Here is a 489,228-nt window from a genome sequence, read left to right as displayed (position 1 = left end):
CCACCTTCTCTGTAAATGCCATGGTGCAACAGATAGAGCGTGTGCAGTGTGTGGGGCAACATGTTCGGTTCTACAAATGCGTGTTGAACTGGAGAAAGAAATGAGACCTCCTGACCACTCAGGGTAAATGAAATGGTCAGGTCTGCAAGTGCAACCAAAGGTCATCCAGATCACACCCATTCCAAAAGGGGCTGGCTGCAACAAAAGTCAGAAAGAAATTTTCAAGCCCCCCTACAAGGGAACTACAACCTTCTTCAAGGAGCTTTCCGCACACAACAGACCCTCTTCTCTCTTGTTCAGAGGAAACCCATGCAAAGACCTACAATCCATCAGGAGAGATGCTGTACGGGGGGCAATCAGCTCTGCTGAAGGGTGATGTCTTTCTGCACTGAAGGTTTAATAACATTTCCCATACTACAGCACAGGAAAAATAGCTATTAGTAATTAAACAACTGCTAGTCAACGTGACAACGGCAGCTAGAGACCATCCTGATGCCGCATGGAATGAGCAGCCTTCTTTCTCGTGGCAGAAAGCAGATGGGCCTGTTTAATAACTCCCTGACCTGTTTTCTTTTGGTCCACATGCCTCTGTTAGTTTAAAATATTGCAAAAAATGTGAAAAACAGTCATCATTATGTTTAACATTGAAGTTTAAGCCACCTCTTCTTCAGTTTATAAATAAAGGTCAATGTACTGAGCTGGGTTTTAGAGAGCAGATTTTGTTTCATGTGAACTTAGGTATAACAGTTCAGCCTCTATTTTCCACCTACGTAGGGAGCCTGGGATGAAGAAACACCTTCTCATACGCTTTCCCATGCAAAGAAACGCGCTGCAGTTTTGTTCAGAGCAAATGCTCAGAACCTGGCAGTATTTAACACAATTTATCCCAAGCCTACAAAGACAGAAATATGTAAATGTTTTATGTCTTAAAGTAGCCAGACTTCATCTTATTTCTTTGTGAAGTACGGATATTGATAATGATATTCAGCCAAGCACAAACTGAACCCTCCGTGGTTGGCAGCTACCTGCATACCCAGTTTGCTGCATAAACGATGACAGACAAGGGATGATTTTTGCAGTGCTGCTTGGTCACATGTATACACACTGGATTTGAAGAAAGCACTTGAGTCAGAAAATACGCAACACAAAATGAATTACTCGGCTTTATTACCAAAACATCTCCGATAAACCATAAGAGATAGGCACTGTGTACATCTCTAAGCTCCTTTTATGTTCGGATTTTGCACATTGCGTATCAGAATCACACGCTGGACTGTCTGTCTTGTAATTACATTTCAGGATTTCTTTCTTTCTCGATTCTTCCCTCTTGGCTTCTCAGTTGTTGAAAGAAAAAAACCCTACCCACATTAAAAATGGGATTAATTACCATTTTTATCGATTTTCACAAAAGTACTCTATTGCCTCTAAGGAGATGTTTTTGTGCTGTTGGTTTTTCACCACAGACCTGTTAGATCTCTTCCTGATCCACGTTGGTAGTTTTCAAGGTCCAGGGGTGAGAGCGCCAGCTCGGAGACAGCAGTAGTGAATTCTGTGTCTGATGGAGCCAGGAATCACCTGAGCTACAAGGGGGTCCAGGCCCCCAGGTCTCAGGGGAACTGCAGGCACTGCAATGCTGACTACATGGGAAAGGCTACGCAGGAGCCATCGTGTCTCAGAGAACACATCACTGAGATATCAATTTCAGTGAAACGTCTAAAAACCCAGTTTCCTCATCTATGTTTCCTGTACTTTGCAAATAAACGTGGCTGATGAAGGGGGGAAAAAACCCTACAAAAACAAACAAACAAACAAAAACAGAAAAAAAGAAAAGAAAAAAGAGAGAAAAAAAAAGAGGGGAAAAAAGGGGGGGAGAGCAGGGAGGAGAAGAAAGGAAACAAAGTGCCAGTCAGGAGTAACATAAAGGCTCCTCTCACCCTGTCACTGCTCTAGTTAAAAGCAGAACATTTTAATCAACTACATTCAGGCAGTCCAAATAATGACCAATTCCAAAATCATTCACAGACAGCACTAATTTTACAAGAGACAAGGGCAAAATTCGTAACAAATCAAATCAGCAGCTTTATGGATGCCTCTTCATTATGTCGACAATTTCCTGGTACAAAACCTCAGTTGCATCAAGCCCCAGCAGGAAATCCAGGTGGTTCCACTGGGGAATCACCTTATGGTGGACCAGGTTCTTAACCAGGGGGAGCAGGAGGGCAACGTCCCGGGGATCAGCCAGGCAGTCCACGCCACCGCTCCATATGGCCGTCGGCACTTTCATGTTCTTCACGTCGTAGCGTGGTGGACCCACCTGAAGAGACAGGAAACCAGGGTTCCACAAAGGAGAGAGACTGCTGCCACGCAATAAAATACACACTGTGCAAGAGCAATTGCTATTCTTTGGGAATTAAGGAAAAAAAACCACCAACCTGGAAAGGCTTTCTTCCAGAAAGAAAAGAAATCTTACTAAAAGATGCGGTGTAACTTTATGTGCTACAATGTAATGAGTAAATTTAAATTAATTAGTAAATTAGTTCTGCCCTGCTAGAAGTTCTGGTTCTGATACTACAGACTATTTGATCAACTTTGATAAGCAGGCAAAAATTTAGCTGCCCTGATCTAATGCTGGTGGATCACCCTGCTTCAAGCAGGAAGCTGGAGTGCAGACCTCTAGAGGTCCCTTCCAGCCAGCTCTGCTGCGGTTTGAGGTTACACTTCATGCAAGCACTAGCCTTTCCTTCAGCTTCTTAACAGCAGGAAAGTGTTCAGAAGCAAGTTCTTGAAAATAAGACACACCTGGAAGGCTGTTTTAGCTCAACACCATGAGGACTCGCCATCAGGCGATTTGTCAGCATTGTATCTTCTTACCTCCAGCATAACTATTCCAGTTAAGAAACATGTCACTTTCTGAACAACTTCATTTTTCTGGCTTAAGGAAGAAAGCAGCTTTTTTCCTGTGCCTCTGGTACTCTTCTTGCTATAGAACAAGAATTGCCTGAGCTCCCAAGGGATGCAGAGTTCACTGCTCACCATTCACCCTGGCAGTCTGGGTGGCAGAAGGGCTTAGCACCTTGCTTTCCATAATGGCTAGACAATTTACGAAGAGCGTGCAGATTGCAGTTTTATAGGTTTCAGATAGTAACTGGTCACACAGTCATTATTGTTGCTTTTCTATGGCAGATTATGGATTCTTAACAAAAATGCTGGATAAGTGAAAAGCATCTAATACTTTATTCCATTCAGAAGGTATTTGTAAAATATTTAGAATAGATTATACTGTTACAGATTTAGAATAGAAAATACTGTTTTTCCAAGTGGAAGTCCTGCTGACTTGCTACTTGCATGCCCAGATTGTGAAGAGAGGACAATACATTTAGAAGAATTGCACCAGGCACGAATAGAAACAGAGCGTGCAAGTAAAAAGGAAGACCACGACCTCGGCCATTTGAAGCAGCTTACCTGTCTATAGCGAAGACTGTTATACATGCTCCCACCATCATAAGCTCTCAGTGCACCACTTTGAACTCCCTGCAGCAAATTCAGACATGCAATGGTCTACATGAAATCATAGCACTGTGGGGGGGGGCATAATCAGTTTAAAAGATGAAACTGAAAAGTTTATAAAATAATACAATACTATAAATGGGATAAACAATAATATTATAAATAGGGTAAACGAACAGAGATTACTTTTATATGGGTTTTGGCTAACATCAGGATGGGAGGAAATTAAAATGGTCTAGAAAATGGGATTGTAACTCAAAATATTCCTTGTAGACTGAAGAAGTGGCCTGAAATGATGTGATCAAAGATGTGTTGGTTGGAAGGAGCCTCTGAACATCTCCCATCTAACTGGAGCAGGACTATCAGCAATACAAGGTCAGGGTGGCCATAGCTTGACCCTGCCAGGACTTGAGCCCCCCTAGGATGGAGACCCCCCACCTGTACAACCTGTCCCATGGCTGCTCTCCATTCCAAGGGAAGGATTCCTCACCTCCAACCTGATCCACCTGGGCTGTAATTTGTGCTTACTGCTCCTAGTTTTGGTCTTTGTCACCACTCATCAGATAAGCTGAAGTCCAGTAAAGAATCTCATAAAAAATTATACATAGAAAAGAAAAACTGTTGGACATACACAGAATGAGGACTAACGCTGCTGAGCCACAGCACTTCAGAAAATGGACTGTGTGTTCTTGCTACAAACCCCACAAAATTATTTTGGGGTGTCTAAGCCGGAGTGCCACGCGAGGAAGAAGCTGTGCTCTGCATACAGCCTGAGGCACACACTTCAGAGAAGATGCATGAAACGGTGAGGGTCCAGCAGGGATCATGAAGAGGCCATTTGAATCCATGATCTACAAAGAGATGTGCAAACATCCAGGTACCTTTAACCTAGGGCAGAGAGAATGAGGGCAGCATAGCACAATTTCGGTGTCGGAGGGGCTCTGGTAGCGACTGTTCTCCATGCCCACAATAGGAAGAAGGAGAAATAATCAGCTTAATTAATAACACATGTAATTGGATGCTGTCCAGGAGAATCTCTGCTACAATCTGACTGCTAACGGCACTCGGGCTGTGGGACAAGACTGGAACTAGTCTGAAATAAGACCCCTGAAATGTGCCTGCTGTTGATGCAGGGTCCTCAGCTCCAAATGTTTCTCTCTGCAGATCCACTCCTTTGGGGCCACTCTACTTGATGATGTACAGGCAGCTCAAGAAGCTGCTGAGCGTTTTATGAAGGGGTGAAAACAAAACCAACAAAGATACCACTGATGTGTTGCAGCAACCATCACAAGAGACTGACCACGAAGGACCATTAAAATGCTCCATACTCTCTTTTGCATGGGAAAGTAGCTGGGTAGGTTTACCTGCAACCAGTGGATTACATTTTGTACTGAAGTCCCTGCTGGGGAGTGTGCTGCGTACACATCTACTCGGCTCTAGAAGGAAACGAGAGCATTTCACAAGGGGTTTCACCTAGCTCCACAAAACAGGGCAGCCAAGACTTTGTCCTTCGGAAGGACACCGAGGGGCCTCTGCAGATTTATTGCTACGTACCATATTTACATTACTCCAGTTAAATCCAAAGAGCATAGACAAGACGCTCTTGCAGGTCTTCGAGCAGGCACAGAATTTGGAAAGGACCAGCTCACCCAAGGCAGTGTGCGGTAGGAACTCTTTGGTGCCAAACATCTCCTGTAAAATTACAAATGTATTCATAAAATACAAAGACTGGTCATGCTTTTCCTCAAAGCACCACCACTTCATAGCTTCTACTGCACCTCCACACTAACGTATGGGGTTGCCCACAAGTGGACACTTCCCTGCACCTCGTTAAATGCTCCTGTTCTATGGTTTTTACATGCACGAACTCTTTACATTCATTGTACTCTTAGGATAAATGGTAGGGCTCATTTCACAGTCTCCACAATGGTTTTATTCCTCAGTGATCTGACACCTGCTGTGTGCATGCCTGCCCATACCACTAGTTCTCTTGGCTCTAATTCTGCCAGAATATTTTGGGAAGTAAACTGAGGACAGGACAGAAAGACTCTGGACTGAGATGTGTGATTCCCTTCATTATATGAAAACAGATGGAACACGGAGTTCCTCTCTGCAAATGATCTGAAATAGGCTGTGTAGGTAATTTCCAATCTCTGTGAAAAACTACATTCATTTTGGCTACGCAAAATATAGTCTGGACCAACATACCTTAAGCCCATACTCAGAAAAGAATGCGAGCTTTTTAAATGGACTTTGAACAAATATAACTGTGGCCACAGGTGCTAAAGCAAAGTACATCTTGATTTTCTGAGCCAGCTGAGGCATAGTGGAAAAGGCTATAAAAGCTGAAAAAAAAAAAAAACCAAAGAAGAAAAAAAGTCTTACTCTTTCTAAACATTCATGAATACAGTTTAACTTCAGTAAGAACTAACTGTTTTACAAATCCCAAAGATAATGTAGACATCCTATACTGTCATCAAGATCACTCAAAAAGACCCACTTACCTATAGTGGTTCCTTGTGAATGACCAATATAATATAACTGCTTCTGTCCTGTTTTCTGTTCAATAAAATTTATAGTTGCTGGGAGGTCATATTTAGCCATTTCATCAAAGCTGCAGGAGGAAGAGTAGTCATCTTAACGAGAGGCATAGCATCTACATATGAACAACCATCACCAACAAACCGCAAAACCAGTGGAGAGGGCAGGACAACCCTAAAAGCTTCTTCATCATACTGAGTGTGTTCTTGGGTAAGCACATGGGTTTTGAACTAGACTTTTGAGGACAAGTCAATTGTTTCCAAGATCTACAAACTACCCATTTACCTGAAAGCCCAGAATTCCTCCCATTTGGGAGACAGGACCAGATGTCGCTTGGACCAAGTGTTCCCTCTGCTGTTGCCTATCCAAACGTCATAGCCAGCATCTGCGAGAATGAAGCCCAGGCTGTTGTTGGCCAAATTGGTAACCCATATGCTGCCTTCTCCAAATAAACCGTGTTGCAGAAATGTGACAGGCCTTGGACCTGGAAGACAGGCATCGTGATGACTTTATTTTTTTTTTTTTAATGCTGTCTGTCATCATTTGAGATGGTTTACGGATTCTCTTCGTCGTTAATTATGGCAGCCAAAATGTATGGAGGTTTGTGTCAGTGTCAGGTAGGTCCATTCCCCTTGATTTCGGTAGAACAGATTTGCTATGCAGCAGACACAGTGGGTGCACCATATCTCAGAGCCCCTTACCCTTTACCCAACACCCCTTCCCACCTCCTCTGCAGATGACTGATAATTAAAAAAATGAACACCTAGAGTTGAGGGACAGTATAAAAAAAACCCAAAGTCTTCCCATGCCCCTTATTTTCTCCAATCCCTGAAGAATCCTGGAAGGTCTTCCTCACCCCAGCCATGTCCCAGCAAGATGTGCTTGTGTGTTCTTTGCTGGAGTGACAAATTTCACCAGGAGGCAGAATAAATTTTTTTCGTCTGGCCTACTGTTACTTTGGCCATGCTCTTGGGGCTAGGAGGGAAGGGTTTGAACACCTGGAGACGGGGAAGAGAATCAAACCCTTGTCTCCCACACCCTGTGGCAGGTCCCTCATTACTATCTTAAACATATACAATATGTAATGTGATATGACTATTTCAGAAACATCTCACAGCATTTGCTTTTTTCTGCAAGGACACTGTCCGTCAGGTATTTTCCAAGTCACAAGCAGAGCAGTACCTACGCTCTGGACCTCAGCAGGTTTTTGGCAGAGAGGCTTTGCTGATAGACTTAGCAGTACTTGGGCAGCTCTTCAGGAAAACATGGAGGTGCCTAGAGATGTGGTAGGATAAGATGCACCTTTTAATGGATCTAGAACCTCCCAGTTGTCACACCTCACAGGACAAGAGGGTCCCCTGGAAGCTCCTCAAGGAGTACCGAGCTGGTCTGCTGACCCACCACATGGCTGCAGGACCACATTTTAGAAGCCAGGCTCCCAGAGAAAATCTAAGGTGTGCCTGAGGCACCAGTGGCTGGGATGGATGGGCTGCTTCTCATTGCTAGGACTGCAGCCTGCCAGGTATGTGGGGCATCACCCACACTCGGGTCTCCAGGAAGGGTGAGAAAACAGGACTGAAAGGGACCAGCCTTCCCTATAAATTCTTACTGATTAGAACAGAGGCTACAGATACCAAGTCATGGAGAATCTTGAAAACCCTCTTGCACAAGCCCTGGTATCCCAGTCAGAAGACAACAGCATAAGGTGTGGGTTTCCTGTATGACACAGATACTGATTTTACCTTGGCTTCCAGCATTTTTTCTCCCATAAGGAATTCTGTTTAGCTGAAGGATATAGCCATCTTCTGTCAGCACATCATACTCCTCACTGGGGTATCCCCAGAAGGAGACCATTTCACTCTGCAAGAAGAAAAAGGCAAAGGATAATGCTTTCAAGACTCCATGATGCTTGTCTTCAAGGTAATCTGTAAATGTAGTATTTAACTATCAGTATTTGATACCGGATGTTTCCCAGATACTTCCTGCCTCCACTCCAATGCCATCATACTTACAATGTTCATCCGTGCTTCTGGATTCTTAGAATATGGAAAATTAAAGAGGCATCGCCCAGATACCATCCCATGGACCACGGATGTCAAAGCTAGAGCCAGCCACATCCTCGCTTTGCCTGGAACAACACATCCACAGTGTCAGTGCCATCAGAAGCAGGGAGACTTGAACCAGATCCACACCTACAGGTTTTGATTTCATACCACTTTGATGCTCTCTTGATGTCCAGAGAGAAACACTGCTCGCTGATCAAAGCCCAGGAGACACAGCAGCACATGGGGAAGAACAATCTGTGCTTTCGCTGTAAGCTAACAATGGGTGATTTTCAGCAGTGAAAGGAGAGACGTGGACAGGAAAACACTCCAGATAGGACTCAGACTTTGGTGCCCTAGATGACCACTTAAAGCATTATGCATGTACAGTGGCTCAGGAAACACACCTCAACTGGGATATTTTCAGGAGGTGGAACAGACTTTCAGGAATTCCAGTAAGAGGCAAGGCAGCAATCCTTGCAATGCTCTACAGACCACGGAAATTGCAAGTGTGTTAAAATGTAACATCACATGTGTGATCTTTTTTTGTTATTTTTGTCTAATATATCTGCTTCTGTCTGAAAGACACCAGAAGACACCTTTGAACCCCAGTCTGTAGAGCATTTAGCTGCTGGAGCTTGAGGGCAACTTGGTGCTTTCTACAGGAACTGCAGGACTGCAAGGCAAGGCATGTCAAACAGAAAATCACTGAACATTTAATTATGCTTTTAAAAACAACCTATTACAGTACTGCAGGCTCCCATTTTGAATGGTAAATTCCAGTGTTCACCACATGGTCCCCTCAGCAGGCTGACAGCTGAGCAAACACTGTCTCCCACATCACCTTTAATAAATAGCTACCAGTTTCTTATCTCAACAAGACACACAAGGCAGAGAAATGTGAAGTCCTCCACATGGGAGGAAAAAAACCTCTATGCCACGGTACCAGGTGGGTAGGCTGGGTGCAAGGAAACTCATCAGACAAAAAGCAGCTTGAGTAGGAGGTGGGAACTGCAGCTGACAATAAGATTACCAAGGCTGCACCCTGGCAGTGGTGAATGCTGCACTGGGCAGAGCTCAGGCACCAGGTCCAGGGAAGAGGCTATTGCCTCTGCTGGGCACTGGGGAGACCACAGCTGCATACTGTGACATCTAGGGGCTGCCCAGTACAAAACTTATGTAACCAACTAGAGTGAATCTCGTGCAGGGCTACTGCATTGGTGGGGTGGAAGCCAGTGAGGGAGCTGGGCTTGCTCAGCTGGAGACAAGGAGGCAAAGGGGGATCCAACAGCATCTTCCTGCCACCCAAAAGTGTCCCAGAGGCACCAGAGCCAGGTTCTGCTTGGGGTGGCACAGCAAGAGCCCCAGAGGCACCAGCGCAAGCTGCAGATCCCAGGCCAGATTTCTTTTAACAATACACCAAGGATGTAGAATATTACTTGTCATATCAGTTAAGACACAGTGCAAGCCACTTCTCCCTTATCTCTTCCCAGCTGCATTACAGGGAAGGGTATGCCTGAGAGACAGTGAGCTTTGTAACATTGCCCTGCTATTTGCATCACCCATTAACACAACTGTCCAAGTCTACCCAGGAGGCAGAGAGAGGATAACAGGTTGATTTTCATCAATCAGGTAAGAGCCAACACTACATTCACACCCTAAATAGAAATAAAATAAAGAAAAGAAAATCTCTAACCACTTTCCCTACTCCTTGATCATAGTGAAAAAGACAATCATTGATTACATTTAATTCAGGAAGGACACTTCTCTGAAGTGCAAATCTATGTGTGAATTGTATCACCTTGCTTGGGAGCAATGTATCTTCCAGCAGAGCTAGATGTCACTTAACGACACCGGGTTTAACACAGTTTAAAAAAAATACTTTGTGCACTGGAGAGAGCACCTGCCACAAGAGGTGGTGAAGGCAAATAGGAACAGCAGGAGGGTTTACACAAAGTTATTAGCAATAGGTCCATAAACAGATACTGAAAGGATGGAGCAGTGTTGTTCCCTCCAACAACAGCTGTAGGTATTAGCAGCCACAAGGTGATGGGTCACCGGGCAGAGAAAACTGGGCCAGACCAACCCCTGGATCTGACCCAGCAAATCAGATTTCAGACCCCTGTTCTCAGACAAACACAAGGAGTTGGATTTGAGTTGTTTTCCTTCAGTTGGAGCCATAAACACCATCCACATCCACACTTCTGAGACCCAGCTCTGCTGATGTTCTTCCCATGCTTACCTTTACAAAAGCAAAAGCTACCAGCCCAGCCGAGGGGTGGCACAGCTCCTGCAGAAGGAGACAGGGAGATGTCAGCCTCTTGGGTAGATGGACAGTATAGGGAAGTGATGCCCAGCGTGCAGAGGAGATTGAGACTGGAGCACACGGCGGCAGCAGAGGGCTGATCGTCACCTTTCGCTGGTGCACAGCACTGCGCTCTTCATCTCTCTGAAGACAACCCTATTTGAACCGTCTGGAGGGTGGGGTAGCAAGAACAGAGAAGACTAAGTGTAAACACACTGAGATGTTAAACATATAAATCATTAGGCAATGCCATAGTTTAGAAAGTATGGTTGCTCAGAATTTGTTTGTGCAGGTTGGCTAAATACTGTTTAGGCAGAGTCAAATAACTATAGACGTTTAAAGGCGATTTCCATCTATGAAGTGATTTAACTGATAACTCTTAAGAAAGTTTCCAGCTTCATGTTTCAATGACCATTTTATTTATTTATTACAAGAGAAATAATAAAGTTATTATGAGAGAAGATTGAAGTCTAAAATGGATTTCCAATAGCCGATCTTGTGTTTCAGAAATGATGATGTGCCAGACGGAGCTCTACAACCCCTTGTTATATGATACTAAATGTGTGCTGGAGATTAAATCCCAGGTAACAGTCTGAAAACACTTGTACTGGGTCTGGCTGCGATGGAGTTAACTTTCTTCATAGCACAGGGATGGGACACAGCCGACTGGCCAAAGCAACACTCCATACCATACAATGTCACAGTCAGCAATAAAAACCGGGGAGGAGGGTATTGTCTGTTTTCCAAGGTGGCCATCACTTGGAGTCTGGCTGGGCACTGGTCTGCTCATGAGAGATGTTGAATGATTACCTTTGCATCACTTGTTTTTATTCACTTTCCCTTACTTACTAAACTGTCTTTCTCTTGACCCATTTTTCTCACTTTCGCTCTTCCTATTCCTTTCATCTGTCCCACTTGGAGGTGGGGGGTGGAGCGACCAAGCAGCTGTGTGGGTGCTTAGCTGTTGGCTGGGGTCAACCCACCACAACATCCTTGTTCTTCACACCCTTACAGGAAAGTACAAAGAGTGTCTAATCACCCTATCCTACATACACACTGCGGGCAGGGATAGTTACCCTTCTCCACCACCCATGCCAGGGCTGTGGCTGTCTTCTGCCCTGCCTTCCTGAACTGTTTTGCTTTGGATATCACAGAGCAGGCTCAATAGGGAAAGATGTCTTCTGGCTGTCAACCTGGAGTGGACCTGAAATGTGTCCAAGGCACGCACCTAGATTTGGCAATTGTCCCACTCTTTAAACATTGTCATAGTAGAATATTGGTTCATCATGTAGAGATTATTTGGAGGTTAAGAGTGTCTTCTTTTAGGGTACAGAAGCTACAATTCACTGAGAAAGATACTTTGATTTTCACCTTCTGAGGAAACATAATGTAAGTCTATACTCCAGGGACAGGGCAGGGCAACTCCAGTCACGCTCATCTGGAGGCACTTTCCTCCTTGAAAGGTGCAAGACTAAGGTTGCACTCATAGTCGTAAGAGTCCTATAGCACTTGAAGAGGGAGACATTATCACAGGTCTTGCAAGATGCTCAGCCCTCTCAAAGGTCGTATACAGCTCTTGCTGAAGCATCATTGCTGTGGAGGCTGAACGGGATCAAGGAGAGGCCTTTGAACTTCATTACATAGCCATGACATCAAAGAAATGTTAGTGGCAAAGGATTTCTAGAGGTCTTTATCCACTGTTTCCCCAGAAGCAAGACTATTTCCAGTACTGGATCAGACCGGCCCTGGCTTTGAGTAGTCAAGTTTTGGATATCATCCAGGATGGAGATCCCCCACCTCTGTGGTGACTGCCCCAGAGCTGCTCCCGACTCCTGAGGGAAAGAAGCATTTCCACATGTCTAGCATCAACATCCAAAGGTGCAACAATTTCCCTGATCATATCATCTGCCACTAGACAGAGGCATTTCACTCTATCACCTTTTACCCTCTGAGGAGTCACAGGCTGCTCTGAGGCTGCTCCCAGCCTCTCCGTGGCCAGATCCAATAAACTCAACTCTGTCCATCTCATGTTGTAGAGTTGCTGCCAGTTTGTCAGCCTCTATGGAGCCTCACCAGTGTCTCCACATCCCTCACACCAGGCAGACCAAAACTGGACCTAGCATCCAGATGTGGTCTCCCTTGCACCGAAGAGTGTGGGTGATAACTAACCAACACCAGGCTTGTCTGCTCCTGTAGCCCAAACTGCGGTTCTCCATCTTTGCAGTAAGAGCACATTGTTGGGTCATGTTCGGTTTGGCACCCGCCACCCCTCACAGGTCCTTTCTGGTAAGGCTGCTATGCCACAGCTCTTAATCAGAGCATTATTGTGCCCTGCCCTCGTCTAGGGCTGCCTGCCACCTGCACATACTTCAGGTAGGTGTTTGGCCCCGAAGCAGAAACATGTCGTACATCCAAGAGTTCTCACCCAACTCATGCAGCCTTTTCTTGCAACACTCTTGCTTTCTTTGCTAGCAGTCCACATGGCACGTTCACTAGTGAGCAGAGAGCTTTTTGCATTGCAATGTACTGTGCTTTTACTACTGTCCTGGTTTTGGCAGGCATAGAGTTAATTTTGTTTCTCAGTAGCTGATACAGCCTGTATTTTGGATTTATGTCAGCATGAGAATAACGCTGACAACATCTTGACTTTCAGTTGTTGCTGAGTAGTGAATACTTTTAGTTATGGACTTTTCGGCTTCCCATGCTCTGCCAGTGAGGGGCACAAGAAGCAGAGAGGGAGCACAGCCAGGACAGCTGACCTGAATTGGCCAAAGGGATATTCCATACCATATGACATCATGCTCAGCATATAAAGCTGGGGGAAGAAGAAGGAAGGGGGGGATGTTTGGCGTTATGGTGCTTGTCTTCCCAAGTAACCATTATGCGTGATGGAGCCCGGCTTTTCTGGGGATGGCTGAACACCTGCCTGCCCACGGGAAGTGCTGAATGAATTCCTTGTTTTGTTTCGCTTGTGTGCGCGGCTTTTGCTTTACCTGTTAAACTGCCTTCATCTCAACCCATGAGTTTTCTCACTTTTACTCTTATTCTCTCCCCCATCCCAAGGCGGGGGTACTGAGTGAGTGTCTGCGTGGTGCTCAGTTGCTGGCCAGGGTTAAACCACAACTACCTATTGTGCTCAAACTTAATAATCATATTTTCTATAAAATTACTGTCAATGATTCTGTCTTAATTCTTAATATTTCTCTTTTGGCCTCAATTCTTTGACTGTCTTAATACTCTTCTATGACTACCTTCCTACCTGCTTTTACCAGGCCACCGTTTAGCAAGAAAATGCACATTTAAGAAACTCTACTGAACTCTCTTGCAAATTAAGCTGGCAGTGAGAACCCAGATAACCGTGCAGTACAATAAACCATTCCCAAGCACATTTAACATACAGACCATTTGGTCATAGGCCAAACATTTACGAGGTTTGAGAAATCTCCTTTTCATGAATAAACATGAAAATTGCAGTGACAAACCACTGCTGAGCCCGCTGGCACATGTAAATCCGTGCAGTCCAACAAGTCTTTTATAAGACACCAGCTGCAACTGAATTCTGTGTAGGACCTCCCATGCTCCCGAGCAAAGCTCAATGCAAAGCCAGAGATGTCCCAAGCCCCAGCACCACAGGGGACTTCAGCTGTGACACATCTGTGTCCTAGGCACCAGGTGCCCAAGAGAATGGCCAGCTCTGAACAGCTGCCTGAGCCACCAGCATGGTGCATGGAGAGAGGGGTGTTGGAAGGGATCCACAGCAGGCAGGGTGCAGAGCAAGGCTCCAACTGGTACTCTCCATAGGAGGTGCTGAGGATGGCAACATAACTTCCTGATGCTTCTTCCCAGGGCAACAGTGCCAAGACAAAACTTCCCACCAAACCTAAATTCTTACTCTTACATGTTGGATGGTCAGTCATACGGTCAACCTTTTAAAAAAATGAGGCAGCCCCAGACTGACCACCTGTTCTCCTCCATGACTGCTGCACAACTCACATGGGAAGGGGAGACAGGGGCTCTAACCTCTCTCCAAGAAGAGTCTATTAAACATCTGCCTTGAGGCCAACTTAGAGCTCCCATTGAAGATGAGTATCATCAACACCCCCAGCAGGTAAGCCCTTGTCCCTTAGGTGCAATAAGCTCCACATAAGGCACTTTACATCAGTCTAACCCCACAACTGCTAAACAGCTGTGCCAAAGTGTCAGGTTTGGTGTCCCCCATACCACAGTGATCCTATCAAAAGTCCTCTGGAATTTCTTCTCTCACCTACGCAGCTAGGTAAGGATAGTAATCCAAATACTTCCCCCAGTCGCCCACACTCAAGGCTGGCAGGATGGGAAGTTGTTTTCCTGAATTGTGGCTACTGGACAAACTGCTGGCAGTGTGTTAAAAGTGAGAGGGGCAGCTCTGCAGTGACGACAACAGGCAGGATGAAAATCCCTCAGCTCATGCCTGTGGGCTCCAAGTAAAAGCATTATCAGGCCAATGAAGATGTCCTTAGAAACGGCTGGTTGTCACCTCCTGATGGATGTCTTCTGTAACCATCTTGCAGAAAACTTCATCTTTCCCGAGGCAGAGGCGGTGCACACATGCCAACACCCCTCAGTACTATCTGCTCCAGTCTCAGCATCTCAGGATCCCACTTTCCTAACATCAAGCCATAGCTTCTTGCAAAATACAAGCTAGTGTCGTACACGGTTACACAAAAACTCCAGGTGTTGGAAACAGCCCATCGACACCTTCTGGAAACTGTCACACCCTCGAGCAATTCCTGCTGGGGTAGCACCTCCACGTGGGCAGGTTTTGATTATGGCAGAAGCTTCCCAGAAGGGTGGGTCAGACCCAGTTCCAGAGCATTCCTGGATAACTGGTGTTGGGACAAAGTCAGTCTAATGGCAAAGGTGGCTTATCACAGAATCACAGACTGGCTGAGGTTGGAAGGGACCTCTGCATGTCATCTTGTTTAACTCCCCCTGCTCACGCAGGGCCACCTAAAGCTGGTTGCCAAAGACCATGTCCAGATGGCTTCTGAATATCTCCAAACAGGAGACTCCATCCTGGGCAACCTGTGCCAGTGCTTGGTTACTCTCACAGTAAACAAGTGTTTCCTGATGTTCAGAGGGAACCTCCGGTGTTCCATTTTTGCCCATGGCCTCTGCTTCTGCCACTGAGCACCAGTGAGAAGAGTCTGGCTCTGTCCTCTTTGCACCATCCCTTCAGGTATTTATGAAATGTCCCCTGTGAGCTTCTCCCAGCTGAACAGTCCCACCTCTCTCAGCCTTCCTCATAGGAGAGACTCTCCGGTGCCCTAATCATCTTAGTGGACCTTTTCTGGAGTCTTCCCTGTTGGACTTTCTCTTGTACAGGGAAGCTCAGAACTGGACCCGGCACTGCAGGTCTGGCCTCACCAGTGCTGAGTAGGGGGAGAAGGGTCACCTCCTTCAACCTGCTGCCGATACTCCTAGTGCAGCCCAGGACGCAATTCACCTTCTTTACAGGACATGCTGCTGGCTCATGTTCAGCTTGGTGTCTACCAGGACACCCAGGTCCTGCTTTTCAGTTGGGTGGCCCTCAGCATGTACTGGTACAAGGGGCTGTTCCTCCCCAGGTGCAGGACTTTGTACTTCCCCTTGTTGAACTTCATGATGTTCCTGTCCATTTGTCCAGCCTGCTGAGGTCCCTCTGGATGGCAGCATGACCCTCTGGTATATCAGTCACTCCTCCCACTTTGGTGTCATCTGCAGACTTGCTGGGGGTACACTCTGCCCCACCATCCAGAGCATTAACAAAGATGTTAAACAGGACCGGACACAGTGTTGACCCCTGGGGCACACTGCTGGTCAGTGGCCTCCAGGTAGGCTTTGGACTGCTGACCACCATCCTCTGGGCCCAGACATTCAGCCAGTTTTCAGCCCACCTCACCGCCTGCTCATCCAGCCCCTACATCAACAGCTTCTCTATGGGGATCTCACGGGAGGCCGTGTCGACGGCCTTGGCAATGCCCAGGTAGACAATACCCACTGCTCTTGCCTGGTCTACCAGGCCAGTCACGTCACCACAGCACTTCATGCAGGTGGTCAAGCATCGTTACCCCACGTGCCGTGATACTCAAAGCTCAGCATGTGCCATGTAGCTGCAAAGCCATTGAAGACTCACCGGGGGCAGAGGTCTTTCGGCAAGGCATGGGTTTCTGAAACACACATTTCACTGCCCGTAACTGGCTGTCCTGGTGGATTGTCGGTTGGGTTTTCCCAGCTGACAGGGCCTGGTTTGTCATGTGAACAGCTCCGTTTACTCCTTGCAGCTCCTTGCTTGAGCCCTTTCTCTCGGCAAGGCAGAGCATGGCCTTCCACAGGCCTCTGCCTCTGCTGGCTTTAGCTCCTGGCATGCGACCGTCCCGCAGCAGAGGAGCTCAGCAGCCGCCAGCCCCCCATGCAGTGCGCTGTCAGCTTGGAGGTGTCCCTTAGGCCGGTTCACAGATGGCACCGGGCACATCCTTGGCCTCATCCCAGGAGGCTGCTGTCACCCCGGCCGATGTTCAATGCTGGTCCTTCTCTCCGCGCCGGGGTCCCAGCACGGCCCTTCCCACACCCACTGCTGCCCCCCCCGCTCCCGTCCCTGTCCCCCACTGAGGCCGAGGCCGGCCGCCCGCAGCCCCTGCAGCGCGGGGGGCAGCGCCAGGGCAGCCCAGGGCGCCGCAGCGGCTCCCCGGCACAGCACGGCTGTGCGGCCCCGCAGCAGGGACGCGGGGACCGCGGGGGGGGGGGGGGGGGGGGGTGAGGGGGCGCCCCCTGCCCCAGGAGGCGCCTGTGGGTGAGCGGGCGCGGGGTGTGTGCAGGGGCGCGTGTGTGAGCACAGGTGTGCGTGCGGGGGTGACTGCACGTGTGTGCGTGTGTCGGGGTGGGTGTGCAGGGGTGTGCGTGCGTGCGCGCGCACAGGTCGCTGCGCAGGGTGTGCGCGTGTGCAGGGGGGTGTGTATGCACGGGCGCGCGTGGAGGCGGGTGCGCGTGCAGGGGTGCGCGTGTGCACATGTACGCACGCTGGGGGGTGTTTGTGTCTGGGTGCGCGTGCGGGCGCGGGTTTACACGGGTGCGCGCGCAGGCGGGTGCCTAGCTCTGCGGGGGCGCGGCGCGCGCGGGTGTATGTGCGGAATCCGTGAGCGCAGCGGTGCGCGCGCAGAGGAGTGGGCGCGCACGCATGAACGTGCCACGGCGCGCGCGCGTACGCGTGTGTGGGCGTGGCCTCCCGCCTCCCCCGGTGTCGGCACCGCCCATGGGCGTGGCGCGGCGTGGCGTGGCAGGCCATGGCGCGGGTGCTGGTGGTGGGCGCGGGGCTGACGGGCGGCGCCTGCGCGGCGCTGCTGCGGGGGGCGGCGCTGGGCCGCATCGCCGTCTGGGACAAGGCGCGCGGCGCAGGTGGGCCCGGCACGCGGAGGGGGGTGTGGCGCGTGGCGTGGCGTGGCGGTTTCTGACTGGCTGTCGCTCAGGGGGCCGTATGAGCACGAGCCGCAGCGCGCGGGACGCCGCATGCACCGCTGACCTGGGCGCGCAGTACATCACCCTCGAGACGGAGCGCGCGGGGCCGCGCCGCAGGTGAGCCCCGCCCCGCCCCACCCCACCCCACCCCGCCCCGCCCCGCCTGAGGGAGCCCGCGCCCCGCCGCCTGGACGAGGGTCGTCGTGCTGCGGGCGGGCCCCGGCCCAGCCCTCCCGCCGCCCCCTGCCTTCGCTCTTCCCGCCCTTCTCAGCTGCGTCAGGTGGAAAGCGGGGTGGGGTTTGGCGGGGGTGAAGCAGGTGGTGGGGTGTGGGGTCGGGCGGGTTTGGTGGCCAGGCGGCCTGCCCAGCCCTGCCCTGCCCAGGCCAGCCCACTGGTGTCGTGGCTTGACGGTTTTCACCCGCGGGGCAAATCTGCCCGCAGTAGGAAATGCAGGTAGGTGTGGCCCCACTGCTTCAGTCCACAGAGATCTTTGCTTTCAAGAGCTAACATACCTCAGAGTCACTTAAACACTGTGCAGGTGTCAGGAAATCTAGGTATGAAAGAAGAAGTGTGAGGTGTCGTGTCGCTGTGGGGACATGGAGTCACTGGCAGTGGTGCCTGGCTTTGAGGATGGGGAGGATTGTGTTGGTGGGGCCAGCTTGGGCTTGCTGGGTACACGGGGCGGTTCACTGTAGGCTGGGCAGGGGGATGGTGATGTAAAGATGCAAAATTCGTGTGGAAATCAGGGAAGAGGTGTGTTTCAGGCACCTGCATCCAGCCGCTAGAATATTCCTGTGCTCTGTGGTGATGGTGCAGTTTCTACTGATACTCAGAGCTTTAAGTAATTGTTGTATATGGCCCTGCCACAGTTTCGTCCTGAAACCTTCAGGCTAAACTGCTAATGGTTTCTATTACAGGCACAGTAGGTAGCCTTGGTCTCGCGTCAAAGGCCAGCCCCTAATAAAATAGCAAGGTAGTTAGTAATTTTGTAGCTGTGGCTCCTGTTTGTGCATAGCCTGGCTTGAAACACAGGCTGCATGAGGTCCTTAAAAACTGTTCTCTAAATTTGAAAGTTAGGCTGGTCTTGTAATTGTAAAAAATAGCTACCACTGCTGTTGGTTTCCATGCAGTGTATTTTCATCTCTGTGTTGTTTGCTCCCTTTAAGCTTCTATGATGAACTTCTATCTCATGGCATCTTGAAACCACTGACTGCACCCGTTGAAGGAATGGTAGTGAAAGAAGGCTCGTGCAATTACATGGCACCACAGGGTATCTCCTCAGTTGTCAAGTATTATTTAAAACAGTCAGGTAAATTCTTTGTATGAAATGAAAGGTTTTAATGATTGTGCTTTTGATGGCATTCTTGAACTGTCAAATTTAAATTTCCAATGAGAATGTTCAAGTTCCTTGTTTGTTTATTTATGTCTTGGAAGTAGCTTAAATGGATAAACATGTCTGCGAGCTCTATAAATTTCCAATTCCTGCAGGTGCTTAGCTGACTTCAGCTGCACTGCTGGCATATAAAAGTCTCTATGCAAATACAATGTCTGTAGAATCAGGGGCCAAGCTTACATTTACACCATTGGCTTTAGCATATGGAAGTTGGACCCAACACAGTTAGGACAGAGATACGTTAGTGGGAGTGAGACCGTGGTTGAGGTTTGACTTGCAGCTTGAATGAAGTTAGTGTTTGGATGGTTTTTCATGTGTGTACTGAGCAACTGGGAACATAGCGGTGAGCTACATCCCATATTTCGTAGAAATGAGTGCTTATGCAGTTTGTGTGCCTGCTGTCTTGAAAGTCCTTCAGAAAAGACTGAAAGAGAAGATCATCTGCTAGTTTTAACTGTGTAACTACTGCATTAGGTATAATGTGGCAGAACCGCTTGCATGGTTTAGTGACTGATTTAACTCTATTTTGAAAAATGTTACCTTTATGAGCAGTCAAGCTTTGATCCTTTCATGTGATTTTTTTGGGCCTTTTTTTTAATTAGCTGGTTTTTTAGACCCTAATCTTGCAAATAATTAACTGCATTCCTGTCTTCTGATATATGAGAGATGCTAATCAGGGAAGTGCTCTCTTTTTTGGCTCCTGGGGGTGTGCTCACCCTGTGCCGCCTCCTGTGCTTGTCAGATTTCACTCTGAATTGGTTCACCTCACTAAAGCCACTAGTAAACTAACCTGTCAAAGAGAGCAGCTGGTAGTTTTCCATCCATTTACTGAGCTGAATCATGTTAGAGAGGAGTCAGATGAATATCAGGGTCCCTAGTACAGGGAAGCGAAGGGATCTTTTCAGCTAATGGGGATCCCCTCTTTTAATGTCGTATGTTGGCTTTAAATTGATTCAGCCTGATTTGTGAAACTTTGCCCTAAGACTGTCTGTGTGCTTTGTTGTTTGCAAGTCATCTAGTTACTAAGGGAAACTACTCTGCATTTTCTTTGTGAAGTTTGCTGTTACATGTATTTAACTTCTTTTTCCAAACAGGTGCAGACGTCTTCTATGAACAGCTTGTAACTTGCATCTGTCTCCGAGATGGGAAATGGGAAGTCTCCAGGAAAATGGGGCCGCCAGAACAATTTGATATAGTTATTCTCACAATACCTGTTCCACAAATTCTTCAGCTGCAAGGCGACATTGTAAACAGTAAGTTCATACCTCAGAATCACAGGTGTCTAGCCTAAAATGGCAATTGAGTGTCTTGTATAGCAAAGAAACACTCAATAGTCCGAGCTGTCTGTTAACTTCCACTAGAATAGGGTGAATCTGAAGATGATAGGAGGTGGATAATTTTGAGATTGTATGTGTGGTGCATGAGTGGTAATACCTCGGTAGCAAAAATATCTAAATAGATGACTCAGTTTTTAATCTGATCTTTAATTTTTTGCTGACTTCTAAAACTAAGACTTTTCTTTTTGTATCTTGAAAATAGTTATTGAATCAGACAGGCACCTCAGCTGGTCTGCATGTGGTTGTTTCCTTATGGCTAGCTCTTTGTTGACATGTTATGCTCATTTTCAGTGTTGCCTTTGGTATGTCTGCAGTAGGAATGACCCAGAGAGTAAGACCTGAATAACAACTGTGCTGTGGGGAAAATCCCTAGGATGTTTGAGCCTAAAATCAAATGAAATGCAGGGGAGGAGAAAGCCCAGCTCAGAACTCTTTGGTCACTAGTTTATAAGATGAAAGCCTCTCAGACCCTCCAGCTTGTTTGCTGTTTCTGGCTGCCCCCTGGGTGTTGTATTCCCTAAACATGAGTAAATCTGAATTATCCTTTGGTGATTGATTAGAGTGAATGTGTTGACAGTGCTGTGGAGGCTTAAGAAGAGCTGGGTGCTGAGAAGTGTAAATTCAGGTCTAGACAAGTTTACTAGCTTAGGTGCATTGTCTCAGATGTGAGGCTTCCAGAGCCAGCTTTTCTCTGAAGTCAGGCTGATGAATTCTGCTCACCCATGCTAGCTCTGCACAGTCAGTGTCCGTCTACAGTGTGCTCCCAGCAGTGTTGTTTCTGGGTGGACTGGTTAGCTGAGGTGCTGCAGCCTGTGAGCAGATTTGGTGTATTTGCCATGAGATCTGATTGTGCCTTTCAGAACAGCCACTGTGAGGATTTACAGGGCAGAGATCCTGATGTAGCTCTGCAGGGCTGATGCTGAGCATAAGCCAGGAAGCCCAGCCAGGCCTATGCTGACCCTGGAGCCATTAGAAGTGCACTGGGCTGTGGATTTATCACCTCAGCTGCAGTGTTGTGCCAAAGACGTGCTGCGTCTGGCTAATAACCTCTCTTTGAACTCGGCATGCTGGCAGCAGCACAGGGACATCCACGTGGCTCGAGTCAGTTCTGGTCAGACAGGGCTTGTTGCCTGTCTCCTGCCAGCTCCTGAAGTAGACACTCTAAAATTTGTGGGTTTTCTGCTCTCTGGTTTATAGAAAAGCCATCAGAGCTTGAAAGATGGAGAGCTGATGTTAAAGCTTGGTCCTTTGTGCTCCGCTGTGTGTTGGATTTTAATGTGCTTGAATACTTGAGTGTGATTTGGAAGCTGTCTGTTAAAAGATACTGGAGCAATAGATGGAAGTGGTTAGAGTGAGCTTCCAGGGTCTTTCTGAAGTTGCTTCATAGTAACCAGGACCTGTATGAAGAGGACAGGGGCAGTGGGAGAAAAGGATAGATGGCAGCAGCACAGCATCTTATGGTAGCGAAGGGTAAATTGATGTCTGATCACAGTAAAGAAGAGAAATATTTTCATTACAGCCTCTTATTGTAAGCTTTATGCCTAAATAGGTAAATATTGTGTAAGAACAGCACTTCTCTGCTATTTGGTTTTTTACAAGGTCTCTCATTTCCCTGACCTTTTACCATGGAAAGTAATGGTAATCCCACTGAATTTTCTTGGTTAGCGTGTGTGCCCTTTCACTTCATGCTCTGAATTGTATGAGCAGGGTAAATTAATAGATACCCTTTACATAATTATATCTTTTCTTTTTAATAGTCATGTGTACTGTTCTGCTATATAGAGATACAATAAACATTAAAAACATTGACTAGTCACTAACTGAAGCACAGCTTTGCAAGCATTAGAAAGTAAGAGGAGAGTGACGTATGACAACTACCATGTGTTGGGCCATTCCCCTGTCTGCAAGGAGAGACATCATCTCTATTTTTGTTAGGTTTGTTATGACGGTGTAACATGGGATATTGCTCAAAGATGTGTGCAGTCATGGCTGACTGTCAAGCTCCTTCCGTTCAGTTAGCTCAGCTCACAGCGGATAGGAAACGTCAACAGCCCAAACTGTACAGGCACTTAGGGACAGGTGTAGCGAGGTGGCTGTTTGATTGTTCAGTGCTGTTATTACTCGGGTAAATGACTACTAGGGTGGGTCTGGCCCATCCTGTCCTTTCTAATGATCGTCAACAGTAAATGTCCTGGGAACAGAAGAAAAGTAGAGGTAGTGTGTAGTACTGTTTCCTCAGAGTCTTCCTGGGGTTTCTCTAGTACATCTCAAGGCCTTTCTCAATGAGGGCTGATGCCTTTATGAATTGTTTTTCTTGAGGTAATTAAATTCTTTCACATCCAAAAAGTGGGAAGGTCCTCTTCAGAAATTTTGTTAAGGCAAGCATTTAATATTACTTGGTCTTGAAATGCTGCAATTGTCAGATGCTTTCCACAACATCCTTTCCTTAAATCTTCTGTGTAACTTTTATTACAGGATTAACTTTTATCTGAGGGAACCTAGCATTTGTCTTCTCCCCTTCTCCACATTTCTGTTCCTTTCTCTCCTGTACCCTGTGTGAGGCTGGCTTCCAGATTTCCAACCAATTGTTAATTCTTCATCTCAGACAACAGCGCTGACCCCACATACCCACGAGTCCCTTAGGAGTCCCTTAGCATTGGAGCTACTGGCTTCTTTACTACTGTTTCTTTAGAAGTGAGGGGAAAATAGGGGAGGATAATGTAAGGAAGATGTTTCAGAACCTGAACAGGGTATAGATTTCAGATCCTTTTTTGACTTAACAGAGACTTAGGTACATCACTATTTCTAAATCTCAACCTCGTATTGACAACATGTCAAAGAGCTGAGGTTTTCTGACAGAGAACAGGAATTTCCTGTATCACATCTCTCTTGGGATTTAAGATGCAATTTCTTGTTAAGCGTAAGGTAGTTAACTGTGGACAGCTGCTGAAAGGAATAGTTGTCCTCTCCTCTCCGCTCTGACAACATCCTACCTTTACCTCCTCTGTCAGCACTAGTGAGTGGGTACCATGGTGGGAGTCAGAACTGCTCCGTGTTTTAACCCAAAACTGACTCTGATGGTGCAAATGGATATGATAGTTTCCACTCGGCTGTGCAAGCTGAGCTGACTTGTTGAGCTGCCTGGTTGCTAGTAGTTAGCCTGTGCATGTGTTGAGGCTGGTTCCTTAGCTGTAAAGCAGTTCAGTCATCTGTGTGCTCCGGTCTTCCAAATCCAGGGACAATATTTGGTGATTCTAATGAAAACAGATTTGTGCATTCCTGGTATACAAACTACCAATTCCAGCTGCTCCTGGAAGGGGAGGTTCCTGCTGCTTGTTGCGAAACTGCCCCTTGCTGTCACTCAGGGTGGAAGGAATCATTTTGCTGCTGTGCTTGTGCTGCAGCTTAAGTGAGGGATATGCAGAGCTGGAGGAAGAGACACATTTCTCCTTCCAGCAACAGCAGCCTGTGTGGCCTGCTCAAAGGTCACGTGCAGCTACTCTGAGCCTACAGGCAAGGGGCTTAAAGTGAGGCAGGATTTAGGAGTACAGCTACCTTAATTGCTGATCTTGAAAGCCTTTATTATTTAGAAGACAGACACTGAAGCTAAATGGAAGATGTGGCTTGGTGCCTTGTGGTAATATTAATCTTAGCTGCTGTTGTGATTTGTGCTGAGCAGTGTCAGTGGAGTGAGCTTTGGCCATTTCCCCAACAGCCCTGTTTTTGAGTGTAACTGGCACATTTACTTGTGTGTTCACTGCACGCCCTCCTTTGTTTCGGGTTATCATCCCTACTTTGACAGCTTCTTAATTAGCAAGTTTAAAGATCTTCCATATCCTCAATAATTTTCCTCTGCTTTTCCTATCTGAGGTTTCTCTCTGAGATGCCTTTTCATGTCAGTTTTGCTGCATACTGGAGATCGAACTGCTAACTGTGGACTTGTGCCAGGTTCCATTTTAACCACTTAGGTATAATTGGATCTATCAGTTCAAAGCCAAATGAAGTTTTAAATGGATTTTGATGAGGGATTGTTGGCATTAATGTAGAGATAAAGGCTGTAAAATAAATGAAGGTGCAGAGAGATGGCTGTGTGGAATAGGTGATGCTTTGATCCACTAGTAAGCATTGGAATTAGCCTTTGATATTTGTGTGTAAAAGAACCTGAGCTGGAGAGTTCAAATGACTAGCCAGAAGTGGTAACTCACCCCTTGCAGGAGTTCACCATTCTTGTTTGAGCCTTGAGACTGACCCTGTCACATGGATGCTCTCCCCTTGCTTGAGAATATTTAACTGTCTGAATATTGTGTTTTTAAGCAGTGGTCTCATAGATGATGGCTGTAAACATGCAGTATGTTTCTTAAGTAACAAAACAGTCTGGACACCGATGCCCATGTTTTCAGAGACGTCTCCTGAAATTCAGGCTCCTCTGTTTGTAATTAGGTGCTTCAACAAAAGTGTGTTGTGAGTTCCTCTTCATTGTAGAACTGGTGTGTGTGTGTGTGCCTACACTAGGCTACGTGAATAGGCAGCACCTGGCAGTTGAGTTACCTTAATGTGGGCACCTTTGGGTCCAGCGGCCGGTCTGCTCTTTGATTTGCAAATGTTAACTTGTATCTTTATTGTGATGTCTTCAGGACATCTTTATTTAGACGCTTTTAATATTGTTTTGCAGAAAGCGAATGGGATGAGTCTTACCGAATTGAAACAGACCAAAATTTTACCTTTGGTGAGATTAATTAGTAGTTCTTGGGTTTGTGTTCTGGCTTCAAGAGTGAAGACTGCGGACAAGGGAAATTCTAGCCTGCTTGAGGGAGGTCTTCTTTTGCCTCCCAAGTTTTTTGAAAATAAGTTAAATTTATTTGCATGATATTCAGAGAATTAAGATTTTGAAATAATGACCCTCTCAAATTTTATGTTCTGTGTTCTGATTTTAATACCTAAAAAAAGTTCTCATTTTAATACCTAAAGCTTTTGTTAGGCTGATATATTAGTTTGTGCCTTTTTCCTGTTTAGCCTTTTAGGTGAGCCTGAATTATTATGTCATTGTGAAACTGTGTACATTTAAGAGGAGATAGAATTAAGTGGCCTTTGGCAACCTAGAATTACCATTTAAAATGGACTGCATGAGAAATGACTGTTCCAGAATTACTTCTCTTATGAGTGTAAAGCCAAACTTAGATTAATGGAAAAGTTTTTTTATTTTAATATATATCTACACACACATAAATATATGTGTGTGTAGATATATATAAAGTATTTTGTTCTATTTACTTGCATTCTTTTGTTTGTTTGTATTCTTTGACTGTTGCCAGTATTTATCAATTCTTAACTGAGAAGCAGCTTGTCTGTGGCCAGTCTTTTTAGAATTATTCATCTTTATTCATCTTCATTTTCAACCTTTCTTCATTCCGTCTACAGCTATCATCCCTAGACTTACCAGTTGCGTATTTAGCAGTAGCAGAGACAGAAGTAGCAATAATGCTGTTTGAAGTTACAGACATTGAAATCTCTTAAACCAGTAAAGTTGTTCAATTGTTAGTCTGTGAAACAGGCATTCTTAGGGCTCTTTGATACTGGTGTCTGATGAAGTGTCCTGGTTTAACCCTGACCAGCAACCATGCAGCCACTTGCTTGCTCCCTGCCACCTGGAGAGGTGGGGAGGAGAATTGGAAAGCAACGTAAAACTCCAGGGTTGAGATAAGAACAATTTAATAATTTAAACAGAATAAAAAGGCAAGAATAACAATAACTAATAATAATAATAACAACAACAGTTATAATGGAAAGGTGGGGAAAAGGATAAAATCCAAAGGAAAAGGGAGGAAGGAAACCAAGTGATGCAGAGTACAGCTGTTCACCACCTGCTGACCGATGCCCAGCCAGTCTCCCAGCAATGCTCCTCCTGTTCAGCTAACCCCTCAAGTTTATACCCCAAGCACGACGTCCCATGGTATGGAATATCCCTTTGGCTGGTTCAGGTCAGCTGTCCTGGCTGTGTCCCTTCCCAGTTTCTTGTGCCCCTCCAGCCCTCTGGCTGGCAAGGCCCAAGAAATCAAAAAGTCTTCGACTTAGTATAAACATTACCCAGCAACAACTAAAAACATCAGTGCATTATCAACACTGTTCTCACATCAGAGCTAAAACACAGCACTGTACTAGCTACTAAGAAGAAAGTTAACTCCATCCCAGCTGAAGCAGGACATGAAGTTACTCTTCACTAATTTGATGGGGTTGGTTTCCATTCAGAAACTGCATGTGTTCTGTGTTTACTTAAGTCACAGTAGAATTACCAAACACAATCAAAAGATAAAAGTCTTTTTGCAATGTCTTCATTTTTCACATGTTTTCCTTTCTTTACGTAACATGCAGTATGTGAAGAATTAGTAACTTACCGTTTTTGAAACATCTGAGTGCTAGTACTGTGTTGAGGCAGAAGGGGAAAAGCTACTTGCAACGTGTTTGGAACAACAATAGGTGGCAGCAATCAAATGATGTTTAGGACTTTCAGCTTGAATAACTAAATTAAATTTAGTGCACTTATTTGTCTTTGGGCTATACATATTTGGGTAGTAAAAATTGTGGTTATGCAGAAGGTAAGAGGAAAACGAATAGATGTGCCTGAGTTTGTAGTATAAGTTTGGTGTCAGAAAAGGAATACAGTTGCTTAAAAGCAGGATCCTTGCTAATGAAGGGACTAGATGTTGCAAATGTTCATCATCTGATAGTATTTCAGACATGCTGGACTGTTACATTACCTCCCGATACTAGAAAAATCCTAGATTTATATACCAGATTCAATGTGATCACTAAGAAGTATAATCCTTTTCTGTGCATTTTCATATCAGATTGATTTTTATCAGTTCTGTTTTTATTAAGACATTTGGCAGCATGGCAATTAAGATTGCAAGAATTTGCAGTAGGTTTTATCTGTCTGTTCAGAATGTTTTCATTAAGTTGCTTTACTTGGAATCTAAAATTACAATTCCGCATGTTTAATCTGCTAATAAAACGGAATGGCTTGGCTTTTGTTTCAAGCCTGACCTATTTTTTTTTTCCATCTGTGTGAATGTCCCACATGTTTTAAATAATAGAAGCTGATGCAAAGATACAAGTAAAATAGGACTGTATTTACACAGGGAGGCTTTATAATGTGAATTAGGAAAGCACAACTCTGATAATTTTTCATGAGTCCCAAGTTCCTGCTAAGTGAATGTGTTTATTTTTGGGTAGTATGATGATAAATTCTGGATTTCGTAGTTCCAGTTCCAAGCAATCTTAGCAGGGCTTATCCAGGCTTTGAGTTTGGTCTCATTACCTAACATATCTAAAATGTCTAGTATAAACATGTACACTGATTTGTTAGCTACTTATCAGACGTTAGGTGCTGAGGTCACACAGTGCAAATATTTGTGCTTTCTGGAAATACAAGTAGTTACTAGTTTTGCATGAGACTAGCTGTTGATATTAATGTGATCCTTTAAAAGTCTGTTGCTCATTTGACATGGAAGCATCCTAATACTGACTGAGGTTGTGATGGAGGAAGGATCTGAGTTGGTAGAATTGGGCAGTACACTCTGACAGAAGTGCAAGAGGCCATTGTCTGCATTATCAGTGCTGCAGCAGAAAACACAGGGCATCTTACTCTGTAGTGAAACCTTCTGTCCTTGCCTGTGGGAGATCTGTTAGCTTGATGCAGCCAGACAGAATACAGCTTTACGTAGCTGTAACCTAACAGTTATGATGAGCTGTTCTCTGTTTTGCTTCTGGCTGTGAATTTCACCTGTGATTCAGTGAATGGAACACTGTCCCTACCTCCCACTGCTGGTATCAGCTCTACCTTTTACTTTCCACTGCAGCATTTTGTATCCTCCCGTGAGTTGATCTGACTCACCAATCCAGCAAGGAGACATATATATCTATATCTATATAAAATGTAAGTATGAAGTTGTTTTTGCTTTCTCAAGGAGTGAGATTAGGTTGTGGAATGGTCTGACCAAGCATGAGAAAGCAGGCAGAAAAGAGAGGGTGGGACTACACCTCTGGGAGCAGAGGAGGGTCTAAGGAGGAGCAACCCACAGTCTGTTCAGCTGCCACTGAAGTCGCTACATCAGCCTTTAAATCAAGCAAAGTTGTTAGGTGTTCTCTGTCTTCTGCAGCTCAGTTATAGTCTTCCTTCTTAGGGAATACTTCTCAAAACAAGGCTGCTGGAGCTGGAATATGCATATTAGGAAAAGGGAAAAAAACCAACCAGAGTAGGCAGTGTGTATTCTTAAGCGTGTATTTGACTTAGCCTATTTTTAGGTGTTCCTTTATATCTAGAGTACTTATAATGGACTTGTTCTGCAGTTATTAGCTGGACATGTTGAAAGCCTATCAAAAGTCAAATAGACTGCCACACTGATTCCAGTGACCCTCTTTGTCTGAGAAGTGTGAGGATTAAATCCAGTGTGTGTGAGCGTGAAATGTTTGAAAAGGAGAATGGAACAGAGTATTAGATCAAGGGCTACTTTGCATTTTATTGTCAACACTACCTGCTATTGGTTGAAAGCTGAAATTTTGATTTACAGATCCCAGAGTTAAAACAGAAGAAAAAAAACGAGAGGAAAGTATACTGCCTTTTGTCTTCAGACTTGGAGGGAATAGGACAGCTGCTTCCCACTCCAGAGGAACCTGTGTTAGATCCTTTGGCAAGACCAGGATGACAGCTCTTAAACAGAAACCCTGCAGAGGGGGGTATCAGTCTGTCACAGCATCTTTTTTTAGGGCCTGGTAATCTTGCAGAAGCATTTCTTCCAGCAGTCCCTATTATTTGTTCTGCCCTACCTCCAGCAAGTCAGTTGTATCAGCGTAACTGTCTGTGGGACCACAATAACGCAGTCCCCCTATCCCTCTTCCCCTGCCAAAAGGCGTGTGAGTTATATTTAGCAGGATCAGTGATGTGATCTTTAGTTCACCGTGTGGCCCACAGACTTACTGGCACACTATGCACTTTCAGCAAGGGTAGGAGAGCAGTACAGGGTCTGTGCAAGTGATTGAGCCGTATGAGCAAAGAAATGCTCATGAATCTGTGGTTTGAATTCTAAGTTTAGGTTTCCTGTTTAGTCCCAGGAGAGATTCAGAGCACCTGCATGTTAAACTGGCAGCAGATTGTGCTGATTTAGCTAAACTGGTTTGGAAAAGAAGTTACTTTTGATACATAAGGCAGTGCTGCCTTTTTGTGTTGACACATGTTAATTCAGCCTGTTCTGGCTATCTGTAATTACTATAACCTGGACATGCTTCTCTTCCTGTCCTTGCTGCCTATGCTGGTTGGCAGAGTGCTTCAATACCAGGGGACTTGATCACAGAACTTTAATGCTTTTTTAGCCTCTCTATGTCATTCTAGTAGTAGTAGTGTATCTCAAAATAGAGAATGGGACCACAGGAATATTAGATCAGCTAAACATGAGCCCATGTGCGTAAGTGTATGTTAGATATTTTTTTTTCTAAATAATAAAGGTGATGGTATTTGAACAGAGGACATAGTTGGAACAGAGCAAATAAGTGCTCTAAAATTTGTTTATCTCAACAATAAACACAGATACCTCTCAGTTTTTCCCAACAGCAGACAGTCTTTGGTATAGTTGCAGGGACTGTGTAGATAGATCTTTCCAAAACTGCTCTTTGCCATGAGCCTAAAGGAAAAAAAAAAGTTCGCTGCCAAAAAATGTGATCAAACTGAGCAATTCTGAAACTTCTTTATTTGTGTCTTGTGGGATGTGCATTTAATGAGCTGATGGCTTCTGTGTTGTAAGAAGCTTGAATGAGTTCTACTAAGAACTTACTCTTTAGTAAGTCTAGTTAAGGCATTTATATCACACTTGAATTTTTAGATCCTGAATCTAAAATGGGTTTTGTGGTTAATTTTGGGAAACAATGATAATGTACATCTAACTTCTCCCTTTGAGTAAAATCCTTTTTTGTTTGAAGTTTTACTCTGGGGTATTTTGGGGGGGATGGGGGGAAACACATTTAGAAAACCTCTCCCTGCTTTCCTGTTACCACACCTGCTCAGCATACTTGGGAGAGAAATGTGCAAAGGTGACCGTAGGCTGATTTTGACTTTATAGCCTTCATTTTGATGTGAAATCTACAACTCAAACTGTTGCTTTTATAGAGTTGAAAAACTTTAAAAAGTCTGGTGCAGGTTTGCAGGCAGTCTTAACATTTAATTGCTTTGGGATTATTTTTTTTAATTAGTGCTGCAATCAAATAGGCAGACAGAAGTCTTCACTGGAACACATATTTTTAATGCTTTGTGCATTTTAATATATCCTCATAGTTTAGGCAGTTCCTCTAGACTGGATAGATTTTTGTGAATTTCTAGGGTTTCTTTTAATAGTTGCTGGCCACTCACAGCACAGTAATTGAGACTGTTCTTTACAAAGATTATCTTTACCTCACATGGATATGTCTGCAAACTTTTAAGTTTTAAAAGTTAAGTTATTTTTGCAGTCCACACCTGGATTAGAGCAGGAAAAGAAATAATATTAATTTTAAACTTAATGAGATTTTGGCTCCATTGAGTCAAACATAAAATTTGCATTAAGCTTGCAGTCAGCTTTTCACACTTGGCATTATAATTTCCAAGAATGTATGGTATGCTCTTGTATTAAAAAACCCTCAGGAATAACTTACACTCAGACACTTCTTGTAAAACTTAACTTCTCTTCCTTTTCTTGTGCCATCAGGAGAGACTATAGAGATGGTAGAGATTTTTACTTTGCAGAAGTGTTGCAATACTCATTGTCAGTCTTAAAGGTGTCAGATGGCTCATCTCACTGATGTGGCTGAAAACTAATACTAGGGGGAAAAATCCCACAACTAAAAAGGTTTGTGTTGGTCTGGTTTAGTCTGTGGCTGTGTGGGCTTTAATGCTGAGCAAACCTGAGAGATGTGAACCCCCTCTCAATACAGAAATTTGCAGTCGAGTCAGTTGCAGCTGACTGAGACTTCGGATAGAGGCATGTTTCCTCTGTCCCCTCTCTTTCTGCCTGTTCTCTGTTCCTTACCAGATCAAAACCTGGGTCAGTTCCTTACTCCCCTTCCCTGCATGGCCAGCAGTCAGCTGTGTAAACCCAAGTGAAATTAGGTTTAGGGATGTAGTAGCAGAAAAGACCAGACTGCACTGGCAGTGGTTTACATTGTCAGAGAAGCGGAGAACAGTGGCCTTTTTCTTTTATAATTTTCATCCAGAATATTTTAATGTTCTGTTAGTATTTGAGCTGTATGGTGTTTTGGATTTACCTGTGTTGCCTTAGAAGCCTGCATTTACTGTTGGTTGCCTTCCTCTTCCTTAGGATTTGAATTCCCTGCTAAATATGCCTTCCCAGAGATACTCAAAGCACTGTGCTGGTCTCCTGTAACTCTGTTCCTTAAAAAAACTCAGCAAAGCCCTGAAACTCATTTCTCACCTCATTTCGAGACAGAATCTGGCTTGTATAACCCATTGTTTCAGAAGTTACTGATAACACAGCTTTCTTCAGATATACCGTTATTTCCAGTATTATGTAGCATGAATTGGCATTAAGAGTTGGTTGATGTTGGTAGTATGTTTGACAGAATGAACTCTGTTCCAAGACTTGTAATCATAAGATGCACTCTGCTGTTCTGTTCCACATGAGTTTCCCAGGAGCTAGCAGATGACTGTGGGTGCTCACCTGACTTGTGTCTAGATCAGATGACTGAGAGCGGAGGCTGAAGCCTGTGCGGGTGAGCGTGCTGTTTCAAATAGCATGCCTGGGTGTAAGGTCTTGCATTTGTCTGTGTGGTGGTTTGACCCTGACTGAACACCGGGTGCCCACCAAAACTGCTCTTACCACTCCCCTCCTCTACCAGGCAGGGGAGAGAAAATATAACAAAAGGCTCATGGGTCGAGATAAGGACAGGGAGATCACTCAGCAATTGCTGTCACAGGCAAAACAGACTTGATTTGAAGAAATTAGTTTAATTTATTACATTCAAATCAGAAGAAAATACCTTCCCCCAACCCCTTCCTTCTTTCTGGGCTTAACTTAATTTCCCATTTTTCTACCTCCCCCCCCTGAGCAGCACAGAGGAATGGGGGGTGGGGGTTATGGTCAGTTCATCCTATGTTTCTGCCACTCCTTCCTCCTCATACTCTTCCTCTGCTCCAGCGTGGGGTCCCTCCCAGAGGAGACAGTTCTCCATGAGCTTCTCCAATGTGATGCCATCCCATGGGCTGCAGCTCTTCACACACTGCTCCTGCGTGGGTCCCTTCCATGGGGTGAAAGGATCTTCAGGAACAGGCTGCTCCAGCCTTGGTCCCTGTGGGGTCACAAGTCCTGCCAGCAAACCTGCTCCAGTGCAGGCTTCCCATGGGCCACAGCCACCTTCAGGCATCCTCCTGCTCTGGCATGAGGTCCTCCCTGGGCTGCCAGTGGGTATCTGTGGGTATCTGCTGCACTGTTAACCTCCGTGGGCTGCAGCGGGACAGCCTGCCTCACCATGGTCTTCACCATGAGCTGTCAGGGAATCTCTGCTCCGGCTCCTGGAGCATCTCCCTCCCTCCTTCTTCACTGACCTTGGTGTCTGCAGAGTTGTTGCTCTCACATAGCCTCATTCCTCTCTCTCGCTGGTGCAGATTCTGCCCCCCCCCCCCCCCCCTTTCTTAATATGCTGCCACCATCGCTGATTAGCTCGGCCTCGGCCATTGGCGGGTCCGTCTTAGAGCCGGCTGGCATTGGCTGTATTGGACATAGGGGACTTCTGGCATCTTCTTGCAGAAGCCACCCCTGTAGCCCTCCACTACCAAAACGTTGCCATGCAAACCAGCTACAGTCATGTACCTTAATTGTTTGTTTGACAACCATAAATATTGTCTGAGCTTTGTAATAAGTCACGTGTGAAACTTTTGAAATATCTTTGGGTCTTGAGTCCATTTATCTGAATTTCTGTTTTCTTTAGCAACTGTTTTAGTATCTACCATCAGTTCTTCATTTAGTGCCGTTTTGAGGGGTTGAGAATTTTTCAGATGTGGTTTGCAGAACAACTTATAATGCTTTACTTTTGTTAATTTATTTTTAAAATTCATATAATTTATAATGGCTGGACTACCTAATAAAAGTATGGCAGTTTACTACATTCAACTTCAAACATCTCCTGCTTGCCTTAGAGGTATTTTGGGATTTGCTTTTGCACCTTATTTCGTTGACAGAGTACTGAAATTTTAATCTTTGAAACGATGAGTTACCTCACTTCAGATGAGAAGTCCTCATGTACATAAACGGGGATGGAATGAAGATTTAAAACACTAGTTAGTGGCTTATTAGCAGTTGTCGGGTGAGTGATCATAAGTGTTTGGATCTCGCTGATCGGGATTTACGGTCAGGGAAGATCAAGGTGAGCTTGAATATTGGTTATGTTTCAGGAAGCATCACGCGCGTAGTTGTTTTCCCATTCCACTGCTGTCGAACAGGATAAGCAGGCAGTCTCACAGTCCCAAAGCTTATTTAATTTAGGAAATGGAATAGGCTAGGTGAGAAATGAAGGTGTGATTGGTTGACTTTATTGACGTAGTTGTTGAAGCGCCCTATGTTGCAGCAATGGACTTACTTTTTTAATGATTTGTAGCAACTAAGTAATGTATTGCCTTATTTAAAGGGATTAAAGCTATCCTTTCACTTGATTTATTCAAAAGAACAAGGGAAATGCAAATAAAGCTTTTCAGAGTCACTCCTGTTGCATCAGTAGCCTCCAAGTCTGTTCCCAAAAGTAATGCTTTAAAAATACAACTGGACTGAAATACAGCTGATTGGTGCCCTTCTGTAAAGACAGGTATGAGGGGTGCGTGTATACTGCTACATAAAGAAGGATTTATTGACCTCTTCTTACTGGATTTATACTTTAGGGAGAACAAGGTAGCTGCCTATGGAATTTTGGGAAAGTGAATTTTATTAAATGAACTGTGTGGAGGTAATAAGCAGTTTAAGTGTCTTGCAGACTGTTAAGTGGCTGCAGAGCAAGAAAGTGGTATACAACTTTGTAAAGCATAAAAGAAATAGATTTGCTGGCTCTTTGCATATCCTTTTCTTGCTGGCACAGTAAGAGGTGTATTTTGGAACACTGATCAAACCCCCTTTTATCTATTCTGAATTAAGGCATGCTTGTTGCAAAAGTAAGCTCAAAACAAACATCTGCATTTTATGATCTGTATTATGCTCAAAGACAACTTAGAAACAGGCAAAAATATTAATTTTGAAATGATAAGTTGTTTTCAAATAGCTGAACTACTTCTAGAATTTATGCCCAACTTGATTGAAAAGGTTGGTCATTTCTGTAAGATAAATTGTCCAAGCAAGAGCTTAAGTTTCTGCTCTGAAGAAAATACCATGTAATTCTTACTGAAACAAGGAAAGTTGCTTTAAATTTGGGTTTGGAATGTTTTTAATTTATCTGCAAAGGATCATTGGAAGAATTAAATACTGACTAAACTGAGATGCCTAGGGCCTCCATGTCCTTTCCCATACTTGCATTTCAGCCTATGTAATTTACCAAGTAAATCCTTGCTTAAACTTCAGAAATACAGATTGCTGGTAACTTTTAATATTTTGTATATTTTATATTCCTTTGCATTTACAGGAGATTATTATCTCTTCATGGTATGGTATGGAATCTTAAGCTTTTAACTTATGTTTGAGAGAGAGGGTGAGAATTTGTCTCCTTCAGGATATAAAAATTGACACTTTTTCATTTCTGTATTGTTAGCACTTTATAAGAGTGCTAGCACTTCCCAAACATTTTCATAAGGCATCACATAAGATACCTTTAGATTTGCGTCATTCTTGTGCTGCAGGATCCTGGCAAGGTTAGCATCTGTAAGGTTGGAAGAAGGTAGACTAGTAAATTGCATATCTGTGACGCTGTCAGAATGCTTCTAGGAAGGCATTCTAGTCTTAATTTGTGTACTGCTTAAAATACTATGAAAGGTCATAATTTTGGCAAGCAAAAGAGATAGTACTTTTGAAATTTCAACTCAAGGTTTTTGCCTCTTCATTTTTTAGAAGTTTTTCTAGCTTCTCTCTGATGATAACAGTCACAATGCCATGTTTTCTACTTTAGATACTGTGGAAGAAGTAGAAACACCATCAGATATTTGGAAAATAATTGTAACACATAACTTTTTTCTTTTTTTTTAAACCCTTAGGAGGTAGCAAAATGCCGTAGTAATCCCATGGGGAAGAAGTCTTGAGGGTTCCTTGTGAACAGCTTCAGTTTGAGATTCATTAGGGAAAAGGGTTAGCTTTCATGTCCTGTAGCTGCTCAAAAATGTTGTGGTAGCCTGGGGTTTTGAAACCAATCTAAGTGGGATTTTCAGGTAGCTTGCTGGCCTGAACTGGGGTTTATATAAATACCAGTTTTAAGGGTTTTGCTTTGTGTTTTTTAACCCCTCATAAGTTTTGGCAGTGATGCTGTGATGTGTGTGTTTATAAGCAATGAGATACATACTTGACTGATTTCTTTTAAATTAATATTTATTCTTTTCTGTTATGTTGCCTTTAGCCATAAACATTATCTCCCCAATTATTATTATTTTTTATGTCACTCTGGCAGTACTTGTATTTTACTGTAAAGTCAAATGTCAAGATACTAGGCATTATAACAATTTGTGGGATTTTGAGGTTCCATTTTCAGTGAATACCTGCATCTTCTTTTTCAATGGGATTTGCAAGGCAGATAAGGCTGGGCAGCATTTTATGAGATCAGTATTTCTGCCTTTTTTGTTTGTTTGTCAGATTTAGCTATTGGCGTCAATGGTCGCTATTGATAGTTGAAAAAGTCATAAACAATTTTCCAAGAAATGGTTTGGTGTGGCAGAAGGAGGGGAGAGTTTGGCTTTTGAATACAGCATTTGGTATGATGTACTAACGTCAAGGAAATTTTTTTTTTTTTTTTTTTTTTATTCCATCTGGTATTTTTTTCATCCTCTGGTAGGTTGCTGCTGATCTGTCAATAACTTTCAAGGAACCAATTTTTTTTTCCTTACTGTGCTACATTTTAAGCATTAATATTTTATAGCAGTGTCTTACTTTCTTACAAGTAAAAGAAGAGGCAGGTTTTTAAGTTGTGTACTTGGTTGTATGTCTAAGATTGTGTGCATGATATGCACACTCTTAATTTACAAAAGTTGGATAAGCTATGGCAGAGGCCATTTACAATCAGGTAGGGCTTTCTTAATTTATCTTTGATTTCAGAACATGTGCTATGCATACTTGGTTGCATGTCTAGATCCTTTGAAAAGTCTGAGATGAGAGACAGGATGCAAAATAATGTGTGATAAACCAAAAGAAATAAAACAGGTAAGATATCCAGAATGTGATACAGCTGAAGCCACGTGAAACAACGTACTGATAGTGGATGAAGTGTCACAAATGTATGCAGCTTTAATTTTTTTTTTAGCCATTTCATGCTCTTTTCTGTTAGTGGTTATTTTTAGGTATCTCTGAATACAAGGCAAGAAAGGTGCTTAAAAAACAAGAAAAACCTCCAATTATTAATGGAACAGTAGTCTAACAAAAAGTGTTGTCAGAACATAGATGTGCAAACTCCATGGTGTGAATGTGGTTTGTATGCCCGTGCTGTTTTCAGCTTTGAGGAAAGCTCAGCTTCTCTTAATCAGTATCTCAACCTGTGCAAATGGAGGTTAATGCTTACCACACAGATAAATACTGAGGAAGAATAGGAAGGTTTGAGTAGGACTCAATTTTGAGACAAGAAAGCCTGTGTGCCGCTATTTCACTCTCTAACTCTGCAAACAAGCTCAGTTATAGATGGTAAAGAACATGGAGAGGTAGCATAATGTTGAGTAAGATATACAGCATTTGCTAAATATATTTGTATTAATCTGCAGAAACACTTTCCTCTATATAATGCTGTGACTGTTTGTTGTCAGACCCTATGAGGTGTTTTCTGCTATCCTCACACATTTGAGTAACAAGGGGTTTTTTTAGGCTTACTGATTTGCTTTCCCAGTGTTAATTTTTCCATTGTTACAGAACTGCAGCATTTAGGAAGTGTTGCTTTTGTTGTTAGCCCTTAATAGCAGGTGAGATACAAAAGGATATGAGAAAAATACCATGATGGTAACACACATCAGCTTTATGTGTCTGCACGTTACCTAACATTAGCCAAGGAAAGAAAATGCTCACAGAAGAGATCGTTGCATAACTCAGAATTGGAAGTTTAAAAGATGTATATTACACTGGGAGAAGTTATGGCACTTCCCCTTTGGTATGTTTTAGATTGCTAAAAGAAGTTACGATACAAGAGAGAAATGAGGTAGTTTATCTTTGTCCACCATGTTCTGTGTTAATCTTCCTTTGTCACCAAAGCATGTATTTTAAAAGAAAATAAGGAAGGAAAAAGAAGAACATGGTTTCAGTGAAAGAAATTACTACCATGGCATGTCAGAGGCGTATTTTACAAAATGTTACAATGAATGAACAAAATGACTTGTTTGGTTTCGTAGCTTTTCTGAGGAGTGCTACACAGTGCATTAGTGAAGTTTTTAACTAGTAGGTCAAACTACAGAACTTTCTAACAAAATCTAGATTAAATCTTATTTGGTTATTTTTACTAGCACGGTAGATTGATGTTTTTTTCTCCCCATCATCATAAGGTATGTGCTCTGAAAATCACTGAAGTATTAGGCAGACACTAAAACACTGGACATATATCGCAGGTGCCAGTTAACACCAATTCATAACTGCTTCAAGTGAGAAAACGAGAGGAAACCAAGTCATATAGTTCTTGTTAAAATGAAGTGTCTTACGCATTCGCCCTGCAGAACTACTACAGAAATGATTCTGTTTTTTATCAGTTAGTCTGCAAACCTTAATGTGTGTGTGTTTGCAGGTTCTCGCTCCTGCATTGAGCACTTCAACATGCAGCAAAAGGGGAGGCGAAAATCTCTTCTAAGAGCACATGGTTTTATTTATAACCTGTTTCACAACTGTGACATTCATAGACAGGGCTTACTTGTGTACACATTCCCACTCATTCACTCTGCAAGCAAGCAAAAACTTCTGATGTGTGCTCTCACGTTTTTAAGAAAAACAGAAAAAATGCATGGAAGTAGGCTGAGCTTTATTTTATCGAACTGAGGATAAATATTACTTCACTAAGATAAAGAAAATTTTATGTAGTAGAAAAAACATATACTTTTTAACTGAAAGTATGCTGCTTTGCATGATAACAGGTAATTTCTGTATGTAGAATAATGCTGAATTTTCATCAGAAAAATCACTGATGATTGATATGGGAATGCTTGGAGAAGAAGGGAGAGTGACAGAAACTAGTCCAAACACAGATATTGTGGTGTGTGCATGAACAGAAAAATCTGTCCTTAAATGAACATGTTGCTTGCTTGTTTTTTCTACTACATAATGTTTAATTTAAATGCTAATAAACTATAGCCTCTTGGTCTGATCACATCCAAGTGATTAATAGCATATCTTGGTACTATTAAAACATTTTTTTTTTAAAAAAATGATGGTATAAAACCTATTTGATATCCCCTTTCAGCCTTTAACATGTACGTCATGGTATAAAAAGGGAAGTACAAGTATGTCGAATATAGATGTTAGTCTTAAACCTGCTGGCAATTCTTTTCATGGTGACTGTTACACAGTGTTGGATTGTAGTGGTGGCACAGACTTTGTCGTGTACCCTTCTCAGAGTGTTCTTTCTGTTTTAATTTATAAATGCAAGTAAAAAATGGAATGCTGTAAGCTATGACCATCTCACTCATCTTTTTTTCTACAAATTTCTATTTTTCCATTGACTGCTTCTCCATGCTTACAGGAAAACTAGAGTCTTATCCTGGTGTCATCATCTCATGTGGAACAGGGTCATGGTTTGCTGTTTCTATAAAGCTAGGGACTTTCTGTGGTACGTCCCCATGAAAACAAATGGAGCTATGGTCACATTCCAGACAGCAGATTTTTGCCACTTCCTGTGCAATATGAACTCTATTTCTAAATGAAGACAAAAGCCTTTGTTCTGCTGAGTCACACTCCAGAACAATAGCTACAGAAAGTTGGTATACTTTGTTTCTGGTTCCAGTTTTGACTTTGAAGTTCTCCCCAGTACTAGCTTCTCTCTTTTTTTAGTTATTTTTTTCATCTTTTTTTTTTTTTAATGCTAGAGTTGCAGTATGATTTAGCATGCACATTCCTGCATGTATTATTTTCTTTGAGCTCTGTTATTATAGTTCTCCGTTTCGGTTGCAGCAATTCTATTGACTGTCACCAGCCTGCAGGTTTTGTCTACTTCACATAAAGCTGCTTTATGAAACAGGGAAGTGGAAGACAATGATCAGCTTTCATGAGTCCAGAGCATATCATCTCCCAAGGTGATGAGTAATAATAAATTGTTATTTTTGAGGTGCCTAATTCACTGATTGCTTTGAAATGCAGCTGACAACTCACTGAAACATATTTGAGGGATGCAGGTTTACAGCCAGTAGGGGTTAAGGTAGTAATGGGATACAATCCATGAAAAAGGCTGTATAATGAAGATATTACAATATGCCTGGAGCCATCATGAGCAAGTATCATTTGAATCTTTTGCAATACTGCTAAAAATTGTGATATTGCCTCGCATTAAAGCCAGTGAAAATGATAGTAGATTAGAAAAGTATCTAAATGTGGTATTGTGAAAAGGGATGGAAATGAAGGAAGGGGAAAAGGAAGGGCCCTGTGGATGTCATCTTGCTCTTGCACCAAATAACAGTGGGTAGGAGAACCTGCCATCTGTTAGAAGCTGCAGAGTCCAAATTTTGGTTTTAGAGAGCATAGTGCTGACTGATGCTAGCAACAGGATCACAGGCTTATGTGAAATTTGTGTGATGCTGTGATCAGTTAAATCCTTCTCCCTTACAGTGTAGTGGGGCTGCTGGTAGTCTGGAGAAAGTGGGCCTGCTGAATCGTTTGAAATGGGGGTAGGGAGGGGAAGGAAACCTATAGTGAAATAAAACCCTAGATTATTTTACACGCAGATGCTTAATCCGATGTTTGCGTGAAGTACAGCGCATTGCAGATTTCCCAGGAGTGATCCTAATGGGATCTTGAAGGCTTTATCAATTTCTTTTTGAAACTTCTGGCACTTTACCAATCCCTATTTGCAGCTTTATAATATTATACACTATTGCATATTTGTGTATATATATGTATATACATATATACAATATATATGTATACATGCCTATATACATTTTATATGTATACCATTATACACGATATACTACATCTAGTAAATCTACACTTCGAGAGTTTTTTTCTCCCATTAACATTATTCGTGGGTTTTAAGAAGAATTATTGCTAGCTTTCCATGATAGTGATGAGCTAAGCTGATCAAAGCTCTTTGAATCAAAGACAAGGGGTATTTTGGACTGGAATAAACAATTGAGAAGTGTGTTCCTGTGAGAAGGTATTTTAAGCCTTTTCCTTATCTTTTTATCACTTCTTCACGCTTTATAGCAAGTCCTTCATTGAAAAAGTGCACTGTGAGGTTTGGCGTGTTTAGCTGCAATTTAGGTATATGTGTTTGTTTTACTCAACAATTAATTTTAAACTGAGTTGCCTTAATTGTGCAGGGAATGTTTGAGCTCAGGTTTGTAGGAGAAAACACTAACTATGAATTCCTGGTTTTAGGCAATTGTCTTGGGAGAATTTGGGTAAATGAAAAAACCACAAAATTCAGGAACTGTCCGTGCAAAAAGAAATCCCAACAGAAAGAATAAGAGGAAATAAAACGTGGAATCCCTGAAGTCAGGAATAGAAGGAAGAAGTGAGAAGCAGTCAGCAGAAGAAATGCTGGTTATTAAAACTGATGGAAAATTTGAGCATCTGGAGAAACCCGGAGGGATTTACCAATACATGCTGGATATTTACATGAATATGCAGTAATGCCTGCCTTCACAGAACCGTGATAAAGCAGGGGGTAAGAGAGTGTTGGAAAACTGTATAGGAAACTGAATTTGCTTTTAAAATAGTACTGTCACAAGTTAATCACCATCGTAGAAAGAGCAGACTGTATCCATCAGTTTGTTCAACCCATCCTGCTCAACGTTGACAATTTCCATTGATTTTTATCATGACTAGATTTTGCCTTGGTTGCATTCTTCAGTCATATTGAGTATGGTAGGATGCAGTTAACCTCTTTATCCAAGAAAGTGAAAAAATAAGGAAATGAGTTTTGCAGAGCTACTGAGAATAGTAAGGGGATTTAAAAAATCCAGTTGAAGATGGGAACAAAAATTATGTTGATTTTTACCTAGGAAACAAGTGACTAAATTATAGTCCAGAGGCTGCGTCCTCCCATTCAGATTCAGATGTGATTGAGGCTATTGGTGCCATTTACAGGATTCATACACGTCTCACTGTGGAAAGTGTGTCTGAAATCCCCAGTCTGCCTTGAAGAACTTGATTGTATTTGTTACAGGCAGAACACTAGCAAAATTAAAACCAAACCTCAACGTTGCCTGTGTAACATCTTGCTGATGGGGGCACAGCCATATTTCAGTTGGACAATTTGAAAGAAAAGGTAGTGGATGCCTGTGTAGTGAAAGGGTGTTAGCCAAGAGGAAGAAGATGCGTGCATTAGTCTTGCAGAAGAGAAAGATAGTTATTATCAACCATCACCTTTTTTCCCCAAAACTGTTACTTGATTAACATAATCAAGTTACAGTCAGAGCAGTTGCTCTCAATTAGTACTTAGTTTGCCAATTACAGCTTCTATTTCAGACTTGATAAAGGCAGGCAAGGTTATTGAGCCTGAAAGTATGCCTGCTTTTTCTATGCTGAATTAATAAAGGGTATGACTTCTCTCAACAGCATATGCCAAACTTACACCATGAAATGATCAAAGGCACAGTGACATGGTTATTTAAGATACCTTAATGTATAAGAAGATTTAGCACTTTTATTTCGTGGCAGTTTAAAATCTTCCCTAAAAAGACACTTCAGAGTAAATAAAAAAGCTGGTACAAAAGGTGACACAGTTGTGAACTGATTTAAAAAATCCCTTAGAAAAGAAAATGTACACACCGTAATTCTGAATATTTACTAGAATGAGCAAATCCCTTCTTTTTCCATGTGAAAACTCCTAATGTCAGCTGCTGCTGATATAAATTTTTCATTTTTCACATCAGTGAGGGAAGAATTCCTCATCTGCTTCATAATCTCAGCCTCTGTCCTCAATCCTTCCTGGATTTTCAGTGCAACCTTAGCCCAGGGAAGACTGACTAAAACATCTCTGGTGGGTTATCCATCTTCTTGCCTTTATGGAGTGTTGTGGTTGACTGAGACTTCCCAGTTGCATGGAGCTACCCTGGGGACTCATCCAGGTGTCAGTCTGGCTTTCTTGGGCACTACTCTGGTCAGATCTAAAGTGGAGCCCTGCAAGATTGAGCCATCTACATTTTGTCCAGGAGTCATCGTCTGCTGGGTGGTTGTGGTTATTAAAGCAGCCTCCTTTTTAGGGTTATTTTGGTGCTGACAGTGCTGACCAACCATGACCGTGTTTGCAAAATGGTCTGGGATTTTCATCTGCTCTTCTTTCCACTCCTGGCAATATTGGAAGCACAGAGCGTGGCACTTGACAGGTCTTGCCACCATGGCATGACAACTGTGCTGCCAATCTTCATGTCTACCACCACTGCCTTGGCACCGAGAGATGGGATTCCCCATGTACTCTGAGTTGTCTCTTGCAAAGCAGAGTAATGAGAAGATGCATCTTCTGCACTTAAGTTTCCATCAAGATACAGAGAGATGATGCTGTTCTTCCTTCAGCCTTGGCATTTTCAGTCACAGGACTTGTTTTTCTCTCCATACAGAACCCACTTGACCTTACTTTCAGTAAAGCTTTTTGTATCATCTGGTAGCTTTTACGCCACCAGAGGAAGGCAAATAATAATTCCATGGCTAGAAAGTTTAATCAACTTTTGCTACTAACACTTCGTTGCTCAGTGTCAAAATTACAGTTCATGTTTCTGTATGTGCTGAATGTGCTTCTCCTAAATGCTAGCTTGTAGCAAAACTACTTTCTGTTTCCGGTTATTAATCAGTCTTCAGCACCGGTCTTTCAACTTGAACATGGTACTTTTGTCTCTGTGTTAGGGTTCCTTATGTGCCTCACTTAACCAGCCATACTTCTGATTGTACATACCCCATGACTTCTGGAAATGGTATGCTTTGTCTCAGTTAGTGTTCGCCTTCGTGGTATGTGATTGGCAGAAGCTTATGGAATTTAATCAGAATTTCAAAATACCTCATTCACTGGCTTAGCACTTTCTACAGAGGAGACATTTGTTATTTTCTGTAAATAGGAGTTTTTCCAACATATACCTGGAACGAAGATCTTTCAGTCAAATAGGCCTGAAGTAAAATTCTGCAAAATCTGAAGGACTAAGATTTTTTGCTATTACTATACCTACTGGTGAAATGTCTGTGCCAAGATACTGTCAGTAGCACTTATCTGTGCTCAACAGCAAACAAAAAGTGGAGGCGGAAGAGTGAAATAAAAAAAAAAATACATATTGTTCAGTCAAGATAGATTAATAGCGTTACACACAAGCCACACTTCCTTGTTGGTAATATCAGTTCTTTGTATTTTTATATGATCTAAAAATGTCTTTCCTTGCTTTTTTTCCATTTGGGGAAATTGGAGTGAGTGTTCCCCTTCTGTGGGAACAGTTGGTACCAAAAGTGCTTCGTTTTGGTATGTAAAAATGTTCATTTCAGGGTGCTGTGAATACTGCTTTCTGTGGCTTGACTAAGTTTTAGCACTTTATAAGATTATTTTTTTTTCCAAAGGTGGTGATATTTTATGCTGTAGGGAACCACCGGTGATCTCTAAGGAAGCATTAAATCAAATGGCTCACTGAGGTTTGGAGTGCCTGAAAAACTTTGCTGAAATTTGCACAGAGGCTGCTGTAACAAGTATCTTTAAGAAATGAAAGGTTTTGATCTTCCCTTTCTATGTCTACTGTCTGTATATAAAATAAAGCAGTGTGTACAGGTGCTTGCAGGATGAGTCCTGGATGATTTACCAGATGTTCCTGCTTAAATAGGAGCTACATTTCTGAAAGGGGCAGTGCTCTCGAAGGTATTGTGCTGACTAACAGTTTTACTGCTGTCTTTCATAATTTAAACGTATAGTTTGTTGGGGAAATGAACTGCATAGCCTTCAGATTGCTTTCTTAGACTCTGTGACTGTTGTACAAGGATGTTCTGTTTCCATCAATGTGTGAAACAAAATCTAAGCTTCACATGAGTCAGTGATGGATTTGTGTGTGGACATCACCAGTATCAGAATTTAGGAAAGGGAGATGCAGGTAGGTTGGTTAGCAGGGCATACTGAACATACTTTGGCTTTGTTACATCAGCCTCATCAACACTGCAGTAAAATGAAGAGGTGTGGCTATGTATTACTCTTCAGTGTGGTAAACATGTTTTCATAATAAATGGTTATGTATAATCTGACCAGCCCTAAATTTTAAATGTTTTTTTCAAATGCATGATAATTAATTGTCCATTAGCAGTTGAGGCTACACTGGATTTTACTTCAGAAACTCTCAATGCAGTTTATAGCATGTATCTTCTCTTTACAGATGTCTGATGGTTGTGATCCTTTGTGAGGTGTGCTAAAGAATTAGTTGTAAATCTTCTACTCTGAATAAAGGACAAAACTTCCAGGTAGGAAGTTTTTTGTGAGGCCAGTCATTAAATTGGAGCTTTAATATTCTGAATGCTGTAGAGAGAATATTTTACTGGAATGCTTGTGGTGAAACGGAAATCTTCTGCTGAGTTCTCATCAATAAGTTTTTTTTCTTTTTTTTTTTTCTTTTCTTTTTTTTCTTTATACAGGAACCCTGGTAATTCAGATACTTTTAATTAGACCTCATATCTCTGGTTCTATTTTTGGGAGGCATTTGGCTAGCTGACAGTAAGTGGGCATAATTATCATGCCAGCTCACTCTTGGCAATGATTTTGATGTCAGCAGTTTCACTTACTGAGGCTACAAATCATGAGTCATCAATTGTATTGGGAATAGAAATCTTGTGCAAGATTTGAAGATGTTTGCTAGATGATTTGTAACTTCCTCTCAGTGTTTTTAGAACGATGAAGAGACGTGTTGCATGTCCTTTATATGCAGAAGCATAATAAGGGATTACATATTCTGGAAGCTAGGCAAAAACAAATTTCTTGTTCATTTGTTTTCTGGCTTATTCTTCTTTCAGGCATCACTTGCATGTACTTGTGTCCAGGCAGTGGTATGCTGGGGTTTAATGCCCAGATCAGATGGCTGATGTGATAGTTCACATGTAGCACAGGGACGGAGAAATGCTGCAGCAATCTTTGTGAGCATGGGAGTGGACACCTCTGCTGTGTCTCAACATTTTCAGACATTTCTTGAGCCTTAGTAAGAGTTGTGAAGTTCTGCAATCTAGATGGAAAGCCTGCCCACTAAGGTTTGCTGTTTAGGCTGTGGAAACCACAGAAATAGAGCATTAGGAATGATGCCTGCAAAATGGAGCATACTGTCCGTTACAGAGAAAACCTCAGTTTCACTTCTCAGCCTGCTCTTGCATGAAGTGATCTGATCCAGCTTGGCAGACTCCTGTAAACCATTTCTCTGACAGCGCCTAAGCCCTGATGACTGTATGTGTGAAGACCTGGAGAAAGTGGTTAAGTCTGGTTGATTTGCAGTAGCTTCAGGGATGCTCTATGTTTGAACAGTTGTAAAAGTATATATATTGAATGTGTGTGTCTGCGTAGGTGTGTATATACCTGTTGTATGTACATACAGACATTGTGTGTGTATACATATGCACATAAAGCTTTGTGTATGTTATTTTTAAAAAACATAAGGTTCACTGGTTAGTGAATTTCCCAAGGTTGGCTAGGTATGCGTGTGATGTCTGAGAATTGCATGTTATCATAGTTTTACAATTTTGAATGGAAACATCTGGAATGTCAGTAGTTCCTTATAGGAAGACTGTTCCTGAAGTGATTCCTCACTAATCATGGTACCTAGCGTCCTATTTCCTTTCTGATTAAGCTAGAAGGTAACAAGAAGTTCAGGTTTGTGGCAGCCAAATTAAAGCAACTCAGCACTCTGACTGCCAAATAAAGCAAAATCTCTTCTGCAAAATTTTCTGTTATTTTAATTTGCATGTTGTTTTTTTTTTTTAATTAATAGGGAATAGCAAGGGAAAATGCTGTATACTCTTTGATAAATTGAGTTGTGCCAATCCCAAAACATGAAGCATAGTAGAAGTGATTTTTTTTTTAAAATTTAATGTTTCGATGTGGGAACTAATACTACTTTTTTGCAACTGGGGCTTGGAGTGTCTTTAGCCCTCAAATGAGACAAATTGTTTGGGTACAGTGTGTCGAGTTTGAGTTCAGCAGATCAGATGGATACTAATTGCTATTGCTTACTAGTTGCAGACCATTTTAAATGGAAGTCCTGCATAAGATCCACCCTTTGACAATGAGCAACGCCAGTGTTTTTTGCTGGGTAGCACAAGAATGATGAGAGGGGAGAATGTGGCTCAGTGTTTTGAAGGTGAGGTCTACCTGTGGTCTTAGTTTTCACTGGAGCTGTTTTCATTCTTTTAATCAAGTTGGTAAGACAGCTGTAGGCTAAACCAGATGTTATTATAGCAAGCTTCAACGTAGGTAATTTTGAACAGACTGCCTGAAATTTTGGAATGAATCCAGTATGACTGGATAAAAAATTCAGTGATCAGATCACATTAGGATGCAGTTTTCATTTTAGAAGCAGCCAACCACAGCATAGATCAGCATCACATTTATTCATGCAGCCTTTAAATATGGGCCTGTTTGGGCAAGTAATGAGAACTTTGAACTGTCCTGCTGTTCCCTCCATCATGTGTACACAACTTGATATTAACTTGAAAATTGTCTGTGATGTGCATGATCTTTCAGATGAAACATTGCCAGCAGGCGTGCTCAGTCTGATGGTGCCAAAGCAGAGGTGCAGCAATGTTATCTGTGATTGCAAGCCTTAAATTTAATTTTCAGTTGATGATAATACCATTGGTTGCATGCAAAGAACTGTTTAGGGAAGCCCGTGCTGTTTCAGGTAGCCTGAATCACCTTCCTAGTTGTCAGGTTTTGTGCTTTTGTAGTCTTGTTTACAGTTAGTTTATTGGAGGGAACTGAGCCTTCCTTGAGCATCTCTGTAGGAGGCTAGTGGTGGCAAGGACTTTCCAGAATAAGTAGACACACTAGTTTTATGGCTGGTTCTGTCCTGCTCAGAGTGTTACCAGCTAAAAGTTAAACCATATACCAGGCAGAGAAGGAAGGCATGTTTAGGTTCACGTGCAGATTAGGTCCCTTGGAAATGGTAATTCCTGTAACTTCACCTGATGAAATGAAGGATGCAACCAAAGAGTTTTAAGAGGTTCCTCTGCTGCCACAGGTAACTGTGTGTCTTACAGAGGCATCACTGGGTATGTATCTGAATGGTTTTATAAAATTCAGCAATTATTAAATACCCAAAATAACTTGCATTTGGAAGCTGGTAACTGTATCAGTTTAAAATTAGTGAGCTGTCTTTGTAACCTTGTTCATTAGAGGTACTTCGCTCAATTAGGAGCATGTTCCCCCCGTTGTGCAGTTGGTACCGAGGATTTTTTTTTTCCATCCCAGTGATGCTGATCATCCAGAGAAGGTACTGCTGTAGCTGGATATGTGCCCTAGAGTTGTGAGTGTGCTCCCAGAGGTGGCACAAAGGTATGTGTGAGAGGGAACAAAAATTGGCTTCCACTTTTCCTCATTTGCTTCCTTCAGGGAGGCCTGGATGAAGTGATGTACTGTGTTTTGGTGGTTGTTTACCTTTGCAAATGTAGGGGAAAGAGTTTTGTTAGGCTTCTTTCTCCACTGAAAAATTCAGCCACCTACCTATAGGGTGGTCTTCAGTGGTTCGGCTTCTAGGGACTGCACAAGGGATACAGCTGCACAAGGCAGGGTGACACCACCAGCAAGGTTGTGCTGTGGAGGTTTGTCTCAAATACTCCAGAAACATGAAGTCTGTGAAACAGAGGGGCAGAATGGGCCTTGACCCAGTGAACAGCTGAATTTCCGCTGGAAGGTTGTTCAGCACTTTAGCATAGCCTGATGGTGGAATCCCTCTCCAGGGCCTTTCCCAAATCCTACCATCTGACAACAAAAAAAATTCCTCCAGGAAGCTGGAGACAGTGGGACCATCCCTGCATTGTGGACAGGGCCAGGCCCTCACCAGCTGAGCTGAGTCCTGGGTTTCAGAGGTCCAAATAACCACAGTTCGCTCTGTGGGCTGACAACGCTGCATGGTTTTCATGTTGACATGCTTCCCACATACAGCACTCTGGAGGAAATGTTGTAGGGGTGATGCTCACATTTTAACTTCCTTTCCTTACTTAACAAACTGGATTTATTTTAAACAGGGCTTTAGGGTGGTTAAACAGCTACATTTGCATTTCTCTGTTTTGAGGAGCTGCTAATTTTTTCAAAATGTGGAATTTATAATTTAACGTGGACAGAGCTCATGAGCCTTAAATCTACTGCAGGGACCATGGAAATCCGTTAAATGCATTGCGACTTAACCACAAAGCAGTCAGACTGTTCTGTTTCTCTCGTGCTAACTGAAGTGAGAAAAAAAATAATTATGTGGAATTTAAACTACAGTACAGTAATTATTTTAATTTTCCTTTTCTGAGACACAGATACATGTTTTGGGGAGTGATTTGCATAATTTTTGTTTTTAGTTTCTCTTCATTATGGTGGAGGAAGTTTGTAGTTTATGGGAATCCCAGGCTGAGTGGGTAAAGAGTGGGAATTTTCTGGTTACAGAGCTGCGTGGGGCTTAAATCTGTTTTGCAGAAAAAGACATGGGATGTCATAAACTTCAACTTGGGTTATTATTCCAGTCCGCTAAGCTATTTCTCTGAAGACTCAACAGTAATAAATGCATAATGTGTGTTTTTGGTTTGTTAAAAATATATGTGACTTTTTGAACTTTTAAATAACATGCACATATGCTAGACAAGTCTTCACTGTAATATCACAATCTGACCTTATTGAGCTATTTATTGTTTGTCTGGCTGTGAATATGCTCTTTATGTGTGTATAGTTCTTTCATGTTAATTTTAAAGGAGCTCCTACTCATAAGCTCATGAAGTACAGACATCAACGGATTAAAAGAATGACTGTCTGTCCAGAATGCTGCAGTGCTGCCTTCCAGAAAAACTTAAAGTAATTATAGATAGGACTCTTGTGGAATGAAAATTGGCCGTTTGATATTTAATAAACAGAGATCTGCTTATCATTTGAAAAATAGGAGACTGCTGATTCCAGAGCAGTACGTTTTTATTCAAAAGATAAGTTGCCCAAGATTTGGAATTTGATTTTTTTCATACAGTTTTTATCTAGCCTGTGAAATGTACTATTAAAAATTTATTTAGTATTTCTTTTTCTGGAACCCCATTGTCATGCCTTAAAATGAGTCTAGATTTAGCTAGCCATTAGATCTTATTAGGCTTGTGTCTGCCAATGTGAAAAGTCCTCTATCAAATGTTTGTTTCCCATACTTATGCAATACTAGTGAGTGGGATTAAGTTATTCCTTGGCCTTCTCTTTGTGGGCTGGATAGAACACAGTCCACAAGCTTTTCATTAGCAGACATGGTTTTCAATCCAGTGTCTTCATATATTTCTGAACAGGGCTCCTTGCATGTACTAGCACTGCATTTCTTTTGCTGAATAAACCAAATGTCAAGAAATAGTTTATATGACTGGTTTTCTTGTCACAAAATATCTGATGTCCTGCACACTCCTAACATTTTTTGGGGAAGACAAAATACAAGAGGAAGTTGCAATGGGGACATTGACTGATGCCCAGGTGGCATTTGCAAAACTGGAGGGGAGATTGTGCCTGCATTGTACCCTGAAAAAAACACAAAACCCACTTAAAATCTGTCTGTCTAGGGACACCATCTATTCAGCCAACCTTCAGCATCCTTCTCAAAGCAGTCTGCTTGCACAGCTGACAGCATTTGTTAAACCTGGAGGCAAAAGCCCCTTTCTCTCCATCCTCCCCTGCAGTTTTGCAGCGGCATTGAGGATGTGGCCAGAATCACTGGCGTGGTGATGCATCTTCCCAGTTTCCCTAGGGACAGACAAGTTGTTTGACTATTAACATAATTGACTGGGAAAGAATCCTGTTTGCCTCAGGATAAGGAACTGTGGGATTAAACCTAGACACATGGTGCACACGCTGAAGTGAAGGCTGCAGTAAGATGGGAGGCACTGTGCTCTGGGAACATTCCTACTTGGGATAGGCATACTGAATGCATTTACATGCAGACTCAGAATTTCTTTGATAGAAGGATACTGAGGTTATTTTTGCATTTATCAGACTCTGTCCACCTTGAGCCATTTCATCCGCATATCATGAATTCCTGGCATAAAACATCATTTTTCTAAAAGCCTTGAATTTTCTCTGACAAGCAGGTGAATCTCTGATTCACTTTGGGTAAAACTTGGGCACTGAAGCCACGGGCAAAATTGCCTGTGACTTTAGTGAGGCCAGGATTTCACTCTTTATGAAAATTTAATAAGACAGAAATATTGTTGACATGGGAGCATAATTCTTTGTGATCTACACAGTAGATTTGAGCCAGAGTTGAATTAAATCTCAGACCTGAAAGTCTGGTTTAAAAGTCCTTTTTCATTTTCCAGACAACAGTGAATTCCTTGGCCTGTTGTGGGAGACATACACATTCGTGGTTTCAAACTGCTACTGGTGACATTAGCTGCTGTTTAATCTGTCTTGTTTCTGTCAAGCACTCCATGGGCTGTGCAGCGGGATATAAGAGTGATCTCATTCAGATGACTTTATCGACAGTGCCGTCTGAAACAGTGGGCTGAAGTAAAAGCACTTAATGCAGAGGTCAGCGAGTGCCTGGTGTTCTTTGCTGAATCCATTTGTTGTGTAAGCAGCTCTACTGTTGTGGCGCCTACTTTAATTAAGGCTCTGACAGTATTTCCATAATAAACCGTACTTTAAAAGGGTTTATTACTCAACGGCAAAAGCTGCTGCAGGCTGAGACTTGGACTAGGAAAACTTCAACCTTAAAGCATTTTCTTAACTTAAAAACCTATTTTTTTAAAGTATGGCTGCAAAGAAATCATTCTTCAAAACTACAGGTAAAATCTTTATTTGTAAAAAGAAGAGTTTTCAGTCTAATAAACAATGCATATTTAAGTGGCTGGTGTTGACTATGTTGCTTAGGGTATTTTTAACCATGAAATATCCATTATGGTCATTTTGTAATTTGATGTAATTTGAATACTGAAGTATCTTTTATTGTTTGTGCAATGGTATAAAAAGCCTCATTTAGGACTGGGACCTTATGTGCTAGATTGATTTCAGACACCAGAAGAGAGAATTCCTGCAGTTTAATACCCTTCCCATAAATCACAACAGAACAAGGGTAGGAAGCAGCATGTGTTAATGGCAAGCAAATGAGCATTGTGGTGAATTGCAACTTTTACGCGTTTGTAGGATACACTTGCTCTGCTTTGTTTTTAGCCAAAGGAGTAACTAGGAAACTTGGAATAACATGTTTTAATGAGGCAGGTGCATTATGTATGAACTAAGAGAGCAGACCATCTGTTAAGGTCCAGGACATGATTTTTTGAAAGAATTGCTTCCAGATAACCAGGCAAGTTTTCTTTGTTTTGTTGTGCTGTTCGGCAGGGGTTTTTGGGTTTTTTTGTTGATTGTTTTTTTTCCTGACTTCTGATTATTGGATGAGAAAATAATGGATCGGTTTCCAGCAGAAGGGACTGAGCTGTAATTGATTTTCTTTTCAGTAACAAGTTGTTCAGAGATTCTTGTAGGACAAGAACCTGTGCCAATAGGTTTTAGCAGAATGCTCTGAAATATACCAAGGTTTTCCTGGGGTTTTATTCCTCCAAAAGAAGTTTCCTATTTTGGGTTGTCTGTTTAAGTTGAAAAGCACTGCTATTATTTACTATTAATGTGATAACATTTAGCTGCTTATTCTGGATTATGTTTAAACATACATGAGTTGATCCAGGGAAGAGACATAATACTCAGTGAAGCCTGGACCACTCACTTAATGTGTTTCTGTTGCCTTTGTGACAAGTCCAAGTTCCACAGAATGAAGGGATTTGTTGAAAATAAGTTGTTTCCCATCCTAGCGATTGAGAGTGAACCTTCTGAACAGTAGCCTGAAGACGTAGTGGCAGTTTTATTCGGTTTTGAGTGTGTTAATTGAAGACCTTTTGAATCCTTGTTCCTTACTAGATATGAATTAACAATGATGCAACACATAATAAAAGGGCAGAGTTAAACATTGTCCAGGAAATTATCAGTATCAACTTTTCCAATGAAGTGGTGCTTATTGCCACAGTTAGTTTGCATCCTAGATGATTTTTCAGTGAACTGTTCAGCCCAGATAGATGTTCCACGGGCATCAATGGGATTTTTGCTGTGAATCAGGATATTGGCCCCAAATTGTTAGTGCTTGATCAAGAACTTGGTCTTTTTTTTAAATGTAATTCTACTCCACGAAAGATTATTTCTTTTTAATCTTCCAACATAATTTACTGTTATTCTTTTTTTTTTTTTTTCACTTCCTGTTGTGAGTTTGTTATGGGAGTAGGGGGACCGCAAGAGTTTTTTCTCTGGCAGTTTTTTGGCAGATTGCTTTGATTATATCATACAGCTATTCAGAAATAGAAACACTGTTTTTGCAGCTATCATGATAGTATTTTTCAAGTGGTTACAGTGATACCAGTTTTATTCTGCAACATCTGGTGGGTTTGGTTTTGGTTTTGATTTGTTTTTTAAATCCAGAGTGAGTCACCTTAAATTCTAAGCTTCTTTGACCATGTCTGAAAAACTGATTTTATACTTTGTATAATTGGTGAGAGAAGTTTTAAATATGAAAAAAAATATAAACCAATAACTCAGAAGGCAAACAGGCAGAGCAGGCCCTACGCTTGATTTCACAGCCTGACCCAGGAGCTGGACACGCTGAAGTCTGATGATGCTTCTGTAACAGTGTAATGCTTCGCACAGCAAAGACGGTTGCCTTCAATACCTTTCTGCTTGACTGTCTCTGCCTAAAAATTGAAAGCGATTTGTACTGCTGTGTGTTGCAGCGATGCCTTTGGCTGGTGCTCGGCTCTCTTGCAGCAGATGGCAGTGCTGCCAGTGCCTTGTGCGCAGGGATGTGCGCTGCTGGAGGGGTGGATCCTGCATCCCCCTTTCTGAGCTCTAATGCCTGGCTGCTTGTGGGCTCCCATCTTCCCCTTAGCCACTCATCTGAGTCGCAAATGGTAGGGCAGAAGGGCTGTGTGAATCAGTCTTGGTGAGGAAGAGAGAAACATACTGTCTTGGGGTACATGGCTGCAGTAACCAGAGGGCCGTGTTGAAGTAATTGGCAGTGCCCCAGCAGATTGAGGCCAGTTGCTGTTCACCTCCTCTCCTCACAGCCTGGGGCTTGTTCCTGACACATTTTCTTACCAAGCAGGCAACCTGGGATACACTTTAGTGTTTTGGTTGTTGTTTCTTTTTTAAAAAAATTGTTTCTTCCCCTCTTTTCCCCACGCTGCCTTCTTACAGTTTCTATAAAACCTAAGATTTTTTGTAAGTAAAGGTCCACTGCTAAAATGGGAAGTTTTCTTGTTCTGCCCGTTCCTTAGGAATTATTCACTAATGCCAGACAGTTACTCTTTTGAAATGAGAGGCTGTTTGATAGCTGTTCTTGACGGCCTTTTTGTTAAATAATAGCAGGTGTTTTACCTGTATGGCCTTGTGTCTAGTCGGTAATTGAGTACTGTGTTTCCTCTGTCAGACTGCATATAATATGAAGAACCGGAGTCACTGAGAGGCATGTGAGAGCATCACTTTTCTACGTTACATATGAGGTCATTTGTTATATGTGGGGAAGTCATGTTTTGATCTTGACTTACATGAGTGATGTGGGCTGATGCAGTGGGGTGAGGGAGAGAGGGAACATCACCTGTTCCTTCAGAGTGCCTGTCTGAAGGTGTGGTTGAAAAGGCCAGTGCAGCAAACTCCCCTGTGCTCCTCATCTGAGTTCCCTTTCTTTACTGGACTACAGTCTGTATGTTCCCAGTGCATAAATCAACCAAGCCTACCAAGCCTTTGGAAGGAAAGCTGAAGTTTGAGTGCTTGCACTCCCATAATTCATTCCTTGCTTTGACGAGGAGTGTGTTATGCCTAAGTAAGTAAGCATGACATTGTTTCAAATGCATTGAAATCTGTGGATTGATACCAGAGGGTAAAGTTTGCATAGGTCTTACAAATTGCTTAAAGTTTGAAAGGATCAAGCAGATCATTCAATCAGTGTCTATTTGGTGGTGTGTCACAAGCAATTGGTTTTCATTCAGATACCTTCTTTATCAAGCCCAGTAACCTAGATGACAATAAAGCATACTTAGGCTTTCCTCTGACACTTCAGTAGAGAAATTCATTCTGGGTTTGCAGAAACTACCAAAGATGAAGCACCTGTTCGTTAACAAAATGTGCTTTTGAAAACTTTTCTTTCTAGTTGTTGGTTTTTCAAGTGTTTTTCTGCGGCTGGCTGCAGATCCTCCTAGTGATGGGAATTCTCTGTCTAGAGAAGTGCTGAGCTTCTTTAATTATCCCACCTCTCACACATCTTATTCTTCCAGATCCTTTTTAATTGGGCACAGCATTTCAGTATGCATCTGGCAAGTGTTGTACACAAATTTAAGCTGTCCTCCTACTTGCTACTCTAGCTTCCTGCATGGTGATACAGATCATGCATGACTGCCCACTCCGACTTTGTGCCATTTGCAAATTTCATTACCATTAATTTTTTGGCAATTAAATTGTTTGTAAACTTCTAAGCTGCTTACTGGTCTCTGCAGAGAACCGCTAGAAATACCCACTAATAGTTGCTACTTGAGACCTGTCAGTCCACCAGTTCCTAACCCATTTAGCATGTGCTTTATCATTATGATGCTCTCTTTAAGCATTATACCACACAGGGCTAATTTCTGTACCGTACAAAGATTTGTGTGTTGCCTGTATGTACTGTAATCAACCAGATGGGCAGTCCCTCTGAAGAGAGACTAGATTTGTTCAGGAAGACATGTTTTGGAGTCATGTTGCCATTAATTCTGCCATTTTTATTAAGTGAGCTCCCCATCAGATTTCACTCACTATGCTTGGGGACTGGTGTCAGCTTTTTCCACCTACCTGAGTCACTTCTGTTTGTCTGTTTGGCACAATATGGGAACACTTCCACATCTCTGTGATTTCCCTAGAATTCCAGGATATGTTACGAATCGACCTCAAAAGAGATCACAGGGAGATCAGCCAGCTGTTTTAGTACTTCTGAGTGGAAACTATCTATTACTTGTTGCTAGTAAAGTCTTTATAAATAGTAACAGCTTTGTCGGTACTGTATTTCTGTATTTGAAGATGCTTTGTTATCCATCCTTATGTGATACAAATCCTCTTCCTTTTGTTCTGTGTTTGCACAATAATACAAATGAACATTTCTGTATTCATTGTATTTTACCATTTCATCTACTGGTGGGCCTGAATCATTATTCAGGTTTCTTTGTTTATTGTCAGCTTTTCAGGTTTTTTTTCTGAAAATGTAGAATGAGCTTATTTGGGACTAGTAGTGGTGCTGTGCATTCAATTTTAGAACATAATAACTCTTAAGGTACTTTATGATAGAGAGATCTGTTCTGGAATGGCTCTGCAATTCAGAACAATAAATCACAACTCACATAGCATATTTGCGAGAAGAAAAGAAGATCTCTAGATTATTCTTTTCAGCATTTACAGTGGAAAACTTTAAATAGTTTCTAAAGTTCTGACTTTCTTCTGGAACCTGAGGTGTTCCCTGTTGGGGACTGGGGGGGGGGGATGTAGATAGAAATTTTAATTCATATTTGGTAACCAAATGCTAAGTTATAAAGAGTAACCTTTAAAAAATGTAAAAATCTTTTTTTTAAAAAAAATGGTAACTGTCTTAGCCTCAGTAAAGTGTTGGTAAATGTGGACTGCTGGTTTCCTATAAAGTTTCCTATCAGTAAGTGGAGACATTTAATTTAAGACAGTCATCAGTTTTAACGCTGAACTGTAAATATAATGACAGCTGCTCTACTAACCTCTGGTTGATAGGAGATACTCAGTATAAAGCCCCATAAACTTATTTCCTAATTAAGCTCTAAAATGTGGAGCAACACACGCAAAAGCTGTAGAACATACCTGGGAAGCAGAGTAATCCTCATCTGACACACTGGTGTTAGCAGTAGCAGCATGGGCTGCTGTGGGCCACTGAGAGCATGACATCTAGTTTTCTGCAGTTGCAAGGAACCCTGCATTAAGTGCTGAGTCCTCTGTGGTCAGTTGAACTTGTCTGAGTTATGTGAGACATTCTAAAAGCAAAGAGTATAATTTTTTAGACTAAGTTAACTGCAGAAACAAAATAAATTCCAATCTTTTTTCTTAAGGAACCAGTGACATTTGTGAACCTCACTTCAATGTCTTCATTTGGATGGACACCTGTTGGTAACAGTCTCAGCATTGTCCAACAAAACTAGATTTATTCCACCAGCACATCTTTTGTGCTTATTTCAACATTAAATATTTGTTTAAAATTTAGTACGAAAACATCAGGATCTAAAGAGCCTGCCTATTTATGTGGCTGAGGTCTGGACCTCAAAAAAGTGCGCAGACCCTCTAACTGGCATTTGCTGCAAAACACTGGCCAGTTGAAGGAGAAAATAGAAAAATTATTTTAGTATAAGCAATATCTCCAAAACCCACATTACCTGTAGCGGAGGTACCAGAATATGGTCAAGGCTTTCAGACATTTAGCACGAGCCAAGGCATCTTTTAATTCTTAAACTGCATAATCGAAAATAAAATATTCTGCCAGTTCAGTAAAAGGATTAATCCCATTGTTTCTACTAAATTTAGGGAGACAGAACATCTGCCATGGAAATGCACAAAAGCGTCTGGGCTGTGAGCCTTCATTCTGGTCTGCCTCTCTCTTCTTAACTTCAGTTCTATGTTTTCCTCATTTAGTTCACATTTCTCTTGATTCATCATTCACTTTCTTTTTGAAAAGTGATTTTCCTTAAAGTTGGGGGTTTTTTTGTATATCTGTTACCTCCACTGTGTTTTTCATTGTCTTTTCCTCCTGCCCTATTGCTTTGCATTTCATGTTGTCTTTCTTCTGTACGTAGCACCTGGTACCTTGATTCTCGTCTGTTCTTCTGCTTATCTCCTTGCATATCTTTATTCAGTCCTGATTTCTTCCCTTTTCTGTCCTTCCTATCCCTTTCTATCCACTGCACCAGATTGTTCCATTTGTAGTGCTGGAATACATCGGAAATGATGTTTTCCCCTCTCCCCTGCCCTTTTAGTTACTGAAATATGCACATAAGAATTCAAATATGCTTCTAAAAATAGTAAAAGGATAAAACTTTGTTTCAGCTTTTCAGTCTTTGCTTTATTAGAACTTCTGGGAGGAAAGCCCTGTAAAGCCTATAACTAATTTAGCTGCAGGGAAAAAATTAAAAGTGAAATAAAGAACAGAAGGAAAGATAAGAAATACAGCTACAACCTATTTGATTAAAAAAAAAAAAGGCAGCAAATGTCATGTGTGCTCTACCTATGGACAGTGTCAGTATGGCATATGTAGTTCAAAGTGGCATTTTATATCCTGGGTTTGTTTGATTATGTGAGGGGGATTATTGTGTATTTCACAGTTCTGGTGGTTGATATTACAGCTAACATAACTTGGTGTGCAATTAAAATGCCCCAGATACAGCATTTTCTTTTTAGAGAACATGGGAGTCGTGTAAATTCTGAAAGATGTGGTGGATGAGAATTTCATCCTGAAGGAAACATTTGTCCAGGCAGGTAGTTGTGAAGTTTCGGCATTTCCCATTGTCCAACAGAATCTTCTTCCCCAGCAAGTGGACTTGCTTTATCTTTCAGGACTGCTTATTTGTTTCTCAAATGAAAATAAAAGGATTTTTTTATTATTATTTTTACATTTTGTACACAGTATGGTGACTATTAAGCTCTAAATTCTATCCAGATTTGGATCTGTAGATGTTTGTGACATGATTATAAAGATCATCAGTGCTGTGATTCTCCAGTGTTACGTAGCTGTATCTCAGGATGTGGATTCCTGAGACTGTGTCCCAGATTCTGTTCAACTAATTATTACGGTGCAAACAGCTTCTAAAAATAAACTTTCCCATTACATATTAAGTTTTATAATAAATCTACTCTTCACAAAATTTTTATTTTCCTCTTGAAAGAATAAAGTTTATAGGTTTATTTCCTTCCCCACAACCCCCTAAAATATTGAGAAGACAAGAAGGTGCATTCACTGGCTGCTTTTAAAAAGTATTTGGGGTGAATTAAAGGCTTCATAAAAATCCTCTGAGGCCAGGAGAAATTAGGTATGATTAGAGGAAAAGCTGATAATGAGAAAGCTACTACTGCTAGGTAGTGTAGGCCCTGGTAGGGGCATTGTGTTTACACATGCCCATTTGTGGTGGATGGTGTTGAGCAAGTATTTGTTTTCCCAGGTAATGAGGTGAGAAACAAGTGTCTTTGCCTTGTGTCACCTCTCTGGACGTATCTCACTTTCTGCTGTCTGTCTTCCTCTCTTCTCTTGAAACCTGTTGTATCTTCCTACTGTAAGGTAGTGTATTGACAAACCAATCATAGTTCTCTCAGTATTATCTTAGTGGAGTATGAGCCCATCCTCTGAAATAATTTGTATGCTTTTGAAAACATCAACTTGAAAGCCTCGTTGGGAGTTTAAATTCCATTTAAATGTATTCAGTGTTTAAGCTCGTGATGGTAAGATTTTTCCCAACACCAGAAAATCACAGACTTCCTCTAAATATAATTTAGTCGTTCCGTGCTCCCCCAAATATTTGTGTGTGATTTGTCATGAATTTTCTGGCACCTTGATACTGACATGTCTCAGTGCTAGTGCCATTCCTTCACTTCTCACTGGTAGTTTTCTGATCACGATCCTTTTAATTGCTAGGCACTTTCCTCAGTATATGGTGCCATGAACAGTAGGATTTGATATTTCTTGGGTTTTCAGCTTACCAATCCATGGGAGAAGACAGAACTTCATCAAATGGGGAAACCTGTCTCCCTGCAGCAAGTCTTACTTCCTGACTGGTTTTCAGGACTCGTCATACTCCGACTGACTTCGGAATCTGTTTTCAGTTTGGGATTTTTTCCACGCTGCTTTTTGTTTGCTTCTTTGCTTTAATACTGGTCCCAGCTTTGCTATGGTGGAAGCAAAATAGATTAGGCAGCTGATTCCTATCACCTCCATAAGGGAATAATTCTTCGCAGATTTAAAAAAAAAACATCAACTAAATGATATTTATATCCATGTACCTCTTTTACTGTACCATGATGGGTTACATCTTGTAGAGAAGTCAGGTGTCCAAGGTATTGCAAAGTCATTAAATACAGGGCAGTTCACATTTCTTCAGTGAAGTGACCACACAAGGTCAGTATAATTGGAGATGTGTCTAGCCATGCATGCATCAGGAGAGTAATTTTGGGAGAACACCATTGTCGCTGGATCCAACACTCTCTTTTCCAAGAGGTGTATCAGTATGCAGTGAGGTCCTTGTCAGTAGGTCTGGGTTTACTGCAGTAGAAGAGCGGAAATTAGCAGAGCTGTTAGATGACCCATCTGAGGATGATAAAATATATAGGCAACTTCAGGCCAAACTAATGAACTGAAGAGAAGCAACTTGGAAACATTTAAGCTAGATTGTGTGATAGATAGAAATGCATGATCATTAATAGTATTAAAAAGGGAGACTGTTTATGATGATTTGAGAAAAAAAACCTTAATATTGAGAATTAATGGTAGAATAGATGTCCAAAACTTCCTTACAGACATGTAAGGTCATTTAGTTCCCCAGTAACCATTTTTATGAAATAGTTAAAGCAGCAGACAGATCCTCCAGTACTTAATACAATCTTTCCTTACCAGGAAAAAACATACGGAAACTACAGCTGTACTGTCACAAGAGGAGGGGATGGCAGCACACCACTTCTTGGCTGCATCTTCTATTTTAGTTCTGCTACATCTACTGTTTAGGAAGGAATTTGATTGATTAATTCCCACATCATTATGACAAAAATAATTATAATTACTTTTGTTTCAGCACTAAAAAAACTGTATATAGGAAGGTTACATGACTTGCCCAGGGCCATGTTGCAGGTCAGTGTGAAAGGCAAGGAGGTAGACCAGAACTGGCCACTTGGGCTGCTGTTCAAATTTTATTAGGGCGAGCTGCTCCTATCTGTGTATTCCTTACCTGGAAAATGTGTGGGAATACAAGGTATTCTTAAACTTGCAGTACCAAAGTAATGGCCAGCAAAAGTGCTAACGGTGGGCTGGGATGGGCACAGAGCTGGTACTGGGTCTTCCTTGTGACTAAAAGCCAGGTAAGCGTTAGCAGAGGGGATGGGGAGGGAGAGACTTCTCTTTCTCTAGTGTTTTCCTCTAAATGGAGTGGTTGTGTAGTTGGCCTCCTCAGGTAAGATGCACGTTACTTGGAGCATCTTCTGTATGTATTCTTCCACTCATTTCCAAAAGTCATGTCAGCACGATGCTTCCAACACTGCCACCTCTCACGTGATTCACCAGCTGCATTCAAATAGTGTTTTAAGTGAATACAGGTGCCAGTCCCTATAATGTGTCTTTCTCTTTGCAAAGAGCAGTGGTTTCTTGTCACCCTTTCATTTTGTGATCAGAAGCATAAATATGTGAAGCAATTGAAAAAAATAATCCTAACTTCATGTATCTGGTGTAGAAACCTGATCTGACTAATTTCAGTGAGAGCTTGAGTTTCATTGAAAATGTAAGCTCATCACTCCCTGGGACTGTGAAAGAAAACTGAGTGTTAAACAGAATTAAATACAGAACAGAGGAGAGTGATACCATGATGCTGCTAGATACATTCTTGACGTGCCTGCAGCTTCAGTGTTGCATGCAGTTGTGTTTTGATCATTCAGAAAGCTTCAGGGATGCCCACAGAGGTGGATGGCCAGAGGCATGGGGTGGCTTCTCAGCTGGGGATGACTAAATAGCCTGGGATTCTTCAGCCTGGAAGAGACAGCTGCATTGTATTAGCAGTCTCTGAAAGCATAAAGCTCTCTTCCAGTACAAGAACTGGAAAGCCCAATAAAGCTGTTTGGACTGATTCCAAAAATGAAAAGAGAAGAGGTCTGGATAGAGGTAATACTGAAACTTGCTAACCTCTGGCCTGAATGGGGGTAAAAATCCCCTAAAAATCACCCTGAGGGGGTTCTTGTAAAAGTTGAATACAGTTCTTGCGTCTTCTTGATGTGCACGGCTCAACCCTGTATTCTTTCCTTTTGTGTCCTCCTGGTAATGAGCTAGAGATGCACATTTACTTTAAAAAGAGAGGAAAATACGTTTCTTTTTTTGTCTTAAGTGGAAATTTCCAGTGGCCAGCCGAATCCTTCCTCAATAATTAATGCCTGAAAGCATTTTCTGTAGTACTTATTTAAATTGAAATAACTTTGTTGTCCATTATTGTAAAGCTGCATTTTCATTCTGTGAGTGTGCATTACTGCTGGTATTGCATTACAGGTATTGGCTTGAGTTTAGTAATAGGGAAGTGTTGCAAGGAGTCAGCCTGTACTGAGACCTTACGGATGAGCCTCCAGTTGCTGCACTTCAGCTTTGCATGCCATTAGGGTCTTCCACCACAGTCAGTGGTGAGCTGCAGCCCAGAAGCCAGAAACATCAGGCAGATCTAATTCAATTTATTTATGTGTTTATTCTGTCCGAGTCAAAATGCAGAGCAGTAAGCCAACATCTTTGTTGCCTTGAAAAGCTTTCAATGCTATTTCAGCAACTAGTGTCATACTTAAAGAAAATAAATCCTTTCAACTTTATTATTCAGCTCAATGCTGTGTACAGTAGCTGCATAAGTTATTTGGTAAATGTTTTATGATGACGATTATGTAAGTAATGAGCTTTTACATTTTGGCACCAGAGAGTAGCAGAACTGTGTGTAGTACTTTGTAACTTGATGTAGGAAGGAAGCTCTTCTAAGTCCTCTGTAATGACGGCACAGCAGGAAGATGAATCTGGATTAATCTGCAAATTAATCCAGAGGAAATGTGACAATGAGCTTTATTTATTTTTTAGCTAAACTTTTCCAAGTCTCTTAGCTCGCAGATGAGATCTTAAATCTATACAGAGGTCTCTGAATAAAATCAGATTTTCTCAAAGATGTCTTCAGCTTCTGTCTGCTTCAAAGTCAGTCACAGAAACTAGCAAGCTTTGCAAGTATAACACATGACAAATGTTGCTCTGCCTATAGTATGGAAACTGTATTTGCAGTTGTGCTAATGAGAGTAATATGATGGCACGTCATATATATATTCTATATCATTAGCTATAAATGATTACAAAATAGAAACTGGAGTGTATGTCTGTAGTACATTTTTTATTTGGACTTTATTGGCCGATTTCTTGGGGTTCTTTGTAAGTGACTCTAATTTCCAAGCAATTCCAAAGTCTCCTGGAAAATCCTGGGTATCTTCATTCCTTGCTGGAAGGATTGGCCTGTCCTGGTGGCTCCACAGAGGTATTCATCTTTGCTCCCTCTCAGGCAAAACTGGAAGAAATTTCCCAGCTAAAATATGGGCATTTTGAACCATTACAATTGTGAAAAATCAGTTACTGTCTTCTTTAGTTTTACTTGCTTATAAATGTCATATCCTGTTCTTCCCAGGGTGGAAGCTTAGCAGAGACTCATATTTTAAACTAAGATGTCATTAATTTTGAATCAAAACCATAGATACAATAAACCACAGCAAGCAGCATTGCTGTGGTGTGGTGTGGGCATCACATATGCTGCAGTTTCACGAGACTAAAATGTCATGTGCTGTCATTGTATGCATCTTCAGGGGGCTGCATTGCTTCTGATGGCATCACCGAGGAAATGACTGGATTTTTGGTTAAGTTTCAGCTTCCGCCCTCACAATCAACTCATCCAAGTAATATGTCTGCAAAGTAATTTTGCCCATTAACATGAATATAAAAATTGTGAATCTGTCTACATATACAAATCCACCTAAAAACTGGACACAGCATACGGGCTAAAGAGAACAGTATGGCGCTCCGTAGCTGTGTGTAATACAGTATGCAGGTTAAGAATAAGCTGAGGAATGGGCGAAAGAGGATAGAGGCTTGTTAAATTTAGAAATTGAATTATGTATTAAGACTAATAAAAAAAATTATTGCTTTGAGTCAAGGACTTTTTTTTGGTAAAAGTATGACCTGAGCATGTGAGTAGTTATAACAGGGACCAATGTAAAGGTAGTTTTGCAGCATGCTCCTGTACCAGTCTCCTACCACAAAAATGCAGGATCTGTGTCAGTTTGGGCTGGAGGAGGCAGGCACTGGGCCTGGCCTTTTGGGTGGTGCCGGGGTGCAGACACCCGAGTGTATCAGCTCTCAGAGCAGCACAGCCCTTTCCGTACTGCTGAACGAATGTTGGTGCAGCAGGTGTAGCATGGTCCATTGTTTGGCAGAGATCCAGGGCAGCCCTCCTCTTTTCTCACCTGCCTTTTCTCCAGGAGACAGGAGCTGGTGGTATTCAGTCCTCCTGCCAGTGTTGTCCCCAGTCCTAGGAACAGTGCAATTTTGTTTCTCTGTTGATAGCAAAAGTTGACTCAAACACAATGTGTGGTGCTGTAGGAGATTAATGTAAATGTTTCTTGAGAAAATTGATGGAGGTTTTAGTTTAATAGTGAGTGAATTGCTAATCATATTGTCAAGAGTAGCTGATGCACAGGTATTCGAGCTTAGTTCTCAAAATCATAAACTTCATAAAAAATTACTTGTACTTCCCGCCCCCCCCCCCCCCCCCAGCATCTTTCTTTCTGCTTAATCATCTGCATTTTTAAATATGCCTTTCCTTCACGTGCCACAAACTTTAAAGTGGCTTTATGCCAAGTCAGCCAGGACCACAGGGATTTGAAATAATTATTCAAGTTGTTACAGACATTGCATACATGCAGGAGTGAGCATTGCATTGGATCCAAACAAGATTATTGAAACAAAAGCTGAGCATAATAAGAAAATGAGAAGTATATAGCAACATGTAACTATGTTTAGTGAGTATTTCAATGCAGATACAGGCATGGCTGTGTTTAACTGTTATGCTGCCTTTTTTAAGAAATCTTGAGCTGTTTGATAAGGAAGCTGAACTTAAAAACGAAGCCTTTCTCATAACCTCTGCTCCCTCCTACGCAAAGGCAGCAACAGCCTGCATCTTGAAACGGTCAATGTGGTGGCAGAGGGCCAGTGTCATGGCACGGTGTCAGCGTTGATGACTCTGCAGAGGGGGAGTGTCTGAAAAGTCTGTCCTTTGTCACCGCTCAACTAGAGAGCTCAGGGCAGCAGCTTCTTGCTCTGGGGAGTAGTAGGAAAGGTTTCCACAAGCCTGCTGAGGAAGAAGAGGTTGCCATCCACAGAGGCTTCATTGTGTGAAGGTTATAGTAATGTGCCGTCCTGAATAATTCATCTCCCGAACAGAGCTATGGCAGCACTTTGTGAGCTGTGACAATAAGCTGTATCTTCAGGTACTTAGCTGAGCTGCCTATTCTGCTGGGTGAGCGTCTTACTAAAATCTCTTAACTTGATACCTAGGCTAAAAATATCTTTGCTGTTTAACCATGGAGTTTCCTTTTTAACTTTTAAAATAGTGCTGATCACTAGTCACTTACAAATACTGTGTCACTGACAACATCTGATTGATGCGTTTAGATTTGCTGTCAGCGTATCACTAAGATGCTGCAAAGAAAACCTTAAGTAAAGCAGTCTAAGGGAATAACAACACCTTTCGGGGGATAGCATCAGTGGCAGGGTTATTGAAGGCATAGCTGTGACAGAAGTGTATCATCACAGAAATAAGGTATAGGAAAAATGAAGAAGGTGGAAAGAAACCTTCTAATTAAAGGCTGAATTGAGTACGAGGGAATTACAGGGAGGGGCTTGTGCACCAGCTTATCCATCTGCTGGAAAATAAGCAACACCTACCGAGATCCTTCATAAATTTGTCAGGTTTTCTTAAATCCATATGTCTGACAAAATTTTCTGGAAGGTAGGAGAGAAAATGGGCAGGATGTTTTTATTTCTCTTTGTGCCATCCCCTGGCAGGTGGAGATGAGAGTTGGGCAGGACTGGTATTGTTTCCAGAAGACAAAGCTGAAGTCCTGAAAACCCGGGGGTGTCTGGGCAGTGACAAAAGATAGCTGGTTTCTTCCCAGGATGCAGGGACATCTTGCTGCCCAACCTTGATGCTGAGCTTTTCAACAGATTAAAGGGATATTTTTCTTTGCAAATGTGTCAAAGCAGGAGTGGATACTGAGGCACCGCATAAGCCACGGTCTCTGGCAAAGCTTCAGCTGAAGTTTTTGCTTGCTAAAACTCAAGCAGGGAGGAATAGAAGGTAACCATAGAAGCACCTTTTCCCTCTTGTAGTCGTTGCGGGTGGATACAAGGGGCTGCTTCATCCCTTGATACAAATTATAGTATCCTTCAGAGTATTTTCATTTTTCCTGATTGCTTACAGCCCCAGCAGGACTCTTGTGGTTAGCAGAAACCGCTAGTCCCATCAGAGACACCTGTGTCACCCTGCTTCCTAGGAATGGCTTAAGGAAGTGCTGAAAGCAGGCCCAGAAGGAGCAGGAGTTACACTGAATTGCAAGGATACTTTGGAAAAATCACAGAGCTCAAGCCAGGTTCTAATACTATTCCCACCAAAGCTAAAGCTGTTGGATAATTAGAAGAATAAGAAGTTTCCAGTAAAAGAAGTTAAGACTAAAAAGAGCGATCTTTTCCTAAAAGAAAAAAAACTTCAAGTCCAGCATCCTCTTATTTTGCTGCTCTAATAGCATTCACTTTCAGTTCTTAAAAGTACTGCTATAGGGTGGGGTTTTTTAGTGCTTCAGTGGCTAGCAATGTCTAGATGTCTCTAGTTTTACAGTTACCTTGGTCATACCTAGTAAGCAATTTTGAATATATTGGGTGATAGCTGTGTGTGTTGAAACATGAACTGTATCTGGTTGTTTATCTTCTTTGGAGCTGCTAGTTGTCAGGATGCAACATCCTCTGTGCCACCCAGCAAGACTGGACGGTAAAACAAAATAAGAGTGTTTTCGCTCTAATGCCTGGAAGTCTCTCAAACCAGGATCTCAATTTGTTTAACCAAGTTTGCCCACACATCCTTACATGCATTGCAAGAGCTGGATACAAGCATCCCAGCTGAGCTCTGAAATCATGTGGTGACTTGATAGAGAGATAAGTGTCCACAGGCTTTTAGAAGTACTGAAATTGGGAATAGCAAAGTTTCCAAAACAAGTATTATTTAAAATGCATCTCACATTGTAGCATCTGCTTTTCTCTGCAGTTCTCCCTGTACCCAGCAGCTGCGACCTACAGTGACAGGTACATGGGACTTTGTGTGAAGTTACGGGTAACCTATCTGCTTCAGTTACCAGACTGACCTGAATCCTTTACCAACCCATTGTGTCTCTTCCTCATCTCTGCTTGCTCAAAATTGCAGTTGCAAGTCCAGTCCTTGCCGGAGCCTCTGACAGCTGCCACAAGCTGGTGGTCAATGATCCAGGTGCTACCTAGCTCCTGCAGTGCCTTTCTGCAGGTAAAGGTGCATATTGCAATCCCCTCCCTTACTTGCTGGCAAATGACTAAACATATAGGATTAAACCTTGATAGTCCTAGTTGGTTCTTGGCCATTGGAGCAGCTGGGTTTATTTTTGCTTCTCTGGCCTCTGTGATGGTAGGCTGGGCTCAGTCCTGCACTCCTGAATGGCGTGGTGCCCGTGTGCCCCGCCTGCCAGCTGAAGCCTTGGCTCTCCTCTCTCTTGCTGGCCCTAATGGGATCTCTGGGTCCTCTCCTTCCCACAATATGAGCAAGGCAGCGAGGTGACATTAAAGTACTGGAACAGCAGATAAAAGGCCCTTAACTATATTTATTGAGTGTTACAGATAAGTAATCCACTCTGCCGTCAGTTTCTAGAGAAACAGCAAATAAAGTATACATGCCCCTTGCTTTGATGTGATGAAATCTCCAGAGGACATTTACTTCAGTGGCATTTGCAGTGCAGCTGTAGTTGAATTTGTCAGTGGAAAATATAAGATTTTCATGTCTTTATGCATTGCTTTAAAAATATCACTATGGCTGATTCTTGTATGCTGGACAATTCCATGGTTTGAAAGCTGGGGTTTTTTTCCAAAATGTTATTAAAATCATCTTAACCATTTTTGTTGGAAGGGGAAAAATTAGTAGTTATTTTGTGGTTTCATACACAAAATTAAAACAACAGTCTGGTTTTCATTTAAACCAATAAAAGTATGGAAATTCAAAATGAAGGCTGTCTTCTTGTCCTTAGATCAACTTGTTGGCCTTGCTAAAATACGTAATGGATGGAGCAGGGGAAGAACCTTAGTCTTACAACTCGTAGCATTGTTTTTGCATACAGTTCAGCTTTTTTGTTGCTGGGTTTCAAACTTGACATCACATTATTGCCTTCTCAAGCTATACAAAATTTCTCTGTTTTGCAGATTTGCAGTTTAAAATCCAGTGAACCACAGACATTATTTCTAAAAAACCTAAGCAATAATTAAGCAAATTGGTTAGCAAACTTAGATCATTAATTGAATTAAAACACTTTTAAATTTTGAGATATAAACCTGACTGTTGGAGACAATGGGTATTAGTCATTTCTGGTTTGTGATATAGTCAGAAAGAGACCAGAGGCACCGGCACAAGCTGCAGCACAGGAAAATCCAGCTGGCCTCAAGGGAACAGCCCATCCCCATGTCAGTGGGTCGTCCCGGGGATGGGGCCCTGAGTGATGGGGGATCCCCATCCCTGGGGATGCCCCAACTCACCCGGCCGCAGCCCCCAGCGACCTGCTGCAGCTGCCTGGAGCCTGAGCCTGACCATAAGTCCAATGCACTTGTGTGTGGGGTGGTTAGCGTTGCAGCGCTGCCCCTCTGTTTCCACTCTGCAGGTTCCCTTCCAGCTCTGGTTTATCCAAGGACAGGGTAGGACTGAGTGTGGAGAAACTCCTCAGTGTTTCTGGGGTTCACTTCTTGTTGCTGAGCTGCCTGTCACTGTTTCTGAAACACCTGCAGGCTCTGGGCAGTATAACCTGGTGTGCTTAGCCTGTGTGTTATTCCATCTCCCCAAGGCTTTGAAAAGCAACTTCTTCCCGAAGCTGTTCCTTCCCTCGCTGCTGAGAAAGAGCCGCCCTAGCTGTTTACAGCCCTTTGATCTGTTAAGTCACAGTTCTGTCACTTCTGGCTGGTGCCTACAGCCTCAAAGCTGCCTGCCTGCTGTCTTCTCCCCTCTCCTGGGAGGGAGGTTGCTCAGCTGGGCTCGTTGCCTTCATCCGCTTTTGCCAGCATCCCCCGGTCAAGCTCCATGTGTATATGTATGCTGAAAGCTGATAAAATTGTAACTTATCTTTGATTACTGCACCGCTATTCAGCACCCATCCCCAATGACCCCTAACACCTTCTGAAACTTCATAGCTTGTGAAGACAGGCCATAAAGTGACGTTAAGTCTTAAACGAGGTACTTCAGAGCCAACTGGCTGGCTCGGCTTTGGCAACGCTTAACGTTGTGAAGGTTGTACCTGCTGAAGCGCACTGTGTAATAAACCATTTGCGGAGGAAACTTAAACTTGCCCGTCCCTTCCCCTGCAGCAGCCCATGTGTGCTGCGGAGCAGAGGCAGGGTACGGGCTTAGGCAGCTCAGCAGCTGCAGCCCCCAAGCTGGGCAGTTCATCCCTGTCTCAGATGTGTTCCTGCAGTGCAGAGATTTCTGTGTGCTGAGCTTCGCTGAGGGAATTTGCTTTGCAGGCTGGAGGAGGTCTTGTTTATTTTTTTTTTCCCCAAGGGGAAGTGAGTTGCCAAAGTAACCTGGACAAAGAGTAGTGTTTTAGATGGGATATTGCAACTTTGTATTTATTTGCTTGTTTATAGGGCTTTTGTATTCTTTTGAAGCACAGCAAGAATGTGTAATAAGTTGTGATTATTTATCATAACTGTAAGAAGGGGCATGGTGGTGATGGACATCTCAAAACCCAACTGTGCAGAGCCCTTACCTCAAAGAAGACAGGGAGGTTTCTGGACAAGGTCTGTCCCCTCCACCATGCAGCATGTGTTTAGCAGCAGTTCTGTTCCCTGTCTGGGCTCTTGTGGTCTGCCAGGAGGAACTGGAACAAACACTGCTGAAATCGCTAACATCACGGTTCCGACTTGGCAGTAACGAGCCCCCGAGACAGTTCCCGGATGCTGGCACCATGTGCCTGCGCTGTTAAATTCATGGCTTGGGTGGGAAGTTATCACAGGATGGGGAATATTTCCAGTGGGGTGGGATGTGCGAGGTCCTCTCATGCTGGCGTCCTTTTCTCCAGGGCAGTCCAGTCCTCCAGCTCACCCTGTGTCCCTGCTTAATCCCCTCCCTTCCCCTCCTGGTCGCAGGCTTTGCCAAGCGGTGGTGCCACACCGCAAAATCTCCTGGTGCTGGGGGCTGCAGAAGCTGGAGAGAAGCTGTGGAAGAGGGGAAGGATGGAGGAGGATGGAGATGACAGCCTGCAGGAGACTCATGGAGCCAGGGGCGTCCTGCTAATGCCCAGGTCAACACAAAACCTTTGAATGGCATGAAAAGCCGGGATGAAAGCCAGTGCCTTGCTGCAGCCCAAGGCAGCTGTCCTGCCAGGCTGCTCTGAAGGTTTGGCGTGGAGCCCTGTGCACCCAGGAGCCCAGGGCCCCAGGGGAGCAGCCTGGCCCAGAGGAAGGCAGAGCGAGCCTGGGCAGGGTCCTCTGCGCACTGTGGCTTTTAGAGCTGGCTGGCCAGGCAGCGCACACAGATGGGATGTCTGCACACCTCTGGAGTCTTGGGGTGAGACAGGAGACACCAGTTCCTCAGCTGGGACATGCTCAGGGTGAAACAAGAACAAATGACCTTGAAGAGCAGCTCTTGCAACTACCTCTTCCTGGTTTTCTGTGGAGCACATTGTACAGGGTTGTTCTTCCACGGAGAGCTGCAGAAGCCCGCTCAAGGCAGTAGGATACCAACAGCATTCTCCATGCTGAACTCTTACTGAGTCTTGGTCACAGCAGTGTAACAAATGGTAACCCTACCGTGCCGTAACTTACACGGAGGCAGCCTTGTCAAGAGGAGGTGACAGCAGAGGTTGGGGGGTCTTTGACACAACACTTAGAGGAGTTCCTGTGTTCCATGGAGAGGAGTTGATCCTGCTTGGAAAGATCTAGGTGCAGGGACAAGACGAGAGCCAGATGGGCCCCCTCAACACCTTCTCAGAGTGGGCATTGGACTGGAGAGGGAAAGGGAGCTTCTTCAGACCCCGTCGTGCTCAGCCAGTCCTACCCTCCTGGCCAGGCCTGTCCTCTGCCTTCCTCTGTCAAGGCAGCTCCACTGCCACCACCCCTAGTGGCAGATGCCTGGTTTCTCCTCCTTATGTCTCTCCAGCTTTCATGAGCTGGTGAGGGTTTCTTTCTGCCCCTCACGTTTCTCAGCATATTTGTGTTAAAATTTGTGAGCGTTTTCCTTGGGGGCATTTCAAGGTTTATTTCTGATGGGATTTGAGATGGAATCTGACTTGTGATCCTCTTGTGTGCTGGTAATTAGGTAAGGCTGGTGTGGGTGTGGTGGAGTGGGGGAGACCAGCCAGGAACCTCAGTTAGGAGAGCAGTCTGTATGTGAGGTCACTGTTTCAGGGGAGGAGGCAGAAAGCAGCCTCTGAAATCAATCTTCTCCATGACATGTAGAGGAATAGAGTGGAGAGACATCATGGAAAAAATACACAACTAGAGAAACAATGGGATGGGGCAGATACCTATGAGTAACGTGGTGGGTTTTCAGGTGAGAGATTGTGATGGCAGACCATGATGCATCCTCCTGTCAAAGGCACCTGTCTGTGAAGAGTGGATTCCATATCCATGGTAAACCTTGTCTGGTGGTTCACCAAAGCTTCTGAGGCATAGTAGGCTTTATGGCTTACTTGTTGGGCCTCTTGGAGGACACTAAATGGGGACTTGAATTGAGCCCCTGCACATTTTGGGAGGCCACATGGAAATGTTGCCAGGATAGACCAGTCATGACAAGGAGTTTGGACTTAGCACCTGTAGACTTGCACAGCTGAAATGGTCACCTGTTGGTTGGTAAAAGCTGGAGTGACATCAGAACCTCCTCTCTACCGGGACTGGCTCAGGAATGACACTCTCCCCTCCTCATTGTCCTCTGCAAGTAAACAGACTCCATATACAGGCAGCCTTGATGCTGTTTGCGAAGGGCATATGCCAGCAGTGGTGGTGGGAATGGACCTTGAGGCAGACCGGTGGTATGTAGGCTTCACAGGCTGTGGTGGTTTGACCCTGGCTAAATGCCAGGTGCCCACCAAAGCCACTCTGTCACTCCCCTTCTTAGCTGGACAGGGGAGAGAAAATATAATGAAAAGCTCATGGGTCGAGAAAGGGACAGGGACATCACTCAGCAACTGCTGTCATGGGAAAATAGATTTGACTTGGGGAAAATTAGTTTAATTTGTTACCATTCAAATCAGAAAAAACACCTTCCCCCCACCCCTCCCTTCTTCCCAGACTTAATACCTGATTTCTCTACCTCCTTCCCCCAAGCAGCACAGAGGAATGGGGAGTGGGGGCTACAGTCAGCTCATCATATGTTGTTTCTGCTGCTCCTTCCTCCTCACACTTCCCCTGCTCCAGCGTGGGGTCCCTCCCACAGGAGACAGTTCTCCATGAACTTCTCCAGCTTGAGTCTTTCCCACAGGCTACAGTTCACACACTGCTCCTGCGTGGGTCCCTTCCACGGGGTGCAGTCCTTCAGGAACAGGCTGCTCCAGCCTGAGTCCCTCGCAGGGTCACAAGTCCTGCCAGAAAACTGGCTCCAGTGCAGGCTTCCCACGGGTCACAGCTGTGTTCAGGCATCCTCCTGCTCTGGCATGGGGTCCTCCCTGGGCTGCCAGTGGGTATTTGTGGGTATCCTCCCCCTCCTTCTTCACTGACCTTGCAGAGTTGTTGCTCTCACGTAGTCTCACTCCTCTCTCTCAGTGGTGCAGATGTTCCACGCCCTGCCACCCCAATATGCTATCCCAGAGGTGCTGCCACCATCGCTGATTAGCTCGGCCTCGGCCATCGGCAGGTTCATCTTGGAGCCGGCTGGCATTGGCTGTATTGGACATAGGGGAAGCTTCTGGCATCTTCTTGCAGAAGCCACCCCTTTAGCCTCACTGCTACCAAAACCTTGCCATGCAAACCAGCTACACAGGTTTAATGGCAGTTGTTGCAAGGACTTCTCAGCATGACTCAATGTGCTCTAAAATAGGCATCCTGCTGGAAGACGCTTTGACAGTGCTGCTGGACCCCTGCCCTGGCCAGCACTGCATAAGTCGGGAGTGCCAGTGTCACAGCACCATGCATGGAGGTTTGGTGTATAACCCTGATTCCTAGAGTCTCGCCTTGGCACAGCAGGAAATACTGGTTCCCGGGCACAGAGTGTGTGCTGGTGGAGCGAGTGTGTAATGAAGCCATTCTCATTGCAAGGTCTGAGAAGGAGCGGCATTTGTCGTGACAGCAAGGTCAGTCATGACAGTGTTCTTCTATGAAGTACAGTGGCATGAGTAGGGTATGCAGCTCCAGCTGGAGGCACCGAGGTTGAGTGTCTCCAGCCTAATACTGCTCCCAGTAGGTCCAACGCCACAGCTCCAGCAAGTTGTTCAGGGCCATCTCCGGGTGAGCTGGGGCAGTCCCCGGGAATGGAGACCCCCTTCAGTGGACCACATTAGTGACCCTGCTCAGGACCTTACCCTGTTTCTTGTTGTCTTCCTTGTACTGGGGGCCACAAAAAAACGCAGAGTGTGGCCAGATGTGGCCTTGCTCGAGGGGAATAATATCTGCTAGATGCTCTCGTGCTGGGCTGGTTGGCCTTCACTGCTGTGACTCCTAGCCAGCTTGCTGTGCACGAGTCTTGAGATGCCTCTCACATGCAGAGCCTTGCATGGAGAGCTGCCCCCCCCAGCCCATCCCAGCCTATCCCATGCGTGGTGCTGGTCTGTCTGGGGCAGGACTCAGCTGAAGTCTTTCTGAAGGTACCACTCAGTACCTGACTTGCTGCCTGTGGGAAGTGCCATGGTGGATGTAGCCATCAGCTGCTCCTTTCTTCATACAAGATGTTCCTTAGGTTGGCTGAATTTTGCATACAATGAAGCACCTCGATTGTTTTGCATTTGCCTCTCAATATCAAATCTCCAAGCAAGCACAACGGAGCATGCAGTTTCACATGCAAGTGGGAGACTGCTGTGATGTTGTCTTTGCACATCCTGCTGCTGCTCACAGAAGCACTGCCTGTCCATTTGGTAATAGGAAGAGACATGTACCTAACTCCACAATTTGTCAAACTGCTGCATTTCTCTTTGGCATGAAATAAAATAGTATTAGAATGCACAGTGGGGCTAATATTACTTTGTGCAGCTTTTTATGAAGATTATAAAATTGAGGCAAAAAACCATCTTGCTGTAATTGGAAGATAGAAGAATTAATCATGGGAAGGACTGGATTCATATTTACTCTGAAATTTTTTAAACTGCTTTCAGATACCTGCAGCTGAAGGAGCTGAACTTCATTATGGACCCTTTGTGTGCTGAAGTGCAGAGTTTTCTTTATCCATTTGAATTGCAACACATAAGCTGCAGGGCTGTTTTCCCCAGAGATTCAAGAGTCCCTATGTTCATTTTGTTGGTATGTGAAGTCATTGGGTTTTTGCAAAGTCATATAATCATTTACTTGGTGTTCTAGAGGCCACCCAAACCTCTTATTCCCTTTTATTCACCCTTTGAGAAAAGATTTGGAAAAAAGTCACCACTCATTGATGTTTCAAGGCAGAGGCAACTAGCGGAGAACTGGGAAATAAACGGCCAACAGATGGGGGAGGGTTGCGTGTGAAGGACATACTCTACATAATGCGCCATTAAAACTTCATGAAGAGGTGTCCCAGAAAAAATATTACAAAGCACTAAGCTTAATATTAAATTCTTAGTTTTAGCAGTCTGGTCATTTTCAGGAAAGAATAATCAGCTTAACCACAGCACTCACATATTTAATGTTCTGAGAGAAGAGGGATTGTCTGATTTTTATATTTTTTTTCCACAGTAATTAATGAAAGTCAAAAGCAGCAACTGGAATCTGTGAGCTACTCCTCCCGCTATGCTCTGGGACTTTTTTATGAAGCCGGTACATGGATTGATGTCCCCTGGGCTGCACAGTACATCACCGATAATCCCTGCATACGCTTCATCTCCATCGATAATAAGAAACGCAATATAGGTCAGTGCTCCCATTATTTCCCTTAAACACAGTGACAATAGAGGGTGTAGATCATGAAACATGCTGTTTAATTGAGTGTTGCTATTCTGAACAGAGCAAGTATTTAACTCCAAGCCACAGCGGATAGCATTTAATGTCACATTTGGCCTGTAATAAAATACACAATGAAAGCGGGAAGGTCCTCAGAAAATCACCACCCAGCACATGGTTTATGTTACTGCATTTATGAAACCAGTGTCAGGGGATTTGAGACATCAAAATGTTGCTATTCCAAGAAAGAGCTGGAGTTCCTTTGTTTAAACATTGATTCATACACATGCCAATTTATCTCCCATCATCCGTTACTTTACAACTCCTGTTCTTTCCACTAAGCATGCTTGGAAGTAGTAATGAGTTATATAATTGAGGCTGTTCAGTCTAATTCAGAGTTAGCCAGTGTGCTTTTACAATTATGGAAAATCCTTGAAATGGCTGCACATAGTACGGCTGCTCGCTAAAGCTTGGAGAACATCCCACAAGGCAGACACTTCTCATATGTTTTTGGAAGATGGCAGTCGAGTAAGTGTATGTTTTATTTATTAAATGTATTTCATATACCAAGACTCTGTTGGCATAGAATAGCTCAAGAAAAACTGCTAGCATTTGAGTTTAATCAAGTTCGTTAGGAGCTGAAAAGACTTCCTGATTCTGTTACTTGCTCACTTTGGGACAATGACGAGGTTTAACCACATCGGTAGAGCGGGGGTAAAAACCTACCCACCTTTGTGGTGACCTACAAAGCACTGTGACTCACTGTCACAGAATAAGGAAGGATTTTCATAATCAACTGCTGTCTAATGCAGTCTAATTATTATTACCAAATTCACTGCACTAAAATATGTTCAAATTTAGGCCTGGGAGACTTCTGTTTGCAGTCTTCCTTGTTCAGTCAGAATTCATTGCTTCCTGCCTGCAGTCTGCAGGCATAAGTGATACTAGTACCTGCTGGGCAGGGCACTGAAAACTGTGCCCATCACCCTTGCATCTGCATGCTGTCACCATGCTAGAAAACAGCCATAAGGTTGGGCATGCCTTCCCTCTCTTACACTGTAAACATGCAATAAATATCATGAGGGAGTGCCACCATGTAACAGTGGCACTGGTGGCCAGGACCTCTGAAGATCTCTGCTCCAGCTCCCGCTCACAGCAGGCTCTGCTAACACAAGGTCAGGGCAGCCATGCTTTGTCTAGCTGAGGTTTTAAAAAAATTGAGGATGGAATCCCCCACATTGCTGGTGACCTGTCCCAGGGCTGCACCTCTGCTAGGGAAAAGAGTTTCTTCATCTGCAGTCTGAACTTCCCAAAGCTTAACCTCTGGATGTTGCCTCCTGTTCCATTGTCTGCCTCTACCAGTTAGATACATGGCCATTCAGGCTGGAAGGGACCACTGGAGGTCATCTGGTCATACCCCCACGCAAGGTTTGAAGTTAGATCCAGCTGTGAAGTTGGATCATGTTGCTCAAGGCCCTGATATGCTGTGGTTTGCCACCTTTGCACTGCTGGTTTACATTCAATGGTGGGTCCACCATAACCAGCAGGATCTTTTCAGAACAGTCTGTTGCTGAGCCAGACTGATGCATGGGGTTGTCCTGTGTCAGGCACGGGACCTCGCACTCCTCCTTGTTGTGGTGGTAGTACAGTTCAAGTCAGCTCATCCCAATATGCCCTTCTTTGCACCGAAGCCACCTGTGTAGCAATGTCTCTTAAGTGCCTCCAGCAACAGCAGTTTGTGCTGGGAGCAAAGGAGTTGGAAAAATGAATCAACTCACTGTTGTGGAAGCCTGATCTTGTTATTTAGCCTGTTCATCTGAAAAGAAGGAAAATAAAACAAAAGAATGGCTGAACTGGCCAAAAGAAAGATGTATCCACCCTGATATGCTTCTTCCAGCAGGGACCAATAGTGAATATGTAAAAAAAGAGTGTGAGGAAAGCCAAATACAGAGTGATTATTTTTTTTTCTGTCTCTGGCATTGTCTCCTGTTACTGACAATATGCAGTTGTAGATGATCTTGCATCTAAGATTATATCACCATTGTTGTGTTTAAGAATAAGTACTTGATAGTTAATAGCACCTACTTGTATTGTCCCTCCCTGCTGCCTGATTCTATCTGTGCTGAAAAAGACACAGCCCAAGGGAGAAATTCACCCATCCTTTCCTTACCTGTTTACATGTGTGGTCTCAAAGTGCCAGCATTGAGAATAACAAATATGGAATTATAATGGAATTATCAAATAGCTAAGTACAGTGTCTTTGCTGTCTCCAAAGGCAATTTAACCAAATAGAAAACATTATTTGTGGCATATTGTTAACAAATACATAGAAACTACCAGAACATCAGTGTTGACACATACCTTTTTCACTGAAATTTCCCTCATATTATGGGAGAGATCTGTTGATATGAGCAAATTTTTCTAAGAAGAACAAATTGTATAACTTCACAGGACTGAAACAAGCTGGGGGTCAGCAACTGAAGATGATTTCTCTCCGGTAGGACCCTCCTTGTGACACATAAACAGTCAACCAGCTGCCTTGACTGTGCTGTCTTTCCTGGTGAACTTGCATTTTGCAGATTTGCAGTTCGTTCCAGGAAAAGTATTACTAGGGAGAGAGCAGTACGTGTTAGCTAGAGCAGTATTTCTCGCTGTGAGCACCCGAGCTGAGCACAGGAGGGCTGGAAAGCATGCCTGTATTGTGTTTGGTGATGCTGACATACAGGAGTATAAAAATCAAAAGTGGTAACCAAGTGATTCGCTTTTCTTCAAACAAATGCACAGCTCTGCTGATAATAGACACACATACACATATATACTATAAGACAACATGGACAAGAGGGGCTGAATGCGAAACTTACTTACACATACGGAGTACTGCAGCCAAAACACTTGAATATAAAGTGCCTTTATGTTTGTTTAGCACATACACAAGTATTTTGCATTTGGGATTGTTTTTTTTCCATGCGTCTGACTGACCTCCAGAACGTTTCAATGGGAGGTACCGCAGTACCTCGCTGTCCCTTGTTTGCTGTTTTTTTGGGGTGCCATTGCTGATGTTTTAACACTGTGCTCCACTTATTTATCAGTCTTCCCGTTCTTCCATTCTTCAACCCTGATTGACCATGATTCATCTGAAGAAGACAATGGTGATAATTAAAAAGGTAGCGTTCAGAGAGAGAAAGCAGAAATGCTCAGGCTAAGATTTATGTTGTGTCTCCTGAGTGAATGGTCCCACTTCTACCATTCCCCTTCTATGCTGTATGCACTGTCTCTGTATATTCAGTTTATTTCTCAAGCACCTGCATGCATCCTTCCCTCCACTGTATTAATCTTAAGAGAGAAAATTACTTTGCTGCCCATCAGATGTGGCTGCAGGGCTTACCAGGAGTACATCTTCAACAGACAGAGGAACATGACTGCAGTTCTCTAAGCATAAGTAAAAGTGATTAGTGGATCAGACACGAACATAAATTTGATTTTTCTGCTGTTTCTACACCTACTTCGATGTATCCACAATTGATGGAGGTTTATTCAACCCTTGTTACCACCTCCAATAGTAATGTTTTAGTAAACAGCATTGAACTATAGAGATCCAAAGGAAATAACTCTAGCTTTCTACTAAAAGACTCTTTGTTAAACACCTCATTATACAAAAAATAGCTACATCTAAATAATGTCTACCTAAAGGCAAGTAGTCTAGCCCTCAAAGACTGAAAGGCTGGCTTTCACTATAAAAGTCCAAACTGTCCTTTTTGTTTGCTTGAGATGTGGTAATCCCTGCTTTGATGCATTTAGTAAAGCAGAGATGTAAATTTCTTATGGAAGTTTCACATTTTACCAGTGAAATACCTCAAGCAGCCTTGTTATAATTATACTATAGGATGGGTTTGTTAGCAGAGCCAGTGAGTTGCAGTCTGTAATTCTCCAGAAATCTCAGCCTTTGCTTGCTCTCGGAGCCACACACTTCCCTAAGGAGCACTCACACTTTGCTGCATTGTGATAAGCTGCAGTGCTCTGAATTGCTGCTTGTGGCATGGCACTTGTAAACTCATGAAGCCTTTTCTTGCTAGAAGACATGGCAGCATCACCTCTCTTTTTGGTTTCTCATTAATTCCTTTGTGTAGACTGCTCAAATGTTGCTGGTTCTTCAAGTTTTTGTAGGGTAATGATACTCTAAATTGTAAGTTTGCATTCAACATAACTCTGGTCAGCATGTCCCCTGGACTTCTGTAGTGAAGAACAAGGCAGGTGACCATGCCATCTTTCTGGCAGTCCAGGTGGGTGAGGCAGAACAGCATGACTTCTCAACAAAGAAAGAGATCTGTCTTTGTTTACACTGCTAGAGAGAAATACAGTCTTTTGCAAAGGAGTAAACCTTGCTGCGATGGGGAGGAGGTAGCGAACCTGTCCCATGCATGGCTGAGCCTGCTGGGGAAGGCACCAGCACCCAGGGAGCCCCTGGCAGCTCCTTGCTGTGGCACAACATGCTACCATTAGTTGGCTTCGTTGTGACACAGCGTAGTTCCTTACTGATAGCTACGGATGACATCTGTTGTCTTCCCGATTTATGCAGAAGAATCAATAATAAAGCTGTTTCTTTGATACTTCTGTTACCAATGTAATCTGGAGAGTGCTGAGCCTCTGAGAAGGAGGGCTTTTTGCATCAGCTGAGGATCTCGGCTACTGTTCATAAAATTGTGTCTCCGTCCGCAGAGGTAATGCGCTCAAATGTTACGTAAGGAAGAGCCTACAAGAAGTGTATGTTAAATTCCCTGTGCGATATGTATGAATATTAAATATTTGTGTGATTGGCTGCTTTAAACACCCCATCAATATTTATAACTGGTCGGGGGGACAGTGGGAATTCTTCAGTATAAATTATTTCAAGCCTCATTTCTGTAATACCGCAGTCTTTGCATCTCTTTGCATTTTGGAGGACTAAAGATAGATGACACATAAAAATGGAAGCAGTTCCCTTCTTTAGCTTCAGGATTGCAAGCTTATATAATGTAAAGGGAAGATTCGTCTTACAGGTTTTCAAGATCAGTGTAATTCTTGAATATCCTTTTTAATTTTAAAATACAGATTCCTTTATCTTCTCAGTACCAAAATAAGAATTTTTAGGAAGATGGAAGAGTTAAAAAGAGTTATTTAGGTTTTCATCTCATTACATGGCCAATTGCTTTGTAATCCTCTGCCTGCCCTGCCTGCCTTTTAGAAAACTAATCAGAAACTGTCTGTAAGGCTAATGAAATGCTGAATTTCTGAATATAAAAAAGCCAGCACCGTTCTTTACATGGACTTTTCCAAAACATGCCTTGTGAGATAGAGCAGATTTTATTCCAGGGGGAATATGGGACCATACGAACCACAGGAACTTCTGAGGATAACTTGGGAAGCTCGCTAACCTCTTTGTTAAATAGAAGCGTGATGTTTTGAAAGCAAACCTCCATATCTCTTGCTCGTTTGCTAGGTGTGGTAAATTTAATAACTGTTCTTTTTTTCATTTTACGTATAGTTTTATGAAGCCTGCATGTTGACTTCTCTTTTTTCAGCCTGCTGAACCCTCTCAGAGAGCAGGGGTACAGTTCCAGCCATCCGGGAGGTGTCCAGCATCTGCTGCCCTCTGTGCTAACCCAGCAGCATTTCCTTTACAGCCTAGCTTCGATGGTTTGTTTAGCATGGCAGTGATGAATCCATTTCCCTTCCCTCATGCTACCCAGGACCAGAATGGGTTTTGGATAGCAAAACACATCTCCCCAGTAAGATGAAAAAAATCCTGAGGGGAGGGGAGCAACCATGTCTTGTTTTTTATCGGTGTCTGTTCTAACTCCAGGTTTTGGGCAGGAACACGAGAAAAATACTTGACAGTGCTCCTCTAGGAAGGAAGAAAATGTTGCTGTGGAAGATGTGCACCTGTCAGATCCGTATACAGGTCTCTTCTGGAGAGTAGTTTATAACCCTGGGATCATTCCCCTAAGAAGGAAAGACATGGTGCCCGTGCCTGTGCTGGAGGGGCTCCCAGCCGTTCAGCTGAGCAGTCAAAAGGCAGGAGTATGATCTGCCTTTGAAGCTGGCCCCTGTTTTGAGCAGGAGGTTGGACTAGGGACCTCCAGAGGTCCCTCCTTCCGTAAGTCCTGTGACTCTGAGGCAGACAATGTTCTGGTGAATATTTACTGAACACACTAATAAGTTAACTGGGAGGTGAGTCCAACCAAGCCCCTGTGGTGAACACAGGCAGTTCTTCAAGGTTTGTCTATATTTGGTGTCCAGCAAGTTTTAATGTCAGCACAGCTGAACCAGTAAAAATTTACCGTACTTTTTGTGTACCTTTTGGGGATGTATCTATGGAAGTGATCTGCAGGTTTTGCCTACTTATTTTTATGCCTTTATCAAAGCAGATCTCATTCTCCCAAGGGTCAGTGGATTTACGGGCTTTGCAGAGCCTGTGAGACACAAGGCACTTCCAGGGCATGCAGACTGCAGCCCGTGCTGCCTCATGCCTCCCCACAAATGTGCTCCAGCCCTAGACCAGGGCAACTACTGCTAAGTTCAGAGCTGATCAGCCTTTCTGAGCATACTGTCCTTGGCACCTCAGTGGACACTGTGTCCCTTGCAGTATGGGGTTTCTTGCTTCAACGCCTTTCAGCTGAGCAACAGCAAGATGTGCTCCATAGTGGCCCTCAGATATGATTTTCTCTCCTAGTATATTATTGTTGAGACAAAGCCTGTTGACTTCTGCTTTCTTGGGGGCAGTAGGAGAAATCTTTGCCAAGTCTCCATGGCTAGCTGCACAGGCAGTGTTAGAAGGGCAGATGGGTCCTTCTTAGGGTATCTTCTGCCATTAGTATAGTCCGAAGAGCACTGTGGTCTGTTCCCTTCCTGGTGCTTTGAAATACATGTAACCTGCCACTTCCTCCCCTTCCACAGTTACTTTTCAACTTGTCACATTCCCAGAGCATGATAGATATCATCCTGACCATTTGCCAAATGAATCCTATGACTTGCAGGCTCTGATAGTGTTCTCCCTGCTAAGAAAAGTTCAGGCCTCTTTGGATTCCAGGGATCACAGCTAATTTCTAAAATGTCCTCTGAATTTAGGGACTTTGAACTCTGACCTTGGCATAGATTCACCAGAGAAAAGTAGCTTTTGCATTTTGCAAGGGAGAAGATTTTGGTGGACAGTTAATCCACTTTGGGCTTTCTCTGAGAAGTTTTGTTTTATTGTGTTTATGCTTTAGTGATCTCTCTGTCCCCTTACTTCCCTGAGACTGGTGGTAAGGAGGACGTGGCCACCACAGGAGCTGACTTGACACCCCTAATATCATCTGAGAACTTCCTAGGGCAGAAGGAGGTCACTGTGGGAGGACTTGGCATTGCAGGCTGTTCATATTGTCACTGTCCTGCAGAACAGAGTGCACAAAGGAATTCACCCACAAGTATTTTTACCTCACTGTGATAGTGACAGCTATGCTCCTAGGCCAAGCGGCTTTGCTGAGCAGCTTCACTCAGGACACCATGCTCTTCCATCTTACAATTCTGCACTAAATGTGTTATTCAAAGCTAGGAGCCGTCTTTCAGACACCAGATGCTCTTGAGCCACAAGCCACGGGGCTGGGGAAGTATCCCTGGGCTCTGTTCTCTGTGCTGTTCTCCAGGGCATCTTTTATTAGCCCCATCATTTTTTCTGGAAGATAATACTCCTAACAGGCTTAATCCTGCATAAATTCTCACTGTCAGCATTCTGTCCTTCTCTTTCTTTACATAGCCTGTGTGATTCCTCCAGCTGGGAATTAATGACAAGCGTTGAGACAGTCCTGAAATGTTAAGAAGCTGATGACTGCCTTCTCCTGCTCACAATCCAGACACCTTTCCCCTCATTCCCAGGTTGCAGGTCAAGACCCAGAGAGTTCAACATGGGGAGACTTCGCTAGTGCTTAATTCATGGTTATAACTGGCTGAAGTGCAGTGGATGGTGAGCTCTAATTGCTTTCAGGCTTTCTGTCCTTGACACCCCTTCCAGATAGCTGATGTGTTCTCTACCTGAGACAGCTTGTACTTCACACTACTCAGTGCTGGAGGTCTTCCTCAGCTGTTTTTGTGGGCTTGTACAAACCTACCAGGTTCCAGCTGGAGGCATAGAGGTGGGGCTCTCTGACCTGGCCCTGGTCCCACCAGACATCACAGCTACAGCAGGTCAAGTCAGGGCAGTCCCAAAGGATGGAGACCACTCAGGGCTACATCCTAGGGATGGCCTGCTCACATGGGAAGGGGCTGTATCCTCATGTCAGTTGGGATTTTCTCTAGGTTTAGGTGTGCCCATTAGCCCTTGTCCTGTTGCTTTAAACTTACAAGAAAGGTCTGGCTTTGTCATCTCTGTCACATTTTATTTAGGATGTGGAAGATACAGTTAGATCCCTTCCTGTGGAACCCACATCAGGGCCTGGCTGTGCCCCTCTTCCCATCCCCACAAGCCAGACACTCCCCAGCCTGCAGGGTCTGCTCCTCCCCAGCCACTGCTGCAGAGCCAGGCAGGGATGTAGCGGCTCCTGCACACCTTCCCTGTCACAGATGGGACACTGGACTGCATGGGGTGGTGCGCCAAAGATTGCACAGTTCTTTTCTGTTTACATGGAAGCAAAATAAATCTCAAAAGGAATGTGTTTATCCTCACATTTGTCACTTTGTATCTACAAGCTGCCTGTGTTGGTCCTACGCAATGCAGCAGAGCAAAAGAAATTATCAGTAAAACAAGGAAAACTTAACGCAGAAGGAAGGGAAACCTGTAATTATAGTATTGCTTCTTCCCTGTGCCACTGGGAAGAGGCCAGCCTGAACCTCAGGCACAAACTGCATCTGCCAAACTGCTGTTGCTGCACGAGATGATGCTGGTGCTTCCCTCCCTGGCCGCAGCCTGAGCAGGGTCTCTGCACAGAATGCCACTGTCCTCCAGGTGCGAGTCAACAGATGCAGACCCGAGGGTTCAGGGACGGACGGGGAGGTGGGGGTGGGGACAGGCACCCAGCCCCTGCAGCCAGTGTCGCCCCTGAAACAGTGCAGCATGGGCTGGACAGAGGAAGGAGAGCCAGGCGCAAGCTCGCTGCTTGTAGGTTTTCAGTGGCGTCCCTCAGCAACTGTGGACGCCCAGGATGTTGCCAGCCCTGGCAGAGTGGCTCCTTGCTCATTAAGTAGGTATAAGCTACCGCCAACTCTGCTGTCTCACTAGCTCTGATCTACCAACGTCTCATGCCTTCCATCGCATCAACGGATCAGATTAATTGCCATGCAGCTGGGATGAGGGGGGGGGGGGAGAACTGGGAGCAGATGAAAGCTTTTATGCTGCTTCCATTCAGCCCTCACATGATTAACCCTCGCATTGCTGAGCATTCCCGGGCTTGCCATATCTCCTATGCTACTTCGTCATCTGCTAGCATGGCTGTGGATGGCTTGCATCCTTGCCAGAAATAAAGGAAATCAAAAACTCATGAGAAGCGCTACCAGAAGTCATCATTTTAAGCTAGCTGTTGTGGCCTGATCTAAAAGCATTGGGAGGGAAACCACAGGTTTACTCGTGTGACAGCTGAACAGTTGTTCATACCTGGTGCATTGAAGCTGAGATACCCCCATTGCTTTCAGGGAAAAATCTATTTTAAACTCCTCTCATAGCCAGTATTTTTGCAGAAGAAAGAAAAGGGCTTGAGGCTAAACTTGATCCTCACAGGCTGCATATTTCAGTACTGGAAGGCTGTGACTCAGTGGCCTCTGGAAGCTCTCCAAGCTATCAGTAGCTCAAAGGAGGAATTAAAAACTCAACGAACTGCCTGTTCTCCTGAAACTTGTTTTGTACATGCTATGGAAGAGATGAGGGTTTTGAAAGAAGGCGGCCCTGTCCAAGAATCATTGGCTATAACAAGTCAGAGCAAGCAATGAATATTTATTTTATTAAATGCTTAGGCATCTTTTAATGAGCCTTTTTGCCAAGTTTATGTGGAAGAATTTGCCAAATACCATGTGCACTATAATAAATCCCAAGGTACCTAATAGACTTCCCCAGTTGGTCTTCTCTCTCTGACAGTCTCTATGTAGAGATGTCAGAATACTTGTTTTCTCCCACAAAATGGGAAGGAGAGACTTGAGTAGCTGACATTTTTTCCAGACAGTTGGAAAAGCTGATGTGAACAGAGATGTGTCTTGTGCTAGTCTGTAAAACCAGGCTTGGGGGTGGCGGGAGTAATCCCAGGAAGATGAGGCTGAGGCTGGGTGTTAGCCTCAGGCAAGCATTCATCAGAGCTCAGTAAAGAAGGTGGCCCCTTTGGCTGAATCTCTGCTTCTAGGCAAGAGTGGTCCTTGTCTCACTCTACAGTCTTAGTCCCCAGATCTGCATTGCCATCATCCCAAATCCATGTCAGGTGGATATCTTGGACCCATATGTCCCCTATGGTTAAGGCTTACTTTCAAGCCAGAACACAAGAGGGCAAAATCAGCACCTCAGATGAAAAGAGGAAACTAACTCAAAGGTTCTGGACACTTCAGGAAATCAGGCGGGAAAAGATCTGTAGTACTTGCTGAAAACAGAGCTTGTGAGCCCAACCCAAGGAGTGAAGTGAGTGATCTCCTGCTCTTAGGAGTGCCTTACTTGGAAAAGGAGAACTTTAAAATGAGGCAGCACCATGGCTCGGTGCCTTCAGATGTGGCCTGTCAGAGTGCATTCCTGATCACAACCAGGAAACATCTTCCCACCCTTATTGCCCCATTTTCCCAGTTCTTGAGAGCAAAGGTTGACTGAGCTGGCCCACCCAATAAAGAGACTCGGTGAAGGAATCCTTCCAACTGAAGTCAAAGCTATTCCTTTCATGTTTGCTGTGGGTGCTGGGACTTGGTAGTTGTGTTCTGAAGTGATCAGACCAGGACAGAAAGCTTACCAGAGAAAGACATTTTGGTTGCCTTTGGAAAGTTGGAATTTTTCATCTTCTCAAAGGGAATATCCAGCTGGAAGAGCTGGAGCTGGAGATCTTTTCACCAACACAGCAGAGAGAAATATTTCTATCAAGTTTGGTACCAACAGCAAGAACTGGTCAGAAAGTGTTCAACTGTGTCTTTCTTTGTGGATTCCTTGGTTATAAAATGCTCATTTACTGCAATTAAAATATTTTTCTAGGAATATGCTTATTCAAACAAAGGTTTAGCCAGAAAAGCCTTTCTGCTTCCAAAAGAGGGAATTTCTGATTAATGGAGTGAGAGAGAATCGCTTATTTTAACGACCAGCTCGGTGAGGTTTTTTTCTTAATTGAAATATAGCAAAACCCGAGTCATGTCCTCGCTCCAGCAAGTGCATCTTGCCCATTTGAAGCAGAACAGCCCCCAGAATGACTCATGCAAGGATCCGCTGGGTCCTCTGTGCCTTGGCGCAGGGAAATCACTGAGCCTGAAGATCATCTATTCTACGAAGATTCTCTGGCTGATGGTTGTTAGTTGTCCAGACCAAATCTGTAAGGTGACAAGCCAACATGTCAGTGGGGACAGAAGTCCCTTGCTGTAGAGAACCTACAACCAGCCTGAGCCATAACGAAGCCTGGCCATTTCCAGGTCTGCTGGGGTGAACATCAGCACTTGAGCTGCCTTTGGTTCCTCCCCTGGCACTTCAGCCTGGTTGATTTTTAAGGGAGAAACTTTTTTTCAGTTTTGCTCACTTGGATGTACTTGCCTGAGGACAGAAGTTGTATTGAAGGTTCATACTCCCTAAAACATGCATGTAGACAACCGCACATCAGTTTCCTGGAAGCTGCTAGAGCAGCAAAATTTGAGTTCACTTGTACAGGCCAAAAGGAAGTGCTGATTTCTCAAGCTGACCTGCCCTGGCTTCTGTTCTTTTTCTCTGTAAAGGTGAAGTATTGGTTTTATTCTAGCCTTTCAACTATGTAAATACTGTTGCATTGCCAGTATGCAGCCAATTACAGAGGGAGCAGATGTTTTTCACGGTAATGCAATAAACACTCTTTTTTGTCCTTTGCCTTAAAGATAATTTTTATCTCATGTTGATTTCATGTTCAGGTCTTTCATATTTCTGTGTTGCAGAGATTGTCCCCTTAAGGGGGCATGCGTTTCAGATGTGCAGAGGAGGAAGAATATAAGTTACTCTGATATAGGTGGGAAAGCAAATTGGCTGTGGTGACCCAGCTGCCCACGCTCCTCCAGCTATTCAAACAGAGGAGGTGGCTTGCTGGCAGAGCTGTGCTGTTGGTGTGGTGGTTTGCATGCCTCAGGTGGCTGTGACTGCAATTTGTTTGTTTTGCATCTGGCGTGTACTGCTGTGTTCGGACTTCACGTGCCTTTGGCTGTAAGTGGAGCACCAAGACCCTGGGCTCCAAAAAAAAAGGAAGGTCTGTCATCCATGGGGGTTTTTTCCATCCAAAAGAAAAAGGTGCATCATCCAATACCTTAATCTTACTACACAGCTGGGTGGGTTTCAGCCTTTGGTAAAGGATTTCCCCTTTAGTGTTGCCAGTGATAACATGAGTCCCAGCTGCAAGTGCAGCCCTTTGGGAAGCAGCATCTCCACAACCACCACCCAAGCAAGGCCTTGCGGGTGACTGTGACTGCATGCCTCCGAGTGCCCTGTGCTTGTAGGGGCACTAAAGGTTACTATTTGTAGACCTGGCTGGAAAATCTCCTGCAAAGTATTTTTACATGTTTCTTCTTGTTCTCTTTTGCCAGTTTGCCACAATTGCCAGGTAGGTTGTCCTCCTTGTAGAGGCTGTCAAAATGTCTGGGAGGTAAAAGGGGAAAAAATTGCTTCCAGTATATTCCCTGCTCCTTCCAGCTGCTACTTAAAGGGTATGGGAAAACCATCACAAATTTTGCAAAAAGCCTGGATTTCTTCACTGTGCTTCTTGTGAACAACTTGTATTGTTACTCCTTGGTTTTTTTCCAGCTGGAAGAACAGAGTGGTGCCACAGATATTTTCGTTCTTACTGACTCCTAGGCTAGAGACATAATTGTTAATGTGCAAGGAAGGCAAGTATGCATGAGTAATCTTTCAAAAGCATCTCTCTTCTTTATTTCAGAGTCTCCTGAAATTGGGCCTTCAGTTGTAGTTCACACAACTGTGACGTTTGGAAGTGAGCACCTGGATTCAGACCCTGCAGAGGTGCAGCAGTTAATTCTCAGTCACCTGGAGAGGATTGTGCCATCCCTACCTAAACCAGCCAGCATCAAGTGTCAGAAATGGAGATACTCTCAGGTACTCTGGTGGGATCAGTCAGCTGGGAGAGTGCTGCCAGGGCTATGCTGTAGCACAGATCTGTGGTGTATTCCAAGAAACAGGACATCATACAGCCCAGTGGTTTTCATCCTCAGGGAGCACCAGGAAAGGAATAGTTGCGCAATATCCATTAACACATTCCTCCACGTAGTCATGAGCAGCATCCAAGGCTGGCCAGTGACAGCCACATCATTTCTAGTCATCTTTTTACATAATGGACCTGGCTCAGTGGTAAGTTATGCACTACTCCTGGTAAGTGGGGACAGGAGCAGTGCACAGGAAGGAAGCAAATCCCACATACTTTGGTGGGATTTTTGCTGGTATTTCAAAATATGACTCAATCTGTCTCTTCTGTATCTGAAAGTATGTGATATTATTAGCAAAATTCCCACTCTACTACAGAGTAGCAGAAATCCTTGTGTTCAGATATACTAATTGTTATTTGATTTGGCCCAGTTCAATTTAACAGTATGTTATGTGAAAAATATTTTAAAGTAAACTACCTAAAAGCAGTAACAGTAGAATGTGTATATTTTACAGTCTTCTTTTAAAAATCCAAGGCAATTGTTGGCAATTTCCCAAGTATTGGAGTGTATCTACATGTTTACCCAAAGCCTCTTAAGTTAAATTACATGAGTGAAAATGAACGTGGAAGTTGATGCAAATATTTACTTAAAGCAGTCCCCTAAATATTTTTCCTTTTATGAAGTCTGGAAAAGTTAACTGTAGATGACTCTTGTGGAGTCTGCTCATACCCCTTGATCTGTATTTGATTTAGGAACCGGGTCTTATTAGCCCAAAGTTTATTTTTCTGCAGTTAGGCATTGGTAGTTTGCATATCGTTTCCCAGTGCATAGTATTTGTTCTCAGTTGTTGTATAAAAACATAAATGACCTTAAGATAGGTTTTAGTATTTCAGATGACTCGTACAAAAACCATGGTATATTTTATACATACCTCTATCAGCTCAGGGAGTTTTTTTGCTAGTAACAGTTGTCACTGTTAAGGCATCCATTTCTGGTTGTGACTTCTGGTCTTCTGCACTGCCTGTTACCTTCCTGCTTCAAACTGCTTGTGAGCACAAGAGCTGCAGGTGGTAAGAAGGAGAATTGGATCTGTCTCCAGCAGACAAACACTTGGTTGACCAGCTCTGGAAAGGGCTCCCAAAACAGAGCAAGAAGTATATTTAAACACAACTAATACACTCTAGATACTGCTGCTATCACAGAGCTCTATCATAGAATTTGTCAGGTTCAGCTACTTTGTTGGTGTGTGCAAGGAAAAGGCTTAATATGCCTTTCCCTTGCACCACTCACACTTCTAGCATCGTGTCAGAGGGATATATGTGGCCCATTCTGATTTATTTCACCCTGAACACATGGATAAAGACAAGAATAGCAGTTAATTTCTTATTACTGATTAAAAAAAAAAGTCTTAATTGCATTCTACCAAACAACTATGCTTTCTGAATCCTGGCAAGTTATGGCCATACAGGATTTATTATAACCTTGTACCTATTGCTTCGTCTTTTAGAGGTAGCTGAAACAGTGACGGTAGGAATGAACGCTTATTTTCTGCAGTTGCCTCAAAACTGTTGTCTTCCTAAATCACTGGGTGTGCGTCCTGTTTCCCCTATTTAAAAATTACATTCAGACATCATACTGCTGGATAATACTCTATTATTTTCTCAAACCACTGTACCGTTTACAGCTTTTCCCGCTTTCTTCTTCTGCCTGCTATCAACCATGCTGCTGCTAACCAAACCCACTGACTTCAGTAGCTGCTTGTGCTTTATGGCTGTGTCACAGGAGGAATTAACACCAGTCTTTTAATTCGGTGGATGAATGTCAATATGTCTTAGATTGCAAATAAGTCAGTGTAGGTCAGATCTGTTATCTCAATAAAGAGATCTCTAATGCCACCCTATAAAATAATCAGTACCTAAATTAAATATCTGGGACAGAGCTCCCTCTTAAAGCTATCTTTACTTTTGATTGTAATAAGCTGTTGCCACAGAAGCAAAGAGAACTGATAAGATGGGTGCATCTTTCCCCTGACTCTTTTAGACGAGCTTTATCCTACTTGTTAATTAAATCCGGCTGTAACGTCCTTCACATGGCCAAACACAATCCTGAGATTAAAATGCAGACATTACAATTATCCATGGCGGATGAGGGATTAGGAATTCCAAACTTCTACTGACACTACTTAGCAGCACAGCTGCAATTCTGGATCCCCTGCTTTAATTACGGTAAGACACTATTAGCATTCAGAGCCAACAGCTTCCCAACCCATCATGTCCCTTTGACAGAGTCACTTTATAAGGGATACTGGGAAAACAGAGAATCACAAAAATTGGACCTCTTCAGAGGGGACCTCAGAAGGGACCTCTTCAGGTCTCCAGTCCAATCTGTTGCTCAAAACAGAGCTATCACCAGCACTAGGTGAGCTCCCACCATGGCTTTATCTAGCTGAGTTGGTCTTCAAGGACGAAGATCCAGCCGGTTGTGTCATTATAGCCAAGGGTAATTTGGAATTTATATTGGACAACAGTTTCAGAAGAACTTGAAGAAGGGGCAGCATCATTCCTTTCCCCAGTGACTGTGCCTTCACTACACTGAGCACACAGTCTTGCTGTACAGGCAAAAAGATGGAGGCTGAGATGTGAAAATACTGATCCTGTGATCGGTATGACAAACCAGAAGCTGTTTGGTGCAGCCTGCATCAAATAAGCACTGGGTAGTCAAGAGGGAAGGGCACTCAAAAAGCCTATTTCTGCTAAACCTTTCTTCATTGTTTATGCTCAGTGACCTTGATCTGTAAGAAAAATTCAGGAATAAATTAAGTACTCTCCTAAAATTAGTCTGCGAAAGACAGTCTCTGTCTGGATTTACCATGCATGGCTAGACTATTCTGTTAAGTTGAATAAGAGAGTGGGTTGCAACTGGCTACACATACAGTTGTATTTGTACAGATAATCACCTCCTTTAAAGAGATGCTAACATGCTGGTAACACAAAATGCAGCCAGTAACATAAATGTGGGTGTTTTGCAGCTGATCCTAACTTGGAAACGGCAGATAATGGCACGGCAGTGGCTAGCAGAGTGTACATTTGAATCAATGGAAAAATCCCCTGGACTGAACAAGATGCCTTGGACTTGAGGTCTTGTTCTCTGGAGCTGACAGTCGCACAGTGGGATACAGCAACAGTTTACTGCACAGGAATCCAAAGCATATCTTTGGACAAAAAGATATGTTTGAATCCAAAACATATCTTTGGACCAAAGGCAGAAAGTCAAGAAATAAACAGAAGAAATTTGTTTTCTCTGTATCATGCATGTATCTATGGTTTGATCTCTATTGCTGGTATGCTGCTGTGTTTCTGCTGTTTTCTTCCGTCCCTCTCTCTCTGCCTTTCCATCTATTTTTTCCTCTTTTTCAACATTTCATCCTTATGGGTCTTGTTTTGTCATTCCTTTTCTCAGACTATTTCTTCCCACCTTCCTCTACTGATCACTTCATCATCAAGCTGTCCTGCATCTTCTTATCTTTTTATCCCTTCTGCCTGAGCCTGCCTTGCCCTCACATTTACCTTTAGGCCAGTGCTGCTGCTGCTGCCACCTTATCTCCGTTCTGAGATTCACCGGTGCTACTCTGGGATGCACTGATTTAGTACCACACGGACACTCAGCCTTTGTACATAGGTTTGAAACAGACTACAACGACACATGATACAGCCAAGTGTGGTAAACCCACAAATGCTGTGTGCTTTTACTCTGCAGTTTGACATGCATTGGTGTTTGTCATAAAGTACAATACTGAAAAGAGGCCTTGTTCTCTCCATGAGTTCTAGGTACTAGGTTAATACCTAGGATACTAGATTAGTGGGTACTGCCCAAAGCAAAGTCCATTCACTTTTGGAAATGTTAAACAGAACTGCTCAAGAGCTGCCATGCCACAGATACAAGTGTAATTGAGGATGTAGTGCCAGGAAAATTATGTTTAAAATGAATACAATGCATACATTGAGAACAACATTAAACATTTATCAAAGCAATTTTATTCAGAACTTGTCCCGTGCTACTTGCAGAGCAAGAGTTGATTGTATCTCTAGCAGCATCTAAAAATTGTTGTGCTACTCATATGGAAAAGAAGAGCGGTGTAGCAGAGCTGGAGACAGGGTGGCTGTCCCAAGGCTGTATGTGCGCTTTCACAGCAGCAGAAAGCATGGCCCGGTCATCATGACAGTCATTACTCTAAAGTCCACCTCACTTCCCATCCAGGGAGGTCACCTGGCCAACCCAGTTGTGTTGCAGGCTGTCTTGGAAACAGCAGGCTCCCTTGCCTTGTGGAACAGTTACATATCTGGGGTTTTCTGCAAGCCCACCTTTGCTGATGTGGGATCGTGTATCTTAATGCCTTTTGGCTTAGAGATCTCCACGCCTCATCTGTCCAGGGTCAGGCAGTTTGTGTCTGCTGAGACAGACTGAAGTAAGACAGGATGGGGCTGTAAAGTTTCTAAATTTCCACATACAGGGAAGTTTTATTCTTAATTATTTGACTTCAGGATATAAATATTTTACTACAGTACTTTGATTGCTAGTGCTTGGACTTATGATCTAGGATGGGAGGGGTGCTTTGTATGAAAGCATGCTTCAGGAATACAGACCTTTCTGGTGTGAAATTCAGGTAGATAAAATACTTTCTTTTTCATCTCCCTGTATGCTTTTCTTTTTCAGGTCACAAAAGCTGTGCCCAATTGTCTGGGACAAATGATTCTTCATACTCAACCTCTTCTGATTTGTGGGGGCGATGGATTTACTCATTCCAACTTCGATGGCTGTATAGATTCTGCTCTGAGTCTTGCAGAGGCTGTGAAGTCTCATTTATAGCAGTTTCAAAGTCGGCTGCTAAACTTAGTCTAGACTTAAGATGAATTTTACTATGACAGATTGAATTCTAGTTTAGTGTTAACATCACTGGCCTCTATCTTGCAAAAATAAATAAAGGAGGATCTATTGGTGTGCTGTAGTAATTATTGGGATGGAATTGAATTTTCCAGGATCTATGCTGTGAGTGGTTACTTTGCTTGAAGTAAAGCTTTTTCTGGCTCTAGTCAGAGGCACTGCGCTCCAGCAGTCTTGCCAGGTCTCCTGATACTTTTATAGCTCATGAAAATTATGTCAAGGAAACGAGCCTGACTTCAAGCAGCACAAAACCCCATGGAGCTGCAGAGTTTTCTCCTTCTGTCCAAGCATTTAGAGCCCTGGAAGTGACAGAAGGAACACGCACAATTGATCTCAGAGCTTTCATACATACACGTGGTCATTTCTTCTGGTACTGATCAGCCCTGGTCATGGTTATTGTGTTGCCATGGGCAATCAGTGATGGGGCATACCTTGCTATGCTTCTCAAGTTGGATGGCCTATACGAGGTCTAACAGTGTCGACTCAGGGTTTAACCGTATCAGCGCAAGGTCTAACCATGTCTCCAGGCACAGACAACTCATAAGTGAGGGATAGTAGCTGTCTGCCAACCAGCTTGCTTGGCCCACTTTTCTGGAGCCCTGGTTGCAGATTGCTGGAAGACCTCATTTAAGAGCTTGATGACGTTACTGGCAATGATGTGCCACTGAAACATGGTACCCGTCCTGGGTCTGGTCTAAGCAGCATCAGCCCAGCTGTGCTCATAAAAGAAAGAATGGAGAGAAGGTGAAAGAGAAGGTGTGCATGTTTCTAGCGCTGTATCCCAACACAATAGGGCTGCTATCCCAAAGTCATCTTGGGACTGGACATTGACATCTGGGCTGGAACATGAGTTTAACACGGTAAAGTGGACAGGCCAGGAAAGCGGATGCACTTAAAATAGGTCAGTATTTGCTGGGTTAGAGAGTCACCAGTGCATCATGGCTCTCTGCTGGTCCAGGATCCCCTGAACAAGGAACAGCCCTTTCCTCCTTTCAGGTTGTGGAGGAATCAAGGTAGGAGCAGCCAGTATAGAAAGTGGTTTAGCTGCTTTGCCTGGCAAATGCCAAGAGGAAGGAGGGAAAAGAATTTATCTAAGTGAGGTCCATGGCAGTGCGTTAATAAGGAAACTGCTGACATTTCAAGCTTAGGATTACATCACCACCACCATAAAAACTCAAAGTAAACAGTCAGTCTGAAAGTGAGGTGAGTTCTAGACAGGTCTATACTTTATTTTGGCAGAACAGGTGTAGAAATAGAGGGACAGGTCCAGGGAAGGATATAAATACACGTGTGAGTGAATGAACAAGGAATTTTATTTGAAATACTAAAAAAATAAACAGCAAGTATAATTGTGTTGAAAATAGTACCTGTCATGGTTTCAAGTATTTCTAAGCTACTAAATGTGTTTCTGTGAAGTCAATTTTGAAATTACTCAGAAATTAACCAAGAAATCATTTATTTATTCTAAATTTGATTTTAGCTTGCCCTTCCTCTTATATCACGTGTCACAAGTTTAGTACCTCTACTACAGCACTAAAAGTAACAAAACACTATTTTCAGCAGACAGATTTTTAACCATTAGAGAAGTACAATTCAGCCTCTTTTTCTTACACCATTGCATTTCACAAAAATCTGACATCCTGTATTCACTGCAGCTGGACACTGTAATTTACTGCTGCATTTGACCATTTCTAGAGCAGTATTTTAAGTGACACTAAGAACTTTAAAACAAGTTACTTTTAAAAACATCTTTGAAGGACATTCTGTGATACCATGTGGTTTTATTGTGTTTTTTTTTCTTCTTTCCATGAAGTCCTGAAGTTTAAACCTAGGTGGTATTACTGTGTCTGAACCAACGAGCTCCAAAGCCTCAGGTTTCAGTCACTGCATGTTGTGCAGAAACAGGAAAGATTGGTGGTCGTGTAGGTGCATAAATCTTTTTACAAAGGCATGTGATCTATCGTCCACAGATCGAGGTAGCCATGAAGAGCCACATGATCATGGAATAAATCTAATATGGTGAGGCATTTAGTATTGGCTTGATTTAGCACGAGCTCAAAAGCAACCTGAATCCCAGGTGAAATAGTGTTCTATGTTGCAGTGTTGGAAAAGCTTAATCAAAGAGCTGTACACTGCAGAGGCTGGCATACAAAAGCGGCCAAGCCCCGTTCTTCGTATGTGTTCCTCAGCTTCCATCCAGGCCTGGCCATCCTGTGGGAGTCAGTCCCCAAGGGAGGAATGTGCTGAACCGTACAAGAAGGTTTTCTGCTGGGTTATCAGTTCCCCTGGAAGATGTCTCCGTGGCAGGTGGGTCAACCATTGCTGGACTCTTGCTGATGGTCTCTGGGGGCCTATTGCACCAGTTTGCCTTCATCCAAGCTCTGACATAGTGTACAGGGAAGCATGTGGGTCCTTTTCATGCAGGGGTGGAGGAGCAGAGGGGCTTTTTCCAGACCCTTTGCTTGTGCTGTTTTCCTCATCTTCACTCTGTTTTCTGCTTCTTTCTTCAAAGGTGGATTTTGCATTAGAACACATTAAAATTTGCACTTCCTTCCCCTTCCTTCAATTTTAATGGAAGCAAGCCAAACCACTAAAAATCCAAATAAAGATCAATCCTGAAAGCATGTGACATGCAGAAAACTGAAAACGAGGCATCTTTGACTTAACGCTGTGTCATTCCTCTCACCTCCTCACAAACAGGCATGCTCCGAAGAGTCACGATGCTCTCACAGGGGCTTTATATCAGTGCCAGCCTTTAATACCAGAAGTGACAGATAAGTGGAGATGCCTCTGACTCTATCCTTTCAGCAATCTAACAGCTTTGGTCATTATGAGACCTCAAAATACTTGATAATAAGCAAATCACAGATTGAGAGATTTTTTGAATCATGGGATTTTTGATTCAGAGGTTTTCAAACATGAATCACAATGAGTCTTAAATGCTCCCATCCTTCCTCATATCATGGCAGTCTATCAAAATCCCTCTTTCACATAGTTTCCACCCAGATTAAGATGATTTAAACAAAAATTACTTGGTTTTTTAAGGTGGAGTAGGAAAGTTCATGGACATGTTCCTCTGCATGCATTCCAGACCGCGGGCACTGAAGGGTATCTGTGGGGATGTCTCATTTTCTAGATGTGAGCAGGGAGACGATGGTATTAACTTTCCCACACAAGGCGGGTAACAAGTGGTGATATTTCAAAGAGGCCACTGTATGCGAAAGCATGGCAACAGAAGAGACTTGTCTGGTTGATTTCCTGGGCTTTTCCCTGGATGGATGTAATTTTCGGTTAACTGGCAGATCCATCGGTTACAACCACTATCTCCTTGTTCCCAGACAGGGGTGACAGCTGCATCTGATCTCCTATATGTCACGAGCCACAGCTAATGCTCAAAGTTGAATTAAAGCATTTCAGCTCTCGGTTGACGATGTTATTGTCTTCCTCATCACAAGAAAAAACAGGGCCATAAATGCTCAAAGCCTTTTAACTCACACTTGTGTTAGCTTCCACCCAGTGAACGTCACTTTGCAGGGCTGGCCCATGGCATCTAGTGCAGTCACTGCTTTTACTGTATGTTCAGTTGTGTGAGATGCATTTTCTGATCTCTGAGCGTTCAATTGTACCTTTAGGTGTCCAACAGCAATACTTTCTTTTTAGTTACTGCCCCACCGATAGCTGGCAGCAGCGTGTTTCACCAGGAAAGGTTGTGTGTTATTGGCCAAATAGCAGACGAGGTGTTAGGCAGGAAATCTTGGCAGACACAACTACATCTACTAACAGAAGTGTGAGACCTGTGGCTCAGCCGGTTGTGATCCACCCAACACGTGCCTTGGTAACACCACGCAAGGCAGTTTTCATGTCACAGCTGTCATGTGGTCCTCAATCAAATGCATTTGAGAAAGCCAAGCATGCTGTACTGAGCCATCAGACCCTGTACTCTGCCACCCCTTCCCATCACAGACAGCCCTTGCTGATCTTTGCAGCCCTTTCTTCCTTCTTCTAGGAGGTGCCTGAACTGAGCACCATGTGCATCCATGCGCTGCACTTGCAGAGGTGTTTCTGGAGGCAGTACCAACTGAGATCTTGGGCACAGGCAAGGAGATGTTTGGTGCTTTTCCACCCAGCGGGTGGGACATATGGTGCCATTGTCACCATGTCACAGGTACTAAGGCAGACCGGTCATATCCCATGCCATGACAAACTTTGGAGGAAGCCCTGGCAGAGATGGGCTTGAAGTCGTGGCACACCCTCTCCTCCTGAGGGGCATCCCTCTAGCATGAAGTTAGGTCACTGTGGCAAGGATGCGACCCTGCCCGCTCTTTACCCACTCCTGGCATCTGACCGTGCTTGCAGATCCCTGAGATGAAGTAAAAGTGCTGTGAAGTGCGTAAAAGCCAAAGCCTTTTAAGAAACCAAGCGTCATAGGAAGCCACAGGACTCTGCTGTGAGACCATCAGAGCCACAAAGCCTGACTGCAAAAAGTGCTATTAAAGACATGCTCAGAGCTCTCATTACCCCCAGTTTTACATCTGCAGCCCCAACAAGCACAGATCTGCTTGCTTTGTGTCCCAGGGGCTTCAGAGAACTCTCCATTCCCAAGGCAAGGAAGATGTGAGCAGATGCTCATCACATTAATTGCAATGCCTTGGGGCAAAACATTTGCTCTAGGCTAAACTAGATCTAAGTGAGCTCCAGGTTGAGAAGCTGTGGCTGTACGCAGTAGCCCAAGCCCATGTACACCTTCCCAGCTGAAGGTCAGGGCTCTGCCGTGTCCAGTGGATATGTCCCCATGTCATGCTTGCTGCAAGGGGGCAACCCTCTTCCCAACCCCTCCTTCCACACCAGGGCTGCATCTGCCCCTATGTCGGGCTGCAGAGAGGATGTCTTGTTACGATCCTGCCTGCACAGAGCATGTTGTGGCTGTTAGTTGGAATAACTGTCCCAGATCTACAAAATCACCTGCATACCTCTTTTTGCATTTAGTGCAGTTAGTAAAAGTTGAGCCCATTTCTAAAACGAGCTAGGAAGAGGAGACAGACTCTCAGCTTCTCAGCTCACTTTGATTCACTAACTGCATGTCTCCAAGGATCTGGACAGTATTTTTGTGCAAGCATAAGAAAATAAATTAAAAGATTCTTTTAGTTTGGGCTGGGGCTTTTTTTTTGTTTTTTAAAAGGCAGCTGCAGATGGGAGCTGCTGCCCAGCTGAAAATACATGGTGGGTTTCCATAGCACTGAGTTGTGAAACATGCCTGCAGCCAAAGCCACTGGGGTAAGACCTGGTCTCCCAGAGGCCAGGATTTGCTAGAGATTTGCTGCCCTCAGGGTGTGCCAGCATCGTCATATTTGGCTCTTCTAGAAGGCACGTGTGACTGAGAAGGAGGGCGTGGAGGTCTCTGACTTGACCCTGCTCCCAGCAGGACCAACACCACAGCTACAGCAGGTTGTTCTGGGCCATGTCTGGGCAATTTGGAGCATCCTCATGCTCCACCACGACCGCACTTCTTCTTGATGGAGGGACAACATCGGGCTGGTACAGCACCAGCTTAAAAGCAGGCATTGCTGAGCTGCAGCACCAATGTGGCGTGCAATACTGCTGAGATGAGTTCCTTTTTGAAATAATGCGAAGAAGAGGAACCTGACCCTGCGCCACTGAAATTTGCAGTCATGTCTGGGTCATCGCTCCCGACCTCAGCTGCAGACTGAGCCCTAGCACCGAAGGGTTTTTTGCGTGCCTGGGCAAACATAGTGTTTACTTGGCTGCTCCATGCTGCAAAATTCAGTGTAGCGAACTCCAAATGGCCGGTGACATGCCATTAGGAAGTGGGCAATGGGATCAGGTGCCTGAACATTCTCAGCAGGTATGAGGGCACTCTGAGCTGCCCAGTGAGCTCCTTGAGCTGCTGCGCAGAGATTTCCCTGGGGCGAGAGCCAGCTTTGCCTCTAATCCAGGCTCTGGCTTGGATGTGCTGTCTGTAAGCCACTTTGTGTGGCAGAGCTGAAGCCCTGAAATCCCGGAGCCTTCTGCTGCTGCTGCTCTGCCTGTCTCACCGCACCGCCTCGCTATTAGCCTCCTTAGGATTTTCACTTAATTCTCACATTCAGGTGGCACCTTCAAGATCAGCTGGTGATGACACTGCAGCAGTGCAAAGCACGTCCGGCGCTTGCAGCCACTGTAGAAGAAGCAGCCCCTCACGGCAGTGGAACAGCCCTTGCCAAGGAGGAGTGAGAGTGACTGGACTTGTTTTTGGGGGAAGCCAAGCAAAGTTTCTCCTCTGGAGGTACATGAATAGAAATAGGTGAGAAATAACCCAGGGAGAGCTATTAGCAAATTGCAAATGGAGAGATTGTGTTCAGCAAAGAGGGTGCAGGGCAGATTGTTGTCATCTTGGACATCGTGGTGCTGAAACCTGCGGAGATCCTTGAAAAGCCTCGTGATTCTTGTCATTCCCCAATTTTCATCCTGTAACACTAGAGCATCACTATAACCAGGTGCTTTGGGCGCTGTCCCAGTGGAAGGAAGAACCCCAGGTCCTTGTGCACCACACTGTGCGTGCCTGTCAGCCTTCCCCCTGGTTGCTCTGAAAATCTGGGGAAGGGGTTTTAATGCAAGGGGGGTTGGTGCAAGCTGGGGCCACACGAGTGAGCAGAAAGCCGCCGCTTTGCCCTAGCCAAACCCTGACACACTGTGTGGGCCCCGGCTGTGGGAAAACAAGCCCGTTGCCCGCTGTCCCTGCCGCCCGACCACTCAGCCGGTCACGAGGACACTGTGGTAAACCACAGCTCAGCTTGAAATTATCTTTTCAGCACAAGGTTCCTGTCGAGCCGAATGGCACCTCCTCCCTCACCTGTGCCAGTGCCGAAACATCCTTCCTTTCTCAGCACTATCGTCTGCTCAGATCTCTTCTCCAGGATGATCACGCACATCAAGATCTCTAAAGCAAAGCACGCCCTGCTGCAAGGACTGAGGTCTCATTTCCCCTCCCCAGGCTTGTTTCAGGGCATGGAAGTGATGCTCGCACCATGCACGGATTTGGCCATCCTCTCTGCCATTTTCAGCACAGATTGGGGCGGCGGGGGGAGAAGTGGTGGCCAGTGAGGCACCACTCAGGGCTGGAATATAGGTCAGCCTCTGTCCTGACAGCTGCTTTCCTTGCCCAGAGCAGAGGGAAAGGGGAGGAGCTGGTAGGAGAGGAGGGGCTCAGCCACTCTCCTTTGCCACCTTTTCAGTGCACAGAAAATCCCAGCTCACCACCTCAAAGCAGGGCCGATGTTTCATTTGCACCCGCTGAGATGCGAGCATGCACGTGGCCATTCTCCATCATGAAGAAATGAAGTATCAGAAATGCTCCAGTATGAAGAGATTTTTGTTTTCAAGCTGCTCACAAACGTTGTAGGAATAGCCATTGGCTGTGCATGATTATTGCTCTTTATTAGGGAGGTGCTGGAGCAATTCTGGTCCAAAACCTGGACTATCAGCACCCTGGTCATTTTGGATTTGCTGCCTCACTTAGCACACCTGTGCAGTGCAAACCCTGCTCTCCTTTTATTTAAAAGGCAGTTTTGGAGACCAGCTTGGGAGTGTGAACTACAAACACAGCAGGATTGCAGCAAGTATAAATAAAACCTTTAAAATATCACAGTCTAGTGTTTAAGCCAGTCCCCTGGCCCTTGCCAAAGGACTTGCCAAAGGATTTCTGAGCAGGACACAACAGCTCTGGGTTAGAGAAAAAACTGGGTTTTCTGCCCAAATGTGGCTGGAGATAGTTTCTGGCTGCTTTGCCAAATAAAAGAGCTTGTTATATTTGCACCCCCAGGACCATGTGCTGGACATGGGAAAGGAAAGAGGAAATGAAAGGGACCCATCTGCTCCTTTGCTGCTCTGCAAGGGGGAGCTGACTCCCTTTACATGGCAGATGCTCGTGAGGAGGCCACAAGGGATGGTTACAGGTCAGCTCTGACCCCGGAGGACAATGTGCTTTGCTTCCCATGTGTCCCCACTACGGCAACGGACACGTGTGCTGTTCACGGGCTACCTCCTTGAGTATCCACCTGCATGCAGGCAGACCATCCTGACACCATCCTGGCAGAACCACCCCAACATGATCAGCATCCCAGGTCTTTTCTGGCATCTGTGACAGCGTCTCAAGGGGGCTGTCCCTGCTCCTCCCTCTGCAGCACCCAGAGCCATGCCAGGGCCAGGAATGCTCCCTCCCAGGGACAGGGAGTTAGACAGCTCTCCACAAAGAGGGAAAGTCACCCATAAGAGGACACAGTTCTGCATTTGCAGACCTGTGGGATCATTTTCCCACTGCTGGTTGCAACTGGCCCATCCAATGTGCCCTGGAGGACTCTGATGGGCTGTGCAGGCTCAGAGCCCACAGGCTGATCTCCCCCCATGGAGAGGGCACGCAGCTCTTGCTGGAGCAAGGGCTTGAGGAAGAGATCCATGGACTTTTCACGCCCTGGTAATGAAATAAAAAGGATTAGGCAAGCTTCCCAGACACTGTGAAAGGCAGTGAGTTTCAATATGTGCAGGACATTCGGTGAGCAGAGCCACCCCAAGGAAAGACACAGTTTCAGGCCACAGTGATGCAAAAGAAGGAAGCTGCAGAGAACACCCTGACACTTCATCTTCTCCTCTCTTAGGTGGCAAGAAGGGTCAGGCCCAAGGTGTTCATGGACCCAGCAGCAGCACTCACCTCGCAGACCTGCTCAGTGAGAGCTGAATGGCATCACTGCAAGCTGGGAGCACCGCAGACTCAGAACGGGGCTTTGGAAAGGGCACGGTGCTCCGTGCACGTTTTGGATGGGTCAGCTCCCTCCAGCACCCCACCAGTACTGTTGAAATACCACCCTGGAGACCAAGAGCCCATGGCACAAGCCCTCAGACCTCTCTGACGAGGAGATTAGAGGTCAGTACACTCCACGCTTGGTGCTGCTGGGTAGGTGAAGGATGCTAACCTCTAGCTAGCTCGAGGCAAGGCTGGGTTGCTTTCCACCTGCTCACCAGGGGTGGCCTGTGCCTTGCCAGCCAGGCTCCACTTGCAAACAAGGATGTTGCGTACCAACAGCTCGCAGAAGGTGTTGGAAAGTGTGGCAATGAACTGTGAGCATGAACAAGCAGCTGGACTGATGTCTAAAAGCAAATTGTGTCTGAGATCATTTCAGGATGGGAATGGAAAACAAAGATGAGATGAGTTTAAAGGTGGTGTACAGTGGAGACTTCCAGGGCCCTGGTGATGGTGGGTGGGGGCCAGGGCATATGAAGAGAGGCTGTGGGAGCTGGGCTTGCTCAGCTGGAGGCAAAGAGGCAAAGAGTGATCCAACGGCATCTCCTTCTGACCAAACGAGTCCTGGAGATGCCAACACTGGACTCTTCTCAGAGGGGCACAGCAAGAGCCCCAGAGGCACTGGCACAAGCTGCAACATGGGAAACCCCGGCCAGCCCCAAGGAAACAGCCTGTCCCCATGCAAGTGGGGTGCCCCTGAGAGTGCCCTGCTCACAGTTTCTTGCCAGCTGGGTTGACTTCACCCACAGAAGAAGCTATTTGGCAGGGGTGGGGTTAACTCTCTCTTCATGGAGGATGACTACACGGAGGATGTATCCTGAGAATACAGGAAACCTCTGGTAGCCCTTGTCCTGTTCATCAAGCAATCCGGACCAGGTAGCAGATTTCTACTGAACACTTCCACACGTGCATCCTTGAAGACCAATGGGATAAAAGCTACAGCTGGTCTTTGACAAACCCCCATTGTTAACCTTCTGATGTGGCATGGCTGTTTCTTTAGGTGTGAAATGCTCCTGAGTTTTTCCATTAGTGCTAAACTCACAGGTAGGACTCATGCTGAGCGAGCAGCTTAGCTCCAGAGAAGAGGAATTTGGTCAGGCAGGGAGAATTCCAGGAATAATTCATGCACCAGCCACATGGCCAAGTGATGCATGGTTGTGTACAAGAGGGGACACAATTTGCCCTTGTTGTGGCTGGCATTGTGTTACCATGGCTAGAGAGCAAGGTGAAAGCAGCTGGGCCGTGTCCTGCAAAGCCTATGGAGGTGGTTGTGTGGGCCAGGGAAACACCAGGAGCTGAACCTCCCTTTTCCCAGTCATTAGTGTGTTTCTGGAGCATGGCTGCAAGTGAAGCAGAGACACAGGGTTTGTTACTGCAATTATTACAAATTATGAGGGCCAGGGTCAGCTTTTGGGCAGAATCTGGTCATTCTGAATTCGGGGGAACCACACCAGGCTAAAATCAATGTTGCAGCGAGGGACCGCATTCATCTCTTGCTGTGCACAAACAAATAGCACAGGCAAAGATCCACCACTTAAAGTGGATTTGCTGGCAATTGTAGAAATGCACTTTTCTTTGCTCAAATCTACATAAAAATACCTAGGTGAAGTTTTCTCATGGGACTTGTCTTCTCCTTTTGCCCTTCTTGCCTGCAAGTGTTATTTTTCAATTTGGTCAGTAATAGAATGATCTATTTCTGTATGGATAATTAAAAAAAAAAATGATTTGTTGCTTTTGATTTTCCCTGGAGGTCATAACTGTAGATGAAAATCCTGAGCCATATTCACAGAGGACTTCATGTGGGGGTGCTCCACCTGGCGTTGGTCCAACTAGTCATTTTTGAAGGAATATGATATTTAACTCCTAAACTAGTGAGAAAAACAGAAACAGGACACTGTATGGCAGATTTTCTGCATGCATCTGTGAACACAGGCATTTAACTCAAGGGCGTTAAAGAAAGCCCCCACTCCAGAGATTGACCAAAGGGTTAATTTTGACTCTCACTCACTTGCTTGCTTTATTTCTCAAATAATGAAATTAGTTGTTCCATAGTCTTTTGAAGAGCTGAGTTTAGCCTTCTTGCAGAACAATACACGCTGTGCTCTTGATGTGAGTGCACTTATGGTGAACTTTGAGCTACACATCTGCTATAAAGAAGTAACTCTTATTCCCAGTTGGCCATTGCTAGCAAAAGATTCAGGCTCCATCAGGCCTCAGCATAGTTTTGTTTGCTGCATGTAAGCCTGACATGCAGAGTAGATGGGTAGAAACTATTTGCAAACCTAGTTAAAACGCACCAGCACTCTTAGCACTTTCACTGGATGAATGAGAGCTGGAGATGAACCCTGCAGAAGGTGAGCACGTGACTGATCTGCAGCCCATTACCAGCAAAGACCCTTAAACTGCGAGTTAACTTCCCAGCCGCACTGGGAGGCTACATGAGGGATTTCCTTGGGATGCTTTTTGTTGGTGTTTCCGAACCAAAACACGTGCTCTGGGCTAGTTATAGGTGATTTATGGTAAAGCCAGTCCTGCAGGCTTCTCTTGAGACACCAGACCTGCACACTACCACCCAGTCTGGCAGTCTGATGTAAGACCATCTGAAAATACACCAGAAAAGTGATTGTCATCAAGCAAGCAGATCCCACTTGCATGCTTCTGCAGGGCAATCCATGTAGACAGTGCGTGTAGGCCTGGAGAGACCACATGTACCAGTTTAAAAATCTTTCTTCCAGACATCTTGGATGCCAGTGTGTGCGGAGCTGAGGCTTTCCTTTTGGAAGCTGGGTGCATTATACTCTTCATGTCCATCGGTGCATGAAACATGCACCTGCGGAGGGCAGGGAGGAGGGCAGATCATATGGTTTCTCACACCCTTTCATGAAGTTTAACATGAAAACAGACAAATTCTGTTTCTCTTTTCCTCCTTCTTTCCTCTTAGGGTTGCTGTTGGCTATGGATCAGGCAGGCATTTTGTCCAATATAGAGATTTTCTCATCAGAAATCATTTTCTCCACACAGGCCTCATTTTTTACCCTCTTCCTCTCAATTGCTCTTCTTGATGCTGGTGGCACTTCCACCTGCATCAACATCCATCAACACTTGCAGTGGGAGGTGTTGTGCACAAAAGGAGGTCTTCTTTCCGAAACCAGTCTGTGACCGCATACTTCTTATCCAAGGACCTAACTGTGACCTTGTTGAGTGGAAGTCAACAACAGAGGGAAGATGAGCAGCTTGCACTCATCCCAGAGAGGTTGCCAGGTTTTTCCTGAGGATGTCAAGAAATAGTAAAGATAGGACTTCATTCAGTTAGCTGCTTCAGTGCTTGATTCTCTCCCAGGTCTTTTTTCTAATGTGACTGTCTGCAGCTTGAACCACCAAGACTTGATAGGCCTTTTCTCATTGTCCTAAAGAGCCCATTGGTATGCAATAATTCCCTCTTTAATGCGTGGCAAGGAAACCGCTTCATAATCTTCTTTTGAAAAGCAAAATAGGCCAACCATCTTGATCCTTTCCTTTTCAGCCTGGATCATTACAGAGATGTTGGGCATGGCAGCAGGGTGCTGTAATCCCCTGGGCATGCACAAGAGTGTGCACCCTCTGCTCAGCAGGACTTGGCTCCAGGCACAAAGTCAGGAGCCCTGGAGGAGAGGCGTCAGTGTGAAGATCAGGATCTGAGCTGCTTCGATTTAAGCAGAGCGGCCAAGCAGGTCTTTTGCTCTAGTGGAAAAACCACTGGAGATTGCTGCCGTGAAAAAGCAGAGTTACCGCCAAACACGGAAATGTTTCCTGATCTGTTTACTAATATTTGGTGCTCCTTTCTGGACAGTGTTCAAACTGAAATCCAACCACACGCGTCAGCGACTTCCTGCCCTCCTCCCTGCCCGCCGCTCCTGCACCCCAGGGAGAACCAGGGATGGGAAGAGCTGGTGAGAGATGAAAAGGGATTAGGGCTGCTATTTCCATCTTGCAGAAGGGCTCCTAGTCATGCCATGGCCCGACTCTGCTCGGAGGGGCACAGTGAGAGCACCAGAGGCATTTCTCTGCACGTAACGGGTCCCTGGTGCTCTCACAGCTCCAGGGGTGAGCAGCACTGGGCCGTGGCAGGAGGGCATGGACGGGCTTTGCTTGCCCACCCTCTTGGGCCACCTAAGCCTGTGCCGGGCTGGTTCTTAATGGAAAATAAATAGGATGTTACAATTGTCTCATTATTACGGGAATGTTTACAGCTGTCCCAGCCTGTGGGGGAGGGATGGGAGAGACGGCCAGTTTGAAACTACTGAAAGGTCAGCACGGCGCATGCGGCTACCGTAACCCTTCGACTACATTAGGCATTGAATTGTCTACTTAAGTAGTCATCCACGGTTCATATTTAAGAACATCAAACCAAGAGATGTAAATTATTCTTTGCTAATAGCAGTCATTAAACTAAAACCAGAGCTTTTTGCAGTCCTCAAAGACATTCACTTTCATTGCCGGTTCTTTGGTGTTTGAGGTTTCTTTGGACTAGTTGTGAATTATCAACATTATTCTATCTGGTTATAAAGCAATGGGATCTGGGTTTTACTTCCCTGCTCTGCATGTAATCACAGAGCTGTGTTTTAAGGAGAGACAGGTTGGGTGGGAGCAGGCGCAGAAAGGTTCCTAATGCAGAGAGGGAGAAAGCCCAAGGAAAGAGGTAACGCCAGCTAAACAGGCTAAAAGCAAATTAAAACCCACCTGAGGCATTTCCCGAGATGCCAGGCAAACCTAGGCCACGAATCACTGAGTTTTGCCACTGCCCTTCCTGGTTTTGAGTTATGGCAAGGGCTGCTCCTCTTGGTTCGGGCAGCTCTCCTTCTTGGAGATGCCCATGGCAAAGGCACGACAGGTTACACCCTTTCTGTGTTGAAAAGGAAAGGTATTAATAGCTACGAGCAGCTGTGGTCTTCCACCACAACACACTGGTTTTCCTCATTTATTCCTCTACAGAGGCACGAATGCCCTTCTTCCCCCACTCTTCCTTCAAATGACCCCCCATGACTGTGCTGCAAATGCTTGGGACATGCCAATCTCACCCAAACCAGATGGCAGGTGGGTCTGGGGGAAGGTGGCTGCTCTCGGGAGGTATTTATTTATCCAGTAGCACCTTCAAACTTGTGGATCACACAAGTCCCTGCTCAGGGCTTTGGGAAAATCCAGCAAATTCTTGAATGCATGTTTAGAGCTGGGTTTGGCGAGAAGAGCCTGGCTCAGGGGTGTCGCATCTAGCACCCACCTCTCCTGAATGTCAAGCCTCTGTGTAGAGCCTTAGGGGAATTAGAGACCACGGGAGAGCTCTACCCAGCCATGAAAAGATACTCTCTCCCACTGCCCCACCAGTGAACACGTTAGGGGAAATTTCCCATGGAAGACCTACCTAGCAGAGCCCAGGCTCATTGTTTTTGCACAGGTCTAGAGATATTTTACTTTATTAACTATTTTATAGTGGGGGTGAGGGGGGGGGGGTGGGAAGAATGAGAAGATTTTAGTTAGTGATTGAGCACAACGACCAAGGAAGAGTCTTAGGAGCTTGACAAGACAGGCTGGTAAAGAGAGAAGGACAAATAAGTAGGTCTCCTGAGATAAATTCCTGAGAAACCTCCGCATCAAAATGCAAAACAACCAGAAGCACCAACTGCTGCTCTGCGTGCAGCGTGGCTGTATTTGATGGCGGCATCGAGAAGAAAACACATCTCCAACAAAACCATCAAGGTGAGATGAATTCTGGCATCATTAAATACCTACCAACAGCACCTTGAAACACACAGCTGGGATCCTTGAGTCTGGCCATGGGGAGGCTGGGGGGGCTCTGAAAGCGGCCCCTGGCTGTGGCACAGGCAGGGATGGAGCAGAGGCACCCCAGGGAGAGCAGCCACACTATAGCAGCCTGGGACTGTGCTGGTGCATGGGGTTTGGACTAGAGACCCACCCAGTCCCCTCCACCAAGAGAGGAACAGATGGTTGTCAGGTAATCTCTCTGAGCTTGCACATGGGCTTTCTTTAACAATAAAATAATTTGGAAAAGAAATCTCTGTTTGTCCTTCCCTGTAAGCAAGATGGGGAAGTTAACTGTAAAGCCAAAAGGGATGCCAAGTTCCAGTTACATAAAACCTCTGAGTTTCTGAACACACACTTGGCTGAAATCAGGCAGAAAAGACAAAACTGCCGATTTTTCTTGCTTTGTTTAATTCTTTAATTCTTCTTTCTTTTTTTTTTTAAAGAGTAGAAATCCTGCAATATTTTCTTTCTGAAGCCCTGAGGCACAGTGGGAAACGCGCACTGCAGGATCCCTTGAGGCTGTTGCCTGTAGTGGTGGGTACCTTGACTGCTCATCCTGGAGAAATCAAGACCTTGTTTCCCAGCCACTGTCCTGGCTCTGATCACTGATTCTCTTGGGTTTGCTCCAAAACTGGGGAGTGGGACCCTCTCACTCACTGGGATCCCAGGGAGTGGAAGGGATTAGGGTGCATCTGGTGGAAACCTGCCTGCCAGGCTGTCTGGGAAACCACACATTGCCCCAGCACAAGATCTGTTGACCTCCCTCACCAGATTTAATTCCAAATGGGCATTCCTAAAAAGTACATGGTCACCCATGACAGCATTCCAGTGATGTGGGCTACCCCACCATGTCCCCATAACTGCAATGAGATCATGGCCCTGCCACCGCACACTGTTCTCTCATTCTTCCTGTGTATTCCCCGTGCTGCGTGCGTGGGTGTACAGGCACTTCAGAGCACACAGGTTTCCCAGGAGGGCTGCAAGAGGATCCACCATGGCCACGCACACCCTTGAGGCGGCTGGCCTTCTGTACTCATCTTGGGAGGCAGCAAGGGAACATGCATCGCTGCTCTGGTTGGCCTGGCTTATTCCCCAGTGGGATGTGATGGTGTGAGCATTGCCACCTTGGACCCCAACCCACATCAAGTCCTTCAGTTTAAAGCCCATCCCACCAAGCTGTCCAGTCTGCTGCCAAAGATTCCCTTGCTTCTTCTAGACAGATGGGTCCCATCCCACCCTAACAGGGTCTAGTCAAAGAATGTCCCATTGTCATAGAAGCCAAACTCCTCCCGATGGCACCAGCTGTGAAGCCAGAAGTTGATGGGCATTATACATCTATTTCTGCCTGCACCCTTTCCTCTTACTGGTAAAATGGAAGAAAAAAATAACTGGGGCATCAAAATTTCTCACTTGTAACCCCACAGCTTTATAGTCTTCCTTGATTTCTGCCCAGGTTCCTCCAGGACAGGACTATCACTTTTTCCCATCTCCCACCAACAAATACATGTCCTTATTTACTACTCCTCTTCCTTGGGGAAGAAGTCAAGGTAGAGGAGAAAAAAGCAATTATTGAGTCAATAGAGGATTGCACTTAGAATTTTGAGCCCTCTGACTCTACCTTGTCCCATCTTTGCCAGACTATGCCTCGTGCCCCAGATACTCTGCCTCTTCCTTCCTTGTATGAGTCGGATTAGAAAAGAGATGCTCTGGTACTATGGAAAAGTCTTGGTGGTGCTTGAGTAATGACTAAGACCACAGTATCTATCGTCAGTAATTAAAGACCACTTGTCTCTACAGTGCAGCACTGAGACTGTTTTGTTGAGTCTTAGTATCAGCCATGAGCAAACCAGTATGTCTAAAACAAGGACTTGCATAAAACTGGAATGAAACTTGCATTAAGTTAGGGGAAAAAAAGAGCAGCAAAGTCTTATTTTTAAGTCATCTGCTTAGTACTTTTTGTGGGTTCAAAGGGGTCAAAGGTGCAAGATACTTCAATAGCATTACACGACTTCCGATTCGTTAGCATGGGGCTGAGTAATTCCGAAACCCTCACCTCTGAAGCGGAGCCAAATAACAGCAAGTGAATCACCCAGACTGAGACCCTTTTCTGCTGGCAAAACAACTGTGAACACATTGCAAATTGCACACATTTCTTTGCTTATTCAGCATTTTGGTGCAAGCGCCTTTTGTCTTGTCAGTATTGCTTACCAGTTCAGTTCATGAATGATTGTATTGTGAGATATCCTGTAATTCTTTTACTCAAAACCGAGTAACACAGATTTTCTGAAACAGAATGCATTTTTACACTTCCACAGAAGTTTGGGGGTTTTGTTTTTCTTTTTCTTTCCTTCAGTCTCTGAACTCCGGGCTTCATCATTAAATGTTTAGCTTGAATCAGGATGTAAAGCAGAAATCACTCATTCATGATGCCTTGCTCATTACATCCGTCTTCACAAGGGAACGTCTCTTTGATTTCCTGTGTCAGAAGAATATGAAAATGGCTGTATTGGTGCAAATCCACTAATCCCAGGATCCTGTCCTGAACATTGGCCAGAAACCTGGGAAAAGGCTAAGAATAAGAAAAACAGGCAGGGAAATTTCACCTGGGCGCTCCACAGCTTCTGGTACTTTGCTGCTCAGGGATTTTATGAAATAGGTCATTTTGGAAGCAATCAGTACCCTTGAACGAATTCGTTATACGTGAACTTGTTCATCACTCTTTTAAACTCACAAAATTTCCTCACATCCCCAAAACCATGCACCAGGGAACCCTGCAGGGGAAACGTGTCCTGAGAGAAACACCTGCCTCTCGCCCAAGCTGAACCTGCCTCCAGCTGAAGCTAATGCCATCTGATACACTCTGATATTTTATAGCAGGAAAGGTCATGTACAGTCCCTCGTACAGAAGCTGTTCCAGATCTTTCATCCTCCCCAAAGTTTTCCCAGCTCTGTTGTATCCCTTCTGAGATGGGAAGACTAAAACTGCACCTGGTATACAGGACACAGAGCATAGCGGGTTTGCGTTGCAGCATTGTGATGCTCTCTTTTCCTTTCCTGTTCATTCCTTATGGCCTTCTGGCTTTTTTTGATGCTCCTGAGCAATGGACTGGTCCTTTCATGGGACCATCCGTCAAAATGTTTGGATCTCATTCTGGCGTGCTCATCATCAGCCAGAATCCGTCACCACATATGTGGCATTTGGGTTATTTTTCCTTTGCACCCAGTTAGTCAATCTGCAGTTCTTCACTGTTGTCCCTCAGCTTTACCACTCTGCAAAACAGCATCATCAGCAAAATTCCTCTTTTCCCAGTTGCTAACAAATGCGTTGGAAAACCTGGATTTCAGTAATGTGGGGTTTCCCATGCTGCAGCTTGTGCCGGTGCCTTTCTGGCTCTTGCTGTGCTCCTCTGGGCAGAGTCTGGCCCCAAATACCAAATCTCTCTAGAAATACCTGCATCTTCACGGACACCAGGGGCTACTGGTGCTCCTGGGCATGGCATGGTCTTCCCATACCTGGGTGTGGAGGTGGAGATGGGGATGAGGGCACCTCCAGCTGTCTTTCAAACATTGCCTGAATCCTGGAGAATGAGCCTAGAGCTCCAAAAATCTGCAGTGACAAGGAAATGATGTGGTCTGCCTCTTCACAGAGGCAGCAAGCCAGGGTTTTACCCTAGTTAATGAGCTAAAATGCAAATAAGGTAAATATTCTCATTTGTGTAGGATGCCTTCTATTTTACATCAGGGGCAGTTTGGTCTCCATCCCCCATACATCCCTCTCCCTTGTTGAGACTAAAATAATGAAGGCAGCATCAATCTGGAAAGATTAAACCAGTATTTTATAGCTAGTGTGCTGAAGCAGATATATCCTTGTATCCAATATTGGACAGTGAGACATCTGTGGTAGCGTCTCTGAGTTTAACCACTCTATTATTGTGTATTTCTGGAAGTGTGCCTGGGAAGATGCTGAAGTTCAGCAAATGGAAACTGAAATCCTAGTACTTTTTCATGTATTAGCCACTGCTTCACGCTCAAGGAAAGGCATTTTTGTAGAAAGCCTGTGTGAAAACCCAAGAAAAAGCAAACGCAACACAGGAAAAACTTGTTCAGCTTGAGCTCTGCTCAAAATTTTTGAGGTTCCAGGAGGCCCTGACTTCTCCAGTGGCTTCATCACAGGTTCACCTGCCTCCTCTGGCAGGACGTCTGCCAGCCACGTGTACCAGCCCAGGAAACCCTCTTCCCTCTGGTGGGGCTCCCATTCATTTTGCGACATCCTCTTTCCCCAGCCAGAAAGTTCTGCCTCCCGCCCCACCTGCCCTGCCGCAGGGGCTTGGACAGCTGGAGGAAGAGGAAGGATTCAGCCCGGCTGCTCCTACTTCAAAAGGCCGTTACAGGGATTTCTTAATTAACCTGACACCCCACTTAAAAAATGTAAAACAACGTGAAAGAGCCAAGGCTGTTCCATGATGAGGGACAGCTAGTTTGCGTAAGATATTGTTTCTTTTTCACATACGGACATATGGGTTGCATTAACATTTTGGCACATGGCAAGAAGTAGCTGAACATTTCTTTCTCCTGTCTCCTTCTACCAGTGCTGATGTTGAAGATTATTTCTATGGGTCTTCTGGTTTGGATGGGGACTAGGCATAGTTCTAATAAGGCAAGTTAGAGACCTTGGGCCAGTGTGCTCAAGGATGTGAATTTTATGCTCCCTTGCTGCCACGGGAGCACCCACCTGGGGACTGCTGGCCTGACTGGGAGTTTAGTCATGGGGATGTGCTGGGATTGCCAGCCCCGGGAGGGAGGGAGCATCTGGAAATGGGCACAACACTGCAGCAGGACCTGACTCGTCTTCAGCCTACAGATTGGACCACCTCGTCAGGACAGTTTAATTACTTTTTTCCAAATAACGTCACTTACCCTGATGCTTATGGTATTTATAAATGAGCTCTAATTCAATGATAACCACAGATCCCTACAGTGGACACCGCTGTATGAAATTACTTAAAGAGAAGAGAGCATGCTCTGAAACATTAGCTTAAATAAATCTGTGAAGTTACTTAAAAAAAAAAAAAAAAAAAAAAATTGCAGAAGCTGTTTTATCTGTCCAGAAATTCTGATCTTGTGGCAGATGTGGCCTGGGTCTCAGATGAGAATTTACACATGCTTTCTTACCAACAGATTTTTTCCATCCTGCAGAGGAACTCCATCACCTAGGTCATGTATCAGAACAATTCAAGCATGACCATACCACAGTTCAAGGTATAGAAGCTTCATGCAAGGACCAATACTAGGTAAAATAAATTTAGAAAACGCTTACAAGAATACTTTTTAAAATTTTAAAATGTAATTAAATTCACATCTGAAAAAAAGAGGGAAAAGAGTTCATCTTATTTACTTCTGGACTTTTGAGGCTCTATGGTTTGACCTGTCAAGTCTTTGCAGCCAGCAGAAAGAGATATTCCATAAGCAGGATCCAAAAGGCTTTTATATTTTACCCATTTTGTCACCTTATCAAACAACACAGGCTGTAAGTTGCAATTTAAAAGGAAGATGTTTCCAAGATGTCTGAAGGTGGGAAGGATCAAGTGGAATTTATTGTTCCTGTATCTCCCAACACTTGTTAATTCTCATCTTCTGCTTTTTCAAATACTATTTAAAAAAACCAAAACCACCACACACACAAAACCCCAAAACCCAAACCAAACTTCCCCAAACCTTTCCATATCTCTGTGATCCAACATCCCAGCTGGTCCCATGCCATTGTCCTTAAGCATTACAGTACAGCAGAGCCTGGCTACATGGATGGGTGGGAGGATGCTCCTGCCCAGGAGGTAGCAGCTGACCCCTAGCCACATGGAGCTCACCTTGCCTGCCTACCTGCAAAAGAAGTCCATCCAGTGCTGTGCCTAAGGATGAGGGAAGAACAGCTTGGGTCTGGAGAACTCTTCCCCTGTGCTGGAGCAACTGTGTCCTGTGCCATCTTTCATTTGGACTGGTTTCCACCCAGGTCTCCATGGATAGAAGCTGCAGCAAAAGTCCTCACTGCAATATACCTTTCGTGAGCAGCAAGAGCTTAGTTTATAGCCCCAGCCTGTGTGTCCTTCTGTTTGTCTCTGGAGGAAAGTTTCTAGGAGAATTGCAAATGAGTGTAAATAAAGTAAATTATCTTTGAAGACATGTAGAATGAGTAGTCTTATTCTTCAGCCTGCTCAACAAAACATTTCATAGGGAGTACAACACAAGATGTGAATCTCTCAGTCAAAGAAGAGAATAGAATTTGCTGAAGAACAAACTGATTGAGGAACAGAAAGGATCTAAACTGGTATTAGTTTACTTAAGACTAAACAGAAAACCTCCCCTTGCGTCAGTAATATATCTTCCAAAGCTTGTATAGAAGCCGTACAGGAATAAAAAATTATTAAGACAGTAACATAACAAGATTGCTGTGTCAATCTACACTAGGAAGATCATGACTGTGCATCTTATATTTCCACTCCATCTCCCTGCGTCATGGGAATGGATGCATTCATACCTGCATGATGTTTCCAAACAAGCACTAAAGCTTTGGGGGAAATCGCCCAGGGAAAGTCACCTCAGCATGGAGGACCATGCAGCAGAGCACCCCTCAACAGGGGAGGAGAGGACCTGCAACCACAGAGATGGCTTTGTTGCCTTCACTCCACCCAGCAAGTGGGAGGAGAAGGGCTGACTGCAGCCGTTACCGACAGAGCAAGGGGAAAGACTCCAGCCTTGCCTGGCTGTGCACAAGGATGCCCAGGTGAGATCGCCCATAAGGCATCTCTTTGGCAAGACTTCCTTGCTTTTTAAGTGTGATGTACGGGGCTGCCATGAAATTTTGTGATGCAAAGCCTAAACAACACTTCAACCTTCCTGCTATTTAGCATGGCCCTTATTGCATAACAAACTAGAGACAGGCATAATGCATGACCAACATATGTCAGTGGGGGAAGGGGATATAGAAAAGTTTCTGGCACAGATGCTCAGCTGCTATGCATTGACATAAAACTATTGATTCCCCTTGAGCCCTGAAGAGTCACGCAGAGTGGTCCTTTATCCTCCTACACACAACTGCTTGGTTTTTGTTCTTTCAACAAGACTTTTTTTTTTTGTACAAAATGAAAACAGAATTGGACCCACAACATTTGAATATCAATGAGAGGAGTACAGACATTACTTCCATGCAGAGAAACGTTCTTTAACACTTGTTTTAATGTCAAGGATCCCCCTGGCAGGTAGAAGTTCCATCCACCGGAGCCCAGAGGAAGGCACTAATTTAGAAATTAGTAGTTTTGCTTCTATTGTGCCATTATCCCACCACTGTATTTCTTGAATTTCATCAGCTGAGGGCCTGCGTCACACCTCGGGTTGTCCGCAGTGCTTTGCAAGTTGTGGTTTGTTCTGTTCCTGTGCTAATGGGGCTGAAAAGAGCAGAACCTCCCCATAGCTGCCTTTCTCTCTCTGTGAAAACTATTTCTTTAATCACACTGATTATCAAAATTGAGGTCATGATGCAGGTATGTTTGAGAAACTGTTTTGTGTGATCAGGGGTGGGGAAAAGAAAAATCAGGGCTTGCTGGATCAGCAAGCTGTGACCTTGCCTCCAAGGTGAGTGAGCCACAGAAAGAAATTAGGTCTATCGCACAACGTTAAGCAGAAGACTGCTCTATTTAGGCAAAAAAAAAAATGACTATGCAAAACTAAAACAATGAGTAATGGAAACTAAACTTCAGCTTTTGGGGTTCCCATACTTCATAAAATACATATGTGGGGGTCTCGCATGTCTGCGAGAATGAAGAAATTCTTGCCATCACCTGCTGCTTATCATAGAAGATTTTCCGCATCAGTTGTTAATACACACCTGGAAGTCAGCAGGCTCAAGCCCAGTTTCCCCAGAAGACTGTGGAAACTGGTGGAAGTCTCCCAGCTGCCTCCCGGCTGCCCCACTGGCGCTGCAGAAGCCGATGCTATTTTGCAGCCTGACACTATCAGTGGTGGGTTTTTTTCAAGTTTAGAGATGGATCTTGCAGATTGGACCTCTCATTGGTTTACTCTGCAGTGGTCCATACATCCGACGTCAGTAGCTATTTTCTTCCCTTTGGTTTTCTTCAGCTGATGCTAAACAGGGCTCTGACTCATTAAAACAAGAACCCCCTTGTCTTACGGTCATGTAGCCTTCCTGATGGGATCTTGGGCTTCCCTGTATTCCTAGATGTGGTACCTGTGCTTTGAGACATGCAAAGAATCAGGGCAGGCGCCCTTGTGTTGATGGGGACAGTGCCCACACTCAGTTTCTATTAGGCCTTTTTTATTGAAAAAAAAATCTACTCTGGAAACATCCAAAAAGAAACAAGACCTGTCTCTACTAAAAAAAAGGATAATATTCAGCACAATTCAGATAAGCAATGTGAAAAAAAAAAATTAATGGGTATTTTTAAATGGGCCTTCCAGCAGTGAAGGGGATGGCATAGTCTTTTCTCTGTAGGCAAAACCAGACCACCCACTTTTACTCAAAACAGCAGAAGACATGCAACATGAGTAAAACATCAGTGGCATCTTTCTGTTGATGCATGCAGCAAGAAGAGGGCAAAAATGACAGAGAAGATGGGAACTGATCATGGCCCTTGCTGGCTGGGCTGATGCACCTTGCTCTGCAATGATGGAGAAGTACAAAACAGGAGGTTGATTATCTCATGACATAAGTTATCTGTATCCATAGCAGTCACACCAGTCAGTCACTCAGATACCTTGGACCTGACCTAATAGTAGATGCTGAGAGACAGTGAAGTTTGGCAACCCCCAGGTCACAGGTTTAAGAGAACCCTGGTTCCTGCCATTAGTCTCTTTCCCTCTGTGCAATAAGGCCTTTCCTTTGGAAAACAAAAGTGCCCTTCTTAGCTGACAGCAGTGGCATCTCCAGTTGCAGCTTCAATCCACTTTTGCAGGTAAAGCCTCAGTGCCCCAGCAAGACAAATCAGCTAGGCATGGACCTCCAGGATCTTCTTCCACCCTGAGCGGGAAGGGAGAGTTAATACAGACCCACCAACAAGTTTCATCCTTTCATACCTGTGCTTTTGCTTCTCTCCTGTCACCAAAGTGACACATGCTGTCCTGTGATTCCTAGAGCAGGTGAAACATGAGATGACATCTGTAGACCTGGACACGTGTCCACATGCCTGATGCAGTGAGCTTCACTCCAGCCAGCAGAGCTGATGTTAATGTTGACGACACATCTCCAGCTGTTTGTCTGGTTTTATTCTTCTGTCAGTCACTTTCAATAAAAAGCTGAGCCTTTTTTCTCTCTTACAGAATCTGCGAACGCCTCATACGGTCAAGAAACTGAGATTCTTCATAACCATAAACACTACGTATAATTTTTGCTTGTTATAACTCTGTCCAGATGCCGGTACTCTGTGTGCCCGTGGAAATTAGGCACTCTCCTCTTTCCAGCCTCTCCAAGAACCTCAGCACTCTGACTCACAATGAAGGGGAAGAAAAGAATGCAAAGCAACTGCTTACAACTCATAGTAATTTATTGGTCCTGGTTCTGGTGAAAGGGAAACAGAGCTTTGATACTGAAAACAACAGAGGTCTAATAATGATGTCAAAGTGTTATTTTTCCTTGAATGACACTGAGATCTTTCTGCTCCTCCTCCTCCTCTCAGTAAGCAGCAGTCTCTGCACTTTGTCCAAGCTACAGTTGTCCCATGTGGGAGGAGCCCTGAAAGCCAAACAAGTGAAGGTAGAAAAAAAGCCCAAAGATAAAGGCTTCTTTGGAAACAAAAGAAGCTTTTCTCTAGATTTCATTTCTTAATATTTTGCAAGAGCTAAAACCACAAAAGGCAGGTTGGTTTCAGCAAGGGTGTGCCCACAGGTAGCCCAAACACATACAGTTCTGAAAGTATAGGTATTCCCACCAGCACCTCTCCACTGCTGTCAGGAAGAAGCGAGCCTACCCTACACGCACAACAAGGGTCTCAAAGTTTAGCCCTAGCAGACAGCTTGTGCTCTGCTGGCAAAACTCTGGCACCCAGCCCTTTCCTTCAGGCTAGGGCTAGCTTCAAAACTGGCATCACACCAACAGTGGGGAAGAGCTCCAGGTGCAAGCCCTCACCCCCGAGCCTGCACATACAGCTGGACTCCAAGGGGATTGCCTGATCTGTTGCGGTTGCCTCACCCGTATGGTAAGTATCCGCTGGATGAGGGACAGGAGATTCTGGTCTTTCCCTGAGTTCAGGGGTGATTGTTTATGGTGATACAGAGTCAAACTTACAGCCATGCTCTGAGGAAGCTTTAGGAAGGCATAAAGGATTGCTTTTCATGCACTGAAGTCAAAGCACACAAGGAGAGGAGCAGGAAGAAACCTCATTGGGAAAAGATGGTTGGAGGAAGGGCAAGGAGATGTTCTAATTTTTCCCCAACCAAAAAAAAAGTCTTCTTGTGTCTATCAAGTTGAGTGCCTTCTTCCCACTACCCCTCCACCAAATCTTTCTACAAACTGGATGTTTGGCAGGATAAACAAGCTGTAAATGCAATTAATGGCAAAGACAACTGATATTCAGAGAACCAAATGCCAGCTGGTTCACTTCTGCCAGGGAAAGCAAACAGAGGTCACTGTGTTTGGGATGTGAATTTTTCAGCAGTTGAGGTCTTTAGCTTATGCCTTTTTCAGAGCACCATGTGAAATGCTTCCACTGTGACTTTAAGATCCAGTACTCCTGATAGCACTGGAAATTCTTCCTTCCAGCCCAGAGTATTTAGTGCCAGGATCTCACCCACACTCACTTTGACTGAAGGCCACCTCCAATCCTTTCTCCTGTACTTCAGTATCTCCTCCCCAGAAATTTGGAGACACCAGTGTGAAGGCCCCAGGAACGTGAGAGCACATGGAAATTCCTCACAGACGTCCAAGTGACTTGGACATCTGCTGGGAAGCAGAAAAGCAAGTTACAACAGCAGGTCTCAAACTCACAGTCTGTTCCTTCCTCTCTTTACTACCACCTCAGGCTTACTTACAGAGTAAATATGGAGCAAGGAACTCTCTCAGACTAAATTTTAGTCAAATGAAAGGAACTAGCCTGTGGGAGCTGATAGCATAGCATGCCATGCTTCCAAAGAAAGAGAAGTCAATGGCCATTCGACTGAAGCACAGGTCAGCATCTTCTCTGCTCTTCAAAAGAAAGAAACAAGTTTTGAGACCTCACACTAGAGAGAGTTTTTGAGATCTCACCAACTAGAAACCATATGCTGGACATGGTACAGGGACAAAACCGCAGGCCTGAAGAATTCTGTCATTCTCACTGCCTTGGATGTGTCCTAGGATGTCAGACTGTGGCTCCCAAGTTTGACAAGGCCCTAGAAGAGATCATACTCAACTGCTGCTTGTGTGTTTGGGGCGTTTTGGTTTTATTTTTAGCCTTTTGGGCAGGAAAGAGGCAGTACCTGGAGCCCAGCCAAATGCAAGTATATGACTCCATGATTCAAACCAGCTTACAACTTGAGAAGGAACAGTTGAACACCAGTTCTCCACTCAGGGAGCCCCAAACAAAGGAGAGGGCCAGGGGCTGCTCAGAGGTAAGTGAAGCACCTGTAAGGACATGCTTAAATCAGAAAGAGGGGAAAGCAGGCAGATCCAGCAGCAATCACCAACTGCGACTCACGAAGCATGGCACCCAACATTGTGTCTGTTGTGCAGAGCAAAGGGTGCAATCAAAAGGGGTTTCTGAGAACCACAAATCAGAAGCCAAGCAAGAACTACCCAGTTTCAAAACATGATGTCTTTCTACACAGCAAGATTAGCTGAAATGCCACCTAGACAGGCAGAAACCACAATTATCTGGAAGTGCCTGAAATCTTACTTGTGATAAACAGTAAATTTGAGAGACAACACTGAGTTTCTGTGCAGCTAACCACATTTAGCATGGCTGGCAAGCATCAAAGCTCAGGTATGTGCAAATGAGATACCAGCCTGAGAGCTCACCACAGCTGGTGCAGGGGCTATTGCTGAAACAGTACAGAGAGTTTTGCACAACTATAACCAGAAGCCTACCCTGCCCATGGGATGAAAAAGGTTTCACCTCCTGAGCTGTAGGCAGCACAGGCTCCATTGCAGGAAGGGAAAATTCTCCTCTGCTTCCAAGAAAAATCAAGCAACCAAATGCACATGCACCTCATAGATGTCTTTTTGCTGGTAGGCCTGGAACTGGTAAATGGTGGCATAATGAAATGTATATCTTTGCATTAGGTGAGTCCTATATTTATTCTGTGGAGCAGAAATGGAGGTGGCAGACAGATTGCTGAAGATAATCTTCTACCAAACTACTTAGGGCTTGGAGCAGCCGACCCACAAGCTGATGAGAGGGAGCTGGGATTGCTGGTATGGCCATGGGAAGTCTGGGGAGGTTTGAGAATAGCCCCGACCATGGCACAGGCAGGAATAGAGAAGAGGCACCCAGGCAGGGGAGCAAGGTCCTCAGGGAGGTGCGGGGGAATCCTCATTACCCTTGCATGAGCTTTGCTGCATGCACTGTCAAGCTAAAAAGCCAAACCGAATTTTGATTTTTTGCCCTTATATTTCAGGAAAGCAGTACTGTTGACCTGAAGATCTCTTTGCTAAGCTTTTCTCAACAACAAGAGGGTGTTTTCCCAGACTCAGCTTTTCCACTGTTTCTATGGTCTTTTATACCCACACGATTGACATCAAGATTCTGCCCTTCTTTACTCGTCTTCCATATGTTTGCTCTTGAGCGTGCAAAACCTGACATTACAAGCGACCTTGCAGACCTCCACCTGTGCATGCTCTCACTGGGTGATTATTCAGCACCCACCGTGACAGACAGCCCCCTCTCTAGGTCTTACGTGCATGGAAGGACTGTGCTCAGTGGTGTGCTAAGGGGCGTAAGTACATATATTTTGTCTCTTGACATATTGGTACCTAGACTAACTTCTTCTTGGCTACCTAAAAATTACATGTGCAGGTATTCATACAACATAAGCAAAATGTAACATGATTTCCAAATGGCACCGTTGTCTCATTCTACCAGGTAGGGACCCAGATTCTCTAATTATAGTACCCTTTTGCTTCATGCAAGGGTCACATGGACTGTAAGTCACATCTGTTGTATCACTGGGTTGTCAACTGTGAGTCACTGTGAGTGTAGACTAGAACCAGTCCAATGCTAGACACAACCTCCATGGAAATACTAGATGTACTAAACTAAATGTACTAGAAGAGTGAGATGCCAGGCTGGGAAGCTTGAAGAAGTTCACCACCAAAATATGAAGCCCATATGATCCTCCCCAACAAATGAGTGTGCTTTTCCTCTACTAGTAATGCCTGAGTTAAGGCAAGGGTGGGCTCTGCTTTCCTGCAGAGAGCAACTCCCTCAGGAAAGAAGCAGGTGCTGTGTGGTCTTTACTCCAGACATCCCAAACTATGAGCTGCTCATCCTTAGTCACACGGTGTAACTTATATTGGCACAAATCCCTAGTGCCTGCGCTATGCTACTAATTCATCAGCTCCAGTAAACTTCCCAAGCATCAGCACTCTGTTGATAGGGAATTTTGGATCAGAGAGTCCAAATCTAGAAATTAAATGAAGGTTGAAAACCAAACTACATCTCTGGATACAATACAGGTTAGTGCACAAGGGGAATTTGGCACTGCCATGGAGTTATTCAGTTCTTAGCATGTGTGTTCATTTCTCAAGCTGTGTTTGCTGATGGAAGCTTGTGGGTCCATCCCTTACTTTCAGGTCCCAAACTTCCAAATATTTGATAACACAGATACTTGAAAGGCAGTACTTGTGGTTTGCTTTTTCCTCCCATTCCTTTTGGCTTTTTTAAACAAGAATTCTCTAAATAAATAAGATGCATTTATCTTTGAGAACAACCACTTGCTACCAAAAAGGGGAAAAAAAAATGGTCAGGAAAGCACTCAATGCTTTTTCTCTGTGACCTCCACTGAGACCTGCAAACAAGCCCCTCCTGCTTTGAGGTCCGCTCACCTCTAGTCACAAGATCAGTTTGCAGGGTTGGTATCCATGTCTCTGAAGAAAATTCAGATGGCAGAAAGATCTGTGCAACATGAGTGTGGTAACAGAGGCTTCCCAGTAAAGTCGGCGTGCATTTCCCTTGCTGATTTCAGCCACACTGGGGTGTCTCCCAAAACCTTTCCTCTGAGCATGCTAATTTAAGGGGTGCTGGTGGCAGGCCTCTTGATCAGGTTAGGAAGCAAATTTTGTGAAGAAGCACTGGGTCTGCTTCGCAAAAGAAAAATGTTGTCCCTGACATGTTTATGTTTTTGCCAGTGATAGTATATGCCGTTGCAGAAATGGAACACAAGGTATGGGAGGAGGCCAAGAAGAAGGAACCTGGCTCTGGCATCCAAAGAGAAAGGGATTCCCCAGAGAGAGGGTGATGCTTCAGGAAGGCTGCTTGTGCGTTTTGCACTCTGGCATCTTTGAGGGAAAAGCATGGAAAGTTGTAGGTTTAACCAACACAGGACCACAAGAGAACAGGCAACTAAGCCAACTCAAGAATGCCTACAGACACTTCTCTACCGAGCCAGGAGACCAGAAAGATCAAATCACATTCACATCCACCAAGTTAGAGTTTAACTTCCAAGAAGACCCAACAAGAGACACCTTGAAGGAAGTTCTTCACAGCAGCTCTTCTCCCAGCCCTGCCAAGTGTGAGATCTGGGCATGGAGCAGAAACCCTCTGTGCTGATTTTCCTGCTCATTATCCCAGGCTCCATCTCCAACAGCTCCTCAAAGTTTTCTCCAAACCTGGGCACATTTCTATCTGTCTGCCACCCTTCTCACTGAACAAGAGATTCTCAGAAAGACGCAGAAGAACAAAACAATTGCTGCAGCTCAAACCTGTATCCTTATCATGCCTTCAGCAGCAGTCACTAACAGGTACTTATTACTGAAGAATATTGTGAGCATGTAGCTATGCATCCATAGAAAGCTCTACCGGGCTCCAGCTCACCAAATTAGCTCAGCTCAGCTCACTGAATTAGAGGTGGTATCAATATAATTAGTGGTTTTCCATGCAGGCTTTTCTTCCATGAATGTATTCCCAGCAGATCTGTCTTCAGTGGTTGCATCCTCTCTCTTCTTGAGCCCATGGGAACCTGTCAGCACCTTCAGCTTCTTCTGGCAGAGAGTTCCATAGATCTACTCCAAGCACCAACTGTGTGGGCAATGCCCGATACTGGACACAGTATCCAGATACAACCTCCCGGGCACTGAATAGAGGGGAAAACAACATTCTTGAATCCCCTGCCCCTGCAGCACCTAAGGTAACCCGGGATGTGATTCACCTTCTTTGCAGTGAGAGCACACCTTAAGCCACATTCAGTGCAGCATCCCCTGTAACCCCTAAGTCCCTTCCAGGAGAGCTGCTCAGCCAGTTGGTTTCCAGCCTGGATCTATGCAATGGGGTTTTCCCACCCCCAGTGCAGGATTCTGCACGTCTCACTGCTGAGCTTCAGGAAGTTTCTGTTGGCTGAATCCCCACGTTTCTCAAGGTCCCTCTGGACTGACGCTCTGCTCTTCAGCACGTCAGCCACTCCCCTTAGTTCTGCGTTGTCCACAAAGTTGCTGAGGGTGCACTCTGTCCAAGGGCATGCGTGGGAGGTAGGGGGAAAAGGCACAGGGAACAAGGGTGGGCCAGGGAATATTCAACAGCAAAATTTTACAGTAGAAAAATGAGAAGTCTGGGTAATGTTCCCCAATGTGGTTGAAAGGGAAGGAAGCAGCATCAGGCATTGCAAACTGAACAGATGAAAGCAGAGCAGTGCACAGACAGGTCTGGAGCACCAGGAAGGCTTGTAACAGGTGCTTAGGGGTCCTGCTGAGCACCCCCATCGGCAGTATATACAAGCAAAGCTACCAACTCTACGTAAACAACAGCAGACAAGACACTTGCACCAACACACTTACCCCAGAGCAGAAGGCTGTGCCATTTGAGTCATCCCTCCCGCTCTTTAAGGGTTTCAAAGGGAGAAACTCTCACACCAGTCTTTGAATTTCAGTAGTTTACACCCATGGTTCTGCCAGGTGGCATGCAACGGTGCTATACTGGAGTGGTGTCTGCAGTACACTGTGTACAAGGCTGTCAGCAGCCACAATCAGACACAGTGTACTCAAGAAAAGCTCCTGAACCTTGGCCAAGCAGGATTTATTCCAAGCTCCCCATGCACCACTTGTAACCCTTCAATATACATTGCTGTTAGGAAAGGTAGCTCACTCTCTCAGAACCAAAAATGGAAAGGATTAACACATGTTTTTTATCCCCCCAAAGGAAACATGAGACCATTTCACCTTTGGAAAACAGGCTGTAGTCACTGGCTGCTTCCTAGAGGATTACTTGCCCAGTTTCAAGAAATCCTTTAAGTTTTTTTTTTGGTAGGGATCCCCATGCTAGCAGCAGATGTTTTAATGGGAAACTAAGCACTCCCTGAGTTTCCCAGATCCAGAGAGCCAGCATAGCAATCCTACCCCCAACACTTTCAGGAGGTAACACTTTTTCAGAAGAGGTAATGCTTGGGATGATTCTCATTTGCCTTGGGCACACCATGGCTCCCAAAAGGGGGGCTGCGAGCAACGCAGCCATGTAACGACCAGAGATCACTGCCAAGACCTGGAGACGCAATTGGCACAGGGCATCAGATCGACGTGGCTCCTGCTCCCAAGGGGTTTTCCAGGGCTTGTTTCCTTGCTGCTTTTTCACCCACAGTTTTTATGCCATCCAGGATGGCAGCTCCCAAGGTTAGGGTGAGGTTGGGAGCCTGATCAAAGTTTGATGGTGGGAGTGACCTTTGCAACCAGGAGTGAGGTTGCGAGTCCAGCAGCAAAACCAGGAACGGGGCAGGCAAAGAATATTTTTCCTTTTCCATAGCTTGCTCTCTGTCCCACAGCTTTTGTTGTGGGTTGGTTTTTTTTGGTAAAGATTAGCTATTTCAAAGCATAACACAGAAGAACTTGCCGCCTGTTTAAAAGCCATCTATGCCCCACCTCAAGTGTGGAAAGCTGGAATTTAGCAGGGAAACTGAGAGAAGTTCCTGGAGTAGCTTTCTGTGAAAGATTTGGGACCTCCAAGTAACATACCAAGATTTCACAGCACATTTTGTAGCTATTTAGTTTTAATATGCCCATAAACAAACTGCTCAGGAAGACTTCTCAGCACATACTGGCCCCAATTAACTACATGTTGAGAGATGTAAGGCTTGTGAATGCCGGGAATGTCCAGGCAGAGAAACCTGGGCTTGCCAAATCTCTCTGGAAAGCACTGTGGCCGTAGTACACAGGTATGTGTACCAAGCAAGTCTGCACCAACATTTTACATCTCATGCCCACGGTCACACCAACAGGAGCAGATACAACTTGTAATTCCCATAAGCAGAAAATACCCAGAAAAGAAGCTCTAACCAATAGTCCTCAGAGATCCCAGTGGCTTGGGGGTACTTTCAACTACAAAGAAGAGAGGGTCTGAGTCTTTTCTGCCTTGGGTTTGGGGGTTTTCTGCTGTCTTTTATGTTTGCCTGTAGACCTTGCATAAACAAAAATAGAACTGTAAATTCATCAGCTGCTTTGTTCTGTGCAAGTAATTCACTCGGCTCTATTCACAGCTCAACCTCATCCTGCAGTGAAACTCACATGCTTTGGTTTGTTACGCCAGCATAGTCTAATTCCAGAGATCACAAAAATAATATTCCAAGTTTAATCCCAAAGAAAGGATTACTAGGGATCAAATCCATTATTTCACAATAAATCCCTTTTATGTCTTCTTTTTTTTTTTTCCCCCTTCAGCGATCAAAGCAAGTGGATTTCAGCTTTAAAATCCTGCTGCCATACAGCAGAAGAGATCCTTGCTCAAGGCACAGGGCTCAACAATTACTTTCATTTTTTTCACAGTATCAAAGGAGATTTATTTTTTCCCCCTTGCCAAAAATAAAGTCTGGTCTAGATTCTCAGCTGCAGCTGAGAGCACTGGGAGAAAAAGTAGCTGCAGCTCATTTTTGCAGCTTCCTAATCTTGTAGAACAATTTCAAATGTTCTCAGTTGTCCACAGCCTGCCACCGCTGTTTATTCATTTGAAAGTCTGAACCAAAAAGCCAAACTCTGGCTTCAGCAAAGGGAGATTCAGAGACCATGGAAGGTGGGTTTTTTCCTCTAAATACTCAGCTCACGAATTCCAGGTTTTTTCTCATTTGATATTTCCATAGTTTGCCGTGCAAAGCTAAGCAGATGAATCGAGAGCCTTTAGCATCCTACTGTCCAGCGATGGGACATTGCAGCTCTAATCCCTTGCATGCAAGTTTTCCATGCAACATGGACAGAGTCACCAACCACAAAATCCTAGACCTGCTGGCCTTGCTGGAAGGAATGACAATCCTAGCATGGACAAAGACAGCCACCTGCTCCCCCCGTAACACATCTTATGGAAGACACAAACAGGAACTAAACTGGTATCAGCCTTGACCACGTGCTACGTATAAAAAGTACGAACTTGACTGGGTAAAACAGATTGTGCATCGTCATTACTGTGAAGTCAGACTCTTTATGGTTTTCTGCTAACAGGACCATATTTTTAGTCCTAATCTCAATCTGTTTGAATTAGCTCTGCTAAAGCGAACAGAATGATACAGGTCAGATCAATTATTACAAAAAATTCAATTATGATAGTGCCATATGCAGCACTATAAAAAGAATGCAGCTGTACATATGGATGATGAAAGCAACAGCAGTTAATGGCACAAATGTCCAGACATTGTCATGTCCTTTAGTCCTTCAACGCTTTCTACATGGGCCATGCTGAGAGGACAAAAAGTGCCTACACTTGTCCTTTTTGAAAAACTGCACCAGCTTTCAAATGTCCTTCACCACCACCATCCAAAAAGCCAAGAATCATCTTCTCATGGAGGCTGCATGGAGCACTGAGAGTTTCTTTTAGGAGGTGGAGTTGAGTTGATCTTGCTTGTGTCATGAAAATTTCCACCAAATATAAATAAATAAATAGATTGCCCAATATTTCTTAAAACAAAAGAGCTAACTTACCCTGAGGACACTTGTGGCCATGAGGTTCTAAATCCTTAAGCCTGAGCTGTCCTTCAACCATGAGCAACAGAGCACCTTGCATGGGCTAAGTCCAATGTGCAGGTTAAGTCGGATATCCATCACCATGTGCACGGTCGGGACTTGAACATCCTGAGCACACAACTTAAAAAGAATGCTGCATATGCTGAAGACTCATCCCTTTTCCCAGGAATGGGGGCAAATTTCTGCTCACGTCAGAAGCAGCATTGAAACAAAGCCTGCTGAGTAATGCATAAGTCCCGAAAAAACAAAACAAAACAAAACAAAACATCAAAAACTTCCCATTCCATACTTTGGAGTTACAGGAACCAGGCCTCTCAAAAAAAACCTGGGAAGAGGATAAAGACCTTACTATGCCCTGATAAAGAGGAGATCTGTGCCACCAGCCTTCTGGCTTCCTTTGTGCTTTCATTGCCTAGAACACTGATCTCCAAAGTGGGATGCACAAGACTATCCACTGGGTTGCAGGAAGAAATATTAGAATTTCAGTAACATGTATGTAAAACTATATACACATACATTGGAGGTGCATGCTCAAAAATCTTTTGTAGATAGGGGTGCATGTTCAAAAAAGTTTGGTGACCATTGACCCAGAGGAATCCCCAATCCAGACAGCAGTTTCAGTCCAAAAGCTCAGGAAAAGCAGCTGCTACGGCAGTGCACACAGCCACCCCTGCAAAGCTGAGGGAAGGGAAAGCAAGTGTGAGACCATCCATCACCCCCAACATAGGAGGGATAGCACAACTGGCACTCACAACAGTGAAACCAGCTATGCAGACCACTGTCCTGGTCATGGAGGAAACCAGCCAGGGAAACAACACCAAAATAAAACCCTAAGCCCAGGAAAAAATGCATTTTCTTTACCTTCCATTCTCCACAGAGATGATTTTGGTGCTAGTCATAGCAGCAGAAGGTAAGCTGCTTCTAGGGAGAAATACCATGCCTTGGCATTCCCTTTCAGCCTGCAATGAAAGAGGAAGGAAGTGACCAGGACTAGAAGATACAGCAAAAACCTCTGAGAAGTTGCCATCAACTGAACATACACATACACACACACACAAGAAAAAAAAAAAAAAAAAAGCCCTCAGTGGATTGACCAGTGTTCAAAAATATGTCCAAAGGATGCTCTTCCACGTCAAACTGCACTGGCACACTCCTCCTGCCCAGGCTTCCAGATGGTCCGTCTTTTTAGCCCTGCCTTTATTTTAAGCAGACAGCCTGAGGCACAGCAGGACATATCATTGCTTTATTTTAGACCAGAGAAAAGAAAAGTTCTCCTAGCAAAAAGAAATTATTTTTCTAAAATTAAAAGCCCCAAATTTCTCAGATTTCCTTTTATTCTTATTCTTCCCCACACAAACATACACTTTTTAGAGACCATAGCTCAGCAGAGATTTAAAGGAGCCTCTTGAAGGTTGATAGCCCCTGTATTGCAGTCAGTGATTTACAGATAATTTTTTTTCCAAGTCTAAATCATGCATTCCGTGCTGGACAACTTCAAGTGCAACAGAACAGAGCCTAGACATTATAAATCTATTTCTTAAACAGTTTTCAAGGTTTTCAAAAAGGAACCTGTTAAAATGATTTCACACTCTCAGGAAAAAAAAAAAAAAAAAGAAAAAAAAAGAAGAATTTGTGTCTGCTATGGAACCAATTGACTTCAGAAAGCATATCTTAAATCTTGATAATTATGTACTGCTTAAGTGTGATACTAGAGCAGATCTTAATACAAGGGAAAAACCCAGCTTTGCATCTCCAGGGGTTTCCGGGCTGGGAACTGAACAAGATGCTTTTCCTGACACCATGTTCTGAAAAAGGAGGGGAAAATAATCAAGAGCAGCATGCACATGCAGTGGGAATCAAAATGCTTTCTACTGTTTCTCTTTTCCTTTTTCAAAAAGCTGCTTGACAGGACATCTGCAGAAGGGAGGGAAGGATCTCCCAAAGACGCCACAGTCCAGATCCTGGCCATGCCCACGGAGTGGCCCTCTCATGCGCTAGAGCTCCAAGGCACAGCTCTCACTGCAAATACACAGCTTGAGCAGACACCCAAGAAGTTCTGTGCCCCCACAATTAAAGAAGCTGTTGGCTTAGGAACCCAGCAGCAGGCCTGTTCTCATCTGATCCTCCCTGGTGTTCGGCCCTTCGCTGAAAGCTCACCCCTGGAAGATGTTAAGGGGAGCAATCTGAGTCAATCAGAAACACAAAGCCACTCAGTCTCAAAAAAAGTGCTTGGATGCGAGTCAAACAATACAAGTTTTGAAAATTATTTTAGACTAAATTGTTCCTCAGGACATGATCTCCAAGGGCGAAAGCCTGGCTCCACTGAGGCCAAGAGCAAAGCTCCTGCAGACCTCGGCAGGACCTGGCTCCCACCCAAAGCAAACTCTTCAAGTCTCAGTCAAGCTCTTCAGCTGCAGACGTTCATTTCTATTATTTTTGTAGCCTTTTTGTCTCACCAAAGGGATCCTTCCGCAGTAGCCATCCAAAAGCCGTTGACAAGACAGAAGAAATTTAATTTGCAACTGAAAAAGAAGGCTATAAATTATTTTTGTTCTCCAATTAAAACCAGTACATCTGTGACACAGTCTCCAAGCCTGTCAGTGTCAATCTGGCCAGTGGAGGAGTCCCACACAGCTCAAACTCTTCAGGGACTGGGATTATGCTCTGTTCTATTTCTGCACAGCACCTAACCCTACAGGACCCTGCATCTGCAATGGGATCTGCCTTCCAGGGACCATGGTAAAAGCAATTATAAGTACAAGCATTTTGATTTTAGCCTTGTTGACTTTCCTTTTGCCAGCATTGTTTGTCATTCCCAGCAGACCAAAGGCATTTTTCCCTCATGGGGGAGAGCACTGTGACAATGATGCTGGAGCACTCGCCAGTTTTACATTTGGAACAACAGCACCAAGTAAAACATGAACTCTCAGTTTTACAAGTTTTGTAGCTTCTGATGATTTGTTTTAAAGCCTCTGCTCCTTAAAAAAAGGTAGTTAGACCAGTCTCAGTTCTTGCTGACAGAAGGAAACATCTAGTCATCATGGCTACAGGGTACGGCTCAAAAGCACAACTCTGAGCGTGTCAAAAAGCTGGAAAACAAAGAACAGCCCATGCTGGACTGATTTTGTTCTTTGAGGTAATCGTGGACCAGCCAGGTCATCACATGGCTGGCAGTGATGAACACCCATCACATACCAGCTCCATGGTACTCGACCACAGGAGCAGAAGTGACCACAGTGCCTGCCAGAGGAAAGACACTTTCTTCACCCAAGAAATCAGCAACACCTATAACCATAACCGACATCTATTTGCTTTGTTCCTGGTGTTAAAACACCGAGAATTTTTGCCACAGGATTTTCCCCCCTGAATGCCATGGGTTCAGACCTTAACTCTCTCCTGATACCCAGAAATTTTCACCATATGCTTGCAATTAAGAAACCATTCTCAGCAACCAGAAATACAGTATACTTTGAAGGAAAGAAAACAAACCAGGTCTTCATTCTATCTTCTACTCTCCACACACTCCGACATTTTTATGCAACCGGAACAGGGACGCACCCTTCTCATTTCTATATGCCAAGTTGGTTAGCTGCCATGTTATTAGAGCCCACAAATCTCTGGCTTCATCCAAGGAAGGAAGTCAGGCTCCAGCAAAGGCAAGCTGCATTGAACTTGCTCAAACATGCATATTTAAAGTGCTGTCTTCTCCCACAGCCCGAAGGACGTTGCACCACCATCCAGATAAAGCCTTAGTGTAACACGCCAAAGCGGTTGCTTACGTTACAGTTAGGTCCCAGCCACTAAAGGCAGATGTGAATTTTAGACCTCAAGAAATGCAGGGCTACTTGAGCCTCTGGTAGCTCCAAAGCCTTTGCCCAGCACACAGGGAGCTCTTGAGCTTTCATGTAATTTTCTTTGCTCATGTTTTTCAAATGGACACATGGATCACCCATCAACAGCTTAGTATTGCTGAATCACATCAAAGTAGTTCCACCAATGTTGTCTTAAGCTTTTGTCTCATCTGTTGTGGCACCCATGTGACTACAACCACGCTTATGTGTCTGGGCTGGTGACAAACAGAAAATTGTGTTTGATACCAAATGTGCATCATTTTGGCATTTCTTGAACCCGTCTACCCTTCCCAATTTCACTAGGGCAGGAGAATTGGCAAGCTGCACTTCTGAAACAAGACGGAAACAATACTAAAAACTACAGGAACTACAGCCAGCTCTTCTGAAGCTCTTCTGGCCCTTCAAAAGAGATACGGGCAACTGAGGGCAGGGCAAGCTCGAAGGTAGACCCACATAAGTTCCTGTAGGAAAAGCCGTAGGATAGCCTGGATGCACAAGCTTAATTTTAGTTTTGGAGAAGTTTTCATAGCAGTTTGGCACATTAAATAAAGTCTTTGGTTATATTCAAACACACATCAGGAAATGGCCAGTCATCTTGACTTTCACAAGTTTAGAAGAACTCCTGAGAACGTTTTGCTGTAAGGCTAAGCTTTGTCAGAGGGAGAACTTCACAGGCAAATGACTTCTACATCATCCTCAAAGAACCAGCCCTGAGAGTCATGCAAGATTCCTCCTTCCTCTCTCCCTTCACCTCAAATCAACCCCTTGTAAGAAGTCTTAAGTACTGCAGTCATCTGTGAGTCACTCACGGCACCTACGCCACACATGTAGCCACCTGAAGCAAGTGCCGCTGGAGCCAAGCTTCATGCTGCATGAGGGACACAGTGTTCCCTCGGCGGCACGACTCGCTCCCTTGGCAGCTGCTGTAAAGGCTGTTCTTTCTGCTGTGGACACCAAAGGAAGTTGGAAAACAACCCAACCTTCTATCAAACAGAAAGAAAAGGGGCGGGGGGAGGAAGTTACAAATCAATAAATATACCAAATAAATATGGAGGTTTTGTAGAGCTGATTAACTCAAAGCTTATTTCCCCTGCAGCCAGCTTCTAACACCACCCAACCACATCTAGACCAAGTTCTGAAAATTCCCATTCTTCACCCAAAAGGAAAACAGGCAGCTCCCCCTGATTTCTAAGTAACATGCTTTCCTTTCCAGCTGTTTAGGTCCTGTGCACTTTAAATGCCTTCCTCAAGCTAGCAGCAGTTCAGAAGCAGGTGATGTCTGTGGTGTACCAAACCCCAGATGCCCTGATGCACACTTGCGCAGGACCACAAAATGAGCCTGAGAAATTATGACAGTGTGAAAATGCTAGATAGCATCAGCTAGAGTTGGGATTTCTTTGGAGGGAGCAGTCATTTTCTTCCCCCCGCTCCCCCCCCCCAAAAAAAAAAAAAAAAAGTTGAAAGTGTGAGAACTGGGAGAACACATGGGTTATTTATGACACCTTCATGGTGAGAAGGACAAAAGCAGTTCATAAATCTCCACGCTAGCCAGGAGACCAGCCTATCTGCAGAAATAAGGGCTCAAAAAGACCTTTGTGGTTAGAGCATGGCCACAAGCTAACGAACTCTCACAACAAAATAACTCACTGAATTCTTGTAAGAACTCCCACCCATGCTGGAAATAATTCATGCATTTTCTTAGCATGCCTATGATTTGCCTCAGGTTCTTCTGAGGATTTTTCATTACAAAATGTTGTTCCTGGAAAAATTTAGATTTATTTAAACCGAAACTTTTCACAGGAGCCTATAGGAATAAGCAGCAGTCTGGTGCTCAGAAGCCTTGTGGGAAAACACACAGACTTAAATTCCTGCTAGAATTCAGCTCATGGTTTGAACCTAGATTTTCCACCTTGGTTTACTACCCAGATCTGGGGTATAACTCTCTTTTGCCCAGCCTGAGATCCCCCTTCTTGAGGCTTGCAGTCAATCGAAGGTATTGAGCTTGGCAAGGTAATGTGACCCGGTGGTAGAGACATTCCCTCTGAGGGATCTGCATGTTGTGAGGGCTCTCAGCACCACCACCAACCACAGAGCAGAAGTCCCCGAACTATTTTCACTGGTGATCCTGCTTCCAGTTTCACTTCCAAGCTTGTGACTCCACTTCCACAATCCCTTAGGCTCTGCTATAATCTGCAAAGCGCCAGCGATCCCACCAGGCTCTGAATCTTGGGCTTCCGAAAACACACTAAATAGTTTCCTCACTGGTTTTCTTGCTGGTTTATGGCATGTTTTTTCCCTGGCGATGGAGAAGGTTAACCCACCACCAGTAATACATTCTCATCCAACCCAGGTTTTAAATTGTGTTTCTGATTTTACCACTGAACCCTTGTGCTGTTTCTCACTGTGGTATTTACTCACTGCGCAGTAAACACAACATTGCACCCTGAACATCCTAAGTGAAGATCTGACAAGACCTTATTTCCATATTTCTGGCCAGGGCACAACTTTCGTTTCAGAGCTGTTCCATTTTGTGGTTCCAAGTGAGGTCCTTCAGCATACTACATATGCAGGCAACATTCACGCTGTTCTCCAAGCACAGTACTGGTATTGAACCATCTATGTTGTATTATTGCAAATTTTGGACCACAATTTGTCACAATTCAGTGTTCAGAGGTCATTCTAGAACATCACATGGTTTTCTAAAGATGAGGCAATGACAGCGTGTGTGACTGTATGGTAGATGCAAGTCTGCTTGTAGCGTTGCAGGATTTTGTTACAGCAGCTTTGCTTATTGAAGAGAAGGACTTTCGCAAGTCTGTGCTGCTCTTTGGGGAAAGCTGTGTCTGTACAACTATTAAATACAGAAGCCAGTAAAGTCCGTGTAACTTTCTCATCACTGCACACATTTCAACACCTCACTAGATCACAAGCTCAACCCATCTCACCATATCTTTATATGCATCTATTCTTTTGAGATTGCAATCAACCAAAAAACAATTAATCACATGCTCTAAATAACACATAGGTATGTTTAATCTGGAAATAATTCTTCTCTTCCAGTATGCAAGAACTGTAACTATCTCAAAATGAGTTAGGTCCGTAGTGGAACATCTGCTCTGCTCCCTGGATTAGAGGGGATTCTGTAGGAAACCACACTGTCAGCCTTATAGCAGATGGCAACAGCATCATTCAAATTGCCTCTTTCTCCATATGCTTCCCAACACAATGCAACAGCAGATCTCCATAAGAACAACTGATGCTCCCCATGCTAACTCTAGAGCAGAAGTTGTCCCGCCTGGTGGGTCTCTGTAGCTCCCACAGTGAGTTCATGCCGCCCTACACAACAGGGCATTTCTTCTTTCCCTAAATCCACAGGCGAGTAATACCTTCCCCTACAACTTGCTAGTCCCATTTGGATGGGCAATAGCAACTTCCAGCTTGGGACCCCCAAGACAGACTTTGGCAACCTCCCCGTCAGCAGGAGTCCACTCCTGCCAAAGGACCGGGGCAGTCATGGCATTTGCTAGCCAAGCAGTGAAGCGGGACAAAGGTCCCCCATCCTTGGTCTCTGATGACCCGTGCCAAGGCTGACATCTGTGGCCACCTTTCCCCCTTCTCCGTGGACAGCCTGAGGTCTCTCCAGGTGAGCGTCTGCCCGACCGGCTGCTTGTGCTTCTGTGGCTGTTCTCCGTCTTGACCAAGAGGTGGAAGCAGAGCCCCCTTACCCTCCAGCGTACAGGGCTTGCACTGAAAACCCAGGTTTATTACCTCAAAATTTGGATCTCCCCGCTTATATGCAATTACAAGTGATGTCTCTCTCGAGTCAGAATGCTCGGACAAGATTGTTCACGTCCTGCTGTCTGCATAGGAAGTGCTGAGGGTTTTCCCTTAGTGCTGGGGCACACGATCCTCCAACAAATCAAAAAATAAGCAGTTCAGCACCATCGGCGCAGTCTTCATCTCGCTCAGCTGGTTGTGTGCGAGGAGATCACTTATGCAAACGCCTGACTTGGCCCTGGTGCAGAGCCCAGGCTCGAGATCCTGCAGCATGAGGAGCTGGGAGAGCAGGAAGCAATGCTGGGAGCAGGGGGACTAGATCACTGCATAGGGAGTAGGTCCTTGGGATTAGATCCCTGCTCCTGCACAGAAGCAAGGGCAGGTATGCCCTGGAAAACACTAGCTGCCAATTAAAAATCAAACCCAGCAATGCTTTTACAGGATGCAACACATGTTCCTTCTTTTATTGCATCCTTCAAACAATGAAACCCTTGTACTGAAATTATGGGTACATGGCAAGATTATTCCCTGAGTATTGTTAAAAATGTAGAGCTAATTTTTTTTTCAATATGGCATGCAATAGGTGATCTTGAAATGAGCACTTGGCTATCATGGGTATTTATCCATGGCATTTAGACAATGCTGATTGCCCAGATCAAACAAGTGAATTCAAGAATCAAAACTGGAGCAGACCTGGCTTCTTGTCATTTCTTTACATTTTTGCTTGAAGTGCTTTGTTTGCCCACCACCCCCCGAAAAACCCAGCCAATTCCCACGCTATACAGAGCTGTTTTTCAGAGCTTTTATCACCTGTCAGAGGAAGAACGTGGGTCTGTTTTACTCAGCCTAGGAATTAACAGCACACTATTACTATAGATCTGCACGCACAGCGGAGGCTGCAAAGCACAATTTAAACAAAAAAAATAAAAAAAAAGCGCCAAACTTACCACTAAACATTCAAGTTGCAAAAGTTTCAGTTATGCAAGTGCACATTTCCTGGGTGTGAACATCTGACACACAGTAAATTAGGTGGAGAAGGAAGTTAATAAATGAGCACAACCAGCGCAGTTGAAAAGTAAGTGGATTTGAAACTTTCTAAATAAAATCAGTCATTCAAGCCTCTGTGCTTTGAGTCAGCCTGCGTGCAGCATCTCAACTTTGCAGCTGTGCACAAATGCTTGCAATTACCTCTGGAAGACATACTCCCAAAAAAGATACACAGGTTCCCTGGATTTTGTGGAAGAGAAATACATATTGCAGGGAGGATTTCCTTACACCCATTTCAAAATGCTGTGCCTGCTAACTTAAAAAGAAAAAAAACCACCATTTACTCTTCCATTGAAAGAAAACCCTGGGCTACTTTCCCCGCCCCAGTCTCCATGGGACCCTACACCGGAGGCGCTCCAGTTAGCAGATGCCTCTCTTGCAATGGGGGCACCAAACCGTTCCTAGTATCCGATGTGGGTCCCGGGTGCCGAGCAAAGAGAATTACGCCTTTCCCAGACCTGCTGCATGCACTTTGGCCAGCGCAGCCCTGGACAGAGCTGACCTTCACTGTTGCCTATGGGTAAGCTCACCACCCCTTTGGGACCCCACGCCCCCTTCAGCATAGTTCTCCTTCCACCAGCTCCCCAACCCTTTTTTCCATTCCATACCTCCTGTATGGATCCCATGCCTCAAATCTGTCATATGAGCATACTCCATCTCTGCCATCTCTCCTCTGGGCTATCCAGATCGTCACAGCGTGTCTTTATGAAGCAGAATCAGGTTTTCCTGTATAGACAAACTCTTTTTGGAAGCATCTCAGTCTGGTTTAGACCTGCTAGCCTCCTGGAGAGCAAAGTCCAGTCTGCACCCTCAGTGCCAAAAAACAAGAGAGAGGTTTGAGTCGCTCTAGATTTTAGCAGCAAGGAAGTAATTTTGCAGCCAGCCCATGATTTAGTACAAATTTTCTGCATATTTTGGGGTTTTTCCTGTAAGCTTGCTGCTCGTCATTGCTTTTCATCCCCTATCACAACTACATTTGAAAGGCAAACCCTTACCTTCCCTCAGATTCCTTCTGTGTGATAATTTTTCAGAAGTTTGTTGAATCAAGTAGCAAACCATGCTGATGTTTCGAGTGTCTCAATTTGGTTCCTGTTATCAAATCCAGAAAAAAACCCACAGATCTCCACAGCCAAACTCACTCAAGAAAAACTGAAAACAAACCAAGTAATAGGAACGCCACATCCAAAAATAACCGTATATCCATCATTAGTGGTTTGGTTGCTCTTAGGGAATCACAGTTCAACAAGGACATACTCTGCCACTCTGTGAGCAGGATTTCATTTTTGAAAGGGAGACCAGATGTAAGCAAGACTTTTAAAATCTTTATGGAATATAAACCACAAATTTAAGCACTGACAACTGTGCTTCTTGGTTTATTACCTGGGAGTATTAAGCACTGCACAGAAAGAGTGATATCTTCGCTGTGTGTGAGGGGCATCCCTAGGATGGATCCTGAAGTGGTGGGAGCTCTCCATCCTCAGGGATGCCCTAAATCACCTGGACACAGCCCCCCAGCAACCTGCTGCAACGTTGGCCCTAGGGACCTCCAAGGGTGCCTTTCTACCCAAGATTTTCCATCATTAAATTCTATCCAGGCTGATAGCATGGCAGATCCTGCTTTTTTTTTTTTTCCTCCTCAGAACACTCATCAAGGTCTCGTTCTACCCAAACACGCCTGTTCAGTGTCCATTTACAGTTGATGAGCAAGTGGGACTTTGGCCTAAACCACCGCCAGTTGGAAGTTCAGCTAAGGCCATGCACCCCCACCATACAGGCTTTTCCTTTTAATTCCCCATCACCACTGCTGATTTACAGCCCCCAAAGCAATGACCCAGCACACTCCTGCCATTTACAGTTTCCCTCCCCCAGTAGGCGGCAGGAGGTGGCTGGACACCAGCGTTTTCTCAAGGGGGTTTTGGCAGCTGAGGTGGTGGTACCTGCAGACAGCAGCGAGCTGCAGCCCCTGCTTTAGTCCCCGCTGTGCTGCAACCCCAGCCTGTGACGCCGAGGACACTAACAGATGTTGGATCCTGGTGTGGTTTTTTTGTTTTTTTTTTAATTTTACTTTAAGAACAGCATCTGGTTGGCTTGCTCCCAAGGCTGTTGTTCAGTTCCACAGGCAGCTTCAGCAGTGGCAGTGGACAAACCAGGCAGCTTCAGCAGGATTTACCCAAATTCTGCATTACTTGGTTTTTCCAAGCGCGTTTTTGCATACAGCCTCTTATTTACCTGACCGCTTCCATAAAGCTTTTTTTTTTTCCCTAAATTAGTCCTTCCAAAATAACCCTTTGCCAGAGCGAGGTGGTGAAAAAAAAAAGCAATAACAACCACCACCAGTGCAAGGGTGCAGGAACAAGTTGTGCATGGGGATGGGAGCCCGAGCAGCAGCCAGGAACCGGCGGCGTTGTGCAACACAGGGCTGGACGCAGCCTGGCCAGCCCCGGCACTGTGACCAAATGGCACCGCTGCTGTGGGATCGGGGCCAGCACTGGAAAAAGCTCATCAGCATGAAAGTTCATAAAAACATGAAAATGATGCTGGCAAAGCTTTTCCCCCTGCAGACCAGCACAGAAGTGTAAGGAAAATACCACCAAAGTGAGGTCTTTTGGTTTTGTTTTTGGGTTTTTTTTAATAAAAATTAGCACATGTCCAAGAATCAGCCCAGGCCAGACTCTCACTATGGGAATCACACCCTCCAATTATTTTCAATTAGAAGGATGTCCAGACTCACCAGCCAGTTTTAATCCCACTAATGCATTCCATGTACACCTTTAAGTGTCTCCCATCCAGTCTGTCTTGCAGGACAGATACAATGCCTTCATGGGAACCAAACATATCTCATCTGTGTGAGACTCAATGTTTAAAACTTGCCAGTTGTGAGCAGAAAAGGCTGGACTCTGTGTTTTCCCATGATATTCATTACAGTATTAATTGTTATACCCCCTCACTGCTGCCAGGGCTTAGGTCAACCTGCATCTTTGTAACGGCTTGAGTTGTCATCCTGCAGCCTCTCTGGGGGCTGCCACCATCTCTATAGCAGTTTTTGGTAGCTCTTAGAAGCACTCAGGCTTCTTCAAAGCTGTCAGGAGCTACTTATCCAAAAGCCAAAGGCATTATCATGCCTGTTTTTCATTCATAGTGACATGGGAGGGCATTAGGGTTTGCCCACCATGCCTCTCCCACACTAGCATGGTGTCCCAAGGGAGATTTTTATGGCTTTAAGAAACTCTAACACCTTTCTTGTCAATTTATCTTCTGAGATCTCACCCCAACTGTTTAACCTCATCCATCGTGAACCAAGTCTACTTACCTGAAGTCTCAGGTCTCCTGATGGTGACATTGCAGTAGAAAGGGGAGATGGTGGCATTTGTCTTCTGTTTTTAATCCTATTGGCCCAACATTTCTTCTCATTTACTTCCTTGGTGGCTTTGAACAACTCCTAACATCTCATCGACTTCCATGGCTCTCTGTTTGCTATTTCCATCTCTCGCAGACTGTTTTTTCAAGGCTTGGTTTGGTTTCCGCTTTGAATGGAAGTCAAGCTATCTTGCTTTCCCCTCTATGCCAGCCTGGCTATTTTGCCAGTGCAGTCTTCCTTACCAGGTTACAGGCTTTGGAGCATCTGGGAAAAAATCCTCGAGCAATTCCCCATAAACCGGGACTAAACAGCAGCAGATTCCTACACCAATGCCCAGTTTCATTTTGTGTCAAGCCAACATTTAACACATTTCATTTGCACCAGGAGACTTTCTGAGGTGGAATTACCGTCTATAGCATTTAGCAATTCCAAGAATATTTTATAATTCTGACAGCCTGCATTACCCTCAAGCCTGCCATAGTAAACACGCTCTTCCCTTTCCCTCTATTGTAGATGGCAGTTCAGGCAGTCAGGGAGGTTTTGTGTTTGTTCTCTAGCATAAGCCAAATGATATTACTCCCTTCCCCCCCCCCCCCCCCCCCCCCCCCCCCCAGAAGGACATTGACCTGCAGGCATTCAAGAGGATTTTCCTCCTCCCTCTCCACATTTTCAGCAGCTGGTCACAGTCACTGTTTGCAAGAGGAAGGATCCTGGAGGTCAAGTGCCTTTCTAAGCAGGTCTTTGAAACCAGCAGTCTGACCTCCCAGGAAAGCCCTCCCACCTGATTCCAGTAACCCCATTTGCAAGCGGAAGCTAGCAGCATTGGTAAGAAGTACCTTCACAGCTGGCATAGCATTGGGAAAAAGTTGGGCTAGAGACCCCTACATTTTTCTCTGATCCTAAGCCCCATCCTCTCTCCTCCACTAGACACTTGACCAGATTATTCCCTCAGGTCCTCAGGTGCTTTGGTTTGCCTCCACATCCTGATTCTGTGCTACACAGAGGCATGGCTTTCTCTGTCACCTCGTTTAGGTATCACTTAATGCAGCCACATCCTGCATTCAACCAAACACGCCCATTCAATAGGAGAGCAGCTGACATCTCGCAAACCCAGGCTTTCCCAGGTACATCATTTCCCACAGGAGAAGTTTCCTTCTTTGGTGGGCTCTGTTTTCCCCATGAGACAGCGTTCCTCACCTACACATTCATCTTGCAGCAACAGACAACGTGCCAACATCTTGGTAGTGTTGGCACTCAAAGACAGGACCTACAAGGTGCCGTCCCCATGCCTCTTGCACAGGGCTCAGCTGCAGATGAGAAAAGTGGCAATAACCAACAGCATCTCTGCTTTAGGGAGAGACAGGAGAGAGGGGTGAACCTCAGCCAGGGCGGTCCCTGGGTGATGGCCTTGGACCCGCACTCCTCCAGCCCTCACAGAGGCTGTGCCAGGCTCCTTGTCATTTAAAAAACATTTGAATACAACCGGTTTTCCAGAGATTTAAAGGGTCATAGATCTGGGATGCTGAGTGAAAGAATATTTTTAAAGGTGCAAGAGATCATTTACGTAAAAAACCCCACGGTTACACTTTAACAACTTCCCTTTCTTTCCAGAAAGACAAGCGTTTCACGAACTGTAGCAGATATTAGCTTTCCGTGGCAGGAGAAACCAGTAAAGATGCCTGTAAAATAAAAATAGCACAACAAATAGAATTAATAATTAATAACAATAAACATCAAGTTTAAAGATTGCAGAAGCAGCAGTGGTGACTTTTACCAGTTGATCAGCTACAAGGTATTTCATCTTCTTACCCTTTTCCCACCGTACCCCGTAGTACATTGGCTGGACTCCAGCCAGCCAGAGTCATCTGTAGCAGGCTCCATTAATTCTTGCAAGAAAAGCATCAATTTTTCACCCTGAAAAAAAGCATCTGTTTCAAGAGTATCCCTCTATCAGGCAGCATAGAAAGATACCACATTCCTCCCAAAAACCTTGTCTAATCATCCATTTGGTTACGCACCTAACCAAAGAGATGGCTCACAAGCACTTCATTTCCAAAACGTAATTAACACCAGCCCCATGCCCCGGCTTCAGCATGCTTTAAACGAGGTGCAAGTATTTCTGGCTTCAGGAATAACTGCGGCCTGCATCCAGCAACCAGATGGGGAGATCTTACAGGGGGCTTTCCACAGCGGTACAATAGCTCTAGGGAAGTGAAAGTCACTTCTAAGTGACTTTTAATGCTACAGCTGCTGAAGCAAAATAGGGAGAAAGTAAGGAGAGAGCTGGATTTAGAGGTCAGAGATGGAGAGACACTAAGTTACATTCAAAGGGGAAGCAGCTGAAAGGCAATCCCAGTTTCAGAGTTCCCAGGATGCCTAACAGGGCAATGAGTCCACCCTATTTACATGCCCAGGCACGCACACCCACACATCCCCTGATGCTTCAAGACGACAATCCCATTCAGCACGCGCTTTCAGGTTGGGGAAGGAAATTGCTGTTAATCAATGGCAGCAAAGGCATGGGCTGGAGGCCAGGAGAGGAGAGTCACTAATGGGCAAAGCAGATGTTGCTTGAGTCACTGCAGAAGGCAGGCAGGCCCAGGGCTAGGGGTTAGCAGAAACGATGCTGATCCAAGCAGAGAAAGCAGAGGTGCTCAGGAGGTGCAACAGGGCTTTCGCGGGACTCGACCTCCAGCTTCATCTTGGGATGCACCTCCAGAAGAAACATGCCTCAGCTGCTTGTCCTCCCCAGGGTTCAATACACACTTCAGTCCTGTGCATCACTAATTCTGCAAAGCCAGATCCTCCCACTGCTGTTAATTGGACTAACTGGAGCAGAGCCTCACAGAACCACAGCCTCTGCTGACTTGTCCCTATGCTTACAGCTCAGCCCTGGCTGGATGTTTTCCGAAAAGCTCACACAAAGCCAAAAGAGGAGGAGCAAAGAATAATGAAAAAGCCTCCTTTTTCTTGCCCCCTCCCATGATTAAGCTAGTCATAGCTTCCAGTCCTATTGTGTGACAATATGCTTTCTCCCATTTTAGGTACACACGCATTAAGCTGAAAGAGATAGGTTGCAGGTATGCAAGCTGGAAAGACACCCCCACTGTTTTCTTAGTTTTGTTTTATTCTCCACAGTCACCTAAATGTATATTTTTTTAATTCTATACAGATTTTGACCTTAAGATCAACCCAACATGGGCAGAATATGGCTGAGGGAACCGTGGGTAAAACCAGTGCTGGAGCTTTGCTTGGGCTGGAGCCACTCCGAGTCTGAACTCCCACACCAGGGTAAAATGCTACTTCTGAGCAATCACTGTTCTAGGAAAAGGTGCAGCCCTTTCCATTATGTTTACGACAAAGACTGTCACGCTGCCCAGAAGGATGCAGTCATAGCGAGAAGCCGCCTTGTAGGGCAGAAGGGCTGACCTGGGACTTTCTGCCTAGGGCTGCTTCTCCAGCCTTAACGCTGTGTTCTCGTTTCACCTTAAAACCATGGGAGGGGAAAAAGCACAGCAGAGAGGTGACACAAGGATGTGCATATGCACATCAAATAATATAAGCAGTTTCTCCACTTCTTGCTTCTCATGCGATGTGCAGATAGGTTCCAAGGAATAAGACTAAGACTTGATGTGTAGTGTGCAACTCCAAAGCAACACTCATTCAAACAAAATTATAACAAATATAAAAATCAAGTCATAAGATTAGTTTTAAGATCAGTCAAAAGACGAGAAAGGATAAAAGTTACAGCTGCAGCAAGGAAAAACTTCAGAGGAGTTCAATTTTTTTCCATGACCGAGCACACTGCCCAAATCCAACCATTAATCATCACAGTAAGATTTCAATTCATGCTTGCCAGCAAGCACAAGGGTTTTCCTCCAAGAGGGTGGACCAACAGGGTCAAAACCTTTCCTTTTGGGCTACACAGAGGTTCTTCACCAAGAAGAGGTAGCTCAAACTTCTTCACTGCCATGATTTCATTTTAAAATATCCAGGGAAGTAATTTAAATGCAAACATGCCATGGAAAATATTAGCCTGCTGGAGAACTTGGGAGAAAGACAACTGAAAACAGAAGTGAGAAGCAGGGAAATTTTAGACTCTGGCTGCAACATCACAGCATCAAGGGATTTTTTTTTTTATTATTACTTTAAAAAAAATTGCAAAAAGTAGCAGTCCAATGAGGTTTGGCCGGTTTATTTTCCCAAGTCCCCGTGCAAGCAACTTTGAGCTCTTAGGAAAGAAAACAACCGTCTGTGGCCATGACACGCAAAGGCATTTTGGTAGGGGCAACACAGACTCTTGGGACCATGCACTAAACCACACTAGCTCTTACTGTTCGAGCTGTCTCCGAAGCAGCTGTTAAAACACACTGTTAGATAATCAAAGCAGCTCTAATTAACTTCCTGCTTTAGTACTACTTCAAAGTATTTCAGAGAGATCTCAAACCAGAGATTTTACAGGGTAGTTTCTAAAGGAAGGCAGTTCGGGGCTCATTCATTGCTGACTCCAAACACATTTTAAATAATCCAGTTGCTGTTTTTGTTTAAAAATGAGGTAAAAAAGGCTACATCCATGAAATGCTTCTAATACACAGCATCACCTATTGCAGGAGAAGGAACCAGCAAAAAGTCAAGTCAAACAAATCAAAGGATCTAGCCATCACCTAGAAGCAGACAGGCCAGTCTGGTCCTTCCGTGTAATGTCACCCATGGTGTCTAATTCCATTTTACCCGCAAGTGTTAGAGCTGTGTAAGCGCACATGCCATCAGGGGTTTGCGATGTAAACAGGCTTGTTGGGTCTGGCCAGGGGGGATGCAGCCCCCTGCACTGCCAGCAGCTCCCTACTGTGGCACGGGCAGGGATGGAGGGAATGGATGGGGCCAAACCCTTCCTGGAAGCAATAGGCAATACACGGGACCGCAGCCCCGGATCACCACCCGCAAGCTCAGCCTGGACACGAGGAAACACTCCTCCACCCAGACACATGGAGCTGTGCTCAACCAGCCTTTGATCAATCATCTGCAATAAAGAACCAACTGTTGACAGCTTTGGAAGCATGCAACAACCCCTCTGCCACCTCAGAGCAGGTCAGCTCTCCCGGTGAAACCCCACAGGCTGGGTAAGGAGGGCACAAGGAGCCACCTTCAGCATTGAGCTGCCACCCCAAAATGTTTTGGTTTTTTTTTTTTTTTTTAAATATCAGCCCCATTGTTGGCTCTTTGTTCATCCACAGCTTCCTCAAGCTCCTGAATGACACTGGGTTTTGAGCCACCACGTATCTTGTTTTTTTCAGTCTTGAGACATATGCTTCTATGTTTATTTACCCATTTGTTTTGATCTTTTTCTGGTCAAAGAGACATTTTCCCACATATCCAAGTCTGCCTCCACTCCAAAACGCCAGGGTCTCCACGATCATCCACTTAACGACGCATTTTCTTAGCCTTAAATCACAAGTAGAGCATTAATAGCTTCCTCATGTATCTGTCTAAAGCTTATTTGAGAAGCCTCACTCCATACCCATCACACACTATTAAGACCTACGCATACATGAACCCTTGCCATGCTTTGTTTAAAACTTCTCCCCCCGCTCTCCCCCCCCCAAAAAAAAAAAAAAGTTGTCACAGGCAAAAATAGAACATTTTTCCGCTCTGAAGAACAAGCGGCATTCCTGGGAATTCAGACAAATAGTGTTGGTCAGAAGACGTCTAACAGACACCAGCGCAGTCTGCAACATCCCAAAGCTGCTCCAGTGTTGTCTGATGCGAGAAAGCATCCAGTATCCCTCTTCTTCCACCCACTATGCAGAATAAAATCGGCAGCAACAAGTCTGTTTCCACATCTTGCTCCATGAAAAAGTGTTGCTGCTCTCCAGAGGGACTTTTTAAAATACTTTTTTAAAAGAGGAAATATCTCCTGAATAAAATCTGATGCCGTCTAGAGCACAAGCCTTGTGCTGCCATCATTGTGCACAATAATCAACACTGCTGTTTTTAGCAAGGTCTACAGTTATGATTTCCTGTTACAAAATATGCAGTATTTCACATGACTCCATGCATAAATTATATATAATTGTGATTATATATATAATAGTGAATAAAACTGTATAATTGTAAAACCACGTTCAACTGAACAGAAGTTTGTACAGAGGAGAAATTCAGGGAAATTTTCAGGGAGCTTAATACCTAATTTGATCACTTTATGTCCCTTCCAACTGAAAATATTCTAATTAGTCATAAATCACCAAATTTTAATTTCATCAGGAGATGGTCTCAGTTTAATTGAATCTGTTTAACAACATGGGGTTTTATTACATCAAGGCAAACAGTGAGCTCCATTTCAAAGACATCTGGAGTATTTTGGCATCTTTCAGGCTCTTTTCTGAGTTCTTTCTCAGCAAAAGGAAGGCTGAATCCAGAGTTTCATCAACCTTCAGCTGTGCTTAAATCCTCGACCACCTGGAAGTAGACTTGGAAACTCGGAAATTTTACTGGTGACTTTATTAATCCAACATGGGTCAGGAAACCTGAGCCAGCAGCATGTAACACACTAACAACTAAAAGACTCGCATCTGAACCAAAAACACTCAGGTCTTTTGAGAGCATCACAAACAAATAGCACAAACAACACGTCTTTGAGAAAGCAAAATCTTTCTTGACAGGCTGGTGAGTAAATGAACACAGCCTTCTAACCCAGGCCAGATAGGACGCATTTGAGAGACCCCTTGTGCCCAGCTTTGATTGCTGTCACATCCCCAGAGAGCAAGCAGGTATGGCAAACCAGCATCCTTTAACACAGGAGTTCAATGTTGGTCAAGCAGATAAGCATAGATAAGCCCCTGTGATTCCAAGCAGCATCAGCTCACTTCTGGCTGCTCTGTTCAATTTAATTCCTGGATAATATCCTCCCACGTCAGCTCCAGATCTTTGGCCATGGAGACGTTGCTCTGCCTGCCCGCACATCATGGTCCTTCCTCATGTGAACAGAATTTAGAATATAAATAATATTAGCTGCCCTCTGCCCAGGGTCTTTTGAGGTGAAAATACCCTTCTGATCCATGGGGGTGGGGTGGGATGTGGGGGTGTGGGAGGGTGTGTGTGTGCTATTTCCTATTCCATTACAAAGACTCATGGGCAGATTTTACAGCACAGCCTGGAAGCTCGTTGCTATTAAATTGAACAGGTGAGAAGTCTTTCCAGCCCCTAATGTTGTTTTTTTTCTTTGTTGGAAAAAAAGTCACTGACTTGGCAAACCTTTCACAGGAAAACATCCATTCAACGAAGGGATTCACAGTGCAAGGTGCAGGGCCTGTGAGGGGGGCAGGAGGATGAGCTCCACAGCAGTCAGAGCACTGCACCAGGCTACAGAGGAAAACCATCAGGTTTCAGTCTCGATTACACCCAACACGAGACCAAGAGCTGAACCCAAGGCACCAGCATCTCCACACCATTGCACACAGGATGCTCCAACTGCATCATCCACGAGAGGATGACAAAACCTGAAAACATCTGATGTTCTCTTTGATTGTTCCAATATAGAAAAAGGCTGGGAATTTTGTAATCCTCTGCTTTTTCATGGGAGTGGAAAACCATCAGCATCTCAAGCCCTACAAGCAACTCTGACAGCCTGGAGGAAGAAGAAACCACCTAGATTAGGCAGTAACCATCTCCTGCTGTTTTGACCCATACTCAACCCCTGACAGAGCTGCAAGAAAGGTATTTCCACCTGTGGGGCTTACAAGGGTTAGGTTATTCCACTTTTCATTCAAAAAGCCAAAAGATCCCTGTGCCACAATGGGCAAAACCCAAATATTCACAAGCCCAGTGCAAAGCTCAGGGGTTAATTTAGACCTTGCCATTCCCTGTGCTTCTGGCAAGCGGCAGGGATGTGCTGACACCTGCCTCTCAGATGGGAAAAAAATTCAGTTCAGGCCCTTTATTTAGGAACTAACTCAATAAAATAATAATTCAGTGTTACCAGGAATCCAGCTAAGTCAGAAACGGAGGAAAAGCTGCACGGAAGACGACGAGACAGTTGAGAGGAACACCCCCCCCCTTGGGAGTGCGCACCCTGCAGCAGGAGATCAGTACCTTGTAGCAGCAGGAGTCGGAAGCGGTTTTGCTGTTTGCACCAAGGACAAACCCTGTGCTGAACGTCCACAATCGTTGAGGAAACAGCCAGTCTGTTGGCATTTACTACAGATTTACAATTTGCTACGGATTGGCACACAGTTTACACTGGTTGAGATCCACAGGTGCTGGATATAGCCTCAAGCTTTTGTAGAGGCTCCTGTGATAAAAGCCCTTAGATGAAAACCAAATATCTGCCACCTCCAGGCTGAAATGGTCCAGTATCAGCACATTTTGCCTTGGAGAAAAAAAAAAAAAAAAAAAAAAAAAAAGAGTCCTTAAAAAGATGCTATAGCTCAACCTGAGGCTATGGCTCCAACTGAGGGAGCCCGAGGTCGGATCACAGGAATACAGTTCTTTTTTCCAACATTAAAGAGGTAAGTATCAACATAATGAAAGCAAAAGCAGCAGCTAGCACATACAGCGTACTCTATTTTTATTTATTTCTGCAGTGAAGGAGGGAGAAATGCTGTAAGAAAACAGACCTTCTGAGATTGCAGCTGTTCTGCAGCAGCCCCGCAACCTGTGCCGAGCACAGCAGCTCCGACACATCACGCAGTGAAGCAGAAATCAGAGCAGGGACCACATCAGCTCGTGGTGAAAGACCACAGATAAGTAGTCAGCTTTCAGCAGCAAATAGAACAAAAGCACCAAGCTGCAGCCCTGGCAAGACCAAAGCACCTGGAGGCTGTAGCCCGGCGATGCTCAGGCACACCATGTCTGCATGAGCACCAGGCACTTGTATGGACATGAGCAGCCAAGAGGCTGTAGAAAAAACCCTGCTGGGGCTTCATTGAGCCCTGACAGCAGAGCACAACCACCACAGCTGAGCACACACTGGGGAGACACCCCTGCTGAGGGATTAACCCCCTCCCAGCCACCCGCACAGTGCCAATGCAGCACACTGGTAGGAGAGCAGCAGCACCCCACAGCCCCGAGCAAGCAAAGGCTTACTGGGAATAAAAGCCTCGGTCATCTCAAATGCAGCAGAGGGAGAAAACAGGTGATGACTCTCACATGAGATAAAAAAGCATTATTAGGCATAAGCACTGCTAAACCAGCTCATTAATTCAAAATGCTTATTCAAGAGCAACTGTCCCTCAGTTAAACTACTTAATGGACTTCAATTAAAAAAGAGGAAACACATGCTTGAGAGAAACTGCTGACTTTGATCTTGCAATTTTAAATTCAACAAACAGACCAGATAGAGAAAACATTTTAGCAATAATACCGCATTGCCTGTGCTGACGGGCATCTGGGGCACATGCAACAGCCAGCGGACCTATGGCAGTTGCACACACAGGACTTCTACCACATAAACCTCCCTTCAGGGGAAAAAAAAAAAAGCAAACAAACACTGTCACCCATCTCACCACCAAACTGTCACTACTATGCTGCTAACTACACACATGCACCCAAGTCACAAAGAGGATGATGCAAAACTGCACGATCTCTTGGGAAATGCAAAACTCTGCACAGGTCCAGTAGTCACAGCTGCACGTTAAGTGACAAGTTGAAATAGTGACCATGCAAATCACTCCTAAAAGGATGCTTTTGCCACGGTACAAAGCTTTGAAGATGTCTTCCGGAAACACCGTGTGAAGTTCAGACTAGAAGTCTTCAGCCTGGAGAAGAGTTGTCTTTGCCAGAGATCTACAAAATGGCAAGTGGCACAGAGCGAGAAGGGAGAACTGGCCTTCCACCGTCTCTTCCAGTGCAAGGACTGGGAGTGATCAACTGAAATTAAGATGTTTCTTCACTTCACCCAAAAGGTTATAGGATCTGGGAAACCTCTTGTCTGAAGGTGCAGCGGATGTAAAGAATTTATACATCAATTTGAAGGGAAACTGGACTGTGTGCTTTGAGGATAAATGTTATCTATAAAAGGTTGCTAAACAGACAAGGCACATCAGGCTCAGGAAGTCCCTGGCCACCAACTGTTCTTCGTTACAGGCCCCCCTCATATGTGCATACCCTGTTCTTATTCATCCCTGAACAGTCACCTCCAGCCACTGAGGCAGGACACCCATGTCGATAAGTCAAAAGTTCAAATAATATGGTTACACAGATGTATATTCAAGACTGTTATTCTTGTATTTTGAGGCTTTATAGCAAAATGCCAAGCTAAAAACCAAAACAAACTATCCAAAGCAAGTAGTCAGCAATGGGCTATTCAGTTCTTGTATTTCAGGTTTTCCTTCAGATATTCAGCATCCTTTATCTCCCTTCCACCTACTTGTCCAGACACCTCACCTTGCCCCTCCCTCTCACCTTCCCACTTTCCCTGCAGTTAAGCCAAGCTTGCCTTGTCTGAAGGACTTAAACATTTTTGAAGAGTCAGAAGGCATTAATCAAATGAAATATTGTGCAACTATTTCCATCATCAAATTGCATCGGTCCCCAAGGTCTCTTAATTCTTCATTAAGAAAGTGTTCCATGTGGAAAGAGGCAAGAGAGGAATTGGACAGCACTTCACAAGCTTCACTGTAAATGAATACGCACAATTTGAAATAAATCACTCCAGCCAGACAAACAGATGTGCAAACGAGCCAAACACCAATGGTTTTGTCAAAAGGAAGCAACAAGTAGCAGCGGGCTCACTTCTGCCATGAATTATCTTACTAGCAGCGTTGTGGAGAGGAATCACCCAAAGCTGCAGGTATCGAGTGACAATGGAGTGTCAAACCAAAAGCACCGGACAAACAGGCAACGCGCTGGCCACCATGCTGGGTCTGAAACCATGCAAGATCAAAGCAGCCTGACGCAGCTGCTGCAGGAAGTGGGCTGACTTACAAAACCTCAGCCAAACACATGCACTAGATGAACTGGGCACAACGTTTTATCCAAAAAAAGGTCATGAACTTTGTTAGAAAAGTGCACTCTTCAAAAGGTAGACAAGTATAGATGATGTAAGAACACCGGGCTGCAGCCACTAACAGGTCAAAACCCCACCATGAACACCCTAACAGGTCATTTGATTTTTGGAAAATACCTCTTGGCCAGCTCATGCCGCAGCATCTAGATGAAGGTGCGGTTACTGGTACGGGGTCCCAAACTGCTCTCAGAGGACTATCTTACACTTAAGAAATCCCAAACTAATCTCCTTTCCCAGCTGTGTTGCTTTACACAGCCCCTCTCTGGCCTACACTAAGTGATCCAGGGCACATCCACTTCCCTGCGCCGTACCTTCCCACCAAGACCCAGCTGTGAGCATCAAGTGAAGTAACCACTGCAGGGAGTGGGTATGCAAAGACTGCATCCACCCATCCATCTGCTGCTGTTGTGAAACACGTCAAATCCGTAGCAAGCAAGTCCTACCTCCCCAGAGGAGCCCGAAGCACTGCTCTGAACCACAATAATCAGCATTCCCTACTTCAAGGGGTTTTTGCTATGAGGACAGGGAAGAAGAGGGGTGAGGGAGAGCGGGGAGGGAAAATCTCTGCCAAGTACACAACCTGGGTGAGCAATCCCAGCTAAGTTCATGATCACAGGTTGGGACCTTCATCAAAGACAAAAATGCCCAGGTCCTGACTTCTTGTGCTGCAATCTTTCCGTCATCTACAGGAACAGCAGAGGAGCCAGGCGTATTAACTGCAAAGAAGTTCATCTTGTTGACAGTGGCTGGCATCCCCAGTTTCAGTCCTTCGCAGCAAAGCAGTGAGGATCCGCTTCTCCCTGTTTGGTTAATGTAGCAACTGGGCACCATGGGGTGACGTTAACAACATGCTGGCATGAAGTAATTCATACTTCCACCACCAGCCTCAAATCTCCTTCCAGATATTCATCAAGAGGTGATCTGTCAAAGCTTTTTATCAAACAGGTAGGATTTTTATCCTACATGAACGTGAAAGTTTGGCAGACCTCATCTTACTCCCTTGGAATTCAAGTTTGCCAGATGGAGCTGCAGAGATGAAGGCAGCAAAGCTTGTTCCCTGCAGCATCTTCCTTTTTCACTTCAACCTTCCGAAGAAGCAAAAGGCATCCCCTGGAGTGCTTGCAGCACAGACCCAACCAGAGAAAGACACATGGACTTCACTCTTGGGTGCCATCCCTTCACCTGCTTCAAGAGAGGATGAGTCAAGAATCTGGCAACCAGCAAAGAGCCTCCAATGTGCAGAGAGACCTCGGATGGACTCCAAGTGGGAGACTATTCATCAAACTGAGGAAGCAAGCACGAATCGGAGGAATGGTTCACAGCACCTTATCTCCCAGTTCCAAAGCTCGGTGCCTACAGCACAAGGAGCAGAAGTGAAAGAGAAGCAGCAGTGTCGGAGGCAAAATCTGCATGACAAAACCAGTACTGTGTGCGCCACGCTCGGGAGCAAGCCTTCATCAGGGACTTCAGAGCCACCCAAGGAGCTTAAGACGTGCATCCTTGGCCACATGCCAACTGCTAAGCAAGAACAGCAGATACCTCCCAAGGAGCCTGTTTGCACAAGGTAAATCAGCACAGGTGATGCTCAGGGTTGATCTGGCAGCACTGGTCACTGGGTAATTTTTCAGTGTACTTGAGCAACAATATTCAGAGCTTAGGCTCTTGTCGAAGGCTTGGGAAGTGGCCATTGTTCTGGGGTGTGGAGGACCCTCCAGGGCATGAAGAGATGTCAGAGTGCCACTGGTGAGAGGATGAAACTTTCACAAGAAGCATGTGGTTCAAAAGGCCTTTGAAGAAGGTGTCAGAAGCCAAATGGTGAGAGAAAGCCAGCAGCACATCAAGAAATAATCAATCGGCGCAACACTTTCCACTTAAAGAAAGCAACCTATATGACACTAGGTGTCACACCTCTGTGCTCTACGGGAAGAGGTGAGGACATCATCCTGGAGACACATTACAAGAGGCTTTCCAGGTTCATAAAGCAGGGCACAAATAACACTAGCTCTGAGCTTGTGTTCTTGTACAAAGCTTTTCCTTCCTTTCTACATAAAAGAGCTAAGTTAAGAGCCAAAAGGACAGAAAACCCTCTGGGGTTAAAATAATCCCAACCTGGCAGAAGCACCTCCTTCCTCTTCTGTTTTTTATTATGACTCTGTATTTCTCAGTTCAGTGATTCTCATGTGCTTCCAGCCATTCCATCTTCCAGTGGGGCTGCAGTTTACCCAGGATGCTATCAGGCCACAGCCCTCTCCAAAACGTCTCAGCTACAAGTTGGTTTGCCCCAGCAGCCCATCTGTAACTCACATCCGAGCAATACTGAACTTTCAGATGGTCAAAAATCAAGGATCAGAGCTACTTTACTGTGTATCTGGATTTCAAGAAGCCTCATGAAAAAGCCATGTCCTTCCCAAGTGCTAATATTCGGAGAAGGGAAATAACTCCTTTTCATTTAAGTGGATGTTATCAGTCTACTTTCACTGCTGCTGTGATCTTTACACAAGCTCTCCGTCATCCTCCCATGCAAATGCCAGTATTTTCCTAAGCTGGTTGCAGTCCTACCTAAGTCTATAGCTGTCAGCCATCCTGTTTCCATAGTTTCAAACACCTTTAAAGCAAATGATCCCCAAGCCAACCTCTCAGATTCATCTCCCGCCCAAACTCAGCTCTTCAGATGCCTCTCACAGACCTCTCATCAGCTGTTTTATACCATCTTTGCAAAACCTCAGCAAATCTTTCTAAACATGTGCCATCATCTCTTTTCTCACAAGTTCCATGCCTCCACCCATGAGGTTTCTCTCTCCCATTACCAAATCCTGCTTCACATCAAAGACTTTGCCTTATCCTTGAAACTCATTAATTTCCATTTAAAATATTCATTCACGCACATATTTCCATGCCAGAAACCTTCCCATTTTCTTTTGCCATTTTCCTTCTACCACGAAAATGTTATGGAGGACGGGGCACCCTGATACCTGCCCAGCCTGCTCAAATTCCTTAATCCAACATGTCTGACCTGCTCTGAGCCCCTTAATCTTCCAAACCCCATATAATCCCAATACTAGTACTAGTTTGTTGAAGGGCAAAAAAATAAAGCAGAACCTTAAGTAGCCTAAATTATATACAGAGGGTATTTTAAGTACAAACTTCAGCCTCTAAGATACCATCTTCTATCAACTTAAAACTCTTCCATGAACAGGCTCTGAAGCAGGAAAAGGATGCCCCATGAACATAAAGTGCCACCTATTCCAGATTTAGCTATGGGACACAAGGCAAAACCATTAAAACCCTCTTTACTTTGCAGTAGTCAGTACAGCCCATACAGAAACATGTGCAGCTGGAAAACATAGCCCAGCAGTTAATTAACAAGGCTCTTTTTTGTACAGGTTGCTCATTACAAGTCAAGTACACGTGCTCATTGTTCCCATTAGGCTGAATAAACGCGAGCAGGTTCATACAGCACATCAGCAGCTCACCGAGGCAAACACATTTGCTGAACTTGCACAACTGACATTTTTCCAAGCTATTCTTTTAAGAAAAGTAACTTAACAGCATTTCTCCTTGCTATGCCTTCAGACTAAACCTTTGCATATATATCTTAAAAAAAAAAAGAGTAAGAAACAGGCAGAAAATAATTACTGTCTTATATTGCAACAAAGATACCAGTAGCTAAAAAGTTCAAAGACACAGGAAAAAAAAAAAAGCAGAAAGTGAGAAGAAACTCACAGAAGAATAACGAAACACCATTAAAAAGCCCAACCAGAAAAAGTTGTGAAGGACAGAGAGCAAGAGATACCAAAGAGGCAAAACGCCAAGTATGGGTTCTTATTTTAGTAGACACATCAGTTCAAAAGAGATGGATTTTCTCATCTGCCTAGCACAAGACACTTTCAATTGTATGGAAAAAAGGACCAGAACTACCAAGAAGGATAGAAGTGGAAAGAGGGGAGTTTGAGATGATACCAAAAAGTAAGGTTGACAAGAAACCAAAGCAGAAGTAGGAAGTAATTAATACTATGTTTTTGAGAAGACACCTTCCAAAAATCAAGCCAGCTCATCATCTGACCTGCCCTCCCTTTTGTATCAATAGTCCCAACCTGTAGGGCTGGTTTGTTGAGCTTTTTTGTTCCACCCCTTGCAGGGGTCCAGCTGTACCTGGCTGTGCCTCCCAGCTCCTGCTGCACCCAGCACACGGACACCAGCACCTCCTGCGGCAACAGGCCGGGGATCACAGCAGCACGTCACCTTCGGGAATCTGGTTCGACTAATATAGAAACATCGTCACTAGCAGATGTCGTCACTCATTTCATAACCAAAATGCCAACCAACTGCACACACACAAAAAAAAGCGTTTTAAGAGTCTGCTGCCACCATAACTCCTTCTTAAGAGAGTGTAATTTCTAACTCTGGCTGCAGTTTTAGAAAAGCTGCAATTAACAATCACTCCGCGGCTGTCTAAGAGGCCTGCATAAACCCAGTTGCTGCTGACACCACAGGTAGCAAAAGCTCACCAGGGCACTTGCGCTGATTCAGCGGGAGAGGTAGTCAGAGGAACACATGGAAACTGCAGAGGCAGGGATGGAGCACACTGGAGCATCCTCTGTACAGGCACCCAGTACCATCCTGGGAAGTACAATCACCACGTTAGTCACCAGAGCATTCATACACATAGCTGTAAATGGAAAAAAAATGAACATTTTTTTTTTTTATGAAGCAGCTTTTAGCTGCTAAAACAGGACTTCTAGTCAACAGGACAAGAGTGTAAGTCAACTACAATACCCTACCCACATAACAACAGCACTTTTCACCTGTTGTCAGACTAGAATCCCTTCACATATAGACATATATTTATAGAAGCTACTCAACATACTGAACGCTGTCCAGACTACTTTCCTTAAAGCTTCCCATCCTTCCTTTCTACACCTTCCCACTCAACTTCCATTTTCTGGATGAAAAACAAGCTTACCCCCAAAAAAATGAACATGCATTGACAGATCGGGTAGTACTGCCTGCTGCCGTACAGCCCTTAACCATGTCATTCACATGACAAGCCCAGGCACAGCTGGCAAACACTGCACTCCCATAAAGCACCAAAACCACCTTCCACTTCTCTTACCACTGAGAAGAACAGGCCGCAGCACCAAATCCCTACTTTATACCCAGATTTTTTTGAGATGCTCAGCCAATTGTGAGACAGGGCTGACATTAATACTAGCCCGAATGAAGGAGGAATAACAAGAGTTAAAGAAACCAGATTTCACAGGGAGCAGAATAGCGCCTTGGTTCCTCACCATCACTAGAAACCCACAGATTATCCACTGAGCTATCAGTCTCTCTTTCCTTGAGGCTCAAAGGATAACTAACACAAAAGAACACCGTTGTATGTTTTAAGTAAAGTGCCTGATTTAAGTCTAGTTTGAAAATAGATGAGCAGCAAGAATAGAAGAAATCCCAAGCTACGTACTTGATGTGTGTTGAGCAAGCCTTTTCCACTGAGGAAAAATGCATCTCGTCACCAATTTAAAGCTACTTTAGGAAAATGCTTTTCAGGTTTGACTTGCATCTCATGTTGCTGGAAATGCACCAATCGACATTAAAAATAAGGTAACGAGCATTATGCAAAAAAGTTCTCTACTCTGAGACTAAAGCTGGTTTAGGTCCCCAAAAAGCTGTCCTGCATCTCACTGTGACAGCACGACAGTAAAGGGTTTGATTTCCCTGCACACAATCTGCATTTCCAATGCTACACTTGTTTAAAGCTTCTGAACATAAAAGGCTTTTAAGCTGCAGTTCCCTTAAAATCCCTTGACGTACAAGGAGCATCCCTTGCTCTAATGATCACGCTCAAAATTTCATGGCTTACAAGCAAAGTATTTTAGCTGACTGTTTCCATACTCAAAATACTTCAATAAAACACCCACACAGTGACAAGAATGAGACTTTAATCAGTTTTAAGTGGAGTTTTAACACTAAGAGATAAAGGGTTGTTAAACACAATAACAAACGGACATCTGATTTGTATGAGGCATTATCCTGTACATGTCATACTTGGTTTTTGTGTATTCTCAGTTACACACAGAGCCACTGTTGCACAGCACAATAGTATTTGAAGAGGCTGAATCAGAGTAAGGCTGCTTAACAGACTGATTTTTTTTTTTTCCTTTTAGTATCTCTATATATATATGCTATATGAAAACAGACTGAAAATTTGAACCGGCAGAGAACGACAGCTCTGCCAAACACTGCAGTTGGAGCCCCTTTTAGTGCACAGTTCCACCCCATCCATCTGCATGCATGACACTTTCTAACAGTATTTAAAAAGGTAAACGAGGCACTTCGTGGCAACCACAGGCATCGTTAACATATTGCACACATTTGCTATGACTAAACATGGAACTTGCACACTAGCATCCTTTTTTCTTTTTTTTTTTTCCCGAAAGCTGAGACATTTGATGCTGCATGTAAACTCCACTTCAGTTTACAATGTGTGCCACAGGAACAAATTCGGATGCTATTTATACAACTGCCCTTTAATAGCTGTGGCAAATATTTTGAGTGGGGCTACCAATGACTAGGGGATGCTTAAGGGCCTAACAGTAAGCTCTTACCGAAGTGATGCCTTCAAGTAGTTTCAGACATGTAAGCTGTTACACATCCAAAGAGGTTTAAGCATACAGTCCAGAAACTCAAGGAAAGATTACCTACAGAAAGCAGTTCAAGCTAATTATGAATACTGTCATAAATAAAGTTTTAATAAGGATTCAAAAACCTTTCAGTCATAGTAATTCTTGTCAACTTCTATGGGGGTGGTAACTGAAATAAAGTATAGGAGAGTATGTATAATATATATTTATATATATAATATATATATAATGCCATTTTTCCATTTCCAATGACTACACCATAAAATGTAAGCAAGGCTTCTCAAAGACATCGAAACATTCAAAAATAAAATCAAAACCCTCATTCCAACCTTCACATTCCAAAGGAAAAATAACAGTGCAAAAGCCCATCGCGTCATGATTTCCAATCTGGCCCTCAGTGTTACATACCAGAACCGCACCAATCCAATTTTTATTATCCAAAGTGGGACACGCAGCAGTGTCAATATCCAAATACTTTTAAAGCACGAACATTTTTTTTATTAGCCAACACAACATTCAACTGTTAAAAAACAAAGTGAAACATGATTTGAAGGGTAAGAGTTAAATGTCACATCCCAAGGTAACCACCTCCTGCTTGTCAATAACAGTGGGAATAATGAGCCCTGGAACCAGCAATCTTGATCCATTAAGCTATTAAAGTCTAATTAAACCTGTAAGTCAGAAAATATTTATCAGCTTTGTTAGAAGTTAGAACCATGAATCTGATGAGAAAAATTGACCAACAGATACCAAAAGAAAGCAAGCACGTTACACCTTTGTTTACCAATAGTAATTACTGGAAGTCCTGCCTTGTCCCATTCAAATCCTTACCATTAATGCTGTCGTACAGGGCCCTTACAGATTCCACACAGTCTTTATCTAGGCGAGAACACAGCTAATGAACTTCAATGTCAGCACCAATAAGTTAATTAAGGGGGGGCGGGTATTAAATCCTAAGAAAAGTGTAAATTTGGGGACGGCTATTCAGGGCATACTTTAGAGAGAACAATTTTGTCAGCTACTTCACATTTGTATGCAACAGTACTTGTACTCTTAAGTCATCTGCAGCCTGGGTATGTCAATTACACACTGAAAGCCAATCTCAAGCCCTACTACTCCTGGCTACATCCTTACAAACAAATAATACAACAATGCCAGTTCAGAAATTTAATTTGTTGGGTGGGTTTTTCTGGATTTTTTGTTTGTTTTTGTTGGTTTTTTTAATAGCAAACACAAAATTTGGGACAAGCTTTCTCGGAGAATTTACTGCAGCACTGGTTTCCTCTATATCATGTGTTATGTCTGTTTTTAAAACGTCGTAGGTACTGAGTATTCAAGTAAAATTCCCTAACAGTTAATGACATTTTTTTAAAAAGTGTGCAAAACTGCAAAACTCATTGTAATAGAATGTGTAAGGTCAAAGGGGTGGAACGGCTGACAGAGGTTTGATTGAATAAATGCATCATAAATCTTCAAAACAAACATTAACCTGGAGAATCTCCAATTGAAATTTCCTGTGCACCATTACAAAATATTTTTATATTAATGAGAAAAAAGCTTGCAAGGCAGCCCATGAAGTATTCACAGCAGGAATATGATTGAAAAATATAAATGTAAGATGTTGACTGATGTATGCACTAATAGCATCTGACTTTTAGCACTGGCCTTGATTACACAAGAGATGGAGCAGCCATTACAATTCAGAAAAAAACAATTAATAAATCATTGTCAAATTTTCTAACAACTTGTTTCAAGCCCGTGTTTTAGTTGATAGCCTCCACATTTGTATGGTTAAGTCATTGTTGCTGTGTTTCCTTTCTGTGACCCCAATAATTTTTCTCCCTTCATTTGCGGGTCTTTAGATGTTGTGAAGGTTCATTCCTGTACCCCTATACAGAATCACTCCCTCTAGCTGCCTTTTCTAGCACCATTACACTTAAAAAAATAAAATGCACAAACAACAAGCAGTGACAGCGGCGACTCCTCAATTGTCCAGGATGAATTACGGTAGCATGCTAAAGAAAGGTGCATGTAAATAGCCGGATATGGTACACAGGCCAAGCTCCAGCAGACTATATTCCTTTCCGAGCATTACTTTCCATCCCCCATCCAAAATACATGCATTAGAATGTAGTAAAACCTTCTAGAAACATCTCTTAGCCAACTGCAGACTTTTCTGTTGCCACACAAGTGCAAAAAAAGGGGCAGGATGTGAACCTGTATATTTTCGAAACTTCGTTTGGTGACAGAACACAAAAGGAAAAATTCCTACGTATACACATTAGGTCTGTCTCCACTTTTATAAAACTGGAATAAAATGGGAAAGTGCCATGTTTATAGTTCCTAATTGAAGTTTTAATGTCCTTTTGACACAAAAAGGTATATACATATAAGAGCTACGTAACCTTTTTTTTTTTTTCCAACTGGACAAGTGTCAAACCCTGTAGATTTATAGGGCAAAGCAAGATTGGTCAGGAAAAGTATTGTTCCTATAATTGGTAATCTGACACTATGTCTTTTTGCCATTTAAAAAGGTCCTTTTTTCAGTTTATTCAAGTTTGTCACTCTTCATGGTTGGTTTTTTTTGTGTTTTTTTTTTTATCTCCGATAAAAAAAATATTCAGACTTTTGTAATCTGCGTATGCTGATCTTCATCGAAAGGTTCATTCTCTGGATCAGAGTCAGTGGTGTCAGAGTATCTATAATGATCAGGTTCATTGTCACTAACATCTGGTGTTACAGAAGTTGAACTGCTAGCCTCTGGATTTGATGGCTCTTCTACTGTTTTTGTGAAAAATAGCTTCACCTGGGAAAGGAAAAAACAACATTTAAAAAGGGAACCTGGACTTTAAGCAAGCACAGGTAACAATGCAATTTTTAACAGCATGGCTCCCTTCACCACACAAGTGCTGCTTTCTCTGCTCTGGAAAGAAGGAAATAAAGCTGTTCTGAGGTTAGCCAGCTTCTCCCTACCACTCCTGACAAAACTAAGAACTGGCAAAGCAGCAGGTTTTTCAAGCCCAGCTAAAGGATTTCTGCATTACCTGCACCAACCACTGGTACTTGACTTACAGCAGCCAGCCATACCATGCCACACTAAGCAACATTCCAACAAGCAACTACGACCATTACCTTCAAACAAGCACTGCTGGGGTCTAACTGATATTTTATGAGCAAGTTAGAAAAGGCTGAAACTCTTGAAAATGCCTTTTCCATTTTTAAAAACAGTGCTGGCAATGGCTCATATTCCTCAAAGCTGAACTCACAGGTTAAGGTAATCCCTTGAAGTAGGCACCTCTGCAAATCAACTCAGGAATTACTGTGTAAAGCTCAGAGCTCATGGCAATGCAGCTGGTACAGGGAAGATGCTACCTTGGTCTCTGGGCCTCCTACTACTCATCTCTAATGGCTTTGATAAATACTTGAAACAACCTGAAGACTTTACTCCCAGTCTCTCAACATCTATCAGCTTCCCAAAAAGCAGGTAAACTTAAAGCTATAGTCTTTGCTAAGTGGTGGCAATACTAACTCATGAATTCAATTTCTACATAGACAGCAGTTCCAACTGGTTCCTCCATAAGGCAAAACAGATAAATCAGATAATGTCATTCAGCTTTTCAGCTTTGTTTACACATAATATATACTGACCTTGAAGTTGGGAGAGAAATATCTGTTGGCTTTGTCTTTATTTGCTTTGTCTAGATCGTTTTTTGTTAATGTAAGGATTAAATATTCCTTATCATTATCTGAGCGCTCTGTACTGAAAATACCATCAAGTTCCTGATCTGCAACTAGACTTCCATTTTCTACTTTGTCTGAATTTTCATCCAGTCCTATGAAGAATGTATTTACCCAAAAGTGAAACATTTTGTCCTGGGGGAGGAAGAACAGAAAGAACAACATTGCTTTAGTATTCACTAGTGACACATCAATTAGACTAATATCATCATCTGGTCAAAAACAAATTGGTCATATCAGACAAAACTTGTTTGGACAACAGTACATCATGGGTTACATTGCATGAAAGACATTTTCACCAATTCGCCTAGATAACACGCAGAAATCTACATTAATCAAACTCGATTGTAACCAATTACGCTTTTCGAAGCCACTCCTTATAAAATGTTGGGTTTAGAACATATCTATCATGCCTACAAAAAAAAAAGCAAATGACAATAACTTAAACAAATGTTAGATTTGTAATCCCAAGGCATAAAGGTACTTTTTTTTGCTCATACCTTGCTAAGCAGTAGCCAAACCCAACAGACAATGTGGGTGAACCAGCTTAGGTGAGTAATATTTATCAACAGAGAACATCCTCTCCCGTAGCTTCCTGCATTAATGGAACACTTTATTTTTATACAGAAATAGCTGTAATGGCCAAAACCACCCTACAAATACAGGACTCCTATCATAATGGACTCATTACTGCTTTATGGAGATGGTTCTACCAGTCACATGTTTGCTGACCGGTACTAAGAAGTCAGACTTTGGAAGTGTCTGCTGTCCTTCTACTCAGCAGGAGGTTTTTAATGAGAAGATGGGGTACTGACAGTTTTAAATAAATTCAACTTAAGCAGAATTTGACAGATGACCAACAACAGCTGGAAAGGTATAAGTTAGATTATCCACTACAACACTGCATACCTGTACAAACAGGTAAAAATATAAACGTATCAATGATTTAAAAAATTCACTGGAGAACCAGCTGGTACCAGCCAGTATATTAGAGGCACATCATTATGACTAGCAGGGTCGTTGTTTGGTAGCACATATGGAGATAACACTCACAAGCAACAACATTTTGCTCTTGGCTAGACAATCCCCAAATACGGTATGCCCATCAAGTTCACCTCTAAACCCTCAGCTAAATGGCCCCGTAGAATGCACTGAATGCTCATTTTAATTCTCCATCACTTGCCATACTTTCATCAGTCAAGCGCTGATGTTTCCAAAAATCAACTACCATTAGCAGGTTGGTCCCGATTAGCACATTAAGCACTTCATCTGAAACTAAGCCACATGTACTTCCTCTTTACAAATGAAACCACCTATTTTGCTGTGATTTGAGTTTTCAGGCAAAAGATCCAAAATGGAAACAGCCAATCTTCCCACAATAGTCAGTACAAAGGCATTTCTATTAAAGCTGCAGGGGTGACAAAGCTAGCACATACCAGCATCTAACACTCACTGATATGATACAGGACCAGAAGACAAACCAGCTCCTCCTGAGCTAGTTTACATTACTTTGGAATTAGAACTCTCTGGTAAACCAATTTCTTACTTGAAAATCCAGGTCCTGCCCCATCCTCCTAGCTATTCATCTCTGCTGGTAAGTGGCAGGGGGAATCAGAGGTGGAACAGAAGTGGGTCTAGTGGGCATCGTATGAGCATGCCTTCCTGCTGAAGGCGATCGGGCACCAGCAAATTTTCCTGGGCCCATGAGAAGGGGGCAGGGAAGAGCTGGAGTCCTGCTTAATTTCTTTAATTCTTCTTCCTCGCAGATTAGTAAAAACATGTAAGAACACAAGTACTGGGAATTCGGAAGTGCTTGATGAAACAACTTCAACCTGCCTTCTCTATGTAAGGTCAGTACACCAATTTTCCACACTGTAGGTGAAGCACACAGAAACACCTCCAACTTGTGTGAATTTCTGTGAGCACCTAAGAGACCCCCAACCTGTAAGGAAGTGCAATAGCAAAGACAAAAGATAAATAATTCAGTCAGAAACACTTCTGGTATTAAAAGATCATCCACTTCAATACATGCCTTTCCAGTACCTTTGGGAATCAGGTTAACCTATCAAATTAACATACATAATTACAGTTGTCTTGGGAGACTAATAGATGTTTGCCACTGCCACCAAGTCCCTTCAAGCCATCACAACTATGAAGAAACCTTGTTGGAGCATGTCCACGTAAGGCAGCAGTCAGTAGGTTCTTGCCCGGCCCAAACTGCTCACACACTTAGCACCCTCTTCTCCACTAACACTGCCTCAGAAACAGTCTTAAAAATGCCCACCCCAGGATCTGGTATTAGAGGATGAACAACCTGGGCAAGAGGATTTATTTCTTCTGTACTGCTCCAATGAGTCATCACCCTGCCTGCTGATGTCCCATGAAGAAAGTGGCAGCAGGTAAAATCCACATGAAGACATCTTCACAGTAACCTGGTCCAGGTTCCTCCTACGCCCAGATGATGCCTCCCTCAAAAGATACATAGTCCTCCAAGGAGACGAGATAGCTACTCCTGCCTAACCGGAAGACCAGTTCAGGTGAAAACAGAAACAACTAATAGCATCAGCTTTCCAGCTACAGAACAGGAAGGATCTGGAGTCCAGCTGCCATCTGCGATAAACAGCAGGAAAAGGCAAGTCTGGCCTGATATTACCAGCATCTAACAGCTCCATAAGCAGGGAGATATACCACCTGCAGCCTCACCACTGGTGAAGACACCATCCTTCCAGTGAGGATTTAGAGAAAGTGCATTAACACCCCATGACCACAGCTAAGGGAGATCCCACCTCTAGTAGTTGTGGTGATGGTACTACTATGTTTCATCCTTCCTCAGGACCACAATGCAGAAGCAGCAATGCACTTTGGTGCTGGTCCTCACTGCCACCCCTGACACCTCCAGTGAGGCCAGCAGAGGAGAGGACAAAGCTCATGAACATGCTGCAGCAGATGGATGGAAAATGGCTTATACCAACAGTGCTGAAGCAGCTTTGCAGGAAAGCAGTGCCAAAGCAAACAAGGCCACTGGATGTAAACAATGCCAACAGAAGCAGAAGGCATGGTCTTGTCATGCCTCACCTTAAACTTCATCAAGTGGCACAGAACCAAGGAGTACCAAGAAGAACTTGGCACTTAAGGGCCTGCCTGAACAACAAACTGCAGAGACTCAGCTTTACTGATAAGAGTCTGGAGAAGACAAGACGGATTACAAACTCCTCAGTAGACATCTTTTAATCTGTTTTCCCTGGGATAAATCTGTAGCGGTCTTCAGGGACTCAAGCTAAACAATACAGCTTGGCTAAGCTGGTCATTTATCCTTTTATCTTCCTCCAGCTTTTTAAAGCATCGAGTTATTTTCCTTCCTTTCCCACTACACTAATTAGCTTAAATTAAGTTCATGGGTACTGGAACATGGCATGGCCACTCAAATTGAGGGAAGACTTGGTCATGTTTTTTGGAATACATTTTTAAGGCTGGTAATTGTGTCACTGCTTTCACTGACAAACAAAACTCATTATTCAAAGTCAGGATTCAGCCAGCTTCAGCTAAAGCATCAGGCTCCAAAATATTTCACGGGAGACAACAAAGAAAGTTGATATAATATGGGCCAAAGATAGGAACTTCAAACATCAAGGCATGAACTGAACTTGTACTTTATAGAACAAATCAGAATACCACACCAAGTGCTCAAAGGAACACAATTTAACAAATAGGCTTCTGAAAACAAGTATTAGCTAGAGGCTTTTTTGAATGTGTTTTGCTTCACTTCCACTTACATCACAGGCATCTGCCTTAAAAAACCTGCAGATGTGTTTCTTTCCATTACCAAATCATATAATAAAATCTACAGTGCAGTATCAGACACGCGAGACAGAAGCGGATTTAATCACACTATTTTGACATACGATGCTTATCCCTACCCTGTACAGTTTTTCAGTTCTCTGACAGAAAAATACACCTCACTCTAGAGCTGATACCTGCCTCTAACTGCAGACTGAGATCCAAATCCAAGATCATTTAAGCCATCAGCTAGGAGTTCCCATATCCTCCTGAGAGTTTAATTTTGCAGAAATATCTACAGGCACTTATAATCACTTTGCAACACCAGCTAGGAAGTTTGGAGATGCTATCCATCAATCAGAAAATGAAAATCATGTTTCGACCTGTTCCATGCTGGCCTCACAGCCTTCCCATAGTCATGGGATGGAATTTCTTGTACCATTTTCAGATCAACAGTTCAAGTCTTCTGACATTTCCATTCTTCAGCGTTTGCTAAACAGCGATCACCCGAAGTCCTCTTGAGCTGTGTAGCAGAACTTCTCATCTATACAGACTCAAGAGACGAAATGTCATACCCAAAAGCTCGAACAATGCTGTCAGCCATGCCTACATTAAAGTTTGGGTATAAAACAGCAGGGCTACTTACAAAAACCCCCACACCATTTCCCTCTCATCTATACTGGGAGGACTCTTGAAAAAAGGCTCCTTTACCCCCAGGCTCTTCAGGCAGGAAGATTACGAGATCCATATTATTTTTAAACACTCTCATGGAGCCAAGTGATATAAGGACACTCAAATACTTTAAGATTATCATGTCAACATCAATAACTGGAAGAAAAATGCTTCACACAGATACATGGAAGCAAACCTGGAGAGACTACGGCAGCAGTTTGAGATGGAAGAACAGCCAAGCTGCAAGTCAGAGAAACAAAATTAATGCTCAAAACCCACCCCACCCCCCAAATTACTAACTTCTATCCATCAGAAATTCACATATAAGTACTCTGGAGCCTCAAGCCATTCTGTTCTCATATGGGCATGTACTTCATTCTTGTAAGGAAGTAGCTACATCATACTGAAGAAATGGTCCAAGAATAAAGTAAACAAACATTATTAAGCAAGAAAAGACCAAGAGTTATGGACTTCCTAACTGATGCCAGATGGCACAGATTATGGAAGAGCTGAAACAGGGTAACTTTTTCAAAGCAGTCACTCTCTTACCAACATCTCACCAGTACAAATAATCCTTTGGCTGAGGTTAGCTCTTGCTGGCCACTGAATTTACTTCAATTAAGTTTTGCCATTAAAAAAACAGGACACTGACTACTACTTCAAATTCCACATTAAGCACCTAGTGTTGCAGTGTCAACAAAGTCACACAGTCATTCAAGTTTGCTTTCTTTCACGCACAATACTTTTAACCAAGACAACCTTGATCAAATTGAAAAGGACCCTCCATACTAGAGAGCTCTGCAGATAATGCTACTGTTCTTCAGAGGATTAAAAAACATGAAAGCAAGTACAGGCGAGTAAGACTGGAGCACTTCAGCTGAGATCAGTGGTATCAAACACCAAACCAGGCGCAGCAGGAGGACACAGAGATGAGACATAGCCATCCTCCAGCCTGAGGCCCAGAATGGATCAAGACTTACACTTTTAACGTTATTAGATTTTTGATTAGGTTAAAATGCAGACTGGCAGATATGTGATGCCTTTAAGTACATGCAAGAAAACCTGTTAGGGGGCTACCTATAAATCTGCTAATAGAAAACCTTGGAAGAGCAAGAACCAGTGTCAGGCAACAGACCTGTAATTCCAGCTTTCATAAACATGCATGAATAAAACAGAACCTCTGAAAGATAACATCCTGCTACTCCTAATTATGCTGTTCTTCATTAATTAGGTGATCATCTCCGAAATGTGATAAGTCTCCACAGTGGAAGGCCCTCTCTTTTGGGGTTTTGAGTAAAAACTACATAAAGTCAGTTTATCTAGAAAAGGAACAAGCACAGATGTGAAACATTTTGTCGTGTTTTCAGCTGGGATGGAGTTAATTATCTTCTTAGGAGCTAGTACAGTGCTGTGTTTTGGCTTTGATGTGAGACTTTTCCATTTCTCAGGCCTTGTCAGCAAAAACGGTGGAGGGGCGCAAGGAACTGGGAGGGGACACAGCCAAGGCAGCCAACACAAACTAGCCAAAGAGGTATTCCATACCATGGGACATCACGCCTGGTACATATACCTGGGGGGTTGGCCAGGGTGTGCAGATTGTTGCTCAGGGACTGGCTGGGCATCCGTCAGTGGGTGGTGAGCAGTTGCATTGTTCACCACATGTTTCTTTCTTCCTTTCCCTCTGGATTTTATTCTTTCCCACCCTCTCTTCACTATAACTTACTGTCATCATTGTTATTGTTCTTTCATTTTTATTATATTTCAATTATTAAATTGTTCTTACATCAACCCTCGACTTTTACATTCCTTTCCAATTCTCCTCTCCATCCCTCTGGGTGAGGGGGGAGTGAATGAGTGCCTGCATGGTAGTTAGTTACCAGCTAGGGTTAAACCACGACACACTTGTACAGAGAAGTATGTTCAACCTTGTGCCAAGGTAGGTTTTCTGCCACAGATATTCACCTTTGCCCTATTTCCATCTTAACCCACTTTATACAAAAAATGTCAGAAGGACCATGTGGAAGGATCTCCTCTAGTGCCAAAGCGTATGTCAGAGACGCAGCATTTCACTAATTCTCTATATGAAGACCTCATCAGCAGTTTCATAGAACAGATTAACATGCCTACACCCAATACTACCCACAGACCCAGTCCAATATGCTCTCAATTTGTGTCTGCATTTACAGTAGAGCTAACAGAGGTGGTCTTCATAGAAGTAACACTATAAACCTACTTTCTTTTGGCCTCCATTCTTACGCAAGGGTGATGACAATTAGACACTACATTCAACAGATCTTTCAGGCAGATTATCAAGGTAGTTTCTTTACAAAAGACTTCCTTCTGGTGAAGGGAGAGTTACTATCTCTCAGAAAAGCCGATGTGAAAAGAGCTTTCACCATCTCAGCATTTCTCAGCCCTAACAGTCTCAAAACATTCAGAAAAGGAGCACCTCTGCACTATCTGTAATACACAGAATCTGAATAGTTAGGGTACTTGATAAGAACAGACAAAAAAAATCAACCAGCTACTCAGAAACTACAGAAATTCTTAAGAAATGAAATCATGACTGATATAACACCCTGAAATGAAACTACAGTATAGTAACACGTTTGCTGCATTTCTGCAGACAATTACACACACTCTTGAAGACTGAATTTAGACTATAGAAATTTTATTTGGTAACGAGGAGCTCTAGCTTATACTGTCACTGGACCTCAGTGCTCTCTATAGAGATAAAATGAATACAGCGGTTCATTCCTGATGCTACAGGGTCAAGATCCAGCATCTGAGCTGCACTCACATTTCAAGGGCTTACTCAGGAAGGGGCAGTGCAGCACAATGCTTCCTACAAAGTCCTTTCGCAACCATGTGTTACTGTGTTATGGTAAAGAAACAACAAAATCACAGTTAAGACGGGACACAGGCCAGATAAAACCCAAACATCTGAGACAAGGTCCTGTTTTGTTTCATCTCCTCCCTGCATCCCTCACGTCTAGCCCACAGTACTTATCTGGGTACTCCTTTAAAAGTTCATCCTCAAAACTGGCTCCAGTGCATTGCAGTTTTATACGTCAATAATTTTAATTTTGACTTAAAGTAGAATTTCTACTTATAAAACGCTGTGTTTTACAGTTCTCCATATTGCATACAGCCACGCTGACAAGCTAAAACACCTCTTTAAACAGGCAGAAGAAGGAAATATTCCCATTAAGAAACTGCTTAAAAACTTTTGCAGTCATCAGCACATAAACAACACAACATTTCTAGCTAGTGATATTACACCATTAAACTAGTTAACAATACCCTGTAACTGAACAAGCCCACAAAATAGTGTGCATGTGTATTTACACACACCTAGTAGGTACAGCCTGTGTGCACAGTTACAAGAGACTTAATCACTTACGTTTGTCTCCCAATCCACTCAAGTATTTTCTTATTTTTATGCTTTGCCTGTACACAGAATTTGCTCAATTAATGTTCTTTAGTTTTTTAAAAACTGTTAAATAATGAACAACTACTCATAAATAATTTCAAGTAGTAAGTACAGAGGTAGCCTTTAATCAACGTGGTCTCATCCTCATCTTTCACTTTGGTAGATGCAAGCTAGTTTCACAAGCACCAGAATTAACAAAGCCCAGTGATGAGGCATCAGTCTTTAAAAATTCACTGACTCTGGTGTCAAAATAAGTTCTAGATTCATTTTTTCTACATTTGAGACACTGATAAAATTTTCAGTTGAGTGAATTCTCTGAACGTCTAATGTCAAGGCATTACAGCTGGGAACTGAGAGATGGCTGAATAGCTTGCAGAGATACTTCTACAAAGTGTGTAGGAACTCAATTATCTCAGAAATTCAACCATATTTGACAGATGGGTAGAAATCAGCCAACAGCACACAGGCAGGATCTTCTGTGCTTGTTCAAACCTTAGGAAAATTTAGTGAAGAAAACAGCTGGAGTTAACTTGCTCAGTATGCAAATCTATTTTTAGAATGAGAATATTTCTTCCTCAATTAGATTACTCACTACTACCCAAAAGACTGCAATACATATCCAGTATAATTTTTATCCAACCTTTGTACTTAATCTCACCAACTCTCAAAATATCCAGCTTTCATTCTGTGGTAGATTCTCTCCTTGGGAAAAGCATCAAAGAATTAAATACTGTGATTACCCATCACTGAAGAATAACCAACATCCCAGCCCTGCATTAGGATTGGCTTGACAACTTTTTCCAGAAAAGCAAGAAAACCAACCTTTTTCAACATCTTGTTCTGTTTGTGGAAAAATTCCACTTTGATATCACCGCATACCGGCAAAGGTTGAGGGAATTCAAAGTACATATACTTGTCTTCACGTCTTGAGGGTCCTGAAGGGGAGGTGAATATCTTTACCTTTAGCTGGTACACCACAAACTGAGGATCTGAGGACACAAACAGAGCATCACTTCTTAAGAAATGCCTTAAAGTGTTAAAAAGCACAATATTAGTATCAAAATCACAATCATGAGCTACAATACTTTGTAAGTTAATAAATATCTATTAACAGTTAAGCACTGCAGAACATCCAACTTTGCTAGATGTTACTAGAAACAACGTAACAGATTTCTGTCCTTTGTAGCAATACTCTCAAGCAACCACAGGGTTCTTAGAAACTTGTAGTTTCTTTTTAATATAGTAAGAAACAACTACATCAAGTGACAACTTCTTGACTTTTCCTTGCATATTGCCTCTCATCGCCAAATTGTATGGATGTAACTGAAGTGGTTTATTCTCTCGTGTTGTATTTGAATTGCAGAATGGGCAGTCATGTCAGCACAAACTGATTTCTACTCTTACACAAACAGAACTGTTATACAAACAAAACCAAGGACAAAATCTAACACTAACACACAAACCAACCACTACTGACAACTATATAGACACAGACCGTAAGTCTGTACTGTAAATCACCATCACCAAGAAAGTGCCAGTCGTGTCATACCTTTCCAAATTAAATCTGCAGGGGTAACAGCTGAAATTACAAGTTTTTTTGGTGCAGCCTAAGCAGATTTTCTTGGAAATTGCCAGACACCAGCATGAAAGCCAGAAATACTAAATACAACTTAAACAAATAAGATTTTCTGCATTTGCTCCAGACTTCTCTGTTAGTATCAGATGCAGGCTGCTCTCTAGACCAATACACATCGAACCATACCCTGCTGTAGAATGCATAGCCACCCTGAAACCACCCCTGCAGAGCTGTGGAAGTTCCTACCAAGCATATCCACACTATCTTGCTGAATGACCTAGCTATAAAACTGCTACTTATCTCCCTAAAATCCTAAGAGCCATGAAATCCTGTCATCCCTTTGTTTGCCCAAGAGGCACAACTCTACTTGTCAGTGACTTTAAAACAGAAGGAAGATACAAGGAAGTCAGTTTAAAATTTATCATGTGTTGGTAAAATGACTACAATTGTAGTAGATAACACGACTAAAGTAGTAACACAGACCATTGGTTTCACATTCTGAAATATCACTGAAAACTCCAGAGACTTAAAATATTACAGTACACAAAGATGCTGAAGTTGATAACCAAGATAGTTACTCAGGTGCTTATCAAATCTTTTGTTTATCCCAGTATCCTACTATGAAAATGGCATGCTGATAGCCTGGTGCGGACAAACAAGTTAATGCTCACATAAGTAATTCATACTTGCAGCTTGATTTCACAAGTATAGTGCAGTGTACCCAAAACATTAAAGAAGTTAGTAATTATATTAATTGCTGAAATCTGTAACCTCCACCCTAGAGGCAGAGGTTTTTTGGCAGAGGCTCCGCCTTTCCTCCTCGTCCTGTAAATACAGCTAGCCTAACAAGTTGCTTGATTGTTTTTCATGTGCATTACATGTTCAGGTACTGTTTTACAATATTAATAGTGCAATTTTAATCAAAGCCACAGGAGGCACTGCAATTAATTACACATTGCAGTAATGCCCATAGCAAAACCATTATAGACTTTTTCCACTAACAAAAAATGAACACACAACACTAGGCAGTTACTGCCCTGTAATGCAGCCCACAGAAGGACAGAAGTGAATTTCTATTTATACCTCAAAGTTTCAAGGAATCTGCTGTTCTTTACTAACACAATGTGTATCAACAAACCAGATTATTTGTTTACAGGTGTACTAATACTTTATAAGCCTCCATATAAAGAAAACTTCCAGAATTAGTTAGGTATTTACCCAGTTGAACTGATTTATTCTTTTTTAAACATCATGGGAAGAATGATGTTGCTGCATTTGAAGCCAACACACCATTAAGCAAGTGTTTTTCAGCAATTCATGTTTCCCAGAAGTTGCTACATAAAAAAAAAAAGGCTTTTTTATGAAATAAGGAGCAAAACCCCAAATACATATATGGCATCACTTATCTTCAAACCAGTTTAATGCTTTCCAGTTTAAAACTGTGGTGAAACAACTATGAGTCCTTCACAGACCTCAACTTAATACACCTGGGAGGGTGCCAGCAATAGACCATGCTAACCCAGCAGATTTTGGAACATGAAGTGTTTAAGTATCATCTTCTCTATCAAGATGTGCAGCTTTTCATGTCACGTAACAGAATGGTAGCTGTCACATAACCAAACCAAGTTCAGAGGCTGATGTGTTTCCTTACAAGAGCTAACAGAGGTTAAAGGGGTCGCTGAGTACTTACTGCAAGTTCCGCTGCTGAACATGGGAATTGTTTCAAACATCATCTTGTGAAACAGCAGTGCCACTGGTCTGTAATCAAGGTGATTCTTTAACAGGTAGCTATAGTAGTACACATAGCGTCTCTGACTGGGAATTGTTACTCCCTAAACAGAGGGAAAACAAAACATCAAAAACCATCAAGACCATTTATTAGCATCACTAATACAGGTCCTGCCCATTACCTCAGAGTATAACTAAAAAGCAAAAAACCTATGAATGAAAAGGTAGCTGTAGCACCTGGAATAAACCATTGTGATTTAAGCTGAGTATACCTCTGCAGCAGCTACACTGGAGACGGGCAGACAAAGTAAAGCATATAAGCAGGCAGTATCTAGAAAGCAGGCGAGTGATGCGCTTCTCTCTACACTGCACAGAAACCCATCCATGTGGGTATTCAATACAGTAACTCATGCCAACCCTCAACAACTTCTTCATTATGGACTATTCTGGGCACCTTAGGGACAAGCAAAGACATAATCCACCTCCAAACCAAAGGACTGCCTCTGCACACATTCTCCTTTTCTCTAGACACGTGTCCACATCTCTTGCACTTGTCCTGCAGAGCATTTAAAAGGAAGCTGTTTGCACACATTATCCAACACCAAGCAATTAATTACCGACCAGTACCCAGCACAGAAGCAGGACACTGGTTTTCCAGTTACTTTAGTATGTATCCCCAAACATCCATCTCAAGCAATGAGGCAAAAAAATGCAGATTTTTTCCATATCTTAAAGACAAACACCTCAAACACACTGAGGTTCATTTAAAAAACTGTTTCATGCTGCTGCCTTTTTTTGGGGGGGGGTGGGGGGGGGGCGGCGCATCAGATGTTAAGCAGGAGGCACCTTGAACATACTCTAATTTTTAAGCACCAATACAGGAATTACATTTCAACAGCAGTTTAAGTCAAATGATTCTAATCCTGTTTGTCAGTATCATTGTACTCAAGACCGACACTACCTTCTACTAAAAAAATGCCCTTCTGAAACATTTTCACAAAAACAAAAGTAGAAAGTTTCATTAATATAGGCTCAATAGCCCAGACTGTTAAATGAAGCATTTCTCAGTTGAATTATAACCGAAGTAAACACTTGCTTTGAACAAAGAACACTTTTATTACTGATTTTAAATCAACTTAAATTTCAAGGAAGGAAACAGTTTTAAAGCTCTTATGGCTAATATTTCCAAGCAAAAGTGATAGAAATGAGAAATAATTTCATTTCCTAGAAAACACATTACACAGCTTATAACAACCCATAGTACTTGCAACACATCAGTAAGTAAACTTCCATATTAAAACTAAATGGGACATTGCAATAAACTGGAGATAAACAAAAGGTTTTCATGTAAGAATCTATGATCATTTTGGTCACAAAACCTACAGCACAGCATTGCTATAAACAGTTTTAATACCTGCTTCACCTTAAAACAGCTATAAGCTGAAAGTGCCAGAGTAGTTTTAATTTAGTAAGCACCTGTTCTGCACACATGAAAATATTCACTTTCTGCAATTATTTAAAAAAAAAAATGTTGGTAATTATGTCTCCCTAACACTTCAGTTGTTTCTAAATTACACAAAAGACTTTCCCCTACAGCACTTTTACAATGACTTTCTTAAGTAACCTTCTACAACGACCACGTTTTTTGTTTAGATGTCATCCCAATAGTTACCAGACCCACTTCTTAAGCTGGCTTTGAAGTTTGCCTTCCTGGGATCTGAGCGTCATGACTGAGAAAATCCCAGCTTCAGAGCAAACCATCAGTAATTTGCCAATGCTGCCAATCAGAAGAAAACTATGCAGGTAAGGAAAAAAAAAAAATCCTTCTCTGCTCATAGCTTCTTCATGCCATAAAGCATGCGCCCTACAGAGAAGCACGCCTTACCAGGACAGCCAGAGCTTTGACAAGAATGAAGGGAAGACAGTCCCTTTTGTGGCTATATAAAGTGATAGTCAATCTCAAAGCAAAACCAGTTCTCAGCCAGGAGGGCAGTTTTATCCCCTCCAGCCAGAGATTTTTTTCTCCCTGGAGACATAGCCTTTACCCTGAGATCCTAAGAACCAGCCACACTGAAACAGAACAGAAAGTTCTCAATTTTCCAAAGGTCTGATTTCAAAGCACAACATTTTCATAACAAGCCAATATTCCAAGAGGTAAAATCAACCCCCACTTACTTTTACTCAAGAAGAGTAAAGAAAAGGGAAGTAGTTTAAGTATTTTCTCCTCAAGTACCTTACAGTTCCCATCTATCCCCACCATCATTTTTTAAATGGACAATAGATAACTTCTCTAGTCCCTATCCCAGAGTTTTACAGGGTACTGTGGAGCTGTGTAGAGATCACCAAAGATATCAGGTGCTGCTCCTGGTTCTCTTCAATGTAGCACAGGCAGGATTATGAAGAACAAGCATTTTTGGAAGCAATATTCCCACATGCACTTTAATAACATGCCCTACTGTGAGAGTAATGTTGAAGCTGCAGGCTCAGACTAGGCTTAGGGCATCAGGTTTAGCTGAGGTTGCCACCCGAGTATGTCGAACAAACGGGCATCACAACTGATCAGCTCTGACACATCAGACACTAGATATCAACCCTGCTCAGCGTCATTCTGAGACTTCCTCGCACAAAATAATTGGTTTCTATTTCCTGTTCAGTTACACCACTATTAGGAGCTGTTCCTAAAAATACAATGGTATAACAGTCAAAAAACACTCCTGAATAGATCATTTCCAGCTCAGGCACTTGAATAGTTGTTCCCAGCTGATACCTATCTGTTGATTAGATTGCTTCCTTCCAAGTCTAATCATCACCATAAAACCCTTCAAGGCAGAAGCAGGAATAAAGACCTCTCCAGCTGGAGAAAGGTAAGTTGTCAGTCTTTTGTCATCACAACAGTATTTCAGTGTCCATCTTAAGGAAAAAACAGGTGCTAAGCTAAACATTTCAAACAGTGGCAGCAGCAGCTTTTTTAGAAGACTTTTTTTGGGGTCTACTTCTCCCCTACCTCAGTAAATAAGCTGGACAATTAGAGTTCCTTATCCAACTTCAGCAAACAGTTGGTCTCCCTTGGTTCAAAGAGAAAGCAGAAATCAGTCCTGTTCTACTGCCACTGTGGTGACTGATAGACACAAATGTTTAGCCAATACTTTCTAATCTTTATCATTCCTTCCTTCTGAAAAAGTCATCCCATCACATCCGTCCCCATCCCCCACCCCCCCCCCCCGCTATGATGAGTTACAGAAGTCAAAAGAAGGCAGCTTGGTGGCAGGGGGGAGACAACAACCAACCAAAACCCAACAGGTTTTGGTCATAGACAGACTTGTAGACTCAGTTGTGCTGTGTCTTATTCCCCCCTACCTTTCCCAGGACAACAGTACACTAACAGAGTATCTAGCAACTGTCAGCTGCAACTACAACTCTCACTTAATGTTGCAAAGGCCTCCATGAAGCTTCTTCCAGCAGGCACTTGGGAAAGGCTTGCTACAGAAGTACTTGAGGTTGTTCTCTTGACCAATTAGTCATACTTCCTCTTGCAATCAGACTCACACTTCCTGCCCGCACGGACTAAGCCCTCTCAAGAATCAGTTTGCTATGCATATTCATGGCAACAACAATTGTAGCTACACTATTCTGAGCAGCTATACACAAAATGCACACCTTGTGCTTGCTTTAAATGAAGAAAATATGGTACCTAATTAAAGCCAATTTTCCTTCATCATACACGTGTTGGTCCAGCAACAAAAAAAAAAAAAAAAAAAAGGCACTTTCCTGTCCCTAGGTGCAAACAGCTCTTTTGATGCCTCATTTACTTTGAGTTCAGGAAGTCAGTTATATAAAGGTTTGGTGAAGTGTCAAATCAGAGAGCAGCACTTGACATATAAGACTGAAATACAGACCACGAGGGAAGAAAACGCTCCTAGAACTTGCATTGACATACCTGTCTATAAACACTACTTTAAGGATTATGCGAATCACATGCTGCCCACTGTCCACATAAAGATAACCATGCTCAAGTGGAGCTGGGGTGTGTGTGTGTGTATGTGGAAATCAACTCTTCCAGCAAAGACATGAAAACCAAAACAAAGTTGCTGGTTACAGACAATATTTACAGTGAAGCTAAACAAGGCTCTCACTATTCCTGTTTACTAAGCTCTCCCTTAACTCAAACATGCCAGAGTACCACTGGGGTACTGATGAACACCTAACTGACCTTACCCTCAACACACTAACATGCAGAACTACTACCCTTTTTTTACAAAAGGGAAACAGCTACAACATGCTCCACCACAGATTTGTTAAGTTTTGTAGTTTTCATGGTATTTTATCCAGCTCCTTAGATAATCTTTATCAGTAGAAGTAATCTACATGGTTTATTCATCACACAGCTCATTCCTATTCACTATCATTCACTCTTACCAAAAGCCACAACTTTTTGATGGGAAACCCCGACAATGTCTCCATTCTAGTACTACACTGCAACTACCTTCTCAGTAGTACATGCAATAACAGCTCCATCTTGTAAAAGAGAGCAAACTAAATAGTTATTTGCTCCTTCCAATGAATGAACAGCCAAATTCTAAAATTCTGTATGTGACACTTGGCTCTCACAAGCCCTCAAACATGAAGCTCTGCTTACTATAGGTCTACACACTGTGAAATTAACACTTTATGCAAATATTACAGGGATACAGAGGAGTCTGTACTTGAGTAGGTTGAAACTGCCCTGCTGGGATGATCCGCTGGGCTGCTCTTCCACCATACACAAGGAAATGACGGAAGATGAGCAGGAAAGCTTGCTGAAGTGACCCTGTAAGTCACACATTATAATTGGAGAGGCTTTCAAGTAAGGAGGTTCAATGCCCATTAACGAGGCATAACCATGCCAGAAAGGTCCAACATACAGTTACTACTAAGTCTGTCTGTACCACTAACAAGGTCTTAACAGAAAGCTCTTGTAGCCATGACCATTTATCTGAAATGAGATCCTCCCATTTCTCCTCAGGAGAAGTAGAAGAAACTCAATGGCAGCCCCTCATGAAGCAGGCTCTGAGGTAGCCAACGTCCGGGCTTAACTACCCTTTTATTGAAAAGGGGCATCCAAAAATAGACTCTTCCAGTAGGGATATTCAACTGTAATATGCACTGTAATGACTACATATCTCCAAACACCACCACAGAAGTTAAGAGAACCTGAGAAGATGAACAACTCATCCATTCAGGCAAAACAAGCTGGAATAATCCTCTTATTTGGGCTGAAAATGCTGAATGAGAAAGTTCACTCATCAACCGCCCATTTGATGAGACACACAGCAGAATGTTATTTAAAAAGCTATTTAAAATAAACTGTCCAGATCTTCTTGAACAGGACACGAAAAAACCAGACTGTTTTAGTGTTGCAACTAACTGCTACTGCTGCTTAGGTAAGCTTTTTCATTGATAACAGCTGCACTGATCCAATAATGTTAGAGCTAAATCAAATCAGATATCACAACTGATGGGAATTATTTCTTAAAGGGCTTGACTATTCAAATTGAACTTGAGCAGGAAAAGCATAAGTATACAGGTAGAACAGAAAAGAGCTCACCTTCTTGTCTCTGGTCCTTACTTCCCCATAGAAATCTAGGGCTTCTTGAGCCTTTAAAAACTTGCCTCGATGCAACAAATATGCACATATCATTACACCAGTTCGTCCCTTTCCAGCTTTACAGTGGATTGCTGCAACATGATTGTCATCTTCACTTAGCCATTGGTCAAGATCTTCACAAAAAGGTTTGATAAGCTCTAGCTGTGGTGGGTTATGGTCTTCAAAAGGGTACTGTGCAACTGCAATGAGAAGTAGTCATTTATCAAAATCTCAAAAGAAAATTACAGCAAGCTCAACTAGACAGATGAACTTTGTGGTACGCATGCAAACAATTAACTTTCTAAATACACTCCCCGTCTTACATATAGATACATAATTTTTTTATTCCAATATTATTCAGCAATGTACTGCATATTATATGCATTGCAGGCGCTTCTCTAGTAATACATAAGCAAACATCCTGCTACATGAAGAGAATTTCACCGCACTATTGAGTTGCACAGACTCCACCATCTTACAGGATGAATTTTCTAGAACTTAAGAGAGCTTTAGCACAAAATAGAACCTTGTGAAAACCCATTACTCCAGCAATAATTAGACTACCTGCTGAGAGAAAACAGGGCCAGACCTCAGTCACTGATCAGACAACAGGAATTTTGTTGAAAAATTCTGGGCACATTTGGGTCTATGGTAGGGATAAACTCTCAGAATTTGCTCAAAACAAATTTTCTGGGTTTTTGTTTTTGAAACAAAAGCCTGCAATTTCCCTATTAAAAAATGGTAATTGAAAAAGAAATCTCATGTAAGGCACTTGCAATACTTCAGGGTTTTAAAGTCAAACCACTGAACAAAGTTGCCCCTTTTCTTATACAGATATATATATATGCAGACAAACACTTTTTTTCCATCTAGAGATGGAAAGAATTTCAAGCAAGCATGCAGGAAATGAAAGAAAACTCAAAAGAGCAAAAAATAAGCAGTAAGCAGAGACAAGCACTCAACCCCAAACCTCTAACACCTCAGATAAGAGGACAGACAATGCCACGCTAACTGGCAGAATTACATAAGGCTGTATTAATTTCATCAAGAGAACAGCACTTTATGTAGTGCGCCTCAATTCTCGATCAACAGACTTGGGATCTTATAAATACAACCCTGGTTCACTTAAAAATTCCCAGCTAGAAACACCATTTCCTTTTCTGGTCTAAAAATGAATACATTTCATTTTTTGGCTAGTGTTTGTACTCATTTCATAAGTACTACTCTCATCACACATGCAAAACTCCTTTTGATGAATCCCCAAGGACTTAAAGAGCAGAAGTGAGGGATGAAGTTATGGAACTGCTAAATTGTGCAGCACAAATCCAAAGCCTTTCGGCAGGATCCGCAAGGACAGTTTATTCACTCACAGTACAGACCGCCCACTTAATCTCCCAGAAGACCAAATAGGGAAACCTGATAAAAGTGAATAAACTTTGCTAAAGAAGCAGCAAAGGCTAACGAACATGAGCACACACTAATAAATTTTTCCACATGGAAGATCCAAACACTCCCCAAATGATCATTTTATGTGAACTTACAGAGATGTCACTTTTTGCAGTAGATGTAAATGGAAGGAGAAGTTTATGTAGAAACCCCTAAGAAGCTGTTAGGAGATGCCACAAGTTTGTCCATACAACTCTGAGTCTATCTTAACTACATCCAGTAAGGTTCCAGTGAAAAGGTGAGACAAAGTAGTCCTGAAAGAACAGCCTGAAAAATCCCAGCTAGAAACAGCATGTTGAAGATGCTCTCCAAGATCTGGGACCAGAGGCAAACCTTGCAGTATTTTCTTCAAAGATAGAATGAGGAGCAGATTAAATGGGTGCCCTGCGATGGTGCAGAGGGATTATGAATCAGAAAGCAACCTCAGGAAACATAAAGCTGCGCAATCTTGAATGGGTCCTTGAGAGGGTGTAGATCCTCCATGGATTTTTGGTTCCTAACACTGGAGCACACAGTATGGAGAACAGTTCTGATTACTCTCTCCAAGCTCCTAGACATTGCAAGAAAAATCCCATAGCACATAAAGGAGAAAAAAACCCCAAACAAAAACCAAAGAGGAAAGCCTGTGGCAAAGCAGAAGACAATTTCCAGCATCGAAGTACTTCAGAAACTGCAAAAACCCCAGACAGAAAGCTAGCATGCAAAGATGAAGAGCTTTCAACATTTGATTTTGAATTTGATGCAAGAGCATTCAAGTTGAATAATGAACTACTATGGTGTTTCATGCTAAGTGTACAAATTAGAAGTTCCCTCTGAAATTAATTCACTTCAGAAGATTTTCAGAGTAGAAATGTTGCTCGTCTGCAAAGGGATGTTTGGAGTCACCGATCTGGTTATCTAAGGTAAATAATTCAGGAATGAAAAGAAAAAATGCAACATGTAGCTCCCTGTAACAGTCGTCTTCTGCAGAAGAGCTATGAAAGGTGCTGTCACAAACAACATTTTGGGCTGGGATTGACAGTTAAGGGATCTGAGCATCCCCAAAATAAAAAGCATAAATTAAAGCAAGCACATGTTCTGGACATATTAGAAACATGTCCCTTTTCATTTATGTCTTTTCTCCTCTTACCCCAAGTATTGCTCAAGCAGATCTTAAAATACTTTTTTTCTGGCTTGTATGTATTGAGTGAGGTTTCAGGACACTGTCATTCAACATCGTAAGAGCAAATCAGAAGCGAAGATGACTTCAACATGACAATTTCAGTCCTTCTATATTCAGACATTAAAGCAGCCAATTACATTTTGGTCACGTTCTAAACAACCCCTTTACAACTAGAAGGATGGTTTAAAACAACAATAAAAAAAAAGAAGTTGAGCCCTTGCCATGATGTAGTATTAGCCAGTAAGGCTGAGATTTATTATCTCCTGCAATTGTGCACACAAAAGTATTGCTCATCTACCCAATCATTCTGAAGTACTGCATGAAGAGGAACTACAAGCTTTACTACCATGCACAGAGATGTTCCTCTGCACAAAGAATAAAGGTAAATCCATATTTATTTATTACCTGGGGAGTTATTACTGACAAAACAGGCACATCAGTTTCTACCCACCAAGGCTCTGATCAAAAGGAGCCCCTAAAAGTTTCCCTGCTGGTTCTGGTAGTGTCTAAGAACCAACTCATCTCAAGAGGCATCACATAGGAATTAAATCTTTTATTTCCTTTTTTTAAACCAAGTGAAGTTTTGTTCCAGATCTTCAAAAAGCTAGTTTATATGAATAGTGACAGTGGCTTAAGCGTTCTCCATTTTTATTCTAAGTGATGCTTCTGCATAAAAATCAGTCTTCCTTACACTTCACATCTAAATTTTACAGAAAGTTTGCAAACTGAATTGAACAGAAACTTCTATATAACCCATTCTGCAAAAACTTGCAACCGTAGACTTGATTGCCTCATTAGATCTTGATCTAGTTAACTGTGATGAACGTACTTTTTTGAAAGCATCAAGAATATAGCAAGTTTCTTCAATGACTCAAAGCAATCTGACATCATTCCTTGTGCCCAAATCCCCTACATTACTATTCACCAGCTCCTCCTTGTACCTTCATTCAGAAACACTGAAGTTTAAAGAGGAGAACACATACTAGACAGTAAAAACGTACCTCTGCAGTTAAATTTGGCGGTGTCATAATGTCTTTCAGCACATCTAAAAAAGAAAAATATATAAGAGTTCAAGACAAGTCTGAGACACTCCCAACATCTGTCACACCTTGGAACATACAAATCAACATATGGGAAAATCATACATACCCATCATCTTTATGATTTAAAACTACAGCTACAAGTTACATCCAGAAAAACTGTCTTCTTGCAAACGTATGAAGTTGCTCACTAAAATATCAGTTATTTTACTGAAAAACTGCCATATGGTAATTGTAGTCCATCAGTATGTTTTTAGGCAGTGAGAGTCTCAGTGTATCACATTACTTGTGTGAATGCATCCATTATTACTTTTTAATACTGTATTAACAACTCTAGCCACATGAGCAGCTTTATGATCCCACACAAACACGTGAAGAGTATACAGCTATGACATTCATCCAACTCACTCTGAACTCAAAACACATGTCAAGACACCTCAACAACAACATGGGTACTAGGGGCGATGGGGATCACACAAGGACATTTCAAGGACCCTTAGACAGTGCAACCCAAGCAAGCGTTCTTCATCCAATTACAGGACCACAAGACCACCACAGGCAACTGGAAGCACCACCAAGTATTACAATGCAGATCACTTATATCAAGCAGATATTGTGATACTTCTCTTCAGCTTGGCATTTGTTCTTGAAATTTGGTGAACTCTGGAAAAAAAACCCCACCAAAATGCCAATCACCTAGTTTTCCCCTCACAGACCCTGGAAAATAGCACATTTCTGAAGACTCTGGAGCTGCATCTATGTCTATCTCACCACTCTAAGAGACCCACTCTAGCTAGCCAGTAGCACAGCAAACCACACTGAATTAGTCTCGGAGGATGACTTGCCTAGAGACAAACATCAGCGACCAGATATAAACAATCCAATCAGTAGGGCTCTAATACAGCCAAAGTGGCATGCTCCAAGGAAACAAGCTAGACCAGATATTGGGGGTAAGGGGAAAGAAGGCAAGAAGTGGATGCCCTCCATAATTTTCCTTGGAGTTGCTCTCTGCAGGTAAAATGATGCACCCCTACACAATAGAAGCAAAAATGCAGTTCAGAAATGAAAACAAGAACAATCTTGCCTCAGAACAACAGGACTCCAGGTTGAGACACAGTGATTGACAGTCATTTCAGTAGACAAAACACATGTAGATTTTCTGTTCTGATTATAACCTGTACTCTTCATAGGGTTCAAATACCAACACCAGTTTCAGGACTGGTATGAATTTCTATTTCTTTAATAGGCATGTTATGACTGCCGCCTTAGGAGCCACATGGAGCATACCTGACACTTTCAGACATGCAAACTTTGAGGCTCCTACTTGTATGACTGTTGCACATAACTGGAGCCTCACATGCTTCATTGAGCTTTGTTCATGAGACTTGTACACCAGGGACAGGCAGGTCTGCTGGGGTTGCACACGCACTCAGCACTTCCCTTTCTCTGAATTCCAGAGCCTTCTCAACTCTAGCCTCTGCCAGGGAAAAGTCTGGCAGTTTTCAGAGCTCTGATCACATTGCTGATAATTTCTCTAGGTCAGAAGTGACACAGTGCAGGTTAAGCTGGCTGATGGGACTCAAAAAATCATTATCTGCACCCGAACCTTTGAGAAAAAAAGTTAGACACAGTATGTACACCCAAGATGGGGTCACCATGCCTGGAGCAGCCATCAGTCACGCTGGGCAAAGCCTGTTATAAGCTAGTCAGCATCTGGACTTCGGAAGCTGAGTCTGCTAGGAAGCAAAGCAGTTAGCACAAAGCATCTTATTCACTGAAGTCTCCTTCTTCCTTTTAAAGAAACACCCAGTTTAAAGGTGTATCAAGAGATGAAAGTGTTCAAAACATCTTAAAAAGTCACCTATGGGCAAAAAAAACTTCAAATTTTTAAGTTTCAGAGTGTCAAGTAGAATACCATAAGGGATAGAAAATAGTTTTGTTGACACCAAGGATAGAAACTGAGCACAGAACATAGCCATGTCACTCCTTATGCCCTCTTACAGGAGCTGTACACAGCAAATGCAGAGCTCCAGACATGGCTCTACAAAATACACCCTCATTTCATTACATGAAACACTTATCTGCAGCAGAGATCCCACTGACACACACTTTGGGGGATGCTTCCATTGCCTAACATTTAAAATACATTTGTTTTTCCTTAAACACCGTTAGACTTGTAATACAGTCAGATTGCCAGATGAAACCCAAACAGGGGTTTTTTGGATTTTGGGGGTGGGGAGTGAGCTGGCATCGTTCTTTTAATCCTCCTTATGATTAAAGCTAGTTTAAAGCAACCTAGATCCTAAGTACTGCCTGCCAGGCACCTTTCTGATCATAACCATAACCCCACTGACAACAGGACTACAGGCTACCAAGAAGACAGCAGTCTATGCCAAAGCCCAATACCATGCACACAGAGCTACAGAAAGTATGCACATAAAATCCACATTGTTCATTACAGCTCCTTCCTTTAATTAGCTGACTGTTGGACAGTTAAAAGAAATATACTGAAAATTGAGATTACTACAATAGGGGAGGTAACTATTTGGTAGTATGTGAAGTTAGGAGATGAAAGTGGAAGGGTTAAAGGAACACATGAGAAAACCAACACAAGGAACAAAAAGAAATTGATTGCTCAAACATTCACTGGGAAGTTAAAGCCAAAATTCAAGGATGAGGCATAACTGACCTCATTTAAACATCAGTTCAGAAAAATGTCTCCAAATCCTTTTAAATAGAATTGCTCAACACACACACTATTATCAACTCCACGTAACAACTACCTTAAGGGAACTCAAACCCCATGACAGTGTTTGAAAGAATTCTGAATATAAGTACATAACTCCTCTGAACTCCCACCTCCTTCTTTTAAGAACACACAATAGTTTACAAAGGATCAGCTTCATCTAAAGAGATGCTGTTCAAAATACCTGAAGGCTGCAATTTCTTCCCCATCTCATGACCAAACACTGCAACAATTCACCTAATGGCATTTATGTACTTAATGTGTGTATAAATTTTGCCTGCACAAAGATCAAGAGACAACCTGGCCTCTCTAGCCAGAGATACACAGTTTAAAAGCTATGCTTTCCAAGCTGTGCAGTTATCACTTGAATCTTCATTTGCAACTGATCCATGTTTTGGGGAAGAAGAAAACCCATGCATTTTAAAAGGATGTTTTATCCTGCAAAAGTTTTCATCTGAGGGTGAGTATAGTATTTTTAAGAAGTTTCACTTGCATTTGAAGTTAGCAACAAGGAAAATCGATGGGGTGTTCTTGCGCTGAAAACTGAAAAGTTACATTTTTCATGTGAAGAACTTGAAGACAAAAACATTTGGCACACCTGGACAAGTTCTTTCCGCAATTGAAAGCACACGTATCAGCAAACTAAACATCAAACATGCTTGTCTCTTCACAGTTCTCACTTAAAAACTTTAAAGTTGTTCCTGTGTAGGGTTGGGGCATAGATTTTTGCTTTTTTTCTGAAGTAAAATGAGGTTGCTAGCAGACAGCGAAGTGGAAGCTTTTCAAGTACCACCTCCCAGAGGAGCTACTTGCTAAGATGCACAGAAGTCTTACTAAACTCTTACTTTCTGACCTACAAGTTTACACACAGCAACATATTGTTTTTACCTGTCGCCTCTCAAGCCAATTTGAAACAACCAGCTCAGTATCAGGCTGCTCAGCAAACCCTGATCCTGTTAAGTGATACCAGAGTCACACTTCACAGAATCTAACAGCTGAACCCAGCCCCAAGAAGCAGGAGGAAACTACGTTATATCTGTTCTGTTCTGCTTTGCCTTGCTCCCAAAACAAAAGCAGAAGCTGTCAGGAGGCTTCAGGGGGCCCTAATAAAACCACAGTAGTTAGATTTTACATGATACAGATTTTTAGTGCTGAGCTCCAGAAGACTTCAAAGGAAGATATCCAGAAAGTTACCTCTTCAGGGAACTGCCTCTACACACAGAAAGAGCTATCAGCTATTCTAGGAAGCACTGTCCTTTCCGCCCTTAAGTGCCACCAAGACAGTATTTATAAAAGGCTAACATTCTGAAGAGCTTCCAAGCTAGAGAAAATTTTGTTACTGAACTGTACAAAAAGTGTCCAATGGGTTTATTTTAATACATTTTATTTATGTATATTTTTCTATTCCGTCCTACCCCAGGCTTTACAGACAACTTCAATAACAGTATACAGTTTCTCAGCTTCTAGTATCACTTCACTCCAACATCAGGAAGTAAGAGTTGCTTGGTGCATAATCCTTCAAGTAATTTAGAGGCATACTTCTAATACTTGTTTTTGAAGACTGACATATTAAAATGCAAATGCATTGCCCAGATTTCCATACGACAGTATTATTTTTTCCATTAATTGCAGATATTTAGAAACTTTCATTTAAAAAAAAAGCTTTAACATCTCAGAGATCAATAAATCTTCAACTTAAATTTCTGGGAAAAAATGAGGGGTAGGAAAGCCATGACCTACTTTTCAACATCAGCTGACATCACCAAATCATTTATACAAATGAAATTAGTTTAAACTAACATATAAAGATGATCAGAACAACAAAAAAAATCCCTTCTGTAACAAGAACAGCTTTCTGCATAACTAAATTTTCAGAGGAAAACATTACACTTACAAAAGTGAGAAACCATCACATTACCAATTGCTGCAACAGCTTTTTCAAAGTAATACACAGGGACAGTCAAGAAAAGTGAGGAAGCAAACAGAACCTGGGTACCAATACAGTTTGATTAAAAAATACAAAAACACCAACAGGAAAATACTCATTTGGCAATTTCTTCACTGCAGACATTAATACATTAACAGAAAGCCTGCTGTGAATTACTTTTCCCTTTTTAATCACATGGTACAAGCTCCAGATGGGATAGATGCCAAGTCATTTAAAAGCTTTCAAGTAATATGCATACACACCAGCATTTCATTTAACCTCACTCAGCTCAAGTAAATGAAGTAACAGTACTCTCAATCAGGCTTAATTGTTTTAAGAAATGTGCAAAACATCTCTAGCTCTGCTTCAGTACGGTAACAAGCCACTTTCACTCCTAAGCTATTTTTAGAAATCATTATTTTGGAAAATACATCTACAGGAGCATACTTACAGATTGTATATCTTGTAATGGTTTTTATGCTTTGAATCCAAAAACCTTAAGTAGGAAAAAAAAAAAAAGGGATGTATTAATTACACTGCAATAATGTTGACCTTATTTTACAGCATCATTAAAGTACCATCCAGCATGTGCAGTTCTGCATTCCAAGTCCCAGCTGGCCTTACAGTACCTCAAAGTCAAGGAGGCAGCATGTTGCAAACCTCACTCATACAAATAATGCAGTAGTATGAATAAGGCTACTTACGCAATGGAGGCCACCAAGATCTGACCTGCAACTGAAATATGTATGTTATGGTCCAATCTGTGCTGATTTTTAAGATACCTGCACATCAATATATTAAGTTGCGGAAGGGTAGTTTATTTTTAAAGCAGAAAGCATGGATTATACAAGGTATCTTTAAGCACTTCCAATTTGATCATCTATGCAAAACACTTTACCACAGTGGTATTTCCAACGAAAAAAAGCAGTTAAAATAACATTCATATTTCTGTTAGAACAACCAGAATAATTTTTTTTAATACCAGTTTTTTTAAATGGCCATTATTTGCTACTGAAGTCTGAGGACAGTGCCTGATTATATTCTGAGTTCAGAAAGAAGGAGCAAGACCACTACACTTTTTCACATTCATATCATTTTCATGCTCATTTTGTAACAAAAACTTCACATACAAGCCTCAGAGAGCCAAACTGCAAACATGATTCATCAAAATTGCCATGATTATATATGATGTGTCACCTGGCAATGTTCAAGAAGAAATAACATACAAATGTTTACACTTAACATCATCAACAGTGTGTATCTGCACATCAGCCAGAAGGAATTTAATTAGCCATGACAGAACATGCTGTTCAAATTGAAAAGAAACACTAGCTGCTAAAATCCTGGAAAGCTCAAGCAAAAACAAGCTCTGGTTATCAGTCATAATATTCCAGAAGAACCTAGAAGAACTCTGTGGTTAAACCAATGCGTTAAAATAGGAACAGATGTGAATGCTCCTTGTGCAGCATTGAGTATGAGATTCCAATTTCATTGGCAAAAATATTTCATGACTCCCACTTGTGCCCCTGTTGGCAGACTTTGAGAGATTAAGGAAGATTGTGGACATGGCAATTTGTTTCAGGAGATGTCCCTGCTTGTGCAAAACACATGGGACAGCAAGGAGAGCTGACTCTGCTTCTGCCAGGAATAGCCACAAAGCTCAGTATAAGTCTTCATACAGGTATTTTCAAAGGACAAAATTCCAGCCAAAACCTCTCAAAGCATCAGTCATAGGAAACAGCCAGCAGTCCAGGTCGTACTTCTCATACAATATTAGCATTACATTTGTCAGGATACTAGCTATTCAGAAAAAGCCCACTGGCATATCCTGGCTCAATACCAATTGTTCCAGAGCTCAAACATGTTGAACTTCTGCATAAAAAGCTTTTGGAAAAAAATTCCACAATAAAAAGACGACAGGAGCAGATGAGAACCTCCTGATTGCGACGTGCAGAATGCTGCATGATGACAATTTGTGCATTATTCTCGTTTAAAAATAGGAGGCAACAAACAACACTACTTTAGCATCCAGTTCCAAACAGGCACTTGATTTACATCTCTCCATATCTTAATTTGGTTGATTACAGTTTTAGGTGATCACCACTCCTTTTGATCTGAGTGTTTATGGACAACTTAATAATTACATAGTCATCCCCTTTCAAAAGTCTAATTTTCACATACCTACATACTTAACCAATAAAATTTAATTTTCCTTCATACAAAAGTAACTGAAATAAAGGCTGTGAATGGAAGAGGGCCTTCAAAGGCTACTGCCTATTTATTTGAATTATTCCCATGTCATTTATTCAAAGCCCTGCCTTTGCCCCTGTCCTACAATTTCCAAAGGTGGAGTCCATCAGGGTCCACATATTTCACATGGCAGATGCAATGCCCACATTAACTTAATGAAAAGGTGGCTCTGACTGCTGGTGAAGAAAGATGGCAAGATAGCTTGAGTTTGTGGGACAGCCTTTAACTGTCCCAAAAGGACAGCAAAAGCTTTTTCTTGTGAGGAAGCTGTGTGCAATGATACAACTAGAAAACACAACTTCACACCTCTTAACAATTCTAGCAGACATACACATTGTACGAGAGCAATTACAGATTGCAATGCTGAACCTCGCTGATACAACCAGCTCTGGAAAAGCGACTTCTCACTACCACATGACAGAACAAGGTCACTTTTGCAAGCCTGCTCAAATGCAGCCTCTGACGTTTTCAGTACTATTCATGGATAGTGAGCTTCAACAGGACGGTTAAACATGCAGAACTGAAACCCCCTCGAACTCAGCTGAAGCTAACTGCAGCTGAGCAGGGTCACTGCCTCCAGACAACTGACTGAGTTGAGGGTTATGATTCCTCCCAGTGTGGGAACTAAGGAGCCGTCTCAACTCATTTCTGTACAAACCTGGATGCAAACAGCTACCAGTGAAATTCAAGCAGTGCTAATTCTGTCTGCCCACGACTGTGAGAAACTTTCTGTGGCGCATCTCAAACCTGGGAGCAGCACTGTCTTGCCCAGATACACCTACTTTAACTTCACTGCATAACCATGCCCCTTACTGCATTATCCCCCCCATCCCCAAACACCAAGTCTCCTGGAGAGCTACTGAACTTAGGACCTCAAACACCCAAGTTCTCAAGAGCATCACACATGACTTAAAATCAGAACTTAAGATCTTAAAAACACTAATATTTGGCAGTTTCTGCTTAGTTTTTAATGCAACGTCTCAAACCACATTCTCCAGGTAGGATGCCGACTAAACAAGTCACAGCAATGCTCCTGAAACACTAAATACACCTTCCACAGCTGTATCCAGTAGAACAGAGTAATTAGATTATTTGGCATCAAAAATGACAACCTGTAGGTTGTCTGGTTTTTGGGTTTTTTTTACAAAATGTGCTATACAGCATCACCAGCAATGACAAATTTTTTTTGTGCATCACCAGTCAATGACTGATTTTTATCCTTATCCACAATTATTGAACACAACCATATATAAAAGCCTTTATCTAAAGTTACCTATATTTACCACTTTAAATGAAAATTAACTTATCAAGCATTTCATTTATCGACTGAAGAAATGATACGGGCAAACATATTTTGAAATGCCATCAGCTATGCAAGGAAACTCAACACTGAGCAGAGACATGAACTGACATCTTTCTAAAAGTCAAGAATCTCCTTTTACGCCAACAGAATTTACTGAAGTAATTTTTTTTTCACACTAAAGAACAGATTATATGCATTTGAGATCAACTCAGAACAGCAGCCTGGCCTAGAACTCTAGAAACTATCATTTTCATTGTTTCCAACATTTTTCAGGAAAGCTAACAAGGCAACATTTATGAGATCCAAATATCTTGCCATTTCTATGAATCTGAACATACATCCTTTCCTCAGCAGAACATACACGAGTACAGAAAAGCATATTTAAGATTTACAAAAGTAAGTTAAAGAAAAATAAAGACTTACCTTACTACATCATCAATGTTGTTCCGGTATACTCCTTCAAGCCTCTCCGCAGGAAAACCCATAGCAATTATGTTTGGATAAATATCTGAATATGCCAGTTATGGAAACATTTGTAAAGCATGTGAAATTTCTACAATAGTATTAAATGGACATTTATCAAATTTATAACTGTACCAAAGTCAGAGCAACAACTCCAACTGACTCCCATATGTGAGCAATTCAGCTTTATATATGCAGTAATAAGGGATCTTTTCCATAAAAGCTGAGAGAAAATGGGGGTGGGGGAGAATCAGGAGGGAAACTTTTGAAAACACAGTACTTGGACTACTGCCACTGTAACAGAAATCTCCTTAATCTCAAACACGTAACTTAATAGAAGTCTATGCTACTGGGCAGCTGATGGCCAAGATCCTTTCGGAAGGCAATCCACTAGAAAAGCAAGAGTCAAGTAATCCACTTCTGTCATACATTGCCTCACTACAATCACATAGGTGCTACACAGTGGTCTGCCTCTACAGTCTGAGTGGCATATTAAATCCAACAGGAAACTATTAAAATAGTCTTGTGTGACTAAATTGCAAGATGTTCCAAATTAAAAACCATGTTCAAATCCCCAGTGACCCCAAAATAGATGTATCGCACAAAACAGCAAAACAAGCGAAAAAAGCACATTCCAGGCATGCAAGCCTTAGCAAGGCTACATAAACACTGACAGTTTTATCACTTTACACGATTCCTATTTAACAGACCACTACAGAAGCTGCTAAGGTAGCCCTGCATGCCTAAATGTAATATATTGCAATACATGGGAATGTACAGATCCGAAAAGGATTATGTATCTTGGTTATTAAAAATTCCCCACTTCTGGAAAAATACTCCAGATTCTTATTCTGAACTGCCTGTAATTCACTCGCCAAAAGCAGCCTGAGATAAAGAACTTAGGCAAAATACCTTTTGGTAAAAACAAAATAGCACTAAGGAAAAAGGCCAAGTAAGAAAATTTTAAGTTTACATCTAGAACTGATGTAGTAAAGAATTCACAACAAACTACTAGAAAATTACTGGATTTATATTTTCCTGGTGGTGTAACAATATACGGATTTTTTTTTTCTTAAACTTAACTGAAGAAAGTACTCCCGAATTTTACACATTATTAGAAATGATAATATAGTGAAGAAGCTTCACTGAAAAGCAAAACAGAAATGAAACTGGCAGCTTGAAAACAGACCATACCCTACTGCATTAACATACTCCTCCTCAAACTAATTTTAGAAAGAATAAGGACAAAGCATGATTTGTTTGAAGTTGGCCCTGCTTTAAACAAGGGGGCTGAAACAGGTGATTTCCAGAGGCCTCTTTCAACCTAAGTTATTCCACTTTTTATTTTATGGTTAAAATGTAACAAGCTCTAAAGAGTAATCATAGTAATCATCAGAATGGAAGGCACTGCAGCAGCTTCCAAGATATTAATATTCCAGTTACTTGGACACAAAGAAAAGCCTGAAGTAGGATACAAAATACTCTATCCTTGTAGAATTTCCACTGGCCCGAGTACTCACAGGGAAGCAGCATGGACCAAGCTCTGCATTTACAGTTAACTAGAAGAGTCAAACGTTAAGGACTGAATACAAGGAAATAGCTTTCTACTCTCAAAAAAAGAATTACCATTTTCTATATTGTAATCCAAATACATCAAAAAGATTATTTATGCTAGCAATGAGAAAAATATGAAAGTTTTTAAGAAATTCAAGTAAGTATCTGTAGCTGCCTTAAATACAGACACTGAAAGGAGTTTGCATCTGGTTTCCAGTTTATACTGTACTTGCCCAAACCCTAAAAAAGCTTAACTTGGAAAAAAAACCAAAAAACACCACCCCAAAAAAAAAAACCAGTAAGTTGCTTAACTTTCAGAGTTGCTGGTAACTTCAGATACTATCAAATCACATAAATCTTAAAACTCTGAACTTCACTCTGAACATACTTTACTCTGCAAGTAGTCCGCACCTCACTGTTAAATTAACAAAAGGCGCTATATAATTAGCAATGTACTTACTATTTTATCAATTACTACTTGCCATAAGCAGAAGAAACTGGTTATAAATCATGTGCACCTGCTCCATGCCTATTAACAGTGAACGACCTGACTTACAGCTAGCACAACCCATCACTCCCTCCTCATTCCCAGTTTCTACCTACTGCCAGTTCTAACACTTGTTCTCAAAAAACTTCCTTTTGTGTCCTGCTCCAAGCAGCAGGGCTATATAAATTATCATAGCAAAATAATCCAGTGTATTAGCCTGCTTTCCACAGCACTTCTCCATAGAAGACAAGTATTCATGCTAGCAACAGGGGTAAAATTAATTCATTTTGACACACCGCAAACAAAACAAAACTCAGTTTCAACTGCAGTATATCACCCATGAGACAGATGCCCAAACTTCACCAAACCTACCATGTAACTTGCTTAAATTTCTACTTGCTATCATGAGCTTCACTACACATTTTTTCACACATTTCAGCCTGCATTTTACGTTCAGATGTTTTTCTTCTGCTGTTGGCTTTTCCTCTTCAAGAGGCTAAGACACAAGATACTTTCCAGGATTCCCAGCTGGTCCAAGATGGAAACAAGGCAGACAAGACACCCCAAGTGAAGGAAACAGAACACCTTCAACAGCAGCATTTCCCATTTGCAGGCTCACAGATTCATTCAAACACCAAAGCCTCAAAACACACAGGCTGAAGTGTTCCAAAATAACTGAGGCGGTCTCACATTTTTGGGAAGCACGATCCCTTTTTGGCTGCTGCATCTCACATGACCCCTTCTCCCCTCCCTCGCTCCTCAAGGGCAATGCACAGCTTGCATGCATTTCTTCTTTTAAATTGGAGCAAGCCAGCAGAATTGAATGCTGAAGCTTATCCGTGCATCATTACAGGTGCATTTTTAAACCCAGAGCTGGTATTGCAAAAGGTGTTTAACACTATGCCCGTAAGTAAAATGGAAAGAGACTTGGGGTGGGGGGTGTGTATGACTCAATTTTACTGATACTGATTCAGTAAGAGTGTTGTATGCTCTAGGTTTTGCAACCTGACAGCACAAAACCTGAAGTGTTGCTGAAAAACAAATATTCAACAGTGGGGCAGGGGTGGGAGCTGTTTTTAGAAAAACATGATTGTTTTTCAAATAGGCAAGCCAATTTCTCTTCCAACTAAATAAAAGCATCCTGTAGTACCTTACTTATTATCTCAAAGTATTAGACTGGAATGCAATTCACACGCCACTGCTGACTCACTCTTCTGTCTGCAACAGATCTGGCATTAAAGGACACTGGCCACAGCAAGCAAATGACACTCTTCCAAGGCACACATGCATGCCTGCAGGCTTCTCCTGCACCAAACGAAAGCAAGTGACATATGACAAATGCATTCATATGTCTGGTGAAGATAATTTTATGTCTTTTTAATATATGCTTCTGACAAGCATGCTGAAGCAGCATGTTGCTTTGAAACTTTTGTTGATTCAAGCAACTGAAGAATGGTTTTTGCTTTAAGGATCAACCTAATATGGAAGAAGAGAGTGAACAACTGTTGCTGTTTGCATAGATGATCTAAATCTCTAAGCAGAAATAGCCATTTCAGCACTTAATTGAAAAAGCTACCATAAAAACCAAGCTCTTCCACCCTTTCCTCTCCTGCAAAAGGATGCCCCAAGATCTGCAGAAATTGAAGGGTATGGTTGTTACTGCAGTGGTACTAGCTTGCTTTTTTCCTGATGCTGGAGAATGAAACAGTCGTCCTCAGGGACAGCCTGTGATCACTGCATGAAAGGGTATGGAGCCTAGCCAGTTACAGAAGCAACTGTCCAGTGAGCATCATCAGCAAGTTCTATCACCAGTCATGCTCAACAGTTCAGAGACACTGCTTTTCACACATCAGTTAGTTTAACATTGATTTCCAAAGCTGAAATTAAGATATTCGCTACCACAATGGGATTTCTTACAAAGCAGCTTGGAAACTGAGCTTACATTCAAAGCAGTAATTCTGAGTCATCATGAAATTGGTAATGATAGCAATAATTTTAGAAATCTGGAAGAACTGATGATCTAAAGTAAGTTCATTATCAATTTGGGTGTTTTTTTTTTAAGACAGGCAAATGAAAATAGAAAAAGCCTCAGCCATTTATTGAGACCATTCTACAACACACACAAAACAGTTAACCAAACTGTCGGAACTACCAAAACTTGAAATGGGCTTCCTAAAAACCAAAATAAACCCAGCCATGTTTTGCCAAAGTAGCTTTTCCTAAGAAATCCATTCCCAGAAATGCTTTCAACAGTTTTTAAAGCACTCATTCCTTTCTCAATCTTGTAAACATGGAGACTGGGATTTTAGTTAGCAATCATAATAAAAAATACATGAGACTCATGATACGCAACAGCACAACATTTAAATGCCATCCTCTACTTCAATTTGTACTTCTAACTACAAAACTTCAGCTTTCAAATGAACAAAGATGACACTATGCTATACCCAAGGAAACTTAAAATGAAAGCACCCAATAATTTGCGAAGTTACCATGTGCCACAACAAAAAAAGCGATACTTTGTCAATATTGAGACATACCAAAGCAAGTAATCCATACACCACTTCAGAAATGTCTTTGCTCTAATGCTGTTTGTAGATTTAACAGAACACTGTTCTTAAAGCTTGAAATCGTTCCCACATGCTAAAGATGATAGTCTTTCCAGTTGCTATGAGAAAAATCCTGTATCATTATGCAAATCAGCAGTTATAATCACTTTCAAAAATAGCTGTCTATATATTCACATTATGCCAAGATCAAATTAAAGAATATGCAGTATAGATGTAAAAATTTTACATACAGATACAAAGGCGAATTACTCACGTTGATGCTGTAACTGATTCTGCTCACAAATTCAGCCTTTCTCCTAATAACGGAAGGCAGCCAAAGCAGCATACCGAAATATTTACCAATTCTTAAGTTTTTAAACAGCCACATGGAAGATTTAAAAATAGACAGCTATAGGCTTTCCTACAATGATCAACATTCTCAGTATCTAGAATGCGAGTCATTAGAATAAGTAATTTTATGAAGTCCTATTTCAGAGTATTTAATCCCTTATCCTCGCTCTACTCATGAAGGCAGCTATTAGCAGAAAAACAGAAAGCAAATGATCTAATCTTCCTATTTTATAAACATACTAGAGCATGCAGTGCTTAATAATTTACGTACAGATTTACTTTTCAAACCCAACACTGATGACAGGTTTTAAATCAAAATGCAAATAAAAAACAACTTTAAAACTATTAGCCATTTACAAGCAAAGGCTTCAGGAAGAGCTACCAGGCATCAGATTTCATCTTTCTTTAAAAAGGAATTTAAAACAAGCTGAGTGCTCCTGAAGCTGTGAGTGATGATCAGTGTTTCCAGTCATGCTTTGGAGCCGAACTTACTGCAAAACCTGAACCTGACACCTGCAAATAAATGGACAATTCTTTTTTCCCGAGCCTCAGTTTCCAGCTTCTAAATATGTACCTTATTTAACAAAGAATAGATTTAAATTGGTGAATCTGTGGCCTGAAAAAAGCTTTACAACTGCCAGGAACACGAATTTTCACTTCCAGTTCAGACAAGGCATGTACTCGCTTTAATCCACTCCTGAACAGCCCACTCCTCATTTGTGTGCAAGCTGCTGTCAGTACTGCTCCACTACACAACACCCATCACCCTCCTGGCTGCAGAGAGACACAGTGCAAAGGAAACCAGCCTCTAGCACGGGGTTGCCAAGCTGTCAACCCCTAAGACCCATTTGATAGCAACACCAAAGAGCAGAAGAACGTGACTTTGAAGTCTCTGAAAGTTGCTTTGTTGTCTCAATTTGTCTGCAATTTTCAGGAATTCTGACTTCAGTAACCATGCAACATGGTCTAGTGGTGCATCTGGCCCTACCAGCTATGAAGTGTCAGTGTGCTAACCTCAAGTCCTTTAACTCCAGCTTAAACAAGTCCGTATAGCAATGGCAAGAAAAAAAGAACTGTTCTTGCTGCTCAACAGCTTGACAGCCTGAAGCTACAGGGGGAGTGTTACGAGAAGTGTCCACACTCCATCCCCAAACAGCTTTAAGAGTCCTGACAAATGGCCAAGCTCCTATTAGTGCCATTTTCATGACAGCATCCCTACCAAGATGACATAGAAAAATATACCCAGCCAAATCTAGAAGTTTCTAGCATATATACTGATTAGTCTGTGCACATGCATACTTTTTTTTTAATAGGGGGCACTGCCATTACCCAGCATGAAATGCAAAGTAAGTTTACTATTTTTCTATGAGTCTGGATGATTGGGAAGTATAGAGGAAACGAACAGGAAGAAAGTTCTTCAGAGCAAAGGAGGATTCCTTGCAGCCAGCCAGCCAGCTGCACTTGCCAATTCTACCATCTGTGCCTTAAAGAACAAGAAAAGAGACCAACTCAGATGTGGCTAAGAAAAACATCTTATGATTTAGAAGAAATGCATTTAACCCCTTAATGCTCAGTATTTCAACTACAACATCTTTTTTCATTTTTTAATCTTTCAGCTTGCAATTTAAACGCAGCAACCTAAACAAGGAGCAAAACTGCAACTCCTTCATATCTAGGAGGCAAACCTGTCCAGATGAGGTCATGGAGCTGACAAAAGGTCTAGAGGGGAACTCAAATTCATACAGCATGAAGAAGTAAATCAGAGGATGCTTGAAGATGATACTGCCAGGCTGTCTCAGGAACCAGCTACAACCACAACTCACTTCCATCCCACAGCAGGGCTTTACTATACTGCATTTGGGAAGTATTCCCAGAGCAGGAGTCTGTCCCTTCATCTGTGAGGTGTATGAAATGTGTCCTGGAGCTCTGTGCCATACAGAGGCTTTGCTGAACAACTAAAAGGGCCAAAGAGATTGCAAAAAACTCACACAATCTACATAATAAGCAGACACTTTTTTTTTTTGCAAAACATGCTATCAACCTCAGAAATGTCACAGCATAAATACAAAAAACGGTAACAAAGAAGTATGAAAAGATTAAAGATCTTGTTCTGACAAACACTTGAGAGAGACATCTTAAACTTCCATTTCAACATGGTTTGGAATCACAAATAAAGACAGGAAAGCATGGGGATATTAAAGGAAACACAAGCTTACTGTGAAGACCTGCAAATCCCTCTAAAATAGCTGATGATATTACAGGACAGAAAAAAGCTACACTTCCCATTAAGACAAAGCCAAGAGCAAACAGGTGCATAACAAATGATGCAACAGCACACCATTATTCGTGTAAAATTTGACAGAAAGAACTCCTCAGCTGAGGAGTCAAAGACTGGGTCTCAACTCCTCACTCAACTTCAAGTCCAGGTCTACAGCACCGAACAAAACCCTACAGTCACAAGTTTCTAGAGGTCAAAACATGCAGAGGTCCATTTAAAAAGGCTTTTTGTTTCTGCTCGTGCTTTGGAAGAAGCCACATCTCATCTTATCATACGTACCCTGCCATCCCAACTAGCTGCAGCAACACACAGCAGCCCAAGGCCAAGAGCTGAGCCAGTGGCAAAGGACAACTGTACATGTGAGGCTAAGCAGCCGTGCTCAAGGTAACACGTCTGCGGAGTGGATCTTCTCAGTAGGCAGAAATGCATATGAGAAGCTTGATGGCTGCATCTTAGTTTGAGATTTCTGAAGTGATAAACTCACAAACCAAACTCAACATGAAGGCTTTCAAGGAAGAGTATAGAACCTCCCTGGTACATGTTCTCAGCACACTACCCACCCTTTGCAGGATCTCCTTAAATGAGCACCAATGCGTACTTAAGCATATCCTAACTTCAAACACCCACAGAAGAAATACAATAATTTTATTCAGTAAAAAGAAGTCAGCACAGAGAGTCACTACTTTGATATTTACTGACAGGAAGTGAAAAATAGCTCAGTCTCAACTTTTTGCAAGTCTGAAAGGACATCCAAAACTGTCAGAGACAAGGGAATTTAAAATAGCTATTGGGCTGAAGGACAAACGTCACACTAGAAAGTTTTGTAAAATATAAGATACAAAACCTAGGATCTGTACAAATTAACCAAACCTTAACTTGGGGGTGGGGGGTGGTAATCCAAGAGAAGATAAAAGCAAGCAGCAAAACAAGACATAAGGACATCCTAATAAATTGTTTCTCCACCAACAAGCCCAAAGTAGGTATTATTTTCATTCTAATAAGATCTAGTGTTTTCCTCCTCTAAATTTTAGTATAAAAAAAGGACATTACTTCTCTAACTCACCCACACAAGAAATTAAAGAATAGAAAATACACAACTACTTCAATTCTAGCCCAATATATACCCAGGCAATGCAACTTATTAAGCAGAGGCTTCTAAGGAAATTAATCATGCAATTAAAAGCTATTATACTACAGCTCTAAAAAAGCAGAATTAAGTTTATAAAGCCATTTCTTAAGCACTTCACTACAAAAAAATGGGTATTAAGCAGTTTTTATGCACTGCTGCACGTTGGGGCCATGAAGCTGGGACTTCATCTTTAAAGGGAAAAACGCCAGCTTTTGCAATAGTCATCTTCCCAAACACAGAGCAGTTGAATTTAATTTTTTAGCTACACAGTCAATTACCATTTGAATCACAGACCCCACTACTTCAGCTACATTGCCTAAAAATCATTCTTAAGATAACCTAGATATACGCAGCACGGTAACAGCCTAATTGCACAATTATTTACTTCCATTCTACAAAACATCTTTTTTTCAGGGCCTCACAGGCGAGACAGTAAATGAGGCAGATAACAGGAGCAAAGAGAACGCTAGCTTGATTTAGAAACTGGAACAAGGATTTGTTTACATCTGAAATATCAATCTGGGACTAAGATACACTTGAAAACTGACAGCAATCTCTGAACCCAGAGTAGAGTCAACCACCCACAAAGCATTCGTATTTCAGAAGAGATCCTCCTCTACAGAGCTACTTATGAATGTTCCCATAGTTTCAAATAAAATTCCCTTCTTACAGTACAGAAGTCACCATCCCAGTAGTTCACACGAATCCACAAACGTGCACAGCTTTAATCCCCAAAACCTTCACAAAAGTGCCAAAATCAAAGGAGCCCACAACTACCCTAGTATTTAAGATGAGGCATCAGGTATATGCAGCAACCACTACTCACAACTCCAGGCTATATCCCATTTACCACCCCGAAAAAGCTATGCAATAATTAACCTTCAATATCCACTCTACATTAGGCACAGTAAATGAATACAAATCACGTGTAGCTCCAAGTTCCAGAGTCATCGCTGGGTACTCGGAACTAGAAAAGAGGTGCACTTCAAAAAGGAGTTAGTTATGACTAATGACAGCAACTTCGGTCTGTAATGTAATTAAGGGATTTGACAGCTCAGCTGCCTATTGCCTGCCTTTTCTTCCAGTTCGTCAGAACACAACTATTGTCCCTTAAATCATTATACAAGAACCACCTTCTTGTTTAAACACGTAAGGGAAGCCTCTTGGCTAAGGTACCAGGGGTATAATTTGTCAGCTTATGCAGTATTAATGTGGCAACAACATTAATCCATTAAAAATATAATTTCATTTAAGAAACTATTCAGAGATTCACAACTGGCAAAAGCAAGTTAATAGACACTTTTACCTATAAAAGACACTTTACCTATAAAATTTCAGCTTCGTAGTTATTACATTCTGAAGTTTAGTTTTGGCGTAGCTTTACGTTTTTAGCACAGGGATTTTTAACATAATGTGTTAATAAAACACATTATTTCAGTCATGTTATTACTGAACAAATTATATCAATTGCTTCCACAATGAAGAGGATGTAGGTGTCCAAATCATCCTACAAGGAAGAAAATGGAAGACACTTCTCTTCTAGAAGAAAATTATAAAATTCTGTATTCCTCTACGTAGTGTTTTAACATGTAATTTAGTAAATACTGCCTTTCTCTACAGCAGTCACTGTACTTCAAAACCTTTTGGCAATTAAAAAAAAAAGTTAAGTGAGATATATTAAGTGTAGCACTGGATAGCGCAGGAAAAACATTTTTGTCCCAAAGACATCTGCTGATCATGAGCCTAGCAGCCATCAAAAGCCAACTAATCTTTCCGCATTTATTACAATGTGGCAATAAAATAGCCATTTCAAGTGTTGCATAAGCTCCACACTCAAGGCTATATCCTTTCCCTAAATACACCGTAACCATCTCATGAAGTCAGTGGAAGTCACATGTAATTATCTTGAGGACAGAAAAGCCTTCCTGACTGGCACAAGTTCCTAGAAAGATGCACTTTCAAAATTCATCAACCTTTTTCCAAGACTGACGTTGGACCCAGTGTTGACACATGGTCAACCAGTTACAAGGAGAGCTAAACCAAGAGCTTAGTGGGTGGTATCTTCAGAAGTCCTCAACACTGACCTAACCATCCTCACTGAAGTCACCGGCCAGCCTCAATAAAGATAATTTCTCAAGGACCTCACATGCCAACACCTCATCAGTCTTACTGTATGAGACAACTTCAATTTTTCCTAAAAAGAAAAAAAAAAGCTCAAAACCAGTACCAGTCCTAGTAAAGCTTGCATTTTATTCAGCATTACCCTCTTAATGTTTAACGGCAAAGCTTTAGATGTTCTGAAAATTACACACACTTAATTAAGCTTACAAACAGATGCCAATGAAGATTACCTTCAGTTGTGTTTTTTTTCTAAAAGGTCACCATCTAAGAAAATTTTATAAAGCGTCCACATTAGCTGCACTCTTTCCCTTCCCCACCTTCAAAAGAACATATAGTCATCACTTCAATAGCAGAGCTACGTGAAGCCAGGAACCAGTCTGCAGCTTTTGTCAATTTAAAAGTGCGCACAGGCAGTTATTTTTTAACTTCATGTTTAGCTTGTGCAAACAGTCTCCAGCAACATTGCACATTGATTAAAAATTTCTGATGATGCAAGATCAAGTAGTTCATTAGGAAGCCCGCACGACATTTAAGTAAGTGCAAAGAGATGAGCTGTAAATTGTCAAGCATCTTTTAAGTCCCTTTCAAAGGAACTGCAGTCAAAAAGCAGGGCAGAAAGGAGCTGGGGTTACTTTGAATGGATGCAGTGAGGGTTGCAAAACAGGGCACTTGCTCGAATGGTTGGGGTTTTGTGCACAGGCTTCAGCTGTCAAACATCACTATACACAAACATGCACGTACTATGGCAATATGTCAAAGGGGGGGGGGGGGTGTTAGGTTGTTTTTTAGGAAAAATAAGCAATCCAGTACATCTCTAACCCCAGAAGAAAAAATGCAGGAACACACTTGTATCTATCACCACTTTGCATTCTCTATCTGGACAATTCAAAAATCTTGATTCTTGGTACGTGCAGAAAGACCAGTTTTCCCAGGATCAAATACATCCTACAGCAAGCAGGTAACTGAATCAAACTCTGGGAAACCCCCAGCCAGTACCGTTTTACTGCTGTCTGTTCAAACACACTTCTTGGATGAATTCAGAGCAAAACTGGCACTAATCTTCTTGTCCAAAACCCATCATCATCCCAGGCTCCAGAAGCCAAAAAAGTCTATTGGGCTCTTAACACTGCTAAGTAACATGGTTTACTCCAGAACAAAGAAATACTTTTCGACCAATAAAATGCACTGCCAGTAGGTTTTTTCTAGTTTCTTCTAAACCCTTACCAGTCCTTACTGCACTTGTGTGCAAGAAAAACTTCTGAAAAAACATCTAACAAACTTCAATTTTAAAATGAAACCAAGTATTTCAAACGAATGGTATTTCCAACTTGGGCTCTATTTTTAAACACTGTATATACCTCGTGCCACTAATTCATCTTTTTCCTGGAAGCTAAGCCATTTTGAGTGTAGTCACATAATTTAACATTTCATTAAAAATGCAACGAGTTTTAGGAGTGCAAACAGCATAAAGCAGTATGACATCCTAAGAAGCTTCCACTTGCAATTTTAGCATTCTCTGCCTTTCATTATATGGGACAAACTACATGCGAGACTTGTAAATAAACTGCACCCAACATCTAATCTGTACTGAATATTGCTGCAGTTTATATGACTATGTAGGTCACAAGCAACACATGCTTCAATTAAGAATCAGGGTAGGCATGCTCTACTCTATGCTTAGGCTAGATGGCTATTACCACACGTAACAGAAGGCCTGGAAACATAAGACAAAATTTAACCAAAGCTGTAATGAGCACACGAAGCAGTTACACGATTTTTTCCACTTTAGTCTCAAATTGTTAAGCCACTTGCTAAACTCTGTTATGCACAGACCTCTTAAAGCACAACCAATCAATGCAATACACAATACTTGCATGCACTCTCTTCACTGTTCCCTGCAGTAAAACGGTCAACAACCAAGGTGCACAATTTCAGAAATACCAAACATCATAGTGCCACAGAAAAATATAGTAGTCATTGTTTCATAAAGAAATACAGCCATCTTACAAAAAAGCCGTTAATTCAACCTTTCATTCTCACCCATCTGCACCAAAAGTATCAGCGTTACAGAAATGAAACCAATCCAAATAGATCAGAAATAAACACAATACCTGAAATAAAGTACTAAAAAACCGACGTAATGCCTCTACCTTTAAAACCCTTTCCTCTTCTAATTTCATTTTTTTCCCCAAGAAGTACATAAAAAGACTGCTCAGAGAGAAAAGAACATTTGATTAGATGAAAAGTAATGTTAGTATGTTTTTTAAAGACACTTGTTTCACAATTAGCACAGAGGACTATTCTCGTATTGTGTACATAAAGCTACTGATTTTGGGAAGTCACTATTTCCCTTTCCTAAAATCCTACATTATCCACACAAGAAGAATTCTTAACCAACTCATCAGGAACTGAGAGTCCCAAGCATGATGTATGGTAATACATGCACCAGCCCCAGTTTTAAAAGGATTTTACACAGCCCAACACTGGAGGGGTGGACGGACAGGGGGAGATGTCCTCAAAAATAAGGGCCTTTGGCACTCCAGCACCTAATCCAGCCTGCCTTTTGGCACTTGGGTGCTCCCTGCAGCGCCTTGGGAGAATCAGCTGTGACAGAAATACAAAGACTGCAAGTCTTTCGTCCACCTGAAAACACGAACACACAAACCCTCCCTCCAAGTTGAGTAGAAGACAAGACCACAGAATACAGACTGGAGATGAGGCACCTCACCTGATTTACTGTAGATTCATTTTATTCACCTCCCAAAGCACAGGTTGTAATCACCAGCTACTAAGTATTTTGGAGCCACCCACCATCCAACTACTCATACAGAACTATTTACTGCAGGAGGAATTTACACCTCCATTTCCCCTATCCCGGCTAAATGCCCAAATCACTGGGCTATCCAGCTCATATCAGTCTTTCTTTTAGCTTGACAGAAGTAGCTACCCTGAAATAACCAGTAATCTATAACACAGGACACTCCTACAGATACAGGTGTGCAGGGAAGCAAAACTGACCAACAGCAGAAATGCAGATGGTAGCTTGTTTCGATCAAAAAATTTTAAGCTCCAGCACATGGTGAGAAAGTAAATTTGGGTACTTGAACCCCAGTCCTCCTGCCACTCACTACATTACTTGCTTTCCCAAAAGCTCACTTAGGTTTCAAGTTTTCTCTACCTTCATCTAACATCACATGGTTGGAGAGCTAACTCCCAGCTCAGTCCTCTGTTATGCGTGTGAGAAATAAACAGGTTATTTTCCAGCTACCAGATATGGTGAGCAACAATTCCATCAAAGCCCTGCAAAAAGAACATCTCTAAAAAGCCTGCACAAAGTGATAAAAAATTAAACTTTCACTTCTACAACAACGTCAGCCTTCAAGTAAATCCATTAAACTGTACAGGCAGCAGTCTTCATTCATTAATTATCTGTTCAAAATGTACAGCTACAAAAAAAAGTATGACTGAGAATAAGCTTCTTCCAAAGATAGTTTTACAATCTTGAAAAAAAAAACCCAACACCTTTTCTATAAATTTCACTACAGAACTGCAGCCAGCTGCTTCTTTTAGGAAAACTAGCCTAAGCCCAGTGTTCAGTGGCCTACTTCTAATGTAAAACTCTAAGAATAAAATTAATGAGACAAAGTTAAAAAACAAGCAATGAACTCCATTTGGCATATCATTAGCAACCTTGAGCAAAAAAAACAAGGTTCAACATTCACCTATTTTCTTAACAAGAGCAGATGACTAGTTAAAAGGTCTGTTTGGATCAACAAATCTCTCCCTACCAATGGCATATCTGGGCAAAGATATCTGAACCACCACACTCTTCAACTGTGAAGCCAGAACATCGTCGTTTTGCCACCACTTAACTCTTCTTAAAACCACAAAGTTCCCAGCAAACCCATCACTCACAGAATAAAAATAGTAATAATTAAAAAATCAACTCAGACTTCTATCATTAAGTCAGCAGTTAAGGGCTGCACTGGCCTATATCAGCATTACAGCTGCCCTAGTCATAGGCCAACGAAACAACCAAGTGCAAATGTTTAAAAATGCAAGCCTAAAATTACATTTCATCAGTACTATGAACAGAATGCAGGAACTACATAGCAGAGCTGCTGCTTTTTTACTAAAAGCTAGTAGCCACCTGCTAAAGTCAAGAACCTTTCAGGCCACTTAAAAGCCCCCAAAATTTTAGGCCAAGGCTCAGTTCAACAGCACAAGCGCTGAGCTAGTCACAGCTGTTACCAGTTCTAAGCCTACCCAAGAACTAGATTTATCTGTAGTGCTTGCTATGGCATGAATGCGATTGCTCCAAAAATGAGTAATTTTCACCCTGATCCTGTTGCAGCACAGAAAACACTCCTTCTACAGGGATAAGACTAGCTCTGAATACTGCTGTCAATATTCATTTTTCCTAGGACAGTTCCAACTCTTAAGCGAGGTTCTTGCTCCAAAACCTCTCCCAGTAATGGTCTTTCTCCATGGTGGAGAAAGACCATGACCACAGCACAGCCTCTACATACCATTAACTCTGCAAGGCACTCAAAGCTGAACATCTGCCTGCCGCTACTACTGCACATTGTTTGAAAGACCACCAAAACTATACACTACCAATGCTTTCCTATGGTTTGACTCAGTCATAATTGCATACTAATTACATATTCCAGAATTACACTGCTCACAATCCTCCTCGATAAAACCCAGTGCACTCTCATTTATAAGACATCCTTGTGTTTACTGTATCTGAAATTATGCCAAAGCGCTGTTCGCGCATGGCATTAGGAAAAAAGGTATATTTTTTAATCTGGAAGAAGTGCCACCTCTTGTCATCGAGAACTTTGCTACATCGTATGGCAAAAAAACACAAGCTCTGCTTTACTGAATCTGTGAAAATCAGGGCAGAGGGGACAGGCTTCACCTCTCCTGCTGCACAGACTGAAGCAACCCGAGTAAAGCCACAGGCCTGCCACGACTGTATTTGCAATTCAAGACGAGTTACTAAATAAAAAAATTGTTTTAAAAAAATGCTCTGGATCTGAGTCACGGCAGGACAGGCGCATTTTCTATGCGATCCGAAAAATCAGCAGAGCCGGAGATCAGCGGCGGACCCGCGCTGCTCCGGGAGCGGACCGGGCCGGGGGGCGGCAGCAGCACCTCCGCGACCCGGGGGCGGCAGCAGGCAGGCTGCGGCCGCCAAGGAGCGCTAACGTGAATCCTCGCCATCGCGGGGCTCCCGTTACTCTGCCCGGCGGCCGGGCCCCGGCTTAGCAGCCGCCCGGACAAAAGAAGGCCGAGGCGGCGCAGCGGCGGCCCGGGCGAGCCCCAACAGCAGCCGCCGGCCTCCCGGTGGAGAGGCACCGGGAAGCGCGTTAGGTAACCGCCGCGCAGGTCTGATGCAATAGCTGTACGTGCAGCGCCCGGTGCCGGGCCGCGTCCCCGGCGGGAGGATACAGGTCAGGTCCAGGTCGAAGCCATCCTCCTGGTATCGCCTTTTGTTCCTGCTGACGATCTCTTTGATGATGGCGGTCATGTCTGGCAGCCGAGGTCCGCTCCGGGACAGCGCGCAGGGGCCGGGCGGCGGCAGGGCGCGGAGCCGGGAGGCGGCGGCGGGCCGGCGGCCGCCGGGCGGCCCCGGGCGCGGGGCCTGCTGCGCCGGCGGCTCAGCCCCAGGCGGGCCCGCCTCCCCCCGCGGCGGCGGCGGCGGCTCCCGGCGACGGCGGCTGCCCCCTCCTCCTCCTCCTCCTGCCGCCGCTGCGCCGAGCGGGGCGGGAGCAGCGGCGGCGGCGCCCGAGCAGAGAGGGTCCGGAGCCGGGCCGAGTCCCTGAGGGTGCCGCCGCCGCCGCCGTCTTTGAGGCGAGCGAGGCGGAGGCGGAGAGAGCAGCTCTCCGGCGCTCCGGGCCCCAGCAATGGTGACAGCGGCGCGGGGCGCCCCCCCGGCCCGGCCCCGCTCCGCCCCGCTCCGCTCCCCGCCCGGGGCGGCGGCGGCGGCGGCGGGCCCGAGGCCGCGCGGTGGGGCCGCGCCGCCGGGCGGGCGGGCGGGCGGGCGCTCCGCGGCGGGGCAGCGGCGGCGGCTCCTCAGGGCGTGCGGGCCAGCGGCGCGGCCTGGCTCATCCCCCCCGGCCTGCTCCGCGCCCAGCAGCGCCGCGCCAGCGCTAGACTCCCATCATGGCTGCAGCTTCCGAGAGGGGAGGCAGCTCCGCCCCGCCCCCTCCACCGCCTCCGCCGCTCCGAGAAAGTAGTCCCCCGCGAACCGGCCAGCCGCCGCCCCGCCCCACCGCTCCGCCACCCGCCTCTCCCCCGCCCGCCGTCCCGCCTGTCCCTCTTCGCGCCGCAACCCCGACTCCCGCCGCCCCGCAGGGGCGAGGAGGCGGCGGGCGGAGGGATACGGGCCGCGCGGCGAGACGCCGCTGTCGCTGCGCCGAGCAGCGGTACTGCGCCGAGTCACGTGGGCGACCCGCTGCGCTCGCGGCGGCCCCTCCCCCCGCGGGCGGAAGTGGCCGGGCCGGGCCGTGAGGTGAGGAGCGGAGCGGGGATGTGCCCCGCCTCCCCCCCCACCGCCCGCGCCCCGGGGCTGAGCGGGAGCCGGGCCCCTTCCTGCCCGTCGCACTCCCGCGGCCTGCCGGCGCTCGGGGCCCGCGGCGGGCGAGGGGACGGGGCCGCCCATCCCCCTCCTCCCCGATCGAGCCGCCCCGCAGCGCGGCTGGGCGCCACGGCGGCTGCGCCCGCCACGGCGGGGTGCCCGGGCTGGGCGGCGGGTCCTGCGCCGGTGTGACCGGCGGGGGCGTGTGATAACAGACGCGGTGCGACCCAGAGCCGGGGGGGGGGGGCATCGGCAGGAGCCTCCCCCCGCCCCCGGGCCGCCGGTGCGGGGTTTAGCGTAAAGACGAGCTCTGGCCTGGGGCCGCTGCCCGCCCTCCGCCCGTGGTACGTGAGCACCTACCGCCCCCTGCAGCCGCCCGCGCCCCGCGGCGGGGGGTGGCACCTGGTGTCCCCGGGGCCCGCCGGCGGCTGAGCGCGGGGGCAGGGACGGGAAGATGTCCCCCCGGGTCAGGCCGGCCGGCCGCCGCCGCGCTGTCTTCGTGGAGCTTTCTGTCCCACTCCTTTCCCTGCCCCCGTGGGTCACCATCATCCCAGACAGGGGGAAAGGCGCCGTCTCAGCCTCCGAACCAGCCTTTAAATTCCTTTAAGGCTTTAGCAAATAAATGCCGTGGTACGGCAGGGTTCTTCACTCTGTGCCAAAAAGTCCTGTAAGTCTTCGGGAATTGCCGGTGTTAATGATTTGCAGGCAAATGACCATCAGGTAGCCTGTCGCAGCTGCTGAACGTGAATGCTGGCTGTAGTTACAGTTACCATTTTCCATCTTTCTCACAGTTTGGTAGAGCATGTGGGGAGGGGGGGTTGGGGGGGGTCCCTTTTGTGTGCAGAGACAGGTGAAATACTAGTCTATTGAGGTAATAGCAACTTCGAATGCATGGCTGCTGTGAAGTGTCATAGATGGAATCTACTGAGGATCAGCATCTGCCCCAACTGCTAAAGGATCAGGAGACAGCCTGCCAGATAATACATTTGAAGAAACGGGGTTAGTAGGCAAAGAAGTTTATACATTCGCCTCCCTCAAAAATACTGCCTTCGCATCATTCTCTTGTTGGACGGTAAGTAATGTGAGAGATATCCTGTGGAGGTCAAAGATAACATACCTTTGACAGAAGCCTATTTAAAGGGAGTGAGAAAGCAGTGGTTTGTTTTATGAAGGAGTGATGGACATCTCCAGAACTCTGCAAGGAACAGAAACAAAAGGAAAACAAAACCACTTCCTATACCACTAGGAAAGAGACACTATGGAAAGGACTAGCCTCGTGGGAAGAGGAGAACATATTCACCCCTTTTTCCCTTCTCTCCATGAAAAGCAGATTATGTAAGCTAGGCAGGTATCTCCCTAAAGAACAGATCCTGCGTTTAATTCATAAGTCCACCTCTAATGTTTTTGAAGCTGGCAGCAAAAGACCTTGTTGAAGAGATTTTGTATCTCGCTAGATCCATCAGACTACAGTGAAGAAGGCCCTCGCTGAAACATGAGCAGGAAATCTCTCCGTGGTTTGCTTAGGAATTGTGTTACCCAGGGAATGGCTATCAAGTAAGTTTGAGAAGCGGAACTTGTTAAAAAATAGCACAACTGTGTATTGGTTGGATGCTACGGGAAATTGGTTAATAAGCAAGGCTGGCACAGGAAAAACTGGATAAAACATGGTACTCTATGTGTATGAGAAGATTTATTAAATAACAATTTTTGCATGTATAAATTATGCAATACTTTGCAAAGTTCCTTTTCCTTTCTGAGGAACAGCAAAAAGGAATGAAGAGTGCAAGACAAATTCAGTGTCTCACTCAATCTTTACACAGCTTTTAAGAGAGGTGCTGAAGTCCGGCTGGAGCAGGAAGAGGAATGGGCGGGTGAAAGGCTACGCTTTGCCTTTAAGGGCTCAAAATAAACTGGAACATAAGGTGGAGGGATTTCCTGGGTTGCTGCAGCCTTCAGCCTTTGCAAATGCTGTTATTATATAATTCCTTTCATAAATGTATCAAGTTTCATCTTAAGATCTTTTGCCACCATTATTCCCACTGGGAAGATGTTCCCAGAAGCTGCTTCTGATTTTCATGCTAAATATATTTGTGACTGGTTTGTATCCATTTATTCCTGTGCCAGCATTGGCCTTAAATAGCTCCTACTCCATAGCATTTACCCTTTTTACCCTTTGTGCGCCTACAGGCAGAAATGTCCCTCTTAGCTGTTGTCTGACTATGTGAAGCTAGCTGAGCTCCCCTAATTTGCCATTCTCCCTCATCTCAGCAGTGACTTCCTGCTCCAGTTTCATTATTGTTTATTTCTCTTCGATACAGATGACCAGAGTGGCATGCCATGTTCCCGAGGGTATCTTGCCATGGTATTAATCTCTTACAAACTCTGCTAGGGAACATTGCTCCCAAGACCTCTCAGGGCCTTGTTTTCTTGATCACATTGTCAGCTCATAGTTATTTTGCGATCAACTCATGTGTGTGCATTGAGATCGTACTGTTCCTTTCCCAAACTTTAAATGTATGAAATGAATCCGTGAAACCTGCTTTTAGGTCCTGGACTTGGAGGTGTCTAGCAGATGTGGCTAGCAAATCGAGATCATCTTTGAAAACATCTGTGAAAGTCCTCAAGTCCTGACTGTCCCTCTCTTTCTAATATCCAACTATGTGTACATCGCTAGGAAGTTGATACGGTTTAATTGGAAGTCCTTTTGCAAGATTCCCAGTTCCAAGTCAGACCAAGGCTAAAAAGCAGTCTGAGCAGTAGATACCTATCAGTGATCATTGTGTCAGCAAGGCCTGGGATGGATTTTCATCACACCATGCAGCGATGATCTTTGTAACAACAACCACTGCTGAAATCTTGTGATCCAACCTACGGGACTATGCCAGCAATTAGTAGGATAGGGAAAGAGAACATGATTATGCCACTACTAATATTCATGCTGTGCCACCATCTTCAACTCTGCACACAGGTGAAAGCCCACTTTAAAAAGTTACATAGAGGTCTGTAAAATCTGAGGTTACTGAAGAGGTTGGACAGGACTGCTTGCTTTGCCACTCTTCAATATCAAATGTAGGCGTTCCATATGAAACTAGGTGGCGATGGGTCCAAAATAGAGAGGTAGGTAGTGGCATGGCATGAAGTTAAACTGTGGAACTTGGCTACAAAGTGCCACAGATGCCCAAAGTTTTTGAGGAGAGAGTACAAAACTTCATGGAAAAATTGGCTATAAAATACAACGCATCCTCTTGACTTGGTAAGTCTGTGATCTGCGAGTTGGTGAAACTTGGAAGAGTACTCAGGAAAAAACACTACATGCTTTTGCCCAATTATGAAGCTGTTCCTAGGCATCTCCTTTCCTCCAGCTTGGTCTTTACTTTCCCATCTCTCATATTGTTCTTTCCGTACACTATGCCTTGCTTTCTACTTATCTCATTTCATCCCTATTCCCTCTCTGTGTGTTTTGTTGCTCCCTGTGTCTCGCAAACCCCCTTCCTACTTCCAACCACCACAGACCTTTCTGATTCTAATATACCACTCCTTTCCCATCTTGCTCCTGTTCAGGTCACTGGCAAAGCTCAGGTCAGCCTGCACTGACTGGAGAATGAAGTTCATAAAAAATAACATTTCATAGAAGAGCACTCAGCAGTCAAAAGCAAAACAGCATGTACACCGTGTGGTCTTAATCTCCTCCGATGAGTTTGCCAACTACACTAGGTCCTTTCAGTGACCTAGTTCTGTATTCAGGAGCTACAATCTAGAGTTGAACCAAGTCATCCATAATTCGATGGGAAATTTTTCAATCTGGGAGGAAATTTGCAATCTCATTTTTCAATATCAATCAAAAAAACCCCTCCAAAATGTTCTTTTTTTCTACAGCTGCAAAACCAAAACTGATAAATATGTATGGCAAATGAGTTCCAACTTACAATACCACTTTCTAGATCTGTCCTTAAGTAGGAAGTTTACTCCATGATCCAAAGTAGCCAAGGCATGCCGAGTGCTTGGGGACAGCAGCTGCCGTGAAGAAGGTGGGTTTTTTCCCAGTTGTTAATGCATGGTTTCCAGTACTTTTCTCTTTCAGACAGATACTTTTAATAGAAGATAGAAATAAAAAACTAAGGCCCAATTCACATTAATACTGGAAAGGAACAGGCAGTCAGCAGTCAGCTAGGGGTCTCTCCTGGCTTCTGCAGTTCCTGATCAGGTGCACACAGAGCACAAGCGATGGGAAAGCAGTATCTCGCCATGGCCAAGTCTGTGCAAACAGGGAAAGCTCCAGTGGTACCAGAGGGATGGACACCTCATAGACCTCTGTAGGACCAGCTTCTAGAATGAGTTAAGTCCCACGTTGAGCCTTCAGCAATGTAAAGATTTTGAGAGTCTGTATTTAGGAAAGCAGGATGAATTTGGTGCTCCTCACTATTTTTAAGAAGTATTTTTTCAAGAAATTATAACCTGTCAATATTTTGAGAAATTAGGGCCTAACCAATTTACGCATTCAGCATCAACCTCACTTTCAACCTGACCCTGGGCAGCTTCTGAAAAATTGCATATCTCAAAACTTTTTAAAGTATTCTTGAGCAGAGGATTTCTTTCAAAGGTTACCACCACAGCTGTCAAATAGCAGTGATAAAATGTGCGTTTCGAGCTTTTATTACTTGTGTGTGTTTGCATTTCTCCTAAATTGCAGCAACACAGATGTCACTTTTTGAAGAGTGGGAGAAAAAAACAGAAGAATCCTAAGTATTTTCTGACGGTAATGGTAATTCAAACACAATAGCATTTTCCTAGTGCATGAAATGCAGTGAAATGATTGATTATCCTTTTTCTATTCAAAAGAGGAGATTGCAAGAATGCATATAAGCTCAAATTAATAGCCAAAGCTGTCAACATCACCCATTATATCCATTTCATTTTTAAAGCATCAAAGGGAAACTGTTCACATACTCTACACAGACAGAAGAAAAAAATTATTTACTGTCAAAGACTAGAGGATCAGCAAAAAAGGAAGGCCTTCTGTAAATCAATATGTGCACTTAGACATTAATACATTTATTTTCAGATTAAACACTATTTGGAAGTGCTATAGCACACAAAACAATAAAAGGGAAAAACTGATTCATCAATAAGGATGAAGAGCAGAAGTTGCTTCAAAACTTTAGGGTTTTTTTTGGTATTTTGGTCATTTTGGTGTATATTAATCCAATAAATGGAACTGAACCAAAACTACTGGAACAGTACTTCAGTAAAATCGCAACCACGTTGAAAGCGTATCTGTTTGCACGTGGGTTTGATGATGGACGATGGACGGGGTGAGGGCCGTGTGCCGGTGGGGTGGCGGCACCCGTTCACCACCTGAGCTGGCAGAGGTGGAGCAGGTGCTGTGGAGACATTACAGTGCTGCCGTGGATCAGGAAGCCCCTGGACATTGTCTGGGCCACAAGTAACAAAGCGCCCTGGCTATCAGGGGCACAGCTGGGCCTGAGTGGCTGTGGGCCATCAGTGGCACTGGCACAAGGGCAGCAGAGCTGAAGGTGAGTTACCAAAACGTCAGATTAATTACACTTTTTCCACAGATCCCCTTCTTTTAACCTTTTTCTGGACATTTTTCTGTTACTAGGGAGAGATAGTGAAGCCACCGTTTTCATTACAGGTTGAAATTGGAAAACTATTACCTCAGTATCTCGTAGTAAACCACTGATGCATCCTCAAACGTTGACGATTTTCGTTCTGGCATATCCCTTAGCATCCCCAGTCTGCCAGATACCGCGTTTTCCAAACCTGACCTGTTAACTTCTGCAATGTCGCTGCTTTCGAGGGGGGACGAAGGGTGTTTATGAGGGAGCGGGTGTTCGGCGTGGGGCGGCTCGGGGGCCGGGGGCTCTGGGTCGGGCGGCGCGGCGCGGGGCGGGGCCGGCGCCCGGAACCTTCGTGCGGGGCGGCGGGAGCCGGCCGGAGGAGGAAGCCCGGGACGCGCCGCCGCCGCGCCAGGGCCCGCGCTGCCGCCGCAGCTGCTGGCTGCCGCCTGCCGCCGCCCGTGCGGCCCCCACCGCTCCGCGACCCGGCCGACTGCGTGTTCGAAAGACCGGCCCGAGGGGTGAGTCACCGGCGGGAGAACGAGCGGCCGCCCGCCGCCGGTGCCTGCCCCTGCGGCCGCGCATGCCGGGCGGCGGGAAGGTCACGGGCGGCCGGGTCCGGTCGGGCCCGGCCCGGCTCTCACCGGTGCCGCCTTCGCCTCACCGCGTCGCCGCGGCCGGGCCCCGGGCCGCCGCCGCGTCCTCGGCGGGGCCGGGAGCAGCCCGAGGCCTGCTGCTGCCCTTGCTGGGGCCCGGCGGCGCCCCGGGAGGCCCGGCGGGGCGGCCCTGCCCTGCCCCTTCCCTTCTGTGCGTCCGGCTCCGGTGGCCGCCCCGCCGGTCGCGGGGGCTGCGCGGGGGTAACGCCGAGCCCGTGAGCGGGAGCGGTTACTGTTGCCTGAGGGCTCGGGGAGAGGCGAGGGTGCTGGCGGTGCCCGAGCGTTCGCGGGAGCGGAGCGGCGGCCCCACCGCTTCTCCTTCGGTTTCGTTTTTCTATGGGAAGCGCTGGCACGCGGCAGGCAGGGCTGGAACCGAGTGCGGCGGTAGCCGTACGGCGCTAGAGTTTGCCGTTCAACTAACTGTCCTCGTTTTCTCGGCAGTCTGGCGAGGAAATACGTGCTAAAATTCATGCGGGATAAGCAGGACTTTGTTTAGAAATCGCGCTTAAATGTCTCTCCTGTTACAGCTTTTTCTTACAATCGGTATTCAGAGCAAGGATCGCCTGAGAAGTGGGCTTTTGCACTGGGGCTTTTTTGGAATCTTTTTTTCTTGTTCGCTGAATACATTTTATTTTAATATGTCAGGCTTAAGAGAATATGCAGAATCTGCTTGTTCTTGCTTAGATGCCTAATCAAGCAGGTAGGCACAGCAACAGTCTTGACTTTTTAGTTTCTAAACAGAGAATGTAGAGCTAAAAAAGCCAAAGCTGTTGTAGTGGTCTGCACTGAGATATAGTAGCAAACCATCGATGTCTTTTGGTTAGCATGTCGTGGTACTTCTCCTGATTCCAGTCTGCCAAATCCTTGCAAACAGAATCTATGGTATGGCATGGCCTTGACTTGAAGGTGGGGTCGACATAGTGCAGCTGCCAGCCAAGTGAGGGGGAATTCAAGGGTATCTTGGCTGTAGGTAGTCCAGCTTTTCCCTGGCTGACTGCTCAGTTTGGAGACCAGCCAGGGAGCATTGGAAGCTGCCAAAGGAATTGCCACTGATTTTGCCCTTGCAGCAGGAAAACCGGGCAGTAAACGGGGAGAGCTTTTGGGAGAGCAGAAATCCCACCAGCTGAGGAGAAAGTAAATTGGGGAAGGAAAACCCTGATTTTATAAGTAATTTTTCGGTGGTTTAGGAAGAGGTTTTTTCTTCTCTTCAGCCTGCTCCCTTAACTTGAAGGTGCTGTACTTCCTGGGTTTGGCTCATACAGCAGCCAGCCTTTTCCCTTGATAGCTGTGTGCCACATCCAGCATTTTCAGTTTTCCAGGGATATTAATAACTCAGAATATATTCTCCTAGCTGCAGGCTCCAGCTCTTAACCTTGTTTTACTCAAATACGAGTTGTCAGTCGCTCCTTAATGTTGCAGTTGAGTGCCTTTCCTTTAAACTTCCTCTTAGGGAAAAGAACTCCCTGTTTAAATAATGTAGGTTTTGTCTCCATGACTTAGCATTCTTAAGTCAGTAACAGTCACAAAGCGTCAGTCTTAAAGGGAATGTAAACTTGGCACTGACATAAAGTAACCGTTATTGCTTTTATTAGGGTATTGTATAGCTGAAAGGAATGCAGATTTCTTGAGGGACAAGTGAAATCAGGACCTTTTGGCATGTAGTCAATCAAGAAGGAAGGCCTTAAATTGTTGCTGTCATTTCTTGTCTGCTTACTGAAAATGAAACAATTGTTACACTTAGTGCTGCATGTTTTAATCTTACGCAATTCTATCTGTTGGGGTTGTGCTATTGAGGTATTTCATTATGACTTCATGGTAAGCTTTATGCCCACTGTGTGCCTGGGAAATAGCTTTTAATAAAATGGTGTTTAAATATAAGGTAGACGTTTTCTCAATTTTAATTTGCTTGCTTTCTGTCCCTCCCTGCACTTTTTTTACATTTAGTGTTGAGAAGCAAAATGGTCCATGCTGAAACATTTTCACGTCCCCTGAGCCGGAATGAAGTGGTCGGATTAATTTTTCGTTTAACCATATTTGGTGCTGTAACATATTTTACCATTAAGTGGATGGTTGATGCCATTGATCCAACCAGAAAGCAAAAAGTAGAAGCTCAGAAACAGGTAGAATTTTATTCATAAATCTTTCTTTAAAATGCTGTTCTTGTTTGTTATTGTTCAAACAGAGAAATACGCTAACTGAAAACTAGACTTGCAATAACCAACAAAATAATTGTCAGATGTATGTGGAATAATAAAAAGCCATAGAATTGTTTTTTAGTAAAACTCAGGATCTAGGCAGTTAGTGTTTTCAGTGCTTACATTTTATAACAAGTTAAAATTTCTAGCTTGAAGTGGCAGAAAAACTGTTCAAAGTGGAGCGTGATGTTGTCTCTAATTATCTGCAAGTGTGTGGTCCCAGTGCCGTTTCTGCTTCTGACAACTTTGCTAAGCAGCAGTCCTGTTAAATAACGCTCTCATCAGTCTCTTTGTTGCTTTTTAAAACCTTGAGCAGAAATGACTTAATTCTTTGCTGCTTTTTTGGCAACTTAATGGCAGAGGCAGGGACTGTAGTTACTCATGTCAAAGAGGAACACTGCTGTCCAAATGCCTTTTTAAGTATAGCTTGCACTTTGTCCCTCTCCCTCTGTTCTTTCTGCAGCTCCAGTACCAGTCAAAATGGTCTGGAATGGCGAGGGAAAAAGTGAAAAGTCTCATTCCTTACATTGAACTAGAATGACTCGTGGGGGTTAATGCTCTGGGAAAAGATTTGACTTTTGGTTTTGAAATGCACCTAAATGTTTCCTTTGCAAAGTATTTAAAGGAAATGTTGCAGCTTTTTTTTGTTTTTTGGACGACACAAATTTTACTGATTCAAACAGCAGTTTTGAGCCACCTGGTTCTTCTTCGGGTGGGTTTTCTTTTTTAATGAAATCTTTAGTTAAAAAATTGGCTCCACTTTAAAAATCAGCTTTCACAAACTGTGCTAGTGCCAGCTGTTATATAAGAGGTTGCAATATCCCCAAACCATGTCATACTTAACCGCAGGTTTGAGTATAAAGAGAAACTGAATTGTGTAAGTGTGTTGACACAACAAATGACTTTTCCTTTTGAATTGGGAAAAAGAAAACATTGAATACTTAGAAAAAAATGACTGGGTTCTGTGAATTACCTTTTTTTTCTTAAAAATATACTGTCTCCTTGACACAGTGCTGTGGAGGTTTAGGGGGCTTTTTATAATAGCACAATTATATCTCCCATTAAAGTGTGTGTATCTTATTTGCAGGGTTGTGAATGGAGGTAATTAAGCACGTAGAAGAACTCTATAGAGTTCTATTTAATAACAAGTCTCAGGCTTTTCACCTGAATCCTGTACAAAGTTTGTAAGGACAAATGGGCTTTTTTTTTTTTAAGTGTACCACATCTGTGTCGGCTTTGAAAACTCCTGTAGGGATTATGGAAATGATTTTGTGCTGAGGTTACCTGTGTGTCTGCAAACCTGTTCTGAACAGCAGACTGTGTTTTAATGTTTATATTGGTTGCTTTTCAGGTTGTAATGTATGGCTTGTGGTTTTAGGGGTAGGGGGACTGGTGTGACACTCTACTCGATGGGAACTAAGACGTATGATTTAGTTTCACTCAAATGACAAGAAGTCTTTAGGAAATAGCAGAACCTTCTACTGCGGAGAGATTTAACCTCTTTTCAGATGTGACTTATAGTAGCCCAACTTTTGTTGTGTCTTTCAACTGGCTACCGGGGCAGTGTAAGAACTAGCAACAGAATTCCTTCCTGGCACCTTCCCCGGTGGAGTTGTGCATGGGGTGTGCCTTGGAACATTTTGTCTCCAGCCGAGGCCAAAAGTCAGTGGTTCCCCATCTCAGCCCAGAAAGCAGGTAGCCCAACTTTTGTTGAGAAGCTGTTCAGAGTCCAAATAGCAGTACTTTAAAAACTAATTTTTTGATTAAGCATTCAATTTCTTTCTCTGATTTTCTTGTCGTTTTATTTCCCTCAGGCTGAAAAACTAATGAAGCAAATTGGAGTAAAAAATGTCAAGCTTACTGAATACGAAATGAGTATTGCTGCACATCTCGTAGACCCACTTAGCATGCATGTAAGAAACTGTTGTCTGTGTTATTTCGATGAAAGCAGTTCAGACATGGAAGATCTTGATTTTGACTCTAGATGACATTATTTGTCATAGATGGTATCTATGGAAATAATTAGAAAAAAATTCTGTAATTTAAAACTAAAATTGCATTGTTGAGAGCAGAGCTTTTTTTAATCACTTGTCTTTTTTATTTTTGAGGCCTTGCACTGCTTTTAAACTTGTGGATATTTTTTTGTTGGCAGGGACTTTGATGATCATGTCTAATACTGTTTCTCCATATTAGGTAACCTGGAATGATATTGCAGGCTTAGATGATGTTATTACAGATTTGAAAGACACTGTCATTTTGCCCATCAAGAAGAAATACTTGTTTGAGAATTCCAGGCTCTTACAGCCACCAAAAGGTAGGAAGGAATTGTTACGGATTTATATGTTGGTATTTAAAAAACAAACAAAAAAGTTACAGTTCTCCAGAAAAGAAAGAGCAAGTGGGTTGCCAGTCCAAAATGCAACCGTTAGGACTGATGCCAGGGAAAACCCCTCAGGTTTTTCCCCTTCTCTTGCTGTGGAATCAAGTCCTAGTGAATAAGTTTCATCTTAATAATGAAGTGGTAATTGCTTTTCAGTTATTGATGTTACATTTTGGTGCACTAATCTATGTAGCCTGCATTTTTAATTGCCTAAATTGTCATGGGGTTTTTTTTTTTTCTTCTTTTACCTCATCTTGTCCTTTTGCAGAGGTGAGCTATAACTCTGCTGTACAGCTTTATACACTTGCTTAATCTTTCTGTGGTGTCTTGGAAAACACAAGTCATAAACATGAGACATCAATGTAAGCCAATCTTGCAGACATCTCTCGGTTCTAGTCCTTAGAAATTCCAGTCATTCAAGGAGACAGAAATCCCATTTTTCTTCTGGAGATGCCTTGATTTTCTCTGGAGTTGAGTTGCACGGTACTGAGGCAGTAAGAAAACCAGTGGGTGACAAACTTTCCAACAGTAAAACAGAAGTTGGACACTGTCTGCTGGAATGTTTACAGCCATATTTGGTGTTTGTTACTGCAAACAAGCAGAATTTGAACCTAAAATGTTGGACAAAATGCCAAAGTTTCTTTACTACTCTGATCCCTGGCATATTGTCTTCTGAATATTCTGTGAAAACCGCCTGTATCTGAGCGTCTCAGTTTTGTGTACTAAGTGATGGAAAATGAAGTAGTTTTGTAACTGGTTTAGTTTTTCCAGGCTACTTTCTGTTTAAGTCACAAATTGAAACTGTCTGGGTAATTACTTCAATATCATGATCTAATAAGTTGAAGGAAAAAATTATTTTTTATTTATCTTTTTAAAACAGACTTTCCACATAGGGCAAGATCCCCAGTTTTTTTAGTGGCTTGCACTGTGTGTTAATAGGAAGTCACTGCTTCAGAGTAATTATGTTTGGGGTAGTCAGTCACATAAACAGAAAAAAAACCCACCTGGTAATTCTGTTTCAGGTTTGTTTGAGTTAATTTTTTTTTCTTGAAATTGTTTTCTTTATGACTATGTTAGGAAGAACGCTACTGTGAATTTTTTCACTGTGGCAAGTTTAAAAATATGAGATGTCATATTTAATTGTGGGTAATTTGTTTAAAATGTTTGTGGATTCTGTGTTCTGTTTGGTTTTTTTTTTCCCTCCCCTCTCTGTGCTGTTTTATTAGGAAGGCTGAAATTGGCTATAAACAAGGTCTGTCAAATGCTTACAGGAAATAAATAGGGGTTTAGTTTCATGTAACCTTTATAGTCACAATAACAAGACAGCCATCTTTCAGACAGATATTTCCCTTGAATTTCATCATACCTGTTTTTAGATATTCTTAGCTTTAATTTTATAATAATAAGGATATCTGAAATAACTCTGTATTTGATTTGATGGAACACTGTGTAACTTGATTTCTTACCTTTTAAAACTTGGCTAAAATACAAGCCTGGACGATACCAGGTCTGTCATACCAAAGCATGTTTTCTATACAGCGACCAGAGAGTTCTAACACTGTTACCTTTTCAGGAGTACTCCTCTATGGCCCTCCTGGTTGTGGCAAAACACTGATCGCCAAAGCTACGGCAAAGGAAGCAGGTTGTCGATTTATTAATCTACAGCCTTCAACACTGACAGACAAATGGTATGGAGAGTCTCAAAAACTGGCTGCTGCTGTCTTCTCCCTTGCTATAAAGCTTCAACCATCCATCATCTTTATTGATGAAATAGGTAAAAATCTATCTTTTTGTTGAAAGTAACTATGGCAGAGTGACATGAAACTGTAAGTTCACACTGATGGGTAGATTAATCTGCTGTCATCTTTCCCTTAAAAAAGGTTATAATGGAAGAAGGTTTAGTAATATAAATAGTATTGTAAAGAAGTGGTGGCTTAGGAAAAAAAGTATTTCTTTGTGTTAGTGAAGGAAATTACAAGTAGAACAACTTGCTGCTTATTTTTGGTTTGGCAAAGGTGGTTCATGAGGAGGGCTTTTCTTCTGTCAAGGGAACTACTTATTCAGGAAACTTATCACCTTCAGCGCTTCTGCCATGTGGGCACATAGTGGAAAATAAAATACAGGTTTAGGAGAGCTTGAGAATAATAGTTTAATTTTATTGAAATTATAAAAAAATAAATTATAAAAATATTTAATTATAATAAAGAAGAAGTAGGACAGGAAATTCAGCTAGGGAGACAGTAAGGGTGTTGGTTGTTCAGCGCATTTTGGCTTGTCACGTTAGTGTGTAAGTCCGTGTGAATCTGAGCAGTTCAGTTAAAATTGCCCATTGCCTCATAGCACTGGCACTTCTTTGTGAGTTGTACAGTTAGAAGAAACAAAGCCTGATGAAGCTTTTACTCTTTGCACAGTTTATGTTTATGCTGGGGCTACGTTCTTAAGATGCTTTTTATCCTTTTTTTATAGGTGTGAAAAAGGTAGTGTTTTTCTAGCTGTTGGAAATTCTTTAGGCAATGACTAGTGGAGTTAGAGCTCTGCATAACTGAGTCAGTCCTGCAGCTAGCTGTTCTGTGCTTTGGTGTCTTCTAGTTTGCCAAAGTCTGAATGCTTCCGTCTCTGCTTGAGAAATTCAGGTGAAAGATACACTTTCCATGTATTCAGGAAAGGGAAAATTTGGAGCACAAGATTTGGGACAATCTTGTGTGATGGGTGCATACTCATGTAATGTAATTTAAAAGATGTGCTTAAAAATAGCATGAGATTCCATTTTTCTATTCTTCATGGTAAGAAATATTTTTCATTTGTTGACAATGTTTATTAAAAGTATTTCTAAGGTAGAGAATAGCTCAGGTCTGCACGTGAGAAATCAAACAGCGTAGTTTCTATGGCAGGATTGAAAGTAAACTGCTCTATCTGAATTCTTTAATACAGATTCCTTCTTACGAAGTCGATCAAGTTCTGACCATGAAGCTACAGCTATGATGAAAGCTCAGTTCATGAGTCTGTGGGATGGACTGGACACTGATTATAACTGCCAAGTAAGTACAGAGAAAGATGAGAAAAGTAATGTGATTCTTCCCTCTTGGTTGTTGTGCGTTGAGCCATTTGGGAAGAGCTTTCTTCTTGAGAAGACTGTTTTTGTGGGTATTTTAGTTTTAATTGAGGTGTTCTTTTCAGAAGTGTCTTAAGTCTTAATAATGTAGCTGTATATTTTGAGCTGCCAAAATTGGGAATTTTTTTTAAACTGTTTCAAAAAATATTTTGTCAACAATATTTTCTTCAGGTGAAATGAATCTTTGATTTCAGGGAAGGTACTGAAAGATTGAAGTATTCATCAGAGTTGCAGGTTAGTTGCTTTGTTTCCAGAAGAGCATTAGGCTGGTGTCAGACACGCACTAGACTCCAGAGTTAGTCTGAAAGGGTAGAGAAGTTGATGTTATCAAAAGACAAATTGTATTAAATGGAGCCATGCTTCCATCCTGTCATTCCTGTATTCTTCCGTCCCCCTCCCATACTCTCCAGAAGTACTGTATTTTGGAGGGGAAAAAATACAAAAGCTGCTGGTGTTGTAAAACCAACCAAACAAAAAACATTTATTAAATAAATGAATGTAGCATTGACAAAAGCCTGCTTGGTATGTTTCTGAACTGCAACCTGGAACTGCAGTTCTTTTTAAGGCCTTTGAAAAGGATATTTATTCTCAACTTCTAAAATCTTCAGCCTTTTTAGTTTGTATTTTTCTGTGAATGGGTTCTGATGCTCCGACCACCATTTGTTCTTTGTAAAAATCTGCTTTTCCTCCTCTCTCAATCTTTTTGTGCTAAAGATTTTTTCCAGCTGATTTCCTAAAAACTGATTAGAACACAGTGAATACATATACTGAGGAGCTTTAAAGCAGACTGCTTACCATTAATAAGAGGCCAATGGCTTGAAAACTTAACTGGAAGCTAATACGATCTTGAAAGCACACATTTCTTCCAGTGTTTGAATGTATTATCTTTTTTCCCAACATACTGACAACTTCCTGGAGCAAGTTGAATTGTTCGTTCCCTGCAGTAAGAAGATATGTGGTCTTACCCATCTCTTGAGTTCAGCATGCAGTCGCTCTTCTCCTTTACTTGTATGGCTCTGCAGGGTAGGGAGCCACCAAAATGAAATGCAATGCAAAAAATTGGCTGGAGGCACTGCAGGGGTTGATTCAAGTTTCTGGGGAGTTTTTCAGCAGGAGTGTTTTGTTTCAGTACTGTATCTCGGGCATCTCCCCGAGATATCGTTGCAATTCAGGAAGTGTTTTTCAAGCGATGCTTTTGACACTCACATTGTCTCGGGTTTTGACAGCCAGCTCACTGGGCTCTTCTGTTAACTACAGATGTTTTCTTGGGAGCTTTGGGTAGATTGTGTGATTCTCGTCAAACAAATTTCCTTTGAATAAGGATTAAATTTGGCTTTTGTTACGGTAACAAAAACTCCAAGTGCTAAGTGGAAATTGTAAATAAGCGTTAGGATGAATGTTACGTGTTCCTCTGTTGATTGCACCTGAAAAGCATGTTGAGCTTTGGGCTAAACCTGCCAAGGATATAGTCTTGAGGCTGGCAGGAACTTGGGGCGCGGTGCCTGGAAAACAGTGCTATGCTGCTTGAAGGGACCGTTCAAGTCTGGAAGCCCCATACAGCCATGCTTCACGTGCGCAGAACCTGCAGCCAAAGCCGCGTTTGGGAAGGTTTCTCTGCCCCGGTGGCACAGAAGGAACAACTCTTTGGGTCCAGCGTTGGGCTTTGGCATAGACCCCGGGGAAGCGCAGCAGGGGTACGGCGATGCTTTTTTGCAGGAGTCAGCTAAGCCGAACATAACTCGTTTGGCACGCTGGCGAGCAAAAGCGCTTGCAGGCATAGCACTTTCTGGAAGGTGAGGACTGCTGGGGAACCCTGACGAAAAGTGTGCCTTTGGGCTTTTTCTGTGCGTAGCAGTCGGCCACCGTGTAGTCAAGCCTCTAGGTGGCAGGGTGACCGCTCCGGGCCGCGCAGCACAGCCTGGCCAGGGCTGCTGCAGCTGCCAGGGCTGGCTGCGGAACACTGACCCCAGACAAAAGGCCAGAAGCACGTCAGGAAACTGTATTGATAGGAGATTAATTTCCCAGACATTTTTCACTTTTGTGACTGGGTATTTACAATGTACATAACTTAGAATAACAAATGAGAAAACAAGACTGATGTGAATGGAAAGTAAATTTGCTCTTAAACTAATAACTGGAATACAGTCAAATGAGGTGAATATTCTTTTATTGAACTTGGCTTGTAAACACCTCATGCGCTGCTGTTACAGAATACCAGTGCATATAGATTCTTGGCTGACTTTTAATGCTTTTTCCAATGCTTAAAAAAAAGAAACAACACTGTAGTGCATTGGAAAGCTGCCAGTTTGGCTGTCCTGGTGAACTGATTGCCTTTCTTTTTTCAACACAGCACAAAAATGCCACGTTTTTTAATACCTTATCAAAGCATCTCCTTTCAAGTTCCTTCTAGACCATAAGGAACTAAGAAGACATCACAAAGATAAGATATATAGAGAGAGATATATAAGCACGAGTTTTGGGTTACTGCTTTGAGTTTGAATGCTCAAATCAGGCTCAGGAGACTTCAGACCAGTGTAAAATTTAATCTCCACCCAGATGGTACCCTGTGGTACCAGTGCTGTCTTTAGTTGCCTGTCCAGTTGCTGAAATCAGTACCAAGAAACTTTACGTAACTTCTTTCAGTGTCGATGTTCTTGATAAAGTGTGAAGGAGTCAGATGTTTGATTTTGAAAGTCCAATATGGTGATGTTTTCAAAAGCTGGTTTCAGGCTGACTAGTTTTTTTCTGTTGTTGTATACAGGTAATAGTTATGGGAGCCACCAATCGTCCTCAGGATCTTGACTCTGCAATCATGAGAAGAATGCCAACCCGATTTCACATCAACCAACCTGTAAGTCATGCCAGGTTTGCCTGAACAGTGCACCTAGCAGCTGAGCTGCAGGCCCGTGCCTTATCGACCAGGAAGCGCGTGTCTCTGGATTTTTTACAAAGAAATGCTGCGTTATTTTGATCTGGGTTTAGGTTTTTAGAAGCTCATATATAATTTGGCTTTTAAGGTGAAGTTTCTCACAGAAGTCTTGAATCCTTGGGTCTTTTACCTGAAACAATACCATGTGCTCTTGAGAGCTTCCCACCTGTTTTCTTCATCTATAAGAATGGAGTGAGTGGCTTAGACGCTGCACACTGGAAAGAGCTTAGTTTTAATTTGAAAACAACCACAAAAAGTGACTGCACACCTTGCCTGCAGGGGAGAGTGGCACCAGGTCAGACAATGTCAAGAAGCAGGTACATGTTGACTACCATTTATACCTTACGGATACACAGTACTTAGTTTTTAAGAAGAGGGAATGAAATCTGCCTATCAAAGCCTACATTCTGCTCAAGCCTTTCCACAGTCGGGCACAGCCAGCAATCTGAAAAACTGGTTTTATTTTGCTTGTGCTTTATGGCAAACGGGCAGTAATTAGGTCTTTATCAATTAGGCCAGCTGTCACAAGGTTACCCTTACTGTAAATTTTGCTATCGCCATCCTTTTCAAGGTATTTTAGTCACCTTTGAACACTTAGCGATATCACAACACGTTTTTGTATCGGTATTATGAAGAATTCAGTCATGGTTGTTAGTATTCCCTTCTGGCTACAGAAATGCCCTTCATTATTCATTTTTTGCAGAAACTTAGAGACAAACTGGAGGAGTAAAACTCTTACTGATTGTGCAAGAGTAGTCATGTTCCCAGGCACATCTTGTTTGAACTGGCTTTCACTCCCGGTGGGCGGGTACTTTTTGAAACAAAGCATTTGTAACCTACTTACTGCTTTTCTGCAATGCCTGTTCATAGGGTTTTAACAAGTTTTCCTTGAATTAGTAAGGAGCAAGAATGTGTATTTTGGTACTTTTATCATGTCTTTCTATCAAGAGCTGGTGTTAGAACGATGGATTACCCACGGGTAACAGTGCCTCAGGATATTACGGGGATTGGCTTCCTCTCTCAGGATCAGAACTACAACAGGAGGTGTCATTTGGGGCACGGACTCGTGATTTTCCTTACCCCGCTACAGCCATATTATGAACTTAGAGCTTGGCCTTTGTTCTTGTCTGTGGTACTTTGCAGTACAACCAGGGTTGGTTCCAGCTTTTTTATTGAGGACCAGCATAATTTATGTGCTGTGGATTGGAAGTGTGCACAAGTAGGATGGCTGTAGAGTAGTTAAAGCCTTGCAGATCTTGTAACCAGGTTTGAGGTGAAAATGCCCAGAATTACTCATAAGAAATAATCTACAAGACAGAGGGAAGTTTGGAAGAAATATTTTTTGAGACAGTGTCAACTTTTCAGCTGCCAGAGTATCTATGGGGTATTTCCCCCCCTTTTTAACAATGAAAGTGAATTTGGTAGGTTTGGTTTTGGGAGACGCTAAAACAAATCTCTTTGCTGCCTGTGTTCTACTTTGCTAGTAAGGATACGCTTAGGACTTAACTTTTTTTCAGTAACCTCATTACAGTATGTGATTTATATTGCTTAAAATTTCCCAAGCATCATCTGTAGAATTAAATTTATTTTTCTTTTTTAAAGCAGAACAGTTTATGCTTTTCATCTGAATTAGCAAAGTATTGAAAGCATCCTCTAGATCGAGAGAGTCAGCCCTCTGTTAAAGGTGATGGGAAATCTTTGGAGACAGCTGCTCTCACTTAGGGCAAAGTAAGACTAAATGTCAGTGCGTTTTCCCTTTCCCTGTAGTCAGTGTAAATGTATATGCTCAAACGTTTAGTTTCCTGTGCTCCTGGAGTCAGAGTACCCTAGATCTTGTTTTGCCGAGTGATTTGCCATCAGATAGGTTTCCTTAGTGTGTATCACGTCTCCTGTTTGAGGGATCAGCTTGTGTGACTGAAGGCCTGCGGAGTGCAAAATTGAGATAGATGTTACATGTGTTTATTTTTGTAGTCCAGTAATTTTAATCTCTTTTGTTTAAGGCTCTGAAACAAAGAGAAGCTATCTTGAAGCTGATTTTGAAAAATGAAAATGTAAGTAAATTTCTATTTTAATGGTTAATTAGCTGTATTACTGTTCTCATGAGTGCAAGCTCTGGAGTTGTAGAAAGCATGTTTTATAATTGACTGTCTTGGAGTAAGGTAGGGATTATCTACCAGGGATCTTGGGAATCTTTTGTGGGTTTAGGTGTGGCGTTAAATCAGTAGAGTTGCTTACTGGTTTAAGCATGAGCCTCAGTCAAAGCAGCAGTCTTGGATTTTGTGGTGATTCACCATCTCTGAGGAAAATTAATTTCTCTGTTTTCCTATTATGTAACAAGATAATAAATTTATCTCTCTAAAGATGAAGGTGAATCGCGTTTGGAAATCGCTTTGATCAGTGAAAGAAATTTCAAGACATTGTGAAGCAGGGACAAGAGATCCTGATTATTTTTTTTAACTCTGTAAAGTCTGGTGGCTTAAGTCAAGAAAGGAGCAATTACATTTTTTGACTGCTGCTTTTTGCACTTTGATCCATAGCTCATATTTCCTTTAGGGGAAGACTACTATAGGTGTTGTTACTGATACTGTGTGGTGTTCAGGTTGCCATCTGCATTCCAAGATGAGGGGAAGGGATAGGTATGAGCACATCTGGTAGTGTCTGACTATGGGGCCTATGCTATTGGAAGTTCCTGCCAAATTTAGTCTGAAGCACTAATTGTCTTGTAGTTAACGTTGCAAAGTGTCTCTGGGCTGACGTCTATCCTAGTCAATATAAGTTATTAGTAAAACCAACTTACATTTTCTTGAGAGGCCTAAAAATCACAGCTCATCATTGCAAGTGGCTGAGCTATTGGGGAGGATGCTTTGCAAATTTGGATTGTTTGTACAGGGTTAGAATATAGGTTGGCTTTTTTCACAAAATATTAGATACTGATGTGAGAATGGGACTGCTACAAAGTGGCAAAGGAGTTGTGCAGGCAGAGCTGACCTGTTTGCAGAAAATCTCAAACTAAAATGTCTCTTGCAAGTGGTGGTTTCAGACTCAAATTTCTCTTCAAGAGCTGTTAGGGAGCTATGCTAAATAGTAGACCTTTATACAGGCTCCCTGTATGTTTGCAGCCACCCAGGCCTTGCACACAAATGGACCCTGTGGCTTTTTTGCCTTGGCAGCTGGGCCTGGGAGTTGCAGCACCTTGGCTTTATGGCCTTCAGCAAAAACTAAATCAGCACCTGAATATGGACCTGGAAGAATGCAAGATGTATCAAGCATCTGGCAGTGAACCACAGCCACGCAAATGGCGTTTGGCAGAGGGGCAGGGATTAACCTTTATTGGTTATCCCATTGGAGTAATAATTGGATCTCAAGCCCAGCTTATTTTTAGCCAGGGTGACAAACTTCCTGCCAGTCCTTCACGTGACAGGTGTAGTCATGCCCTCCATTTTCCTTGCCTGTCTTAAAAAATCTTGTTTTGTTTCTTTTTTCTCGCTCAAAGGGAAATCCTTGTTAATGCCTGCTATACAACGTGCCCGTTTTCTATTTATTCTTAGCCAGCTGTGCTGCTCCATTCAATTCTTGATGGCCTTCAGCCCCATAATGAGCAGATACCTTGCAGATCCACAGCTGACTGTTACTGGCTTCAGTATTTGTGTGCAGGATCACACTTTTAAGCAAAGCACTTCAAGATAGTAAGGCTCTAGTGTCTGTATGAGGCACTTTGGTGTAAGCCAGCTGCCACTTTTGCCTTAATTTCCATGCTGGACAGCCAGATGGCTTGCTGCAGTCCTAAACCAGAGCACTGCGTGCTGAGTCATAGGTCAGGAAGCTGGAGCTTGTGTAGAAGCTCAAGATAGGAGCCAACAGGACAGTGTGACTGTAACCCTTGTCCTTCAATAAAAGCGGGAGGAACAGCAGGGAATTGGAGGGGTGCTTGGTGGATGTTGATGCGTTCTTGGGTTATCCTGGGGAGTACATGGGTTGAAGGGGTAGCTGGAAGCAGCAGAGATTACATCTGGGGCTTTGCCTTCATCACCATGAAATAGTTTCCCTCCTGGAAGAAGTCATCCCATGGTTTCAACCTTTTATTAGACTAGTTAGGCTTTAACTTCTGAAAAGGAAATACTGATGCATTGGAAAATGTGCTGGAAGGGGCTGTTAGCAGAAATTCTGTAAATGGACTGAGTAACTGTGGGGTCTTGGCTGGAAAGAGTTCAGTCTGATCCAGTGCACGGAGTTAAACACATTATTTTGCCTCCAAGTTCCCCGTTTCATGGTTGTATAAAGTAGGAGCAGTTGTTCAGTAACTCAGCAGACAAGTGAGCTGCTGAGATAGTGAACAACTGCTTTTGAAGTTCTTACTCTGCACTGAAAGGTGGCAACAACAAAAGGTAAATGTGATGGGAGCTCTTTCCAGCCTTGCTGTGTAACTGATCAAAAGACGTGCTTATGAAAACAAGACTTAGTTATTCAAATAAGGTTAAAAAAGGGCTGTGGCTGTGAAAGGAGACCCATTGGGTTGTGTTCATTGTCTACAGATAAAAAGATGTATATAGGGTCTGATTGAGCCCCTTACCAAAAAAAGCAGTGCCGTTGCAGGAGGCTTGTGTGGGTGTTTGGGATAAATGGGTCATTATTTCTGTGATCCAGTTTTTGCCATCCAGTAGGCTTCCAAAACCACACAGGAGCTTTGTCAGTGACATAATACACCAATGTGATGGTTTGCTTTTGGTTGCCTGTTCTTTTTTTTCATCAGCTACAGAGTTTTATGAGATGATGCATCAGTTTTATTTAATGAAATGAACTGCTTGGAGGGTTCAAAGTCTTAAGTTAATAAAACAATTTTCTTTTAGTTCTCAAAAAAGGTCAAGACTGAGAAAGATCATCTTAGGGCAGGTAAAAATACTTGGAGGTGACTGTTTCTTGTCCTTGGTGAACAAAGTAAATGAACTTGAGAGTCCTTTTTTGTTTTTGGACAGGTGGACAGGCATGTGGATCTCCTAGAAGTTGCTAAAGAGACTGGCGGCTTCTCAGGCAGTGATCTGAAGGAAATGTGCCGGGATGCAGCACTCCTCTGTGTCAGGGAATATGTTAATTCTGCCAATGAAGAAGAAACGTATGTGTCTTTATTCTGTCTTTTATGGTAGCTGAACAGCAGGTGTGAATGCTTCTGGTGCTACACACTGTCCAATTACTAGTTTGTATCTTCTGATTTGAGTTACAAATTTCTAGGGGTTTAAAAAACTGTGCTGTGGTTCACAGAAAGCAGGAGGTTCTCTTTTTTTCTCAACAAATTGCTATTATACAACAAAAAAACCCAACAAGTAAGTTACCTTTGTTCAATTTGACTGAAAATAAGACTACTTGTTCTAAGGTGCCAAGCTTGAGGTGGCATGAACCACCACGTGGTATTACTGCACTGCATTACCAGTTTTAAATGCTGGTAACATTCTCGAACGTGCAGAACTCCGGTTGCTGTGCTGTTCCTCTTGATTATCTCCCATGCTTGCAGGTCATGCAGGTGTGGACAGGGGCATGTTTCCACTGTAACGCTGGGTCCATGTCAGCTGCTGTTTTCAGTGATTATTTCTCGTTGTTTGAATAACTGTTACACAGCACCTGAATCGTTACCTTGCTTTTTTTTCTTTCTTTCTTTTAAAGCCATGATGAAGATGAAATTCGGCCTGTGCAGCAGCAGGATCTCCACAGGGCAATTGAGAAGATGAGAAAATCAAAGGATGCCACACTGCAGAATGTTTTGATGCATGTTAGTTTAGATTAAGACAAATTGTGTATTTGCAGTTTCTGATGTGATTTAGTTTGACTTCTGTAATCAGTTAGCAAAAACAAGGTCGGGGGTGGGAGCGGGGATGTTCCTTGAATAAGGGAGTTCTGTTTCTGGAATTGTTTTTATACAACAAATTCTAAGTTATTGAAATTGTCATGCACAACTAAAGCATAACAGTAGATCATGAAGTGGAACAATTATAGCCCAGACCAAGAGCAACTGCCTGTGTCTTGTCCCATAATCAATACACTGTGTAGCCTTAAAGCAGGTTCTGACGTGGTGCATGGGTTCAGCAGGTCACCGGTGTGGAGGGGAGACAATCCATTACCAGTGTGTGTATATATGTACGAGCGTGTGTGTATGTATTAAATGTATATATCCACACATTTTTTTATATATATAGACATAATCTGTAGATAACTTGAGTATGGAAAAGCTTTTCTACTTACTGAATCAAACCAAATCAGAAGACGTATAGATTAAAGACTTGTCGATACTCAATTCACATTTACTTCTTCCTTTTAGCAGCAAATGGTGAAGATAGAAATTCTGCTTCTAGAATAACTTCCAGGCAAAATTTGAAATGTTACTGATTTTCCCTTCACATGACCACTTGAAATCTGGTGCCATTTAGTAAAGATAGTAAACTACTGTAAAAATGTTTGAATACTCTTCATTTTGTACGAACTCTGTTTTTTGAGGCTTTTAAAATGAATGCTGGTTTTATTTTTATTTTTCCCTCAATGTGAGTAATTAGAGTAGGTTCTTAACTGGTCTTTCATGAAGCCCTACATATTATAAGGTCTCCGAAACTGTGGCTTTCTGATCTATTATGCATTGTAACGAGGGTTTGCTGCTATTTTTAATCTCCTCTGGAAGACCCACTGCTGCACTGTGACATTGTACCATGAAGCGTCATATACATAGCTCTGAGGCATGGGGGGATGTTTTGTGATGTTTTGCTCTGTCACATGCTCTGATTGCAAAGGTGAAGAGATGGGAATAGGTTTTAGGTTTATAAATGTGATTTAGCAAAGTTCTGCTGTACTGGCTGTTAAGAGCTTTAGTAAATTCATGTAACGTTACAGAGTGATAAAGGCAAAGGGTTAAAAGTGTAAGTGGCAAAAGTGTTTCGGTAGAGTTATTGTTGGTAGGTTTTCAATAACTTGGTTTTTCTTCTTATTATGAATTGTGGACTAATTCAAGACAAATGTAATCGGTATTGTTCAGACCCACGGGGTGGTACGCTGTGTCACGGTTCTGCTAGCTGTCGAGGGAAGGCAAGCGTTGAAAGCCAGGTAATGTAACGTGAAAGGCACTGCAAAGTGAAATACAGACAGCTGGAGCCAGCTGTCCTGCAGTATTGGGTGCTGATGACCATTTGCATTAAGCACAGTGTTCTCGCTGGTGTCCTCTCTGGCACACCAGTTGTGTAATGCACCAGGCGTAGCAGGTCTTAGTTTGGCCCAATTTAATCTCCTTGGGTACTGAACATGGGGTTTTTAAAAGCAGTTTAATAATTACTTTGCTTTTTGATATGGAGAAAGAAGTCTATGGTAAATGCGTATTGCTGTAACACAAAAACATAGGAAATTAGGCATGCCAGAAATACTGGGCTATGGAAATCTAAAAAGTCTGGGATAATGGAATGCCAGTCCCACAAGTCGGGGCAGAAGGCAGGGATGTGTGCCAGTGCTAGCTCTGGGAGAGCCCGAGTTCGAGGATTAGCCTTAAAAGTAAACATGCAAATAGTGCTGCTGACTGGAAGCTGGTTTCTCGGAAGGTTTGGGTTATGCACATGCTGGATGAGGTTCTCTGGCTATTCAGTTTGTTTTCAGTGCCTACTCTGAAGTTCTCCCAGCCCCTCTCAGTAGTTGTTACACCTGAGAAATGCCAGGCTGGTGCGATGATGGGGCTCATCCTGCCACCTCCCTTTTTCGAGTGTGCTTCCTACTTGGTAAAATGCAGCACAGGCAGCTGAAGAATGCAGTCTCAATTGGGTTTAATAGAGTGGCTCTGAAGTGTGTTCTCAAGGGAGTTTAAGTGTCAAACTGAGCGCAGGGAACACGAACAAAGCCTTGGATGTTTGCAGGTATCGGGGCCAGTCTATCGCCAGCTGAGCTCTGATCTCCTTTTTGTGTGTGTCTCCAAAACCCTGGCTGTTTGCGTGCGAGCTGGATCTTGCCTTTGCCTTGTGCCTGTAGCGCATCACTGCAGGCTCAGGGGCTGATTTGGAGAGGCACACGGGGCTGTTTCTAATTGCCCTGAGGACAGTTACTTCAGCTGGAGTGGAATTCCCGCTTTTCAAAGGACTTTTCCATACTGATCTACTTTTGCTGCCGCTTTGGGAGTCCTTGTCGAAGCCCAGACCCTTCAGGCAGCTTGCCAGAAAGGCTGGGCAAGTGGCATAGTTTGTCACGCAGGAACGTGGCCACGTTTGTTGCATGTCTCCAGTGGTTTGGTTTGGGCTCCTCAGCATCTGCTCCTGCCTTGCTGTAGGGTGGGGGCAAGCCCAGCCCCTCTCCTGCAGCTCCAGGGCCAGCTGCTCAAAGTGAGGAGCATCGTTCAGAGCTGTGGGCTGGGGCAGGTACTGAGCTCCGTGCTGTAACGCAGAGTTCTATGTCCAACGGTCTTCCGTGGGGTTTAAAGGTTGAATCCTCTGGTAGGAAAAGGCACAGACATTCCCAGCAGGCAAAGAATTTGTTTAGAACCTGTTCAACCATAGCAGCCAGGGGTAGGCAATGTGTACAGTACAGGCCGTACTTAAATTTTCCCGGGGCTGTAAAGTGGCTCATCTTGCCAGTCCAATACTGCAGCGCAAACAGAAACCTTTGGAGTACTCTTAAGTAACAGGTGAATAAATGTGTCGTTTGTTTGCTCTGTGTTTTTTGTTGATCTGTTTTCTGTAACCTTCACCAGCGTGTCCATGTTTGGTTTCTGTAAATACAGCGCTTTTTTTATTTGAGACTGGCTTGGACAAGGGCATCTTTTCCCTGGCTGGTGCTTGGGAGCCTGGGGCTGCGGGCACCGCTCTGAACGAGCAGGGTGCCGGGAGCCCCAGCCAGGTGAGCCAAAGACGCTGCCCGTGTCCCGCAGCCAGCACCCAGCCCTGCACTGGGGCAGGCACAGGCCAGCGGTGAAGAGCCACCATCCCCACCACACAGGAACCGGCAGGGCTCTCCCTTTGTCTCTCCCCAAGCTGGGACGTGCGGGATGCCGCATCACCCCACCTTCTGCCTGCTGAAACCCTGTGGAAATGGGTTTATGTGCTGGTTGAACAGCACAGGGGCGTAGCGAAGCAGCAGACAGCCCAGTTTTATGTTCGTTCAGTGTGAGTTGTTAACACTATACAGCTCGGACAGCAAAAAGGGAAATGAGATGAGGTTTCCCAAAGGAAAAGCAGCCTTGCTGCTGGCTGGTCCGGCCATCGCCCTACCTGAGGAGCTGGGTGTGCAAGACTGGAACATGCCGGGGGGGCTCCTGCCGTTATGGACCGGTCACTGCCCCAGGTGAAGTATGTGTTCTAATCTTCCCCCAAAAAATTAGAGTTACACAAATATTTATTTGTACTAAAAGTGAGTATTTTGTAGCAGAGTATCAAGTTCAGAATATATTAAATCATAAGATGCATCCGTTGAGGTACAAATTCCAGTCTCATGTCTTTAATAAATATACTATAAAAAAAACCTAGTCCATATACCCTATCTTAATCGGAGGTAATCAGTACACTATGCTATTTTTAAAAGGATAATATAAGTTACGTGTTTTGCTGTAACCATTTCGATTTACTGTGGTTGGCTTTTTTTAACTGATTATTTTATGGTGAACAGCAATAGCAGTATTTTACTACTTTAAAATGACAAATATTGTGGTCATAAATGGGAGTATTGCTTTTGTCTTGCAGGTCCCTGCCAGAGGGCCCATGAGTGAAAGGCACGGGTGCTAGTGTGCTTTCAGCTACAGACATGGGTGTTGCAGCATTTTTCTTGAGGTATAATGCAGCTTTGGGTTCCTTGCTCCAAATACTTTAAAAAATTACCCAAAACCACCCCAAAACAGGTAACAAAAAAGACTTTTTGCAGAAGTACTCCCAGTCACATGTAGTCTCGGACACTGTACCATGGCCACAGCAAAACAGGTTTTAGCTTGCGATGTAACTCACTATCCTAAGTTACGAGCAGAAGCGTGATTGTACTGAGCATAGATCCGTTTGTAATTAAAACCAAAGTACAAGAAGAGGAGAGCGCTATTTCCATTGCATTAGAAACACATCGTAACCGGTCCTGGGGCACCTACTAAAAAAAGGGACAAGTACAAAAATAATCAGTTCAGGTTGTTGCAATAACTAAGTGCACAGCTGTTTCCCCCCCCCCAAAAAAAAAAAACCACCCCGCCCCTGCTCACGATGGCTGTGGCGGCGGCACGCTCTTTGCCCCTGGCGCGGCGGGGCTGCAGGATCAGCCCTTCCCCTGGGAAAGGCCGTGCTGAGCGCAGGCGGGACGCGGAGGGGCAGGCAGGCAGCTGAGGGGCTCCCAGCCGGGCAGGGCATCGTGCTCGGGCCTCAACGACCACCACGACGTGCACTGGTGCCAGCGGGACATGCTCAGGGTGAGATGCGGATGGGGCCAGGTAAAGCTTTGGAGTTGAGTCGCACTGCTCAGACCCACTGGAGGGGAGGTCACTGCAAGAGCTGCAAGTCAGCAGAAAAGCCTCACACGCAGCAGCAAAGTCCATGTTGGGGGCAGGGGATGGGGAGAAGGTACGGTCTGCAGTAACTTTCCACTAGCCAGAGCTGCGAGCAGCACCAGCCACCCGTGCTCGGCTCAGCACTGTCACCCCTTGCACAGCAGCACCCCACAGATACGAAGTAAAATCAGGTCACCTGTACCCACACCGGGCTGGGGGTACAGAGGAGGGCAAGCGCTTGAGCCATCTCTTGCCTGGTTTACTGGCAAGACCCGCCTCACACTGTGCTTTTGCCGTTTTGCCTTTAATTCATCTTTCAGATGGGAGAAGCACGGGCAGAGGACAGGGGATCCAATCCTGCCAGCTGGGAGGATACTCACAAAAGCATGTAAACAGCATCCCCAATTTTTGTGTGCTGCCCTGAGCCTTCTCAGAGATCTCCTACATTTTACGATGCCTCCCAGGGGAGGTTCCCCCACGCGTGGACCCACCAGGCTGTGAGCGCGGGGGTCACCACTGCACAGTCCCCACACAAAGCTGAACTTGGAGCACCAGTAACACCCAGCCCAGGTTTTGTTTTGACCAGAGAGGTCAAGCAGGAGGAACCAAGGAAGGACAGCGAGCAGTTGTCTCGGCCACAAGAAACTGGTGACGGTCAAGGCTGATTTAAAAAAATCCTAAAAAAAAGGGCATTAAAAAAAATCCTGCGGTTTGTTAGCAAAAATTGTTCAAGGCACAACCTGGAGGGCAGTGACTGGATCTGAGCATTGAATGCCCATCTCCGTCTCCCACCCTGGCAGCAGCAACTGCTCCTCGCTTCAGCGGCTGCTCCTGCCTCTGCCCAGCGCCGAGCGAGGGGTAGAGGAAAGGCACTTCTTCATTTCTGAGAGAACAGACACATTTTTATCCTGGTGCCGAGGTCCCAGCTCTGCACCAAGGGCCACTATGCGGCCCTGGTGGCACCACAATGATCCAGCTGGCCTGTCCAGAGGCCGTGGTGGGCTTCCTGCAGCTATGCTCAGCAGGGAATGAAGGGCCCGCTGCCCCTCCCTTCTAGCTCCACAGGGATGCTCCCAGCAGCTTCAAGGGGACAAGGACCAGGCTCAAAGTACTTCTGATTAGTAAAAAACATTGTGACCCAGGCAGGGAAATCCCACCGTCAGAGCACTGGAAATGCCAAGTAATTGATCTGTGTCATAGGGAATCAATCAATTATTGCTCACTCTTAATACAAGTTACTTCTAGGGAGTAGGAGTAGTGTTAATTCTTTTTTTCCAGCGACTGGTAGTACTCAGTTAAGACTTTCCAAGCTTTGGGGGCCATGAAGCCATCTGGTGGGTTTTCACCTTCACGAGCAAGCTTCCTCATGCGTGTTCCTGAGATGAAGTCAAAATCGTTGTGCCTGCACAAAACAGAGACAGGGGTGAAATCAGCACAACTGCCCTGAGCAGCTCTGAGACCCCCAGCGCAGCTCTTCTGCCATGCCAAGTCCATGGTCAGAAACCTCCTGGCACCAGCAGCACCCGTCTGCAGCTTCACACCTCACACCCAGCTTCACAGGTTTACAGTTGGCAGCAATGGGGTTCTTCTTTCCAATGGAGCTGGAGGTGAACATAACGCGCTTCTCCAGCTGCAAAAGGCTATATTTCTACTGCCACTTAGTTCCCAAACTGTATTTCTTATCCTCCCTGGTGTCTAAAAATGCACATCTTTAGTTTCATGTGACCCATCCTTGAGGTGACGTCAGCTCTCAGAGGGGAAAGTGGGTGGTTTTCACAGGTTCTTCGGCCATTCCTCTCCTTAAGAGGAGCACCAACTGCTTTTCCCTCTCCTCTGGAAAGCTACAAGAGGGATGCAATCACAAACCACGTGCACTGTGTAGGCTGAAGAAACAGTGACGCTGCTGCCTGCATTACCTGTTTGGGTCATAAAAATCCATGGCCCTTTTCAGTTTATTGTAAGCAGCCACCCGGAAGGGGACAATTTCCACTGAAGTCAGGCCCGGCGCCATGCTGAGGACCTTCCCTCCCTGCGTGGGCTCGTAGAGGTCCTTCTTGGTCTCAGGATGAGGCATGCCTGCAGGGTCGCGCCCCACAATGTAGAAATTGGCCCCGGCAATCATGCGAGCTCTGCAGTGCCACTGCACCTACAAAGGAGAGGCACAAGGAGCGTGGGCTGAGGGCTGAGCAGCAACCGAGCCGTCCGCTCCGACCTGCAAAAGAGATCCTGGAAATCCACATGCAGGAAGGAAGGAAGGAAGGAAGGAAGGAAGGAAGGAAGGAAGGAAGGAAGGAAGGAAGGAAGGAAGGAAGGAGCTGTGTCAGCAGCCTTGCTGCAGTTTCTCATGGCAATCAGACTGCCCAAAATCACCTTCCCTGCTTGGACCTGATGCAACGTCACAGTTCTCCTAAGGACATGTATTTCAAGGGAAACGCTGCGGATGGGAACTGGTCCTGTTCCAATCTGGCAGCAAGTGGAGGTAGCGGTTTGCTTTTTGAACATGTGAAGACAGTGCCCACCGGCTGTTGAGTCCGACGCAGGCAACGGCTGCCCAAGCATCCCTCTCCTTCAAGGGAAGCTGAGTGTCTACCACTTTCATCCCACTAATTTAAGGCCAGATGGGAAACCACTGGCAGCAAACAAATGAACGACCCTGCCCAAGAGAGAAAAAGGTCACAGCGGTGAAGTCTGTTTCTAGCTCCATTCTCCCCAGGTCTCCACACAGCTTTTGAAAGCACAGGAGCCCATGGAGGCAAGCTCTGCAGGGAGACGGCTGCCCCAACAACCTGCAGGCAATCCATGGAGGGAGCCAACAGTGAGGCAATGGCCATTGACTCCCTTCCCGTGTCTTTCTGGAGCTGCAGGGGCAGGGCAGGCTGGCAGCAGGCATCCCCCCGGCCAGGCTTCACACCTCGCTGCAGTAAGCAGCCGATGGCTACGTTACCTCTGTGGGGCCAGCGTAGAGCATGGGAGAAGGGAAGATGGCAACGATGGTCGACTTGGGGTCCAGGACTTGCTCCTCCAGTACTGCTGCGTGCTGCTTCATCCGCCACTCCAGTGGGACATCGTCATCTTTGGTCCATCCTCCCAGAGGGTGCAGGAGAAGCACAGGGTTTTTGTAACCCCTCTCCAAAAGCTGGCACCGCGTGTCCTGCATGAGCAGGGCGTGCCCATTGTGGACAGGGTTGCGCAGCTGAAATGCGAAGACAGCATCTAGAAGGGAAAGATTCAGAGGGTCACAGGCTTGTGCTGACCATCAGACCCTGCAGCTTCATTTACACACTATACATTTTGACACGGTCATAAGCTACATACATCATAAGATGTGTGTCCTGTCTTCACGTGAGTGAGGCCTTAGATACCTCAGATGAGTGTTTTATATATGTACAGTGCCTCTTCATCGCTCTGCCAAGTTTATTTTCATTGCACCTGCTTCCCTCGGGGTCCATTTCAGCCCTATCAGCTCTCCTACAATGTTTTTACATACCACTGGGCACCTCCACTGAATTCTTAAGTGACCTGCCACCTCTCCAAGCTCAATGGCACCTTCAGGAAGGCCAACACTCTCTCCCCAAAGTGAGGGTGTGTCTGACACCTGCCAGCCTTCTCGGGCAGACACCTGGGAGAAGACACCTGAGTTGTCCCCCAGGCGTGAAGGCCAAGCACATCAGCGCAGGGCTTTAAATGCCCAAAGTGCGGAAAGGGGGACTCCGACCTGCCAGGAAGGACACGAGCAGGGTGTTACCGCTTTCCAGTCCCATGCTCAGAGAGGCTTATTGAGAATGCAGCCCGTCACAAGCACCATCCTCCGCCAAGGAGACCCTGCGCCACTTTTTGTGCTGTGCCCTGCATCCCTCTTACTGCTCACCCACTGGAGCAGTTCCATTTTGGAGCATACAGAAGCTATTTGGCAAGTGCAGTGAGCTTGAGAGCAAGTGATCACAGATCACACAAATCTCCCTGCGACAGGCAGGGCAAGAAGAGCCACGTCACTGGTGCTAACCCAGGGTACTCACCAGCATTCATTTCTCTAAACTTCTGCTTGAGAGCAAGTGGTGTCAGGCGGTACTGGTCCAGCCCATCATTCCATTTGATCTTCTCCAGCACGAGGAGGTCTCCACCAACCAGCCAGTCTCCACTCTCCATCACCATCTGTAAGTTACCCCACATGCATTATGCAGGGGACAGCAAAATACATCCTCTTCCCTTTCCCAGTCTCCTTTGAAAAATGGTAGGCTTGACTCTGCTTGTAGGGTTATCTTCCCTTCTCATTCAGCACATTGTAGGCAGAAAACATTCTTATGTACAGTGACCACGTGAACCGAATGCCAGGAGCAGCACAGCCCCATAAAGCCAGGCATCAGTGACCGAATCCCCACCACTGCACCCAGCCGGGTGCTGGACCTCGGGTAGCCCGGGGTCTACAGGTTATGGCACAAGACCTTCCACCACCTCACTCTTTTCTCCTTCCTCCTGGAAATATGCAGGAGGAATAAGCCTGCTGCAAGGTAAGCAACTGCTGTTGAATAATTAAAAGAGGTATTTTAGGATAGGGGAAAAGAATTAACACAGCTTTAGCCTTTTTAAGCAAACAGCTCAAGTCACTTGGTGTAACCTGGAGCTCTCCCTTTCTAGAGTAAGTGGGAAGGGATAAGCCATAAAAATATAACACCCTTGTGGCTGCCTGCAGGAAACAGCCAAATCGAGGAGTAAAATGGAGCTAAAAGGAGCACAAATTAGCAATCTGCAGCATTAGTGTTTGGCAGCATCACTGAGATCATCATACCCCAAGGGCAGGAAAAGTTTGGGGGCTAAGCTGGTGACACACTAAAAATGTTTGGATGTAGGCACACTGGTGAAGGTATCTGAATGAAAGAAGCAGCTCTTCAGCAGCAAACGCATTTTCCCTTTCAGCTTGTGCTTGTTATCTGATGTTCTTGTTAAGCAGCAATCACAGCATTAACTTGCAAGCCTAAAAATTCAGTCCTGCCTGCTTGGGACATGATGGTTCCCAGAAAGTTCAGCTTGGAGAGCAGATAGAAGACCCATGGCCCTCGAAACCTTGGAAAAGTTCAGTTCTCCAGCCCTTGCTTGCATTTCCCATCCTGGCCAGGTTTCCCAGAGCAGCAAGGGAACAAACCTACCTTGACGTGCGGGTGCTTCACACACGTGGTGCCCCAGACGCGAGCGCAGCGCTCCTCCTTCCTGTGCTCGAAGTACTCGGGGTTCTTCAGGACTGCCACCCTCCGCCCGGCATAGCTGAGTGCCAGCGCCTCGCAGCCCTCCAGCCGCCCCTTGTCCTCTGTGGAGATGGGCAGCACGATGGGGATGCTCAGGTTGACAACGCCATCTGGCAAGAGACGGGGAGGATTTCAACATAACTCCAGCCCCGGGCACTGGTCTTGGGCACCGAGTAAACAGAGGTTTTCAGAGGCACACATTCTGCCTTCGGAGAGCCAAATACTCCAGTATAGACTGGGGATTCACCATTGGTCATGTAAATTTATTCATTGCCCCATTTTTTTCTGCACCGCTAATAAATAGCAATGTTAGTGGAATACAAAAAGCTCCTTATCTTTGGGCCAGAGATGTCTGAAAGGCACCTGGAGCATTTCATTACTTTCTGTACTCTATCTCCCTGGGAAGATTGGTTCATCTCCAGTTAGCTTGTTGTAAAGTCTCTGAAAAATTTAAACGTACTTGGAAAATGCAACCCTGGATATAACCCCTACCTCCTCTGCCAGGAGAACAACCTGTATTAAGATGGCTCCAACTTGGTGTTCCCTGGGGCATCTCATTCCCTGCACACCTCCTGAACTGCCTCTTCCAACGGGAGAAACACTGTCATGCTTTGCTTTGTTACTTTTTTTTCCCTGGATATCTCTATACTGTTACTCCTCCTCCTTTCCATCTCTGCAAAGTCCGTTTTTAATCTGTTTTCTGTGTGTGCACAGCAAGTCTACATTTGCACCTGTAGTTTCTAATTTCAGCACTGTCCCTAAATACCTCAAAGTCATGTTGGTTTCCCCCCCACTCCCCCAATTTCCCAGTCCTCCACTAAGGTCCTCTCATTTCTCCTTGGATATCCTGGTATTAATATAGAAGAATCAGTCTCTCCTGTGGGTTTCCATTCACAAACAAGAATGAACAAATCACGGATTCAATTTGTTCTGATCTGACTGAAATAATTTTGGACTCTTGAGAGTCTTAATTTGAGGATTTTGACTATGATGTAGATTTTTTTAAAATCTTTATTAAAATGTTTGCATTTACTTTTAATTCACAACTAGGTATCACTCGTCTGCCAGACAGCAATTTCAAGCACCTTCATGAATAATCACAGCTATAGTCACATGGGATCCAATCAATATCAACTTTGTACATTTACATTATATTAACCAGTGATCAGTCAACAAAGGCAGCATGGAAAAAGCTGAATTATGAAACCAACAAATGACGCTGAAATGGAGATTCTTCATTCTTCATTTCCAAATGCAAGATGCAGAGTTAAAAAAGATAAATCACTTCAGCAAAGGCAATTACAAAATTACACAATTGGGATTTTTTTGAAGACTGGTCGGTAGGACACGGGGTATGCCATGCCACTTTAACTGGCTGAATCACGGCCGTGGCTGTGTTTAGTCTTATTATTTTTTATATTTTTTTTTTAAGTCTCAAAAAATTATTTATAGCAAAAAAATCTGGATTGGAGTAATTTCTGTACAGCCTAAGAACAGTTACATACATACCAGCTACAAAGCGATTCCTTCCTGGGAGAATACAAACACAATTAAGATAATTAACACTCACAGGCAGCAGTTACAGTAGCCATTTCAAGAACCAAAGCTGCTCATTTGAAACCTCCAGCAAGCACCGCCTAACCACAGGCAGGGTGCCTGCTGGCACGGCCACGGTGCCCCAGGGTGCTGCCCCAGCCTCTCTGGTGCTCGCCCGTCCAGCATGGGTGGCATTGGCCAGGAGCCACGTACTGCACCTGCGCTCTCACTGTCACCCTGTCCCAACAGAGGCACATGTCGCAGAGGGCTGAGTGCTGGAGACTCTGCGGCACTCCTGCTGGCTGCCCTACGATGAGCAGATCCACCTTTCTTCCTGGTGGCCATCACGCCTCTACACAAAGCACCTCATCCACCCAACTGTTGGAAATATCAAGGTGGGATTTACCGCTCAAAGTCCAAGCAAGAGGAGCATGAACTTGTACAAGTCCACCAAATTGCAGCCCTTCCAGGCACAGCTGGAGCTGCCCAAAACATCACCTGCACCCCAGGAGAAAAGGGCTGGACCAATGACTCTGGAAAGACCAGCCTCAAACGTCTCTTTGGCAACGCTGCACCCCAGCCTTGGCACCATGAGATGGAAACCCTCCACTGTTTCCTAAAGCTCTTCTAAGCAAACCAGGGATGTTCTCCTTCCTGCCTAGATGTCATCCTGTGGGCCTGACCACGCAGATGTTGAGTTTGGAGTCTCTGTAGAGACAAGGTGGACTGGGTACTGATGTTGATGCCCTCTACTACAAAGAGCTTGCTCTAGAGAATTCATCTCCCTCCAAAAGCTGGTGTCCTGAGCTTTGTCCCGGATACTGCGGGGCTCTACAAATCCTGAATGAATGCCCATGGACCCCAGAGGAGCTGTGCTCAGTCCTGACGACAGGCTGGGGGGGAGGGGTGGGCAACAGAAGAACGGATGTTCTCTGAGATGAGCCCGGCACAAAGTGCAGAGCTCTGGAGCAAAGTGGTCATTACAGGGCTCCTCTGCAACCTCGTCAGGCACAACAGGCAGCTCAAGGACCACAGATCGGGGTCTGATAAGAAGGACATATGCTTTTGAACACTGTTTGCACACCAGGCAGGAGGTAAAAGGCTATGACATGTCCAAAAGCAGAAGCCTCCCCCCACCCAGACACTCCTCCAGTCCAAAGCAAGCAGTCCTGAGCTCTGCACCTGCTGCATGGTGCCCAAATCCTAGGAACAGCAGCAAATCACTGCCCCTGCCCCACATGACCATGGGAATCTCTAGAAGGAGGGCAAGATTGAAAGGGACTTGCTCACCGAGATCCCAAATCCCTGAGGCCAGAGATGGCTGTCAAGTTTACAAAACTCAAAGTGAGCACCCTGTGTGCATGTGAAGTCACAGCAACAGCATCTACAGCTGAAAAGGAGGACAGAAATATCTACCACCCCGGTCTCATCTACAGCTGAGATGATCACTGCCTGAATACTCTACCTTTTCTAGGGATGAAGCACCTCTAACATGCTGCTAACGAATAGATAAACCTGATCTATTTCACATTACGGTAATGGATAAGCAGGAAAACAGGAAGAAAAAAAAAAGTGAAATGAGGCTCTGCTCCTGTTTCCAAGGAACAGCTGTCTTCTCCTCCCACCTCGAATTTAGCCTGGCAGCCTCCCTGCTTTCTTGGCTTTGGGTTTGCATCTTTATTTATCCTGGTATAACAGAGCATGAAAAGAGCTACACAATGGCTCCCGAACCGTTGGACTGGCACTGTGCAAGGTATCAAAGCTGTGAGCCAGGGCCCTGGCCATAGTACAGGGAACTTCGTCACCTTTCGTAACCTTTGCAGCGTGGCTTCCTGGCCCCTGTTGGTCCTTTATTAGCTCTTGCATTTAACACGTGAGAAGAAAGAAGGACAACACAGCCAAGCATTAAGCTTTTCTGTACGGCTGCCTGCCGAGCCATGGCAGGGTAAGCACCGTGTCCCGCAGCAGCTTGGCAGCCAGCGTTAACGCAAAGCGTGGGGATTCGTACCATTCAGCAGGGTGCCAAAATGGATCACTTGCAAGTACTCTGCCTCGCGCATGAATCCGGTCAGCGGAGTGGCCCAGCCTTCACTCAGCACCTGCACCCACTGCAGATCCAGCTGCAAAACAAACCCAAATGGCACTCCTGTCACCAGGTCACACTCAGAGGTTGTTTTTCCTTCCCTTCTGCTGCAACAGCACTCACATTTGTTTTGCTGCAAATACAGGACATTCATGAAGGGGGAGAAAGCCACTGGGGGTTAGTTTGGGGGTTTATTAAGCCAGACTCACATACTTTCATAGCACAACTGCTTGCAGGGCTGTACTAACGCCAACGACGGAGACTGACAGCCCAGGCTTGCTACAGCACAGGGTGGAGACACAGCAGAAAATGGCTGAGGATCAGGACCACACTTCAGCTCGCCAGAAACCACAGCCACAGAAGAACACAGCCATCAGAAGAACGCAGCCCCCTACAGCAACACCCTTGTCGAAACTTCTACCCTTTCAACAGCTAAATAATGACTGAATCACAGCACAGCATCTATGCGTGACGATACCTTAGTGATCTCGACGGATGGCAGCATCTCTGCTTCAGCTCGGACACTACTGAGTTTATTTTCAGGTACAAATAGCTCAAGAACATCCTTAATTGAGCTGTGAGGCACTATATTCTGAAAGAGAGAGACAGAGAGCAACTGTAAGTAGCATGTTGGCTTTTAAGTGCACACCAAAGAGCCAGTATCTGAAAGCACGTTTACAAAGCTGCTGGCGGTGGTGGCATAAAAATGACCTACTTGTGTCTGGAGGAGCTCCACAACCTGCTGAATACATTCAGACACCGACGCAACATTCGTTTTCAACACTAGTTCAGGAGATTCAGGCTTCTCATACTCTGAGTCAATCCCCGTGAATCCTACAGACAATTAAACCCAAACTAAATTTATTTAATGTAATACTCGGTGCCCTAGAGCCAACAACGCTGTACAAACAACAAGCAAGCATTCAACCATACAGGGTACTGTAAGTGACACTCATGACAGTGAGATTAGGGAAACAGGATACTGTTGTGTTCTATAAAGAGCCTTTAGTAACCCACCTCTACATGCAGAGCTGCAACAAGAATCTATCCAACACATTGGAAAGCAAAAGGCAAAATAAGAGCTCACTCTTCCATACCTTTGATCTCTCCAGCTCTGGCCTTTTTGTACAAGCCCTTCACATCTCTGCTTTCACAAACATTTAGAGGAGCATCTACAAAGATTTCAAAGAAAGGAAGTCCAGCTGCCTCATGAATTTTCCGTGCATTTTGACGATCCTGTTAGAAGAAAGAAGGGAAAATCATTCGTGTCTGAACTGCAGCAAGCACCTTCCCACTACATGACGTGCCCTGGAATTCAACACAGATAAATTAATCTCTGGTATAGATATATTAAATTTTCACTAATTCTAATAAGGGTTTTTCATGTCCCTTTACTCCATTTCTTTAAATATAATTAAGAAAAATAATTTTAAAATCTACAACTTCGATCTATTATCAGCTGTTGCCACGTGAAACATCAAGAAGATCTCTTCACTGAGCAGGACAGCAGAACTTTAGAATGTGAATAATCATCTGCCCTGTGTCGAAAAAAAGGAACTGCTTGTATCAGCTTGATAATAGCAGCTACTTGGTATTCTCAGGAAGCGTAAAAACACAACCAATACTTCTTCAGAGCAGTGATAGCACTATGACAGGGTATTGTTTCTATGCCTCTTTTCTGCCTCCTAACGAGTTAATAATAGGAGCCTCTGCAGGGAGATTTTAAACTCCTCTTTGCTTTTAATAAGTTTGTAACACTGAAATTATTCAAAGAGGTCACATCAAACTGCCCTCCAGAAATCTGTACTGATTGTGTATAGTTCTGTGTATTGGTGGCATTTTCCAAAAGAACAGAGAAGTCAGAAGGAGCATCTGATGGCATATATAGGAAGTCCTCTACCTAAATCTCCCTTCCCTAAGAACAATCACGAGATCAAGGCTGCCCAGAAAAGAGCAGAATATCATGCAGTGAGTTTACCTTTGTAAAAGGAGAAATGAAACTAGTTATGCAGACAAGCCCAGCATCAGCAAACAGCTTGGCCACCTCTGCAATGCGGCGGATGTTCTCCTCACGGTCCCCAGCCGAAAACCCCAAGTTTTTATTCAAGCCATGGCGAACATTATCACCATCCAGGGAATAGCAAGGGATGCCATGAGAGACCAAGTACTCTTCCAAAGCAAAGCCAATGGTTGTCTTGCCAGCTCCAGAAAGACCTGTTGGAGACAGAAAAGGGACGGTCAGGTCTGAGGCCAAAAGAGTGGAAATGAAAGTGTAACACAGTACCTCCTGGGACACTGGCAACTAAACTCCTTCTCTCTGAAGTTGTTTTAGGAAGGAATGAGGTAGGGCAGTTGGATTAATCTTTTTAGCACACAGTTACTACACAAAGCCCTGGTCAACCCTTCTTATTGAAGGGGTGACACTAATGGCACGAGAAAAGCTGCTATATCCCAACATCTGGAAGGGCTCAACCCAGCAGTGCCATAAAAGTACCTCTTGCTGGCCCATGGTAGGTACCAGTAAGTAAGGGAAGCTTGAAAGGATGCTGTTGCCTGTAACTCCCTGAGCATCTTCCTCTTCCTCCTCTGGTTCGCCCTATGAACAGCAAACTGCTCTCCCAGACTGAACCCAAGGAGACATTCTTGTCACAGCTGTGTGGGGTGGGACGGGGGCCCCTCTGCATCCACAGACACTTCCTTCTGCAGGAGCAGCACCCACAGATCCATGCTGGCAGGAGCAGGATTGTTGTGTAGACAAACAGCACATCTTCAGTTGCCCACGTCTCCGGGAGTCATTAGCCAGAAAGACAACAATCCAAAACAAGGTGGTTGTTTCCCATCCCAGCTCCATTCACTTGCACAAAAAGCACTAGCTACTGGCTGTGTCAGAAAGTGGCAAGCGCACCTGAGGCACCAAAAATTTCCCTTGGGTGGGGATCCGTGTGTTGAAAACTCCTTAAGATGGAAGAGGACCTTGACTTAGGAGAGTCCAAACACCACACTTGTCTCAAGAAACACTTAGCCTTGGAGAATCTCCTATGGAGAGAGCACCACCTGCCACCTGTTTTTATATCCTTTGCATGTCACCTACTATTGACGGCTCATGCAGACAAGACTCTGGGCGAGGTGGACTTTTGGTCTGATGCAGAACAGCCATGTTTGTGCTGGAAAGGAAACCTGGTTGGGCAGAGATGAATCCTGCTGGTTGTGCCTTCGGTTTTTGTAGTACAACAGACTTAACTCAGTTCTCCTGAGATGGCAACGTAGGCCATCCAAATGCCCTTCCATTTAATCCGTACAGTCCATGCAATGCAATGTCCTTCCATACAGTCTCTTAAAATGAAATTGATAAGAAGTTAGGACACCACTGTCTACTTCAAAGAATAACCACCAGACAGAGAAGCTCAAACCTTTCAGACACAAGATTTCTGAGCAATATTCACAAAAGACAGAAATTGCCTTGGATAGGCTTTTTGGCTTCAGAAATTTTATTAAAGCAGATTAGGTGTTGGCCTTCTTTTCGAAACTGAAGAGGGAACAAAACAGAAATGTGTTTTAATACAACATCTAGGACATAAGCTGATACGAAGGCAAATCAGAATGGCTTTACAAACCCTTCCACGTATGCCTTTCAACATCTTCGGGCAGTCAAAGGAAATGCCAATATTTAATAAGCAAAGAAACAGCTGGACAAGTGGCAAAAGACAGAGTTGTATAAATATTAGTGGAGCAAATTAAATGCAATTGTCATTTCTAGCAGCCCCTAATCCCCAAACAATCTTTCAAAGCAGAAGAGAAGGGCAACACATCGGAAGGCATACAAACCAAGAAATAACAGAAGAAACCTGTAAGGGCCGAGCAAGGAATTGCTTCCAGTGTGACTCACTCTCTGGGAGTCTTCAGACGAGACAACTGCCTTGTGCTGCTCACAAGGTCACTTTAAACACAGTAAACCTAGGTGTCTAATGAACTTCCCACTGACTCAAAAGGAAAACATCCACATGCTGTTTTGGACAACCCTGGGCATGTTTCACTGTCAAAGACTGGCTGGATTTGAGCCAAAGCTTCCTCAGCTACACACTTGGGAACAACAAGTGCAACCCTTAGGGCTTCTGACATGTTCAAAGGAGCCTGATAACAGCTGTGAAATTCATAAAAACATTAGTTATGGGCAGTAGCTTCCAGGGAGAATATCTTGCTGTGCCAGCACTGTGTGTCAGTGTTTCCCACGTGTAAATGTTTTGCAATTCCCAGTTCAAAAGGAATGCTGACGTTTCCTGTGGATCCCCAATCTCCACCTCTGAGCCATACTCATGTATGCAGGTGGGTTTCACACACGAAGCCACCCTTTCACGCCTAGACAAAATACCTGTTAGCCAAACGGTGCAGCCTCGAAATCCACCCCTGGTACCAACGACTTGTCCTCTCTTACTCCTGCTGACATGATGGGCTTGGTAAACCACATTGGTTGATCCCTGATGAAAAAGCAAAACAAAACACTTTTGTTACCTCATTGCTGTGGGTACAAAAGAAAATCTCAGCTGGGACTAATATAAAGGAGAGAAATGCAAATTCATTAAAAATCTGCATGGGCCATTGCAGCGAACTTTGGCAGCTTGGTACTTTGGTGTAAGTTGGATTTCTGTCTGAACAATGCAGACTTGTTGGAGTGCTTCTGATGGCAATGCCTTTGTGTCTGTCACTGCTGGCAGCGGCAGCAGGTGACTTGCTTTGCTGCAGGAGTGCTGCCAGGTGACTGATACACCCGCGAGCAGGCAGGGGAGGACACAGAGTCCTGCAGAGACACAGGCAGCACACTCCCTGCCTCTTTGGCATTTTAAAATATAGGCAGACTCCCCTATTATTTTAATTATGCTTGCAAAACAAAAGCAACTTAGGTGCTAATTTATTTTCCGTGTTCAATGTAACACGGCTGCTTAATAATTGCAGCTGAGGCAAGAAGCGGCAACACAACAGGGCCAGGACCCAGCCGGGGAAGATGGTGGGATCAGAGAAACCACCACCCAACATGCACACATGCACTCCTGGCGCAAACAAGGGACCAGCACAATGCTGAGCCGCAGGCGTGAATTTTGGTGCTTCCTAACGCTGACCCACTGCAGGCAAAGCAGCCCCAGCCTCTCTGCTGGGACACAGACTAAAACAGCTCATCTGTGCCCTGCAGCTCCAGCAACAATACTTTGACAAAGATTTTTTGCACATATGAGACCTTATTAATTGTGAGGATTACACTTCCAACTGAGGCATCCAGAGGAAAAGTCTCAGGAGGGTCTGAGGATATAAACGTTTTCTCCACAGCCAGATTCTGCAGGACCATAGTTTATCTGTTTCATGTCATCAGTACGAGAGTGGGTCTCGGCTTTCCCATGATTTACTTCTTGCTATGTAAATATTTCTACATCTGAAGTCACAGCAGGGAAGCGATTATCTTTCATTTATCAAAGAAAAACATTAAAAAGAGGAATGGGAGAGACAATAAAGTAAAGGTCACTTTTAAATGTGTTAGCAAAATACATAGTTTCTTTCCCCGCCCCCCATCTGCTTGCAGGGCCATTAACACTTTAACATGATTCAGTAAAGGTATAAGCATTCATTGGAGACTTGGTATTTTGTATGCAAGAGAGGACTCTGCCTGCACAGAAATGTGAGTGAAAGTTACTCCATAACAGAAGAGGAAAAATACCCTCCTCTCCTCACCTGTTTTCATTAACTTTCAGAGAGACCAGCATCCCAGTAAAGACCAATCTCCCATCACAGAGATTTAAAACTGTACTCAGAATTTCACGTCCATTTTCAATTCAGTTTTAGTAAAAGGCTCCAAAATTAGCCTCTTTATGCCTGCGAATTTGCCATCTGCAATTGCTTGTGGGCACACGGAACAGCCACTCCACTCCAGAACATTTTTAACATACTGGTAAGAATAGCTGTGTCCAAAATAATCACAATAATGATCATAAAACTCAGCTTCAAGGTTAACTCTCAGCAAAACTCAACGTCGGTGCCACAACTGCGAGATTCCACAGGAGGAAGCTCTGGGAGGGAGAAGCAATTGCTTCAGAGCTGGCCCAAGCTGACCAGTCCCCACCCCATGCCACCACTGCACATCTTGACAGTAAGTCCTGGACTAAAAAGGTTTTCGGGGTTGTTGTCTCAGCCACCTCCAGTACCCACTCCAGGATTCTGACTTCCCTTTTTTGTTGCCGCAGCCACCAGGGTGGGTCCCTGACACCGCTTCTCCCTTCCACGGTCATTTCAAAGGATAAAATCAATTACTGGGGGGTTGGAGTGTAGTGGATGGACAAGACACCGTCTGAAACACAGAGCCTAGGTACCACAGCAAAACAAAAGCAAAAAATGAAAACCTCTCTAGACCTGACCCTGAAAAAGTGAGTGAGCCCAACACATCCTCAGAAAATAAAAGGTAAGTGACTCAGGAAATAAAAGGTAAGTAGCCCAAGATTTGGTTTTGGGGTTTTGTTCTATTTTGGTTTTTTTGCAGGGCATTGTCAAAAGTCTGGCTTAACATTGTGAGCTTGCAAAGGTGAGACAGCACTACCGTGGTTTAATTTTCACCTGTCTCCAGGGGTTCAGGGTTTGGCAGTGAGACTAAATGAGCACACACAGAAGATCCAGCTGACAAAAATAATCCCTTCTCCCAAGACGCATGGGTGTGTTTCTGCTGTGTTTACTCCTGGTTGAGCTCTGGCACAGCTCTGAAATTATGTGTCGCCTGGCCAAGGACACTCAGCAAAGCACGAGTGCCCAAACTCACCTTCCTAACAACTTGCCACCGCTCTGCCCTGCAGCAAAACCTTCCCTGCTGCAGTGTATCACCTGCCCAGTGGTTATACACCTCTCAAGTGGAGCATTCCAAGAAACATGAAATGGGTACTTTGCAATTTGTTTGCAAACCACAACAGACAAGACTGGTATTTCTGCGTAGAGAAATGAACCTGCACACCTCAAATCTCTCTTTCATACCCTCTGCATCAGGATGAACGCCAGCCGCACACTTGCTTTTCCAAAATGTTGATCTGCTGCATCTGTCCTGCAGGAGATTAACTACGGTAACATCCGAGCCTCGGGAAGATGCAGGAACTAACACACTCCTACGTGGCTGACTTAACAAGATGGTTTTGTTAAAAGCACGTGTTGCTGCGCCGTAAATCTGCACTATGCATGCATCTCGGAGCTTTTGTTTTGCATGCTGGCTTCTTCTGGAGCTTGGGAAAGCATCACTTAGGGCATTTTTGCAATTCAGCAATTCTGTCAGATCTCTCCTATCTGCTGGGGCCTCCGGACAGCACCAAATCCCTCTGATTTTTCTGCTGTGTTAATAATCTTGCCTGTAAACTCTTCCTAACCCTGAGCAACTGCTTGCCCCATGCCAACTCAAATTCTTGTCGCCAGCTATGCCAAAAGCTAAAAAAGACTGAGAGAAAGACGAGCATGCGGCAGACGGCTGGGCTGGCAGCTTGCTTGGCCGGGAACAGACTGTTCAGCAGGAAACACGGACTTCTCACCTAATCATCCACCAGCTGGGACATGGCTTGCGAATCCAGAGCTGAAGCACGATCAAACGGAGTGAAGGCACCACCAAAAACAGGCTACAATGGCCCAAGAGCAAACCTTGGAGAAACTTCATCTAGGACCAGCATATAGTGCAAGACCATTGGAAGCCAGAGAGAAGTGGTGCAGGGGGTTTAATCAGATGCAGGGCTACCCTACCAATTTTATTCTCAGCTTTTAACCTCATCATCATAAACCAACCATAATTAAAAGAGATAATCCAATCATCGTCACAACACACTCACGCCTGGATGTTGGGCCACACAGTCCACATAATTTAGGGACAGTGGTAAGCATTTCTTGCAATAATCTAGATCAAAGAAGCAAGGTTTGGGAGAAGAACCTCTTGCCTATAATTCAGCCCCAAACAAAGCTCCAAGCAAGGCAAAAAATGACCTGGCAACATCTCCAAAAAAAAAGCCACGCAGCCTCTGGGAGGCAGATGGTTAAGGACACTGCCATGCTCTCTCCTTTCCTTGAAGATCTGCTATTTCACCACGTCTGCATGATCTCAGTGCTCAACCCACCCTGTCTTACATCATCCAGGAAATGAGAAAAAAATAAAGACATGGCTCCAAACCTTGTACTGAGGCTGCAGTGGACCAAGAAGCCAAATCCTAACTCTGCTTTTGGCCTTCCCTCCTACTGAACCTTTTCACAAAGTTGACAAACTGGGAGACACCAAGTTCTCTGGTGTATTTAAGATCAGGTTTGACTGAGCTACCTGCCAAGTGTCTCCTGGCCTGGCTTCCAAAAGAAACGAAGTTTTTTGGCCGCCACCCTGGGGACAAGATACTCCCCTGCTCTGTGAAAGCGAGTTGCAGACAGAAGCAGCAGGCTTTTCCTTGGTGCTCCTCCTGAACAAAGAGATGTGACCTCTGAGACAAGAAAGTCCACCATAGCACAGACCTGCTGAAAATCAGGAAACATCAGTGAGCTTCCACTGTTCGTGGCATCTGAAAAAGCACCCTCAGCTCTTAAGTATTTGGCCCCAAAAGGGAGCAGCTGTGCTTGCCCACATAAACTGAAAGTTGCGTGTGACTATCCAGAGAGGAAGTATTATCAGGGAGTACATTCTCCTCTCTCATCTGATAGCTAAATGCACGATATCTGTGGGACCTCTCCCAACCATTGCCAACATTTGTGGGGAGCAGAACCACTGCACATTTAACAGAAAATACACTAGATGAACAACATTTAGGGTTGTACTAACGAATTACACAGATGATTTGCCATCTTCTACCAGAAATTCAAGTACATATGAACCCTGGTCCTTAGGACACAAGACAGCATCTCCTCCTGCCCCACCTACCCATTCTTTAGCCAGCATCTCCACAGCTGCATAACAAACAGGACCAGGGTGAGTATCAAGTACGAGTGCCACATCCCGCAGCTGAGGGGTGGAAATGAAGGATAAAGGACGGGAGCTGAGCAGGACATTCAAGAGATCCTCTAAGTGCATACAACATTCTCAGGCCAACCCTTGCTCAGCCATCCACAGAAGGCAGAGCTCTCCAGTGTTGCAGGAGGAAATATTTGTCATTAGAAAGTGGTGCTGGTCATCATGAAGGCCAATAAGGTCTAAACCAATGTCCTTATTGTGCCCTTAATTCCCCTCTGCCACTGCAGGAGTATCGCTGCCTGCTGTAGCTGGCACAGGCAGGGTACTGGAAGCTGTCCAAGAGCCACGGCTTGTGGCAAGCTGCAGCAACATCCCACCCCAGAGGACTCCCTCCTAAAAACACAGCACAGATCAGCCCAAGAATGAAGCCAGCAGAGAAATGCTCTTGTAGCGCAGTGCTATTCAGGGCATGTTAGTCACACGTCCGGCTCACTTAGCACAAGGGCCAGCCTCGTACAAACACAGTTAACGTCCAGCTGGCAGCTGGCAGCGCTCACAGCCCCGGGGAAACCCTGACCCAACAGTGAGGGTAGGGTCAGGACTCCCCAGCTGCATTTTTATTTATAGGGCTATTTCACATCATTAGGAATATGATTCATTTTTTTCCAGTCAAGTATTTAATACACACCCTATTTTGGTACTGCAGCCTAGACATCTCTCTAGGAGGAGGGGAAAAAAAAAAAAAAGTAGAGGCTTTCAAAATGTTTTCAGCTGATCATACTTGTGAATGGTAAAATAGGCTTTTAAAATGATAAAATGATCAAGCCAGCTCTTAAGTTTGAAGTCACGCACTTGCTTAAGCCTCCAGAGACTGATACAACTTACTGTTTAAAAACTCCTACCAAATCCTGCCATCATAGTTAAAAAAAAAAAAAAAAAAAATCATTTGTACCGTCCGTTGAATTCAACGCATAAAAATTACGTTCACGGAACTTCCTTAAAAAATTATTTTCTTCTACCAGGGCAATTCCCACAGCTGCTCTTGCAAATGGACGAGCTGACATCATGGAGAAGATAACGCGTCCATCACCAACATGGGGGAAAAAACCTTCTGTAGAAGAATAATTTGCTGCAGAAAAGCAAAACCATTTTCAAAAGGAGAAAGAGAGGAAAGAGAGGGGGTTTGCCTGCGGAAGCAAAGATTTGATAATGATCATACTGAAGAATGATAGAGAAACAGAGTCTCTAAAGTCCTGATTTAGCTCTTGTAACCCTAAATCTATACACTTTTCCCAAACTTGAGTTTGATTTCATTTAATGGACTAAGGCAACAAATGATTCAAAATCAGCTCCACTCCTTCCCAGGGGGAAACCCCACCAAGATGGAGTTACCCTTGGAAATTCTGCCCACTTTACCTCCCAGGATTCCATCATGATCACATGGGAGCCTGGCTTACAGGTCCAGATGGGGAAGTGGGACTTCTCAAACACCCGAAATGTTACCGTACCACCCACCTTCCCAGTTCCCATGCTGTTGCGTCCCCTCTCCCCTGCATGTGGGACTCATCTGCTCTCCCACCACCCATACATGAGCAGAAATAATGTTGTGTTTTGTTTTTAGACTTAGCTGAGTAATACAGCAATGTGTCACTCACTAAATACCCTTCAGAGCGTGCAGGTCTGGGGTTGCCAGCGTTCCCTCGCACCAGGCAAGATGCTGAAGTGAGCTCCCTCTCTTCGTTCAGCACACTGAATAGACACAACAGACCTCAGTCACTCCTTGGCACCCTCCGTCTTTGACGCTTGTTCCTTTTGGCATCACTACCTCAGCCTCTGTCCCCTACCAGGAACATAACACAGAAGATCTTCAGGAGACCAGCAGAGATATCCTAGTTACCTGAAACAAGCAGTCTTTCAGCTTGGAGACAGACGGTTGGAGATGCCAAACATCACTAACACACGAGGTTTTCAAGGTGCTGTTAGCTAAAGTGTTTTCTTCTTAACCCACAGGAATTTTTGAGCTCTTAGCAAGACCTTATTTTGATTGCAGCTAAAATATTTTTCTCTTGGTATAAATTTGCATGGGTTTAGTTGCCACAATCAAGTTTTATACAACCCTGGCAAAAAAACCAACCAACCAACCAACAACAAAACAAAAAAAACAAAAAACAAAACAAAACAAAAAAAAAACACCAAAAGCAGGCTCACATTCCAGTCACCTTGCAAACCAGACACTGGTTTCTAGACTGTGTGACTTCAAATCAGCAGGCTGGGCGTCAAAATCTGCCCTTCTGAAGACACTCACATCAGGCATTTCTTTATCTCTGAATTAGATGATGTCACTATTTTAATTTCCTCAACACAGGAAAACTAGTGAGTCATCCTGTGCTCCTACATTTTTCAGATGAATTTGCAAGGCTGGGACAGATGTTATAAAAACAATCTTCCTGTCTTCATTCCAGAAATCACAAGAGACAGCTGCATGGGCAACAAGTATTTGACAAACAACGCATCTTGTCAGCCGCTGACAAAAATAACAATTTAAACAAGGAATCCTTCCATGGTTGCCATATTTTTAATATCCAGAGCAGTTCTGCTAAATTATCTCCCCTAAATGATCCCATTTCAGCAGTTTGGCTCATGCTCATTTTGCAAAGAACAAGATTGACGTTGCAGAAGGAGAACGGTTTTGCTTTGATGCCTAAGGTCTGTTACAGGGCTGCTCTGGATCACGCCAGAACCACAGTACCACCCTCAATTCAAAAAACGGTTATTTTGCAAAAAGAGGGAACCTAAATGATACTTTCACTGCAGTACAGGTAAATTTTGGGATTGAACACCCATGGAAAGCAATCAAGCACGTCTATTTGACCTCTGAGAAAACCAAAAAGAAGGGAATTATGTGACCAGAACGTAGGTGACACAGAGATGGAGTAGCCCAGTGATCTCCACCAGCAAATTGCGCCCAACAATGCACAGAGCTGTGACCGACAGCCAGCTGAGCTGCTTTGTGTGGTGCAACAGCATCTGCGTGAGAAATGCTGTGCCAAAGCTGAGCAGCACACTGCCGCTCCCCTACCAGGAAAAACTACCCAGTACACATGGTCATGCTTTTGTATCTTCTTTTGGAGAAAAATATTAGGTTACGGAAATAGTAAAATGACTATTAGTCCCTCAGATTTCAGGGACAAGACAAAAGAAGGACAAGGGTACGTTTTTACTACACTAAGTTCAGTACCAAAAAATTTCCAGGTAGGATTTATATTTACATGTAATTGTTTTTCTTTCTTGAATATGAGATTTAAGGAATTTAATTAATTAATGGGTTGTGGCTCTCTATGGCAAATAAGCCACCGCACATGTCCCGTCTCTTACCGTGACAGAGCAGGCACGCTAGCCCTTAAAACAAGCAAGACAGACAAGCCAGGGCTCCTGCATCAAATATCGCGCAAAGAAAAACTTGCAGTACAGTGTCAGGAAATTGTCAGCTAAGCTAAATTTTGTTCAGTTGTAAGACACAATTAAAACCACAAGCTCTGCTGTTCAGAGATGCTACACGGGACAGGCTTACCCAGAAGGTCCTTCAGCAAATGCCAGGATCCAATGTGTCAGAGCGATATTCTGTTTCATCAAAACCATTCCCTTTGAGAGCTCCAGAAATTAGTTCAACAAACCAGGACCACTGTTAACTTACCTTTAAAAGTTGAACCAGTACTGCTCTACACAAAACACAGTAAGCCACATTCAGCAGTTTTGTGTCCCTATTAACTCAGTTTGCAATAGGTTTTCAAACTTGGAGGCCAACATCTAACCTTGGCTATGAGCAGGCAGGTGGGACACCAGCTCTATCTTCTGCTAAGGAAGAAAGCAGAATCTCCTTCCACCCTCTGAGCTAGCACAGGCTGAACTGAGACCATCTCGGCTCTAAACAATATGGGGACAAGATACCTGTTTTTAACATGCCCGTCATATCCCTCTCAAGAAAGAAATCCTGCACCTTTTGGGAAGCTCTAGCAGTCTCATAAGCAGTGGAAGCTACAGAGGATCTGCATTTCAAGCAGCTTCATCAGGTTTTAAAATATATGTGTTTCCATGAAAGAACTAACTCTCTTGCATCACTTCTCCTCTACAGGACATCGTGGCAACCTGCTGAAAGAATAAAGCTGGACACAAGTCCAGGCTGATGGGGGCTCAGCATCGCAGCCACACAGTGCCTCTCCCTGCCTCATTCGGTATCCAGGAGGGACACACAGCCTTGCACCTGGCATCCTGAACACCATGCTCTTGACTTCGCAATGGTCAGTGGCCACCGGCAGGTGACAGGAGATCTCTCTCCACCTCAGCAATGTTTTTAAGGTTTGCAAACTGCAAAAGCAGCAGCAGGAAGGACTGTGGGGAAACTGGGCCAGAACCACCACACAGGACACAGTTAAATGGGGGAAGTCCACTGGGCAGGCCAAAAGGTCACTTGGCCTGAAAAAATCATTAAGATTAATTCACGGAAGGAAAGTTCATCAGGGACTACAAGGAAGAAAGGCATGGCCTCTTGTATCTCAAGTCGTAAATCAATGGAAGCTGGGACAATGCACCGTGGCGTCCCAGCCATAAACTCTTTCCTTGCCCCTGCTCTCAGCTGCTGCTGGAAACTACAGACTGGGCCAGACAGACCCTTCCCTCCCTCAGTACCACCTCTGTCCCCCTGGAATTTCTGTTGGCTGAAGGCAAGGCCGTTTTCACAGTCATGCCATTGCCCATGCTACCCTACACAACAAGCTGCTTGAGACAAGTACAAGTTGAGGACTCCAGTTTGGGGACGCCAGGATGAAGGTTTCCTGCCCCATCTACCTGTGCATCTGACCCACATAAGCTGCAAGACAGGCTTTTAATTACCTGAGTGCACACAGGGTTACCTAGACCCTTGCCTAAGTCAGCACCGACAGTATTGTACTCTCCTTGAATCATTGGCTAATCAGCATTTCCCTCACCCCTCCTTACACCAGGTGTAGGCACACATCTTAGTCATTACACACTATTCAAAGGGCTGGTTGAAGGACAGTTACACATTTTCCTTGGGCATTATTGTTACTTGGTCCCTCAAAAGTTCACGCAAACGCCCAGTATCTCTCTGAGGGCAGCATTTTTCCCAAATTTGCAGCCACAGAATAGCAGCAGAAAGTAATGCAAACTGCAGATGAAGACTTGAGCTCCTGCAGTATTTAAGCCTTCTAAGCATGACACGTTTGAAGAGCATCTCCCCTGGACTTCAGACTGCACCTCCAAGAGCTCAATGCTCCTCACATCCACCCCCAGCTCGTCTCAGACCAGCTTTTCAAAGATGGGAACAGATGCAATGAGTTGCCCCAGCTGCAGTTGAGGTGACTCATCCAGCATCATGCCCAGTGTCCCTGGCAGAGGCACACATACAACCCAACCCCTGCAGCAGCAGTCACCTCCTCTAAAATGAGGGGGGGGTTCTCCCTTTTCCCACACCCACTGGCAACACAAACAAATAATCTTCCCATTAGAAGGGCTGGGCAGGCCTGAGAAATGACCTCCCACCCGACACACTTTTTTGCATCTCAACGGAAAGCTGAAAAATGGTGTGATATCGAAGTAAACACTTTGTTCTGCTAGAGAGGCCACAGAGACCTCAAGGTCATAAAGTCTTCGGACTGCAGGCACAAATGGCTGTTTTCCAAAGATGGACAAAAAAGTTCATCTCAACAAACCCTGAAGTGCTTTATCTAAAGACAAGCCAGGTTTTAAAAAAGAAAGAAAGAAAGAAAGAAAGAAAGAAAGAAAGAAAGAAAGAAAGAAAGAAAGAAAGAAAGAAAAAAAAAGCTAAGCAAACTGGCTCCTTTCTCAAGCTCTGCTCTCCAAACAGGCCAACATACTTTGGCACCCACTCAGCAGATAAAATTTTCGACACATATAGTTGTTAACCGAGCCAAGCTGTAAGTAAACGAAAAAGGACCGCTCTGCAAGGGATGGGAGACAGCGCTAGCAATGAGCTACCAGCCCTACAGGCAAAATCCTAACTTCCCAGCATCCCATTTCATGACTCACATCCACGCTGAATGTGTTGATCAGGCTTTTTTTCATCTCTCCTTCTGTTAATGATACACTCCAAGTAAATTTTCACTTAGAAATAATTAAACTGCAAGACCATTAAAGAACTATTTCTCACTTCCTACAGCTGTGATTCAGAGCTAAATCAGAGATAATCATGAGTCACGATAACAGTAAATCAATAAACAGCAACTTGAATTACATGGTGTTTCTCTTAGTGGACTTTTAAGATACCAAAGTGTATCTTAAAAGCACTGTGACCAAAGTGTAAGTTCAAGGCAGGGCATATCATTAGAGGCATTAACACAGGCCCTGCATGCCACTTACCTTTTGTGGGCGCATAGAGCTGCAAGTTTATCTAAAACCTTGTTTCAGATAGGTGAAGTCTTTTAATTTTTAAAGGCTATGTGAAGACACCCTCCAGGATCAACATCAGCCCAGAAAAAAAACAAAAAACAAAAAAAAAACAAAGAAAGCAACTATGCCAGTACTTCTCTTAAAAACCTTCCAGAAAAAAAAAAATCCCTGTTGCCTAAATCTAAGCTACAGCTGCAGTGCACATGTCTGGGTAGCGTGGAGTCTTTGAAAATCACTCACTGTGTTGCCTAAAACCACTTGTAGGGGCTGCCCAAGGACAGCATGGATGGAAACCTGTCTGAGTTACGGGTTTTGGCACAGATTTGTAACTGGTTGTGACTATATCAATGCAACCTGAAAACCAGACGAAGCTGGAGTCTGTATTTATCCAGGAATCCAGCAGCAGGACAGGAAACAACACGCTGACTCAAAGCACCTCAACTCATGAGCTGGAGAAATTACGGTCAGGTTTAGGTGCCCAACCACCACCCCAGATGGCACCCACCATGCCAACCACTGTAGAGGAATGAAGGCAGTGGGTTAATTAACATCGACAATATACAGCTGTGGGCTTGCTTCAGGGGTGGTGGGTTGGTTGACGTGGATGATGTGCAGTTGTAGCTCATTCCCGCTAAGCAGTTAAATAGCACTGAGGAGTGCGAGAGAGGGGTAGTCAGATGGAGGAGGACCAGTGTAGCCTCGTCTCTGGAGGAAGGAGAAACAGCATAGACAGTAGAATCTGACCTACGATAAAAGCCTTGTGGCAGCCCACTAGTTTGTTTGTGCTGTAACAGACCACCAGCAGAAGCAGCGGTGCTCAGCTATGCTCCTCCAAACAAGGCCCCTGGGAGATGAAGAGGTATCCCAAAGAGCCACCAGTCTTTGCTTGGGAAAGCAAAAGATTAACCTCCAAGCACAACTGCAGGGATCAGGCCTGACCTAACTGCCTCTCCCCTTGGAGGGAAGGGGTGTTCAGGCAGGAACCACCCACCCCAGCAGAAAAAACCTTCCACTTCTCCATGTGCATGCCCTTCTACAGCCCTGGGAGAAGTTCTATCCATGCAGCCTCGTAGAAGACATACCCTGCTACTCCTGCTGCCACACCAATATCAGGGGACACCAGACAAGCCTTCCTGCACTGCAGGAAGGTCCACCAAGGTCCCCAGCTTGCAGCTTCTGAGGCTAGATCACACCAAGCTGATTATTTCAATCCCCATCCCCTGGAGGGCACAGCCTCCCTGAACCATGGAAAGAAAGAGGCCTTCATATTTAGAAGCCTGCAACAACTTACAGCTTTTCTTCTCTGAAATTCCCTGAATTGAACATCCCTGCCCTTACAGAGCAAAGTATGGTTAATAAACACAGGTCTGGCACGCTGGCAGCCCCACAAAACAGCACAAGTGAATGAAACAGCAAGGTGGGGGCAACAGATGGGAAAGGGAACTTTTTAATAGCAAAGGACTTCAAAAGAAACAGGGAGAAAAGGGGAGAGAACTGTAGGAAACAGCAGGAGTCGAAGTAACAGTGTATTGAGATAGTTAATCTGCTGACCTTTCTATGATCTTCGAAGAAAAGAGATACAAAGCAAAAGAAGTGACAGAAAATAAAACACCAAGTACTAAGCATGGGACAAGCAACCAGAAAACAACTGCCACTGACTGTCACGGCTCAATGAGTTAGGCACTGTGTTTCACAAAATGAATCATGGCTGTAAACCCAAGACTTTGGAATTGCTGGGTAAAACATCACAAACACTGCCCCAAGTAATTCAACCCAGACCAAGCCACACTGACTCCCTGAAATCAGGGCTCTGCTGCCTGCTCCACTTTTGCCTGTGCAAGTGTCACTGTGGTGAGCTACCCAGACCTGCTCTGAACATAAACATCCTTGAAGATGTTTTGGTCTTTATGTTCCAGGCAATAGTAAAGAATAAGTGTGAGAGACAAACGCATGGTTTGGTTTTTTTAATAAACTTATTTTACATTGCTTTGCAACTAAACAGATGAAGCTGTACATACATTACTGCACAGCCTGTGATACCACTCAGTCCATCTGAACTCTGCTCTGTGGCTGCAGTTTTTTCAACAGGAGAATAGTTTTGGGGTAAAGAAACTAAGCCTCTTCATATTTCCTCAAGGTCACCATTTGATCTTGTGTGGTTTTTCCTTCTCTTTAAATAAATCTAAAAAAAATTCTAAATTATTTTTACATGTCCATTTATCTTTAAACAAGACCACATAATTTGGGGTTGCGCATGTAAGCCCTACATAAGCAAAACCGAACTGTCAGAGTTACAGCTCAGCTCTGTGATCCACTGGGCTACGGAAACAGCATCCTGCTGAAAGGAGGGATGCCACATGCCAAGCTGTTCAGCTTTCTGGAGGCACTGTTACAAGACCAGATGACAAAGCTGTAACACCTACCCTGAAGGCTGTTTCTGCACCAGGCTTTCATTCTTCCCTAAGCACCTGTAAGGACATCCAAAGAGAAACTCACTGAAAGCAGTCATCAAGGACGGCATCTGCCCGCTGCCAGGGGCAGGACTGGCAGCTGGCTCTGAACACCTCCATCTCACGAAGTATGTTCAGCTGCATTTTCCATGCACCCAAGGAGACATACCAGCCACGCTTCCAGTCACTCCGGCGAGGGGCCAACCCTTCCAGGGCAGGGCCGTGCCCATGGATTTGGGCTCCGTGGCAAGCTGTTCTACCCGGAGCACACTGCACCATCTGTACCCTCCTGCTCCTTATGAAAACGCTGCTTGGCAGGGAGAGGTAACGAGCTGCGGAAATACCAGCAATGCCACAGGTGTAGGGAGAACAAGCTGCTGTTTCAACAGGGCTAAAAGAACCGCTCAGCCCTGAATGCTGTGCTGTGCAAGAGCCCACACAATAAACAAGGGCAGTCCCACAGCTCCACACCGCTGTAATTACTTTACCGTGTACTTACCCCTGAGAGCAAGATTTCACTACTGGGGCACACAGGAGGCCTGTGTAAGGAACATTAAGTCTGTAAGGTCATCATTAAAGACAGCTGTTCTCCCCAAAAATTCAGTCCTGAAACTGGTCAGAAATAAATGCTTGCTGTCAATGAGGTCTGTGAACAGAAGGACACTGCCCAGCACATAGAGGACTTCACGCATCTTGCAATGTCATGAGCAGAAATGAAGAGAGCATTTCTGACTAACTAGCCAAAGAGAGATTCCTGCACACCAAGTCTTGGGTCTCCAGCAGAATTAAGGTACCTTGTTCATTTTTAAGGGCAACACGTGCAGAAGTAAAAAATGGAAAGTTTCCTCCTTTGTATCTTACCACAAGCTTCTATTAATAAATGGGTGTGCAATTAAAACATCCTCTAACTATCCTCAAACTCCAGACAGCATTCAGGTTGGATTTAGGTTTTAAATCCTGAACTTACAATTATCCAGTTTCCAAAATGAGCGTAGTCAAATAACAGAGCCAGTCCATCTCACAACAGCTAGCACTACTGCCCTTTTCAAAAGCTGACAACTAATGAACACTGCCTGCAACACGCATTTTTTACATATTCTCAGACAGCAAATAATGCTGCAAACATCCAACCTCACGGAACTTGGTATGTGGGACGAAGATTAACACTTCACCCACACAAAGAAGTGGTAAAACCTGAAATTTTATTAGTAGTAAGGGTTTTTATGAGTAATAAAGATTCACATTGTTGGGAGAATGAAAAATAGGGATTAAGTAAGGAGCAACAGACTGATGAGCTGCAGTACTAATTAGGGAACTCAGTAGGGCAAATTATTCTGTGCATCCCATCTTCATTTTCTAATGAAACTGTCTTGGCTGTTGCAGCTACAAAAGGTGCAATGAAAAATTCACTGCGGTATTAAAAATCCCCCAAGCTACATTTAGGCTGCTAGTTGCAGGAGTGCATGGTGCTGCTGCCTGCTCCTTCGTTAGGCAAAACCTCTGATGCAGTGCCGATTCCTCAACCCTCCTGAACCACACCGTTTAATTGCACTGAGACCAAACATAATCATCCGTGTGCATATGCAATTAATTGTGCTGATCAAGGGACCCCTGTCAAAGTGAAATCCTTATGCCATACCTTTGATATCAACTAGAGATGGTTGAAACCAAGAAGTTGCTGAGACCGCATTTGGAGTGAGAACTTCATGTACGTTCTGTGCAGCACATCTCCCTGGTGACAGACCAGGAGGATCACTAATGGGATATTCATCTCTGTTTTATCCTAACTACCAAAACCTATTGTAACTTGCAAAATGACACCTTTTCTCATTCTATCAGATACCTGGCAGATAAGCACGTTGAAATACACCTACAACTGTCAACTAGACAGCATCTGTTTTGACAGTCACGGTACGAAGGTTAGCCACAATCTTGTTTACAAAGGTCATTGTTCCAGCCCAGGGTGGAGGCAAAGGAGAGGGATTATTTCAGAAGTTCAGTAATGCCTCTCCTGTCACAGCAATAAAATGAACTCCCATACATGGCTCATGTCTTGCACCTCCTCTCCCTGAAATAATCCCTAAACCACAGGTTTTCGCATTTCCAAGAACACCCTGCCACACAGGCATGCTTTGTTCCCCGTGGTTTTGGTTGCATTCCTATCTGGACAGATTGCCAGTGTGTTCAAAATGCATTAAATCCATTTGAAAAATTTATGGCAAGGTAAAAAAAAATATAATCAACAAACAAAAGGTGCCTGAAAGACTAACATCGAGTTTTCTCATGGTTCTGATTTAAAACCTGGAAAACGTACGCACAACTGGAGAGACCCACCGTTACATCCCAAAGCCAAGAAGTAAAGGAAGGGCAGCTAGCAAGCGGAAAACAACTGGCTGTGGCTGTGATTTGCAATTTTAATTTCTAACTGAATTACGCTCCACCTATTATTACTTTTCTTTCTCGTGCGGTTGTTTTTTTTTTAAAGAAAAAACGTGTTCTGCAGCAACGCCGAGAGCCGATCGCTGCGGCGGGTGTCTCACCAGTCGCCCCCCGCGGCCGGGCGCGGGCAGACGAGCCCCGAGCAGAGAGCGGGGCAGCCGCGCGCCTCCCGCCGCCTCAGCCTTCGGCCCCGCCCGGGAGGCGGCCGCGCTCCGCGGGGCTGGCACTGGCGCCGCACAGCCGGCAGCGTTCCGCACCTCGGAGCGAGCAGCGCATCAGCCCGGCGCCAGCGGCGGGATGCGCGGCCGCCCCGCGGGACAGGCGGGCCCTCGCCCCTCGCCCCTCGCCGGCGGCTCACGCCCCTCACCCGCGCGTCTGCACCAACGCGGACCGACCCGCCGGCACGGTCACCGCGGCGCGGTAACGCGGTGGCTGCGAAGCCTCCTGCGCGGCGGGGGGTGCCCCGGGCACGAAACCCTGCGTAGGACCCCGGCGCTGAGCGGGAGGCGCCCACCCGCCGCAGCGACAGCCCGTGGGCTCGGTCCCCTGAGCCGCGGCGGCCCGCCCCGCTGCGAGCCGCCCCCGCCGGGAGCGCGGCCATGCCGGGGGTCGGGACAGCGTTTCCCCGGGGAGCCGGGCGCGCCCCACCGCCGCCCCGTGCCCAGCCGCCCCCCGCCCGCCGGCCCCGCGGCGCGGCCCTACCGTCTGCTGCCGGCTCGACATGGTGACGGGCGGCGGGGCCGCGTCGGGCCGGGCGCCGGGTCTATAAAGGCTCCGGCGACACGTAGCGCGTCCCTGGCCCGGCCCCTCTCGCCCTGCGCCCGCCCCCGCCACCGCCCCCTCCGCCGCCGCCCCGGCCCGCAGCGAGGGGCGGCCGGCAGCCCCCGGGCGGGGAAGCGGGGCCGGGCCGGGAGGAGCGCCGCTTCCGGGGAGGGGGCGCCGAGGCGAGGGGCCGCGGGGCCGGGGCAGCACGGGGTCCCGCGCCCCACGGGACGGGCCGCCGCTCGCGGCCGAGGGGTAACACACCATGACAACCCCCCCAGCGCTGCGGCACAACCGCGTCAGTCTAAAACGGCCTTAAAATGATACAGTTCGAGCTTGCCTGAGGAGTCTGGGCTCAGCCGCACCACCCGCCCGCCAACGCGGGGCCGCCGGGCACGCCGGGCGCCCACCGCCGGGCACGGGGGAAAGGGCTGCCAAAGGGCTGCCAAAATGGGGGCACCGGGCCTGGCCACATGCCCCTGGGAAAAGCCAGCACCCAGGTGCGGAGGGGCCTGCTCCTGCCAGGAACCGTGTGTGCATTCAGGGAGACAGCGAGAGAGAGGAGGAACAGGATCCCACGCACCACAAGTTGGAAAATTGGCTCCGGCAGACAGTAGTAACACCTAAAACCAAACCACGCTGCAGGCTGGCCCCCAGCCATATGGCCAAAATGGCAAGAAGGTTAGAAAGAAACACAGGGGAGCCTACTGGCGCATAATGCTCAGCACATGAGGGGAGTGGAAGCCCATGCCTGGTGGCTTTGCCTCAGATCCTCAATTTCCCACCGTTGGAAAAGCTCAAACCCCAGAATGTTGCTGAACTGGAAGACAGACAACATCCCGGTGGAGGGAAACCACGCCACGTTATCAGGATGGTCTACGAGCCAGCGACAAAGGAGGGAACACTCCTCACGGCTGTGTAATTCTTCACGTGGGGATGCACTGCCCAACCACCATGGCACTTGTCCTCTGACCGCTTTCACCAGATTCCTACACCTATCTGTGAATCCAGCCCAGGGCTATGAGGACAGAGGCGTAAACAGTGCTGCCTCTCCAGGAGGAGATAACTTGCTTCTTATCACGCCCAGAAGAGCAAGCGCTCCCTCTCCATCCAACATGCAGAGCTTGCCTGGGGCCTGGGAGCTGTGGGCATCTCCTGGTACCTGTTCATCACAGGACCACTAGCAGCCATGCATTTCCTTCACCATACAAACACTCCTGTTTCACCACCTCTGTCCTTTGTTCCAGCACAGTGGGATCCTGCAAAGTTCCCTAAGTGGGAGAAGGACCCTTAAAATAGAAAATGTGAAACCCCAAGGGAGAGATGAAAGGAAAGACAGCGGAATAAATGGGGTTCCTCAAATGAGGTCTTGCTGAAGGAGGAACAGGGCCCAGCATGGGGAAGGAAAAGCAGAGACAACGTGGAGGTAAAGGAATGGGGCTGGAAGGAGGCAAGCAGCACCTGTTCAACTAACTCCTGAAGCCAGGCAGCTATTACAGTGTGATCAGTTATCAGCTGAACTAATACTCAGTGCAATTCCAGTTAAACCTATGGTATTACATTTGTGATTAACTTGGCTAAATAATACCACAGTTACTTTTTAACATCTCTCATTTCGTGCCTTTCCTTAGATTGGTTTTTCGATAGTCCAGCTGCAGATTAAGTTGCTGCCATAAAATCAATATAGCATGGTCGGAAGAACAGGCAAACAAGCCCAAACACATTATCCATTGGAAAAGCACGTCCTGGTACAAGGAACCCTCCTCCAACTGTTGCCTAGCCAGGATGCGGGCTATGCCTCATCCCTTGGAGGACACTGGGATAAGGACACATTAAGTGACTGAAAGTCTGCAGGAGCACAGCAAAATGGCACGAGCTTCTCAGCTTTCCTGCAAGCACAGTGGCATCCAAGCATTACCCAAGGCTGCTTAGTCTGTTCAGCTGCTGCTCAGAAGCAACTTTATGCCATGCCCAAATCAGAGCCCCCAGAGTCAGCATCTTATCTTTTATTTGCACATGGATTTGAGTAAATTTCTTAATGGGAAAGATTCAGAACTAATCAAAATCAATGCTGACCTGGCAGGAAAAGTATATGTAAAATCTCATGGAAAATACAGGGGATTACAGATTAACTATAGTTGTCATTGTATTTGTGGTTCAGTTTTACAGTATAGAAGGCCTTGATATTATCTCTGATGAGTTAATTATACATCTTACTTTCTGTAAGTATTATTTCTAGGTGTTTTTTTTTTTTGTTGTTTAGCTGAATAAGAACATTTAATATTCTCCTTCTGTGGGACAAATTTTAAATTTCCATCTTTACAACCTTACCATGTTACCTTTCCTTTGTGTATCTTCAGTAAGGAAAAAAGGGTTGAAAATGTGACCAGCAGACCAAAGCAAGCAGGAAAATACATTTACTGAAGGAAGAGGAGCAAGAAGAGGTCTGTGTAAAAGAAAAGGCAGAAACAGGGGCTTCTGTAACCCCAGACCGCTATAAACCATTCTAGCCTGATACACAGCTAGTTCCAGTGAGGACATTTTTGAAGGAAAACCAGTTCTTTCTCATTAAAAGTGAACAGTAGAAAGGTCAATGGAAAGACAGAAAACTTGGGTTACTACATAACAGAAAAAACAGAGAGCATGTAACACCTCCATGTTTCCCCTAGATATCTATCAGGGAGACAGAAAAGGAGTCAACATTATCTCCATTTGTTGCATCATTCTCCATTTCTTTCTTCATCAAAGTTCTCTCCCTTCTAGGAATTAAACTGACTGCTCATAACCTGCCTGAGATTTGAACAAATAAGAAACACTTTGTGTATAAAAAGATGACTGGATTTTTTTTCCTCCCCTATTTTTCTGAGCACAATATAGGAAATGGTATGAATTTCTGTAACATTAACTTCTAATAAATATATATGGCTATTGCCTCAAGTTTTAATTTGTGTATGCTTTTCAAGGGAAGTAATTGATGAAACAGAATCAAAAATTAAGCAGAAAAGAAAAAAATCTAGTTGCTTACCTCAAGACATGCAAAGTAGTGACACCATTTTCATCAAAGAACTTTTTGGGCTATTTAACAAGCTCTAAGAGCTTCAGCCTACCACAGCTGGGGAAAGAAGCAGCACCACAGCAAAGCAGGCAGAGAGTCAAAATCTCTCCAAATGGGAAACCAAGGGCACTTGAGCAGCCTTCCTGCTTGGTAAAGAGCAGCTTCAGGAATGATTTGGCAACTTTTGGGCCCTATGACATATGCTAAAGCATTACAGGGAATATTTTTATTTGCAAGTAGAGAGCAAGCACTCTGCTTACAGGATCAGAGACTTTTGTTCCTCTCCTTACTGTCAGGGACAGAAGAAAGTTATGCCCTGGTTATCTGCCCTTGTGCATGCAGAATGGGGATTATTCAGCACTCCCATCAAAAGTCTGTATCGCCCTGACACCCTGATGTCAAAGCAGCAGCACATCTCTAGACAAAAACCTCTCCTAAGAGTCCATTGGGCAACCTACCGTTACACTGACGGGACCCACAGAGAGCAAAATATATATAAATCTCCACCAAACAGGCCTGGTGAACAGCTGCTTGTGAGGCATTTGCTACAGCCATCTTCCCCATTCAAAATCCACTGCAGCATCCTTCTTAATCAAAATTCCTACCCCAGCATAACCCAAGAAATTACCGCAAAGTGCCAAGCCTCACATGAATGCTTGCCAGCCACGTACAGCTGCTGGTTTCCTCAATACCCACCTCAACACGTCTAGTGTAACAAGTTCACCTGCGAAATGTCACTCACATCCCCCCTGCCCAGCTGCAAGGCAGCAGAGGAGAAAATCCTTTTTGCTCATAGGACAGTATCAGCCTCAGAAGTACTGCAGCCTTTGGGCAAGTGTCATGGAAGAAGAAGGGTGTCCCTCGCAGCATTCTCCCACATGAAAGGTATAAAGGGGGAAGTCACCATCCCTGATTCTGCACAACTATGTACTCTGAAATTCTTGCATGAATTCCCTCATCTTGCTGACATCTAGCTGGAAAAGCATCGCCCAAATAAACATCACAGCCTTGGAAGAAGGAGCCCAAAGATCAGCTGCAATGTTACTAGTGACACCATTCCCTCTGTGGCTCCCACCTGCTCTGTGTCATACATTTGGCAAAGCAGGAGCAAAGGGTGGAGGAAGCAGAAAGGATACCCAAGCTTGAATTTGTGTGCCATGGAAGCCAAGCCCTCCCACAGGCCATAGCTATGCTAGCCAGATGAGTGAATCTCCCTGCACTCAAGCTATTCCACTACTAGGCTGTCTCTGCTCTGTTTTATTTGCTTTCCTAGCATCAGGAAAGTTACAGATAAAAGCTTCAGTTTTTCAAGGAACAGAAACAAAGTCATCATCTTCAGCACTGTTTCTTCTCAGCTTCTCCAGCTTTGCCTGGACGATGTTTTCCTAATTGATCAGTGAAGTGCCTGCAATTCCATGTTCCCACAGTCCACAGCATTACTCTGCGAGTCAACTCACCACCTGCAAGCAGTGAGGAAGAGATCCTACAGAGGACAAACAGCCTAAAGACAGCTCTTAGAAGGGAGCCCATGGGGGAAATCAGTGGAGAAACACCTAAGGCAGACCCAGGCTCAGCAGCTTTTGGTTGTATGCAGACAACAGTTCCAGGGGAGGCTGTCACCCCAGTTAATGGAGCATCCTTCAGTCACTGGGATTCTTAAATTCTGCTCATCAAAACACAAATGCATTAAGATTAGTACCTTGAAAATTAAATATTCCACAAATTAACATACGTAATACCTTTGGCATCAGCCCACAAAGACACTAGCTCTGATACTGAACTGCCCCAACAAGCAGTTCCAGCTTATCTACCTCACCTCTCACCCTTGACTTTTCACAGATAGTTTTGAATCCTATGTGTAAATCAAGTCTGGATCTGCAGCCCTAAAACCTCACTCAGGAGACATCAGATTAGAAATAAACTACAAAAGCAAAGCAAAGCACAGTACGCTGGAGATACAGGCTAGCAGGGTGCTATTTGCTAGCATAAGCCATTAGACCTTTTAATGAAAGCTGGAAACATTTTTTCCTCTCCATGTTCTATAATTCAAACATATGGGATCATCCCCAACTTTTAGAAAGCTGTTGTGACAGCAAAAGTGACAACAAATCCACCAAAGAAACTTCAGTGTTGGCAACATCCACTGCTGTTTGGTACTGCTACAGCCAGCCAGAAAATGTAAGTTCAAAACCAGTTTGCCAAGACTTCACAATGGGAGAAACAACCCAAAACCAGGAACAAGCTGTGCACCTATGTGGGTCTTTGCATCTTTAAATCATCATCCAGAGTTCAGGAAAACAAAACACTGCTCTTATTTTAGAATAAAGAGTAGAGGGAGAAGAGGAGTATTCATAGTAATTAGTGTCTTCCACTGAGGCAGGAGATCTATTAAATTTCAACTTAAGCATTCAAATATTTTTGCATCCTTCTGTAGCTCACCAGCAGATAGCAGAACAAGGGTGAAGAGAGCTTTTAACAAGCTGCTGTCTTCACATTTCCTCCTCTTAAGGACAATTTAACAGCCACCTTCAGTGCTCCACACAGTTCCCACAGATAAGCACACACACTGCCCCCACCCACTTACCCACTTCTCACATTGCTTCAGAGTTTACTGTAAACAACTCAAATCTGGGATTTCCAGGTGTTTGGGCTTTATTTTTTGATCACTGTGCCTCAGTGACACAACCATTAATGCTCACCATCAGGCTCTTACTTTCCTACACACCCTCCAGTCTGTAACTGACAGTTCTGAAGGCTCCTGGTGCAACTGCTCCAGCCATTGGGATGGCATCCCCACACAGCAAACCCATACAGAGCAAATCCCCATATCATTAGGGAAATGGTAACAATGGAAAATGTACAATCACACAGCCACTTCCTTCACTCTCCTTTTTAGAATAGGTACAAACATCTGCCCTGTCCTTGGAGCACCACGCACAAACCAGATCTCAAAACTAAGTTCTGACAAGGGTCCTTGATTTTTCTCACCTCTTTACTGTTATTTCTCTTTTAACTTGTTCGTATTTCTTTTCCCCTTTGCCTGTCTTTAAAAACCTACAGGGCCTTAGAAATTTCTCTGCCACCCCTGTAGAGGCCAGAGAAACCTCAACTCCCTTTTGCAGACAGACTCCACACTCTCCTTGCATTTTTACACCACAGCCACAAAAGCAACAATAGGTGATGGAACCAGGACAGAAGACGACTTCAAGGAGCAGGCAACTCAAAGTGCATTACAAACATGAGCCATCACCCAGCTGGGGCAGATGTGATGCTCCAAACCATGATCTGAATGGCTCAATGTCCCAGTGAGGACACTGGGCTGCATATGCAGCTTCACCTGCTGAGCTAGCACAGGTATGTTCAAGCACCAGCTGCTCTCACAGCAGAGGAGCTGGTATTCATCTCAGGCCACAGACACACAGGTTGAGGTTTTAAAAATGGAATGCAGAGATGATGCAGATGATGGAATAAAAAGGCACTGGGCAAATGCAGAATGAGAACTGAAAGGGCTTTTATTTGCCTGAAGGCTGTTGGTGCTGCCAGGTTGGATCTCGGTAAGACAAGTATAAAATATGTCCCTGCCAGGGCTTGGACGACACTCTACAAGGAAAGGAGCGTTTGTCAGGAAAATGGCAGCAGAAATAGACAGAAATTTCTGTCTGAGTGACTTTCCACAGCTAGTCAGGGCAGCTTGTAGATCCAAACATGGAAGAGCTCAGCCAAAGCGGGACTTTGTCACTGCTGTTTGCTCTACTCATAAAGGGTAACTTTTTTCTTTGCACTCACCTTGAATGCTTTTGGAACAATCGACTTTACAAATTTCTTTGGAAGCAAGACAAGAATTCTTATCACTTTATGGTGTGTCATACTACAGTAAAGATATTTATTTATTGTGTGTAATTTTCTGCTATAGATCCATTGCCTTTGCCCTATGTGATTTCTTGTCCCTAGCACAGACTTTGGCCCGTATCCCTAGCTTGTCACCTTTACAATGCTAGAATAAAGATCTCAGTTCCTAAAATTACCTGAAGGCTCATTTTCACACTCTCTGTCCCTACAGACTGCTGTAATCTGGGGAACTCAAGCGAGGAGATTAAAAGCCACATATGCCTTCTTCCAAAAGCAGGTTAGCACAGAAAAAGGCATAAGATAGCCAGCCTGGTATCTCTGTAGATAAAACTGTCACCAAAGCAGTCATGATGGAAGGAGTCAATAGAGGTTAAGGAGGGCCAAGGAAACCCAGCCTTTCTAGGGGCAGGTAGTGTTACAGCCGGACAAGCACAGGCAGGTAGCAAAGTCTGCTCCTATCACAAAGTTTTGAAGTCTAAGTTCATCCTAATCCTTTTACAAAGAAACCAGCACTGCATGAGAGCAGCTCCTATCCGTCACTCCCTCAGTCTCCACACTCTGGGCAGCTGGGAACATGAGCTTTCTAGCACCAAGCCCTTCTTCAGCCAGCACAGCAAACAATCCCCGAGTATTCACCAGCTTTGCTGTTCCCCTGTTTTCATCTGTCTTCACTCCTGTGCAAGGACAGAGAGTTTGGATCTAAAATATACTACTGAATTTTAGCCCTTTTTCTCCATGCTGTTTCCTAGTGTAATTTGTTACGCAGGCTACCAGGCAAGCTATCTAACCAAGACAGACATATGCTGCCACCAACTAAGATAAATGACTATTTGTACAAGAAACCATGTTAAGGAAAACTTTTGCGAGACTTTAGGTTTGGTGAACTTTATCTCAAGTTTGTAAGTTTTAGAATAATGCAGAGAAGTCTTTCAACCATTCCCCTAGAGAAGTCATCCTTATTTATAGGTGATAAGCTTAAAAATCAGGGTGTCATCATTTTGTAGTTGTGAAACATGTTGGGTTCTTTATCCAAACACACTAATTTTCTATGTGAGAAGTAGTGTCTTTGAAAATGCATATCATATACAAGGAAATACCAAAAAATATGTTTCTTTTCTTCTTAGCCATTTCCTTTAAGTCACTAAGAAAATGACCAAGTCCGCACTGCCAACTGAGTGCCAGCAGTCCCTTGGCAAAGGAACAGCAAGTGGTATCTCCTCCCATGAACCTCAAACATCAGCTGAATCACTGGAACAAAGGAGAAACAAGCAAAGAAAAAAAGCACATCTTTAGCACTTGCAACCCGGTGGAGCTGACCAACCAAGCATGTTACTCCTGGCAGCTGTCAGCGATAGCTGTCACAAGGGAGAAGAGACATACTGAACGTCTTATTTGGTAGTGGCTGGGCACAGCAGAACCAATGTTCTACCAGGGCATTTGATAAAGGGTCATGGGTATGTCTCAACACACTATTGTCCATTAGCTCCCCCCATGTCCAGCCATAAGGCAGATAAGACTAGCGGTTCGGAGGTTCACAGTCAGCTCAGTTCCCTAAAGAGAGCATACTTGGGTGGTGGAGGGTCCTGCATTTTTAAGTCTTGGATAGCATTAGACTGAGCATGTACCGCCTCAGCGTGTGCTTCAGTGATCTGCTCTCCCTCCCTCACAGTCCACCTTTACAAAGCCATTAAAAGTTCAAAGAGTACAGTGCGCTGAACCAAAGAAGCAACTGTAAGGCATGTTCTGCTTGCTGAAAAGAACAAAGAGGCTGGATGAACAGCAGCTTTCCTGCTCTGAGAGTTCAGCTCTATTCAGGCTTCCACAGAGCACTTCACCTGGAGTTACACTGCTGACCCAACCACGCAACCTCTGTTGTCAGTATAAAAACGGGAGATGGAAAAAGAAAAGTATTTTATTTGTTCACTCTGCTTTGCTGCAATAATGAGACTGCTTCACTCGTCTTTCCACCCAAGTTTCCACAGAAGTCTGTGGAGATGTTGGCTCAGACCTCAGCCCATCTACATCCAAGGCAATGGGAAGTAGTACAGACCACAGTGGACACTTTCAGTCTCCTCCCATGCAAAGGCCACCCCTCTGCTCAGCTTTTATGAAGCATCTACATCCATTTACCTACCCTCCCATTATGCTTCCCTGACTTGAAGGAAAACCCTCTTTCCCACTCCAATAACCTTCTCTCACCTCAAGTCAAACATCATGCACAGCCAACTGGACTTCCACAGCAAGGCAGCTGAAGTACTTTTGTGCTGGCCTTGAGCTACAGTTTTATGTCATCAGAGAAAACTGAGTTTGGGGTACCGGGAGCATGTGGCAGCAAACAGGTAAGCTGGTCAGTCTGATTGAACTGCTTGGGAAGAACCTCAGGATGCAGAGAAAAGCCTCTTTCTCAGAATAGGTTAGCAGCCCTTTAACTTTCAACAGGATCGACTGCCAGCTGACATTCATGCTACAGCAAATTAAGTGGCCCCAATAACCATGATACAATTAAAAATAACCTGAAAGCTCTCCCCTGTCATACGGGATAGAAACAATTTCTCGTTCACCATGAAAGCTGTTTGCTCCTGTTTAGTTTTCTGATCGGAGGGCTGCACGTGAGAGCTCAAGTAGTAGGTCATATGAGCCTCTGCAGTTAATTTTGTCTTGCCTTATTCAGTTGGAAGCCTGCAGCTCAAAGAACCACCTCCAGATTTGGCTTTTACACCCATCTTGAGCCCCATGCCAAAAGCTGGTTTGAATCAGCAGATGCAGCACTTTCTGAAAAAAAAAAATAGAAAGGACTGTAACTTATTGAGAACCCATTTGACTTACTACCTCTTTCTTGTCTGACCAGGGACATATGACACACAGGTGCAGGACAGTCAGGCTACGTCACAATGGGAGTGACATTCACTACCAATTTTGCATGGCAAGGTTTTACAAGCTGAAAGCACAGAGACACAGAAAGGCAAGATGTGCTGCAGGGCTACACAGGAGTATCCATCTCACCTAACCTCAGCCCCAGAAGAAGAAAGGCAAAGGAGGCAACCTTCTGATACTGTTGAGGCGCTGGATCATCAGTCCCTGGGTAGCTTAGCTGTAAATCCAAACATCCAGGCTGGTGGATTCAGGACAGAGCCTGCATTCCCTACAGAGGGAAGGCATGCCATTCTTTGCCACCCAAAGGCCTATGAGGGCTGAAGAACAGCCCTATAATTCTTAGTTATGTGAAATGAAATCTGAACCCTAAAGGCTTTCCTGCAAAGCCAAGCCACAGCAGGACTTTGCATATGCTTCATGCTTGAGAGGGCTGGAAGCACAAGGCCCCAGGCACTGGGTTTTATACAGCAGTACTGCATCATAAGAGCAGTGGACATGCAGGCAAATAGAGAAATGCAGAATATAATTAGTAACACTCTAAGTCATGAACAAATCTGTTATATGCAAATCCATGCACAAAAACTGACCTGTGACACCTGGTGAAAATGTTCTGTAGCAAAACACGGGAGCCAGAACACCAAACCTCCACAGTGCCACAGAAAACAGGCCTCAACCAGGCAAATAAATATAGAAACCTCACTTGTGTAATGATTAGTCTTCCCAAAAGGGGACGTAGGGGAAATCTCACTGCCAGCAAGTGAAGCACTTGTAAGAAGTCATCTGGAAAACCAATTGTGGTCATTTATATAAAAAAAGAACTAAAGTGAAACAGCCAGTACACAGAAGAAACAAGTCGGGTGAGGAGGAGAATCAGGAAGAGAAATTAAGAGGGATCAACTTACCAGATCTGGCAAAGCAAAGACTGAAGCGAGATGCAAGTGGCACCTCCAAAGGTACCAGGCAGGTCAATGAGCATATGTTAGAAGACAAAATTGGGGCACAAAAGCCAAGTATAAAGTTATAGGCTAGATATCAAGACAAAGGCTTTCTAATCTCTCTTTTGGCAGACATACCAGGAACTAGCGGCTTAGGGGTTCTTTTGTTGGTTGAGGGTGGGTTTTGTTGTTGTTTGTGGTTTTGTGGGGTTTTGTTTGTTTTAATCAATATGAGAATAGACTTGTGAAAGACATTCTATAAAATGGTGGCTGCAGAGGACACATGACAGCCTATGGTATCTCCTCCCCTGCAATGTCAGAACAATTGTGGGTGTCCCTTGGAACAGTGCTTTGTCCATCTGACTGAGAGTCATCAATCACTTCTGTAAGCTGAGCAGTAATGCTTCACATGCATTAAACAAAATATAGCTAATTAAAAGCATTAAAATAAATAAGCACAAGAGTGGTCAGAGAGGATTGAGAGCCATCTCCATGTGCTCTGGCCAGAACTAACTGGCCAAACTGTCTCATCTGTAAGAGAAGACAGTGATTACAGGTACACTGCTCGACTTCAGTTTCCAGAAAAATACCAGAACAATGATCAAACTCTTCGTAGGCACGAAGAAGCCAGCACTGAGATGAGTAATAGCTTGCAATGGCGGCCCAATGCCAGTTACACTGCAAACAAGCCAGTTTTACTCTACAGCAGAAATGAAACCTGGGGATGCCAAACTACTACGAGGGCTAGAAAAGCCTTGGCTGCTGTTTCAGATGACATGGTTAGTAATGCCCACACCCATGATAGGCAAAGAAAGCACAGATACAGAACTTGGAAAGCCAGATGTAGAGGATAGCTCACACTCAAGCTGGAAAAAGGTATCCAACAGAGCCCTACCTGGGTCAGATCCAAGTCCAGCACGATTCAATACATAGGGAATGAGGGAGAAATCTGTTCTTACTGAACCTGCAGCCTGCATCACATAGCAGATGCACTGAATGATGGATGAGAATATCAAATACCCTTGACAAACCATCAGCAGGACAGAGGACACTAGAGAGGGCAGGGAGCAGAGGACCTCTCAAAAACTCCCTTCTACCTTATTTTTCTATAATGCCATGCTTCGAAGCTGTGCAATTGATTGTTCAAAAATATCCCCTCTACCATTCATCCTTCAAAGTTTTTCTAATGAACTAATTATTCATTAAAAATTACTATAATTAAAAATACAGGCTATTGTAAATTCATAAACATTAGAATACAAAGTTGTTCCGATATTTACAGATATTTTTACATAACCAGAATACTCAGAGAGCAGTCAGTAGCCTCTAATAGCAAGAAGAAGGAATATCTTATATATAGAGGACAGTGTTTTCTTTGAGAAACAACTGTAAAACGTTGGTTGCTAATACTTTTAAACAGTGACAGGAGCAAGACAGAGGTACCAGTGAAAATTTCCACACACATTGACCAGATGCTCACCACCTATCAAGGAAAGAAACAGAATGCTATTTGGTGCAAAGGAGGTGTGAAATGATAATTATTAAGTTTTCTAGATTTTTACTTCACTTCTCAAATTGACGGTGCACCCTCACCTTGAACACTGTGTGCAAGTCTGGTCTGATAAACTTCAGAGGCACAGGGTAAAACCAAGCCAAAAAATAGAAGCAGCAATGATAACAATCAGAAGAACAGCATGATTTTACCACAAGGAACAAATAAGCAAGATGGGTCTCTCCCATCAGGGGAAAACACAAGTCATAAGTAGCACAAGTAGGATGCAAAGAGATCAAATGTTTAACTCCTCTCCCAATAAAAATGCTCCAAGGAATCAAATGAACTGCTGGGGTTCAGGAAAACACAACACCGAAACAAGATCTGTATCACACAAAATGACTGAACTGCTCCAGGATACACTGCGAAGCTTTACCGTTTACATATGGTAACTAACTCTGCTAATCAAGTATGTCAGAAAGCCATTACTGTTCTTAAAATCACAGCTCCTAGCTTTTCAGTCTAGCAGGTAGCCGGCTCAAATGAAACTAAAGGAGCTGGACTTTCACAAAGCCAGCAATCAAGCTCCAGCATCCATCACACGCCATCGCAAGCAAATCTAGTGCTTTGTGTTCAGAAAGCAACACAAGAAGAGTGTAGAAAAGAAATTCATTAAGAGCTATATATAAAGCTAAATGCAAACCCACTTTCTTTAGCTCAAAAAAACCCTTGTAGCCACACGTGGCTGGTAATCAGGAGTATATGGGGAAACATTTGCTCTTATCCCTACATGTTTGCTTAGGCACCGTGTCCTACCCAAAAGCCAGAGGTCACCAGGACCTTCAGCCTGATTCCAACCTGGTTCCTTTCGTGGGTACTGGCTTTGCTTCCCAGGACCAGCTGGGCATTTTCTGTTTCTGTAAGAGGTTCAGGATTTGTTGTCACATCCAGTGAAGCGTTTGAGAGCTACAGATCACTACTGTGGAAAAGTCTGCAGAGCTTTTCTGACCCCTAAATAATAATAACAACAACAACAAATAATTCAACTAGCTCCTTCCACCCTAATCTTTCAATAATAATCCTTTCCCTGAACACAAATTATTTAGTTTTGTTAAACACAGGAACAGATATGCTCAAACCTTTCAACAGATTATCAGAAAAGCAATGCTTGCTTTAAACCCTTTTTCAAAGGAATTGTTAAAAATAAATAAATAAAAAAAATCCACCACCATAAAGACCACATGCCATCAGCCTGAACCTTCCTGCCTCCTCTGTCTTAAGTAAAAATACCTCTTGAAAGTACTGAGCTAAGTTGGAAAAAAAGCCGTAAATACAGGTTAATCTATATGTAATCTTCATATTCCACTTCTGGAAGCAAACAAGGGAGGGGAAAAGCACCATAAAGCCTTTACAAACATGTACCTATATCAGATCTGGAAGCAGAACCTAGCTCTGGCGTGGCATATATTTAACAGTCAATGAAAGCCCTCTTCAAAAACACTATCAACATCAGAAGCAAAGCAATTTAGAAATAGTTTTCTACTTACTGGACCACAAATCCTGAGAAATCAGGCATAAAAACAGCATTCAAAAGCTGAACTGGATACACAGGAGTTGCTGAGTCTTCGTGATGAAGACTAATTTGAAGGTGGTAACATATCAGAGACAAAACGCACCCACACACCAATCTGTCAAAGTAACAGAAAAAACAGATGGGACTTCTAAAACAAATAAACCCACTACACCATGCACAAAACCAAAGCGTGGCCTCACCAGCACTTGACAACACAGGTAATGGAAGTGACAACAAATTCATACAAGGAAGAACAGTAGGGGAAAAAAAATATCTCTATAAATCTTCAAGTTACAAGCTCTCCCCTGGCTCACCTACTCCTGGTGCCATGCCTTGGTAATCTTAACAATGTATACTGTTTGCACTGTATATAATCCATCTCGTGGTCCGTAAGTGACTACCCTTTGAAGACTGTGGAGGACACCTAACACCTTCACTCCAGACCAGCAAGGTCCACCCTTAGCATGGCCAGGTTTGAAATTAGTCTGACAATCATATGAAATAGTCTGTAACTTAAAGCCCAGGAAAGCAAAAATTTAACAATTCAAAGATAAACCATTATTTCTGCCACACCAGCGACTGCAAACTAACATCTGATAATACTAACTTCCTTTTCAAAATTTAGACAACTAACACAGTGACTATTTAATATATTATATATCTAAAAAGGAAAAAGGGGAGTGGTGGATGGTGGTGATTGTGTTCTTCTACTAGAAGGTTCTATACAGTATCTTCAATTCTAGAGACATTTCACGTCTTTTCCTGTGACTATACAGTTTGGGGTTTTTTTGTTTAAACAAAACAACATCAACTGGTTTTTATTTCAAACTGTCTTACAGACTAATACTTCTAAAAATGAAGAAAGAGCCCTTGACCAAAGATAATGCTGTTCCAGTCACAGCACACTTACAAAAGTGCTGCATCTTCAGCACATAAGCACACTTCAGGCAAAGCTTCATTTTTACATACAGGTGACCAGAGAATTAACAGATGTTAATGTAGCTAATGGATACTCAAGAACAAGGAATATTGCTAAATACCTACAAGAAATGACATGTTAGAAAGTACTGCATGACATATGCTTCTAATTCTTTATCAAATCAACAGTGTCAATCTCTTATTGAGAGAGTCATAATATTTAGAAAAATAATACCGCAGCAGATTCTGAACTGCACTAAAACGTGTGTGCAACCGTCACTCCACTTCAAAATGCAGGACATTTTCAGACATTTTGCATACTATAATAATAGTATCTGCAAAAATCTTGTCAAGAAACTATTGCTGTTTTTAAAACCAGGGCTCCTGGAAATAAGCGTAAATTTTCACTCACCTCAAAATGTGGGAGTAGAAACCTTATTAAGGCATTTTATATCCATGTGACAACTTAAAATAATCAGAGACACCAATGGGAGCAATAGCAACCTACCAAATATATTTTGAAGCAGAACACAGCTGTTATACTAAATATCATGTCATTATTACTGCTCATAAAACAGAGATGAAGAAAGTGTGCAGTTTTATTTCACAGCACTAAAAATCCAAAACATGTTCTCAAATTCATCCCGTTAGTACCATATTATTACAAATCTGCATTGCATCCAGCGATTTGACAACTCAATGCTAACCAGAATTACAGTAGCAGTACTTACAAGAAGGAAAAAAAATGAATTTGTCAGAAAGATTAGTTAAGCTTTAGACATCTAACAAAATAAAATAAATTTCAAACATATTTAAGGCCAGCATCCAAGAACACTGTGGGTATTTTTCATCAATGAAAGCTTCCAGTTTGAGAAAGGTTGCAAAGTCCCCGATAGATGACTGAGATGAGGTGTTTTGTCCAGAGCCATATGAAGGAAGAGAAAGCATTATTTTTCTTGCAGGACTTATTCAGGATGTGGTAATCTGCAATGCCATGAATATGGCAGCTTGTTCAAATACTGCTCACTGAGTCAGCGCCCAACTTTATGGAAATATTTCAATCCATTTTAGTTTTCCTCTGTAGCATATAAGCAAATTTATACACTTACTAAATTAAAGGGTCATACCTCCCTAATGGTAAGAATCAGTCATATGAACAAGTGCCTGAAACATGACCAAACACTTATATTGCTACAATTGTACATTTCCACACTGAGCCTCTAATTCTGCCAAAGGAGTGAGTCACCACATCCTTTAAATACATATCAGAAACCAAATAGCACGTTTTAATTTTCAGTTAATTGCTGACAGCCACTGAAGATATATCTGTTATTCTGGAGGTATGATGGACCTGTACTCTGAGGCAAAATGGGAAACAGCCTCTGGAGTCATCCTTGAAGCCCTTTGCACAGCATTTAAGCACACAATCAAATCGGTAATACAGAAGCAAATGGTACTTCACTGTAGAAGGAATTCTTTGGTTCCTCCACCTGGTATGGCACATGATCAAAAAAATAGTCAAGTGCAGCATAATCCTCCTCCATAAGGAAGAAGGATATATCCTTCAAGTAAACATAATGTCCTAGAATCAGTCTCACTGAACTGACAACAGAAATCTTCCATTCATCTCCAGTAGTCAGGCTTTCACCCTTCTGTTCAAATAATGAATCATCACAGGAGACAAATTTACAGAAAAAATATTTGTTCAAAGGTGGATTTTCTCACTCTTTTATCTGCTATTTACCAAAGTTAACTGCATTTCAACAAAGGTTCATTTCTTTGTAGCTTGCCTCAAATGTTGCAATAAAGTTTGTAGTAATTTCTGTGACAGATGCCTGCTATCAGTTGACTTAGTCTCAAGATAGGATCATGTAAAAAACTGATAAAGCAGTAAGTCATATGCCGGGGCTGACAGTCATCTGTCCTATATTCCTACATTTGTTTCAGCATCAATACTTCTCCCAAACAATTTCACCTGTTTCAGACAAAGAGCTGCAAAGCTAACACAGGCAAGTATTTCACTGGAATGTTAATGCTGAAATATCCACCAGTTTTAATCATATCTTCAGTGATCAGAACCTTGGCCTCCACAGAAATCAGTGTGCTAGTGAAACAGGGCCCCTATGTCCCAATGTCGTGAAAAGCCCTTAACTCAGAGTACAACAGTAAAACCCAGGTTTTCGATTGCTCCTTAACTTACAGATATGTAAGCCTTAAGTGCTTTTATACAAGCCCTATTAAAAAAAAATAATGACAGAAGTCTAAGTCCTCTAAGAAAAAAAAAAAAAAATTATACACCAAGTAACTCCTCAGCTCTCTCTTTTCTGGTTTTGTTTTTGTAGCAGTTAAGTTCCCAGTTCTGAAGGTGGGCCTACAAACCAAAATGTTATATACCCTGTATATATATACCCTGCAGCAAATGCGGCTATCGGCGTTTCAGTGCACCTGACACCCTGTGGTAACTGCTTATACCAACCTTTCACCCCCTCCCCAGTAAACACAGCAAACTATACCTCACTTCATGGGGTGAACTATGGAACACTCGTTACAGAGCATTAAGTACACACTTAAGTGCTACCAGCACCATAAATCTACACCCTCATTTGCTTTGGGACAACTTGTTCACATAGCCATTTCCTTCTGGGCAATGAAGGAATTTTTATCCAACTTACTACATTTCACACATTTCTGGACAATTATCTTCATTCCTCCTTTTTCTGCCACACTGCAGAGCTCTAAAATGCTTTCCAACTTCCAGTAGCAAGTGTCCTACTTTACGTGCAGTTGCTTTAAACAATTACCAGTATTTGTATGCAACTGACTTCTTCAAAACCAGCTTCAAGAACACAGTGGCACACCAAATGTGTAAGGCCTACGTAACTGACACCGCATTTGGTGCTTTACAGCTAGCAGAAGTCAAGTCTCAGCCAGATACTTTTTTACAGTCCAAAACCTGCCTGGATTTAGGGTGAGCAACAATCTCATTTCAGGCAGGAGGCTGGACTGGAGACCTGCAGAGGTCCCTTCCAATCAGAGCTGCTAGAAAAACTGTTAGCATCTGGACAGGACCAAGACTTTCATAGCCATAGCAGAGCCTAACCTAAATGCCCTAGCCCTAATCTTTAACACTAGAAATTGATGGTGCGAAAGAACTCACCAGATTACTTAGAGAACAACTGCTGCATCAACCAGAGCACCTTAATGGAAGAGTGGCTACTTCCCCTTGTTTTTCTATTTTTTTTTCCTTCTCCTTTTCCTTTTTCTACTTCTTTTTAAAGATAGTTTACTTACCCTGGAGGCTAACTTGCTATGCAGGATGGGTTGATGATGACTTTTAAGACTTAACTCCTTGACCCTTTTCAGGCAGGTAATGCATGCAGGAACATTGCAACTCCTGTTTTAAATGCCCAAGAAACAGATGTTCTCATGGTGCATTCCAGGCAGAAGCTGGGCAGCTGTGGAAAAGGATTATGTACAGTGTCCCTCCTAGAAGCTCAGGAAAAGGAGCAAAAAAGCGCACAGGTTTGAGTTACCTCATGCCTGCCACAGGAAAACAGTAGCTAGCAAAACAGGCAGCACAAAGCAATACTGAATCAGTGCAACCACCTTCAGCTCTGACAACAGAAGTTGCCCCAGCTCTTAAGTCCAGCTACAGAACATTTATAAGAGGAATGACCAATGAAATTACGTATTCATTCATATAAACATACAAATACACTTCCTCTTGCAACACATATGTTACAAATGCTCAACATCCCTGTTACAGCATTTATGTAATTCTGCTTATGTAATAAATAAACAGTGCATTGAGCTGAGACAACCCATCAAATCTGCAAGTTTATAAAGTTAGCACAGCAGCAGCAAGTCATCAGAAGTGCTTGTTCACAACATCTGTCCAACAGAACCAAGATCAATTTGCAGAACACTCACTCCGTTTCATTCCCTCAAAGCTCATCAATAGCAGTAATATTAACTTTTGGTAATTCGCACTCTTCTTTGAAGTGGCAGTTTTCCAGGATGTCCTTGTAATAGTCCTTGAGGTCTGCATAAGTAGAGGTGGTTTCGTTTGAGTGATGAAACAACATCGGTTTTTCATTCAACAGCATCTGCACTTGGAATTCTTCTTTAGAGGTTTCCACTTGATCACAGTGGTAAAGCACAAATACCAGGTTGGCTGCATAAGGCACAATCCGGCCACTGCGAAATTTCCGATGCATTTGTCTGATGTAATTGTTTGCCTTGAGAGGTTCATCATCTTTGAAGAAACCCATAAGGGCAAGCAGTGGCTGAAGTGTCTCTGCATGTCCAACTTGTATAATCAGAGGTGAAGAGATGGGTTTTGAACTAAAAAAGAACAAGGTGCAAAGGATCAGCAAGAGCCTGTGCTTTAAAAACAAACATAGCAACATACTGCACAGCTGTCAGCAATGAAGGCCTAAAGAAGTAGACTTTGAACTCTAGTGCCCGATAAAAAACAGTTTGGGAATTTCAGTCTATTACAAACTTTTTTAAAAACATTCAAGCTTCCTAAATTTTGTCCCAATTGAAGGTATTGGCTCTTACATAAAAGGTAAAAAATTGTAATAAATGTAGCTAGGCTACAGCTAGAGGCTAATGTAAATATGGTAAACAAAAGCAAGAAACAGATTAATGGTGTGAGTGCATATACTCAGTACATCTCTCCAACTCCCTGTGTGAGCCTAATCACTTGTGTTCTTCCCAGGTATGGGATGATCCAGCAATCATGCTATAGTTAATATATTGGTTTTGGATTAAATAAGATTTTTAAATAGCATTGCCTCCTCCCGTCAGGAACTTGAAAGAAGGGCAGCAAATCACCAAGCCAGCTGCAAAGCTCTGTTAACATACTAACCAAATCAAGTCCTTCATCTGATGTGACAGAGTGCCCTTCCACTGTCAGCACATGGGAAGGCTCAAGGACATCACAGTAACTCATTACTGTTCACACAGATCCACTGCCAATACATACAGCCATTCCTCTGCCACAGCCTGTTTGGAAAAACCCCCTGGGACTTTTTTTTTTTTTTTTAAACCAAATGAATTTTTTACTCTAAGTTTTACAGATTTGCTTTAGTACAAACCTACAGCTACAATATAACAGGTTTTCCTGGGATGCTGAGCTGTGTTTAATAGGACTGATTAGAGTTAGTCCTTTTTTGTTGTTGTTGTTCCCTGGCAGATTCAAAAAGTACCTGAATGACAAAGTGTAATGAACTAATAAGTTAGATCATCCAGGACAAAATCCACTTCAAAGACCAATGAATTATTATTAAAATGTACCCTTTATTCTTTAGTTATTCTAAATACTTCAAACTACACATAATTTTTAAAAGTCTTTTTAAGAAGCTTCTGCCTAAATTAATCCAAGATGCAGTGAAAAGAAGCCCCCACATTATGATCATTTTAGACCTGGAAACTTTTAACGTTTTGAGCATTAGTTTTGCTAGATTTGAGGATCAAAAAGCTTTTGCAACTGCTACAATAAAGGGTAAGTGACAATTCAGTTTCAAGATGCAAATTAAGCCTAAGTAGAAACATATTGGGACATTAAGAAGCTACAGTAAACCCCTACTACCCCCTGACCTAACTACAATCACGACTGCCTCCACAAGCAAACATATTACTGACTTAACACACAAACTGTGGCTTCCCCTGGCACACCACCACCAATGCAGGATTTTAAAGAGTGTTTCTTGCCTACCTCTGTGATCACCAATGCTTTTAACCAAGTATCATGCTAGAACAAGAACTGTAATTTCATAGCAAAATACTGTCTTTCCCCGTGCTCCCTCCCCTGCTACTCCAATACAGTTCAGCTGTTTGGAAGGTGCATCATTTACCAAAGCTTAGTCCAAAGACAGCGATCCAGTCATTGGAGGAAAACAGTTGTCCCTCCACAATTTATTAGTCGAGATTATAAACAGGACTACTGCTATTACTAATTCTTGAGAACATCAGCTAGTCAAAAAGATTGTACTCCCCCAGCACGCTAGCCAACAAATTAAACCTCTGATTTGTACCACAACCAAAGCCGAAAACAAAGACAGTTTGTGAACAAAAGGTTACATATTGTTCAACCAAAGGAAAGATAAGAGCTGGCTCGCTGCAGAAGGAAGCATCAGGCAAGATAAAAATCTGCCCCTTGCTCCAGAGAATGATGATGGCTTTTTGGGACCATCTCCAAGTGGCAGACAGAAGCCCGCATCACTTGTTCTAGCACATGTAAAGAGTGCTTTCATGAGAGAGGTGAATCTTTGGCAACACTCCAGCTGCCAGTAAAGTCCACCCACAGATACGACACATCTTGATTGGCCTGAAAAGGAGGAGTGTCCTCTGCTCCAGCCTAATCTCTCAAGCAAAACTGAAAAATGTTTAACTGGAGGACTTGCCTGTAGATTCAAACTTTGATCAGGTAAGTAGTAATTCAGTCCTGGCACAGGATGGGGTCTGTACTACCAGCTCAATATAGCCTTGGTGTCTGTGCAGTCTGAAACACACCTTGCACCGCTCTGCTCCCTGGTGAGCCTGCAGCTCTTCTGACTGTACTCCTTAGACATGTATGCACATACACGCACATACTGTCCCTTTAGGCAAAACATCACTTTAAAAAAGTGCATCAGAAACCTGCCTTTGTTTCCTGTTCAAAAGCAGCTTTAAAACCACAGAAAGGTTTCATATGGAGGATGTTGCATTTTTTTCCACCCATGCCTTTGCTGCAGCAAGAGGCATACATTATTCACTACAGCACCTCTTCCAGCTCCTCAAAAAACATCAGTGGTTCTGCCTACATTTCTTGTTATTTATGACCCCTTCCCTCATTTTAAAGCTGTGAAGCTTTTGGATCCTTTGACCCCTTTCTCTTCTCTTCCCCCTCCTTTCTGTCCTCTCCTCTTACTCATTCAGCTAGTTCATTTATATCCTCTCCCTCCACACACACCTTCAGGGAAGTATTTTTAGGTTTTAGGACACAGTCACATCCCTCCTGTCAGTCGATAAAGAGGAACAGCAGCAAAAACCCACAAGCCTACAGAAGACGACAGAAAGCTATTCCTTTGACCTCCTGCAATTTCCAGCTCAGAGATCTCCTGGGCCTGATGTGGCTTCTATGTAATGTAGGACCTCTCAATGAATTTTTCCTCTGCTGAGACTCTCCTTAAATGTATGTACATTTCTAGCATGCACAACATCCTGTGGCAAGGAGTTGCACAACTTCACACACTGCTCGCTTTTTCTATTTGTAGATGCTACGTAGCATTTAATCCTTTCCACTTACAACTTTGCAATAATATTCTTTCCAATTTGAGAAATCCTACCTTAGTCACTCCACAATTTTTCCAAATGAGCTACATGTTTTTAGATCAGAGTATCAGAAATGCACGACACTCATGACAGTAAGCTACATTGTAAAACCATGCTGCACCCATGATGCAGTTTTCTTAATTCATGACATCTAACACCTTTTCTAATCATCTTACAGAATTCCATTGAAAGATACTTCCAGACAACTATAATGACCTCAAAACTCAGCTTCTGAGCAGTAAGTTGTCCCAGATTCTGCCTAACAGATGATAATCAGATATTTTTTTTACCATGTGGATTACTTTACAGATCTGCAATTTTCAAGCCCAGGTAGTTTCACAAGGTCCTTTTACAATGCTCCTACTCGAAACAACTTATCTTAATTATCTTGAATAAAAGTGCTGCATTTGCAATGCCACTTAGCAGCCCAGATCTTTGCAGATCTAGCTCCACTAGTGACCTGCCTCCACTAGGAAGGAGAGAGAAAAAAAAGAAAAAAAATAAATCAATCTGCTATCCCTACTCTCCATTTCTTGTATTTTCATTCTTTTTTTTTACCCATGTAAGGACCTTCCCCCTTAGCCCCGACTGCTTCATTTCTTTTGATAAGGAAACCTGTTGAAAGATGTTTGGAAATCATGACTGTCTCCCAGAATGCTTGCTGATCCTTCCCAAAAGCTCCAAGAGGTATGTTTGCCTTTCAAAGAGCCATACTAACACTACTTTGTTATATCATATTCATCAAGGTGCTTATCAACACTAGCCTTCATTGTTATTTCTACTAGACTGGCCTGTAATTATTACTCTCTCATGGAGCTGCTTTTTTCATTTTTTCTTTATTTAATGAATTGTTCTTAAATCATCACACCTGCCAGCCCCCCTCTCCCCAGCTTCTTGCCTGAAACCAATAAACACTGGCTCTTATTTCAGCTATTTCAAGTTCTTTTAGCCTCTTCAGCACTTACTATCACACCCAGCTCTAGCAATTCAGCACATTTTCATTCTGTCCCAGCTGCACACTCTTATACACATGCCTGCTTCCAAAGTAGTGGTCTGTATTTTACAGTTTACTAAGCAAGAAAGCTAGTACTGTAAATATGTTGCTAAAGTTTCTAAAGCAAGTGTTACATAGGCATTACTCACTCCACAGGGAGTGGATTTCACACACACACCCCCTCCCAAAAAAAAGTTTCAGAGCTGTTAAGAAGAAGGGAAAAAAGTAACTTTCTGGTTATCAACACTGCCTTTAAGCAAGGTTTGGCTTTACTTTCCAGCTGATGTTAGCAGAAATCTTGGGATGGAAGTAAATCACAAAAAATAGTTAACTTCATTAAAAAACCAGCAACACATACATTTCCGAAACAGGAAACAAATTATAGCATATACACCTGCACACAGAGAGAGGTTCTAACGAACAAGGAAAGAAAATCTTACAAAGACAAAACAAGGAATAAACAAAGCTCTCTTTCTCACTGTAACTTCAGATTTTATTTCACCTGCTTTAGTCTCATGAAATCCTCATTGAACAGGCCAAACTACCTTGGGAGACAAAGCAGACCCCTCCCACTGTATTATTTTAACAAGAATTAAATATGTTTCCTTATATGGTACAATCTGGAGTTTTCAATAGACTCTCTAACACATTATGTCACAGAAATCAGGAATAAGAAAACTCCTTAACCCAATGCAGCATTAAGAAGCAGGCATTCTTTATTGCAGCACTGGATGCACAGGGAATCATTTCACATAACACGCATGCCATATGTTTCATTCAAACAAAATTATATAGCCCACACTTATGTGTTACATTTCTCAAAAAAATCATTCATTCAACAGGCAGTACTATGTTATTTGAGTCATGCATGCTCCTTACAGGTATCTCTGAGTCTTCTAAGGGGTCTCAAAAAACCAGACAACACTATAGTTACAGCTGATTGATCACTGAACCTTAATTTACTTCCCTTATATGGAGAGCCCAAGGAAAATCCAATTTTGTTTCATTAGTTACATATACAACCACCTCCTCATTGATCACAAGTTTTAAACGACTCTTTCCCTCTTAGCATAAAATTACACAATCAGGGTTGGTTAGTAATCTCTCTCCATAGTGATTACATTGAAACAAAAAATATAATTGCCATGCTAAAACAGACTATATAAAAAATACAATTACAAAGCTGAAACAGACTGTATTACATGGTAACAAGTATACTTGACTTCTCACCAGCACTGGATATCTGATTTCTAAGACTACTCAAGCACTCCTGTTCAGTCTCTGGGGTCATGACTCCAGTTCAGATGTGGTTTCATATCATCTGATAATAACCATAAAAATCACCATCGAGGTTAAAACAGCAACAGTAATATTTTTAATTATGGAAAAGATCACAAAAGACTGCCTCTTCAGAACACGTACACAGGCAAAGGTTACTACTGCCCCTGTTTCTGATAACGTAAAGACAGAAGCGCAAAGCACAATCAACAAAACACTGATAAATTCAAAACAGTAGCAGAGGCTCATAAAATACTAAACAGAAGGCCTGAGGTTTCCACACTCTATCTTCTTGACGATCGATTAATGACTCAGCATCCCATGGAAGTATCAGACAAAGTTCTCAACGCTGTACTCTGACAAACGCCAACAATACTTAACTTTTTTCCTCCCTTTCATTTAATAGTAAATGACTTGGGAAAGCACACTGATCAGTAGGAAAAAAACTATCTCATTTCCAACTTTAAAGGGAGATGGAGAGGCTGTGCATAAAACTTTGCCACAAAATACTGTGTTTGTCTGAAAGCGATTGCTAGCAATTGGTTTCATATTTATTTCACAGAGCAGTTCCAAAGGAGCAGAACCAGCTGTCTCTAGGAAGAACACAAGCAGGGTTCATTGAAGAGATATGTCAACTTCAGCTACTGAACTGTCCACTCTGTAACTTTCTATGTAAATCTGACCACAGCTGAAATTGAAGTTACTGAACAATTAATTCATCAGCACAATCCCAAAATCTAATTCTCACCATGGAAGAGGCAGCACCACAGAGAAGCACAGACACTGGATTTATCATTAAGACAAATTCTAGTTCTCCTTAATCTTAGCAGATTCGGGTTTAACACTGAATCTTCTGCATCAGCTCACCCATCCTCAAGAGTAGATCATTCCTACTCTTCCTAGGACTACAGATATATCACTTGAGATGTATAGTAGTGAACTCTGTTTCAACTAAAGTTTATTTCCTAAGCAGCTATGTGACTTTCAGCTAGAGATAACCAAAACCTCAAGAGATAGAGGGATAAGAAGAAACATTTCCTACAGCAAAGCTTAACTTGCCAGCCTTCAAACCTCATGTAAAAATCCCTCCAACAACTTCAAAGAAGGTAAGGTTTAACAACTATTTAAAAAAGCAAGCTTAGACTACATTCTGCCTTTTTTCTTCACCATATGAAAGCCAAGACAAAGGACTCAAAACTCTCTATTTTCAGCTATGGAATGAATTCTCCATCCCTCCCACCTCCCCCTGTGATTTATTTCTGCAAAAAACAGCTCAAGGAAACTTAAATCTACAAGGAAACAACAGAGACCGGGGAATGCAGTGACAGAGGTGGGACTCAGAGGGCAGCGGAAATATTTAACAATGGCGCTGCTAAGTGTTATCACCAGTGGGAAGAATAAAAAGCAAAACCAAGTGTCTGTCAAACAGTATTAAGTCCTTATGTGTCAAAACTTACATCTTAAGTAGCAGAACAGAAAACAGCTGTGCTTATTAGTTTCCAGAATCAGTACCAACACAAGATGCCACCACAAATAAAAATTTCCTTCTTTTCCAACAAGAACATACATGAGCTCACTCATGACAAAGGCAAACTTGAAAGGCTGACCAGACTACGCAAAACTCATTTAAAACCCTGCTTAAAAGGCAACAGCTCTTATGTAGTCCCACAGGAGTCAATCACCCAAAGCTAACTAGGCTTCATTACATTTCACTTCAGAGCTGCTGCGGTTTCAAAGGCTCTTTTGTGAATGATCCCACCATTCCATACCTCAGAGATTAAATGTGTTAGTGCAAAAGCATCGTGCTGATGCTAAATGTTGAACCATCATGACAAGCCAAAACCAAATCAGTAGGGTCATGCCACTCATCAAACCCTTCCTGCCTAAGGTGAATACTGGTTAGGTCAGTTCATTTGCATTTTGGTTGCCTAGGTATTGTTTTGCTTTTTTTAATTCCTTACATAAAAGAAAATGACTCTATAAAAGTTGCTGAGATATCTTTTCAGAGCAATCCCGAGCAAGCAAAAATAAGGTAATTAATATGAGATTAAGTAAATTCTGGGAGGTTTAAAAGGCACAAGCAACATTTCAAATATCTAGTTCTAGCAGACAGATGAAAGGACATGCTTCCAGCGGAGGTTCTCTGGACTGCCCAGTCATATATCACTATAGAATTAGCAGATGAGGTGACAAGCACCTAGGACAGAAGCTTTCAACACGGGTTCTCCCAGTATCCCAAAGAGCCAGATGACATAATGGGGACACCCCTGAAGTGGCCCCATACAAAAGGCACACAGAGCCACCCATGCCTCCATGCCCACTGAGAAAGTGACCCTGTGAGAAGCACAGTACTGATGCTTATGACCTGGCTCTGCAAGAACTGCTATATACCTTGAAGTCAGTCCATGGTAGTATGCATGTGGCTACAAACTGCCCTGCACTTCAAATAATGCAAATTACACATCTGCATGTCCATAGCCCTAGTTCTCCTTTGGAGCTGCTCTGCTACTGAGTGGGTGATCACGCACACTGGTTTACAGCTCCCACCAAGGGACACAGGACATCCCAAGCCTGCCAATGCACCCAGAGAGCCAAGAACCTGCACTGTGCAAACATGGGATCCCAGCAGCAAGAAGGAATTTTCATTAAAAGAAATGACTGAACAATTTGGGTCTGAGCAAAAAGGTTTTTCTAAATCAAATTACATCATTTGGACTGCATACGTGGAAGCTTTTTGCTCTATTCCCTTTGTACATACTATAAAAAGATAGTTTTGAACAGTTAATTGTTTTTAGATTATATATTGAATTCTTTTGTACTGAGTCATAGGTCTGAAAGGAGTGATTAGGGCACAGTAGTAGATCACTACAGAAAGGTTATCAATTGTGTTGTGAACTGACCTCCTAACAGGAAGGCAAATTACATGAAACAATAAAAGCTGCCAATAAATTGGCAATATTAAGTTGTTTACCATATGGCTTAGCCTGGTATAACCACAAAGATAACCTTCACTTGATCTTGAACTCTGTTCAAATAAGCCATTGTTAAATATCTTGAATCTGCTGACTCTCAGAGGAAACCACCAAATATTTTGCAATGTGTATGTGCAGCTAGGTTAGTATTTTCAATCATTAGCCACATACTTTAAATATTGAGATGGCTGCACAAAGCATACGTCCCAATTTCCAGAGCCTTACGATCATCCATTCAGACAGCACAAGTAATAACAAGTATTTCATATTCTCTTTCACGAGTAAGAAAGGCAGACTTGTTAAATATCTGAAGCTACAAGAAAAAAGTATAAAACAGCTTTAATGAATAGCCATTATCCTTAAAGTGTGCCAGAACCAATTTTCAAATCCACCCCTGCCCAAGTGTGTAGCTGTTAAGGGGTTTTTTTTTTGTAAGATTAGCAAATTCATATTGCATTAACTACCAAAATACACAGATTTCTCATCAACACACAGAGTTCCTGTTAGCAGAAGAGCACTCCCAGATCCCAGATGCAAGGCTTACCTGGGCATCCCACAGAAACCTGAAACTGAAAAGCAATGCACATTTTTACTCCTTCTATGTACAGTTTTCCTGCTGATCCATACCATATGCTGCAGCAAGAGGGGCTTCCTCCTGTGACCATAATATTACCCCTTTCTCCTTCCAAGTTCAGTGTGCCACTTCTCCCAACAAGATGTCCTGGTTTAACCCCAGCTGGCAATTCAGTATCATGCAGCCGCTCACTCACTCTCCGCCCCCCCCAGCAGGATGTGGAAGAGTCAGGAAAAAGGTAAAACTCATGCGCTGAGATAAGAACAATTTATTATTAATATAGTATTTTGTTTTAGTTAATAACAACTCTAATGAAAATGAGAGAGACAGAAAGTGGAATAAAATCCAAAAGGAAAAAACCCCAAGGGATGCACAGTGCAATTGTTCACCACCTGCTGACTGATGCCCAGCCAGTCCCTGAGCAGTGACTGGCAACCCCTGGCCAGCATCCCCCAGTTTATATACTGAGCGTGATTTTCTATGGTATGGAATATCCCTTTGGCTAGTTTGGGTCAGCTGTCCTGGCTGCGTCCCCTCACCACTTCTTGTGCAACTCCAGCCTTCTTGATGGCAGGGCCCAAGAAACTGAAAAGGCTTTGACTTAATATAAACTTCACTTAGCAACAACTAAAAACATCAGTGTGTTATCAAAATTATTCTAAATCCAAAATACAGTATTGTACCAGCTACTGAGAAGAAAATTAACTCTGTCCCAGAAGAGTTACAGAAGGCAAGAAGCCAGTGAGCAATGGGATTGAGCTAGCAGTCCCAGCTGTCCAATGCAACACACAGCCCAGACATGCCTCTTGAGGGACGGGGGCCCATCGAATCTGAGGTTATTCCTACCACCACACCATGTTAGGCTGGGGAAGGCAGGGGGCAGGCAAGGAAGTCACAGTAGATTTTGATCTCTTGCTGTAACCCATCTAAGAGCCACAGAGAACTCAATGGCTCTTCTGAGGTAAGCTAATATTCGCCGATTGCTCCTCTACATCCTCATGTTGAAGTGACTCTAAATATCACAGCTTTGGGAAATGGGACACTTTCTGTGTAAACAAATGCTGACTGGTAAGAGCAGCCTTTCAAGGATTCTTCCAGAGTAGCCCAACTGCAAGTGCACATGCACGCACATATCACTACCTGGCAGTTATACCAATATAGTGAAGAGCTGGGACACTTTTTGGTAAGGCTTAAGCTGCAGTGAGGGGAAAAACAACAGTTTAGTGATGGGTATTTCCCCATTAGCTTCTTTGCCACACGGTTGCATAGCCTGACTGTATTTTCTGTCTGTAGCCGGAAGACTTGGGAAAAAACGCAATTCTGTCTTCACAAAAATAAAGTGCTTTAAGGTCTAAGACAGCTGCCCAAGTATGCCATTTCAGTACAAGTCATCTGGTTTAATGTATATTCAACTCTTGTGATAGAATTTTTTTTCTTGTAATTAAGAAAATACACAAGGCAGAGTGAGTCCTGGCCCCCAGCCTCTCCCGAGAATGTGACCATGACATTTCCTTACAGATTGGTAAGGAGGTATGGAGGAATGTGATCCTAAAAGGCCCACTGGAACTGTGGTAAGGTTTCAAGAAGTAGATGCTTCCTACTGATGATTAACATTTATTAGCCATTTATACCTTATTGCTACCGAGGGTGCAGAAGAATAGGGTCCATGCATGGGTGTGCTAACAGTAGGTGGTCACTAACACAACTATCAATAAATTCAACCTCAGACCCAAGTTCCTGAACAGATATTCCAACACCTTTCCAAAAGCTGTCTGGATGGGGGACAGCTGACAAGAGCAATCATAGTGAAAACCCTTATTGGAGCCTCCAAAACCATTCTGCTGTACAGCAAGATCTACGCAGAAGAGAATATTGCTATTTAAACCAACAATTCTGTTGGAATTCCTGTGATGAAAAATTCTAAAAATGTCTGAAACTTTTGCACTGCAAATTCAAGATGGGACAAATTAGCAACAGGTATTTATTACAACCTTCATCATTTTCTTAAGGATAGACTAATTAGCAGAAGATATTTTCCCCAGAAAAAAAGAAAAGGGAGCTTTAACAAGGCAACTTATAAGGCAACTAAGTTCAGTGAGCAATCAGATTGCAAGGTTAAGAATCACTTCATGGAAGAAACAGGGTTACAATAAAAGCAAGGTTTCTTTTTATAATTCAGCTGAAACTAGAAACTAAGACAGGAAAAAGCTATTGAATATAAATACTTAAAAGCATGCTACAAAAATGCAGCATTGTCAACACTGTTCCCCACTGCCAAGCCAAGCCTGGAGAACAGATAACCCAGATCTCTCAGCTTCTTGCTCGAACACAAATGCTCCTCTTTCTACTTTTGGAGAGCCCAACCTAAACTTTCAAGAAAGAAAGGAGAACTTGGAGCCAAAATAATGCTCTGGAAGTAAATTCGTTGTTCTTAAATTTTTAAAGCGAACAGCCAGTTACAAATCAATGTTAAACATCATGAAATTGAAAAAGCATTCCACTAAAAGAAATTTCATCCTCAAAGGTTCATTTTCTGACTAACGAACTGCTGCAAAAGTATACCATTAAATAAATACCATTAAAAAAAGATGCACATGCACAACAAAATATTTTCTACTATTATTAACACAGGCATATTTTTTTTATTTGCATGGTTTCTTGTTTTCATTTGTACTCATATTGCCGTGCGATCCGGGATAAGCCCCTCTCCCTATATAAAAGAAGCATTAGCTGCACCTCTGCTCCCCAGATCACAAGAGACACGAGCTGTTCCGACGCACGGGCTGTGGCAGATTTCCACATATTAAGCGCACCGGGTTACCCAGTTCAGGTCACGCTCAAGTCTTCAGTGCTTTAAGAGCGCCACCTTACGTTGTGGAATGGAGCGACATGCTCCTTTTGTGCAAGGCAACGCACTTCAGCAGCTTGCAGCTCCCATTTCGGGTGATGCAGCTGAACTGATTGCTCACCCAGCTTTGAATTTTGCAGAATTTTTAGGGTTCCAATCCTTTACACACACACATAAACTCACTGTCTTCTTCCCTCTGCGGTGGCAACACAACACGAGAACGCCAGAGATTGCAACTGAACCTTTGCAGCCAAAGCTGAGAGACAAGGTGAAGTTCTCTCAGTCCTTTAGTGCTCTGCCTCAGGCGCACGCTCTTCCCCTAGAAGCCTGCTGCACCTTGTAGTTTAGTGACTGCTGATCTAGCTCTCAATAAATTAGATTTACAGATAACTATTTTTTTCAGCTACAGCTTTATTTTTTATTATTAAACTTACAGGAAGATCTTAAACACAGTTGAGACAGCTGCAACTAGTGCATGTAATTTAAGGACTGAAAAGCTGTCATTCAAGAACTAAATTACACTAAAAAGAAACAAAAGTGACCCTTACATGAGTCAAGCTACACTTAGAAGTTTTTTTTCAGATTTCAGAAGAACAGAGGGGTCTTAAGGGCCTTGCTCGTTTGTTTTTCTGTTAACCTGCACTTCCTCCTGATCTTACCATTCCCAGTTCTTACTTTGTTTGTAGACAGACACAGAGCACATGACCGAGGTAATCACAGCAGCGTGCCTGTCAGTCTGTTAAGAGTTGGGTATTAATGACCTAATGTATTTTTCATTTTGCTCTCTAATAGGCTGAAGAAAAGCTACAGTGAATAAATGTATTTAAATGGTAATCTTAGCATAACCACTGCTTTGACTTCACCATTACCAAAATGAGAGCTATCAGAGTCTTAAGTTTCCACTTTTCATTCACAGCAACTCCTCTCCAAAGCCAAACTTATTTTACTTCGCAACTTCCAAGTTTTAACCTATTCATGGCAAAATGCAGAGGTGTCTCCTTTGTGCTGGCTGGTGCACAGCACAGTTCAAGATTCAGAAATGCTCCTGATTGTGCTGCCACCCAACGCAGCAGAGTCCTGTACGCTCCCATCCTCAGCTCTCATTTCCAACCCTGTATGGCCCCTTTCCCTGCACTCACACAATTATCAGAGCAGGACCAAAGCACTCATCTGGATGCAAGTGTTGGAAAAGTCTGTGTGTGCATCTCAACGGCAAATTTTCAATGTATTTACCTTCTTGCATACTAATCTGACACTGTTAAAACAGACAATTTCGTTTGATTTTCCAGGTGAATCCCAAAAGTAATTAAGACAAACAGTACTTGCACTGTTTACCTAGTGGTAACTCCCCTTTAGGTGAAAGAAACCATGCCATGTATTTAACATGAACTCTTGAAGTGACAGGGATGTTGAGGTCCAGTGTTGAACACAGGGTCTCTCTCCGAATCCCACACGAGGGAACAGCAAAAAACCCATCTGACTGAGAATTATGTTTCAACTGACCTAACACAGTTGTTCTACCACTGTTAATGTCCAGCTTGGATCCTCAGTCAGTGAGCTCCTAAAAGAAGCAAACTTCTTTGCTCCCTTCTCTACTATACAATGGTAATAACCAACTTCATTGGTTCATTCCTCCAACCCAAAATATTAATGCTACTTTAATTTCAATCTGCGAACTAAAAGGGGAAGAAAAAAAAAAAAAAAAAAGGTCTTCCAATGGGTTATCATGGAAAAAAGTACATACAGCCAGCCTCGAATACCCATGACTCATGCTTTTCTTCCTGAAATATCAAAGTCATTAAAATGCTGCTATGTTAGGTAGATCTACTTTAATATATTGAATATAGAAACAAAGTCCCAATGATGCTATGCAAGAACATCCACCACATGTAACTAATGTTTACATATTAACACCAAAGCTCAATTTGCTGGTTATAAGTTAAAAAGTTACTTAAAATTGGTTTCTGTCACATTGCATTTAATGGCACAATATGTATACAATCTTACAATCATATCTTGATATCATGTACTTTTATAAATATTCCCACATTTATCTGCTATGGTATTAATTCATGTGACTGATAGCTGAACAATGAATTTATAATTCCTCAGTTTGCACAAGAAACATGCACATAGGTTGTAAATTCATTCTCATATGAATGCACAGCATCTAAGGCTAAAACAGCTCTCAAAAAAAAAATTACCAGCACATGAGAGTATATGCAGGTAATTATGACACAAACAACCCAAGACATATCTGAAGCGTTTGTTTTCTCCACATCGCAACAGATCTCAGTTTCATTCCTATCTTACTCCTCCCCATCACACCGATTCACGAGACAAGATCAGCACCAGATACTGAACCATGACTCATGACTGACACCAGCTCATAGGAGTAAACAATACACAAAAATAGCACAGGCATCTCATGTCTAATTTTTAAGCAAGTATAGGGATGGCTATATCCATGACACTACAAATGCAGTTTTGAGGACTGCACAACTCAGTGGATGGAGTACCACTGCTAGTGTTCTTCCTCTGACACAAAATGACTGTTGTCAACTCATGGCAACAGATGAAGACAAACCACCATTTGAAAACATCTGGTTACTGTATCTTCAAGCTAACTAACAGGTACTTGTAAGGCCTAACATATTCCTCCAGCTACAGTGTTGTTCCCAAACTACAGTTTTGCTTTGAAAGAATAAGGATGGGAAACTAAATATCCTAGACAGAGCTCTCGGACTGGCTGGTGGAACTACAGACTTTGGATCATGGAACAAATCAAGACACCAGGTATATCGCCTAAAGTCTGCTCTCCCCTAGTTACAACAAAGCAGGTTTGTTGTTACAGCTCTGGCCTCTTGGATCCTGCAACAGACTGTTCTGGTCTAGAATCACTGTTTGGAACGATCTCTAATAATTATTTTTCCATAATTACATTTCAACACCTTTAACCTGAACCGAAAAAGCTTCACTAACACAAGAGACTCAAATCAAAACACATGCAGAAAGAAAGATTACCACACCAAAGTGCTTAAGTAACCAGGTAACAGAAAGTATCATAGGGATGCTTTCAACCCACAGTCTTCCATTTTCATCACAAATTATTTTTAACAAGGACATTTTAAACAAAACGGTCATTGTTTTAACTCAATGGCCTCTTCTCAAACTATGCAGGGAGAGAACATCACTATCAGACACAGCAGCTGGCTGCCCCTTGCAGGCCTGTGTGGATGAGTAAGTTAAAAGATGGAAACACATTAGCTGGGCACAAGAGCCCCAGTGGAAGAAAAAAACCCAAACAAACCATATACTCTTCAAAGAAATGCTGCTCTATTAAAAAATTTATTATCTCCATTAATATTCTCCTAGGTCAAACTCTCCTAATGTTGTTACATCTGGAAGTAAAGTACTTTTATTTACATTAAATCCAACTCAGGATTGACCACAGAAAGCCTGCAGCCAAAGCACAACAGCCTTTTTATTTACCTTTTGCTCTCTTCCACCGCTTTGTCCAAATGCTGGAAGATATCTTGGAATAAAATGCAGCTAGAGCGACTATTGATGTCATAGCCGTATCCCCTCTTCCAGTATTGCTTCAGGTCATTCAGGTATTCCAGTACCTAAAGTTAGAGTTCACAAGTATTTATTATTGCACTAAGGGAAAACAAAAACTCCACAACCTGGAGTAACAATGCTGCCACACACTGCACAAGATCAACAACTCTTTCACAGACACACACGTCCCCAAATATCAAGGCTCCAGTTGAAACTGCCTCAGCATAAAACCACACACAAAAGATCAAATTAAAGAGATGTCAAATCCCACATTTTGTCTTGGATCCGTCCTAGGGAAAACAGCAGGCACGCTTCCCCAGGCTTCAGTAATTTTCAGCCCAGGGCTTTGAGCTCTGAAGTGGTTTTCTATGAAGTCAACAGACTTCAGTGGATTCTCTCCTGCAATAACTCAGTCTCCCCTTTGAACATAACAAGTTTTAGCCTTAATAGTACCCAGCAGCTTGGCTACACAGTGTTAACTCTGCTGTAAACCTGCCTGCTACTACCTTCATTTGGTACCCATTCTGTACTGCACATGACAAGACAACCACTACCACCACTTTTTTAGCATTTCTGGTTTTGCCTTATGAAGGTCAAAGATCCTTAGCTTAGTTAATCATTCTTCAGATGGAATCAATCCCATACCTTTAACTCAGTTTGTCTATTTCTACATTCTAAAGACGTGCACACATCCCAAAAAGACAGAACTGTGCCTTGGATTTATGTAAGGGCACACAATGCTCTCCTCGTTGTCTGTTCCTTTTCTTACAATTTCTAGCATTAAAGTTGGGGGGGTTTATTTTTGTCCATTAATTTTACTTAGTTGAGCAGCCATTTTCATGGATCTATACCATCAAAATTTTACTTCTCAGTGGCACAATGGATCTGAGAGACAGCCACCACATATACGAAGCTTCAACATCTCTCCCCTCACGCAGCGCTTTACAGTGAACACCATCTACCACTGTACTGCTGTGTAATTCACCCTCACAGGGTCCCCCTGCAAAGCCTCTCAAACACCCCATATTCTTACTGTCCCAAGTAACTCCATATAATCAAGAAGCTTTCCCACCTCACTGCTAAGTTACCTCTAATCTTGAGCAGAACAGGCCTCAACAGAAGTCCACGGTGACCTTCTTTGAGAGGAGAGCATTTACTCCTAATTCCTCTGCCTACCCTTTAACCAACACCTATCTATGCAGACATCTCCCCTCTTTCCCAGGGTGCCAAGTTTCCTTAAGAGCTTCAGGAGGAGGCCTTACTGACCATCAAAAGGTACATAAGGTACTTTTTGAAAGGAGAGGAACCAATATACATCTCAGTTATCTGGGTTCTACTCAGTTTATTAACAGGCATTAGGTTTAGATATCTGATAGTCCCCAAAAGCATATGAGAAGTCTCAGAGGACCTAGAAGACCTCATTTGATGTCCTCTGGAATCAAGGCATTATATCATATGATTATCATATGCAAAACAAAGCTGTCCAAAGCATTTCTGAGGTCACAGAAATGAAAACATTATATGAATTAAGCACAATAAGGAAAGACAATTTTAATCAGGGCAAATCAAGACGGCACCAGTACTTAAGTCTGGATAAAGAAGGGTATTTCAGTCTTGCTGCTTGATTAATCCAGAGCTCTTCGGAGACCAAAGTAGTATTTCATTAGTTTGCAGAATAAGGGGCACACAGCTTAGAACTTTTGCCTGTGCAATGAGTTATGTCTGAATACTAAGGCATCTTTTGAAGGCTTCTCAAATATCTCTCCCATTTAGGACATACAGAATCGTAGCATAGTTTGGGTTGGAAGGGACCTTAAAGATCATTGAGTTCCAACCGCCCTGCCACAAGGAGGGACACCTTCCAGTAGACCAGGCTGCTTAAAGCCCCACATACCTTGGCATCTTCTTCACTGAAGAGTGAACACCATGGGGAGGTCACATTTTTTATAGCCAACTCATATGAGCAGGTGAGAAAAGCCACTTGAACAAGATCTGCAATAAAACCATCAAACAAGCAAAAAATAAAACCACTACTACAGAAGTAGCAACTTTCTCTCAACTTGCCTCTAAAATGAAATGCAATTGCAATTTAGCAATGCAAACAACATAATCCAATAAATAATCACCAGTTCGAAGGCCCATCACCAAAAATAAGTAGTTTTCAACAGAATTATTGCACAGAATCCAAATTTGGGACTGCAAGCTTTTCACATTACACTGCTATGACGGGAAAGAGCATTTCACGTTAAATGCTGCATGTCTGCTGATGTACATGCTATAGCTGTCAACCGCTAGTGTGTCTTCCTCACCACAAAGGACAAAAGAGTGAACACAGGGAAGATGTGTCTGTTCAATGCAGAGCGGTCTTTGACTACCATTACTCACTCTCCACATTTGCAGCACACTGCTGTTCAAGCTCAGCTGCCACTTTGGGATTGCAGCTTTATGGGCACACTACAAACAGCAGCAACACCTGTTTGCGAGGGCTCTCCCACCACTTGACCACACAGGGAAACTTAGCACTGTTCTAGACAAGTATTCTACCAGCGTAGAGGTCCACCTTTTCCTGAGGTTATTTGTGCATTTGAATTGTAATAGGTTTTATAAAAGCTACACCTGCTTGACCAAGCAGAATTCAAAGAACAACACTCATATCCCTCCGAACAAAGGGAAAGCTGATTTCATCTCCAGGAAAGGTATTTTCAAACATCTTTTTCTTCCGAACACCGACTAACAAGCATTTGAAGCGTTTTTTACTGCAACACCAACACATGTTTACAGGCTTGTGCATTTAATTAGGTACTGTGTCTCCAACTCACAGCATATTTTAATTGCCTGCTCTACATTAACTACATGTCTTGGAAGTCGTTCTCAGCAGGCTCAGAGCCTAAGCCACCTGCAACAGGCGGTCATTACCTGCGTTTATGTCCTCCACCGGCAAACACAAGGCACTCGCGACCTTCTCCAAGACCTTCCTCATCTCTGGCCCCTCTTTGAAGGCATTCACCTGGTACATCGCCGTGTCGTTCTCCTCCACCAAGGCTACAAACTTGGCGCAGTGATCAAAAAACCGCATCAAGGAATCATTAACTTCAACTTCTTCCTCTGAAAGCAAACATAGGCCTCAGAGCCACGGCCAGGGCAAGCACCACCGCACCCGGGGCTACCGGGGCCCGGCCACCCAGCACCGCCAGCCGCCTCCGGGGCTACCGGGGCCCGGCCACCCAGACACCCTCCCGGGGACCGTCCCCCCACCACATGGGTGTCCCCGGGGGGGACGCAGGGTGCCTGGGGGTGGGGGCCATGGGTCTGGCCCCACGGCTTCCATCAGCCCCGGGCCCCCTCAGCGCGGGCACAGGGCTCCCTCAGGGCGCGCCGGGAGAAGCGGGGCTCCCTCGGGGAAGGGGGGGGGGGGCGGTGTCCGGGTTTACCGTCGCTGTCGAGGCTGAGGGACGGCCCGAGCCCGCTGCGGAAGGCGGCGCCGCTCTGCAGACAGCGGTGCTTGGAGCTGCTGGCCAGCACCAGGCGGCGGCGGGCGGCGAAGAGAGCGGGGAAGCGGGCGGCCAAGCGGCGGGCCAGGTACTCCATGTCGCGCCGGCCCTGCGGCGCCAGCCGCCCGTCGAGGCTCTCCTCGTACCACATCCGCCAGGCAGCCAGGTCGGCGGCGGCGGGGCAGGCTGCGGCGGCGGCTGGCCGGCGGAGAAGACGGGCGTGCAGCTCTCCCAGACGGCGGACCTGCCCGGTCGTGGGGTAGCGGGTGCCGTGGCGGAGCACGGCGCGGAGCTGCAGCGGTGCGCAGGCGGCGGGCAGCCGCGACCCGGCCGCGACGGGGCCCAGCGACAGCGGGTCGCGCACCAGGTGCGGGTTCACCTCCTCATAGCGGGACTTGGTGCCGAAGTAGCCGCTCAGTCCCGCGCTCGCCGCTACCAGCAGCAGCGGCAGGAGGAGAAGAGCGGCGCCGGGCACCGGTGCGGCCAGCCGGCGCGGCGCCATGGCGGTAACTGCGCGGCTCCCGCAGGAAGAGGCGGAGCGGAGCCGCCGCCTCTCGCCTTCCACTTGCCTCTGGGGCCGCGCCGCAGCGCGGGGGCTGGTAGCCCGGCGGGGGGGCGGCGCGGCCCGGGCGGGGCTGCGGGGGCGGCAGAGGCCCTGGCGGAGTCAGGAGGGCGGCTCCCCTCGGGCCGGGCTGCCTGCCCCCAGCGCTGCACCCGTGCGTTAAAATACCTTCTTGCCCCATTTCGGGCCCTTCGCGACGCTAAAGACCCTGATCGCCTCCCCTATTTCACCTATTTGGGCAGGGCTTGGCCCTCAACATGGGCCATATTGTCCTTCTCCACACCAGCCACATTAGGCAAGTGAGGCCAAGAAGGGGCTTTCAAAACTGTGTTTGGCTCTTTTTGCCTAAAAGCCGTTAAATACCACTCAAAAGTACAGGCAGCGCTGCTGTGGGAGGGATTGTGGGCCGGGGATGGCCCTGTAGGTCAAGGGCGATGTGGGGTGTCAGGTCTTTTTAACACGGTTTATGGGTACCCAGCAGGAGCGGGTTCAGGTGGAAACACGCAGCTGTGGAAAAGACAGGAGTGAGGGTATGAAGTTTGCAGCTGGGGATGCTTCAAGCCAGGCGCGGTGTCCAGAGAGCCACCAGTGCTGGTTATAATTCTCACATCCTGCTGGCACCACTGGGGGTATGGCATGACGACATTGTAATGACCTATCCAGAAAAGCTTAGAAAGGCTTAGCAAAGCAAAGAATAAAAAGAGGCATCCTGTGGATAAGCCTGAGCATGATGGTGACTCATCGGGTTATAAAACAGTTTGGGCTAAAGCCTAAGCAAAACATCCCCAGTGCTGATGATACCCATTTCCAAGAAACCCCTCACTACTATATAGGCATTGGCTTGTAACTAATGAAACTGAGTTATCTGTAGGAGAAGCAAGGCTTGAGGTTAACAAAAACATCTCAAGTCTCAGGAAAAGGGCTTAGCTTTTGGCCTGCAGCATGTCCTGGGCAGACCTACGTTTTATACGCAGAAAGATCAGTTACTTTACTCCCTGCCTACACAGTCATGCTATTGGTCATACAGCTGAGAATTTTCACTGAATAAATAGATTTTCATTATATATTTAGCCAGCTAGTGAGATTCTATTGGAAAGTATGTCTCACCTGTCTCCCACCTCATCAATAACCAAAACAAAGTGTTAATGCAATGATATGCTAAGGCTCAAACAGTTAGAGTAGGCAAAGCCTTTAGAGCTGAGAGAGAAAGGGGAAAGAAAAGTATACGAACAAGTTAGTGTTTTAAAGCTTCTAAGTTATGGGCTCTCTGTGTTAAATCAGAGTGGTGTGACAACTGTCTCCCAGTGATGTACAGGGCTACTTGCCATGTATCCTGGAAGCTTTGGGAAAGGAAATATAGTACAGTATGCAAACTAAATTATCTTGTTGAAGGCTTTGGCTCAACCCTCTGTAGTGTGAAAGGTTACTTCTTATCAAGCACAATGGAGACTTTTAGTGTATATAGCGAAATCACTGCTGACAGTGAGGATTTTGTTCTGTATGTTTCACAGAGATGCAACTAATAAGGGGTTGGATTTGTGATCTCTTAATACCTAGCAGCAAATAATGTCAGCTGTCAACAACTTAACCTCACTTGAGAGGTAATGCACTCATTTGTTCTGTTGGGGCTTCTGTTTCAGCCGCCCCTCAGTCACAGTACAAAGTACTTCACTGTTTCTGTCACTGTTTGCGGCCTGCTTGTCCGAGCCTCGCACAGCATGCTGCTTTTTCTGTGCTTGGGTCCTGGGGCAGTTGCAGGTAAACACCAAACAAGTACAGTGCTGAGAGGCAGACACATTTGGCACTCATAACCTAAGTTAAATTTCTATCTCCTCTTTAGAGATCTGAGGTATCAAAATGGTAACTTCAGGGATGAGGAACAAAATCTGATTCTCTGTCAGGACGCTTTTTGAACAAGCACACAGAAACCTAACAGTGTATTTCCAGTTCTGCACAGGATACGGCCAGTTCCTAGACTTTTCATATTTAAAATATTCCGAGGAGTGTTTTCATGCATAAAGTGATTTTACACCAGTACTCCTCCACCCCAGTCTCTATTATTGCCTCTATCACCAAGACCCTACTGCGGTCCTTAAGCTAGAGGATCTGAAAGAAGGGGGAACAATCCCATGGTAATTCAGAAGACCATCTCCCCAGTGGAACACCCACTGCACCTCATTTTAATTGCTAGCACATTAAGCAGATAAACAAACTCTCAATGATTGCATATGCATTTCACTGGTTATGGAGCTGTTCTGGAAGGTGCTCAGGTTAAACACAGAAAATACAAGTTTGTGCAAGAAGGTGTGGCTAGTAGCTAGTTATTGTTTAAAAAAAAGGACACCATCTACTATAAAACAGTGGCAATTCAAAATCAGTGAGACAAAAGTGTTTTGATCATTTGGCTAGTACAGTACATCTTTTAGATGTAGGTGGTTCCTCAAAAATTATTCTGGGAGCCTTCCAATTTTACAAGGCTGGAGTAAATTTCTAAGTAAGCATTTCAAGGCCAGTGCAGAGAAACAATTTTGATTTTAGTTTGAAAATAGATCCAGAGGGGGAAAAAGTGTAAATACTCCATTGTCATTTCATATGATCTTCTTTAGTTTGTATTACACATAGCTAACCACAAGTCATTTCTAGTGTATCATCTTTTATAACAAAATCAGCATAGAACTACATACAGTGCAGTTTTCAGAAAATACTGACAAGTTTTTTTGAAACCTATTGAGGGTATTTTATAAAACACCAAGAAAAATATAAATTCCATCTTCTACATAATTATTCGCTGTAATGAATCTGTATTTGGTTTTAGTAGGAAAATGACTTCACGTATCACAGCAGTGTGAACAAGAGCTTGTGTGTGTGAGGAACAAAAGAGAACTCAGATTTTAAAAATGTGCATTTAAAAGGTAATTAAATAAAAACTGATTTGTGATCACATTTTTGTTCCAGAAAGGGATTTCTGTGTCCTGAATTGTCAAATGAAGAGAGTTACCCCACACTGTGATCCCTTACTTGCTTTTATCACATTAAATTGTCACATCCTATCATATCATATTACATTTTCAGTTTTGTATTCTGAACGGCTTTCATGGTTTTTTTTCTATGTATTCATTAAGACAGGGAAAATCTTATCAATAACATTGTTCTATAAGGAGTCACCTCTAATTAATTTTCCCTTCTTGTTATGTTTTTTAAAACATTAAAAGAAAGACCTGCTTTTAAAACATGTTCCATATTTGATGGAGCCTGTATCCATAGAAGCTTTTATGACCTCTGGTCACATCGGAAATTTTTTATATTTCTCTGCTGAAAATGCTGTTTATTTGAATGGTTGCACATGAAGCTGGGCTCTTTTCAGACTTTCTGTGCAGGGTGTTTGTCACCTTCAGAAATAAAGAAAGACCAGATGAGTTGGATGCATAGTGCCCATGCAGCTAAATTGAGGTATGTGAACATCATTGCTCAGATAGCTCCATGATGTGTCAGAGACAAACCGGCCAAGTGAGTTAGAAATAGAGTAGGTACCAACCTGCCTGATGCCACTTAATCAAGTGCAGCCTCTGGGTGCTGAAAATACCACTTTTCCTCCTTCAGAGCTTTTCCTTACATAGAGCATTATCTTCTCTCTGGAGAATAGCTCCAGTTCATACCCCAAAACTCTGTACAAAGCATTTACATAACAGTCAAGTTGCCGTTTTCACCCTCCACAAGTATTGCAATGCCCTTTTTTAGTTCTTGGTGTCTTCTTTATGTTTAAATTAGAAGCCAAAAAAATTGCAAACAGCCTACTCCAAATGCAGCTCTATCAATCTGTTTTGTCCTCCTCCTTCCTTTCTTTCTGTCTTCAAGTATGGTGATACTGGGGGTGGTTAATTCATAAGCCACATTTCCACTCTCCAGCATTTTTTTGTTTTCTTACAGTGCAGTCAAGTAAGTTTCAAAGAACTGTCCTGGATAATTTCCTTACCTCTGCTTCTTCTACGGATTTTCCTTAGAGGTGAATCAATTTCCAAACCAAGCTAAAAAAGTTAATGAGAAAGTTAAAGCACTAACCTCTTCTGAAAGCACATTTTCTCTTCTAAAGCCTTCCTGTTCCTCAGTGCTTTGATGACCTGTAATTACCATTAATGGCAATATATTTCTTTAGCAGTCAAAGGGCAGAGAAAACATTTAAATATGTCCCCAGCTCAGTTTATGCTATTAGCTGGTCTTTTCAGAAGTGAAGAAACTGCTCCCATTGCCAGTCTGAGCGTGCAGATCATTCAAATAATACAGAATTCACTGCCAGCGCTGTAGAAATGAGGAATGGTTCTAGGTTTCAGCACTCCATATAATACTTTTAAAACCAATGCTATTAATTACATGGTCCAGGGAGGAAAAGTTGTTGGCCTCTAATTTTTGATTCTGCTTTCTTTCTCATGCAACCTGTTCTTTCATTTTTCTTTAATTTCAAGGAACAGATCCCCAAGCAAGGATCTCTTCCTGCTGGCTGGCAGCCATTCTTTATTATCTCATGCTTTTAGGAGAAGAAATAGGAGACGTTTTTGTCAGCCTTTGAGCTTCACAGTCTCAAAGTAACAGGGAAGTAAGAAACACAGGAGTGGTGCTGCTTGGACACCCTGACCTCACTATTGGGTGTCATCTTCAGAATAAGTCTTCATAACTTCAGCAGAGGTAGCTCAGAGCAGAAAGCTATCCTCTGTTCATTTGGTGTTTAGTTATTCTCTGTAAGTGAAATTCAGCTTTTGAAGGCAGAAAGCAAAACCAACAAGATCCAAAGGCACTGCATGCTCCAGACATTTTATCTTACTCAGCTGGATGAACCCTGCAGACATGACGGCACTGGCTTTCAGCAGCAGTGGAAGGGCTCCAGACTGGGACTAGGCTCAGCCCAGCCAAGGCGAAGACAGCGGCCCAGGTATGAGGATCTGTGAGATGTATTACTGTTCTGGCTCTTGGCCTGGGCTGAGGGCACATGTCAGGGTAGAGACAAGCTGATGGTGAGTTTGGTCTGGTATAAAGAAAGTCAGAAAGATGGGGGAGGGGTGTGGTGGAGAGTCAGAGGAGGCAGAAGGTGCGGACTTGAAGCAACTCAGCCTGCTTTTGGGTCATGCCTTCACACCTGGAGATGATGCACCAGCACATTAGCTTTGGGAGTTTCTTGTGCTCTGTAGTGTCAATGATAACTGAGCTGCCTTTATTTCTCCCATGAGGAGGGTGACCCTCTTCCCTGTGAACTTCACTGGCTCATATGCAGCTGCTTGTGTTTGTGCTCAGCAAGCAAAGCTGAGTTGCTGCTGTTGGGCCAGACAGTGGCATCCAGAAATGGGGCTGTTGATCCTCTGTAAGTTGGCATCACATCTCTGCTTTCCAGTGCAAAGCTGTGTCAGCAGAGTGGTGCTCACTTTGGATGCATGCTTTTGTACCCTAGATGCAAAACCACTTTAACCTGGGGGCACAGCCAGATACTTGCTGCTTCCATTGGAAGTGTAAGCTCTTCAGAGGCACTTTCTGTTCTTTGGGGGGTCCTTTGTCTTCTGTGCATGTGTGCAGGGAGCAGAAACACATTCGTTACTCATATGGAAAGCGATGGAGTTTTCCTCAGCTGATGTCACATTTTGGTTAGTAAACAGAGAACTGGAAAAGGAATGACATATGCACTGGTAATTACTGCTTTCTGCAGAAAGGGTTGAATTCAGATCTCATCCATTCTGTCCTACTGGAGAGACACCATCTCTTAATGCTTTTGATTGCTACCTGACTTGCATGTCATTCTGCTTTGGGACTTGCAGCACTGTGACTTGCTAACAGTTGTCAGTGGGAGGTCTGTGACTGGGCTGCTTGGTATGGAGAACACTTTTCTGGTCCCTCCCTCCCATTGCAAATGGTGGCTGCTTTAGAGCTGCTCAGTGTGATCCCCTTGAGGCTGGGGTCAGAGTCTTTCCTCAAGCTCCCTGGGCCTGCTTTTGCATCTGGCTAGTTTGTTTAGATGGCTTATAATTAAGGCAGAGCCAGTGCCTGCTTGCTGAGGAAAGGCCATCCTTGACCTCGATTAACCCTCAGTACAACTACATCTCCATAACCGTGCTGACGTCTCTATTCTTGTGGCCTTTCCCCACTCTGCTTTTTCAGTTAGCCACCCAGCACTTGGGATATCAGTCCTGTTTGGTCACCTATGGAGAACACGATGCCCTCAGAAACCCTGGGTGCTGTAACATGCTCTCCCTTCTGGCATGATACTGTTTAAACGGGTTGATAATCATGTCTATGTCGTAATAAGGCTGTGTGTCACATGGATTGTTCTCCCAGAAAATAAACCTTTGGGGATCGTAACTGGTTTGACCTCTTTGCGAGCAGAGTTTCTGGTTTTGCGGTGTGGCTTCACCCTGTGTGGGCAACTCTATCAGCATGGCTACCCCATAATTTTGTGGCTTGTCTTTCTGGAGTATATCAAGCCCTTCCAGTTCCTGAGCCATGTGATCCCATACAGCAAACACACTCAGGCTGTGGAATGGCTTGGAGTTTGAAAAATGCGAAGATGAATCCAGAAACCCTCAAAATCCAGCCAAACTGGGTTTTCCATGAGTAAAAAAAAATAAGTTTCTTTTTCCATGTAAGTAAGAGGATGAGAGAAACTACACAATATGTGCTCTCTGTATGGAAAAGGTAAATTTCTGAGTTGTGTTTTAACCAAATAGAAGGCAGAAAAAAAGCTCAAAGATTGTAACATGCTCAAGGCAAGGGACTAGTTAGAATAGTGAATCATGAAAGAATTGGCATGTGTAATAATTAATCCAGTGGCAACCTTTTTTTTGTGGTTCTGTCAGACTGGGTTTGGGTTTGGATGGCCAAAAGAAGGCCATAATAATGAAGTTTGCTGACAGCAAACCCAGGGCAGAGAACCAGTCAGAGATGGGCTGAAATTTAACAGTGAAAAATTGTGCTCTTGTAACAAATGACAGGGATTTCTACTGCAAACTCATCAGCTCAAAATAACAAAGGAAGGGAAAGGCTTGAACAGACCAGCTGATCTCCAGGCAACTGTGAGCTATCCATGTGGCATGGCCAGATAATGGCAAAGATGAGTTTAAGTCAGGTCAGAAGAGACATTATCAGTAGAGACAGGGAAAGATTAGCACTACCCACCATGGGTATTGCTGCGATCACATCTGGAAAGCTGTGTTCGCAGTGCTGGCCATTCACAATCATGTTTGCCCACATGCAGAATTGCACAGAAGCGCTGCTGGGGTGGTGCACATCTTGTGAGTGTGGTGCACACAGATAAGTGCAAACAGGGCACGAGTAAACATGGGCTGGATGTTAGGAGGTTTGTAATCTGGAAAGGGTAGCTTTGGGAACAGCCCTCCAGCAGTAACAGCAAATGACCTAGCTGACCTCAAGATAAATTTACCAAACTTGGTGAGAGGAATGTAGTGGTTTGCCTGCCTCTGACTGGCAGATATTGAGGTCAGTGAGAAAGGGTGCTGTGCTTTGGTCCTCTGCCCTGTTCTAATCTGCCTCCAACCAGAGGTTCAAGCCTGCAGCACACTTTTACAACCAAGCTTCTTTCCCAAGACAACAGGGATGTTACAATGATAATGCAGATACCATGACCTCCCCTGAGCAGTGCCATCCATCCCCACACGAAAAGAGGGACAGAAGAGCTCTGAAAGAGCTTCAGAAAAAAATCAGTGTCAGGAACTGGTGTGAAACAAATCCAAATATACCACGCTGCATTCAAAGTCACATCTCGTTGAATCATTCAGAACAAACAACTGGAAACGGGGGCAGTTTGCCAATTTATTCAGCAGATGTACAGTCACAGCTGGTCAGCAGCTTTCTAAAATTACAATGGTCATCTAAAACAGATTTTCTTCATGACCAAGCCACCTTTTTAATAGATTCAGTAAATAAAATGTTGTCCGGTAACATTCTTCCCAATTCTAAGGCAGTAAATTATCTTTGTGATACTGCTTTTTGATTCCTTCTACATTTTCTATTACTGTTCATAAATCTTCTTTTCTTTAAAAAATTATCTTTAATATATTTTTCTTTAAAACATTATCAGTAGAAAAACTTAGGCCACATTAAGTGTTTTCTGCCAATGGATGATATTTCTTAGGGCCTCCCAAGAAATCTGGATGCAATTTAAAGCCCATTCAAAATTTCTTTCTTATCTGGACTAGTTAACTTTGTCACTTTTTTTTTTTCCACAGGAGGTAACAACTCACTGCTGGCTCACGTTTCTTCTGTGTGTGCTCTTCACTGCCTATTTTGTGAAGCTTAGCTTTCTTCCCATCTAGATTTGAGATGGCGAGGCATTAGGAAGCCAGAGAGATTATTGTACTTGCTAATGCCCTCACACAAGAGGAGAAGCAAATATCAAGAATTAACTCCTAGATACCTTCAGCGCTAAAATGAAGACAGATGCTTGTTCTGTCCTCCCCAAAGTCTGCAGACATGTCAAAAGTACATCATGGTTATGATGGTAGCAAAGGCAGTCCATACCAGTTGTCAATAAATCTCCCACTCAAACTGACTGTAAACCTGTTTTCCATGTTCACAGTTTGTGCATGTATGCTTTTGGAAACGTTTTGCTCCACTCAAAGCCAGACTGAGTCTGAAGGCAAACAGAGCTTTGCAGAGGAAAGATGTTGATTTGCTTTGCAGCTTTGCCTGGAGCTCAGCTGATCCTGCCTGTTTTGGAGCACAGATTTCAATAATGGGAATGAACCAGCATGTCAGTCATCAGGGTCTTTATTTTAGCACCATTTAGCAGTTGCAACAGAAAAGGAAAATGAACAGAAAGAGGCATTCAGCTGGAGTTAGCTGAGTCTTAGTCTTTTGTCTAGAAAATCCTTAACTTCCCCATTGAAGTCTGGTAACAAATTAAAAACTTTTGTCTGCTTGCACCTCAAAATCAGTTCGTGTCAATAACGCTTTTATCCTGGATAAAGGAAAAGGGAGTTGTAGGCTGAATTTACCATTCATTAAGGTAAATTCATTTACTCTTCTTTATATGGGGTTGAAAAGTGCTGCACAGTACAATAACAGTGCTTGGGGCATGGGCCTAGAGAGAGGAAGAGTAGAGAAATGCTGCTAACGTCCTGCTTCGGGAATGCCTTTTGAGTCTTGTACTGAAAGTGAAGAGTTATGAAAATCATCATATTTTCTTTGTATCTATATGAAGAATCCACTCAAACTTGAAAAACAAGAAAAGAATTAATCTAGAAAATGCTTGGGATGTTTTACCCTTCAGGTTTATGGATGTTTGCAGAGTCTGTTTGGTTACAGAGAGGTCGGAGCCAAACCTGTCTTGGCAGCGACAGGTGATGCAATGAGAAGCCCTGGCCCCAGACTGCAGTCTGAGGGGTTCAGGTTGGATGTGGAATAGCACACCTTCCCCTGGAGCTGGGAGCAGCCCTAGGACAGGTTCCCAGGAAGGTGGGGGGGTCCTCATCCCGGGAGGCATCAGTGAAAGCCCTAAAACAGCCCATGAATGAGGGACCAGTGGAACCCCACATGTAAGAGAAGGGGAAGCTTATTTTGAAGTGAAACGGGAGAAGGTATGACTCAAATTCCACAGACTGCATGCCAGGCAAAGATAGGGTCCAGGCAAGTTTTTCTTGGTTGTCATTGACGTGGTTGAAGAAACAAATCTTTGTGCTGCATATTCTTGTACAGAAACAAGCTGTATGTGGGGGAGCACTGCTTGATAACATGGTCAAACTCAAGCATTTTTCTTCTTACTTTCCTTGGGTGATTATGAGGTCTGCTGTGGTTTTGTTGAAGGTAGTGAGCTAGTCCTTTCGGGAGGCTTGAATTCAGGCTTCAGAGTTTCATAAATAGCAGGGTCTTATTTTTAAGTCACTGCTTTTATGACTGGGAAAATAGTGCTGTGCAGAATGGGAGTTATTTCTTTTGGCTTTCTTGACATTTACCCTGATTGAATGTCTGAGTTTGTTTCACTCATGACAGGATAAAATCTTTCCTTTTTGGCAGACTTCCCTTGTTGGAATTCACTTTTGCATTTGATATGTCAGCGACGCATGCTGCACATTGATTTTGTAAAACCTTTTACTTAAAATGCCAGGATAATCATTTGCTTTGCTTCAATGCTTGTCATTGTATCCCCTTTTGCTTAGGCACTGTCTGCACTTCTTCAGATGTGGATATGAAATGAGCCTTATTGAAATCTGGCTAGATCTGATCTGTAGCATTAATGGTACAAGGTGTTAGTACCGAAAACCATAATTTCAGAAGTTTCAGTACCTTTACTCCGTAATATGATGTTACACATGTTCACCACATTAACACATATGCCTTTGAGAGGTGGAAAAGGTTCTTCAATAGACCTACAACCTGTAACTATCAAATCTATCCACTTGTGAATTGAATCAGTATAAAATGGAGTCGTATAACTATTTATCATCTTGAAAGGAATTTCTTGATCTTTATGAAAAAGCCACCTACAATTATCATTCAGCAATTTAAAATGCCAGTTGCTTTCCTTTCTGACACAGAAAATATATGTCTATGAGTGTGGTAAAGATATTTAATAATCACATGCTGCATTAACAGGATAAGAAAATTAATTCCATCCAATGTAGAAGTATAAATCTCATTAGCTGAATCAAGATTAATGTGACATTCCTGGTGAGTGAGTCTATTTTTGGGAAATCATGAGGTTGGAATAAGATTAAAATAAAAAAAGGTGACACTTGGATCTTGTTGCTAACTGTAAAATATTCTCTCTTCCACAAAAAGGTTGCAGCTTGTTCCTTCGTAAAACCTCTGATTTAGCTTCCCTATAATTTTGGTCTGAGAAATTCCAGCTTAACTTTGAGGTTGAAGCAGACTATCTTACTACAAACAGACATTGCCTATTTTTGCAAAGCAAGTTTACAAAACAGGCTCGTTTGAAATGGTGGCTTGTGCCATCCTTACATCACCCTTTAACTCCAAAACTACCTTTAAACTTTTCATGAGGTAAAATTCAGTCAGTTGTACTTAGCCAAAGCTGTTGTTTATCTTGTGGAAAATTTTAAAAGTCAGTCTGCTCCCTCTGTTGTCAGTGTATTTTTACTCTGATTTAAGCAGACACAAAACAAAATACTTCTTCTGTGTGATCTGTGTGTTTAAAGATCCCGCCCAGGCTTTTCTGGTCATACCAAAGCTGCTGATGGCAGCCTGAATCTCCTTTTGTAGCTTCTGTAGCCATAAATCTTCCTGCTAATGAACAGGTATTTTCTTACGAGTTGTTTATTTAATCAGGAGCAATGATGGCTGCATTTGAAACTATCACGCTATTACAATTTTAAGCCCTTACATTATTTTCCACAAGTAAAAGATTATTTGCAAAAGCTTTGATTATGCCAGCCAGGGTTGGAGATCTCCTCTTGGATAGTTTGGCAATGTTGAGAGGTTTTCTTTTCCCAGATGAAAGCACTCTGTGTTTGATTCCTGAGCATATATTGGCATTTGGCTCCTGAAGCAGCCATGAGCAAGGCAGGCAGAGTCAAGGAGCCCATTAAATTATGTGTGGTCTGAACAAGGGCTAATTCATTACCGAGAATAACTTTGAACTGACACAGAAAGTCAGCGCTTCTTCTTGGCATAGGAAAGTCAGCTAATTCTTCCAAGACCTTAGAGCACATTATTTCTAGCTGAAAATAATCATGGGCTGTTAAACACAAAGAGAACCTGTGAGAAGCCCTGCAGCACTGAGCACACCACCAGGAAAGTCTCGCTGCAGCAGTTTTGTGCTCTGTACATGCTGGTGGAGACATATAGGACTTAACATATGACCCAATATGGCCATTCCTATATGAACTAGACACATTTGCATCACCCAGGGAAGACAAATAGTCCTTTGTAAATACTCCATTTCAGATTACTTAGGAACAAACAAAGAAAATGAGGTAATTCTTGAGACAGAAAGGAGACATTAGCAGTCAGCAGAATTGTTTCAGTTTGTTCTGATTTCCATGGAGATGGCCATTGTGCCTGTATACAGCTCTGGTCTCCGAAGGGAGGAGAAAGAGATCTATTCTAAGCTGTTTTCTAAAGGATATATAGGAGGTTTGTGGGAGAGCCCAGAAATAGCTGAGGGCAGCTAGACCCATGATGACAGAACCAGTACTGAAGTCCTTGAACTTGAACTGAAGGCAAAACAGACCAACCTGACAAATTTGTGGTCATTGCCAGAGGAAATATCCCAGTTATGGGCGACTTTTTCCAAGGAGATGAGCTAAGACTGAAGCGGGCAAGTTGGCTGAGAGGGAGCATCATGACTAGGACACCTCACAGGAGTGCCCATTGAGATGTAAACCCAATGGTCTTCCCAAATCAACAATTTCAGGACAAATAACAAATAAAGAGATTTATCTTGAGTTGTCCTTGATCTCTCCAATGGTAAAGAGCAGCTCTGGGGCACAGAGGAGGGCAACCATTGCGATGGGACCTGCACCCTTGTAGCACAGCTGTAGTCTGAGCATCAGGCAGAGAAGGATATAGGGACCATCTCAGATAACATCCAAGAAAGGCTTCAGGTAGCAGCAAAATGAAAGAAACAGTATGTTGAGCTCCCAGCCAGGCTTCCTATTCAGGGCAAGGAAGAAACACAATTTTATTTGTACCTAGTTCAGAAAGAAATTTTTGCAGTGGTGAATTTGGTGCTCTGAATTACAGCCCTTTGCTGCTCTCAGCTAGATTTCTTGCAGAACAGCCTCCAGGGCATGGAGATAATAAAGCTTTTATCATCTCAGGATCAGTGGGGTTTTAAATAAGCCTTTATAAGGGAACAAATGCCATGCACCATGTATAAGAGGAAAGACACAGTGTTTTACAATAGAAAGGGATGTGTTCATACCTTCACTTGCCTGTGCCAAGCAGGTCAGGCCCTGGAGCATCCAACCCACAAGAAGACAGAAGGTAACTCCTGCTGCATGTGGGAGGTGGAGTAGGGACCCTAAGAGGTCCAGCACCATGGTGACACCATGATCCTATGAAAGAGACCACTTAATGCATGATTGTGGTCCAAATCTTGTATAATCTAGAATGAACTGTTTGATCCTTGGATATTTTGCAGGGATATATATAAGCAATACTGCCCTGACTGCAGCATGTGGCCCAAAGCAATGTAACTTTGCAAAGGATAAACGCCAATGATACTTTTGGAAATGCCATATCAAGAATAGACTGTGGTAACAGCTGCTCAAGAAGAACTTGCTGCAAATTTAAGCTTGTGACATTGTGGATTTGGGATGGAGAAGGTTAGCAGGGACAGCAGTGTCCCTGGTCTTAGTTACAACCCTAGGACTGCTCCCTCCCTTGCCCTTGTGGCTGGTTGCAGTTGCCCTACAAGATGTCACTATTTCTACAGGCTGGTAAAAGAAGATGTGCAGGTGTTAATCCAGGCTGTCCCTGTGGTTGGTCTTAACCCTGTAAGAGCAGGGCCAAGACCTCCTATTTCCTCCACCCAGAGTTTTGTCACATCAGCCTGAAAAGCCGTGCATTTCCATCTGGGCCTTTAGCCTCTGGTCTCAGTGTAGGGATTGCTTGCACTTCATCAAGCTCCATTGATAGGAGCAGGAAGCTGGGCAAATGCAAAGGGCAGCCTGTGTTCCTCCTGCTGTGAGGCAGAGGCAAAGATACACAGCTTGGGGCCAGCCTTACAGGAACCAAACCCACCTTTTCTCTCCTTGACATTGGGAGAAGGAGAAGGGTTTAGCAAACCAGAGGCAGCATTTGGCCCACTGATGTTTTTGCATATAGTAGGTAGCAGGTCTTAGGTGGAGAAAAATGTTCTTTAATCAGCATCTTTTACTTTATTGCAATTAACTCTGTTATGCTAATACAGTCTTACTGATTGAAGACCCTAAGCTTCACTCTAATAGTCCTGAATTACTGCTAGGATAATGAGATTTCCATTTCTAAGTGCCCTGTGCATGCCATCCAAATCACATCTGTATTCATGTACATAACCAACAGGAATTATTCTTGCAACATTTACATAAAACATACTTCCTGTATCAAAAATACTATGCCACACTCAGTTAAAAACAGCTTTCCCATGTTTTAGTGCTCAGCTTAATACTATTATTATTAGCCCTGCGTTATTACTGCTGCATATTTAAGTGAGCGTCGAAGGACATTTGCAACACTTAGTGTACAAGGCTGAGCTCTGAGGGACATGGACAGTGGGTGATGCTGGACGAGCTATTCGCTGGCACTTACTCATCGTGCCTAATATACCCTTATTGCACCAAGAGTGGATGTACAATAATGATATCACTCCCAGTGATGGTAAAGCCTGGAAATCAAATTAGTGCTGTGGAGATAATTGCTTCTAGCCCGTGACAGAGGCACGACTGGCGTGCGTCATGACAGCAATGTCACCATAAAAGCAATTTCCAGGAGGTCTGACAGTGAAGCCACCTCACTGGTAGTGGTGTTTGGTACTGCCGGCTGACAGTCCCCAGCTACAAATCTGTCCCCCAGCCAGTGGTGCAGCACTGATGTGCACAGCCCATCTAACAAAAAACATTTAAGCCACTCACAGCTTGTTTTAGGATGAGGCTGATGTGTTGACTTGAGCTTGAAATGACCTCTCACAATGCCATCTCCATGATATGCATTTTTATCCAAAAATTCTGCACAGCCTCTCACTTTGCCAACTGCTGGATTACTGCATATTGCAGCACCTTCCAGGAGCAAGCCCATACCTTGGTCAACTCAAGGAGCTTCAGATATAATTTTGTTCCAGCTGTCTCATTCCAAATCAAAAGCAAAAATTTTTTTGCTATGATTTATGATGTATTAACTGCTAAAAAGATTATGCCCATTATTAATGGAATTGAAGTCTTTCCTAGCTATAAGTTACCATAAAATTGGATCTGAGCTAATGTAATTTCAAGAAAACATGACATGCTGTGATCTTAGATACCATCAAGAGGCCAGACAGGTTACATATCCTCTTTTATGGCCTTCACAATATTAGTCCAATTTGCAGAACAAACACATTCAACCCTCAGCCCTTGTGCCATGACCCGTGAATAATACTGCTAATAGGATTGACAAGTCTGACGGCCGTCTGGGACAAAACCCCTGTTGAATTTGATGGGAGCTGCTCCACTTCCCGCATTGTCCTGCAAAAGGTCTGCCATCATCTCCTCTGAAAGGCACTCACAGCCCACGTGAAGGAGGTCCAAGCCACAATAATATTTGAGCCACCTATAGGACAAATGTGCTTTGAGGTTGCTGTTTCTTTCTTTAGCAGAGGTGTAAACAACATTTTTTACACTGATAAATTCTGTAGTCACCCCACAGGGGTTAGGCTCTCTCTCACACTAGGCAGTAGTGAGGAGGGTATACGATTCTGAGTGTTACATGGTTTATACTATTTTCCAGTCCCACTCAAGTAAAGTACACTAGCTTCATTTGGATTTTGGTTTTAAATCAAAATGAGAATCTTAGCATTAGCTTCTGTCCTCACTTCCTTGTTTCTCCCTTGACTAAAGGCAGCATCAGATTATCATATCCAGAGGCTTTTACAGTGAAAACTGTATTAGCACCAAGGCTGGAATAATGTTTCATGCTTGTCCGCACGTGGAGGACCTGGCACCCTACAGATTTTTCTGATTTCATACATTTATCAAGTTGGTAAGAGGATCATCCATCTGTTTTATGAGAGGATCTGGTGTTTCCCTGAGAGGATGAGGGGATCTGGACAGAGATTTATTCTGTTTTAAACATGTCCTTAATTTCCCAGCCTGCTGCATAAGAACAGTGGTGCTGGGAAGAGAGCTCTGGAGTTCTCTAGTCAAGGGCAAGACTATTGCCTACTCGATCAGGACAATCATATTATTATTATTATTATTATTATTATTATTATTGGCTTGATTTAGAGACCTTATTCTAATTTGAGGAATAGAGCTCACATGGTGACAAGGACACAATTCACTAAGAGGCTTTAGGCAGTCAGTTGAACATTAAAAAGAAGTGATAACTATTAAATGCACTTAGTACAGGCTCATACTGACATTAGTCCTGTTATCAGAACTGCATTTACTAGGACAGGAATTGGTTTTTAAAGTACAGATCTTTTTGTTCTTTTAGACTGGCTTGAAAGGCAAGTGTTGCCCCTACAGGGAAAACATAAAATCCAGTCTGAGAAAGAAACTTGTGCTCTTCCTGAGTGCCAGCACCACAGGAGGACAAAATCCCCAAACCATTTGGAAATGGGAATTCCTAAAATCATGTGAGGCAAAGGATAAATACAGGGCATGACTAGAAAAGGCCTCCAGGACTGGATTCTGGGACTGAGCAGGACAGAGAGTTGTCACTATGTGACCACACCTCTGGGCTCAGCAGAAAACCACACAAGAGCTTGACTAGGAGCCTCCAGGTATCATTTTTCTCCTGCTTGCCAGATGCTGTGGAGGTGACATGGTCCAGACCTCAGCTGCCCAGCACAGGGGAACAGCCCTGTACCTGTACACAGTTTCACTCCACACAGGTTATTCTGGGTCTCCAAATGAGGTGACTTGAAGACAATTTAGAGGCATCATCCCATTTTTCAAATTGACAAAGGCTGGACAGCAGGTTAAGGCAGGGAGCATGCCCTTCTGCTCCACACTGGGGAGGCCACATCTGTGTAATGGGACCAGTTTGGGGATCTAAGGGATCTCCAAAGTAGAGTGAGCCTGGGGACACCCTGGCTGTGGTGGGCGGGGTCCAGGACGTATGAGGAGAGGCTGGAGGATCTGGGTTTGCTCAGCTGGAGACAAGGAGGCAAGGGGGGATCCAACAGCATCTCCTCCTGCCCAAAGGGGTCCCAGAGACGCCAGGGCTGGACTCGGCTCAGAAAGGCACAGCAAGACCTCCAGCGGCACCAGCACAAGCTGTAACATGGGAAACCCCGGCCAGCCCCAAGGAAACAGACAGTTCCCTGCGCAAGATGTGGGGGATCCCCATCCCTGGGGATGCCCTCGACTCACTTGGACACAGACACCAGTGACCTGCTGCAGCTGCAGCATTGGCCCTGCTGGGAGCAGCGTTGGGCTGGAGACTGCCACCTCAGGGTACCTCCAGTTTGTGATGGCACATCTGACCCCAGGGTGGGACATTAGTGTTGAGATGACAATCTCCAGGACTTGCTGGAGAGTGTAGAGCTTTGTGCTGTCTGGGAACTCCTAGCAGACAGATCCAGGGAATTACTGAATGACTATGGTAGCATGGAGCAGGGACTTCACCATTTTTGCATCTGTGAAGCACCCAGATGCTGTACATCTTCCTTCAATGTATCTGTTACACTGCTTTGCCCCAAGAAATCTGCTTCTTCTCAGCTTCTGCCATGCTGCAAATTCAGCCTTGAGCATTTGCAAAGCCATTTCCTCCTGTTCTCCCACCATTTTAGCATGCTGCTCTGAGAATAAACCTGCTGGCAAAGTGAATACAAGGAGCAGCCACAAGGTAATCCTCTCTTTTGAAAACTAATTGGGCCTCCCAAAGTCACTGCAAAGCTGTGTGACTGCCCCTGTGAAATCCTACTACTGCTGATTTTGCAGGGCAAGGTTTTCTCCTTGCCCACAGCCTGGTTGAGGTAACCGAGTGTTAACCATTCTGTAATTAACATCTCTTAGGCTGCTGTAGACCCCTGCCTTGCTGGACCTGCCCAAGCAAGCAGGCAGGCACTGTCTGCAGGGAGGAGGGGATGGTAGTGGCAGCCTGGAGCACGTTGGCTCTGGTTCTGTCTCAGCTGAGCCCTGTGTGTGTGTATGGAAAAACATAATTTACCTATTTGGAGATAAGCACTGGTTTTACAAGAAAATGGACAAGCAGAGACATGCAGCACAGCAATGATTCAAATCCACTTTTACGTTGATTTATTTACAGTTAATGTTAAGAGGAGTCCCGGAAAAAAACCCTTTTTGAATGAGCAGCACTAGCATCGTGGGAAAAATCAAGGGCTGCAGCATGTGAGGTACACTTTTGATAAGAGTTTCAAAGCAAATCAGATCAAAACTCCTACCACAACCTGCAAGAGCACAGAGATAATGGCCCTGTCAAGCTCTTGTAATGCTGCCATATCTGTCTCCTTGTATTGCTTGCTACCCTCTGACATGGAGAGGGTAGTATGGTGCCCTCCATCAGCCACACTCCTCCTTTTCAACTCAACAAGAAGGATGAAAAGCACATGCCAGCACCGGCATTAAAATCCTCCTGGGAAAAGCACAGCTAACACAATCTGCTCCATAAACTGGTGCTGGGGACCATTCTGGTGAGGAGGGATACACAACGTGGGAAAGTCTTGCAAGTTTCAACAAGCCTTGTTGGGAGCAGGCACTTGCTCCTTGAAAGAGGAGGAAGCACAGAGCATCAGAGCCAAAGATGATGGAGAAAAGGGGATGAGAGAGATGAAAAGGCTAGGAGCTGCCATTCTCAGGAAACAACACTGCTGCCTGAAAAGAAAACATCTTTCTTCCCAAAAAGCAGCAAACCCCATTAGCAGTGACAGAAATAGGGAGGAGAATAACCTTCTGTGGTTGTTGTGTGCTGTGGCATTGGGGTCCCCTCCGGATGCCAGTGAGAAGGATATCACTGGCTGAAGGGGCTGGGAGTGGTGATATCTGCAGTGGGAGGCAAGACACCATTGGCTTTGTCCTGCTCCCACCCCAGAGCTACTAATCTCTCCTGCCTGCTTCTGCGTGGCATCAAGTCTGAGCTGTAGCTTTTATTCCCCAGCCATTTGTACAGGATCCCCTGTCACCTTTTTCTTCATTCAATAGAAAATGCCTAGCATGGCACTAAAGGAAATGTACAGATCTATGAAGGGATGAAATGGTGGTGCCATGGGCTCTCCTATTTCTGGTCCTGAAGCCCATGGACACATCCAGTCACCAGGACCCCAGGGAGAGCTGTGGCCCAGTCCAGTTGGGACACCTTGCTTGCATTGGGATGTCAGGGCAAGTCCTGCTCCAAGCACAGCTGGCCTCTGGAAAACCCCGTGGATCCTCTCTTGATAACTGTTGGTTTGTTATCTCCTTTAAATTGTCTTTTTTTCCTTCTTTTACTGTCTTTCAGACCTCTTTTTAATTTTTCTTTCTTTTTCTATTTAAATGGGGAAATAGTTGCTATTGCCCGGCCTCTGTAAAGCATTTCTCCTTTTATTTCAACTTTTGATGTATTTCCCCCCAAAGACACATGCTGTTTTAATCAGCCATTAAAACCAGATTAATTAAAGCAATGGTTTACATATTTTTCTAAAGATCTGAAACAAACAGGAGGAAAATTCTACAATCTTGCATTTACAATGCTGTTTATCTGCAACAACAGGAATCTACTGCATCCTTTGGAAATAGATATTTTGGTCTCTTTTACCATTTATATTGCAGTTAAGAGCCCTGCTCTGCAGTTTCTTAAAACCATGGCATGTGAATGTAATGTGCCCTTTGCTTGACACCATTTGCGATGTATTTAATTCTTATTTTTCGCTCTGCTGCTGCTACTGTTGTCCTTAACAGCACTTGCCACCACAAGAGGACAAGGACAAAGCCCTGTGAGACCGTGATGCACTGCAGAAATTTGAAGCAACAACTACTCCTGCTGTTTCCATTTCTAAGGCTTTTAAAAATGTCATGGTCAGTGCAACCCCATCTAACTTGAGGGTTAGTGTAAAGTCACTGAATAAATGTCATATGGTGTCAAAATGATATCATGAAGGCACTGAGTTGATGATACCATTTAATGTTAAATGGTATCATGGATAAAGCCACTAAATAAATTATGCAACTTATGTAAATCATGCAACCTGCATGAATGATGCCACCCAATATGTTGTCATAAATACCATCAGTGAGTAAATGACATCATATGGTATCAAATGATGTCATACATGAAGTGACTGGGTAAACGGTCATTGTTGTACTGAAATATGTACCTACGGTGAGTGTGGTAAGATGAAGAAGGTTATTGAAATTTTATTTAAGTTAAATATTAGTTAATTAACAAAGTATTAGTGTGCTAATAGTAAATGTATTACATCTAAATAAAAATATCTCTTCAAATTGAATATAATTAATTTATTATTGATCAATGCCTAATGATTATTAATGATTGTGATCTATTAGCATTTTACTATTGATTCATCCATATGTACATTGATTTTGATTAATCAATTTAATCAAAGCACCAGCAGGAGAAACTCCCAGCTGAGCAGAGCCAAGGGTTGTCTGCTCATGCTCTTGCAAGGGCACCTACATCCTGCAGGGAGCCCCCCAAAATGATAACATCCAGTGCCAGTACACTCGGTGTCTTCCCCGCCCTCGGTGCTTAGGGACTGTTTGTAGCCTGGCAGGAAGGTTTTTTTTCAGGAACACAAGTGGCTCAGCAGGATTAAGCCCAGGCAGCAGCCCAGGACAGCTATTTCTAAGCCTCTTGGATGGCCCTTTGTCATTCCCAACAGGGAGGTCAGGCTCCCTAGGAATCAATTTGCACAGCCTTCAGGTTCATATTATTTGTTGGGAAATGCCCATACTGGGGAACAACCCCAGAAAGGGGGAATTTATTATACAATTACCCTAGGGGAATTGTCAGCGACATTAATCCTATTATAGCATTAGTAGGACGTGGTCGCAAGAAATGACAATCAGGGAGAAAATGTGCCCTGCTGAAAAGCAGGAACACCCATTAGGAACACTCCTGTCTTGGTAGCATTGCACAAAGGGAGAAAATAGAAGATGTAATGTGACAGGGATTGCCAAATCCCCCATAGGCTCTGCTGCCCCAAGGTGGATGCACCAGCACTCCCAAAAAGCCTTTTTGTTCATGGCTGTGGCTGGGTGGGAGCTTGGCACTTGCAGTGATGGTGAAGCCTTGCATTGCTTCTAGCCAGTCCCCTCCACCTTTGCCATCAGCTTTCCTGTTTTCCAAGGAGAAATGAGGCAGGGAGCGGTGAGCTGGCTCAGTTCCCTCTTCCTAAATCCTTCCTGGCACAATCACACTCATGCAAGCCAGCCTTGCAAAGCTTTGGTAAGAATCACATTTTAAGCCTGGTCAACTTGGGAAAAACAGAACCACGAAGACAGTATTAAATGTACTCATAAATCCCTCCCTCCTCAGAGATGAGACAATTGAAGCCTTTGACACCTGGGTTGTCTTCAGTGACAAACCCAAAAAAAGATAAAGTAACTGAATTAAAAACAAGGTTGTGGCAGCAAGAGCGAAGAGGGGGAAAGGACCTGCCTGGAAGGAAGCAGGAGGGGAGAGTAATTTGAAAGCTTCATGGGTGATATACGTGGGATTTGTCCTCTCTAAAAACTTGTTTAGGCAGAATTTTGTTAACTCAGAGGGTTTACAAGGTGCTTTCTTGCTCTATGGGATAAAATCAAGGAGTTCTGGCTCAGCTCTGGAGGACTCTGGTCTTGTCCGTTCACCTGGAGAAAATCTCCTTTGCCTACATGACTGGCTCAGCACTGCCAAAAAGTTGGATGGCCCAAAATGGCACCTGCATTTCTCACTTGTTTACATGATGACTTCCAGGAGATGTCAAGAACAGTAAAATCGTGGCCAATACTCAATCTTCAGACTCTGTTTTCCTCTTCAGATGAAAAAGATGGATTTATATTTGGCCCATGAGTGGTGCATATAAACAGGTAAAAAAATGGATTGCAAATTACCTGCCTGGGAGAAAAGTCAAATGAAATCTTGCGCTGGATTTCCCCAGCACCTTCTCCCAAGCCATACTTTTCCATCTAAGTGGTTTGCACAGGGTGAAAGCTGTTCCCTGGATCCTGAGGTCAACAAACCCCATTCCTTCTTCATCAGCACTGATAAAAAAGCGTTAAGAGCTGCAAGTCATAGCAGATCTCAAAATGTGACTTTCATGCTGGCTCTAAATTTGAGTTTTAAAGAATTTGGTAGTTCTTTACAAAGGACAAGGACACCATTGTGTTTCATGTGTCCCACTCCATAAATTACTATATATCCAAGCAAAATTTTGATTTTGCTTAGGTAAAGGCTGCATTTGTTGATTAGAATAAGTCATGAGAGGTTTGGTTTTTTAATTTCCATGTGTTTACATGTCAAGATCAGCAAAAACTCTCTTGCTTGATGTTACTGTGACATACTGGCACATCTAGTGCCTCCCATGTGTGTTTTCATCCTTCTACTGCCTGGGAGAGGTGCAGCTGGTTGTGGTGTGGCTCTGTTAACTCCACGATGTGCTGGCTAGCAACCACCTTGCAGAGATAACAAATGCCTGAAATACAGGAAAAGTTTTAATCAGACCTTGCACATCTTCCTACACTGGGGAACAAACCTGCAGAAAACCAGACTCAGTGTGTGTGGGTATCCCCGCTGCCTCGGCACGCACCACAAAATGCTTTTGACTTTTTTGGATAGAGCCTACCTCCCCCCTCCCACCCCCCCCCCCAGCTTTTTTGTCTTAATGAGGCACAATTTGTGAAGTGCAAGGTTTGAAATAGGATGTGAGGCATTACTGTTTATGAAACTAAATTTTACCCACTTTCTGCCTGGAGAAGGTGGCATCCAGTGGTCTCTCCTAAGCTAAATGGTCCTGTGACTTTATTTTAACTAAGAATTTATTAAAAAACAGCAGACTTCTTGTGTGTCCATAGATCTTCATGTTATAAAAAAGGTGACCAGAAGCCCAACAGCTAGGAACAGCCTTTGGAAATAAAATAAAAGCAGATGTCAAGAGTTTGCTCCAGTCACACACCCTCTGCTCTTGCGGCTCAGGGACACCCTTGCCTCAGCCCTGGATAGCGTTTTCCTGGTGGAAAGGGAATGGTTCCCCGTACTGGCAGAGTGTGGCCTCACCTCCTGAGGGACAAGGCCACATCTGCCCCAGCTCTGTCAGGATGCCAACCAGATTTAGCGTGAGAACTTCTCCCGCCTCATCTGCTCAGAGTAAATCATACTGATGCTGGATTTTTTTTTTTTTTGGCTACATGTGCTCAGAAAGCTTAAAGGTGGCTTGCTTACAGGCGAAATAGTGGTTTTCGCAACGAGGAGTGGCCTGCTCCGCAGTTCCAGGGCTTAACGAGCAACGTGGGGGATAAATCCCCCTGGAAATAGGTTTTTTGACAGCAGCGTCCCTTGACAGCGCGCCGGCCCCAACCCGCCGCGCACAAGATGGCGGCGCGGGATGACACGGCGGTCACGTGACGCGCGGAGCCGCCCGCCCCGCCCGCCGCCGTCGCCGCACGGGATACGGGGCCGCCGCCGCCGCCCAGGGGATCCGCCCGCCCGGCGGCCGCTCCAACCCGACCCGACCTGCCGCGGGGCTCCGCGCCGTACGGTGAGCAGCGAGCCGTGCCGCCTGTGCCGCCTCATCGCGGGGCCGGGCGGGGCGGTGGGGCCGGACGCAGGCCCGGGGGTGGTGGTGGCGGGACGGGGCAGTGGGTGACAGCGGTGACGGGGCCGCCTCCGCCGCCCGCGGCGGGGCCGTGTAGCGGCGGGGCCAGTCCGGGCCGCGGCGCGGGGGTCTCGGCCCTTCAGCTCGGTGGCGGACCCCGTAGCCCCGGGGGATCCGCGGGGGGTGTCCAGGCCCCCTCAGCGCCGGGGAGGGCTCGGTTCCCCTCAGCCCTGGGGGTTCTGGGGGGGCTCCTCAACTCTGGAGACCTGAGGGAGCTCTGGGCCCACCAGATCGGGGCCATGTGGGCCCCTCGGCCCCAGGGGGAATGGGGAAGCAGCAGTCCCTTCAACCTTGGGGAGCTCTGGTCCTGTCAGCTCGGGGGGCTTCAGTCCCCTTAGCCCTGGGACCCAGGAGTGGCTCAGTTCCCCTCAGCCATGGTGCCTGGTTGGATCTGTACCCCTCCTCCCCAGGGTGTCTGAGTAGGGTGTTTGAGTAGGGGGTCCAGACCCCCGTGCCCCACAGGGCCTGGGGAGCATGTGGTCTCCTCATTTCAGGTGGGACCGTGGGCGTGAGGCCAGGGGCTGCGGTCGCCTTAGCCTGGGTGGGGCCTTAGGTCCCCCCTCAGGCCAGGCCTGGGCTCCATGCAGCCCAGGGGTTGCCTCATCCGCTCATTTTGCTGGGGTGCGAAGGCAGACTGCATCCCACTCCAAAAGAAGCCGGAGGTATCTGCTGCCAGCAGGGAGGAGATTCATCCTGTCCCAATGACTTAAGAGGGCTGTAGTGGTGGCCTTAGGGCTGTGCCACTTTCCTGGGTCTGAGGTTTGCCGGATAACAATGGCCTGAGGGACTTGGGGGTGAAGAGGCTGGAAAGCAGAAGGGGGTGAGGAGAGGTCTCACCACCATCAGCACCCTGGCACGTGGGTGTGCTCCCTGTTTGCTTGTGAAATACCTTGCTGATTGATGGGCTGCAGTATTTGGATTTTTTTGGGTGTATAACGCATGTGGCTGTGTTTTTGCTGTGTTCCTCCTGGAGGCTCTGTTTTGATCAGGGTTTCTGTTTTTTTATGTCCTGTGTGAAAACCTCATTAAAGAAGGCGGCCTTGGTGCCTTTGGGCACCATAAATATGCAAGACAAGGATGGAAAGAAAAAGAGTGTTATTTGTAAAAAATGGGAGCTGTGCCATATTGACATGGTGGTGATGAAGCTTGCTGATGCAGGCAGCCTCTCTTAGCGGAACTGGAAATGAGATGTTGATGAATGTCCTCGTGTCGCTTTGGTTGATGGCAGCATCAACGGATCATGTTGTGATGACAGGTTTTGTAGCGATTCCTTCAGATGCTGTTCTGTCGCTTCAGGTCTCCGTGGATGAAAATGGTTTCTTTTGGCTTTCATGCTCGTTTGCAAACCAGTATAAAATACAGATGTGATGCCTGACAGCTAAAGTCAGTGGAAGCTCTGCTGTTGATCTTGGTGGGTTCGGGCTTGGCTACATTTATTTGTTTGGGGAGTGGATGTTGCATTGGAATCATGTGCACTTCTGTCTTAATTCATACGGTATTTTGGTGGGCATTGGAATTGCTTCAGCTTTGTGAAGTTGTTTAGAGTTTGGAAAGACAATACAATCAACCCAACTCTGGTTGGTGGCAGACAAAAGATAAAGGCTACTTTTACAGTAAAGGTAGTAAACCCCCTTTAAATCCAGAGAGATTTCCTTGATTTTCCAGGTTTGTGCATGTGGAGCAAAATTAAATTTAGCTCAGACGCCTTTAAATTATGCTTGTGATCTGTGCAACAAACTGATTCCCAAATCATTTGTCATTCTTCTTTTGTCTTTCAGTTACCAACCTAGAGACAACATGGCTCCACATTTAGTTAGCTTTTAATGAAAACTTGCAACACTTAATTTAATAAATTGAAGTATGTGGATCATTGTCAGGATTTGGAGGTATTAATGAATACTATTTGACTATGCAGAGTTAATGGTATCCTTAAAAGGCAGTGACTTGTTAATAGCACCTGCTGTATACCTGTTCTCCATTGCTTTTCTCAACACTCGTCAAGCTTGAATAGGTGCTGCTTTTAATTAAATAATTGTTGAGTTCTCTTCAACTGAACATGTGGAAGAATACCATGTGTGCTGTAGGTGATGGCAACTTAAAACTTCTTCCAGTCTTTTGGTTGCTGCCACTCTGCATTGTTCAGTGTTGGTTAATTGATGCACTAAAAATGGATGGCCTGGGACTTATTCAGATTTAATAGCAATTTCAGCCTGACTGTAAGGAATGGTTGCTGAATTAAAGGTTTTTTTAATTGGGGCAACAGGACATCCTGTAAAAAATGCTTAGACAAAAATAATTCAGACCCTTGTTCTCCAGTATGTCAGGAAGGGCCTGTTTGAAGTAAAATAAAATAAAATAAAAAAAATCTGTATAGCTTCATCAAAAAATGAACTAGAAAACTTGTATGTGGCCACAAACGCTAGTTTTGTTGAATGTGACATGAGATCCTTGTCTCATGGTGTGGTTCACAGAGAACTGTGTTATGCAGGAAGAATTTTTAAGGCTTCACAGTGAGGTAGGTCCAAATTGTTCTTTGCTGAAATAGAGCAGAGCACCTAAATGCTATTTCAGTCGTAATTCAAGTGCAACACATCAAAAACTGTGGAAAAAATGCTCTGAAGTAGAGGTAAGCTTAAAATGAGCTCAAAAACCTAAGTTTTGAGAGATGGGTTGTTTTTTTGGTTTTTTTTTAGAATCTGAGGGTCATGAAGTGAGCTCCTGTGTACTGTAAGTGGTTTCTTGAAGGATTTTGGTGACATTGGAGGCTTTTTGCACCCAGGAGACCAACAGGTAGATAGGGGCAGGCAGCCCTCCAAAGGCTGATGTTCTGTGTGACTCCCGTGCTGTGGATTGGAAACTCCAGCTTTTAATACAGCTTGAATTCCTGAAGTGTGTGGCATCATTCAAGTTAATAATAGAGTCCTGTTGTGTGTCATCTGCCCCCCCAACCCCCACCCCTGCAAAAAGCTAAGGGAAATGCAGACCACTGAAGAAAGTATGAAACCTAACCTACTGGCTTTTTGTGATGCTTTCATCCCAAATATATTTTATGCTTTTGAAGATCTACTTAGCAGAGGCAGTGTTTGGTGCAGGTAACTTGGGCTTGGCTTTTGTTGATAAAAAGATCATCCTATTAAGCTATTAAGTGTAGCTGGCTTCCCTGTGCTGTGTATAGTTCATTAATGTAACTGAATGTTTAAACATCTTTAAAATATTGGTCTATATCGTTTCTGGTCTTATCAAATGCATTAATGTAGTTGCAGGGGTGGGGTGGGTATGAAATCCTTGAAAGTACTCCCCACACTGTTCTGATAGCTCTTGACCAAGAGCTGTTAAGGTAAAAGAAAGTCTAATTTAGGAAACTATTAATGTGTCTCTTAAAGAGATGCAGTTTTTAAAATGTAGTTATTGCTGTTACTGGTCTTTACAGTTCACTCATCCAAATCAGAGCAGCAAGACTTGTGTGGAGCAGAACATCCTATTGATGTTTCCTTCGTGGGCTTGTGCGGTGCTGCTCTGCAAATCTTTATTGTGAAAGTATCTTCACTAACCATAGGTTTTGCTTGTGCTAATTTGATTAGATTTAAACAACAAAAAAATAGCTCCCTCTGCTTAACCGTGACTCTAAAGCTTTTTTCTCTCTCAGGTTTCCCAGTGTGGTCTGCCTTCTGTCTCCCTGATTTTGAAGCTCTTTGGAAGTAGCTGGCTTTACTGATTATATGGAGTTAAGGCAAAGCATATTGCCACTTGGAAAACAGACTTAAAGGAGTCCATGAAGTTCAGTAGCTTTGGGTTTTTCAAATGCAAGAAGCATAGCTGTGTGAAAACTGGCAGCTTTCTTATCAGGTTGTGTGAGGTGCAGGTGTGTAGTGGGGAGGCAGAGTAGCAGAATTCCTCAGGTGTGCTCACTGGGCTGGCTTCTTGGGGATGCAGTGTTGCTTCCTTATTAGCCAGCTGGGACAGGGCTTGGAAAATTTAGTGCTCCTGTGGGTATCAGTTGGTGTGGGTCTGGGAAATGGTGGTGAGTGGGGCTGTGTAGCCTAAGCCTTTGTCAGAAAAAGAGATAGCAGGAAACAGAAGTAAAAACTGCAGAAGAGGTTGTTAATTCCTGTCTTAAGAACTGAAAGAGCCTTGCATTAGGTATATTGCCCCCAAAACCCAGCAGTTTAGAAGGAGATCTTGCTGAATAGAGCAGCTGCTTTTCTCTCAATGGTATGTGCAGCCATAGCTGTGTGGTGTATCTGGAAAGGAGAGCTTGTGAGCCTTGGTTTAAGAAGGATTTTGAATAATTGCAATCTCTTCCTGTCCAGCGCAGCCTGTAACTTTAATTTCCTTGACTAAAAAAGAGCTTAGCATTTTGGAGTGTCTTAAATTTTCCTTGCTGGTCCATTAGTGTATTAGCTTAGCTTTGTGTGTGTGTTGAATGCCATTAAATGTCACTTGCAAATTTAATGTTGGGAGCGCTGAGATTTGTGCTAATTGAATTTAAAGTCTTATGCTTGAATTTGTTAAAATGGCAGATTCAGACAGTTGAAATGCTTTACTGGGAGAGCATATAAACATTTGCAAATTTGCTATTGTAGGCAAATCTAATAATGCGTTTGTGTAGATGCAAGGGGAGACCCGAGCAGACAGATCAGGTTTCGATGGGGCTTTTTCTTTTTATTATTGTTATTATTATTACAGTGTGGTGACAGCTGGCAGAATCCAGTATGTTGAAAGTCTTCACGCTTGACATCTGTTCAGGGTCATTGTTGACACTACCTTAATCTTATATACTTCTATAAAAATGGTAGAAATTATAGAATCTTTCTTTCAGTTCAAATTAAATTTCTCCTTCTCCTGCAGCCATAGTTTTATAGTTTTAGGTACTAATGGAGGCAGGGTAGTTATCTAGGCTGTTGATCTTTAAACTCTGTTGCACTTTCATGAGTTGTCCATGGGTCTGACTTTTGTGGGTTTTGTATGTTTGTTTTCTGGTTTTGGGGGATTTTTTTATTAATATTTTTTTAGAGGACAGTGCACAAAAACTGTGGCATTTAATGCTTCTTTATTAACTTCAGAAAAATAATGAAGAATTAAATAGACACAAAAACAGCTCTCACTGCCTACATGAGACCCTAGTGCTGTGCTTTTCACAAGGTAGAATGTTAAAGGTAGTACTTTTGATTGGAAAGGAGTCATAAAGATTGTTACTAGACTTTCCTAGCAGTATAAATCTGTGCCTCCCTAGATAGCACAATGCTTTTAAGAAGTTTGTCTTGAAACACTTCCATAAAATCTCTTGATACCTCGCTTTGACCTTCTGCCACTGAGCTGGCACTCCATATGGGCTTCTGGCATGAGCTCTCCTGCCACTTTCAAGTAAAAATTTACCAGGCATTGAAAAGTTTGACTCCGCAGTTGAGCACTGTGCCAAGCTATAAAAGCCCTATTTGTACACAGAATGGATTTGTGCTTGCTAGGAAGGCTTGGGTAGCGCTTCAATAACTGCATAGGAATGGCTTTGAATCTACATACTAATGAAACAGCTCCATCTAAATGAGCTATAGTGTCTCTTCTGCTCTGAAGTCTGTACTTTGTCTTCCTTGTGTCCCTGCTCTTCTGCATAGAGTTTTATATAGTCAGATTATATTGCTCTTCAAAACTTTGTCCAGGAAGTTAATTTAAAACTATTTGAAAGGCTTAAAAATTACTCCTGCTGTTATGATGATGAAAAAGACCTTGAAAATGCCTTGAGGGCAATTGCTGCAAAAATACCTGCTTGGCTATGCGAATGGCATACAGTTCCCAGAGCAAGCTCACCATTCACTGATGAAGTAACTCCAAGGTAGCCACCTTCATTGCAAGTGCTCTTAGCCAGCTTGGCTAGTGATGGTGCATGAGGGCTCAAGGTCCGCTTGCTTTAAGTGGGAGTGAAAATCCAGCACCAGCTGGTGAGTCAGGCAGCAGGGAGCTTGGGCTGAGCTTTGCTGCTTACAGAGGGTGTGTGAAAAATACAAAGTGCCAGTGGCCTGTGGATTTTGAGTGTCTGGGGAATACATTTTTAGTCTAGTATTTAAGTGAACAAGACTTAGACGAAGGAAGAGAAACATACATGTTTTCAATGTTGAAGTTGGGCATTTGGGGGGCAGGGTGCTGAGCAGAGGCAGTGTGGGAATAAGTGATGTCAAAGCATCGCTATGAACAAAGCAAGAACAGACAGAAAAGGGTGAATGCTTGCATGTGAAGGTCCTTACTAAATGTCTTGACAGAACATGTTGTTCTGTTTCCACCAGTACTTTCGGGATGCCAGGATATTGTGCGTTTAATGGAAACATGATTTTATGGAGACTTGTTGTGCTAGGAGAAGCTTGCGTTTGCCAGAAGTGATAGTAATGCGCTAGGGTTTCTTACCTATTCTTCATGAAACAGTGCAAAAGCCTTATTTTGCAGTGATGAGCAATTATCTGTAAATTAACAAAATGACTTGTCAGATATTATTGCCTTTGGTTTTGTGCATGTGCAATTTCCTATTTCAGCTTTTCCTCCTTTCAAAATGCAAATAGGTGCTTTATGAAAGGACATTTTAAGAGCAAAAAGAGTCCTAAGCACGTTTATCAGAAGTGGATTATTTGCTTTCTGATACTTTGTTCAGAATTTCTTTGGGAATACTTGCAAGAAAACTATCTATGCTGCGAACATGCAAACCCCTATAGCTAGCTTTGTCTTTAAGCATCTATACTGTTTTTGAGAAGGAATGCCGTGCTTCAACTGAGAGTTCAGTAAGTGTAAGTGGCTATGGGAATATCTGTAGAGATGACAATCACAGAGAAATCTATGTTGCCTCCTGCTCAGAGCAAGACTAACCTCAAAGGTATGTCAGGTTTTTCAGGGTCCAGGTGAGTTTTGAAAGTCCCCAAGGAAGGAGATATGTTGCTATAAGAACTTAATGTGGGCTTTAGGGAGAGGAGTTCCCACCCTGTGTGTAGAGAGTCTGTCCTGCAAGCTTCATTCACTGTTTCATAGTGCCAAAGTAAGATGGGAGTGACGTACCTGAGATACAGATGATACTTAAGACAGAGGTGCACCAGATTTATGCAGTAGAAAAGGCTGTTAGCTGTTTTCTTCTCTGTGCCTGTCAAGCTGAGCTGATGTTCTCAATGAACTGCCAGTTACTCTTTAAAGATCCTAACTTCTGAATGGCACTGCTTAACTCACAGTTCATCATGGCACAAGTGAATTGACTGGAATAATTTTATAATTGCCTATAGGGAACTTGGCCATTTTATTGAGTGGCTGCCAATCTTTAAAATCCTTTTATGATTCTTCCCATTAGACTACTTCTTTGCAAATATTGCATAAACTACTTAGTGCAAACAATCTGCTTGTAACGTAACTTTGTAATCCCTCTCACACTTGTGAGAGTGCTTTAATAGTGTCCATTTGTAGTTGGATATGAGCAAATATTTAAAATAATTGTCCACTCCTCAAAAATTATTGTTGGCTTCATAGACTTTGTGTTTTATTTGTTAATGATCAAAGAATCTTGTTTCTATGTTCAGGACTTCCTTTTTGGTCTTCTCATGGTTGTAGCCTGAAAGCAGACTATGTACTAGAAATCGTAGGGAATTGCTCTATTCCTTCAAGTAGTTCTAGTGCAGTAGCTATGCGTTGAAATTCATCCCGCAAAATGTGATGCCATGCTACTGAATTAATTATTTGTGTTCATTTGCAGATTGGGTAATAACCCAGTCAGTGTTTGGCCCTTCTACTATAAACTTTGCAAAAATTGTGAAGTGGATAATGCTTTTCCTGCCTCCATCTAGCTGCATTGTTACTGTGTATGATCTTTGTATTCATGTAAAGCTATCCTGACACCATTGAGAATGGGATTCTGTTTGTGTTCCTGTTACATGCAGCTATGTGGACACTGAAGCTCCAGCCTTGTCAAGGTGAAGGTGTCAGGGTCTGATCTCACTGCATGTCCAAAACTCATAATAGCAAATTAAAAAGCCAAAACAGCTTGATAATTATGAAAATCCAAGTTACATTTGAGTTTGTTTACCTGATTTCAAGACATATGCATTTATAGTTTGTCTAGACTGCTTAATAAATACAATTAATAAACTATATCTGAACACTTTAAAGCACAAATAGGTTTGGAAAGACAATTTTTACACTGTGTGAGGACGATTCATTTTTCTTGTGACCTGTGTCAAGGTGAAGCCTTTTTCTTTCATAGGTAAGGCACTACTGCTTGTAATTGCCTTGTGTTTCCAGCTGCGTTGTGCATAGTTGGACCTTACAGGGTGAAGTGATTTCAAAGTAGCTGGATATACAAATGTACAATCCAAGAAATACATCTTACCTCTTTTTGAACATCAGAAAAAGTAACTCCACCTCATGGTCTTGGTTACTCATAAGTAGTTGGGGCACATGGTTAAGTCCCATCTCCTGTGTACGTTCATGCATAAATGTTACCATTAAGACTTTGACTAATTGCATGGCATTTAATGTGTATGCAAATACTAATAGAGATGGCATGCTTCTTTCTAAAGGCTCCTAACTGATTCATTATGAGTTTTAGTTTAAGTAGCAGTGGAAATCTTTTTGATGTGTTGAGTGTGTAGACCAACTGCAGATGTTCACTGGAGATGAACTGCTTGCATTTCCTAGAGTGAGGGAGACTGGTTTTCACTGGTGTATTGCTCTCTGAGCTGGTGGTTGTGGTGGTAGGGTGGCTTGTGGCAGGCAGGCTTCCCACCCTGGGACCCAGGTGAGGTGTGCATGCCTTGGAGCTGTAAATTCTGATCCCTATCACTAAATCCCTGCTTTTAGGTTGAGAGGTTGCAGATTCAATTCCCAGAGAAACCAGCCCACAAAGCTCACTTTGAACAGATGTAACTGAACCTTTTGAAGTAATTCATGGCTGTCATAGAGCTGATTCCCCACCCCTGGCCCTGCCCCCAGCTTAGTCTCCCTAGTTTCCAGTGTTAAAGGGTGTCCCAGGAGGTTTTGGAGAAATGCTTGTGGTTTACCTAGAGGATTAGGACATTATCCAGAGGCAAATAGCTACACAATGAACGTCAGTAGGTGGGATTGTGCCCGCATTTTCTGCCCTGGCTAGTGCTGTAGAACTTCAGTTTAGTAGTTTCTTCAGGTGTGTGTCACAAAATACTAGTGGCAATCTCTGTGCCACTCAAGTGCACTAACTTCTGCGGTGACTCTGTCAACTGTGCCAAAAAACTTCATTTGTGACTGATGTGTTGTTGGTTTTTTTTTTTTAAACACACCATGAGAAGTAATTGTGGGTCTGTAGTAGAGTAAACTGAAGTGAGTATTGCTTTTGTAAGAGGTGGCAACTAAAGCGGCTGCTGACAGTGAATAGCCAGTGTAGTGACAGGACCTGTGAAGACAGCTGGAAATGCTCACATTTGCTTGTTTCCCAGTACTTTCCTGAATTAGGATGGCTGGGATAGCACCCAATGCAGCCTTAAATGCTTGCAGGTGGTATTTGAACGTAACTCTTGTATAATAGACTATGCCATGTTAATTTAGTCCTTCTCACTGCTATCAAAAAGAAGTACTCAAGTGCCATTGTCTGGGCTTGGTCAGTTTTGGGGTGCTGGAGCAATGCTTTGGTACAGTATAGTGTGGGACTGTGAGATCTTTTCCCTCTGGGATGAGAGTCCCTCTGCCCAGTGCAGTCCTGTTCCTTGCTACCCCAGCAGATGCCCAGTGATTTCTCTGAGGTGAGGCACAGCCCTGGTGTTCTGGCACTGGAGAAGGTGAGGGGCTGGCAGAACACCATGTTCTTCCTCCAGCAGAAGGGGTTGAAGTGAACAGAGATGTCACAAATGGGAAGTCTCTGGGAGAGGATCTGATGGCAGGGGAAGAAGCAGAGGAGCAATGGCAGAGAGCACAGGCAGGATTGTAGAATCATAGAATGGCTTGAGTTGGAAGGGACCTTAAAGATAATCTCATTTCAAACCCCTGCCATGGGCAGGAACATTTTCCAGTAGCAGGCTGTTCAAAGCCCCATCCAACCTGCAGGGCCTTAAACGCTTCCAGGGATGGGGCATCCACAACTTCTTTTGGACAGCCTGTTCTGTGTCTCGCCACCTTCATAGTGAAAAGTTTCTTCCTAATATCTAATTTAAATCTATCCTCTTTCAGGTTAAAGCCATAACCCCTTCTCCTACCACTACATGCCCTTGTAAGAAGGTAAAAAGATGCCACTAGGGTATTTATGGTGCTCAATCTTAGTAAGATACATTTAAGATACTGATGCTGCTGCACTGGTGCTGTAGCAGCCTTGACTAGTCCATCCTATAGGAAGGGATGTCAGAACTTATAAAGCCATTTCTCAGTATTCTAGGTAAATGTGTATGCTTGTCTTTGGTGTTTATCCTAGACAGACATATTAAATTGTAAGTAGGATTTTAGGATAAGAGCTCACAGGCACAAAGAGTTCAGTTGTGCAGCTGTATAGAGTTCTTTCATCCTCTTGTCTTTGCTCTTAATGTTGCTAATAGTCACTAAAAGAGGCAACACAAACTTCAGCTAGAATGAAAGAAAAGTCCATTTATTTCCACAGGCACTGCAAAGTGAAATGTACGAAATATTTGAAGAGGTGAACATGCTGATTTTTCTGTATTTATAGCTTTAAAAATGGGGGAAGAATTAAAATAAATAGAGAAACAGTCACCATGTCGGCTTCTCTGGATGCAGTATTAGCCTCTTCTGAATTTAAGGATTTGTTTCCTTTCAAGGACTGCTTCAAAAACTTCACTTTTCTGCAAAGCAGACGTGAATTACTCTGTGGTCATTTATGTGAAGTGACTTGCTGTATCCTTAATAATAACCTACATATTTTATTTGTATGTACTTTTTTTTATTTTAAATGAAGTTCTCAAGTCAGTTCTTAGAAGACGGATTGTCTTGTACAGGGCATGTTAGATTGTCTTGAACAAAGTGCCTTTTTTTTAATTGGTATTTTTATTGCTATGATTTATATTCACAGGGTGAGGGCAGCACTGTTCCTCCAGTGACTTAGGTAAGTTAAAAGTTAACCTGCAGGGTGGAGGAGAGCTATTCCCTTACTTGGAGACTTTCTTAGGTACTTATTCCTCAGATGTAAGAATTGATACGCAGTATATCTACAGTAAAGCGACACGTTTGTAAGCACAGCATTTAATAGAAGTATTCTCAGCATGACTTTGCAAGTATTTCCAAATTAAACTTACCAGTTGTGGTATTTCTTGTCTTAAAAGCGAGCACTGGTTTGTACAGGGCTCAGGAATGCAGCTAAAATAATCCACTCTCAAATCACCTCTTAGAGCGGTCCTCCTGGCCTTACTGGACTGATCTTCTGACCCTTCTTCCGTGTCTTCCAGCATCTTGTGTCCATTCCCACTTTCTCAAGACCCTGTCATGTCCTGTGAGACCTCTGTTGTTAGCACCTTCGCCCTGGGTTCATAGAGGTGGCTGTTAACTGAAGGGTAGAAGGAAGGAAACAGAAACCAGATCTGTCCAGCTGCATGTCGTTAGAAAGAGCAGGGACAGAAGTAGGATGTGAGGGAGCCCCAGCTGAGTGCATGGGGGAAATGGCACCCCACCATCGAGTCTGCTGTTGTGGAAGGAGAGTGCCTTGGCTCCTCCTTGGAAAGTGTGAGTCTTGGCCCCAGCTGGAGCACATGGTGTAGGTAACAGAGTCCTGCCTTGCTGCCAGGGTCCCTGTGGAGCTTCTGATAAGGTAGGAGGGGAGCTCGAGACTTAAACAACAGCCTTTGCTAGATCAGGCACTAGGTTTCTATGTGTTGATTATATACTCAAAATGTAGGAATATTGTTCTGGCAAGTGTTGTCAAACTTGGATTCCCTTTTCATGTTCAAATGCAATTAATTTCCTAAAAATTTCAGGGAGGGGATGAAAATACTGTTGTAGATTGTAGCAGCTGGTAGTATGTGCAGCTGATCAAGCATAAACTGAGGGCTGTTTTTTGAATGTGCTAAAGCAGCATACAGCCTCACTTGTTAAGGCCCTCATCACAAATGTAGGGTCTGTGTTGATTTTTCTTTTGTATTATAGCTTATAGAGAATGTTTATTTCCTTAATGAAACTGCATTTGCAACATGTGTCAATCCATCTTTAATCTTACGTAGAAAAATTCATGGCTGTATCTGATGAAAACAGAATCTGCTTGGTCTTTCGGTTCTTCAGATACTTGTTTTGCAGCTACCAGCTCAGCCGTTAAGCCTATTAGAGTAAACCCCTTAGCTGTGCCATCCAGGTTGTTTCTCATCCTTCCCCCAGTCTGGCTGTTTGCTAAACACCCCTTCAAGTGCAGGGTTGTGGGGGACATGGGAGGATGCTTTGCCACAGTTACTGCCCCTTCCTTTAACAACCAAAAAACAGTGTGCAGAGCTGTGAGGAGGTGGGATCCTCATCCTGCTTGTTGCAAGGGTGCACGTTTGGATTTTCACCAAGCTGTCTGCGATTAGCCAGAATAAAACTAATAGGTGGAGGTATCCCGGTTATGACCTGGGTGGGAGCATATGTGCCACTGTATCATGCTTGCTCTGCAAAAGATCAGCCTGCATGTTTACATCCAGAAGTGCACAATTTATGGGTTTCAAGTAGATCTGCTGCTTTTCCCAGCAAATGGATGTGTGAGGCAGGAGTCAGGGATAAGTATCCCTCGAGGGCAGGGCAGGAGAGGGAGAGCTGGCTGCAATTTCTGGCTGTGCAGGGCTGCCTCCCCTCCGTCCCTGTGGAAGGGATGGTCCGGTTCCAGCAATTAAGGGGAATTAGCAGTTGCTTGGCGAGCCTCAAGTCTTTGCAGATGGCTTTTAGAGGGGTGGAACAGATTACTGCTCCTGACCCTGAAATGCGTGTTTAGTTTTGGGGCTTGTGGCTGGGGGGAGGTGGATCCAAAACCCATGCTTTTGCTAGATCCAAGGCCGATCAGCTTGCCAAGTCTACAGTATCAAGGTTTCTTTTGCTGAAAAGTGGAGCATGTTGTACTAATATTTCTAAGGACCTGGGTGCTGATGGCACATAAATGACTTGCTTGCTTTGGGAACTGAAAATAGGCAATTCCAAAACTAAATCCTGTACAGCAGGAATGGTGGGTTAATGTCATGTTGGGCTACTCAACAGAAATGGGGAGAAATAGCCATTTACAAGTGGGTTTGTTTAATGTGGTTTCCATGTTTTTATGATACCAGTGCTCCTTTTGGTGTTATCCCTGTTTTTATTGTTATTCCTGTTGAACAAGGCATTGTGGAGTCTTTTGTGCATATGGGGGAATGTCATTTCTACTGACAGTGATTCCTTGCTCCCAAGCACAATATTTCTCTGTTGCTCCAGCAGCACCTTTGAGGAAGATGTAGTTCAAGTTTCCTCCCTCTTTTCCATTATGTTTTAGAGAAAATGTTTTGTTCAGGTCAAATTTGCAAACACATTGCTGGAGCTTGTTTTTTCTCTTTCTTGCCAATTTAGTGTTCCTGCACCTTTAATAAATCATTTGATTAACTGTTAAAACTGGAAGAGGCTGTTTGGAGTTTATAAAGCTAATGGAAAACTTGAGTAACAGATGCATTATAGGAGATGGCCTCTCAAGAAGGGAAGTAGTGCAAAAGTCAGTAATGTTTTCCTTATTGACAAATTTGTTTGGGAGACATCATTAATCCTGCACATCTGTGCAGATGCAGCTTTCAGACTCCTGGCTATCGGTATTTTAAACAGGAGCAGACCACAGCAGGGAATTCTTTCCTCCCTCTCCAATCCAGTCCTTTGGTTTCTTCAGGGAACTTGCTTGTCTTTCAGAAACCATGGTTTGGTGGATATTACTGAATGTGATATCCAAGGTTACCACAGAAAATGTCAGAAGGAGAAAGGAATACAGCTTTTGCTGAAGTGCTAAACCCACAGTAAAACTCTTCAAAGCGAAATGTAAAAACATTGAGGTTGCATAGGGAAAATGGGAAGATGATGAGGACTAACTGATGAGCAACTCACTCTCCCTAGTGTCTCATGCGGGTCAAAATTAGGCTGGTCATACTTCTGGCTTTGGGGCCTGAGGCTTTTCAAATAGTGTTGGTGATGGTGAGACACTGACACTGCAGTCTCTCCATCCAGAAGAGCTGTGCCTGTCAGCCCCACCTGTGCCTTGGTTTGTGCAGTAGAAGGATTGTTGGATCTCTTCTTGTGCGGCTCTGACATCAAATTGTTAAGGGATTGATTAATAAAATCAAGTATATTGTTAGGGGTTTGACTTTAAGACAATTAGAACAAATGTGTTGTTAATGGTTAATTTAAGGTATAAGCATTTTTATATGTCCTACCAAGTCCTTCGTTAAGCACCAACAAGTTCTTTGTTTAAGCGAGGAAGGTACCACCACAAGATGTATTAGCTGACTGGAAGTTTACCACAAGAAGCACTAACCAGGGGAAAGGTCATTCTGGCAGGGGGCAATCACAACTACCTACTCAAGAAAGCCCCCAGCCCCAAGAACAAGTTGAGACCAAGCATTCTAACTAATTAACATGAGAAGCGAGTTACTTGACAAATAGGAAACTGAGTATTAAGTAATGGAGGAATTATGTAACTTGTAACCAATGAAGGCTGGTGTTAAGTTTTGACAATCGGAGAGTGAGGCATTTGTGGGTGACCACCTAGCTCCCTACTATGCACAGACTAGAATAAAGGAATAGAAATATCTCGACTTGATGTGATGGTGCTGGGTGACGAACCTGCCTACGGAACAACAGCTCCTCTTTGGAAGTGGTCAAAGTTAAACCAGGATCTTTATAGATTTAAATTCAAAGTGTATTTGTTAGTTGTATTGGTGGCAATTCTCAGTATTGAACTGTTGCTTTTGGGAAAGACAGCCTGCTGCAGTATAGCCGACTTTGCGAGGTGATATAGCCTACTTAGACTCCTAAGAGTCATAAAAGCACGTTATCTCGCAGTTGCTTTTGTAGTGCCCGACCAGGTCTGTTTGTCCTAAAGGGCTTTGCTCTGCTTTGAAGGCAGAGGCTTAGCAAACAGCGTTCTCAAAAGCAAACTCTGAAAGTGTCTTTTTTAATAAGGAATTTCTAAATGAATACCGATCGTCTTTTCCCTGAAGCCTGGGAGGTAACCACCTCTTACTATTTATTTGATTGCATCGGAGGGATGTTGCAGCAATGCACAAAGTTTTTTCAATGCCCAGAAGAGACAAGATTAAAACCCAATTACTGTAGCCTGGCGGGGGCGTGGTCCAGAAAAGCCATCAACTTCGAAAAGGAATTTTAGGTCAAGACAGAAGGCAGAAAACTGAACTATGTGAAACAAATTTCTACTGCGAACTATGGGAACCTTTGAAACTTGTATAGTGGCTGGAAGTTTCAAAACTTTTTTTTTTTTTTTGTTAGGGCTCAGCTGTACTTCATTGCAGGCGAACTTGTATTACTTTATGGACACATTGTTCTGCCCTCCAACAGAGATGACCCCCCAGCTCCCCCCTGCCCCCTAGCAAGTCTTTGTTAATGTGCGTTAAGACCACTTCAAAAGCACTCTTGCTGAGACTTGGGTATCATTTGCGTCAGACGAGGGATGCATTGATTTTTAACACAGGGTAATTGTTGCCCATCGGCCACTCCTATATACGGCGTTGTAGACTAATTAAAGCACCCCTGTCATTCTCCCAGGTATCATCTTGTAACTTTGCTTTTTACTTGCAGTGAATTAGTCAAGTGTAAATCCAGCTTGAATTCATTGCTCTCTGCATAGGTGTGCAGGTGTCTCTGCTGGCCCCTGCAACAAAGAATAAATGAATCTCTCTTCCTAGGAGACTCAAGTCAGTGTCACAGGAGAAAAAAGTTCTGCTGATTTTGGTGTATGTGGCAGATGACAGCAAAGCCTCACTGGGAGTTTAAGATCAGTGGCTCCTATGAGCACAGCACATGGTCAGAAGGGTTGCTGCTGAGCTGCTGTGTTTTAAAACTGTGAGGGAATAAACCACTTCCAGCACACTGATAGTAGAACCTCAGCTTGCTTGACCTCTGGAGACCCGAGGAACAGGATGGTTTGTGAAACTTGGGAGCAGGCTGCACCTCAGCTGGGTCACTGAGCTCCTCTGCAGACCTAGCTGTGGAATTTAATACTACCAGAGGGCAAATATGTATTAACTTACTGTGCCATTACCTGTATCATGCTGCTTTGGTGAAATCTGCCTTCCAGCTTCTTCCTGCTTCCTGTTGATCATAAAATCATTTAGGTTGGAAAAGGCCCGTGAGAACATCAAGTCCAACCATTAACCCAGCTCTGCCAAGTCCATCATTAAACCATGTCCCTGAGCACCACATGTACTTGTGTTTTTAAACACCTCCAGGGATGGTGATTCCACCAAGTCCCTGGACAGCCTGTTACAATGCTTTACTACCCTTTCAATGAATAAATTTTTCCTAATATCTAATCTAAACCTTCCTTGGTGCAAATTGAGGCTGTTTCCTCTTGTCCTGTCTCGTTATCTGGGAGACGGACCCCCACCTGCCTACAGCCTCCTGTGAGGCAGCTGTAGAGAGCAATAATGTCCCCGCCAAGTCTCCTCTCCAGGCTAAACAACCCCAGTTCCCTCAGCTGCTTCTCATCAGACTTGTGTCCCAGACCCTTCACCAGCTTTGTTGCCCTTCCCTGGACACGCTCCAGCACCCCTACGTCCCTCCTGCAGTGAGGGGCCCAAAACTGAACACAGTATTAAAGGTGCAGCCTCACCAGTGTGGGAAGGGAGCAGGCCACTGCTGAAGGATCACTTTTGTCCATGTATCTAAACATTTTGTGAGCTTAGAATGGAGATCTGTTCTGTGTTGCATGTGTCTGTACCTTTCTTTCTGATTTTGGATTCTCCTCAGAACTACGTTTTGTTACTGCTTTTGGCTCATATAATTTGTAGTTACAAAAGAGATTCACTAACTTTGAAATTCTCATACCAGAGATATCCTTGCTGAACTACTCAAGAGTCACCTGCCCGATATCCTGTTTCTTGTTTTTCCATACCTGACCCAGCTCGTTCATTTGTATTGTTTTCCTATTAAGCAAGAGGCAAAAAAGCAGCATTTGATCTAGTTTGTGAGGATGGTAACAGGCTCTTTGTAAGCAGCTTGTGACTGCGGGGAAACCACATGTGAAGGTGACATTGGTGTGACAGTATAAATCTTGCCACTGTGACTCTAGAAATGCTGATTGTGAGTTGAAGGTGTAGCTAATGTAACTAAACGTGAAATGGAAATGGCTTATTCTTGATGTTTCCAAGTCTGTTTTCAGCTGTTGTGCCTGTGTGTATCCTTTCTTTCCCTCCTGCATCAGATGTTATAACATAAAAATGAAATACATTGTGCAGAGGAATGGAAAATGAGATAGCATGACAGATTGCAGCTTCATTACCATTGCAGTGGTGTTTGCACTGTGCTGAGAGGCTTTCTTCTTTCTGGTCACTGAAATCTGTCTAGGTCAGAGTGATGCAGACTGTTCATCCCACAACTGAGACTGAGCCTAATGCTCATCTGCTCTCTGGCCTGTAATTAATTCAGTCCCCAAATAAATTAAAAAAGGTGATTGGAGAAGGCAAAAGGTTGTTTTCTCTGAGATGAGCATAACTCTTGTAAATCTCTGAAAGTCAACAGATTTATTTTCTATGCTGCCATCTTCTGCAGGGACTTGAAAAGGTGTCTGGGTGAGGCGGTCATGAACTGTTAACGGCACTAATTTAAACCACTGGTAGGGGCTATGGCAATGGTTGTTTGGTCTGTCTGTGGTAGACCGATGACTTAACTGGACTAGCTGGGATAGCTGTGTCATTTTATGTGTTTGGATAAGAATTTGAGTGGACTGGGAGGCTGCAGGTCACTTATAATCCAGCATCTTTGTCTACTTTAGTATTGACATGTAAAATCAACGAGACAACTGTGTCTATTGCTCTTTGTACTGACAGGCAGCAAAGACTAAAACCTCCATGGCTTTTAGTTTGACATACTTCAAAGTTGCTACAGCACAGGTGCCATTCGCACGCCTACGTACATGTGTTTCAGAATTAGGCTTTCTCTCCCAGCGGGTTCTTAAAGCATGTGTCTTTGGAGAAGGGAAAAGAGAGATCTCATTTTTAGAGATGCAGGGGTCTTGTGAAACCTAGAGGTGCTGTGTGATCCTTTCAGTGTACGAGAAGCCACCTTTCTGCCTTCCTGTACTTTCAAAGGTGAAGTACACTTCTTTTCCTTTTTTTAGCCCCCCCCCCCCCCCCCCCCCCCCCCCCTTAAACCAAGGCTTGAAAATCTTGTGTGACTTGCTGCTTCTGTTGTTCATACCTCAGGAAGTTCTGCAGATGGTTTTGTATGTTGCATTTAAGCAAACCAGTTAATTTTGGCACTTAATATGCCTGGTGTTAATTACTTTCCCCCCTGATGTAAGAAAAAACTGGAAAATGAAGTCTGTTTGGTTTTACTGTTACATGGTGGTTGTGATGTGTTCTTGGTCTTGCAACTTGTTCAATATTAAGCGATAACACTCTTTGGCTTATTAGAGCAAGACTGAAATTATCTGTGTTCTCACATAAAAGCTGTGATTATTTCTGCAGGCTAGTGCCAAGGGTCTCTTCAGGGAGCTGTAATAAACTCACTAGCTTTTGCTTAAACTCTTGAGCCTCATGTAGTATTCTTATATAAGTTTTGCACAAGACTAGTCTTGAAAAACAATCTTACAGAGCTGAAGTTAACCTCATGGAGGGTAAGCACCAAGTTGGCCCAAGTTTATTTCAACTTGCCTTCTTTGGGGTTTTTTTTTGGTGTATTGGATTGTCTGGGTTTCACTACTTGCAGTTCCTGCTTGTCTGAGGTCTCTGACCACACCAGGCAAAGTCCAGCTTGTAAGGCAGTATGACTAAGACCTGTATGTAAGGCAGTATGAATAACGAGTATGAAGCTCCATGCAGTTTTTAGTACCTTACAAGTGAACGGCTTACCAAACTGTAGGGTTTATTTTTCTGCGCATACATGTTTAGTAATGTCAAAACTTGCTGTTCCATTGCCCTAGTGCTATATAGGATCTCCTAGTATTTTTTAACATTAATATAAAAAGTATGTAGTATGACCTTGCTGTAAACCTGCATATAGTGACGTTAACAGAGCAGGAAAAATTTCCTTACCTGCCAGATAACTGTTTTAAAAGGTTTACTTTTTCTTCCCTGTTTATATTTTGTTAATTCTACATTTGTAATGTAACTTGAGATAAGTCCATTGATGGATTAGGCAGTTTATGGAAGTGAGGAACTGATGCAGAACCAGCTTGTGGTTGAGAATTCCCTGGCAAGGGCAAACAATGAAACCACAACCCAATAAAAGTATGTGCCGAGAGCTCTGGGATGGGGAGCCTGCACAGCTAAGAAAGGAGACTGTACAGAAAAATGCACTAATCAGTAACTACCTCAGAACCAGTATAGCGGGGCTGGAGATAACTGTGTGTCATAGCCTGCTCCTTGCTAGGCTAGGTATCCTGGCCTTATTAAGAGGGTACAGCACATGTGCTTTAGCCTTTGCTGCTCTACTAAAACAGGGATCAGGAATCAAATTATGTTGAGAGCGTGTCTTTAAATGAGAAGAGCTTTGAGCTGGAAAAGGAGATGGTTCTTTGCTGCTTTTGAACAGTAGCATTCTTAATACTCTGGTCTTCCAGTTCTGTACCCCTGGGTTAATTGAGTTGTTCTGAACTGTGATTTTTGTTTGAAAATCTCCTGTCAACTGTCATGCTTTTGTCTCTTGTGACTGATACGTTAAATTTGTATTGTCTTAAGTAACAGCCTAACTAAGGTGCTTTGGACCGAGTTGTATTTTTAAGGTGGGTATGACTATTTTAAGACTTAAGTGTACTAGATAATCTGCTGGCTAGCTGAATTTCCCTACTGCAAGTGAAATTGCAGACAAGGCTGCAGGGGGACCCTCTTTACTTCTATAGGGGTTTTCCAGATCCCATTCACTGGGGAAGACCCTTAAGTTTTGGTTTACCCTGCTGGACTCTCAAGTTTTTCCTACTGATTTATACAATTATCTGCTCTGAAAAAAGTGAGCTATAGTGAAACGGCACCCTTGCTTTGTCCTCTGCTTGTTCTCAATCTTGCTATAACAACCCTTTTTAGCATATTATTAAGAGCATTACACTGCTTTTTGTTTGTAGTTCTGCTTTAGCAAAGTATTTTTTTATAGCTGTAAAGCCTTAAGGAAGAAAGTTTCTGGCAATATCTGTAGGAGTTGCAGTTCTTTACTGTGCAAATGCTGAAATCTATGTCTTGGTTTAATGTTACTGGGAGCTAAAATATTTTTGGATATACAAAGCATTTCACATACTATATAAACTGCTAACGTGCAGCCTTTACCCTCAGAGTGGAATGTAGCCATCTTGAACATTGCAGTGTGAACAAGGACCTCTAATGTAGTTGTGGGCCAGGAGTGGGATGTAGTGGGGCAATGTGTCGTATCTAAATGTGAATTTTGATTGTCACATCACATTCCAAGCCATTTTTTGTATGAAAAATTACTGGCATTCATAACCAGATTATCTTTTATTTATGGAACAGTTTAAAGTATTTCTCCCCCCCCAAGATGCCACTGAATATTGCTGTGTAGTGAGCAGGAGCAGATAGACGTGTATTTGAGGAGTGCTGATTTACACCAGCCCAATCAGGTTCCACTGTAGAAAACAAGACCACAGATGATGGCAGAAATGCATTGGTAAGTGCATCTGGTAGGTGTGGTTTAGCACTGACACTAGCAGATGTGCATTCTTCTGCTGTTTGCCAGCGGCATTGTCGTTTAGGCAGTGCCATGCTCAGCTGTCATCTGTTGGGGTGGTTGCTGCTCAGTCCTTTTATTCTGTAGGCTGTTTAAATCGTAAAGGAAACATGAAGTATGTTGTTGACATTTGTGGAATGTTGCTAGCAGCATTAGAGGCCAAAGTGATCTGGTTTTTGGGATATTGAGATACTGCTGCCTTGTCAGAGGTGATGCCTCATGAAAGAATGTAAATAATCAGTTGTTCTGCCACTTTTAGTGCTTGAAAATCTTAGTATGGCATCTTAGGAATCATGGAGGAACCTAGTAGGATAAAGTCTATTTCTGTGTAATTTTTCTTGCAGAAGAAAGGCATATTTTCTGGTGTTTGTTATTTTACAGTAAAGGTTTTCTACAGTATCTCCCACATGTTATTACAGAGGGGAAGAGGGTTCTCAGCTTGTGGGTTGTAACCTCGCTGCTGTTTACAAGAGAGCTGAGGAAGGAAACCTGACAGCTTGTGACATCTTAAAAGTTAGGTAGTAATGTAAACATACCTGCTTGAACCTGTACGTAGCCTGGAAGCCAGAAACAAGGATTTCTTTCCACCCCATTTGTGTGGGAGATAGGATGCAGCAGTAACTGGAAGCCCAAGGAGTGGGCAGCAGCATGAAGACTGCCGTCTCTGAACGGCAAAGGATGTGTTGGACTCCTTGCCAGTTAATGTTATGGACACAAAGAGTTTAAATGGGATCAAGTTGCGGCTGGGACGGGGGTGGGGGAGTGGAACGCTGAATAAGTATTTGGATGAGAGATTCCCTGAGGGTTACTAAATACAGGCTCAGGAAACTCCTGGAGCTGAAAGTAGTCAAAGCCCCAGACAGAGCCTTGTCTGATACAAGGAACACTGTTTAGCTGCTTTTACACGTTGATTCAACTGGTGCAGCAGAACAGCTTTGAGGTGTTCTTTTTGGTTTGTTTGTTTTCTGGGTTTTTTTTGTTGTTTTTGTTGCACGGGGATATCATAAAAATAAAAGCACTGAAGCTTGAGGTGGCCGAATTTGAGGGTTGTAATAGTGGAGTCAAATGCCAAACTTATATGGCAGCACTGAAGGGAATATCTGCGAAAAGTAATTACTGATCTTGGGTGTGCTGGCTTCAGCCCAGAGGTGCTGCAGAAACAGCACCTTCCATTTTTCCACATAACAGACTTTCTTTGATTAAGTTTTCCTGGGCAGTAATGTGAATTAAGAAGGAGGTTAAAATGGGATAGCTGCCCAAGCATTGCGTATGTGGCAGTTTGGTGTTCTGAGATCAATATAATTATCTTGCAGAGCTTTTGTTTAGAAGAGACCCGCATACAAAGTATTGAATGATATTTTAGAGCTTAAAGAGGCTTAAAGAAGCCTCCTTTATAAATTTCAGTGTTGCTAACAGCACATTTTTGTATACTCAAAAGATCTTTAACTGCTGCAGCAACACAGGGAAAGCTGCTTGGGCACATTTTAAGTGTATTTGACAGATGAGCAATGGAATATGTTTAGTTGGTTTTTTTTTTTGTTTTTTTTTTTTTTTTTTCTACTTCAGTGGAGGTCTTGGTGTGCTTCATGAAGGAGGTTGTTTTTAGCTTACTTGTGAAGGTTGAGCAGTGACCACAAAACTTGTCAGCACATCCCTCCAGCTGTCCTGCTAAGTATCCTCTGACCTCCCTGCCCAGTAGAGCCTTTGACATCCACTGGTACTTCTGGAATTTGATGCACTCTAAGCAATGCACTGAGGAGCAGCAAGCGCAGTGAGCTGCTGTGTGCCTGTGATGCAGAGTGGCTGACAAAGGAGACATTCAGTCACCAGCAGAGGATCGTGTTCTAGAAGTGAATCTAAACTAATGCTCCTAAACCTGCTGGAGCTGAAAAAAGACACAACGTATCTGGATTTGTGCCCTGATTATTTGTCTTAATCCCTCCAGACTGCAGAGTCTGTAAATGACTCTTTCTGTTCTGCCTGTCCTTCCTTTGAGATCTGCATGTAAACATACCAGCATCTGTCCTGGTCTCCTCTTCTTCCCGTGCCATCATCAACACTACTCTGCAGGAACCATATTCCAACTTGTAAAGTCTCATACTTGTAGTAATTGTTCTTATGGTAAAAGTGGAAAAACCCTTAAGTATGAGAAATAAAATTTCTCAACTCTCTGGTCAATGAAGGATGCGCTTCCTTTTGCCAAACCAGTTACTGTGACTTCTGTCTTTGTAATAGCTTTGTATCAGTTATTACTTCTTCAAGATGCTTGCAAAGGTGGAATATATCTAAGGATTGTTTCAAAGGACATGCAAAATGGGAATAGCTAAGTTTAAACTGCTGTGGTTTGTTTCCAAGTCAGTAGATAACTTGACATGAAGGCTTTTGGGTGAGAAGTCATGCATTTAAATACAGTGTGAATTCTGACACATGATGTTGCTTGCAGATTGAGGTGAACTATTTCTGTTTCATCCCATTCTTCTCCAGTTCCTTTAAAGCTGCTATAGGTACCAATTGATGGAAAATGATCCATGAGATTTCAAACACCCATTTGATTGGTAAAAATAAGCAGTATAATAAGCAATTTGAAGTAGTCCTATTGGTGGCAGAAGACGGGAAACTTCAGTCGTGTTACTCTCTGTTCAAAGAGCAGTAGTGAGATCTGTAACTCTCCTTATCACTAACATGTTTGCTTAACGAACTCACAAGATATGTTGTACGAAAGGTCACAGGTGGAAGGGAAGGCTTGTTTCCTTGTCGCTTTTTGGGAAGAGGCATGTGTGACCTTTTATGAGTAGGCTTACTGATCGCAAGTTGAGGGAGCCCTTGGTGGGTTTGCCAGTAAGCAGACAGCTTTGCATTCAAGCAGTTGTTGTAACAGTAGGCCTCAAGATGATCAGCAGAGCTGGGGCTTTCAAGAAAGTCCTTCTAATAGATACACACGAGTATGTAAGTGTGCACCAAGTGGACTGCTAGTGGGAGTTACATATATAGTGGAAACTTCCTTCCAAAGAACAGTCCAGAAAATAGCTGTTTAGATAATCAGAGCTTGGGTTTTTATAACCTGGGGAAATTATCTAGGTAGGTCTGACTGAGAATATTCTGAAAATGACCTAACTATGAGTTAGTTGCAGTGTGTTTCGTTTTATTAATATTTTCTAACAGAGTAATAACTTGATTTTTTAGAATTAACTCATCTGAGCTTTTTATTGTCAAAGTATTTTCAGGTAAATCTGGGAAATCTTGAGCATCTCACCTTACAGGGACAGTTGAAAATATCAGCATGTACCAAGTCACTTCTCAGTGTCCTGGCATCCATCTCATGTAAAGATTTCCAAGTGTCCCTGGGGCAGTTGGCACCCTATGGAGACGCATGGCAGCATTGGGGCCAGATTTGTGGAGAGGAGTGTGTCCTTTAAGGTGTTTTTTGGAAGGCTGAACAACAAGAAGGTGGGAAGGTCTGGGAAGGGAAATGATTATTGTGGAAACAGGGAAAGAGACCACCTGCTGTTAATGGGTTTGCTAGTTGTTGTGTAGTTGTGTGTTAGACCTGCTATAACATGACCTTGAAATGAATCCAGGCAACAGGCAAAGGGAGTTTTGGAGCTGGTTGTTTCTTACTGGAGGTGGATTCCCCTGTTGTTATATCTGCTCCTCTCTCTGGAATAGTTATTTATTTTTTCCCCCCACACTTCTAAAGATTCTACCTCACTCGATTTACAGCATAAAATGGAAATCGAGATTTGGTGGTATATCAACTGGGTTTGTACAGGCTAGTGCAGAAAGTACGTACACATCTTAGATATGAGACTGGGCACAGTAGTGTATTTATGTGCTAAAAGTGCAAATTTTAATAATGAAGAAAGCATTCTTTCTGCAAACAGTATCTTTCATTTGGCACCAAAGTCTTTTGAGCTTCCTCTTCTCAGTTTTGTTCCCAGTCCGATGTCACTGGGACACTGGAAGAACTAAAGAAGGTAATTCCATGAACAATTCGAGCTAATTCACATCTTTATATTGCCATTGGTCATGATAACAACAGTTTTGTCCAGGCTTTGGGACACTAGGAATGAGTTTGCAGTATGCTAGCTATTTTGCTACCATCTTTCTATGCAAGAAGGATGAAGGGGATGTTTCTGGGCTGCCTCCCCTAGTGCTTCACCAAGCACTGATTAAAAATATGGTGTGTCTGACAGGCAAATTATTTCTAAATTGTCCTAAAATGGAAATGGGACCTAAAAATATTCTGCTTTTTTTTATAGTTAAAGACAAAAATATAAAATGGAAGTTACCCTAAAATATAACAGCAAAAGCTTGGGGGGAAGGGGGGGGGGAAGTGGTATTTAGATAATTCCCTAGGGTTTTTTTTCTTACATACCCTTTCATTGGGAGTGAGTGCTACATTCCAATTAGCTGTATGATTTTATTGTCTCTGCAATAAGAGTGCAGAGGCAAACAACTGTAGATTAGGAGCAATTTGCAAAATAGTTCAGTGATCAGCATGCCCTTGGAGATGTTTTCTGTGTAAGAACTGCATCAGAAATTTACTGGCTTCCTATGTTCAAAGGATTAACTATGAGGAGGATTAAAATGACACCTTAGACATCAGCCAAGAAGTCTCTCAAAATCCCTTATGTTGTCTTTAAATCAATTAATTTGCCTTCTTTAATCTGCAAGCATACTGGGTTGGCGAACTTGTGCAATTGATCTATTTAGGCTGAATTTCTCCAGTGTATTTGAAGGAATACTTTAGTGCATCTGGCAAATGAGAAGCAAACATGCCTGTGAGATGTGGAAGTATAGCTGCCTTCCTGTGCTAGGGTGTAAAATGAAAATGCTGCTGTAATAATTGAGGTGCCTTTTGTAAGCAGCAGCCTGTAACCAGTTAATCCAGCCTTTGCAGATGTTCCTGATCCTTGTGTTTATGTTTGATAAGAAAGTAAGACAACAGCCCACTCTTGCTCCTTTTGTAACAGTGCTGCTTGCATGTATGTGTTAATGGGAAGGAAAAGAGGAAGAGGAGAATTCTCAACTCCAAAGCTTCATGACTGTGCTTTGCAGGCACAGCTGATGTGCAGCACAAGGAGACGTTTTTACTTCTGAGAAGTCTTGAAAAGCAGCCCTCAGTACTTAAATGTGGACACTTAGTCTCCTACATCACGTGTGGTTGGTTCGCTTACAATTCTGCATTCAGGTGGTAGCATTCATCTGAATAACACTTAAATATTAGTAAAAGAAATTATGTGCTCTTTCTGGAAATCCTACAGGTTTCCGCAAGCTGTAATCTATTTAAATGCATTAGTCAGAGGCACAGCTTCAACTCTAAGCCTGTCCTAAGCTTGAGGCTGTGCTGGTTACAATTTATTAGATCAGGTGTTGTCAAACGAATAAGCTAGCAACGCTCCTAGGGAGTGTTTGGGTGCTATTGACAATGACTGACAATTCTTAGCCATCTTGTGATACGGAGAACAAGACTGGCAACTAACTTCAGACATTAATCTTCATAGGATCAAAACCATCAGAATTGCTTCCTAGAGTTCTTCTGCGTTAAAGAAATGCTGCGGATGTTGGAGCAAGTGGTATTGCAGACCAAGCTGAACGTTGTCACATTGTATGCTAAAATGGACACAGGCTTCTCTCATGCCGTTATGGCTAGCTATCACTTAGCAACTCCAGAAACTGAACTAATTCCATAAAGATATTAACATACAGTTTAAGGAAACTGGGCTCTGAACTTGGCAGCCTGTACCCTGCGCCTAGCAGGGCAGAAGCCACCGCTATGCAAACAGCAGGGTCTTCCTCTGGGGGAAGGAGTGGAGGATGGAAGAGTTTGGCATACAGGCTAATTGGTTTAGGTAAGATAGACCTTTTATTTTCTGGAAAGTATACAACAAATGTTAGAGTTTTTCAAAAAATACAGCGAAGTGCCATCCTCAAGAAAGACAGGTAGGAACTCTAATCAAACCTTGCCATACTGTTCCGCTGTATGCAGTGTAACTTTGGTAGTAAACAAGCTAACGTTCAGTGGGAATTGCTTCTACTTTCTTCTAACTGGCTCAGAAATAACTCTGTGTGGCAGAAAACACATTCTTACAGGGTCTGTATGGCTTAATATCAGAGAGTAAGAGGCTACAACTGACATCGAACATCTTGGGAGTGCTTGTGGTGCTCAACAACAGATTCACGACTTGCTCATAGAAAATGTGTGTTTATGTTTGAACACCAGTTTATGCTCCATTGTCTCTTGGATCAGGGAGGGAACTGTCCTTCCTAGAAGAGTAGGAAGAGTTTGGAGCTTTCCCTCCAGGTGCAGGGAGGGGTATGACAGGTTGGCTTTCTCGTGGTTCGCAGTGATGCTACTCTCAGCAGATGGGTGGCTTTTGGGGCTTCAAAAAACTTGGTAGATGAGTGAGTGCCTGTGAGCAGAGAGTATGATATGTTTGGGAGGGTGGCTGTTGTTACAAGATAAGAGTGTTGTTACTCATGGAAACAGGGCCTTCCTCCTTACTGAGGATGGGCTGGTGGGTGTTGATGGAGTGGATAACTTCTCTTACGTTTTGTAAACATTATCTCTTATTACTACAATCCTACAGCAAACAGGCAGGATAGCATGGCTTTTACTGAGCAGCTCTGCTGCTGGCAGTGCACCACGGCTCTGTCTAGATGGACAAAACCTATTTAACTTCCAGCTTGTTGCAGAAAGGAGTCTTCTGGCTGCTGGAAGCTGGACCAGTGTGTGCTCAGGGTGGGTGTTTGGAGGGGAGGGGTGCCTGATGGCACTCTCCCCGAAGCACTTTGATAGGTTAATCTTGAAGATAAGGCAAGAATGCAATGTAAAACCCAAAAGCAAATTTCCAAGTAATCCTAAACAGCTAAAAAGGAGTCCAAGAAAGCAGAATTGCCGTGCCGCAGGCTGCTTGCTTCACAGCAGTCTGTTATTTGGATTTGGTTCTGCTTCAGCAAGCAGAATTTATTTCCAGCCTCCCTAACTAGTATTTCAATGGAAATGTATGGATTGCAGTTTCCTACTAAATGTGAATGGAACAGGGAGACCATCTGTTTTTCCCTTATCTGAAAGTTCAATTGAAATAGCCCTGCAGAGCCCCATGCAAAAGGGGGCTGGTTCTCTTCCGAGTCTCCCCCCTGGTTTTGTCTTCCTTGAAAGTGGGTGTCTGTGTGTGGGGGTGAGTGTTGGATGAAGAGTATATTTGCTTCCCAGCCACAGGACTGAGTGGTTTGTCTACTGCTGCTGGCTCTAACCTTTGGCTGTGCAAAATGTGGGTAACAGGGATGGAGAGAAGCCTGTTACCTGGGTGCTGCCACTGGAGGATTTTGGTCCCATGCATTTCAATTTTTACATTTTGGGTTTGCTTTGGTGCAAGTTCTTCCTCTCTTTTGTAAATGATCTTGGTTATCTTGAAGACTAGCAGAAAAGACTTGCAGCTTTCATCCTTTGCACCCCTGCATGAGTTTATTTGTCAGCAAAGCCTGTTATCTTGTGTGATGCCTGGTTCAGAGCCTGGGTAACTTTACCAGCTCCCTTCAAAGAACATTTTGAGACTTATTTCTTTAGTTTGTGCTCCAAGTGGCAATGTGTATCCCAAGAGTTGTTCTGCCTGATTACCCTTTTAGTTAAATAAAAGGTGCTCTGGGTATTGCTTTAACTGGGTATGGCTTTCAAGAGCGAAACTGTGAGATTCCCATGACATTAGGAGTAGACAGCTTCTGGTCTATGGTGCCCCAAGATCAAATCCAGTGGTCAGTGGCCCATTTCTGGCAGCTCCATTCTCCATGTTGTTCGGAGGGTGGCAGTCTCATCCAAACCACTTGTTCCTAGTGCAGGCTCAGAGGAAGATGAACCTATGTCCAAGGTAAGCACCTGCAGGAAGGCTGATGCATGTGGGGAGTAGCAGACCTGCTCTCTGTGGGATGCCACAAAGCAGATGAAGAAGCATTTCAGGCCTTCTTCAGATCCAATGAAAGCTGTGTATGGGCCTTATTTGGACACAGGAATCTTCTCTTTCTGTGTTCTTTAGGAATTATTATTTTTTAAATGCAGCTGTCCATGTTAGCATGGTCTTTCCTGTATATCCCAGGTGCTGGTAGACCTTGAGGCCATCTTTACATTGTAATAACTCCTAATATTTTAATAGAAGGCTTGCTGTATAGCTTTGCTGCTTAATATGTAAATTTTTATTATTTTTTTTTAATAGTGACTCATGACTATGTGAGAAGCAGCTAGCAGCAGGTCTTCTGAATTTTGACTCTCGTGTTCATCAAGAACTTCTAACCCAATGAATCGAGTGCTCTGGGTAGAAAAGCAATTTCAGGTAAGTAAATGATTTTTGCATTTTCAAGCCCGTGTGTTTTGGAGTGTTGTGTTTTTTCAATACCTTGTTTAGTGTAAACTGATACTAAATGTGACTTGAATTTGGGTAAGTTTTAGTTTGGACTTGCACAGGCAGATACCCATTTTGCTTTGGATTAATCACTTATGTTTGTGCCAATGGCAGCGTTCAGCACCCACAACAATCAACATTCCTCACTTGTGTATTTCCATTGTCTGACTTACTGTCCCACAGCTGTATGGCAGTGTTTCTTTTGGCACCTGTACTGGCTAGTTTCTTTAACTGAGCATGGCTTAGTAGGGAATATGATGATTCCCTCTATTTTCTGTAGCTTAGGCATTGCTTGTGCCTGCCTGGTGCTCTTTTTGTTCAGCAAAAAAAAATTTACATAGTCTAACTCCAGTACTAAATTATATGATCTTGGGAAAAGACAACTGAAAGATCACGTAGATCAGCTCTTTTTTCCTGCTTCCAGGTAAGGATAACTAAGAGCAAAACTTGTGAAGATGTAGGCTGCATATAAATGCTCCAAACTCCCTACTTGTAAGGCAACCTGCGCCCTTCTGGCTGTTGAAACTGGAGTGATAATTGGGTAGACAGCTAGACTGGTGGCTGGAATACCTGGTTTCTGTTCCCAGTTCTGGCTTTGACATAGATGAATGACCTGCAAAGAGAAAATAAATGGGTCATATGCTCTTTCTTGCTGCTTGTAGTTATGTTTTTGTCTTTTAATAATCCTTTGAAGCTCATCAGGATTTGCTGAAAGGCATCTTTTAAGGTTTTCGTGGGTTTCATGGGTTTGATCTGTGCTGGAAAGCTCCATGACTGATTTAAGAGCTAGAGGGGGAGGTGTTGTAAGAATCGGAAAATAAAAGTTGAGCTACTGGGCACAGAGATTTTGAGAAAGAGTGTGTTTTTAAAACTGTTATTTGTGTGTAACCTGAGTGACTAGCACATTGAATGAACAAAGTCTTTTGTGCCTTCCATTCTTAGCTGGGAAAGCTGCTGCCTTTTTCTCAAAATGTTCTTGGATATTGGTGAGACTGAACTGTCTGATTCTGAGAGGGTGTGATGAGGGACAGCAGAAAAGCAGCTTTCAGTTGTGATTCTGTGATGATCCTAATGCAGTTGTAATTCTTCCTGTGGGTGCCCTGAGCAAAATTGGTTTTGGGACAGTTGGTTTTAGTCCCTCTCCTACAGATGTCACAGTACTGCAGGCCTTCAAATCTCGACTGTTGTGCAATTAAGATGTTTAGTAGGACTTCCACAGATACTGTAAGAAAGACCATCAGTAATAGAAATAATGAGAAAAATGCTGTGACTAAACGCCAATGCTGCTGAAATTGAGGGAACTGATTTTTTGTGTTTGTGTTGCACATAAGGTGAATTGTTATGAGCAGTTTTTTGCAGTTGCTGTTTTCTGAATGGTGGCATCTATGTCATAGTTGTACTGGACAAACTAATACCTAGGCTTGTTTTCATCAGTCACAAAAAATTCCTACTCCCCACCCTCCTTCAACTATATAAATATTAAGAGTGGAAAATGCTTTTACCAGAAGCTCATGTCACTCTGTTGATTCAACTTGTGTTTCCCCTGGGTCTAATACACAGACTTTATGAATAATGTAGTAATCTATTACTTAAAGTTTAATGCGGATTTAATAGGGGTTGAACGTCAACAGGCACAGTGCAAGAAGTGCAAGCTAAATGAAACCGGTTCAAACCAAATACTGTTGGGTATGTGGCATACCTTATAATTTATGTGAAGATATTAGTTGCAGGTGCTTTGGTATCTGGGACCTCTGGATTTTTTGTGTATTTGTCTCAGTGTATAGCAACAGATGTTCCAAATCTGTGGGATCACAAAGCACACGGATGACTTGTTGCTGAAATCTAGGAATCTAATACTGTGAAATGTTAAGATACTGCTGTCTCTTCAATGGCACTCTTTTTCTTTTTTTTTTTTTTTTTTTTCTTTCTTCTTGGTACGAGTATTACTTTTTTAAACAAAGGGAAAACATCCCTTTCTTCAATTGTTAGGTTTGCAGAACTTGAGCCTTAAAATAATCCAGGAAGCCTTTTGTTATATAAATATACTCATCCTCCAGCTTGGCACTGTATGTGCTTTATATAGCTGCTATATAAAAGAATTCTCTTTTAAATTTAAACTTCAGTGGCTTTGAAGGAGAAATGTGATGTTACTTTTATATAGCACTTAATGGTTCTGACCATGGCAGCTCTTCGGATGCAGAGAGCAAAGCAAACACACTGCTGTACAATGTCAGTGTAACAGTGACTATTTAAAGCAGACAATGCAGTGTAAAGCAGTGGTTTATGGCTGGAACTCAATTTCTTTATCTCTTAATTACTTTTTATTTAAGCTTGTTATTGTCAGGTGTGCTTATACCTACCAAATTAACTCCATGGGATCAGAGCCTCAGTATACGTGATACCTTTTGAATGTATTTTTGCGTAAGTTGCTTGTTTAGAAATAAAAATATGTATGAATACAGCAAGGGCTTGGAATGGTTAAAATTAAATTACAGTGCAAACTACTCAGTAGTTCAGCGGGCACTGAGATTTTCAGCCATGAGATGTGCCAATTAAGTGGGCAGCAGTTGGCTAGAGCAGATGTTTAAAAAAAAACCAAAACCAACCAACAAAAAGTCACCACCCTGTGAAATGCCAAAAACGTGGGAGATAATCTCCATTAAAAGCAGTGACTGGTTTATGGGTCTTGTACACGTAAAAAATACCTTAATAGTATATGTAACTGAATGTGAATTTAGGGTTTTTCTGTATCCTCTATAAGACTTGAGTTCATAGTGACACTGACTTTTTAAGTAATACCTTTGCTGCTAGCAATGCCTGAGCTTGTAGGTGCTGATGACTGAAGAGGTGAGGTGGCAGGATAAAGCCTGGCATCTGCTGTATAAGCACTGCCTTTATTCACTTTCTGCACACAATAGGCAGGACTTTTTACAGAACCACTTGGCTGACCTGCTGCTGGTTTTACCCTTACTCTCTGAAAAAGCATGGGTATCCTCAGTTCCTGTTTGACTCCGCTACTAACCTTTCTTGCAACTTTTTCAAAATGCATGTGTCTGCACGCATCAAAACTCTCTCACAGAAGTGATAATGGCAAGTGGATGTTGCAGGATCTGCCTAGGTGGTTTTGATACAAACACTAAGTCCACAGGTTGTGTTTTAAAATTGAGGAGGGTGAAGAGTGCCAGAATCCAGTCTGTGGTCTAATGTGCTGCTGCTGCCTCCTCCCGTGTTAATGGAGCAGTGATATGTCTAGAGAGGAGTGAGGAGTCCAAGGAGAGAAGTGATGGCTTTAACATCTTGGGCACTTATCCAAAAGTGAAGATTTAATCGAAATTTGTAGCAGATTTTATGTTCCCTATGCTCAGTTTGTTCATATCCATCAGATTTGACTTTGGTAGATTTCCTAGCCATTGCTGCTTACTAAATAGCTTGGCTAGTTCTTGGTAAGCTAGTAGCATAAAGTGAGTTGCCGTTGATAGTTTCACTCTTGTCTCCTAATTCATTTGCCCTCAGACACGTAGCTGCTCCCCTGTTTCTTGGAAAAGGCAAAGGGTGTACTGGCAGGAAATGACTGCAGTTAATGAAAATAGGCCATACCTGCTGATGATTAATCCTTAATATGAGGAAGGATTCTTCCTTCTCCAGATTTGTTTGTCAGCTGAATTAGCAAATGGCTGTTCCTTTGTCCTGAGGCTGTTCTGACTTACTGAGATTGATTCATAGTTTATGGGCTCAAGTGATTGGATTTCCTGTAAGGGTGTGCTCACCAATTCTCTCATGTGCTCAAAGGGAAAATGCATTTTCCATCTTACTTTGCATCCTCTTTGCTTGCACGCCTTTTTGCTTTGACTTAATTTTTACTACTTGGCTCTCGTGTACATAAGGTTTCAGTTGGGTCTTGATGGGTAATGCCGTCACCACTCACTTCAAGTGTCACATCATCTGTCTGAGGCACTGGGGGTGGGACAGGGCACCTAGCAAATTTTGAAACAACCGGTGTGCTCTACTTGGGTTCAGGTGCCTGAGGAGTGAATGTAAATAAATTTAGTCTTTATCTGAAAGGCAGTTGCTGCTTTGAAGTACAGCACGACTCTTTTGCAACTCTTTTTGCTTCCTCTGAAGGCTGAGCAGCTGATGTTAAACTTGGGACTCCTGTGTGTGTGTGACTGTTCCCATAGCTATTAGCATGCAGTTAAAACATCAACTATTATGTTGAAGTGCAAATGTTATTTTGTGCTGAAGTCATGCTGGAAATAGTTCAGAATATCTTGTTTATTTGGATTCATGAGGGGAATGCCATCTTGCTGATCTCTAATCTTGTTTTGCTCTCTGGTTTCTTAGCATTCAGCAAACCTGTATTCAAATGGTGCTGAAGTGTTTAATGAATCTCAGCATCCTCTTAATCTGCAACCCAGGAGACACATACTTTGATGGTGATACTTCTGGTTTTTGTGCCTTTTGGGAAGCTGTATTATTAATTGGTTGTTTTCCCCCAACTTCAGTCATTGGGCAGATCCAACAGGCTATGTTCCCGTGTTGAATTAGACCCTGTTAAATAGCACTTTCTTATTGGATAATTATTGACTAGTTTATTCATTATTCTAATGACAGATATAGTTTAGAATTACTCCATGGTTTTGCAGTTTTATTATTCTACAAATGATAATGATTATTTGGGTTCTTGCACAAGATGCTTTGTTTCAGTTCATTCATTAAATATTTTTCTCTCTTCTCATAGTTTTATTTTCAAGATGCATTAACACATTTTTTTTCCTGGCCTGTGTTCCCCCTTCCTCTGCTGTCCCCATTTCCAATGAATAGTTAAAAGGCTGTCAGCAACTGTTTTGACAGATTTCTATGTACTACTAAGGAAGACAAAATGTTATATCTAGCATATTTTGTTCCATGGTGATAAATTCCTAGCAAAGGATGGGAAGAATATTTGTTATTAAAATGCTGAGGGATTTTGTAGTTCCAACGGAGGATGTTTGCTCTGTCGTCAGAGTCCTCTGTGACTGTCCCAAATGGTGTGTGTCCAAGCTACATCTAGGCAGACTTAAATATCATCTTGTCTAGAGCATGCTCTTACCTTTAGGTTCCTCCCTGCCCTCTTCTGCATCATTGAACTTCATTGCAGCCATCTCCAGACTGCTGCATTGCTAAGTTCCCCAAGCTTTACTGATGCTTTCTTGGAAAGCTTGTGTAAATACAGTGTTGGTAGCTCCCTGAACTATACAGCACATCTTGAAAGGCAAGTGGCAGAAAAGGTAGGAACATTCTTTTCACAAATGCTGGTTTTGTTATTAGGATATGTTAACTGTGCTTACAAGGTTGCTTTGGATGTTTCACAAATGCTGTTGCCTACCTAAATTTACTGATACCCTCTTCAGCATGAAGCTGTTACTTTTGTCTGCCCCCTGCCAAAAGTATGGATGGGCTACATCTGACAGCATAACCATCCTGCCATAGTACTGGTTCATCAAACTCCTATCTGCTCCAAAACTAATAATCATGCATGAAAAACATTTAAATGAAGCCAGCAGGAGATGCAAAGTCAAGCGCCGTAGATAAAGCAGACTGACAGGTCTGGGCATAGCAGTCAACACAGACAACATGCAACTTTCCTGAAATGAGTTGTAGCACTCAGCTTGCTCTTCCTCTTGATGTTTTGTTCTTCCCCCCCGGCTTGTGTTTTAGTCTTTTGTGAAGTTTCTCAGGGAAGGCAGCTGAATACCAAGAATGCAAAGGCACTGACTCCAGTTTTGCAATGCTCTACGTTTTTTGCTGACCCTATTTGAAATCTCCAGGCAGTTGATTTGGCAAACCAGCGGCTAAATGGATGATCTAACTCCCGGTGAATGCTGTGATCATTAACATTGCCGTACATCACAGAAATCATTTGAAAACTGGTATGTGTTCCCTAAGCAGTGAGTTGTCTTTCAGCATCCTTGTTGTGCTCTTTCATCTTCAAATGCTTGTGCTGAAGCTCAAATAAACTTACCTGTCAGCAGTTACTAGGATGTCTCTTCTAATCTCGAGCTGCTCCTTAATCATAGCTGTACCTGGCAGTTTAAAAGCTGTTTACAAAGGAGATAAGACAACTAGCTATGTTGTAGCTGCCATTTCTCTAAATGATCTTTCTCATACTCCAATAATACTCAGCACGAGGTTCTGTTTGTGCTTTGTGAGGGTGTCATCTTGCTCAAAGCCAACATGTGAGCTCTGCTTATAACCCCTAAGGACTAATGCTATGGGTGAGTCTGTTGAAGCATGTCAGCTCTGTCCTTAAATCACTGCTAGCTCTGAAGCATCACCTACCAGTTATATTTCAGATTTGTTATCAAGATGGTAATGTTATGGAGCTGAGGATGGGTTCTTTTAAGCGCATTGACTTGCTCTCGTTTTAGAGAAATAGTTGAACAGGTAAATTGCATGCAGTAGCCTAAGATACTTAATCACAAATATTGTAATCACAAAATTGCAGGTGATGCATGAAAAATACACTTGATTTCATGCCCAACCCCCATCAAGATTTTCCTAAAGCATTCTGTTGAGAAAGGTTTTATAATTAATAGACTACTTCCTTGTCAAATATTAATAATGTTATCTACAGTGAAGGCTATGCTAGTATTATGATATAAAGAAGTATAGTACAAGGATAAAGAGTTTAAAAATTTTGTGACTCTTACTTGGCTACATTCTGTAGGATTTAGTTTTACAGAATATATATAAAGCAGTACTTTAGCCCCTATTTACACAGCTGAAGCAGCTGGTATGAAAGTGAGCTAGTTTCTGTGTGTAGGAAATATGTTGTGTACTCAGCTTCACAACTCCAGTGCACCCTTGTTTGCACACACTGCCTAGCCAAAAGGCAGGGGGGACAGCAGCAGATAGTCATTATTTGTACTCCTCCACTGTAAAGCAGTACCTTAGTGAGGAGACTTTATTCTGAACCTCTTTCCCCTGTACAGTGAGCATTACTAGCTACTAGTCCAGACCCAAATCAAAACTTGATCTCTTAAATTGATGATTTCTGGGGTTGTCATCTTAATACTTTCAAACACAGATCATTTGGCTTGCTGTTGTTAATTCAAGAGTTCTGGTGTTGATCGTCTTATGATATGATAGCTGCAGCACTGTGCATTGAGTCTTTTGAAACTGTGTCTTAAATTGGTGTAGTTTGGGTGCCGTGTAGTTTGGCATGCTGTATGCTCATCATAAAAATGGTGTTTCATGGGAAGTGCCTCTGCCTGAGCATGGTGTAAGGTACCACTGCTGGCCTGTGACCGGAGCCATCAGCTTGCTCTTGTAACACTATGCACTGCATGTGTTGCAGTTAAGTAAGGAAGGAGAACTCCTCTCTACAATTTCTAGTACAGTGGTCAGTTTTCTGCAAATTTGTCTCCTCTGGAGGGGAAATACAAGCATGGTATAGTTTTACTGAATTTTCAGTTGTTGTCTTGAGTCTCTGCAATGGCAGTAGGGAGGCCCAGAGGATGAGATGAAAGTGTGAATTGAGCTGAGCTTGGAGAAGAAAGAGTGCACAGGAGGGATTCAGGATAAGGGAGAGTTTCAAGGGGGAGGGTGATGGTGCAGTAACACACTGCTGTCCACAGCTTTTCTGTCTGTTGCTTTCGAGAACCATTGCACATCATTTAATACCCGCCTTGGCAAACTGCCTTAATACTCTTTTCCTGTCCCTCACCCTCATTTGGCTTGATTTGACCTGGATGAGAAGCAAGCATTGGAGAAGGATGACGCTGACAGCCGAAATCTTACTGTTTGGAAAGAAGCAGCACACACACTTGCACTGAAAGATACATGTTAGGTATCAGTGAAACAGCTGAGACCTTCCAGGATGGCGATCCACTTGGCGAACAGTTGGACAAGGTTACTCAGGTATTGCAGAAATTGATACCTTCTTGTAAAGAGATCTATGTGTCAAAATCTCATGTCAGTGAGCATGTGTGTCTCTGTTCAGGAGGGCATATTGGGTGGGCAGGAGGGTGTCCCTGTACGTTGTAAAAACTAGATAGAGTAATGCTCTAGAAAGGAGTGGCTCGCTGGAAAAAGAAGGGAACTGAGCATCTAGAAAGATGAATGCCTGAGAGTAGTAGCCTCCAGCAAAGGAGTGCTGTTTCACAGGCTACATTAGTTTAATTTGTTTTTTACAAGCGAGAACTCTTTTGAAACCTTAAATTCCAGGTGGAGTATCCAAGAAAGTCTGTTCCTGGACCTGTTGATTCTCTTTCTTCTCAAGGTGGAGTGCTAGACGCTCACTTGAGTTAAAGCACAGTTATCGCAAGCAAAATTAATCCATCCTTCCTGTCTATTCCAGCCAGCATCCTAAACTGTGCAGTAGGTGTACCTGGCAGGTTGTCCCCAGGAAGAGCTGTATTTTTACCCCACAGCCTTGCAAAGGTTAAGTTTAAAGACTTAGCAGGTGTTTCTTTAAGTGAACTTACATGAACAGCATCCTGCTGCTTCCTGCTTGTGCAAGATGTGTTGTCCCTGCAAAAGTCAGGTTAAATCTGAAGTTCTTTCTCTGTGCATTTATAATCCCATTGTTTGTCGTAAAATGCCCATTTTAGGATTATTTTTTAAGAAATGTTTCTGTACTGATTCTTTTGTTTTAGCTGGAAAATTCTTATATTCAATCAGTATCCACTTCTCTGTGGCAATTTGGGGTGGAGTGAAAATGGACACTTTCAAGCAAATCTATATTGTCAACCTGTGTGGGGAAGAGGGTGAGGTGCTGAAAACTGAAAAAAAAAAAACCCCTGCGTATCAGGGAGGAGTTTCAGAATACAGCTCTGGCCCTTGGTTTACTGTGATTATTACTGACACAAAAAGTGCTGGATACTCTGTTTCCACATGAAAAGAGGAAATGGGCATGTGTTGAGCATAGATGAGGTAAGTAATCTGGTATGTGGTACAAGGTCAATGAAGCTGTAAAGGGCAATTGGTTACTATTAAAAAAGCATATTTTTCTTTCTGTGTGGCTCAGCAGAGGTCACTTAGCTGGTCTGTATCAGGAAATAATAAATAACAGGTGACCAATACATGTGGGCGTTTTTGTTTGTTTTTTCTAAGAAAGCACAAGCAGCTTGAGGTGCATGTTCTGCTTGTTTTATATGGAGCCTGTGGGTCTGAATTCAGGCTTGCCAGCTATGAACATGAGATCCATGCTCCCTTCTGCTTGCTGCCACCTTCCTCCTTGCTCTTTTGGCTTCCGCACTTGCAAAGCACTGATGTTTTTGCTCCTTCTCCTGGGCTTGCTTGGGCTCCCAGCAGACCTGTTGCATGCCTGCAAGCTTGAGTAGCGGTACATAGGAGGGGTCAACATTGTGTGAGGCAGGGGGAATGCTAGTATGATTCTCTGAGCAGGTAAGAGGGGCTGGGGTGCCCATTGGGCTGGGGCACTTTGCAAAAACTTGGAGAACCCTAGGTTGGGACATGTAAAAGAAATCAGTGGTTCCAGACCTGTACCTGAGTGGCAGAGGGTGAGTACTTTAGCAGAGGGAAGTGAGAGGATGGAGGAAGGCTTCTTCATGCAGACAGGGATGTGATTAATGCCTTGCTCTGCTACTCTGGTTGAAATGAAGTTTTGGAAATGGCCATTGTGAGAGATTAAGAGATTACTGCACTTTCCAGGTCCTTCCCTGTCTCTAAAACATGATGTTAGTTTTGGGGTTTGTACTGCTCTTGGGAGGCTTTTTTTCTGAATTTGGAGATCCATGCACTGAAAATAGCTGTAAAGTCAAAGTAGTAAATGAATTAATGTTACTAGTGAAGGGGTAGAGAATAAAATAACAAGCTACTGGTAAATGAAATAAATAAATAAAAATCTCCTTGATTCCCTGTGTCTTGAATGCCATCTAGTTCTCCATGTCCAAAAAGAAAAAGGTTCAGCAAAGGATGATGAAGGTAATCAAGGGCACAGAGCAGCTGTCGTATAAAAGGATAAAAGGAGGTAAATACACTTTGGCTGTTCAGCCTGGAGAAGAAAAATGATTGTGAGTGGAGGAAGTGAGACGACAAAGTGTGAGCAGAGGATGACTGTACCCAGGCCGCCCTCATTCAAAAAAATAGTGTCAAATTAAACAAGGAAGCAACAAGATTATAACAAGGGAAGGTTTTTCTTTTGGTAATGTTTTTCTTTTGGTGGTGCAAAGTTATGCCATGGTAATCCCTGCTGCAGGACATTGCTGAAAGATTAGAAGCTCAAATGAGGCTGAATAAAACCTAACCATGGCTATTAGAGACATTATCTACTGGCTTAGGGAACAGTTATTAAAGCGATGTTTTGAAGAAGGTAACACCATCTGTGTTAATCTGGCTACAGAAATGTGAAACTTCATTTTTTAAGTAGGTAGTAAGTAATGCTTAGTCGTTCTCAAATGTCATGTTATATAGATGTGTGCAAACGCAAGGGCTACCAGTTAGAGTAATAAATTAAATGTGGGGGTTTCTTGACTTCGGTATTATTTCATGGTTTTGGTAGTTAATGGGAAACTAGCATAGCAGCAAGTGATTTGGGTGATAAAAAGGTGTTTAAGAGCAGGTTATTACAGCAGCAGTCTTGGATAATTTGCTGTGTTACTTTACCAAAGTTTTGCAATCTGGAGCTAATAGGAGAATGGTAATAGTTGGGTAGGTTGGAGTGGCAGCTTGCCAGCTGGTGCCTAAAGTAACAAACAGGTTACTGTGATGCATTGGAGACAAATGAGCTTCAGTGTTTCCCTGCAAGCTCTATTTTCAGCATGTCGTAATGTTTGGGTAGAGCTGAAACTCGGGGATTGCACCATGGAAGTCACCAGGATGCCTTGGAAGGTGAAGGGTATGCTACGTTGCTTTTTATTAGAGAGACGTGGTTTGCTTGTCTGGCCTATGAAAGGACCAAATTGCCCTGGAGGTTTTGGTGCAGCAGTGTGTGGGTGTTAGGAGGCTTTGGGAGGTGGAGGAGGATGGAGGTGGAATAATGTCCTTTGAATCAGAGCTGTTTTGACATGCTAGAAAGAAATTGGCAGCTGTAAAAGGAGGAGGAAGAAATCAAACATTGAAGCACTCTACAGTTTTGTGTAGAGAAGGAGGACTCGGAGCAAGAGATGTTTAAAAATTTATACTGGACTGAGTGGGGTGAAAATGAAAGTGTAAGTGAGCATGTGGTAGGGTCAGCTTGCACACTGCACATGCACACGGCAGCTTTGCAGTGGCACGCTGCTGAACAGTGATACCTTGAAAATTAAGAGTCTTGGTTCAGTGGACTCCCATCTCAAGGCATGGATTTGGTGACCTGTGTGATAACTTTGAGAGTAAATTGGAAGTGATTCATTCCTCTTCTGATCTCTCTTGAACTCTGCTCGTGTCTCTTGTTGTGACGTGGCTGCTTCTGTATTTACGAGCAAGGTGGAAACTAATGACCTGCTTTGCTTCCTTTGAAAGGCAAGGGATAGTTCTTACTGAAGATGGCAAGAGCAGTATTTCTGAACGTGCTTGGACTAAATTTACTGTATTTAAATGAACTGAAAAGTGTATATGATGACTATTGGAAGGGAAAGCATGTATTTATTGCACAGTGGCAATATATTTATAGACAGATAGTTTGGTTTATAGATAAATATTGTTTGCCTGTACTTCTGTAGCTATAAGAAGTTAGCAAATTTGATGTAAAAGCCTAAACTTTGCTATAATCTAGAGACCTTTTTAATTTTTTTTTCTATCCCATCTGCCGAGTTCTTCACTCACGGCTGAGATGTCACGTGGTGCCAAGAAAGCCAAGAGAAGTGACGCATCTTGGTATCCCATGGTAACTCTCCCTTTCCTTCTTTTTTAGCTCATTTGCTTTGCTACCAGATAGAACAACCTGACTGTGGGATTAGATTAGCTTTGCTCATAAATAGGTGAAGGTTAGGTTGTAGTGTTTTCAGTCTCTAAAATTATATGCACATGGTAATCCAAACTGTCTTTTTAAAAACACCAAACACACACCACAACAAAACACAAGCAAAAAGCAAACAACTCCCACTGGAAAACAAAACCAACACCCCCACTGAACCCAAAAACCTGGAAGTTCCCCACCCTAACTTCTCCACATGCAGGGAGTGTTGGTTGGGACTTTTATTCTTTGTTTGTCATTCAGAATATTAAAGCTCATCTGAGAAGTTTTTGCAAACCACAAGTAGATACCCTGCAAGCATCTGCTGGGCTCAGAGGTAAAGTTCTCACGAAAGCTAAATTTGCAATTCAGGTCTTACAGTTCACACAAGCTTTGCTGCTGGAAACTTGTTAGGTGCTGCTTTTTTCCTTGCTCTTCTCCCTCTGCACCCCCACCCCCACCCCCCCCCCGCCTTGTTTTTTAACCTCCAATTGGTTACATGCAGTTACTGGTTGTATCTTAGAAATATGACATATCTCCCAGGAAAAGCCATTGGTGTTGCATTCAGATATGCTAATATTCTTCAGATTTATGATTATTTTAAAAAAATGTGTTAATTAAACCCTTTTTTTCCCTTCTGTGCCTAAACATCCACTGCTAAATTTGTTGTATTAAAACAGCAGTGGTATGATTTGGTCAGCCTGAAACTCAAGGCTGCAAATACAGTAGCTGCTCAGCTAATTTAAACAGTGAGTGTAGTCTTTGCAGTTGTACATGAGAAATCTTGAACCTCTTCTTGCACACTGTTTCCAAACTCTTCTGAGCCCATTTCTAAGTGCCTTAAAGCACAGCTAGTACAAATCCTGCTAAAGCAATGTAAGCCTGGCTAAACTTTGCCCAGCCTATTTGATTTTTGCTTTAGGAGAGGGAGCAGCTTTCAGAAACCCAATTTATTCTTGGTGTGGGGGGGTGGTTTTGCTGGCATGTAGTTCACATGTGCTGGAGGAGACTGTGGTGAAGTTTTGCAGTGTGGCAGGATTTGCATTTGCTGTTGCCACAGCTACGAGTGAGCTTATGGCATTTCAGTTCCTTTAGCAGAGGAACAGAGCAGGAGTTTTCAGAGTTAAGGCAGCAGTGCACAGAGATGACTCATTTTAGTGTGTCCAACCGGTTTTGAATCAGTTTTTGAATGAGAGAAGATGCAGCCATGGTGTTTCTGTGCAGGGAGGCATAGAGGTGTAGTCTTGAGCATTTTTTGGTTTCCTGGATTTGGGGTAGTTGATCTGCATGATGTTTGATAGTAACAGGCTGCTAAGCTATCATCTGATATACAACATTCATACAGGCACCTGTATATTTGGAAGTATTGCAAGATTTCTCTGGTATGCACCAGCACTGTCATCTCTAGCTGATCCAGAGCAGGGTACGTATCTCTTGTTTGCTCCAAACAGGTATTTAGCACAAAGCACTGTTATTGTAATGGGACTGAATTGCCTTCTGTTCAATTTTTAGTTACGTGCAGTCTGTTGTGCTAACATGAGCTGTGGGTTTGCATCAGGAGTGCTGCATGGCTAAATCCAAACAATAGACTGCTTGTGACAACTGAAAGTGGTGGGGGGAAAAAATCCCTCTTCTGTAATTCTGTAATTGCAGGAAAAAAGCAAGCCTGTTTGCAACAGGAATCAGTGAGAGTTTATCAAGTCATACTTTACTACCCCCCCCCCCCCCCCCCCCCCCCGCATTTTCTTTATAGATTATGATGATTTATTTAAGCATTAATTGCTTAGACAGAAAAAGCACTTGGCCTGTCTTTCAGTTACTGATCGCAGAAGCTTTGACTTAGTGGTATAAAGAAATGCTGTACCTTTCTGAGGGTGACAGTGTGTGCAAGAACTATTTTGAGAGTGTTATTTGTGCATGTCGAGCATATCTCCTAGCAAACTCTTGCATTGACAAAGGGCATAACAAAAAAGGTAAAATTAAGGATTCATTCAGCAGAACCTGGTGGTAGGTTTTTAGCCCAGTCTACCAAAAAATAGTCTGTATGCTTTTTGGTGTGTTTTTTTGTACTCTCATTTGAATAACAGTGTTGACCTTGCAAATGCTAGTTGGAAGCAGAGAGAGTTTAGGAGCCCTTTCCAAACAGGCCAGGCTTTCATAGAGGTAGCAGAGAAGGAGTCATGCTAAAGAAAAAGATGTGAACTTGCTGAAGAAATAAAGAGCAGTGTAATAAAAGTATGATGTGGCAAGCTGCTGTAATGCAAATATTATTAAGCATATGCAACTGGTGATTGTGCTGGAAACAAAAACAAGTGTCAGAAGAAAGGTGAGGAGTTCGAAGTCACAACTAAAGATTATTAAAATTAGTAGTAGCAAGTTTGCCTTTGAGGCAGAAAATTGCACCTATGTTCAGAGGCAGGTGGGTTTACATCCTTTGAAGATGGGAATGTTCATATGGACATCGGCTCAGTGTTAGAGGATGGCTACCCTGTAATCAGATTTTTGCCATTTTAATAATTTTTAATGTGGAATATTTAATAGGTAGATACCTGGATTATACCTCCATTTAGATAAGAATAAAAACTGTCAGCTACCTTGCAGGTCAAAGCTGCTGCTTTTTCCCAACAAAAGCCTGACTTGTCTGTGCCTTTCACCTCCAGTATTTCCTGCTGCTCACGCTTGTCAGCCGTGTTTCCTGCAGCTTCTCAGCTGTGTGTCCTAAGTTGCCTGTGACTGCTTTTACATGCTAAACTGCTGACTCTTAGCTTATTGTTAACCATTTCAAGACTATTTCCTCTGTATTATCTTATGCAAAATACTGCTACTGCCACTGCTAAAGAGTCTTTGACCTGTTATACAGAAACAGGGTGTTCACCTGAGGAAACTGGAGATTGCAGTGATAGTTAGAAAAGTTGGAATTGGAGAGAGGACAACTGTGGTATGTGGCAAATTCAATTAATACAGGGATCTTAAATTTTAAGACAGGAACTAAATCTGCAATATTGTGAGCAGGTGGTACTTTTTCCCTCCCAAATAGCTGTAACTTGTCATGTAGGTAATTTTAAACTGGTGTTGCATCTAACAACCTAGGCTCATGTAAAGATTTTATTATTGCTCTTCATTGGTGCTGTTGAGGTTTTTAATTACTACGTGAGAAAGTGCTTTTGAATTGATGTACTTAAGGTTTTGCCATGTCGTGAAGGTCTTTGTCTACTGTAGCTTTTTATTTTTGGAGCTATGGTTTTTAAAAAAAGCAAGGGAGGGGGAGAACCCTCAAACCTCAAACCAAACCAAACCTTGTCCTCGGTAACCAAACTACAGCTCTGATACAGAGGGAAGACCAGGTCTTACACCAGCACAGATGAGGAATTAAGTCTGTTAGATGCTGTGCTCAGCTTGTGCTAACATCCTCTCTCTGGAAAGAATTGCCATGGTCTCTTCCCTTGTTTAGGGATTCCTGTGTCACAGGGAAACCCCCAGAGCAGAGGGGTCAGCTCTGTCAGCCCAAACATTAGCATCTTGTTAGGTGGTTTGCTATCGTAGTGCCACTGTGGGTGCTGGGAGCAGTTGTGAAATTGGGAATAGTGCATGGTGCCTTTTGGGTTTTGAGATGTCCCAGGTCATGGTACCACTGTATCCTATTGTCTGGTGCTGTAGAACTGCCTCTGTGTCTGTGCTGTTGCTGTAGTTGAGTCCAGCTACAAAATGGCTGTGTAGAGATCCCATAAGGATCTGTAGGTTCCCATACTACTTATACTGTCCCTGTGCTCGGTTCAAGGCCTTGAAAGTATCCAGGGAAGAGATGATGTAGGATGCCTTGATTAGAAAAGCAGAGGGCTGCTGGTCACCTCTTGTATTGAGGTGAGAAGAGGACTTCTTTGGACCCAGGCAGGGAGGGATGATTTCCCCAGAGAGCAATGCCTTTTCTGAGCTGTAGGTCAAGGGGAAAGGCATCATCTGCTATGGTTTTGCCTTCAGATTTACAGACTTGCAGTAGGGGAATTTAGCTTTTATTTTACAAGGGAATGCTTGTTCACGTCACAGGTAGAACAAAACAAGTAGCAGCTAGTATAACAGGCAGCATATCTGGCTCAAATTGAAGAGTCGGTTGAATTCAGAAAGTATAGAAAGACGACTCATTCAGCTTGTGGGACTCCCATCAATCTCTGATGAGCTTGTAGGGTGGAGAGGGAAGCTAAATCAAGAATTGACAATAATTTGGAAGAACAGAAGACTGTAGGCTACAGTACAGACAAGAGTGCCGGAGTACTGAGACCCAGGAATGCTGCTTCTCACTGTTTTTTTTTGACACAGTTGGCCAAGGAATAAAGGTAGGTGCTGACATGCTAAGAATTACTGGGGGAAGCCTTTTGGCAACAGCACAGTACTACCTGCAAGTGAAGTTTATCCTCGCAGGCAACTATTTGCCCCAGGGACTAACCAATTTGTTGCGCTTTTTTTTTGTTGGGTTTTGTTTTTTTTTTTTGCCTTGTAACTATCCAAAACACAACTCTGGAGCATCTGGGTTGCACCTAAGGCATTAACTTTATGGGAAGGAAAAGAAGAAAATATCTACTGTCCAACAGATCTGCATCTGTGCTTCTGATTGGAGATCTTGGACTAGTTCTGGTCCATGGTGTGACCTCTTGTGTCAGTATGATGAGCATCTGCAGGTAATAAATAGCTGCACAGAGTCTGTGCAGAAGCTGCTGCTATGAACATTGGACAGTCTGGTGTGCACAGGGTAGGGCTTGAGCAGTTACCTCTGTTAAGGTTTTTATGGTCTTTTGTGCTGGAGGAATGAGTGGGCCTGGGCAGGAAAGTTATGTTGAACTGCAGTAGTGGTTTTGATGCACGAAGATGCAATTAAGGCTTGAGGAGAAGTTTTTTGAATAGTTCTGGAGAGTTCAGTTGCATGAAACAGCTCTGCAGGGACTGATAGAACCCTTATCAGCCAGGAGAAAAGCTTATACAGAGTGTATTGGCATGGCATTCTGTATTCCTAGAGTCCCACACCCTTCAACATGGGAAGGGAAAGAAATAGGGTTTTCTACTCCCAGCATGGATTATAACACTGGTGAAGTATTTGTATTTGAAACTGTTATTTCCCATAAGAATCCATGTCTCCTTCCTTTCTAAGAGGCTTGCTTTTTGTAATTGGCTCTAAGAATGTCCAGAGGTTAAAATTAGAATGGCAACTGCTAATAAACATTTACCAGTGAATTTTCTGCAGTCAGCTTTCATTTAGCCCTGAAAGCCCTGGAAAGCCGTGGTCCATTTTTGGATGCTGGAGGCAAGCCAAGTAAGCACAGCTCCTCAGCACAGCACTGGGGAGCACAGCAGAACTTGTTAAGATTTTGCTCTTTTTTGTTTGTTTGTTCGTTTGAGAGATGCATGATGGCTGTGGAAACTTGAATTTTCCTTTACTTAGTGGTGTAGCAAATATGGTCTTCCACTGTATTAACAAATAGTCACACTCTTAACAAGAGCACCTAAGCAGCACAGTGACTTACAGAGGCTTATGGTGAACATCTTGATATTTGCAAGCAATTAATAAATAATGTAGGTATTTTCTGAGTTTATATAAATATTAATACACATAAATATTAATGAGTGTACAACATCACTGACCACAGAAAGTCCTGTAGCCTTTCATACCAGGAGAAAAAGTTACTGTGTCCATCTTAGTCATGCTGTCCTGTTGCATGGTGTATTTAAGGAAGTAACACAGTTATTTTGTCACCTAGGCAAACCAAAACTATAGCAAGGTTCCTGTTGGGGGAGTCTATAATGAAAAGGCTGGCAGTGCTACGTTGGTTTTATGTTGTTCATCATTCATGCACTCAGTATTGGTATAAGGGTGTTCTCTGGGCATGAGTTTATGCTTTTCTGGTTCAGGATCACTCATAAAATATATTGGGGGCAGGGGGCAGGCAGGGGAGCAGGTTGTAGCTGCTTCAGCTGAAGCCTGGGTATCTTGTATCTGCTGCTTTGGGGCAAGGTGGTGTCCTGGCTCCCTCTTGATTGCTACACTGTTTCCGTATATACCTCTGCCTACCTGTGTATGCCTATGGTTTTGGGGTTTTTTTCTCCAATACCCCTGAAACTTCAGCAAAATGTTCATTTTCTGCTAGCAGCAGTAGTACAGACTGCTCTGATGGGTGGATCTAACAAATCGGTATGTACTGGACATCCTAGTATTCCTGTTTGTTTTTCAGAGCAGCTGCTGTGTCTGAATGCCTGATGCAGTTTGCTGGCATCTTATGGCTTGAATGTGACTCTTGTAGAGGAGCTGCTCCATTACTGTGGAAGGCAATTGGCTTTGCAAGCAGGTTAGCATGTACAAAACCTTTCTGTCTGGATCCAAGTGTCTGCTTTAATAAGTAAATAGTCCTGAAACCTGCTGCACGATACTCCTTTAGAAATAATCTGAGCTACTCTTCACCTAAATGGAGTGGCAAGAATATCAAAAAGACGAAACACAAATGTAGCGGCTCAGTGTTATTAGCCTTCAGGCAAGAAAATCTGCTTCTGCTCTTTAAAGTAGCTCATGGCAGTATTACATATAAATAGCAGTCCCTCTCTGAGGCTTCTCCCATTGCCTGCAGCCTAAATTGGATGACTTCCTAGTGGTGGTAGCCGCTAATGGTGAGATTAAGTGGCAGATTAATTGACTGGGAGTTACTGAGAGCGGTGTGGTTATGGAGAGCAACGTATCTTCACTCTTTTGCAGGGGAAATGGAGTTTGGGGGTGCTGCCACTCGAGCTTCTTTCATGAGAACCAAAATGCCCAATTTAACAAAACGCCAGTGCTGGTGCGCATTATAAAGACAGAGTTGCTAATGCTTTTATGGCAGTGAGGAGATGAGTTAGGCTGTAATTGGTGGCCTCTCTTTTCCCTTGCAAGTCCAGAGAGGATTTTGTAGTTATTCCTGTGTTTAGTTGTTCTGCTTTATTGGTTTTAATTCAGTATGAAACAGTATTTTATACTGCCTAAGAGAAAAGTACCATATAAACGGGGTTTCTTGTATGCTAAGAGTGCTGCAAATGTAAAGAAACGTAACTCCTTAGCCTCACTAGGATGACTTGCTTTGATGTTTTGAGATGCTGGTCTAATTTTCAAGTTCAGAGCTGCAGGATTTTTAAAGACAAAACTGTAGGTAAGCAGAGCATTTGAGCTACCGTTAAGACCAGGAGATCCGTGCAGTGAATTTATATTGTTTCAGGACTGTCTCTTTCTGAATCTATTGCATTATGCTAAACTCTAGCTTGGCAGCTACAAATGGAATAGTCCCTTAAACCTTCTGTAGCTCCAGTATGAAGCATGCTTAGAGCTCTAGACCCTACCAGAAAATGAACGTTTGACCTAGCTTCAGACCTGGCCCAGCTTGCAGCAGAGGCCAGGCTAGCTGACCCCCAGAAGTCCCTTGCATCTTGGGGCTCTCAGTGGGTCTTGACACTGGACTTGATGACACAAGACAAATGTTGAAAAACACCTATGGTTAGAAGCCATAGTTGTGGATGGCCTTTAAATCCCTGTGAATAAACACATGCAGCAAGTGAGTTTAAAATTGTAGTGTTGTCTGTTTTTTGCTAGGTGAAGAGACTGCCAGTGCTCTGGCCAAAAATGTGACAGCTGTCATGGTAGATCTCAGCTGTGCTCTCCTTCTCCCTGTTCAGCCCCCAGCATGCTCAATGTATTTGCAACGAGAGGAAAAGGAGGAGGAGGTGTGCTAAACTGAGAACCAGTCAAGACAAATGCGCTAACAGTTGGATAGAAACATGTTTTATCTTGAGTTTTTGTACAAAACCCTGAATTCCACACAGAAACTTCCCTGGTCCTGAACTTCTTTTTAGGGTGAAATCTTAGTAGATAGGGTCAGTTTTGTACTTCTGTCCATTACTGATGACCCCCACTGTCCTCTTTTTGCCAGACCACCTCCAGCTGTGGGAACAAGAAGTGTGGGAGATTTAAAGAAATTACAACTTTAATTTAATTCTTGGCCTTAAAATCAAAATCTTTAGGACTTCTGTTCTCTTACAGCAGCAAGAAGTAGTTACTGCCAAGTAAATGAAATCTTTTTTTCTAGTAAACTTAGAAGGTATCTTATGTCTGACTCTTCTTGCTTTGTTATAAAAGAGGAGAATCATTCTCTGTTTTTTAGAGGTGATACAGAGCATTTGTGGAGCTGAGGGTTTTTTGAAGCATTCATTCAAAAAGGTGATGTTAAAGAAAGGGGGGGGGGCAAAACTTGAGGGAGGTGGAGACTGTAAGAGATATTAAAGAATCTGATTATACCTGACAATCTGATGAAACACCTCCTGACTGGTCTGTTACCATTCCCAGTCTCTGATCCCAGTGTCGCATTGAGAAAGCAGAATTTGAGCCAAACCATAGCAAAGGCAAGCTAGCAAGTACTGGAAACTGAATCCTAGTCTCTAGTGAGATACAGCACATGTTAGTTGTCTCCTGCTGAGCTGATGTGTGATATGTCAACATGGTGACATTGTGGGTTTCTGCTGTGGATGGTATCTTAGACAGGACAGAGATGCTTCTTCTGAATGCTTGTGGTTATCACAAATGATACCTTGATTGTGCAAATGAACTGGAAAAATGATCACAGAATCACAGGCTGGTTGAGTTTGGCAGGGGACCTTTTGGAGGTCATCTTGTCCAACCTGCCCTCGTCAAGCAGGGCTACCTAGATCTGATTGCCCAGGACCATGCCCAGCTGGGTTTTAAGTATCTCCAAGGATGGAGGCTCCAAAACTTCTCTGGGCAGCCTAGTGCTGTGTTCAACCACCCTCACAGTAAAACAGTTTTTCTTATGGTCTGATGTGTTTCAGTTTGTGCCATCTTGTCCTGTCACTGGGCACCACTGAGGAGAGCCTGGCTTCTTCCTCTTTGTACTCTCTCTTCAGGCATCTCTATACACTGATCGAAATCCCCCCTGAGCCTTCTCTTGTACCAGTTGAATAGTTCCAGCTCTCTCAGCCGTTTCTCATAAGAGATGCTCCAGTCCCCTAGTCATCTTGGTGGCCCTTTGCTGGACTCTCCGGTATAGGCATGTCTCTTTTGCACTGAGCACAGAACTGGACCCACCTAACTAACACTGTATTAGGAAAATGTCATTGTCAGTGTGCTGCAGAAACTTCCTCAATTGCTTCTACCATGCTGTGTGGTCCCTCCAGCAAGTATCAAGGTGGTGAAAATCCCCCATGAACACCTGTCCTGTCCTTCCTAAAAAGCCTGTGTGCATCCAGATGCTCATCCAGTTGTATGATTTATCTGACCATATCTCTGTGATCACAGACAGAGGTTGTAGCCCTGGCAAGTGCAGGCAGACCACCTGCCCGTTCCCTGTGCTGCATGCAGTGGTGTAAGGGCACTAAAGAGAGGCACCCAAGGGTGCATAGTTCCCAGAAATGGTATGAGAGCTTTCCCAGTAATGCCCTGCAGGTACCTCCATATCTGCATACACACCTTCAGGTCTGTGAGTGAAGGTGGCTTTCCTGAAGTTGCATTGGACGTGCAAAAATATGTGTGAGCTGCCAGGATGGCAGTGTTTGCCGAGCAGAATCAGCACCTCTTCTGGCAAAAGCAAGCAATATGTGAGAAACTCCCTATTACTGGATGGATGCAATATTTATCTTCAGCCTGGCTTTAGTGTCTGAGTCAACGTTGTGCACGTAGCTTTAGAAAAATAAAGACTTTATTTCTGTCTCATTCTCCTCTACTTACATTTTTCCTAACGTAACTGAATATCTACAGAAGGGCTGTATTTCTGCTCTGGTGTGTATCTATATATATACCCTGTGACGTTGCAAGAGTGTTTGCTTTGGAAGAAATCTCTTCATCTGAGCCAAATGGAAACATGCAACATAAAGCCTTCTTTTCTTCTCTGGGTAAGAAGAGGGGCCTGAATAGAAAGTAAGTTATCACTTGGGAAGGACAGGAAGCCTGTGAAGGTAAATGGCCTTATTCTGTTTAACTAATCCAGTAACAAACGCCTCCACAAACCTGAACTTTTAATTATGAGGTAGAATTGGAGGATGGAGGTGTTAAACACTGGGGCAGTATTTTGGAAAGGACCTGTGAAACAAGTTGATGAAAGCCTTTAAGTTTGTCTCCTGGACTGCTTGCATGCACAGCATCCGTGTGCAGGGATTGCTTGTGTCCCCTCGCACTCATTTGAGAAGTCCTGCAGCAAACTTAAAATTGCAGTGATTTGCATAGGTGATGCAGAAAGTCTTTTTCTTCTCCCCAAATATTGTTATTACACTATGGTGGTAGTGATTGACTTCTTTATAGCACAACTGACTTTCAACTCATTTTTGGCTTTCTAAGCAATTCAGAGCTCTGGCTTCTCAAAAACTTCCCAAGACTTTACATTTTTATTGTGCTCACTCTAAATCTAAAGCAATGAATTTGGATGAAATTTTTATTAGGCCAAATAGTCTGTATTTAGCTTGTAGGATAGTTTGCAAACTAAGACTGTTGAGTTTTGGTTTAAGTGTGGTTTGCAGAGGTCTGAAACTGCATTTGCTACTTTTTGCTACTTGTGAGCTGTAGAAGACATAGAAAGTAGCACTTCTTGGCTTGAGGTTTTTCTAAATGCACAGCGTGAAGCTGAGCATGTTTGAACACTATTTTTGCAGAAAGGCTAGTCATCAAGCAAATCTAACATTACTGCATAAACAGGGCAAGAAAGCAAGTCCACCTCTTTAGAAAGCTCAAGTATGTATGTACCTTTACCCTTTTGTACTCCCTATTAGATATCTTAAACTTGTTACAGCATTGCATTTTTGTGAACTGTAATTGAAGGGGCAAAACCTCTGACAGTGGTTTTTACCAAACACAATGTTTACCAGTCAACAGAAGGTCTGCAGAAATACTATTCTTGATTAGTGCTTTTTGTTGTGGATGGGGAAGAAACTAATCTCTCCTTTCTTTAGGAAATGATGGCACACAGCACAATAATACCCAAGAAATATCACTCTTTGGGAGTACTTAAGAAAGGTCTTTAAAAAGAAATGGTCAGTTTCTTTGCCTCAAGATTCTGAGAGTATGGGAACAATGGTGGTGTCCACAGTTTGATACACCCGTCTACCCCACCCAGTTTGCACAGTATCAACTTCAGTTATTTCTGAGTTTGGATAATCCACTGGGAATAACGAAGAAGCATTGGGGTATCGTATCAAGCAGAATTATTCCCCTCGTCTGTGCTTAGGCCATACAGGGACTTGCAGGATCAATAATGAGTTCAGAGTGGTGTGATGGTCTCCTGTGTGGGTTTTGAAAAGATGTACATAGTCTTTCTGTTGTGTGACTAGTGTCAGGAACAGAAATGCAAGTGTGAACACAGTAAATGCCAACAAAAACATATTTCATGAATGCCAGGGGAAGAGTATTTGGCTGTGGTTTGATTTAGAAATTGCTGCTCTGTGTGTACTGTAGCATAGTATATGTACGGTGTAAATATACTTTTAGGGTTTTTTAGTATTCAGAGAACTCCTAGTAGTTTCTCTGCTAAGGATATGTATAGGCTGTGGACACATCTTTGGTCATTAAAACTAACCATAGTGGTAGGAATTGAGTTGAAATGAAATATGCTGCTTACTTGCAAATCAAATCTATGTGCGTTCATCCTTCTAAAGTATCCTGAAGAGATTTAGAAATTGATATACATCAAGCCTCATCTGATGTGAATGCATGCTGCACTGAAGTAGAACTCAAAATGTGCCAGAAAATACAGACTTCAGCTTCTGCCTGAGGTGCACAATGCCTTTTGTGGTCAAAGCTGCTGAGACTTGGCTTCACTGTTCCTTAGGTTGCTGTTCAAGTTAGTGCTTGGTCTTTTAGTCAAAGACACAAATTCACATGCCTGTAGGAAAGTGTACATGTAAGAAATGTCATGAATTGGGATTTCAGTAAATGCTGAATTTGGCGGAGGGGGGGAGGATGATGTGTGTGGTAGGAAGCAGATTTTTAATGGTCCTGGTGGAAGGACCAGGCTGTCACTTTTAATGTTTATACAGAACTGATGGTTGTGCTTCCTATAGGAATAAATTGGACTAGAGGAAACAACTGCCCCATCTGTAAATGTGTTAATCAGAGGGAAAACCCATAAATTAATTAAAGGCCCCATCTTTAAATAAGCAGATGGATGTAGAAGGTAGTACTGGGGTTTTATAATTTTGATGTAACAGAATCTAATACTTTCTGTGTTTGTACTTTGCTGTATTTTGTGTCCTGTGATCATAACCTTTGCTTCAGTGGCACAAGTGATGCTTCCCGTAGGAAGTGTTATACGCTTGCCTTGTGGGACAGCCAAGCCTCCTGGGCCTGGAGCACAAAGCCTGTGCTAAAAGCAGCGAGCACTTTGGTCTTCTTCCTTTCTTGTTTCTCATACACATCACAGAGGTTAAGGTTATGAAAACAAGGTCGAACAGGCCAGCACCTGAAAATAGGATCTGGGAACATTTTTATCACACTTAGATCATTGGTAGAGATACAACTACAATTAGATTTTGAGTTACACCAAAACCAGCCTGTCCCTGTGGTGACATTGCTGTATTTACCCTCTTTTTTGGGAGGAGCATAAGGGAGCATATAAACACACTTCCTTAATAAGCCGTTTGAAACTTTGGTGATTAATGGCTCAGGCTTCCTGAGCGTCTTTTGCTTTCCTTTACTGCTCTGAACTCATCTAGTTATCCTTTGAACCCAGATAAACTCGTGGCACTTGCTGTGTGCTGAGGGTGGAAGTTGCAAGAAGAGGATGTGTGTTGTGATAATGGGATTGCGCAGCTCACCCATGTATAAAGTGGTGATAACGCCAGCTGCACCAACACAGGATATTGGAAATACAACACGCTGTGGTCCTCACAAATAGCTCCTTACTGCTTCTGTTGTGTTGTTCCCTTTGCCCTTGGGATGGAGGAAGTGGATGTTTGAAGCCCTAATTTGCAGTATTAATCCACATAATGCTTATTACTGAGTAAGGTGTTGAATAGGTGGGTATGTCAGAGTCAGTGCTGTTTAACCTGTGAATATTTACTTTCAGTTACATAAGAAAAAAAGGGGAGCTGGAGGCAGTGATTAATTGATAACTGGCATGTGTTTCATCTTTAGAGTCTTAAGAGTGGGGTATACGTTGTTCTGGGTCTGCTACTTGAATATGAGAGAGAAGATGGTCATTGCATGAACAGCAGGTGTAGGTCTTGTGTTCGGGATAACTAACCATCCTGCTGAGGTGCTGCAAAAATGCATTGCAAAATTAATAGCTGGATTTCTCTCTGGTTTCTATTCTGTGTGACTCCTGTGGTGTGCAAAAAAATACTCAGGATGTGGAGAATAGGTTAGTTTATTTTTAACAGGAAAAAGCCCCCTCCACACCCAGGAGCCCTGTTGTTGACCTCTAGCATGAAACATGATCATATCTTAATGCTTGCTTCGGTTTTGGCTGGGTTGGTTTGGGGTTTGGTTTTGTTTTGGTTTTTGTTTGTGGTTTTTTTAAGATGCTAATTTTGCTTTTATTGGAAAGCTTGGCTCCTTTTTAGGTCTCTTGGGTTAATAAGAAACTCCTTTGAAGAGCAAGATAGAGCGTCAGCAGAGCCTGAAGTTGGTATTTGCAGAAGAGTGCAGTGCCGCTGCTGCGGAACAGAGGAAACTGGAGGAAACAGCCAAGTCTCTCATGTGTCTGCCCCTCCTTAGTGCGAAGATCATCATTAGTACAATTTCAAACATCACTTTTAACATAGGGATTGATGGGCAGGCCTCCAAGAAGGCAATACTGTGTGTTAATGTGCATTCAGTATGAACTTTCTTTTCTGAAAGGAGAAGCATTTGCTTAGTAGTGCTCTGCACAAGCCCAAGTATGAACATTTTGGCTCCATTTATACATAACAAATTAGTGACTTGCTATATGCAGCCAGCCATACTTAAAACAAGCAAAGGTATTTTCCTGAAAGATTCTTGACTGCTCCTTGGATAATGGCAGCAGCTGGCATCCATCATTACATGCCATGTTTCTGGATAAGGCCAACTTGATTTGTCAAAAGCTTTAAAGAAGCCAGAGCGCCGGATATGTGCCAAATTACTGGTATAGGAAACCAGGAGCATTGTAGCAAGATGTGGGGCAAATAACAAAGGAATTAACTCTTTGATGGAGAAATCAGTGTGCTACCAGTCTGTGTCCCATTACAGCATTTAGTGAGGAAACACTGTTGCCTGCCTGTAAACCAAAGGACTTTGGGTTGAAATTTTGGATTTGGAACAAGCACAGTAAAATTAATGTTCTGAGGCGGTGACTTCTTTAGCCAGTAGATTTTGACACACCTGGGTAATGAGACTTCTCAGAGTTAAAAATAAGTGGATCAGAGCACAGGAGTGGCACTTCACAAGCTGGAGTGCTGTAGCTGGATGTGGGATGCAGTCACATGTGAACAACGCCCTGCCATGTGAAAAATGTCCTTCTGGTTGAGACTGTGCATTTGTAAAGGCTGTCTTGTTTCTGTTTTTCTATTTTATGGAAAGCTTCATTCTTCTAGGTTAAAATGTGACTGCAGTGATATTAAACACTTGCTTTGAACTGGATATCTGATTGCACATCTGCTGTATGAAAGTGAATTGCAGTAACACAGTGTGCCACCTTGTTTTTCTCTACTCTTGCCTCTGGAGAGGTGCTAGGGGTTCAACTTCACAGAGCAACCTCAGCTTCTAATGGTAGAGCCACCACTGAGAAAATCTGGGTTTCTCTGATGATCTGAAGGGCAACTGTGGCATTTAATCAAGAACAGTAGAAGGATGTACACACCCTACAGCCCAGGGAAGCACACATGATAAGCGAAATGACTGATTTTGTCCATTTACAAAGATGATGCCAGTTAGATGAGAACTCCAGAGGTTTAAGCTGCTTACATGGCTTGGATGGTGCGAGTGGCATGGAGGCTCACTTCATCAGCAACAAAAGGTCCGATGTCCTGGCAGACGTCCAGGGAGTGTGGGGATCAGACTGGTGTCTCTGCCATCCTTTTACAGGTTTCAGTCACAGGAGGGATGCATGTGTGTGTGTGCATGTGTCTGTGTGATCCCTCAGAGCTGTTGCTACGTGGTAGTCCTATGACTGTGCACGGGGTCACATGCAGAAGGAGAATGAACTGGGAGCTGCCCAGGAACAAGATCAGCCAGCCAAAGCATCAGGAGGTTGCAAAACTGATGTGAGGTCAAAGTACAAACACGTGTTCAAATACAACGCCACAGTGTATTTCTTAATTAGCTTTTGAAGGAAGAGCAGGGGCTATTTTCAGCTGAGTTTCCAGAATACACTGGTTTTCTACCAGCTTGTGTGAGCATCCTCTTTGTAAGTGATTTTAAATACACCTTTGTTCTTGGCACACATGCTTAAGCAAGTAGTTTTGAAATTAACTGCTTTGTTGAAGGAAAGATTTTTGTTGGTAACTTAATTCAGCTTAAAAGCAGGTTGACCTTTTTATAGGCAAAGAGAAGTGTGGTTTCCTCTGGACATTACTTGGTGAGTCACACATTACATGACACAGCATTCCTCTATGGAAACTTAATTGCTGGAGCTGATGAGTACATCAGTACTCTGGAACCACCCTTTGTGTTTGATACACCTAAACAACCTGGCATTTCTGGAAATTATTTTAATAAATACTTAATAGATTTTAAACTCAACCTTTAGGTTGTTTCTGGTATATCTCAGAGCCCCATTAAAGTAAATATGGTATTTTTTTCACATTCAAAAGCAACTGTCTGTTCTTAACAGCCTTGCACATAAGTTGTAATGGCTTAGTGCTGTAATCAGATGTAAAAGTAATAAATACTACTATTGTATTATATATGTAAGAATAAAGTTTCAGGTTATTTCTTAATAGGAAAGATGATAGACTGGGGGTGCTGTCCACTGCAGGGTTTTTTTTCAGTTTGTTTTTTTAAACGTACTGGCCTGTTCAAAATCATGTGTTATATCAAACAGGAACATACACATTTCCTGGTTGAAAACCCTCAGAAGACCGGGTGAAGCAGTGGTGGCCAGAACAGGCTTGTTTTAGCAATGAGCATTTTTGCATGTTTAATAAAAAGTACTTCATCTCTGGATCATAAAGCAGATGTGCTGAAAGGTCTCTGCCACAGCTGTTCAAAACTTAACAATGTCCTCAATTTTGGGTTTTTTTTACAAGGATATTTCAGCTTAAGAAAAGTGGTTAAAAAAAACCAGCATGGAGCTGGAAGAAAATATAGGCTTGATATAAATAATAAGCAACAGGGTTTGTTGCATTCACAGCATCTCTGGAGAGATCTGCATTACAGATTGCACAATGAGTTTGCTATAAACTAGGTCACTTGTTTGGGGGGGTTGAAAGTGCTGAAAGAGTAATAAGCAGCAATTTTAGAGTGGTATGGGTTGTTCAGCATGTTCTGATACTAAATGCGAAGTAGAGGGTTTGATGCTTATGGCAAACAGTCATACACTGCAATTGCTAATGCTTCCTTTCAAATGAGCAGGTAGTCACGTTGTAGTTAAGACCCCAGATAGCTTTCCTCTGAAGAGAATGAGCTGTATATTCCAAATAGTGTATTTCAAATAACTTCTAAAAATTTGTCCTTGAGCTGTTGTTGAGTGCGGTGTTTTAAAGTGTTTTGAGGCAAATGAAGATCAGAGTAACTTAACGCTCCTGTAGCACATTGGTCACTGATATATCACAAAAAAAGAATCAGGTTACTTGAAGTTAAATGATGAAAAAAATGCTTAAAAGGTTTTGGGGCATTCGTGGTGGATGTGTGGATTTATATCGCACATGTGAAGTGACATGAACATAACCACTCTGGTAGGTGTCGATCCTAGAAATCAGTAATCAGTCTTTGAACTTGTACCCCCTTTTGTGTTGGTAATGGTTCTTGGTAGCCAGTAAGCCATGTGCCTCCCTGCTGGATCCTGTAAAAATGCTTCCTTTACATCTTTATGCTTTTTGTTTCTCAGCCATGCCCACAGCTCTGTTGGAGGTAGCATCACTGCTGTTTTCCTTCAGCTCTGTTGCAGTGCTTGGGACTTGGGGTTGAGTTTGTTTGATGGTGTGAATAAGTACGGGTTTTTTTCACTTGCACTAAGACTTTACTTTTCACCTTCACTGCTGGATTTCATCTGCTGATGTATAGTTTCTTTACCAATGGGCAAGGAAAAAGGTGACTCAATATAGCCTGGTTACTCTGACTTTTTTTTTATATCTAAGCTGTCAAGGCAAGGAAGACCTTTCACCAGCAAGGCTTTTAGGAGGCGCTTCCTCTCTTGTCATGTATGTATGTATGGTGCTTGAATTACCAAGAAACATTAGTGCTGAAGCTCAGTAGTGGCTATTTCTTTTACGTGCTAGCAGTCAACCTGAAATCTGCTCTTGGGTCACATAACTCATGTCCTGATCAGGAAAGAAGCAAACAGGTCAATGCTCAGTGTCTGTCTCTCTTCTTTGGGCATTGTTACAGTCATCCTCATATTGAAGCGCGATGTGAGAAGGTGGAGTTGAAGCAGACTAACAGCCACTTAACTGAGAGCAGTACTCCCAGATGTTCAGTCCTATAGGAAGAAAATGATGTAATCACTTCAAGTGTCCTCTGTTTTAGCCCTTAGGCTAAATATGCCCTGGCTGAATTGTGTAGGAGAAAAAAAAAACAACCACCAAACCACTTTTGCACATACTTTGGCAGAATTCATTATGTTTCTTTTTATTTGTTCAGGACTTTATAGGGTATTAAGTTGTATCTGTCTGTACCCATGAAATATTTAAATACACAATGATTAAATATGTTGAAAAGGTGTTCCCAAAGCTCACTTCTAATTACCTGTAATACTCGTCAAATTGTTGTCTCTTCTCCATTCTGGCCCCACCTCACTTGTGGGAAAACAGGGCTGGTTTTGTTATGTGCCTTGAGGTCACTGAACCCAAACAGTCATGGATCACTGGGGAAAAAAATTGCAAAGATAATATCTACTGGAGTAATAGAAGAGCATTTTTGTAAAATATGAGTGCATTTATTGTCAGAAGCGAGTTATTAAGTTGGCCTATATCCCCACCAGGTGACTTCTGCTGTCCCATGAGTTGTGCAATGGCCCAAAGTAGACAGGAGCATCATCTACATGACAAGGAATCCATGTCCTGTAGTGTGTCTTCTAATTATTCCTTTGATTTCTCATATATGTGCTCAATTGGAGGAATTTACAGAATTGGTACCGATTGAAGTGCATCTAAAAAATATTTGGATAATGAGTAAAATACCAGTTCTACCCCAGAATCCCTCCTAGGAAGCAGGATGAGGTTGGGCAGATGGATTTATTGAGTGTTAGGAGCTCAGTTACTAAAAGACTACTGGGAAAAAGGCACAAGGAGCTCACTAGTGGCTCATCCACACTCTCTGTCTCTTCCCAGATTTTTAAAAAATAAATTTAAATTTGAAATTTAATATTAACTCTATTTGAAACTTAATTTTAATTGTAAATAAAATGGGCTGAGTTGGACATGACTCTCTGGCCTGCTGGAGGTGCAACTTAATTTACCTGTTAAAATCCTTCCTAAAAGAGCTATGAAAAAGGAAATCTAATGGCTAGTTCACTTGAGCTGGAGTCTGCCAGCTCCCATGTTAATGATGATCTGCAGAAAAAGAAGAATGAGCCTATGTGGTTTTTAATTCATAAATTAGGGGAAAAGCTGTTTGAGAAAGGGACAAGTTGGACCATTGAAGCAGTGTGATTTATTTTTTTTTTTTGTGTTGATATTTAAAACAAAAGACTTCTAAATTAATTAAAGGCAGGGGAATTGGCTGGGCTCACCAACAAAACACAGTGCTTGCTGTGTTCTCCTTGAATTGGTGCTTGAAGACATACAATTTGATGTTCAGTGTCCTTCATCAAAACCTCCTCCTCACCCCTCTCCACACCAGTATTTGAAGGTTACTGACAGACCTGTGGTCTTTGGCTTCTCAGCTTTGTGGAGGAGCTGGTCATGAACGTGTCATTGCATTTGATACCTGGCTGTCTACGTGTGTTAGGAGTAAAGGACTGGTGGGCCATGCTCAGGGGCATGTATCAAAAAACCCAAACCAACTACTCCTTAAAAATACTTTTTATGCATGACAAGATTAATATGGAAGGATTTCTGTGTGCGGCTTCTGGAAAAACTTTTTTCACCCTGTATTTCTTTGATGTGGCTCTGCAGATTCCTTGGTATTACTGGCAACAGGCTCCCTCTCTGATGGGGTTCAGAAAACCTGATGATGCTATTTGTTAATGCTGGTGTCGTCCTTTTTCCCTACATTATTTCATCTGTGGAGTGGAAGCAGGTGACTTCATACGCCTCTGACTTCACTCCTGGACAGTATCTCTCTTGTGTACAGCAGCCAGTGGACTGTGTATTGGAACACACTCTGCTGGCACTGATCATGACATCGGTCTTTGCAACATGTGGCTTCCGGCCGCTTTGTACTGTGGTTTTGTACTCAATTACACAGACCTCCCGTTATCCGGAGGCGAGTGACCAGTAGACATCCTCCACTCCCTCTCGTGCTTACCAGGGATGCTTCACGCCTTCGTTTCGTGCTCATCTGTGCCACCCTCTGTATTTGTGTGTAGGAGGTGCAAGCTTCCTTGATCCTGTATGTTTCCAGTCCTTGGTGTGTCTTTTGGGATAAAGGCTGGATGTGTGCCCTTCGGGGCTGGCGATGCTGCCTACCTGGGGACTCTGCTGCTGGTGGCAGCAGTGGGACGTAGCCAAAAACTTCATTGAAAGGTTGGGGAATTTGTTGTTTTGCTTTTAGTGTTGTGAAATAAGACTTTTTTGTCGTGGGTTTTGGTTTTGTGGGGTTTTTTTGTTGTTGTTGTTGTTTTTTTGTTTTTTTTTTTTTTTCCCCCAGAGTAGGCCTCAACATCTGGTATTTATATACATTGGAAAAATGAATCCTTCTTCCCAGCACTGACTCTTTCTGCTTCACAGTGTCATCTTGAGTCTCTAAAAAGTAATGCTAATGCAAGGTCAACAGATCCGAATGTCGTGTTAACTGTTACTTGGCTGGTAACGGCCGGAGCTGCGGCGAGGCGTTACAGCGGCTGCTGTAGGAAGCTGCAGCCCTCGGGCCGGGCCGCGCCGCCCGGCCTCCGCCGCCGCCTCCTCTCGGCCGTTGCTGACGCACCCGGCGGGGTGAGACGGCGTGGCCGGGCGCAGCGGGGGCGGTCGGTGGCCGCCGGTGGCCGGGTCACCTCTCGCGCTGTCCCTTCCAGCCGCCTCCGGGCCGGGGCGGGGAGCGGCGCTGGGAAGTTGAAAGGCAACTTTTAATTTGAAGGAAGTTCGGCTCGCGGGGGGGACGCCGGCGAGATCCTCGGCTCCGGCAGCCGCTCCGCCGGAGCGGGGCAGGAGGGATCCTGAAAGGCTTCGGCTTGCGGGGCCTGGCCGCTCTGCCTTCCCGCTTGCGGTAAGCACCGCGTCTGCCTGGCAGCAGGGACGAGGAGCTGGCTGCTGTTACCTGCCACCTGATTTCCGTGAGTGAGTAGCTCTCTGGCTCTGGCTGATCCTGTTTTAGTTAGAAGGCGTGTTCGACTGCTGGTGAAGGGCTAGGGGCTGTGATTTGGAAGCAAGCAGAGGACTTGGATACGTTAAGATGTAAAATGCAGCTTTGGGGGATATATTTTTTTTTTTAAGGTGGCACTCAAGCTTATGGTTAGTCTTGTGTTTGTTGGTTGGGTATTTTTTCTGTTTGTTTGTTTGTTTGTCTGTTTGTTTTTGGCTTGTTTTCCTAAATGAAAGCCAGCCAGGCTGCCAGCAACTGGGGGAGCAGCTATCCAGCCGGCAGGTACTCCAGTCTTGTCCCCCCAGATTGTGTCCTGGGTCTGGCATGTTTCCATCAAACGGGTTCCTCTCTCACCACAGCCAGACATTAAGGCATAGTGGAGTTTCTCCGTGGTTTCTACGTTTGGAGGTCTTGTTTGCAGCACACTGGTACCAGGTGATTGGAGTTACAAGGTGTGGCAGTGACGCTTGCATAAACTGAAGTCAGGGACAAGCTGCTGTCCCTTTTGCCATCTTGGGCACCTCTCCCCACCCTAAATCCTCTCCTTAATTGCTGCCAGATATCCCCAGGGCAGTTACAGTGAGTGTTTATGTGAAACGGCAAGTATTTTAGACTTTTTAGATTTTTTAGCAGCTGTCCGTAGGAAGAGTCAGTACCATGCGACTGTGCTGCTCTGCATGTGTCACGGTGTCACACGCCACCCAAAAACGTGAATGCTTCTGTTGTAGAAGAGGGTGGCCCTGGGTGTGTAGAGGAATACAGTGAATCATGAGGAAACCGTGGAAATCTTCTTGGTGAGCTGAACGTGTTTCAGAAAGAGGAATATAATTTTATCCATAAGCTGTGTTTTAGATAGATGTGTAGCTCCATGGTATGTGATCCTATTTGTGCATTTCTGGCGTAGCTGCCTTTTCTTCTCATTATAAACCTCCTTTGAACTGAATACTTTAATCTGGAAGCTCTCTAATGGATCTATAGTGAGGAGTTGAACAATTTTTTTTTTACTTGACCACTGTAGCTCATCTGTGTGTGTGTGTATTTTAATATATAAGTTTGTATGTATATACACAGGAGAGCATCTCCAGGCATTGGTTTTTAGTCTCTGTGTGTGTGTGTATGTGCATAGCTATAAAAATATTTTTTTTAAATCAGCATGGAGTAAGTAAGCTTAGAGGAGCATTAATTTCTTCCTGTTCTGTGAATTATTACCATGCCCACTTCATTTTTGAGTTGATTTGGTTATGCAGATGAAAGCAGGAAAGCAGACTATAGCAAAACACAACCTTATCATACCTGCTTACAGACTGTCAGGTAAATCATTAACGTATGCTCCCAATGCTTGTAAAAGCTGCTAAAGACGTTTCTCACCCCTTTTTCCAGGAGGTGAGAAGTGAAGTTACTTGCAGACCCTCGTTTTGCGAGTGAGTGTTTGCTGCTGTTGTGGTTTCTGTACTGGTTAATAAAGTGATATAGTCTAGTGGATTAAGGATTGCAGAGACCTCCTCCCCATGCACAAAGAATAAATCGTTTTCGTAAGAGAGCAGTTCAAAGTTTCTCCAAGGCAGAGGGGAAAAACACAGCATGCCAGGCTGTGGGATCACCTCATGCATTGCTGTTGTGCTGGAGGAACCGTAGGCCGATGATGCTTTTATTTCATGTGAGCAAGAAACTTGAAATCTGAAGCAGTTGGGTGGTGGTGGTAGATAATAAGTGTTCAACTCTTCATGGAAGTAACTTGAGACCAGAAGAGTTTTGCAGAAGCTGGTGATTAAGACACATAGTTATCCACAAACCAACAAGAGCAGTGTGCTCTCAAGTGCTGTATTGAATGGTAATGCTGCCTTACAGGAGTGGTCCCTCCATCTCTGTCCTGGGAGAGCCGGCCTGGGCAGCTCAGTGCAGATGCAGGTAAGCTTCTCGCCTTTGAGGTTTTAGGGTTGAGAGGTGCTGATTAGGATCTTGGCCAGTTTACGTGAGCCAGGAGGCCAGGAGAGCAGCAGTCCTTTGGACAACCAGGTTGCCATGATCTGTGTTCGGTAAGAGCTGTTGTGGTAGTGGGGAACAGGTTCTCAGGTCTACCTGCCTCCTGTGCTGCCTGTGGATATGGGCCTGTTATGTTCATGGTGGGTTTTTTTTCTTCCTTTGCCACAGCGGCAGCATGACAATTGCTGAATCACATCAGTTTCTGCTGCTTGCCTATCTGTAAATACTGTAACTTATTAATGAAGCTTAATTTTAAATGGGTTCGTGGCTGATGGGCTGTTTTCCTCAGCAGCTTTGTTTCTTGGGATCCTGTGATTCAAATTTGTTTGAGCTGGGAAGATTTGCTGTGGGTCTTGCTGTGCTTAATTTCACACCAGATGTCTGTTTTGCCTTTTGTTTCTGTAGGCATGTAAGAAATGGATTTGTCTGAGGCATTTGGTACTTATAATCTGTACAATCCTGTCTGCATTTGCTTTAAGTTTTAATTGATTGCATTTGCAGTAAGCTTATTTTGTGCAAGAAACTTGGAAGTATAGAAAATTTATAGCACATGAAAACATGTTATATGAGAACAGCAAAAGTAGCCTCATTTGCAATATTTCCAGCCATTGCTTGAGGAAAAGAAAAAGGGCTTAGCTTAAGCAGGACTTAAGCTATTCTAGTTGCCACATCCAAGAGCATGACTCAAAACTTCCAGCTAAACTCATAAGCTCCCTGAATGGACACTGGAGTTGTACCTTGGCCTACCCAGGCTGTGTCCCTTTTAGGTGCCAGGCTCTCAGCCCAGCTGTCTTATCCCAGAGGTCTGCCTCATCCTACAAGGACACTCTCAGTTTTCTTCCTGGAGATGCCTGGGCCTAACAAGACCTTTGAGGGTATAGCTCAGATACCTGGACCTCACTCCAAAAGAAACCTCCAAACCCAAAAGCCTGCTTTGTGCTGTTTCATGTGGCTCAGTGCCTTGCACAGCCTTCACTCTTCAACCCTGAGTTTCTATCTGCCTGTGAAAGCTCAAAACTGCTCTTGCTGCTCAGGAAAGTGCCCTTTTTGCTTGGCTAACTTTACAGGGCGTCTGCATGTTATCTTTTTAAAGCTGAGCTTTGTAAAGCTGTTCTACCACAGGAGGAGAGAATTCAGGGTTTGCTGTGTGTCTTACACCTAATACCAAGTGCCTGAAGGAGGAGATATCCAAGCCTGGAGAGCACAAATCAAAACCATTCCCCAGGACCTGAGGTCTCTGTACTGGGGACATCCTAGCAAGTGCTCTCAAGTGCTGTATTGAATGGTAATGCTGCCTTACAGGAGTGGTCCCTCCATCTCTGTCCTGGGAGAGCCGGCCTGGGCAGCTCAGTGCAGATGCAGGTAAGCTTCTCGCCTTTGAGGTTTTAGGGTTGAGAGGTGCTGATTAGGATCTTGGCCAGTTTACGTGAGCCAGGAGGCCAGGAGAGCAGCAGTCCTTTGGACAACCAGGTTGCCACGATCTGTGTTCGGTAAGAGCTGTTGTGGCCACGGGAGACACAGAAAAATAAGACTGCTCTGTTCCCTCTTGCCTACCTTGAGCTGTGGGCTCAAGGGTAATGTTTGAGTGTCTCTGCTGCCCCTTGTGCACTTGCCATTGGCCTGTGGATGATTTTTTGCCAGGGAAACTTGCCTGATGGAACACTCTGTTGTCTCCAGCTGCTTTCTGCAGCTGTCTACATGGCAAAGAAGGTGGGGAAAATGTTTAAAAATAGAAGGGCATATTAGGAAACTTGAGGTATGGTTTCAACATACGAGTTGCTCTGACAACTCACTGCTGCCACCAAAAGGGGAAGGACTTGCTTATGCTTGTGTGACTGTGCAACCAGCGGGTTCAACTGCCCAGCCCAGCTGAAAAACAGAGAAAGAGCAGTTTTGCCGCCATGCGGTCACCGAAGCACAAGAGTGGAGGGTGATAACACAAGGCAGGAGGGAGGGGTTGCCCCTGAGAAAAGGCTTGTTGAACTCTGTTGGCACAGGTAACCTGAGTTCAGGAGCGCAGCAACTGGAGCTGAATTCAGATGAGTGGCTCGAATGCTTCAGGTCGGTAACATCGGCTCTCCTGCACGCTCGGTTCAGGTTTAAAATCAGAACTACAGTATGCGTGCTGCTGTTTCTAGCAGGGCTGAGCTAATTCAGGTTAGTCTACTCAAGAGCAAAGCCTTAAGAAGACTTACGCTGTTTCAATCGTTTATGTTCTGATAGTTTATGGGGATAGTTTGAGTAGTTGGAAAAAAATACAGAAAGTACCGGGGCCGTAATTTTGCTACTAAATGTAAATTTTCTTGCTTGGTTGTATTACTGCACTCTTACAAGGCATTTTATTTTGCAATAAACATGTGGAGTATCAGGAGAAAAGTAGTCGACAGCCAAGCAAAGGGGAAATACATTGCATGCTTTGTAAGCAGCAAGCTTTTTAAGCATTGCTTTTAGGAAGCGGCCATTATGCAGTGTTTCGTCAGCAACTCTTCACCCAGTGTTTATCGCTGTTCCTTGTGGTTATCACTGGTCCTTGTAACTTTGTCTGGATATGTTTTCTGCTGCCTTTCCTAAAATAAGGGCAAAAGCCAGTTAAAGGAAACCATATTTTCTTTGCTGAAAAGTTTGTTTCCTGAAGCTTTTTTTTGTCTTTGGTTTTAGGGGGATGGGTTTATTTCTGTTTGCTTTCTTTTTTTAACTCTTTGTCAGTCTTGAAAACAGTGTGATTTCTCTAGCTGCCCTTTGGTTCAGACGAGCTCCTGTTGTAGCACCCCCAGCCACACATCAATAACCAGTGAACCATCCTTTTCAGTGCTAAATGAAGAAGAAAATATCCAGGGCTATTTCAGATATCCTGGATATCCATCCTAGATGGATCCTAAAAACCAGCAAGCATGCTGTGCCAAGTAGTCTGTGCTCAGGACATGGTGAAGGGAAAATAGCAGTTAGGTCAACAGAGTGAAATAATGTTTAGGTATATAATATTTAGTTCAGAAAAACTTGTAACGTTAACACCTTCCCAGGGCAAATGACTTGAAGGCAGTCAGCTTGATTCTTTGCAAGGGGCTGTAGATAAAAGCATATCCAGAGCTTGGTGGAATTCAATGTCAATTTAAATTTTACCTCCTGATTTGTGAATCTGGAAATTCTCTCTTTTAAAAATGAATTTAAGTTACTCTTTCAGCCTCTGGACAAGAATCCTGAAGACAAGCAGCTAGTTTTACTCAGTTAAGTTTCAAAATGCTTCAGTATTCTTTATCCCTTGTTACTGGGCTGCTTTTCATAACTAGGTGTAAAAGTTCATTGCTCCCAGTGACAGAAAAAGATCAGTGTAGCAGTCAAGCAGATTTTTCATCAGTAAGAAAGCTAACACTGTTATACTTTATTAATTTTTAAAAATTGTGAAGTTGTACCCAGTTACATTCAACTTACATTGGGGAATCTGATGCTTTGGGATTGCTGAGTATTAAGCATCAAGAATGAGGAGGATTTAGTAGGAGGACCACTGGCTAGTTAGTTTTGGTGCGCCTTTGATTTCAGTTTCTTCATCTTCCCAGCTCTCTGGCTTGCTTCTTTATTATTTCTAACTCCTTTTGTGTTTTGAAATTTTCTCTTCTAATCTCAGCCACGTGCTTTTCTTTGGGGACATTGGTTTGTCTGTTCTAAACTAGTCACACCCTATCCAAATCCGCAGTGAAATCCTGGCATTGTTCAGCACTCAGAAATGTGTTTGCATGTTGTACTTAAGTTAGAACAGCAAAGAATACGGCCTGGGCAAGCCTCAAGAAACTATTTTGTGTTAGTACAGTAGCAGAGAGAGAATGGAGAGACGCTTCAGGTGGCAAGCATATCTGTAGTCCTGTTAAACTTGAAGCAATGAAAAGCAAATAATATATTGCAAAAGCAAAATGAGAAATGAGAGTAACTTTCTGCTGTGTTAGTTTGTTTGTCTTCATGGTTCTCCTTGCAGTTTCAGAAAAAGTTGTGCAACTGTTTGCTAGGGACTGAATTTTAGAGAAATGAAGAAGTTCTTGTAGGGAGGCTCATAACCTAGGAGAACAGTTTGCCCTTGATTTGATTTCTGAGCTACTAAATCTAAATAAACAACCCTCTTCCAGACCCTATATATTTTTAAAGGATAAAAATATCTTCCCCGTATATTAAAAATGTAACTGTCTAGCAAAGGGCTATCTGCAAACATTTTCCCTGTATGTGGTGGCCTGGCTTTTGCAACTTGTGAGAGAAAGGTGACAAAAAAAATTGATCCAATGATTCAGGGTTACTTAAGCTAAAAGCACTCAGTTACTGAATTAGGTTTATCTGGGAGAAAAGTAACGCAGCCTCAGACTTTTGTTAATGTTTAATGTTCTGTAACGGTCTTCCCAGGCATAATTGAGCCATCAGCACAGGAGCGATCCTGTCAGAGGAGTTTATTTTGAGTGATTACAGAGCCTGCTGTAGCTTTCATTTCAGTGCAGCCTGAGCTAATTGATGAACAGGCCCATAATTTATTTACAGTTCTCTTTTTGAGACTGATTCTCCTTCTTTTAAAATCCTTTGGAAGGGGAGGAGGAGGCTGCTAGGGCTCATTGGGCTGCCGGCGCTGCTGCCAGTCTGTCGCAAAGTTACCTGAAATATTCTGCGCTCTGTTTTGGGTGATGGTTTCGCACTGCCCTGGTGTTAGCAGCCTCTCCATTTTCCCCTAAGCCTGTTGACCTTTAATCTGGAGCGTGTGCTGCTTGGCTGGGGAGGGTCTGATGCGTGGGGCTGACACAAGCTGCAGAGCACAGGGGAAAGGAGGGAGGAAAGGGCAGATGCTACTGCGATGAAAAGAAAAATAAGGAAGAAAAAAGCTTGAGGGCATGAACACTCACAGTTTTTTGTCTAGGTTTCGGTTTGAGATGAATGCTCCCGATTCCCCCCCCCCCCCCCCCGCGATGTTGCTAGATTCCAGCATAATACAGTTTGTCTCCTACAGTCTGCTCTAATGATGAATCATAGGTCTGCATCGATAAATCCAGCTTTATGCAGAACTTTGAAATAGGGAGGAACTTCTGTCTGTAATTTCCTCTCAAAATAGGTAAGCAGAAGTGATTTTATACTCAGAAATCACTTTGGGTATGAAGATGACTTCCAGTTCTGTCGAACCTCTGAATAATCGGGGGAGGAGGCAGCCATGAGCTGATGTATGGCTTCAGATTTTCCCCGTGTTTGGGGCAGACCTGCTATTTCTGGATCTTCAGTGGGTTCTTACAACCTTTATAGTCCTGTGTGGTGGGAAAGAGTAGTGTGTGGTCCTTTCAAGACCTGAGCACAACTGTCTTGGAACTTTGTAGGTTCTGTCCTATGCTAGAGAAGTTGCTTGTACAGCTAAGCACAGTGTGAGTCCTGAACTTGGTCAGCTCAAGTCCACTTTGTAAATACAGAGTAGTAAAAAGATAGTCTGAAAATATCTTAGACCACATACGTGATTTTCAAGGGGAAATGTTGTTTTCAGCTGGATTCACAGTTGGTTTTCTTGACTGAACTTTGAGGTGCCAGCTGCCAGTTACTTGGAAGCTGCTGTGCCTTTTGAATCAGGTTTTGCAAATATGAGAAAGGAAACATGCACTGTCAACATGGGCACTGTAACAATATTATTTGTCAGTCAACTGCCTGAAATAATAAAAACAGTAAGAAAAAGGAGATGGCAGTGATAAGGGGCAAGTCTTCCATGGGTAGCTATTATTCTTTCCCAGGGGAATTTGCCAAAGCAATACTTCTGACTGCTAACGCTTGACATTGTAAAGACATTGTGTTTGCACTCAGGTGTGTGGCCAAGTGCTTGGATTGTTTCAGCCATTCTGGCTTAACTACTGAACTGGTGAATGTCCTGCCCATCCCATTGCAAGTGTTGTATTTGGTGGAGATCCACACCAAAATCATCTGATGTTTGTCTTGAGGTTTGATTTTTGCCTTTCACCTCTGGCCTGACTAAATAATACAGGAACCAAAGCAGTTTCTGCTATTTCTAGGCAGCGTGGATCACAAAGGTGAATATAAATACAGCATTTGTTAATGTAAAACTTCCTTGCCTACTACTTGACCCTGAATTCTGTGCCCTCCGTTATGGGACATAAATCACTGAGAACAACAGGATATGTGCAGCATCTACCATAACAGGGCCTGTTGCTTATGGAAGCGTATGCATTTATATTTTACGTCACTGCCTGTCCTTCATATTTTATTTAATGAAGAACGTAGGGAAATTGGTTACTTGGCAAAAACTGGCTTTTTGTGAACTAAGGAAATAGAAGTTTCCTGATTTTTGTGTGTGTGATGTTCCCCTCCCTGCTGGGTGTACCGTTTTTTCTCAGGGTCTTTCTAAATACTGATTCTTCCTCATTACTCCTCAGAAAGTGAGGAAAGTTTTCAGCCCTGCTGTCAACAACCCATATCCTGGAGATCACGGTGTGCCTTCCATCGAGGGCAAGAAATCCCCATAATGTAAAGGAGCGCAGTATCCTTGTGCTGTCTCCACTGGCTTTTCTAGTCTGAGTTAATTGTTTTTCTCCTTAAATGTTAAATCACATGGTACTGTGCATGGCATGTCTTGCATTTCAGCAGGGATGAGGCAGGCTGTGTTAATTGCATGCGTGTGCTGTGGCTGGACTGGGCTGGTTCATGTGCCAGTCATTGCATTTGCCATTTGCCTGTGCTTGATGGGAGATGCTGTTTTATTCCTGGGCTGTTGCTGTGAGGTCAGGCTTTAGTAATCTGGCTGCCGAAGACTGATTCAAACTAGCACAAATTCGTCTCAGGATCAAATTAAGTCAAGTCCCTACATTGTTTCACTAATGATGTGAGATAAAACCTGTAAGTCACTTTTTTTTCAGTGCTGTTGTGGTGTCGCATAGGGTGAGCTGCTGAAATCATCAGTATTTTTGCCACAGTACTTTTAGCCCCTCGCCCACATTAAATATTTGTGAATTTAGGTATTTTCAGACCCAGTGAAAAAGCTTTGGAGTGCCTGAGGACAGATAAGAATATATTTGCTGTTAAAAGCAAGTTTCATGTGTATTTATGTTCTGTGCAATCTCTGATAACGCAGCCCCACCCTCGCCCCCACAAAAACCACCCAAACAACAAAAAAAACCCCTGTAAACCCCACATGCAAATTACTGTGACTGTTTAATAACTTGGTGTGAATACGTTACAGTAGTTGATTTTGTAATTTCCAAAATAGTGCAGTTTTTTTCCCCCATCAGTAGTCATTTCAACAGCTCTGTATTGCTTGGAGGAGAAGCACTAGCATTGCTGGAGGACTGATGGTGAATTTTCCTGATCTTTCTATACAGAATTTTTCTTTTATAAGCTTTTATTGAAATGCCATGTTTTATCAAGTTTGGAAGATCTTGGAGTTGTTCTTAGGACTTACCTAAGATTTGCCTTTCACCTCTTTGGCCTGACTAAATAATACATGAACCAATGCATGTCAGAGCACAGTTCAAGTATAGTCCTGTAGAGCAAGTCTGACCATGGGATGTGTAGGTAAAGCAACAGCTATGTCAGGTTGGCCCTATTTTTTTTTTTCTCTTAAAATATTCTGTTTACTAATGTATTAAGGAGGCATATCTACATTTCCCAGGCCTTGAGGGAGTGCTGGGTAGTCATGGAGCCTGTCATGAGGTGGGTTTTACTGGTGTCTCACTTTCAAGGGCTCCTCTTCAGGTGAGTTTCTGCAGTATCATAACATCGTAACCCCTCCACTGCTCAGATGAGCCCCTGCACGTTAGAAACATCAGTGTAATTGTTACTCCCTTGTTTTGTTTGCTTACTTGGGTATGCATCAGGGATATTGCATCCTGTTGGACATCTCTAGAGAGTGTGACCTCTGAGTGTTTGCGTACGGGAAGGGCTTATTCCCAGTGAGCCTTTTGCACCTTGCTGTTGAAGGTTGATTGAAAGGAGTATTACACTCTCCTGAGTGGCTGCTGCTTTGTTATCTACTTTGCCGTTCATCTTTTAGCTGCAGCCTCAGCAGCTTTTTCCAACCATGCTCTGCTTCTCTTGTGATCTCCCATCCTTCCCCACCAGTCAGCAGAGCTTTGACTTCGTGGTCGACACCAATGTGTCTGGGAGAGGAGGGCTTTGCTCTGCTCCGTGAGGCAGGTCAGAGTTCAGCTATTTTCGAGCTGCACTTCATCAGCATTACTGACTTGCTTTCATTAATACCTTGCTAATCTGGGCTTCGCCCATCTGCTTGCAGGCAGCTATGGCATCTGCATGACCACAGACTTAAATCCTCCCTCCTCTCCCTCCCTCTCATCTCCTTCCTTGTAATTTATTTTGGTTCCTGGAGAATAGTGCCACTGGGTTTCTGTAGTTCTCTTGCTGCTTATTGTCTTCCTTATTGTATGTTAACCTATGTGTGTAGCAGGAGCTATGAAGCCCAGTCCTCTTTTCTCAGGCAAGCAGCTCAGTGATCCTTTTGGGGTGACAGGCATCCTTCAATTGATTATTAAATGGTTAACTCACATGCCTGTTTTCTGGGAAGGAATGCTGATTTTTATTTCCATATACACTTCCCCCCCCCCCCCCCCCCCCCCCCCCCCCGCCAAGGGTGGACGTGACTCTTCAGTTTCTAAACCAAATGAAATTAACTGAGCAATTTGATTTTTTTTGCTGTGAGTAGCATGTGGATGGATCATCTACAGTTGTTACTTGCTTGATAAAACGTGTATGCTGTGATGTAGTCCATGGAGCTTATGTTGGGGTGGATCATAGAAATGACATTATGTCTAGCACTGTGCTACAAGTCATTAACTCCTCCCACCTAATGTGCAGTTCAATGGAAGAAAATACAGATTTTGAGGAGCACATCATATAGTTCATAGTGTACAGCTCCGCTTGCCTTGTTTTAGTTAAAAGAAAATGTTTAGACTAGTAAGCAAAGTTTGCAAGGGGCTGTGCACTCATGCTAGCAGCTGGACAATCATGTGCTGATGATAGCAGGCTGGGTCTGATCCCTCCATCCCTTCTGTGGCAGAAGAGGTATTGTGTGAGCAGCCATCTCCAGAGGCATCTGATTTAGGTATTTTTAACTATTTCTGGTTGTGAAGTGTGAATGAACTGCTGACTGAGCTTTGCACTCTTGTTTTGAGTTGCTTTGCAGCAGTTTTACAGGCTGTGGGTAGGCAGTGGAAGTTCGCTTTCCTCAGGTGGGGAAGTTTGCAAGCTGAAATACTGTTTTTGTTAAATACTATTTATAAATGTAGCTTAATTTCCATGACATGAATGCAAGCTAGTTGTACTTACCCAGTACCTCAAGCTGAGATTCTCTTGTTTGGCTGGAATTATGGGTTACTTTTGAACCGATATAACTGACCTGTTCAAAACCTACCAGTTCAGCATGTGAATCTGTTACACAGTCATCCAGTCTCTCATGTTTGGTGTGCCAGAGGGTGGAGTCACTACTTGAAGAAGAAAGGATGGCCAAGAGCCACCCTGCCTGAGATACTCGCTGGGATCAGAACTGGAATTGCCAGGTGGCTAATGGACGTCTCCATAACAATGTTAGGACAACATGACACAGGTACATCTCCTATGCCTCAAGTGTGTCACTGGAAAAAAGATTTAGAGGTCATTGGATGTCTGTAGGAGGAACTTTTGAGCTTTCAGTTGGTTATTGAAATATTCATGATTTCCAGAACAGTTAGATAGCAAGATACAAGCTTCTTATGTTTCCTTAGCTCTCCTTATTTGTAAACATAGTTGATCATAACCTTGAGCTGAGAAGAATGTTTAAACCAAATTATTTTGCAGACTTTGAACACACTGTCATGATTTTAAGTGACTCTGCTTGTTGTCTTGGAAATTGTTTGACTGATACCTGGTAGTACACACAGTTGCCATCACTGTCGGTGTGGAAGCAAGCATGTTTTCAATGCTGTTTTGTGCTTTTAAGGTATCTGGCAATTTAAAATGTTAGGAATACTTAATGTTTTTGGGTGGACATTTGTGCATACCTGTTCTTTGGGTTCAGTGCCAGATTGTTGTCAGAAGCAAGATTTAAGTAGGGTTTGGTGGTGTCACAGGATAATGGGGGGTGGGGGTGTGTGTGTAATGGGGGATGGGATGTCTGATGTAGATTGGGAGCAGCTGAGTATGAGTATGGCATTAAGATCTGGAGTCTGATACAGAGATAAAACTACTGTTCAGCACTAGGGGAGGAGTATCTTGGGTTTCTGAAGTCCAAACTCTGAAATTTGGAACTTGTTGCAGCATCAAAATGTCACATTCAGTGGCAGCAGCAGCAGTCCTGAAACGCCAAGCAACAATCATGAAATTATCTATAAAAGGCAAAAAAATAGGGACCCTTAGAGCAGGGAACAGAGCTGGTCTGAATTGCCATCCCTTTCTGGCACTCTTGCTTTCAAAGAAGGAGATGCTGGATAGCTGGACTGGGAGGGGAGAGGATTGGTCCCTCCAGCCTCACTGGATTTTGTTGAATGAATGCAGGTGTGGTTTTGCCATCAAGCTGAATGCCGACAGTGGCAGATCTCCACTGTAAACAGCGAGGTTTGGCATCCATGTATTTGGTGGCGAAGAGTGGAGAAGGTGACTGAAATTTGGCAAGCGAACTGAGAGATAGTTTTCTTGCTTGTAGCGTTAACTGCTAAATAAAGATGCTGGGGCAGTTAATCTGAATTTTCAGTAGTTCTGGCTTGTGTAAGACAAGTTCTGTTGTGCAGATGTACACCTGTAACTCACTGGCGATCAAAAATGCTTTTTTTTCCTTCTTTCTTTCTTTCTCTAGCCTTTCCTGGGTTTCTGGTTGTTCTAGACCAACTATGCAATAAGACTCTTCCTCTCCTTCATACAGATAATTGTTTTCCAGATCTAAATGCTTGATTTATGGTACAACTCTGCACAGGTATTGCTCGAAAGAGGAGGAATATGTGTTCCAAAACTGGATTAGACCTATTTATAACCAGAAATAATCTTGACTAATTGTGTGTTCTGTCTTTCAGACCAGGTATCAGTATGTGTTATATAAAACTAAACTAATAAGGACAAACCCAGGAATTGTTTTGCTTTACAAGGGTAATAGCATTGAAGAGTAATAATGTTAGTGTGCCTTTTGGGTGGGTTTATGAATAGTAACAGCTGAAATGTAGAGAGCAGCATCTTGCATGAAGACATATAGGTATTTATATTTCAGCTCTCGAGGCTTGGAGTGTTTTTGATATGGGTCTGATGTGCTGGACTTAAAAAGAAGGGTATTTGAAATAAAATACTTGAAATATGGAAACATTATTCTAGGCTGGATTCTGAGCATGTAAAGTTAGTTTTCTTTTGCTTCAGTTGTAGCTCTGGGAAAGGCTGTTTGGAGGAGGCAACTGTTGTGGTCTGGATGCTAATACATGCTCACTAAAAAACCCAAATAAAAAAATATGATAATTAATTGATTTAAGCCTTGAGTGAGGCTCTGTTTTCACTGAAGTTTCTGCCAGCTTTCTTTTTCCTAATCTGCATGGCTGATTTGGCAGAATACACAGGAGCATGCATTTTAGAGCTGCATTGGCATCAGTCACAAAACTGTCCTCAGTTTCCTTAGGCAAAACATCTTTTTTTGTTTTGGTATTATTTTTTTTTTTAAAGTCTTGATACTACTTAGGTTCCCAGAGGCTCACAAGTCTGACTTCCTAACAATAAATGACTTTTAGGTATTCAGTGTAGGTAAAAAAACCAAACCCACCCCAAACCCCTAAAGCACCTGCATGTGATTAACAGAGTTAAAATATGGAACCTCCTGCAAACATTTAGTCTCTCTTTATTTTCTTGTTTCCATCCTCCTGTTCTACCCCGTCCTTTCCCCATTTCTATGCCTTGTAGGGGAAAACCCCCCACTTTTTCTGCTTTTTTCAGTGTTTCATCTGTTTTCCTTTGGAAATCTTCCGTTGTGTGCATATAAATATAAGGAGGTTTGGATAGTTTCCAGAGGAAGGCAAGTATCATTTTGTGCTCTTCAGTAACAGAGTTAGCTCAGAGGTTGCATGAGGACACAAGGCTCTATTTCCAGTTCTGCCCTATCTCTGGGTGACCCAGATCCTGAGGTGTAACACAGACGTGTGTTTAGCTGTGTTAGAGACGATGGCCAGAACTTGCTGCCACCCAAGCACAGAGTCTGGAAACACTTAGGGTTGCCTCCATCCAGAAACCACATGTGCAGAGTTTGAGTGCAGCGTGTGTGTCATGGTGTCCATGGTGATTTTTGTTTGTATATAGCAAAGAAGTGACTGATGTGGTGGATGCATTGAGTCTTGCTGTAGAATTCTGCTGAAGAATTAAAAGATCCTGGTGTCAAAGCAGATTACCCACGTATAAGGATTTGTGATGCTCCATTAGTATTTTCATGCACCCCTTTGTGGGTGAAGGGGTGAAAGAGTACAAACCCACTTTCTCTCAAAGATATTATTCTTAGGAGATAAATATAGCTGTGGATTGTTGTTCTCCCTCTGCCCCTTTGCAAATTAACTTTGTGGTGTTATTTGTGTCTTTCTTGCACAGAACTAAAAACATTTGCAGCAAGGAGTTGGAAGCTGAGTTTCCTATTACAGCCATTCAGAAATAAGCTAATACTCATTCCACTTCTGCTGCGGGCATTGCACGTTACTTTAGGATTTAGACATCAGGATTGTGGTATGCACTACAAAATGAGAAGTGTGCTTGGGTTGTCTCCGCCGTAGGCGGAAAGTCCATGGTTGTTCCTGCAGGTGCCAGCTGGGGCTCTGGTCCTGGCTTCTGGCTCTCTTGTTTGTGTTTGAGGAGACTTTCCAGTCTGAAATAGTTGTTTGTAACTGAAACTAAAGGCAGGACCTGCCCTCCCCACCCTGTCCTTTCCAACCCCGGATCACTCAAAGCAGGATTTCCATAGTGTCAAAACAAAACCCCTACTTAACAACTGCTTCTGTCATGAGATTGCTGGTCAGGTGAAGTCTTCTCGTGAGTGTGTGCTGGTTTCCGTAACTACTTCCAAGGCCAAGGAAGAAGCAGGGGGAGGAAGAAAGTTGAGTAAAGAGGTGTAGGGCTATGAAGAAGCAGAGGGGTGAGCCTTCATCAGGTTTGGAGGGAAAAGGTATCTATCACCTAGCCCAGAACATCTGCATGTATATACCTATACACATACACACACACAGTATAGGTGATGCATTTTTGTAGCAGAGATATTCACTAGCAATGTTTCCTATCTGAAGGTGGGCTGCTTGGTTATTCAGATTTGATAAAGTACTTCCATTTTGAAATCCTTGCCACTGAACTGTCGGCTTGGGTTCAGAGATGTTATACTGAGATGTCTGCCTGCGAGTGGATTTTCATTTCTGATTTTTGTGTTAATTTAGGATAGGAAATATGCAGTGGGGTGGTTTTTTCTTCTTTCTATAGAGTAATTTGTAAAAAATGAGCTGCTCATGGATTTATGTAGTAGTATGCCGGCATCTTTTTTTCTCTCTCTCTGAAGCTGCATAAGGAGCTGTTCAGGGTACGTGGGCGTTGCTTCACATATTGATCCCAGCCTCTTTTTTCGTAGTAGTAATTCTGCTTGCTCTGACTTTGTGTCCACAGGATGTTTTCCATCTGGGACTGACCTTGGAAATCTATCTTGGAGCTCCTTGAAACTTGTGAGCCCACTTGTGCCTCAATTTTATATTTACAGGTATTTTGTATTTGCATATATTCATAGTTGCAACACAAAAATGGCTTTTTTTGTTATGTTTTAAAATGCCAACAGTCTCTTGCTTGCTAGTGGTGGAGCCTCTTGCAAGGGGCAGACTCTGGTTTGGAGGCATGGCTATCCTGAAGGGAGGGAAGCATTTGGTATGTTGCTTGAGAACTTGTTAGTGATAACCCAGCACATAATTTGTGACAGGAATTGCCCTTTTGTTGCAAATTGGCATGCAGAGGTGCTTTGCAAGTACAGGACGTCCAGTTATTGAGGTGTCAGAGCGTTATTGTTAGTGGTGATAAAATGCCTGTAGAGGAGGTGACTGTAACAGTGACTCAGATCTTGCTGTTACAAACTGTTTGTTTCGTGGTGTAAAAATGAAGAATAAGAGCTCCCAGCTTTTATCCAGAGTATTTGGTCTCCATGTAACTTACGGTAACCAGTGGGGTTGGGGAATTCACTTGTGGGTTGGTTTCTAAAGCATTAAAACTTCCATCCTTACAGCAGTTGATTTTTTTTCCTCCTTATGTGTGCACACATTATCAGTCTGCATATCAGCATTTGTTTTCCAAGGAAGAAAATGTCACTCTTTTATCTTGAAACTGTTCTTATCCCCTTAACCCTGTTTTTTACTAATGGTTTTATCTCAACTTTTCTGGGGTGTTTGGGAAGGGTGCTCAGTGTTGCAGCTGAAACACACCCACTGTCTCTGAAAGGATTTTAAAATCTTGGCTCCTGGTGAGGAGCTCATTGCAGTTTCTGAAATGGCTGGTTATTTTACTGATTTCTATAGTGACTGTTGCCTTGGCAGCAAAGGTCCTCCCTTAGAGAATAAAAACACTGTACAAAACGTGAGGAAAGCATGATTTGATTTGGGAAGACTTAGTCACGTTTCATAGTGTTATAGGAGGAGATTGGAGATGAACAAACTGGTTTTGGGGGTCATCTTTTGCTATTGTAGGTGGATGTGGTTTGTTTCATCAGTGTTAGTTGCGAGATGTAATGCTTTCAGCTTGTAAGTTTAGAGGTAGTAGGGAACAGCATGTTAACCTGTAAGCCAGCTGTGGGGTTGTGAAGGGAGGTTACTCCTCTGTGGACCCTGCAGCCATCCCAGACAAAGTCTGCTGCCACCTGGCCAGGGGATGTCACTTGTTCAGCAGTGAGTCCACAAACTTTGAAACAAAATCTGCAAGAGTGACATCCAACATGAATGCTTAGTTACCCTCCAAGCAGACTTATAGGACAGAAAAGTGCAGTTTTCTGCACCTTGGCCACCAGGTCAAGTGTGGAGGTGTAGCCAGCTGATGATTTTATTGCTGATTATCTTGTCCTTTAACTGAAGAGATGGATGCTCCCACATTTGGTCCTTATGCCCAACTGCATCTCCGCAAAGCGATGCAAAAGAGAACAAATTTTGATATGCAAGGTTGTGTAGTGTGCTCTCAAATACTTGTTTAACCTACTGGGGTGGATGTGGTCATGGTATTACAACCCTCATATGGGCAGATTGAAGTGGTGGTGGGAAATACTTTGTTGGGCAAGTGGAAAATGATCTGAAAGTTTGGAGTTAACACTTTAATGTTTGCTGAGCACAGGGGAAGAAGGTTGTGTAAACATGAGGAGGGGGGAACTGGAGCCCTTGGTGAAGTTACTTCATCCTGCTCAGTCTTGTGATTTGGGTGTTTTGAGATACTGGTTTTACACAGCATTATTATCATAGTGCAGTTGGTATTATTGTAATAATGGCATTGATACTTATAATTCATTGTCACATACAGGCTCCTTAATGAAGCAGATCTGCTGCGGATGGAGGGAGTGTTTCTAGTTCCCTGGCCCAGGCTAACAAGCTGTATCAGAGCCAGGGAGGCTTGGGTGTGCGCCTGTCCCTGTGCCTTGCTGGGGCAGTAGGCTAAGCTGGTGGATGTGGCCCAACAGCAGCCGGTGCCTATCCCCACCTTCTGTTTTCAGTTTTTGTGGACAGAAGACCTTTTGTGGAAGCAAGGGGGCCTGCAAGGGCTGTCAGTCCCGTATTGTTTCTCTGAACCTCTCCCAGTCAAGCTTTCACAAATGCACAATAGAAAACAAAGTATTTTTTAATGTGACAAGCTGGAAGGTGTCAGTGTTTTGCTGATTGACTGGATGTCAAGCAAAAATGAATTCCAAATCAAGTATAAGAACAAATTCAATTTATTATATTACACTACAAAGGAAAAAATAGCATGCAATATGATAAAAGGAAACAGTATTAGTTATTATGCACAATATGATAAAAAAGCAATAGGAGTGAAGCATTGGATCATTACTGCAAAGCGTTATAGAGACTAAGAAAAGGATATATCACCAATTACCACTTTAGCATCATCCAGGCCCACACTTTGCCTGGGAAGCCCTGTTGCAGCCAGCACCAGGAGTTGCCCAGTCACTGGGAAAATTCCTGTGTGTTGCGTCCACACGTAGGTGAGGCTTCTGGCCCAGTCCCGGAGCTTGCCCACCTTTATGCTCAGTGAAAAACAAAAATAGTTTACACACCTAGTTTATGCAAACTATTAAGTTTAGGCTAAGTGCAGACGTGCACTTCTCATGATTTGTAAGGTTCACACACGCCAGGGACGTTGGCCAGATGCCCGAGTGTGGTGGAGTTACTGTCATGCCATAGCTGCACATGACACTTACAGTCTGGATGTTCCTGCTCACATCTTGCCTGTTCAGGGGGGCTCTAGACAACCACCTGCTCATTAAGGTTGTCCTTGAGCTCCCAAAGCGATCTCGTTAATAGTGATTGCTATTAAGTGATCTCTAAATAAAGACAAAGGCTTTTTCATAAGCAGTAATCAATTTGATAAACTTTTACCACAGTTAGTAAAGAAGATTTTTCGCCTATTCCTCTCCCACTAGACAGCCTATGAAATGGAGGTTTAAATGATAGGTGCTCATTTGACATTTCAGATGTTTTTCCTCGTTTTAGCTTTCAAGGAAAATGACTCCATGGCCTGTGTCCTTGGCAGAGTATTATCTTTCCTCTTGTGAGTATCAGTTACTCTGCTTTTACAAAAGGTGCTTGGTAGTGATTTACATGCTGGTGGTGTGATAGCAGTGGGCTGGGATTGCACCTGGCCAGTGCTGTCCTCGTGCTCCCAGAAACTGCATCCATGAGGACTGAAGCTGTCTGCTCAGTAGCTTGTTCCTTAGTGAACCCCATGCTATCGTTGTCCATCCATGCGCAGAGGACAAGATGGGGTGAAAGTGTATGCCTTTGTGTAAGATGGGATTTCTCATTTTAAAAACCAACAAAGACTCTTAGCAAATATATTTTATGTGCCATAAAGACACAAAAATTGAAGTCAAGCAATCTTTATTCTTCTGTATGGTACCTTTAATAGCATTACTGATGGTTAGTTTAAAGCCTGAGCAAGTTTCTGAATTGATTGTAGTTTTTAGCAATATTGCCAAACCCTGCAAGACGCACGTCTTCTGTTTCTTGTAACACTGCAGGGCCAGGTATCATGGGGTTACACCAGCATATTATGGCGCTTGTAACCAGTATCAGAGTAATATTCACAGCTGGCAACAGATTTTTGTTCTTTTAGGCTCCACACAGAGCTCATCTTAAAACCGACTAGCTTAGCCATGGCTGGAGGAGATGTATGTGGATGGTAGGTGAGGAGATGTAATTTGAAGGTTGGCTACAGGCTCCTGAAGAGTGATGAATGCAGCCCTTTTGTCTTTGGGATCTGGAATCCTTAAGCATGCTGGAGGCTTGCAGTATGTTGTCAGGGGCTGGACAGAAAGACTGGTATGTTGGGAGGATAATAGTTAAAGGTCCACTTTTCTCCTGAGTGGTTTTGGGAAACTGTGATTCAGTCGCCCCAGTGTCTAAAATTGAAAAGGTCTAATATTGTCCCAGCTCGTGGTGTACACAGAGTGCTCCGACAACCCCAATTCCTAGCTGAATCTGTAAAGCAAAACTTGGAGAGGCAGCCAGCGTAGCTGTTAAATGGCATGGGAAAATGAGGTCCTGCTGCAGACTAAGAGCCCAAGTGTTGTAACCAGGTTAAAAAATACATAATTTATGCTTTATCAGGATTGTAAGGCACTACCCTTGGAAACGGCAAGCCCATAGAGGGGTCTGTTAGTATTCGTTGTGAATTTGATGCTGTGCAGCTTCTGGTGCTACACCTCATGGATTTCAGCCCAAGTTTCAACCCTAGGACAAGTATGTGTGTTGTGTTTTCCTTCACATAGACACTGTTTCCTTGAGTTGTGAATTACTGGTGCATCCCTTGAGTCTGAAACATTGTGGATATCAAAAAGGTGATGGTGTTTCAATCTCCTTTGCCTGCAGTGAGTGAGTCAAGCCGCAGGCATTAGTAAGTGTGTAGCTCAAAGCTGAAATTGCTTTTAGTGCAAAGACTGAGGCCAAACAGGGAGCTGGAGGCAAAATACCTTCCCCTAAGTGCTGGTGACACCAACTCTCCCTGGCATGGAGTATGGATGCAGGGGTTGTGCTTGGAGCTTTGTGCTGCAGCTGGTGCCAGACCAGGATTTCAGGTGTCCTGTGATAATGTGACTGCATTGAGTACAGTGGAGACCAGTGTGGTGGAGAGCCAAGCTGCTCTCCTTTGGTCGAAGTCTTGTAGGAGTTTCTAATCTGTATTAACGTGCATAATTTGATCCATCCTTCTTTTTTTCCATGTTCAGAGCTGTGTAACTAAATACTGATTTGCTAAACACAACTTGAATAATGAAGCAGTCTGTGGCTAAAAGCCTTCTTCAGTACATACACTGGAAAAAAAAAAGTAAATAGAGCTGTATCCTCTCTTCTGCTGTTTTAAAACAGCACAGATATTTTCAAGGGGGAGTATTCACACCTGTTTGCTCCATGGATTTAAGTACGTGTGTGTGAATGGTGTGCCCAGCAAGTGAGAAGTGGCATACACAAAGTACTTTGTGTGCAAGTCCTTTGTCCAGAACTTTGTTTTCTCAGTCATCAGACCTGGTTCATTCCATGGAGAAGCAGATTGAAACCTGCACCTTGTGTTTCTTGTCAGTTTGGAGGTAACAGGACAAAAAAATAGATTTATGTGCAACATGGTCTCGTTTTGCATAGGAATATAACTCTGTATGTGTGTTGTACCACTTCTACCCAAATCTTGCCAGTAGTGTAGATTATTTTCCTCAGTGGCAACATTGCTCCCTGCAAGGAAACACAAATATCTGGCAGCTTGTAAGAGGCTGAAAATATTCTTTAAGCTGATAAAGGCATGATATGACTTTTGAAAATATGAAGTGTTTTTTCCCCCATACTGTTACTTTCCTTAGGTCACTTTGTGTTTACAATGCTGCAGCCTTCTGCAAAAAGAACTTGGTTCATGGGATGGCAGGCTGGAGACAGAGGTTCTCACTGTTTTCCTCTCCTTGCTCTATGGAGGGCCATTTTTTGTTTGTTCATTGAACAAACCTCTCAAACCTGGGAATTTGGTGGTTGCGTTCGCTGCCCCATGATCACTGCTTCTTGCTAAGGATTTTGCCACTTGTGTCTCAAAAATGCACAGAGGTTCCAGCAAGTAACATCTGTTTCCCTGTAACTTTTGTATTGGAAGTGATCAGCTTTTCTAAGCTTTCAAAGTTATTTTTGTAACTAATTAGGTGTAGAAGTTGGCTACCTAGTTCCTTTTTTGTTGTTGTTGTTTAAATTTTCTACTGGTTCCTTTTTTAGCTGATGACAAACATTTATTTGAATTGTAGCATTATACCACGGAAATGATAAAATTTACTTTGAAGAGCTGCTAAACATCTGCTAGTCCTGCAAATCTAAATGCTTTGGTTTATTTTCAGGGTAACCTGTTCGGGCATTGATTGTCCTGCAGGTGCTTCGGCCCAGAAAGTACAAACTTGCTTATCTGTGTTGTTTTCTTTGTGTTGCTGACCTGTAGAAAAGCATTCTTTGTAGTACAGTGGATATTTTTGCCTTGCAGAACCAAAATCAGGCTTCCTATTCAATAACTAGGTGTAACACATAGCATTAATGCACTAGTCTGTAAGGGGGAGAAAAGGTTTCTGACATGAATAATGCTAAACATTTGCATTGTAGATTCTTAAATCCATTAGTGCAATGATTTTAAGAGGAGTTTGGGTACTGGTTATGGACCAGAGCTGCACAGTAATAGAAAATTTAACAAATACAGAGCAGAACCTAATCCTTCCCACAGTTTCAAAGTCGCATTTATAGTACAAAACTATTAAAGCTCTTGAGAAATCAATAGCAAGCTCAGAAAGGACAGTGCTTGGTCTTTTCCATGCCAGAGTCTAATGATCTTATTTATATTTAAACATGAATTGCAAACAATTGGTAAATGCTGTCCTAATGACTGATTTGGGGTTTTTCTTCTCCTCAGGAAGAAGAATGCCAACATGAATATGAAGTGAACCATTTCCTATGCTTGCCACAGCGCCTGGATGCTCATATTGCATGGTTAGAGACAGGGACTTGCCTCTCACCAAACTGCTTCCTCGGACAAGATGAAGCCAAGGAGGAGCTTTCCGACGCACTGGAGTTGCAGTGACTGCTGCCCCATTTAAAATTGATGTTAGACTGTGCCCTGGCTGCCTGGCGAGATGAAAGAAGTGGTGTTGTGGTCACCTGAAGAGGTGACAAATTGGCTAACAGAAAATGCTGTGCCGGAGTATTGTGAGCCATTGAAGAGCTTCACTGGGCAGGATTTGATCAACCTCACAGAGGAGGATTTTAAGAAGACACCTCTCTCCCGGGTGTCTTCTGACAGTGGACAGCGGCTATTGCACATGATTGAAACTTTAAAAATGTCTCACCACATCGAGGCTCACAAAAATGGGCATATCAATGGGCACATCCGTGTCAGTGTGAGCAACACCACGCGTGAGAATGGCTTTGGCAGTACAATGAAGCTGAACGGGATGCCAAACGGCTATAAGAAGGAGATGATAAAGATCCCCATGCCAGAGCCAGAGCGCTCACAGTATCCTATGGAATGGGGCAAGACTTTCCTGGCTTTTATTTATGCACTTTCTTGTTTCATCTTTACCACAGTGACTATCTCAGTTGTTCATGAACGAGTGCCTCCCAAGGAGGTGCAGCCTCCCCTACCAGATGCATTTTTTGATCGCTTTGATCGGGTGCAATGGGCTTTTTCTATTTGTGAAATCAATGGCATGATCCTTGTAGGACTGTGGTTTGTTCAGTGGCTGCTCTTAAAATACAAGTAAGTAAAACCTTTTGAAAAGCAAGTGCGAGGGGATACTTCTGACAGCTCTTGGAGGTCAGATACTGGTTTACATCCAAATAAAATGAAGCTTCTTGTTGTCTTTCTGGTTTTGGTCTCCCATACTGAAACAGAGATCGTGCCATAGGCAAACTGCAGTTTGTGTGGGCTGCCTGTGCAAAAGGGAGAAGTTCAGTCCAACTGCTACCTAAGAAACTAAGAAACAGCCCTGATCTTGTTTGCCTGCATGATTAACTTCAACCCTTCTCATGTGTGAAAAGCCGTGAATTGGTTGTAATGACGTTCTTTACTCAGTTGACTGTTCTGTCTATTTAGAGGAAGCACAGCTCACAACTGTTGTGAACACAGCTGCAAACCAAGTTGAGATGGATGTAGTGTCTCTGTGGTTTGCCAAATGTAAAGACCTACCCTAAGATTATCATAACTCTTTGTCAAAACCAACAGGCAGTGGTTTAGTCCATGCACTTAAACAGTGCTGTGTGGAAAATTGTTGAAGTATGTTTCCTGCTTAACATTAGATGGAACGGGTAATGTCAAACACAAAGTATGTCAAAAGGTAATCATAAAATATGCAAAAGCATAGATATGCAATGAATTTGCAAGGTCTTAGTGGTTGTCTGCTTCTTTGCTCATCCTGGTCAAAACTGCAAGGGTGAATTTGCCTGCCAGTGGGAGTAACCTACTGTTTACCCTCTACAGAGTCCATGTGGATCTTAATTTAGGGTATTTATACTGCCATAAATCCACACCTTAGGCAGTTGTGGTAAGGCAGCTGCCATAGCTGTGAATGAAGTATTCAAAGGCAAGTGGCATTAAGCAGTGTGAGGTGGCATATCACCATTCCTTTCAAAAACCAGGCACAAGCATGTCCCCAGAGCTGCCCAGCCCAAAGAGGAACTCCTCTGCTCTACTAGTAAAACAGCTTGTTCTCCACCTGTTCACTGAACTTTTTTTTTTTTTTTTTTTTTAACTCCTATGTAGGAAATTGAGGAAGGAATGTAATTTGGGCCCCACCATGGGAAATACAGGATTCTTCAGTTCACAAGACTTTGTAATAACCTTAGAATTACAGATTTTCCTTTTTAAAAGAAAGAAAACCAGAGGCCAATGGATCGCTTGCCCTTATAATGGAGAAAAACATTAAAACTTAAACATAAGCTTGTGGTTCACCAGCTTCTTAAGGTACAGGCAGCTTGGAATGAGAGAATTGCTAAACTGGGGCAGCATACCCTTGTGCAACACAGTTGTGGATTTCTGTTGGAATGTGACAAATGTTTATGTAATCCACAAGACTGAGATAATGGTTTGTTCATCTTTTCTTCTGCTTTATACTACTTAATGTGTTTTATCAGGTGAAATTTTAAAACTGTTGTACAGTTTTACAGAGGTGATGTTCCTTAAAGGAAAGTTTCTAGAAAGGTTAATTTATTGTTATTATAGGATTGCTAAAAAAACTGTGGAATTGCTTTTTTCCTTTCTTTTTTCATTTTATTTTTTTTTTTAATATGCATGTATGTACAGGAGGAAGGATTTAGCCTGGCTTGGCCTCTTGTTTTGTTTATGGCTGTAAGCTTCAGTATCACTCTTAAGTTGGTAGCTGCAGCGCTAGCAACTGCATTCCAGCTCCTCTCCCCCACTGCTCTAGCTGCCTGTGGTGAACATGGGGGTTCATTAACTTTCTGGGGGTCTCTGAGCATAAATGTTGTTCAAAACCAAGGGAAGCACTTGGAGAACGTGACACAAGATTCCTCTCAAGAATGGGGTGTCAGGTTAATAGGGCAATATGAGGGATCATCACCCTGTGATGGAGCTGAGCAGAGGCTTTAGATTAAGAACAGCAGTACCCATAAGGTCCTTGGAGATTTTGAAGGAGTGAGACATAGGTTAACTTATGGTTGGCAGATGCAAAGATTCCCCCTCATTCTCTCTCCCCCCGCAACCATCCCCATTTGCTTTGATTGTTGGTTTTTCCTTGCTTTAGAAAGGCTCTTTCTGGTATTAGGGGAAGATATCAGGGAGGCACAGAGCTTTCCATTACCTGTATCAGCCCTGGAATAGGTCCTGGTCAGTGTGGGTACTAGTCATATAATGGAGACCAAAAGTCATCTTCTATGCCAATGAGTAGAGGTATTGAGGTCTGAGAGGCCCAAGCAGTCAGTAAGCAGCAAAATTGAAGAACAGGAGAGGAGCTTACAGGAACATGAGCCCAGTGAGGCGGCTTTGTCTGGAGGACCTCATTCTTGTGGCTGTGGATGGGAACCACTAAGGGCTATAAAAAGAGCTGACAACCATGCGGGTTGTCACCTCCTTTTGAAACTTAATTCAAAAATAAAGGGACAGAATTAAGCCAGCTAGACCTTCCTCACTGCTCTGACCTCTGATGGCGTCAGAGATAGCCATTCTTACATTCCATTTGAGGTCTGAAGATAAGATGTGAAGCCAGGTAATTGCTGGGCAGGATGAGACCTGGTCCCTCGCCTGCTCAGATGATAGAGATACCGTGTCTCCAAGTGCAAGCTCAGGATCACCGGTGAACCAGCAGGATTGTTACCCATGAGCCAGTGGCTGGGTTGAACATTTGACTGAAGGAGACAACTTCATACTTTCAGAATTTCTGAAACATTTTTCTTTGCCAAGCAGTGGAATTCCTATTGCTTATCCTACCAGATCCATTATTTGCCAATAACCTGATTTCATTCAAGCTGAGCTGGCTTCTTGCGAGCAATGAAGGATGACAGAGATGTATCATTCATGACACCGATCACTCAGGTCTTCCTTGTTCAGTCCAGGGATGGCATGGTGATGTTGAATAGAATATATGTGTCATCTTTGTTGCACTGCAAAGTTGGGGCCAAAGTGAAAGAGAATGTTGGGTGTGTCTGTCCAGCTAACCACAGTGCAGGGTTTCACTTGGCCCTGTTACTGCTTTCTTGCCTGAAAAATAATTTTACCTTCAGGTAGAAATTGAAGGTTTTGGCTGACTTGGGGCAAGGCACTAGTTTTGGTGCAAGGAAGTCAGTGACAATTTCCTTCGAACATCCATAAGGCATTGGGTTGGTTGGTTTCTCACCAGAAAGCAGGAACAGGGTGGGTGTGCAGGTCTTGGCAGAGGATTCCAGGCTGTCCAAGACACTGCAGGGAGCTTGTAGAGTCCAGGCAAGCGGATGAGGCAGAATTAACTTCTTTGGGAAGCATTCCCAGATGTTTTGGAAGAAGTACAATGCTGGTTTTTGGCCATGCTTGACATTTGATTCAGGCTGCATGCTCATGGGATTGAAAAACCAGCGTGTTCACTAGCTGTGTTAGGTGAGGTCTTCTGGATAGTTGTAATAAAAGTTGTCTTGGCCAGTAATAAGCTTAGAAGTTGTACTTACTAGCTGACTCGTAGTCATACATACAAACACAGACAAATCCTTCTGAGAAAGGAAAATACGAGGCTTTTTATGTATTTTTTTTAATACTATAGTACAGAGCACTTTCAGACTTTCCTTAGCAAAAACATGCTAAATCCAGCTAAACCAAGTGAGTTTGTGGGTAATTTTAATTTTTTAAAAAAAGTTCACTGCTCAGTAAAACACAGCTGCTTCTTTGGTCTCTCAAAATACAGTACTGCTCAGTCTTTAATCCCCAACCCCCCTGTTTGTCTTTATACCGGGTTATAAAGAAAAGCAAGTTTGTGTCTGATTATAAAAGCCAGACACAAGAGTGAGATCTTTATTGGATCATCCTTCCAAGAGAAAAATTCCCCATAATGAGACCCAGAGGAAGATCACTGCCCCAGTGGCATGGTGCCTTCCACTCCTAAATTTCAGTCCATGGAGCTACATTAATAAAGTTTATCAGATTCTTAACTCCCAGTTTTGCCTGTGTTTACACCAGGAGAGGGAAGAAGAAACATGAAATACTGTGTTTCAATAGCAGTGAGCACTCAAGTGCAAAAATGCATGTGCACTGTAATAGTTGAGGCTTTTCTGATAAATTAAGACACTTAAGCTGTTATTGATCTGGCACTGCAAATTCATACTCCTCTGAGAGTGGAGCACTACAGTTTAATAACTGCCAAAAGCTATTAAAAACAAAAAAGATGGCCAATTTTGATCTTTGAAAGAGCTCAGCTTGATAGAAATATTGATTTTTAAAAAGTGAATGCTTCAAAATAGCAGGAAACGAATGCTAGAACTTGCAGCTTGTATTGTAACCCTTGTATTTCCCAAATGATCGTAATGGTAAATAATAACAATTTAAAATCAACTTAAACCAACAGGGTCTGTAACTGGCAGGATGCAAAGGGTTGATTTGGTTAAGGTCATGAACTGCTGTAACTGGATTTGCTCGTGATTTTTGTAACACCAACAGCATTTTCTCTTTGCTGAACTCTATGCAAGCTCAGGTGGAGATTACTCCTGTCCTGATGTATGTGCCAAAGGGGTTTAATTGGCATAGCTCTTTCCTTATGATGTTATTAGCCGGTACATAGCACTGAAACTTCACAGGCCCATTATAGGGCTGTCACTCCTGAGTCGAAGCTGCAGCTCTTTACCCCGTGTGCTCTTAAGGGTTTTGCAGAACTGCATCACGGTACCCCAAAATTGCATCTGCCCTCTCTGTGTATGTTGGTGACTCACTGGCAGCCCTTAATGAATATATCTCTTCACACGTAACTCTAAATTTGGGTTTCAGAGGTTTTGTTGCTGGTGTGAATTGCTTCCTGTTTGACACTGCTCAGGAAAGATGTGTTCTCACTTGTTTGGGGTCATACAAGCTATTTCTTCTCAGGCAGCCCTTTGTAATTACTAAATGTGTATGTCACCTGAAATAAACTTAGAGCATTTTATCCTTTAATGAAAATACTGTAACTATCCCCTGCCTTGAGCAGAAAATTAGTGACTGCTCAATGCTAATGGAGAGGTATGGGGCATGAAATCCCTTTTAATGTCTTGAACACTGTATCTGCCTAGGCTTTTGTATTCTAATCCTTGTATTTCCTGTAATCACCTTCATGGACTACAGTAGTTGAGTTGCTTTTGTGTTTCTGACCTGTAAAGCACGGGAGTATTTGTAAAGTAATTCAGTGTTCTGAGGTGTAAGCTGATACTGTCGCAAGTTTCAGAAGCACAGAGAAAAGAACAGTTGGTAGTTTATTTACCTTCGTATATCTTGTTTACATTGAATGACCTCCTTATTTTTTCCCTTTTTTTTTCTTTTTTTTCTTCTTTTCTCTTAGGTCTATAATTAGCAGAAGATTTTTCTGTATAGTTGGCACACTATACCTGTATCGGTGTATTACAATGTATGTGACTACACTCCCAGTACCTGGCATGCATTTCAAGTGTTCTCCAAAGGTAAACTTCTGGCTGCCTTTCCATATTTTAATCTGTATGTTTTCCCCTTGTCCTGCTGTTACCAAAACTGAGCAGTACTTACTCAATAATTGTTACTAGTTTGAAAATAACAGTTTGGCATGATGGGAACGTTCTTCTGCAGATCATCCACTTCCTTCTCAGTGAAAGTATTGACGGTTGCTTTGAGGCAGTGCAGGCATTCCCACCCTTTTCAAAGTGCTAACCTATGCAATTTCTGTAGCATTTTCAACTAATTTGCATGATCAGCATTTTCCTGTCTCTGCAGGACAATGCAGTCAAAGATGTGCAACCTGAGGAGTTTCCTCGTGTGACTCATTTATTTCTAGATGCTTCAGCATGTTAAATACAAATCCAAGTATGATTTGTATTTGAAAATGGCCCAAAGAGACTTTTCCAAGGCTGGTGAAACTCTTATCCCCTTTGCAGCTGTTTGTCCCTGCATATATTTTTGCAGTTGTGTTAGCCCAAGGACTTGCCACCTCCTCCCCCATCTAGCACTGACTCCTGACTGTTGTGTCAAGGAAGAAAATGGGCTTGCAAAAGCTATGGCTGAAGCCAAGCTACTGAGAGAGACAGGTGCTTAGGCAAGCCCCGTGTAGTCAGGGGGGACACATCATGGGACAGGCGCTGTGCATACATCTCATACCACACAAGCGCTGGTGTAAGTGTGGCCCTTACTGCAGCGTGCTATTTGTGGTAGAAATGCAGTTAAATACAGACTGGACTGCTGCAGTAGGGAACAAGGTGCATAAATTAGACACAAGTGCTCTTTCTCCATAGCGGTTCATCTCCATGCCCCTCCTGGGGTTCTTTGTGCTATAGCTTGATTTAAGCTGGAGGAAAGGGAAAAAAAAGTAATTTCTGTGAAGTATCTACTGTTCACACAGTACAATGGCTTTGTGTGCACAGCCATGTTAGGTGACAGCAGTAAAATCACTGATTATAGGTAGTAAAATCCTGAGCTGACTGGGTGCATATGCTGTTACATACAAAACCATTATGTTTTGGTGAGGATTGCTGGTATGTACAAACAAAGCTGAAATGCTTTGGTTCCTCAGGGAGATAAAGCCAATGAATGTACTATGCACCTTGTTTGACAAGGCACATCGTTTGCCAAACCACGTGTGGCTTTTTGAGGGACCAAGGTCTTTTGTAAAGAGAAGCAAGTGGGAGGGGAGTCAACATTGTATTTGATCAGTCAGCTGTTATGAAATTAAAAAAGAAAGAACATAGGTATTTATGGGCTGAAGGGAGTAAATCTGCCATTTTGGGAAATTTACAGTGTTGGCAAGCCTGTTTCTTTACTCAAGTGAAAACAAACCTACGTTGTGCTCTTCTGTTGCCCCAATAAGACTAAGGATTACCTTTCTTGAAAGCTATAAATATACCGATGGGGAAAGAATAACCTCTCAACACCTTACTGAGTTGTAGATGATTGTGAAGAGTGGGCTTTGGGGAGCATTTCAATGTTTTATAACGAACTGTTAGCAGGAAATGTTTAATTGCTGCAAAGACCCTGTTTAAATCTGTCAGCAATTAATAATTATTTCCAATTCTTAAAGCAAGCCCAGGCTCTAAAATAAAAGCAAAGCATGCAGGTAATGGCCAGCCAGAGGGATCTGTGTTTCCTTCTGAGTGTTACATGGTTACTACGGATTTAAAAACTTCATAAAATGAGGTAAGGATGCAGCACATGTGTAGTTGCGTGCACTGATCTATTAGTCCTGCTCCTTTGAGTTCCTGCTTCCCGTTGGATCTGGAGGTGCTCAGTATGTCCTGGTTTTGCTTCTTCCATGGCATACATTTTCTTTCTGTTTTTTTTTTAACATTTGAGCTTGTTTTAGACCTGGGAGCAGCAAAAGCAAAGTCCTGGGACAGTACCAGCTGCCCTTTGGTCACCTGGCAGGAGGGAGAGGGGCATTCTCTCCAGCAGGACTTGGTTTGTTTCAAGTTTGGCTTTCCTAAGGTAGATAGAAGTTTTTTTCGGAAATACCCTCTGAGCCAGCATCATGGATTGGAGGTGGTTCAGATCAAATCCATAAGATGTTGGAGGAATGTCCCCATTGCTCTCGTGGGTTGTGTAAGTTAAAGCCAGTGCAGAAGTTTGGCACCTTGCTCTGACAAACATGGTATATATTTCTTTTGAAATGTGAAGTGGAAAGAAACAGTTTTGAAGACTTTCCGAGGCAGGATGGCGGGAGGCCTTAGAGTTTGGAGTGAGATACTCTCTTCTGTTCGTTGAGTCAGGGATTCAGCAGCTGGACATACAGTTTGAGCAGTTCATTCTGTTTACTGTTGCATTAGCATCTGTAGGGCCTGCACTGTTATGAACAAGAAGAATTAAATTAAGCTTGATTTATGTTAGACTGCATTGCCTCTTGAACAGAAGGAAAAACAGATGTTTAGAGAACATGACAAAATTCTAGCTATAGCTGAAAATATTTTTAATTCTTTTTTATTGGTGAAGCTGGATTTTTGAGACTGTATTACAGAAGCTGCAGGTTTTCCAAGAGTCATTATTCTGAACTTCGCTATATATACATGTGGTTCATATATACACCTGCTGTATATCCCAGTGCAATAATATAATGAATAAAAAGAGACCTGAACCCCTGCTTGAAGATTCTCGCTAAAAATAATTTTCCTGTATAGCCATGAACATTAGCAAAGGCTGCCAGCAAGACCTGGGAGAAAGACTATGCCTTTACATGGTAGCAGCCATAAGTACTTAGAAATAACATAGAAAACAATTTTTGCTCACCTACTTGTTTTGCTTTGGTATTATATTGAAAAGATGCCATGTTTTTCATTGTAACTGGAAATGACCTGGTATAAAGGTTTTTTACACGCATATATACATACACAAATATTTGTTTAATTTTTTCTGTGCCTTTTCAATTTATGTTGTGAATGTGGGTAAAAAACAGTAGTCCTTTGGGATACTGTATTTCTAGGGAAATTGTACTAATTTCCTTGATTCTTCAGACATTGAATAATTCAAATAAAGTAATATTTTAGACAAATGATGGAAGTGCATATGGCCTGTGCTCACATGAACACTATCTGTAACAGATGCAAAGCATCAATAAAAAAATAAACTCGTGTCTCATTTCCAGTCTTTTTCCCTCTAGAAATGTGCTGCTAGCTTTTGGGAGAAGCTGTGGATTTACTGATTGATCTTGTGTATCAAAGCACAAAGAATAACTGAAAGGCAAAGTTACTGGCTAACGCCATTGCCTTAGTCTCTGAAAGGTTAGCACTGATATTCTGCTGTGCTTTTGTGTTTTGCTCTTCCACCAGCTTTTTGGAGACTGGGAATCTCACCTGCGAAGGATAATGAAACTGATTGCTGGCGGAGGATTGTCCATCACAGGATCCCACAACATGTGCGGCGACTATCTGTACAGCGGTCACACAGTCATATTAACTCTTACATACTTATTTATCAAAGAGTGTAAGTTTGTTACTGTTCATGGGGCATTTCCTGTTGTATAAATCCTTGATAATTGAAGAATTATTGTTGTACTGATCAGTAAATAAAATTAAAGTAAAAATGCATGCTTTTCCAATTAAATAAAAATAATAGGACTTCAAAGACATAGGGCTTACTGAAAAAGAAAATTGAGGAGACAAAATAAACACTTTACCATCTAGATATCTGAATTAAGCATTTTATTAATTAAAAAAAATTGTTTAGAATGTAATTGAAACCTTCATTGCACCCTGCCTGGTGCAACTATGTGTCTCCTAGCTTAGAGAGAGATGAATGCCGTGCTGAATGCAAGGTTGCTCATTTTTCAAGAATCGGGCTTTAATGTATGCGTTTATCTTTTATGAAAGGCAAGAGGGATGAATTGCCATCTGTTGAGAATCAATACTGGAAAAACAAATCAGTTAATTTTACTGACCAGGTTATAATATATTGTTATGTATTGGGCCTCTTTCTCAAAGGTTTCATAACCTTTCTGTTTTCCAAGGGTCTTACTACCCCAGAGTACAATTTTAAGTTACACCTTAAGAGAATGATACTTATTTTGTGATCTCAGCATTCCTGCTCTTAATCTTAATGCAGGCGTTGCACTACCCGCTTAGGATTGCAGTCCGCTCCTCTGCTGATGACAGCAATAGTCTTGCATATGCTGATAACACCATGCATTGAGATAATCACTTCTTTTGCTTCTTTCCAGATTCCCCACGGCGACTCTGGTGGTATCACTGGCTTTGCTGGGCACTCAGCATGGTTGGGATGTTCTGCATCCTCCTTGCTCATGACCACTACACTGTGGACGTGGTGGTGGCTTACTACATCACTACAAGACTTTTCTGGTGGTATCACACAATGGCCAACCAGCAAGTGAGTTTCTCCCGGTCTTTGGATCTGTGTGGTTCTGCTTGCTGTAACGTGGTGGTGGGTGAATATCCACGCTTGGCCTTGAGCCTTTCTGCAGGAGTAGGAGTGGACTCGCCTGTGTCTTGTGGAACATCCGTCTCTTCCCCCCGACACTGTTTACGGAATGGAAAGAGGCGTCATCAGCTGGGTTCATTTTGCATCTGGACTGCAAAAATGCCTGAAGGTCTGCCCACAGGCAGGCAGGCCTCTTTGCTTCCGCTGTGTAACCTCAATTTTTGAAGTTGTTCTGAATTTTGGCCAGTTGGCCATTTTTGTGATAGCAGAGCGAACCATTTGGATGTGGTGGTGGTTTTTGCCTTGGGTTTTTTCTTTGTTGAAGCCAGCTGCATTTTCCTTCTATTCTGTGTAGTTAGATGACAGGTCTGTTGAAGAATAGTATTGAGACCTCACTAAAAATGAACCATTTTTTCAGAGTGTTTCCAAGTGGTGCTAAGTTCCCCTGACCAAGGGAAGTAGTTTCTGTTTGGAGGATAGCGCAGCAGAGAACAGGCTGCTCCTGTCCTGAGGCCTGTGTCTGGGAAGGCGTGAAAAATAGGGCCGTGAGGGAAATGCTGAGAACGAGGAGCTGCTTAGCTGGGGGCACAGTACTTGATGGAAGAGAGCAAAGGTTTGTAATACTCAACCAGGGAGCAGTCGTAAATGATTCAAAGGTTGAATGAAGCAGTCTAAATGAGGTCTCATGTCATTCTTGTTCTTACTTTCCTGCCAGTGAACTAGATCAATAAGTGATGAGCTTACAGTGCTGAGGAATGAGAGAGAAAACGCACAAGACTGTTGTTATCCATGGGAAAGACCTAATGAGTTAGGAGAAACTAACTCTTAGGTCTGTAACAGCAAATTGGTGTCCAAATATTTTCTGTGCAACATGGAGAAAGATATTGTGCTTATCAGCATATGACTTCAGTTAATTACATTTAAGAAAAGACCTAGTATGATGATAGGACATCAGTTAATATTCTGATGGTACAGATTTTTAGATTATATCAAGGTCTTACAGCTACTGTGCCATATTATTGCAGTGGTTTTGCTGCTGCTTGAAGCAATACACCACAGTCCAGCCCTGTGGTATGTTCTTACTACCAAATGCCTAATTGCAAAGAATGCACTTTGATGTTCAGTCTGTTTCGAACCACTGTGATAGCAATCTGTGCCCAGACTTAGTAACTCTTGTCATACAGCACCAGACCAACTTCCACACTTTGAATTTGCTCCTGAGCTCTGTCAGAACGGTGGTGCTGAGTGGCCATGCTTCCAGGCTGGAAGCTGCTGAAGTCAAGATTGCCTTGAGTACTAATGAGGACTTGCTTCAGAAAAGTCCTTTGCCTTACTGTGTGGAAATGTCCCTGCCCCGCTGAATGATGTGACTCAGAAGATGGTACAATATTGCTTCCCTAAACTGCTGAGGTGTTGGGAAATGCTGGTCCCTGGATCCTTACCTGAGCGCACATTTGTGTGCTAGTTCCTCTTTCCTCCTGCTGCTCTATGTGCCGAGGGCTGTGGCTTGTGTCTACCTTAAAATGAAAAGCAAAAGCCCACTTAGGGCTATAGTGGATTTATTTTACATGTGAGTTTACCACATGGAAAGAAAGCTTAGCATACAAGCCCCGTTGCTTGCACTTTCTGGTGGGCTGATACAATGCTTCCCTGCTCTGGTGTCTAAAATGTGCGACAGGGTAGTTCAATAACTCCCTTGGTGCCTGCCCGCTCCTTGTGTCTCAGCTGTGGCTTGCTCATGGCTAGGAGAAGCATAAGGGCAGATGGGGGCAGGTTAAGAGCATGTGGAGGACAGGGCAGGGTTCATTACCTCCTCTGGATGGGTTGAGGCATGCCTTGCTCATTGCTCTGTAAGCATGCAGTGAGGCTCCAAAGTGATTCTTGAGCTACTTACGTGCTTTGGGTTGGTTGTGTTTCATTCCCAAAGGAGAGGAGACACTATCTCTTGGGCCATTCATTCTTCTCCTATGGGACCATAGAACAGCAGAGGTCTTAGAAACTAGGGTGAACCTCACTTGAGAGCAGCATTTGGTGTGTGCAGGTAGACTGTGGAAAAATAGCTTGGCTCTTTTTGACTCTGTCCATGCAGATCTGTTTGGCGGTTGTTTCTAGATATTGAGAGATTTTTGGAAGCAACTGTAGGCAAGATGCCACTGCTGAACGGTAGCAAGCGACATGTGATGAAGTCATGCGAGTAAGTGATGTGCTCTTTTGTAATGCTCTTTCTTCTGATTATCTTTGTGCAGGTGCTAAAAGAAGCTTCCCAAACTAACCTCCTTGCAAGGGTCTGGTGGTACAAGCCCTTCCAGTACTTTGAAAAGAATGTCCAAGGAATTGTACCTCGCTCCTACCACTGGCCCTGCCCCTGGCCAGTGCTGCACCGGGGCAGGCAGGTGAAATACAGCCGCCTGGTGAATGACACATAACAGCGTGTCGACGGACAAAACCGGGGGGAAAGGACCTGTCCCAAGTGCTAAGAACTCTGTACGAGAAGATGCCATAAAAAAATCAACCGCTCCCTAACCCTTTCTTTTAACAGTTCCCTTGACTTAATCTATTCAGTTACCTGGTAAGCACTGTGATCTTTTTTTCTCTCCAAAGGATCTGCGTTGGACAACAATAAAGAAAATCTAACTTATCATGCACTGTTATACATTTCTTGTTAATAGATTTGGGATTTACATTTACCCATCACCATGTTCCTTTGTATATGATGCGACAGCATAAATGAAAGCTTTTATATCATAAGTTCTGGTCTTTCCAGTCACGTCTGGGAATAAAGCATATTATTTTCTTGGGAAAACATACTTTTCATATCTCTTGCCCCAAAGATTGGGCTGTAAGCCATTTTCTAGCAAATTACTATATGAAGGTTTCTAAATACCTGCCTTGGGTAAAATCGAGAAATCTTTCTACCTGTTGCGTCACGCTACGAATAAGATGATAGACACAGGAAGGTTTGGTAATCTTGATTTTTGTAGAATCTGCGGTGACTGTGTCAAAAAGTGCAAAAAAAAAAAGGAAAAAAAGAAAAAGGTTGTAAAGTGATTTTCTAAGTATTTCCTAACTTTATTTTTCAAAATGTGTATGAAAATTAAATTTAAAAAGATTTTTACATGTCAGAGAATAGAGAGTTAAAATTTAAAGAAAATGCTTCTTGGGAGAGAGAGATTTGTCTATGTTTCTAGTGCCTTTCTTGTCTTGATTGTATGGTCAGTAGGCAGTCTTAAATGTTTTTATTTAAAATAAAGTATTCCATGAAAGCAGAATTATATATACTGTATAATTACTAATTTTTGCATTTATAGCTAAATTAAACTGGAAATTTGCTTATAATGTTGAAATTGCCATGTGTAGGGGGAAAAGAACACAAATATAAAGGGTCCGATCTTGCTCACACATTGTGGGCAGGTCAAACTAAAAGGTATCAATTTATTGTCTACTTGGTAGCTGTATTTTAAAAATAAAAACAGCCATGAAATCCTGTTTTTTAAGAATTTTACAAATGATCACTGAGTGAACTACGAATGGTTTCTCCATCCCGTATTGAAATGTTGTTGAAAAACAACAAAAATAATCTATTTCTTTAAAATATTTGTGCAGAAACTGCATGTAATTAATTATAAGTTTCACTCCTACCATACATACTGTATGTTTGGGGAAGTACTCTATCCTAAACTTGCCAATGTGCAGAACAAAATAGTTTTTTTAAAGAATGAAGAAGAGAAAATATATATATAAATATATATATATCCATTCTGTATTTTACGTGAAGCAGAGTTATCTTCTGTAGGGTTTTTGTGTATTCACAAGGTGATATTTGTATTGTAAAACAACAATGGTGAAGGAAAATAAAAAGGCTTTTGAAAAATGTAGTTTCCTTTATCTTTTTAATATTAAGTTTAAATTTAAAGCTGGGTTTATTCTTCCAAACCTTGCCTTTAATTTTATGTGTTATTGCACTGTAGGCCATCAAATTTGGACTGTATGGAAACTGCATTGATTTTGAATTGCTGTTCACGTTGGGCAAAACAGTGCCTTATCTGAAATAAATGCTATGCAATAGATTCTGATAGTGTGGGAGACAGGGGTGGATGGGAGAAGCCTTCCTGGGAGCCATCACCAGGGCTTGAAAAATCTACCCCCAAACTGCTGGGACGGAGCTCGTTGCAGGGTGCCCATCTGTGACCCGGGGCTGTATCAGTCCTGTCACTTAAACAACAACAAAAAACAAAAAAACCCAAACAAAAGAGTGAAATTTCTATGAGTACTTGGTGGTGAAAGTAATTTATTTCTTTTTTCTGGGTGGTGGTGGTTTATCTCTACTTCTCTGCCCTGTTCCTCAGCCTTGGCCAAAAACTTCCTTGAAGAATTGCGGGTTGTTACTTCTGCTGCTTTGCCTTGCTGTTGCTTGGGATGCTAGACAAGACTAAGCCATCTCTTACCAGTTCTTTTTCTCCCTGGGAGGGATGGCATCTCTTCACGCCCCATGCTTTTTGGCAAAATCCTTTGCAACAGCACCTGCAGAGCTGTCTGCGAATTTTAGGGTCAGCTCTGCGTGCTTTGCCTTCAATCCATGTATTATCTTTGCAACTGTGTGGTTGAGAGCTGATGTTTAAAAAAAAGCAAATCCACCCCAAGATGATTGTTCGAGAGAATTCACGCTCCCAGACGTAAATGAATGAGTAGATTTTTCAAGACCTGGCATCACGCACATCAAAACCATTGACATAAGTAAATGTATGGATATATGCACATGACATTAAATGGAATCTGCTGAATTCTGCATTGTAGTGTTTGACTTACTGCATGGATCTTGCTAAAATGGTTTCGTTTTCTTCACAGCAGAGCTGTGCTTTGGTAAAGCGTGCTGTCTTGAGAGTTAAGTCTGGGCAAGCAGGGACATGGAGCTCAGCAGTGTGGCGTTGCTCTGGGTGCTGCCTAGTCTGGAGGAGGGGTCCCAGGGAATATGTGCGGGACAAAATTGTGCATCAGTGTTAACTCCAGACTGTGGCACTTGTGCTGCCTTGTTCTCCTTCCCTGTGAGTATCTGCTCGGCAGCACCAGCTTTTTAAGATGGGTAATGGCTTGTGACGATGCTAACGCTGCTAGGCTCAGTGCGTGGAGTGCAGCCACTCATTGTTTAGCATATGCTAAGGATTTGGGATCCCAAATTTCCCACCGTCGAGCACTTCAGCTGCATATACCCCGAACCACTCGGGTATGGTACATCTACAGCAACTCTTGGCCTTTGCTCTCTGGAGAAGTGTACCCTGGGGATGATGGTGGTCTTCTGGAGACTTTGTACATGGCATGCTTGCCTTTTGAACTTTGTATTTCTGGGGTGAGGCCCTTGGGAAACTTCCTGGGGCAGTCTTGGTCCCAATTAGAGGCTGAACCACCAAGTGCACTGTCCCCTTGCCCTGGGGCGCTGGTGCACGGGTGCATTGTGCGTGTGCATTTGGGAAGCTTGGGTAGGGAAGCTGATGCTGCTTGGGTGCACGTGGACCTTTACCATTGATGTCCATCAGACTTGGGCCAGTGTGGAGCAAGAAGTCAGTAAAGGAGCTGAAATCCAGAGATGTGCTGCCTTTATCAAAGCAAGCAGAGCTAATGGCTCTTCCCACATTGTGCCAGTAAAACCATCTTCTCTTGGCTTGTAATTGGACATGGAGTTTTTTGGTTTGAGGGCATCTGTAGGAGGGTAGACTGGAGCCTGGTTTGTGTGCGGTGGGGTAAGCCTTACCATGTTGTCCAGTGCAGATTACAGGAGGCTGAAATTTGAAAGGGGTGTCCACCAGAAAAGGCTGGAGAAAGACAGCGTAAGGTGGAGAAGAACCTGGCAATTGTCTTGAGTCCTGGACAAACAGAAACAGAATTCTCTGCCAGGAGGCTGGACTTTGGTGTTGCTGAGATCCATCTCGATGAGGCTTTTAGTCCTTCCAGGTGGGGGAAGTTTTAAGACCTTAAAATACAGGAATGGGAGGGGTTTTGAGGAGCACAAGCCGAGCAAGGGCAATGATCCCTTTGGTTTTCTGTATGCTGAAAAGAGCAATTAACCCCCATCAGCCTCCCCGCCCCCCCCCCCCCCCCCCCCCCCCCCCCCCGCCTGCTTTTATTCAGAGGGCAGCTCAGTGTACTGCCTGATGGCTTTATCCTTCTGGTGCCAGGGTGTCTGTGTTCCCCAAAGACACCGTGAGTTCCTGTTTTGTCAACTTTTCCCATCCGATTCAGTAGATGCTGGCAGCAAATACTTGCAGGAAGGATTTATGGCTTCTTTTTGACCATTTGATAAGGACTCCTTCCACAGCCAGGCGACCAAAATAGAGGTTAACCCTTTGTGTTATGCAGCATGCTCTCACCATGCATCTTCTCTGTAACCTGGCAGGAATACACATCTTGTAGAAAATTAATACTGGTTTTCCAGCGCATTATGTCAATGTCATTTCTGCCACTGGTTGTCTGCGTGCACTGTAGGCTTGGCAGGGAATGCTGGTGAGCAGCAGGGTTTGGGTGTGACACCTTCTGCACGTCTATTCTGCAACCTTTCTTAAATAAATAACCACATCTCTAGCGAGGTTTGGGAGCAGGCCAGTATCCCCCAGTTTGACCTGCAGACGGCTTTCAGCAGCAGCATGTTGGCCCTGGACGTTACTTTTGCCGGCACAGTTTGCATGTAGGCATGGGTGTGCACAGAGCAGCCTACCTTGTTCATTTTCTGCCTGATTTTTGCCCAGAAGAAGCCAGCGGGAGGTAGCTTGGGAAGAATTTGCCCAGTTCTGCATTGCCGTTTTTCAGTCTGCAGGCCCAGGGGGTAAGAGGGTTTTCCCAGACTTGTGCCGGAGCTCTTCTGCTTTGCACGTGCTGCTTGGCTCTTCCCCCAGAGCGATGCTTGCCCCCTGCTCCCCCGCATCACAGGTAAGTGCTGTGCCCTTGGGGCTGCTGCTGTGTGTTTGAGCAAGACATCGATCCAGAGCCCGGGAACAGCTCCGATAAATGCTGTTTTGTGTGCGAATGAAGGTGATGTCACCGAAGTGTTCCTTTTGCAACCAGTGCTTCCAAAGGCATCCAGCCGCCTTGTGGTCTCGTGGCAGGTTGGTAAAGGGGGAAAGGGGGAGTGGGTTAGCCTGGGGGAATGTGCTTCAGCCAGGAGATGATAGGCTGAAGCCAAAGTTGGCTGCTGAAGGGTTTCTTGTGATGTCTCCTACACTCCTAAGCACTCAAAGTGCAGCCAGCTTAGACTTAGAAATCTCTTAACCAATTTTGCTCTCAGAAGACCTCTGTCAAAATAAGGATTTCTCCTTTGATCACCCCTCTCTGATGACTGGGACAATCCTCTAGGTAGTGCCATGGGGTCCAGCCACTTTGGAGTTGGTCCCATCCCCTTTAACACAATGGGGACAACTTGCTGCAAGAGCTTTCGCGCAGAGTACCTTCACCCCTTGGGAAGGTCAAAGCAATTCATCCAGGCCCCACTCTTGCCCGTGTAATGCTTTAATGCATCTCCCTCCTTGGGCTTTGCAAAGCAGCCATGGAGGTGAAGGGTTCTCTTCTTTGGACCTATTTATGACGTTCTGGGTGACCTTTAGCCGACGTACTCCCTACCTTGGCTAATAATCGCTTCTGCTTGGGCTTCACTGCTGGTTGCCTGTGGCCACAACACACCCCAGTCACAGCATGATGTTGCCATAACCACAGATTTTCATTTTTCCTGTCAAAAAAATGTAAGTTATTTGAGCAACCCTTTGTTCTGGGTTAATTTCGGTTCATCTCGGCTTCTTGCAGGCAGAGCAGATTGGGCGCATGAGTCTGCGCTGCGAATCTGGGTGCAGAACAGGGGGGGTTATTGCTGCCCAGCAGGGTGCTTTGGCTGGGGCAGCCTGCTGCTGGGTGGGCAAGCCTTGGCTCTCTTTCCAAGGTGATTTTTTTTTCTCTTTTCCACTTAATATTTTATAGGCTTAAAGGAAAGTGGAGTGGGCAAGGAGCTCAGGACGTTATCTGTTTCTCTGCACTGATGTCTCCCTCTTGGCTAGAAGACGCAGCTCTACCTTTCAGCAGCGAGGGATACTCGCATTTATTATTTTTTAGCCCTTCAGTGTACTGCCATGCATTGCTTGTGTTTTGGCACAGTGGTTGAAACATACATTTCCATTTCATCTGGCACCTGGGTTACTTTTTTGTTGTTAAATCCACAATTACCTTTTTGGCAGAGGTTTTGATACTTGCTCCAGTGCCCTCTGTGTCGTTCAGTTTGTGCTGCTGTTCAGGGAAGTGAAAATGGCACTTTTCTGTGGCTGTTTGCTTCTACCCCTGTCCATCCCATGGAAGGGGTGACCTGTCCATGCCTTGTCACGCGACCTCTGCATGATGCCATTCTGCATTTTAACTCGTAGAAAACCTCAGCCAGGCTATGGGGGCAGTAAGGGGGATGCTTCAGCTTTGAAAGCAGTAACTTTATGTACGAGACAGGGAATGCATGTCTGGCCTTTTGCTGCTGCTTCTAATGATTGACACCAAAACATTTTCCATTTGTGGTGAAGCTTTAATCCATTTGCATTTAATTTGTGAATAGATTTAAGGCACGTGATCTGGGGAATTTTTGAGTGTTCCCATGTCCGAACATCAATCGAGTATTAGCAGCAAAAAAACGCCTGGACTTGGTTGTCCAGAAGGGCAGGAGGGTCCTTGCTCATACCGCATCGCGGGATGACATTTCAATAACGGTCGGTAAATATGCCTTCAGTTCAGCTATCGCTCAGTGATCTGCGCGTGACCCTCAAGTTCAGAAACTGGAATCATTCCAGTTCTGCTACCTTTGCCCTTCTCCCAGTTCAACCTGCCCTTCTAAACTTTCCATGCCTGCTCCTAGCCAAGTTGTCCAGTAGGAATGTCACCATTTACCACCACAAAGAGGTCTGATCCTATGACCAGGAGCAGCTCTGAGCTACGCTATGGACCCATGGCATTTCCACACCACAGCGTGCTGTCTCCCCATAAGCTGCAAGTACCCAAATGCTGCATCCCACAGAGCTGTTGGTGTCTGTCCTGGAAAATATCTCCGCCAACCGGCTATTTAGCACATGTGCAAGGACAAGTGCTTGAGGCCACCAAGGGACGCCAAGTAGCCCAGTGCTGGCACTGCAGCAGGTTTTTGTTGTGCAGCTCTTTATGGGCCTCCTCTTCTGGATTTACGTCCATTTGGCATCACTTTTGTCCTCCTCTTGCTTTCCCATTGCAATTTGAGGTTTCACCTGTACACACAGAAAGGGGTCCTGAGCTTAAGTGATATATTTAGAGCTGGCTTTAGCTGTGTTTCCTTGTGTCACTCTAGCCCAAGCTCCGACAGCTCCTGTGAGCAGGCAAGAGGCACGTCCATGACCAAAGCTCCTGTTGAACCCAACGGGCTGAACTCTCCTAGATTGGGGGTGGCAGCTTTAACTTTACCAGAAGAACCAGAGGTTTCATGAAGCAATTTGCCCTGCTTTCAGCTGGCATAGAGTTGATTTTTTTCTTACTAGCTGGTGCAGTGCTGTGTTTTGGATTTGCTGTGAGTGGTGTTGATGGCACACAGATGGGTTTGGTTGTTGCTGGGCAATGTTCGTACCAAGTCAAGGACTTTTCCGTTTCTCAGGCCCTGCCAGTGAGAAGGGTGGAGGGGCACAAGGAATGGGGAGGGGACACAGCCAGGACAGCTGGCCTGAACTGGCCAAAGGGATATTCCATACCATGGGACATCACGCTCGGCGTATAAAGTTGGGGAAAGAAGGAGGGGGACACATACATTCGGTGTTATGGTGCTTGTCTTCCCAAGTAACGGTTAATCGTGATGGAGCCCGGCTTTCCTGGGGATGGCTGAGCACCCGCCTGCCCGTGGGAAGTGCTGGATGAATTCCTTGTTTTGCTTTGCTTGCGTGTGTGGCTTTTCCTTTATCTGTTAAAGTGTCCTTAGTAAAACCACAAGTTTTCTTACTTTTACTCTTCTGATCCTCTCCCCTATCCCACTGTGGGGGGAGTGAGCAAGCGGCTGCATGGTGCTTGGTTGCTGGCCGGGGTTAAACCATGACGCAACTGAAGGCAGCTGCACTAATACCCACCTGGTCTGGCAACCTGTTCACCATCCTCAGGATTTCCAAAGAAATATTTGAGGAGCCTTAAGCCCAGCTCAGATCGTGGTGAAACACCTCAGTTGCTGCATTGGCCAGTGGAGGCAGAAGGTGTTCCAGAGGGAAATCACTGCACATCCCAGGTGTTGGGCAACCAACTGAAGAGCTCAAGAGATCTTGTGCTACTGCTTGGTGCTTCCGGGTCAGTCTGTGTGGCAGGCCGGGCATGGGGCTGTACTCAAGCATGGCCATCACGTCCTTGACTTCAGCCTTTCACCCAGTGGAGCTACCTGTTGCTGCTTGGAGTAGACACGTGAGCATTTTGACCAGGAAAGGTGGGGAAGAAAATCTACATGGTGCTGCTTGGATCACTCTCCGGTGTGTCCCTGCCAACACCTGAGCAGCTGTTTGCTGACATCTCCGTGCAGAAACATTATCTCCTGCCATCAGGATCCTTCTGCGTCCACGTAAAAAAGGACTTTGGCCATTCTTTATTAAATAAACAACATTATCTAAGAGGCCTCATAATTGCTTTCCCCTCCTCACATCTGGGACTCAAAAAGGAAAACAGATGCAAAAAGCTGGTTTTCAATCAATAACATTTTTAACAAATGAAAATACACTTAAAATATAATCCTGTGTTCAAATTCTTCTCCTAGTAGAGTTTGGAAACCCTGGGGACCGTTCTTCCATGAGGATTAGGAGTCATAGCCAGATGGGAAGCAGCAGCCATTGCTGGTTTTATAGATTGATTGCTTCTTATCTTGCGCAGTGCTTGACTCACAGGGCTATAAAAGCAATAACTTTCAAGCTGAACTTTTCAGCTTGAAACAGGTCTCAAGCTGGGAGACATTCCTCTAGACACAGGGACACGCGAGGGATCTTAGGTAAGTTTGCATGAGATTTCACTGGGATTTCATAGGACTGATGTTTGCTTCTTTTAGCGTTGCTTTTGCAGTTTAATCAGTTGGAAAAAGAAAACTGTAGTTGTGTATTGTGCAGATGTGTTTCTGGCTGGTGATGTGATACTGGTTATCGGGACAGGTTGCGGTGCTGTGCAGCTGTCTGCCACTGCCGCACTTGGAGAAAGAACGGGGAGGAAGGAAGCCTGTAATATTAGATTTGTTGTCACTAGAAAATTTGCTAGGTGAAATTCAGCAATGATCATGACTGCTGTAGCTTGCCATAGCAAAAGAAGCTAGTAAGTAAGGTCACCTATAGCAAATTTGGATGACGACTTGGCTCTCTGCTAACAATGTTTAACAACCTTTCCAAGACCACGTTCATGTCAGCGATTATTTTCTGCAGGTTCATTGTTTCCAGGAATATCACCTCCCGGGCATATCCTGCAGGCATGAGCTTTACCAAGCTCCATGCCAGACCCACCATAAGACAGCTGTTACCTCCAGGAAAATTAGAGGCTTTTCCTCACTCTTCCTTTTCTAAATCACATGTCCATCCTACCCCATCTCCACCCCTGCGACAGCTGGGCCGCAGCAGGGCCAGCACTGCAGCTGCAGCAGGCTGCCTGGGGCCGTGTCCAGGCGGGTCAGGGCCATCCCCAAGGATGGAGACTGCCCACTGCTCTGAACAAAGAACCAGTCCTTTGGGGTAGATATGTGGTTTGGTCACTGGCAGAGAAATGGGATCTGCAGTAGGTTTTATTTACTAACACATCTAAGGACACATGGAAATGTCCAAATCTATTTTAGAGGCTTATTTCTGCCTTATGCAGATGCTTACAGGAAGGGTAAAAGGCCTTTTGCTACAGGTGCCAGTTCCCACTGGGCAAGACTGAAGCCCTTGATGTGAATCTCAGGTGCCAGAGCAGGATGAATCAGAGGTCACCAGAGGTTGTATCGGAAGTGGAAATAGAATATTTTCCCATAGCTGTATTTTGAATAATTTTTCTTGTTAATCTTTAATCCAAAATAAACCTCTGTCCAAAGAGGAAGAACAGTATTTAAAAAGCAAACCCAAAGAGCTCTGCAAATGATGAAGAAAGCCAGCATCTATACAGAGTCTTATCTTGGAAAACTGTCACAACCATTTTTTCTAGTCAGGAGAGAACGGCACTTGGACATGCAATGGGGTGCACTTTCCTCACACTGAGTTTCCGAAATTGACCTTCATTATGATGATGATATTGTTTTCTGACGTGCTTTGAATGCATGAGCAGCAGAAAAGCTGCAAGGTTCCAGGCTGCAGCATTTCTCTTAGCCACTCAGTGAACACAGGATCTGGTGGAAGATTGTGGGGTTTATTTAAGAGACTTTTTCAAAAAAGCAAGCGAAGTGTCCTGGGAAATGTAGGATCGGTATGTTCAGCCATTCACCCTGTCCTATCAGCCTCATGATGGGGAGTGATTGCTGCTCACAGGAGATGTATTTTTTCTGCTTTTAAGCAAATTGAAAAATAAATCTTCACTTCCCATCCTTATTGCTGCCACTGCCTGCTCTGACACTGGGACAGGGGCCACAAACCATCACCAGCTCTTTGGGGGTATGATGTGCTGCTCTGGGTGGGATGTGCCTGACACTGGGGCTGTCCCGTTTGCCTTCCCCACAGGCTCCTTTCTGCTTTCACAGTGCCCCCACCATGTGTGGGAAGAGGTCCAAGTGCTCCTTCTCCCGCCTGGAGGTGATCCTCATCGTTTGCCTGACATTGATGATCGTTGTGACTGTGGTGCTCCTCACCCTCCACTTTCTCACCAAAGAGAGCAACGGCAAGTTGAGCTATTTCAGTCCCGCCATCACATCTTGCTTGAGTGTCTGTCCAGTGCAGTAATTTAAATTAAAGGGATACAGGTAGAAGGTCATTGGGCCACTGCTGAGCTTTCATAATCTTCTCTGTATATGGTCGTCCCACCCAGCCATGGCACGGGGCTGTTACTGGCCTCTGCGGCAGGAGCATGGTGGTCAAACCCAGCATGAGCATCTCTCAGGGCTCGGATGCACAGCCTTGGGGTGGGAGGTGAAGCTGTCTGCAGGGATCCAGACAATCTCCATTCCCTCTCTCTGCCATTTCTCTTCTTTCATTTTTAAAATCATTTTTCTTCATCTCTTCTTTCAGTTTTAAAAAACTTAATAGCATGCAGTAGCTTTTCTTCCATGAGTTTGCCCAAGCACTTTGTCCATTCTGTACAGGGAATTCTGCACCTTCGTGGTGGCTGGGAGGACACATGAACTCCTTCAGGAGTCCTTTTCCTCACTGCTTGCCTGGACGTCATGCCCAGAGCTGCTTTTCCCCTCTCTGAGCTTCGGCTGGCTCTGCTGTGATTTTTTTGAGACCAGGGCGCCAGCACTGGACACAGGACGTGTTGGAGGCGCCAGGGTGATATATGGATGTGCCCTCTTCCTTCTCTAGTGCCTTTCCAGTAGATCTGACATGCCACCCCCTTCTTCTCACTGCTGCTGAGCTGAAGTTTTTGTGTGAAAACAGCTCTTACACCCTCAGCTCTGTTTCCTGCACAGTAGTGATGGGCTTGGAGAGCTTAACTGGCAAAGCTAGGCTGCTTCCCCTTGCTGTGAATCATGACACATTTTACACAGTCTGGTGATCCCATCTTGTGAGCTCCCTCTGCAGTTCTTCATGCCTGGTTCACCCTTTACCTCCCCAAATGCCTTGACAGCCCCAGCACACTTTGGCCACACTGACAGCCCATCGGAAACCCAAGCAGACAGTACCAGCTGGATCCCCTTGTCCATAGGTCTGCTGAGCCCTCTGGGGATCTTGAGCAGGTTTCAGGCCTGCAATCTTTTTAAAAAGGCTGGGTTGCATCTTCCGTCCCCGATTCTGCTTGCTCGTGTCTCCACTAATCTACTATTTATTCTTATTACAGAATCCAGTGAACCAGCAGCAGCGAGCCAATACTTACTGGGTGTAGGTCGAGCTGACTGCACGGGACCTGTGGCAGAAATTCCTCTGGCAAGTTGAGGGAACTGAACACGGGGTTGACAAAATACTGATTTTCATCTTATCTGAGTATTTTTTGCAGGACTTCTGGTTTAGAGGCTCTGCCTTGCCAAATGGTTGTTGTCTTCAAATAGGTGAAATTTCTTTGAGGCTTTGAGCAACCTGACCTAGTGGAAGGTGTCCCTGCCCATGGCAGGGGGCTGGAACTAGTTGATCTTTAAGGTCCCTTCAAACCCAAACCATTCTGTGATTCTTACAATCACAGGGCAAGATAGTTGCAGCTGAGTGTTCATACATTGAATGAGTCCTCTGACCCTCTGGCAAGTCTACTTAGAAAAATACACGCAAATGAATACATCGCTCAATATTTTGGCCGTGTGGGCTTGATGGAGCTCTTCTCTTCCAGATGGGATATGCCAACCCAGACCAGGTGGGTGGCGGGCTACTCTCGCGCCTCTACAGCCGAGCCTTCATCGTGGCGGACCTTGATGACTCCAGGCGAGTCGTGTTTGTTAGCGCCGACATAGGAATGGTGTCTCAGAGACTGAGGCTGGAGGTACATGGCTGGAATTGGATGGTTGGCACAATCTGGGTTGTTGCTGGTATTAGCGTGAAGGTTGTGGTCATGACTAAATAATACTGAGCATCCCAGAACATTGGCTGTTTGCTTTGAGATTTCCTTACAGCACAATCTTGGAGAGACATTGTTTCTGTCCTGAAGAAGAACTTTTGATTCCTCAGCAAATGAGGCTGGACTTTGACACTGTTTTTCTTAGAGGAAAAACTATCACAAATACTTGCGGGTCCTGAATACATTATCATGGTGACTGTGCAGTGCTGGGTCTCCAGCACCGCAGAGGAGAGAGGGAGATGCCAGAGAGCTGGGGAGTCCTTGGGTGATCTGGGCTTCACTGCAAGTTGGCCGTAGAGGTCTGCACGTACCAGATTTTATTATTTTAAGGCTGTTGCCAAGTCAACAGCTATAATCTGTTGTGACACCATTATGGGGGTATAAGGCAGAAAGAGAAGACTGAGGAGAAAGATGAATGGCTGGGGTTTTGGTGAGGGCTGATACAAGCCTCCATAGCCTTTGGGTGTGAAAAAGGGTTTTTAGGGCCACCTCCTCTTAGGTGCTGAAGGAACTGAAGAGTAAGTACGGCGAGCTGTACCGACAGGACAACGTCATCCTCAGTGGCACCCACACACACTCGGGTCCTGGTGGCTACTTCCAGTACACACTCTTCAGGATCACTAGCAAAGGGCTAATCAGACCATCCCTCAACGCGATCGTGAATGGCATCGTAAAGGTCAGTGGCATACAGCCTGTTGACATGACAGCCCATAAACGCAGGACGTTTGTAACTAGTGGAGATATTGCTGTGATGTTCATGGTAGCACCTCCGAATGTCAGAGTCTATAAACACACTTGGAGGTGGGTTTATGCTTACCAGTGAAATCAGATTAAAAAAAAAGTAGCCTTGAAATCATTCTTTAGAAAGAGGCAGATGTGGGTGGTTTCAAAGTATTGTCATAATTTTATATGATTTTAGACCACTTAAGAAAAAAGCCCCCAAATTCCCAAGAAGGGCTGGGGAGAGGCAGGGAGGAAAAGAGTTTTTCTAGATAATCTCACGTACACCTTACATGCATGGACTGATATTCCCTGTCCTCCTGCTTTTCAGAGCATTGATATAGCGCATCAGAACATGAAGAGAGGAAAGCTTTTTGTAAACAGAGGCACTGTAGAAAACAGCCAGATCAACCGAAGCCCTTTCTCCTATCTTGAGAATCCAGCATCCGAACGAAGGAGGTAAAAGCTCCTGGAGCAGGAGAGAAACAGAGCCCTGAAGAGGATCCTTCAGTTGGGACCATGGCCTAGCCTTCTTGCAGCTGGTGTTTCTAGTCATTCATGGGATGGTTGAAAACGAGGAGCTAAGACAATGGCAGAATGACACTGTTGCCATCCTGGGTGATTGGATGTGTGCATCCCCAAAAACTAGTTGCAAGAGTAGGCTTCAAAGCTGTGGTTGCCCACTCCAAGCATGCGAGGCATTGTCAAGGATGTGACCTTATACTTTGTGTAAAACAAAACAAAAAAAAACCTCAAAAAAAAAAAAAGAAAAGAAAAAGAAAAAAAGAAAGTCTTTAGTAGAAGTTGGCATTTGAGTCAGGTGACATTGAAGTGCCATCGTTGGTGCATGAATTTGTGCTTGCAGAGAGCTCTTCTCACCATCCCCTGGAGAAGTAGCACCTGAGGTCAGCAACAACCATAACTCTTCCCTTACCTTCACAGCCACTTCCAGATACTTCTTTAAGGTCTCACTGTGCTCTGGTAATATCTGTAACAACCTCTTCATTTCCTTGCTCATCCTAGTGGAGATTTAGCGTGTCTGAGAAATGCAGAGCGTGACTACAGCTCTGGCACTGATGGCATTTCCCGGCTTTGTTTTCATCCAGGTATTCATCCGACACAGATAAAGAAATGGTGTTGCTGAAGATGGTAGACGAGGGTGGACAGGACATAGGCCTTATCAGGTACTGACCGCTGAAGTAACATGTTTTTCTCGAAATCCTCATAAACCACAGTTCCGTAGCAGTTCTCTTTCTGCACAAGCTGTGCTTCCCAACGCTGCTCCTGGCCCACCAGGCGCTGCTCCCAGCTAGTCACCAGAGGGGCTCTGAGGGAAGAGCCAGTGAGAGTCCATGAGTGCATAAACCAGGTCAGTGCCCCTCATCTGCTCTGGGAGATGTAGTAGTACCTGGCCCACCTACAGCTGGGCACATCTCCTGCCACGGCCCAAAGGCATCTGGGAAAGATGGCCATAGCTGGTCTTCCACTGTAGGGGCACAGAAGAGTCCCCTCTGGGGCTCTCTCCATGCCCCCAAAACAGATCCCAGCTCCAGCATCCCTAGGACCCTTTGAGTTCCTCTTCTCTTGGTTATTTCCTTTAACACCCCCTGTTCTGTGGGAAGTGTGCCATTCCTACAGGCAGCATTTATGATGCCCATCCTATCAACTGATCTGTGGGGCAGGGTTCAGCCACGTGAAGTTCAGAACTCAAGGCCAGGGAAATGAAGTGACGTGCAGTAACAAAGCCATACTTGCGTTTTCCTCATTTAGAAGTCCAAACGAGAGTCTGACTCTGTTAAGAGGAAGAGAAGGATTTTCCTTTTTGCAAGAATGAAAGTGTTCCCTTTTTGACATTATTGACTCCTCCTTGTTTCTTTGAAGCAAGAAAATAAAAATCCCTCCAAAATATAATTCTTTGGACTCAGAAAAAGCTCTCGGTGGCCCTGATAATTATGGTGCCAAATTCTTATGGCCTCAAGACCTGGACCGTCACAGCCACGAGCCCTCCTGGTCAGGAAGGGAGAGGATGGGAATAACTCTGCCCTTGTTAATACATCCCTAGGTACCAACAGTCTCCATTTATATTCTCCCAAAGAAAATGCCCATAAGTCAATTGCAAATACATAGATTGAACAAATCAGTTGCCAATATGTAGAATGAATGATGCATTTCCTATGTCTTCTGACTCCTCTTCAGCTGGTTTGCCGTGCACCCGGTCAACATGAACAACACAAACCATCTTGTGAACAGCGACAACGTGGGCTATGCTTCTTACTTGTTTGAACAGGAGAAGAACAAGGGGATGCTTCCCGGAGAGGTGGGAGTGGTTTCAAATTACTGAAAATGATGGGAGGAAAGTGTTGCAACAGGGAGGGGATGGTTGGTGCTTTCTATGGGCCAAAGCAGTTTTTTTCAAACAGTGAAATAGGACAATAGAGTAAACACAGAAAGAGGAAAAAGATGAACATTTTGATTTATTTACTTTCTTCCTCTAAAGAAGAGAAATTGCAAGGTGTATTCTTGACTTTCCAAACTAGTAATAAGTGGTATTTATTTAGACTGTAGGAATCAATCAAATATATTTTGATTCGACTATTGGAAATACTAGAAAGGCATGTGTGGGATACTCAATCCAAAGGGATCAATATAGTGCATCTGTGGTGTGACATGAAGTCTGTGGTCAGCTCCAGTTCCTTCTTATGGCTTCCAGCCAGCTCTGCCTGTTCTGCTTGTGAGAGAGCCGGTTCATTTATCCAGAAGTTTTGCCATCCACAGAGGGCAAACACAGCTCCTTTAAAAAACATTATTTCCCCAGAAATGTAAATATGGTCATGAACCCATCTCACAGATGCTTTGAGTCATGAGTTGATTAAGAGGGTGTCCTGTGTGTATCTCCAGCATGTACCTTGAAGCAGTTGCCCAATTCCTATTTAATACTCTGGGCAGAGGAACACCTGTAGTTCATACCAAAGATGGAAACTAAAGGAAGTCTACCTAATTCCTGCTCTAGTGCATAGCTATGGGTGCAAGCTGGTGCAAGGTGACATGCATGCAAGGCTACAAAGTGTTTGCAGGATTGAGTATTTAGCTGTATGTTTTGCTGGGCACATTGTGTCTAGCAGTCTTACAAGAAAATGGCTCACTGATCAAAATATCTGGTGTTGGCGCATCCCATCTCCAAAAGAGGGGAAAAAAATGAGAGTGTCTGTGAGAGCTGAATTCAGCTGACATTGAGTGTGTAACCAATCAAGTACTGCTTGATGTTAACTCCTGCAGTCAAACCCAATAGCTCTAACCCTGTAAATCAGTCATGGTGAAAGCATGGCAGGAAAAAAATCCTGTGCAAGGTACTACCATGACCCACTAACATCAGATCAGTAACATGAGGAACTGGGGATGTGGGGGGAAGAACTGCTGCTGAGATGGAAGAGGTAGATGAAGAAATGCTGTCTGGATACCAAAGCAGGTATGCAGCGTGGAGGTCCCCCTGAAATGGCAGTTGAAACATGTGCACCCCATTCTCCCTTGCTCTTCCTGTCCCTAAGCCCTGGGACACTCCTAAACCCCCGTTCCAGTCATCTCGGTCATTTCGGAAATGTTTACCAGCATCACATGTGTATCAGCTAGCTGTAAAGCCAGCTGTGACTGCAGGGAAAGCTGCAGGTGGTGTTTGCAATCACTGCAAGGCACTAAAATCCATCTGACCGCACCTGGTTTTGGCAGGGCTCTTTTGTGGCTGCCTTCGCATCCTCCAACTTGGGAGATGTGTCGCCCAACACTAAGGGCCCGTTCTGCGTAAACACAGGGGAGTCGTGCAACAACCCACAGAGCACCTGTCCCGTGGGGGGGGTAAGTAACTCGTACCTGATCTACATTAACTGCCGAGGAGGAGAAAACTTGGGGTGGAGCAGCAAATACAGAGCCATGTGCTGGACCATTGTGCATGAAGAGGACATTAAACAAAAATCACCTCTTTTTGGACTATTCTGGATAGCTCTTTCAGGCACTTACTGTGTCTTGTCCTCATACACACTTTCCAGTCATTCAGCTCAAACTTGCATCTACCTTGCTGCAAAGGTTAGTGCAGTAACCTGGTGCCCAAATTTGAGATGGCTGGCAAGAAGCAATTAGTTCTCACAGTATGACAACAGCTTGGGAACTCGTCCACTTTGCAGTGCTACACATTCTCCATATTAAGTAATCAGTAGCATTTAAACAAATTTCTTAACAGGCAACGATGTGCATGGCCATGGGTCCTGGTAAAGACATGTTTGACAGTACGAGAATTATAGGACAGAATATCTACTTGAAAGCAAGGGTAAGTGATACTTTGTTTTACAACTGTGCATGAATGCTGTTATTACAGGAGTGCATGTTTGTTTAAGGAACTTTCTTGCACTACTTTTTGTGAATGTAGATTTAAATTACTCAAAAGTCCGTATCTATACACTTAAGGAAAAGTTTCCTGATTTTTCAGAAGGCATGCACTTTTATTTAGGTACGTCATTGTAAGTGTCACAATTTGAAATGTTGGTTTGGGCTTTTAATATCAATATTCCTTATTGGTATATAATGTGGATATTGCCCCTTATGATCTCCCCCTCCCTCCCAAGCATGCATCTCAGAGGTGTCATAATGGGAAAAACCGCTGGTGTTGAAGACTCCCAGAAGAGCTCAGAGACACCACCACATACCACTTGTTGGCCAGCTTTGGCACCACTCTGCCAAACTAACCCAAATGTGAGTTAAAATGTGCCAGCTTCAACATCCACGAAAGATACTTATCTTGCCCTGCTTGACTTTGCATTTACAGTGTCTTCCACCCGATGGGTTCCCTTATGTTGCCTGTGTCCTTGGGCTCAAAAGTCACCTGAATTTACTGGTTCCCCTTCTGCGGGTTCGTGTAACGTGAGAGTGGTCAGTAAGAGGGACAGCACCTCGTAGGAGCTGGAAGGGGCCCAGCAGAGGAGTAGGAGCAGAAGGCTTGATGGTGGCAGTTTCCCTTTAATTGCCATTTCAGATGCTTGCCCTGACGTCACTCGAGGCTGATCGTGACTTGCAAGTGAAAGGTTGTCCCAGTCGGCGTGGCCCGGCATGTGTATCAAATGGCAAGGGAAAACATCGCTGTCAGTTTTAACACTGCAGACTCTTGGCCTTCGAAGGCTGTCCCCTCTATTCTTTCCTGCAGTTACAGGATTGTTACTAAATCTGTGTAACTTCTGGCAACACTTTCTACGAACCAAGTTGAGGCATGTGTGCCAGAAAATCATTCACTGAAGAGCTGAACGGCTTATCCATCAGCTGTATAGTAAATGCATGGTAATGTCCATGTGTTTTGAACCAATGAATGCAATGAAGTGCACCTTTCTCATAGAAAATATTTCTTCAGGTTGGCCTAAGATGTGAGAAATGCCAGAAGGTTGTAACTAGGAAGAAGAAGTTGCCATCTTCATGGAATAGGTGCCCATTTCAGCTGTAAAAAAAAGGCGTGCACAAAACTGACCACAGAGCATCCTCCCCTCAAGTGTTACTTGAGCCAGGGGGAGCCTGCAGGACTTGGGGCATGCAGGATGTGGGGGCCAGGTGGTAGAAACAAAGGAGTTTGGGAAATACACTCTTGCTTTAACACCTGGAAGAGGCCACTGGAAAGTGTCAACAGAATGAAGAAATAATCCATATAGTTGAATCTCAGAAAAGTTACGTTCTTGATTTCTTCTTCCTCAAGAATTTCCACCTTTTGTGTCCCCTAGGATCTGTATGAAAAAGCTTCCCAAGAGGTCACAGGACCCCTCAGCTCAGCCCACCAGTGGGTGAACATGAGTGATGTCTCGGTGGAGCTCAATGCTACACACATGGTAAGAGCAGGAGCTCCCAGGACACAGGCATAAGGAAGGAAGAAATGTTGTATTCTCACAGCAGGACATGGCATGCTGAGGGGAACCGGTTTTAAAATATTTCTTTTTCATTCTTTTCTCCCTTCTGATTCAGGTTAAAACATGTAAACCAGCCTTAGGACACAGCTTTGCTGCGGGGACTATTGATGGAGTGGGGGCTTTCAACTTCACACAAGGTAATTTAGGGAGCAGATGTCAGTACAGCTTCGTACAAATGGGGAGGACATGGGGCATCTCCCAAATAAATTCAAACCACCAGGGTCATTTAAGAACATCAACAGCTGGTTGAACCACAGTCTTGAAAGGGATGTTTTTAAGGAAGGTGTGATCTTACAGCCACAGCCCGCTTGCAAGTTTGTCTGCATTCATTGGAAAGCTTCTGGAGAAGGATACAATCATGCTCTGAAGGAAGGAGAGCGCTGGGTGGGCAGTGGGGAGAAGAAAAAGCTGGCTTTGGGGCAATCTTTTTAGTTTGTTCTCATTAACCTGAAGGCTGCCAAGATGAAGCTCAGCTGGGCTAAAGCTTGGCTTTTCAAACCACCCCAGAAAAGGGACATAGTCAGAATCCACTGAGAAATTTTCCTATCCCACTCAAGCAGGGAGCGGGTAATAAGTGAGTTCTCGGTCCACTAGCTGCTGGAGCAGCTGAAGGAACAGCATCTAAAAGATCTTTCCCTCTCAAGGCTCAGTAGAAGGGAATCCATTTTGGGATGAAATCCGGGACCAGCTGCTGGGGGAGCCATCCAATGAAACGAAAGCCTGCCACAAACCCAAGCCGATCCTCTTCAGCACTGGAGAGGTAAGGATATACCAGTGCGTGGCCTGGGAAACACAGAGGTTGCTGATCTGGGCTAGGTTTTGGTAGGGTGCTACAGATGATGTCTGTGCCAGCCCATATGGGGAAGAACAAGGAGGGAGAGCAAGCTGCATGGGCTTTGAAGACATGAATATAGAAAGCAAGAATGAGTGTTGCCATTAGTTTGCATCAGAATGAGAGAGATGGAAGTTTTCCTCTTGCAGAGCATCTTTTCCATACATCCCAGGAGGAGGGGCCAGACCTGCTGCTCTCATTAGGGTCAAAAAGCCCAACTGAAGATCCACCCTGGCCTAATTCTCTGTCTGTGGAACAGTCCTGAGCAGGATGCACAGGAAAAATACACAAGGTCAGGGAAAGCCAACAGCATGTGGAGCTCAGTGTTGCCCCCCAGCAGTCTCTGGTTTCAGGACTTCATCTGCTGGTGCTCATATCTGGGTGGATTTTTCTTCCATCCTACCATTGGCTTCCTCTTTAATCCATGAGAAGACCTTTCTTTTTTGTCATGTGACAGACTGGTCCATGCAAAATTAAGTAGCTTGTCACGGTGCCTTGTGGAAACTCTGGGGACTGTATCAACTTACCCACCCTCTCGGTGTCATCTTCAAAGGTTTCTACCAGGCTTTGACTTCCTCTGGAAATGCTCTGTTGAATTCTCTGATTTTCTGTCATGTTTATGCAAGTGTCTGATAGTTCTGAGAGCTATAACATCGATGCCAGACTTACTCATCCATGGGTAGAATCGTACCAGGCTCTGGCTGGAGGTACCCTGGGGAGGGATTCTCCAGCACAACCCCAATCCCAGCGGGACCAACACTGCAGCTAGTGCACATTGCTCAGGGCCCTGTCCAGACGAGGCAGGGTATTCAGCAAGGAATGAGATGCCCCACTGCTTGAGTCTCCATCCCAGGGATGCCCCACTTACACAAGGAAGGGCTATTTCTTAGGGTTGGCCTCTGCAGAGCTGTTGCCCTGTGGGTCCCAGCCCATCTCCATGCTTGGGGCTGCTCTGTTCTAGGCAGGACTTGGTGATAGTTCTTGCTGAACTTTGCCAAAATTGTACTTAAAACTTTAAAAAAATTTGATGCCCCATTTTTCACCTGCTGTTTCCTTGGCATTAAAGCAAATGCACTGTAGTGGAGTGGGATTGTGTCCAAGATCCTTTAGAGCACTTAGATGATGCCATCTGGATGAGGCAATTCATTGTTATTCCTTTCATCAGCCTCTTGAAGAACTTTCCTTGTGTTGCTTTGTGTTCAATCAGCTCCTCACGTCATCTCCCATAAAAAGAGGTCCCAGCACAGAGCCTCCTCCCACCCCACCTCCTCAGTCCAGGGTGGTACTATTAAGAGTAAATGACACTTTGTTCTTATGACTTTAACACATTTTGAGCATCCTTTTATGGATGCTTTGCAGGCCTCCTGCTTCTGATGTGCTTCACAAGGTATTGTCATTCATGTTTTGCCCTCAGTAAATTGCTCTTCAAAAATATTTTTGGCTGGCTGAAGCATTTCATTCCCTGGAGCCATGCCACCCTTGAATTCTTGTTGTTCTTAATTTCCTTTTAACAGGCTTCTTCATTTTTATCTAGCTATTTAGGACAAAATGCTGCTGTGGCGTGTGTTCTCGCTGCTGCCAAATGGTGCTGAGTCTGAGTATGGTGTGGTCCCTGCTAGGGAGCAGTTTGAATTCAGGGCTAGGCTGAGGGTCCCTCTGGGTGAAATTCTGCTTCACAACAGACTGTGCATTTGCTCAGCTAAGGAAGAGGTAACTCATTTCCCACCACCACCAGGCTCTCTGATTTCACTCATTCACTTTTGCTTTCCTGGTCGGATGATCACCCTTATTGATCCTAACACTATCCTTTTCCCAAGCAGGTGAGGAATTTCTAGGTGCTGCCTTGACCTTATTTACACACTTTGGTTTAAGCTACCCCTCTGGCAACACTCTTTTTTTGCCTTACCCATAGTATTTACATGTGCCTTATCTGTCTGTTATGGTCAGACAACTTGCTGTACACGTGGAGGTAGAATGCCTACGAAGTACATTTATTTGCCTAATTTATGACTGTAGGAAGGAAAACACTTCAGCTATCTTTTTTTTGCTGCTATCCTACAATAGTCATACCTACTTTTTTTCACCTCAGATGACTCGGCCTCACCCATGGCACCCAGACATCGTGGATGTTCAGATTGTTGCCATTGGATCACTGGCAATCATTGCTGTTCCTGGAGAATTCACGTATGTATTTCTTTGGTCCGGCTCTATGTAACGCAGCTGGCAGCATGTCATTCAAACTATCTGTGATACTTCTGCACGCAAGTGGAAAGGGGGTGTAAGCTCAAAATTGTGCCAAATATGAGAGCTGTGCAGGCACTGCACATATATGTCCACTGCGTGTACTCACTTGTGTACTGTCTCCTCTGATTATCTGGGGTTTCCCGTTTTCTTCTCTGTTTCATAAACTAGCCATGGGAATGAATGGTATGCAAACAAGCTTCCTAAATAATTTTAACTGTTCATTACAAAATGCAGTTTCAATGAAATGAAAGGAAGTTGTTAACTTTGATTTTTTTTCATGTCACAAACACTGTAATGATGAAGTGCACCGACTGTTGATAATACATGGTGAAAATCTTAATAGGATAATGATTTATTTCTAGCACCTTATCTTCTACCCACCCTGTCCTGGGGTGCCTCCAGCCTCACCCTGGCTGTGATGATGTATGTGAAAAGTTTTGAGGTGTTTTGGTTGAGCTCATCAAAGAGAAGCCTTAAGGGATGCTGAACAGCTCTGCAAGTACTGTGTGTATTTCTGGTGGTGTGCTGCATGTCCAGCCAGTGATTCCTGCTTTAGCTCTCTGCATTTCTGGAGACTGACGTTGTTCCCTTAATGCCCCTAGGACCATGTCTGGACGCAGGCTACGGGAAGCTGTTAAAAGAGTAAGTTGCTGAGGAAGAGGTTTCTCCAGAGCACAGCATATCTGGAACTTCATATTTCTTGATCCTTCTGTTTTTTCCCTTGTATCCCCCCAGCTTGGGTAATGGGTCTCGTGTCATAGATGTTTCCTCCTCACAGTTGCTTCAGACACATTTTGCATGTGCTTACTGACATGCAGGGTAAATTAATATCCTCCCCAAAAGAAGCAAACCGATCGAGTTTCAATCTATTAAGCTAACAAAAGCTAATTCAGCTGGGATCCAGGCATAACTGATGCTAGCAGGAGTTTTGTCTCTGGGATGCAGGGGTTTAGCTCCTTAATCCTCACTGGGATTTTGCAATACAAGAACAATTGTTAAAAATGGCAAATGTATTTTTCTTGTTTCCCTGATTGATATGTCCTGCCTGCAGCTTCAGACCGTCTTAATCTCAAATGCTGTCTCCACAACTCACTGAGCCTGTCTCACATAGTTATATCACCAGTTTTTCTAGGAGTATAGAGACATCAGCTTCAAAAAAACCCCTAAATTTACTGAATTTACTGGAATATGAGGTAATTTCTCCTCTTTTTCTTTGGGAAGAGAATATGAGACATTAATAAAGGCAAATTGCACTTTTAGGGTTGCATTCCTGATCATCCGGCCCCCTTCCCAACATAACTTTGTGATAAAGAAAAACCATGAAGAAACAAACAAAAACCAAACCCAAACCAATAACAATTGCAACAACAACAATATAATTCTGCATTAAGCAGTTGTTAGAAGATAAGTGATTTATTTCCTTTCTTAGGAATTTGATTCTCACGGCGGACCAAGAATGGATGTCGTAATTGCAGGTCTGTGCAATGTCTACACCCATTACATTACCACCTATGAAGAATACCAGGTAAATGGTAAAACTGTAGATTGAACATGTTTAATTGAATTCAGTTTTTGTCCATATGGGATGATAATTCATGTGAAATTATGTATGTTTAGAGTACTTATTATTTGCCACAAAGATCAGAAGAATCTGTGGCAGAAGAAGACGACCTTGTTTATTCTGGTCTAGACAACAGGGTCCAAGGGCCAATGTGGTTTCCTGACCATAGCTAGAGAGTACATATGGATGCTTTAATGTGGAAATTGTCAGATGTAGGGAAGACATCTATCTGAAGGGAGAGCCTGTGAATTCAGATCTGTTTTAGTAATCTCCTGATGACTTGGATGAATTAGAATTTACCTTCATAAGGTGGCAAAATTGCCAGAAGAAAGATTTGGAACTGCAGGGTTGTAAGGTGAACATGAATCGCAGTGCCATGTTGCTGTGGGAAAGACCACAATACGGCTTGCAGGACCCTGTTTTAAGGTTCCCCACAGGGCCTGGTAGATGCTGTGCTTTGAGATGTGGACCACTGGATGGACTCCCTGGTTTTAGAAACCCTAAACTTGGAGGGAAAGTTGGAAGAACTGGGGTTGTCCAACCCAAAAAGTTGGAGAGGAGACAACCTATACCATAAGCCTTTAAAAGAGTAAAAGAGCTGTGATAATTGGAAGAGTGACAACCGGTCCTCCCTGTTTGTGATGGATTGGAGAACGAACAGTAACCTGAAATTCCAGCAGAAATACTTAGGCAGGTTGCTGGTCTCCCTCCCTAGCAATAAGGGAGTAAACAAATCCCTGCACGTATTATGTTAATCTTGTCTTGGCACAGTAAGATGAGCTGTATAAACTGCTCAAAGGAGTCCTTCAAACCCTCCTTTTCCAAATTTGTCCTTTGCTAGGTTCAACGATATGAGGCTGCATCGACTATTTATGGACCACACACCCTTGCTGCTTATATTCAGCTGTACAGAGGACTTGCAAAGGCTATTGCTACGGTACTCAAAATTTTCTATATACCACATGCAGATATTTCAGTCCTGTAAATGGTGATGGTTATATTTGTTCCTCAATGAGGTTGCATGATTGCTACCCTCTCTTTTCTTATAAGAAACACCTTTGAGAAATTCTCATGTGATATGAAAATAATTCCTGTAATGGGGGTCTCATACCACTTGAGAAATTCTGGGTTTTCTTTGTTCAAAGTTTAGAAAATAGGTACCTCCAACCTTTCAGCACAGCTTGAAGTTGCTACTTTTCTACCAAGAGGAAAAAAAAATGTGCTGCATTTCTGCTGTACATGGCAATGTTCATTACCTTTGTATCTCCAGGCAATGTAAATGTGCAGGACCAGTGGGAGGGCTCTGCCTCCTGAAGTTATGGGATATTCTGGCAGGTGGATTTGGAGGACCTCAGCAACAGGGCAGCAGGTGTCCTGCAGGGATTGCTCCTGCATACAGAGTACAGATGAATTGCCTGTTGTTTGTTTTTATGCTTAATTTATTGCCCTTCTTTTTAAAATCTACCTAAGCAATGGACTTAGATAAAGAGTCAAGGCATTGATATGATTCGTCAGGCAGATACTGGTTTTCTATACATATGTATAATGAGCACCTCTTCCCTCTCCCAGAATACAGTTCAGGATTTACCACGTGGTCCAGAGCCCCCATTTTTCAATATAGGTAATGTGACCTTGGTGCCTCCTCTCATGGTCGATCGCGTGCCGGTGAATAAGACATTTGGGGATGTGCTACAAGAAGTGATACAACAGTATCGAGCGGTGAGAGTTTCAAGGATTTGCTAAAACCTGTTTAGGAAATAATCTTTAACTTCTTATCCCTTATCTGAAAAAATCTATGTTTTCTAAATGATTGTGGTGCTCTCAGACCAAAAAGGTCTCGTTGCTTTTATTGGGCTTGGTTGAAAAGACAGAGACAGAGCATTTTCATGCCAATGTAATTGTACTGAATGGGATTAAAATGGGTGAATGAAGGGGAAAATAAAAGCTCTTTGTTCAACATGAAGATTTCCCCTTCTGCTTCAATATAAAATAACAGTTGATGATTAAATAGGCAAATATTGTACAGCAATTTCTTTACAAGCAGAAATCAGGTCACCTTTGATGCCTCTGGTATGTAAATGAAATAAAAGTGTCAGAAAGGGTTCAATTTTCATTGCTCAAAATTTAGATAAGGTGTTCAGTTTTACTGTCTCCAGCAGTAAGGTAGGAAGAAGGCAGGGAGGCATTCTTAAATATCTCACCTACTTCACTCCATCTTTCACACAGAAATCTTACATGCTATGGTGGAATTCACCCAGCAAGCAGGACAAGTGGAATGGCAAGGCACAATACACCGGTGCACAGTATAAATTGCCCATTGCTATTGCAACAAGTGAAATTATAAAGAATTTAAACCAAAAGAAAACAACCCCACCCCCCCCCCCCCCCCAAATCCAACGAAACCACTGGAAAACTTGTATGGTACCTTCAAAGAATGTTCTTAGTGTGCAATATGCTGCTCGGTCTTTAATATAAATCTCAATTTTCCCCACAGACAGAAGTTGCTGAAGTAACTTTTGTAGGCGCAAACCCCAGGAACAGTGCAGAGAACGCGGTAAATATGGTGCAATGACACTGGAATTGGGGATGTTCAGGATCAGTGAACATTTAGTTACTGCCTCTCCCTGATACATGGAACCCATGCCATGTGTTAGGCCACGCATTTTTTCTCAGCCAGTATCCAGTGCCATCCAGTTGTAGCAAGCATGGTCTCTAGTCTCCATCCTATCAGCCCAGTGCATTATTTTAATAAAACAAAGAAAATTAGAGAAGTACTTAATTTGTCTCATCACTCATCTTGCATAGGCATTGATAGCAAATACCTCACCTGTCCATTCTCTTTTTAATGATCAATTTATTTACTTGTTCTTTGCATAATTTATTAGCTTAAATTTGTGCTTTGGCAATGAAAAGAAAGCATTTTTTCCAGTAATTACCACCTTTGCCAGTAAAGCACACAGAAACAGAGGCCATTCTCCAGTTTAAAGTGAGACAGATTAGTAGGGATGCCTGTACCTTCAGCATCTGGCTAACTGTTATTTTATTCCAGACGAAACACAACTTCCTGACGGTAGAGAGATACACTAATACTTCAGACAGCTGGCACGTGGTACAGAATGATGCCTCCTGGGACACCAGGTGGGTGCTCTGACCAGATTTCACTGTTCCACAGATTCCATAGAGTAATTAGAGTTTAACATGAAGGGTTTTATTTCAAAGCTCCTAAATGTAGGTTGGTCTTGTCCCTGCAGATTATGCTCTCTGGGGACAGATTGGTCCATATTTAGGTGGCTGACTTGTCAAGACCACAACGTTTGGTCTTACCCTTGGGTCTAGCTTCTGCAATGAAGGCTTGTAAGTTTGGGAAAGGTAGAAGGAAGAGCAAGGTTCATGGTCCAACTTGTTCATAGACCACATCCATCCAGCTGCCGTACTGTGCTGATAAATAGGGTACCAAACAGAAAATATGAGAGGTTCACCAGAGCAGGGTTTTCGTAGGGTCACCTTTGCTGTGATTCATAAAGTAAAAACAGTCACCTGCCTGCACTCATAGCTCTGCATTTCTTAGCACTTACCCTCTGTTTGCCTTGTTGCTCTCAGTGATGTCACCTTTTCCTGTCAAGTTCCCTACTTGAGTATGGGAAATGATGGCATTTTATCACCCATATATGTAGCCCTGCCTTCTACCCTCCTCTTCCAAAAACCCAACAGATTTCCCAAAATCTTGGCCAGGAGCACTGAAAATGTTTAATAACATGTCACTCAAGAATATGAAAAACATAAAAGTGCAAAACTTCAAGAATGTGCTGCCATAATGCTGGAGAGATGGGAATCTAGGCATCCTATTTCCCTTATTGAGAAAGGTCAGACTTCAGATCTCTGGATGATGCTTAAATACTTCTGCTGATAAGGGAGAGGAGCTGTTTGGCCTTCTCCTGCCTAAAGGGGTGTCCAGAAGGCAAAGGCAGACAGTAATGCCTCCCTTCCTGGTGCCCCAGGCAAGTCCCAAACAGCGCAAGAAATGGGAAATGGTTCTGTTAAGATGAAAACAAGTCACTTCTTACAATGTCAGTGTGTTACATGTCAGTAATTAATGCGATGGGGACAAGAAGCATCACACTTTTTTACTAGATATTAGCAAAGCCAGATGCTGTTTAGTGCAGGAAAAGCTAGCGTTTAATGCCATTTAATGTGATGACATTGCAATAGGAGAGTAGCACAAATGAACACATTATGTGTTAGCTTAGAGTTGCAAAGTGTTAAATAGCTTATAGCTGAATTTGTAAAATGCGTATTTTTAGGAATCAAAATATATGAAGGTTTACTCAAAGGAGGTGCAGCTTTCAGAGAAGGGGATAGATGTTATCTGCGCTTTGTCCTGCACTTTACCGTTGCAGGAGGGACAAACAGTGCAGACTTGCCCTTTTGCTGGGTGCTGTCTTGGTGTTTGCAGTAGAGAAGTGTTTGGCCCCACCTGCGTTTGCCATGGGGGAAGTAATTGCTTTCCTGGGACTGTTTAGGAGGAGAGGCTGAGTTACAGGCAGGAATTTGCCTGGCCCTGCCTTTAGCAAACAGCCAACGGAGATAAGTCATGGTTAAATCCCCATGAGCTCATCTGGGAGAAGCCTCTTCCCTGGAGGGATATGAGCTATGTTCCAGTTCTGGAGTCCCAGACTTGGTGGTCCTGGTTCACTGAGCCTGGAGGGCAGGATGGGGAGGAGGCTGGATGGTGGGATAGATCTATCACAGCAGCATTTTTAGGTCACAGTGTTACAGCCAGGCTCAGGCTGCAGGTCTCTGTTTCAACCCAGCTCCCACCAGGACCAATGTTGCAGCTATAGCAGGTTGCGTGGGGCCATGTGCATGTGAGTCGGTGTGGTCCCCAAGGATGGAGATCCCCCACCACTTTAGCCTTGTGCTGTCACCTCACTGTCATCTCCAAAGACAACATCGTCTTTGTCCCAAGACAAGCCAGTGCAATCCACAGCTAAGACCTTGGACAAGAGCAACCAGGTGGAAACACGGGCCCTGCGACAGCCTGTGGCCCCTGTGTACCAAACCAAATTTCCCCCACCATTCACTGCTTTTCACCGGTCATGTCTGTAAATATTTGTTTCAGTCTTCTCAGTAAGACTGGTATGGGGAAACTTTTTATTACCATTGCTGATGAATCAACATATTTTGTTCATCTGCTTCTTATCTGCCCTGAAATGGGGGTGCTGCCTCAGTAGGACTCGACAACTCTCATGTCTGGCATGGATACAATTAGGGGGATATTCAGAAGTGCCTCTCACTGGCAGTAGCAAAAGAAGAGCAGGTTAATCTTCTTCACCTGCCCAAGAAGTTCTCCACCGTGGCCAGCTGAAAAATCCCTCACCCCTAGGTGTTTAGAGTTTTGAGGTTGAGCAGAAGCGGTTTTACACAAGGAGTCTGCAAAAGGCAATGAGAGTCTGTTATGAAAATGGGTGCCAGAAGCCCTGAGCTTGATTGTGATAGATTTTGCTTGTGACCTTCAATAAATACTCATCCTCTTGGTCAGCATTCCTCCTGCACAGGGAAGACTTAGGCTGATGAATATTTCTCACGGAGATCATGTTGTATGAGGTTATGATATGGAGTTGGGAATGTAAGAACGTGCTGGTAGAAATATTCTTTATCTGCAAAAAGGACCGCTGACTTGTTTTTCCACGTTTCCAGATGTTTTTCAGCCCTGCCAGGTTTTGGAATGTTTTTTTTTGTTGCTGCTCTGATAACTTAAATATATGAGGAAAGGTTAAAAGAAGGTCTTAAAATACGCTTTACTGGAGTGCCTTCGTCTCATTCTACTTAGTGAGCTCTTGGGATATTAAAAAAAATGAAAAGTGGATTTTCTTACTGACTGCAGTTTTTGGTTTGCCTGCTAGGTTTTACTGGACCAAAGGATTTCTTGGTCGGAGCACCGTGTCTATTGAATGGCACATCCCTCTTGGCACAGAGCCAGGCATCTACAGGATACGGTACTTTGGGCACTACAGGAAAAAACTGTCTCAAAGTCATAGTGTCTCTATTCCATTTGAAGGCACATCTTCAGCATTTGAAATCACAACTCTGTAGGTGATCTCATTCCTTGAAGGGATTGTTTCCTTTGAGCTGTAGATTTAATATCTGTGACGTTCACAATGCATGCCTGGGAGGTTTTTTGTGGTATACGTGACTCTATACATCATTGCTGTCCCTCAAGCGCTGCGGGTCGTCCTTTGCCGTGCAAAGCTCAACTTCCTGCAAAGTTTTGACTTTTACCTGCAGTTCAGTCTCACCAGCCCAATGTATTCTCATTTAGGCAGTTCCCATCCTGTCCAGATCTCGTTGCAGTTGATTCTTATGGTAGTAAAAGATGTAACTGTTTTTCTTTAGTCATTAAACAAGTGCTTATTGATTGTGAATAGGCTCCCTCTGAGAGAATCAGTGCATATTGGGAGCTAATCCAGACCATAAATCAGTCCATAAATTTGAGCCCAGTCCATAAAACTTGAAAGAGCTGGTGAATTCACAAGGCATCAGAAGAGAAGACTCCTCAATCGTGCTTGAAGTGCAAAGCTGACCTCTTACCACGGTAAAGGGATAAATAATATAGATACTCCTCTGAAAGTTTTGAATATTATTTCATTTAATCATTCAGGTTTAGGGTGTTTAGGGGATTCATGCTTTGAATTAAAAGACACCATGGACTATGGGTGGCGGTGGGACAACAGTGTCATTTGAAGTGAATTGCACATAGTCCTCCATAAATCAGTGGTCTTGGTTCACAGGTGCCTGATGAGAGTGGCTGTGTAGGGTCCTACCTCAGAGGATAAGGAAAGGAAGGTCAGTCACTCACACAATGAAATATTGAAACAATTAGCAGGCTTTTTCCTGCTAGATCGCATTGCTCTTCTTCACAAATGTCTCTTTTGAACTGACCCAGCGTGCCAGGTGGGCTCAGTGCTGCCTACCACCTGTAAGTTTGTGTCATTTCAAGGGGGTGCTGGGCAAGTTTTTGGAAGAGAAGCCCTCTGAAAGCTCTCAGGTAATTACAAGTGACCCAGCTGGGTTGAAGACCGCCAGGTCCCTGGAATGACTACATATGTTTGCTCTGATTGTATGAACTGAAGACATCGTGCATCTGTGGCATGGTCCAGACACAGGATGCTGGATGAGGAAGACTTTGGGGCTGACTGTACACTCTTCTTGTCCTTGTGTTAAGCTCCTGACCAGCACTCCTACCACAACAAAGGGCAGCAGATGGCAATTTGTCCTCTAAATATCACTTTGGAACACATCAAAAAGATCAAAAATAAAGATGCTTACATGTGCCAGATGTTGTTTCAATAGGAGGGTGTCATGGGAGGGCACTGGGGTTACACTAGGGGCCATATGCAGGATGGGGGTTTTGGGAGGGACCTGTTAGTGAGGGAGAACCTGCAGCTGCTGGCAAAAGGTGACTGATGTCCAGCCAGAGCAGGGTTGGAATTTATTGCAGTAAGTTTGTATTTCAGGAATTGTAGATGGAAATCAGTAAGAACTGAATTTATGAATTGAAGCCGTGGGTGAGGCAGCTCTGAGCAGACCTCAGCCTGCTTCATTTTAGCATCAGGAAGGACACAAGGTAAGCAGGCTCTGGCTGGATGAAGGGCTGCCCAGAGCCAATGGCCAAAGCCTGAATCACCTAAAGATACATCCCCAGAAAAGCTTGTGGTGCCCCTCCAATCCATGTGAAAGATCAATGGAAGGTTTCATCAAAGCACAGAATGAAGACACCATTGAATGGGCAGAAGGACAGTCTCGAAACCTGTTGGCTGAAAGGGTTTCAACACAGAAAGGTCCCCAGGAAGGTAAAGATCTTCTCCTGGGGGTTTCAGGAGCTGGCTGGACAAAGCTATGACCACCTTGACCCAGCGCTGGTGGCAAATCGCTTCTGAGGTGCCTCCCACCAGTGCTGCAATGGGGTGCTGTAAACAGGAATGGCTCTGCAGTCCCCAAGTCTCTTCTGGCCTCTGTGAGTGGTTGATCTGGGGGCCATAGGGAGAAGAAAATGTGCCTTTCAGATCTGGATTTAGGATTCATGTAGTATCTTACAGCTAAACACTTGTAAATGTTTAATAAGCTCCAACAATGTGTAAGGATTTTGTATGCAATCTCTTTAATTCTTCAGAGAATCATCAATCAGATAATTTTGCCACTCTTTAAAAACAGTCAGAGAGAATGAATTATTCATTTGAAATCAGCTGCAATCAGTCTCAGAGATCCCCATCTGGAGGAGCTCAAAGCAATCGCAATATTGAGTCAGTAAAGAGAGCGCTTTGGAAGAACGACATTGGGAATCAAATCACTGAAGATGCTTTTAATGTTGTTTCCTAATAACTCACCCAGCCAGCCTGTCCATCTTGCTCTTGTCAGCAAAATCGCTGTGATGGCAGCAGTGGCATCTGTGGGATACGGGCAGCAGCAGAGGATGCTCCTCCAGCATCCCACTGTGCCGTGGGACAGGCTAGGTCAGTGCAGCAATGCTCAAGTTGCAAAATGATCCAGAAATTTTTTTGCAAAGTTTTTTCCACTTTGCTCATGTTTTCATGCAAGACCGTGCATAGTGAAACACATCACAGCCCTTTAAAACAGACAGGTCATCTTTATGAAACACAGCAGCTGCTTTCATGTCTGAAAATGGTGCTGTCTAATGAATCCCAGTGTAATAATCACTCTCTCTCTACTTGCTGTTTTTCTTACACTGTGTAAACTAGAATAAATTGCAGGGATTGCTCCTGTTTTTCTTAAATAAATACATTAGGGAAAGAAATGCTGGTTCATTTTTTCTCAGGCAACACCAAGATGTTTCATCTGATTATTTTTAGTAGTGCTCATATTGAACATGTTTATGCAAGCAAAATTGAACTGCACAGTTAAAATGCTTATGGATAAAATTTATCCTCTAAAATGTGAGTATCTGACCCCAAAAGAGTTTTTAGGAAGCTGGTGTTTCTCATGGGAGAAGAGGTATTGAGAGCCAGAATCAGCTTATCTGGAGAGTCCCAGCAGTGCCCCAGAGCAGGTCTCCTTGTGAAACACCTCATAGCAGGCTTATTTATTTTTTTGTCACCAGTGGGCACAAGCTTCTTGAAGTTTTGGGGGAGTTTTTTGGGAACTTTGCATTATTTTTTGCGTCTAGAAAATCCAGAAGTTCGAAGCACCACAGTGTGAGAAAGACTATTGAGAGAAGTCCTTCGTTTTATTTGTTCTTTAATAGCATTGGGATGTCATCTACAGTTGGTTTATGGTGACAAACAGCCCTCGCCTCCTACCTGCAGTTTCAGGGTGCTGTGCTTGAATCCAGCAGCCACTAGGTGCCAGTGCCGTTTTACATGAGAACAAGATCACTGCTGAACAGAGCCAAAGCCTAGAAAAAATTTTCAGGAATTTGGGCAACTTGCCAAGTTGTTAAATATAGCCTTACTCATCACAGTTGCTCTTCCCTCTCTCGGGCTGCCCTCCTTCAGTGTATAGCTATTTGTGTCTTGCATACGTGCTCAAAAGGCAAGCAAAACACCACTTTTTTTTTCTTTTCTTTTCTTTTTTTTTTATGTGGGACACAGACTAGTATGAACTTGAGAAATTTGCTTGTGTCCACAGGCTGAGCTGCCTCGCAGAGCTCCTTTGCAAAACTCGACTTTGCTGCAGCTTTCCTCCTGCACAACATCTTATCCCTCCCAAATTTACTTTTTGAAGCTGCAGAAGAGATGCTAAATTAAGATCTGACCTAAGGTGCTGTGGGGAAAGGGGAAAATTCCTCTGCTGCCTCTGGGCTTTGATGAAGGCTTTTAGGATCTGTCTGATTGTGGTTATCTGGTGCTGTTTACATGCATCCCACAGAGGTTATTTATGTGCAACTTATCTACAGGTCCACCAGCAGCTATCTGCCTTTTAATGTCTTCACAACTGGGGCTGCATATGCATGAGGTTGGTTTGGGGACCAAGGAACATCACTCTTCCAGTGTTTCCCTTAACCAGCGCCAAATCTGTACATGCACAGTTCCCATCCCCTGCAGCAGCTGGAGCCAGGCCAGGACAAGTCTCTGGGCATGGAGAGGAGTTCAGGGTGGAAGGGCATCTCCAGGGAGAGAGCGGCCCATCCCAAGCACCCCTGAAGGAGAGGGGTTGGTGGGTAAGGGCTAACTAAGTCCCCTACCAGCACTTAACAAAGGGCAGCTGAGAATGGCAACTTCAGCTGAGGCCGAAGTTTTTTTGGGAAACAATAATTTCCAGCCTTTGAAAGAAAGAAGCATCCCATGAGAGTATCATGAGCAGCACCCAGGGCGAGGCTGACCCCCAGGCAGCTAGTGAGCAACAGTGATTTGTGGTCCCTGATGGGAAAGTCACCCTTCGTTCTCCTCCCCCACCCCCCAAAAAAGGGAAATCCAGGTAGGTATGTGATGGGGAAATGAGATGGTCTGTGGGAGATTTAGCTGGACTAGTGGGAAAAGGGAGCCATGCAATCTCAAAGATAAAGCAATTCCCCTTGGAAGTCACTGAAGGGCTTGTCCCATGGACTTCTAGAGGGGGTTTCAGTGTGACATGGGAGAGTTTCCAGGTGGGATGTGTCAGATGCATCCAGCTCCAAAGGCAGAGCTGTGTAATCCTCGGTCACGTTTTATTCTTGCTTTGCACCTCAAATGTGATGCCCTGGGCTATAGAGACTTCCAGGAAAGGGCTGGCTGGAAGAAGGGAGAATAAAAATGCAGGTTTCTTCCCTGCAAGCAGCCAAATGTGTGGCCATCTGCTGATTTTTCTGGGCCATTGATCTTCTCATCACTTACAGCTCAAACGTGTCTTAGACTTTTTTGTGGAGGATGGATATGGGTTTTGGCTTTGTCTTGCTATCCCCTGGGAACTCACGCCTTTACAAATGGGAAATAACTTTTTAAGTTGGGTTGTGGGTTTGAGATTTCTTGAAAAATCGTTCTTGCACTACAAAAATCAATCAGTCAGCTGCTGCTGAGTGAAGAGAGAATCTCAGTTCTCTGAGAGGGGAAACATTAAACACAAAAGCGAATTCTGCCATTGCCCTGATTTCAAAGAAAATGAAAGCAGGACATGAGGAAAAGCTAATGAGGTAAAATAATAGAGCTGGCAGAGCTGCTGTTTTTACTAAAGCCCAGAATACAGCTGACCTCTTTGTGAGTCTGTAAGAACAATGTCAAGCTATTTTGGCAAAATCTCTTCTGGGTTGGTAGGGAGCCCTTTGGTTGTGTGCTGTGTGCTATCAGTAGTAAGGTACTAGATCTTCCTCCCATTGCTTGGGCCCAGGATCTCTCTAGAAAGGTGCAAAACCAGAAACCCTTGTACTGAGTATGGAAGCAGGCATCGCTATTGATCAGTCATTTAACTATGACGGTCTTCCAAGTAGCAGGCCCTCATCTTCTTAAAATGAGCAGGGCTGTAGCCAATTTACTTATTGGTGACCAGGCAACAGGCTCTTCCCAAGGTGGGACCAATCCCTCACAGCCCCGATCATTTATAACCCCATGTAACCCTTCTTTTTGTATGTCGCTGCCTTGCTATCAGTATCACTCCTGAGGCATCTCTATTGGGATCGGGTAAGGAGCAAAGGTATTACCACTGTAATCGGTCTGTAGCATGGACAGATAGATATTGGCCAAAGAGGTTGTGGGGGAAAAAAAAAAAAAAAAAAGTCCTTGATTTTTTACTTAAAAGTGCAGAAGTATAACACTGCTGATTTTCTGCTGTGTGTGCACGCCAAGTGGCTCCAAAGTGCATGTTGAAAACACTCTCAGCATTGCCAAGCAGCTTGTGACCTTGCCTGTCTGACCTTAAATCGATCCCTGCAGAGCAAAGTATGCTCTTATTTACTATGTACAGGATGACCCTTTCAGATGAAACTTGGGGTATAAAAAGACTGAGGCATGAATGTTGGTTTAAAAAGTTTTAATGATATTTCAAAGTCCAGTTAATATCCTTGGATTACTCTAGAATTACAGACTTGCTTCACAGAATTCAATCCCGGTTATAATTTCCTTGTAACGGATGATTGACATGCCATTTTCACTTCATTCTGTTTTAACATACGTGATTGTTCTCCAGTAAATGGATAGTGTGATTTTTCACTACACTTCATAGTGTTAAAACTCTATACAAATATTGTACTATGTGTACAAAAATAAGTGCTTCACGCACACACTTTTTAATACTGCTTCTTGCCCTTTTATTTGACGTCTTTCTGAACTTATATAAATAAGCTGAAAAAGCAGACTAAAGTTACTGAACATGAAAAAGTGAGAAACTCTGCCAATGGTAGTCTTTCAGAGAGAGATAGAGATGTATGGATTTGTTACTCATTGGCAGTCAAACACAACTTAAAAGACATAGACATAAGAGAAAATAAAGCCACAATACCAATAACACTCTTGGTTATTTCGCCCTCTATGTACATGTTTGTTGTTTTCTACAAATCCAAACGTGCTGAACAGCAACCACAGAGAGCTTGTAATACCTTTAGGATCACCCTAATGAGCTACTTTATAAATAAAAAGGGTCTAATAGGACTGCAAAATATGTAGCTTATGTGTTTTTGTTCCATTCGTAGTGAAATCAAGTGAGCCAAAGCATGAGGATGGCAAACAATTAACTCCTGGTAGTCAACATCCTTGTCACAGACCATCATGCTCTGTACAGCTTTGGGGATGCATGGGAAAAGCTCCACTTGAAATGGCTTGTACAGTGCCATGTTACATCATCTAGACCACATGAAAAATCTGGGGCCAATTCTGTTGGAATCGATAGGCATCATTGACCTAGTTGTAAATTCTCCCCTAAGAAGGTTGTTTGGCTTTTTTTGTCCTAGACTAAGCAGATTCAAGTTTTCTAAGTGTACATTACTGTATAAGATATGTTATATAGGATTAACATGTCTGCTGTAGTTATCTAACACTGGGTTTCTCCTGTATCTCTGGAGCATTGTTACTTCTGCCTCGATCCAATGGCAAAAATGAATGGATAATGCCCTCCTGCTGTAAACCAAAGGACGCTCTCAGCATCCCCAAAGTATTCAAACACAAACACCCACACCAGTGCTCTCCAAAACAAGAGGCGCCTTTACTGTTGATGTGAATCCTCTTCCACTAAACTAATTTTTGCGAGAATCACAGCAGCCAGCAGCCTTGCTTTAATGTGTAAAGCAACGCTGATAGCCAGGCAGAGTTCTTTCCATCCTATTGAAAACATTCCTTGGATATAATTGTATTCCTGTAGATGTGCCTGTTATTACTAGGCCATGGCTGTGAGTTCTTGTGCTCTAATTAAGTAGAGAATTGGCCCTAATGAATAGCACTTTTCTGGTTATCAATCTTAATAGTCCTAAAAGTTCACCTATCTTTCACTGAATGTGTCCTTTGATGGGAGGTGGAAAAAATGCACCATCGTTTTCTGGTTTGTTACTTGTAGGTATGGCTGGGAAGCAGCAAAGTAAGAGGGAAAACTCTGCTGAATGCTTGCCACCTGCTTTAAAAATCAAACTAGCATTCAAGAGTGTGAAAACTAGCTTGTTATGTGGGGCAGACAAATTTATGATAAAATGTCTGTTTTCCATGGCTGTGCCAAAATGAATGTAAAAGATGCTCGAGGTGCCTGAGCACGTCCTCACGGTGCTGGTAGCACAGGATGCTTGGAGGCATTAAGAGGCAAACTGGACACCTCTGCATGGCCAGAGGGCAGCCTTTTGTGTCACCCCATGCTCTGCCTGGCTTGAGAAATTTTGGGGGGAATGATGGGCAACCCCTGATACGCAGAGGGGCTTGCTGTAGACACCCCATCCTTCCCTGATCCCACATCACGGTGTCCATGGGACCAACCGTTTTCAGCACAGGTTGTTGCTTGTAAACACACACCCACCATGGTCTGTATGTATATACACACAGATATGTATGTATGTATACACACACAGATATGTATGTATGTATATACACATGCCTCAGAACCACTCATTTTCTGGGCTGAGATTTTTCTAGTGTGAAAATCTGATTTTGAGCAATTTTTTTTTCGATTTCTCCTTTTCCCCTCCTAATATCCTGTTATGAAACTAAAGAACTACAAAAATGAAACTCTGACTAAAATCTAACTTTAGGTGACAGATTAGTTTAAAATCATGAGGGATATAAGAGTTACTAGACTGGATTTTTTTTTTCTGCCTGTGCTTGATTTAAGGGAACTCAATTAAAGAAAGAATTAAAATGCTCCGTAGCCATCACTGCGTGCAGCAACTGCAAAGGCGGGGTAGGCTTCGTAGGCTGTGTAGGTCGCTAAATCTTGTCCCATAGTTACTGCTTGTTTGAGCTGAGTGGCTGTGATGGTGGCAGCCGCATTAGCAATAGTATATCCTGCAGGGGAAAGGAGGGGAAAAATGCAGATTGTAAAAAGATGTTCAAAACTCACCATTGCCTGACAGTTTTTTATGGGAAGATTTTGGTGTTGACGGGAATGACCTAGGGAGCAATGAGTTTGTTAATGGGAATAACCTAATTAAATGATATAGTCGTTTCTGGCATGTTTTTTCTCCACTTCAAGGTAATTTAAAAAAGCTGGGAAAGTAATGCATTTTCTCACCCATTATTTGTTAAACATGCTGCTTGAAAAATGCCCTTCTGTTGAATATTTTTTCCTTAGACTTCAGCTGTTTCTGAGCTAGAGGATGTTAATGGTGCTCTGTGTGCATCCTCCCATGCATGGCATGAGAAGGGCAAGAAAATGAAGTAATACAGGTGAAATCTGGGCAGGTTTCATTCAGAAAATGTGGCTGCGATACCCCTCACAGCCAAAATACCTGCAATTCAGAACAGCCATGTTAGAGAGGAGGGAAATTCCCTCTGTGCAATATCAAGGAAAAAAATATTTAGTAAACTGGATTTTTTTCCCATCAGTTTCTAATGGAAAATGTGGTTTCAACACTTCAAAATTTTCCATGGGAAAATGTTAGCTTTGCTGATTTAAAATGAATCACTGGGAAAAGAAACATCATTTGGGTCTGGTTTGCCTGAATGCAGGGTATAGCAGTTTGTTGACCAGACCGCAATATTTCGTTATGAAAGAATCAAGAATTAAGACAAAGCCCAAATTTGGGAAGAGCAGCTGGGGTACCCATCGCCTCTGCTGGACCAGGCTCTGTGGCCAAACTACATCTCCCAGGGTCCAAAATCTCTGACCGGCCAGCTGGGCAATGGATCAACTCAAGGTCAGTCACAGCTGGAGTCAGTGGGGGGAACGGAGGTATTGGGCAACACTGAGAGCACGTTGCCTCATTGAAGGTGCTACCTTAGAGGAAAACATCCAAAATTCACTGTAATTTGAGTATTGTGGCTGCTCAAAGTTTCTTCTTTGCATCAGCAAAGCGAGGTGCAAGAGTTTGACTAGAAGTTGAGAAATCTGTCATTTAAAGTGTATCTGCCACCACCATAAGAGAAATGAGCTGCTACCTGGGCATGGACTGAGCTGGGCTGGGCTTCAGCCACTATTGTGTATTGCAAGGAGAAACTTCGATGTGTGTCAGCTTGTTGAGTTTCCAAGACAAATAAATGAGGGTGGATGAAAGAAAAAGGAGAGATTATAATTAACCAGTAAGTGGAGACTGGATTCAATAAAGAGCCCATTTGGTTTCCATACTGCGGAAGCCTGCACAAACCCAGACAAATTGATTTTTCTGTGGCTTTTGTGGACTCCTGTGGCAGGAAGCCGGATAGATTTTTTTCTTTTCTTTTTTTTTTTTTTTTTTAAACCCATCCTTGAGAGACTCCACATAACTCAGTAGTACTGACTAATGCATTCCTCATGTGCAGTTTGGCATGCATTGCTCCCACTACATTAGAATAACTGTCATGCTGGAAAGCACAGCAAATGTAATGCCTGTGAGCTGGATTCCTGCTCCCAGCCTGTGTTTTCCATGACTTCCCAAGCTGTTTTGGGTAGTCACAAGAGCTGTTGTGTATGAATTCCCAAACTGGAAAAAAACCCCTTCCAGTGGGGTTTGAGAGCTGGGATCAAATCATGGTTGCATCATTTCTTTGGCAGATGAAATTAAAGTGTTAGTCCAAAAGGAGCTGGGGGTGCTGGGGCAGGATGGATGGACTGTGAATTAATCAGCTGTGTGCTTTTATAGTGAGGAAGGTCTACTCCATCCTGGGTGGTGCTGGCCACACTGCAGCCAGAAGGTCTAGGGAGGGGACTCATCCCAGATGTGGCACTGGAGACACCAGTTCTGGATCCTGCATCCTGTCTGCGGCTCCTCATTGAAGGGAGGCATCCACAAACTGGAAAGAGTGGAGGGGAGGTGTGTACCTGGGATGGGGCCCTGAGCAGTGTGGGATCCCCATCCTTGGTCACTGCACCAGTTCACCTGGACACAGCTCCAAGCAGCCTGCTATATCTGCAGCACTGATACGCAGGGTCAAGGTTGGACCAGAGACCTCCCACCGCAGTGCCTGCAGCCTGAGTTGCTCTATGGTATGTACGCCATAATTTGGGTAGTTCCGATATGGAGGTAAGTTACTATATAGGCAACAAAGATGTCAAAAATATAGGTAATATGAGTCAAAGTAGAGGTGTGTGTAGGAGCACAACCAGGTCTGTCCTCAATGGCCAGGGTTCATTCCTGACATCTGCAATGAAACAGCAAGAAAAATAGTTCTTTGCTGTACAGATCTTCCCATACCTGGAAAAGCTGGTGCTGCAGGAGGCACTTCTGCTCCCTCTGTGGGAATCCCCAGCGTCTGAAGGGTGTATTCCGCTGCATAGGTTTTGGCTTCATCAATATAGGCACTGAGCTTGGGTGGTGTGAAGGGATGTCTGTGAGTACAGCAAAATGTTAGCTTGTTTGGTTTTTTTTTCTCTAGGACGTTCCTGCAAGATGTTTTGATCCACTCATAGATGGCATCATCCCACATATCAAATGGAAACATTATTTTACTGTGCTGATGCATTAACAAAAGCACTCTGCCGTAGCAGTCCAGTTTCTTTGCTGAGTTTATTAGCCCTGTGTCTTGTTTTGGACACAATATCCTTTCAGAGGATGTTGTGCATTTTCAGTCCAAAAGAAAGCCTACTGCAGTCTGGGGTTTTCTTTAAAATACACAGCAAACAATGGTTTAGGTCAGAAATGTTTAGAATCATACTCGGAGCTGAATTATCAGTGTGTTCCTTTAGGCTGTTTTCTTTTTCCCACAAGAGCTATCATCTGCTTTGGTTTTGTACTAAGAAGCACCCTTTTGCCTGATTTTTTCTGACTGTCTGTAATCTTTGCGCCACCAGAGAGAGAGAGCACCAAGCATGGCAGACATCGCTGTCAGTCTGGTTTAGTTTGTGGATTTTTTTCTCACTAATATATGTATTAAAAAAGGCAATAGAGACCTATGCAATTGTCTTTTAAGGACAGATGCTAGGGAAAAAAACCCAGAAAACCTCAGATAGTTACGTACATGGTGGGGTTCTGGCTGGCAAGGGCAGGGATAGTGATTTTGTAGAGGAAGAGCTGTCTTTGGTCTTGGCCAATTGCAGAGTGGAGCTGGTAAACAGGCTGTCCCCAGTTGTTTTTCTGGCAGATTTCTTCTAAGATCTAGAAGGGATAAAAGGGATTTTTACTTGGGTTAATTGCTGCACAGTAGCCTTCTTATCCAGATCCAGCCCCTGCACTGGTCAGCTTCCTTCCCTCCAAAGGGCAGCTTTCCCAAGGCTTAGCAAAAAACCAAACCAAACCAAAACAAAAAAACCCCAAGGCAGACAGGATACTACATTCACCTTGCAGTATAAGAATTATCTAAATGTTTTATACTTTGAAAATCTGTCTAATTCCTGAACTTAATTATCATTAAATTGAATGTCTTTGTCCTTTTGCTGATTAGCTGTTTTATTCTGTTATCGGTGTGGTTTTCTTTGAATTCTCCCCAGAAACCCTATTTAACAGTGCTAAAACACTAGGGTTGCATTCATCTCCACTACTCTGTTACCTCCCTGGCTTAGTGGGTTATAGTGCATGAAAAGTCCAAATAGCAGTCTTTTAAAAAAGAAAGAAAAGAAAAATTAAAAAGAAAAAAGGCTGTGTTTCCATCCAATTAATTATAGAGGGTTCAATAGGCGATTTCTGCTTCTAGTTTGAAAGAGAAATGCTGAACCATGTTGCTCCCAGCCTTAGCACAGCTTATTCCATGGTAATTGGGGATTGCTGCCTGGAAACACTCTTGCTTTGGCTTGGTATTTCTTTTTTTTAACCTGTTGGGTATGTGCTGTCCTGAATGGGTTTGAACACAGCATGGTTCCCCTGCCTTCTCATGAGTGGTGTTTGGACCAGTTATTTTTTTCAGGTAGCTCCACCAGACCTGACGCTTAGCTGAGAAGATGTTGGGTCTTGGGACTTTGCGACATTGGCCATGCTGCCAGCTGGTCAGACTGGAGACCCCAGGTGCCTCCAACCTGTGTCTTTCTGTGGTCTACCTTATTTAAAATTTACACTTAGTGTTATTTAAAATTACAATGTAAAATTTGAATGTCAGTGCTACTTTTAATTTTGTAATCATAGCTCCAGCTGAAGTTTAGCACTTTGTAGTGTAAATAAACTAGTTTATTGCATTTCTTGACTATGTCAACACTTGTTCCCTGCGGTCCCAACACCTTTATACAGATGTCAGTTTTATAATGTTACATCGACACTTAGATCCTTGATAAGGCAGATCTACTTATTAACACCGAGCATCCCAGCTAGGTAGTGGGAACAAAATCCATCATTCAAAGATGCTGTTAAAACAGTCCTAGGGTAGTGATTGGGAGAGGCTGACCAGGCTGACAGGTATTAATGAGGCTGTCTTATTAATGAAGCTGTTGTGAAGCACGTTGCAGCTGTTTAAGACCTGCTGTTGTGAAATAGTAGCAGTGGAGGCATTAGAGAGCTCAGCTGCTTGAAAAATGTGCCCCAAACCCCTGATGTTGCAAGTGCCCCATGTCATTACTGCACCATATGAAATACATGCAGTGGAGGGCTGACATGGCTGGGAAGAGGGAAAAATGAATTTCACCTGTTCTAAGGCAGTGCAGCACCACTCAGGCTATTTCAGCCATCTTACATGCTGATAAAACAGAGTGAGAGAACTGTGAAATTTTGCAGGGAGGGTGGAAAAAAACCACTTTCCAGTTTTCTAAGAGAGAAAAGGATGTTTTCATAGACTTTGGCAAACCAGATGTTAATTAACAGAAGTGTTAATAAGCAACGATGTGCTTCAAAAGTCAGGGTGAAGTTAGTTTCTCATGTTGCTTTGGATGATGTAAGGGGAAAGGAGTTGCCGTAAGAGCCAGACCCTCAGAAACTCAGGGAATTTGTTCTGGGTTTGTTCTCCTCAGTCCTCATCCACCTGTCTGGATCCCAGTCCCTCACGCACAACCACATCAAAAGCCTCCTTGAGCAATCAGAGTTTCTGTGCTGGGCTGAGTTGGGCAGTCAGTCAACACCTTTTCCCCCATAAATTATTTAAAATATACATTGTTTTTCTATGTATGTGCATTCATTCTTTGGTGAAGCCCCAAACTTCGCTTCTTGTTTATCAAATCTATTTTGGGTGAGAATTTCTTTACTGTCAGTGCTCTTATGGAGCAACATCCATAGGTGGATTCATTTTACACCCATGGGTGTTTATGAAAATTCTCTTCTGAGGGAGAGCAGATGCTGTTCTCCAGGGAGGCAGGTGGGTATTGCAAGATGCAACTAGTGGTGTTTGATTTTTCTAATGTCTTTTGAGATGCAAGAACAGATTTAGTCATCAGTCCCCAGTGCAGATTCAAGCAGGGAACTGTTTTATCAAAAACAGTTTGGGCAGACAGCCTCTGGCCAGGATATTTACTCTCTTTTTCGCACACCTACCTGAGGAGCGAGTTTGATCCCCTGGGGCTTTAGTGTGACGTGGTTCATCGGTGTGAGCTCCATTCCTGGCAAGAGGTCGTAGAGTTTATCCTCTCCCCTCTTTTCTCCTTTGGGCTGGTATCCACGCCCCAGGCCCGTGTACGCCAGGTAGCCGCGACCTCCCAGTCCTCTAACTCCCGCAGCCCCTACAGGTACATTCATGTAAATTTCTAGGAATGTAAGAAGGCATTAAACTGAATCAAATCGCCGGAAAAATTACCCTGATTCTTGCTGAAATGGAAAAGTTAGCCCCACTCACCAAGTCTGGGAAGAAGATGGGCAGGAGCTCCCCCCTAGCCTGCTGCTGGGATAACCCAGGCTCAGCATTGACACCCGCTGGGTTTGGGCTCATATGCTTGGACAGGTGAGGGGGTTTGGGCAGCTCCCTGCTTCTTTCTGACAGTTTCCATCTTGTCTAGTCGGTTTTGATTTCATGACATCATTCTACCCAGATTTGTAGTCAAAAGGCAGACAAGGGACAACTGATGCCACTTGCTACCCACCAGTGTAATTTCACTTATATTAAGAATTCAGTTTATACAATCCCTTGCTTGTGTGAATCAAAATCCTTCTTTGTTTTCCCCCGTTACACTTCCATTTTTCCTCAGGGAGCCCTATTTGGGAGTCTGGGGGGACTGTAAGGCAGGAGAGGGCTGGTGTGTTATCACACCTGCACCTTTCCCAATGCAACCTTCACAGAATCTGGCTTCACCCATGTGGGCAAAAACATGCCTCCTTGGGAAGGAGGAAAAACTGGCACGGTCCTTGCCAGCCCTGCTGGGGTGCTACGTGGGGTCCTAGTCTGCTGTGGGACCTGCCCATAGGCTTGGGGACGCAAGCGGACTGGCACAGGCATCTTCTTTGGAGGGAAGATCAAATGGGCAGATTTTTTTTTTTTTTGCTAGCCCCCAAGCTTACTTCTGCACTTACCAAATGACACCTGCAATGATATTTAATTTGGGGGAACCTGAGCATGGGGATTTGATTTGGTCCCCAGTGTAGTCACCTGAGATCAAAGGCAGAGCCCCAGCAGCTTTCAGAAATACCCTCTGTTCTCGTAGACTGCTTATTATTAGGTTAATTGTTCCCCCCCAAAAAAGGAGTCTCTCTCCCATAGCACACAATTAATGGCTTTCTTGATTTCAGCACTGGTTCCCTACCCTGCATCAGGCAATGTGACCTCCTTGGGAAACTGTGGCTTTGGGTCAGAAAACACCAGGACTGGCAAAACTTTCTCTGTGACCTTCAAAGCAAAGAGGAAACACAGCAGAGAGCTGTGCTGGTGGCTGGTTGAGGGACTTGGCTCTGAAGGGGGGAGAGCCAGGAGGATTCATGGTTTATTTACACTGGAGCGAGGGCAATTTGGAAGCTTTTTCAGGCTTGCTCCAGGAAAACGATCATTTTTTTCATGCCCTGCTTAGTCTGCTGTAAGATTGCTACACCTTTGTGAAGGACAGAGCCTAAACCTTGTGTTCTCCATCCCTCTTTGAAAGGGGTCCAGCTCACAGGACAAAGCCAACACCACCAACACAGGCCTAGGGAGCAGCCCCCCAAGCCTCAGAGGAGGTATTTTGCTAGAGCAGAGCATTGGTGTGATGGGAGTTACCTCGGATGGATGGAGGCCGGATGATGCTCCTGTTGCTGAGCCCCTTGGTGGCAGGGAAGTGGAGGTTGGGGATAGCTGTGTAAGCCTGGGGTGCATAGAATACCGGGGCGCCCAGATAGGCAGTGGCAGGGTCGTACACGTGTCCAAAGGCGTAGGTGTATTCTCCTTGCAGCATGGTACCTCTGCCGCCTGTGCCCCGGGTGTATCTGATGTAGCTGTCTTTGTCAACAGGTTTGGCTAATGTCACCTCGATCGGGGACCCATCCAGCACCTTCACACCAAGGTGGTGGGGAGAGAGCACGGGAGAACCATAAATGTAAGTCTTCAAAATACATGGAGATTATCCTGCCTAGGGAGGTGTTCTACCCCCATGGTTTGCTAACAGGGTAGGAACATGGAGAAAACTACCCAACCCCCCCGAAATTTCCCTCCCATGGGTGAAAGAAAGCACTGGCTGTGTGAAGGCTTAATGGATGGAGAGCACCCAGCCCTGACCACAGCCAGGAGAGGCTCCTTAACCAAATCAGTACATTTGTGAAGCCTTCCAAAGGTTTTGCTTCCCTGCAAAGTAGCATGTAAATCAGTGAGGTTATATGTACTCCTATGGAGAATACCAGTAGCGCTAAAAATAGGAGCGAGGTTAACACCTCTTTGGGAACAGCTCTTGCATTACAGTGCCGTGAATTACATGCAGTGCAAGAAATACTAAACACAGCAACCTCCTTGCAAATCCACATCTAAATTTGAAGCAGATGTTTTGGGTTGACCTTGTTTGTCCCAGTTTGCCATTCACACGCTGCCCTGCGAGTGTTTTTGTTGGCAGACATGGAACAAGGATATGAGTGTGAGCCAAGGGAATCCGTAACCCCTCATTTCTTAGTCCTTGTTTCAGCTTTGCTCTGCCTTTTTTTTTTTTTTTTTTCCTTTTTCTGGGCGGTGAAATACAGTCTGAGCTGGGCAAACATTTAGCACAACTGCAAGGAGCAAGAAGCCAAAATGAACAGTTTGTGTACATCAGAGGTGCTGAAAAATGAATCCAGGAGTATAAAAGTAGCCTGCAAAGAGAAATAGGGCTAACACCTTCAGGATGGTTTTGTAGCTAATAAACTAGGCAGCTTTGTTTCATCTGTGTACGATTTACTGCTCATAAGCCCCACAAACTAGCATTTATAGCAGCTTTACCTTCCCATTCAAGGCTTTCATAGCTTCCACTGCATATTCTCTTTTATTAAAGTGCACAAAGGCATAGTCTCTAATTTTCTTCACTCTCTCTACCGCACCTGCAGAAAACATTTGAATATTAGTTGGAAATGGGTATTAGTTGGAAAACGCAGACTTGAAAGAGCAGCTGTGTTAGGTTATGAGCTCTTGGAGAGCAAAGGCTGACCAAGGGTATGAGAACAAGGGGACAGTGTCTTCTTACCTCTTAGGATATATATGCCATGGGAAAGTAAATATATAATGGCTGCAGTATTTCAAGGCAAGCTAGAGGTATTTGGGGTCAGACACCAGTAAATTTCCCATTAAACTGGAATGGTTTTCTCCTGCCCAAAATGCTCTGTTGGATGCTACTTTTGGTGTTGTCTCCCTTCTGTGACCACCCAAGGCCAGATGGCTGAGCAGAAAGTGCAGCAGCCCAGGATTTGGTTACACTCCATGGTAATGTCACCATGTGATTGCCACCTCCATGGTTTCGTATGTGCGTTGTACGTGTTACTCAGAAGCAGCTTCAGGAAAGCTGGTGCTTCTGCCATAAAACAAGGAGGCTCTTCTCTTAGCCATCGACTCAGGATGTTCAGCAAGAACGAGCACCCAGCCCTGCCTGGGACACAGCAGCCCTGAGCATGGCGATGGGCTGAGACTGATGGGGCAGCAGGTCTGGCCCTAAGAAACAGGCTTTCCTGTGCAAGTGGGGCATCCCTTGGATGGGGCCCCACTTGGTGAAGGATCCCCATTCCCAGGGATGCTTCGACTCGCCTGGACGCAGCCCCGACCAGCCTGCTGTAGCTGCAGTGTTGGCCCTGCCAGGCGTGGAGTTGGGCTGGAGACCCCCACCCTGGTACCTGCTGCCTGAATCTTTCTTATGCCTCTGTGATTACCCAAAATAATTTGAATGTAAACGGTTTATTGTTCTTCTCTTCTGCATCTACCCTCTACAGCTTTCACTTTCCCTTGTCAGCTGCTCTGCTGCTGGGAACTTCTCAGCACCGAGATACTCGGCACTAACAAGTTTTTCTCTAAAATAACCACACTAAGCCTATTCCCTGTGGTTACAAAATTTAGACATCTGCCTTTTCTTCCTTAATTGTTCATCTTCCCTGCTTCTGTGGCTTGGGAAGCACATTGTCAACCGGCCCAGCTACCGTAACACCCCCAAACACATCCTTTAGAAATACAGCTAAGGGATGCTGAACTACTCTTCTGTTGGCTTCATACCCTTTAAAGCTGAACAGGTGCACAGGGAAATGTCATATTGCCACAAAAAGCACTTATTTAAATAACTGCAAGAGAAAATATATTTCTTTGGGGTTTATGGGGAGTCATTAGGAGCTCCAGTGGACTAAATGAAGCTTCTGCCAGCCTAAAACCTGAGCAGCCTGCACGTCTGCAAAATGACACCGGAATGGTAAGTGGCACTTCATGTCCTTCTGGGATCGAAAGATGATTTTCTAAGCCTGAAGTTATGGGTGTTATATGCTGATGCCTTGTTTACAAGTCAAGGCTTTAATGAACTCTCTGTGTTTTGAAAATCCCCCTTCTGCCTCCTTGAGAGCGCTCTGTGTTACTGATCCTAAAACTCTTGTTCTTCCCTGCTTCTGCCTCTGCTGGGGCAAAGCAACGCGATACCCAACCTCAGGTCATCTCCACAGAGAGACTGTCTATGTAATGGTACAGGGGGAATATTGTCCCCTTAGGTACACTTGGAGAGAATGACCTTCCTGCTGGAAACTTTGCCAGGGATGAGGATTTTTGCCAAAATCTCTAGCGAGCAAAGGCAGGGCTTTTCAGTGAGACGAGAGGTGCATACCTCTATAGAAGTCATCAGGCAATGATTGTGGCACAGATTTAAGGGGTGATACTTGTATTATGTTATAACTTGAGATGTGTCTACAGAGCCTGTAGTAATTGCTCTGTCATGGGGACCACTGAATTGCAACTCCTTTTGCTAGGATAATTTTTTATTGCATGACTTGTTTTTGTCAAAACAGCTTCTTAATTCCCTGGATCAAATGTACACTTCAGGCCAGCGGTACTGAAATACAGCACGATGAATAAGGCAGATAACCAAGGGTGGGAAGTGAATAATTTCAGATCCTTGTTGACTTTTTTGATTGTAATCTCACTATAACTTAAACTGCATTTGCTCTCCCCAGAGCTCAGGTTTTACTACTCTGGTGCACATGTTTCTTTAAAGCATGGCACAGCTTTAGAAGAGGCATTCCTGATTTATCCACAATAAATAAAGCTGTCCATTTAAAAAATAAAAAGAATTTCCATCATGAGAAGTAAAATAGTAAAGTGAAAATTAAAGATGATACAGATCTTCTGTTGTTGTACCAGAAAACTTGTCTCAGGAGCAAAGCAGATGACAGTTACCAAAGTGTCAAAGGTGCATAAATGTGTTTCTGGGGAGTGCAAGCAGTTCAGTGTTCAGGAGCAAAGCTGGGTAAGTAAAAGAAGGAAAGAGTTGAATGGGATGATACGTATTTAACTTGGGTAAAATGGAATGTCTAACAGCTTGATGGTGGCTAAAAGTGTCAGCCAGAAACATTAGAAGGACAGAAAGGGCTCATAAGGAAACCTTTTAAAGACCTTTGCATTGCGGCCTAGTGCAGAAAAAGAAGGGTATAGAGCAGGTAAAAAGTTAGTGAAGGAAAAATGAAGCTCTGTAGTGTATTTTTAAAAATCAATGGAAGGAAGTTAACAGGAATGAGATGAAAGGCTATTTCACATTGACAAGCTTAAGTTACTAATGCCTAGCGGACTGTGTGGCTTGGAGAGCTGCAGAAATGGGTTATTTTTACTTTGTTGTTTTTGGGAGGAATTCCCTAAATCTAGAGCAACTCAGAAGTAAAATCTCCTTTGAAAGTGAGCAGGATTTTTATTCCCAATGAATCTACTTGCATTTTGAAAAATCTCACCTTTAGTGCATGTAATGTATGCCATGAAGGAATACCGTCATATTCTGTGTTAAATGATAATCACTGATTATTCACAAATTTACAGGAGAATGTGGGGATTTCTGTATGAAAATGATAGCATTCAGAATTTAGATAGATCGGATAAAAGCATTTGTATTAAATCACTCTATTTCTATCACCATCCCTTGCCACAGAAGAATGCTGAGACCACCCAGCTGTTTCACCAAGTCTCTCTTTCTAAGAAAGACAGAAATTATTCAAAATCATTGTTAAGGCACAGGCATCCCCATGCAGCATTTTGGATCTCTTCCAGTTGCCAATCACTCTAAAAAGGTTAGTAGTGTTGTTAGCTGGAAATTAAGCAGCTCTTAACGGGATGTCATGATGTGCATGTTGGGTGGGAGCCTTCAGCCTTATAATAATTTTTGTGGCATTACACATGAACGTTTTACAGTGGAAAACTGGCCATTTTTTTATCTTTCTTTGGCATTTTATGAATGGAGACATATTTCCATTTGCAGTGGCAGTACTTATTGAGGAGCTACCATGTCAATGAGTTCATACCTGGTTTGATGCTGTTGAACTCCTTTTCTATGGTCTCTTCAGTGGTTGAGAGCATGAGGTTCCTCACGTAGAGAATTTTTACTGATGACATGGTGTCTTCATCCACCTCCACTTCTGGTTCTGCCCAGTCAACGGCGATAGGGTGTCCCCACAACTGGATCCTTCCTTTAAAGGAATTGGCACTGTCAGTGTCAGACAGGCTTTGGTTCCTCTCACTTCTGCTCAGAGACTATTTCACGTGCAGTATGAGCAGCAGAGTAAGTGAGCTCTGCAAATGTGACCAAAATAAGCCTTTCTAGCTCAAAGCATATCTGTTTCGTTAACTCATTTCTAAAAGCAGATGGTCACACTTAGAGCATGCTCCCACTAATACCTTACGTGCCTGCAGAAATGCGGTGTCCAGAACCAAATTCACCAATGTCCACGTTCCCCGGAGTGCTCTCTAAATGGAAATATTTTAATGAACTTATAAAAATCCCTCTTGGCTGCAAAAGTTTAATTCCCTAGATAATAAGAAAGGGATCTAGAAGTCCCAGATGGATGAAATTAAACAGTAAAAGCAAGGATGTATCTATGTGCAAGTATTTGAAGTTGTATGGTTCCCACTGGGTGAAGCTGCAGCAGAAATAGTAGAAAGGAGGCAGAAATAGTAGAAAGGAGGGACATGAAAAGTTATCGAGGCATAATACAGGGTGTGGGTGCGGAGAAGCCCGTGGGCTCTGCACATACTAGATCAAGCTGCTGAGGGGCAGGGAATAAAAACAGCAAATAAAGAGGCAAAGACAATGTCACCATGTGATTATGCTGAGGTCCACAATCATTTACATTGAGTCACCAAACCTGTTAAGTAATTGATTAGTCAATTAGTGATGTTTAATATGTAATGAAAACTGACTGCCACAGCCTTGTCTCAAAGCTCTGGGAATCGCAGTGATGAGCAGCAGGACACAAAGTAAAGCAGAAGGACCTCTACACCGTGATGGTTTCTTCATCTCCTGTCTTCTATAGATGGCAATGATACCTCTTTCCTCCCTTCCCTGCCCCTTCTACATATCTTGCAGGGAGATCTTTTCTGTTCAGGAGTGATTGAGATCTGGCCACCCACTAAGAACCAGAGCCCCACATTTCTTGTGCTCTGTCTGTGGCTCACTTTTTCTTCAGCAACTTTATTTGGCCCAACAGCTGGTTCTTTGGTTGTACAGTACAAAATTTATGTGGGATAATTTTCCGCCTTAGCACACAGAAGTAGTGCTAGATAGTTCTTCCAAATAATGAAATAAAATGTCTGCCTTTTCTGCAAATGTCCCCCAAAGTGTAAATGGGTCTTTCTGTGTTTTTTCTTTCTTTCTTTCTCTCTGATCTTTATGACATGAAGTTGAGGTCCTCCGAGGCCTTAATTATGCTAAAACCTGAAAGAAACCCAGGGATGCTTATGCCAGCAAAGGGAAAATGAGAATCCTGCAAAACATTTTTTGAGAGACCTGAAAAAGGCATCCTGTCTTGTATCTCTGCTTGGATAACCCATCTAAGATTGAATTTGAGCTTAAAACCAGAGAAAATCAGAGGGCAAATGTAGAAACTGGAGACCTGTTTTTCTATATTGGAAGTGAAAATTAGCAAACTAAATGGAAAGAGGCTGCTCCCTGCTAGGAAAGCTCATGAATGAGCTGGGATTTGTGGAGCAAGGTTGGGCTGATGTTCAGCTTTCAGCACTGCCCAGTCTGACTCAGGCTGTTAGCGACCAGAAGTAAAGAGATGGCTGCTAATGGCAGCCAGCTGAAATAAGAGGCTGTGTGCCCCTTTCTGAATTGCCGTTTTCTGTTCAATAACGGAAATAATGACCTGGTTGACTTGTGGCAAGGAGCTAAGCTTTGTGACTGCACTAGCCTTTTGCTAAAACCCAGTCTTCCTCCACCCTCTTGTTTAACCAGGAGACAGGACAAAGTTTTCATAAAAAGCATCTTCTGTTTTGAGCATTTCTGTCTCTTCTACAAAGCTCCCACAAAGAGCAGCAAGGTTCAGAGAAAAGGAAGTGTCTTGGTAATGATATTCAATCTCACATTCATCCAGTGCATCAGCTGGAGACACGTTCATTTCTAGCTTGAAACTTTTTTCAAGTTCGTCCAGTATGTTTCAACATCAGAAGACTCTGGCTCCTGCTCAGGCCTTTGAAATTCCCCAAACTGTTTACCAAGATGTTCCTAAATTGGAAATCACTAGTGCATTGCACATGCCTGTTCTGAGCTACGTGCTTGTTCCATCTGTCTCGCTGTCTTTGCTCAGGATTTCAAGTGCTCTGCTCCCTCAAGGCTGCCATCGGCAGCTGTGGCTGTTGCCTACTCCTTCCTTAGTTCTTGATATAGAAATCATGGAGAAGTTTTGCTGAAGCGCAGACCAGCTGAATATGCTCCCACAATCAGAGAGATGCTAAACTGATGCAGAAAGTATAGAACAGAGGGAAGAATAGTCAGTGTGAGATATCCCACAATAGCTAAGCATATTCTGCGCTTGAAATCGTGCCCGTGTTTTTACAACAAGAAAAAAAGATTGAAATTACTTGGGATGTTTCGTGAACTTTCATGTCATATAAGAAGGGGTGAAAGAAGGCTTGTGGGTTATGAACAAGTCTCAAAACAGAAGGTTTATTGGATTCTTTCACCAGCAAGTGAGCTGGGTTTGACAAAGCAGTACAGGAGCTGCTGAGCATAAGAAAGCATGAAAAATTTGTTGAAATCACTGGAAATGCACTTAACGTTAAGTGACTTCTTCATCTAACACCTGCCAAACCTCTCTCTGCTTCACAATGGTCTTTGAATATCCCCCAGCACTAAATTGCATAACTTGTTCTTCATATTGTTTAAATCCTAAAGCAATTCCTCATTTCAAGTTTTCCTCCCATATGGAAAATATCCATTTTCAGGAACATCCTCAATACATTCTGAAGACTGGACATGTTCTTGGATGCTTTCCTGACTGATTTTCTCTGAGAGGCCATAACTGAGGCTGTATTTTATACATAACCCAAGATAATCACAGGATAATACATATGCTACAACAGAGCTGTATAGATACACACAGCTAAATCAATCTAGCTGTATTTTTAGTAAATTCAAGTTCCTAAATGAAGACCATGGATAACGAGCAAGGTCCTACATTGGGATCTGTAGTGAATTGTTCACTCTGCACCCCAGAGCCAGGGTGACTTCATCAGCCAGCCATGGTGCATTGGGGTCCCTCCTTGCTCTGAGTGTTTCTAGCAGCTGAGAGGAGAAAACCCAGCAGCTTTTGCTTCCATGGGTACTTGGTTCCTCTGGAGACTTTGGTCTCACTGCAGCACATGTACATAGGTGACCCTTGAGGCTTAGCCACCCCTACCCACTCCCCATCTGTACTAACCTGGGAGCAATTTTCTCCTGGCCATAGCTGCTGCCCGATGGCTTTCATATTCCACAAAAGCAAAACCCCGGTTTTTTGTTTTATCAGCTGCACTAGGGTAGACAATGACGTCCACGACTCCATCTGTGACTTTCTTCATCTCTGCTAAAATTTCCTCCCTCTTCTTTGTTTTGGGAATCCCTCCCACAAACAGGCGGCAGTTGTCCACACTGGCACAGACTCCGAGGAGACGCCCATTCCTGAATATAGACAACATTGCTAGTTTGTTAGAAGTCAGGATCAGTTCTCAAAGAGAAAAAAATTCAAATAAACCCCTCTCTTGTCCCAAAACAGAAGGTCAAACACAAGGTCTCCTGCTTCGGTGGCGTATGTTTTTGGGGATATCCAAGTGGTCTTGCTCAATGAAAAGCTAAAGTAAAGGCTGCCGCTGTACTACATTTGACATCAAAGTGAGACAGCACAGTGGATATCAAGGATTTGAGATCAGGGAGAAACTGAAGACAAATTTTTCTTCCTGGGATTCTCCCTTTTGCTATTGGCAAAAATGGCTGCTACCAGACAACTGTACCTACCACCCATGGTCACAGCATTGACTCTTGTGTTGCCACCAGTATAAGCCAGGATTTGTTGTTTTCACCAGTGACTTCTAGCTTCCCAGTCACCATCTGGCCTCATGGCTGAGGGTTTAGGGAAAGAAAACCCCTTGTCATGGAGAGACACCATTTGGGGCTTTCTGATGCCAACTGTTGTGCAGACCTCAAAGTAAAAATTCCCTTACATGCACCTTGCTCATCTTTTCATGGTCCAAGTATCTCTTGCAGGTCTTGAGAAGTTAAAAACTTCTTTAGAGGAGTCTTTGGATCAAGGGAAGTAAGCAGAGGAGGAGGTGGAGGTGGATGAAGCCTGATATTTAAGACCTTCTAGCCTCTGATACAAATGACGTTTCCAAGCCCTCTGTGTGCCTTGTGACCTGCTCATCCTTAGGGTTGCTAGTAAAGCAATTCACAACTCCTATTTTTTTTACAAGAAATGAAAGCAAAAGCCATAAAATTGTCAAAATGTCTTATCTCTAAATGCTTTTAAGCAAAGGCATCTACTCATCCCACTTTGAACTGGAAAAACCCATTAAGAGTAGTTGAAATCAAAGCAAAGCATATTGCCTCTATGTTGTTGATTTCTGGGTGTGTTGTTCCCCGTTTTTAGTCACAAACATGAAGGCTTTTTCTGTTTCTATCTATTAGGAATTGTCACTGTTTTCCCAATTGTTTTCCATCTTATTTCACCATTTTTTGCAATCGCTCTGTCTCCCAGAACATATCTGCAGTATAGGTCATGAGAGTGACTGTGAGTAGGAATAAATTAATAAAAAACAGCCCAGAGGGGAACATGAAATAAACAGCGATAGTTAGGTGAAAGTTCATTTGATCCAAGGCAAGTTATGTTTTCCGATGTTCTGATAGATTTTTTAATTTTTTTTTTTGTAAGGAAGAAATTTCCTGCAAAAAATTTTGACTCTGATGAGTCCTACATACTGCTTTTGTAGTACAGCATAAAACAGTGACTGCACAGGGATACAAGAGGTGATCTTTTAAAGTTTATCTAGTGTATCTAAATATCCTTCCCCTGAGCTGCAAATAAAAATATGCTTTACATAAAAAAACCAGATTAATATATATCATTTAAAGTTGAAGTGAAGATGTTTGCCACACTCACCTAATTTCATAATTATTGAGTTGTTTTATTGCATTCTTCGCCTCCTGTTTATTTGAGAAGGTCACAAAGGCATAGCCCCTGTTGTTGCCATTAAAGTCCATCATCATTCTCATTTCGTAGATTTTGCCAATCTACAAATAGGGAGAAAAAGTTTTGTCAGCAAGAGGGAGGTACTTAGATAAGACTGGGTGCTTCCTTGACTATATCATGTCAGACCTCTGCCAGTAGTCTGGGCCAAATCATCTCCAGTTCAGTCTTGACATGCAGCTTTCATCATCGCTAACCTCTGTAATACAACCACCCACCATAAAGTCTTACTTTTTCACACAGTGGTATAAGTTCATCTTCAAAGAGGTCTCGGGGCAGCTTCCCAACAAAGATCTCACACCCCCTCTCCGGCGGAGGGCCATCCCAGCCAGGTGGTGGGCCTCCGTATTTCCTCTGCCCATTTTCCTGCCGCGGAGGAAAGTAAAAGAATGGTTTAGATACAGATTTTAAATGTGGATGTAACCAACCCTTTCTCGAGGAATGATGCTTTAGACATGCTCTGTTACCAGTGGGCTGGAGGCAGACACCCTCATTCCCTTCAAGGAGCAACTCTTTACAGGCTCATCAGAGATAACATAGTGTGCATTGGCTGCCCCACTGCCAGATCTGTACTGAAAGGCTTTGCTAACCCAATTAGTATGCTGGTGAAGTGCTGGTGAAGTACCGGAGGAGGGTCTGGTTTGCACTAGCTGAGTTTTGTAAGGAGCATACACTGGTCTACAGCTGAATCTGCAACTCAACTGCTACTTCAGATGTCCAAGATGGAGACAATCCAATACCTCCTTGGAAAACGTAGGTCTTCTTGGCTATGGGAGCTGAATCTCTGTGGATGGTGTGTTAGTTGTGGACTGCGTAATATAACAATTAAAACTTCATAAATTGTCATGATTGTTCATCCAATCATAAACATTTATAAGCAGTGACATTGCTTTTTATTTTAGTAACTGATGGAGAGCTTCCTGCTCTACAGACCAAAGGAAAAATATGGGAAGGATCATGTCTCAAAGCAGAAGGACTTTCAAAATCAGAAGGTATTTGGACCTCAGAAAGTGCTAATATAGGGAGACAACTGAGGATGAAGGTAGAAATTTGGAGACATCCGGACAGAGTGGTGAGGTGAGGGAAGCCCAAGTCATCATTGGCAGTAGGTGATGCTGGAGCTGCTCAATGCCCTTGAAAAAAGAAGTTTGTGTCAGCAGTTGGGCTTAGGGAAGAGGTAGTGATACTTGGCGCAAGGTGTGGTAAGGACCTGGGCCTGGAGAAATGGTGCATCCCAACACCCACCCCTTCCTGCACCCAGGAGCTGTGAGACCCTTTCTACAGCTGTGCCCCTAGCCCTCAATAACAGTCAAAGGTGTGAAGACCTGCCAATATTTTCTCTTTTTGCTATGTTTTTGCTAGGTGAGTGTGTCTCTGTTCTCCTCTCCTATTTTTAATCAACTTTCCTGTAGTTCTTGTTTTCCTTCTTTCCTTAATTCTCATCCTTTCCTTTCTTTCTTTCTTTCTTTCTTTTTCTTTCTTTCTTTCTTTTTCTTTCTTTCTTTCTTTCTTTTTCTTTCTTTCTTTTTCTTTCTTTCTTTCTTTTTCTTTCTTTCTTTCTTTCTTTCTTTCTTTTTCTTCCTTTCTTTCTTTTTCTTTCTTTCTTTCTTTCTTTCTTTTCCTTCCTTCGTTCCCTCCTTCCTTCCTTCCTTCCTTCCACCTCCTTCCCTCTTCTCCTTCTCCTGTCCTGTAGCAATATCCTGCTCCCAGAGGAGCTGGAATTCTGGTCATTCTTCTATTTTTGGATCCCTGATCATTTCTGTAGTCATTTCCCGCTCTGGGATTATTCCAGGCAAGTGAATGCCTGTACAACTAGCTGAAGAGGAAGGCCTAAAGCACATAAGCAAACAGGGATCCTTGCAGGAAAATAAGAATATAGCACAAGCTCTTTCAGTTTTCCTAAGCCTGTAACAGGTCCTGAATTATCTATGCTCATTCCTGTTTTGCACATGTTTTCAGCATAGTGATGGAGTCACAGAGACATTTGAATTTATGAATGAATTTTTACAGCAGATCTAACAGGAAGACCATGATGTTTCAGGCTATTTTTCTGCTCCCAGTTTGGCTGAACAGAGCATGTTGCTGGCATGGGATTTTTCTGTCTCTCAAGCCATTAGTTAGGTGAAGACAAAAAGCGATGGTTGTGTTTTGTGTTGTTGCAGTAATCTGCAATCTTCACTGGCGTGTCAGCTGAAGGAATGCTGAGCTCATCAGTAATGGTCTGAAAACGGCCAAGGGAGTCTTACTGTCCCACTTTAAGCCAAGTGAGAGACAATCATAGAATCATTTAGGTTGGAAAAGACCTTTGAGATCATCAAGTCCAACCATTAACCCAGATCTGCCAAGGCCATCACTAAACAATGTCCCTGAGCACCGCATCTACCCATTATTTAAACACCTCCATGGATGGTCATTCCACCACCTCCCTGGGCAGCATGGTCCAATGCTTCACCACCCTTCCAGTGAAGAAAGTTTTCCTAATATCCAATCTAAACCTCCCCCGGCACAACTTGAGACCATTTCCTTTCATCCTGTCTCTGTTACCTGGTAGAAGAGACTGATCACACCTGCCTACAGCCCCTTTCAACAAGGTCCCCCCTGAGCCCCCTCCTCTCCAGGCTAAAAAGCCCCAGGTCCCTCAGCTGCTCCTCATCAGACTTGTGTCCCAGACCCTTCCCCAGCTTTGCTGCCCTTCTCTGGACACGGTCCAGGACCTCTGTGTCCTTCTCGAAGTGAGGGGCCCAAACCTGAGCCCAAACCTGAGCACAGGATTCGAGGTGCAGCCTCAGCAGTGCTGAGTACAGGGGGACAGTCACTGCCCTGGTCCTGCTGGACACACTGTTTCAGACACAAGCCAGGATGCTCTTGGCCTTCTTGGCTACCTAAGCACACAATCAAACTATTCTTGTTTTTTTATTTTGTCAGTGTCTGTGTGAGCTGATATGCAAGGAGGCACAGCAAGAAATAAAGTCTTCCCTCAGTCTGCAGTGGCTTGCTTTGTGGCTTGAAGGCAGCATCTCAACAAACTCATCTGGACAAAGTGTCTGGAGGGAAGGAGGACTTCATCATTCACTTCACAAAGATGAGTGATCCTGACGTGCACGGTGGAAGAAGTTGTTTGGCTGGACAAAAAGGTAGGTTGGAAGAAAAGCCCAAAGAGACATGGGAAAGGAATTTAGCAGAGGGGGAAAAAAGTAAGCTTGGAATGGAAAAGGTAGGGAGATAGAAGATGTTGCGGGGCGTGTGGGAGCCGAGGGTTGAAATCTGTGGTTTAGGAATAAGCTACAGCCAGATGTGGTGATAGGAAACACTTAGGACCAGGATAAAGAAAGCCACAGTAAATATAAGGGAGAGAAGCTATTTATCTTCTGGGTCAGGTACAGCAGGAAACCCCCGCAAGGGCAACAAACGCAGCTGCTGGCCTGGTCCTGGGGCACACAGATTAAGTGCTATAGGAAAATGCTTTCCCAGGAGTCTCAGTTTTTGCTTTGGGCTGTTGTGCCCTCTAGTGCTGCACAAAGCAAGGCAAAGTTCAAGGCAGCCACCTGCCTCAATTACAGTGCTTTCAGTTACTTCTTCCAGGATGCAAGGTCAGCCTTGTTAGTGTTCAATGGTTTTGAAAAATTAGCTTGTTTTGGTCATGCTAACTTAGAAAGACTTCTTCGGACAGCATTTGAAGGACATGCCCAGTCTCCAGCTGCCCAAAACAGAGGAAGCTTTGCCCTTGGAGACCTTGCTCCTAAACTGTGAGCAAATTTTTGGTGTTTGAGCAGGTGAGGTGCCCGCCTCACAAGCACTTGCATGTGTGCAAGGACCTGTACAAAAGGCAGATCTGGTGATGACATGTTGGACTTCCTATAGCCAAATCTGGACCTATGCTCTTCTGAAACTTTGTTTGGTCGGTTTTCTTTGCTATACTAACAACCACCACAGTCATGGCTTTCAGGCAGCAATCCCAAACTTTCCCAACATTTATCAGCGCTCAAGGGTTTTTTCTACCTTTGCCATACTTTGGCATAGGGCAAATAATTTCTGGATAAATAATATCCTGCTATATAAGAGACAGCATCTATTACATGTAGTTATATGCAGCATATATGTTAGAGAAAAGCAGAGAGGAGAAGAAGAATGAGCAAGGAGTGCTTCATGCGTACAGATTCGCTGCTCAAGCCCCCAGTGCAATACATCGCCTCAGGATGAAGCCAGACACTGCACAAAAGGACGTGACCATGAGTTCCTACCTGGATCAAATTATATCCCGTTCGCTGAATTAATGCACGGAGGGCGGCTTCTTTCTGTATGCCGGTCAATCCATCCCCGGATTTGTGATTTGATTCCATTGTGAGTGATTATCAGCAAAAAAGCAGGTTAATTAAGGGTGCTCACTGCAATCAAATTTAAGATAAATTAAATAAATTAATATGGCTAGGAGGAGAAAGTCCACCCTCCTGAGAAAGTTAACAGGATTGTTCTTCCTAAATGAGTTATTTTGAAATAAAAACAAACCAAAACACCACAGACTGTGGAAAAAGCAAAAGTATCCCCCTCGTTGCATGAAAATAAATAGCATATAAACCCACAGTCAGATTTTGGACAGTACTCCAGTGAGATGCAGAGGGATATTGTAACGTATTGGTGCACATGTCTTAGGTGGGATACACATTGCCTAATCCTGCACTGAAGACATGATGATGAGTCCTTCGTGCCATTCCATTCCATTCATGCTGGGAAGATAACCTTGTACAAGCCATGACTATAGCACTTTATGAGAAACAATGCCTAGGTCCAGATTTGGCCAATTTTTAAAAATCAGGAACATGGGAGAACTTATTTAGGTTCAGGACTAGAACAACCTTTGGTCAGATGTTTTGATTCAGAGCTGGTATTTTATTTAACAATATCTAATTAAAGATTTTTTTTTAAGTATTGTTTTTGGGTTGAAAACACCATAAAGCTGAAATCTGAATTGGGCTACACACTGGCAAATGGATATTTATAAGATGGACTTGCTACGTATAATTTCCAGCTGTCCTGTTTTTCCTGTGTGCAGAGCTTTGAGCTTGTGCAAAAACCATTTGACAGAGCCAGGCACAGAAACAGGGCATGCAGGTGCAATGTTGAGCTTGAGGACTCGTGATGATGGGTTGATGCTGAACACCAGCAAGAGCAAACCAATTGCCTCCTTGGGTCCTCATAGGCAGGATATGTGCTGTTGGCTGGTAGGACCAAGAACTTCATATTAGAAATCACTAAATTGTGTAATCCAAAATGATTGTTACAGCCTTAAATTGCTTTCAGTTGTACAAAGGTGGAGGCAATGAAAGGTGATGATAACTCCCAGACTTTCTTGGAAAGCAAACAGTGCCAAAAGGGGCCAGGGTGGGTATAATGGGGCTGAGGGGGACAGGGGTCCCATGGCAGAGGGGTGGGGAAGGGCATGGGATGGTGGTGGGGATGCTGAGTAGGGGAGAAGGGAAATCTGGAGGAGCAGAGGTGGGGTGACAGAAACATGCAAGAAGGATGGATTGGTGTGGCTACACCCTGAGCTAATTCCAAATTTTGGGGAGAAGACCCTAAACAATTCCCCTGTACCGCAGGTCTCTTGGCACATGAGGATTGCAAGTAAAGAAATGCAGATAAAGAAGTGCAACCTATCCAGCTACAGCAGACTTTCTGAGTATGATATGATGCTCTGGAAATAACTGACTGTTTAGCACCAAAACCTTTTATTAGCACTTGTCATTTTGGGGGTTTATTGATGGAAGAGCTAAGGTTTGAGGCTGGCCATTCTGTCTGTGGACATTACTTGCTCTATGCTCCTACATCTTTGTATCCTGGAAGACATAAACAGGTGCTTCTAATTTAAATAGATGGATTACTCTCAGTGCCAAAAATGGGGCATGAGCCCAGGTGTTTGGAGGATCTCAGCTTTGTGTCACTCAGGCTCTCCCACACTGAGCTCCAGAGACCACAGCTTACATACTTGAGAATAGAGACATCCCTGTAATGCCGCATTTTGCAGCTATTTATTGTTGAGGTCTGTGAGACTTTTCTGATTTTGACGGTTGTTTGTTTTTTCTCCTGAGCTCCCTGGTTCTCCAGGGGTTTAATTACTACCAACATACAGGGGCTGGGAGATGGACTGTCCAATATGATAGCTCTCTTCTGTCTCTTAATTCCAAAATTAATGTTTTTCTGCCCAATTATTGTTTTGTTTTGCCCTTGCTAGAGGGTGGCAGCAAATCTTTATTGATGCTTGTGGTTCCTGTGCTCACCGACTCTTCCGGAGCTGGGGTTCAGCACGGCATGGGGCAGGATTAGCACACTACTTTGCAAATATGAGGTGGATGCTTAACAAGGAAAAAACAGTCATTCAAAAAACCCAATTAAAATCCAAATTGGTTTTGCATCCTCACTTTCCTGGGCAGAGACAGCCTATACACACTGTATAAAGGAAAGCTCTGCCGTACTGCAAATTTGGCCCCTTGTATTTTGCTTTTGCTGCATCCTGGTTTCATCAGGGGTTTGAGCAATCAAATTGGAATACCTAGCACAAATCTGCACAGTGCTCCATGAGTCTCTGTTAGCCCTTATATCTGGACTTGAGCCCATCCTTATGTGCCTGAAGGCTGGGGCAAGTGTGGGTACAAAAAGGGATGGCTGTACTATGCAGATATCTCTAATATTCACTGCCTTGGATTTCGTAATTTTTTTTCTTCTCTATCAGGTATCTCAGTGCTGCAGTGACCTGCTTCCCAACAGGGAGACTGCCCTGGGTGTTGGAGCACAGAGACAGGCAACAGGCTGCCTGCAGCCAGCAGACACGTCGTCCTGTGCCAGCAGCGTCTCCTCTCCATGCCGGGAAAGCAGCTGGACTGCAGCCAGACAAACCTCGGCAGATTTCCATAGTGACTGAGGTTTCCAGTCTGTCCCCAGCCACAACCTAGACAGATGAGTAGTGTAAGAACCTTATTTTATACTCCCCCTGCCCCAAGTAGTACTATTTCATTCTGTACCTCTCTACGGCCTGGGTGTCTCAGTGACTGCTGCTTGGAATGCATTTGCACACAAAGCTTTAAATGCCATATGTCTCTGTACCTTTTAGCCAGGGAGGAGTAATTTCCAGTAACGTCTCGCTCCAGGTGATGGTTTCACACTGAGCAGCAAGCACAAGCTGCAGGGCTGGGGCTGGATGGGAATAGAACATCTCCCTGGCTGAGATGCATTTACAGCAGGAGCAATATCCCTCTTTGGCTTCTGCCTTATTAGATAAGGCAAGCTCTTCTGTGCTCTTCTTGTGAAGAATTATGCAAATTTTTTAGGCTCTAGACCAGTATGTCTAGGTATTGGTGTACTCCACGATATGCTCAAGCAATCCGCTAGGAATAAGGGAGCAAGAGCATTCAGAGCTACGCAAGGTATTAATCACAGGGCACTACAAAATCTGGCACTGGGAACTTCCATAAGCTTTTTGAAAATGCCAGAAAAATTGGTTGCTGTGCTCTTGGAGTGTGTTAATGATGATCTGGCCTTAATCTGCACCCAGCACTTCCACACTACCACCTTCAAAGAAAGCTCAGCCAGCCCCAAGGGAACAGCCCTCCCCCATGTGAGCAGAAGAGAATCCCCATTCCCAGGGATGCCCTGACATGCCTGGAGCATGGCCCTCAGCAGCCTGCTGCAGCAGTGGTGTTGGTCCTGCTGGAAGCAAGTTCCAGCTGGAGACCCCCACCCAGGGTACCTCCAGCCTGAGTTACTCCACAAGTAACTGATTCAGGAGGAGCATTGGAGGCCAGGGCTGGAAAATGCTGCACACTTGAGGCTTGGATGCACAGGTGGGTGACCCAATGCACCACCTGGGTCTAGTTTTGTAGCACCACCCTTAGAAATTAGGTTCCTCCTACTAATTACCAGCCCAATGTCATTCACAGCTAATTTATAAGCCTTGTTGCTGGAGAGCTTTCCTCCATCAGTCGGGTTTCCCTGGGATGAAAACAGAAATCATACCTCTCTTTTTAAAGAGGTATGAATCACAACACAACAAATTCTAAAAACAGTAGAACAAGCTTTCTAGCCCTCAATTTTCCAAGTACGTCTTCTCTACTCACTTCTCCCCTACCTTCCTTGGCCTGAGGACTTCTATACACCTTTTTGGACAGAATACTTCTCACCCCTGCTACCCAGGAGTCCGTATCCATCAGTGCATCCAGACTATTTCCAGGATAAGATTCAAGGTAGAATGTTTTGTTTCTGAAACCGGTGGGATTTCACCATTTTCCTCTCATTCCAGGCATCAGCCTCAGTCCTTGTAGCGGTGCCTGTGTGCTGGGCTATATTATTTTATCATTAAGTGTAGAGGAGGAGAGCTGCTGTCACAGGACCTAGCAAAACTTGATTACTTTCTCTCTTTCTTTGTTGCCTGGGCCATTAGTCAATTAGCAAATCCACCCTCACAGGGGGAAAACTCCCCTTCCATCGCTGCTGTTTGAAAGTGTGAATGACTACAGCAAATTAAGGCAGCATTTTTAGTATTAAAAAAAAAGAAACAACCACACTTAATAGAAATAATTGTTCTGGATTTTAATCCTTTTTAGGGTTTTGACCCTCAGATGACTTGCTGTTAATAATGACCGTTAGGCTAAAAAGAAAAAGCAGAGGGGGAGTTGCATTTTATGCAGATACTTATAGTGAAATTAGGACTTTCAGAGGTGCAAACTGCCCAGGTACATTTCCTATTTCATCCTTATCTTTGATCAATTTTTAAATAATACTACGAAGTTATCATGGTCACAGAATCAAGAACCTTGCACCATTAGAAAAGGTAGGTACTGCTTTTATCTTAAATAAGAGCATTTCTTCATTTGATCTTCCTCTCTCCATTGAATACTCTCATTTATTTTTGGTTTCTATTAAAGCTCTAAACCGTCAAGGCAAGAAAAGGTACTCTTATGCCTAGCAAACCCCGTATCAACAAGCAACAAACTTCTTGTAAGACTGCTTCACTTCTCCATAACTGCTTCTACATGTGGTTTCCTTGCCAGCTACTGCAGGCAGATCTTATGGTTTTGCTCCATCCAGCCAAGAGCAAGATGAATCCAGATGCTTTTAACCAAAACACATGGATTTTACTTTGCTTTTGGGTTAACTGCTTGGAAAAGGGAGAATTGTTTTCCTTATTCAAGGGATGTCTACTGTGCTGGGATTTTGTTGAGAGAAGGAAAAGTGGTATTTGTGGCCAGACCCTGTTCTTTTCCCCCACTGCTTTTGCACCCTAAGCCTGCCCCTTTCCAGCCCTTTAGGGGAAACCTGGTTACTGTTTCCATGAATGAGATAACGAAACCATGTTTATCCTGCACAGATCAATACACCTTCACGTTTGAATGTGTTGAGCCACTTGGACATATTTAATGAGGCTGTTTTGCACCGGTAGCCCCCCCAGTGCAACCGCTCCTTCAGAAGAATAACAGCTTTTGAAAAGGCTGGATAAGTATACTCACTCTCTACCCTTACTAACCCAAATAGGTGGTTACTAGAGAAATTCTTATCTTTCAGTTACCAGCTTGCTTTTCAAGATTTTGGGGGTTTTTTTCTCCCTCCAGGCTCCAAGCAATGTATATTAGGCTCTCTCTCTCACACACACATAAAGCATTCTTCATATTCTTCCTAAAAACAGACACTTGAAGCTTCATGAGCTGCCACCAGCTCTTTGCTGGGGTGGGACACACTGCAGGACAGAGTCCGATTGAGCAACGCAGCATGAGGTTTTAGTCACTTTGTTTTCCAGGACATAGGGTGTTTTTCCAGCTCAGGTAGTCCCACAAAAAGTAGGAACTCATAGGCATTTGCAGGAAAGTGGGATAAATCTGAAGTAATGGAAAAGCGCTGCACATTTTGTAGCACATGAGCCTTGGGAAAATATTTCATGTATAAAGCGTCAAATTTTTTGCTCGGGAAGTGGCTCCCCTCTTTGAAATACCTTTCCTCTCACATGTGACTTTTGCAGCTGTGTTACTAAATGCACACAACACGCCCCCAAAAGCCCTTTCTTCAGGGGCACCTGATGCTGAGCCCAGCCTCCTTCCCCCTGTTCTTTTGCAGCATCATGTGCCAGATGCTTTGAAGCCAACCTTCCTCCCATGCCCGCTCCCACCTGAGCCTCCTATTTCACCCAGAGAAAACAGCTTAAGGGAAGCATTATGTCTTGGGCAGAAAGCCTGCTAGTTTGAAGAGATTAGGGGAAATTGAGACTTTTTTAGGAGCAGCAATTGCCTTGGATATGGAGACCAACCTTTTGCAAAGAGGAGGAATAAGAAGGTGGCTGGAAAGGTCTCTAATGATTAGCCCTAGAAAGTTGTGCTTTAACAAATTGAGGCCGAATTATCACAGGGAAAAGCCCTCCTCCTCCCTCCACCTTGTCTGTCTTCACTTTTCTGGCAACCACCGGCAATCAGCGGTGGGAAAGCAGTAGAAAAGGCTTCTTGCCACTGCACAGAAACTATGCTGAGGCCCCCTAGGAGCCCTTCTCTCCTCACTTTGCTCTTCAAAAAACCAAGACAAGCGGAGCAGGGCTGTGCCTGTGCATGGGTCCAGCCGCAAGGTGTTCCCAGCCCCACCGATGTCAGGCAGAACCCGAGGCATGAACCTGATGGTAGGGCACGGGGTGGGGGTGGGGGTGGGGGGTGGGTGTGGGTGGGGGTGGTGGGAAGGCATGTGATGGAGCTGCTCCTTCCCCATCCCGGCCAAAACCCCATTTTGCAGGGGACCTTGTCCCCGCACCCCAAACCTCGGGGTAGGATGAGTGGGCACATACCTGAGCAATTTTGGAGATCACCGCCTGGGAAAAAGGTCTCCTTGATTATGGAGAGTTTGCGACGTGTCACTCCGGTTATTCCCTAATCATCATATCAAACTCCAAAGGTTCAGCAGCCCCGGGGCTAGTTTACAGTCCCTGTGGGTTAAACGTTAACTTGCTCTATCTCCCGGCTCCCTGCAGGCCTTTGACCAGATAGCTGGGTCACCACCACTCCAACGGCACCTACTCAGGCCCATTTTTTTGTAAATAAATGCAGAGGACTGAAGTCAGATTGCAGTTTAAGGGCTGACCCTGCGCTACCATTTTGTTGTCAGTGCATTTGCTCTGCGCAGAAGGCAAAGCCTTTCCCAGCTGATCCACCCCTGTTGATGCTGCTGCCCCCAGCAGAGATGCTGGTAGAAGAGACACAGCTTTGTGCCAGTCTTGGCTTCAACAGGAGCTTTGGTTTGCTGCAGGGAGATGGCAGGAGTGAGAAATCCCTCTTGCAGCCAGCCTAAGTCCACGTAGCCTGAAAACTGTGGGTTTGCAGGAATTGCTATGAAAACATTAACTGAGCAAAGACTAAATTTACTTGCAGTGATGAAAACCAATGCAAGTTTTGGGAAGGGTTTGTTGCACCTAAGAAAGGCTGCAAATAAGTTCAGCAGCCAGGAATCTCTGCAATGGGTGACTTCCAGGTGTGGTAACCCCTGAGCATCCAGATATTGTAGTCCTCAGGGTATCACACCGTGTCTGTTGATGCAACAGCCAAATTGATTGTTTGTCTCTGCTAAAATCCTTCTGGACACTACCAGTAATGAAATGGGTACCGCGGTGGTTTGGCAGGGTAATTTCTCATATGATGTTCAAGTTTAGTATCCCAGCATAAGGATCCATCCCTGCAATTGCATCCTGCTGTGTCTCTC

General features: G+C 43.6%; 10 protein-coding genes and 1 long non-coding RNA gene across 27 annotated transcripts; 4 read left to right on the top strand and 7 right to left on the bottom strand.

Moving 5' to 3' along the window:
- Positions 1–4,847: 4,847 nt before the first annotated feature.
- LOC308069926 (gastric triacylglycerol lipase-like) lies at positions 4,848–8,069 on the bottom strand (the record flags this gene model as incomplete). Its single annotated transcript, XM_080403079.1, has 4 exons — positions 4,848–5,852; positions 6,012–6,143; positions 7,791–7,908; positions 8,061–8,069. The coding sequence occupies 4 exons, from the start codon at positions 8,067–8,069 to the stop codon at positions 5,686–5,688; spliced, it is 426 nt and encodes a 141-aa protein (XP_080259205.1). The 3' UTR covers positions 4,848–5,685.
- A 9,495-nt stretch (positions 8,070–17,564) lies between these two features.
- On the top strand, positions 17,565–108,503 carry RNLS (renalase, FAD dependent amine oxidase). Of its 2 annotated transcripts, XM_080401755.1 has the most exons (7): positions 17,593–17,808; positions 17,880–17,985; positions 19,035–19,177; positions 20,356–20,514; positions 75,044–75,217; positions 88,315–88,490; positions 93,251–108,503. In XM_080401755.1, the coding sequence occupies exons 1-7, from the start codon at positions 17,697–17,699 to the stop codon at positions 93,401–93,403; spliced, it is 1,023 nt and encodes a 340-aa protein (XP_080257881.1). In that variant the 5' UTR covers positions 17,593–17,696; the 3' UTR covers positions 93,404–108,503. The 2 variants fall into 2 exon arrangements, with proteins under 2 accessions (XP_080257882.1, XP_080257881.1); XM_080401756.1 differs by lacking the exon at positions 75,044–75,217 and having other exon boundaries at positions 17,565–17,808.
- On the bottom strand, positions 94,774–157,917 carry LOC308069460 (uncharacterized protein). Its single transcript, XM_080401813.1, has 4 exons — positions 139,183–157,917; positions 129,654–129,719; positions 128,059–128,156; positions 94,774–117,099 (listed from the first exon to the last, which is right to left on the bottom strand). The coding sequence occupies exons 1-4, from the start codon at positions 139,237–139,239 to the stop codon at positions 117,018–117,020; spliced, it is 303 nt and encodes a 100-aa protein (XP_080257939.1). The 5' UTR covers positions 139,240–157,917; the 3' UTR covers positions 94,774–117,017.
- Positions 157,918–158,067: 150 nt separating this feature from the next.
- Positions 158,068–206,393, bottom strand: PTEN (phosphatase and tensin homolog). The gene is made up of 9 exons (XM_080401703.1): positions 205,683–206,393; positions 189,718–189,802; positions 186,193–186,237; positions 181,030–181,073; positions 177,382–177,620; positions 171,760–171,901; positions 169,316–169,482; positions 160,522–160,746; positions 158,068–159,679 (listed from the first exon to the last, which is right to left on the bottom strand). Exons 1-9 carry the CDS (start codon positions 205,759–205,761, stop codon positions 159,494–159,496), a joined length of 1,212 nt encoding a protein of 403 aa, XP_080257829.1. The 5' UTR covers positions 205,762–206,393; the 3' UTR covers positions 158,068–159,493.
- A 1,236-nt stretch (positions 206,394–207,629) lies between these two features.
- On the bottom strand, positions 207,630–212,722 carry LOC308069479. The gene is made up of 2 exons (XR_013930405.1): positions 212,487–212,722; positions 207,630–211,192 (listed from the first exon to the last, which is right to left on the bottom strand). It is a non-coding gene; the product is annotated as an uncharacterized lncRNA (long non-coding RNA).
- Positions 212,723–212,749: 27 nt separating this feature from the next.
- Positions 212,750–233,677, top strand: ATAD1 (ATPase family AAA domain containing 1). 2 transcript variants are annotated; one of them, XM_080401781.1, is made up of 11 exons: positions 212,750–212,908; positions 214,988–215,163; positions 217,053–217,151; positions 217,432–217,552; positions 219,192–219,392; positions 220,550–220,656; positions 223,492–223,581; positions 225,660–225,710; positions 228,633–228,769; positions 229,315–229,420; positions 233,346–233,677. In XM_080401781.1, the coding sequence occupies exons 2-11, from the start codon at positions 215,002–215,004 to the stop codon at positions 233,385–233,387; spliced, it is 1,116 nt and encodes a 371-aa protein (XP_080257907.1). In that variant the 5' UTR covers positions 212,750–212,908; positions 214,988–215,001; the 3' UTR covers positions 233,388–233,677. The 2 variants fall into 2 exon arrangements, with proteins under 2 accessions (XP_080257907.1, XP_080257908.1); XM_080401782.1 differs by lacking the exon at positions 233,346–233,677 and having other exon boundaries at positions 229,315–232,319.
- On the bottom strand, positions 232,984–282,109 carry PAPSS2 (3'-phosphoadenosine 5'-phosphosulfate synthase 2). 9 transcript variants are annotated; one of them, XM_080401605.1, is made up of 16 exons: positions 281,983–282,109; positions 275,604–277,888; positions 274,361–274,553; positions 273,562–273,671; positions 248,217–248,435; positions 247,356–247,461; positions 244,965–245,200; positions 244,084–244,222; positions 243,702–243,820; positions 243,465–243,578; positions 242,912–243,023; positions 239,272–239,477; positions 238,144–238,279; positions 237,072–237,340; positions 236,044–236,273; positions 232,984–235,529 (listed from the first exon to the last, which is right to left on the bottom strand). In XM_080401605.1, exons 5-16 carry the CDS (start codon positions 248,322–248,324, stop codon positions 235,388–235,390), a joined length of 1,917 nt encoding a protein of 638 aa, XP_080257731.1. In that variant the 5' UTR covers positions 248,325–248,435; positions 273,562–273,671; positions 274,361–274,553; positions 275,604–277,888; positions 281,983–282,109; the 3' UTR covers positions 232,984–235,387. The 9 variants fall into 9 exon arrangements, with proteins under 9 accessions (XP_080257731.1, XP_080257737.1, XP_080257734.1 ...); XM_080401611.1 differs by lacking the exon at positions 248,217–248,435 and adding an exon at positions 245,481–246,319; XM_080401608.1 differs by lacking the exons at positions 273,562–273,671; positions 274,361–274,553 and having other exon boundaries at positions 277,748–277,888.
- MINPP1 (multiple inositol-polyphosphate phosphatase 1) lies at positions 279,273–302,303 on the bottom strand. Its single transcript, XM_080401766.1, has 5 exons — positions 301,670–302,303; positions 301,155–301,343; positions 300,133–300,230; positions 298,170–298,303; positions 279,273–283,035 (listed from the first exon to the last, which is right to left on the bottom strand). The coding sequence occupies exons 1-5, from the start codon at positions 302,229–302,231 to the stop codon at positions 282,636–282,638; spliced, it is 1,383 nt and encodes a 460-aa protein (XP_080257892.1). The 5' UTR covers positions 302,232–302,303; the 3' UTR covers positions 279,273–282,635.
- Positions 302,304–325,255: 22,952 nt separating this feature from the next.
- On the top strand, positions 325,256–424,887 carry SGMS1 (sphingomyelin synthase 1). Of its 7 annotated transcripts, XM_080401704.1 has the most exons (7): positions 325,256–325,620; positions 354,753–354,869; positions 409,475–410,317; positions 415,563–415,680; positions 419,002–419,155; positions 419,889–420,055; positions 422,353–424,887. In XM_080401704.1, the coding sequence occupies exons 3-7, from the start codon at positions 409,695–409,697 to the stop codon at positions 422,530–422,532; spliced, it is 1,242 nt and encodes a 413-aa protein (XP_080257830.1). In that variant the 5' UTR covers positions 325,256–325,620; positions 354,753–354,869; positions 409,475–409,694; the 3' UTR covers positions 422,533–424,887. The 7 variants fall into 7 exon arrangements, with proteins under 7 accessions (XP_080257830.1, XP_080257835.1, XP_080257834.1 ...); XM_080401709.1 differs by lacking the exon at positions 354,753–354,869; XM_080401708.1 differs by lacking the exons at positions 325,256–325,620; positions 354,753–354,869 and adding an exon at positions 386,926–387,298.
- An 8,118-nt stretch (positions 424,888–433,005) lies between these two features.
- LOC308069463 (putative neutral ceramidase C) lies at positions 433,006–452,139 on the top strand. Its single transcript, XM_080401816.1, has 19 exons — positions 433,006–434,136; positions 434,531–434,680; positions 435,255–435,431; positions 435,807–435,934; positions 436,582–436,659; positions 437,672–437,792; positions 439,199–439,324; positions 439,707–439,793; positions 441,226–441,330; positions 441,464–441,545; positions 442,053–442,168; positions 444,330–444,424; positions 445,087–445,126; positions 445,914–446,009; positions 446,887–446,982; positions 447,615–447,764; positions 448,540–448,599; positions 449,095–449,183; positions 451,949–452,139. The coding sequence occupies exons 1-19, from the start codon at positions 433,801–433,803 to the stop codon at positions 452,136–452,138; spliced, it is 2,322 nt and encodes a 773-aa protein (XP_080257942.1). The 5' UTR covers positions 433,006–433,800; the 3' UTR covers position 452,139.
- An 8,151-nt stretch (positions 452,140–460,290) lies between these two features.
- On the bottom strand, positions 460,291–488,119 carry A1CF (APOBEC1 complementation factor). The gene is given in 11 exon segments (XM_080401817.1): positions 460,291–460,447; positions 462,772–462,905; positions 463,535–463,671; positions 465,964–466,172; positions 467,609–467,879; positions 468,791–468,888; positions 472,315–472,474; positions 475,709–475,949; positions 477,424–477,554; positions 477,742–477,876; positions 481,752–488,119. Coding segments are annotated over 11 exon segments (1,767 nt in total). The 5' UTR covers positions 481,851–488,119; the 3' UTR covers positions 460,291–460,295.
- Positions 488,120–489,228: the final 1,109 nt, after the last annotated feature.

The sequence above is a fragment of the Falco punctatus genome (genome assembly GCF_963210335.1).
Source record: "Falco punctatus genome assembly, chromosome: 9".
Classification (NCBI taxonomy): domain Eukaryota; kingdom Metazoa; phylum Chordata; class Aves; order Falconiformes; family Falconidae; genus Falco; species Falco punctatus.
This window is presented reverse-complemented; position numbering and strand designations above follow the sequence as displayed.

Coding starts and splice junctions, on each gene's coding strand:
- RNLS (XM_080401755.1), top strand. CDS start 17,697: ATGGCGCGGGTGCTGGTGGTGGGCGCGGGGCTGACGGGCGGCGCCTGC. Junction 17,809..17,879: donor GGACAAGGCGCGCGGCGCAG/GTGGGCCCGGCA, acceptor GCTGTCGCTCAG/GGGGCCGTATGAGCACGAGC. Junction 19,178..20,355: donor GTATTATTTAAAACAGTCAG/GTAAATTCTTTG, acceptor TTTTCCAAACAG/GTGCAGACGTCTTCTATGAA.
- LOC308069460 (XM_080401813.1), bottom strand. CDS start 139,239: ATGCCACCATCTCCCCTTTCTACTGCAATGTCACCATCAGGAGACCTG. Junction 129,720..139,182: donor CAGGAGACCTGAGACTTCAG/GTAAGTAGACTT, acceptor CTTCTTTTTCAG/TTGCAAATTAAATTTCTTCT. Junction 117,100..128,058: donor ATCTCTGTGGAGAATGGAAG/GTAAAGAAAATG, acceptor CTTCCCGCTCAG/GGTGGAAGAAGATCCTGGAG.
- PTEN (XM_080401703.1), bottom strand. CDS start 205,761: ATGACCGCCATCATCAAAGAGATCGTCAGCAGGAACAAAAGGCGATAC. Junction 189,803..205,682: donor CTTCGACCTGGACCTGACCT/GTATCCTCCCGC, acceptor TGGCATATTCAG/ATATTTATCCAAACATAATT. Junction 177,621..181,029: donor CGCCAAATTTAACTGCAGAG/GTACGTTTTTAC, acceptor TTCTCATTGCAG/TTGCACAGTACCCTTTTGAA.
- ATAD1 (XM_080401781.1), top strand. CDS start 215,002: ATGGTCCATGCTGAAACATTTTCACGTCCCCTGAGCCGGAATGAAGTG. Junction 217,553..219,191: donor GCTCTTACAGCCACCAAAAG/GTAGGAAGGAAT, acceptor TTACCTTTTCAG/GAGTACTCCTCTATGGCCCT. Junction 220,657..223,491: donor ACACTGATTATAACTGCCAA/GTAAGTACAGAG, acceptor TGTTGTATACAG/GTAATAGTTATGGGAGCCAC.
- PAPSS2 (XM_080401603.1), bottom strand. CDS start 264,262: ATGGTGTGTTACCCCTCGGCCGCGAGCGGCGGCCCGTCCCGTGGGGCG. Junction 245,201..247,355: donor CTGCACCGTTTGGCTAACAG/GTATTTTGTCTA, acceptor TGTCTCCAACAG/GTCTTTCTGGAGCTGGCAAG. Junction 243,821..244,083: donor CAGAGCTGGAGAGATCAAAG/GTATGGAAGAGT, acceptor AATTGTCTGTAG/GATTCACGGGGATTGACTCA.
- MINPP1 (XM_080401766.1), bottom strand. CDS start 302,231: ATGGCGCCGCGCCGGCTGGCCGCACCGGTGCCCGGCGCCGCTCTTCTC. Junction 300,231..301,154: donor GGTGGAGGACATAAACGCAG/GTAATGACCGCC, acceptor GTTTTATTGCAG/ATCTTGTTCAAGTGGCTTTT. Junction 298,304..300,132: donor TCAGTGAAGAAGATGCCAAG/GTATGTGGGGCT, acceptor CTCTAACTTTAG/GTACTGGAATACCTGAATGA.
- SGMS1 (XM_080401709.1), top strand. CDS start 409,695: ATGAAAGAAGTGGTGTTGTGGTCACCTGAAGAGGTGACAAATTGGCTA. Junction 410,318..415,562: donor TGGCTGCTCTTAAAATACAA/GTAAGTAAAACC, acceptor CTTTTCTCTTAG/GTCTATAATTAGCAGAAGAT. Junction 420,056..422,352: donor ACACAATGGCCAACCAGCAA/GTGAGTTTCTCC, acceptor ATCTTTGTGCAG/GTGCTAAAAGAAGCTTCCCA.
- LOC308069463 (XM_080401816.1), top strand. CDS start 433,801: ATGCCTGGTTCACCCTTTACCTCCCCAAATGCCTTGACAGCCCCAGCA. Junction 436,660..437,671: donor CAGGACATAGGCCTTATCAG/GTACTGACCGCT, acceptor ACTCCTCTTCAG/CTGGTTTGCCGTGCACCCGG. Junction 439,325..439,706: donor GCACCTGTCCCGTGGGGGGG/GTAAGTAACTCG, acceptor ATTTCTTAACAG/GCAACGATGTGCATGGCCAT.